The following is a 576716-nucleotide window of genomic DNA, read 5'->3' on the forward strand; positions in this document are numbered from 1 at the left end:
CTCTGGAGCGACCCCTTCAACAGCCTCTGGCACGGGCTTGCAGAGCTCTGAAACATCCAGTTCTGCTCCAGGTCACGTAACTTGAATTCTAGGAGATTGATTGTTTTTTTTTTAAATCTAAACACAAAACTGGCACTCAGTAATTTCAAATGGACAAGATATATTTATAGGGACAGCACAGGAACCTGTGCTGCCAGTGGCCGTCAAAGCTGGGTAACTGTGACAGCCTTCTCTCGTCTTAAACCACGGAAAATACTCTGTCATTGCTTTTGTCACCACGTTCCTACATGGCTGCAAAAGAGGCACAGCCACTGAGAGCCTGATTGTTTAGGGAAAAAAAAAAATCTAAGTTTATTTAGGAATTGTTTTATTTATTCAATAAAAAAAAAATCTAAAGTTCTATCTTTTTTTTTTAGAATAAAAATGATATTGATATTATTGAAGCTCACAAAGCTAGGGGAAGTATAAAGTACTTTACATTTTCAGATAAGAGTCAAAATGAACTGTATAAAGCTCTGGCCTTCCTTGCCCTTCAGCAAAAGTGTGCTTATTTAATTATATGAACAAATTATCTCTCTTTTCATAGAATCGTAGAATCATAGAAATGTTAAGGTTGGAAAGGACCTCTGAGATCATCGAGTCCAACCATTACCCTCACTGCCTGGTCCACCTCTAAACCATGTCCCCATGCACCACATCCACACGTTGTTTGAGTACTTCCAGGGACCGTGACTGCACCGCTTCCCTGGGCAGCCTGTGCCAGTGCCTGACCACTCTCTCTGTGAAGGAGTTTTTCCTAATATCCAATCTAAATCTCCCTGGCCCAACTTGAGGCCGTTTCCTCTCATCCTATCCCTTGTTACTTGGGAGAAGAGACCGACCCCCACCTCGCTACAGCCTCCTTTCAGGTAGCTGTAGAGAGCAATAAGGTCTCCCCTCAGCCTCCTCTTCTCCAGCCTAAACAACCCCAGCTCCCTCAGCCGCTCCTCATAAGACTTGTGCTCCAGACCCTTCACCAGCTTCATTGCCCTCCTCTGGCCACGCTCCAGCACCTCGATGTCCTTCTTGTAGTGAGGAGCCCAAAACTGAACACAGGATTCAAGGTGCAGCCTCACCAGTGCCGAGTACAGGGGCACTATCACCTCCCTGGTCCTGCTGGCCACACTATTCCTGATACAAGCCAGGATGCCATTGGCCCTCTTGGCCACCTGAGCACACTGCTGGCTCATGTTCAGGCGGCTGTCAACCAACACCCCCAGGTCCTTTCCCACCAGGCAGCTCTCCAGGCACTCCTCCCCCAGCCTGTAGCGTTGCATGGGGTTGGTGTGACCCAAGGGCAGGACCCGGCACTGAGCCCTGTTGACCCTCACACAGCTGGCCCCGGGCCATCGACCCAGCCTGGCCAGGTCCCTCTGCAGGGCCTCCCTGCCCTCCAGCAGATCAATACACCCAACTTGGTGTCGCCTGCAAACTGACAGGGTGCTGCACTCGATCCCCTCGTCCAGATCGTTGATAAAGATACTGAACTGGCCCCAGCGCGGAGCCCCGGCGGGCACCACTCGTCGCCACCCTTTTCCCCTACACAAGAAGCCCTCGGCGTTCCCGGCGGGTTTCCGAGGGGCGGCAGGAGCCCCCTGGGGCCGGGGCCCAGCGGAGGGGGGCCGCCGGCGGGGCAGCAGCCCCGTCCCCTCCCCGGCGCTGCCGCGGCCGGGGCTGCGCTAGGCCGCAGCGCCCAGCAGGTGGCAATGGCGGAGCGGCTGCGGGCGGCCGGCGAGGCGGGAGGGGCCCGGCCGCCCGCCCTGGGCCCCGGCGCTGCCCCTCGGGCGCCCGCCGGGCCGCTCCGGCGCGCTTCTCCCTGCGAGGGAGCAAATCGCCCCCGCTGTCGGCAAGGTCTTTTTTTAATTTTGCTTTTCAAGTCTAGGATTTGAACTTACAGGCTTGTAGCACTGACCTGTGGCGAGGGGGTTGGCGGCGAGATCCAGGACCTTAGGGTGACCTGTGAGGGTATCGAGTGCCGGGGGGTTCAGCAAAGGTGGAGATCACCGGTTTTATATGTACACACACACGTATACGCACACGCACATATAAATATACCTGTGCATATCCACATAAATAAAAATGTGGCACATTATCTGTATATATACATACACACACACGCATATATATATATAAATAAAAAACGTTGCTTCCGAACTCCGCTCACAACACGTTCTCACATATTCTCTTGTTGCATCTTCTGCCTACGTGCAAGGCCACACTGTTTCCAGGCCAGGAGTAAGTCTTTAAACAGATCAGAGGCTCTAACGTGGAATAAAATAGGCAAGGAAGAGGTTTAATTCGAAGAAGGCATTCCTGAGTCGCACCGCAAGGAAACTACTTTTAATGACAATTAAAAAGAGAACATTTCTCTGGGAGACAGCACTGAAGGTGGAGGCGTTTTCCAAGCAGAATGACTCACTGCTTTCCCTGTGCTTATAGAGGAAAATGGATGCAGTAAAACTTTCAGAAAAACAGGGAAGCGTTACAAGTTTCTAGCGGCACACTTTGCCTTTCATGAACACACCCACCAAAAAAAAAACACAAATAAACAAAACCACCCCCAAAAACAAAGCAAAAACTAACCGCCCCCCCCCCCCCCCCCCCCAAATTCTTAAGTCAATTAAAAAAGGCATGGAAGATATTTGGCCTTGTTAACAAATTAATGAAAGAAGCTTGATTGCACCAAAAAGCTGGTGACAAAACTTCTCTTTCCCTTCATATTAAAACTGAAATAACTGCACCTGGCAGAGAAGTGGCTCTTTCCTGAAAGGCCAACGCCGGTGAACTGAGATCACAACTGAGTTGCCAAAATGCTGCCACGGGCACCGTAACCACCGGTTGGTTAAAGCGGCCGCAGAGCAAATGGTGGACACGCTGAGAAGTCCGCTTACATGTGTGTAAGCACAGCGTAAGTTTGCTTACTACAGGCAAGGAATCCAGATTATCTACAATCAATATGATTTCTCTCATCTCCATGTGCTTGTATCAGTGCTTGGACTCTGTTTTAAAGGGTGCAATAAAAACCTCTTTGTAGGGCTTCGGTAAACAAATGCACAGGTTGCAAAAATGCACCACGTTGTCTCTTCGAAAGTATCATAGGTAACTGGCCTCAAACTGCACAGCAATACTTTAACATTGATCCATGTTCTGCATTTATTGCCTAGAAAAGCAGCTATTACTATTCAGAATTACTATTCTTACTATTTCAGAACCACCAGCTTATTTCAAATACGTCTATGTTACATTGAATCATAGGCTGGCAACAGCAGGGTTAAACAGTTTCAGAGCAATAACGAAAAGCTGCAGGTGGGGGACATTTACCTCTGTAAAACGTGTAAACAGCACGGGCAATACTAAAATAATATCAATTTTCCAAAGTTCTTTAAAAAAAATCAGTGACATAGAGGAAGGGTACAAGAACAAACCGCAGAAAAGAAATCGCTGCAATAGCGCCTATAAGTAAAGATTTAAATCAGTTGTGATTATTGAGAGGTAACTTGTTCATAAAATAAAAGGATCTTCAGGGAAAAATATCACATATTAAATGATCTTGAGTATAGCAGCGAAAAACACAAGAAACAAAAGAGGAATTCAAACTGGGAACCAGGCACATATTTTAGCCGTGAGGAAACAGATTCTCTGCCTCGTGATGATGTTTTTCTGACAGATGTGCTCTAACCGAACAACTCTGCATTGTAAATAGCTTTGAGAGTCGACATCTAAAATGAGGACACTGGAGATCTGTCGCTCTGGGCTCTTCTGGAAGGCATTCTGCTACGGAGAAGACTTTTTACACAAAACAGAGGTGGCAGGACATGAAAAACCTGGTGACTCAGTAATGTTAAAGCAGGAGCCCTGGCGACTCCTGCTGTGAAGCTGTCAGTGGATCCAGTAGAGAGGACAGGATAGAGGCAGAGTATTTTGCAAATTGAGTTTAAGAAAAGGGGTATCGTGGCACTTTGAAGAGTCCGTGAGTTAAAAGCAACTACTGTAAGTTTCCGAGAATGTTCCCAACCTGAAGGCACAGTTACCGAAGGACAGGTAAGGGTGACGGGAAGGTTCCTCTAATGGTGGAAACCGTAAGAGCAGCCCCTCTCTCTGACCCCACAGGGAGGACTGCTTGGAGCAGATGAAGTTGTGAGGCTGCATTTTTAATCTTTGGGATTTTAACAGAATCGATCCATACCAGTATATTTAATGGGATTTGCATGAAATTACAGAATATGCAAGAAGCTGTTGCTCTACGAGACTTCACGTCTTAGCCTAGACCATGTAGTGTCACTTCAATTGAGCGTGAGACTTCCCGGGGGAGCCCAAAGCTCTGTTTTGCTGCTTTCAATGTGCAACCAGGCCATAATCTTTATTCTAGCTGCTAGGACAATTTTGATGTTTTGGTTTTTCTTATGGGGTGAAATAATGAAAATATGAATTCATTTTAAACTTGTCAGATTCTAGATGGAGGTATTATTTTGTAACAGTAATTTTTCAATAGACACCTGAAGGTTCAGTGCTAGGTTCGTTGGCCCAAAGCTTCTTCTTGGCTTCTTCAGCCTGGATGACAAAAATGGTACCAGCACTCTGATTTCTTTTCATGCTGTTCCTGGAAATACAAGGTGTGGAGGGAAGAAATGAAGACAAATACCTTATTCAAATCAAAATTTAATCAAAATGCATCTCACATCCTCAAACACAGAGATCACAGGCTATGTTATTTATGGTTTCCTGATGCAAAGAAACCAGTCATTATCCTTTGCTAATTGGTTTAGAATAAGAGAGGTATTTCTGGATGCAGCAACTGCTAATCTTACTTCAGTGAGGAATTCTTAATTTTACCTCCTCAGAGGAGGGCTCCAAACACAGAGCTAGGCAATATGTTTTGGCCAAGGGTAGGATAATTTCTTAACAAGGCAGGTGACATTCTTTCCAATTATTATAAAAATGTAGACATGATAGTTGTGTCAGAGAAGGCCTGTTATTCACTGAAGGAGCAGAACAGCAATTCAGTTGTAGCTACGGTGCTTTTTTCTACACCTAGTAGTTAAACTGATCAGCTCTTGTATAAAAACATCACCCTTTTTATTCACTGTTTTTTGAAGTAGGATAATGCATCACTGAAGCTAGAGAGCTGGCAATGGATACGGCAGTGAAACTCAAAGTCAACAGATAGCACAAAGTCTGGATCATCAGAGGATATGTGTATCCGAGATCAACATTTACAAAGTGCTCCTGAAAAAAAAAAAACACCCAACAGATTTGCATCAGCAACACCAATTCCCATCCATTCTTCACTGCCTGACCATCTAACAAGAGGAGATCCCACACTCGATGGTATTCACCGCGTCCCTGGGCTGTTGCTCCTGGAGCCGGCCCTGTCTCGGTTTCCAGGCACGCAGGTGAGCAGCGTGGCTGCTCCAGGCGCCCTCCGTACCCAGAGGATGGAAACGCTTTGAGGGCGAGATCCACTTACAGACTCCAGAGGCTTCAAGGCTGTTCTGCTCAAGCCTCATGCCGACTCCAGAAACAGGATCGGGAAGCAGGCTGTGATACTCCTGAAACAGGAATACTACACTAGACTAAGTTGATCAGCGCTGCGGATTACCCTTCTCTCCATAACATTTATCCTCACGCTGCTCAGGTATCTCTCTGCAGCTGGCAGGGAGTCAGCGCAAGCCAGTGCTGCTTCTCCCCTCGCTCCAGCAGCCGCCCACGGAGACGCTCTCCTGGTGCCTCACCGCACCGCCCGGCCTGAATCCTTCTCAGTTTCCTACGGTGGAAGTCAGCCCTGTAAACTGATGTTCCCGGTGGCCATGGGTAGTATCAAATAATTTCTGGTGGCCCTGAGATCCTGTGCACAGACGAGCAGGACAACGAGATGGCGACCCGAGTGTGTGCAGCTTAAAACAGAAAATCATGTCCCGATCCTGATGGAAAACCAGCCTCTTCTCCCACACCACGCAGCAAAACAGCTTATGCTGAGGAACCACCCAGTCTTCCAAAACGAGGAGGGGTAACAACCAGCAGGCGATGGTTGAAAACCTGCCTGTGGGGTTTTCACCCCCCTGCACAGCAATTTGTCAGCAGGGGACAGCGGTGGGGGAGCGGGCCTGGTTCCAGCTGAGAAGTTAGCTGGGTATTACAGCACAACGCCAGGATGATGGTCTGCCTGGGAAGAATTGATGTCATGAAGAGCCCTATATAATATTTTCCTTAATGACTGCATTCAGGGCAACTTGAGCTTTCCTAAGACCAATTCCCCCCTGACTCCCTTCAATATTTAATAAAATACTGCTGTAGTTTGAGTGCCTAAAGCTGCTACTTTAAACAGAGGAGACGTCTCCATATGGGGTATGCACGTGCACCCTGAAGAACTTCCCACAGCTCTGGTCTTGGCTCTTCTGAGCGATTTGTCTTGCTGTGGTTTGCAAAGAAGGAAAAGGAAATTGTCTACTGATTTTATTATCTGTTTATTTCCTTTGGAGGAATTTGTCTATATGATCCTGCCTGATCTCCATGGGTGGGGAACAAAATATTTAAGTTAGTTAATGATCTTTTTGTCCTGAAGTGAATAGACTTTATCATCTTTCTCTCCTCATTCTTCCTTCTGGCTCCCTCAGGAAAAAGTCGTGGCTGGGAACTCAGATGAGCTCCCTGGGAAAATCTGCTCCTCTGCTCGGTGGGGCAGATAAAACTATTTCCTTGAGGAATGCACAACATAAAAGTTAATCTTACGGGATAGGAAATAGGGTCAAAGGAGTAGGTACAGATGTAGGTCCCAGCACCTCGGGTGTTATTCCCCACTTCACCAGTTTTTGTTTGCCTCATTAATTTGGGAATGAAGGAAACGTCTTCTCCTGAGCTGGCTGGGCTGGGAAGGGACTTCTGGTCCACTCCCCTGACCAGCTCCGTGCTCCCTCTGCTCCAGCTTCAGCACGGAGATACGGACGAGGGCACGCAGCACCGTACTCCAGCTTCCAGCAGAGCAGCACCAGGCCCTTGGCAGCCCTCGCTCCTTCGTCCCGGTGGCAGCCCCGGGTTAGGGTTGCATTTCTCTGCTTCAAAGCAGCAGCAGGTGGGAGGCTCAAAGCCCTCCACGATCACGGTGTATAACGAGGGCTCTCTCAGGTGAGCTGCTAATCAACAGCTGCATGAACTCGAGCGCTAAAACCGCCTCGTTTATTTGTTAGTTCACTCCTCAAGGCTACCTGTTTTTCTTCCTGTGTAATATTCCAGCACCCTCTGGGCTGAGGCTAGCTACTGCTGTTGTCCCATCAGCACATTCCTGCTTGCTGTGGAACATCAGTATGAGCTCCACGACAGATCCCTGAGGAACCCCATCAGTTACCCTGCCCTTCACACCACCTTTTACCCTACCTCCTTAGCCAGATCCTCATGCAATTTCCAATTCCCGTCTTCTCCAGCTGTTAGCTAATGTCATCACACGGAATACTGCACTGCAGCTGGATTTTGTGTGAGAAGACTCAACAACAGTGATCATCAGGGTGGTACGGCGTAATTATTCTCAGTAAACATCTCCCCTTCACGCTCACTTAGAGTTCTCCTTCAGGTTGATTTTTTTTCCCGTTTCCTTGAAAACCCGTGACTACAGTAGAGGCTCTCCTCTGTTCATGTGATACCATCCCCGGGCTGGGTACCAGAACAGCTTCTTTCCATTAGGGCTGAACAAATAACGGTTCCAGGAGAGCGATCCCTTGGTTTCTATCACTTGCGCACCCTTTTTTTCACCTCCACGTTGCTAAGTTATTTCTGTTTTTCTCAGTGTACCTCCCTCCCCACCGATGTTGAACGTTGCCATCTTTATTAGCAGCGAGCAGCCAGGTGCTGGGTGTAGTTTTGTAATCAAGTCTGGATCTCCACCACACAGTAGTTCCATGTTCATTTTTTCCTCTTTTTCCTCTTTTCCTCCCCTTTTAAGAACTTCTGCAGTCATTTTAATCTCTTTGAAAGATGGCTGGCTGATAGCATTTCTTAACTCTACCCCTTTTTAATAAGTCAAACCAAACAGCTTTTCTTCTTCAGCAGCCTTTTGTATTTCTCGTTGTTCTGCTGTTTTCTATTGTTCTTCTTGTGGTGCAGATCATCCTGCAGCTGATCTCCTCTGGCTTAGGATACAGATCTCTGGTACTTTTAGCATGGCCAAATAGCAAGATTTTGTGGTGGAGTCTAAAATATCTTAGAATCATAGAATCATGGAATGTCCTAAGTTGGAAGGGACCCACAAGGATCATTGAGTCCAACTCCTGTCCCTGCATAGGACAGCCCCAAAATTCACACCACATGTCTGAGGGTGTTGTCCAAATGCTCCTTGAATGTTGTCAGGCTTGGCGCCTGTTCCAGTGCTCCACCACCCTCGGGGTGAAGAGCCTTTTCCTAGTGTCCAACCTAAGCCTCCCCTGGCACACCGTCCTGCCGTTCCCTCTTATTCAAAACTGTGAGCTCCTCGGTGAAGTTAACCCGTTGCTAGCTAGCAACGATATGGACTATTTCATTTTTGAAATGAAGACCTTCCGTTTACAAAGGCTTAGAACTTCAGTTCAAACTGAAATCAGGACTAGATCTCTTAAGATGAGTTTTTTTCAACGACTAGCTCAGATGCGCATTGAACTTCTCAAAAAAGCCAGCTATAGCGTAGAACTACTTTGTGTTGCCTCTGTAGCTGTCATAGAATCACAGAATGCTTTGGGATGGAAGGGACCTTTAAAGGCCATCCAGTCCATCCCCCTGCAATGGGCAGGGACATCTACAACTGGATCAGGTTGCTCAGAGCCCCGTCCAGCCTGGCCTTGAAGGTTTCCAGGGATGGGGCATCTACCACCTCTCTGGGCAACCCCTTCCAGTGTTTCACCACCCTCATTGCGAAAATTTCTTTCCTTGTGTTTAGACTAAATCTACCCTCCTTTAGTTTAAAACCATTACCCCTTGTCATGCCAAAAAACCCCTTCAGCCCTCACATCCAACACTATCTGGGCTCTGTGGCTCCCTGCTCCCTCCTGCCGGCCGTGAGCGCAAGTTTTCTCCCCCTGACTGGGTGCCAGAGAGACTTGATTCTACTTACAGAACCTGCCTGGCTGTGAGAAGCTGTGTTAGTAAAGAGGTAAGAAGAAATTCTGCTGTCCACCTCTGCCCATCCTAGATCTCTTCCTAAAACCAAGAGAAAGTTGAGCTGCTGAAAACTTCATGAAAACTTGATTAACAGGGCCAATTCTTTAAAACAAATAAATAAAAATGGAATTACATGTACTGCAGAACCAACTAGACACCAAATCTTCAGAAAAGCACCACGGCAAGGAGGTGCTGGTCACTATCTAACCTGCAGATGCCCCTCACCATCAAACAGAAACAAATGGTTACTATAGCATTCAATGACCAGAAGAAACTACTTGCAGTTTATCTGTTCAGGGATCAGACTTGATCAACTATCCTGTTGACCTGGGCTGGGGTTAATTTGGTGCACTAATTCAGAAAGCACGGAGCTAGACGTCTGGGACAGCACATTCTCACCGAAGCTTGGTTTTGCCTTCACAGGTTATTTGTACCAAATGCCAGAAAGTCACACCACAGAAAAATCACTGCTCAGAGCCAGGAAAACCCCCAAAAATAGCCCTCAGGGTGGAGTATGCTGGAGAATACAACCAAAAACCCTGGCCTAAGGAGTACAAGGCTGAATCAGGGAGGGCAGAAAGGCCCCGGAGCCTGCCGCTGGGACAGCGTTCATCGTGCTGCAGACTTCAGCCACAGCAGGAAGAAACAAGCTGCTGAGCAGAGGCTGATAGCCCATTACAGAACATGGGAAACAGGACCGAAGAGATCTAAATGCTCCGTTTCTTACACCAAGCGACCTCTACGTTGTGCTACAGGAGAGAACAAGTGCACAAGATATCACCGCGTAGGCATGGGTCTCAAAGCGTGCCCTGATAAAGTGCGGTGTGTCTCCCAACACAGTCTGCTCAGGCTACCCGAAGCAGAAAAAAGGCAAGCCAAAAGATGCCTTTTTAATAATCTTTGAACATTAAGAATGCTCAAAGACTTCCCTTTGGCAGCTTACCAGCTGTACATCATTTTCTCATTCTTCCTCTCCCAAATAATCTTTTTATCCAAGAAGCAATCTTATTAATGAGTAGGAAAGGACATGCTTGTAATCTTAAAAAACCCCAAACCATACCAGCCCATCAGTCTTTAAAGCTTCCTGCAAAATGTTGTGCCTGACCATGGTATCAGCTTCCCTACTCCCGACCTACGAAGAGCTGCGATCTCAGCGTCTTGAACCCTTCTCAGCCTGGTAGGTAACGGAGTACTTCAAGCTGAAACAGGTATCGAAGAAGCCCATGGCATCGTGAACAGCTGCCAATACCTCTCTCTCCTTTCGCAATATTGGAGAATCTTCAGCATTTAGACGAGGGGTTTGGACCACAACAAATAGAAGGAAAGGTTAAGGCAAATCTTAACCTCCGTGTTAACTGGAAGTCAGAGAAACCTGTCCTGACCACAACTGGGACAAACTGTTGCCTTCAAACAGGAACACCGTAACCAAAATCCAGAGCCTCGAGTCTCATTTTGTTAAATTGCTTGGCAAGACTGAAAAAACATCACAGTAAAGGATATTGTTCATTTACGGCTCAGCCAGATCTGGAGAGCAGATAGTCCTCACTTTACTGATCCACGCCTTCCACTTCAAAAGGCTGTCCTTCATCGTACAGGCAGTAACCGGTACCCTTAAGGAAATAAATGGATTGTTGTCGGTCTGCCACCTCAGCACACTGCCGGGCAGTGAGGTGATCTCCTGGGAAGACCTTATCGCCCTCTACAACCGCCTGACAGGAGGCTGTGGCGAGGGGGGGGTCGGTCTCTTCTCCCCAGTAACAAGCAACACAAGAGGAAACAGCCTCAAGCTGCGCCAGGGGAGGTTTAGGTTGGATATTAGGAAAAACTTCTTCCCCAAAAGGGCAGTCAGGCCCTGGCCCAGGCTGCCCAGGGAAGGGGTTGAGTCCCCGTCCCTGGAGGTATTTAAAAGCCGGGCAGATGTGGTGCTCGAGGACATGGTTTAGTGGTGGCCTTGGCAGTGCTGGGTTAACGGTTGGACTCGATGATCTTAAGGGTCTTTTCCAACCTAAACAATTCTATGATTCTAATGCAGGATATCCATAAAAAAGACTAGGAATCTCATCTACAGCAGCCGATAGCCACTTTTTGATTGATACGAAACGCAGGCATCACTTGTAACGTGACAAGATGTACAATTCGCAGAAAAGACTTGGTTTCTACATAGCCAGTTACGGCCATATTTGTTGAAGTTTCCACATCTAGGTACAGTCAGGTTGTATATCCGATTCCCCACCCTGTATTTTACAACCTTACTGCTATGCAAGATGTTGCTAGAATGAGACGGGTTGAACGAGATCTTTACCCAAACTTTCAACTCTATAACCCCGCCGCACCTCTACCAGTGCTGTACAAACCACACTTTCAAAGTCCCCTTCTCAGCATACCCACAGGCAGGGATCAACGCAGTGAGAGAACAGTTATTAAAATAGCGTTTATGGGCAATAGGTTTATACGCGCTGTGAGTCGCGTACTGCTCTTGGTTCGATGTCTGAAGCCACCCGTGGTAGGAGCTATGAACTGACACCTCTGTTGGATTCGGAGCTCCAGGCTGCAGAAAGCAGTCAGGGAACGCAAACCAGAACTCCAAGCTGCACCAAAGCAATCCAGCCCTGCCACCATTCCTGACCCTCATAAAGCTGGAAGGCTCCTAAAGCCGTGCTGGAGCAAGCTTGAGAAGGAAAGCCAGCCTATAGGGGCACGTACTGGACATGGTCCACAGGGGTCAGCCAGGAGGCTACGACTGCCTGTAGCAAACGGGTCTCCCTGTAGTCAAAATAAGTGGTTTGATGGCAGGTTTCTAAAGTGAGCAATCACAGCTGAAGCTCCCCAGGCTCCTTCTGCAGCACCTTCTTTGTAACACGCCATCAGGGACCTCATGGTGGCACCCGGCCCTCTGAAGTGACACTGCCTATGACGGGAGCCCCTCCTGCTGTAGAACCGCTGCTCTCCTCCCCTCCCTTCCCAAACTGGCTTTTTTGGGAGCGTGGATTTCTCTACCAGTCTGCTTAGGCCACAGAAAGCAAAAAGGGCTGAAAGTTCAGGAAACCACAGCTCTAACTAGTACTTAGAGAAGCAAAAGCAACAATTTCTGTGCCCTACGATTGTTGTGTAGTTACCATGCATTTCCTCAGGGCTGATAAAAAATCTGCCCCCTCCTCCCTGCTTTGGACTTTTATGTGTTTCTGTAAGGCAGGGAAAGGCGAGGTTGCCATTCTCAAAGTCATCCTTGCCCTTCTGCTGCGATGCTGTGAATAGTCTGCCAAAGCAAACCAGATGCTGTTCCCCTTGGGTTTCAGCAATGCTGCCCCCCAGGGCGATGGCCTCTCCCCTTCTGAGGGGACGATGCTTCAACTCTTGCCCCAGAAGGAGGGAAGAGACCGGTTACTGCTTAACCGATAGCCACTTACTCCAGTTCCTGATGCAAGTTCTCTCGTTATCTGCCCCCACCTACTCTTGGCACACTGCTTTTGCTCTAAGGAATCGCTAAAACTGCCGCTTCAGAAAACGCGGAGGGAAAGAGCCCCTTCGGGCAGCGGGTGCAGGAGCATGGGTCTCTGCCAAGCTGGCAGCGCTGCAGTGTTCCAGACATACCTGTTCAGAGGCATCAATAATGCATGCCTACTGAAAATGGAACCTTCCCAAACACACCTCACTGGAAATCCCACTGTATTTACCGTTTCAGAGTGGCTGACACAATCAGTTTGCATATCTGTGATGTCTAAGTGTCGAACATGAAGAGAAGCCGTGGTCCCTCCAGCATTCCTGGTTAGCTTTCTTTAAAGCACTCAGGCACACATCAAAACCTCACACCTAGCATCTCCCACAAAACCTCCAACAGAAAGGCTCGAGGACATCAGGCAGCCTTCTAGGAAGCGACAGAAAAAAATACGACAGGAACGCAGATGGGAGTGTACTGCTCAAATATGAAAAGTTTAAACCAACACTCTCGTTTTGGAGCCTGAAGAACAACGTTTATGGTTGTGGTGGTGGTGTTTTGGTTGGGTGGTTTTTGTTTTGTTTGTTTGTTTGTTTATTCTTGCAGACCACTAAAACACAACACTTGGAACTTGCACTCCTTTTACGAGAGAGCCTTATGAAAGAGTTAATTTTTTTTACACTTAAATACAAGGCAGCTTTCTAATTTTATATAATCAAGGAATGGAAAACAATTTTTATTAACATGTTTTACATTTACAATCTTTTATTAGCTAATCAACATCAACATGCAAAAATAAGCGCTAAATACAAACCTCTACAATATGGTTTTGTTTAAACTACAATGGTTTAATTCTTTTGAAAAGTCGTAAGGATGTGTTCTGTAGTTGTTAAAATTGAACTATTAGTTTCAGTAATGAATACTATTTAGACCCTAAAATTATGTAATCATCCTGCAAGGCATCTTCAGAAACTTCGCCCAACACTTAAGAATACCAGCTCATTTTCATGTGAGTACATTCTCAAAGCAAGAAATAAGGCAGTAGCACTAATGATTTCATATTGAACCCTATGCACATAACTAATAACTTTAGAAGGACTTTAACACTATGGTAGACTGGAAAAAGAACATTTAAACAAGCATTGGATTTTGCCTGAAATGTTCTCAGTTCCTCTTGATACTTATGCAACCTCCTTAAAATATTTGGGTTTGGAAAAAGACTTCATGCTCCTTCAAACCAGTCCCTAGTTGATCCTCCAGAGAAGCCAGTCTTGGGTCAAAGACATCAACATCTTCCCATGGAAATAAGTTACATAATTCTTGTTCAGGATTACTTCACGAGAGGATCATAAAGAAGGCAAAGAGGAGCTTAAAGGAGAACATATTGGTAGTACTGAAATCTTTGATAACAAAAGGGTCTTGGACAATTGTGAAAAAGAGGGAAGAAAAATGGATTTAATTTCAAATCTGCTGTCACTTTCCCCCAGTGCAAGTGTCCATCTTTAAAGAAAGTTATCCTTTAGAAGACAAAAGTACTTTTGAGAAGAGTCCAATTTTTGACCTTATGTTACAAAACCTTAACAATCAAAATTTGTTTTTGTTTTTATTCAAGTACAAACTTAAGTCATAATTCCTCTCTTTTTTTTTTTTTCTTAAAGAGTGTTTATTGTTGCTCATTGATCTTTGGTCGCAAGAAACAATAATGCCACCGACAGGTCTGATCCCCAAGGTGGCAGGTTTTGCTTCTTTGCCACACATTAAGGCCCCCCCCTTTACAGGGTATGCCAATATACACTGTGTCAAAATTCCAGCGGCACTTCATCACGTGTTTTATGGACCTACATGATGTAGACTTTCTCAGCTTGTGAGAAGTTGAAGACTTCTTTGGTTCTTGGGCAAATTACTTTGTCATCTTGACGAATAGAAAGCAGAGACTGAAAAAGAGTGAAAGCAAAAGATAATAGTCACAATAGTAACTCAAAGCATTATTTAGCTGTTTAGTAAATAAACTTTTTTTAATTTTAAAAAAATGGTATTATAGCCTGAGGTCAAAATATCTTTGCCCCCAAAAGTTACTTATTCTACATTATCACTCTCGAGAGGGAAAGATGTCCAGCGCCATTTGATTTCATGTTATAAATTCATACATTCAATCAGACATTAGCTTCTTTAAAGACCAATTTAATCACATAAATATACAGTCCTTTAAGAATTACTGCAAGAAGTTACTTTTCTTCTGTTAATGTAGAAGATGCTTCTAGCTTTCTGACTGAGTTGATAAGCTCTTATTTTGATCCAGAAAGTTATTATAACCACTGCTGTTTTAGACTTCAGTAAGTCATTGATTTCAACACTTACATTGTATCCATAGACATATCCATTTGGTAACATCATAGGAGGATTATTTTCGTTCATTACATCCCCCGAAATCTTGCAGACTAGTCGGGAGTTGGCACAATGTGCCATAGGCAGAGGCTGAGCCAGCTTGTTCAGGGATTTGCTACACACAGGGCAGTCTGGGTTTTTTGAGCTCCCATCCTCTTTATAACACTGTCTGTTTAACAGAAAGTTAAGGAACGACCACCACAGAATGCAACAACAATTAATGAGGTACATTGGAAAAAAAGACAGTAAACCGTGCAAATGTAGCCTAGGCTATGGAATGTACAGGACCATTTGATTCAAGCTTAATGTGTACATATAAGAATCAAGTGCTTGCCTTGTGTCAGAGAACAAGAGTGAGCAACAAGTCTCTGGCACCCTCTACAGGTAAAGTGTCTGATGCGGAACACTTCAGCAGCACCAGTCCTTCTCTAATACACCACAGCGTGTGGCAAATTCAAGTAAATTTCAAAAGGTGCAGGATATATTTGAATATCCACATAAAAACAGACAGGGTAAATTTGTGTGTAAGTGCTTAAAAAATAATGAGTTTGACCCAGCTCACTAACTTTTGCACATATATTCACTAACTTAAGACACATGGAAAGATAGCCTAGTATGCAAACACAATGCACATTTCACCTTAAAATTTTGGTTTGGGCTTGTTGGTTTTTTTTTTGTTTTTTTGTTTTTTTGTTTTTTTTTTTGTTTGTTTGTTTGTTTTTTTTTTAAACCATAATGACATTTATTATAATCTCTCCTCAATTTAATTGAGACCAATTCATACTCTATTTAAACAACTCACGAGCAAAAATATTCAAGTGTCACGTTTCCTCTTTGAGCTCTCTGAAAAGCACCCATAGAATGAAAAAAACCAAACCCACACAATGGTTTTTTGCACTCGACAGTAGTATCTGCATTAAAGGATACGGTGTTTTTATAGCTGAAAGGCCTGCCTGGAGTGTTATAGTAAAAACAGAATTGTTTCCCAGCTGATGTAGTCTGTAGTTATCATATCTAAACTGTTGGATCAGCATTCTCCATCGAGCAGGGTCCAAGAGATCCTGTTAAAAAAACACAACTATAAGTTGTTTTCAGTCTAACTGTCCCGGGGGGAAAAGCCTGGGAGTGGTAAATTGTGCAAAACTCACTAGACTGAATCGACCACAAAATAAAAGTATACATGCTAATACATAGTATGACTGTACTTGGTTAGAAAGTACCTTTTAACACTACTTCACTAGAAATATGATTTAAATCAAGTATTACTTAAAATAGCTGGTATGACAATATTCAGTCTCCCTCCGTTATCTACCAAATGTTCTAATTAAGGTATGTAAATCCTGGTAAGGCTATTTCTTGCATTTAGTTTTCTAGAATGCTGGCCTACTTACAAAGCAACATTCATATTGTGGAATGTTTGCTCTATAGCCTCCGAATCATTAACATTGAAAAGTCAGAGGCGTTTTTTACCTCAAGTCAGGCTAATTCTGCTCATACCTCTTTGTAATACATAATGTTTACAGAATTTTGTAAAAAAGGTTTTAATTTGAAGAGCTGGCACAACCCCAGGTTAGAGAAAGCTTAGGTAAGCTATGCATTATAAGGACAAATTTCTTTACTGTATATTGTAACGTTGTGTGTTACCTAAAAAATGGGTAACGGTAGTTAAAGCAAGGATGTTTTTTTCATGGAAGCAAGAACTAAACACACAGGTCAAGGATATATTGAATCCTAAAAGTAATGCTGTGAGAGAGTCATGTAAGAAGCGAAGAGCCTTTGAAAATATACTTGTTATGTTACATATACAGGCAAAGACCTAATCCTTTCTTCTGCTAGCAGCCCTTCCTCCTTTGTATCCGTAACCTGCATTTTGGTCATGAGAAGTGACAATGTTTGTTCAGTTCATATTATCAACTGTGCATGCTACACTTTGAGGCAACTAGGAGAAACAATAATGTATATATATGTATATAATGTGTATATATATTATATATGTATATATAATGTATATATATGTATATATATAATGTATATATTGTTTAGTTTATACAACAGGCTTTTAAAGAAAATCAAAGACTTAGTGACAGACAATACACTGAGTAGCAGCATCAAATTCAAAGCATGTTATACCAAAATTACCAGGCAGTGATTTTACCATGACGTAGACACTAGTCTTTATGCTTTGCTCTGTGTCGCCTTGGCTCACTCTGCCTCTGCTCAGTTCCCTGTTCATTCAAGCAGAGACGCTGGAGAAGGACGGACTCCAGCATTACCTTTTGTTGTAGCCTGTCCCCTGGAATCCCCCCACCCCAAGAAGATCAGACTGGCCTGTGAACTTTTATCCAAAAGCACCGTTTCTGCCACCAGACTGCATGTCTGTTTGCTCTATCACCTGCCCTATTTAAGGCCAGAATGTTGCCGGAATTCCAGGATGAAGCTTTTGTTCTGACCTTAAGGCAATTCTTGGGATGAGGTAAGAGAGCCTACAACAGATCCATAATAAAGAGATAAAGCACTACTAATGATTAAGAAAAGCTTATGATTAAGGGGCTAGGTGATGGGACACAAAAGTAGCAGCTTACTAAATGTCCAGCTGGAATAATGCCAGCCACAGCTACACAAAGGATATCAAAAGAAAATAGCTTGTTTTGCCACAACATGAAATATGTTTTCTTTAAAGTCCTAAAAGGTAGGATAACAAGCTAGAGAAGGTTGTATTCATTGGTTATAGAAGATGCTTCTTCCCTTGGATTAATAAAAATCAATTGATTAGAGAGATTATGATCTGACAAACTTTCTCACAGATTTAAAAGTAGTTTTACTTAAAGCAATTTTAAGAAGCCATTTATGCATAGAACTCCTAGTCAACATGTTAATGTTATCTCCAAAAAAGCGTGCGCTCTATGATTCTCTTTATCTAGGTAATTATTAGAGGACCCAAACCATAACTTCCATAAACTAGAATGTTTTAAGTCAGATCCATAAAAAGTAGTAGGGAATTTGTTCCAATTGTATGGTTGCACATGAAACAATACCAGCTTTTCTCCTTGCTTTTCTCCTTGCTCTCCTTCATTGAAATATTCTGTCCAAACTAGCCCTTAGAACGAAATACAGGGCTTTTATTTCCTGCCTATTTCTTTCTCACTACTAGAACAATGATAAGCTCTGTCTTACACCCAGTCTTCTAACATATCTATCATTTATGCTCTTAACTCACATCAAATGTGGAATCCAAAATACCAGGATCCTTCTAGGACTCCAGGATTAGCAAAGAAATTCACATTAATTCTGTGGGTTGTTGGGTTTTTTTTGTGTTTGTTTTGTTAAACCATTGATTTCATCATCAATTGTTTAAAAAACACGCTTATACTGGCATTGCCAAATATTGGCTTGGCACTTCACAGGATTCTTGTCTTGCTTTGCCAGCTCAACTCTTGTCTACCTTCTGCCTCTAATGCCGAGTTAAAAAAAGAAAGTGAAGAGAATTAGCACATGACCACAGAACAAACTCAAAATCTGTAGAAACGGTAACTACCTATGAATTTTGCTTGATTCAAATTTAGATGTAGATATTACTGTGAACATCTACATTAATTTGTATAATCCAAATAAATGAACACTTACTTTTAAGCATCAAAAATACAGCTTTCAGATAATTCAAATCATCTTTCCTTTCTTCATCCCAACCACCAGAAGAGCAGTAACTTGAGAAGTGGAATTAAGCACTGCTGCTAGTGTATTAAGGCCACAGCCTAGTATGTTAAAACAAACCTCTCTCATTTTTTCTTTGTACTTCCCCATCTTCTGTCTCTTGCTGTATATTTGCATATCATGATTCCAGTCCCACAGATCTTTAGTGCTGGGTTTGTGGTAAGCCTAGCTCAGTGGAAATCTGTTCCTTACTATTAAGTTCCAACTGCAACAAAACAAATACTGCCTGGATTAATCTACAGACCAGGGCTGGTTATTAAAGTTAAGGACTATTATAAAGGCGGATTTTAAAAAGTAAAATTAGAACGACATTTGATCTTCAGATTACCAATACATTTTCCTGTAAAGAAAAAGAACTGCAACATGTATTTTATTATTCTGCTGTACCACTGCATTTCAAACGCAATGTTACCTTATAGGGGGAGATATGAGTGTCTGAAGGAAAGGCCAACATTCCCATCACTTGTCGAACCTCATCCAGCTGGCTTCCCTCAGCCTGACTGAAATGCTTTCTTGCGTGTCTGAAATACAGAATTTATAGCTTTATCATATAGCCTTGTTTCCAAATCAAGTAAATGTACATAATTAGGTAAGATTTCAGAGAAAAACTAGATTCTGCTCTCAATACCTCAACTCCAAAAGGTTTAAAGGGCTTGAAAAAATACATCCTGCAAATGTGAATGCAAGAATGACTTTAAGAATTAGCAATTTCACACCATAATTTCTTAGAAACTAGAACTTCTTACTGTAGCATGAAGTCTTACCTCACCTACATCTAGAATGACAGATCCATGATTATTAGAAGTGTCTCTGCTTATGCAAGCTCAATGTATCACACTTACTCCTTTGGCATATACTCGCAAGTGAGATAAATGCAGTCTGATAATCAGCTATTCCAAACCATTAAACATCAAGAGTGTTCAAATATCTACTTTGTTTATACTGACATTTGAGAGAATGTTTACTTTTGAATAAATGATTTTTTTTTTTTTTTAATAGGCTAGAAGGCAATATCACTTTCTGTGCAGACTACAAGAAATTGCAGGGTAATGTAGTAGAAAACACCTTGTTAAGAGCTAATTTTTTTGCCACAGAAATAAAAAATTTAGTAGAACTTCAGTACAATTTTTTATACTGTAACACATACTGACTATGAGGTACACACACAAAGCTGAAAACTTGGATATTTGAAAGTGATGGAATTACCAGAAACATATTTAAAGCAAAAATACAAACTTTAGTATTTTTCAGGAAATGAATACTAAGAAGCCAGAGAATTATTATCAGCTTATAAGGATATTCAACTACTGTATGAAAGCCTCCCCTATCTAGTCTTCCTCAGATCATCAATTCTCAGTTGGAACTGGACGATTAGTTCAGCATTTCTTCTAAAAGCTCCTGTTTCCAGTGGTGCACAGATGTTGCATAGTAGACTGAGTACGGAATCAGCACTATATTGAATTTCTGGAATTCCGTAAGTGTAGAAAAGTCTTCCCTATCCCGTATTTTCTCCACAGTTTGTATTATGGGGAAGATACCAAGTCATCTCTGAAGTACTCTGGTAAGTGTTTGCTCTTTTTAACTTTTAAAGAGTTTTGTTAAAGTCTATTTAAAGTTACAAGTTACTTTTAGGGATACGCAGTATTTTCCAATTGCCCATTTCATGGGTTGAATTTAACAACAACAAAAAAAATCTAGGTAAGTATTTTATTTTTTTCCCCAATTCTACGTTCCACTAACCACACTTAGGTCATCGATACCATGAGAACAGTCTCTTTAGCAGTGTTTCAGTACTCCTACTTCCTCTCCCACCCAAGCCAGGAAGCAATGGAAGTTATGTAGGACAGACTGTTTCCACCCAGCTTCCTATTTTGGGTGAGCAATTCAGGAATGTAAATATCGTTCCCCAGGTGATTACTGTTATGAGAGCAGAAGTATAAAACCCATGGCCTGAGAGAAGAGACTAGGCAGCCTGGACATACTGGAAGAAAGCTAAAATAAGTGCTAGTGCAGAGCTGCAGATGAAAGCGATTGCTATTTAAAAAAAAAGCTTAGGCAAAGGAAAAAAATTCAGACCTACCAGTTAAGCTAAATTACTGTGTGTGCATGCATGAGGGAGAAGAGGAAAAAAAATCATCTTAAAAAAAACTGATCACTGTGCACTTGTGTTCTGCGATGTTAAAACAGAAGTGGTACCTTCAGTTTTGCCCCAGCCCTGTTAGCATTGCGGTCCTACTCCCTGTCAGGCCTTGACAATTTGCTCTTACAGACAGCATTTCAGCAATACCTCCCCCTTACTTATAGGAAGGCCCTGAGGTGCAAAAGGCAAATACTGACCACACTTACTGTATATGTTCAAGAAAAGCTAGAATTAACACTTTGTTTTGTGTAAGTACGATATATAATCACTATGTGTGTGCTAGCCATTCAAAGGAGAAGTGCTCAGCAATCCAACACCTCCATTATCTGCAAAGGGCTGAACACCCTGAGGTGTGGTGGCCATTCTGGGCTCAGCCAGAAGGAATTAGGTTTTCTGAAGTGACCTTCTGTTAGTCTTCGTCTCCTGACTTTCCCTTGGCCTATGCCCCTTAAGAAAACAAGGAAGTTTTCCCACAAAGCCTGCCATGCTAATGTCTGAACTTCATCCTCTGGGTGTCAACACAGAGAAATCAAAATGAAGCAAGATACCCTTTAAAAGAGAAGCAAGTTCATTAATTCGTAGCACTCCGAAGTCTTTTTTAGATTGGGAAGCAAGGAACAGTACTATGTGAGTACTCAGGAATGCACAACATTTAAATAACACCTTATTTGCCCTCATGCCATTATTCACCCCTTCCCTTTTCATTCAGCTATTTCCATCTCTTTGTGCAAACGTTATGACCTTGGAGGTATATAGGAACCTTACAATGCTTATTTACAATGTTTTTACCGCCATTAGCACACACGAGTCAGTACAGCTAGAGCAAGGGGCTAAATTTTTTTAAAAATTATTTTTTAAAATCATGACCAGTGGACCATCACTGAAAGCACTAATGAAATTCTCATGACAGATCAAAGTAATAGGTAGAAAATTTTGGTTTTCAAATCCCAGAACAATTCTCTAAACTCTGGGGACAAAGTCCATCGTCTTTTGTTTGAAATAGCTGTTCCTCTAGCCCAAGCAGGTACAGCAGACATACTGTACTTGACAAATCCAAGAATGAAAGGATATTTATGAAGACTTGACGATTTACAGTTTATTGTCTACTAAGGGTACATTGAATTGTTAAAAGAAGTACCTAAGCTATACAGTGTGTATGTGTATATTTACATATGCCTGAGTACAAGGATGAACATATTTATCAGGAAGTAGCAATAACTGAACACAAACATAAGGTGTTACCAAGAAAGGACTTGTTCTTTCTGCTCAGTCTTTTTGACTGATGCCTGAATGCCTTTATCTCGGAGACAATTATGACTACTAGCAAAATTTATACTTAAAGTGCTCAAAAGTTTTATTGTTATTTTTAATACACCTGTTCAACCCCACCCCACAATAAAAATAAAGGAACAAACTCTGTTTATTCACCCCAGTAGGAGAGAAGTTTACTAAAGTGAATAGACTGTGGCCACTTTCTCCTAACTCTGCGCATCATCAGGTATTTTTATTTACTCCTTTTGTCCTTTATATCCTAAGAAGTAGTAGTGCACAGGGTGTTTTGTTAAGCTTTTAGCTAAGAACTCTGTGTATCTCTAGCATCCTGTAAAGGGCAAAGTAGCGGAATGCTGTCAGATTTCCCAGAATGAAATTAGTGAGAGCCCCAAAAGTGTGAAATTAGTGTCATCAGTCATTCATGGTTACTGTAATGATATGAGCTTTACAAGAAAACCTAGAGAGACCGTGGAAGTTAAAGGCTACGTTGTGATGTACTTAAGCTTAAGAGATTTACTCTTTGTATTCAAGAAATAGTTTTTGTACATTCTTGAAACTTGCACTTCCAAGATGACTCTGATAAACTACCTTAGAGGAAGGTCTGTTTGTACTCATATTCTAAAAAGCTACAGAAATTCCAACACTTATTTAATAAGATGTATATTTTTAAAGCTCACATCAATTTTAACCTAAAAGCAATATGTCACTTTAGAGGTTCTCAGCAGGCAGTAAGCAAAGCTTTCAAACTTATTTAAACACCAGCTGCGTTTCAACAAAATGTCAGTTCTCCGAGTTCCACTCATACAGGAAACTACTTGGTAAACAGCCTCTTTCTCTGCTTTCTAATGGATGCCTGACCTATTTATTGCACCACGGACACAATACTGAAAGAATCCTGCTGCAGGCACTTAACAGAAGCAAGCTAATAAAAACAGAAGTTGCAACGGTTCGCTAGAAGCAATGAGATTTATGCTACACCTTCCCAACATATATTCCCTCATTCATTACATATTTATTTTGAAGCAAAGTAGAACGAAATGGTGAAAACTAACATTTTTAAGCCACATTATTTAAGGAAAGCATTGAGATGTTGAGCTCTGAGTGTACATAATTATCAAAACTCACCCTGTTAAAAAGGAGTGAATTAAGACATAGAAGGACTTCTGTAGCTCCTTTTCATTTTACAAGAAGTTATGAAGTTACAACAGCATTGTTATGACTGGCAAGTTATAATTGCTGAGTATAAAATATATGTCAACGCTGAATTTCAATAGGTATATGGAATATACATGCTTCACCCTTAACAACATTCAATATGGATGCCTATTTGCAAAGTAGATAGGAGCTGTAAGTTTTAAACCTCAGAGGCTATGACAGTCCAAGTTATTCCACGCCAAGAGTGCTGGGTCCTCTTGAGGGTTGACAGCTTGCAAATTTTACCAGTTCTGATGTGGAAAAGGGATCAGAGGGAAACAAATGTCCAGCAACAACAATAAAATACAGAATAACCTTATCTATTTTGTCCCAGTTCTCAGCCTATCTCCTTATTTCAGCTCTATGCCTGCCCTCTGGTTTCCAAGCTACATAAGGAAGCTGCAGCTCAAAGAAAATAGTTTTTAGAGCATGGACTACTCACTGTTAAGATGCATGACTGCACATTTGGCAAAGAAGCAAACTTACCAGAGAATAAAGCTAAAGGCACAAAGGCACAGTATTTGTTGGATATAAAGAGCACCATGGGCTTCAGAAGACAGATAATGTTGTTGAGTGTCTTTCATCCTTTTCTTAAGTACCTGACAATTCCTTAGGATTTGAGAACTCTGTCAAAGGGTAAGTGCACACAGCTAAATGCTAGCATGTAGGTTTTTTTTTTTTTTTTTAAATTAACATTAAAATTTGCTGGAGTTTATCAGATCGCACATTTGCATAGACTGGGACCAAAACGATGATTTAGGTGCAAGTAGGGCAACGTAGGAACAACAGGAGTTTGCTCAAAACAAGCAACACATTTGAATGAAGTTAGAAATAACAACTGGAAATAACCCTAAAACTTAAGATGATTAACTCTGGGGGTGGGGTTAGTATCAGACTGGCCTCTCCACATACTGGTACTACCTCTTCCTTTATTCTCATTTTTAAACAACTAAGTCTTTCTCACCTATTCTATTCAAGAAAAGTTATGTGGTTTGCCCTGCAGAAGAGTTTCTACATCTAAAACTTGGGAATGCGCTAGAATACTTTCAGTCTGTGGTTATGTTATGATACTTCACACGTTTTCTATAGCTCTGTGCTCCTCTGACCAAAAAGGCGCTTTGCCACAAATACAAGCCTCCTGCTGGTTTCAATCTCTGGAGTACCCGGGATGGTTTTAAAGGCAGTAAGACTTGCAACTTCCTTAACATACAACTTGTCAGAAACGTTGAGCGGCAATGGTGTTATCACCACAACGTATCAGCAAAGCTTCAAGTCTGGCCATAGAACTTGTCATCTCTCCCCAGGTTTAAACAGTCTTACAAAACAGAACCTGCTGCGAGTTCCTCTCTCCCGTGCCCATGTGTAAGCTCCAGTAGCTCTGCCACCCGCATCATACTTTGTGGTGCTGGCAAGATCACTGCTTATCAGAATTATCAAGACGTTTTATAGTCCCAGTATCAAAATTCCACTCATTTCAGCCGAACTGGTTTCCTGTGTTATCCTGGAACATTATTTCAACACCTTAAATCAGGATCACTAACTTAAAAAGCATAAATTGCTTCATGTGCCGATATTCCAAGTATTGCCAGAAAGACTGTCCTGTGGTTGAAGTCAGGCAGTGATGAGGTCTGACTCCAGTTCTGTTACTGATTCACACCATCTTGGGCAGTGTTACTTTCTTCTCAAAGTAGCCCCCACTGAACTAGTTCAAGAGAGGTGAAAATGGATATTGAGTTGGTTCCTTCAGTTGGGGCCAGGGGAAGGGAGTGGTGGTAACATAACATAGCTCGTTATTCGGACCTACGTGACAGAGAGCTCCAAATTATCCATTCAATACAAAAGGTGAACCTGGCCTAAAGCATAGCTTGTAGAACAAAAAGTTTAATGAATATAGTAAAGTGGAAGAGAATTCAGTCAAAATTGAAATGTTAAGCTTTAGATAGGTGTTTCATTAACCTTTCAGTATTTTTTGTGATTAAAACAGTAACGAGTTCCTATGAGAAGCTAGCTGTACCTCCTGAAAATTAGTTAAGGGTAACTGTGTTCATTGCATTGTATGCCACCAGAAAATACAATTGTTTTATAGAACAGGTTAATTTTCTAAACTTTTATTTTGAAGAGCAACAAGATGCAGAGTTTCAGAGACAATATTAAGTTTTTAAAAAGGTTCATCTGCGGAATGACACCTTGCCTTTAAAAAAATTCAACCCCAGCTTAAATCCAAAGACTGACCAGAACACTAGCAAGATCCTTTACAGCAGTGGGGTTTCTGGGGGTTGCAGTAAGAGTCACATATTTCTAATGAAGCATAATACCATCTTGCTATGAAAATTGTTTGGTAAGCATCCTGATTTCATACCTCACAGCATCCAGTCTCTTGTTCTGTCGAATGAGTTCAATGAACTCCTGAATCCTTAGGCTGAACTCCAGACAGCTCTGAGATTAAAGACAAGACAGAGTCTTAGATGGTGCCAAAACTGCACTGCACAGTATGTTAAGTACTACATGTGCACAACAAAGAAGAAAGTGTTAATAACATGCAACCATGTTTGCTTGCTTTTAGGCATTCATGCAAAAAAAAAAAAAAACCAAACTTGAAATGCTGACTTTATGGACAAGGCATCAGCACAGAATTCCCTAAAAGCAAACAAAAACCTCCTCCTCTTGCCTCCTTCAAAACTTCAGGATTTAGCATGGATGAACTTTTTTCCTAATGACTGAAAGCATCATTACCTGAGATGCAAGTGAGAGTAACAGGTGGTTTCTTTGTACTTTCTTACAATTTAAAGTAGTAGATTCAACAGAAGTTTGGGGCTATGTGATAATTTAGACAAGAGAGGTCTACCCAGAAGACTGCAAGGAAGAAACAAGTCTTTGAACACTATTTTGAAAGTCCCCAGTATTAACAAAAAAGAGCACAGAGTTTAAGTTGCTGCAATCCCCTCCCTCCCTCCCTTTCTTCAAACTTCTATCCCGCTCTTCTTGTCAAACATCTAAAAGCCATGCTGGAAACAAGTCTCAAACAAGAAAACCAAATGGCATTTACCTGGTTTTGGAAAAAGGTAAAATTTGAAGCCTACTGAAGTTGACAGTGTCCCTTTAAATCAAATTCCATCACCAGTTCACAAAATCTATAAAAAAACTTCGAATACGTGGAATTAAAAAGAAAAAGATTCTCCCCCCATAAAAGAACAAGTCACTGTGCTTCTTTATAGGGACACAGTCAACTGTTTTATTACCTTAAGAAAACAATGAAAACTCAAAGTCCTTTGAATCCTGAAAAGGACTGTATTCCTTGAGTTACCCTGCTCCATTTGGCAAATGGTTGTTTTCTTCCCCCATGCTTCTAATGAATAGTTGCCTTTTGTTAATTGTCCATCAGCACAGTGATATCAAAATTCCTCAGTGACTTCAGTAGGAATTTGAGTAACTCCAAATTTGTATCAGTTAACTGCCTGGGGTGACTAATATACATTTTGCAACAACTGCTTGTTTTAAGATTTGAAATGTAAGCCATTTGAACATAACAGTGATGCATTCTGTCATATGTTAAAATATAGTTGTTTAAGGAATAGAAAAGGAATTATTTTCCAACGATGCATTTTTCTGTACTCAAGCCCATGTTTAGCAGAGAATAAAAATTTCTTCTCTATTTTATTTGAAATTTTCAAATAGGACTATTTTAAAATACCCTGTTATTCAAATCTACACAAACCCCTTATTTAGAATTTTAGCTAAGTTCATTTCTACTAAAAAAATTGATCAAGCTTTTTAATTTTTAATGATACTAAATCCTAGGGCTTAGTTTTTCATTAAAGTGTTTCAACAGCAAAAAAAAAAAACACATCCCAAAACAATCTTCAGAGTTTGTGATTTGTTTTTATGAATCTTCAAGTAAGCTGCAAGCCAAAGGCTGTATGGGTTCTGCAGACGAGTGTAACTAGAAGAAAAGAGCCCTAGAGAATCAGATGATGCATACATTTCAACTTCGTATACCTTCAAACAATTCCACAGCAGCTATTCACAAGAGTTTAGATAGCTCAAATCTGTAAAGACTATAGGACTGCGTGCTTTCCCAGGCCAATGTAACAGTTTAATTTTTAGATTAGGCTTGCATTAACGTGGTGGCTGGGATTTTAGAACATTAACATTGATGAGTAGCTAAGCAACCAGAAACAGAAGAAATGTTTATTTGTGTTTCAAAAAGAAGCATAGTGATTTCTCTTCTTCCAACTCCGATCTCTCACAGCCTTAGCTGTGAGAGAGTAGGGCTTGCAGAAAAAAAGAGTAGGGCTTGCAGAAATAGATTTTTTTGTTGTTGTTGTTTTCCAAAAAGAGGGAAGGGGAAGATTTTTCCATATTATTGTTTGTTGGAAGATTGGTGATGAAAAAGTAAGATGTTCAGATTTTATTTCTTATATTACTTAACATATTAAGATTACACAAGGGGGATTTTTTTAGCAGTATAATTATGCAATAGTGTTTACATACCAATTCTGGTTTTCCTTTAATGGTTTCCATAACAAGATCATCATTTTCTTTAGAGTAATCACTGTCCGATTTACTTTTGCGTCCCATCTTCGGTTCATTCTCATTTTGGCGCCCCTGAGTGACAGAGAACGTCACTCTTTGCTTATCATTAAGTGCACTCAAACATTGTTGGTTAAAGAAAGCGCTTAGTTTAAAAAGTAAGACACAAACATCTTTGAGGGAGGCAGGGGTTTTGGTTAATACCAGTTAAAAACAGATTTCTGCAAGCCCTATAAAAGATTACAGCATGTTTTGAAATGCAGAATTTAAGAGACAAGGAAATTTAAACCAACTGCATAGGAACAAGTATACAGCATGTTCAGGTCACGGTATTCAGTGGCTAGAAAAAGACTCGCTGTGTTTATTATTTGATTAGACTCGGCTTTTATTTTTGAAAAAAACATTTCAACAGTAGTTTCTCACAGAAACTTAGTTCTTTATTCAAGTTTTGTTTTCTTATATACAACACTTAAAAAATACTAAGACAAAAATCTGTATGAAATTTCTCTCAGTGTTAAGCCTGAGGACATAGGTTTATCAATTAATCTCACTCTTAAGATACCTTCATATATAAACTGAGTTATATTCTCAGCAGGATGCAAAGAGTTATAAATGTAAGTTCACATGCATCAAGACACTACATACTTCTGCATTTAGATGTTTGTAAATCACACTAAAACCAACTGATTATTACTATTTTATTTGAGCATAATTTGTTGAGACAACACTTGCATCCGTTAGATGACCTATCACTCAGTTTCAGGTTTGGCACTTGCGTGAGCTAGTTTAGCTCCAACTACCTATGCCTTCTTAAGAGAAGAGTTATGTACTTACTGTTCCTACTTTTATACAAGGCCTCATTCAAGACCTATAATTTAAACCCAACTGACCACATCAAATGTCCAAGTAGTTTAGAAAACATTTAGAAAACAATTTAAGCAAAACACAAACATGTTACATTTTCATACCTTCATTTTTCTGAGCCTGGATTTGTTATCATGACACCAAGCCAAGCAAGTCATTGTCTCTTGCCTTTCCAATGACTCTTCCACTTCTTTAGCAGTCAAAAACATCTCAATATTTACCAAGTCCTTCAAAAACAAAAAGGAAAGCAGGTCTTGTTAAATTGTACTGATACTTTACACAGTAATCCACTCTTCAACAGAGCTGGAATACAGAGATACAAAAGACTTTGTTCTAGAGACCTCTGGTTTTTAGGATAGTACTTTACAAAATGACATTAGAGTATATTTTAAAGACTGCATTTCCATGCACTGAGCTATTCTGATAGCGAGGTAGTGTCAGTATTTTTCTGAGTCTACTTATACAACAGAACTAGAAAAAAAGAATAATATTAAAGAATCAACCTAGGAGCCTTGCACAGAAAGTGACCAGATTCCGTGATCACCTCAGCACAGTTCACACAGGAGTACTGGGTTTCCTCAAAGCTTGGCCTACTATGTTAATTGGACCATGACAATGTCATAACACTTACTCACTTTAGCAAAAACTACCTAAGAGGAGAATGTAAATCTACTTTACCTAGCCTTCTGTAATTACTGAGTTTTAAGCAAAGTCCCTCAATGGTCTGAGGTCTCCAGTATATTTTCTCTCACTTGCTTCATGTTGTGAGCTCCAGACCTTCAATTGCTTACAATAGTTCTGTCTACAACATCCAACACTGAGGAGATAACACAAAGTTATTATACTAAAAATTAGTTAGGCAATGGGTGGGCCACAAGATTCTTCGAGTGCTTACCACAAGCAGATGTTTTTGAAGAAAAAGCAGCAATCTAGTACCCAATTTGCCCGGAGCAAACCTATAATATGCCTATGCTACTTTTTAATTAACAGCTGCCTTACACATTTATACCAATCAAGGCAAACGACTGAATACAATTTAAGATCTAGTAGGGTACCAAAGAATTTTTTTTCCATATATTTCTGCTGAAAAAAAGACTTGGGTAGATGTTCCCAAATGGTATGAACGGGATCCATTCTGAATTGGCACCAGTGGAAGTTATTTTGGAGCTGCATAAATACGTTATGCTGTGACAGTTCCTACTTTGCTGAAGAAAATACACTGTGAGAAACCATAATTCAATGGGCAAACAGAAATCCAGTACTAAAGTATTTGATTAATATGCACGCTGATTTTGAACAAGTTCATTTTTACATAGACTTCACAGAAAAATGCTGAAAATTATACAACTAAAATGCTGAATATGACAAATATTACAGTAGCTCTATTGAACAAAACCACTCAGAAATAGATGGCATTTTCAGCTGTTATAACAGCTGAATATACTTAGTCTTAGAATTTATACCTCCCTGAGACAAAGAGAAAAAATAGAAGTAGCATCAGGCATATCACATTTACATCTCGCATTTCATGAGACAATTCTTCCTTATAAATACAAGAAGTCTAATACTATTGGAAAAGGGACCAGATCACACTAGGCTTGTCAGAATGGTTATTTAAAAAAATGCAAGCAAGCCACAAGTATTTCTAAATTGCAGCACAAGTTGCAACTTTTCTCTAAAGCTTTCTCTCTAAGGGCAGTTGACATGCAACTACATTTTATAGATTGTATGACCACAGCAACAAAACCATTATACCATCAAAAGAATAAAGGGGCCTCACACAGCTCCAGTCTTATCAAAACCAGGTACGGGGACTGAGGTCAGAGCTAAAGCAGCTGCAAGTTTATAGAACAAAATTAAGATCAGACTTTCAATGACTCCTCCCATCCCCTTAAGGATAACAAAAAATAATCTTTTTTTAATGTGTTGGCAAATAGACTGAAAGAATGCCAACCTATTCCACAAAAGGTGCTTTTCTTTCTTGGAAGTTTTCCTACAAGAACAGGAGAGTAATGTCCTTGGTAGTCCGAAGTTTTTCTGATGATATGCTCAAGTGGAAAAAAGAAGTGCGTTATTCCCCTCTGCGTGATAAGGTGACCACAGAAAAACCTCTTGCCCATGTAACTCATCTGTATAAGTAATTTGACATTTAATGCAGCCATATTCATTATCTTGCTTGCATATTTTTCCACACAGCTGCTGAATGGAAAGACGATTCAATTTGAGTTAAAAATAATAACATATCCATACATCTCCTCAAGCTTATTTGAGCTATGTGTCCTTTTAATGAACAGCATTAACTTTTACACCAAATTAAACACATTTCCCTCTACATTAAAAAAGGACCGGATATGCCAGGCAGACAACAAATCACTGGTTTCATCTAATTTGCTAGCTTTTTATACTTCAAGCTTCAGCACAAACCAAATTTTTATTTTTTGAAGAAGCATAAGGGCAGCATTTGTTTTATTTCAATGAGCTGGTGAGAGAATCCCAACTACATGCACTTATCAATCAGGTGTTAGCATAGCAATGCTCAACTGTGAGCAAAAAGATTGTGGCTGCTGCCGAGGCAGACAAAACTCTTAAATAAAAAAAAGAATTCCTACATTCCTTTTGCAAATTTAAAATAAAAAGGTTCTATTTGGTACAGAAATGCTAATTAGATTTGCGGTTGCCAAAAGAAGTCAAAGCTTGGCAGCTGTCTCTATTAAATAGACAGTATGTATCCAGAAAACAGAGGAGAACATTTTTAATTAAAAGAGTTCCTTTCAGAACTAACAATCACATTTAAATTGCACCAATAAATAGGATTTTCTTCTCTGCTGACTAGATAGAAAGTTAGGGAACAATATAAAAAAAAGCATTAAGAAATCCATTTGTAGGGAAAGAAATAGCTTTTGCGTTTGATGAAAAGTAGTTAAAAGTCTTAATCATGCAGACTGATAGAAGAAAAATACTAAGATACAATTAGGCAATAAACTTTTAAAGAAAATCCACACATGTTCATGTCACCCAAGTTTTTTTTTAATCTCATCATGCCTTCCTATCTTCCTTTTTTGGTGATGCCTGCTCTTGATGCTTCTCCATGGTGTATTTCATTGGGAAACAGAAGAATGGAATATCAGAGGATTATTTGGCTTTATCAAAACCAGCACAGCTCTGCTACACAGGCCAGCACTAGAGTACTACTTGTCTGCCACATCTCGTATGGATGGGAACCCGTGAACAGCGTTAGCAGTTGTAAGTACTATCTCATGTTCCAGTCAGAAAAATCCCCATTACGACCCCAATCCTGAACAGTTTTCTGAAGGTATTCTGCAATTCAGAGTTGTGTAGGCTGTAGACCATACAGAAACATTTTCTTTTGCAGTTCCCAAAACAGCATTAAGATTTAATATGCTGTTACAAAGAGCCTCTCTTATATAATTTGTTTACATATAAAATTGAATGAATATAAATATGCAATTTTAGAGAAATATTGCCACCAGTTTTGCAGGTGGAGAAAAAGCTGAAGCAAGAAATCTGTTGCCACACACTCCCCCTCCAACTGACAGAGCATTCCGCGTCATGGCATACATTTTACGACTTGTATATAAATTAAAAAGCAATTCTAAAGTCTTTAATTACCATCTTTCGCAACACTGTAAAGTCTTCCTTCATTTCACAATTTCAGTTTTCACATTGTAAAAGTGATTGCAATACTTTACTTCCAGTGCTGCAGAAGCATAGGAGAACCCTGCACTGCACACAGATTATTTCAGTATTGTTATCAAACCACAACTCTCAGGACAGACTTTCCAGACTTTCATGGCTCATCACCATGATAATTTTGCCTAAATTACCTTGCTTTAACATGCTTACAAATGCAGAACACCTGATATCGGGTAGGAAGACTGATTAACACCAAACTTTCATTTAGGTAGGCTTCTACAATTGTACTGAAAAATAGTTTCAAATGGCTCAAGAAGAACTCCTCTGTCCATAAGCATTCCTGACAGTTATCCAAACACTGAAGAGGGGGAATGCAGTATAAGCATTCTTCTTCCTTCTAGTACAAGCAAGGAAGGACCACCTAGATTTTATCATTTCTGCTTAAAAAACTATTGGACTGAAGTGAACTGATCTTCCCTTCTATTCAACAGTCACTAACCAGCTATCAGAAGGGTAATTATTTAAGCACCGGATGAACTTTATCATAAAAGGACTATTTAATTCCATTACAACGGTTCAAACTTTAGAGAAAAACATTTATTATTAGAGAAGACTGCATGTGAGGGCTGAAGACACTTAAGTGAAATCAGAGAGACTTATTTAAACAAAGAATACATCTGTACATCACCCTGAGCTCTGCCTGATTTACATATATATAGCTTTCAAAATATCACTGCTTCTTTTTAAGCTGCAAGTGCCTCCAGGGAGGGAGGTTACCAACCCTATGATTCTGCACAGAACTCCAGTTATTAAGGTATAAAATACTATGAAGAATGAGGATTTCTTTATGATGATTATTACTTCATATATACTCCCGGCCAACATAAAAGCTATATCCCTCTATGGCATTTCCATTTTCTGGGATGGTTCTTAAGTAAGAACATCCCAAGTGCATATATGCACATCCCCTCCTTTGAACAGCTTTTGGACTCTGGTCAGTGTGAGCAGGAGTTGACAGGGGCTGAATTCTCAGGGGATCTCGCTCTTTGCCAGGTTTCTCTCCTTAGCAGTGTCCTGTTTTCAGGAGACTCCAGCACCCGCCCTTACTGGAGGGAAAGGTTGCAGCAAACACTTATAGTTATTTAGATACCAAAGAGTCAACGCTGAAAAGATCTGCTGCAGGTTTTCTCCACAGAGGGGGCAATTCAGAATAAAGCTTGTATCAGCTATAGGACAAACCTGCAGCAAGCCAGGCTCCACAAGTTCTAGAAGTCATGGAATAACTGCTTTGTAATGAAAAATAATCCCCACTTTAAACACTAGTTTCAGACATCAAAACTAAGAGAAAAATGAAAATGGGCCCAGAATTTCATGAATTCACATGGTTGTGCTACAGAAAAAGTAATTCACAAAAATAGAGTGAAGGTTGTTTGAAGAATAATACCTGTGAAATAATGAGAAGGTAGACACAAAGGTAGTAGGGTAATTTGTTTCTAACTGGATATTTCAGCTTCACATGAATTTGAAATTAAACACATCTATGCCTATTACAAAGTTGTGAACCAAGTGAGAATCTGGCAACCATGTATTGAAGTGTGGACTACCTGTAATTTAAGCCTAGAGTTTGTAACTACCAAGTTTGTAACTTCAAGGTCCTGCACAGTTAAGACAATTCAGTAGTGAATTGGAAAAAAGCAGTAGTAGTTCCACATATTTACAGAAACTAAGTAAATACAAAAAAAAGCAAAGTCTTGCTAAAAATAATGAATGCTTATCAAACTTGTTTGCCTTTCTTCTTTGGTAGGAGTTGTGCAACTACCGATAATGTGCTCAAGTATTTGCACAGGATTCTTTTATTCCTAAAGACCTCAAGCAAACTGTATGCACTTCACTACAAGCCACCCGCGTCTCAGTAGTCAAAGATATCAAAGTTCAACCACAGTAACTCCACCCAAGAGATTTGTTTTAGTCACATACTAGAAGTGACCTCTTCAAACATGGCAATTTAAGAGTTCCCCTGGGATGCCTTTAGAAAGCTCTGACTTTCTCTTTAGACATCAGCATATATGCAGAAGCTTTCATCCAACTTTTTTTTTTTTAAAAAAGTGAAACATCTTTACATTTTAACTACACCTCAAGGAAATTAAAATTTTTCACTTAAATGACAATCATTCATTAGTTTCACAGTCATAACTGAAAGACAGCAATACGTAGATCAGTATGAGAGGTAGAGTTTCTGTTTCCCAGCGGGTAAAAATTTGAACTTCACTACAAATAATTTTTAAAGAGTCAGTAATGATTTTGTCTCTTTAATATACAAGACAGTGTTTTGATTAGTTCATTCCTAAATATAAAACCCAAACTCTTCAACATACAGGTTCAGATCTAGATGTGTGGCTCTTTAAATTCACCAGGAAAACTGCTCACACATTTCAGCACCAGATACAACAAAAGAGCAACTTCACTTTTGATCTTATGTCAAAAATGGCTTAAAAAAGAACAAAAGCATCATTTCTCTAGTAACAATACAGCTTTTGCTCAAAATTTCTGTAGTGTTCACGTGAGGGTTTTAATTTATGTAACATATTGTAAGATTTGGAGCCGTCAGGTCAATAGTCATTCCTCTCTATTGGTCTCCACTCTGCACGAGTCAAAGTACTTTTCTTTTATGGCATCTGCAGCCCCAAGTCCAGAAAGCTGTCAGAAGGAATGCATTAAAAAAATCCCTCATAAGTCACATTAACATTTATGTATTAAAATAAAATCCAGCATATTTCACACATGAAATGTGAATTTTCAACAAGGCTCAAAACCAAACAGAAACAAGTACCAAAACAAGCAATACTTGATATTTTCAAATCCCCCATGAGCTAGCCTCAAAACAAGATGATTTATCCAAAAATAAAAGTTAGGCTTATGACAAGATTAAAACCAAACAAAACAAATCAACAAAATATTTGATTCAGGTGGGAAAAGGTAGCATTTTGTACAGGAGACAGCTTCCTTGGTAAAAAAACCAACCCAATAGTCATAAAATAGGCTATTTGTTGTATAAAATAGGTGATTCATAATATCATAAGATGCTGTTTATGTATTTTTTAAACAAGCAAATTGCTTATTTTTAATTCCTTACTAGCATCAATACAAAATTGAAAATAGGCCAGTATGCCTCAAGCTATCAGTGGCTTGTTGCCAAGAGTACGTACCAATGACAGTTTTAATAAGACTGGCTATCTATACATATTACATGCATAAGAGCCCTACCTTCATATTAAAAAAGGCTTTGCTGATGCACTTTAGCATTCAGTAGTATGGTAAGCATTCATTTAAGCTACTTGTATATGAAATACAATAAACACTTACTTAGACCACTCTAAACCAACAACTTAAAAAAAAGCTGTGTTAAGCGTTCGGTGAGTACTCGCATACTGAGCTACATACCCTCAACTTGCAACCTAACCTTCAATATAATTTAGGACACAGCTATAGAATGGAAATACAAATGCAATAATGAACAGTTATGAACAAAAAGGTCAAATTAGTCTTCTATATTAATGTATTAGTTTGTTAAAGTTTTCTCTGGGATGAATACACAGCAAGTCCAGGGATCATCTAGATGCCATGATTATCATTGCATAACTTGGGAAGAAGGTAGCTACAAGGTAGACAACCGGACCATCTGGGGAAAGATGTTAGCATATATCTGCAGTGGGGAAACAGTGAAAAACGCATCAGTCGGCAGGAGCAGGAGGACTAGAACACACCACAATAACACGGCCTCCTTGGAAACACGTACAGAAAGGAAAAGTGACGTGAAGCTGAAAAGTGGGACAGGGCAATAGGTTTTGATGGCAGTGACATGAAGAGAGACCTCCCCCCCTCCCCACAGTCAATTCCTCTGCCCCTATACAAGGGGAGGAGTAAAAGGCTGCTGGTTACAAGGAAGATCCTTCAGAGTGAATGCAGAGTATGTATAAACTGCATTGAGATTGAAGGGAAACACAAATTATTAAGAAAACAACGGCATAGGTGGTGACAATACAGCAACATCACAGTTACTGAAGATCAGTTAAAATAAGGCACAGAACAACATTAAGAGGCCTCCTTACTCTCTGCTCATAAAATAATGTTGTCTGAAGTTCATTAGGCTACTATTAAGTGTTATAATGCTACACCCATTAACAGGATTACAGAGAAAATAAACAGAGTAATTGACGGAATGGTCTACTCAAAAGCCAGCTGCAGAGCTAGTTGTTAGAAAAAAGCAAAGACAGCCAGCCAAACCACAGATTCATCAACAGAAGAGCCAGAAAAGTTTTTGTCTACAAAGTAAACACAGTATCCCATGGTGTACAGTCGAGCTTTCACATGAGAGCATCTTCCATGACCTCTGTAGAGGACAGACCTTTTAATTTTACCTGGTTATTTTTGAAAGACCCCAGTAACTTACATTGACTGATTATCTGTCAGAAGATTATTGTCTTTATCTAACATTAGGAGACGCTGGTACTTCTTTTGGTAGTTGGTTCTAGTGATTAAATCATATTCTAACCTTGTGTCTGATTTCAAACTTGATTTTTTCGGACTTCTGATACCATACACTGTTTCCTCTCTATGCCTTTCTGCACTAGATTATGAAGTTCCTTGGCATATGATTTTTGCTCTTGTACCTAGCAAAAAAGCACCCACCCCCTTACATTTTCCAGTTATCCCCCTCCTATTTTTCTAACAGCTTTCCTAAGGTGTGGTCACCAAAACTATACATATTCTGGGACTGACTGCTCCAGAGCCAAATAAAGAGAAATGTTTCATCTGCCTACTTTTGCTCATGCACATAAGCCACTTTGGTAGAGCCTCACAGTTGCAGCTAGCTCTTAGGTTGGTTATTAGCAAGCTGTTTTCCCAATGCATCCTCTACTCCTGCCTCAGCAATTTTTGTAGCTCAGCAAATGGCTGCACCTTATCCAGCAGTACGTTATACCATGCTAAGCGCAGTAACAAATGACTACGCTAGAGTAATGCGACAAAGCCTCTAGAGCTTAAGATGCATCATTGGGTAGGGAGAAAAAAAAAAAAAAAAACACAACGCCTCTGGTCTTAGCTCTACCTTAGCCGTTTTCTGTAGCAGCCTCTTCTAGTAGAGGAAAGACAACAAATGCTTTGCCAGTTGAGCATGAGCCCAGCAAGCTTTTGTCCAAGCAGGATCAGTCTGGATTAGCAGCTACACACATTCACAAAAACCAAAACTCCTGTCATCTAGTATAGCAATAAGAGAAAGTGTTAAATGTAAAGTAACATTTACACTTTGAAGGAATGTCTGGCAGGAAGAACGTACAATAAGAAAAACCTGAGAGGCATCATTGAAACCAAACCTCTTCTATGTCTTGGGAATCTACAAGTGGTAACACCATTCTCCCTTTAGATAAAATTTCAATTCAAGAATCTTTCTTGAATCACTAGCCTTGCAGACTAAGTATTTTGTAATAAATTAGCTCTGTTATGACACACTACAGGTAACCCATTTTGTCTAAAAGGACTGAAAAAATAGACATTCAACATCACAGCACACTTCATGTTGTTGGCTTTTGAAGTGTCAAGTGATTTGTAATGAGAAAGTTTGTTTTTCTGCATCGATCTCGACTATTTCACATTTACATAATTCTAATTCCCAAAGATGCTTGAAACAAACTGCAGATGTAAGGCTGTTCAGGAATTACAGCACTTTGAAATTCAGATGAACACACCCAGACATTCCTTATGCCAATCTAGTGGAAGTTGCCATGCCTACGCTAAGAACAGCCAAAACACATTTAAAGGAGTTTGAGTTGCTCGACTATAGCCTAGTACTTTAAGGTAACTCAAAACAGGCACAAGTTAACATCCTGGCACCTTTAAATACGTCGTACCAGTTCAGGAGCTCTTTCATACGTAGTATTCTCAAACATCTCTAGTGTGGGAACAGCAAGTCATGGGAGAGGGACACAATAAATAGCACCAGACAAAAGACACCCTTTTGCCATTCAGTCCACATTTAGAAAGTGAGCTTGTCTATGTTCTGCATGACAGCAAAGCAAAGAATACATGCAAGCATTATGCTGAATATTATTTACCTATTTAAAATTGAAGTGCTATGAATATAAACTTGTTTTGATGAATTAATTTAATACATATTTGCGTGTTTGCCTACAAGCCATTCTTGGACTACGTGTCTTAACAAGGAAGATTTCTAAGGGTACACTGGTAAGATTGTTAAGTACTTATTTAGCTTTTAACTTTAAGATCATATGGCTTCCTTCACTCAAACTTAAGTTTTTCTAAACATTTGTATGAATTTCTTACTGAAGCAATCACATATTACCGACATCCATTCTGCTCAAGTATTAAAAGTTTACTGATCCAATGCTCTTGAACTGTATTAAGTAGCTTATTTGTTATGACTATTTTAGATTTAAGTTTAGATATAAGTTGCATTCCTAGATTTTTAAGTTTCGGTCTAGGTTTAAGTTTTCACTTCTAATTCACCTGACCATGTAAGTTAAATCTGAATAGCCACTTCAGGCTTTTGGGGAGAAGACTGGCAGAACACCGCTGTATCAAAGCATGTGCTTATTTTTCCCCATGTCTGTATAGTATGAGTCTGCTATGGTGACAGTCTATTCATGAAGTGGAATGCAGGTCTATCAGTGCTAAAAAGACTCCATGGAACACAAATCAGTCTCCAGAAACACAGCAGCAGTATCTTACCTGCACAGTCCTCCAGATGTGCAGATCTGCCGGCAGCTGTGGACATTCACTGACCACAGAATGCCTTTATCCTGCACATCCCTCAGAGCAAGACCACCAGCTACACAGGCATAAGAAACTTTCAGTCCAGTGGGACAGGCAATCAGCTTCTTAAATATGAAACTTCCCTTAAAATCCAGGCAGCTATGGCTTCAATACCATCTGCTCTTCTCTGACAACAACCAGAAGGTGAGCTTCAGCAAGACCTAAACAAACCCAAGCCTATCACATTTTGATCAGAACAGTATTCTCAGAGAGCATTTTTTATTCACTTTGTGAGTTAAAACTTAATACTGTTCCTGTTTGTGATGCTCAAATGTGCAGGTCATTTTCAGCCCTCCTCCCCCCCCCCCCCCCCTTTTTTTTTTTTTTTTTTTTTGAGAGAGAGAATCATTGGTAGGAACAGTTATTCGGGGAAAGGATGACCTCAAAAATGGCAGCTTCAGTGAGATTTTGCCCTGTGACACACAAAGAAATCATTCAGCAGTATTCTACTGAGGTCTCAGCTGAAGGATCCATTTCACAGTGCTGAGGAACACTTCTATAAAGCAAGGAAAGAACCTTTAACTTTGGGGCTGAAAAAAGGAACAATGATGTAGAAGGGTATGAAGAAGAGATCAGGTACTTGGTTAAAAGCCATGCAGCTTGAAGAATTCAAGTTTCTTTTATTCCAAAGGACATCAAATAAGATTCTAGGACTCTTCATAACAAAATTAAGATGATGGAACACACATGAATTTGTTGCAGGTATCTTTCCAAATACTCAGGCTAATCCATTCAAAATGGTTTCCAAATTATTAAAACTGAAGCTGCGTTTATGTAGTAGAAAAAGGAAGAACTGGACCAAATTGGTGAAAGGGGAGAACAGAGGCTGATCAGCTTTTTCAGTGACTACTATTCCCTTCATTTATACTAACCAAAATTTGTTTTGTAAAAATATATTTACCATACCAGTTTAAAAGATAATGAAGTATTTTCAGAATGTTTGCAGTATCTGCCCTGTTTTGATATTCTCCAGGGAATAACTGTTAGCACAGATTTAGAAGTTCTGGCTTGAGAAGGAAACCATTGACAAAGCTGAAGATCTGAACTTCAAGAAAACTGTTATCTTTTTAGGACTGGTGTTAATTGGTTTAATATCGCTTGAACTGTCAAGAAGCCCTTGTAATACAGATCAATGTTTACAACAGTCATATGTGTAGACGAAACTTTTGAAATCAGTGGAATACTCAATTCTTTTTCCTCACCAATTCTAAAAGCAAAAAGCACACTGTGGTATTAATGTAAATGGCTAGTTAAGTACCTTGAAGGATGATGCACCTACTTAATTACTGATCTAAGAACATTAATTTGCAAAACTTTGATTGGCATCCATGATGCAAGGTCAAGTTAATCAGTTTTAAGCTGTTTAAAAGAGTTATTTAAACTCAAGCATTCTCTTATACCTGCAACTTTACAGTGCCACTGCCCACCCTCCCCGTGGGTGTAGGAGTTCTTCTGACCCTCAGTGGTTTACAGATTTCTAAACCATTTGCTCCCTGCCCTAACGCACAGACACCTTGTTTAAATTTATGCTAATCTTCACGGAAAAAACATTGCCACTTGTACAACTTTCATACAGTATGGGCATTAAGGCAAGGACATATTCTTTTACTAAAATAAACTAAGCAAAGACAGAAAGAAGATTTCCAGCATATGATAAGAGAGACTGTCAGCTTCAGAATCTGGGTTTGTTTTCAATCATGTAGTCAAAAATCACTACGGCGACTCCATAATTAAGCAAAGAACATAAAGACACTTTACATGTTTTTTTTTCTTCCTAGGCTATTACAAAGGGGCTAGAAAAAGCATGAAATTTAAGAAACAGCCACCCCTAAGAACAGCAAACAAAGCACTACATACCTAATTATAAAACTTATCCACAAGCAGCAACCAACTTCCTAGTGGAACACCACATTTCCAAAACTAGTTTTGCCTATCAATGAATGACAGAGAAGTGAGATAGCGTTTAATGTAGCAGAACATGGAATAGCAAAGTTTAAGTTAACAGACAACCCTGCCAGCTAGCTGAATATGTGAATCTGCAGATGAAAATACATATTTTTATATTGGTGTTGCACTCCAAGGTCATAATAGAGTCAAAATAAGATCATTATTAGTTGTAACAAGCTGATACTGATGAGCTTCATTTGTATGCAATAACAAGAACTTAATATCTAGTTTATATCTTCAACCCAAACTGTTTTTCACATCATTAGGGAGCCAGAAGACATCAAGAAAAAAGTCCACAATAGAATCCCCTCCACCCCATATTTACTTTGGCACAAACATGACATTTCTGTCCTTGACTGTCAGCTCTGATTTTAATATTACTCACATTTTGGTTTACTTTCCCAAGCAGCATTACTTTTCTTTAAAGACATATCACACACATTACATGTTTGTAGTTTATTTCTTATATTGCCATATAACATTATGCTTTATATATGCCGCATGCCAGAAGTTATTTCTAACTCGAGATAGTTCATAACTCTGATATTTAAACTCCTCTATCATTTTTCACATCCAGCATTTCTTTTCATAGCTGTTTGCTTCCTAGTTTATAAGTACAGCTTTTAAGAGCTTATCTTCCATGACAAGAATTCAAGAATATCATTCCTATGAAGGTAGTTAATTTAGAAAGCAGACTAGAATTTGTCACAGCCTGTCAATAACTATTAGAATTGGACACTATGGTGCATAGTCAACCTTTGAACAAACCGCCTGCTGTGTATTATTGGCAAACATATGAATGATTTAATGGTTTGCTTTTGGCCACTGAAACAGAATGCTTTCTAAACTGCTTCCACCCATGAAGTACCTTTGCAGCTCTGCAGGTCTCTTAGCATTCAGAAGCCATGCAAGGAACTTAAAATAAGCAGGCTGAGACATGCTCCCGAGACTGGTCTAACAGCTACTGAAAGATGCTTAAGCTGGGATCCACAAGCTACAACTGAAATGGAAAGGGCCCTTTCCTTCAGCCTTTTCAAATAGCAGCAAAGGGCACTTTTAGCCATTTGGCCTGCAATCATAGAAACAGAATCACAGAATGGTCGAGATCGGCACCTCTGGAGGTTGTGTAGTCCCCTTACTCAAAGCAGGGTCACCTACAACAGGTTACTCAGGCCCTTTCCCAGTCCAGTCTAGGTTTGAATATCTCCAAGTACAGGGGGACTCCACACCCCAGGGTGTCTGCTGGGGAGCCCAGAACTAGATAGAGCACTTCAGATGGGTCTAACCAGTGTTGAGTAAAGGGGCTGGATCACCACCCTTCCCCTGCTGGTGATGCTCATCCCAGTGCAACCCAGGGTGCTGCTGAGTCCTCTTTGCCACAAGATTGCATTGCTGGGCCATGCTGCACTTGTCCACCAGCCTCACCTCTGGCTGGTGGACTAGCCGAGCAAAAACCCCACTTTTTTTCAAGTTCCTACTTAGGGTATAGTGCCTGCCCAGTGGTAACAGTATTGTCTTGATACATTAAAAAAAAAAAAAATATAATAATCAGGTCATAGACACAACCAGGTTCACTATACAGCAAGGTGCTTCTGAAGCCTGCAGTGGTGGAGACATTTAGCAAAATTACAGTTGAGACTACAGTAAACAGAAAGATTACTTTGGACAAAAGAAAAATACCATGATATTTTGCAATCTCTACAGCAAAGTTACATTATTAAGCATTAGAGAATGTTTTGATGCTCATGTCCTTCAGCAAGAAAGGAACAAAAAGAAACAGAGAAGCTGTCTTACTAAACCAGCAAAAACACAAATTCTGTATAATGATGAAGTCTCAGTATCTTACCGTTATAAAAGCTGTTCACAATGAGTATCACCATACAGTAAGAAAGACTGAGTACAATGTTGAGAAACTGAGGGAAGCCTATCCTCATTTAGCCAAAATGTAAACTTTAATGTTGAGTAACATCCATAGTTTTAGCAAACTAGAAGAAATATGGCCTCGGTGCATTCAACATGTGCAACTAAATTCTGCGTTATTCAAGTTACTTTGATGTTATGCAAATAAAAATACTTAGGCTTGAAAGCAGAAGTTAAATAAGCTTATTGAGAACCTTTTTTTTTTTTTCTTCTTTAAAGACAGAAGCTTCTATTCAGCAAACAGAATGAAAAGCTCTAAGGCTTCACAAGTGCAACACTTCATACCACACGGTCTTGCAGTATATATCATGATGGACTTCCATGTTCATGTCTAAACCAAAGCTGAGCATTACTTAATTGGGCATAATAGAACTTGCTATGAAAGTGAAAATATTTCCATAGTGCTTTTTCAGCAGACCTAGTAGGTACAGTAACATGACGACTCAGCACGAGATGAGCTCCTGCTCAAAACAGAGAGAAACATCTACCAGAAGTGGAAAAGCTGCAATTATCCCAGAATAATTGTCTTGTTTTTTTGATTCATGTGCATGGGCTATCTTTAATGGGGCATAGCAGCCTCTTCAGTGAATTTCCTCAGGACTATTTCCTCTTAATAGTTTGTAACTCACTTCTTCCCCTCTCCCTTCCATTCAATCTCTACTTGCTGTTTCCTTTTTGGTATTTACTGAAATTACTGCTGGTTGAACAGGATCAGACTGGTAAAGCAGCCAAGGAGCAAGAGATACACGTGATGTGCTCGTTGTACAAGACAAAGAACGGGCAGAGATGCTGTAATGTGACACCAGTAACAAAAATCTCTTCCCCTCAACTAGCTCAGAGACATGTGTTCAGCTATGTCACCTAAGAAAGGCAAAGTACATAAGTCACATAATACAACTAAACTTTCAGCATCTCTAGAGCAGAAAGATTTGAACCAAGAGTTGCATACCTTCGGGAATCAGGAATACCAAAAGAACTTAAAATTCAAGAATCATTGAGCAAATGCTCAATATTTGCTCAAATAACAAATGCTACCTAAAATTAGCAAAACATAATTTCACTACATAAACAGCAAATTCTTAAAGAATCACTTTTAATGCCCTTGTGGCTGTCAGAGGACCACAGTGTGGATTCACTGCTCTACATAAAGAAGCTACAACAAGGTGCACAAACACCAAACAATTCATATGCAATTATGAGGTGGAAGCAAAACCAACTAGATAACCAGTGAAAAGGAAAGTGACAACCACAGATATAACATAACCAAAACAGCAAAAAGCTTGTATGGACCATGCAAGATATACTAGCTACTAAAAAACCCAAACTGTATCAAGATTTATTTTCCAAAGCATAAGCCAGCTTTCCTTTCGATGCATTAAATAGTAGGATGATACAATCAAACAGTTGTTCCTGCACTCAGCATATGCTATTCTGCTCAGTCTGGTCACCTACACATATCATCTAAGTGTGGCTAGACAGATGGGAAGCTCTACCAACTGCTTAATCAGCAGCCTGAAGGCCTCTAACAAGAAGTTCTGTATGACATTTGAGAATTATTCTAAGTTTTAATAGGGCAAGGTGTTTATCTAAAAGCATTTGTGATTAAAAGTTATGCCTTCGATTTTGACTTATTTAATACATTAAAATACAATTTCTGTCAAGTAAGGAGGTCAAACTCAGGCCTAAAAAGATTAACAGAGAAACATTAGTAATAAAGACACGTTAATACATAAAAATAGCTGCTACAGGGCTAAAGCAGCTTGTTCTTATTTGCCAACTTCCTCTTTACTACTGTTTCGTTATTAAATTAGCGCACATTGCTACCAACCTCAATACCACTTTGTCTTGCTAGTTTTACAGCTGTATTGTAGTAGCCACAGCGTAAAAGATGTTCCACCATCATACGATCCATACGTTTCTTCTTCCACATGTTTGCAGCAGCTGGCTGGTCACTACTATGTTCTTTCAGATGTTCAATCCTACGTTTGCAGAGTTTTGCACTTTCATCTTCAGCCTGGATTGATTCAACTGCCTAAAAAGTAAAAATTAACAGAACAGATGAGCGCTATACATTTTCAATTTACTTTTAAAGCAAAATACTGTAAGAATTGTTTGTAAGCATTCTTGACATATTACACAGTTACTCCCCACAGCGTTTCTTTCATTTAGAAAGACATCTCCTATGGCAGTGCATAAGTTTCAGCATGGCTGGTCCAGCTCTGAAATATTCTTGCATATAAGTTTTTACATAACATTTAAATATTACGAGTATATGCATTTTTCTGCTTAATGTGCAGTTAGTCCGAAAATGGCAACTTATCAACTACAGCAGCAACTGCTGTAATAGTCTGCAAAGAGCTTTGTGAAGGTTTGCAGTCATCTGGTGTGAACAGTTGAAAATCATGTATTTCCACCTCTAACCTACGCGTGGCTTCTTCCTCAAGCAGCTGTCCTACTGCATTAGTTCTACTGAGAAGTGATGCAGAGTAAACCCACATTACTTCTAATACACTGCAGCCATTTTAATCAGTCATGCAATAATGAAAATTATATAAACATTTGGGCTCTTGGCACCTTTAATTCAAGGATCTTAGAGTAGTTCTTAAAAAAAGTTATCAGCTTTGTTAAACTGGTATTACCTTACTTACCTCTGCTACTCTGGAAACATGGATCTACTGTTAGGAGCCTTACTTCGGAAAATAGATTTGTCCAGAGGAAGCAGAATGACTTTTTTTTTTAAAACATACTGGCATGCCAAGTGCAAAACACACACCCCAAACTATCTCCACAACATTTTTTTTTTTTTTTAATTAAAAAAAACCAAAACCATTCAGGTCATACTTCTTCTTCTTCAACCTTAAAGTTATATGGCCGATTAGTTATGCTGCAAATTCTACCAGGCAATTTTATGACAGACATATCGTAATTCAACGCTAGCTGACTCAGTACACAGCACGTGACAGCTGTGGGTCATGCCAGGCTACAGAACACAAGAAAGCTTGCAGTACTTTTATATGCTTGCTAAGCAAACCAGAAGATGATGGAGGCTTAGTACCTTTCCCATCTGTGATATATAACTAGTGATGTAATTTCAGGTTGGGTTGCCTTACTTGTGGTGCCTTTAAACTCGCTGGCTTGCATTTGAATAACTGCACAGCTATGGCACCAGGGAAGTCCATGCAGATTTGCCAACCAAGCACAGACCAAATAACCTGGGCGGCTTTTGGCAGCCACTTTGCACTCCATGCTGGCACGGCTGCCTTCCCAGTACTCAAGCTATTCAGGCTACAGTATCATCCTTGGATAACAGCTCCAGCTCTGGAAACACAGGTTGGTTCTAATTGCTTTTACCATGTATGCTCATTTACAGACTTCTTCTGGAAGGATCCATATTTGAAAAGCAAAGGGAAACAAATGAAAACTTGTGCAAGAAAAACCTACCAAGCATTCGCCCCAATTTAGCCTGGCTCTGATCCGGCCCTTGATACAAAATTCAAGTATCTAAAACCCTAGTCACTACACAAGATAGTCTTTTACTAAAATTCATGTAAACATCTATAGCCCAAGTTATTTTTATTACTGACATCCGAGTTACTTCTATAACTGAATTTAGCTTTATTTTGTAACGTATCGTTTGGAGATCAGTATTTTGTTTAAGTTATAAACTGAACCTTTTCCTATTCAGCAAGCAAACACTAACTCAAGCCCAAACTCACTTGTCAGATGTCTGCAGTATTATCAGATGTGAAGGCAAGTTTGAGAATCATTCTGCATACAACTAGGAGAATTCAAGGCAGCCAGCCACAAAGGTTGAGCCGCTTCTCGTATCAAAGGGCTCTCCTTATATAGTTTTGCATCTGGACTTAGACAGCTCTTGCTGGTTGTTTGATCCTTCTAGTGCATTCAGAAAGGCTACAGATCCTTTCCAAAACCCTCTAAAGCAAGTCTATCTGGACTTGCCCTGCTGGACATTAATAGAACTTGAGGGAACAAGCATATTAAACAGGATACAAAAGGGAAAACACAAAGGCCTAGGTTTCCCCAGGATCATTCTCAGAACCCAAGAAACCTGCTGTGTTGAAAAGCTCTTTTTTAAGACTTAGTAAGGTGTTAAACAAAGGAACCATCTAATTCTATTATGGCCGTCTCAGCAGTTCATCAGATCCTTGTCTAAACACAGGAGGAAACAGAGATCCCACATGGGTCCAACGGGTCTAAAGAAAACAATCATTTTGCTCGGGGCAGAGATTACAGAGAAGACAGCTGGAGTTGAGGGTTTGGAGCAGAAACAAGACCTTTGTATTTCAGAAGACTTTTACTGTTAAACAGATTTTTTTGCCTTTTGTTCTTTCTGAGCAGCTATAAGATTCCCCACAGCCTTTCAGGCAGTCAAAAAACAAATGAGCAATTACACTAAAATGGAGCCTTGCACCCAAAACATTCAGCAATGCCTTCAGACACACCCCCGCAGTCAGCAAAGATTTAACAAGTAAATAACTCCTCCACATCATTACTACACACCTACGAGCAAAATCTAACACCTCTTTCAGAAATAGCAGTAATTTCTTTCTGTAAGTAACAGAGAAGTGAAGAAAGCATATCCTTTAAGACCTCTTTAAGTCTCACAAACCAAAGATGAAAACAGCAATTAGATTTATGAAGTCTTTTGCAGATCAGCTTTTCAACACCTAGCTAACCTGTTCAAGCAGAAAACCCCAAATCAACATACATGACAGTGTTATTTTCATGTTATGAACCTCCAAGGTATTTTGACGCTTCGCTTAATACAGTCTCAAGATTTATATCTGTTGGTTATTTCATTTAAGTTTTAATGAAATGACTCTGCTACCATTTGTTTTGTCTATTTATTTTTGGAGAAGCACTGCTCGAAAGCCAGGCGACAGAGCTATTTTAATTTTTCTGCAAGATTTGTTTCAAGTAATTGCTCTGATGAGTCTCACAATGAGTAATATTCCCATCCAAAATAAGGATGGCTTATACTATGCAGTTTATGTTTTTAACTCAATCTTAGAAAGATGTGGTAAAGGCATGAAAGTTTGGCTGTATTTCATACAAGCGTTCAAGCTTAACAGCTAGAAGCAGGTTATCCTGCTAAACTTTGTTTAAAATGTTTTTAGTAATATTCCCTAGGAACCTTTCAACCTGCAAGTTTAGTGTTTATAAAAAACGTTCAAGTAACAGTCCAGGACAATTCGCACTTTCTTCTGCAAAGAACCCTCAAGACTGCATACAACTACCCCCACTGGTGTTTCAAGATTTTTCAGACTCATCTTCTACCTGCTTTCCCTCCTTGAGTCATCAATTAATGCAACCACACAAACCTTTCCACTCAACCAGTAGGAACTGATAGAAATCAATTCATTTTGCTGCTATTTCTTCTCCGTGGGTAGAGAAATTCCTTTTCAGGACTATAAATACATATTAATTTTACCTCTCAACAGAGGTTTGTTATACTTATTCATGGAACACCAAGTCATATTTCGTAAGCACAGTGAAGCAAGATAGAGTAAGTTTTGGTGTTTTGCTATGCATTTTAAGGCCTTTGTTTACAGTGCCAGTAATACCTATATCTTGAAAAGAAAATTCAAGCAATCAGCATTGCAGAAAACTACTTCTGTTAACTTTGCAAAGACAAACCAATCACAAGGTAGAACAGCACTTACCTTTCGTTTCAGAACACTGAGTTTTTCAACTACTCCATCCAGGAGACTAACAACTGAATCCACAGCAGGACAACTGCTCAGTGTCTTCTCCAGCTCTGCCACAACCATTGTCACGTGGCTAGTCTCTCGATCAATGTTTTTCTGTGCAGCTCGAAACCGTTTGTTCAGTGTTTCATATGGCACCTGAATGAGAAATATCAAGTCATTAGAATCTCTGTATTAAAAAAGTCAGGTTTTCTGGAGTTTAAAGAGACTGATGATTTTATTTCACGCAGTCAGAAGAACATCGAGGTTCTAGGACACTAGAAGTCACCAATTGAACTTGAGCTCTCATATCAAAGGCCTTATTTAAGCCCTCTCAGCAAGGAGCTAACACTTCAAAGATTATAAAAAAACCCCAGTAACAGGAAATAAAAGCTGGTACGTTCTTCTCTGATACCAGTTTCACCTATCCTGCTTGGACTGTAGCAAGCACTGATGGAAACAGTTCAGGGAGAACAGAAAGCAAAGACAAATATGTATCTAAGAAAGGAAAGCTACAGGTTAACTACAACTAAGAGATCACCCTTCAGAACACGGCTTTTTAAGTTTACATTTCTTTCCTTCAGGAGTTCATAAAAGAAGAGAAAGTTACCTTTGCAAAAAGCATGCATAATGCATATTGGCTACTGAAAAATTTATACATAGTACACCAATGGTTATTCAGGAAATCTAATAGTCTCCTACCTACTTCTGCCCATGAAGGACTACTTTTTAATATTAACTCCAACAGGACTCTAACGAATGCTAAGAGAAACTCCATGTAAGTTTTCTTTTGGTGAAAAAAGCCTATACTGTATGACTAAGTTTTTTAAATTCCTCTACAACTCCACTCCTTGGCTGAAAGACTAGCCAGTCTTGGAGGTCTCCTCTCCTACTCATCCCGTGCCTTTATGGGACAGCCGTATCAGAACTGCTGCTGATGGCCATTAAGAACACATATATGGGAGTAGTCTGCAGCCTGGTCAAATTTTGGGCTACTGAATGATCTGGGGAAAGCTTACAGGAAATGTGAACCTGCTCCCATCATGTTGCTTCCACTACAGTGACAGCATAAGCAATTTAGACGGGAAGTTCCACTACTGCACGGAAACAGGAATTTTAGAACTAAAAACATTCCAGTGTTATGCACTTAAGTCATCCATATCTTTTATCTTGAAAAAGTCCATGAGAAGTTCTTTGAGGTAGTTATGATAATCTTGATTGCTTTTCCATTAATCAAAGGCATAATTTAGCTAGCAATCAGACTACACATATTACAGGTAAAACAGGAAATGCAAATCAGTGTTCTGTTTGGTACATATCACATATATGTTTGATTACAAATCTTTCAAGTATATCACTTCTAATCAATTATACCACGATTGCCTCCATTTTCCTCCTTCTAATCATTTGCATGCAAGAAAGCATGCCCAGGGTCCACTCTCCTTTTGGGCTCTATTAAGAGAGAGATTACTACATAACCATTGCAATTCACAATTAGAGATGCACTGAGAAAGAGTTTAGGTTCAGAATAAGGAAGATGAGCCAAAGTACTTGCTTTCCAAGACTTTGTATGACCTACAGTAAGTTGTTCTTATTTGTAGTAGAAGTATAACACAAGGATACTCCTGGTAAGATATGAAAGGGCTCCTCTTCCTCTCAGAAAGACTGAAATGATCTATTTAATGCTTTTTGGCATCTCAAACTAAGACCTAAACGAATGACAGAATAAGCCTTTACCACAGGAAGTATCAAGCTAAAACAATTATTTTCCTCATATATCCTCCCCTAAAATCCCAGCACTGCCCCCCCCAACTCAAACCACATAAAACATCACAACTAATAGCTTCAACACCTACTTAATTATCTATATAACCATGTTTTATTCCATCTGTAGCTTTTCTTATTTCCCTTTTCCATTTCCACAGAAAAGATAAAAGGTTTTAAGGCCCCATAGATGGAATGAGTGTTTGGGGTGGGCATTATTTTGACATCTCATGCTCTTGAACATGGACTTGATGCCAGACAGCATTAGGACTTCTTCCTTTTTTTCACCCCCTGCATTTTTCTTACAATTAATTGAAAAATATGTTTCCTTCAGTTACTTGCATCTCCTGAATTCAATTTCTGCAAGTACTTTGCTAATCAGCTTTCCACGCCACACTGAAAAGCTACATCTATCAAGACTTTCAGAAGCTACTATTGATTTGAGGTATCTATTTGAGGACAAAAAGTGGTTTTGTTAAATTTTGAGCAGTCAGTTGAACTGGACACACAGATCTATTCAGTTTGAAAAAAATCTTAGCTTTAATCTCCCTTTTGCCTATTTTCTTATTTGTACACAAGAGCAATAACGCTTCCCGTTTCCCATGCTCTGTCTCTTTAGTGTGCAAACTTCTGGCACAGTCTGTGTTCATATGACATTTAGAACAATTGGACTTTCAATTTCAGCTGGCATCATTATATATCATTTATATTGTGTCTAGGTGCGATAGGTTTTTGAATCTTGTTTTATCTGTGGTTTTTTTTCCTCCCCCGAAAAAGATCTGAATATCCTGTGTGGAAGAAGCTAGAAGTTGAACTGTTTTACTATATACTCTGAAAGTAAATACTAATAAATATATTGCTAAACATAATTTTAGTGTACAGTAACAAGGGAAATGACTAATGGTACAATGAAGTCATTTGCACAACTGAAACTGACAGTGAATACTCTTTACCAGAGTTTTTCATAATTTGCATGGGCACTTGTTTATAGAATCATAGAATCGTTAAGGCTGGAAAAGACCCTTAAGATCATCGAGTCCAACTGTTAACCTATCACTGTCAAGTCCGCCACTAAACCATGTCTCTAAGCGCCACATCTACCTGGCTTTTAAATACCCCCAGGGATGGGGACTCAACCCCTTCCCTGGGCAGCCTGGGCCAGGGCCTGACAGCCCTTTCGGTGAAGAAGTTTTTCCTAATATCCAACCTAAACCTCCCCTGGCGCAGCTTGAGGCTGTTTCCTCTCATCCTATCACTTGTTACTAGGGAGAAGAGACCGACCCCCACCTCGCTACAACCTCCTTTCAGGTAGCTGTAGAGAGCGATAAGGGCTCCCCTCAGCCTCCTTTCTTACTATAGAGCCAGCAGTTTTTAGAGAACATTTGTAAATCGTATCCAGGTACAGCTTTTGCACTTACTTTTCAGGACTGGATTCTACAAATGCCAAAATTTAGAAATCGTAACCGCTATGCTCCTTACTGAGAAAGCATCTTATCTAGAGTCTGCATCTTGATCTGCTCGTTCTTTTGTTACTCGTACAGTTCCTATGCTCCAAAAGAGACTCCGTTTCCCAGTACTGGTTTGCTTTACCACAGAACTCTTCAAAAGTTACAGGCACTGTACCAATAAGTTTATTTTTTCTCCAATAATGAAAATAAATGGAAGGAGAACATAGCAAAACAATGCTCTGGAAAATGTAATTCTAAGAATTCTTAATTATGGTTCACTTTAATTTTTAGGTATCATAGTTATAAAACAGTGAACACCAAACTTTTTGGACCAAGAGACAGCTGCAAAATTTATATAACATTAGCTGCCACAAACCCGTTAGAGAGTTTTTACTGCCGGTACCATTCTGTGACCAAGCCTGAATTACACAGTGGTTCTTTAAGGACAAGAGTGGCCTACAGAACTCAGCCTAGGGAAGCATTACTTTAAGGAAAAAAAGGATAACCAGCTACTAAATATTGAAAAAATTTGAAATAAAGCAGGAAGAACCAACCAGAAAGTATTCTGTAAACACACAATACCAACTTGTCTTACTCATTAGAGCTTGAAAAACCACACCTCAGTTGGCTCATACCATGAGCATAGAGGAAGATACAAAGAAGAGATGTAAAATATGGGCAGCACATTTAAATCCAGTGTCACTAAATAGATTCTGCTTCTTTTGTTCATCAGCTTCCACAGCTGCAGACACATTATTCAACTTAAGCATGTACGAAGCCAGGTCAAACTTAAACCTAATGAAAAGCAATTTGACTTAAGTTAGAACAGCCTACACAAGGGGTAGAATTACAGCAACACAAGTTTTTCCAAGATCAAAATTTTGCTACTGTGATGTGAAGGAAAGTCTGCTTGGCTGGAGGCTTCTGCAAGTATAGCATCTGACTGTTTCCAGGTGCTAAGTGCTAACAGAGAGGCAGAGACAACCGAATAACCTGATCCAAGTATTTTCTTCATTTCAGGAGTTACTTCACTCTGGTTTTAGAAAGCCAGAAAACTCTGGTGTGCTGTCCCAGAACATGCTCCAACAACCTCTAGCTGTGGAGACAAGACTTAGGAGAGGATCCTTCTGGGTCTAAAAGCTCGAACTGGTGGAAGAGGAGGAGGGACTGCCATGGGAGCTATACCTTGATTGTTCAGTTGCGTGGAGGGAGTAGGAAAGAGCAGAGCTAAGAATGTCAGAGGCAGTTTTTAAGCTTACACTTAGGAATTCAGCTGTGATGTCAACTCTCTGGCCTTCAGCCCAAACACAGTCCTCTTCCAGCCCGTGAATGCGAATAAGGTACCAAGGCAAGATTGACCAGTTCTAAAATCCTGAAGCAGCTAAAACTGTTCAAATTGTGCAACTGTAGGTAATATTTCTTTTAATAAGCCACATCAAATTTAACTTGAAATACCCTTAAATATAGTGATGTTATCTACTAAATATATTTCCAACAAGATAAATTGTTCAATAAGCCATTCATTTACTAAGTGATATTATTTTCTTGATTTTTCTGAATACATATTAAAACTAGAAAAAACCAGCAAGTGTTAAATGCTTGCTTATATTGTATCCTGATGGTTAGCAAACTTTATATACTTCCCAAGTGTTTATTATCAGTCTGTAAAAAATATTTAAAGAAATATAAATAATATCAAGTTAAACCAGTAAATCCTCTACACAGCATCCCACAATGCATATCTACCTTCGCTTTTACATTCATTACTAACATTTTAATGAGAGTCTTAATTTTTTGTTTCTTCTTAAGGTTTTCTAAATATACCTACGTGCACACACTTAGTATTCCATCCATAAATCGAATACATAGAAACAGACTGCCAATAAGTACTCTTACCTCAGCCCATGCTTTTCTCTACAGGCTCAGAGAAAATTGGCTTTAAAAAACATGCCATGAGAACATACCACCTAGAGCCTTTAACAATAGAGAAAGGGAGAGTGGAACGCAAATAATTTTCCCCTTATAGAAGTATATGAATTATAGCTATCAAAGTTTAAAAAGCTCCGCTACCTCAGTGATATTTATGTTGGTGAGAGTCAGACAACCAGACTGGACTTCTTATGCTCTTTTTAGCACCTTGAATTCCACTAAGCAGCTTAATGGCATCTCGAGAATGTGGCAATGTTTCAGCCTCACGAACACTCGCAGCTTCCATAACAGACACAGTCCTTGGCTCGCTCATTAAGCACCTGGGGTTTCCAAACAAAATGAAGACATACACTGTTGAAGGGCTCTCTGCTTGGGAGAAGGTACAAGATAACAAAAGAAATACGAATTGTGGCAAGATCTTCTTTGCAGAGGTGTTACAGTCCTCCAGCCATGATGGAGGAAAAGCATTCTGAGTCACAGCTAGAAACCCAGCACTTGTTACCGTCATAGCCAACATATACATCCAATTTATTCAACTAGATTCAAACTATAAAGCCCTTGTAATTAGAATTGCTTATTAGTCAGATGAACAGCATAAGGAAGATGAAGAGAAGCATCTGCAGAATTGAGTTTGTGACCTAGCAACAAAGGACAACAGAAAGTCTCAGTTCTAAATGCCTTCTTTGTCTTTACTGGTAAGGTCTTCTCCTAAGCCTTCCTGATCATGTACGAGCAGCTGAGTCTGGGGAGAGAGGTACTATTCACACAAGAAGTCTAAAGCAAGCTGAAGATATACAAGTACATGGGACCAGAAGGGAAGGAGCTCACCGATGACACTGTAAAGCTGCTATTGTCTCTGAAACGTCATGGTGAGCAAGGCAAGTCCTCAATGACTAAAAAGGGCAAGTTTCTTGCCTCTCTTCCAAAAAGAGAACCTGGAAGACCATAGAAACTAGAGGCTTATCTGCCTCATCTCAGTTCTTGGGAAAGGGGGGGGGGGGGGCAGGGGGGAGAAGAAAAATCAGATGGAAGCCATTTCCAAACTGATAAAGTTGACTGGGAATAGCCAGCCTAGATTTGCCATAAGCAAATCAAGCTTGACAACAGTGTTCGCTTTCAGTGATGAAATGACTGCCTCTGAATGAGAGGAGTGCACTGGCAGTCTCTCATGCTAAGTTTAGCAAAGTTTTTGACATGGTCTCCCACAGTACCCTTGTAGCCAAACTGGAGAGACACGGACTGAATGGCTGGAATACAACACAGGTTAGGGACTGACTGGACAGCCAGGCTCAAAGAATAATAGTCAGTGGTTCAAAAGCTCTCTAGTGGCCAATTACAAGTACTGCTTGACTCCTGAGGAATGTTATCAGCACCGTACATGTCTTCTTCAACTATCTGCACTACAGAACAGAACACACAATCAGAAAGCTCACAGAGGACAACAAACTGGTGGAGTGCTTGATAATGCTGGGTGGTAGAGCTGCCATTCGGAAGAAATGACAAGCTGGAGAAACACACCAAAAACTCCAGGAAATGCAGTCAAGGCAAAACCCAGAGCCCTGCACTGGGCACTAAACGACGCCATCCATTAGCACAGGCTGTGGAATAACTGGCTAGGACCCCTTCAGCAGAAAAAGATGTAGAGGTTCTGGTGGACAGCAAGTTGGACACGGATCAGCAACAGACTCTTGTGGCAATAAACGTTAACCACACACCAGGCTGCATTAACAAGATTAAAGGTAGTGGGTTAAGAGGAGTGATTGTTCTTTATGCTCAGCACTCATGCAGACTCATCTGGAATACTGAGTCTGGTTTCCAGGTCACTTCCCCACCCCTGCCAAAGAACAGATGTTGACAAACTGGAAAGAGTCCAGAAAGCGACCACCGCGGTGATTAGCTGGCTGGAGGATACAAAACCTAAAGAGAGGCTGAGTGGTTTGTTTCACTTGCAGAAGGGAAGGCTACAGGGAGTTGGGAGCAGCACAATCTGATAGAAGTCTTCCACTACCTAAAGGTGAAGGTCATAGATAAGAGCTAGCCAAACTTTTTTCAGAGTTACAGAGCAAAATGAAGGAGGCAGAGTTGACAACTGGCAGCGAAGAAAATTCCAGCTAGACGTAAGGAAAAAAATATTTTAACCAGGAGAGTTGGTAAGCACTGAAACAGCAACCAAGAAAGGTGGTGGAATCTCCACCCTTGGAAACTTTCAGAACTAGGCAGGACCCCGAGCAACTCAAATTAGCTTTGAAGTTAGCCCGGATTTGAGCAGAAGCCTGAGCTGCACTGTCTGCTGAGGTCCTTTCCTACCTTAATTTTATGAATTCATCTAGAATGAGACGGGATCATTGATCCCCATTGCTAATTTAGACACCAAATTCATCGCCATATGAAGACATGAATGGCCATACCAGGTAAGACCAAAAGTCCCTCCTCTGTCACTATCATTTCTCTGACAGCATGGAGAAAGAGGATGGCACTTAGAAAAGGCAAGAACACAAAGTTATTAATCCCAAATAGTCTCTTTGGGCTTCCTGAGCCAGAGGTGGGAGTTTTATAGTAGAAACACCACAGGGTGTTTCTCATCCATGAACTCTGCTGGTTGCTGTTGACCTGTAGAATTTTAGCACTGCAACATCCTGTGGTGAGACATTTCACAGCCTTGCGCATTGTGTGAGGATACAATCCTTGGCTTTGTCTTGTCAACTGCTAGCCTAATTTGAAACCCTTCTGTTCTTGTTTTGGAAGAAAAAAGGGAACATTCACTCTCTTCTATGCCTCTCATGTCTCTTGAGATTGAAGGGGCTCTTTCTAAACCATTCTTTGAAGACAGTCTTTCCATATCTCTAATCATTCTTGCCCTTCTGCAGACATTTTCCAGTTCTACTACATCCTTTTTCAGGAATGAGGGAAGGTAGAAAATAAGAGTAACTCACGCACTTAAGAAGAAACTACGGATTTTCATTGCTACTTAATGAGGTTCTCCACCCTTCCCTTTCCCAACACTTTTGTCCTAAGTTGGTTAACATTAACCTGATCATTCCCAGAAAACATGCATAACCCCAAGATCCCACTGAGCAATGATGATCATTTCCAAGTCAGTTATTGTGTATGTAAGATTAGGATTCTTTTTCTTTCCACCTTACTTAAAAACTGTATCACACTACACTTGTCTATATTGAATTTCATCTACTATTTTAATAGCCATTCAGTCTCTCATTATTCTCCTCCAACGCTTCATACTTGGGTGGTATCTGTAATACCTCAATTATCTTAGTATCATCAAGGAAACCAGATCATCTCCGCACTCACCCTATCCTCCAGGCTGTTAAGACAGCTGAATATCAGCAGTACCAGCAGACATGCCAGCAGAGCCCTAACACTAACCTTCTTCCATTACAGAGGTTGGCTACTAAATCTTTACGTTTGTTTCCTGTCTTGCCCAGTTACCTATCCACATGAGGACTTCTGTCTTCTTTCTTTCAAGAGTTCCTGGTAAGGGATATTTCCAAAAAAACATTCAGTAATACAGATAAGCTATCAATTAAACCCACCACCACCTCTTTTTTTTTTTTTTTTTAATAAACATAGAAGTCCAGTATCTTCGCATGGCATGACTTTCCTTTTTAAAAGTCACATTAACGGATGTACATATTTGATTAGTCAGGACAGTATTTCTGCATCAATAAGCCATTGGTTGGAAGGGAAAAAAATCAATTACATGTATTAAGAATCTCACTAAAATTTTACTTAAGAAAGTAGAAGCACTGAAACAAAGTCTTCTACTTTGCCTTTCTTCCACAGCTATCCAAAAAAATGCTCAGACTACTTCAGGAAAAATGTGTTTACCAGTATTTATCAGAGAATTTCCAGAGAATTAAGGGGAGGACTGGACAGAGGAGAAAGGGATTTTCCCTAAGCCAAATAAGCTTATTTATAAGTGTTACATCCTGCATTTCTGCTCTTTTAGAGGTGTAGGATGTTAGGCCAAAGTGTAATGGCTACTGTGTGAAACTTCAAATACCAGCCTGATGCTGCCCACAAGTTTTCCTAACTGGCACACAGTAATACTGACAGATTGAATTGCACATGTTTCTTTCATAATTATAGTTCTGTGAAAAATGTAAGCCTTTATGCTACCACAAGTCTTTAGCCTTACACTAGACCTTTAGCACACCAGTTCTCAAACTGGTCACATCCTACAGCATAGGCTAGGTTCCTTCTTCACTTGTGCAGATTCAAACCTAAAGAATTCCAAATAAAAATGGAAACTGAAACCCAAACAATCTCTTTTGGACCACAACATTAATCAAAAAGAGTTTCTACCCTGCAGTGGCTGCATATAGGAAACTAGTTCAGATGTAGCAGAAAGAAATAGAAAGTAAAAACCAGTTTGTATAGCTATCATTTGGTCGTTGGAAATTATAGAGTAAGAGTGGTACTTCAAAAAAGTCATCACAATTGAAGAGAGAATTATTTGGTGGTGAATGCAAGACCATTAATCATGCCCCAGCCTCCTGTTAACAGGAATTTTCAAAGTTTGTTTTTTTTTTTTTTCTAAAAACTGATTTTCACAGAAAACAGTACAGACAACAGAAACAAACATCATCTACAGGTTTGCAATTCTGTAAAAGAACATCAGATCTCCTCTTGTATTTGGGACAAAGAAGATAATCAGATGTAACCTGACAGCAGTACCAACTCATATGCAGGTAAGTTTTAACTATATATCCTGACTTTACTGATGTCTGTGTGAATCATCCTTCTTTAATGTTACAGTCTCACAGCTGAAAGCAACTCCTTGCTACATAAAGTTTAGAATTTTTTTAACACAAATACCTACATTGTGTGTCTTTTCAAATGAACTGAATCATGGCCAGGAGGGAATTTGAAATGGAATTTTAAAAATCTTTTCAGGTATATGAAGTCAGATAACTAGTTGGAAGGGAAAAAAAAGTTTCAAGAAAAATAAAATGAGAGTCCTACCAGATTAGGCGGGGGTAACCATTACAGAACTATGCTCTCCTTTCAAGGGTCAGAAAAATTATGTGCTTCCTCTCCTCAATTGTGTTACCTTATAACACCTGAAAAGCACCAAAGATTTGTATGAATCTACAGGTCTCCAAGATAATTCAGTTGAAGACTTTCTGAGGTATAAATAAGCTTTTTCAAATGCCATATATTGTGCCCTTATATGAAATTAAGCCTAGCCACAGATAGGTAGGGAAAAGAAAGTGAGAAGTGCAGCGATGAAACTGTCTTTCAAAAAAAGAGAAGCAAAGACAACTTAGCTCTACTTTATGCAAGACGAAAGAGGAAGTATGGGAACATGGAAGAAAAATTAAGCATCTGCTAAATAGTTTTAACAAACAGTGTGAAGAAAAAAGGTAAACCCAGCAAGAAGCACCTTTGAACATTAAGCTGTTTCCTTGAGACTAAATGAGATCACCATGCTCACCTTCAACAAAACAAAGTAGAGGACATCTATTATACATGATGCCATTTGAAAAATGAGGCAGGGTGCAATAAACTATTTCAAATTTTCCCTCAAACCAATAACAATTAAGCATTTCCATACAGAATTACTGAAATTCTGTATTTTTTGTACACTTCCTCTATAACTCTTGGATCATTTCAGAACTGAGTCAGCATCATTACTTGTCACTGAACTCATCCAAAATGTAAATTATATCACCAGTTATTCACAGAATGAATTCTTCTAATGTGTAGCTCCTATCAGCCCCTTGAAATAGTAATATTTTATCCTTTTTCTAGGCAAAATCAGAAAAGGAAAAAGAAAGTTAAAAGAAAGGAGAAGTTGTAATATTTTGGGAATGAGAGGCTTAGAATAATGGCTAGAAATAGGTTTAATTAGGTACAAGCTTTAATATGAAGTCTTGAAGAGACACAGATCAAAACAGACAAAACAATTTCATAAGCCTAAATGCAGTTGCAGATCATTTGGATTTAAAAAAAATAGTTCTTTTTAAGAACAGTTTCAGTGTTTTTGAAGTGTAAAGCCTAGTAGTTTTCCTTAGTTAAAAACATGTCAGTTTTACAACTCAGGAAGACAGTACTGCATATTCTAGAGCAGCTGTGTCTAGAAAGAAAATACCATTATAATATTCAAAGCTGCTACTTCAATACAGGAGAGAATTAGCAGCAAAAATTCTTGGACTATCCATCTGCTACACACATACTTACTCAACAGAAACAACTATAATCCTGCAAAATATTATCCTTTTACACAAGCTGCTAGTAACTTATTACTGAATACATTATGAACTTTTGAACAAGGTTTCCAACAACAAAATTAAGTGCTTTACAAAGACATTTTACAGTTGTATAAAACTGTCTTGCATCCTTACATAAGCAAATTGACAGCCATTTTAGAGTCCTGTCCAGAGCCACACTAGGGACATCAGAAACCAGCCATTTTCACTATACTTGTTCATAGCTGCCATCTTGGACTCATGCCTCAAAAGTAATTTCTTCATTTTTCTCTTTTTAGCAGAAATATTTGAGTACTAACAAAAACGTAAGCATTCCTCCCTGTCTGAAGAAGCAGTTGAGTTGTTAAGCTAAGGTCACACAGCAGATTTGTGTCCTGAGCGAGTCCCTCCATTTGTTTTGATCCTTCTTTCTTCTCCAAATATTTGTTCATTTTAATCCCAGTATCACCTCTTTAAATGAAAGAGGTCATCGTTCTCCTGTGTGTTTGCACAGTCCAGACACCATGATACTAGCTGGAGCCTTTAGGCTAGAGATCCCATTTCCAATCAGATTGCTCCCAAAATAACCTATTCCAGCTGAAGTGACAGCATTTCTCCCAAGACAAATAATTAAGGATTATTGATTCAGCAGACCTATATCAAAATATATTAATGATCAAAGTTCTACTCAATGTATTATCTGTTTTACTTTAGTTCTCACTAGTTTACAACTCAAGGTAGTCCGCAGAACACTCAAAAAAGCTGAGGTGAATAAAAAGCAGGTTATAAAGCAGTTAAATTACTGGCTATCACAACAAAGATATCCTAACAAAAATTTGCTTTATTTAAATAAGCAATAATGTATTAGAAGTAATCAAGTAATGTAACGTATTTCACATTCTGGGTTAGCAAATACTTCCTATATAGTGTATCTTCAGGCTGTAAGCTATGGGAGGCCAAGTGTACAAGGAAGCAGTTTCTTCAGTTTACAAGGACTGATGGATTTTGCCAGCGTGCCCTTATAGCAAATACCCATCTGCCAAAACAGTACTTTCCTAAATCTATGGGCCCAAAAGCTGCACTATTATCCTGATTAATATAGGAACTACTGAATTGAAAGACCGTGGGAAGAGGTTTAGAGAGATAAGAAAAATTGACCCTGGGTGGTCCATAACATCCAGTAAGAGCTCCACTCCCATCACACTAAGTTGTGAAGCGTTTTGCTCTTATTACGATATTTAGTAAGTGTTTGAAGTTCATCTTTACTCCTGTTTCCCAGCTCTTGAAAATCATTCACTATGCAAAGAATCAAATATTTCACAGATTTTCTTGCTTCATGTCAACATTTAAAGACTCCAACATGTTAGCTACTATACAAACATATTATTTCTATACCAGAAAACATACACAAACCAAACTCAGAAGATCACAGGGCACTGTCCTGTGAAAACGCTACAAATCAAGTATGCTGCAACTGTGAACTGCAACATCAGATAAGTATTCACTTTGAAGATACTAACAGGAGGTCTTCTGTAAAATGTTTGAGAGTATTTTTCTCAAAGTATTTTCCTACAGGCAGAATGGAATACTGATAATCAAGCAGCATCTCTAGCTCATGGCCGCACTGTTACTTATTGCCTTTTACTGTGTTTTCTTCCTTCATTAATCACTTCAAAATGTGTTTCATAGTGAGTGGGGAGGGGCAGAAAAAAAGAGACCAATTCCCACAGGAGCCAACCGCTACTTTAGCTGCTTTCCTATGTCAAACTTGAGAAGAATCTGACACTGTGGGACTTCACAAAACACAGCGGCACGCAGAGCCCAGGGCAGAAGAACAGCAGCAGTACAAAAGATGTCACGCTTGTTTGCTGACACACACACGTGATGTGTTGAAACCGGAAGTGCATTATGCAGCAACACACAAATGCTCGGCATGGACACTCAGTCCACACTTGGTGAGTCAGAGCACCCAGTCTGAAGACGGATTTAGGGTGAGTTACGAGCATTCACACCAAGTTAGGACAGAGCTGACTGTTACTAATATCCATGTTTTGCTTACTGTGTCAACCTTCTGCTTGAGAAGCATTTCACAAATCGGGTGATGACCTACAAGTGCCATGTAGATTTTTATACTCTGATGTACTGGAAGTGCATTACATGTTACAACTTCTGTTACTTCTGTCCTTCTCAAGTTCTGCCTGAACCACTTTCACTGAACAACTTTTGCTGCTATACGTTCAAAGTTTTGAGAAAAGTACTACGTGGCTCATAATATCAAAGTACAAAGCTATGTTCAAAACCAACTCAGACTGAAGCTTATAAACAAGGGAAAAAATAAAGTAGTGCAACCAACTACACAAAAAAGGAATCTTGCACCTTTTTTGCTTCAGTGGGAACAGAAGTTGACCTGAACTGTTTGACATCTTCATTAGTGACCTACATGACGGGTCAGAGTGCACCTCCAAAGTCTGCAGATGATACAAAACCGGGACGAGTCATTAATATGCCAGATGGTTGCGTTGCCATTCATAGGGACCTCAACAGCTGGAGAAACAGGTAACCAAGAACCTCACGAATTCAGCAAAGGAAAATGCCAAGTCCTACACTTGGGAAGGAACAGCCACATGCACCAGTACATGCCGGAGAGCAACAGCTTGGAAAGCAGCTTTGCCAAATAGAACCTGGGGGTCCTGGTGGACAAGTTGCCCATGAGACAGCAACGTGCCCTTGCAGCAAAGGCGGCCAAGAGCACCTGTGCTGTGTTGGGAAAAATATTGCCAGCAGGTCAAGGAAGGTGGTCCTTCCCCTCTACTCAGCATGAGTTAGACCCATCCGAAGTGCTGCGTCCAGTTCTGGGCCTCCAGTACATGAGAAACATGGACATAGTGGAGTGAGTCGAGCAGAAGGCCACAGAGATGACTAACAGATTGGAGCATCTGACATACAAAGAGAGACTGAGAGAGAGCTGGGATTATTTAATCTTGAGAAGAAAAGGCTTGGGGAAAGTCTTGTCAGTGTGTACAAATACCTGATGGGGAATAAAGAAGAGCCAGACTACTCTCAGCAGTGCCCAGTAAAAAGACAATGAGCAATGGGCATAAATGGAAATACAAAAAATTCAACGTAAACAAAAGATTTTTTTTTTTTTTAATACCATAACAGCAGTCAAACACTGGAACAGGTTTGCCTAGAGAGGCTGGAGTCTCCATCTTGGAGACAATTAGGTCTGGACATGGCCCTGAGCAACCTGCTCTAGCTGACCCTGCTTTGAGGGGAGGCTATTGGAGCAGACTGGCTCCTGAGGCCCTTCCTAACCACAGCTATTCTGTGTTCCGTGGACTCAGGATATACGCTTCATAAAATCATGTTCTCCTCTTTAGCAATCAAGTAAACAGGGTATTTTCATGAGAAATTAATATCTTGTTAAATCTGCTGCCAGTATTTCCCCAGCCACAGCTGCCAACAAAAGAAGCCAACAGCAGCTCTGAGAAGGTGCTCAAGTATTCTGTGCTTCTACAGCTCTCCTTTTGATCAGCTATTTTTTAAAGCAGTTGCAGCCCAGCTAACCCTAAACCCTTGCCAATGAACAGCCCAGATAAGAATATTTTCACAAATGATCATCCCTGCTTTCAGGTCTTCCATCTTCCAGTTTTGGGGTCTTACTCCATATAGTTTGCTAGTTCAGTTTAATAATAATTCATCCATATCTTTGGACGTGTGAATAATCTAACTTCCTGTCATCACTTGTTTATTAGCGTTTCAGCAAAGAACTACGATAACAATGTTCACATTCATTCATTTTTAAATTGCCAGCTTTCACATTACATGCTCTCAGATGAGACTAGCATAATTTTCAATCAGTCAGCTTTTTTTTAAAAAAAAAAAAGAAAAAAAAAAAGATTCCACAGCGCTTTGGAGGAAGAAAAGCTGGCAACCTTCTTGTCCTTGAGAAGGGAGAAGAGACTGGAGTAGGGAGGAGTATTCAACTGTTATTTTGTACACTTAAATAGCTTCCCTAGATTCAGCTGAAGAAGTCTATTTACTTCCCCTATGCTGCACTGTTGAAGAATGGCTGAAGCATTTCCACTCCTGCAGCAACCACAATTCAGCTATGGAAAAGGGATTTCCCTTTGCAGTTTTAAGCACTCTTTCACATGAAAGGCACTCTGTGGAACATACTGTAAGTGTAGAGCCATTACACAACTATTATCTAGTGATGTTGGCATGAGGAAGCTAGAGGGAGGAAACAGGAAGGATATAAATACAAGTCTACAATCTTTTATATTTTACTCACATCAGGGAAAATCACCAGTGTCCAGAGCTCCAGGAGAAATATCTGAGCTACTGTGTTGGTGGACCAAATTAAAAAAATAAAAATTATACGCATTCATTTCACACACAGTTTGAATAAACTGGAAATAAAAATTCACAGAGGCTCAGTCCCACAGAAACTTTCAGGCACCTGCCTCCTATGAACAAAATCGGGTTTGATAGCAACTTACTTTGGTAGACTTTATAGCCTTAGTGTTCATTTCTCCCTGCTGCTTCTTCACCTCCACCACTAAAATGTTTTGATATATGACTCACAGTTAAGAACATTTAAGATGATACATTCAAAAGATTTGAGCAGACACTGTTCTGGCAGGTTTTTTAAACAATGAAAAATGCTATTAAAGATTACAGGAACAACCCAGAAGTTGAATGGGTGCTGGGAAGACTCAATAAACATCACCTTTGCTAGGAAATTAAGAGTTTCACTGGAAGGGTGTCTCACCCTCTTACTATTTAGCTTTCCAGCTTTACAAACAACATTCCATTCTCTTATGTATATTTGTGTTAAGATTTTTTCAGGGAAAAAGAATGCTTGTGGAAATAAAAGAATTAGTCCAAAATATTCTCTACCTTTTAAATGGCTGGCACTTTGACAATTCATCTTAAGTCATAAGCAGCAAAACAAAAACTCACTGATCCTCACTGCCAGTGATTTTTCAGGAATGTAACAAGCAAAGCTGTGATAACAACTGGAATATATCTAAAATGCAGTCTTAAAATCATCTTCTTAACTTTAAATGCCTTCACATTGTTCTGGCTGTGGAAAGTGCTAGAGCGCTCGTTACAGTTATTTTACAATTTAAGCCTGACGCTGTCAGCTTTAAAGTACTTCACGATGACAGAAAGAAGCCTTCATATGTAAAACTGGAACCAACACTTTGTCCTTCTGCTTCTTGGACCTAAGTAGAATGAAGGTAGGAGAGTGGAGAAGGAGGACATGCATAAGAAGAACATGGCTAGAAAGCCTGCAAAACAAACACTGCAAAGAGCACACAGCACTCGGTGTGTCAAAGCGCAGCATGATCTCAGCACAACAAACTTTACTTTGCATAAACATCTTCTATAGATGAAAAAAACGTTGATATACTGACATGAGACATGTTTAAAGAAGCATTTGGCGATAGAGATCCTCCTCCTAGCTCCCTTCCACAGTTACTGCTATTAATGCGGTAGCCTTACTGTATATACAGCACAAGACTTCAAACAAAGGTTTCCATTGATTCCTACGAGCATCATCCTTCCAGTTCAACAATTCCTAGAGGCGATGACCTTAAAGCTCAGCGCCGAGTCCTTCATTTGCTTTACAATACCTAGTTAAAGCCAAAGACCAGCTATGCAGTCTTGGGAAACTACCATCCTTCAGACAGACCCAGTGCCTTACCGAGCACTCCATGCTTTTACCAAACCGTGAGTATTTCGCTTATTCGTCTCTACAGGCCTCCAGTCTTTTCCAGTACGTTTGTCCCTTTTTATATTTAAAGCTCATCTCCATCTTCGGGGGACCAAGAAGCCAGGGATCCATATTCTACTACCACCTCCACTCCCTCCCCTTTCACACGTCTCCTAACAACGCCACGTAGATTCGGCTGATCCCGGGGGACGAGCATTTAAAGCGACCCCGGGGCCCCCGGAGCCACCCTTCACACGCCCCCCAGCCCTCTCCCCCCCTCACACCACCCCTACGACCACAGCTTCGCCTCGCCACAAGGACCTGGCTTCTCCTCTCCCGGCTCCTCCACCTCTCAACGACCCTTTTTTTTTTTTTTTTTTTTTTTTTGTGTGTGTGTGTGCGTGTGTGTGTGTGTGTGTGTGTGTGCCCAGCGTGGCCCGGGGGCCTCCCCCTTCACCTCAGGGCACGGAGGCGGCCGGGGAGAGCCGCATATTCCAGGCACGTCCCTCAGCGGCGGGGGAGGGGAAGGGGAGAAGCCCTACCGGCATCAGCCCAGGCGTCAAGCGGAGGAAAAAGGGGGGGCGGGCGGGCAGCCGTGCGGTGGGGGCCCCCTCCCCAGCCGCAGCCCCGGGGGCCCCAGGGGCTCCTCGGGCGGGGAGCGGGAACGAAGGGGGGCCGGGGCGCCCGGCTCGCCAAGCCCTCATCTCCCCCTCAGCGCTGCTCCGGCGGGACGCTAGCGGCTTCACCCCTCTCCTCCGTGCCGGGGGAGGAAGAGAGGAGGCTCGACACCCACCTTGAGAGTGGGATACTCCTGCACCTTCAAAGTCATTGAGAGCTGAGCAGCTGATTCCTGCACCGCCATCTTGGATTAGGAACCAACCTCCTCCCTCCTCCTCCCCCGCCCTCCCCCAGCCCGGAGCGGAGGGAGCTACCTACAGCGCGCGCGGCATGCCGGGCGACGAGGGCCGTCCTCCGCCCCATCCCTCATGGAGACGGGGCGAACCAACGCCGCCCGCCCCCCCTCGCCCCCCCCCTCCGCCGCGGCGGCGTGGTACGCTCCGCCGGACGGCGGTGGTGGCGGAAGAGCAACAGCGGGGCGAGAGGCGCCGACCAATGAAGGCCGCCCTTTCGCACGTTCCCTTCGTGAGCGTCAACACCGCCTTAGAGCTTGAGAAGCCGCGCCTGATTGGGCAGCGGGGCGGGAGTGGGCGGGGCCGCCCGGGTGCGCGGACAAATCAGGCGGAATGACGGCATCCAGATAGGCGGGATTTTTGGGGGTGATGGACATCCAGCCGCCCAGTCGCGATAGAGAGGGCTTTCACATCGTCCAATCAGAGTCTCCGCTAGAGCTCAGTAGGCGGGACCTAAAAGTAAATTTTGACGGTGACTTAAAACGGCCGTTTTAACACCCCCCGAGGTGTCCGGGAAGGGGAGGGGCGGGACGAGGGGCGGAGCCCGGAGGAGGCGGTGCGGAACGCGCTTTGATGAGCAGGGTCTCCAGCCAACGCCGTTGCGTCGCCCTGCTGACGGGCAGGGAGTTGAGCGAATGGATGACTGCGCCTGGGGTAGGGCGGGCGGGGCAGCGGCGGCGGCGGCCCGGCGTGTGGCTGTGTGTATATTGGCCGGGGAGCGGGGGGGCCGCCCCTAGTAAGTTCCGTGGGGAGGAGAGAGTGAGTGAGAGAGAGTCAGTGAGGCGGAGGCGGCGGGAAGAGGTTTAAATAGCGGAGACAGCGTGAGTCCCCTTCCCCTCAGCTCCCTCTCCCCGGCGCCGGGCCGCCCTCGCCGCCGCTCTCCCTCCGCCGGGGCAGGCGGAGGTGCCCGGCGCGGCTTCCCTCCCGCAGCCCGCCGCGGAGCTGCCTGCCCTCAGCGCTGAGCGGGGGGGCGGCCCCGAGCCGCTTCCTCGCCGCGGAGGGGAGGCCGCGGCGGGGCCCCGCTCCCGGGCGGGCCGGCCGGCGCTAAGTTTCCCCGGTGAGCCGAGGCGCGGGGCGGGAGCAGCTCCCTCAGCAGCCGGGCCGGTCTCGCCTTCCCCGCGGGGGAGGGGGGGTGGGGAGGGGGGGTTGGCTCCCGTCCGGCCCTTGAGGAGTGTGCCCGGCCGGCAAGGAGCTGCTCCCGCCGGCCCAGCGCCCTCCTCCCCCGGCCGGGCGTGCGCGGGCGGCGCAGCCCTGCAGCTCCCTCCCGGGGCGGGGGGGACATCGGCCCCCGGCGGCCGCGCTGGGGAGCGGGGCGGCGGCTGCCCCCCGCCCGGGGCCCGAAGTACCGGCGTGCGTGCAAGTTTAGAGCAGCCGTTCTCAACTTCTGGGGTTTTCATCTTCTTGTGTGTGTGTGCGTGTGTGTGTGTGGGTTGGGTTTGCGGGCTCCCGGCTGTGCCTGGAGGGAGCTGTGGGTCTCCCCGCCGGCGTAACGCTGCGCTCGGCAGGCTTGCTTGTTTTGCTGGCCTCTCTTCAAGTCCCGCAGAGTGGTCCTGGAGCTGGTGGGCCGTAAGGTGAAAAGCACTGGTTTACACGAGCAGTAGTTCCTCTGCTGAGCGTATGTGAATGTTTCCATATAAGAAAAGGGACCTGATCCTGCAGCCTGTCTCTACTTGTGTGTCTGAGGGAATAAAAACACTCTTGGAGTATTAATCCCCTGGCTATTGATACAAAAGCTACTTTCTTGATCATATGTAGAGCAGCATCTTGCGATTCAACCATAACATGTGCCCACTTTTAGTACCCTACATGGAGCTTCTCGCTGTGATTTGAGCACCTTAGCGAGCGAGAGGGAGGCACTTTGTCAGACCTCGAAGCTATTGGGTCTGCAGCATCGCAGTAAGAAAGTGGAAACATACTGATCAGGAGCTGCATGTGCAGCGATATAAACTTTCTTCTGTTGAAGTCGGTGGCAAAAGTTCTGTTTCTCGATGCAGGCTCTTGCCGTTGTCAGCAGGTGTGTTTCAGGTAGTGTGCTGTTGTGGTGTGAGGCTTTAAAGAGACCCCAAAACCTGTATCCATTAATAATCGTGGTGGTTTTTGCTGTGTTTCCTAAACTTTTCTGGTCTGCAGAAGACTGTAGAAAAATAAACACAAGTATTTCCAGGAGGGTAAAACACATTTAACTTTCATGGTTTGAAAGACCAAGTCATATTTAACAAGTATGTTTCTTAGAATATTTGGTAACATTATTTATTTCTAACGTGCCTGGGCACCGTTGCACTGAGAGCATCTTCTATCTGCCATGAAGGGCTGGTGGTAAATACAAGAAAATGTGTGAAGTCATGTAGTTGAGTGTTCAATTCTCTTCAGCTTTGGACTGCAAATTATTTACTTGTGTTTACTCTCAGCTGCCCTGGCATTCAGTCTGGTGCTGGCCATAATCAGCAAATGTATGCCTAAACATAATTTGCCAAGCCCACACCAGGTGCAAAGCCTTTGTTTAAAAAGTATATTAGTAAAAACATTTGTGTTAGTTACACCTGGGATTAACATTCATGTCTAGACACGATCTTGGGGCCGGATTCTGCAAGAGGATTTGTGTAAGAAGGATTTTGACTCCATTAAGGCTCTGTGCAGGGAATGGTTCACCTGAGCTTGTCAAGTGGAGGACTGAAAACTTAGCTCAATTGTTCTTGTATTTACAGACATGGTTATGTGGCATTGTAAATTCTTCCTGTTGTTCCTGTCTGTCTTAAATACTCTGTAAGCTAATACTTAGAAGGAAATTTGCTCTTCAGTATTCCATATCGTTGATGTTACTAAACAGCTTGATCTCGGCATACTTTACCTCCTTAGGCCTGTGATGCTTATAGGGACTGAGGAAGTGTGACTGTCCATGTAATTTACCTAGTCATAGATGTATTTGTCCAAAAAACTTATTTGCAACAGATGTTTTATATGTAATCCTTAATGTTGCCTTCTGATAATACAGTAGCTAATGTAATGTAACACAAATATCCTATGGATGCAGGTTATGTGCTCGGACTATATCTGTCTTTAAACTGGAGAATTATTGGTGAAGGTTTGTCAGACATTAGTAGCCAAAGTTAAAAGGTTTCCTTAATGGAACAGATGGCCAAGCAACCATCATGTCAGAGAAAACAGCATGTATTCCATGTATTCTTGGTTTAACACAAGAGGGAGCATGTCTAATCTTTAACCTTTAAATATTGCAACTTCAGAGAGTACGCTTTAAGTGTTGAGTGTCAACTAATTTGTGTTCTAGTCTCCCTGTGCAAATATTGATACAACCTATGCATATTTCTGGCATGTTTTCAACTTTAGGTTGCAGCTGTTGATTTATAATATAAATGTTGGTGTGATAAATGTGGAGATAAGAACTAAGCTAATGATCTTTTGAACTTGTTAAAATCTGTAGTTTCCTGCTGAATTTGACAAAATATTTATGGTTATTGTTATTCCTGGGAATGGTTATTCATATACAGAGGTTGTACTTTGTTCTTTAATATTAGGTTAATAAATGTCTTCTGCTTAACCTACCATACAGAGTTATAAAGCTGAGGCTTAATTTAATTAAATTTAGTGTAATTACCAATACAACTTTGCTTTTACAGTTCTTATAAATTCTACTGCTTTATTCTTAAATAGGAAATACAAATTTCGATCTACTAAGAAGGTTTGTGTACTGTATCTTGTTTATTTTTCCTCATCCCCTAGTGGTGTAAAAGGAAGAATAAAAATCAGCTTCCATTTTCTATTTCTTGGCATTGTCCAGTTGAATCATAATCTATTAATGTTTGTCCTCATTTAGTGTCTTATTAATGTGAATTAGCAATTAGTTAAAATTAAGCAACGCATACAGAATACTCCAGACCTTTAGGAGAACCTTACTCATTTGATGGAATCTTAAAAGTATTTCCAATAGTCTTCCGCTTTGCTCCAGATTTATGATTAGAGAAAAATATCTGTCTACCATAAAGCATTGCATGCAAATTATTTATCTTTCATAAACATAAATACTCTGTGTGTTATTTGGTGGAGCAAAGCAGAAACCTTAGTGCTCTGCTTCCACGTGCTGAAGAAAAGTGCTGTGGATTGAGATTTTACTACACTTGCTTCTTTTTCCTCTCTGTGGACATTATAACCTCTGTGCCAGGGTGGCAGAAGTGAATGTGTCACCATCATTTCTCGGTTTGGCAGATGAGACTGGCCTAAGCCAGTGATGGAAAGCCCTGTCTTGCATCAGGTGGGAGCAGAGGTTGCCCCACTGGCCAGAAGAGCTCTCTTCCCCTGAGCAGATGGGTGGTGACTGTACTGTCCATCTTATAATGGAGAAGTAGAAGCCCTTGCTATATTCTTCTGGTGAATTATGATGTTTATGAAATATTTAGGACCTTACCTTTAATCTATGTTAATTTTTTCTTCTGAACAATGGGAGAAATTTGTTGTTTTTTTTTTTTTAACACCTACTGTGCACAGCATTGTACAGAATAAGGTGTTAAGATCAAAGCAGCTTGTCTTCAAAATATGCCAGGCAGCTGTCTTTATAAGACAGAAATGCGAGATGACCTGTACCACCATCAGATACCTTGAGACAGATATTCAGTGTGATGACTTTTAGAAGATAATGAGGATGAGACAGTTCCTACTGGGGAAATTGTTGCTTTACTGAGTTATTCACAGCAACCGAGCGTTTTTAATGGATTGCTCCATTTTAATGGATGCTGCTTGATTTTATATAATACATATGCAACAGTACTGCGGAGTCAGAAGTTCACAGAGAGCAGAGACACACCTTTTGATGAGCAAGTGTTGATATACTGAGTTTTGTAAGGATCGAATGAGCTGCCTGTTGTCTTGGCTATTCCATATCAGTCAAAAGGGACAAAACTTAGGCTTTGGTTTTCTTGCCCAGCAGACTTAGGCTGTTGCACAATTTTTGTTAAGTGCATATTTTTACTTTAAAAGAAAGTAACAATGTGGCTGTATAGTTCTTGTTTGGTGTTGTAACTTTAAGTTTACAACCGAAGAGTGTTTTAGTGTATCTGGTGTATGTAAATAGGCTGGAGAAGTTGGTGTTTTTATTTCTGTAGCTGAGAGGAAATTACCAACAGTGTAAAAACCCAACAAACAAACACAAAAAAAGCCCCCACCAGCAAAACCCAGCGATTAACGACAGCAGGAGAGATTGCCCTGATATGCCACAGTTTAGAGCATCGTTGTAAAGTAGTAATTGCAGATCAAACGCTTTGTTTCCTTGTTTTAGCATGATTATAAGGACACTTTCCTTATCAGGGGAAAATGTAGATGCACTCAGCAATTGAGGTTACAAAGTTGCCGTAATGGATTAGAGTTGAGACCTCAGCAGAGGCCATTGTCTGGGCTGAATCAGCTGTGGGAGCAGGCAATTTAATATCTCCCTTACTAATCTCGTACCTTTCAGGCAATGCATGCGTGTAAAAGTTATTTAGAAATTATTCCATGTTTATGCAAACCGGTTTGCAGGTGCCAGGGTATTTATTAATTTGCTTTTATAAAAAAAAAAAAGGGGGGGGGGCAAAATTCACAGTGGAGATGCAAGTCTTGTGAAATCTCATCTGAAAAAGAAGAGTTGTATTTGCATAAGAAATGGCATGTGGGACTTACTGAACTGGTGAAGTGCACAGCCTCCTCTAACTTTCTGAATGGTCTAAATGGCTGTTTTAAAATGCCGAGGGGAGGGGCTTTACCTGGGAGCAATTTTTTAGCCATGAGCAATTTTTGGTTTTTGCTTTCTGAGTTACAGCCCCCTGAAAAATGGGGGGGCTTAGAAAGAAAGTGCTGACACAGCCTTAACTACAGAGCAGTGCCCTGCGTGCTGCTGCAATAATTGTCCAGGCGGTGCTTTCTGCTTTCCTGCCATTGTGCTTTACATTCCTTTAATTCATTCCATTTTTAACTTTCCGAAAGTTTGATGTTATTTAAAGCCCACGGTGTGCCTGCAGAAGCCAGAGGAGCAAGGCTGTCAGAGTAGCATGGACTTGTTAATCTCAGCCTGATCTTGTCAGTAACAGCAGAGCAGAGGGAGAGCAACTCCGGCTGGGGCAGCGCTCCAAAGGTTTGTCTGTTATTTTTATACCTAAATTACGCCTCGGTAGCAAACTATTCAGTCTGCGGAGGGTTGGTTGGGATCTGTGGGTTCCGTCGTGGCGGATCCGTGTGCGTTTCGCCGCGTTGTTTGGTTGCGGGAGGGGAGGTTTGCCGCTGTGTGCAGCGGGGAGAGCGAGTCTGCTGCGACCGGGGAAACGCTGAAGAAGAAGAAACCCTGTTGGTTCTCCATGCAAATGACCGCTTTGGTTGTAACAAAAGCCTTGATGTTGGGCTTGGAAAAATGATCTGACAGTGTAACAACCCCAGGCCACTTTCGCCATGTTTTTGTTTATTCATGTTTCATTCCGTTTTCCGTAGCTATCTCGCAGATGTTTCCCATTTCGCTGTTTTTTTTTTTTTTTAACACCGTTGAGCCTTTTTGGAGTTAGCAAGAAAACGTGTGAAAGAATGTTAACAAAACAGAGAGGTGTTGCAGATGTTTATACTTTAGTTCTTGCGTTGCGCCTGACGATACTGGCAGAGGGATACAGTGCATACGAAGGAACGTAAGAAGCATCTGTTTTAACTACCGAGCCTGTAATTTCGAAACGTGCCCATTGTAACTTGAATATTAACATAAACAGATGAAGTGAGCACGTTCCCGGTACAATGTGGCTCGTCGCGATCTCATTTGTTTGCTACTGCTTTTGGGAAAAAAAAAAAAGGGGGCGAGTAAGAGCAAGGGAAGGAATATCAGTGACACAACATGTATGCTCCTAGATAAACTCCTGCCATCTCGGAGTGCCTTTAAATATTTGAACAGCTTCTGTTAAGTCAAATAAAATCGGTTACCATGAGAAACAAAAAAGTCTAATAGAATAGTTGAGCACACTAATGAAAATCTGAATGTAAAATTGTTTCAGAATCATTCAAAGAATTGAATTAGACAGAAAATCTTTTTAATAACAGTCATAGTAACACGTTTAAACATTTTAGCTTCTGTGATCTTGGAAAACAACACACACAGTATAGAAATAGCAGAGGTGGATGGTATGTTATCTTACAGTGGCATGAATTAGAATGTAATCTCTACTAATGATATTAAAATCAGTCTGTTTGTAGGATTTTATGCTTGTTGAATGTATCGAGGCATACACAAATAAAATCTTAAACCTTAAAGGACAATGATTCAATGTCCGGAGCCAGTGGTTAAATCAGATGTGGTAACTATGGTGAGAGGTAAAGTTACTTAGCTTCTCACAGACCATGCATATGTGGATTTCTTTTCGTATAATGGAGATTAAGGAGAAAAGGATTAGAAAATCTAAAGAGAAATTTTGAGCAGGAGACCTGTAGCCTTGCTCTGGGAATTAACACTGAGGAGGCTTTTAGAACAGAGGCAGGGTGGAAGTAAACACTCTGTTGTAATATACACTGATGATAATTCTAGAAAGCAATCTTTCTGGTTGGGAATATCAACAGCAGCTCACGCATACAGGAATGAAATCAATCCTCTCCATATTAAAATAATCCTCCTACTCCAACGAAACAAAAACAGAACCCAGCATAGATTTTTACATTACCAAGTGACAGCAGCATAAGATCAGGTAAAGTCTGATATTCTGAATTAACTCATTTTAGGTTTTTGCAGAATTAAGCGATATTGATTTATTTGGATTGCATGGCATGCCTATTTTTAAGCATGCATATGATATGTATTTAGGATTTTTTTTTTGAACTTCAAAAATGGTGGTCATATGAAGTGGAAACTAAAATGAGAGCTTAGTATTTTAGCTGGTAAACACTGGAGGAGTTTGAACTGCAGCCAGAGAGACTGTGACCATGTTTCTGATTTTCCTTGAGTTGAGAGGGTTCAGTGTTACCCTGAGCTTTTCAGGGAAGAACTTCAGATTATGCTGATCAGCTCAGAGGGATATGGGGAGGATTGTCATGCGTGCACATAGAAGTCAGATGTTCTGAGAGCCACCAGAGATCCTAATTAGTAATTAGCTATTTGGAATGCTTAGGAAACAAAAAGAGGAGAGGTCAGGTTTAATTTCCAGTACATTCACAACTGCAGAGACATCTTGGGGATACGAGGTATGTTCAGCTTTCCAGTAATAGAGGTTAAATCATACTGGGTTTTGGCAATGTATTGGAAACATCTTTAATCAAAATATTTTGAAGTTTTGCGTTTCCCCTCCTCCCTGTCCAACATAGTTGTTGAAAAGCACTTCTCTTACGAGAAGTCCACAGGGGAACTTGTAGTTCAGCATAGTGTAGACACTCGGTGTTACAACTTTTAAGGTGTTTATGGATTTTCTAGGAAACACTTTTAGCTTTTTGTGGGTCATAATCCCACACTTGCCTTTCTCGAGTGTTCTAAGAGTGTGTTATCAGGTACCTGTTTAGGAGACTTCATTCGCTACTACGGTACAACACTGCGGGTTAAACCTGTGAATGGGATGTATGCTTTTGGACTTCAGGCAAAAGGATAAATAATAGACCCAAGAGCAATGTCATTCACATTCGTTACAAATTGTTTTCACAATAAAAATGATCAATTCAAAATTTATTGGTTTTTTATTGAAATTGTGATTTCTTGAAAAGTATAAAAACTCACTAATTGTGTTCTGCCCAAGTAGGGAGGACGAGAAAGAAAAGGAACTCCATTGCTGTTGTTAGTGGACAATATTTTGCTTTTTTTCCCCATTGTTGGAGTTGACATTTGAATGGAATTGTACGTTGTTATTGCATTAATAATAGATTATTTTAGATGAAAATTTTTATTTATATAAAAGATTGCTATTTTAGATTGAAGCAGAAAGCTTCCATAAACTAGAGCAAAATTCAGATATAGCTATTGATGCGTGACAATTCATTTCATTGTTCAATGTATTTTGAAATTGTTTTATCCTTCTTTATTAGGATGTGCTGTATTTAAGAGTGATATATCTGATATTTCAGGCACAGGACGCTGTACAACCTAATGGATAGGATAGTTGAATCGGAGCAGTGTTTTCCTTGCTTTGCTATTGGATTAGGGCAAGTCAATTCACCTTTCTGTTTCTGTTTTCCATCTATGGAAGAGGTATAATGATAATTCCCTTTTAAAGCACTTCAATATCTGCTGATGAAATTTTGAGACGAGCAATATTTTTGTCTTATAGCAGCGCATATGACCAGTAGATAGTGGATACTCACATAATATTTGCATCAAAAGTCATTAAGCACTAAAAATATTAAACCACTAGTGATGCGATAAGAAAGTGTTTCCAGAAAAAAAGGTCGGGGATAGCGCTGATGAGGTATTTCCAGACTGTTGTTGCTAATTTAGAAGTTTTGCAGGTAGTTGAGTATCAGCTGGCTGGTTAGTACCTTGTTATTGAGTGTTGACAGGTTATCGGTCTCTGTTTTAAAATCTCGAACAAAAGATGGGCCTTCATTGACTTGGTCAGCTGTTTTGTTGGGATTCAGCCAGAAGTGTAGTTTTAGAAGCGTCTTAGGATGCTGAAAAGAAAGAACTCTCCATTTCCCCAATGAGACTCTTGACATCAGTATCGGAGAACCTCTGGCCTTCTCGATTATATTTGTAGATTGCAAAACCAAGAAATGCAAGCTTGAGAATTCCAGTGCAAACAGCTATGTTTGTGCTCAATCTCAAACAGCTGAATAGTTTCACTTGTCACTGGGTCTACTGAAGTGAACAAGGATTTTCAGGATTAAAGTTTACAGTATTTATCTTGTTCTCCGTGTGTGTGGTCATGGAAATTCCCCAATGCAATGCGAAGTCTGAAGTGTTCTAAGATCTTTGAGAGATGATTCTTGCTCCATTTGCACATCGTATGAAGCTGTGTAAATTGGTTTCAGGTGCAGCATGGGGTATATGGCATAGCTCAATGCCGAAAAAGTGTGAAACAAAGTTTAGAAAGAATTAGAGTGGACGGTCAGCCTGTACAGGTTATCCATCGCAGTTTGCAAGAAGGCTTATCGTTTGTGACTTGCCAAGGACCGATTGGTTTAATCAATTGCCAGAGAGGAACAGTTAAATATGAAATTTGATGGTAAAATTTAAGAAATTATAGTTTGAAGTACAAATTGCATCTTAAATTTCCACGGTTTCCTTCATGTGTTACTCCAATGATCTACTCCTATCTTTACGTATAGCAGAGTCAGTATTTTGTTACTGAAAATGGCTATTTGCTGTTTTCTATTCATCGATATAGTTGAAACAGCCCCAAACACTTTAAAAAATATACTTTTATTTTGTTGTTCAAAGAACAAGATTTTATTCTAAAAAAACCTTTAGAACAAATTTCTCCAACAGTTTTCCATTTGACAGGAATATTTTTCTTTATCTGGAGAACAAGCCAATATGGCTTAGTTTGTAAAATTTGTTTATACAATGGTATTTTCTGTCTGCACAGTGCCTGGAATATGTCTTAGCACATAAATAATAGAATAAATAAAAGGTTTTGTACCTAAACAGCTTCTGTTTATGTTTCTCAGTAAGAAGTGTGTGTGTGGAGAAGGATTCTTTTAGCTTTGCGAAACTGAGTGCATGCTCTATCTAATAAATTAGGTCATTTGTTAGCTTGGTAAATCTTAGAGCATCAACTACGTGACAGTTTCCCTTTAGAACAGTAAAAATTAGGTGGGATTTCTGAGGAAATCATTATAACTTGTGCTATGTTGTTAATGTATTTCTCTGCCTTTCTCAGATAACTGTGCTTGGATTTTGTAGAGGGAAGTTAACCAGTGAGAATGGTGTGAACTGGTAATGCCTGTGCAAATTGGAATATCTTCCCTGCATTTTGCAAGGAAATAATGACAGTTTGAAAGCTTTTGCATGCCCTTTTTTGTAGATCCTTCATCATTGCCCTGCTTTGCTGCCTGATACACGTCCAGAAGGAGTATGGAATGACATTTTCTTGTATCTCCTCTTAAATTGTAAAATATATGTGGATGCCCTCTTCTTTTTTGGTACTTTGTTTATGCTGCACTGTGACAGGCAAGTAGAGGTAGAAGTTGATATTTAAAGAATATATTATTCTAAGTACTTTTAAGCATAGTATCTTTTTTTGAACATCCACTCTTCTTTCACCCTCCATTTCTGCAGTAAGGGAGTGATATCCGTGTCATAGTCATTCTGACTTTTTTGTGTAAGTGATGTGAATTTGATCTAATGCAGTCAGTATATCATTCCTCAGGCCCTCTGGTAGCAATAGATAGGAAAAACAAAGTCCATGATATCCTTCAATGTGAGTTGAGAGAGAAGGTGACCGGTGGAGTTCAGACTGTGAGACACAGAGAGATCTGTTACACTTAGGTTGTTGTGCACGGGTTGATGTGTTTCCCCAAATGCTGGCACAGAAATTAAGGAAAAGATCCTGTTTACTTTTAGGGTCAAAGTATCTGGGAAAGATTCTCTGGAGAAAAAATTGCTATTTCCCATTCTACTCAAAAACTGTGGGACAGGAAATTGATTTTGCAGATTTGTACCTCCTGGGAAGTCAGCTTGAAGAAAGTAAAGATTGTGGTAGAGTCGTTGCACTATGAAAGTTAAGCAGATGAAATCCTTTAATCTATTTAAGATATACTGTATTACTTTCAGCCCTACATTGTTATACTGGTGAAGATGTCAAAAACAAGGTGATGTATTCATCCCTGTAGGAACAATTCAAATTTTAACTTTTCTGGTCCTGATGTGACTAGATCAAAATAAACAGACTTGCATCCTGATTGTGTATCAAGGTTTCTGGACCTTATTGATACTTATTTTGAATAAGAGTTAATTAAATCTAGGTTGCGTTGCTTTTAACTTGAGCATCTCTGCCCTCCTAGTTAAGAGAGGACTTAACCTGTGGAAGTGCTAAAAACCTGGAGGAAAAAGATTTGCCTCCTCCTGCTGTGACTGGGGGGAAGCAGTGGAAACCTCCAGAGGACAAGAAGCTAGCCGTAGAGTGCACAAGTTGTAAGAATAGATAGTTTCAAGTTTCTAATTAGCATTGTACAGCAAAATTAGTAGATACATAGGTAAGTATGGCAGATATTTTAAGCGCTCTTTAATGCTATTTTAAGTTTAGGGTGCTTGCATTTGATTTTAAGCTATTTTGTTCTGTGTTTGACTACATCTTTATCTCTGTTCCTCATTAGTTTTTTCAGTGTTTATGGTTGGTTGATAGTGTTTTGCCTTGTAGTAGTGTGTTCTAAATGTATATATTTTTTTTTTCTGATGTAGCACCCATTGGTGATAACTTTGCCCACTAGTCACAAGTTTCCCAGAAATGCCAATAAGATTTTCTGTTCCTTTGGATGTGTTTCTAGATGGAGCAATGTCTGAATTAGGTAAGGAAAGGCACAGCAGCCTGTTCTTGAGGTGCTTCATAGATTAGCAAGCCTGAAGATGTAAGTGGGTGTTTTCTTGGGGTAGAGGTATATAGGATAAAATGCTAAACTGTCCCTTCTTCTGGCATACAGGCAGCATGTTCTAATGAAAATTATGAGTATAGTCTTGAAAGTTCCTCAGTGTGTTTGTTTGCTTCTGTCTCAGGAACCAACTTTTTGTCAGCTGTTTTCTATCCCAATGCTTTGTTTTTGTAGGCATTTTTCCATCTTCCTAATAATGATGAATTAGATAGAGTATTGTCAGCTGGAGATCCTCAGATTATATCAGTGAGGGTAGAGTCCAAAATCTTTTCTGGTGTTTTGAGAAGAGGCAATGACATATTCTGATACTTGAAAGGTAAGGTTGAAGTGTGCGGAGCACCACGCTATGTATTTCTGCTGGATGTTTTGGGAGTAGTGTGAACAGTTGAACGGGTGTCATTTTCAGGAGGCCACTTCCCTGAGTGACAGCCGTTTCCATAATATTATTTACTGTGAATTCTGGCAATGTCATAATTAGAAATTCATGTTTGAGAAGAAATTATCTGGACATGGAACAGTAACTTGTTTAATATCCAGTGTCCATTTTTAACTCTTCCTTAAAGTCAGAGTACCTCTCCTTCCTCATACATTTAATAGCTTTGTGTTATAAAAAGTGAGGGGGTTTGTGTAGAGTCTTAACTGCAATGTTCAGACTGGGCTAACTTTGTATCCTGAAAGGTGTTGTCTTAATTTCATCGTTTGGCTTTAAACTTTAATTGCTAAGACATGTTACCATTTACCGTCTTTGTTAGTGGATTCACAGGGGGCTTTTTTTAGAGGTACAAGCATTAATTTCTAAGAGTATGCCTGCTGTAGTTTCAGCATTCTTTCCTAAATTCGTAATTGGTATAAAATTGGTCTTAGTTGGCACTAATCAAGTTTATGTTCTGGAAGAAGTTATTGTGGGTATGTGTTGAAGTCCACAAAGCCAAGGTATACCTAAAGTTGCAATGAAGGCTTTTTTTGAGCCAACGGTTATTTATTGTAAGTATAGAAAGTCTTTAATGTTAGTAGGCTGTTACCCAATGCTAATTAAAAATGACAGTCACTATCGTTGCAAACAGTAACCACTGAATACAAAATAAAAACATCCAAAGCAGACTATTAACTGCAAAGTGGCTACAAATATGCAGTGCAGATATTAATTTGTCCTATCATCTTCAGAAGTTAGCCTACAGTAAGGAACCTATCTGTAAATAGCTTTCTTGCTGTTAGCATGTGCTTTAGAGCCTTGAAATGAAAGGCATGATGTAAACAATAGGTATTAAAAAGATCAGATAAATTTCATATGATTTTTTAAAGAGGTATTTGTGGAGTTCTGGCTTAGACTTGGTGCAAAGATGTTATGTATTACATCAGCTTGCGATTGCAGTAAAATTTTAATTTAGAAATAGTGTTATGTCCAGCTACTTGTCAAAATAATCCATTTCTCTTTATACTAATGGCTGCATTATTTAGTTTCACTACCATGAAAGTTTTACACAGTTTGCAGCCTGATTCAGTATTTTTTGAAATTGGTGTTCATGTTGATGTCAAGACTGACAATAAAAATAGGATAAAGCACTATATTGTAATTCAACATTCCTTTTTTGTTAGTTGTTCAACATCTGGATACATACCTCTGGATAGGATAGTTAACTCGAGATTAAATTAAAACTAAATTCAGTTTAAATTTCAAATGAAATAACATGTTGACACGTTAACTATCACTATTCTCTAACAAAGAAATTGTCTTTTATTATGTGTGTGCTGATTCTCTACAGAAGAATATAGTTCTTTCATAAAACCATTATGAGTAATGAAACTGGTATATATACAAAATGAGTAATACATGGGGGTTTAACAAGTAACTGATGTATCAAAGGAGGTGGTTTCCAGCAATATTTTCTTGTCAAATGTGGTGTATCCCGTAAGCTTTGTGGGTGCAGCTTATCAGCAGAATAAACAAACATCCTGTCCCTCTTTAGTCTTGCTACTGAAATAAATAACACTACATTCAACCAAAAATATTTTACATTGTCAAAGACAAACATGCCATGGCAATTGGCAGTTGCGTGCCCCAGAGCAGACTTTGTGATGAAGGCTTCCCTCTTCAGCACTGACTCTTGAGTAATTAGGAAGGTTATGCTAAGTAAGCATCGGGGGGAATTTCTGCTGCAGTTCTTGCGTGGGAAAAGAATTTGTCACATAGCAAAACCCGGATCCAACAAGAATCTGGAATTTGAATGGACAGGCCAAAAGCTTCCATTGTTTGAGTTTTCAGAGATCCTGATACAATCCAAAAAGGGTTTTGAGAGTTTTCTGTTTTCAGAGATGTGTGCTAAATCCTGCGTGAGATTAATCTATACAGAATATATATTTAGCCTGGTTATAGTTCATATTAAACCTAGTTATAGACCAGTTTTCTGTTCTGCTGGACACTATGTCAATCTGAAAAAAAAAATGTATCCTTGAAGAGTCTGTCAGAGTATGAATCAGGAAACAGAAGATGGATTCACACAAGGAGTGGTTAAGTAACTGTGACCACTAACAGAAAGTTCTCTGCAAGCCTGATGCGCGGTGCAGGTGAATTATAGTGACGCTTGCTTGGAAGTACAGCAAATGTGCATTGGATATGCTGAGCTGATTGGTAGTGAGAGGCTGGCTTTCACGGGCTCTGATGGACTAAATGAGAGAGTGCAGGTAAGATGATGATAGGCTGTAGTCTGAAAAATATCTACCTTTTGTCACACTCCTAAGAAAGAAGATTCAGCCTCATCGATGTCTGTGTACCCTGTAGAGGCTTAGAGAGGAATGTTTCAATGGATCTTTCCGCTCCTTCAGAGCAAAAGGTGTCCTATAGCAAGTTGTGTAGTCACCCGATGATCTATATGATCCTTCCTCTTCTCTAGGGAAAACATCTGGCATCTTTTCACCAACTGTTTTTAGTGCTAGAGCGCTAAACTTTACAGTCTTCGTCTCTCCCTTCCATGTGGTGTGTGGATGGATTGCTTGCTAAGACCTAATACCTGTTTAACAAGAGCAGAAAATTCACTGAGACTGGAAATACAGTTATGCATTCGAAGAGTAAGAGCTGGTGCAACGTGTCCTCCCCAGTGAGAAGTCTTCCCTATTCCTTGTTTGCATTACTTTTCTCTAGTTCGTGATGGTTCTTTGATACTTGGACGTCCCTTATCTGGGGAGGATACGATAGAGTTACTTAGATGACAGAGCAGGAGGGAGTGTGAAAGTGTCACCTTATTTTTGTGGCTGCTGTTTGTCAAACGAGGTATGATTCCCTTTTACTGTGCGTTTTGACTGGGGATTTCCTATTGCAAGAAGATTTGAAATAAGCTACTAATCATTTGTATTTGCTTATTTTTGCCTTCTAAACACAGGCTTATAAAGAAAGACTTCATGATATAGATTGTTTGGAGATGTATGTGTTATAAGATCAATAATGTAATAAAGCATTTTGGACACAATTGTGCTTAATATGAGATGTTATGACAGGTGTCTCACAATTTGGTGTTAAAGAAAAAAATTTGGTGTTGACCCAAATATTTTTTTTTTAATATTCTTAGTCTGGGGGGGAAGGGAGAGGAAAGGGGATAGAAAGAAGACTGAACTGACTCAACTTTGTTAACCCTATAGTATACTTCACATGTAAAAGCAGAATAACCAAAAAAGGGATGCTGTCAGTTTTTAGTTCTCCGTGTTTCAAATGTAGACCATGTTCATTGTGGGTCATTGCATCCATGTGGGCTGTGTTGAGAATTATGCTATGATATTTAAATTCTTAAGCAATGTAACTTTTTGCTTTAAGTGTTTGAGTGAACTCTGAAACAGGAGGAGGAGAAAGGGAATTTTTTCCTTCTCCCCCCCGCCCTGTTTTGGAGGATGAGGTTCATACTTGATTTTATAACATTGAAACAACCATTATATTTATTTCTAATTCCATGTGAACATAATTTAAGAAGATGGTTGATTGTGGGCATGTGCTTTAGACAGATGTACACTTCTGGGGGGAAAAAATGCTTTTTTGGTGAGGAATCGATGCTGGAGATCCTTAGATTCTTCTTTGGTCACTGAAAAAAAAATCAGATGAACTCACAGATGTTTCAAAAGTTTGTGTTAAAACAAGACTTTGATACCCGGAAAGGGCTTGGGGCTCCTGGCTGAAGTGGTTGCTGCTTTTATGAGGTATAAATCTCTGTACTTGAAGATAGCAGTAAGAAAATGTGTGATTTAAAGATGACATAGAAGTTTTTTGTTCTGGATTCAATTTGTCATAGAAAAGTATTGTCGTATCTGATGCTGATCAAGTCATAGGTTAACTTGATAGTCACATTTATATGGTGTTTCTAGCTTTATGTGTATTTTCGTATGGTTTTAATGGATTTGGATTTTGGTTGATGAACTACAAAGATGACGTAGACCTGAAAGGTAAGGCAATAACTGCCACCTCTGTCTTACGTCTTAGTCAGCTTTACAGTGCAATAGAACACTGCCAAGCAGTAAAAAACATTGTTACCATCTGTTTGGTATTAAAACATATCACCGGTACTGTAATGGCTCATTCCTCTTAAAGCTGAACATTGTTTCTTCCTTGTACTTCCATTGGAATCGGTAGGGGATAATCTCGGTGACCTAGAAACGTTGTGTTGTAAGTCATGGTATGGCTAAGCGATCACTAGGATGAAATTAAGATAATGAGCCTTAGGATTCCTTTGTATTCCTTCTCAGTTTAATTTTACTAGATTTTTTTCTTGAAACAAATAGGAATCATAGAATCATAGAATGCTTTGGGATGGAAGGGACCTTTAAAGGCCATCCAGTCCATCCCCCCTGCAATGGGCAGGGACACCTACAACTGGATCAGGTTGCTCAGGGCCCCGTCCAGCCTGGCCTTGAAGGTTTCCAGGGATGGGGCATCGACCACCTCCCTGGGCAACCCGTTCCAGAGTTTCACCACCCTCATTGTAAAACATTTCTTCCTTATATCCAGTCTGAATCTACCCTCTTTTAGTTTAAAACCATTACCCCTTGTCCTGTTGCAACAGGCCCTGCTAAAATGTCTGTCCCCATCTTTCTTATAAGACTTGTGCACTTTGCCTTCTGATGTGTTTTCTGGTATTGCCTGTTAGTGTCCAAAAATACAGGGCTGAATATTGGTGAGAAACAACTGAGGTGTTAAAGCAAGGTTTTTTTAGTAAAAGTCTGGTTGACATAAAGTCCTTTTCTCAGCTAGAACAGGCAATAATTAGACCTATTATTTAGAGACCAGATTTTCAGTTTTGATGACCTAAGGTTTGGAAAATATCTACAAAAAAAGTTTTCACTTTTGCTTTAAAGAAACTTTGTAGCTTTTTCTGTTTCTCTGTGATGGATTTCTGGAAGAATTATCTTAAAAAATAACAGCTGCTTTTGGCTTTTATTTGGGTCAGGTGTTTTTGTAATATAGCATGTTTAATATTGAGACAAAATTAAGGAAATCAATCTGTAATTGAAGAAACGCCTTTCTGTGAAGTGGCATAGACTAATAGGGCGAGTGAGAGGGACGCGTGAGCTCCAAACCAGACCTGAGTCGTGGAACTGAAGCAGGTTGGTCACTTCTGACAAACTGTTCATAGTTATTTGTTTTCCATCAACAGGAGTACTTTTGGATAAGGGAAGGTGAGCAATGAAAGTCAGAGGGTGCTTGCCAGTGTGATAGTTATATGAGAAAAAGCATCTGGCTTGTCACTTTGTTCATGATTTTATCAGTGAAAGTTACTGATAAAATCGTGACTTATTATTTCACCTGTGATCATGTTGAGGTTGGCTAAAATATCGAGACCAAAGAAACCCTTTAATCTCTCACGTTTAGCTTTTTAAAATGTTTGTTTGGCATGGGGTTGTTTTAGGATTCTTTCAAGATTTTATTTTTTGTTTCATGGTACTCCATTTTACTCTGGATTTCATTGGAAATAGCAAGATATAAAATTGTATTAAATCGTATTGAATTTTATTAAGTTTTAAATTAAATTGCATTAAATTGTCATGTAGACCTAAGTCTTGGAAAACCTGACTTGGAAGGGGGAATAAAAGGACTAGGTAGAGTATAATCTGAAGAGAAGGTTACTAAGTGTAGACATAACAGCTTTCAGGTGTGCAAGAAGTTGTTATAGAGTCATGGTGGAGAGCACAAGAAATAATGAACTTAGATCACAGCAAGAAAGTCAGGCAGGTTGAACTTTATTAAAATCAAACCAACAGATTTTTCTTGAGCATAATGATACAGAAACTCTGGGATCAGCTGCCTGGAAATCCTGCACAGTCTGTGTTATCTGAGACCTTAAGCTCCAGTTTACACAACTTCTGTCAGGAATGAGAGAAGTATAGATGATCCGGGCTTGGGAAAGGAGCGGGCCAGATGACCTTTTGAGTTCGCTCTTCCAGTTTCTTTTTCTATGAACCTAAGAATAGAATAGGACAAGCATGAAAAGTTTCACTACCTCTCACTTTTTTTTTATTGTGTTTTTTAATGAAAGGGATATAGCTTCAAGTAAACTTTTTTTTGTTTGCTTGGCATGTGTATTCTTGGGCAGTTAACTGTCAGCAATAACTAGCGTGTTTAACTACTTTGCAGAATGAAGCTGTAAGTATTATATGCTATCAGTTTGCCAAGATTCAAGTTGTCTGTTCATTTCAAAGTGTTCTTTAATACTTTCTAATGTATGCAAGGACATTAGTATGCAGCTGTTTAGGAGCGCCAGTCAATGAGTTGGTGTGATCTGTGTTTCGTTTTTCGTCGCTTTTGAAAAATCTCTCTTCAGAACGTGCCAGCTTTTCCTATTCTGCAATTTGGCTTTAAAGATATGAGACACAGCTCTGGAGCATTTTCATCCTGTGGGTTTTTTAATCTGGTGTGGCCTGCTATTTTATGAACTCTCTAAGTGCATTTGTGTAAATGCTTATTCAGCCCTCATAAGTTTATTCATGACTATATCACTAAAGCATTTGGGAGTTCATTATATTCATGCTTCCACATGAATGAAGTTGTTTTCTCTGAAAGTGGAGTTTTTAAAGAATTTTCTTCTTAATTTCCAAAGCTGTTGACCTACTGTTATGTAATTGTGCGCTTACTACTTATGCAATAAAAGCTCGGCATTTGCATAGCTTCTTGTTCAGCCGCACGCACTGATTTAGACGGCTGAATCTCCAGGAGAGGTGGGTGTGAATTCACGTGTGTGGACCAGGTTCCACTCTGTGTTTGCACCCTTTCATGGTGTGCACTTCTGGAAGTGTTTGAGAGTCCCTCTTTTTTATTGTTTTGGGTTTCTCCCCTTCCATCCCCCCAAAGATGAGAGATTAATGAGAAAATCTTAGTGTCCTCCCAGCATAGTCTTAGTCACGCATAGTAACCCAAATGAGACTCTTGAGGAGAATGACTCTACTGTTCTACCTGAAACCTGTGCCCAAAAATTTGACTATTAGATTTATCTGTTGTTCATCCGTAAGGACAATTCTGTTTACAATTTCAGAGCTGATAGATTTGGGGGGGGCGGGGATTATCTCATGGTGTGTCTGGGCAGAGAATCCAAAGTTATGCTGGAGAAACAGTAACTTTTCTTTTATTCTTCATGGCCTGAATGTTTTGTGAGATCTAATTAAGTTGGATCTTGAGAGGCCCACCTGCAGAAATAGTCAGATGAAATTGGTCAAATGAACTTTTAATTAAAGCAGGCGCCCAATAATGACTGCATTTTTTTATTTAAGGTTTTATCTACTGCAAATTTGTACTCAAAAGACCTTAATTTTCTTTTTTACAGCAGATTTGCTTCAAAAGTGTCTGGATGGAAATGCATTCACTCACTATTTAAAAAAAAAAAAAAATCAAACTTTTGATGTGGAAATACTTAAATGTTGTTTAGACTGTGCAATTTGAAATGTTCATTAATCCAAAGGTTTAATAAGACTATTTCCCTGACTGTTTTCAATGGCTGATTGGCAGCTAAATTCTAAAATTTTACCGTAGGAATGAAATTTCTTTTTGTACTCTCAAACCTGGTTCTTTTTGTCTGCCTCTTTCTCAGCGTCAAATTCTCGAAAACTTCCTTTTGGATGATTTGAAGAACTGTCTGCTTTCTATTGCCAAAATAGCCCATGGAAACATGGCAGTACTTCATGTGGTTCTGAAATCGAAAGCAAGGCTATGTGGAATGTGCTACGTTAGCATGGCAGGGACTGGGATTCGTTTGGTTGTTCCTAAATTAAAACCGATTTATGCCCAGAGAAGCTACTAAAGCTTCTAAGATCTCTTTTTCCCCCCTCTTACTTTGAAATGTCCATAGCAGAAAGCATGTTTCTAGATATCCGAACAGGTGGAACCACTTACCCAAGAAATTTTAAAGATAAAGCAGTAGGATATCTGGTGTCTTCCCCTAGAATCCTGTGGGTTTTCTTAGCAGTCGTTCAAGTTCAGAAATGGATCTGGGCTTTTTATCTTCTATTCTGTTGAGGGCTAGTGTGTCCTGTTGATCTCACTCATTATTACAGACTCTTCTCTAGATCCATCTAAGCGGTGCTGTTGCTTGAAAATTGCGTTCCCATTAAGTCCACTACACTATATTTTGCATTCCTTTCTGGCTTGTTCCAGACAATGGCTCTGTGCTGTAGTAGTAAATTTGTGATGTTCGTTAACATTAACTAGAAAACAAAATAGGTAAGTAATACACAAAGAAATGATATGTGGAAATTCTTGTGCTACTTCTGAAGTAGTTTGATCCCTAATAAATCATGCTAGGTTATAAGAATGATTTCTGAAAATCTCCCCTGTAGAAAGAATTGATATAAAATAACTTTAACCAAAATAATACGTAGGTGGTATTACTTTCTTGTTCACTTTGTCTCTTTTGTTACTTTTTATATTGCAACTGAACCTCTTTAGTATATTAAAAACAAACCAAGAATGTATATATGTAGTAACTAAATCTTAAATTATAGCTTATATTGTTTCATTCCTATTCTGGAGAAGCTGGAAAAGAGAATGTGCAGACTGTTTTGTAAATGTTCTTGCATGTTGTAATTTAAAATAATGAGTATCTCATTGTATTACTAGAATTACTCATAAATTTACATTCCTTGTTTTTCATTCTCAGTGTGTACATTGCTACAGGGAAATTGCAGAACCAAGTATGCTGAGTCTCAGAAACATTTATTAAGTTTTCCTTTCTGTGATTAAAATTTGTCTAATTCCCAAGCGCTTTAAATTCAAGTTTGAACATATATTTTAATAAATATCTTTTCATTTTTTGAGTAAATGAAGAGTACTTTAAGTAGTATACCAGAACCTTTTGTAGTTTAAGCATTTGGAGTACATAGGTATTTGACACTAAGAAGCCTTATGAATTAGTTGTTTTTAAAGAGGAGGGGAAAGGAGGAATTTTTTGCTAAGAAGGAATTTAGAGAATAAAAGTCAAGTACTCTAAAATGTCTGTCAAGCAATTTCATGCTTTTTTAGTCTTCTGGCAAATAGAATTGTAGGAGCTCTGAAGAGCGAGAATTGATCTGTCATTGGTGACTAGGAAGAGAGATGGTTTGAGTCAACTCGGCACAACTAGGAGAGAAAAGTAGAATGAACCAACTTGTGAAACTTTGCGATACGCTTGCTGCTTTCTGGAAGTACCTAAAGCATATGACAAACATTTGGATGTTTAAGTCTGTAAAAAGCTGGCTAACAAGTTGTGTGTTTCAGTATTTACAACACTTAGATTACTATTTGATTGCTCATTATTTTAATTACAGCCAGTAAAGTGACAATAAACTGCCAAAAAATTGTACAGACTTGAATACTGTTTATTGATTGCCAGACAGCAGCCTAGGAGCTGATCTGATTTACCATACCAAAGGTTGAACAAAGGGATGGAAACAGCAGACTGGAATTCTTTCCAGTATTTCAAACAAACATCTTTTGGTTGTCATATAGCTCAGTCAGGGATTTTGCTGTTAAAAAACAAGTATATGAAAAAGCTTTAATTTGATTTGAAAAGAAATTTTGCAACTTGGTCATTAATGTCACCTATAATGTTGTTGGAACAAGCAGTTTGTGACTAATGAATCCATCATAAACATATCAGCCAAGTGTTAATTTTATACCAGTGCTGCAAATAAAAAAAAAAAGGAAAAATTTTAAAAAAGGCAACTTAAAAATTGGCATTAAAATGAAAACGCATGTGGAATTAGAAATATCTCATGAATATTTTTCAAGAATTCCATGGAGAAAGTATTTCTCCATCTCAGAAGGGGGTAAGGAGGATGAAGCATATCTGCAGCTGAGGAATGATTGAAAAAGGAGGAGAGTTTTTTGGACTTTCCAATGCTTGTCAGAAATTTGGGATGATTGCTTTTGGAATTGTATCTGGTTATTAGTTTATTGGAATTTGCCCCAAGCACAAGTATTTTAATCAAAACCTGAAAAAATCACTGCATGCAAATACAAACCTCAAAAAGTCAGTAAAGAGGTTCTGGCTATGAACCTGTGGTCTATTAAAATAACATTGCTGTCAAAATAAGAACAAAGGAGTTAAAAAGAACACTGATGTTTGGACTATTGACTTTTTCAGTTACTTAACTGTTCCCATTCCCAATGAGAAGGTCACATGTTGAATGGAGACCAGGGGAGAAGAAATGTACACTGGCAGGACTAAGGAAATACTGTTCTGATGTTTCAAATGTAAAAATACAATTTGATTTTTCCTTCCTTCCTTATCCTCCACTGAAGTCCAATTCCTTTCAGCTGATAAACTTTACTAATGAAGTAAACTGTACTTAAAAGGTGGATGTTTTTTGGGTTTTCTTGTTGTTGCTTTTTTTTTAAATTAAAAAAAAACAAACAAACCCAACATTTCAGTGTTGTGTTCCACCATGCATTCCTGTGAACAGTTGCATCAGCATAGCTGGGAGTATTTATGGAGTAAAGCCCTAAGGCCTGGTCTTGTTGCCCAGAGACAATCTATATCTGTTTGTTTTGTAGTCTCAGTCCAAAGTTGTCGCTGTCCATGTGGCATAGCTACTATGGCAAATATGAAACTTTTGACTACCAGTAATATTCCCTGTGACAGAATTTTTATTCCTTCATTTTAAAAAAGGGTGCTGGGGGGCTCGGTGAATGCATAGTACGTACTAAAATAAGTTACGAAGTTTCCAAAGTAAAACCCTCAGAACTTGGTAAATGTTTAAATTCTGATGAAATAAAATGGATCTGCTGTTCACTATGATGACATCTTTTATTACTTATCTATATATTCTGTTGTCAAGAGGATTTCTACCTTATTCAGTGTGTGGGAGGTGTAATTTCTTGTTTGTGCTTGATTTCTGTGCAGCCTATTTGTGGAAGTCCCGCAGTCAGATATGTAGAAGGGTCAGTGCAAAACTATGGTAAAAGAAGTTATTGCTTATGAGCTCTTTGACCTTGTATTGCAAAAACTGGAATGTGCACAGTTTTCCAAGGAGTAGGTTCTTCTCGTGGATAGAGCTGTTCCCTGGGAATGTAGTAATGGTGAGTAGTAGAATTAAAATCAGAAAATCTGGTTCCTGGGGAAAAAGAAGAAAAATCCATCTCATTTCCTGATGCAATGCTAGAAAGATTTGTGACTCCTAGTCTTTCCTGGGAGAGTTGCCAGTTTTGGCAGTCTGTCCTTGAGCCACTGCAGTCCGATTTGCGAGGAAGCCAGCCACTCAGCTGGGTGCGATGTGTGACCTGATCCAACAGATGATTGCCTCCAAGAGGGGAAATCCCATTCCCCGTCCTGTAGCTGTATCGCTTTTCTTCCTTTGCATCAAATCTTCTGCTTGCCAGACTGCTTGACAAACTAGTTTAGCTCACTAAGTCAGCAGAAGCTAATAATCTTTTTGTGGTTATCTTAGTTTTATTTTTGTTCTTTGGGATATATTGATTTGCTGAATAGTCAAATACCAAGCTGTACAAGTGAAAAGTGGAATCTCTTGTCTGGAAAAATGGAAGGGAGAGGGATGAAGATTATCTTCTTTAGCAGCCGTGAGCTATTAGTTTGACTTATTACGTGACTGACCATACCTTTGGAATGGTACGGTGTACTTTAACACAGGTCTTGAACATTTGAATATATGAGTCATTGCTCAATATCATATCCTTTGAGAAATCAGGTCTGGGAATCTCATATTGGCTATTTGAAGTCATTTAATACCTTTGATCTTAACCTTCTTGTGCCTTAGTTTCCTGATTTTGCAGATTGGAAAGTACCCCTCTTTCACCATAGACATTTTATGAAAATAAATGAATTTATGAGTATTCAGGTATTACAGTGGAAAGTGCCAAAGAAAAGCACATTAGGAATTTCTTTCTTCAGAGCACGATTTGAATAGCGTACAATAAACAATTTCTTGCTGAAGAAGGCAGGATCTTGCTCATAATGTTTCTTCGCATTTAGAAAAATGCAGAGCATGTTGCTTTCTAATTTTAGTGTTTCCTAACTTTGCCATGCCTGGTTTTGAGCCCTTAGTCGTGTTCATTTAATCTGATTTAATTGTGTCAAGTAAGTTTTCTGTGCAATAAAACATAATTGAAAAGACAGACTAAGAACAAGCCTTAAAACCAGAATTTGGCATACATGTACTAACCATGTTATTTTTACTAGTCAATAAGTTTAACGTGCATTTTAATATAAGCTATGCAAAATACTACTGGTTCTTTGGTTGAATATTATTGATTCTTTAATCACCTTAATCACTTATCTCTTTAATACATAGGTGCTAAATATGAGAGTTTTCAAAACACTAAACAATATAAAACTAGAATTGAAATAACTAAAAAATTACACTATTATCAATGGTGAAGTGATGTCAAATGGACGTTTCATTACCAGGGAACTCTCTCTTGATTGCTTACAAAAATCGATTTAAGAAGTTGTTGAAGGATTTTGTACTTGATGTCAAAATTGTGAAACTAAGTAGGAGAGAGAGAGTAAACCCACACTCAACTTTTCTGCTTGCTCTTGTTCTTTTAGCCCCCGTCTCCTCTTCTCTCGCTGTAATTTTGGATTCTTGCGCTCTTGAACCCAGCGCTTCTGCCTTTTTTCTGTCCTGGGATTCCTTACACTGAGCAAAGCTCACGGCTGTAACAACTGCCTGGGATGAGTTCATCTCATGACCAGTCTGGTGGGCAAGCTTCATGCCTTGGATTTCCAGCAATTTGAAAGGCAGAGATATTCAGAGCTATTGCTGCTTACCAGACGTATTGCCGACTTCTGTCCGTATGTTCTCTGGACAAGAAGTTTTCAGCAAGTTACCAATCCAGCTGCTGCTTTGAAAAGTAACCCTAAACCACTATTTTTTTTTTTTTTCCCAAATTGCCTGGAGTATTTTTGATCAACTGTAAGTCTATCAATAGTTTAAAAACTGTAACTTCGTACTTAGAATTGATGAAACACATTTCCTATTGCGATCATTAAGTATAAAGAAAAATTCATTTGAGCTCTTGACTTTCTGTAGTGTGCATCTACTGTAACTGGAGACTACCAAGAGACGCAGTAATAAAGAGAGGATTGCAGCCAGAGGAGACAAATGCTGATTCTCAATGCTGATTTTTTCCAAAATCTTCTGAAGACAAATCTGTGCTTTCAGAGCCCAGATGTCTGGACACTGGGAGTATGTTTGATCATGCCGAGAGGTTAAATTTAATTTTTACTTTACTCGCTGGAGAAATTGTAATTCATGTCCGAGACTTGTACAAAGTCAGAAACTTTTTTTTTTTTTCCAGATAGCATAACAGAGAGACCGATCCAGCAATTCAGGCATAACAGATGGCAGAGTTTCAGGAATGGAATGAAAATTAAAGTGAGATTATAAGCTAGGTATAAAGCACATCAGAAGATTTGCTGAGAGAGAAAATAGCAAGAAGTGCTTCAAGGGTCACTATTGGGCACATTTAAGAGTTTGCTTTTTCAAGGTCTTTATAGTTGTGTGATGATTATTCCATAATAGTGTTCTGTGGGATGAAACTGTAGTGCTTTGTGCTCTGATCCTTGCTTTGATAACAGACAGATCGTTTCGGGAGGATGGGACACTGGTGTGGCTCCCCTGCTGAGAGAAACTAGGTTCTCTACCTTTAACTCTTCTCTAATGATACCAAGGAGTTACAATATCATACTGTAAATAGAAGTACAATAGAGAGTAATAGAGTAGAATAGTAGAGTAGAATAACAAAAAACATGTTTACGTGGGGAATACTTTGAAATAGCAGTCCTTGACTAGCAATCCCAATTATTTTCTGCACAGCTGCTCACATTCCAGAAAAAGAATGTCTTGTTTTGAATTAGCTTCATGTGCTTCAAGGGGGAGTCTTATTTATAGATCAGAGGTATTTGCATGGATCTAATCAGGAATGATATAAATTAATGTCTTATCATAAACAAGTGCAGAGACTTGTGAAGTTTCTCTAATACTCCCTTTGCCAAGTTAGACAAGTAGTTTACAGCTACTATACACGGCACAGATCGAGATTTGTGCTACTCTTTCTACAGTGTGCTGTGAACAGTTGTTTCCCATTTCTAGCAGGTGGCAACATGTATTTGTTTACTGGTTTAGTGGGATACTTTTATGAGAAATATTTCTGTAGCCTGAGAATGAGGCACTAGGAATGCTGGCTTTGCAGTAATTGTCTGTATGCCGTGAAGTAGGAAAATGAACACTGCCTCCTTACCTTTAACAGTATAATCATCTCGAATAACCTGCTTTGGAAGTTGAATGGACAAATTTGCTTATTTTTGAATATCCTGAGTGCTTTCTACAAAATGTTGAAATGATTTCGAAAGCAGATAACCAAACCTGAGGTCTCTGTCTCAGCTGGGTGCCCTTTTTCTTCTGGAACAGGCTCTTATACTTTCTCTCCCACCACTTTCAGCTTTGAATTCTTACCTGTGCCATGCCTCAGATGTAACCAGATGAGTGAAAGATACCCTATTCTAGACTTGCTTTGCCCAGAACACTTTTGGTCGGTGAGAGATGTGGGTTTTAATCCTTCAGCTAAAGTAAAGCATTTTGGGATGCTGCATATAAAATGTGGATGCTGCTAAATCTTTCTCTACTTTTTTCCTTGTGGAGCATCCGGTTTTGTAGTTGATCTCTGAGGGTGCCTACTAGCCACTCAGGCATTGAGGTACTCTAGATTTTGTTTGGATTGGTACAAGGTTATGAACCACCATAGCTAAGTGAATTTGTTGATGTTTATACGGGAGCTTTTGCCAAGAGTGAGGGAGACATCTCACAGCAGAAAGCTCAGAGTGCTTGTTTGAAAATGCCACAAGTGTGTTGATGGAGTCTGGCTTTGGGAAAACATAAGTTAATTCCTTTTTATCGAGTGAGAGGCAGTAGTTGTCATTGGGGTACGCTACAGAAGACTTCAGAGTGCAGTCTAATAGTTTCTGTTCAACGTAACAGAGAAGTTGTGGCAGGCAGGAGGAGGGACGAAATATTCAAAAGGTAAGCCAGGTAAACTTTATAGTAGCATGCTGGAGGCTATAAGAAGGGAAGGTCTGTATTTTCAGGTCAGAGAAAAACCCACACAATGAAGTAATGAAAGTGTCTGTTAGTAACAGCCTGGACTAGAATTTTATTTACATATGAATTACAAACCTTTGGATCAGCAGTATTTAGACCTAGCTTGAATATGAGCACCTGGAGAGGCCTGAATCTAAAATTGTCTCCAATGTTACAAGCCAAGGTGATAAACGTGATGTTGATGATGTCTACTGTGACCAAGAATTAATTTTGTCTTTCCTACCACACAGATACATACTAATGTTCAGCTAAAAAAAAAAAAAGAAAGAAAAAAAAAAAAAAGAAAAACCCTGCAGCCAAGGTTTATCCTCAAGAGACTGAGATATTTTGCTGTGCCACAGGTCAATAAATCAATTAATCTAAGGTCAGCCTTTCAGTTAATGCTGAACATTTCTCACAGACAGAAGCTTTGGGAAAGGATGAGGATATGGAGGCAAATTTGCAGTTCCTTCTTTTGCTTGGACATAGCAACTATCACAGACATTCCTTCTACCCAACAGCAATACTGCTTTAGATTTAGGGAGATGTTACTGTACGAGTTACTTAACAGCTGAAATCTGGAGGCATTTTTCTCAGTAACAGTACTTGAAACAGTTAACAATCTAGTTTTAGCAGGAGTTGATTGTACTTGCATGAGAAAATATTTTCTTACAGTAGATACATCTGATGTGAAAATAGACTTCTCTTGGCTAATATAGAGAACCTTGCTGAAGGAAAATGTCTTGTTAAGATATGGAAGAATTCCTGCAAATGGTTCTTGCAGATTAGAATCAGAAACCTGTGGTGTGTAAGGGACCTCTGTAGCATATCTCATCCAACCTCCCCATCAAAGTGGAGCCGTTAACAGCACGAGGTCGTGCCAGCTCTGGCTTTGCCTACCTCATTTTGGAGACCTCCAGGGTACAGCTTCTACCATCTCTCTAGGCAACCTCCTCCACTGCTGCCCAGCCTACCCCCTGGTCTGAGGCCAGTTTGAACCTCCCAAGCTGCACCTTCTCTTTTGACCCCTGTTCTTCCCTCTGCTGCTGAGAAGAGTTTGGCTCTGTGATAGTTGTTCACCGAGCTGGCTCACATTCGTCTTGCATCCAGAGCAGTAGTCCTCAGGACCTTTTCAGCAGGGCTGCAGTCTGTTCCCAGTCTGTACTGGTGTGTGCGGTCATTCTGGCCCAGGCGTGCAATTTTCTACTTCTTATGGGTACCCTTCTTTGGGCCCAGTCCTCTAGTTTATCAAGGTTCCTTTGAGTTGAAGCTCCACCGTGTGGCATAGCAATCTCCCTCTTTCCAAGCTTGATATTGTCACTGTATTTGCTGTAGATGCATTCTGTCTCTTCCTCCAATTTACTGATAAACCTATCCAACAATAACAACTCCTGGGGTTGCTTGGCTTATTACTTGCCACCAGCCAAGCCACTGATTTCATCTCTTTGGGCTTAGTAGTGCAGCCAGTTTACAACCCATGTAGCACCTTTACGCAGCTCATGCATCCTCACCTTCCAAATGAGACCGCTGTGAGATGCGGTGCTTTGTCCAAACCACCGTCTTCTGTCACAGGAGGGCATTTGGGTTGGTCAAGTGTCATTTGTCCTTGGTGAAGCCATGTTGACTATATATAAATACCTTCTCCTTAACGTGTTTTTGTGCTTCTGTGTCTTTATACTTTAATGTGAGTTGATTGTCATGTTAGTCAATGCTAAAATAATCAGTGTGTGTATGTATGATCTCTGTGATATTAAATCCCTTCCTGCACCAGTTCCCCTTCAGTACAAAGAAGCAGGTTTTTCCTTGGATTTTGTAGGGGAATTTAGAAAAATCACCTAGACTATATTCCTTCTTTGCTTTTATAATAAAGCAAAATGTTTATACAAACTAAACTGCAACTGAAATAAGCAGAATTCATACAGTAAGTCAAAATCTCATGCAGAAAGCTGCATGTTAGTATTGAGTAGCTTCAGTACTGTAGTAGTGTAGCTTGTGATGGTTTGTAGAAGTTTTGCCTGAAAATAAACCACAACAAAACAAAGAATTGACTCAAACTTTGCATTCTTAGGATTTGGAAGGAGACTTAGATGTATAAAATATGTATTACTGTGTGGGGAAACATTTTTGTAAAATGTAAAATACAGTGCTGTCTGGCTTTGTGGCCTATTGTCTTATTGCTACTAAAGCAACCTTGAAAATTAGAGGAAATCGGGAATTATATGAAAAGAGAAAGAACAGAATTTGCCTCTAGCGAAACATGTTTACAGTAACAGCTGCTCTCAGAGGAACTGCAGGATGTTAATAAAATAGTTTATTTTTATTTTTTTATCTATATAGCTGGTAAAGAATCAAATCAATTGACTTAGATATATAGGAACCTAGTGTTAATGTTCTAATAAACAGCTACATTTTCCCAGTTGAGGGTTTTTGAATAGTTTATGAATGCTTTTGAAGAGTAAAGTGTAGCAATAGCTAACAAAAGTCATCAGGATGGTATTTCCCACATAGTTATGGGGAAGAAGGTTTATATTTTTTTATGCGTCATAGGCAGGCATTTACCTTTTGGGGGCATTTGCATGTTACATCTTATTTTGGTAACCTTTTTTTCTGTCTTACAGGACGGAAGTTGAGGTGTCACTGATTCAAGGTCAATTAAAATTTACTGATTTTGATTTTTATCAAATTTTTTTTAAAAGCCTCCACTTTTTTTGCTGCATGATTTATCTATTGTGCCTATCTTGTATAAATGCCATCAGCAAAAAGCTAAGTCGCAAGCAAGGATCTAAAGGTTTTTTTTATAATTCATGTATTCAGTGCTGAAGCACTGTCTAGATACGGTTATGACTGTGCTTCAGAATCAGCACATAAAAATAAAATTAACTGAATTGAGTTAGTCTGGTTCTTTGAACTATACAAAATGCTGAAGTTTAGCTAAAAGCATATCTAGTATTAAAAAAAACCACCACCACGAACAACAAAACCCAACCAAAACAGCAAACACATGTGTGAAGACCTGGACACTGTAGTAGATGCATGGGTGTCTGTGGTTGTGTATGTCTCTTGAATTTGCAGTTCCAGCCTTTACACTACTGGTAAGTTCATAAAAGCTGTTGTATTGCATTAATCTTTGCCTGCTGTTTTAAACTCAGTTAAAGCTGCACTACTTTGTCATGACACAATCTAATATCTCTGAGAAGACAAGGTTAAAAAAGCTCGAAAGGATACAACAGCCCAGTGGCAGCTTAAGTTTTGGTTGTTTTTTTTTCAGTTTGTATCATCTGAACTTGTGTGATGATGCAGCATGATAAAATTTTGCTTCATTCTGTTTATTTGCTGTTAAGAGATGAAATTTGTGAATCCTGAGCCTTTTGTCAACTATTGAATATGGGAAAAGCCAGTGCTTGAATATACACTTTAAGTTCTTGTTCATTTTACTCAGAAAACTCTGAAGGTTTCAGACTAACATATATTAGGAGGATTTGCCCGTTCTCTTCTCTGTGACCTTTCATGCTATGTTTCCACGGTTGCATTTGTTTCCACAGTTGCATTTAAGGATGGCTTTGTTTGTCCATCACTGTGTTTGAGAGTGCTTCACCCTGTTTTCTGAGCTTCTTCTGGACAAATAGAGTTTATCTGTAGAAGATTGAGATGCATTCTTCACAAAGAATATGTAGTACTAAGTTTGTTTTTTGACTGAATTTTTCTAATGCATGTGAGATTTTTTTGGGCGAAGTCCACTCGCTTTGTCAGCGTTGAACACCTAATTTGGCAATTTTCTTTTTAAAATCTCCTGCCATGGACAGAATGTTCCAGGGGTGTGTTTATCCTATCAACTTACAAAAAAGAAACATTTCAACATCAATCTTTGTTCTTCACAGTGAAAACCGAATCTCATGCTTTCTACAAATGTTGTGTCATTACACGCTGCTATTATATGTTGCAATGATGTGTACTGACTGCTGTCTTTTAAAGCCTGTGTATTTTTAGGTATGTATACAGAAAAACAACTGAGAAGTTTTAAGTGCTGTACTTCTCGAATGCAGTGTAAAAGCATATAATGGGTTGAGGAACAAAAAGTGTGTGGATTAACAGTTATTTAACAGCTATTTAAATTAAGTTGTGATAAACTGCATATGAAATATAAATAAGAACATTCTGAAGTGGAGAAATAAGGTGTAGCTCTCATGTATCACCTCCAGAACCCTATGCTTGAAAGTAAAATAGCTTGATCCACCGTGATTTAAAATATTCGTAAAATATATAATAAAAGTAAGGTATAGAGGTATTTGTTGTGTTTTATGCTGTATTTAATGCTGTATTAGGTTTTGGTGCTGCAATAATTTCCATTTTCTCTAATAAATCCAGAATGTACATTCAGTGCTATATTGCGTATTTGTTGCTTCTGCTTATGACCCTTTTACTATCAGAGTCAATGAAATGAATCACTGGCAGAAGACACCCTAGGGACAAGTTCTCTATTAAGATGACTTAACAGGTCTTTCATGTCTCCGGGTTGTACAATAAGAACAAGTCTAAAGTCATCTTGGGTGGAATTTCTAGATGCAAAGGGTGTCTGAAATGTCTTTGGTAGTTTTTTTTCTTTTAAATTTAATGATTTAGTGTGCTATAACTATGAGAGAGAGAAAAATATTTGGAATGATTCTAATAAACACTTACGGAATTGATGCCTGTAACAGAAGTATGTGGATTAAATTAGTTTTATCTTCAAATTGGTAGGAGATTATTAGGGGCGTATATACAACTACCTGGCTCCAGAACTGAGTTTTTTTGTGCTCATGCATCAAAAATTGTGTTTGTCTGAAACGGACACTATTAATCCATTAAGGTTTTTATCAATGATACACAGCTATAATCATTTTTTTCTGGGTCTCTCCTAATTGCATGGTTCTCTAAATTTCCTGAATACATGAGTATCTCACTTTCCCAAAACAGGTGTAATGACTTAATATCTGCAGTATTTCCTCACAGGAGTAATCCATCCTTACAAAGTAATATAATTGGAGTTGATTGAACAGGTCACAGAAGTTAGATATCACTTTTAAAGGCCTTAGCTAGTTTTAGACTAGCCTTGCAATGTTTTGTTTTCTTGCAGCACACAGCAAATATAAATTATATTTGGACAAGGAGCACACAATAAATATGTGCTAGAAATGCTCGAATCAGTAACTTAGCTGAGATTTTTTTGGATGAAGAAAAACACATCTGGCCATGTAGAGATACTTTACTTTGCCAAAAAGGAAGTACTACAGGCATTTCTGGAGTGCGATGCAGTTGTGAACAATATTCAGCATTATTACACTGTAGTTTATGATGGGAAGTAATGAAGAAAATACCATTATACAGGGCTTCGCAGTTACATCTGATGCTTTCAGTTGTCTGTAGCTGAGAGGAGCGGGATGGATGGGAAGGAAGATATAACAAAAGGTAAAAATGAAATGTGGTTAACTTTTCTCTGAAAGGGAGAAAAAAAATCACTGGAAATATTACAAATACATTTCTGAGGTCTTTTCCTGGAAAAAACTGCTCTAGCAGGCACAAGTCTGACACATTTGTCAATAGAAGACAGCTGAGTTAGTATGGCTGTCAATAAAAGAGAAGACAGTATATATTTTATCTTCAAGAAGAAATACTGTCCTTTGGAACAACGGTAAGAGGATCGATATCAAACAGTAAGGGCCTTTTTTTTACTACTTTGCTCACTTTTTTTTGTACACTGAGAGAATCCATGCTGTGAGAGAGCAAAGTTCTAATCATTGCAGAAATGGCAAACTGAGATTTTAAACTGGCGGCCTCCAAGTTTTGTCATGACTTGCAGATTCAGTTTCCCTTGTTGGCAATGTGAGTATTATCAGACTAGTATTTGAACATAAATGTTTCTTTAAGGGTTTTTTAATGTATCGTATATAGGCATCTGAAGCTCGAAGATTCACCATCTTTAAAAAAATAATATGAAATCTCTCTCTAGGGATAATTATATCAGAATAAAATGTCTTTGCTGCTCTTATGTAAATGCATTTAAAGGAAAGAAGTAAAAACTTCATGTTTGACTTTGCTGTGTTCAAATGAGCATACACCAAACCTAGGAGATAGGCCCTGGTACAATGTGTATATTTTGTATTATATATTTGATGTTTTAGGCCTTTATAAAGGGATTAATTTTCATTTGTTTTAGTCTCTTTAGGGACTTTAGTGTCTGACTCAGTTAAGGGCTGGGAAAAAGGTATCATCTTCAGCTTGTTACTGTCAAACTGGAGTAAGGAGGAGAGATCAAGGTACCACAGATTAGAGGAAGACTGGCTGTCGCATTCCTCAGAGCTCTTTTTACTGGATAATGTAAAACTAGGGAGTCCTGAGGTGCCTGTACTCATGTCTTTTTTGATTTTTTTTTTCCCCCCTCTCATTTTTTTCTTCAGACTAAAAACTTTAAAACAGTTGGACAGTAATTTGACTATAAATTATTCTAAATCAGAGGCATGCAGGCAGAATCACTTGAATCTCATTCTGTTAGGTATGGTGCTCCATTTTAAGCTTGTGTAATAAATGTGAGATCACCTGAAAATCCACTATGCTGAACATACTGGAGTGGAAGTCGGCCTCATTACTGGTAGAAAAAGGAGGGGAGTTGCTCTCAGTGATGATTTTTCATAAATGAGTAAAGTTGGTTTTCCTCTGAGATTTTTCTTGGTGAGCTTTCATGTAGATTTTAGTACTGAAAATTAGAAGCAGTGCAAGTAATTTGAGGTTTGTGGTGTTTTTTTTTTTTTTTTTTCTTTTCCAAAGGTGTGGGAATACTTGATCTTTTATCAGTTACAATTTTGGATCCCAACAAAACAAGTCTTTGTCATGTCTCTGGAAAAAGCTGCAGTTTGCCCAGTGACCTGTTCACATTTGCACCTTGCGTTTATGAGGCTGCCGTTCAGCAGCATTACGGCAGGGTGTTCTTGGGGAGGCAAAGCGTTACTGGTTTCAGCGGACTGAAGATGATTGTTTCAGCACGGCCACAGGAAATTTGCTATATGCAGAGCAGCACTATGACATCCCCTTTCTTTGCCTTCCCTCTGATCTTCACCCGTGAGCTCTCAACAGAGCCTTGTCCCCATTGCCTACCAAAGCTCCGTCCTCTCAAGCCTCCACTCCGCACGGAAGGGGCTGCCATTGTGCATCTGTGGCTTCCCTGCCTATTCCTAAAGCAGCCCTGTTCCTTGACTGGCTTCCTAGGAAGTCTGTATCAAGGTGCACGTTATTTATCTAACCCCTCACTTCCTTTGAATTTGGCTTTGTTTAGTCCTGCGGCGACCTCAGCTGCCTCACTTGCTTGAACTGTGCTCTGGCAAGGCTCTAGCATAGCTGGCATCAAGCAATTCCTTAATTTTTTGGCAGCAGGTTGGCAGGAGACATCACACAGTTTTTCTAAGAAATCCTATTACTTGAGTATTGTTATTAAAGCTATTTGCTAAAAACATAGGAACATGCCTTATACTTCTATGTGTTATGGTTCTAGAAACTGGCAGATCTTACCTTTTCATGAACCTCTTGCAAGGAATGCGATGTCGGTACGTAAGGCGAGCGTATTGATGAGATGGCAGGTGCTGGGAGGAAGATCTGTCATAAATACATAGAAAAACTCTGAACAAGCCAAACCATAACCTTCTCTTTGATTAACTAGACAGATTGAGTTGCCTTTTTTCCTCTCTTCCGTTAAGAATATTTTTTGGTTTTCTGATTGTCCCAGTATATTTTCTAATGAACCTTCTTTTTCAACAGCCTTCCTGAGGCATAGGCTCTAGGTCTCTACTAGTCTGGCAATGATGATGCCACTGCTTGCAGACTTTCTTTTTTTATTTTCTACATCTAATGTTCACACCCCAGAAGATTGCGTTTTATGACCAGTAAACCTATATTAAAGGTATTTGTTGTCTTATCAGTAGTAAGTGGGTCAACACACTTAAAATGTCGTCATGCTGTCTACTTTTGTCCGTATTTCCATAGGTCTGCTCATGCTCTGTACCTAGTGTCCTGATTGTTCAAGCATCTAAGAACAATTAAGATAGCTTTCATATAATTTTAAGGGGAGAAAAAATGTACAACCTCTTTGAAGGTGTAAAAAGGTTCCCTTGGTAGATCTATGGGAACAAATAATCAGCGTGTGCTCTGAAAGAAAAAGTGCTCCATGACAACAGACTCCTGAATTTCATGGAGACATTCCCAGCGGATTAGCCTAAAGGACTTCAGTTGCATTTGTACAGCTCCAACTATAAGCTATTTGAGATATGAAGACCACATAAATGTTGTCATGTTGTCAAAAAATTAAGAATTCTGAAACTGGTCCATGCCTCTCTGGAAGACAGAGCAGATCTGAAGTAATGGTTCACTTGGGTATACAAAACACCAGAGGTTATATTATGACATAAAAGCAAATTACTTAGATTACTTCCCAGAGTTTTCATGGTGTTTGCCAAAATGACGAGGGTATGTATAGTCAGCATAATTCTAGACGTTGTCTAAGCAAGTTGTAGGTTGTATTAAGTTACGTTAGTCTGGGCTGTGCACTAGGAGTCCTGCAATTTCTCGTCAACAAGCGGTCCCTTTGCTCGCCTGTAGCAATAAATGGGCAATTGTTTCATAGCTAAAAACTTGGTTCTGTTTTGTTGGAAAGAAGACAGTGTGTCACAGAGCAGGGATTTCGAGCCATTTTGCCTTATGCTTATCTGCTAATTAGTTCTTGCAGCTCCTCCCTGGTTATCTGAGGTGCAACCTCAGAGCACTAAAACTACTCTGCTTCTGATTCTGTTAGGTATAATAAGGATTGTAATAAGACTGCTTCAGATACATTGATTGCCAAGCTTATTTTAGGTCTTAAAGCCATGAGAGATGCTTTCTTGTACATTTGTTATTATATGTTTGAGAATTAAAACAAAAAATGTTCCGTGGGGAGGAGGGGAGGCTGCTACTTTGTAGCTATAGGAAATCCTTTCTATTTTCTGATATATATACTTATGTAGAATCTATACAATGTATTTTCTTTATTGCTGTTTTTAGAACAAAGGACCTTTGTATGAACTTTGGTTTACTACTTTAGTAAAATGGTTGGAGCAGATGAATTAAATGAATGCCAACATTTTCTTACTGTAATTTTGTAACCGGTTGTTCCAAGTTATTTCAGAATTGTGAATTGTTCATTCTAATTTAACTTTCAGAGTAAGCAGCAGGTATGATAAGTTCAAATCCGATATAGAGATCCTTCTTTTAAGCAAATATTTTCGTAGGAGAAAACCCTTCTGTGCTTTATATTCCAATATTCAGTAATAACCAGTATTCAGTATCCCCTGTAATTCTTTAAATAATTTTTCCATATTTATTAGTTTCTTCCTGAAGCTTTTCTAAACCAGTTGTGTTTATCCTGATTATTTGCTCTTGCTATTTTCATTTTCTGAATGTTGAAAGTTAACTTTCGATATAAGTTTTTTTAGAAGTATCATTTTTACTGAGTCTTTTCAGGTATGTTATATTTTAAAGAAGGTTTTGAGTAGTGACTTCCAAAACCAGTAACAAGAACATCTGTAGTCTTTAAAGCTTTAAGCGGAAAGGTTTTTTAAGGGCCAGAGTTTGATGGAAAGCCAAGCATCATGCACAAACTAATACTTGATATAATACAGATGGTCTAAATTTCTCATCCTTGTAGGGTCTAGATTTCTCATCCTTGTAGTTAATCTATTGTCGTCCACTTTCAGCTGTAGAAACTTCTGTGAAATTAATCTTTAACTTCTCTATTTCATGATCCCATTTTTTAACCTTGATAATCATAAAGTAGCATTAGAGTGAGAACTGTCTAGATTAATTGCTGCACATTTCTTTTAATAACAGAGGATTTTTACAGTTACAGTTATATTTTATATGGATGCTTTATTCTTATCTTTTGTCCATTTTAAAAACTTGAAAGCAATTAATGATCTTACTGTAGGAAAGTCCTTTTCTGAAATTCATTATAAGATCGCCTTTGGTTTAAATTTCAATTTTGCAATGGAACTGGAGAACTTCCCCATTAATTCTGTGTTCGTTATTTAAGCCTCTCTATTAAGGGATGCGGTACCTCAAATGTTCACGTATTTCCGTAATAGTTGTCCAGGTGTATTTACAGGTTAATGTCTAGTTTATAACTACACTGCCTAGTACTAAAGAGACTAATAATTGTTCTTCAAATCATTTCTGGAAGCTATATTTCTATTCCTAAAAACAAACTTGGTTGAAAAATTAAGCTTTTAAGGGAATTGCTCACAGAAGGAAAACAATACTGTAAGTAGTATAAATTGAATATTGATGTGAAAAGCAGGCATATAAGTTCTTTGCTTTTGTTTTTAGATACTTTAGATTCTGTTCCATCTTTGAGTAGCAGGTATAAATCTATAAACAATAATACGTTTGACGGAAGATATGAATCAACTGGTCTAATGTCAAAATTAGAATGCCTCTGGATTTAAATAACCATAAAGTTTTTTAAAAGTGCCTATTGCATTAACCCATAGGAAATTTCTAATGAACGTATTTGAAGATTTAGACCCTTTATACACACACACGCGCGCGTGCGCGCGCACATATATACAAAAGCAAAGCTAGGTTATTTTATATTAACATGTTAACAGCTGATCAGTAATAAGTATCTTCAGCCTGCTTTTAGATCATGGCAAACATAAGGTAAGGTGAGTTAGTCGAGAATCTTATTTCCATTACTTCTCAATTTTTAATTGAATATTCCATCATTCAGGGCATACTTTGTCAGTTTAACTGCTTTTTTAAGTGATGTTTGATTGACATGATTATCCTTATTACTGCCTGGTATCATCCACAAGCAAGATGTGTGCACAAGCAGGATGTGATCTGAGCAGAGGCAGTGTGCAAAATTGGAATATTTTATAATGCAATTAAATGTTAACCTTTTTTCACTTTGTATATTACCTTTATTATATGCATCTTATCCAGTTTTATTGGCAAATATGATTTCAAAAAGTAATTTATGGTTTAAAAATTATCAATTTTGGCAGGCGGGCATAATTTTTTACAGTTAAGAGATAATTATCTCTTCCATCCTTCCATTATCTTCAGATAATAACTTCTGTTTCTGCAAAATTCAGGTACAAAGAGTATTGCTTCTAAAAATGTTACATAAAGGTAGAGAATAAGCTATATAGCGTTAATCTAAAAAGTTTTACTTCATCACAAACCCCTTTGTTTTGCACAGAGTATTTGTTACAGTTCATGGAAGTCAAGTTTGAAAGGGATTATTTTTTGAAAATACACTGCTAATAATCTAAAATGTTAAGTTTACAGCATTTTCTTCAATTTTCACATGCAACATTAAATCATTACTGCTATTGATGTTCACTTAGCTATGATAATAATATGTTGCGTATGGAAATAAATACTGCTGCAAAATGCTTTGTTTTTTTAATCACCCAGGAAGCTGAGTACCAAAGAGTTACACTTAATTTTTTTAATAAAATGCTAAAATATCAGTAGTTGCTATTTCTCTTGAGATGCTGAAAAGATGCATTTAGTTTAATATTATCTATTTAATTTTGATGGAATGACAATCAAGAAGGAAGTTCCTTTGTAATTGAGACTCCTAACAATAGTTCTTATAATTGGTTTTAGGCATGGCTTTTAGTGTATAATAGGGGTCAGATATTGATCTCAGTAAAATAAAACTTTCTATGGGAATCATTAAATCATTTATTCTGTGCTGGCATCGGTGTAAGTTATTACTTAACTTGCCATTGTTATAGCCAAAATTTCCTTTGAAATCATTTACTGCTCTATGGGATTTTTAACTGTGCTAATTAATATGATTATTGGTTACTTCCTAGTAATTAAATATCTAGGACGACTTTGGGGATCTCGTGCCTTTGTCCATTAATCTGTCATTTACAGTAATAATATCCAAGATGTCAGTATCAATTCAACCTTTATAGACTCACTATTATTAATTTATGCCATAGCCATTTCAGTCTTTAGGACATGCAGTAAAAAGTATCCTAAGTCCTGCGATCAAAAATTGCACGCTGGATCTGTAGGCACCCATTTGTTTTCAGGATTATAAGATGTTTTATTGATTCTTAATTTTCTGTTGTTTACTTCTACATTGTCAAATTTGATATTTTTAATAAGCAATAGAATATGAAGAAGTACAGTGGAACGAGTGCTTTGCTTTCGGAACAGTGGCAGATGCTTTGCTGCTTTCTGAACCCGTTGTGTTTCTGCTGTGCACTTCCCCACCTTAACACAGTGGCCCTTAAAAAAAAAAAAAAGAGCCCCTTACAAATGGCGGTCTAAGGTCAAAACTAAAAGTGAAGAAACGGGGATTTTATCCATTACCAAATCTGACCAATACAACTTCTAGAATTGCATAGATAGCTTGTGTTATAACATTAGATAACTCCTTGTACACTGATAGAAATCAAAATTAAATGTGTCAAGAAGGATTTATTTTAAAAGCACACACTTTAAAAAGTTGATTGTTGTACTTACTAATCTATTTTTTTTTCCAAACTGCCAATAAATGTAACTTTTAAATGAAGTGAAATACTTTTCCAGGCTTAGTTTGAAAGGTCTGAGGTTGCTATGTTTGCCTTATACAGAAGTCAAAGATATCCCTAATATTTAGAAGTAAAGCACTGCTCCACAATATTTCAGAGTGGTGTTTGGGTCTTTAGTTGTTGTAAAGTAAACAAATTATAAAAGTTGGTAGATTTCCAAGCTTAATATTTCCTTTTCCTTCAAGTGCATCTTCTGGCTACTATTAAATCTATTGTTGCAAAGTAATGCTTGAAAATCTCATACCCATTTAAACTTTAATTTGTTTGTATGGAAAAAAAAGTAATTGTATCTTACATTTAAAGATCTATTATCTAGGTTGATTGCTGTCTAGTTATATTTTTTTTCATGGAATGTACATCTAATGGGAAGTGAAAATTTATTTAGTTGTAACTTCTTTTTCCTTTCTAAAATATGTTAATATTTTTAGAGTTTATAATAAATACCCAGTCATATAATTGCCAAGCCATAGGCGTACTTGCAGATAGATTTCAAAGCATCAGGTGACAAACTGATGCTTCAGGGAGCAAACCTTAACTTCAAGTTGTTTGAGGAATTTCTCCCAGTGGTAACTGATGGTGAGGCGTTCTCCTCACCAGTGCAAATGAAGACCAGGGTAGAGAAGTGATTTGGGGGAATGCATTTGTGCCCAGAGGACATGGCAATGGAAAGAAAATACTGCGGATGTGGGGTAAGAGAGGGATATTTTTTTTTTTTGTGGTGCAGTTACTGCTTGCCATTTGATTTTCCTCAATTATGGGATAACTTGGATATAACTTAGGATGATCTTGGATTTAATAAATTTTACTCTTGCAGTACTGAATTTTATCTCTTGCAGGCATTTTACTTTTCCTTAGTTCATTCCAGTGCAATAACCTGTTCATGTGTAGCCCGTTCAAGTGTTACATATTTTTGAAGTCTGTGGCATGGCAATCCTTCACCTCCCTGTTGGGACAGTTCCCAAGTCAGGACGTGGGACTACGCTGATGGGAGAGTGTGACAGCGACCTTCTTCTGGGTGGCCTAGAGTTGCTCTGAGCAGCTTGGGGCAACTCGTGGTAGACTTGGTGAAGTTAGAGAATATCAGATATTCTGTTTTCTGCTGCAACGGGGAAGAGAAGAAGGGAGACCCAGTGCTGGCATGCAGGGAGGCAGGAGGAAGACAAACAGCTTTGCGATACAAATGATGAGTGAACTCCCAACAAGCTCCAGTCTGTGGTGGAGAAAGATTGACTCTGGATATCTCTTCTGCAAAGCAGAATTAGCTGCTTCTTGTCATGCTTCCCAAACCCAGAGTGTGCCCTCTGGAACAAAGAGGCCAGAGACCTTGATCTGAGAATCTTAAACTGTAAAATGTATCTGCATGGGAGGTGAAATGGATGGGGTTGAGCATTTCTGCATTTGCATACTGCCAATATTTACTGAAGGCAAGATCTGGATCTTATTAAAACAACTGGGAGTGGAGCGTTTTTTTCAACCTGGAATCTTATTAATCAGATGGAATGGAAATTCTTGCACAAATGGAGAGCAAGTTTTCTAAAATCTTTAGCCATGCATTTTCTAATTATTTTTTGCCCAATGGGCATTTTATAGCAAAATAATAGTTCAAAATTAAGGTCCTTAATTAACAAGTAAAGAACTGACCCAACGCCAGCAACAACTGAATCACTAATATTTTAGGCCATCTGTTGTAGAATTGTCAGATAATTCAGAATTTGACATTTTACTCGCTTTATGCAGATAATTTTCATCTAGATCTTGACACAGAGAAGCTAACAATCTCAATCCAGATATGCAACACTGTCAGAAAAAACAAAAGTGCATGTGGTACTTTTGGTCTATTTTAAGACTTGATTTTTTAGAGGACTGTTTTTCATTTGTTTTTTGAGCTGTAATATAATTGCAAGTATACTTGTCTGGAAGTGTTGAACTCCTGATGTTATTTATTCAAGCAAAAGACATTTGCATTTTTAAATCTAATTATGTATAGGGAGTGCTGTTCTTCAATTATATTGAAAATATTCAGGAAAAGGTTGCAGGGTCTTTATCTTTTGTGGGCGGTCTTTGAACCTCTTCTGGAAAAATAATACCAGCAATCAAAGCAAGGTTAACATTTACTGCTCCTTGATAGAAATTAGTGCCCTGGTTGCCATGTTTTTCCATATATGCAGATTTCATAACTATTAAGTTAAATACAGTTTTACCTGGTTTAAAATTCCTTTATGTACAAGAAATTAAAGCATAAAGATCATAGTGTTTATCATGAGACCGTAAGATGATGTACTCTGCATTCTTGGTTCTTTACATATGAAAATCCTATGGTCATCTTGTAGATCACTGTTTGCTTTTGGTTTAAGTCTATTTGTTTTAAGAGGGTTTTAACAAAGAGTTATTTTGTTTGCTACTGGCTTTGTTGTCTCACTCAGTGGAAAAATACTAATTGAGCAAAATACAGACAAAGTTGTGATCAGGTGAATGAAAAGTGGCAGAGGCATGTGAGCAGTTATACGGAAAATGGATTTGAAACAAGAAGCTTAACAGCATCAATGTTGAGAAACGACTTATTTTATGAAATTATTTATGAAATTATTTCATAATTGCACAGACATGCTAAAATAGTGCTCAACAATTTTGCAGACTAAATCCATTAGCAAATGGTAGAACAATATATCGTTTATTCCTTACTTTTGGGGAGGCAAAGCCGGAATTGCATGAGTTTTCAGCAGCTCAACTAAAAAGCAGAATATTTTAGTGAAAGCCTTTGAGGACTAAGCCTCTTCTGATGTTTTTGTGTTTTATTTAAAGTTCTTTTTTTGACTCAGGAGATCTCTTACAGGATTTTTTTGGCGTTGCTGCAGTTCTAACCATACTCCAGATACAGTTTAGTAAAGTTGCCACAACCTCTCTTCAGCCATGGATTCCTGTTACAACGATCTTCACGCTTGGTCTGGTGGCTGTTGACCTCTTATGTATTTGAGTTGCTCAGATTATTGTGGCCCAAATGACAGTTCATGAAAGTTGGGGTTAGGGAGCTCGGAGATCTCTGTAAAAAGGCCTGGCAGATTTTCTCCTCCCCACAGAATGGTTCAGCACTTCATGCAATGTAGAATAAATTTTCAGAGTTAGAAAGTAATTTTTTCCTTCTTCCTGTAGAGCATTACAATTAATTGCTACACAGACTGGGGAGGAGAATATCTTATTTCTTAGTAAAAGTGTAATACTAGCTTCTCCTAATGGTTTTTAGAAGGAGCATTGGGATTGTCTCCTCTGAAGTTTTTTAATTTGGTATTTAGAAAAGCCGCTTTTGGTTTTTGTCTCCTTTGTTTTCTGAAGACAGGACAATATCATCTGGCTATTTAGGTTTTAATACTAAGCTTTGAAACAGTTCCAAGTATTTTAGTGGAGATGCTAACGCTATGAAAGTGAAGGAGAAGAGGCAGTCGGTAACCAGTTCTGAATCGCTTCCATACAGGCTCCCATATTTAAAAGGAGAACCAGAGTTTCACTCAGTTCTTGCCTCTCCTTACAGAGAACTGAGCAGGTAATCCAAGCAGTCTGCTGGGTTTAGGAGCTTTGTCTTCCTAGTAATGGAGCTAAAAACCATGAAGGAGCAAGGAGGAGTAAGCAAAAGCCTGCGGAGAGTTCAGGAGTCATCTTGAGGAGCAGGTGAAGAAGTTGTAGTGAGGAGAAGAGGACAGCAAGTATCGTGAAGCTCTGAAAATAAGGAAAATGTGAAATACTAGGGTTCCCGAGCTATGAAAGCAGATTCTGAGAGCAGTTTTTTGCACAGTGATCCCTGCAGAGCGTCTGACAAACACCCTTTATGAGTAGTATATTTGGAGTTGTTGACCTGCAGAAGAGTTACTAACAACTTGGACTACTGCTAATCAAAAGTAGCCCAGTGAGTCTTTGTTGTGGTTTAACCCCAGTCAGCAACTGAGCACCATACAGCTGATCGCTCACCCTCCCCTGCCCCAGGGGGATGGGGGAGAGAATCTGGAAAAATAAAAAAAAAATGTAACACCCATGGGTTGAGATAAAGACAGCAGAGGACAGCAGAGGATGAGAAAAATAATGATGATGATGAAAGAATATACAAAGGAAGTGATGCACAATGCAATTGCTCACCACCCGCTGACCGATGCCCGCCTGTCCCTGTGCGGCAACTGCTGCCCCCCATCCAGCTCCCCCCAGTTTCTATACTGGGCATGACGCCATACGGTACGGCACAGCCCTTGGGCCAGTCTGGGCCAGCCCCCCTGGCTGTGCCCCCTCCCAGCTTCTTGTGCGCCTGGCAGAGCATGGGAAGCTGAAAAGTCCTTGATTGGTATAAACACTGCTTAGCAACAACTAAAACACCAGTGTGTTATCACATTATTCTCATCCTAAATCCAAAACACAGCACTCTACCAGCTACTAGGAAGAAAATTTATCCCAGCTGAAACCAGGACAGTCTTTCATGGAAGAAATCTGTGTTTTTCCTTCTGAATGCAATACTGCAAAACTTTTTTTTTTTTTCTTCTTCTTCTTCTCCAGATACTCTGATTCCAGCCAACTCTTTTTCATTTGACATTACTGGAGGAGCTCATAGTACACCAGAAATCAATGGGAAGTTCATCTAATTGATGTAAATTTTTGTCTAGACCTTTTTAAAAGTCACTGTTATGGCAGAATGTGCCTTGGAAGGCAGCATAGGGTAGTACTGAGGGACCTGCTGATGGGTGGCGAGTGGATGTCTCCTCTCACTCTCGGTGACAGCGTGGCATTCTCATAGGCAAGAGTTGTCATGCTTCTCCCTGACAGGAGATCAATACACTAAAATAGTTCAAGAGTTCCTTGAAGTATATTCAGGATACAGTGACAGAGTATGCCGCCACCACCACATCTCTTGTATGAGGAGTCCTGCGAGGAATAATTCTTGCTTCAGTTATAGTCATCTGCCTGATAACTGGTTAAAAAGTTTGAGGATGTGAACTAGCGGCTTGGGTGCTGGGTATAATGTGCAGTGCTGCTTCTCTTGTCTCACATCCTCGGCTCTCATTCAGAACTAGGAAACACATTTCTTGGGAAATGCAAACTACTTTGTCTAGCTTTCAGTCATTTTACATCTTTTCTAAAAGTCTCTACTTAGTTTGTGAGAGTATATTAGATTCAGGGGCTTGGCCTTATCTTCGAGATGTAAAATGTTATGAACTTGAGATAGTTTAAAACTTTTAGATAAGAACTGCCCTCTTCAGTAAGAGGATCATTCTAATTAATCAAGAAGAGCTAACCTTCAAGTTAATATAGGTTGGAAATTTTATTTCGTAGTGTAGCATAGGACTGAAATGAATTTCCATTAAAGACTATTACGGTCTTATCGCTTTCCAGACCAGCTGCCAAGTGCACTTCTTGCTTGATCTTTCTTCTGTAACAAGACACAAACCAGCATATATGTTCAAATAAGGCAACAAAAAATAGCAGGCTGCACATACAACTCTCTTCCCAGATATGAGAGAGAATAAACTATGAAAATTTATTGTTACATCAGTTATATTGCAGAAGGATACTGAGATACTGTGATGAATGCGGTTGCACTAAAACCTTTTTGGAATAAAACAAAATAGCTTGTTGCATTTGGACCGACTTACTATGCCAGCTTTTTGGTATACATCATGTAGGGATCTTGCATCCTGATGAGGATGCATGAGGAAGGTTTCTAGGATTTCTAACACCTACTTAATGATTTCAGTGCATGAAAACTTAATTGCCTGTTTGTCCTCTTTGCAAATTTCAAAATTGTTTCACAGTAAAGTAGTTTTGTATTGAAGTGCATCTCAAACCAAGCAAGCTGCTGCTCTGTGATATTTGAGAGCTCTTGAAGGTGACTTTTGAATGTAGAGATAAAGAACACGATTCCCAAATTTTTAAGGTCCTTTCTCTTGACAGAGACTACATCTCACCACTATATGTGAACAGAAGAGGGGAAAATCCAATTTAAAAGCTATACCCTCTGAAGAGCAAATTTTGCAGAACACCATCATGAAGCAGCCTGTAGTGTCTCTAGTTCTCTCTTCTACCTTCCCACTACTGAATAAAAGAAAGAGCAGATGGGCTTAAATGCTGAATATAGACAAACCATAATCAATTTGGAAAATGAGTGGTGTATGCTAGTGTTGGTTATAATATATCATATACAACTGTCAGTCACTCTCAGATGCATGAGACTATCTAATTGTACTTTTAGTTCTTTGTTTCCCCACATTTAATTGTGTTAAAGGATACTATATCCTAGCCACTAGCATTAATCTTCTACATAAGCAATTCCTGTAATTGCGATGAAGATTGCTTATAGAATTTAGCAAGGTGTAAAAATGCTCTATTACTGTGATTGAGATGGGAGAGTAGTTCGCTGGAAATTTCTTAATGAAATGTCATGTTGGGAGATGTAGATTGACACCCAAACGTGGGGAAAAGAATTACCAATTAAACAATTTCTCTAGTCGAGTATGAAAGTTGTGATTGCAGGGAGATGGTCAGTGATGCCTTCGAGGCTAGATAGCTGTTTCCAGGAGCTCAGTGGTGAGGGAGTCACAGTGGGAAATAATCTGGTAATTATACTTTTAAGTATTTTTATAGAGTTCAGTAGTATTTTCTGTTTTGCCAAGTAGGTATTCTAACAGCTTCTTTTTTATAGCTAGAATTTACAGGGCTCGCAAGCTGATTTTTGATCTGTAAAATGTAACGTTGTGTTGTGGATGTGCATCCATGGATTCCCGTCATTGGAAATGTTCAAGATCCGGTTGGATGGGGCTTTAAGCAACTTGATCTAGTGAAAGATGTCCCTGCCCATGGTGGTGCTATTGGAAGTAGATGATCTTCAAAGGTCCCTTCCAACCCAAACCAGTCCATGGTTTACAGGATTGTAGCTAAAGGTGCAAAGTTTGACAAAGGTGGCTTAAGCTAAAACATAAAGGGTAATACTTTTAAAATAAATGGAACTTGTCACTTGTTTGGTTTCTTGTCTTATCAACAGGTTTTTATTGCTTACTAAGGAGGGAAAACATTTTGGCAATATCTAGTGTTTTGGCAATATCTAGTGTTACACTTGAAAAAAATTTTTTTTTTATTCTTCATGTAGCTATACCTGCTTGTTAAAGAAATTGAGCTTTTCTGACCTCACGAATGTCTAAAAGATTTACGTACCAGATGTATAGTTCTACTGATACCAGGATTGTCGAAGAGATGTAGAAAAGCTATTGCTAAATGTTATTAATGATCGTGTATAACTTGCACAATTCAGTATCTTTTTAAAGTTCATTCCTGGGAAATGCAGAGTAAATGCATGTGATATTTACTGTTTTACTATTTTTAGGTGGTGCCAATTGTCTTCTCTCATTAAACTCGGAGAAGGCAGTGGTCCAGCATTTGGAATGCATTTAAAAAAAATACACACGTAATTTACGTATGGCTATGTACACTTTTTAAAAAATACATTTGTAATTTATGTGCTACTAAAATATGTAGTTTTACCAGGACACCTAAGTAAGCAACAGTTCACCCAGACCAGGTATCTTTTATTCTGACTGTAATGAGTTGCCATAGTCTTAAGGGTAGGAGCTATAGTAGCAAAGCGGTGTCCTTGGTATTTTCTTTTTTTCAACAACAGCATAACTGGAAACAGTCTCTGGCCATCTAATCATGCAAAGTGTCTTTTTCTTTTTTTTTTTTTTTTTTACTACTAATTGAGGAAAAATTATATATGCAGTAGTTACTTGGTTAAACAGTTAAACTTCCATTCTTTAAGTCTATAATGTGTATTCTAATTAACACAAAGTATTCCAAGATGAATTTATACTTACCTGTCTTAAAAATGCCTTACATGAAGGATGTCTGTTGTATCCAGTATAGTGCTGTAGTACTGCACATTTTGAAAATACAAGTTATTAGCTTTCTGTATGAAAAAAGTCTATGTTTTAAGGTTTGTAAACAGTATAAAAAGCCTATTGTTCTCATACTGCTGCTGGTTTGTTGCTGCCACAGGGCAGTAATATGGGCAAACTAAAAATGTGGCCAAGAACTGTATTTGCCTAATATGAATAAGGTTATTTCACTAAAATACACATTAAGTATAAAAGCAGTTTTGAAGAAATGAGGTGCAATCATAATATTTAAATATTACCCAAACAGTTTACTGTTCAAGTGTAAAGTATCCAATCCTCAAAAATGTTTTCTCAGTACTTAATGTGCTTTCTTACAGCAGCACGTGTGCACGTATACAGCAGAGTAGGCTTTTTGGTGTGGAGAAAAAAACCAACACAGGTCCCGCAGTTCTTTTTCTAAACGTAATTAGCCCTTACTAACTTTCTAACCTAAATATCTTTTGGCATGATTTCTTACCCACTTTCAGAATATAGCTTCTTTCTTTTTTCCCCACTCTCTTTTCCATGGAACAAGCATATGTTATTTTAATCAGTAGTTTTAATCTGTAAAGCACAGGATTTTGGACATCCATGGGCTACTTCTAATAGCAGGAGATCTGTGACAGAGGAACCAGTTTCACATATGGAGTCCGCCTGCAGTCCGTGTGCCTGGCATTTTGATGTGGGTTTGTGTCTTTCTTGGAGAAAAAAACTAAGGGGCAATAAATCAATAAAAGGTTAAAAGTAGTCTTTTCTCCCTGCTGGTTCGAATCCTTTCTAGCAACGGAGATTCATGAAATGCACCAGTAATTGTTTCCTTTCCTAGAGAATTCATTAACCGAGACATTAGCCTCCTTATTGTCCTGAGCGATGACTAATTCTTTGCATCCTGTTATGCTTTCTCAGGTGCATTAAAATATTAAATACATATATTAATTTTGAGTTTCTGATTCAAATAATGAAAATCTTGTGTTTTGAATTATTTTCTGGAGAGGCAGTTCAGTTTCACTGCTGTTGGCTCTCAAAATCCCTAAGATTGTTTCATTCATTTACACGGTTACTGTCTCTGGCATCCAACTCTCCAAAAGGGAGGGAGGCTTTCAGCTCTTCAGCCTGTTCAGAAAAAATTGAGTGGTGATTGATCTTCTTTCAATGTAATTTTCTTTCATTTCAGACTTCAAAAAATACAGAAGTGATTACTTTAACACTGATTTAACAACCCACTTATTTGACATTTTAAAATGACTTTCATTTGGGAGTTTTAAAGTACTTTGTAAAACAGTAGGTATCGCAGTCTCTCTGTGCACTGGGGTATGTCTGTGTGTGTTGCTTTACAGACTGAACCAGCAGAGGATGAAATGAAGAATGCGCCCACCAGGTTGTGCGTCTCAGGTCTGAGAGTAGGAGGCAAAGCCAGGAATTCAACATATGAGTCAATCCGATTCATAATCTGCGAAAGTCCACACCAGTCTCTTCTTTTTCATTTCCTTTAAATCTGTTCATGAGTAAGACTGAGGCTTGTCTTTCTGAAGAAGCTTGTGCTGAATACCTGAAATGAAGTTTTTAGAAATACTGTTTGATGAGAAGCACAGCTGTAATATTGCTCAATGAGTGAGTGTTTTCTGGCACCAAGGATATCTTTTTAATTTTACTTAAAATGTATGTGTCTTGGGTAGGTAGCCTTTAATAATTTTCTAATCATAGTTTGAGCGTCCGAATGAAGTTTTATTCGTGACCTAGAAATCTGAGTTAGCAGAGGTGTTTCCCGTCTGTCTGTGGTCATGCACATCTGCAGTAATACATTTTCAGTAGTGAGTAATTTTTGGCTTGTGGACAGATCTATAATTGAGAGAGAATGCTACTAAGAAAAAAAAGCTTTGGAAAAAACCCTTATGATAAAGACAAATATCTCTTAGAAAAGCTTACAATGACAGAATTACTGTCACAGCCTCTTCTACTGCTTTCACCGTATTCCCTGTCAAAAAGGTCATTTTATAATCTTGTGCCAGAAAAATAAGCACTTATGATTATCGAAATATTACACTATATTTGGAAGACATTTTATTTGGTACTAAAGTAATTAGACTAAAATAATAGAATAGTACAAAAAAAGTTATCCACAGTATTAAAAAATAGTGGGGAATAGGTCAAAAACTCAAGCTTTGTTTTTAATGGCATGCTAACAAGGGGCATTCTTGGCCTTACTTTGAACATTTTTATCAACAGGAAAAAAAACCTTCACTGGTAAATATAGTAAAAACTGCTGATGCGGTAGAAAAAAAAGGAGATGGAACTGCTGCAGAGCAATCAAGTTTGCTTTGATAAGATGTACTCTATCAAATTGTATTCAAATTTTAGGTCATAAATACAGAATGAGAGACTGTCGGCTGTACTCACGGGGCAGAGATCCCCATCCTAAAAAGAAGTAGCTTTGTTTGCACTGGTGATGAATAAACTGCTGAGCCAAGTGCAAAGTCTTTTCATCTTAGGTGTGGCCCCAGAATGTATCTGAGGACTGTGAAGGAGAGCGGTGGAGGTTCTTCTGCATTGGGCGTTGATGTAGCTGCTCCTGCGAGGCTTTGTCTTGTTCTAGCACTCACAGACCGGTACTTTAGTGACTTGCTGTTGAATTTAAGGATGCAAGGCTTTGACACAATCTAGGATCAGAAACATGACTTTTTAGGAGAGTATCAGGGAGCTTGGTCTCTTCTGCGAGTAGATGAAGGCACAGCTTGGTGATACCTAAGAGGTACCTGTGCAAAGAACATCAGTGTGGCAAAGCTGTAAAAAAATGTGATGACTGGAAGTTTAAGCTAAACTGACAATTAAGCAAAACCAGCCAGTAATAAAGGACACTTGTTGTTGGAAGAGTTTACCATGTACTATGGTGGAGTCTATGGCACTGGCAGTTTTTTAATTAGGATGATTTTTTAGGTGTCTCTTATGATCTGTATTGGAGAGACTGTCAGTTTGATGATTGCAGCAGTAACTTTTAGGCATAATAGTACTGACTTGTTTCAGTTTTATTTTGTCTTAAGCTGTTTTTTGTGCATGCCTCTGAGCTGTAGACCTCGCTTTCTCCATGGCTGGATCAGTCCATTTTTGTAGTATATCTCTGCATTTCCTAAGAATGTAAGGTGTGCCCATATGTCAGAAGGACCTGCAGGTCCGTCTGTCCTGTGTCCTGTCTCCAAGAGTGGCCGCTAGTGGATGCTTAAGGAAGGTATCATGTTTGTTCTGTTCTTGCTCTTCATGAAGCATCTCCCTTCACGGCAGCTGTTGGATGCTGAGCTAAATGGACATTTGGTCAGCATAACATGGTGCAGCGATTGCTGTGTATGAGAACAAAGCAAGTGTGCGCTGACATTTTTCTTGCCTTTGGCATTGACCTGGATCCATTTATGGATTTCTGACCTGGGTTTGCATCGTGGCCATTATTACAAGTGACCACTGATGGGATTTCCATAAACTTGTCTAATTCCTTTTAAGAAACACTTAAAGTTTTGGCATCCATGATACCTGTGACACCAGATTTTACAATTTAATTACATACTCCATGACAAAACTTCCTGTTGTTTATAATATGCTGGCTTACTATTTTACTGTGTGCTCCCTAGAAATTGAATTGAGGTTTTTTGCATATTTTATATGCATTTGTTGTATTCCCCACAGTCGTGTCTTCTTCAGGCTGGGGAGTACCAGTGTGTTTCTTTTTCTCCTTTTTCAGCAGGCTGTTCCATGCCTTGGACTGTACTTGCTGCCTGTCCTGGCACTTTTTCTAGTTCTCCATCTTTTTTGAGATGGGTGCATCTTAGATTTAGGTAATGCCATTATAAGTTTGGGGTTTTAGTCCTTTTCTGAATAGTATCTAACATTCTTTTTGGCGTCTAATTCAGTAATCAGTTCACTTTTGTGATGAATTTATTAATCTTGAAGCTCCCTGTACAGTTTCTCTTAGACTGTACTGACATCTAATGGTAAGGCAAAGTGGCTTAACCACGCTTAATGGCAAGATAAATTGTCTGACAGGCAAATATAATTATATATTTTCTTCTTAATTCAATATTAATTTTTGTAAGACAAGATGAAATAACTTCAATTTTTGCACAGAAAGTCTGACCTAATACTTTTCCTTCTGGCAATTAATCTCTTTTTGTTCTGCTCTTTGGGCCACACATTTTAAATGTAGTTTAAATCTTTGCAAGAGTAGTTTTGAGTACAGCGAAAGTAATGTGATAGTTTTATACTGCAGAAGTTTTTAGTATAAGTCACAGTATCTCCAGAAAAGGAGAGCAGCATGAAATAAAATGTAAGAACAAATGCTGTCCTGCAGAACTTTGGAATGGGATGTTCCAGTGCTGTTGTAGCACTCTTGCTATTGCTGCATTTTGAAGAAACGTGCCAACAAAAGTCCTTGTCCTCTCTTTCTCATCCTTCTCTTTGAGGTTCCTCTGTATTTTTAATTGGGCATTTTTCAAACCCCTAGTGGTAAGTATTGCTGAATAATACTTTTGAACTTTAGAAAGAAAAAAAAAAAATTGAGTTCAGATGTTAATCTTAGAGTTATAGTCTATGTTTAGGTGTAGTACACTGTGTAGCTTCAGCGAGATGTAAGTATCACCTAAATTCTGTTATGAACCACCATTCCTCTGATCTAAAATTTTTGTTTTTTTACAAAACCAATATTGCTGCTACTGACACTAGAAATGTTCAGCTACAAATTGTAGAGCTTTTTCAAGTAGAATGTTTCTCTGGTACATCATCAGCTTTTATTTTTCCCTTTCTCAGAGTGAGAGCCTGTCTCTTGCCATAGCCTCAGAAAGTTGACTTCTTTACTATGTAAATGCATCCTTGCTTTTATTTGAACATAAAGCTAATTTCTCTGACTTAACATTTTTAAATGTTATTTTACTTTCTGCTGTTTATCAACTTGATACTATCCTCTCTTTTGCCAAACACAAGCTATGTTGTTTTGTACTAGAGAAATATTTTGAAATTTAGATAAATTTCCATTTCTCAGTAATAGCTTTCTCGCAGTCTAAGTTGTCTCCAGCGTATGTCATAGCCTGTACTTTTCCCAAAAAAGGGGAAAACCTGAAACTTGAAACTTAATTTCTAAGGAACATCAGTAATTGTTGTAGAGTGAGTAATTCTTATTTGTGGGTTGTGCATTGAGTTGGGTTTGCAGAAAAGCTTACTGCTTCATGGTTTGGGAAGAGTCAAGTCCATAAAATGGATTTCAGAATTCCAGAGTGTATGGTTTACATTTGTACTCTGGTGCTCTGCTTTTAGCTGCACAAGCTGGGGAATGAGTTGTGGCACCGAGTATCTCAGATGCTAGGAATATCTGACATCCAGCCCTGAGGCTGGTGTGCGTTCTGTGAGTCCTTCTGGTCATTTCACTGCAGAGATATTCAAACATCAATGGGCGAGGGGAAGAGAAACAAAAAACCCTAAAACTGTGTTGTTTCTCACCTGTTCAGGTGAAGAAATTCACAGGTAAGCTATTCACATTGGTGGTCATACAGTTGCAAGAATAGTCATTGCAGAAGGCGTGCTTCTGCTGGGTGAGCGGCCCCAGTTGCCCTGAGCATACCATCCAGCTCACCAATGACTGTGACTGTTGTTTTGCCATGAAATCTTAGGTGTGGTTGATTTGGATATAAGGAAGAAATTTTTTGTGATAAGGGTGGTGAGACACTGCAACAGTCACCCAGAGAAGTTGTGGATGCTCCATCATTGGAAGTGTTCAAGGCCAGGTTGGATGGGGCTTTGAGCAACGTGATCTAGTGAAAGGTGTCCCTGCCCATCCATGGCAGGAGGGTTGGACTAGATGACCTGTTTACTATCTGAAACAAGCAGTTACTGCAAAATGTATAATTATTTAGGATAATTAAAATATTTATAACAAGAGGAACAACATTTTCATTATCTTTACTTATTGCTTCCAGGGCTCTATAGAATGGTCATTTTGAAGCTTGTGACGTGTCATGGAAAATAGAAATCTTATCAATTTGGGTGGGAAGGAAAGAAATTTAATCGACTTTAAATCATCAAAAACTGATGGCAATGGAATATTTACATTTTTTCTTAAGACAGCCTTGTTTTATACCTTCTGAAAGTCAATAGTAGAAAGAAAAAATATTTCAGTAACTCAATGTAGTTTCAGACCAAAGAGCATATATTAGAATGGTTAACTTAAATGAAGATTGAGATTCCTAAGGGTAACGTGAGACTTCATGACCTTATTCTCGATGTGTTAATGATCTATCAGTCTGCTGTGAATTTCATTACTGTTTTGGATTTCTTATGCTTCATAATCTGATTTGGGACAGCCTACAAATCATTTCATGCAATGGAAGCTGACATCGAGGCAAAGGTAGAAATCGGCCTTCTGCTGTTCCTAGCTGTATAGGTAAAAGTCTGTGCTCAGAAGAGTTCATACTCTGAAACTTTTGGCGAGTGGGCTAACTAGTCAGAGGTTACTCGTGATACACTTTGCAATTTTTCTGGTAGGCTTTCCCCACCTGTTCAAATTTAGTAGAAACATGATCCGGTCCACACAAAATTCTCCCATTAGACTGATGCAAAGGGAATGGTCCTGCCCTGCATGCTGCAACCTTTCGGGTTTGATGGGAGTTCTTCTCTAGCAATTTGGAGTTTGTCTCAACCTACAAGTATGTGTATAATTAGCCTACTGGTTTGCCTTTTAGAAATTTTCATTTCTTAGTTTGCTTCCTTTTCTCTGGAGAGAAGATCGTGGGTTTTGAATGGGCCTTGCTTCAAATCTTTCACTCACAGCTGATGTTTGTCCTTTCTTTACTCCATTACCAGTGTTATCTGCTTTGAAAACTGAAATCACGGTTAACTTATTTACTTAGCATTCCTGTTTTAGCCTGTAGGATTTGCTTACCCTCTTATAAAAATGTTGGAGTTTCCCTTTTCCTTTTATCTTCAAGTCTCAGAAAGAGTAAAGTTCTTCCTTTCTCCAGAAAGAGCTAAATGCTCCAGGTTGCAATACCCAGAGGCATATTCTCTTTAAAAATATTTTCAAACAAAGGAATCATCTGCTTAACTGAAAGAAAAACTCTTAATTCTTTTCAACACTATATTTTAATCTAAAATTTGTACTGCTCAGAAGAGTTCTGTACACTGGTGGTATCTCAGATGGCTTTGTAGCTAATACATGACATATGGTAAGCAGTATATATTCTTAAATGGCTTGGATTCTCTTTGGATTATCTTTAAATATTGAACTACAGAAATCTGCTCTTAAATACTCTTTGGTATTTTGTGTTCTGATTTTTAATTCATTAGGCAGTGTCCTTGTATTTTTAGTGAATTTCTCAAATACAATTATTCATGTTATGGTTTAGTAATTGCAGTAACTAATGCTCCCATAATTATAAGGCTTTTGTTTTCCTGGGAAATGCTTCCCATATCATCATCTTCTCTTTGTGTTAGCACATGAAGTATAATAAAACTGTATGAGGGTTAAATTTAGAACTGTGTTAACATGTTAATTTAATTTTTTTTCTCAAAAATCTTTTTTTTTTGAAACTTATGACAACTGACTATGAATAAAAGTGATTTCAAACCAATATTTTTTCTTGTAGAAAAAACTACTTGATTTATACGGTACACTTTGAAGCTGCTGTAGACAGACAGAAAACATCTGGTGACACTTTCAGTGGTAGGTCAATAGTTACAGATGGTCTGTTTTTTACAGCTGTCATCCAGCTTTGTATGTAGAATGACTACAGTGGAAAAATCTTTTGCTGAATGAATAAACAAAACAGCACAAGGCGGCCAGCAGGCATATATGTTTCTACAAGACAGGAAATTAAATAAGCTATAAAAATTTAAACCAAGACTAGTATTTAAAATGTTCATTATATTCTGGTTTCTGTTTCTTATCCTCTAGATCTTTCTATGTGACCGCTGAAGGAAGTAGATTATAAAACAGAAGTGATAAGTAAATAAATTAAAGACTAGTTTAGGACTGATCCTCTACACAAGTTTGGGGTTTGGGCTTAAGGAGAGGCAGGTGGCTATATAGCTAACTTTAAGGTTTTAAAATGCATGTTAGATTTGATGTAATGCTTGTGCAGTCTTATACCAGAGCCACATTCAATACTGAAGAATGTTGTATTTTGTAAGAATAATCAATGTTGAGAAATTAAATAGAAAACTTCTAAAATGGCAAGATTATTTTTGTTTTTTAAAGAGGAAAAACTGGGCTTCTATGTTCTTCATCAATTTTTCTTCTCCCATTCATGATGGGATGTTATATTCAGCTGGAATCAACGTTATGCAAAACAGCAGAAGAATCTGGAAGTTGAGGACAAAGAAGAAAGGTGTGGAGGGAAAGTGAAGAGGAGGAGGCTGAATAAAGTGTTAAAAGCATGATGAATATTGCACATTAACTCCTTTTTTAAATGAAAATGCACACAAAGAAAGGAACTTTGTTACAAGGCCAAATGCACTAAGCAGGGTAGTGCTGGCAAGGATACCTATTTTGATGCAAATGTGCAGTTCTTGATATTCAAAATATTTTTCTTTATCATTTCACTTGGCATGCATGAATCTTCATAACATGTTGATGAAATGTGCCTGTGTTTGGTTTTAGAAAAGTTTTGCCTCTAGAAAGAAACAAGCCGATTCCTAGGTTCAGTCACTTGTGAGGCCATTTAATGCTCTCCACTGATGTTGAAAGCTGTTGGGCAGGAATAAAAAGAAAGAGGGAACTGGATTATTTGGCTCATGTTAACGTGCACTGTGCTTGTAATACAGCGTTCCCCGAGTTCGGTTGTCAGTGTATTGAGATATTTAAAGGAGAATAAAACTGATGCTCTGATTTTTGCTTTTTAGACGATCTGTCTACTTGGTTTTACCGTGTCCACTTGCTCGTGTGCATTTTATAATTTACCTCTTCAATTAGATTCTTGTTAAGGGATTTTTCATCTCTCTCTCTCCCCATCCCCCCTTCGAGCTTCTCAGTGGTTTGGCTCAAAATGCGGACTGCTTGTTGCAATACCCTTATGCTGTCTTGCCCAGCTACACGGTATCCGAAAAGTGCTTAGTCGTATTTGCTGCCAAAGAGCTTGCCTAGTCATGCATAAACCTGCTTTAAATGCCATTGGGTTGATATAGATGTTGGTGTTCTGTATTGTCACCGTGATGCATTTCCTCGGGTCTAATGCCCCTTGAATTGTTTCTTTCAACTTCCAAGTATCAAACTCTGGTTTACTTTATCATCAAAAGCTTAAACGTTAAGAATGAAAAGAGTATTTTCTCGATGGCTGCAAGCATTAGGATGCAAAAGTGTATGTATGGCTTTACTGTTTCATTCCAGGTGCCCACATTTCTGGCATTTTATGGGAAGCATGTACCTGTGCCTGCCCAAGATCTCTCCCTTAGCCGGCTGTGTGTTCAGTGGAAGGGGGAAAAAGTATTTGAGAGTCAAAAGGCAGAAAACAGCAGCTGTCTTGGAGCATTTCTCACACTGCCTTGTTTGAGCTGTGCTGCGTGCTTGTGTCTTTACGTGTTTAGAAGACAGTTTGTTGTGAAATACCGGGTTACCTAATGTGATTTAAGAACTTTGTGTTTTTTCTTAATTGTTTAAATTACATATAGATCATCTTTCTGGAAAGAGGTGGGGGGAAAAAAAAGCCTGTATTTTAAGGTTGAAGCAGTTTCTCTTTCTGTTCACAGGTGAAATTAAGTTTCTAAAAGACAGTAAACATTTCTGACTTGTGGCTGGCTTGGGAAGACCATCACCAAGCTGTGTGGAGACGTTCTTTGAGCTTCCACTCTTATGTCTCTAATGGACAAACACAAAGTGAAGCGGCAACGTTTGGATCGCATATTTGAAGGTTAGACATTTCAATTTCTGATGTTAACTGTGTCAATTAATTTCATGGATTACTGATATTTCTGGAGACTGGAACTCTTTTCTTTTGGTCGGTCAGTGTATTTTTAATTGAGTTGCCGTTCCTGTCAGGATTATATTAACTGTGCACATATGCTGGTTTGGGGTGAAAACAGATCTAGACAAATAAAAGCAACTAGTGTGTGAACTCTGTACTATTTCACAGTTAGGTTTGCTTTCAACTTAGTATTTTACAACATCCTACTCAAATGTTGTGAAAGATTGTGGTTTTATATAAAATAACAATCACAAAAGGATAAGATGATTACGTAGTGTTCTCTAGGGTCTTTCTCTACAGGCATGCTTCGCATGGTTTGATTTAACAGCCTGTATCTGATCCTAGGAAGGAAGTAGAAAATAAAATGAAAATAAACCAAAACAAAAATCCCAGAAGACCCCCAAACTTTAATGAGTATGAATAAAAATACCCTGAATTCTAGTGAAAGGAGTGTAATCGTTTGGGTCAATCATTTTACCTTAAGTCACAAATGACAGAGTTGTATATTCTTAGTATTCTTTACTCGTTTGCTTTTAGAGTTGGTGTGAAAAGAGGTCGAGGGATAAGGTGTACTATTTTAAGAATATATATGAATGATTGGGGCTAAATGAATTTTTATATTAAAATGTTAGCTTCTCCTTAAAAGGCAAAAGCAATAGTTAATTTCTTTACTAACCCATTTTGATGCAGTGGGAGAAAGTGTACAGACTTCTGGCCACATGGTCTCTCCATCATGTCTAATGCTGAAGCAGTGAACTGCAGTTGAAACATTTGCTCCTCCACGCATTGGTCTGGGGGACTTTTTTCTAGCAGCTGTGTTGGTGTAAGCAGTCCCTGGCAGCTGATTTCTGTCCTTGTTTTTTTCCCTTGCTTTGTGCCAATATGAGTGTAACTGCATAATGAGCTAGACTGAGAAGATGACTCATACTAAAAATAAACTTTGTTGGTATATTTTCCATTTAGGTAAATTCCTCAGTCCAGGTCACTGTTCAGCTGACAAAGCAGTTGCATTGAAGGGAGCAGTAAGAAAGGATCAATGAGGGGTGCTGGTACCGTTTACCCTGACATAGCCAGAGAAAGAGATGTTTTATCGAAGCATCAAAGGGTGCAGTTCCACATTTGGTTTAGATGATTAACCTCCCTCTTAGTCTCTTCTAAAACCAGCCAAGCCCTCCCCTGATTGCCAGGTCCAAACTGTTCTCATGTCCCACCTAGACGGCTTGGCCAGGCGGTCAGTTGAATCTGCTCGCTGGAGACTAATCCCTGCTCAAAGGAATGGGGAACTGGCTGTGGAGGATGGGGAATTCGGGAAGGCTGCCCCTCTTTCCAGGCAGCTCTGCAGTCGGATCAGCTAGAAAGTACCCAGGGGTGTGCTGCTGCAGTGCATGGTCCTCTTTTCTCTGTTCCCAGCTTCAGGGGTTTAGGTCTCAGGTCCTCATCCTAGAGTCTCTGTGTGACCCCTCAATAAAAAAATGCAGAATGTTAACTTGACAGCTCAATTTTTTTATTCTCTTTTTTTTTTTTTTTTTTTTTTGGCCTGTGTTAGTGAACTGAATTGGCAAATTGTGAGGAGGATGGTGAAACCTGTCTGTTTTGATGGCAGCTGGCAGTTAGATCAGCTCAACCCACATAGTGGAATTTCAGTCTCCTTTTATTGATCGACAGGACAACTTAAGAGGAAAATAGAGTCTGTGATGATGCGGGAAGGAATGTTATCAGGGACAGAGGTGAGAGACCAGTAGCCACTGTGACTGTTTAAAATAGTGGTTTCCCCCAGGCTGCTGTTTAATCAGTGCCTTTGTCTGCCTTGTTTTTCCCAGCCCTGCACAATTCACTGCATCCTACTGGTAAAATCTGTGCGGCCATGCAGTGCAGGGAATTGATCCAGTTGAAAAATAATGTAGGAAAAAGTTTTTTTAGCCCCCTCTCCTTCCTAATCCCATTTACCATGTGCGAGACAAATAGACGTGTTAGAAAAAGAGTGGGAAGACCAGGCAGATGATCATCAAGAGGAGAGGGGATGAAACAACGGATATGGAAAAATGCTTCAAGTTTTATGGTTACAGGAGTCCAATTTGGCTCTTTAAAATGTCCGAGCTGTATTCTGCTCTTGAGTGTCTGTGTGTTCAAATGTCCAAATGTTCTTTGAGGTTTGTAAACACATCTCTGGCTGATGTTTTTAAATCACTATCCCTGCAGCTGCCTAAAGTGGGATAAAAACTAGGGGGTTGGTTTGTTTTTAAAAAGGCTTTTCCCTACATATGGTCCTGTTCAGGTTTAAAAATTAAATGTGCGGAGTTGTTCTCTGGTATATGTGCCTTCCATAACTCAACCTAAATATTTTATATTTTAGAAATATGCATAATATTTTACAAAGCTCAGGAAATTTAATGAGCTGTATAGCTATTAAAGGTGGTTTATCTTCTCTGTCAGCTTTGTGCATCAGTTTGTGTATAGCTTTCTTCTCTTAACCTTTTCCCCCAGAAGAGGATGATTGTTAAGATGCATTTTCTTTTTATGGCAAGTTCCACTTAAAAACAGGCTACAATGATTTACTAACCAGTACTAACTATATATTTTTTCATAAATTGTTTAAAATACAAACTTGTGATGGGCAGATATTAATACATTATTATATCTATAAAGAGACGCCAGTGTCATTCTGGTGGTGACATACAGCTTTTCATTACCGTTTGTATCCCTGTTTGAGGAGGGGCTGATAATGAGTTGAAATTCAGTTTCTGAAAAATGAGTGGTGTGGGCCTGATTCTCAAAACAAAATGCTCATGTTAGGAACACGTGCACAGGGCTGCACACAGCTTCTTCGGTGGAGTTAATGGATTGCCACAAACGCTCTTGTAAGTTAGGTAACTGCGTGCAAAACGTTATTTGAGTTGAACTGCTTTCCTGTGGCTTTAGGTAATTTGCACACTTGCTCATAGCAACTGATCATGCAGATTAAGCAACAAATTGAACAGGCATCGCTGGATTTACTATTACCTTGTGAGTTAATGATAGTATGGTAGCAGTACTACTAAATTTCAGTTGATACTCAATGCAGAAAAAAAACCCTGATTCTATTACCTTGGGAGCAATTAGTTCTCTTTTAATGTTGCTGAATAAGTAATTTTGTCTGAGGTACCTATGATTGCCTTCAGTGATTTCTTAAATATGAAACTGAATATTTGCTTTTAGTCCTGAAGCTGTTTGCAGTTATATTTTCTTGCACATTTCAATGGTCTGCCATGTTCATGTATCATCTCAAAAGGGTGGTGCAAAATGTGCTTTGTCATCCCAGTTTATATAGTTCTATAAAGTAGAGGTTACTTAGATGATGGAAATTGAAGACTGTCCCTTCAAAAAGCCATATATTAAATTCTGGTTTCTAACTTCTACCAGTAGCTGTGAATTATGTGTAAAGACATGATTCTAGGCACTCCGAGATGCTAATATTAAACTCACTTCACAATTTATGAAATAACATTTAGGATTCTTCCCTTGAAGATAAATAGTATCAAGGCATGTGAAAGATTAATTAGTTACTGATTATATTGTTCTTTGTCCCCCTCTCCGGTGGTGCTGGTGATTGCAAAGCATAATTATAGTAGTATACATTTGGCAGAACAGTTGGAAGTGTCACAGTGCAAAAATAAAATGTGTTCATTTTGTGGGTAATTTGAAAAATTCTAAATGTTTTTGGCATTTTGAAAAGTTGTTATCTCTAATTAAGGTATTATTGTACTTTATATTGTAACAAAACTGTAAACAATGCTGTGTATTTGCTTATATTCTAGAAATCTTTAATTAAATGTGTGTATGTTTTACTGACCGTTGCTTGGAAGTTACCTTGGGGGTGTCTGACCTCTGTTGAATTTGCTGGGAGCTAATAGATGAAGTAGGAAGGCAACAGAAGGTGGCTGCAGCGCAAAGAAAAGTCTACGTCGTCTGAATTGTCTGTGAACGGGCTTGACGAACGTAGGGAATTTTCTCTAAATACATTACATTGTATAATATATAGTCCTCAGTCAGCCACTGCTTTTGGTGGGCTTCCAAGCCTTAGGAAACTCTTTAAAAGGGAGAGCTTAGGGACATCAGTGGAACTGGGAGGAGGAGATGGGTGTCTCCTCTTACATTTCTTCTTGCTTGTTTACACAGGTATTAGGGATTAAACAACTACAGCACAATACTGGAAATGTAACTGCAAAATTGAGAGTGACTTTTCCAGTTTGATGATTGTTCGAAACTAGAAATTTCTTTCCAGAGTACCTTGTATATGATATTTATAGCAAAGACTGTAGCATATGCAAGTACAACCAGCCTGTGAAGACCCTATATGCCCCCAGACAGATGTTGCATGTTTTTCTAGTTCTGGTTTTGAGGAAGAAAAAAGCAGCTTTGCACACCCCAGGGCTTCTCAGCAATCGTTACAAATCTTTTTCCTTTTTATGCAGCGCTGGTATGTATCTTAAGGTTATTCTTTGTATACAGGTTGCCTCTTCCTTCTTAAAAATGCTCAGAAGAAAACTTGAAATGTATTTTAGCTATTTTAACAGTGCTGCTTTATTACTTAAGAAAAGAGGATGAGTTGGTCGGGATCACAAATTGGAAAAGAAAATGCATATTAATGGAATGAGTTTCTGAGATTTCAGATAAAAATCTCTCATCTTTTGCTCTTATGAAGGGCAGCCTTTCTTTGGGAAGGTCCGATTACTGGCAGATAACCAAGTGTTACGCTCTTTGAAGGACAGTAAAAGTGCACACTAAAAAAATAGTTTCTTTTCAAGGATGTGGCCTAGGCTTTCTTTCCTGATAAGAAAACATCTGTGTTTTTAAAGCTTTTTTTCTGCTTGTGGTGCTCTATAGCATGAGATTTAATAAGATGAATCTTCAGTTCATAGTTGATGTGGTATATTGATGGTTCCAGGAGGAAAGCAGAAAAAAAAAAGCAGGTATGAATTGAATTTGGTTTTCTTCTTTCCAAATTTATAAAAAAATCTGGAAATACAGAATGACTTAGTTTAAAAGACGCATTCTCTTTCCTGATTTTTTTTTTCTTGTGCGTGTAACAGAGGGTTTGGCTTCTTAACAAGTGGAAAGTACCAGATTGACAAAAAATACCAAGTGTTATTTCATGACCACTGATGGAGCCTATCTGGCTTGTGTAAACTGTGATTTGACCCATTGCAGTTGTGAAATTAGGCAGTTAAGACAAGTTTTCTGCATATTAATGAGGGAGATGGCCTACTTTGGCAGTGCTTGGGTTCTCCCTGAATTTAAAAAAGGATTTTTTCTAAAGTTGGTACGTACTGTGTAAATTGATCTGTAAATAAAAGGAAGGAGGAATAAATGTTTCTAGGCAGTGAGTACACTTAGCTCTTTCTTATGTAAGTGGGAATTGCAGATGTCAAGTTCCTTGGAAAACGAGCTATCAATTTTCATAACTGACATCCAAATGTGAAGATGTTCGTAGCTGTCTCACTTGCTGCAGATAGCGGAGAAAGAAAGGAAATAATAAAATGTGCAGACGGTTGTAAATCACATAGTACTTCATCGGGTGTTCTTTATGCATACTGGTCTTAGTAGTAGGCATGCTAAATACGCTAAGTGTTTCTTAAAAAGAGATTAATGGGCTGCCTAGTTGCTTCGTGTCTTTTTGACAGACTTTGGAAGAAGGCTTATTGAAGGATTAGGGCAGCAGAGGGAGCTAAAAGATTCCTAATATTTTATCATTTGTTGTTTCCTAAGTGAAAGTTGCTCCTTCATAAAGTACCAATTAACCTTCACAAAAATGTGATTGTCTAACCTTAAGTGCCTTTAGCAAATAAATAAGGATTTTGAACTGGAGAAAATTCCTTTTCTCCCTAGCAATCCAGTACAAATTAAATTAGGAGTCGGGTAGTAAAAGCTACCAAAATCTTTCTGCAGGAACAGCCATCAAATCTTTCAACTGTAACAAATGAAAGTGTTTAAGCAAGCAGAGTTTTCTGTGAATAACCCAAGCGGAATATTCAATGAGTAACCCAAGTTACTTTGATACAAGTGTCTTAAAATAAAAATGCAAACGTTCTTGTGTTGCATGCAAGCGTGTTTTAACAATTCAACACTATTTTTCTGTGTTTTGCCTGTGAGAACTTTGAAAATATTTTTATGAGCTTGAAATATAGAGAATTAGGTAAAATATTTAATCTGTTATATAAGAGTTGTCTTCAAAGAACAGGGAGGCTATTCTAAGGACTAAGATAAGTCAACCTTGAAATAATAAAATGAAAATGATGCTACCATGAATTGTCACATAACAAGATCATTTGCCACTTTACCACGCATTAAGGAAAGGTATCTGTGTATTTGGGGTATGTTTACGCCAATGCAAAAGCATCCTTTATCTCATTACAATTATATTTGAAATGCTTATGCACAGGCTTATGTTTGGTTTTTGTTTTTATCCTTAATATTCAGTATTTACAGTGCAAGGTATTTTTGGCTTTCTTTTGGAGTGCGGCAGTAACCTGCTTTTGTAATTCGAATCTTCATTATGTGCTACCTAAACAGCTTTTGAATTTGCATGCACTTATGCTTCTACAACGTTACAGAGGTATTACTAGTAACAATGCAAGCTGTATGAAAAGAAAATTAGCTTAAAAGCCCATTTTGCCCTAAATGATGCTGAACAGTAGCTGCTAATGAAAAGCATTATTTTAACAAGAAAACTGGGGGAAAAAAAATCCTACAGAGAGAAGAATGTCAATGAGATTTTTAAATTTTGCTGAAACATTCAGGTCTCTGATTGAAGTTAGGAATGTTTTAAAGCAAAGCTGTCGTTTTGTGGTGTCCAGCATTACATATTTTATAGTTATATTTTCATTAGTATATTGAAATAAAATACACTGCTTGTTTGTGACAGACAGCACCTACGTTCAGCTATATATCCAGAGCGCTACATCTTACTGCTGAAATAAAGTCAAAATAGTTTTGTTTAATGTGAGTGTCAAAGACAGCGTTAAATACAGTAAACAATATAGCTTGACACTGCGTTTGCAGGGTTGTAATCATTGTATTTTTAATATCATGTATATTTGAATCAGAATCCAATACTTAACCACACCTAGTTGGCTAATTCCTGAGTAATCTTCAGAGAATTCAAAAAACTTTTTGGACTAGATATTTAGCTTTTATACAGTGCAGATGAGTGCTTTAGAAGTCTAAGTACTTGGTGGTAATATATACTTATTTCTCCCTGGGGTCAGAAGAGATGCTCTGCAAGCCCCAGATTTATACATTGCTTTATACTCTGCTCTGGAAAACTGAACTGTACAAAGATTAAGTGTCTACATAAACATACTGAAAAATTTAAGTAATCATCTAATTAGAGCAGACATGTTCAGCTTTCACAGAGGCAGTTCCCATCCTTAGGGAAGTGCAGTCTGAGATGCAAAAAAGGATTTTATTTTGTTTCCTCCCTTAGTGCAGTCAGGATGGGAGTGTGACTATGCAAGTGGAAACCAGAAAATAAAAGTGGAGACAGTCTTCTAGTGCTGAAGGCGTCTGCTGTTCCGTCCTTGTTCCATGAGGTCAGTACTGAACTTGAAAGCTGCCTCTCCTTCAACAGGAGGACTTGCATGGAGGCTTTGCCAGGGGAAGAATATCTTGCAGAGATCTCTCTCCTCCTTAGGAAAGTCATGGTGTCTGATGGACAGGTCATTAGGAGCTAAGAAACCTGTGGTTTCTCTTTTAGCTCTTCTGAAGTCAGATAGGTTAGAAAACAAAAGCTGCCCTCCCACCTCTGTGCCTTTTCTTTTTCCTTGACAGAAAACAGTCAGTGGAGACTTTCAGAGTTACTGTGCTATAAATAACAGCAGGCCGTTGTAATACTCTTGGAACCCCCTTTAAAACACGAGGCTTTGCTAACTGGAAGTACCTGGCGTTTGCAGCAGGTAAAAGCGGGCCCATTGGTACCACTGTAGACCCAGAACGCCGCAGTGGTTCGTGACCCTGCTCAGATGCTTAGATGAGAAGGTTCCTTCTTCTGCCCTTTCCTGTGAGAACTAAATTTAAATTGCTTGTGACTTTGAGTAGATGTGTGTTTTTTTTTTTTAAGCCAGAAATTAGCTGTTCAAAATTACTCATGTTTCCCTTTTCCCGATGCTTATTTTTCAAAGTAGCATCCCATGCAGTGAATTTTCAGACCTCTCATTCTGCCAATTAAATGGAGACGCACCAAAAAACCCAATAAAAATTACAGGCAATGGCAGTAGGACAGCAAAAGATGAAGAGGAAAGACTCGTTATTCTTTTGATCCTACTTGTATTTTTCAGCAAGTTTTCTTATGTGCTAGATGATGACACTCAAGTACAAATAGACTATGACTCCAGTTAATAGGTAATTAAGAATAATTATAAGTGTTAATTAAATACATGATAAAAGTCTCTTTTTGTCAAGGAGCATACATTTGAAGAAATAGTTTTATTAAATGCTAATAAAACTTTTTCCCAGGGAATTTTATCACTATTTCTTGTTCCCTGCTGTTCCTTTCTTTCTTGAAGATTGCATCAGTCATACCCATGTGGTTTTTTTCTGAGTATCAAATACCACTTAGGCAGGTGTTACTTAGTTTCCACAACATCTGCCAGTCATTTTTTGTTGTCTAACCTGCAGATGGTCATGTTTGCCTGTTTGTGTAGTGCTCCACAAACTCCCATGCTTGTTCCCTGAGTGCTGCTCCACGCTTGCATGCAGGCACCATCAATTTATCAAACTCAAATAATTTAGTAACAGTTACTACTACTTGCAATAAACAAAAGCAGCTGCACTCTAGCTATCCTTATCTGCATGAATGCATAGATTGTAAAGGGCTTTTCTGACAAACACGACAAAAGTTTAGAATTTCAAACTGGAATTTAGGGCATGTAAGTCAGAAGGACTAGACGCTGATGTTTAGAAACAATATAATAATGCAGAGAATGAATTAGTTACCATAGTAACTGCTTTGTTTAATAATTTGGTGGGGCAATGAATAGAAGGAGCTCAGAAAGAAGTAGTAGGAATCCTAATTACATGTTGTGGAACGTGAGTGCCTTTGTTCATTAATATTGAAATTAATTTGATTTTATAACAGATTGAAGAATGAGTGTATAAGTTTTATTTTGAAAGGGCAATAAGGATGATTTACAGGGTTTTTTTAGTCTTTTTTTTTTCCCTGGGAAAAATATGATCACATTTTATATTTGATTATGGCAATGCAGATTATCGATTTCTTAACAATAAAACATGCTCAATATGTTGCATTGTAAGCGTGACTTCAATCTACGCGCTGTGATTTGTTGCCTGGCAGTTGTTGGCAGCCTAGCAACATGCTTCAGTCCAGATCTGCAAAAGGATATAGGCACCCAAAGTTAGGAGTTACAGGGAAGGTAGATGACTTAGTACTTGAAAGCTCGTCTAAAATCATCAGCACCTTGAAATCCCTTTGTGCTTTATGGATGAAACTGAAGTTCCCTTCATGCTTTAAGATCATCTTCTTTTTCTCTCCTCTTGGAGGCTTGAGCAGTTTCGTGTGCATTTTGTGCTTAAGACAAGGCACGATCCTTAGACAGAATTAGCTCTTTTGGAGACAGGAGCACACATCAGCCTGACCCTGATTTGCAGAAAGATGGCAAGCATGTTGGTGCTTTATTCAAGAAATTCATGTGCATTGCCTCCTGGCCCAGCATCTCTCGTACAAGGCAACAGTTGGCTGGGTCTGAGATGCCAGCGTGCTGGTGAGTCAGGACGTGTCTGGGGACGAGCTGGTATCATGGAAGGGATTACTGCTCATGTCCTACCGCAGCCTTTCACAAAGCAGGGCCTCTAATTTGAGTCTGTCTTCTCATCTGGATGCCTTTTATTTTTTTCTCCTTAATGAAACTTTCAGGAACTTAATTCTCCTTGAGACTACTGGCGGCTTTTGGTTGAAATTGGCTAGTGAGTTAAGGATTTAATTAAGGAGGGCCCAGCGGGTAGATGGACAGACACAATTACATAAGCTTGGTTTCCTTTGAAAATCTGTCTGGAAGGTGCTCAGATATTACATACAGAAACAAGAAGTGCCACCTGGTCATTCCTTGGCCAAGGAAGCACCTTCCATCACTGGACTCAAGTCATGTTCCCTCCCTAGGCTAGGGAGTCTTCAAGGTGTTTCTGCAAAGTGGCATTTAACAGTGGCTCCTCAGTAGGTAAAACTGCCTGCCCCGGAATGGAGAACCTTTGGGTTCTAGATCATCACCAATTCGAAGACGATTTGTTTTCTGAAGGGAGGGTCATCTCCCTTTCTGTGTGGTTTGCTGCTATCTGTGTTCCAAGTAATGCAAGACTGATTCATTGTGCCAGAAAGAAAAGGGAAAACTGAGCTCAGTAATGAGTGCTCTAATTCAGGAAGGGAAATTCAAGCTTCTCTTCCCTGTTTCTAGTATGTTTGTATACATGAGTTTGTGGACAGAGACTTAAAACTGTGGACTGTTTCTTTTCTCTAAGGTGAGGCCCCCACCACTGGGCTATTCTTGTCCCTGCCTCCTCCCCTCTAGTCTCGTAAGAAATTTGCCCTGATAAAGTATTTCTAAAACCAGCATATCATACCTCAGGCCCACGTTTTCTTCATTCTTCCCTTATCTCTTAGTTGTATCTTAATAAAATTAAATTGTGATGGTTTTGAAATACACTAGCTTGTTTTGAAGTTTTCTTTGGTCCTAATCCTTAGCTGGGATTCTGAAATGCTTGTTAATATAATCTTAAGGTTTACAAAATCCTTTCCTGTTTAATTTTAGAGTGTCAGTCTGTGAAACTTCCCAAAATGTCAGAAGATTAGATGAGTTTTGTCCCTTGTCCAAGATGTTGATGCATGAAAGTAAAAGGGAGTTCATTCCAGAGCTGAAAACATCCAATGAAGAATTTTTTAGTCAGTTGCTTCCTTTTATCTGTGGTAACCATAAACCAGTGGTTATTTTATAGGTTCCTTGTGATCACAGTAATCAACAAATGCATGGTTGCATCCTGGAATAGCTGGTGAAAGAAACTTTAGAGCAACTCCTTGAAGGCCTTGGTATACTAAGGTAATCACACTGGTGCATCTGGTGATAAAGAAAGAAAAGAATGTGGTCTTGCAGTTGAATGTGGTCTTTAGCTGCCTTTGTTTCTGCAATTCTGAGTCTCCTTTTCCTTGTTTATTCTGGTTCGCTTTTCTAGTGAGGAAATAAAATCATTTCTATGTCATTCCTTGTTTTCTAATGTTTCTTAAAATATTCTTTGTTTGGTGATATGCAAGTGGATTTCCACTGGAAATCAATTAGCATTAAATGTTAATTTTTTAATTTAATGTTCCACCTGATTTCATTTGCGTTGATTTTTATTGCATTAGTCCTTTATGAATGGAAGCACCTGCAAATATATTCCTAAAAGCATAGTTTTCCACATAGCTGAAAAATATTTAAATGCTTACTGAACAGTAAATCAAGGTCCTTCTAGATGAAGGTGACTTGAATCTTTTTGCAGACAGTGGTATTGAGATGATTTAGCTGGGAAGAGGTTTAGCGGCATTCTGAAACAGCCGTCTCTACAGACATTGGCTTATGTCTCCAAAAGCTAGCAAGTCTGGAGACTTGTATGTCAAATAGGGTAGATCCTTCCATCTCGCGTTCTCTCTGTGCATGAGTAGCTGGAGGAAACCCATGCTACAGGCTTCTATTTCAGTCTCTGCTTCCGAGTTCCGCACGGAAAGCGCTCCTGCCCCTAAGTTGTGGATTCCCCTTTTACAAAAGAAATCCCGATGGGGTTTCCATGTCGTTGTGCCAACGGCTTGTCGGATACAAGCTTCGGTCTTCCCCGAGTCATGAAGTGCTCCAGAAGCGTGGTTGACTCGTAACTCCTTGACATGATGGAATCATCTAATTGGAAAACCTAATTGCTAAACAAAGACTGTTGGATTGTTCCAGATAAAAGCCTTATATTGTATGCAATTTTAAAAGCTCTCTTTTAAATGATTTACAGGCAAGTTTGTCCTTTTGTGTTGTTAAAATCTGACAGAAGATTTTCAGGTAGGAAGTTGGAGTTCAAAGAAAAGAAGTACTTTCTTTAGCCTTTAGTACTTTCTCATTCTATACAAGTCACTTATGAATGCTTGACTTAACAGGAAAAGTTTGTATTCATAATTGTGATAATTGAGGCGAGTTAGCACAGACAAGAGAACACTTTTGTATTTTGGAGTACTTATTTTTAATAACTTTATACTTCCTTCAAAACTCCTTTAAAGTATATGGAAGTATACATACACAATATAGATCACTTGAAAAAATAACCAAATATTTTTGTATCCAAAATTGAGATATTTTATTTTAAAAAAAGCTTGTTTAAACATGTAGTTACGGTATTCCTGCCACCTGTCTCCTTAGTCTTGGAGTTCCTGTGACCTCTGATTTGCTTCGTTTGGTTTTATTCAGTTTTTTTGTCCCTTTGCTTGTGCAGTTTTCTGGTCTGGGTGCAGTTTGTACCTGTTCCCCTTTCTGTTTTTGCTTCATGCCTGAGTACTGCAGCGCTTGTTGTTTTATCAAAGCTGGAACTCTGGTTCCTGGAATTCAGCTCCTGTTTACAGCACTTCTGTAGGTCAGAACTGCCACGAAGCACAGGAACTAAAGGTTTCTCAGTGTTTCTTTGTAGGAGCACAGAGGTATATTTTCTGTTGAAAATTGTATTTACTTTAATTTGGTGTGATAATTGAGCTACACTTACATCCCCCGTAACAGGAGGTTGGTTTATTAGTAGCAGTTAATTTAAAAGGCTGCTGGATACATCCCCCTTCCTTCTGCGGTGTCAGTGGGCTTTTTTGTGTCTTTTTAGATGTCTTCAAATGTAGCTGAAGCATGGGACAGACCCTGACTTAGGCTGCCAGGTTTACAGATGCCACCACTTTCATTAACCTTAAATTGTCTTTTAAGTAAACACTTTATAAAATATTAGAAGCCGAGTTTTCATTTGTAGGAAGTCTATAAATTCATGTTTAGTTTAGCTGAGCTACTTTATTATATGAAAGGTTATATTGATCTAAAACAATGTAGCTTGAAAAAACTGCTAAAACTTCAGATTTTAACGAAACATATTGAAAACTGGAAACTTCTAGAGAAGTAATTCCAAGCAGACATTCCTTAACTGTGAAGGACAGAGCAGGGGGAGAGAGCAAAAGTTAAATTATAAATAAAAGCAAGTTCAAGCTAGCATTGTATCCTTGACATGAGTAGTATAATCTGTATTCTAGATTGGCAGTAGCCCTGGTTGTTTTGCCGAACCATCCAAAACCAGATGACATTATGCACATGTCAATAGGGAGAACAATGTTTTGTGTTTTCTGTTAACGACACATTTCCCTTTTTAACAATTACATTAGGTCCTTCTAGGAGCATTAAAGGATTATAGGGCAGGGCAATAAAAGCTTATTTGGTGTAAAAGTATAAGTTTGTAGAGAGAGTTAATTTCCCAAAAAAGCAATATTCGTCTGCTGATGACCATTCAAGAAACAAGAGAAATGCTGACACTGTTGTCAATATTTTGTCTTTTATGACATCTAAAACCAGGACTTTGAACCAGGTACTTTCAAGCATAGGTTTAGTGTTCAGCTGCGCCTGCTCCATCATCAGTCATGACCCGTGATGCTAATTTTGTTTTTAAATATGTTGTCCACAAATAGTAAAGTATTAACAACTTTTTTTTTTTTTTTTTTTTTTTAATATCTAGCTCAAATCAGAGACACTGATTCAATTTTATTTTACTTGCTGAAAGGGTTTTTGTTTGGTCTCTACAGAAGGTATTGGTAAGCTAGAGCTTTCTCATTCAAGGTTTATTTAAGAATCATATTGATCATATGATGTTATCAGCAAGTAGAGAATCAGCATAGCTGCTACTAAGACAAAAATATATCTAGACTTGAGGTTTCAGCAGTTAGTAAGGTTATTTTAAGATACAGTCACCATTTGAAGATCTTCCATTAATGCTTAAGATTAGCAGATCTTTTTAAATGGCAGAAAATTTGATAGACGCATTTAGCGTGTGCTGGATGGGATGTTTTCAGAACTCGGTTTCTGTGAAGCTTAGGTATAATCCCTGCTCAATTTTGGGTTTTTTTTTCAAATGACATGACAATACTTCTTCTCCAAAAGCATTTAATTGGTTGGAAATAAAGTGAAAGAAAATTAAGGACTGCATGATAAACCAGGGTGTCATTCACTGAATTCAGCACTAGTCAATTCAGAAGTGATAGTGGAAAATGCGTTTATTGGAGTTACAGAATTTTTAATAAGATACCTCTACTTACACTGTGGTATTTACAAAATACCATAAATGTTTTGTGTAGCAATTGAGCATAAGCATGGCTAGCTGCCAGCTAAATCAGGTAATTAGGAAACTGGTAATCTCCTTTCAGTTATTTTCTCTGGCCATTTTATTTTCTTCTAGTTCTCATTTTCCTATGGTTTTTAACTGTGTTTCAAAATAAGGAAAAAACATACTAACCTGATGTGTCAGGGACGCAGCAGCGTCCATGATATTTTAATTAAATCACAAATTGCTGACAGTATATTGATTATTGATCTTGTCGCTGGAGCCTGAATTGAGACTGTTGGCCTCTCTGTATTCTGGCCTCTTCAGAGTTTGCCATCAGCCAAATGAGGGAAGCAAGAATTAAAAAAGCTAGCGTGGTTGGAAGATGAGAACTCATAACAGAATTAAGTTATGCACTCAGGATTTTTTTAGGTTTGCTAATTTGGTTTGAAGATTGTCTGCTTCGAGTATCCAAACTATATGTGGCATCTTGTGAAGACCAGGGAGGCTGGTGAGGGCTGTTGTAGTTGAAAGTAGGTGCTTTTAGGGAGCAGTTCAGGACTTGCTTGGAGTTTCTGCTGTTCTCCATGGACCGTACATGGATCCAGCTGGCAAGCGGGGGTAGGGAGCAATAGCATTTCTCGTTGGGAAAGTCTTGATGAGCTATGCTTGAAAAAGTACCTGACTCAGCATTGCACTCTATGCTATTGATAGTCAGAACACCAAGTCCCTTTCTGGGAATAAGCAAGAAGATTTTGACCTACTTTCATTAAAGTGTAGCAGTTAAAATATTCTCCTCGGCCCTAGGTTAGAAAGCAGCACTCCAGCTTCCCGCAGCTGCGTCCGAAACCCCTCGCCTGTTATCTTTGCGAATCGGTTTCTGTTCTCAATGCGATCACCAGTGGGCATCAAGTGAAACTGCTGCTGCAGGTGTAGAAAGCATTGCTTCACAAATCGGGTGAGCTGTGAAACTCCTTACTGCGGGGTATCGTAGGTTACTAAAGTTTCATGAGTGTTGAAAAAGTGAGTAGGTATGTTTGTGGAGGAAAAATCCACTGGGTTTGCTGAAATACTTCTGATTCACACACCTCCTGAATTGCAAATTGAGAGGAGAGGTTCTGGAGATGAATTACTGGTCTTTTCTCATATTCTTTTTCTCACTGTTCTTTTCCTGAATCTAGCAGCAGGAAAAAAACACTATTGAGCAAGACAGACCTTTGGTCTGAACCCATCACAAGCTTTTCTTGCACCCTTGGTTGTGGAAGTCTTCTTTTTTGCTCAGCCAAACGTAGTAGAAGTTCAGAGGGTCCTTCTCCTGTTCTTTGAGGCTTCCAGCCTCACTAGCCTCATTATCAGGGTCAAAAATTAAAGTAACACTGCCCACTTGCAGCACATCGGTATGCTAACCCAGCATATCGATGTCTAGGACCTCAGGTACATGCTGCTTTGCATTTCTAATATTTTCCATTAGGCCTGTCAGTGCAATAAATAATACTGCTTTTCACGACTTCAGATATATATTTTATAGAAGAAATATAATTTTAGAGACCACTTCTAAGTTTGCTTTTTTTGGTCTAACTCAGAACTGCTGAAGCGTTTAAAGAAATAGAGGCAGGATACCTAAAAATAAAGAAAAATGTCTTCTGTATCAGCTACAGATCCACAACACCTGGATGATATATGTAACAAATCTATGATCAGATCTCTAGAAGTGTGGTATGGTATGTGATTAAAGATACAGGAGCTCAGAACAAGGCTTATCCAGCTGTACTTAGAGTCCTTGTGGAAGCAATTTCCCACTGTAGCTGTTTCCTTAGCTGTGAAATGATGATAATACTTTTACTGTCTGAGGCTTTACAGCAAGGTGAAAAGTTTATATATAGTTAAAAAAAAAAAAAAAAAACAACCAAAACCAAACCCCAACAAACTCTTATAGAGTAGTGCTACTTAGTATTTAATAATTTGTCTATCCAAATAACTGTCTCTACTAAGGAATAATTGAAACATATTTACAGAGAAAATTTGAAAGAAAATAATGGCATTATCAAGCTAAAAAGCTATAACACATAATAATTATATACTTACTTCATGATTCAGCAGTTGAGCTGTTTTTGTGCATGTAAATGATTTTTACTTAATGGATTATTGCAGCATTTCTGAGCAAGCAGCGCAGGACTCTCCGAAGGGCATACCTTGAGGACACTGCAGCAGCAATATTTTGCTGTGTCACTAGATTTTATCATGCGTAAAGGACGGATTCTTTTATACTTGGGAGTTTTCAAATGGAAACCATTGTTACATTTCTGACTGATTTCACATATGCTAGCAGTGTACAGTAATTTAAAAAGTTCTTAAAACCAAATTTGTTCTATTAGTACAGGGCTTTTGTCCTTTTATTTAAATATTGCCTCATCAAGTGTCTAACTATAACAGCAGTTATATAAACTACATGAAGAAAATGAGGAAACCCATGACTACTTCTTAGAAGAATTTTACGAGTGATATCTTTTATGTCTTTTTTTTTTTTTTGAAGCAGGAGTAATAAAAATATAAGTGGATTTTAGTTTACTGTTACAGTGCTCTATGGTTAAGTGCTATTACTAAACATAGTAAAAATACTCTCTTGATTTTATTGCTTTAGTGATACAGTTACAAGAACTACTTTACTAGGATTCTCGGAGATTTCTAACATGTTTGAGAGTTAGTACACAGAAGTACTTTCTTAGGTTCGGACTGCATCCAGTACTTCATGCAAGTGATCTTTCTGAACAGCCAGAGATATAGGTAGTAGCTAAGGGACGTATGGTTTCATTAGGATGAGATTTATCTCTGAAAAAAAAAATTTAAAATGTAATTACCAGTAAATTGCATTGAACTGAGGATCATACCCTAAAATAAGGCCTGTGATGCAAATATTAACTAACAGGCATCTACAAAAAAAGGGGGTGATGTGTCATTTCTGGAGCAGTTGATCCGTTTCAGAGATGGTCTCAATTACAACTCTGTCTGTGCCAAGCATTCGTTATATTCCTAAATGTGTAAAATCTGCATGACAGGTCTATAGGCTGCACAATACAGTATTGTGTTAACCTAGGGTTTTTTTGAAGAACATCTTTCTACTGCGCTGATAAAGTCGAGGGAAGAATGGGGAATATCCGGTAAACTTGTGGCATTTCGGATTGAGCCTTTAATGTCAGTCCAAGAAGTAATAGAGCTGCAGAGAGATGTGAAGATGCATAGAATGAAGCTGGTATAACTGTTTGCTTTGGCCTTCCCCCAAACATCTACAGGATAAAAGGAAACTTTTTGTTGAACTTGAGTCAAAGAAATCAAAACAAACATGCCTACATAAAAGAACATGATCCCTAGATAAAAGGGTAACTTTCTGGTTTATTGAAATGTAATCTCTCACGTTGTTGAAATATAATTAATACTAATACAAAATTTTGGGTTTTCACAAGATGCTGTTTAATGTCTGTATTACCAAAACTGTTATTACCATTTTCACTACGTTGATAGTGGTTGATAATACTGCTGGCCGTTTTGGTGAGGAGGCACTAGTTCAGCACCCACGGGAGTGAAAGCACCTTTTGAGTCTAGATCCACAGAAGAAGGTTTGATAAATTCTGCAGAGATTTGCTGGATGCACTTCGTGGTTTTGGTTTGAATTTAGAATGCTGTAGCTGAAGTCATCAGGGATGTAATGAGCCAAAGTTAAGCCAGCTTGCTAGTGAGCGGAGGAAGAAAGATAGTCTATAAAGCAATTAGGATTTTACTTGAGATTACATGATCTGGAAGTCTCTATCATTTCCAGTCAAATATAAAGGAATTTCTAGCTTGAGTAAGGTCCCTTGTTTAGGTGCTTTAGGTGGTAGGAAGGATCTGAGCCTAAAAAGCTTCTTTGGATCTGAAGTTTAGATGGGAGAGCAGTTATTCTTGAAAGCTACCCTGTTGGCTATGTTACTCTATCTTCGCAATAGAGGTAACTCTCTTATTCCTGCATCAGAGTCCATTAAGGAGCCCAAGCGCATCTTGGGCTCTTGACTGTGCTGTATGTTTAATATTGAGAACATTACTTTCTGGAGCTCTGAAAGCAATGCTCCTTAAAAGCAGTACATGTGTGGTTACTTTTCAAAGGGGGGCGAGGAAAAATATGTTGTGTGTTTATGCCTAAACCTAGGTTTTGCAATCATGTTGATATTAGCATCCACACTGCAAACAGTTTTTCGACATTTGGCATTACTTTAACATTAAGAGGTTGAATTGCTTTATTTTAATTGAGACTTTTCTAAGTTGTGATGGTACTGCCTATAATTATTCTGTACTTTAATTTTTATTTGGAGCTGTCTTTTGTGTGGTTGACAGTTACATGTTTCAGTTATAGTTTATATACCCTTGTTTTCCTAAACACTAAACTCTTTTTAATTCTGAAATACCTACTTTCCCCATGTAGTCAACATACAGCCATTCTTGGGTGTTCTGCCTACCCCTGTTCCCTTCAAAATAAGTCATGTATCAGATATTTTTGTTTCCCTTTAAGTCTGATATTTTGGTGGCCCTTCTTCCTCCTCCTTGTATTAGAATCCATTTGCATCATCTCAACTGATTTTACCAACAACCTGATTACTTATGCTCCTTCACACACTAAAGTAATGTTAAATTATATGTTGCATCAGTTTGCCTGACAGATAAAAGGAAGAATGTTTCTTATGTCTTGAATGAGGAAGGTAGTACAGTTAAAACATTGTGAAGGCATGCCATCTGGAAAGAGAGAGGACAGTATCTATTTTCCTTGAGAAAGTAAAAAAAAAAAAACAAAACAACCAAACCAAAAACCAAAAAACCAAACAAAACCAGTGTGCGTGCCCTATCAGAGCACAAGGTACAAAAAGAGGCATCCCAAATATGCTTCAGTTTTTCAGGTAGTGTCGTGGTTTAACCCCAGCCAGCAACTAAGCACCACGCAGCCGCTTGCTCACTCCCCCCTGGTGGGATGGGGGAGAGAATTGGAAGAGTAAAAGTGAGAAAACTCGTGGGTTGATATTAGAACAGTTTAACAATTGAAATAAAGTAAAATAGTAATAATAATAAAAAGAATATACAAAGCAAGTGATGCATGATGCAATTGCTCACCACTTGCCAACTGATGCCCAGCCCATCCCCAAGCAGCCGTTACTGGTCCCTGGCCAACTCCCCCCAGTTTCTATGCTGAGCATGACGCCATACGGTACGGCACAGCCCTTGGGCCAGTCTGGGCCAGCCCCCCTGGCTGTGCCCCCTCCCAGCTTCTTGTGCACCTGGCAGAGCACGGGAAGCTGGAAAGTCCTTGACTTAGTACAAGCCCTGCTTAGCAACAACTAAAGCATCAGTGTGTCGTCAACATTATTTTCATCCTAAATCCAAAACACAGCACTATACCTGCTGCTAGGAAGAAAATTAGCTCTATCCCAGCTGAAACCAGGACAGTATACACCCATTATTCTATACCAACTACATCACGCCCAGGTGCTACCCTTTCCAATACATTCCAATTAATCACTACCACTTTTCCTGTCTTTTGATATATACACATAGATACTATTCCTTTAGTCTACAGGCCATCCCTCTAAAATGTCCATTGAGTTCATTTAGTCCATGACTTTGGGCTCCACCTGTCATAACAGTCTGTCAGGGCAGGAGAGAGGGCGTGCAGTGTCGGATTGTTGCATGCTGAAGCCAGTTCTGGTTCCATCAGTGCTGCCCTTTGCTCAGTTTCATCAAAGTTCATTCTTCATTAATCTGGGTGATTCTTACTGTAATACCGTTGATATGGCATAGCAGTGATGACATATGGTATTATATAGTAATTAACATTACACAATTGAGTTCATTGGCTATTTTCACCCAAAATCAAATCCCCTTGAGGTACACATTGGGCTTCCTCACCCTTTCGCATTACCCATCAAGTGCACCTAGGTTCTTGAGCAAAAGCAATCCCACAGATGCCTTTGCCTTTGCCTGAGGCAGGAGTAACCCAGACTGTCTTCCCCAGCGTATTTTTTATGGGCATTACAGGGACTTTATCCTCCTCTACAGTACATAAAAGTTTTGATTGGGCAGGGCCAGCTCGATTGGCAGATCCCCTGGTGTTGACTAACCAGGTGGCCTTTGCTAAATGTGTATCTCAATGTTTAAATGTCCCCACCACCCATTGCTCTGTGTGTAGTCTTTAACAGTCCATTGTATCTTTTGATTTTCCCGGAGGCTGGTGCATGACAGGGGATGTGACACCCACTCAATGCCATGCTCTTTGGCCCAGGTGTCTATGAGGTTGTTTCGGAAATGAGTCCTGTTGTCTGACTCAGTTCTTTCTGGGGTGCCATGTCGCCACAGGACTTGTTTTTCAAGGCCCAGGATAGCGTGCCAGGCAGTGGCATGGGGCAAGGGATCTGTTTCCAGCCATCCGGTGGTTGCTTCCACCGTTGTAAGCACACGGCGATTGCCTTGGCAGGTTTGTGGGAGTGCGATATAATCAATCTGCCAGGCAATCAATCTGGATCAGGCCGTGGCAAATGGTAGGGCTGTGTTTACCCCAGGGCAGTTGGTTAACTCTATCCCAGCCAAAACAAGGACAGGTAGGTACTTCATTTATAAAACTGGCACAAAATGAAAAATATTTGTACAAAAAATTTGTGTATTTGAAGGTACATGTGGACAAACAGAAACAATTCTCTGAAGCTTCAGCCTCTATTTAGGTCCTTATCTCAGGGACCTGTCTGAGTAGATTCCAGAGTTGCATGCCTCCTGGTTGTTATTTCTTCTGTGTGTGTTATATTTTATATATTTTTTCATCTAGGTGTATCAATGAGGCAGAATGCCTGCTCTGAGTAAGCGCTTTGGATTCCATCTCCAAACTCCGCTTTAATCAATATCGTTTGCAGTGATAGAGTGCTGTGTAGAGTCTCCTTTTCTTGTCTAACCTCAGCCAGGAAATACAACAGATGGGTTTCACCGTGCTTTTTTGGCAAGGAGTAGCACAAAAATAGAAATAAACCTTATTACATATGTGCTTCTCAGCACGATGCTTGTAATGTGCAATAAATATCACTAAAAAAGTGCAAACTTATTGCCAGTTGACCATTAATCAGGGAGAAAAAAAAGTTTAATAGAATGAGCTTGAGAGCAAATGCATCTTAACCTTTACATTAAAAATGGGTAGTATGGTGGTTTTTTTCTTGTACGGAGACATGCGCTTGCATGGAGACAGTATATCTCAACGTACTGTCATGAAATGAAAGAAGATGCAGTTATGTGTTTTTCTAGAAACAGCAAATCCGCTGTTGTGTGAGAAATATAATAAATATATATAACAGAGTAAAGGAAGTAATATAATTAGAAGACAAAATTGCATATCTATAATTTTATTGTTTTCAACAAAACCTATTTCCATGAATTACCAATTAACATTTTAAATAATCTGAAGTCTGCCAATATATGTAAATCATGTAGGCCTGCTATAGATGTTCACTGTATTCAAGCAAACTTGTAACATGTTTTCTGTGCTTCAGATGATAAAACTTCTGGCAAGGCATTTGAGGTGATAAAAGTTGACAAATCTGTAGACTGCTTCCAGCTGTAATGGAGACAATACAGGTTGTCTTTGGTTGCCTACGTGGGGTGAGAGTCTTGGGTACATCGGTGTCTCTGCTGTGTATCCTGTCACGTCGGAGATGCAGAGGGGAAAGTTTCAATGATCAGCTACCCTTTAGGGTTTTTGGAGGTCATAGTTGGGGATGTGCGTTTATCCAGTACTAACAGCAAGATTTTATTTTAATAACAATTCATTCAGCCTGTTGTGCAGCTCAATTCTTAGACTAGCTTCTGTATGTTAGTAGGCTAAGTGATTTTTTTTTTTTTTTAATCCTATCAACTAAGATAAATAAAAGCTTAAAAATACCTTTCGATTTAGAGATTAATGGGCACTCAACTTCTTTGCGTGAGGCTATATTTCTGGAATCACTGTGAGATGCTGTATTCTGTAGGATGGTGCACTGTGGTTCTGTTCGGGTCTGGACAGTACATCCATTTTCCTAACAGCAATTTCTTCTTCACCTCTGGAAAGATTTCTTCAAATCTCTTCTTCAAGGAGACGCTAATCTCGGTGACACCCAGAGTATGTAATGAAATTCAAGACCTTTCATGTTTTCCTTTTATATATGGGAGTTTATATGGATTCTGGTGGTGATCCTGGTCGTTCCTTGTTCCCCAATGGCTGATACAACCTCCTCTGACCCACCGTAGACTCACCAGCCATGTCAGCTGTTCCCTAAAAAACCAAAATGGTGTCTTTGGGTAGCTGGATACCTGTTCTAGTCTGAAGGAAAGATTGACGTCAGAAGTTCATATTTCCTGTTCAATGCTTTCATTGTTTAACTGATGTCAATTATGTGTGCTTCTGCTAACATTACTGAAGAGTCAAGATTCAACCGTAGCAATTCATATAATCTAAGAGCAAATAACCTTATAGTTCTTCCTATGAGTTCTACTCAGTAGCAGATTTTACATTCATATGCAACACCTTTCATTATATAGTTTTGATACTCCTTGGTAGACTAACATAAAAAGAAATGTATCTGTTCAAAACCAGAGTAAATCAATAAAACTTCGATGTTTTCCACACATGTAGTACTTCACAGCCCTCTATAACTCTAATTTCTGGTTTTCTGGAGTGTCATAAACCTTAAAGCATTTAAGACTAAGTTGGCTTCCAGAGGACACATTTAGTTACACATCTCCCCTCGTGCTTGAGGTGCTAGGCTCCTTACATTTCTGTTTTTGCTGCAGACTTCAATGACCGGGAAATATGAGCGCCCTAAAATAGCAGTAACTAATTTAATGCAATATCTGTTTACCTCTATTTTTCTAATTCAGTAGTAGCATTTTGTGGGTTTGTGTTAGTAATAGGTAATGTGAGTCTGTTTCTTTAGCTTTAGTAAGACCAGGAAATTTTAGGTAAATGAGTATTTTTTAAAATCATTAAATTTCTTAATCTTTTCTGTTGACAGCCAGTCCCTTCAAAGACAATTGTTTTATCATGGCTAGATCACAATGAGCCATAACAAGTTGGCTTACATATTTTATTGAGACCATAGATGTTATCTTAAACACAGGCGCTGTTTTCTTATTCTATTTTTTGAGAAACAATTCTTTTTTTTGAGAGCAAAACATGGTCTAAATTCAGCGTGGGCGATGGGGGGAATGAAAAAAACCACAACATTTATTGTACAAAATATGCATTGGAATGCCCTAGGTGGTCCTGAACTCTTTAATTACTGGAGATATTAGAAGGAAGTGTTACAAATAGTTTTGTAAGGTCAGTTTTTGTAACCTTACAGGTTCTTTGCTCCTCCTCCTTACACCCTGTAGCTCTGGGCAGGAGCTCTGCTGCAGAGCTCTGCCTGCTATGGATCCTGTTGCTTGCTAATTCTGTAGATCCTCTGAAGTTGGATGTCAGTTTTGCCACTGCTTTAAGAAGCTGTCATAAATATTTTTGTCCATCTACTTTTACATTTAAAAGTATAAAGCAAGCCTAAAGAAAATTTTCTTTTATTTTTTTTCATTTTTGATTTTGTTAAGGTGTTTATCACTTACTAAAGTACCAGCTGTATGAGTGTGTGTAGATCCTTTTCATCCTGAACTAAAAGTGATTCCATGTATTGTTAATTCCCCTATTCAGCTGCACTAAACAAATTTCTAAGCAGGTATCTCCATTGTAACAATACCTAGTTAATGAATTTAAAAAATTACAAATAAGTACATTAAACAAAATCATTCATGTTACATCCTTACTGTATCTTTTTTTGTTGTTGTTTTCCCATTCTTATTGGTTGACTCTTCAAATATAGAAATTCTACTCTTCTGTATCCTTGTAAAATTCCATTTCTGTAAAATGTTGCATGCTCTAGTGAACCATTTAATATAGATCTCTCTTGCTTTTGTTTACTGATGCTGTAAATTTAAGATATTTTACTCTGGTGGCATCTACACCAATGCACACACATAGGCAACAAACGGGAGGAGCTGGAAGCCCTTGTGCAGCAGGGAAACTATGACATAGTTGCCATCATGGAAACACGGTGGGGTGACTTGCACAACTGCAGTGCTGCAACAGATGGCTATAAACTCTTCAGAAGGGACAGGCAAGGAAGGAGAGGAGGTGGGGTGGCCCTGTACGTTAGGGAGTGTTTTGACAGTTTAGAGCTTGATGATGGTGACGATAGGGTGTGTGGAAGACGCTTCCTGACACAGCTGGTGAGGGAGCCGGCTGGGGAAGGCACCTGCTGGACCTCTTGTTTGTGAACAGAGAAGGCCTGGTGGGTGATGTGATGGTGGGAGGCCATCTTGGGCACAGCGATCATGAAATGATAGAGTTTTTGATTCTTGGAGAAGTAAGGAGGGCGGTCAGCAGAACTGCTGCCTTGGACATGCGGAGGGCAGACTTTGGCCTGTTCAGGAGCCTGGTTGACAGCGTCCCTTGGGAGGCAGTCCTGAAGGGCACGGGAGTCCAGGGAGGCTGGACATCCTTCAAGAAGGAAACCTTACAGGCGCAGGAGCGGACAGTCCCCATGTGCCGAAAGATGAGCCAGTGGGGAAGAAGACCGACCTGGCTGAACAGAGAGCTTTGGTGGGAACTCAGGAAACAAAGGAGAGTTTATGACCTTTGGAAGAAGGGGCAGGCAACTCAGGAGGACTACAAGGATGTCATGAGGTCATGCAGGGAGAAAATTAGAAGGGCCAAAGGCCAACTAGAACTTAATCTGGCTACTACCATAAAAGACAATGAAAAATGTTTCTATAAATACCTTAGCAACAAAAGGAGGGCTAAGGAGAATCTGCGTCCTTTATTGGATGTGGGGGGGGAACACAGTGACAAAGGCTGAGGAAAAGGCTGAGGTACTTAATGCCTTCTTTGCCTCAGTCTTTAAGAGTCAGACCAGTTGTTCTCTGGGTACCCGGCCCTCTGAGCTGGAAGACAGGGAGCGGAATGAAGCCCCCATAATCCAAGGGGAAATGGATAGCGACCTGCTACACCACATAGACACACACAAATCTATGGGGCCAGATGGGATCCACCCAAGGGTACTGAGGGAGCTGGCGGAGGTGCTCACCAAGACCCTTTCCATCATCAATCAGCAGTCCTGGCTAACCGGGGAGGTCCCAGTTGACTGGAGGGTAGCAAATGTGACACCCAACTACAGGAAGGGTTGGAAGGAGGATTTGGGGAACTACAGGCCTGTCAGCCTGACCTTGGTGCTGGGGAAGGTTATAGAGCAGATCATCTTGAGTGCCATCATGTTGCACGTGCAGGACAACCAGGTGATCAGGCCCGGTCAGCATGGGTTTATGAAAGGCAGGTCCTGCTTGACTAACCTGATCTCCTCCTATGACAAGGTGACCTGCTTAGTGGATGAGGGAAAGGCTGTGGATGTTGTCTACTTGGACTTTAGTAAAGCCTTTGACACCGTTTCCCACAGGATTCTCCTGGAGAAACTGGCTGCTCATGGCTTGGACAGGCGTGCTCTTTGCTGGGTAAAAAAACTGGCTGGATGGCCAGGCCCAGAGTTGTGGTGAATGGAGTTAAACCTAGCTGGCAGCCGGTCACAAGTGGTGTTCCCCAGGGCTCAGTACTGGGGCCAGTTCTGTTTAATATCTTTATCAATGATCTGGATGAGGGGACCAAGTGCACCCTCAGTAAGTTTGCAGATGACACCAAGCTGGGCAGGAGTGTTGATCTGCTGGAGGGTAGGAAGACCCTACAGAGGGACCTGGGCAGGCTGGATCGATGGGCTGGGGCCAACTGTGTGAGGTTTAACAAGGCTGAGTACCGGGTCCTGTACTTGGGTCACACCAACCCCATGCAACGCTACAGGCTGGGGGAGGAGTGACTGGAGAGCTGCCTGGCGGAAAAGGACCTGGGGGTGTTGGTTGACAGCCACCTGAATGTGAGCCAGCAGTGTGCTCAGGTGGCCAGGAAGGCCAATGGCATCCTGGCTTGTATCAGGAATAGTGTGGCCAGCAGGACTACGGAAGCAATCGTCCCCCTGTACTGGGCACTGGTGAGGCCGCACCTCGAGTGCTGTGTTCAGTGTTGGGCCCCTCACTACAAGAAGGACATCAAGGTGCTGGAGCGTGGCCAGAGAAGGGCAACAAAGCTGGTGAAGGGTCTGGAGCACAAGTCTTAGGAGGAGCGGCTGAGGGAGCTGGGGTTGTTTAGCCTGGAGGAAAGGAGGCTGAGGGGAGCCCTTATCGGTCTCTACAACCACGTCTCCCCAAAAGCCCAGTGGACCTTAAGGTCAGTTTGGTCTTTTCAAATACAGTTACTTCTAAAGAACAAGTTTACCACTTTGTTGATGGGATTTCCTCTTGGGGGGTTGGGGAGTATTAGATTCAAAATATACTGTGTTCAGCAAATGGAATAACTGAACTATTTTTAAAATGAGAACTTGATTAAAAATAGTTTGAGGAAAATGAGGGGGATAACTTCTGACATTTTTTAGTGTCTCTTGATTTTGATTTATCTGGTGTTTTATCATCAAATGACATTGTCATTATAATGATATTTCCTGTCTGAAATATTATTGTGATGTGACAATTTTTTTCTTTTCTCATTGCACCCATTGCACCTTTTTAAAAAATAAAAGACTTAAGTCCAGTCTTTCTAGACACAATTCAGAAATTATTTAGGCTCAGTATCCATAATATTTCATAATTAAAATAAAAATCCATTTTTGTATATTAATGCCATCCTATAATCAGTTACCTCAATACTGCTGTGGCTTATGGACATTTGAAGTATTTATAGTAGGAAGTATGTTAGTGTTGGATTTAATAAAAGGGATAAAACCGAATTTCGTATCAAGGTACTGTGGACGTCAGCTTTGTAAGGGCTCTGTACTGTGTGGTGTTCTGCAAAGATTTTTCTGCACAAAATGCAGTAATTTCAATGAAGATTATTTTTTTATTCTCGCATCATCATCCTGCTGCTTGTCATTAATCAGTCCCTTACCTTTTTAATTTTGTGCATGTCTTATTGTTAAATCTGATTTTTTTTTTTTAATGACTCCTGCTTTCTTATTCTAACATACTTGACACTTAATATGATTAAATGGCTGTGTAGGGCATTTAGTTATGTATACCCTGTAAAGTTTGTATGTCTGGAGACCAAGTGATGCGGACCCTCTCATGGGACTAAAATCTTTGTTCTAGCTTCTTCACTGGTGTAAAACAATATTAATACTTCCTAGCGTTGCCCAGAAAATTCTGGGCGCCCCAGATATGAGATGCTACAAAATGACAAAATACTGTTGAACATATTTGTTTGCTTTCTTACTTTGGCTCCAGGTGTTCAGGTTATTGAAAGGATAGGGATGTTTGCTTAGTTCCTGAAGGGAGTTTCTAGTTCAAACAAGTTGAAACTAGTTTCTTCTTGCAAGGCTGTTGCTTTTCAACCCTTGTTAAATGTTGTCCATGCCAAGGACTGCTGCGGTGATCTTTTCTACCATGTTAACTACTCCTAATTTTTCTTTTTTTAAACTCAATAGAGTTTTTTTCTGTATTTAAATAAAAAGTAACCTTGTTCAAATAATCTAAGTGCTGTAAGCCCTATGTAAGTCTTTGGGACGCAATGGAAGCTGCTCTTCCTCATCTGTGAATTGTAGGTGCATTCAGGTGGTTGAGAAGGAAAGACATGCATCAGGAGCCGGGATTTACAGCCAGGATTAAGTTAAAACACTTCTTCTGTTTTTTGTTGTCCCAAAAGGGTGCAAACCACACATTTTAGCTGATACGTTAAAAGAAGGCGTTTAACCGTGACCACGGGGCAGTATGATAGGCCATATACACTGCATGTAAAATACACATGGATTCACCGAGGGTCACTGTAACAGTGTTACTTCACTGAAAATAACATAGTGGGTATTTTGTAAGCAGCTGATTGTAGTAACGTTGTCTTTTGGAGAAGGAATAAGGATGCACACTCTTTTTATAGCAAGTGACCCGGAACACACGTATGGTACTGCAGAGCGCTCCAGAGGACGTTTATAGCCCACTCTAGCTTCATCTGCCACCTTCTCATTAGATTAATGGTGGAAAAAGATGAATACAGCTAGCTGTTGAGCTTTATCTCCTTTTCCAAATGTAGTAAAATGCTTATTGCATAGTATGTAGAATTAGGTGATGTGGTACATCATTAAATGCTCCTACAAGCTAAAGGTAAATTCATGTAGAAGCGAACTTGGGCCTGAAGTATGGTGGTAAATTGAAATGTATTCATGCTTCAATACATTTTAGCAAAGAACTGAAATTGGATGCTTCAGAGTATTGTAGAGTTCAGTCTTCATTACAGTATCAGTTGCTGCTATTTGTAGAATTACAGAGGTCTTATATTCACAGAAAGAAGCATCAAGTACAGGCAAACACCCTGGTTTGAAGCCTTAGTATTGCCACTGCTTCTAAAAATGGTTAAGCCTGTTTATTTTTTTTTTGGCAGAACCATTTTTAGAACTTCTGAAGACTATTAAACTCTTCCAAAAAGGCACATAGGAACAGACAATCTTAAAAATAAATGTTAAGCTGTTGTTTCTGATTTACCCATCAAAACTACTCTATTCTTACTCATGTTGCAAGATGGGCTGCACGAAGAAGCCGTACTCTAGCGAGAGTGTGAGTGCAAAATGCAGTGAAGGATGTTAATTACTGCATATTTTACCTAGTTTTATGTCTTCAGTTAGTGGATTGTTTTCTGTATTTCAGACAGCTTTGAAAACAAACATATCCCTTTCATTGAAAAATAGGTTTACAATATTGCCATTCCAAATAGGCTAAATATAAAGTTCTGCCATATATAGTATTTGCTATGGGTTATGTTGTTTGCAGTGTGCTAGGTTCTGTGTTCCTGTGTTGCGAAGAGCTTATGAAGGACTGGAGGAGTAGGAGAAAAAAGTCCATTTGCTTCCATTAAAGAAGTGATAATTAATAAATATGTAAAAGCCCCAAACCTTTCCTTATGTATGCAGAGCTGCGATGAGCAGGGAGGCAAGTGAAATGAGGTGTGTTGACCTCCTCGTGAGCAAATAGTGAAGCTCAGGAGCATTTTCAATTGAGATGTTAACGCTTAAGATCATGCAGGTTTTTTAATCAACTGGTAGTTTCTTTCCAAGTCAAAACAATAGCTGAAACCAAAACAATGTCAGCTCTGCAGTTAGTTTATTATGGGATTATGATAGATCTGAAATGTTATCTTAAGACTATTATTAACTGTTAATTGACATTTAATTCTACTTAGTTTTAATATAAACACTTTTCTGTTAAGAGTTTGCTTTGCAGAACAAAGGGAGAAGCATATTTGTATACATACATGCAGAGAGGCAGTTTTAGTGATGTCTGATCTAATACTACATCAAGGGGAAACAGCTGTGATTTAATGAGCACAAAGCTAACTGAAGTTCATGACTAGGACTGCGTTATTGATGTTCTTGGAAGGGTTTAAGAAAAATCTTCTTGCCCTGCATGTGACTTCAGAATTTAACCGCTGAAGTAGGTTGTGCCAGGAAAGAGGGTTGCGTCTGCAAAACTTCAGAGCTGGGTCTTTGAGTTCTGTGTAATTGCGTAATTAAAATACAACATTTCATTGAACACGCCTCAGCAGAGGTCCTAAAGCTACCTGACATCTCTCTGCAGAAATCCCACCCTTTTGGCGGGGAGGCCGTATGCGCGCTGGCCTGCTCAAGCCGAGGATCTTCCCCTCGGGAGAGGCGGTGGGTTCATCGCGCCGTGACTGCCCGCAGATCTGTGGCTCTGGGGTCCAACACCTCCCGGGTGGTCTTGAACTGCTTTAACAATACTGTGTGATTTAACGATAATGTTTGATCGTTCCAGGGATAGGGAGACAGGTACAGGCAAAGACTCTGGTTTGATGCCTTGGTATTGGCAGTACTTCTAAAAATGGTTAAACCTACTTAAGTTTTTTTTTGCTTTGGCAGAACCAATTTTTTTAGAGGTTCTGAAGACTCCGGCGTGCCGAAGGCAGCTGTGCAGTGCGCGGGGCGGCCTCTTGCACCTCCCCAGAGGAGTCTTCACTCTTCATTTCTAAACTACCACCATGTTTCAAAATCCAGACATTATCTCTTGTTCCAAGAAAAAAAAAAAAAAAGGCAAGCTTCAGCTCAGCCCTCAGCACTTAAGTGTTGTGTATTTTATGGAATACTGAGGAGCTTATTATGAATTAATACAAGACTCATAAAAATTAGTACTTACTGCTATCAAGAATTATAGGCTTCTACCTTATGAGCTACCAGAAGTGAAGAATCAAGCTCAGGTTTGGTTTTTGGCTGCCTCTTGAAGGTCGGTGAGACCTTGGTGTTGGAGTAAAGCACCCACAAAGCGTGGGGGTGTGTGTGACTCCAACCACAGAGGCCGATTCCTCAGTACGCACCCAGTGTTCTTAAAGACCTTGAGCCAGAACATGTTACTCACGACCATCTGTTGAATAATGATGTTTGCGGAGGCCAGACATGGTCCTTGTGTAAGCAACCGTAGGCACAATTTCATTCTGTATGTCTTAACTCTTAGTGTAAAGAAGATCTGGAAAGCAGCAGAGTGGTTGCAGCTGGAAAACTGAGCTAAAGAAGAATTATTTCTTCCTGCATAAATTCACTGCCAGGTGGTGTTCAAAATAAAATAATATTTTTCTAAAAGGTGTGGTATGCAAGAGAGGTTACCAGTGGAGTATTGAGCCTGACTTGCTTAATGTGGATCACCTGGCATCAGTAGAAGGGCTGTGCTAATGACAAAATTGGAAGGCATCCTAAATATAGAAGAGAATCAGGATATTGTACAGAAATAACTGAGATGACATTGAAAACTGGGCTAATAGAAGTGGAATCAAATTCAAAATGCAAAATCGAAGGTCATATCTTCTAAGTGAGTAATAGCAGAGTTTTGTAAAATAGAAACTTGCAATAAGATCCTCATTATAGATAAATAGTACTTGGATGATCATGGGATGTGCTTTAGCGGTCCCTGTGATATGCATAAAAACAAGCAAACAGAATTTTCTGCTCTATCAGTGTGAGTTCATCATTTCTGAACAGTTTAACGAGTGAGGTGAAGAGACTATCATGTAAGAGGGAGACGTGAGGAGCGTAGAGTATTCATCCTGAGAGAGACAGTATGGAGCAAAAGTGAAAGAACTGAAAGCCAATGGCTACGGAAGAAAAAATGCGGAATGAATTGAGGCTGAATGCTGGAAGAGGATTCCTGATGGGCAGAGCACCCAAATCCCGCCGCAGCTCTCCAAGGAGAGGGACAGCAAAAATTGCGGGGGTATCCTCAATAGGAAGTTCAAGTTCACGAGAGGAATTATTTTACATAGCTCCTATAACATCTTAGACCTGTGCTTCTAAGAAATGTGTTGCACCAGTAGCACTCTTAATGCTTCATTCAAACCATGTTCTTTATGTGAGAAAAGTGTGGATGTTCACAACTATCACATATTTGAGACAACCTGCTCTTGGAGTAAACTCCTGTTCTGATAAATGTTGTGATACAAGTACATTGATACTTAGGCCAAATGTGTAATGTTAAGAAAAGAATATATTTAACTAACGTGTTAAATATGTCATCACAATAGAATGTACAAATATCCTTCAAAAGGAGCTCAAAAGCTCCAGAACAAAACTCCAGGAGGAAACTTTAAGAGGAAGTAGATGGGCTACAGATACTCATTTCTAGATGGTTATCATGTTAGTTGCTGATCTGAGAAAGCCGATAAATTCTTGAAAGACTATTTTAGATTTTAGTACCGTATCAACTGTTTTCTTAAATTCCTTATGGTCTCCAAATTACACCCATGAAACATCAGCTATGTTTACCAAAATATTTTCAAATTTAGATGAGGGTTGCAACACAGGGAGATAGTTCAAAGAAGGAAGCGTGTATCTGGTGTTGACAGTTTTGCAAAATGATGTGAATGTGCATGTACAATATTCAGAATTTTCACTGTAAGTAAAAAAAAAAAAAAGAAAGATCTTTACTCTTCCAAAAAAAACACACCCCAAACTCCAACCCTATCATTATAACAGATTTTGACTTTAAAAATAGCATTTGTTCTTGTGCTTTAAATCAGAAAGTATTGAAGCTTTTCATTGTAGCAATATATTCTCTCACCATTGAAAACCAGCGTGGAAAAAGACAGCTGTAATGGGTTCCCACGTTTTTTTTAAGTGTCTGTGCAGAACCTAGATCTCTGGGAATCTGGGCTTTTTAAGCCCTATAAGAGTGCAAACAATAATAAGAAATGCTTAAATAAAATAAAAAACAAAACAAAACAAACAAACAAACAAAAAACCCAAAAAACTGAGTTTGTTGTTGTATAATGTTCACTGCATAGTGAATGCTGTAAATGTGACATTTTAATAAGTGAGTAAAAGAAATGTTCAGATTACTGAGCGTATAGAGATTGCCTAGCCCCTGCCCCAAACCTGCCCATGGTGCTGCCCTCTGGTATAACCTCCCTTCCCTTGCCCAACAGGCGCTGGTATGTAAATGGCCGAATGTAAAGCCACGCAGGTAGGACCAGAGGCTCTGAAGAGTCATGGGAGTTAAAACAGTGTCCTTAAAGCAGTGCTTCTGTTAAAGATCTGCAGTGTTATCCCGTGTCGAAGATGAATATCTGGATAATTGGATGTATGAGCAAGAGAAATGCAGCTATCTGTTTGAGAGGCAGCACTTCACAGCATGCCAGAGATTTAGGAGAGTCGTTGGTTCTTCAGAGAAACTGTGGTCCTACTGAGACCTCTGGCAAAGCGTCCTTTTTGAACACTGGTGGAAGGTGGTTGCCTTGTAGGAACGGTCAAATTTTAATTTGCTTTTCATTTAAGATATTCAACAATTCTGCTTGTTCCAAGAAAAGAATGAGGTGACTTGGTCTTGAAGTACTTCATTAAATGATTATTGAACTGGATCAGACCGTAAGCACCATCTGGCCCAATGTCCTGTACCCAACAGCAGCCAAGACCAGGCCAACTATGTATGGTATTTCTAATACTTCCAGCCTTCAGGTATTTTCAGAGCATGGACTTCTGAACCTGATGCAGCCTCTGTGTTGCACTCAGTGGCATAGATAGATAGATAGATAGATAGATGTGTGTGTGTGTGTATATATATATATTCATTTTTTTTTTACCCTAGGAGCGCAGCTGGTGCTCCTTTTGACTCCTGTGAACTTAGGTCTCTGCATTCTTGTCTGGAAAGGAGGAAGGTTTATTAGAAGAAGATGTACCAGGATCAAGTGATTGGTACCATACACATAAAATGCAGGAGTGGGCATTTTTAACCACGGGAATGGCTATTTAGGATAGAAATGTTGTCATTCTGGGCGATAAGGTAAAGACATCCTGGTATATTTGATTATAATGCTTAACATTATGCATGCAGATACATTTTAGAATAGACTAAGTAGGTATACATATATGCATGTATGCAGTCTTAATATCAGGGATAAATTTGCGTAATTATAGCTCATAATTTGTCTGCGTTGCAGCTATTTTTGAAAGTTAAATAATTGCTGATAGGAGGGAGTGGTAATTTATGGCAAGAGAAAACGCTCTCGCCTCAGCTTATCTTGAGGGTGGTGGGTGTAATTCTGAAGCTGGTCCTCTTTGCTGCTTCTCTAAAATATGCATTGCTGCTATCTGTAGTCACGTTTTGGTGACTGAAAAGATTCATAGCAGTGTGGGTATTTTCTTAGTAAGTGAAATTATCACCGTGCAGAAAATCTGTAAAATTTTGAAATAAATGGTGGTTTATAAGTGGGAATATTTAGGTTTTTTTTCCAAATAAAGATATTTCATTCTGAAAGAAAATGACATTTTATAACAGATTTCCAGTTGCTAATAATATGCCAGAGAATAGATTTTTTTTTTTTTTTTTTTAAACTGATCTAGGTTGCCATAGTTAGGGAAGACAGCAGCTTATCTAAGTAGTAAGCCATTTTTAAGGTACCATGTCTGTTTATTAACTTAACGATGTTTTATAAATGATTAGATTGAAATGTGGATATAGCCTTTGGGAAGATGAATGTCATGAGAAAGAGCTGATAGAATTATAACTTCAAATATGTTCCTGTTTACATGTTTAATATATTATTAAATGTCATTTGTTTAAAAAAGGAATTCAATTCATAATGGATCTAGTATAAACAAATACTGTTTTTATATTACTTAGGCTCTATTTGATTTTTGTTTTATGACAGCATTTCAGAATTAAGATTCCATTATTTATTAGCTAGAAAGAAGGACGGAAAAGACCTCGTATGGTGTGTTTAGCTAGGATATTCATGGAAGTTTGAGAAAGTGGCTAAACGTTATGGATGTAAAATACTCACTGACTCACTGAAGCATTGCAAGTATGAGAGTACGCTTCCAGGAAGCGCTGGGTGTTTTACTATACACGAAGTATTTGGAAAACCTGACAAGGCTTCAATAATGTGAAGACTGCCTGAGAGCACCACGTACCTGGCATTACAGAGGATTAAAACTAATTTTAGGACAGCCTTCTAATGCTGTTGATATGGCATAGTTAGCCTGCAGAGCTGGAGTACTAAGGAGTTTCAGGAACTAGTTATTGTAAGCTTCAATCAGTATTTTAAATACTTTGTTTAGGACATGTTTCAAAGCTGTATAGCAATAACCTAACCAGGATAATGGAGACTGAGGAGGTGCCTAAGTGCGTTCTTCCCTGAAGTAAAGCCTTTGCCGTAAGAGATGCTCCGTCTTCCTCCCTGGGGAAGGAGTGACTTCTCCGATACCTTTACATGGGGTTGGAAGAACTCTTCTTGATGCATTTCTCAGTAGTGGCAAATATTCATCCAGGAAAAAACTACATGATAGCTTCAGACCTTCAAGTCCAATGGGATTCACTGTATTCCAAAGTTCAAGCAAATACTTGAAGTTACTCAGCAGGCACAAAGTTTTGATAAACAATGTCCATCTATCAGGTAAGACGCTTGCCTTCATGTATTTAAGTAAAATTTTCATCATCCTAATTCTACTAGAAATCTTTGTGTACTCCAATAATGACAACTGCTGAAGTCTGACTAGTTAAGGAATTAATTTGATATAAATATTCCCCTATGTAGGTAATCTGGTTTTATTACTTTTAACACCAAAATCAGCAACATATTTGAAGGAATAAATTACAAAGCAAGGAGAAGTCTAGAAAGTAATTATTATGGATATGGTAGTGAATTCTCTAACCACCACTTCAATGACTTTTTTTTTTTTGTTACTTCCAGTTATGCTTTATAAAACATGTTTATAGACTATGTCAGCAACGTTCTTCCTCAGTTGCTGTTGCAAAGACTATTTTTGCAGTTTATCACAAAATGCCAGATTTGCTCAGCATGTAATTTAATCTTATGCTTGGAAGCATCCACATTACTTGGTTATCGTGAAATTATTCTTTAATAAAAATGTATGCTTTGTGATCTATATTTTATTAATTTGGTGAGTCAGTTTATCGATTGTTGCAGATGCCATGAATGTATAATTTGTCACAGTTATTGGTTGCCTGTCAGCAGTTTGTAGCACCACGGAGTTCTTGGCTCTTGGGGCACCTTAGAAATAAGTCTTTCTTGATCTGCAAAAGAAAACCTTTCTCCTGTGAATTATCATCAAGACTTGGGTTGATATCAGGTTTACCACTTCACGGCATGTATTATCCTGTATTAGCCAAACGTTATGAACAAATGAATAACGTGGCCTGTTCAGGCAAGAGTTTTCAGCAAATACAATTTAGTGATTTTTAAATGCTGGGAAGGAGGTCAGGAAGAGCACAGCATTAGAAATGGGAGGCGCAGATTTTCTCACTATTTTAGTTCACTCTAAACTTAGGAATTATTAGCGTCACTAGACTGGAAAAACAAAAGAAAATTCTGAGCTTTTTTTATCCTCTCTTCTGCAGTTGATAGTTTTCTGCTGTAATATACAGCAGTCAGGAGTTCTGTTGGTTGAAAAGTTTATTTTTATGAACAAATGTTAATGAATTTCAATTAAAAAAAAAAGACTATGCCTTCAATATTTTATTTTTTCCTTAGTAAAACAGATATATATGTAGGTATTTCCAAAATTGTTGGACTTTGAAAGTTTACTTTGCTAATAATTTCCCAGTAGTGATACAGCATAAAGCTTTGCCTGCTGAAGCTGTGTGGTTGCAACATCTGCTGGTTTCGTTTCGCTGTTTCTGAAGCCCGTTCCAGTCGTGCCCCGAGTTTGTGTATCGTGTTATTAAAAAACAGTGGCTGAAGGGACACCATTTGGAGCCTCAGATTTTAGCTGGAGTAGGTTGTAGGGTTTTTCATCCCTTCATCTTTCTGGATTCTCTAAAATACTACTCTCTGGTGCTTAGTAGCCATCGGGGTTGATGTATGGAGGGGCATCCCTTCGCACTTAGCGGAATGAGTTCCCTGGGGGGGTCCTGAAGTTGTTGGTCTGTGTGATGTACGTTGGGTAAAAAAGTCGGGGGGGGGAGGGGGCAAGGAAGGAAAAAGGGACAAGAAAAAAAGGGGAAGGGGAAAAAAGAAAAAAGAGAGGGATAAAAGGAAAAAAAGAAAGAAAAAGGGATGGGGAAAAAAAGAAAAAGGGGGGGAAAGGGTAAAAAAAAAGAGGAAAAAACGGGAAAAGAGAAAAAAGAAGGGGGAGAGGGCTGGGGCGCGGGGGCCTGGCCCCCTCGCCGGCTGCCCAGCACCTTCCCCACCTCCGCGGCGCCGCTCCGCGCCGCTCCCCGCCCCCGCCGGCCGCGTAATGAGCTGCGCTGGGGTTGGCTGAGGGCCGGCGGCGGGCGGCCGCCATTGGCTGCGGGCGGCGGGCTCTCCGCCCCGATTGGTCGCGCCCGCCTGCCCCGTATTTTCAGCAGCAGCAGCAGCAGCAGCGGCAGCCGCAGCAGCGTCTTGCGGGGGGAGCCGGCGGCGGGGATGCAAGGTGGGTGGATGGGGTCCCTGCCCGGCCCCCCTCGCCCTCCCGAGGCCGGTCCCTCGTTATTAATTATTATTTGTAGGACACCCCCCCCACCCCCCCCCCGGCGGCGCGTTGGGCGGGGTGCTGCGCTCCGGGGCTGCGCCAGCGCGCAGCGGGGCGGGGGGGCCGGGGCCGCCGCAGCCGGGGTGTGTGGGGGGGAAGCGCCAGCGCACCCCTCCGTTCCTGCCCCGGGGGAGGGCGGGGGGTCTATTTTTGGGGGGAAGGGGTCCTTTGTGCGTGTCCCTGCGGCGGGGGGGGGCACAAAGGCCGTTGTTCACAAGTTTGCCCAGCCAGCGGGACGGGCTGGAAACGCGAGATGCCACCGGCACGGCGCAAGTCAATGGTTTTATTTAAAATTACCGTAGTTCTCAGCGCTGCTGCGGGTGCCGCTGGCAGCACCCGGGGCGGGCTGCGGGTGCTGTGCAGCCTTCGGGCCCCTCCGCGGGTGCTGCGCGGGTTTGGGTGGCCGTGGGCTAACGCGAACCCCCCGAGCGCGGAGTTTGCGCTGCGGGCGTCTCTCGTTTTGAAATTGAGGTTTGCGTCTGTTGAATGGCAGAAAGTTAAATCGGAATCGGCTCGGGCTGTCAGCAGGTCCCCGCTGAAAATCCTGGATCCTTCCCATAAGTTATTTCTGTGGGTTTGCTAAATATTAAATCACTGTTTCCCCTTCACTCTGAGATTACAGCTAATTGGAAATGGATGTGATTATGTGTTGTTATCTGAACATACTTTGTTTGGTTTAAATTTAAAATAACAAATATGAAGTTAAATACCTTCCATTTTTATTTTGTCTTGTAAATCTGTTATATGGCTCTGGGACAAATTTGGCTCTATATTATTTTGTAGCATGTCTAATATCGCTTTTTCACGAGGCGTTTTACAGTCAACTGTATTTATTACATTTCTTCCGTATGTTTCATCTCATATTAAAACTGCATCCACCTTTTTAAGTTCTGAGTTTCCTAGTGGTTTTCATGGCAAAAGTTATTTCTGATGGAGATAAGGTTTAAGACGGAAAAGTCGTCTGACAGATTTTGCAACTTTTCTCCGTGGCATTTTCTCTGAGTAACGTTGCAGTTACGATCGGGTTGCGTGCTTTCTGTGCCATCTAGTAGTTAGCTAGAAATTTAAATATGCTGTGTAGCATCCCCAGCTGGAGGCAGTACTTGAAATTGTAGTATATTTGCATGATGATTTCTGTGATATAAGTGAACAGTGGAAATTTCAGATACAAATACCTGATTTGAGCAGGTTAAAAATCAGTGTCTGAATGTTTCTTTCGAATAAAATTGCCGGTGAACCTTTAAGGTGCCCTATGTAGAAATTTGGGTTAAAATCAGTGGTGCCATCAGCGAAGTCAGTGTGATCTACCCCTGAGTTTGCCTGCGATGCTGTTAACCCCTTGTTGTGCGTTGTAGAGGCAGAAGGATGCTCGTGGGTCCAGGTCTATTGCTAGGCCTAAAAACTTCATTTTTTGTTGCTAGCCTGAAGCTGTAGGAAGCAGTAAAGGTTTTTCCAGGGAGCGACGGAAGAATTTCAGTCTGGCCCTGCCGGGCAGGAGCAGCCCCTGCGCTGCTGGGGCCTGGGAAACGGCCGGAGGAGCTGCGCTGCCATGGGTTCACAGGTCCTTGCTTCTCACCCGTGCACCCATGGGTGCCCAGGCAGCCTGACTGCCGAGAGGGACCATGCCAGCATGATCCTTTTTTGTAAAAAAAGAACGATGAGTGGAAACGGCACCTGTTGCACCACCGGTGATGTATCAGCTCCTAGAAAAAACCTGCCTACCTGCAGTTTTATGATTATCTTCCCAAATCACGTAGATTGTCTAAAATGATAGATACATAGGGAGTTTAAATTGAACTTAATGGTGTATTATGTCCAAATGATTGTGAATGCTTGAGTACATGAGCAATGTAGATAGCTACGTATGAAGTATTTTTTATTATGACATAAATACTGTTTATTTATAAAGGTGATACGTACTTTTAAAATGAAGCTAGCTACAGTTCAGTAACTACTGTTTAAAAGTAGTAATATCCATGCATACGTTTTATTGTCTTTTGATTTTGTTGCATGATGGCATGCATAATTTTCATATTGTATATAAACTTTTCCAGAGCATCCTGAGAAAACAGACAAAATAATGTCTATGTCTAGTTGATACCTACTGAGACTTCGCTAGTGTAAATAGCAAATTCTGATTTTTAATAGTGTGTAAACAAACTGCAGCCAGGCTGGCAGGCATTGCCTGCCTGTGGTGGTAAGAGAAATAGGAAAGATGACGTGAGTACTGCAGAATTGGATTACCCCTCCACGCCTCCTGCTTGTTTCCTCACCCAGACAGGTGAGAGAGCGCAGATGAAGTCTTTGCTCTCCCTTTCACACAGCACCCGATCGCTTCTCTGGTACCAACGTACAGATCCAGTGGCCCCACAGAGCTGAAGAAAACCTTGTTGTTTCTTACTCTTCCACTTAAATTAGTAAACGTTAATAAGCATAGACCCTTACCTAAAGAAGATGCATGTTATTAAATATTTTGCAAATATAAATAGATAATAAACTCTTGAGAAATATTTTCTAAATAACCAAACATAGAAAAAATCAGGCTAGAAAAAGTAAAACTCAGTTGGTTTTTTTGTGGGTTTGTTTGTTTGTTTGTTTTTCCTAATTATATGAGTTGGATAACAGCTTAGACTCCAGTATAGGCAAGAAGATTCATATGGATACAATGAATCTGTTAAACTTAGGTTACTGAAGGATCAACATCAGTAAATGCATAAATCCATAAATTTATTAAAAAACAGTCTCTGAATTACCTATCTTTTACCTACCTATGTGTCTGAAAAGGATGAAAGTTTTAGCAGGTATCGTTTAGTTGTTTTGTTGCTGGTTTTGGGGTTTTTTTCTTTATCGTGACCTTGTTGGATAGAGAGAGAATATTTCCTTAGTAAAGTGTGGGGGATTACTGACTCTTTAAGGTGGTAGTTTCTGTCTAATAGCGATGTGACTTATTGTAGCACTTTTCCCTAATAGCAGCAATGTTTATTTCAAAAGTATTTTTTTCATGTTTAAACACATGCAGTGTTAGATTGGAAAACTTCTCATGACAATTGCGTGGCATGTTTGTTTTTAAACGGTTATGTTCAATGATGGCAGAAAAATTAATTTGTGGTTTTTAAAGATCTGTGATTTTTCTATCTGTTATTTAATAGAGCTGTAATGTTATCACTGAGCGCTGCCAGTTCAGTATAAAGTGCAATGTGTAACATTTTCTGGTGGTAGAGTTGCTCTAAGTGGAGAAATAATTTAAGCGGTACAAGGATTTTTATAGCCCTCTTGTCACAATTAACTGTGTTTATGAAATATGAATTTACACAACATCTGCCTTTCGGGGCCGGCGTTCCCGTCGGAGCCCGCTCGCTTCGCAGACCTGCAGCGTTGTGTCTGAAGCATCATGGCAGGGCAGGACGGACTGGAGCCTGCACGGTGGATGGGCAACCAGGGCAGCGAAATGATTTACTTGATATATATTAGTGGGAAACTTGTGCAGGAAATGCAGATGTTTTTAAGTATAAAACCTTTTTTCGGTTTCATTTTAGGAGGATTACTTGCTTAGGCGCAGCAAGGTCCCTGACCCGTAACTGGCTCATCCCGTTCTCGCTCCCTGCGGTCTCTCCTCATCCCCCTAATTCCTGAGCTAGTGCGTAGGCAAAAAGGGTGGCACGTGTGGCACGCTGGTGGGGTGGGATTGGGGGTCTGGCACACACGATTACAGTTTATTTTGGAGAGAACAGCACTTTATTTCCTGAAGATCGGGACTCGCAATGAGATGGGTGAGTCCAGCTGGACCTTGCGAGATGTGGGGTTCATCATCAAAGTGATGGCTTGCCTGCTCGAGACCCTCCTCCTCTGCATGCCTGTTAGTGATCACCCCCTTAACAGAGGGTAGGGCTTCAGGCAGAAGGGAAGAGCTGGCATTTTATATGGTTACACCTACCAAATTTGTCTCGTCGTGGACCACTGTGTCTTTTACTGGTTTATTTTCTTCTAGCACTTGGTGTTCTGCCTCTTGCCCCTCCTGGTAAAGCTCAAGAGATGATCATTAACGTCTAACTGGTAAAATTTTTGTAAGCATCACAGCAGAGGCGAGTTTACAGTAGGACAAAGTAGCTTGAGAGATATCGATGCTCCTCCTTGGTAAGGGATGGCTTGGGAGGAAAGATCAGGAGGTGCTTTAGGAGAGATGCAGTTTCCCATCATGGGCCAACGTGGGGCACGAGTAGCTTTTCACACCAGTGAAAAATGGGCACGATGGTGAAAGACTGAAAAACCTTACAAATAATTCTGTACCTCTCCTCCCACTTTTCATACATCACCTATCTTGCCTAGTAAACATTTCAGATCTGGCCCCGTCCCTCAGGGCAGAAACTGTGTAATGTGTAAGGTCTCAACCTAGCTGGCATGTGGGAATATGCACTGTTCAGTGCATGGAAATTGTTCTGAAACATCCATAGTAAGTGCTGTTGGCGCAAAATCCTGCAGATTTTGAGGCACAATATTAAGAAATGACCGCCCAAACTAGAGGTTGTACAATTTGGAAAGCCTGGTGTGACAATTCGGTTGGGCTGTGGAATCGAGCTAAATGTTCACTGCTATTTTTGCCATCGTTATTCATGGCAAAATAATTGAGGCTGTTCATAAAGCAAGATGTATTGTCGTGAACAATAGCAGCAGACTGTGCCGTGTGTTACCTTTACGTCCAAATTTTAGAAGATGAAGTGAAAATGATACCAAGTGTTATATCTTGGTGAAACCATCTAGCAAAACCTTCTCTTTCTTGTACAGATATTTAGTCCGGCCTTCTGCTGCTGCCTCCTGAGGCTTCGCTGCTAATTGTTCTCTTACTGATATTTGCAAATTGTTATGATTGCTAGGTCAGAGTGAAGAATTATGTGCAACAGGTAGTTGTTATAGTGGAGATCAATCATGTTATTTTAGAGCTAGTTTAATTTGGTGAAGGAAAGAGTCCAAACTAGTTAATTATCTCTTCTTTGGGTTATCCTTCTATAAAATGGGAAAAATCATCATCATAAAAGGAGCTTTAGGACTTTTTAAATATTTCTGAAGCACTTGGGAATCATAGTTAAAAAAATAATTGCCTAGTAAATTGTCTACTTAATAAAATGTAAAAAATAAAAGATCTAGAGTGTATTAGGCTTCATAATCATTTAAATAGATGCATGTAGTTTATTTACCTACTCAGCGAGAGCTAACAACTATTGAAAGCAAATAGTTCTTTAGGAGAACTATATTTGCAAAATGAAATTATTTAAATCAAGGTTTCCAGTTCACTAGTTTAAATTACTTTTATGATTTAGGCTTTGATTTAAATCCTACTTTGTACTGTTAATGTTGAAAATTTATCATCAACACTGAAGCTGTGAACACAAAAGACGTTCTTGGCAAGACTTGCAGAATGTAATGTCAGTATATTTCTCTGGAATACTAAAAATTTAGAAAACAAAGCCTTCCTCTCAGCACTTACGATGTTTGATATCTGGGGGGAAAAAATACCAAAACAAGCTGCAAGTGATTGTACCTTAGTCAGCGGACTAATGGGTGGCCCTTCCAGTGGCCCTAGTACAGGAATGAGAGCGCTGGGTAGGGCTACTGCCAGCACATGGCTTTGTGGTCATCGGTCTTTTTAGAACTGGAGGAATATTTATAAAGATTTTCTTGAATAAATAACATCAATCTCTTCATCAAATGTAAAAGGACTGATAATGTTTGCCGTTGCTTTTGTTGATTAGGAGTAATAGCAAGAAAAACTTGTTCTGCACTACCAGCAGAAATACTGCGGAGTCGGAAGGACTTCCTACAGCTTTTTATTCGTTTATTGTTCTGCCTGGCAATTAGATAAACAAAACCTCTTTAGATTGTCTTTACACTTGACAGATTGGCATTTGTTTTTCTCTCTGTTTAAATAAAAAAAACCCAAAAGAACAACAAGATTTTCTTCAGTCAGGAAGGAAGTTTAGACCAAAGTTTCCAGAATTTGAGACTCTTATTCTTGGGTTACCGCAGCTGGGAATATGAAGGGGAAGCTGTGTGCCTCAGATGAAAATTGCGTGTAGCCTTGCAAGCTGTGCAAGGCTGCAAATCCTCAAACCAGCTCTGCTTCCCGGCAGTTTTGCACGGATCCCAATGCAGCAGCGGCGCCGCGTGGTCCCAGGGTGCGGGAGCCGTAGGAGATGCTCAGGCAGACGCGTTGTGGACATGGTGTACTTACTCTTCTGCTTGATCTCCTTGGGATGGTGATGGAGGATGACTTTCCTCTGGCTCTTTTGGACTGCTCACTGTTTTCATGGGACCCATATACGCTCAAAGACTTCCCAAAATTAAATGCCTGTGAAATTCGGAGCAGAGCGGTGGCTCTGGGCAGTGATTTACTGGCCCTTTGCTTGCCTTCAGGAAAGGTTGCAAAGAGGGATCTGATTTGCACCCCTTAAGAAATGGCGATTTCAGCTTTAAATAACGATGCTTTAAATTGTGATTTGCATTTGTATCTTTAAGGAACAAATACCAGATTGCATACGTAGGTGCTATACCTAGTTACATAAAAATTAAAAACCCGCCATTAAATTACTCAGTTTACAAAAAAAAGAGAAAAATAGTCGAGTAGGCTACCACTGTTTGAGGTATGGATACCTAAGCTAGAGTTTTAAACTTCTTAGTATTTTGAAATACTGTAATGTTTCTGAACTGTTGAATTGCTGTTTCAATGGTCCATATTTCAGTTGTAGTTTTGTAGCTTCGTCTTTTCATTCTTACTCAGAATATCTTTAAATAGAATAACTTTTGACTTGTTACTGTGATATATCGGTACCGCACTTTGAAAACCAAGATCAATAATCATATTTCCTATCCTCTCTCTCTCTCAAAAAAAAAAAAAAAAAATCCATTATTTGCTGAATTGTTAAAAAATGTTGTTTGGCTCATTTTGTGTGTACCCACTTCAGTGACCAGAATGTCAGTGGAGGCTTTGTTTAAATGTTTTTTCTTTTTTTTTTTTCCCCCCACTCCCACCCACACATACACCTGTTCATCTAAGTCTTTTGGACCAGACATTGGTTTATTTGGTTGGGCTTTATGGCTTTTTTTTCCCCTCTTCATTCAGTTAACTGCTTGTTGTCAGCAGTTCTGGCACATCCCCTCGGTTTCTGTAGGCTGCCCATGGAAAAAAGGCTTGTTTCCAATGGCAAAGAGTTAATCTGGCTCGGAGTTGGATTAACTGTTGCGGTAGCTCACGATAAACATCTGTTGTAATACTCCCAGATGAGAACATTGCTTTCAAAAGTATTTACTGCACATTTTGAACCCGTGCACTTACGGTTTTATTTTTTTTCCCTCCCAATTACTAAATTCTTTTGAAAGGACATAAATCCAAAGAGTCTATCTCAGAGACTGTGTTTATTTTATGATACAGCGAAGGAAATGTGATTATTGAGTTATTGTTCATGTGCTAAAGCCCTTGAATATTTCTGTCTGGAGCGCAGAAGCGTGCGCGTTCCTTAATAAAAACCAACGGCGGGAGCCGGCTCCTGGGAGCGCTGCCATGTGTGTCAGTGCTCCGCGTGGAGTCCTTTGGATGCCGCTCCTCTGGGTATTTTCTTCCTGCTCTGAATTTGGCAAGATACAACTGGTGGGGAGGGGTGGAGTTTTACTTGGACTTGGAACCCAAGGGTGGGTGTACGGCTGGACAGGTTTGGGCAATGGGATGTGGATTTTGCCATTGAGGAAACCTTCTTCTATTTCCTTGGAATCTCTTTTTTAACCTTTCTTTTTAATGTTTTTAAACCTTTTTTCTTTTTAAAAAAAAGTTTTTAAATTCTAGGTTTAGTGGATCAAATAGTGACAATTTCCCCTACCGCTGGCCTTTGAAGTTAGGTCTTCCAGCAGCCAGTTCTTGCTGTAGCTGAGGATCGGGAGCAAGCAAGTAAAGCGAGCTTTGGTAGGTTTTCCCAAAACATCAACAGCCTTCCTCCCCACCCTGCCCAAACCACAAAACCTACCCGTGCTCACTGTCTCGGGGAAAATAACATTGGGAAACAGAGTGGAATATCTTAAATGGTGGATGTTTCCCGAGAAATAGATTTTCTTTTTTATGCTAATGCTCTTAATGAAATCATGTTCAAAGCATTTTCACCTGTATTTCTTAGCAGGTGAAAAATATTTTGGCTAAATTTCCTACACTTAATGTTTCCTACCACTATCAAGGAAAATACCCGGGTACTTTACATGTGTGCCGATCGTCACCAGAATTACCTTTCTTTGCATAGTAGTCTAACCAATGTAGATGGTGAAGTGGGGGACTACCGCACAACAAAGCTACTTGTAGTAAAATGCAAGAGTCTGTAATTTTACTTCTTGCTGATTTTTCTTAGGTCTGGTGGAAACACTTGTTTTAGCAGTAAATCTGTAAGAACAGCCGTACTGATTCAAATCGAGCGTGTCTAATTCAATATCCTGTCTCTGACGGTGATCAGCAGCAGCAAGTATCTAGGGAAGAGCACAAAAACAGTGATAAAATCTAAGGTGAGATCTCTTAGTTTGCCAGTTTTATGGTGGTACCAGGATTTTCAGAATCTGCTTCCTAATCATAATGCTGAAATGACAGATGTGCAGTACTTACAGCCTCGGCTTTCTCTTAAAGACCATGATAGCGATAGGAGGACAAAAGAGGAAAAAACCCTGAAAAGTAATGGATAGTACATAAAATAGAGAGAAATAACGGGATAGACTGGGAAAAAGAAGAAAAGGGGCTATAAGTAGTGCATAGTATAAAGAAATGGCAGAAAAAGCTTGGCTTGTTACCCAAGAGGCGAGGGCCTCCTGCACCGGAGCTCGCTGAGCTCCTGCTCTGATGGGTTTTCACCTGCGTCCCGTCATTTGGGTGCGGGGAAGAGCAGGGCATAACCAGGACATGGAGAGGTGGTTGGCCTGAGCCTGGTTCAAGGCAAGAAAGATGGTAGAGGGCAGAAAAACGAAGTGCGAGAGAAGAAACAGATGGGAAAGGGCAATGGGAGTGATGGGAGCGTCAAAGAAACCTGGAGAAGCTCTGGATTATTCTCGGTCTGTAAACATCTGTCCGTTCAAATTAATGAATAAGAAGTATTGTATGTGTAGGGAATATCTTCGGCAGGTTTGCTCTGAATCCCTTGTAGCATTGCCGTACTTTTGGCAGGCTTCAAGACACCCGGGTTTTATTTTTAGTGCTAGCCTGGTTTCTGTTTTATGGCAAACCTGTTCCAGCTTGCTGCAGTCATTACTATTAAGGCCATCTAAATAGCAACTCGAAAATACTTAAAGCAATGTAAATAGTAATAATGGCAGGGGGTTGGAACTAAATGATCTTCAAGGTCCCTTCCGACCTAAACCATTCTACGATTCTGTGATATTGTCTGTGTGTGGATTAAAAGGTACTCCTAGGATGGACTTGTTCTTGGGCCAGGTTTTTTAATGCTAGAGAGCAAAAGCATGACGAGCCTTACATTACTGGCATACAGGTGGAACGGTACTGTACTTCAAACAACAGACATGAAGGCGTCGTGATTAGGATGTTGTCGCTTTAGCGTTCACTTCTTAAAAGTAGATTTTTAGGGAGCTTTTACAAAGGTGTATGGAAAACTGTTATTGACTGTCTAAAGTGAATTCAAGAAGAATACCGATGAGGAGGTGTTACAGCAGAAGAGGAGGTGTCACAGCGATCTGCTCACCAATATAAGTCATATTGCAAGCTAGTACCAAACTTGATGAATTTGGGTTTTATTGTATGTATCAGGATGAAGAGAAGATGATGCATTTGAGTACAAAAGGGCAAAAACCATCTTGAATTTAAACACAGTGTACATAATCCTATAAGCCAAGGGGATTTGGTCCAGCCAGAGAAAAATGGGTGCTTTATGGTGACCTTATAGAAAGGATAGCTTCATCTGTAGGTGAAGATCAGGCAAAGGAAATGTTTCAGCTTGTAGACAAGGTAGGTACAAGATCAAAAAAATACAGACTGGTCATTAACAAATTCATATTTTGATATATATGTATATAAAGAAACATACTATAAATTAACAGTACTGACAGTATTGTGTATGTATAATATTAGAACAAAGTTTCATGTAATTAAAGGAAAAAAATTCAGAAACAGCCTCACAGTACAGGAACGGGAGGGACTGAGAAACACCGTGCCTTTCAGGATTGAGCTTTATTTACCTTTATAAGCGGATTATAGGAAATTGATGCTTTCTCAGTTCCCCAGAAGGCTTTTCCCAGCCCAGCATTCTCAAATCGAGGGAGCCTGGTGCTGGTTTTCTCAAATCTGTGCTGCAGAAGGTGCTTTGATTTGCACCCAGTCGTTACTGTGGCAGCTGGGGACAGGAGGAGCGCAGGAGAGAATTGGGCTCGCTCCTTCTGCCGGAGGAGTTTGCCTTTGCCCCTGGTTGTCTGTGCTCCTGCAGAACCTGGGCCTCCCTGCGCTTCTTATTAGTAAATAAAATGAAATGCAACTTCCACAGTTTCTGCTCTCAGTAGGAAAATAGGAGCTCTAAGGAGTTGCATGTAAAATAAATTTTTTTCAAAAGATAATATTCTGGTATATACTTGTTACTATGTAGCTTTTTATTAACAGGTTTGTAAAGCTAACATCAACATTTTGCTTTGTTCCCCTCTATTGCAACAATGTTTCTTTTGTTTTTTTAAAGATACCATACAACCCCTTTAGAATAAACAAACACTCTCCAGCTTCTGTCTGGATGCATTTTTAAACCACACAGAGGAGTTTTTTATGGATGGTTTTGAATTTTCTCTCCCAATACATGATTCCACATTTGCCTAGCAGCTTTCCAAAGTCCTCTCTAAACATCCCAATGATTTCATTAGCATGGACGGATAATGTATGTGCTGTGTCTCTGTTATATATCTAACATAAAAGAGAATTTACCCTTGAATTTCAACCTTCAGTTAAAGAATTTTACTTGCCCTATGTCCTTACAGATTCACTTGACTTTCAAAAGAAGATTCCTCAGAATCAAAGAGGAATCTGATGGCACATTTGCACATCGGTTTACAGTAACTTTTTACACTCGGACTTTATTAGCTTCTATAAATTTGTTGTGGTTTCTTTGGTAAGCAGAAATAGTCCTACACTTCTGTTTCTTAAACGTCTCTCATACTTGCGCTGAGCTGTTAATGGGTCTGTTAGTATTGTTAAAGTATTAACAGAAGAATAATAATTGCTGTGTTGCAATTGTATCGAGTCTAAAAAAGCATTCTCATAGAATATTAATGAGAGCCTTTTTAGATGTATGAATTATTGTTCTTAGGACAGAAAATTAAACTACAACAAAAAAAAAAAAAAGGGCCAATCTAGAGGATCATAATAATAAAAATCAATAAGCCTTCAGTTTGGTCTTTAACTCCATTGCTCCTCCTCTCCTGACCCCGTTTATGCTTCATGTAGGTACCAGCAATCGGCCCCGCTCGCATCTGCTCCGGTACCTGGGCACGACGGGGGGCTGGGAGCCGGCGGGCCGTTTTAACAGTGACTTGTCTTTTTCTGTTTATCTCAGCCTTAAATTACTTTAACCTTATTTAGTCTTCAAAACTGTGACTATAGAGCTAATATTTTATGCATCCTTGAGAGGAACTGGAAGAGCTTTTCATTGCTATGCAAAATGCAGCTGGGGTATGGCGCAGAATTAACAGCACGGAGCTATGCTGTTGAAAATGTGGGCAATAGTTTATTTTCATTTCTGTCATTAAATATCTTATTACCATCCATTTGTTTTTTCTTTCCTCTCTCCTGCAGTGCAAGAAAGGGGTGATTACTAGAAGGTAGGAATTGTACAACTGCTGGAAACTACCTTAAATCAGTGACCTTCAGTTGACCTCTGCAACCGCTGGTGTGAGCCATGGTATTTTTTGTAGAGCTAGTTAGTACCTCTGCGATCCTCTTTCTTTCATCAAATCTTATTCAACTTTTATACTGAGTTGCTGACTTGCAAGCAAAATCCAAATATAGGAATAATTAAAAAAAAAAAAATCTCTTGTAAATATAAAGACGGTGCATCCGTGCATAGTAAAACTACAGAAGTGTTTCCTGGGACTTGCTTGAGCATTAAAGCTTTGCAGTTTATGTAGCGTAATATAATTTTCCTAATGTTTTTGGTAGCAGTTATTTCTAAATAGGCAAATGAGCTGCCGTTGCAATACTTGGCTTTTTGCGGACCCGCTGATCTGAATGAGAAATACAGAGGAAACTTTAGGTTCGTCATTTGTTTTGCGAGATTTCGAAGGGGCTTCAATTTATATTCTAAAATATGTAATTTCTTTTCCAGTCTCGTGTACCAGCTCCTTGTCATCCTTTATTCTCCCCCGTCTGACATCAGTTTCTCTCTTGTCCATTTAAAACTGAAACTTGAAAAACTGCAGTTTTATACTTTATATTATTCTTCTACCCCGGAGCTGTTTTTAGTGTCTTTATTGCAAGTAGACAGATGGTGATATTTGGTTTCCTGTCAGTTTTAATGAATATAGATAGGAGTGATAAGAACATTTGCTTCGTTTAGCAAACTTCCTTTTCTGGCTTTTAATTAATGAAGTGCTCGCTGGTGTGCCGCTGCTTTTGTATGTAGTACAGTTAAATCTTATATACGATTCAACTTGTAGTGCCGGGAAATGAAAAAGAGGATGAAAATAACTTCCTCTCTCAATATCCTTTAAAGTTTACTTACACAGACTTTGAATACTGCAGACATCGGAAATGTAACGTGCTATACGAGCCACCATAGCAGCATCCTTTGTTTCTTTGTATTTAGGGAATATTTTCTTTTTAAAAACAGAAACGAAAGGGAATGGCCTGCATTTGGTGTTGCAGTTAACCTTGGGCGAGGTTCAGCTCAGCTTCGCTGCAATTTGCTTCTCGTGCAACTTCTTAAGTAGAATAAGGTCTACAGCAAAACTTTGATAAAATAGAAAACAGCTTTTCAAGCTTTTATTTCTGCATTTTGTCTTCCTTTGGAGAGAACTGGAACATTAATCCTAATATTGATTTTCTTCTCAAATAGTTTGATATAGATTTGAATAGTTTGAATATAGTTTGATATAGATTTGAATAGTTTGAATAGATTTCTTTGTTAGCTTAACGCAGACATTATTTTAGATTCTTGTAAACTCGTTTAGAGTCCATTGTTCTCAAGATATTTCTCCTTTTAACCCTACCTTGTTTTTCCTTTCTTTTTGTATATATTGTGATCCTAATGCAGGTTCAGTGTCTGGTAGCCTAAGTTGTTTAAGTAATTTCTGCCTTGCTATAGCAGTTTGAATTCTTTAATGGTAAAAGTAACCACGTCTGTGCGTATAAAAATATTTCAGTGGGTAAAGCCTGAATACGGCCTCTGGATATAAAATCTCTGCTTTAGCTTTGTAGCTCGAATAGGTTAAGATCTCACTAGATGGAGATGAATGACTTGGTGTGAAGGACGAGAGGGTGATCATGGGGAAGATTATTTTCTTAACCATCTGACTATGGCTAACTCTGAAGAAACTGATTTTAAACTTTGTTGTATCTTAGTATCCCTATTTCCTGAGTTAAAAAAATGGACTTTGTTCTTCTTTTCAGACTTTTGTTTTGTTGTAACCTTATAAGGATAGGATTTGGTTCCCTGATGGCAAATCTGTGCAGGAAAAAAAGTTGGTTTATTTTAGAAAGCTGTTTTAAAATACTCCAACGGCCCTGTCAGGAGGCAGAAATAGTACTTATTTTATGTTATTTCTCGTGTCTTTCTGAAAATGTCAGTAAATGCAAACCCCATTCCTGCTGAAAACTAACTTGGTGAAAGATACCTCTAATTTAAATGAGTTAAGAACAAACGGAAAATGTTTTCACTGATCCATTGGTTGGTGAAGGCGCATAATCAGGTGCTCGTGCTATTACAGGAATGATATTACCTCTGCAAACAAACAGCAACTGAGGCTTTGAATGTGTCCTTCCTTCCCGAAGGTCACAAGTAAGAAAACAAAATGACAAAAGGATGCCCCAAGAACGGCTTATGTTTAAATAAATCTTCGCTTTCTGTGTTTGCCTTCAGTGTCGGTAGGTTAACGGTGCTCATTCTGGTGTTGGTTTTCGCAAGGGTGACGAGGAAAGACTTTTGCTAGCCATTTTAGAGAGAAACCAGGGTCTCTGTTGGCAGCTCTAGCATGGTGCCGTCTGCTTGCGTACCTGGAAAATGGCTCACGGGCTGCAGGAATCAAACCTGTGTTTCAGGTCCCAGGCGTGTTCATGAACCATATTTTTATTATGAGGGTCCTTTCTTCTTAACCAGAAGCGAACCTTGTTCTAGACAACAGTGCAGAATGCTGGGGTCGGTTTTGATCTATGTTATTGTCCTTGCAAAAATCAATGTAAACAAAAAGTGCATGCCGGTGCCTCAGAACTTGCAGACAAGAACATTTTAACATTGTCAGTTACAATATTAAGGTCGTGTTTTTCTTTCTTTCCGGTTCCTTGTCATCCTTCAGGAAACAGAACCGTGCGTCTTCCCTCTTATAATGAAAGAATGTTTTCTGACGCATCTAAACTGGTACGCACCGCTGTAGTTGACATACATATTTGCGAATTTTATATGAAAGCCATGCTTGAATTAATGTGAAAAATAAACAGATCCGATTCAGACTGAATAAAGCCTTTTCCCTCTGGAAAGAGACTATCTTTGTGGGGTTTCTTTTTCTTTAGCATTTGCTTCTTATTCTCCAAATAATTGTAGTTGCATGTTTCTCCTTTTTCAATATTTGCCAAGCTCTCTAGCAATTCTTACTCTCGTATCTCCTTCAATCATGAGCCAGAAGGAAAAAGAAAGTCATCTCTGGAAAAGAAAACCCACAGGGCTCCATTCCCTTCCCATGCCCCATCATTTTCTCTCCACATTTTGAAGATGTGAAGCAATTTAGATCAGCGCTCTCCGTCGTTCCTGTTTCCTAACCTGATTCCTCTTCTTGCAGAGAGAAACCAAAGGAAGATACAGAAGAGAAGTTGAAGAAGAAAGGAAAGAAAGAGGAAAAAATAGTGGAGGAAATCAGAACAGAGTTGGCTTTTCTAAGAGGAGTTATCCAGGAGGCAAAACGTGCAGCTTCCCTCCTCTTTTTTTTTTTTTTTTTTTCCTGTTTTTAGCCCATCCCAGATACTGCTATAAGAGGGTCAGACAAAAGGGCATAATTAATAACAATGTCACCATTGCTGTGGGTATGGGAGAGCATAGTAAGAAAGGTGGATTCAAGGAAATGTTGGCAGTCTCTCAGCGGGAAGCTCCCAGCTGAGCCCCAGGTTGCTGTGCCCAGATATCTTCTGTCCCAGGACCTTGGGCCGTGCCAGCCAGGTGGGAGCTGGATTAAAGTGGGAGTAGAGCAGATGGTGAAGTGCAGCAGCACATCTAGACTTACCCGATTTAGCAGGGGACAGTACGTATTTGTGGGAGCAGCTGGGGAAAGGATGGATCAGCTCTTTGAACAGGATTGTGGGGAAACAACCAGTAGAGTACCGTGACCAGGGACGTTAGAAAATGGGACACAATTTTTTTATGTCAAAGATTCTGAGTTTATTAGTAAGGAGTATTTCTTCTGGCCCATATGCGCCTCCAGTTTTTATTATCCTGCAGTTCTTTGTCTCCTCTTGTTAGTGATCACGTAGCATCAAGGAGGCTTGCATGGGATACGGTGCACATGTTACAAGGACAGCAATCCATGCATTTCTGCTGAGAGATTAACTCAATTCTAGCATCTGAAGATAAGGAGAAGGAGATAACACATGCAGCTAGTTAAAGTTTGAGTATGCTGCTGCCGAGGAACTTTTTTATTAATAGGTAGATCTATGACAAGAAAAAAATGTGAGCTATAAACCATATAGTGGCATTGCTGTAATAGAAGATGGAATGACACGCTACCTGCATTCTTCAAATCAGCTTTCTGCGGAGTGTACATTTCATTTGCTTTTACTCTGCTTTTCCTGATGGAGCAAGGTTACTGTGAAACAGCCATTCTGCATCGTGATCAGGGCTAGTGCCATGTTTTCGGATGCTCCTGAAGTCCCATCGGTCCTTTCCGAGTCCTGGCGCTCTGTCTTTTCTTGAGCAGGTGGAGCCCGTTGGATTAATATTCCCAACAGCCTCTGTGCTTGGATTATATACCCCCCACATCACCTGCCTGTGTTGCCACCAGTGCCTTTTTGGTTTTTTTCAGCTGGAGGACATACTGCAAGAAAAGCTTTTATCTTGTTGAAAAGGAAACGCCTGAACAGGAGCTTTTGCATCCCTATGACACGTTCAACTCGGCCACCTTGGAAATTCGGTCGGTGGGAGCGGCGTGTCCTGGTTACTGCGGCAGAGGCTCATAAAGATTTACTTAATCCAGCTGGGACCCTTCAGGGCCGGCAGTTCGAAGACCACCGAACTGCATCCCTTGCTGGAGACGGGTTGTTTGTGGGTGTGGACGTTGCGCTTGTGGAGGAAAGGCAGTGTATGGGATGGCCGTTCCCTGATGGGGAGCGGGAGTGCGACACCTCGGGAAGATGATGTTATTTTGTTTGCCTCCAGGAAAACAGTAAATTAATGCTTTTAGGTCTGTAAATCTGCTCGTGGGTACTAACGTATTGCAAAGTAGCTGGCTACGTATGTCTCTTGCTTTAAGTTGTTGAATGTAGAGGATCAGGTAGAAGAGGGGTTGGGTTTTTTGTTAGATCAAGTCTATTTTTCAGATTCTAGGACTTATTAGTAAACTTCATCCTGCCATTTCTCCATATGGGTCTAATTTTATGGTATTGAACCTTTCTCCTTTTCATGGAAAATAAAAAGGCAATTCTCTCTGTGGCTTTACCCGTGTTATGGTGTATTTTGATTAAATAACCTGAGATCATTAGTCACATGATTTGAGATATTTTGGAGTTATTGTTAAAAAAGGACAATTTTCCGAAGCATTTTGAAGGAAAAAATTAATTTCTCTGAAAGCAGTAGCTCAGTCATCAGCAAGTCTGTTCTGAGAACGAGAGTGTGCGTGCCCACACGGGGCACACTGGATTGTCTGATAGGCATCAGTAACTGGCGTTCTCCTTCACAGAAGATCTTCTTGCTTGCTACTGAAGACCTTTATAATCCATTCTTTCAAAAACAACATTCTGAAAAAGTGCTTTAGTTATTATCAAAGACAACTTTGGAACATGTTAATTTTTCTAAATTATGGTATCAGTACAAAGGAGATAAATTGGAGTTGAAGGGTGCTTTGCAGTTTCTCTCTGGTTTATTATACAAAACATTTGTGCATCTGTATTTTTTTTTCCATATGTTGAAAGTGCCATATGGAGAGGTCACTCTGTATTTCAACTTGCAGATGAAGTAAGCTAGTAGTAGGAAACCACTCTAAAGCAAATGGTTTTTCAGGAAAAAAAACAAAACAAAACAAAAAACCAAAAACCAACCCAGAAGTGCACGTGTCACTTGGTGGACATTTTTGCTGTTGACTAATAATAATGATTTGTGGTATTATAACAGAGAGACATTGGTGTGGGATTTTTTGTTAAGGGAAAAAAGATTATGTACTTAGGAATAATGCTATCTATAAAAGCCAAAAAGCTTGAAGGTGAATACAGCAAGCAGGCAAATGGTACTATGTATCCTTACTAGGTAGAAAATGGAGGTGAGCAACTGTAATTACATCTTTTACATGCAATGGGGAAAAATTCTTGAATTGTGCCTGAGTCACCAAAAACCAGTTAAATGCAGGGGCTTAAAGAGAGAGATGATGAAAAGAACAGGGGAAAAAATAGCTAGGTAGTGATATTTGGCAAAGGCATGATGGGGAACATGGTTTTCATCATTGGGAAAACATATAGTAGATGACTTAAAGGTCATAAGAAAGAATTATGTTCCTCATCAGTTTTTTAATTTGTGAAATAGAAGTAGCACAACTTATACCTAGCCAAAAAGACTCAGGAAGAGTGGGAGACAAGTTGCTGATGATGCTCTGCTGTGAAGCAGCAGCCCGATGGCATTATCTGCTGAGACAAATAACTGGAGACCGCTGAAGTCTCAGGGGAGGATGGAGAACGAAGTGATAGTTCTGCTGTGATCTTACTGAGTGCACATTCTGTACCTCCGCAAAATTTAAAATTAGTTTTGTCTTGGAGAAACACAGAGTTTGAGCTGTCAGCATAAGGATGATGGAGTTTGCTCAGATCAAGGAACAGGATGGGCAGAGGAAAAAGCAGGACATCAACATCTGAACCTCGGTGGATGTTGGAGGAGGAGGAGGAGAGCGACTCGTTTCTGGGAAGGGAGGGATGTCAGAAATAAAATACAAATAGGAAGGGATAGCTGTGAGAAGGTCAAGGCTTACAACACCAGAAGTGGTTAATACTGGGAAAGGACAGGAGTTTGAGGAGGGTGAAACTGTTAAAGATGCTTTGGATGAAGCAGAGTTTAGGACTGACCACCCTTTCTCAAGAAAAGGTGGTGGAAACTGGAATATAGGGCTGGAAATCAAAGTCGTTCTTCCTTAAAAAGGATTTCTTCTTTATGTTTTTAGACCTCTAATGGGTACTTGCTTTGAGAATGATTGTGGTTATTTTCTTTTTCTTTTTTCCCCTTCATTCAGGCCAAAAATAGAACTTTATGTAACAATAAAAGAGATGAAGTTTATTCCTTAAAGGAGATGTTTAAGGCTAACACATCAGGACAGTGTTTTGGTTTTGTTTCTGTTCCATTCCTCCAACCAAGAAAAGTCACATGAAATTTATCATTAAATCAGAGGGAGGAAAAGGTTTTCTCAGCAGAATGTGGTGTCAGTACTTTGACTTAGAAAGGAATTGTGCGATTCTGCGCTGTATTTTTTCCTCTTGCAATCCACTCGTCACAATATGTTGTTCCCATTATGAGCCCATGCTTCTGGAAATCGTGTCACTTTTTTTTTTTTTTTTAATTTTATCACAGGATTTTCAAATTGAGTGTATCTGCTCCCTATAATTTCAAAGCAGAGAAAGAGACTTCCTAGGGCATGTTCTAGCCTTTCTATTTTGGTAACAAAGATCTGCGACTTGGTGGTAGAAGACAAATGATTCATTTTGTCAGGAAAATGCCACTTTTCTAAGTGGTTGTCAGGGCACATCTAGAGCAAATACATAAAGATTAAAAGCAATCGTCTTATGTAAACGTTCAGCGGAGTACGGGAAGCAGATACTGAATCAACAGTCAAGAAACTTCGGATGGGTTGCAATAAATATCTTGCCATATATATTTGCAAAGTGGTGTGGGCTTGTAAATTGTGGGGCTGGTTGCCAGGAAATATCTGAACGTCGTTGTTTTATATGGGAATTTGCATACCAATAAACAAAATTTTGCCTGGGTTTCCATGGCTTAAGGAAGCATTGTGTAACTGCAATGTAATTTTTTTCGAGCAAACAAGGTTGCACTGAGAGGCAATATTAGTTAAAGCTCCGAGCGATTCAGGGAGTTGTGGAAATGCCTTGGAAAGTCGCTGCAGTTTATCAGCAATATATTTTGGTGAATAAAGTACGGGGGTTGCTTTGTAATTTCCTTATGAGTCAGGAAAACCCCTGCAAGAAGCAGGGGAATAGCAACTGTATTTTAAATCTTACCCATTGTTCCCTTTTAATTTGGCTCTGTGCCTTTCTAATTAAAAATTGGTTTTATATAAATTTATATTATATAAATATACTTTTATATATATGTAAATTAGGTTAAGATAACAAATGCTGTTGGAATGGTACATTCTTCATGCCAAGATGTGTTGTTCACTGATAAGCTGTAGACAAATAATTTTTCAGAGATCTATTAGAAATATTTTCATAAGCCTTTTCCCCTCAGTTTTGGTGCTTTTCCAGAATGAAGTCATTGCTTCTTTTATTCATAATTTAGCGTGATTATCTGTCATTGTCACAAAAGGGTTCTGACAGAAGGTTGTCCTAATATGAAAGGCTTTTTAGCTGGCGGTGGTAGGAGTCTCCTGTTGCTGGTCCATCAGACTGCAGGGAGGGAACTGAGGCACCGAATTCCCACCCGCTCGCGGTGGAAACAGTCTGACGGGAGCCTTTGAACCGGGGTCATCCAGCACTTTCTTGGATGTTGATCCACTCTTTGGAAATTACTGTTTATATCTGGAAACTGCAGTTGACTTCCTTCCCATCCAGCCCAGTGCTGACCCTTCGCATTCATCCAGCAGCTTTAGCATTGCTGGTCCCCCAATCTCTTAGAACACACGAATTTTGATTTTCGTTTTAACTCTTTGTAGACCACGTAAGAGAAAAGGAAGACTCATACAGGCTCTCCACGGTACAATGCTGCCTTGTTTAACACCAGAAATACACAGCTCAAGACAAGTGCCATTAAGTCAATACACGTTTTCTTTGGTTAACTTTGTCACAGCACTGTTTTTTTTTTGGGGGGGGGGAGGATGTCAAGCTGTATAGAGGAATCCAGCATTTTTTGCCCAGCTCCTCATTTCATTTATTAGGTCTTTTTGCAAATCTGTTTTTGTCTTGATCCAACTAGATCACTTCATGGTCTATCAGCAATTTGGCACCTTCTTCCTCCTGTCTATCCCCAGCACTTCCCAAGTGCCTCAAGGAAGTTTCATCCCCCGCCCCTTGATAAACCTACTGTGCTAACGAGCCACTAATCCACGGTGATTTATTTAAGCATTGTAAATGGTGTCCCATCTCTTGATTGTTCTGATCACTAGCTGTTAATAAACCTTGCTCACAACTTGGATTTGGTCTTCTAGTAATTTATTTTGCAGCATCTTTCTGTCACTGGTGGTACTGTATCTTCATGGCATTACCTGGACTTTTTGACCAGTAGATATGTTTCCCAAATCATCAGAAATTAGTAGCGTACAAATTGCATTTTGGAGCCCTGTTTTGAGGAGGTTGGGTTGGACTGGGTGATCTCCTTTGCTCCTTTCCAACCGAAGTTGTTATAAGATTTTATGCAAAGGTTTTATCTTAATCTTTTGTTGGCCGTTTCTTCTTTCCAGGGTATTGCTGTTCCCGTGGTTGTTACTGGCGGTGTGGGGATCCAAAGCCATTCCTGGGTATTCAGCGTTGAGCGTTAGTTTAGTAGACCACCATTTATTTATTAATCACTATTAATATTTACTTTGCCCTGTTACCAACACAACCAGAGGTCTTATCTTGTTCATTTGTTGTTGACTGTAGTGAAAACTTAGGTTCACCACTAAGGTTCCTCTGCCCAGGCTCCATATATCTGATCCTGTATTTCCTTAGCTGCGTGCCCTCGTTGTACGAGATCCTCACGATATCTACTACAGAGGCTGAAGTTAGCTTCTCGGTGGATTACAGGTCTCCTCCTTGTCAGGTTTTGCTTCCCCTCTCTCAAGCATCCTGCCTCTTCCCTTCCACAGCTCTCGCAGTTGGACTTGGTATTTTTCACGTGTTGCAGCAATCCAGCCAGTTTGATTTCTTTGATCTGGCTGCAGCATTTTTCCAGAGAGATGGAATTTGAAATTTAAATTTACGCTTCTTTAGAGTTTGTCTTGTTAAATGCGTTTTTAGTCGGGTAAATCACTTTTCCGCTGAAAGCTGTAATGTGGGCAATCTGCGAGTCATATCTGACGGCAGGCAGGTTTTTGCAAGGGTGATGATGAACTCTACACAGAAAGGTGAAAAACGTGTCTTTTAATAAGGGTGGAGGTCCGTGGAATGATTGGAAACCACTATGTCGTCTACCCAGTATGTGAATGGGGATGGAGGAAAGAGTGGCTAGTGAGGGTTTGTTAGAAATTGAACTGGTTTGTTCCGCGGTTTTGCTGGCAGCAGATGTACCCCATCACCTGTACAACAGTCGGTGGCCAGATGATTTGTCTCTCAGGTGGGGGAATGGGCAGGGTCTCTTGGCACATCAAGGGCACGTGGGACAGACGGCAGGGGGGAAGGTAATGCCTCCTTCCCTTAATGTTCTAAGTCTATTTTACTATTTAAAAAAATAATAAAAGTTGACTTTGGCATCTGTTAGAATTTAGAAAGTGATAAAATGCAAATGAAGCGGCAGTTGCTGACAATTTAAGGTTGCTGTGTATGTCCCTTTTAGTCATACGTGTAGTGAACCAGAGAGTCACGTTTATTTTTATACACATTTATTCCTAAAAATCTCCTTTCTTTTAATTTCTGAGACATTCTGTATGTCTTGTGCAGTGGGTTAGTCTCTAGAGGACATATCGTTTGAGTGACTTTACTTGATAGCAGATGTAAATTCAGAGCAGTAGTGCCTACCAAGGGTAGGAAGAAAGCTGTGTTTTAGTAGTTACCTTATTTTTGTGGATGCCTGTTTGCAGGGAGGTAGAGAAATCCATATCTGTATTTGTCCTTTTCATGAAGGAAACTGAAAATCTTTTTATGGTAAATTTTAAAAGGAAGATATGTAAAAAAAAAAATTAATCCAAGAAATTACAGATCCTTTTACTTTTGTTGGGTGTTGTAAGCTTGACCTAGTTTTGATTATCTTTGCGGCTTGAAGTAGAAAAAAAAAGAAAAAGAGAAGAAAAAACCTCATATTAAGAATTTCATTCTGGAGACATTCCAGCAGCGGCTACTATTTCGCATACATATTTAATATTCTTAATTCACATTGAGGGCAAAAAGAGCATTGTTATAACATTACATATGACTTAGATTAAATATGCTGTTTAAATTGAGCACTCTAAAGGACATGAAAGTGTTTAAGAGTTTATTTTTATTCTCAGTTGTTACTAAAGCTAGTTAAGGGTGTTGAAGAACGTCTCATTTGCAACTGTTTTTCTTCCTATTGCCAAATATTGTCATTCCCCCTTCTCCTCCCCTTGCCTCCAGGTTTTTAAAGGAACCAAAATTAACATGCCTGTCCTTATTAATTATTTTTTCTATTTACACAGTGTGATATAATGACAAAACGAGTTTCCTAATGTACTGATATCTTTATGTCGCTGCAGCTCTGTGAATATTATTGTGCCTTTCCTCCACCAAGTCCAAACCCATTTCTTTTTAATTAGCGAGGTGGGATCTGGGAAATAAAAGGTATCTGTTTAAAGATGAGGAGTCTTCCTCCTATTTGAAATGACTGGTTTGGCCGCAGGAGCGTGAATGGTGCATCAGGGGAGTCACTGTTTCAGGTAGCTGTTCTTCAAATGACGTTATAGCTGCAACTCAGACACCTGGTTTCAGTGGTGCCTAGTTTAGCTCTCAGGTTTAGCTTCAAAAGGCTTTGAGTAATTTTTTTTCTGCGGCGTAAATTACTTTCTGCTGATTACAACTTATTTTTGCCTCTACTGCTAGTTTGCTTGCCGCATGTTAAAAAAACAACGGTGCGGGTTGAAACTGTAGAAATAAAATTAACAGCAGTCTACACAGATTTGTAGTATATAAATTATCAAACTGCAGGGTCTTTTTATGGGATTATTGTTAATGACGATAATAGTGTTAATTTAACAATCTAGGTTTCACTATGACATTTGACTTGATACCATGCAACACTTTAATTAGAAAACTGGAATGATACAAAATGAACACTGTAAAGATTAAGTGGATTAAAAATGGGCAGTTTGTACCAGAGTCCTATAGAGAATCATTTTTTGTCTTAATCCTTGTTGACATTTTTATCCATGATATGGACAGAAACTGTAAAGACATCATTGATGATGTTTGTAGTTGAGACAAAGATGGAAATTACTGAAGAGAAGTCATAGGCACAGACGGCTCTGGATCACCTGGTTTAATGGGTTTAATTTAATATACGATTTAATACATTGAAAGATGAAGTCTGATGCACAGAAGCAAAAGCTACGTGTCATGCTTACGATGGTGGGTTATCTTGATAAGCAGTGACTCCGAATTAGGATGGGTTGGCAGATGAGCGTGAGCTTCTGGAGCTTTCTTTGCAGAGCTATGGCCAAAATGAGGTATCGCTTCTGTTCCAGGCACAGGGAATTGCTTCTCCAGTGGGACTGAGCGGGGCTGAGGCAGCTGGGTCCTTCCATCAGATGGGAAAAGTTTTGGAGAAGGCGCACAAGAATGATTTAAAGGCCTGGGAAACATCATCTGAGACAGAAGAGAGATACTTTGATACTCCAAGAGAAAAAAATAGAAGTCCAAGATATCATAAGTTAGACAAATTCAAGCTAGATGTAAGGTGGTGATTTTTAACCCCAAGCTGAAACCCCCAGTTTATCAGTGCTGAGGGGTGCGCAGAGGATTACTAACAGAGCTGAGAGAGCAGTGGGATGAGTGGGCAAGGGTTTGGGGATGGAGCCAGATGTTTCTGAGCAGCAGAAAGCAAAGGTCCCCTCATCTGCAGCTCCCTGGACAGGAGCTCTCAGTGACAGGAGCATCGTCCGGTGGGTTCTGCGTGGAAAGGAGTGGAAATGCTTTAATGTGAAGTGTGTGCTGTAAAATGGAAACAGAAAAGATGAGGGAGGGTGAGCTGTGTGGTGGCAAGTGGGAGAGGAGGGCTGCGCGGAGATTTTCTGCCGTTTCCTCACTTTTTTTGAAGGAGAACGCTTGATGCCTTAAGAAGAAAGAAGCAAGCAAAAACCAACAAAAAGCACGTACATTTTAAATAGCGACACTTCCTAGATGTGGAGAAAAAAGCCACTGAGTTTCAGAAAATAGCAAGAAAAACGATGAGCGGCCAAACAGTACGTGTTGTGTTTCTGGTGCCTGCTGTACCTAACTTTGGGAAGCTTTGTGACCATTCCCTGAAAATCTTTAATCTTCAGAAATCATAGGCAGTTTGGCTGTTCTTACCCTGAATTGCAACAGCTGAACACAGCCTACTGTGCCAGTGCTGGGACCGCTTAATTATGGAAAGCAACTGAATTCAGCTGCCCAGGGGTCAGGGAGAGGAAAGCTTCATTACGGCGTCTTCAAATTTGCAGAGAGTTAAGAAAACACGATGGGAACTGATGAGCCGCATTCCCACAGCCGGTCCCTCCCCTGGGGTCCGCAGCAGCATGGGTGGTTTGGCATGCGAGTGAAATTATTATTTTTATTATTACTTTAAAGCTGATATTAAATCAGAGATTGTACAGGGGCTTCTGCCAACCAAAACAAAAACATTTACAATTTAAGTGGGGCCCTTCAGGGGTGCGTCAGAAATGAAAGTTTCCAAAATTATTCAAGTATACATGAAACAGCTGGAACTGCTTTGGGTTATGTTCCTGGTGTTTTGAGGTAATGCTATAAAAATCAAATATGTTTATTAGTTTCTTAAGCTTTCTGCAAGAATTTCACTAGGACTATTTAATAAGCAGTTTGCATTCAGAGATCTATCCTTTTGTAAATAATATCGCAGCTTTAATGTCTGTGTGACGTGTATCGCTGTAAACAAGTCTGAAAATAGCGATGGAATCTTCTACTGAAAATTAAAACCCAATTAATTTCAATTGGAAGGAAACAAGCACTTCAGAGAGCTGTATTTTGAGAATGAAGCGTTTATTATTGTTTAAAAGCTTGGGGATATCCTGCTTAAAGGAAGCTGGAGTTCGCTGGCGCTCACCCGCTTTCCGTTCCCGCCCTTGCGCCGGGGAGTTTGGTCTTGGGTTTGGTGCCGTCTTATTCCCATTCTGTATCTAAGGGATTTTTGCAAAGCAGGAGGAGTCCTCAGCATTTGTGATGATTAAATGCGATAGTGATACAGAAAATGGCGTGAGCATCGCAGGTAGGTGTAACCTTTGGGTAAGTTCAGATCATTTTCAGGGAAGAAATAGGCTGGTTTGCATTAGACCTCGCTTCAGACGGCTCTCTATCTAATTAGGAGAAAAAACCAACAAAGCAGATACATCAGAAAATCAGCGTAAGGATTTTTAGGGGAAGCGCCATAAAGTTTGCAGTTAACATTTTAGAAGGATGATCGATAGCCGGCATTCATCACAAGTCTTTACGGCACAGGCAAAGATTGTTTTTCACTTTGTGGAAGCAAATGCCATCCACCCGTTCCCTGAAAGCACCTTTTGTAGGTACATTTTAAATAATGGGCAAGCAAGAAACGCATTTTTTTTTCTTTTTATGGATTTCCTAAAATACCTCTCCTGAGCTATTTCTTGTTGTCTTGAGGGAGGAGGCAGTAAAGGCGTTGCCATGGCGATGCGATTTCGGTTCCATCACCAGTCAATACAGCAGCGCTATGCTATAGGCCTGGCCCATCTGTTCCCCTCGGTGGAGACCCCATTCAGCTGGAGGTTTCTTTTGTGTTTGCAAAGTGGGGTAATAAGTGACCTTTTCTTATAGGTGGAATCGCTACGTGGGTGGAAAATAACTTCTTTCAGCTGTGGATGCTTTCTTTACAATGAGGGCGGAAAATAGGGTTTTTTTAAAAATTCAAAATAAAATTATGAAAAGCTTTACAGATATAATATTTTTTTCAGGAATAATCGGCAAGTCCCGTTCAGAATTGCAAAGTGCCCATTGAGCCCAGTTCTTGAATGAGCAAATATCTTTTGTATCATAGCACTGGTTTCACTGTCTTACTTTTAACTAGAGCTGTCTTAAAGAATGTCAAGTCATGAGATTTTTTTTAGTTGCCAGTGGTACTTGTAACTGAAAACCGAAAAAAAATGGGAATAAGGCTTTTCCCACCAATTAAAAACCGAACAGTAGCACCATTCATCGCTAACCCAAAAACCTTTTGCTGTTCCCTGAGGCTTTAGCTTGAGAAGGTGAGAAGCACCCGGAGGCATGCCCGGGGCTGCCGGAGAGCTCGGCCCTCCCCGGCTGGAAGGAAAACCAGTCACCGTTTGCCGGGATGTTGTAACCCTGACCCTGGGTACATCCCAGTTATTGCCTTTTGGGGAAAGACTTGTTTTTCTCTGTGCTAAAACGTCCTGTGCTCCTTGCCTAATTTCCCAGAAAGGGAATCAATGCACAGGTTTTTTTTTTTTTTTTCCCCCTGTATTTGATACCATCATATGGTAAATGTTACATTCTTTGTTTTCCTACTTTGAAAAAAAAGTACTTTATTTTCTTAAACTCAGAGTAGCAAGAGTGTGCACGGTAGTGGCGCCGTGGCAGACACCGTGCAGAACAAGCCAAACAACTGGCCAACTTTTGATTAAAAAAAAAAAAAAAATCTGAATTCAGGCAGACCTTAAAAACCTTAAATGTAAAATACAGAAAAGTACATTTTTTAAAAGCATTCACCTTGATGCAGGTGAAGGAAAAAATTGGATTTCCCTGGCACTTCCCCATCTTTTACATCTCTTTGCCTATTTGCTTTTTGGCTGAAGAGGAGATCGAACATGAGTTTTCTGGATCTTGTTGGGTTGCAGCACGGAGGAGGGCGAGCAAGCAAGCCCCATCTTCTGTAGGTTTGAGTTTGGACCACGGTGGTAGCGCTTCAGTGGAGGATGAACTGGTTGCTTTTATCAGCATGATCTCTAGAGTTCACATGGGCTGTCATTGAATTTGGTCTTTCATCTGGGTGCGGATGCCTTTCGGGTCAGTGAGGATGGACACGGGTGTACCACTGTATTAGTATTGACCCACGCAGGATTGGGGGCCTGGCTGTGAGGGTCTTGGTAATGAGCTACGCGTGGATTGAGATTGAAAAGGAATGGCTGTTATTTGTTACGAAGTGTTAATCAGGAATCATAAGCACTATCTCCGTTTTTTAATTTTCTGATTTATAATAATAGAATCCGCATAAATGGAGCGTTATTGTATAGCAGCATTACTCATCTAATTGAGCCTCCTGCTCATAAAAGGTAATTAAATACAGACTGTGGTAACTGTAATTAATGAATAAGGGCGGAACGTGAACTGCAGTGGATCCATAACCAGTTGTGTGTGTTGTTTCACAGGTCAGCTGTTAATACAGACACTGATGTAGATGTAGAGCTGCCAAGGAGATGCCAGCTGCTTCTCACTGTTGTATTGCATGTCCAGTCTAGGTGGAGAGGTGTTTCGACTCTGTCTTTACGTGATAGTTTTAACACAAAGCAGATGTGCTCGGTAACTTTGATTTTACCTATCTGGGCTTTAAATCTTCAGGGAATAGAGAATCATGGAGGCACAATGTGACTTAGTTCCTTTGGAGATTTTTTTTTTTTTAAATGTAGTTGACTGTTGCATTACAAAAACCTTAACTTTCCTGCAAAGTAAAAATGAAGGTCGCACTAAGCCATTTCATGCTTTTTTGTTAATTCATTTGGAAGTTAATAAAAAAACCTGATGCTTTAGTTGGATGTGTAGTACCCTGTGTTAGTACCTCCTTGGTTTTGGCCCAGGTGAAGCAAGACTTGGGTAGTGAGGTTTGGAGTTGACTCATCTCTCACTTTAATATTTGGTAATTTCTTTTGTTTAAAAGCTATGATGTTGTCTGCCCAAATCTGAGTTGTTTAAAAGTCTTCCAACAAAATGGTTAAGTAATGACTGTGTTAATATTCACATCAAGGAACCGTATTTCATATTTGATATTTTTTATATTCGAAAAACGCACCAGGGTGGCCAAACGCATCCCCTTACGTTAAGAGAGATGCGGTGTTTGGTTTGTGTTCCCGGAGTGCTCTGAGCTGTACCGTGGCAGGACCGTCACTTTGTGTCACTGGTGTAGGATCTCTCCATTGAAGTTGAGTTAATATTACAGTTTCTGAGGCGATAGTTGACCGTTCTGTCACTGAACAGAATAGATTTTAAAAAAACTGTCCCAGCTCTGAGTGGATGGTGGTAACTTCCAGTGATGTCTGTTGGTCTTAGACCTAACTTCCACTCAGCAGCTGAATATGTGCTAATAACTTATATATTCAAAAGATATGAATGTTTTCTGTAGCATCATCAGACCTGGTTATACAGCATTTTTTTTTTCTTTTTAAAATATGCTACAGTAAAAATTCCCAATTATTATAAAGAAATTTTGAACAGTCAAGAGGCATTTTTCTTCTTTTTCTTCTCCCAGTTCTTTTCTATTAAATGAAGTTCTGGTTCTATTTAGATATCTTCGGAATTGATACTTTTTAGTTTCTCTGTGCTTGTATCCAGGGACCACCCAGAAGAAAACTGTAACGCGTGGTACAGTAGTGTTTGGGTTTTTTGATAGCTTACTAGGAAAAGATTTTCTGTTTGTTCTCTTACGACTTCAGAGTTACAGTTGGACTCTCCATGGGCATTGGGAACCAGCAGCAGCTAAATGCTAATCAAAAATACTTGCTGCAGGCATTTGGTTGGTTTTTTTTTTGTTTTTATGCCATTAATTCCTTGTAGTTGCAAGGAAAATGAGGCAATGTATAGAGCAGAGGAATTTTCAGGAGGAAAGCCAGCTGTGGAGTTAAACTGCAAAGCTTTAGCCTGTACAGCACACAGTGATACTGTTAACTGGACTCGTAATAGAAGGTACTGCAATTGTGTTAATAAAAACACAGCAACCACACAAGAAAATACTACATTTTTTAAGACAAGCTCTTAGGCATATGCTTCAGTATGATTAAATGTGGACTGAAATTGCTTTGCTGAATAAGGGCGAACTGTAGAAATGAGCTATTTGAACATCCTTGGGAGTGTATTTTCCACCATCCCACGTCATAGGTGTGCAGTTGTTATCTGCTCCAGGTGTTTCTTCTATTCTTGAAATTTCTGTTTGCATGTTGTTATTTCCAAGAGTGAAAGGTTTTTGGCAATGTTATTTAATAGTTGAGCAGATAACCATTTATTATTGAGATGTACTTAGAAAAACATTTATTTCCTAGTTTTGCATATTGCTCCAAAAGAATGGGCTTCTGTGCGGGCACAGGGAGCGTCTCTGAGATAACCGGAGATGTTGGCGTTCAGTGAGCGCCGCGTGGCGCGAGCTGCCGGCTTCGGCACCCCGGCCGGACGCGCCGTGCCCGCCGCGGAGGCAGGGGTGTGCGAGGGGAGCGCTGCCGGGTGCCTGGGTGCCCGTCCCCTCCTCGGGGACCTGAGCACCAGGCGGGGTGGAAAGCACTGCCACCACGGCGGTGGTGTTTAGACCACCTTGAGTTTGCAAACATTTTTGACTGGTTGCCACTGTTTGATTTAATACTATTAATTTCCAGATTGTTTCTTTTTAAGAAATGATAATTCGGTCAAAACATAAAAATGTTTTTTCTTCTTATGCCTGTGAATTCCTAACCGTCTCCGACTGCTGCTCAAGAGCTGTTTGCCAATGGCTCCTTTGTTTTCTTCATAGAAAAATTTGTAGATATTAAAATCGCTTCAGCAAAAATCAGTTCCAATTAGTCTCTGCTTTGTTACCCGTTAGCAGTTTTGGGGGAGAGGTTCAGCAAGAGAAACCAGAGTTTTTTAGCTTCACCACTGGATACTGGTAAAGACATCGTTGATGGACTCATCAAGAGGATAGACTTGAAGAAACAAATAAGACTTTTCATTGACCTGACTTCTGTCCAGGCAATCTCACATAGCTGTTTACTCAAGGAAAGAAATCATCCAGCCTGGCTTTGTATGGAGAAAGCACATGGAAGATACATTAAATCATTTTTCTACTAAGTTCATGATGTCCTATTTCAGCTCAGATGAACTCACTCAGCGGTCTGTCGAGAGCAAGACAGTGGAGATCACAAAACTATTTCTAGATGATAGTACAAGTTTGATTCAATTTGAAAATAAGGGTGTTGAATGGCATTACTACAGCACTTACAGAGTTTATAAAAAATGAATTGTAGATCAGATGGGGGATTATATTTGGAAATGTGCACTTATGCCTTGTGTGCTGTGGCAGGAAATACTTCATGAATGCAAGGATTTCAAATTAAATGGCTGGTAATAGAAATGTGATTCTATCGTGCCAATTCCTGCCATTGAATTCAAAGTGAGAGACTTCCAAATACCTTTCCATTCTACTTGCTATTAAGTAAAAGTAGTCTTTGTTAAGCAAATAGACAAGAGACTCTTAAATACTTCGTTAAAACTCTTAAATAATCCCCTAAGACATTGCAAATACTTTCTCAACCATACTCCTTTGCATATTACAGATGGGTTTTTTTTACAGTTTGTTATTTTAGAATTTTACAAATGTCAGGGCTATGTATACAAATCGCTAGATTTCCTAGAATTTACTTAAAATGTGTTTTAACAAGGTTTTGGATTTTGTATGCTTCTCTCCAGTACTGGAAAATCAAATTTTTTTACTTGCAACTTGGAGTTTTCTGCCAGCCGTTCCACCTGAAAACCTGAAGCTGTGCAACTGTAAGCTACAGGGTAATGGTAACATCTGGCTGGTGGGGACCTCACCTCTGATGGTGAAGCAAGCCCAGATGCAGCTGAAGTTTGCCGGAGACACTTGCAAAAAAGCTCTTGCAGAAAGTTTGAATGCAAAGCCAAGTTTCATTGAGCTGGAGATCTCCACAGCACAAGAAAATACTGTGCCAGGTAACTGGTGCTGGCAGTAGTGTAGGAGAGTTACAGTGGGTATCTCTGCATGGTATTTATTATGTATATTTTGCATTACCGAGCTGGTTTTAAATAAAAGAGCTTAAATGCGGCAGCACCTTCAGTCTGAACGAGCTGCTGCTGCGTTAACCCAGCTTCTTGGGTGGCTTCTGCAGTTACTGCTGCCCTCCCTGGCGACGCTGTCACACGTGCCCAGGCTAATCCAAGTATGCCTCCACGTACGTGAAGGAAGGATGTTATTCTTGATTTATGAATACCAGTGTCCTGTCAACATGAGCACGTCAGTTGTCCATGCAAAATGAGCACCATGGGCAAAAGAAAAAGATATTGAGCTTATATACATATATATCTATTTTATAGATACATACACACACACAAAAAAAAAAATATATGAAAATATGTCTATAATCATTTATATATATAATATAGCCATTTTAATATAGGAAGCAAGAAATTATTCTGCCCCAGAGCATGAATTATTACAAGTAAAATAGTCCTCTGCAACTGAATTACTGCTTTGATTGTTGCTTGATGTGGAAGATAAACTTTATTAATCAATTTTTCAATTAAGTTACTTGTAACTTACGATGAAGTTGTGTGATAATCAGGTTTTAAAAGTGGGAATTTCAGTTACCTGAGTTTGAAGTATTTTAAAGAGGTTTTTTTCTTATAGTTAAAAGTGCTCTTGTTCCCAGGCATCTAATTTAAAGGAATGGTCATGCAATTAGTCATCTAATTTAAAGGAATAACAGCTTAGATAATAAGAAAAATCTGCTTTTCTTATTGCAAAGTTTATAGTTTAATATTGGCAAGTTTTCCCAACTTCATTGTTTTTTCTGCTGAAATATTAGACCTGAGTGGGCAGTCAATAGCAGAAGAATATCTGAGCAGCCCCGAGGGGCCAAGTAGAGCAGTTCCAGATGCTGAAAAAACTTTTTGATATTCTTGTATTTTGTAAGGGACCAGTTGCAGTACTATAATTCTTTCATATATTTTAGGAAAACTTGTTTTAAATCTAACATTTGCACATGTGGAATCTCTTCTTCTGTATCTTGAATAAAGGTGGGCTAGGGGATGATGTTCTTTGCTTGAAAAAAAAAAAATCTGTTTCATGTTTAAGACTTTTTTGAATCTTCAGAATTTCACGTACGCTATCTTGTTATTTCTGAAATTACTCTGTATCAAATTTAATTCCTGACCAGATTCTTCATACCTGTACCTACTGCTTCCCTTTTAAATCCATGGAGAGTAATCTCTTTTACATATACCACCCTCTTCAGTTACCGCTGCCCCTGCAAGCAGAATTAAGATGCCTCAGAAGGATGCAGAAAGAATGAAGAAAAGCAGATTTTCCACAGCTCTCCTCGCACCTCTTTCTGCCACGAGACCGGTGTGCTCCTTCCAAGGTTCCCCAGCTGAGTTATGCTGGGCAAAGCTATTTCTTCTGGGATTCTCCTTTCTTGTGGGATGCTGGCATCTTTTTTTCACCGGTTGTCTCTGACGAGTACTTGGACATTTCTGTTTTCCCATAAGTGCTTGCCAGTTCCACGTGTTATAGCTAATTTAGGTGTTATCCTATATTATATGTTATTATAGGTAACTCCTCAAGAGCTTGGGTCAACACCTTATTGTTTTCCTTTGCTGGCCAGGAGCAAATCTCTGAAGTTGCTTATCTTTATTTTTTTATTAAAAAATATTTGTTTTTTTAATATTTATTAAATTGGTCTTACAATATGCAAACTACAAGTTAAATTTTAACTCGAGATGATTACACATTTCTCAGCACTTGGAGGGTGCATACTCGGGTGCAAGGTAGAGAATGACAGTGGTTGAAGTTATTGCACGTCTCACACCAGAAACACGCAACCAGGCAGGACCAAGGAATAAACAGTTGTGCCAACAGAATGAATGATGTATTTGTCAGCTGGTGTGGGGTAAATAATTGTTGTTCTGTTTTCCAGCGTGTGTGGGTTTACGGCATCGGCAGCGTTTGGTGGTTATCGGCTGTTCTCAGTGCAGAGGGGGAATATGGGTATAACCCATGCAGTTGTGCTACGGGAAGCAAGGGAACATGCAAGGGCCGGTCCGATGCTCTGCGTTCAGCTGAACTGCAGGTTGCCGTAGATGTCTCTGGTTATGGGTGCCGTCCCTGTGTAAGGGACTGTAGGTCATATACACCTGCTTATGTTGTTTCGTGGTTAAGCCATTACCTTGACTGGCTCGCTTGGTCCCTCACAGAGGTGGAAATTAGGAAAAAGCATTTTATATACCTGTAATTAACATTTTTGACACCTATAACCTCCAAAATCTGTTTAATCAGGATTTCGCCTGGTTTATTAGCTGCTTCTGGCTTTTTTGTGTCCGTAAACATTTAGGTTCCCAGCTCTGGTGTGTGAGCTGGAGCCTCTCTGATTAACCATCCTGGATGCTAACTTTGGGGGTTTAATTATCTTCCTAAAAATCAGCACGCTGTTACCTTTTTAGAAACACATGCTCAGTTCTTACGCAAATGTTGTTCTTAAAATCTATTTTTATAAACATCATTTTTTTGGGGCCAAGAGGTTTCTGATAGCTATATATAGCTCCATGTGATTTCCTGGGGGACCAGCAGCAGTAAATCAAGCTCCGTCAGTCAGGTACACATCCCTCCTGCAGCTCGCAATTCTCATGAGAAAGTTGAAAGAATCATAAATTAAATTACACTTAATTGGTAATGAATTTAAATTCATTCAGTTTATTTCAATTTCTTCTGCTGCTTGGAAAGTAATTTTAAGTAAAGGATGTAAGGTGCTTGCAGAGATCATGATGTCTCAGAAAACACTAAAATAGGGATGTTGAATGATGCATTTAACCGATGATTGAAAAATTTGGTGGAATTTTGTGGAATGGGTGAAAGTACTTACACTTTCTCTGTCCGTGACTTACAAAGCCAGCGTAGACTGAAAGGTTGGTTTTGCATCTCTGTGTTTCACGCACATCAGTCAGCAGATTGTAATTACTCCTAGTATGTACTTGTGGCTTAATATCTATTTATTTCTTTTGGAGATGTATTGCTTCTGCTCAAGGAACCTGGGGCAAAAAATAGTCATTTGTCTTTCTTGGTCGCTAAACTTTTTTGTTAGGCATCTATGCTAAGGCATTGCTTTTCTCCAGTTAAAGAGTGAATGTTATTTGTCAGCTGAGATGTAATGGGATTTTGCAGAAGGAGATAGCCATAATATATATGTATACCGCTCAGGAAACTTATATGTGCATTTGCAAATTCTGGCTGTGTAAGAACAACCTAGGGCTGAATCTTACCAGCATAAAAATCTCATATCTGCAGAAGTTTTCTTTCCCGCCTGTACAGTTGAGGAGAAGCTTCAGAAGTGAAAGACTCCACATACAAATCTGAGAAATGGGTTGGGTATTTTGCACACCACACATATGTCTTGTATGTTAATCCTCCCCAGTGTCCATGACTGCTTTTTACGGATCTGTGCAAGTTGTGTGCCCTTCCAAAATAAGCAAAACTTTCTGAAAGTGAAACTTTTTGAAAGTGTGAAGTTTCAGCCGGACGTCAAGCGCTGCATTGAAGATGTTCTGGTAGATTTGGAGAGCTGATCTTGTAATGGTCCCGACTGTAGACCATGAAAGATATTTGAGGTAGATCCATAAGCTTTTACAAAGACGGGAAGCTGACAGAGCACTTGTAACTCACACGTTGCAGTCGTTGGAAATAATACTTGCTTGGTTTTATGCTACTCTTTCTTCTAGGGTTTTAATTTTTAAATTCCATCTTTGTTTATATTTTCTATTATGGAAAAGTCACTGTTTTATACAGTGAAAGTTAAAAGTCTTGAAGCTTTGAATTGTGGGTTATCAAATATTTTTTTAAAACCAAGCAAAACACAAACCAAACCCCAGCCCCTCTTCCCAATCAGCTGTGCTCTCTATTAACTTCTTTAGGCTCCACCAAAACGTAACAGGGAAATCAATAGTTGCTGTTTAATAACGTGTTGGTAATAATACAGTTGCTGGACTGTGAAGGCTAATATCAACGTTTTTTTCCTGGCTGGAATTGTATTGCTTATGTGCCACAGGTAAATATTGAGCAAGTTGTCTGTCAAGATCTATGGTTTATTTTATGGATGGGTTTCATGGCCAGAATCAAAGGGAAAGCTTTGGATAAAGGGTGAGGTGGCAAATTCAGAGATGTGCAATGAGTTCATCAACTCCTGCGTCATGTTATTTTATCAAACAATTAAAAAATGCTGTTACAAAACATTCACATACTTTAAAAAAATGTTCCCAGTTGCCCTGCAGCTGAATAAATAGTGTAAAGCTCATGCAGCTACTGAATCAAGTTACTTTAGGCTTTTTTAAATATAGTTGGAGACTTTGTGTAGTTCAGCATCAGTGCTTGTGAAGTGAGTGGTGATGGATGGGGTTTTATGTGCTTTCGGAGCAAGGTTTGGAAGAGCGTTTTGAGTTTCTGTGATTTTATTCCTGAAATTTTTGATAGAAAAAGCTTCTTTGCATCTTGGTGCTGTGCCAGCAGCCTGTGCAGGCGGTGAGCAGCTTACCTGGGGAGGGGTGATTCGGGAGCCCCTTTGGCTGTGCCTCGTGTCTGCGGTCGGCTGGCAGCACGATGAGACATCAGCCTCGTCACCATCCCTGCTGAAAGGTGGTTTCAATGCTATAAAATCAGATTCTTTTTTGCGTTCTTGTTCTGAGTTGAAGTCTCTAAACTATAGCTTGGATTTCCCCTTGCAAGACCGTTTTTCCAAACGTGCCATTTCAGAAAAGACCCTCAGGCTCACGAGCATCGCGTGCACCCTGAGAACTTGTCCAGCCATTTCTGGTAGCTGGGTAATGTGACTGCAGTTGCACTGGTCTTAGAGCTACGGCTTTGCTGTTGCAATGAAAACCAGTAATAAATAATAGACTTTGGCTCTGTAAGCACCAGCCAGGCAAGAGATGCTGTCTTGGCTTCATGACTTGATCTTTTTTGGTACCTTTCTGCATATAAAAGTGACATATTTGATTTTTTTTTTTTTGGATGATACATAAATTTCCAACGTGTTTTAACTTCTTGTTATGCATCAAATGTATTACTGCATACATCAAAAACCTTTTACTGAGCAAGCACTGAAGCTAACGCTGATGAAGATGCTTTCCCCAGAGAAGTAACTTCCAAATAAATCAATAGTCAGTCCGTGCCGATGCTGCTGAACTGTTTTGGGGGCTTTTTGGGAAGGGAGGGAGTCAGTGGAGTATTCAGGAGTGGGGAAAGGAACATTTTCTGAGGAAAATTTCCAAATTACATTCTAAAGGAGAGTAAATTTTTGCACAGATGTTAACATTGGCTTCAGGTGATTCCTGGGGCTATACTTTCACGTTGTATAAAGAACAAACTTGGCTAGTGCAGTAAAACAGTATATTTATTAAATGCAAAAACTGAATGTCAGTGCTAAATTAAGGTTGAGAAATGAAACAGATAAAAACTTCTGGCATCTAATGCTACATTAACTAAAACATTAGCATGACTAGTTAGTGTTTATTTAGAAGTAAATACAGTGTGTTAAAATTTAGTGAACACAAAAAATGCTGCTAAAAATATTGCTGAAAATACTGCATATATGAAATGAGATGGAGTTAATCTTGGTCTAAGAGTCCATTGCCAGGTAGGGTTTGCATTTCATATATTGCTTTTTGGAAGCATGGAATTAATAAACTTTTAAAATATTTTTCCAGTTTATCCTGTTTCTTCTGTAAAGGTTATTCAGAGTGTACAAATGCACATTGGATGTAATTACAAGAAAATCAGTAATTACTGTTATTATTGTTTTTGTTGTTGTTGTTATGCATCAGAGCCCATCAGGAAGCTTCTCTTAAGTGCTTGTGATTAGGAATTTTTCATTTCCTTTGCTGTTGCAAAGTTTCCCTGGGTTTATTTCCAACTTTCAGCACCTCTTTCCTAAATGCATTTTAATCTTTAGCACTGTCTGCATTAGAAAAAAAGGGAAATGAAAGTTTTCAAAAAAAGAAAAGCTTTAAGAAGCGTGAAACATAAACAGTATAACTTAACCGAGGAAGGACCTGGCAAAGGCTTCCCTGTCTGCTTATGTTGCAGGTGGCTGTATGTTCAAAGCACTCTGAAATACCATGCAGAAGCTGTTTTGAACTTTAAGTGTCATCAGGCAAATTGTCTAAAGATATCAGCAATCGTCCTTTTTTTAGCAAGTTCTGTGAAACAAACCAAATGCAATGTTGGTTTTTTTTTTTTTTTTTAGTTGAACCACTTTAGTTCTGTAAGCAGTTTCAATTGCAACGCTGCATTTTATCTGGGGTGAGTGAAAATAACTTTAAAAAGTGGTTGGACTGATTTTACTCAAATCTTCCACAGTGTTTGCTTCAAATGAAGCTGTCTGTCCTCAGAGCTCACACGGCTGTGTGCCCGGGGGATGCACAGCCGGAGGGCTTGGATGGATGGTGGTGGTGGGAGCTCCAGCTCGCGCTGCCGCGGTCCTGAGAGCATCTTCTGGAGTAGGAGCACAGGGCAATATATTAAGAGTACGCACCTCTTCTGCTCCCAGCAGGGTGAAGGGCAGTGAAAACAAACGAATATTACATAGAATCATAGAATCATCAAGGTTGGAAAAGACCCTTAAGATCATCGAGTCCAACCGTTAACCCAACACTGCCAAGTCCACCACTAAACCGTGTCCTCGGGCACCACATCTATCCGTTCTTTAAATACCTCCAGGGATGGGGACTCAACCACTTCCCTGGGCAGCCTGTGCCAGTGCCTGACTGCCCTTTTGGTGAAGAAGGTTTTCCTAATATCCAACCTAAACTTCCCCTGGCGCAGCTTGAGGCCGTTTCCTCTCATCCTATCACTTGTTACTAGGGAGAAGAGACCGACCCCCACCTCGCTACAGCCTCCTTTCAGGTAGTTGTAGAGAGCAATAAGGTCTCCCCTCAGCCTCCTTTTCTCCAGGCTAAACAACCCCAGCTCCCTCAGCCGCTCCTCATAAGACTTGTGCTTCAGACCCTTCACCAGCTTCGTTGCCCTTCTCTGGCCACGCTCCAGCACCTCGATGTCCTTCTTGTAGTGAGGGACCCAACACTGAACACAGCACTTGAGGTGCGGCCTCAGCAGTGCCCAGTACAGGGGCACCATCACCTCCCTGGTCCTGCTGGCCACACTATTCTTGATACAGGCCAGGATGCCATAAACATAAAACATCTGTTTCCAAAAGGCCAATTTGCAAATACTGAAAGAAGTAGATTTCGTCAGAGACGTTGCAAAGTTGTATCTAGTTAAAAGCAATGGGGACTTTAATGACTTGTTGCGGTGGGGCTGCACACCGGTCAGCCTGCCCCAAGCCAGGTCCCAGGCAGCAGTTGTCCAAGATGCTGTATCGTAGGTGAGGATATAATTTTTGTCAAAAATACTTCCTCTTGCAGTTCAAAATCTGGTATTTTCCTTAAGCTGATGAACCCATTTCTGCTTCCAAATTATACAAGGAGCAGAGGCTGATGGCAAAACTCGGCTCCCTTCCACTGCAACTCCCAGTAATGCAATTGGGGTGCAATATGTGCCCCTCTCCAGAAGGATGCTGTCTGCAGGCGCTGAGACTGGGATGCGAAAGATGAATTATTAAAAGGAAGTTGGGAACAGCGCAATGAGCTCTGCAGTCTACAGGAGCGCAGCAGTCCCTTCCTTACCTTTATCATGGAGCTATTTCTCTAAAATGCGTTATTATTTATTTGCAGCTACGTGAGGCATTGAGCAGGGTTGTGTAGCAAATGAAAGCAAAAGCTTGTCTGCGAAAGGTACACGGCTTAGAGCAGCGTGTTACTGTCATTACCTGTACTGTCAGGTGTCTGCAGTTACAGTTGTCATGTAAGTGGGTTTAAAAAAACCCATGCTGCTGTCTTTGGGCTCTGGCTGTCACTTGTAGCTGAGGGTTTGGCAAATTATGATTTTTTTCTTTGCTTAAAAAGTTACTTCATAGAATCATAGAATGGTTTGGGACGGAAAGGACCTTTAAAGGCCATCCAGTCCATCCCCCCTGCAATGGGCAGGGACATCTACAACCGGATCAGGTTGCTCAGGGCCCCGTCCAGCCTGGCCTTGAAGGTTTCCAGGGATGGGGCATCTCCCACCTCTCTGGGCAACCCGTTCCAGTGTTTCACTACCCTCAGCGCGACAAATTTCTTCCTTATATCCAGTCTGAATCTCCCCTCTTTTAGTTTAAAACCATTCCCCCTTGTCCTATCGCTACAGGCCCTGCTAAAAAGTCTGTCTCCATCTTTCTTATAAGCCCCCTTTAAGTACTGAAAGGCCGCAATAAGGTCTCCCCAGAGCCTTCTCTTCTCCAGGCTGAGAAGAAACAGGTTCAGCCTGAAACAATATATTTGAAACAATATAATCGGAAATGAGGAGTGGATTTATCAGAGGAGTTGTGGCCCCTGAGGCTTTGCCCCCTCTCTGTCCCCGCTGCCCTGGCTCCGTGCAGGGTACATGGCAGGCTGTGGTGCTGCAGCTGCAGCCAGCTGTGCTCTGCAGCTCCACGCACAAAATGTTTGCCCCGATTGTTTTTGCTGATGTTATTGCCTATTCAAACAAGGCAGAGCTTTGGCCTCACAAAACCTCCTGTGTCACGAATGACTTTTTGTCTATGAATGTTAAAATTTTCCGAGCAGAAAGAGTTGTTCTTTTTTTTTTCTTTTTTTTTTTTTTTTTTTTTCCTGAAGTGTTCACACTGGAGGAATTATAATATCCTTGAACATCACTGACATACATACATCATGGGGCTGACTGCCAGTGAAAGGGGCTGGCAGATAGGGAAGGCAGATTCAAGAGCAGTCTCTGAACTGTTGCACGTCATGGCCACGTTTGCAGTAGAAGTGATGGGTTCAAGGGGCATTGCTGGGCACCCCTGTGTCTTTGGACCCCCCATATGGGCTGTAGATAAGATGTTTTGATGACTAGCTCATGTGAATTGTCAATAGGGTAAAAATCAAAGGTGGTGATCTGGAATGACAGTAGAAATGAGAATTTTGCATGTGCCAGGTGTAACTGTGTGGCTGGAGCTTTTGCAAAGATGTCAGCCTGGGGCTTACAACAAAATAACAAGATAAAAATAATTATTTGAATTTTATTTTTCATTTTTGTTATTGTGCGGTGTTACACATGTATGTCTTCCTTACTCTCCCCCATGTCAGGCTGAGATTTCTGCAAGTACTTTTAAATTTTCTTTATTTCCAATCTTAAAAACCAAACAAAAGTGCGTCACTTTAAAGTTGCCCTGCGCGGCAGTTAGATATAATTCATTGTCTTTTGTAAGCTTCGGTCAGATCCTGCTGCTCGTAGGAGGAGTAGTAGAGTTTCACAAGTATGTTGCATCCCTTTCATCGATTGCTTCATGGCCTGATGCGCGCCGTCTGGCGTGATCCAGGTAGCAGGGAACTGTCGTGATGCCAACAGGTGCTTTGCCGCTGTCGCCTTACGTCATCCGAAAATCTTATCAGGTGATGGTGTCACAAACATCGTCTGACATGGGAGTGATGGCATAAGGAATATGTTATGTATCACTTTTGCAGTTATGAAATTATGGATAAATTTTATTATGGGATTGAAATACAGTATTAATCACATTCCACTATTGGTACGGGGTTTAGCAGTCAAATTTCTTACTCGATTAATAAACAAGGCTGTGGCTTGAATGTTTTTCAGTTGTCTACCCTTGTTTTTAGCACATTGGTATGTATCTGACAAAAAAAAAGGCACTCCAGTGGTATTGGTATCGCATTGTCTTGCATTGCCTTTATTAAAACCTTCTTTGTCCTATTGTTGCTAAGTGATCTATCCATCTTAATATTTTCCCGATGTCTAAGCTACTGTCTGTTAATGGCATCCTAATGCATTCTGAATTGACATATTTCATATCATTTAAACTCTGCTTACCTATTTATCATGCAGAGGTCATAACTTAGTAAGTGAAAGTCACTGGAAGGATTTTTCTTTGCTATTTCTCTAATTTTCCATTGCCACGCTATAAGGAAATTACAGCTCTTCCACTCACTTATTGTACAGTTGTGATAAAGGCTCTTCCTCACCTCGACATCCGATATACAGAGGAGCTTTGTACGTTTGAGTTCCTTCTCTTCTATCTGTGTCAGCCTGACGCAATATTAAAAACTGGAAACGGGGATGTTTTGTACAGCCGGTCCTGGACCTGCGAGGAACAAAGATGGCCTGGCTGGCGTGGCATCCATCCTCGCACAGTGAGACTATCAAGTCGGTGCTCGCTGGGGCTGGGATTACGTGTCACTCAATCTTGTCAAAAATTCTATGAATATTCAATGAGGATTTTAATGTATTGTCATCAAGGAAGCAATTTCTATGTAGTCATATTAAGCATGTTGTCATCTCTGCCGTTTAAATACATTGTTTTGCCCATGAAGTGACCTCAGGCAATTTTAAAATGGTCTCGTTTTTTTTCCATTTGCCTTATACCAAATAAATTAGTTTTACCTAATAGGAATGAACCTAATATGGATCTAACACATTTGTATAGGGAGAAGCACATTCTAATAAATAATCAGGGTATTATTCTACATATACCAGGATTTATCTTTTCCGCTTACGCTTACAGAAAAGGTATGAGATATGGTCAGGTAGGCTGCAGTCAAGTTGTTCTCTAACCGAGGTTTCATAATGAGTTCAATTTTCAAAGGGGAGCCTGTTAATTTAGCTCCATGCTTCCACTGCTGATGACGTTTAAATCACTGTATGCTTCATCGTTGTATGTTTAGGTGTCGTTTAAGTTTCATTGCCCAGGCGAGCTTCTCATTTGCATAGATAGTGTACGAGTATATTTTGTTGTATACAGATTATTGTGGGAAAACCAGTTGGGTGCTAATAAAGTATAGATTTTGAAGTTTATTTTGCTGTGGACTTTCCAAATTACAGAACTTTCAAAAGTGCATATCTCTGTACATAGATGAGAATGTGAACGTTGTTTTTTTGGGAGAAAACTGGTGTCTATAATGCTGGGATGATTTTTTCAGTATGTCCTGAATTATGTATTTTTCTTCTGAAACCAGAACAAACTATTGGAGGATATACAGAACGTGGCATTTAAAACTGAAATGTGAACAGCAGGGCCTTGTTAGTCACGCCAGCGGTTGTACTGGGAACAACAGGTATATTGTTGGATGGACTGGAACGGTGGGACGCCCGATGCGCAGGGAAATCAAGGGAGAAAACATTAGGATATGAAAATACTTTGTTAAAATGCTGTTCATTAGAAAACCTGAAAATCCTGAAAAGTACAGAAAAGTATATTTTGCTTTAAAATGATTTGAGAAGCAGACTACTTATTAACTCAATTAAACAGCGTTTCGGGCTGGGAAGGGAACGGTATATTCACAGCTCTAAAGCGTACCTCTGGGCCAACGCTTTAAAAATGAGCTGGAAAATTTCGGTACCTTTTATATTTGTGTGAGAAGATGAAAGTATCTGATTTTTCAGAGGATGGATTATCATCACTTCCAGGCCCGAGCAGTAGTCGCTTTTGAAAAATACAGTCATTGTTTCTAGGGATACCAAGCGGTTTTCTTAAAAGTGATTGCATTCCTGCACCGAACGTCCCGATACAGGAGGAGAAGTCTTTGCCAGTTTTGCAAGGTGACATTCACAGCCTTCAGCTTTGCAGCTAGACTTGAGAAAACTTTCCTTGCTACCTTCCCAGGATTGTTTCCTCTCTCCTAGAAAAGTTATCAAAGTAACTTAGTGATAAGAACCTTCCAGAAGTTTATTTTACTTCAGTTACTTCATGCATTAGTTATGCGTGTGACTAGTAATGCTCTTTGGTCATATCCTTTGCACATGGATAAATATACTGAATATAGGGATAAAACTGAGCTGTGTTTGTGGATGAATGCATCTGTGTACTTTTAAAGACAGGCTGCGAGGTATGTTTTATTCAAAGACACAAAGATGTCCATTTGTAAATAAACAGACAATCCTGGTTGGAAAAGCATACTTTTTGTTTAATAAAACCAGGAATGACTGATTTAAATAATCATTAATAATCCATCATTTTATTTCTCGTTCATATTGGGACTAGACGGTAGGAGTAGAAATAATGTAAAACCTCATGTGCTTTGATAAGAGTCTGTCCCTGGTATCACTGGTAATTTCTATAAATTCTCTAAATCTTCAGAAGCAGTGCCCACTCTGAGGTGTGAGGTGTTAGACGTGGTGAGGCTGGTCAGGTAAGGTAGGGCTGTCCTTATCTGAAGAGTCAATAGGTGATGAGTCCTTCAAGACCGCCAAGTAGTGCAGCTCTACGAACATTCAAGAAGATGAGTATCTTTTGTGGGTTAAGCCAACTCCAGATGAGGGTTAGTTGAGTTATATCTGGGATGAGAGAATTTTAGAGCTTGTTTGCACTAAAAACTGGCATCTGTGCTGCAGCTGTGCCTGGAGGGTGGGAAGGGTCAAGAGCCAGGGCAAGAAGGGAGCGATGCCCACCTACGGGGTATAGCCAACCTCGACCTGTGTATTAGTCTGACTCTACGGACGCCTACCTTTCTCCTGCAGTCCAGACGTTAGAGACATAGAGAGAAAGGGTTGGACTTTTGTAAGTGGAAAATACAGTTTCACTGGGTGTATTGGCCGTGCTAGTTTTCATAAATAAGCAAAGGGCTGGATTTTCTAAACACAGCACGTGCATATTTGATCATCTTCATAAGAACAGCTTTGTGCACGTGTTGGAGTCATGCGCAGGGTCCTGGACTGTGGCAGTTGCAGTGATTTTCCATCGTTTTGGTGAGTTTTCTCCAGTGAGCTCTTTTGCAATTGGAAGTGGATTAAAGAAAAAAGGAGAAAAACTGTTCAGACTGATCATTGCCAAACAAAAAGGCAAGGACATCAAGCGTCCCCAATTCCTGATATAGGATATTTACGGTATAAGGCAATATGAGTTTTCCTTAAGCTTCATGTTTTCAACCAATTTTTTTTTATGTTTCAAAAGCCCCATGGTAAAGTCAAAGCAGACTAGCACAGAATTAACAAATATGACTCTAGTACGCCTGCAGGGCTTTGGATATACATATAAAGTAGTAATCCTGTCTGAAGTGATTTCTTCTGAGTTGCTTAGAAAGTCTTTTGACGACTTTGTGTGTTTAAAAGCATTTATTGTTGCGGTCAGAAGAAACGATCTTTTTCTCATGATTTCCACGGAGAAAAGACTGTGGTTTTCTGCTGTTTCTAACGTCTTGCAAAGTCCACAAGCAATTAGTACTGAAGCCCAGGAGAAAGAGTTGTGCTTCATGGCTTTGCTTTGTTTCCCCTGAAACGTGTGTTAGATTTCAGTACTGCAAAAATTAATTTTGTATTGTTTTGCATTCTAAGCAAGCTCAGTCGTATTGTTTGAAGCTGGTTGTATTGCACAGTTGCACTCGGGTTTTAAATGAGTGCATAAATATTTGCAGGGAAAAAGAAAAAAACCTTTTCTTGTAGAAATGACTTGTCACTAATTAATATAGAATCTATATGCATTACTCTTAATTTAAGCCTGTAGCTAATTGCTGTCTCACTGACTTCTCAAAGACAGACATCTGTAACACCATCAGCTGAAACTCTAGAGAGGTATTTTAGGGATGTGCATAAATAAAAGTATTGAATAATCAGCAAGCAGTGCATATATAGTATTTTATTCTAAAAGTATGAAAAGTACTGTGAACTTTTTTTTACCGCATGAGAAACTGAGGAACAGAGGACAGACATGAAATAGCTTAATGAAGACTGGAATTTAACTCTTACTTCTGCTATATATTTTTCACATTGGCGTTGGTCATCCTTTCCTCGCTCACCTCCCTCTCCCTGTGCAGAATTGCTGGGGGTCCGGTGGGGAGCACAGAGCCTCTGCTACCCTGTGACTCTAAAGGAAACATCGAAACAAACCCATACCTTTAGTTTTTTTTCTAAATACTCATTATTTAATTTACAGCTAGTGTTGTGAACACCTTTAGCTGCACGGTAAGGTGCTATGAGAACGCTCGTCTGGATGGAGCCGATTTCGTTCCTTAACAACAGGCAGCAGAAAGAGGCGAATTCTGCTGTTGTGCTGCCGCATCCGTGCTCTGTTATCTCGCTGAACAACCCAATTTTGACTGTTATTCAATATACTCCTCTGGAACATTGTTCTGTTTGTAACGTTCTTGCGTGACCTAAAATGAATAATGTGGGAGCTGTCAAAGTGTAAAATTAGGCACGTTGTAAAAAAACCTGCAGAAGAAAGATTTATTAAGGTCAGGTAATATTTTCCTCTGTACTAGCTTTTAAAAAATAAAATTCAAAGGATTTTTGTCTCTTTACAAATCACACTAAGCCAACAATAGTACACAATTCTGATTTCTTTACATTTACATCCCCTGTTATTGTTTAGCTGCCATATAGATAGATATATGGTACCTTATATGGTCTGCCTGTACTTTGAGATTTGAGTTGTGCAGCCATCTAATAGTGTAATTGGAAATAGTGAATGTTTGTTTTCTCTTCCCAAAACATCTCATTACTATTCTTTATACTTTGTTTGGCAACTTCCTCATCTTAAACTGCTCTGTCGGAGGATGCGAGAGATGTTCCCATACCCCTGAGAAAGGCATCGACTCATATGATCTGAATACAAAAGTAGAAGCTTCATCTTTTTGCAGTATTTGAACATTAAAATGTAATGACTGGCAGCGCCCTGTCAAAGCAAAGTACTGAGTAACTCAGCTCCTTGGCTCCGGGAAGGATCAGACACTAGGGGAGGAATTTCTGAGCAGAGCAAGCCTGTAGTGATTTATTCCACAGGCCCCAAATTTTAAGGAGAACTAACTTTGGAATAATATTGAACTTTGATATCATAAAACTTTTACTAGCTGGGTTAAGATCCTATTTTAAAATGGATTTTAAACTCTGGCTTTGGTTTTCTTCATATTTTTTTTCTTTATGCTTAGTATAAAAAGGAGAAAATTTGAGCATAACTGGAAGATTCTCCCTATGCCTCTCATTCACAAGAATACCAGAATTTTCAACCCATACCAGGCTTCTTTGTAGTCAAATTTATATGTGCTTTTGCCAATTGAAAAATGAAATCGCAAGACTTAAAAAGTAAAAATCCCCTACTTACTAGCTATGCATGTGCTTAACTTTGAAGAGCCAAAAAGTTATCAGCATGGCAATTAATTTATTTCTTCCTTTACGCCAGAGTGAATAGTATTTCAAGAATGTATACATTTCCACTGTACATCTTCACCTACTTAAGCCTGTGCCATAAGCTCCGGCTGGCAGGAGGGTCGGACACACTTGACCTCTGCTCAGCAGGGCTGCAGGTCGCTCCATTAATGTGCTCATCGGGTACTTCTGGTTTGCAAGCCCAAAGCTGATGTGCTGTCTCTGTTCACATATCCATCTCTGAGTGTGGAACATTGTGTTAAATTATAGCTTTAAAATGATTAAGTTGTTCAGCAAATTTCTTTCAATGCTGGTATAAGTCGCTTTAGGAGCTGGGGGCATCTAGAGGTTTTTCAGAGGGGTAACTTTGGTGTTACTATAGGCGGTGGATGGACTAAGGATGTCTTTAGATCCCATCCAGTCCCAGTTTTTGATTCTACGGTAGGATATGATTCCCTCTAGGGGAGTAATAAAAATGCACTGGAAAGACCCTTTTCCTTAATAGAATTTGATTTATTAAATAAGCGCCTGTATCAATTTGAGTCTATATATAGATAATTATTTTCATACAGACTTACTATGATTTCTAAGGTGTAAGAAAACCCTTCCACTTCTCATTTTTCATTATACCATCGAGAAACAAAGGAATTGGAACTCTGAAAACTCTTCATACTGATAATAAGATTTTTCTGTTGCTTGAATGTGTAAGTGCCAAAATAGGTTTTTATGCTCACGTATGGAGGGGGGGAAATGACCTGAAGAGCTAGGATAAACTTATTACGTAAAAGACACAACTAGACATCTATCTATAAATGCAAAGACAATATATGGATAAAAGTTCATGAGGTATACACTGATAAATGGTTGGGGGTTTTTTTTACAGTTATTTTTATCTTTGTTTTTTATTAGTATTGTAATTACAGGAGGTGTAGAATACATTGCCTGCCGTTGCAGAGCCAGCAGATGGAGCAAAAGAGCACGATAGATAGATGGATAGATAGATGGATAAAAAGACACTGAATGCACTTATTCTGAGCTGGAGGAGGGGAAGCGTCTTCAACCTTTTTCTGCTCAATATTTGAGCAGTGCCATGGTTTCCCATCTGTCTAATCCTGCTCCCATTCCTGCCTGTAGGGGCGTGCATGACTTGCTCGAACTTGCCACGTAATGACCATTTCACCCCCAAAGGACCCAGGTTGACTTCACTTTTTCATGGAGGTTGACTTAACTTTTTGCTAGTCTACTTCTGTATGGAAAAGTGGCCATGGGAAAGGACTAATTCAGTTTTCTCTTCCAGAAAGTTTGGCTTTCAGATAATTTGGAGTACAAATCTTGTCCTGCGAGTGTCTCAGTTGATGAATTCAGCACAGTATCTTTATTTTTTTGTCTTTTTTTTGTTACACTGCAAGAAGACTTGCAACAGTGAGGCCACTGTGAGCTTCTAAATTGAGCTCCAGATCCTTCCTGCTCGTCCATACTCTAGGATAACCATTGCACCCCCTGCGTGTGGCATCTTGGTAAAGCTGCTTTGGGGTTTGGGAAGGCTGCGGAGGGGGAGCGCTTTCCCACCCCCAGCCACTTGTAGCTGCACACTCTGCAAATGGATTTCATCGTTACATCTGTTGACTATGAAAATATTACATTGCAGAGGAGTTTTGATGTGCCCCCAGTTGGATGTCCCACCAACTGCAGTTTAAAATTGGGTTGTTGAGTTGGCTATGCTGGAGTAAGATAAGGATAGCTGGGTGCTGCTAAGGATTAGCAACAAAAAGAAGACTTTTTTTAGTAGGAACAATGAATTTTTGTTCTAAGGAGAAGGTTAAATTGTAAATCTGTTCTATTAGGTCAATGGTAACTGGTTAGGGTTTTTTGACAGCTTTTCGGCCACTCATTGTGTAAAGACAAGACTATTTAGCTGAAATATTGATACCATTTTCAGTGGAATAAAATGTTTTGGTCAGAAAAAAATTCTGCATATGGGAATGGAAGCTATCTGTCTTTGTACATAAGAATAAAGAATGGGAGGCTTGTTGGGATTTCTTTGTATAATTTGAGCCTTTTGTTCAAATTTATTTTAATAGACTATGTACTTAAACTGCTTCAGAGACAATGTCACTGGGTGGTATTTTATTTCTACTAACCTGGGCGCAGTTCTGTGTGGATACACGTATGTATCTACGTATGTATAATTTGCTGAAGGCAGGTGGATGAACACAGATATGCAGAGGACTTTCCATCGATAAACCATGACAAACACTGTACCTCCTTCTGTGGCTGTGAATTTAGTTCTTATTCTCTTGTTAAGCAACAAAGAAATAAATTACTGAAACAACTGTTGAAATGAGAGTGCTTCCGTTTAGTCACAGTATTAACATATTTATTTTGTGATGCTGATCAGTTATATATATACAACCTTACCAAAAGTTTCACAGTCTTGATGAGCTAGTATGAGACCTCTTACCCCAAACCAACCTAAATATCCCAGAGGACTGTTCGTGTTGTGACGGGTACTTTATAGGACCAACAGCAAATTCTAGCAGGTTGAGTTAGAATTTAGTAAAGATCCTCTGGAGACTGGGAAACTTGTCAAAGTCTTGCTTTTCAGGCTTTCTCCCCTACATTCTCCATTTCTGCTAATTTAGCTTTGCATTTTTTTGGCTTTTTTACATGAAACGCTCCCCCTCGTTCTGTACGCCATTTGATACCTAGGCAGCAGTCTCCCTCCCTGCCTAAAAAAAGAAAATAGTTACTCAGGTTACACGTGGGTGTTGTGGAAAATATTTTTTGCTGTCCTAGCGAAGTGCAGTGGCAGTCCCCTACAAAAGCAGGTGTGCTACGGCAGCGCAAAATGCTGCTGTGTAAGGAGATACGTCCCACCTTCAAGTTAATCTTCTTTGTTCCTCGTTAGCGAGATGGCCGTTCCCTTGTAATTTATAACAGCAATCACATACCCTTGACTTACCTGGGGGTCTCCTATAATGCTTTAATTTCTTCTGGCCTTTCTGATATCACTATATAATATTTGCATGGAATTTAGTAGTACATCGGGAGCCATGTAGGTAACTATAACCACCTGCTATTGCAGGTAAAGGAGACCAATTTAGTTGCTTTCTCAGTGAGACAGAAGCAGTGTTGGGAATAGAAGCCAGTGCTTTAAATGCTCCATTTTGTGTCATCTTTGCCAGTAGACCTTGTATTGGTATCAGCAATGAAACTGTTGTGAAGAAATGACAGCTGAAGAACGTGTTAACTTCTGACTGTGTCAAACTGAGTTAAAAATGTAATGAAGCATCCTCTGCTACGTTTCCTCTTTTGGAAAATACTTGGGCAGAAGACCGAAGGTGGTTGATGGAGTTATGGGCCCCTCATAGCGGTGGAGGGAGGGTTACCGCCCTGCCAGACTGCGGTCGAGCGTGGCAGGAGATGGATGCCCTCTCGATGTCCGTGCAGGCATGGCTGCGGATCTGTGGTGTCTTGTTGCTGGTCCTGAGGACAATAAAAAAAAAGTGAGAGGTTTTCAGCTCAGAAACTTTAAAAGAGCAACTCGGTGATGTCAGCTGGGCCAAGGGGTTGGAGCACTTGGATTTGGAGGTGTGGAATATCTGGAGGTCAAAGTTATAAATGCTACTCGTTATCTTATGTCCTCAACCAAAGTGGAGACATTCTGGCCTGGCAGAGATGAAAAGCAACGTCTAGAAGGGTATTGGGAATGAGCAGCCTCCAAGGAATGTAAAAACAGATTGAGCAGGGAAATCAAGAGCAAGAAAAGAAAAAGTGGCATCTTAGAGGTATAGTGATCAAGAGAGAGTAAGCAAAAGTCAAGTCACCTTAATCTTGCAAAAGAAAATTTAAATGATAGCTAGAGGTTAATAAAAGAAAATCACAAAAATAGAAGTGGGACTGCCATAATTGTGGATGAAGCTGAGATTAAATGCAACTGGTTATCCCCAAATTACCTCTTTTCTTTCCAAAAGTAATCGGTATAACGGTGGAGAAAATGGCTAATGGCAACGAGGATAGAGAAAAAACAATTACTAATTGGAAAATATTTTGTATACAACCAAAATATTAAGAGAAGTAAGCTTATTAAAAGGGCTGCCAGCCTGTTAGTCGCACCGCAGCTACATCCTTTGGAAAGTGTTTTGAGGAAATAAATGGTTCCTGATCTAGTAGATAGAAATGGCATAAAGCATAGTCTGAGTTTACTAAAAATAAGTAACTGACACTTCTCTGGGCTTCACTGAAGTGCTTAATAAGCATCACTTCAGGAAATTGTTAGTGAAACAGGAGACGATGAGAATTACTTAAAGAATGGAGAGTGTGCTCTTTACTTGATGTGAAGAAAAGTAAGGCAGAAGGAGGATTGTTAGTGATGTGTGAATCAGTCTTGGTGTGTGTTTTATTTAATATTTTCATTAGTGACCTTGCAGGAAGATTGGTCAAATGAAGTATGCTAAGAATGTGAAGTAGGACAGAATTACCAATGTATAGTAAATGATCAGAATGTCTGGGAGGAAGATGATGAGCATGGGTAAAATACAAATGTTATCAAATTTCATACCATGAACTGCAAGGATATGCACTAAGAGACTGCTAATATATATATATATATTTAATGATGAGCTTCCCAGTTCATGTTATTCCATTATTTGAAATGACAAAGGAAGAGAAAATAGGGGTTGTGGTAGGTGACTGCAGGTTAACTGCAAGCCCCTAATGAAATATAGCCAGGAGAGAGGTCAAGTATGATGCACTGTATAAGAAACTGCCACTAAAGAGAGGGAAATGGTAGTGTCATTGAATCGGGCTTTTGTCTTATCTCAGACCCTGTGTGTTACTCTCGTCATCACATTCACAAATGAAGAATTCAAACCGGGACAGGGCAGGGAAGATCTGTTAAATGATGGAGGAAACCATGGAGATGAGTGTCCTGAGAAGGTCGGAGAGAGTGACTGGCAGTAGAGCAAAATGTGGGCTGAGAGCACGTCTATGTTTGCTGTCTGCAAGAATATCAGAAAATTAAAGAATTAGGGAGAGCGAGGAGTTACTTCAGCTGAATGCCAACATTAGCACAAGAAATAAATTGATGTAGACTGACAATTACTACTTTTAGGCTTGATGCTGGGAGGCTTCTGACCGTGAGTGATCAATCTGACAGACACAGTGGGTCTGGACACCGAGCTGGCTTTAAAGTGGAGTGTGATCTGTTTTCTAAAAGTGCTTATATGAACTACGTGGGAATAGTAGTCAAAACTAGAGCCAGTGACCCAAAAGGTCCCTTTCAGGCTTAGGTGCCTCTATTCCCAATAGTATCTGAATTACATTATAACTTAGACTGAGTTAATATAAACCTTTATGCATTTATTTATCCCATTTCTGGAATTTGCTGAACTGACTGGAACAAACGGAGAATAAAAACCAAACAACATTTCGGAGTTCAGCCGCCCATTACTAACTCTAAGTATGGTAATGTGACATTATAAGGTAGTCATACATTTTGCAAAGGAATTGTGCTTTCATGCTTCTTTGAGCAAAGTTTCAGGTTGTCTTTGCCTTTAGGACATGGGATTTTTTTTCTTTTTTTTTTTTTTTGTAAGCCCTAAACAAAATGGTAGAAGGCACCGCTCTGTATTAGGATATGTCTGTGCAGCTGTGCAAAAAGAGATAATGGCATATTCAGCTTTTGGCTAAGATTCAGTACTTTCCATTTGTCATCAGAGGTTGAAGCAGTAATGCAAAGTGATACTGGAAAAGTATTATTCTGCTACAGTGACAGCACTATTAAAATCAATAGAAGAGGGGGTTTTTATAATCCCTATTACAGTAAAAGAATTAACATGCCCGTTAGTTGTACGAAAGCGGGAAATTATCTGGTTTTGCGCTTGTTTGCGGTGTGTTTGGTTTCAGAAGGCTTTGCCTTTCTTTTAAGGAACAATATATCCTGCCTAGGGCTCTGAGGTCTTAAAAACATCAATACTAAGTTAAAAATCCATCCGCTTTTTGGGAAGGATGGATGTTAATGATATTGTGAATTCGTTAAACATACTGGTTATAAAGATCACATTGACCACTGTGCTGTACGATATATGTAGTCATGGGTGACCCTGAAGTTAAAACCCATGGCGCTGTATAGCTGTGAGCAGAAGGGTTGCTAGCTAGAGCTCTTACAGGGTTGCTACCGAACTCTTCACCAGTTGTAGGGTATCCCAGTGTGGGTTTGGTTTGGTTTTTTTTTTTTAACAAGCTCTATTTTTCACAGCTTTATTATTGAAAGGTGGCAACTGGTTTCAAGCTGAAAATCTGATTTTTAACAATGTTTTTTTCTCCCTATTCCTAAAAGACCCCCCTTTTTTTAGCTCTTACCTGAGCTAGATGTACATTTTATTTTTATTGGCCTATAATCTATTTTACCTACTGTGAACCTATTTGTGGAAATAAATTAGAGTTATTTCATATTATAGCTTAGTTTATCAAAGAAAGTAGTTTATTTAAACCAGACTTAGTAAAATCAGTGTTAGATACCTAATTATTTTCAAAGGCTGGGTTTAATTAGCTTTCTTGAGATTACAGAGGAAATCTGTGGCATAAAAGAGAATTGCCAACTTATCTTTTCCACAAGGTTATAAAAATATTTTGTTACAGTTCTTCAAACACAAGTCGGTATTGAACTAAGACAATACTACATTTATTACCAAAGTAATTCAGGCTGTTGAACTGTGGTTTCCAAAGGTGAAAGGCTGATACATTAACCCACTGATCTGCAAGGTACGACAGTTTGTGAAAAATGTTATATATCATTCTCCTCCAAACAGTGTGGCAGAGAGTATGATAAAATGGAGTGGAAACAAATGCTAATGTTTGCTGAGCTTTTTTAGCAGAAAGTATATTTTTTTATGTCAGGAGGCGCACAAAGAAGCAGTTGTGTTTTTCTGGTGGTCGTGTGAGATTTTCTGAAGAAATCCTGGAGGTCTAAACTATCAGTTATCCGAACCTGTCTTAGTCTGGCTTTTATTTCAGAAAAATTTGTCGGTTTAAAGCAACAGACGTCTGAAGAATGGTTCATTGATCGCAAAGTTTTTCAATGGCCATTCTGTTTGCCTTCCAGCATTTCCCCAAACCCATTTATTTAATTTTTGAAATAAACGCTCTCTATAAAATGCACTTTCTCTTCCGAGGGTGTGGTGCCTTCGTGCCCTGGCACTGAAAGCTGCTCTGTATCACTGACTCTTCGTGTTGGATGTACTTGTCTGCAGGATGCCGGCATTATTTTCACTGGCCTCACCTGTATTTTGACTATCCTTTTATCTCCCATCCAATACCTCAGGCCAAATGCATCCATCCTTCAATTAGTTCTTATGGGAGATGGCTATAACATCAGAGCTTATCCTATATAAACTTCTGAAACCGTGTGCAATCCTCTGTTCATATGTAAATATTGTAAGTAACTTCAGAGAGATGGTTAATCGTTCATCAAAGTCTATTTTTTCATGATTTCTCGTTTCATATTATTTTCCTTATTTTTTCTGTGATGCTTTCCTGTTTATTAGATTTAGATGATAACTCTGCTGGCGATGGATATAGGAGATATTTAGCAAGTCATTATGTAAGGTGCGTTGCCGTTTAAAAGTCGCATCTGGGATAACCCTGGGAAAATGAGGGAAGTGAGTAGAAAAGTAGTTCTGGTGGAGAGAGAGCTGTCCTCTTTTTTCAGATCTTGTAACGGTTGTAAAACTGGTGGCACGAGATCGATACTGAGCTATTGCTCTTCCTATCTCTGACCAGGTGTGTTCCTCCATTAATACCTGATGACCACTGCTCTTTTGAGAGCTGCTGGACCTCTTGGTGGACAAACTCAAGATTCCTGTGAAATCAGAGTCTTTTATGTATTGCATAGTCTCTTCTCTGCTTGTATCTTCACAGACATGTTTTGAAACTAGCTCACAACTTAGCGTTGTTAATGACCACATTTCATTAGTAAAATAAGATACCTTTTTTCCTGGAACAATGCTGCTAAATGTATAAATGAATTTGCTGAATGGAGATACTAAAATTTGGCATCTCTGATTTATGAGGGAAAGGAAGTGATATGTGTATCTCTTCCAGCTCTGAAACGGAGGAGCTAACAGCACAGGAAGATCTCTGTTTACATTGATACTCACAAAAGCATCTTCTAGGTTATAATATTTCATAATTGCGCCAGGGAAGATTTAGATTGGATATTAGGAAAAATTTCTTCCCCAAAAGGGCTGTCAGGCACTGGCACAGGCTGCCCAGGGGAGTGGTTGAGTCCCCATCCCTGGAGGTATTTAAAAGATGTGTCGATGTGGTGCTTAGGGACATGGTTTAGCGGTGGACTTGGCAGTGCCGGGTTAACAGCTGGGCTTGATGATCTTAAAGGTCTTTTCCAACCTAAACGATTCTATGATTCTGTAATATATAAAAAAGAGGTGATGCTTGCTTTGTTCTTTGAGGGATGTGCTTATCATGAAAGATGTGACTTGTTTTGGGATGGCACTTTTACAAACTTACTGTTCTATCACTCACATTTCTGTTATCTCAAAAGAGAAGGCAATTTAGATCTCAATCTTTGTTCAATTCTTTACTTAGACAATACCCAGAAAGGCAAGTTTGTGCAGGAGAAGAACATTTTCCTTGCTTTGACTCTTCCTCTAACATCATCTCAAGGCCACAGACAGGATTCCTAGAGTTGATAGAAATGAGATATTCGCCTCTTTTCCCAATTCTTTTCATTCTGCCCTTCTCTATCCCATCTCAGTGCCCTCTCACAAGAAGAAACTAAATAATTTTTTAGTTTCAGAAATGGGCAAGAAGTCCTTTTGAAGGATGTTACATCCTTTATTGGCTGCCCAGGGAAAATAACAGTTGGTACCTAGTTTCTTCAAGATAAACTCAAGATCAGGTGGTATTTTAAGACCTGAGTTTTTATGAAGCCCGGGACTTGGAGGTAATTCTTGATTTTCCGAATGCCTGCTTCCACATAGCTGTCTCCTCCGCCTCTAGGGAACAGTTTGCAGCTCCTGAAGGACAATTCCGCTAAGTGCAGGTATCTGATATTTATCTGTCAACAACACAGTACCAGATAGAGTTGGGAGCCCGGATCATGAGAGATCCTGCAGTGGTTGGAAAAAAAAGAATCCAAATTTTGTTGGTGTAAGTGCTTATTTACTGAGGGATGGAAGGTTTTGAGCTGGTTAGTTATTAGCATCACTAAAAGCATTGATGCAAAGTCTTGGAAAGGACTGTATTTAAAATGTAACTGCTTCATGGGTGCCCATTTAGAATAGAACAGAATAGAATTTATAATTAAATAATTGAATAATTAAACAGGGTATGCAAATGAAAAATTTAGGAGTGATAAAAAGCTCCGATTTCATGGTATGAGGAGGACTGACAATGCGAGTCACAAATAAATATATTTTTTCCTTACTTGCAGAAAATTTGCTTTTCAAACATCAGGTGCTTGGACAACTTCCAGAGTCAGGATGGGGACTAGATTGACCAATTTTCAGCTGATATATCTTCTGATTCCATTTTTACTGAGTCTTCAAAATTTTAATGATTTGCTATCTGCAGGCTTCAGAGTATTTCTCAGGGATTGGAATATTGCCTAACTTCTGCCGCGTCTGAAAAAATTATTCTTAAAGACTTTCAATTTAAAAAACGATAATTCATCTGAATATGAGCGGGGAAAGTAGACCATAGCATATTGCAGGCAACGCGAGCTGGTAGCTGTCCTGCTGAGGGATCGATCCCTTTAGCCAAGAAGAAGCAATAGGAAATCTCTCCTTAAGGGTTCAACGTAAGTGGTGGAGATAATGATTTAAGAAATTGGAGACTGGGGCGTTTGATTTGGTACACCTAAATGTATCACCCATATGGATGTGATTAATCCAGTCATTTTAATGATGCAATTTATAAGTATTTGCGTGTCTGAGGATGCATAAATCTCTAGGTTAGAGATTTACAGGTAAGATGGGAATGAGTTGGTATTTCTAAGGCAAGAGATTTTTTTTTTTCCAGGCAACATTATTAAAATTAGCTAATTTGCCCAGACCGAGGAAGCCCAACATTTGGGTGTACGTTTTTTTTTTCTTGGTGGTATGACTAGCAGATGATAACTGTGCTGGGTTACACAGGTAATGCTGCCCCGTGTCTCTGCTACTTCATATGAAGTTGTCCTTCCTTCCTCTTTTGTAATTGGCAGTCATTTTTGCCTTTGGGGAGGGGAGAGGGGAGAGGGAGAAGACTGAAAGTAGAAGTGGCTGAGTTTGACTTAAAGAAAAGTCAGCCTTTTTTTTTTTTTGATAGTATAATTTTCTAATAAAAATAGAAAAAATGTAAAAATTTTTTTTTCCTATACAGACTTTACTTAAAACCAAATGTTAGTGTTTTTTCCTAGTTAAATAACTAAATACGCTGTAGATGACATTTTCACTGCTTCAATTACTTTTAGAAATTTTGTATTTGTTAGACATTTAAATAATGTTATCTTGGTATGTTAAATAATGATTTTGACTTTAGATGGCTATGTAGAGAAATACGTAGTTATAAGCCTTCTCCCAACTTTAATATAAGTGGTTTAAAACTATTATCCCTAAAAAAAAAATCTTATCTTTGAAGGGTTAGTGTATTTCCTAAATTTAAGAATGTAGCTACTTATTTATCTTGATTTTATAGTTAAATGTAATAGGAAATTGCAGTTTTAAAACATAACTGTCATGAAAATACTGAACACTGATAAATGAGTACCTCATTTCCACTTACCAAGGCTAAAGAACAATATACAGCAAATACTTGTATGGTGAACATGAATATATCGCCATCTCGGTGTTAGAAATTCTCACGCTGATGTCGGTGTACAGCTGAAAATCTCATAAATCCATTAGGTTTATGATATGTAGTACTGTTTTATCTGCCCGGTTTGATAAGGAGAACCCTTAGGGACGTAATTGGTGCTACGCCCATATGCGTTTCGGTGGTGTCTGTTGTTCTGGTTCAGTCGTGCTGATTTATATCCTCCCGATCTATTTCCAAGGCCAAATTTTAGGAGGGGTTTTTGTACAAGAGGTAATCGAGTCCATTGGGAGTATTTAGGTGCAGTATAAATACCGAAATGATGAAGTCTGCAGAGTTTTGTGGTCTGAAGATTTGTGCAGTCAGCTAAATGAAATGCCTGGTAATCAGATGTGCGAGGCTCAGGATCCGTACCGGGTATTTACCCGCTGAGGTCAGACCCTGGCAAAACCAGGGTCCAAAATCATGTGGGAGTTACCTGGCCACCTATAGGTGCCTGCAACATACATATCCAATACAGCCGCCCCCAACGCCCGTCTGGTCCGTGCAAGTGGCACCATGGCCACTGCTTATCTCATTCGATCTGGAAGTCTCTGATCAAACAAATTGCTCCCCCAGAACACCCATTTCTCTCCGCACGGCGAGCCCATCAACCCAAAGGCTTACAATCACAGCAGCCAGGGCTGACAGTTACACCCGGTGCCCATACAACAGGTACCTACACTGAATAGCCATACGTGTGTGTATAAAGAAAAAGAACATTTATGTGCATACAGAGAAATCCATTTATTTTACTGTTCTAATACTTTATTGAATTTAAATTAAAACAGATCTTTTACAATTTGAACTTTTAACGGACTAGTTATTGTCATTCTGCTGTAATTGCTCTTTCATGTCATTTGAATAACAATCGGAAAGGGGAAAACAAAATTTATGTGCAATTAAACAGCTGCAGCTGCACCAAACACAAGTGTGTGAAAGTTTCCAAATAGGAACTTTAATTTGGCAGGGATTTTGGCAAAATAATTGTCCTTTTAGTGCAGCTCAACATCTGTGTGTAGTTTAAAAGTTTTGTTACCTCTTAGATAATTAGCTGCCTAGCTTTCATTGTGTTTTAATGTGGTAAAAGACCCCAGAATAAAATATTCCAGCTTTAAAAATAGCAAACTGTGTTGTACTCTTGTTAAATTTATGTGCATTTCCACAGTTAGCCATCACTAATGGTATGAAAATATCTAAGCTGTGTTCCTTATAAAAGAGTGTTTCAAGTAGTAGTATTTCCCCCCCCAGAAAATACTTGGAAGCAAAGCAATATACACACATCCTTCCCACACTTGGTTAGAAAAAAACGTGTTATTATTTGAATTGTCATTGAATCCCAGTGTAATGTGCAAGCGTACAGTTTTACTTGGAAAGAACGCCGTGTGATTCTCCAGGGGTGGACACATTTTGCTTCAAGAGCCCAAGCTGCAGTGATTGTGGGGTGTGTGGCTTTGTGAGTCCCAGGTGTCCAACAGCCCCTCTTAAAAGCATTGATTTCTAAACTATGAACTTTGACTTTTAATCTGCCATTTTTATAGAGACTCTTTACAAGTCCCAGTAAATACATGGCTGAGCAGAGCTGTTGTTTCATCAAATCCTTCCATACTAGAAGCAGGGGGGCAATTTAATGAATCTAATGGGAGACCAGCATAAACCAGATGAAATAAATGAGTTACACAGCAAGCGGTGAACATCTAGACCTTGCTGTCTTGGGAAATCATGGAGGTAGATTATATCTGCCAGATAGACTGAAAAACGGACAGAACAAACTCTTGGACATCCCATCCATGGGCACTAAGAGTGGTAGGTGGGGACGTATCCTCTGATAACCCCAAACGCAGCAGCTATGGATGGTGGAAGGTCAGGGCAGTGGACTGCAGCAAGCTGTATTTTGAGCATGCAGCTAATTTCCAGTACCCCTGGTAATCTAGTCCTTCCTGTACTTTAACAAATGAATGTATTTCAGTTTTGTGTATATGCAAGTTTTAAAACATCTGATACCACTGATGTGACCTTTCGAATATGTAGGATATATATAACCTGAGATGCCAATCCTGGAGTTCTCCACTTAACCTTAATCAAAACATCTCAATACTTCAGTCTCTAAACCATTTTCTTTTAAACATCTTTGACGTTAATAGCTCTCTCTAAGAACACCTGTGACATTAACACTGGGGTTTTAGGCTTTTTACATCCAGCATTAATCCTTCTCGGAGGTGGACAACCTTTCTCTGACGTCCTTTTGGCTCTGTGGGTGCAGGGTGAGGAGGCAAAGCCCTACGTGAAGGACGGGGCTCAGGTCTGGAGGTAAAAATGAACAAAAACCTCTGTCAGGGTTCAAAATCATCTTTAAACCATGCTTACATCTAACTGTTGTGAAGTGTAAAATCTCTTTGAATACTTTGTAAATCAAATAAGCAACTATGCAATCTACACAGACATCTCTAGACAGACCTTCTCCCTTCTCTTTGGATATTTACTGTGGTCTAGCCAGAAAATGTTGGAAGAGAATTGTCTTCATCTGTTTTTATAGTCATATTACTGCCAGGTGAAGAGATTGTTGTCTTGTGCTGTGGTTATTTTCCTGGTTTAAGCCCAAGAGTAGAAAATTATTAAAGTCGGCCTTTCAGGCTATATGATTTTTATCTGCGTACAGTCCTGCTCCAGAAAATTGTTTTAAGCTCAATTAATTTCACCATTATTTAACCTCTTGCTCACATGTGTGATAATGAAAAGAAAAAAAAATGCAGACTCTAGTGTGAGGCTTGTAAGAGGTGAATAATTCAACTTTTAAAAATCGGTTGTAACTTGATTTCTTGGCCTCATATGTGCTCCATCTGTGCAATTAAAGCACCTCCCAGTCTGTCCTCCCGATTCCCAGATAACATTTAAACTCTTTATTTCTGGCCTAACTAGACATATTTCCAGAACTAATCACTTCTTACTAGCCCAAGATAATTTCTCCTTACTGAAATAGTACACTTGCTTAAAAAGTGCTCTGCTTGGAGAATCTGGGTGACTTTTTGGGTTGTATGAAGTTAATTGGTGCTGCGTTTTCTCCTCGTACTTTTGAAGTATCGTTGGGGTAACGGGAGAGCTCAGCTTTCTCCCCCTTCTTTTACCTCAAAGAGTAGAGTGTAAATTGTGACTGAAGATCTGTGGTGAGGCTTGAGGTAGAGGAAGATGCATCTTGGTGGTGACATGGAGCTCTGGACTATTCTGGCACGATTTGGGCAAGTAAAAGTGAAATCTGATGGGTATTGGTAAACCCTCAGCCATCAGGTCTTGCTTTGGAGGTCCCTGAGCACCAAGTTAGGGCACATTTGGGAAAGTATTACGATATGGATACTCTGATCTTCATGCTTTTCTGAGGTATTCATGTTTGGCCATGGCCAAAGGCAGTGTGCTGAGCTGTCTGAGTCTGTGGTCTGGCCTAGGACAATAATTCTTGTGGTTTTAATCAGAGCAGGTATCAGACAGTTGTAGGAAAGGAGGGTTCCCAGGATCCAAGGAAGAAAAGCGACAAAGTATTCAAAAGCAGGTCAGGAAGCACAACTGGAAAATATTTTGAAGTAGACGGTTATGCTGTGGGGTTTTTAACAAATAATTTATTTTCCCCTTAGATGCTTTCATAGCTTTAATTTCTGTACTTAATTGCTTGATACTTAATGAGCTTAACTTGAATATATTTAGTTAGAAATATTTTGCTACACTTTCTGTTTAGACCTACAGAACCGCAGTTTCTCAAAATTATGTAGTAAGCTCATTTTCAGCATATTTTATTACTCCTCAAAAGGTTGAAATGTACAATTATATATGCATGTGACAGTCATTTCATGACTCCGTCACACAAAGAAGATAGTTTTATGATAGATTTATTGTGTGGTTTGAGTCATTTTGGACAAGAGACTCATAGATTTTTATTTGATGTATTTTTAATTTAAAAAATGTCTTGGATTAAATAGGAGAAGTTATTATATATTAATACATTTTTAAAGTATTACACTGCTCTTAAATCATACTCTTTCTCACACACATATTATATAGACTTTGTAATATCAAAAATGAAAAACAGCTTATAGGCTTGAGGAGTAAAGATTGCCAGCATTTATCTGGATGTGACAGAGAGAAAAATTAATTGAAGGCAATGAAAAAGTGACAGTATATGGTAATATTTTTATCATACCCAAAGTCAGTAGATTTTCTTCATTTGGAGCTGGAAGTATAATGTATTCTGGTTTTCTCTTCAGCTATACGAAAGACTGATTTACTTAGGCCTTCCTAATGCTGCTCTTCAGAGGCATTATCGTGTCCCATCAGCTGAAGTGGGCTTTCATAAATTACAAAAGGCGAAACAGGAGGCTTAGGCTTCTAACTAACACGCAGCTCCACTTTTCATTCTTGTTATGCCGCTAAGCAGGCAGTAGCCCTGGCATGCTTTGAGTCTGATTGTCGTGGAGTTTGTGCATAGAAGACGTTTCCTAAATCTTTAATGTGCATCTTTATATGCTGCCATCCTTTTTTATTTACTTTGGTCAGGCTGCAGATAAATTTGTGTTTAATAAAATAGAGGCCATTTTTTCCCTCCTATTTTTCTTTTTCGTTGTTGTAAATTATATTTTAGCAACTTAATTTTGCACTTTTTCCCCTCTCCAAATGTGCACAAGTCTAGAAGGCTAACTGAGGGAGACCCGTAGCGTGCAGTGCTTTCGGTTTACCAAGTTGGAAGGAGGAGGCTGAATTTCTGGCATGGTTTTCAGCAATGCAGTCGTGTTTCTGATGTGTGCTTGTACCAAGATCACTTGGAAGCCAACTCAACTGGCTTCTTGTGCCAATGCTCTTCCAAATCCTCCGCTTCTCAAGCTGGTATTAGGAACAGCAGTGCCATAACCAGCACCGTTTTCTCCCTTGAGCCCTATTTGTCCTTTGCAGTGAAATGCCTTGGAGAGGTCCAAGTCATCTCCATTGGGACCCAGCATCTTTGGGGCTCTGGGCCCTGCATATGACTGAGCTCAAAGGAATTGCTGTGTTTTGTAAGAGGGCTACCTGGTACTGACTGCCCACCCAGAAAAAAGTTAACTAAAATTATCTGAACCAGAAGAACTTTTAAAATTTCTCGTTGCTACCTTTTTCTCTTGGCCTGGTATGGTTGACGATGGAATTGCCTCTGTTGATTATTGTGTGAGTGGTGCCAGAGGTGATTAAAGGATTAAGGACAAGAAATGCAGAAGAAATGTTATTGCTGCTTGTTTTTACAAAAGTACTTTTTATTTTTAGATGAGTAGGGAAAGGCATGAAGAAAAACATAAAAAATAGTCTCATGGTTGGTTTCCAAAAACACAAGTCAAGTGTTTTGGTCCTTGGTTTTTGCACGTGTCCCCAGGGTCTGGGGTGGGGAAGGAGGGGGAATTTTGTGCACAAGTGAGTGGGATGCCTAGATACGTCAGTGTATAAATACTAATTTGAGGGGTCAAATCCCGAACTGTGCTGGTGTAGGAGGCTGACTGGCTTTATATTATTGGTTTGGCCAGGGATGGATTTGTTGACGTCAGCCAAGTCACTTCAACTGGCTGTGCCTTTTTTTCCCTTTGTCTTATCTGCTTCATCTCTATCGAGAGACATTTGCTCATTCTGAGTTCACGCCATGGGGCTATGATTTCATCTGGCACGTTTAGATGTTACTAGAATAGGGATAATAATAGGTTGTTTGGAAAATTTTTAAGATACCCGATTTCTCAGCTGGTTGATTTTCCAGCAATAAATGCAGGTTTCCAAGTTAATTTTGGCTTCCATTGCAGTGTAAGAGCCTTCCACTCTATGCTGAAGCTTAATTTCTCTTAAATATAGAATTTGTACATATATATGCCATCCAAAAACCTGCATGTGCACATTTTTATTGGATGAGCTTTGGCTCAAAAATGGAATCACACCAGCATTGTGTGCATGTGAGATGTAATCTATTTATGAAACTAAAAAGTTATGCATCTCCTTTGCAGCCTACTCACCTTTACTGTGTCTGCAACTGCAAAGTTTGTAGTTTACAAGTACTATTTTCTTTATTAGTAAGGTAGTGGTTGAGTCTTGCAGGCATTCACTGCAAGAAATTCTTGAAGCCGTTGAGTTTTACCATTGCTAAATATAGTGCTCGCTCTTTTTAGTGCTGTTCAAAATATTTAACAAAAAAGAAAGTTGGTTTTGGTGGTGTTTTGTGTTTTACATTCTCAGTGAAAAGCAAATAAGTTTTAGTTTTACCTTAATACTGGCTTGAAAGCAGAACTCAGTAATGTGACTTCTAAAATATATTTCATTATTTTACATACAAAATTTCTCCTAATTCTTTAAAGACAATATTGTCAGAGAGCAAAACTTGATTTATGGTTGTACAGTTGTAAATCTTGAAACTGTTGATGTAAAAACATCATGTAAAACTGAAGTAAAACTAGTATAAAAACATGTAAAAATGATATAAAACTAGTTTGGGATTAACCACCTACTAATATTATATCATTCTAAACATAACCAACCCCAGACCAACACTAGGACTCAAAAATAATGGTAAGAATTAAATGTGTTGGCAAATACAGTGAATGTATTTGTGCACACTTGTAGCAGTTTCAACATACAGATTTGCCCTTTTTAATATTAAATAAATGAAATAGAATAGCATATGCTTTTAAGGGAAGTTGTTCTTACCAGGAAAACTAAAATAAAAGAGGAGAACTGTGGAATAGCAGCAATAGTTTATTTTTTACTGTCATTTTCACTATAATCAAATAAGCTATGAGTGCCAGGACATTTATCTCGTTTGTCAGGGTGTCCAAGTTGTTCCTCATCACCCACCTCGGATAAGCCAGCCTCTCCTCTGCATTATGTTAACTACTCAGTTGGTCAGAAGAAAACCTTCTTGTTACAGAGAGATGGTAAAGAGATAGTGGGAATTAAATAAGTAAAACAAAACTCTGTGAAAACTTGTTATTTATAAGTACATATTGGGGTTTGTTCCAGAGGTCACCTGGTTGCTTGCAGTTGCTGACTCAATAAAAAAATAAAGTGGATTTTGTTTATTCCACTTTACTTGCATCAGATGGTACCTAAAGTGCAAATCTTCAATCTGTTTTCTTTTGCTTTTTGCAAAAGAAAGAAGGACAGTTCCAGCTGCTCTGTTATTATTTAAAAAAAAAAAAATTAAAAAAGGATGTCTAGAAAAGCAGCCCCTGCTCCCTCCCCAAACCTGCTTGTGTTACAGTGCAAAAGTGTCGTAACTCTGTGTCAAAGGGCCGATGAAGCACCTGAAGAAATACGCTTTCATATAAATGACCAGTTGAAAATATTGTCGTCTTGCCGAGTTTTTATTCTAAAGGTTGTATTCAGAGCCAAGCTGCGACTGCTGGCAGCGCAGAACCCAGGCACCGAGGTCAAGAGAAACGGCTTCTGGAGGGAGGCTGGTGTTTCCACCAGTGCTGGGGACCCACCGTGCTCTTTGCAGAGAGCACCCAGCATAGGTTTATAAAGGTGATGGTCTGAGTATTTTCCAGGTCACTCTTCATTATGGTGTCTCAGCCTTAAGCAGAGTCATCTTTCATTTACAGCGGATCAGAAGCCATTCTTGTGGCTGTTCTTACAATCACAGAACGGTTTGGGTTGGAATGAACCTTCAAAGATCATCGAGTCCAACCCCCTGCCATGGGCAGGGACATCTCTCACTAGATCAGGTTGCTCAAAGCCCCATCCAGCCTGGCCTTGAACACTCGTTCAATGGTAATTAAAGCCAAGAGATGCCTTGAACACCTTTTCCCCCTAAATTTTTAGTGCAGCGTTCCCACTGCAGCAGAACATTTGTTTCCCTTCCCTTCCCTTCCTCTTTCTTCCCTCCACATCCAAAGGTCAGTGTTTCTGGGTTTTGTGGTTTTGGTAATTTTTTTTTGTTATATTTGGATATAGGGGTTACAGCATTCTTCATTTCATCAGTACCAAAGTCTGGATGGAAGAGTTTTGTGCACTCTAGCGGTCAACCCCAAACTCCAGATCCATTTTAACATTTTGATGGCCTAAGTATTTGGTTCTTATTTCTCATCAAAGCTAACTCGGCTGAGGTCTAGCTGATCAGTTTGGGAGGAGGGTTAGGGCAGCCCATCTGGGGAGCGCTCGTTCAGATGCCGCCGTGGTTGGGGAGCGCAGTGCGGGCAGCCAGGCGATGCATGGCACATTCTGCTTTTCCTACGTTGCTCTTGCAGATACAAGGAAAGAAAATTCATGACAAAACCACTTTGCACCTTTAGAACTTTTACATCTGGCAGGGAAACCATTGATTATCTTTTTATTATTGGATTTAGTTTCTTGTCACATAAAGATACTTCCTCTCAAAATAGTCAAATGTTTGGAATATGTACAAACTTCAGTGATTGTATTTTATTTTGTATATAACGCACAAAATCTCAGTTTTTTATAATTTAATCAAACCTATATTCAGTGTTTATTTTCTAATTTCTCCTTAGTATTTTAAAATACTTAAGTTATTCACATTCTTTTGATGCTATTTCTCCCATTTGTTTCTAATTCTTTAAAAATTTTTTGACCCTCACTCATCTTTTTTATTTAATAGACTAAATTTCCTCTCTGGTGCTGTCAGTGCTACTTTTCTTTAGATACTTTTTATTATCATTTCTTGAAATTTTGTATTGATGGACCATGTAGGCCATTAGAAGAAATAAAAACTTAAATAGTAGGAGTAGCATTGAAGACGTAATTAGGTGAAACAGAGACATTTGGTACCTTTGGGTAGGATGTGTAATGAGGAATTCTCTCTAATTCTTATTTCTAAGAAAAAATACTTAGTTCTGTGTATTTTGGTCAATAAGTAACCCTGCCCTGCTTCCAGCTGAACCCTACCATTTGCACGTTACTCGGTGTTACTCAGTCTGTTACCATGTTTGGATGTTGCAGGTGGAAATAATACTCTAGCATCTTGTGTGCCTCTTGTGTTCCCCAGTGTGGGAAAAGCTGACATCCTGGCCAGAAGAGGTTCAGGGTTTGAATGTTTTAGATATGTATTTAAATATTTCATTGTATTGTTTGACAGATTAATTGCGTTTTTATTTTCCACCTACATTTTGTATTGCATCAGCACAAGCAGTGCTGCACCAAAGCCGTGCATCTCCAGAAGCTAGCAAGAAATGTGCTGAAAGATCTGTTGAGTTATATTTTTCCAAATGACGCAGTACTAATACCCAGTAAGATTCCAGAAGGGAGAAATGTAGTATTTGTTTTGCAGACACTATTTTCTTCCTTTTGTGTGCGCTGTCAGTGGAGCTTCTTGATTTTCCCTTGGTTAAGTTAGGAAAGGAAACAAAGATTGAAGTGGCGATTACTCAGGCACGTTGCCTCTTGCAAATGTCTTTAGTAAATAATTTAGGAAAAGAATTACTTCGCTGCATTTGCTAGAGGACGACTTAGTAAGATTGACTGTATTTTAATCATCACATTTGTGCTTTCAGTTATTAGAAATATTTTGTTACACGGCTATAACGGCTAGCAATTAAAATGTAATGCTTCTGTCTCATACAAGAATGATAAACACCTATTTAACATCCTTGAGACGGCCTACCTGCATCCATTGAATTTGTGTTTTGGTACCCAATCACTGAGGGGTTTTTTGATGTGTCACACACACAAATATATGCATATATATATTTTTGTACCCTCTTTCATTTCATCTGCTGTATGGAGTTAGATACTGGATGTGGCCTGTAGGGTCTCATCTAGTCCAATATTTCACTTTCAGTAGGAGAAGCTGCTTACCCCCACGAGAATTTGAGAGGTACCATTTGGCCATTATTGTTCTATGTTTATTTAATATCTGAAGCATGAGGAGCACTTGTTATTTTGCTTTATACTTAAATTACAAAGCTTTTAGGCATCCTCTCCTTTCCCCCTTGCCTTCCACAGCATTCAACACAACGGTTTTTGGTCTGGTTTTTGGGAGTGCTATATTCTGTGACTGTATAAAAACAATAAGTCTCTGTATAAATTATTGTTACATGCCTGGTTATACCTTCTAAATAGATCACTCCCTCTTCAAATCCCTTTTAAGCTCCAAACATGCCAGTTATTCAGCAGAGAGCAAATATTTACTTCCTGGAGAATTTTTAAATCAAATGACACAACTGTATTGCCCGTCCCTTTCGTTTGAACATGAAATGGCCACTCACAGCAAGAAAACTCCTTGTTGAAACCCAGACAGAAAATTCAAGTAACTCTGATGACCCAAAGGTATATTGTTTTCATACCAGCCTGTGCTGACGTGAAATCTGTTAATCTTCTTTGCAACCTTTGGTGTCACAATATTTGTGCTGTTAAAGTGAAGGCAGAAATGACGAAAATCCTGTTGTCAAGTACATACTGTAAAAACGAGAATGGAAATGTATGTTATTATTTTCCAGGAGGTGAATAAACTTCAGTTACATGGGCTTAAATATGGTTGTACAAACCCCAAATGTAGCAGGTCTTGAGGACCTTCAGCTTCTCCTTGCCTGTCTGGGACATGTTGGTGCAAGAGGTGCTCAGGGTACAATGCATGCGGGCTTGCCTCACCCTGTGGTTTCTAAGGGGAAGCATACAAATATCCTTTTGTAAACTGGTTCTTCTCAGCTGGGTCGATGGAGACGTCCCGCTGGTCCGGGTGGTGCCCTGCATGACCCTGCATCAGTCTTGGAACTAAGCGGTGGGATGAGATGCACCAGTAATGGGTTTAGGGTCATGAAACCCCATTAGCCATGCAGTTTTGCGTGCAAGACGTCTAGGGAACATTTTTGTATGCTGAAAGCCTTTTCTGCTCCCTTTTCTCGAGAGCAATGTTATGAAGTTAAGGCTACATTTAAAAAGCAGGAGGTGGGAGGACAGAAAAGTTTGACGTTGAGTTCTCTGGATGATGTTCAGTTTGAAATGTAGAAGCAGTGGTTTGCAACAGATCGGTGTAAGCAATTCCCAGTGATATCTGCAGCTGCCAAAGGACAGAGGAGAAAAGAGTTAGCAGAAGGACATGGTCCTGAGCTGTGGAACTTGCTTCTTTTCTGCTCAAAGTCCAGATTTTGTTATCCTTAGGATACGCTTCAAAGCTTGAAGAGTGTTTGTGTGTGAGGACTGTGGTGTTTTCTTCATTATTATGTTGAGGATAGAGAAATCTGTGTGGGTTTTTCAGAGTTACTGTGAAGTCTATGATTGCAACTCATGAATTTGTTATATAAATGAACACTTTTTTTTAAAAAAAAATTGTGATCAAATTGCAGAATAAGTAGAAAGCATAAATCTGTGTGTGTTTTAAGAAACTGTTGGGAGACTTTTCAGATTTGTCTTTCAGTTTGGTTCTACAGGAGACTGATTCCAATGAAGCCAACTCGGTAACATCATCAGGATTCAACAGATCTCTTGCGTTGGAAGTAGGATGTAGAAATGTTACCTTCTGCAGGCTGAGAGAGCTGGGGTTGTTCAGCCTGGAGAAGAGCAGGCTCTGGGAAGACCTTATAGTGGCCTTTCAGTACTTAAAGGGGGCTTATAAGAAGGATGGGGACAGACTTTTTAGCAGGGCCTGTAGCAATAGGACAAGGGGTAATGGTTTTAAACTAAAAGAGCGTAGATATAGACTAGATACAAGGAAGAAATTTTTTATGATGAGGGCGGTGAAACACTGGAAGGGGTTGCCCAGAGAGGTGGTAGATGCCCCATCCCTGGAAACCTTCAAGGCCAGGCTGGACGGGGCTCTGAGCAACCTGATCCAGTTGTAGATGTCCCTGCTCATTGCAGGGAGGTTGGACCAGATGACCTTTAAAGGTCCCTTCCACCCCAAACCATTCTGTGATTCTGTGATTCTATGATGTTTTTTTCATCTCATACCATCTCACAGAGATGTCAAAATTTGCAATTAGGTCATTTTAACCATTGACGTTAAGAGGAGCAAATCATTAGTATTTCAACGCGGGAAAAACCAAGGAGGAGTTTGAGGGTAAGGGCAGACCTGCCGAGGCTACCCAGGGGAGCACGGCCGAGATCACCGACCTCTTTTGCAAAGCAGCTAGTAACACCCTGCCCAACGCTGCGCTAAAAGGCAAGCGGGGGAGTCCTCCTTCAGATGTTTTCCTGTGAAGAGAAATCTGAATAAATCAACGTTATTACAAGTTGCAGGTGTAGTAATGTCAGGTACAAAACCACCTTGGCATAGTGCCCTACTACATTTCCCTGCTCAATTCAGTGATTTATGTCAGAAGTCGTACCTCTTTTGGGCTGCACTCCTGTGATTTGGTCCACGTGCTTTGAGATGATGAACATCAAAATCACTTACGTGAAATGTACTTTTAAAAAATTACCTGAAATTAGTGATTAGGTATGAAAAGGCTATCAGTTTTATGAGTGTCATTAGTCTAATAATATTTTTATGCATTATTTATGCACAAATATTTGATAATCTGACCACATTTTTCATCTCTAGGGCAGTTTGTTTGCCATTAAATAAAAAAAAAGTGAAAAAATATTTGATTTTTATTTAACCCAAGCAAACTCCTTACTAAAAAATCAGTTTGTCATCAGTTATACTTGACGGAGTTTTAAATTATGTTTCTTTCATAGAAACATTTAGCAGACTGAATTATATTTAAATCACAAGGTTTGTACTTAGAATATCCAGAAATTAAGTTATTATTTATTAAAAAAGCCCACTGCATTCTCTTTTCAGTAGTGATGAATGCAAGAAAGAAAAGGTTGTTTCCATCATCAAATTTTCAAGTACAGTTACTTAGCTGTGCTTGTACAATTACTACTAAAATGTCATCTATATAAATGGACCTATAATCGCATTTAGAAAAACGTACCAAAGGATGATATTTCTGTGGCTGCCAGAAGAGAAGACTCTAGGAAATATCGCTTAATCTGGGTGGTTGTTTTTTTTAATTGCCCGAATTGCATTTTTGCACCCAAGAATATAAAAATGGATATTTTTTTCTGAATAGTCACCTCATTTCTTGTATTGTTTAGCACGAATAAGAATGTAAGAGGAGGCCTAGGCAACAGTTAAATTAAATTTTAGAAGCCACACTCTTCTTAAGAGCCGTAATTTTGCTCCCAGTAGGCTTTTAAATGCTACTCACATGCTGCCATCCAAGTCCCATTATAGATGTCAATGCTTCCTAAGTTAGGCTTTGTTTAAAAAGAAAAAAAACTTCTTTTTGAACGAAGCGTGGAAGCAAATCATTAGATTAAATTGTTCAGGAAACGAAATGGGTGAATTGGATCTGTGGAGTCATTACACAGCCTCCAGTTAACTTGGAAATCCAAGGGCATGGTATGGGTGGAAGGAGGGAGGGGCTACAAAGGAGGAATTTGGAAATACTGTCCTGGCACGCATGAGTGGTATTAGGAAAATCAAAGTTCAAGTTGAGACTTGAATGTCAAGGGCAAGAAAAAGTTTCTACGCTGTATTGGTAGGATGAGGATTGGGAACGTGTTGCTGGGGACATGAAGCAGGAGGTGGTGACTGGGAGCAGTCAGCATGAATTTAGCATGGATAAATCCTGCCTGTCCAAGCAGATTCACATTGGTGAAAATGTGGCTGGATTTGAGGATGAGGGGAGAGCAGTGGACATCATTTCCCTCGGTTTTAACAAGGTTGTGGGCACTCCCTCCCACAGTGTTATTCAAGTTGGGAGGTTGTGGTGGGATGATTGTGGTCTGGTGGGCAAGCAGAGGGGTAAAATTCTGGTTGGATGCTGGAGCTCAGAGGTCGTGTTAAGTGGGGGTCTACTCTACCTGGAGGTGGCAGCAAGTGGAGGATTGCAGGGCTCTGTCATGTTAGAAGATCCTGCTCTTTTAACAGTAATAGATGAAGGCACCCAGTGATACCAGAGTTGAGCTGCAGCTTTTGACTCTAACCAGTATCTTCAGATTTCAAAACCTCTACGTATTCCTGAGTCTTACTCGTTTAGTTCTGCAATAGGTCTTCACTGAGAAGAGGTGAGCATCGACTCTGCTAAAGGAGAGTCAGAAGTGTAGGACAAAGCCAATGAAGATTTTGTTCCCCCAGTAAACTTACTAACACCCCTTTCTTGGAAGCTCTTTCAACATTTAGGGAATTTGCTAGCTAATGTTAACCAATCATCGGTTAAAGTATCACATACGAGCAAGGTATCAGGTTCTGCTTAGCCCTTGTGAAAAGACGGGACCAGTGCACGCAGCTTCGCTAGCCTCACCTGCTCATGGGCAGAGGGGAGATCCTGGTGGCAGGTTGGTTGGAGGAGCAACAAGCTCTGGAGCTCAGAGGACTTCCCTGGAAAGGATTAGTCCATCGCAAAAACCATCCCCTCCTGCTTTCTGAGGCTTGTATACACTGCCCTGTCAGCACAGATGCCAACGTCTCGTCCCACAAGTACCTGTTTATAGCTGGTGTTTGGTTTTCCTATCATCTTGCCTATAGCTGACTTGTAACAGAGAGAGAGTTTAGCCGAGAGACTGTGCGTGGTGAAGTTTGTTCTTATTATCTGTATTTGTCTAAAAATCAGAATGAGTTACAGAGGTAGTTGATTTTAAGGCAGGCAATATCCAAGACAGTGTACAGTACTGATTTAAACATTTATTTTATGATGGCATATGTTATTCCTTCAGCTGTAGCAAGCATGTTAATAAAATATGGATTTATTTTACTGAAAATCTTCCGAATTTTTAATACATCTGTGAGCTGCAGTTTATTTTGGCGCACTGAACTGTACTGTCCTCTACAGTTATTAAATGTTTAATTGAATCTCTCTAGTCTTTCAGTTTAACCACCTGAAAACTACTGTATGAATAACAGCAATCTTTGTTTCATGCTCAGAATTATTTTAGCGCTCTGGGAAGCAGAAATTAGCTTGCGTTAATTGTTATTTTGTGTAGTAAATAGTTACAAATTTAACTTGAAACTTCAGTCTTAGCATGTTGGGGTCTTGTATACTTGAATGGCAAACTTTGATTGATTTCAATAACATCAAGGCTTGGTCCATAAAGAAAAAAAAAATACTTCTTAGTTTTCCCAATAAATTGGAAAACAGAAGAATGCTGTTTTCAACCTAAATTGATTGTGGAAACTGCAGACCAATACATAGTTCACACTTACTTCATGTGCCGTAATTATTGCAGAAGTGATTAGTGTATGTTGTGCTTCTCAGGTCCCAGAAAAATGAATTTTTTTTTTTTTTCTCCAAGAAGTGTTTTATGCAATTAATGGTGGCACCGTGGGGGAGCGATGGGGAGTCAACTTTGTGGCAGACTTTGGCTTAAGCAGGATTCAGAGGCTCTGTGTGTGTGTGGACCTGAGCGATGGGGTGTCCGCAGCATCGCCTGCAGTGCGTGTTAAGTTAAACACGCGCACGTTTTTGCTGGATAAAGCCAAAGTTAAGGCTGAGAAGAGCGTACAGGCAGATGGAGGCACTGATGTGTATTATTCATGAAGATGGTTGTGATTGGAGTACAGTTACACAGATTGCTGAAAGCAAGGAGCTGAGATAGCCATCTCATAGGCAAGCAGTATTGTCTTACACCCGCTGTGTTTACTTCTTCTATACAACATAGGTATACCTATCATTAAAAAAAAAAATGTATAAACCAGACTGGGGTTGATAGTCTTTTCTTATTCTAACAACAGTAGCTTTTTTGGTGGTGGAAATGTTTCATTAACTGATGAATGTAACTTTTATTCATCTTAATTTCTCCTTTCCATAATCCACGTCTCCATGTCACTGTTCTGGTGATCTTTCAAGGGTTTGCCCGACAGAATTCTATCATCATTTTTACAGTTTAGCTTCCTAATTGGCTTTTTGTGTTAGAATGATAGTAAGTTTTTTTTTCCTAATCTGGACCTGCCAGGATTTTCTACCTTACAAAGGACCACTCGTCTCTCCTCAACTCTACTCTTCATGTAATAGTAAAATGTTCAGCACTAGTAGAAGACACCAAAAAGTGTGTTAAAATACGCACGTGATTCTCTGTGAGCTGCTCTAGGTGTTATTTCCAAAACACAGTAGTTTTAGTAAAAGAAATGTAATTTTACCAGCCTGCAAATTTGTGTTATATTTCATTGCTAGCAGTAGGAACTCCAGTTAATTGAACACTGGGAGACCTATCAGTTCTTGAGACAGCGCGGCAGCGGAGAGTGCAAACTGCAGGTTAGATAGTCGGCTTCCTACAGATCGTTTTAAGATATTTGTAGGGGAACATGATAAGCTTTACATGCCTGCTTTGAAACTACAGCGATGACGTATTGCTGACGCAACTACGATCTGTACCGCAGATGAATGTATATCTGTCCTTGGTCTTAGACGTACCGAGAGTGACTCTTCAGCTGTAGTGGGATGTCTAAATATTTCATGAATTTGCTCTCACAGCAAACACGAGTGTTTAATAAGCGAATACTATACATATTTTAAAGATGAGGAACCTGGATACATACAATGGAAGTGGTTTAGGATGATGGGAGGCTAGTGACAGAATCAGGAACTGATTGTGCTTCTCCCCAGTCTTGGCTGGTGCCTTAATCCTTCTGATTTCTCCCAGTTATGAGACGCCTGAGTTCCCTTACAAAAGCACTTGCCAGCAGGATTCCTCTAGGCTTCATCTTGCGCAACTTTTTTGCAAACCGAATGGAAAAGACTATGCTGTGTCATCAATTAAGATGTCAGCAGCTTAAATACCAAAAATTGATGGGCAACATCCAGTTCTACTTGTTAGACACAAGAATAGTCTTGCAGTGTGTGATAGAGAAGGTGCTTAAAGAAGCCGAGCTAAACCCCAGCAAGGTGGCAGTGGCATTGGTACTTGAGAAGTACACGTTGCCATCTAGTCATCTCTTACTGAAAACACTTCTGCCAGCAACACACCCTACGTAGCATGATGAAGGTGCTACAGAAGCATCAGCTCATAGCAGACCAGGCTTTGAGCACGTCTGACCTGGCACAGCGATGTGTTTGTTCATTGCTAGTCTCCAAACATCCCTGTCTCAGTGCGCCTGGGTAGACAAGTGTACAAACCTCAAAGCCTTTGAGTTATTTAATGACAGTAAAACCAACTTGTTATTAATTTAGTACTAGAAGTCCTTGAGTTCAGTGTTTGACATGCTGTGGGGGGCTTCCCACTGAAGTCCGGTTGAAATCTATCTGCTCTGTCCGTAGTGCTCTCAGTGGGATCACCGTGAGCTCTCTCCTGGAATTTAGCTGTTTTATGATAAGATATCCCTCTTCATCGCAACTTCTCGGTAGTAATTGCTTCCTGTTAATGGACGTCACGAGCAGGGAGAGATTTCTGTCCCGATAACGCTCAGTGAAAGACAGATCTTCTGTTCATTCCTGCAGAGAGCAGAGCAATAACCAGCAACGAGTCATCTTTAAGTTTTTGGAGCTGTAACTCCCCAGAGTGTAGGATCAGGGGGGAATTTCCAGGTTACCTTGAACCTCTTTGGGTCACATATAACCTTGATACAGTTCAGCTCCAAATTTTTTATTAGACTGATGTTTATCTTTCAGAAAGGCATTTGAAGTATTTCAGGAGATGAAGACACCACCATAACCCTTGATAGTATAGTCAATAACATCCACTTGAAAAAAAAAAAAAAAGCTAGAAAACACAGATTTTGAATGAGCTTCTAAGCTGCTCTTTCTTATTATGTCTTCCTCTAAGATTAGGCAGTCCTTTAGTGTCTGGTATTTCTCCCCACAAAGGTACTTACACAGCGTAATCGTGTTATCTCTCAATTTTTTATTGGCAATCTGAATACATTGTGTTCTTCAAGGCATTTTTCTCCAGCGCTGACTTTTTCTTTCTGCACCCTTTCGAACGTACAAAACGTGGATGCCAGAGCTGGCAGTGATAGTTAACTACTTATCATCTCAGTAATCCTACCCGCAATGGCAAAAATTTCATCCATATTTGAATTTAACTATTTCTTCAAGGAAAATGGTGGCTCCTCTTGTCGAGGTGTGGTTCTTGGAGCTCACGCAGTCACGCATCCCTTTTACGACTCTAGTTCCCTACTCTGTCAGTGTGACACCAGGCTTTTCTAATGGCAAAGCTTTCCATCTTGGTTTTATTAAAGCACGATTTGTTTCCCTGATCTTCGTTCATCCATGATCCAAAATGACTGCGTGATTGCGCTGTTGCTGTTATTTTTTACAGACAGTTATTGTTTTTCTGATGTTCACAGTTGTTTTGGCAAGGATTTTCTATCTATGTCCACATCATTGGTGAAGATGATGACAGATAGCCATTAGAAACATCTCTGCTGAGAGAGTTTTTCATTGACAAATGTGTCCGAAGCTAATTCATAATCCTTTTAATAAGTGTTTGTTTTTATCAGTACTGTGTAGCGCTAACTTCTTTAACCAGAATGTCAGTAGTGCTAACCCAGACACCCTGCAAAACTGTAATTTATTGCATCTTCATGGTTGCCTTAGATGAATCTGTTAGATGTTTATGAATCCTGGTGATGAATGTAGTTAAGAATCAAGATGATTATTTTCTAGTGAAAATAATTTGCTATTTGGTAGAAATAATCAATAATGTGTAAGTCCACAGTGTCTGGATTTCAGCAGTCGTTCATTCTTGTTCTACTGCATTCTTGTTGGCCAGATCAAGAAGTTTAGAAGTAAATTTTCATACCAGATCTGCCCAATGGTCCATGAATTTCTACAATTGTACTTTACTAATGAATTGAGACCATAATCTAGTACTAGGAAAGAGATATAAAAAAAGAATTTAATAAATACCCATAACGTAGCCTTCCAGTAGAGAAAATGGACTTGGAATCTCTTTATTAGTATTTGGCTCACTCCTTCAAATATGAATGTGCCTGCACAACTGCACAAAATTAGAATTATTTTTTCTAATGCATCTGTGTGGGTGTTCTTGGTTTCTGTAGAGACGAGATATTACATTCCCCGCTGTAACTCTATGTGTCGTAAGTGGAATATGTAGTACAACTTGTTTGGGTCAGAATGAAGTAAAATTATACTGTGATATTCTTACATTTTTGGTCATCTGAGCGGCTCAAAATTCTATTTTGCAATTATCTTGATTATTTAAATTCTTTGAATGTCCTTGTGAGAGTGATATGCCATTCTTTCCGGCTAAAATTATTTAGCTGTTTCTTTCCTTAATGTTTCCCCCTTAATGTAGGGGAAAAATCAATATAAAAGATAATATTTTAGCATTAGTTGATCCTAGGGTCTTATTTGATTCCAGCATAGCAGGCTAAGTAGCAAATGCTCTTAGCAATTGTTTCTGTTAGTGGAATTTTGAAAGCACTAAGAGAAATCTTGATCCATGGAGACAGTACAATAATTCACATTGACATATTTTCCCCATTTGCCACAGGGCAAGTGGAACTATTAATGCTCCTGTACAAAACCTTTTTCTCCTCTTCTCTTTTTTAAAGAGCAGAGCGGAAACAGTGGTGATTGTAACAGTGGATTATGTGCAAAAATTTAGGCTACCCTGCAGCCATCACAGGGAATAAGATTCAGAGGGTTTACTCTCAATGTATCTTTGCTTTTTTTTTAAATAGGCCCTTCTGTGCAATGAGTGTGTGTATGTATCTACGTTCTAGGTTTTGTGTGGATTTTGGGAGGTTTGATGGTTGTTTTAAGCAAGAAAGCATCTCTGGGGTCAGGGAGCAGGTAGCAGTGATGGTAAAATAAGCTGTTTGAATACTGCATGTACACATGAACTGAGTCTAACAAAAAAATCTCCTCTGACTCCGTTCTGTGCCCCACAACGTACAGTCAGCGCCCAACGGAGACAGCCATTCCCATCGTGCATAGACAAGGAATATTTGTTATCCATTGTAGTATTTTGCCTGCAGCTTTGAGAGACCCAATTTTATCTTTCCTTAAGCAGTAGAAATGATGTCAGCATCAGCGTGGCACTTTTTTCTTTGGATGTTTAAAGGACTGAGAAATCGAACCGTTCATTGATAAATAAAGATTTATGTAAAATATGTATAAATTTAAGCAATTTCACCCACTTAGTCCGGTAAAACTGCCTTTGAAATGAGATTTAAACATGAGTTCTTAAAAAGTTGGTTGGTTAGCTGATCAGGAAATAATAGACAGTTGCCTGGTAATAATGCTAGAAACAATAATTACACTGTGAGGAGTAGTAATGATAGATGACCAAATATATATCTTCTCAATGTGCATCATGTTAGCCGTATGTTGAAAAAAACTGCGTGTGCTCTTAGATTAAAAATTAACTAGAATAAATTTTCAGATGAAGTAGCAAACAATTTTTTTGGTGTCCTTTCCATCTCTCTTCTTTGCCCCCCCACCCCCCCGCCTTTTTTTTTCTTTTAAGAGAGCCAAGAGACCAGGCTTAGGTCACAAATGAGATGAGTTTGATGACCTCAGCCTACGGCCTCGCAGACATCTGTCTACATCTCAAAACATCCATAGATTTTAGCAGAATTGGAAATCGCTTGTCAGGAAAGATCCAGGAATAGCCTGAGAACACTTAACTCTGGTTGTGATGGTAAAACCTCAAGAAACAAAAAAAATCATCCCTTCCTTCTCAGTACTTGGTATTTAGTAGGAGTTACAGTTGTGGGGCTTAAAAGGAAAAACATTCAAAATACTCTTATTGAACCAAGGTAGGGTGGTTTTTTATTCTCCTCAGACTATTTATTATCTACATGAATTATTGTTCGTTCCTCTCTTGTGATGGTTCTTTCTGATGTGGGTTTCTCTGTAATGGTAATCACGTAGGTGCGGCCTCTGGGAAAGACACAAACTTTAACCTTTCTGGGTCAGGGGTCTCAGAAGCCACTTTAGTTAGAGATCAGCACAGTACAACGCTACACGAAGTATTCTCATTTGTTTCCAGGTCTTTCAGGAAAAGCTAATTAATTATTTATACATTATCTATATACATTTACTTATTATTATAGCTCAGCTGTCTTTAGCCTCTGCTAGTTAATTTAAAGTACATTTTTCCTAAGGTAACTTAATCATCTGTGATATAACTTGCACTGTTCATAAGGCGTATCGAATCGTTTTAATTGAGAACCCAGTTTGTTTGCATGGTAGTATTTCCCTGTTTGTGTATGTCTGCTGAACTTTACTCTTCCCGTAGTGATGTACAAGCCTGTGCTGTGATCAGCCTTTCAGATATGTAAAGTAATACAAATTAATAAAAGATGATTCTAATATCAATGACTCTTTTGCTGGTCATAGGAATAAACAGGACCCAAATAAAACATGAGAATTTGAAGCAGGGAAAAAAATAGTTTTTGTATACGCTAAGACGTTCCCTAGGATTATGCGATAAAAATGAAAACTTTAAAATTACTGATTGCGTCAGCGTTGCAGATATTTAATTGTTTATTGTGTTGCTTGTGACCCGGTGGTTCAAATGGCACATCAGTGTAGTGAAAAATAATAGTTCCTTACACAAAAGCAGTATTAGATACCCCGCTTCATAAAAACGACAGCATATGTTAAGAGACTGAATAATTGTCTTGGCAAAATAAATGAATAAAAAACCTGTAAAGAGTGAGATAAGCAACGTGGTGCATTAACTGAAGCTGGTTTCAGAAGCCGACATAATGTTCCAAATGCTGTTCTAGGAAATTTACCTTTTAAAACGATCATAGAAAGTTCTTTATTTTAATGCCCTTTGTTTATAGCTCACGATGAACTCTTCGTGGGCTTTCCACAACGTCATCGTGAATCACAAATGCCGCAGATGTATCAGCCCGGCCGCCTTGCCAGTGCCCGCCCGGCACAGCCGTAACTATCTTCACCGTTGCACCGGCGGCTCTGCTGTCGGGAGTCATGGTCGTCGTGAGATGACGGAGTTCCCAAAAGACCCTTGTAGGGCCACGGCTGTGCTGTGCTGTGATACAAATTGAACAAAACATCTGTCAGATGGCGTTTGCCTGTGTAGGGGAGCTGAACCATTCCAAAGACAACAGTTTAGCAAAGGTTTTCATGAGGTGTGTATCTCCGCAGCATTTTCTTCCTGTAACATGGTAAGGCCTTGGGAAAGTTTATCCAATAATCTTGAAATAATACCATCCTATCGTAATGCGCAGTGCTGCCTTAGTCTGTCAGTCAGGGTATTTGGCAATAAATACAAGCTCAAATAGCAGTAAATCTGTTGATACTGATTATCACCTATTTGAACCGACTTTTCTTCTGTAGTGAAATTGTATGGTACAGGAATATAAGCAGTACGATCAGGCAGTCTTTTTGCTAGGATAGCAGTCTGCTTCTCTCTTTACATTTTACAGCAATACACAGGGAGCTTTTTCAATATGTTTCAATATTTTTTTTCATATCACTGGGTAAGTTGGCACGTGAACTGATGTCCTTTAGGATTTGAACAGTATCTTACAAGTCTTGCATAGGGATAAGGACTTCTTGCAGTTTACTTTTCAGCTATTGAGTGTTAAATCTTGAGAATGGGAAGTAAAAAAGTTGCACAAGAGTCTTTATTTTTGTTTAGTAAAAGAAAAAAAGGTGTACCTCCCAATAACTGCCTATAAAATGTTCGTTAGAAAAAAATATAGTTATTAGGAGGAGTATAAAAATATTACTATGTTGCTAGATATATGGAGGCAGACAAGACATGAAACGTGTTGCTGCGGCCAGTGGGGTATGTGTTGTACTCATGAAACCTTGCCAGGTTTTGGGGTTTTTTTTACTGCTCTAAAATCATTGACCATTCCCCGTTACGGATTGCCTAGCCTGGATATTGTTCCATATGTTGTAACTATGGAATTGATTTTCACTGCCCATCTCTTTGCTACTGTTTTTCTCCACTCTAATTTTCCTGTTTTCTTAGAGTACAAAGGGCTGTTTGTTGAGATTATTATTTTTACATAGTTAATAGGATGTTTTTCTTATTTTATTTACAAATTTCTGGATATACTTCTTTTAAAATGAAATTAAAACGAGTTAAAAAATCCAGTTAGAGCTTACACGTTTTATTATAGTCCATTAAATTCTTTAATAGCTATCTGCAGGCAGATTTTATTACATTCAAACAAATGTGTTCGGGTTTTTTGATGTGCCAATGTTTTTTGTCGTTCGTTATAGCTGCTGCGCAAAGCGCGAGTTACGGAAGGTATCGGAAGCGGTGAAGCGATGGGTACAGATGCTGGCTGGTGTTATGGCGCAGCATTACCAGATTTTAATTGTACGTGGATGGGGTCAGTCAGTGAAAGGCAAGGCGCTGCCAGGGGGACGATGTGTGTCTCAGCAGCTGGTGTGATGATTCACTAGAGGTCACTTTTTGCTCACTGATGAACCATTCTCTTATCGTAGCGCGAGGCGATAGCGGAGTGCTGGTGGTGCAGTATTTCACGCCGGTACAAAGCAGTGTTCGATTTGGAAGAGGATGAAATTCAAGACTGATAACTCATAATCATCCCAAGTAAATTTGACAAAGCGAGAGAGTTTGGGTCACTGTCACAGATGTATGTAACCCCAGCGCGTGGCTGTGCTCAAGCTCCTTGACAGCAAATGGACGCTTTCACATAACAAACGTCGTTTTTCTTTTTGCATCCTTTAGTATCCTTGCTAGTTTTTCAGACTGGTAAGCCTCTTGGTTAGTTTGAGAGGAAAGTCTCTAGATAAATGCTTAGTGAGGTGTTACTTTGATTTCATACCCTTTTTTATCATTCCTGAGGGGGTCCTCAGTTTTGTGGTGTGTGTTTCAAACAAGGAAGTATGATGTTCTCTATGCCACCTAGCGAATGAATGATGTTCATAAGCGTGAATATAATTGTTTGGGAGCTTTAAAATTATCTCTCATCCTACTATAGCTTTTTTTCCTGGGTACTTGTTGCGCAACTTTGACAAAAGTAAGATGCCAAGTGTGTTATAAGGGAACTAAAAAGGAGGTAGAGGATAACAGAGTGCAAATTACATAGCAGCACAGAGACCCCTAACTTACTGCCAGTCCGAATCGGTGTGAACGTACAGCATCTCCGAGAGGTGCCCCTGCTGCTGCTCCAGCATGGTGCCAGGCCCAAAATAATTAATCCCACTTCTGAGCAGATAATCACTTCACATGTGGAGTAATAGTAGCAAATCTGAATTGCTTATGGCTTCAGAGCTAGAGCAGGGATCAAGCCTCCAGCCTGAGCATCTTTCTCCTTTCTTCGGGAAGCGGGGTAGGCAGTGAATCCGTGCAGGCGAATGTACCTCTTGCGCATGACTTCTGAATTTGATTTTCTGCATCCGGGGAGTTTCTCAGCAGGCTGTCCTGAGGCTGAAGACATCCCCACAATAGCAAGTTCACTCAGGACATCCACTGGTTCTGCTTAGGCCACCGGATGGTTAATTATTCTCTGTATTACCTGTGAAATTACTACCACCAGACAGGTTATTGAACCTGTTACAAAGTTGCAGGTTTTTGATCCCTTCCGTGGGCTTTAATATGTATGTCTCTTTCTTTGCATACAGAATGCAGCATCACAAAGAGTATCTATTTTTCATTATAATTTTGGAGAGACAGTCACATGTCATAACTGTTCTGTATGGGTCTGAGCCTACTGCCCTTAAGCATCTAAAAAATAATACTCTGCTTCATGACCAGGCCCAGACTGATTTAGAGCTTGAGAAGTAAATTACTACTCAATAGTAACTTGCTGCAATCCAGTTCTATAAAAGTAAATGCAGAATGTTGTTATGCTGGTTCATTATGATGAAAGTATATTGCATTATAATTTTTAATGGAGTTTTTAGTGTAATATATTCCAAACGCCTTCTTTAACACCTTCGGAGACAGCTGGATCAGTGGTCTCGCTCGCCAATTCAGGGGCTGTCCACTGCCCACATAATTTTGTTAGTAGCTAAGGTTAAATTTTTCAGGACTTCATTAGTAGTATCAGCATAGCATCTCTGCGACGTACACGGTTTGAGTGAGCTCCAAGATTTCAGACAGGTGAGAAGGAGAAAACCTTCCCCTGGGTTACTAACCCACTTTTTGTTCTTTCATGTTAATTGGCTGTTCGTTCCTGGGAACACAGATTGCGCTGCTTCTCCTTTACCTCATCCAATGTCAAATCCCCAAAGAAGCCCTGCCAGCGCAGAAGGGAGCGAGCCATATGGGGCAGGTTGCAGTTGTTCCTTCAGGTCTGGATTTATTCCACTGTGAACAGATGGACAATGGCTGCCATCCACTAATGGTTCTCGATAGGTTTCTTCTGCTGTTCATCTCTAGCTTCTTTTTCTCTTTAGCCAGAACACAGACCTTCCTGGAAATGGTCTGTTAACTCGTCCTGGCTAGGTGGAAGATGATAGCTCTCATTTCACGATAACCAGAAAATGCAGAGGATTTAATTCCACCCTGGTTCTTGTGTTTTTAGCACTTGTATGAAGAGGGTGAGATCAAGAAGAAAATCCCTTAGTCACTTAATACAGATAACATCAGAGGAGAGAGGTTTTTTGTGTTCACTGGTTTGAAGGGAATTTATTCTTCCATTCACTCAGCACACTGCAAGCTTTTTCACTTTTGTACGGCTGTTATTTCCAGCATAGAGCTAGCATAGCCATTCCATCCTGAGAAAGGAGCAATGCGCATTTGGCATTTCAAAAATGACTTTGAATGTTTGACACAGCTGAACTTCATGTTCATTAAGTGGAACTTTAATCTACGACTTTGATCCTTCAGCAAACCTCCTTTCTAACAGTAGATGAAGGTCCTCTATTTTATTTCATGCTTGTGATGACCACCATTTCTTAAAGATAAAGTGCTTCCCTTTTCTCAATTATTCTTTTTTCCATTTTCCCCTCAGAACCTGCTGAAAATGCTTCTCCAAAATGGCCTTTCTCTTTCACATCAACCAGAAAGCATTCGCTTCCTACAGCGGGAAGTTTCACACAGAGGAAGTTATACATAAAAAAAAAAAAAAAAAGATGCTCTAATTAAAATATGCAATTGCAAAATGAAAGTAGACTGATCTCTCTGTGTGTGTTTTATAAACAAATGCTTTTCAGGATCTGAGCGAAAGAATTAAGGAAAGATTTAAATCCAAATGAAGACTTCTGTCCAGTTTTTAAATAAATGGTGTCAACTTATTTTGATTACACAAATTAAAGATCCGTTTTTAGGATGAAGTTTAAATGTTGGGCCTGCTTTATCCAACCATTTTCTTCTGACATAAATCCCTTTTAGGATCTCCTGATAGCATCTGCAAGATTTACTGTTCGCAAAAGTTAAGATATTCCCTTGAAATATAATCTTACATTTTGATTAAAAATTGCACAAAGCTTTTAAAAAGATGGCTTTAAAAACTGCTACAGTGAATGACGCGTGTTCGATAATGAAGCAAAAACATGCATGAAAGAGCCAGCACGCACAGCTATGACAAACTAAGGAAAATCTTTAGTACACAATCTCAGTATCTAGGTGTAGGAATATTGTCAAAGCTCATTATTCACTTTAGAGAGCATTCAGCGAGTGTCTTGGCTCATTGCTGAGACGATACAACAGTAAAACTTCCTCTTTCAGTATCTTCAAAGTCACATCTGCTAAAGATATCGTACCCTAATGTATCTAATTTGTGAAAGCCCAAGGTCATGCCCTTATGATTAGACATTCTGAGGGGAATAAAACTTGTACTTAAATTATACATATGGCTGTTAACAGATACATTTAGAACAATGTATTTACTCTTCAGCACATGTGCTCCTCCAGCTGACTCTTAAGAAGCCAAGAAACAGTTTGGGGGCTTTGAAAAATGTCATAATTCTTAGTGCAAAACACAGAAGACACTCAGCTGCGTAACGTTACTGTTCAAAAAAAAAAGAAAATAGTCGCGGTGACAGCAGCGCCAAGATGTGATAAGAGGATGGGGATTGTTAGGTTTCTGTGGAAGATTTAATGATACTGTAGCTGTACAAGTCATAGTCTAAAAGATGTGAAGATGACTGAATGTTTGGTGACCCGGAGGCGAGCTGGAGAACATGGGAAGTAAAATGGATAGGGGTGGTGGAAGGCTTGACTGGAGTCAGCTGGTCTGCTCCTGGATTTTCTCACGTCCAGTCTAAAACTAGGCCAGCGAAAGCCGTCTAGGGGAGGAGGACTCAGCTCTGGGTGAAAGCGAGGTTGATTTTCTGAAACAGAAACAGCATTGCACTGTGTTCCGAAGGAAAACTTCACTCGCTCTTGGGTTATTTCATTTTCTTTTCCATCCTGAGCGTCTTCATAGTTTATTCTCTAGAGCAGGTGCCTTGTGGCAGCTGTCAAAGAGCAGGGTGGAGAGACCTTTCGCCGGGGGAGACGGGGTCAGATAACCTCTCTCCTTCAGCAGGTGCAAATCAGCTTTCCGCTATTGAAAGGAACACAGTTGGTCCGGTTACAATCAGCTGAGGATCCAGCCCTTGATGTTTTCCCAGAAAACATGAATTTGCGGTGTGTGCGCCGGGAGGGAAATAAGCCCGGTATTACCTACGGTACGCGTATTTGTTAAGTCTGCGTACAATCGGAAAGGAAAAAGAGCAAGCATATGAATCCCTTCATGAAGTAGCGTAGAGAATACCAAACTGCAGTATTAATAACCTCCTGTTATTGAATACTCCATCTGTTCATCATGCCAGCTTATCCTCACTTAGAGCACTCCCCTTGTCATAATATTTTGTACCACACTCCCCTCCCTCCTCGAAGCAGCAGTTCCAGTTCAGAACTAAACATTTGCCCAGTCATGTAACCCCACCGAGGAAATGGTCTCATTGCCTGTATCTGTTTATGTTTCCCTATAAAAAAATGTAACGGAACTCTAATTTAATTTCTGAATTTTCATTTTTCGCTATTATTTTTTCCCAGAGATGCTTCCATATCCATACTGGTATTCACAGATACTGCACTTGCGGTTTAAGCATGTTCTACCCCTAATGCTTGTTCCTGCTGATACTTTGCCACATGGCAACTTAAGTAGTAAAAAAAAAAAGAAAAAAATTTATTATTTTCTTCTTACAGCTTTGATAGGTATATATTTTTATATTTGCTAACATCTATAAATGGCAATAAAGTGGTTAACCACTTTAAAGTGATTAAAACCAAATTTGTTTATTTATACAAACTCCACATGAGGCGCTTGGCTAGATGCTGCCCTAGCGATGCACAGCGAGAATCTAAAGAAACTATGTTGTTTGAGGGATGTCTGAGACGTCTATGCTGAGCCACAAAAGGCTTTCCCATGAATACAGGAGGAAAATGAACAAAGTCAGAGGCTGCATAAACTCCTCCTGGGAGATACCTCCCAATGCTGCCGGTTAACCATGTGAAACGGACACTACCTGGAGAATGACCGGGAAAATCAAGTTATTAGGGAGCTAGAGCCAAGTTGCTAAAGGCTGCCTGTAAGCTAAAATCCTTTACTTGCGCCCTGAATGGATTCATGAAATCCACACAACTTGGAGGCCGAACCCACCCTTTATAACCTTTGGGTTCCAATAGTCCCCTCTCAAAAAAACCCCAAACAAACCAACCAAAAAAAACTCAGGAAAATCTACAGCCTGTGCATATAGAAGCACAGAAGAGACAATCTGCTCGTAGTGCATCACTTATCGAAGTGAATCACTAATGTTTGCTGCCAAAGAGTCCCTGAAACTCTTTGTAGTAGCTGCCTCTAATACACCTATCATCATGAGTACTCTAAGTATTGCAGGCCAATGCTGTGGAATCCAAAAAAGCTGTAAAATCTTCATGCCTACCCCCTCGCTAGTTGTTAAAAATCGCCCCCGGTTCAGCGGTGCAGTCAGCAGAACGAACTCTCCGATCGTCCCGCAAAACGATAAAAAACACGCGAGAGGAGGTGCGGAGACTTGGCGCTGGGAGTCTCCAAGGGCCAAGTCTCACCCAGGGCACCCCAAACTCCTCAGGGGCGGCCGCCCGCCTGCCCTCGCCTCGAAGTCGGCCAGAGCTTTGCCGTTTTCCTCAGCCTGAGGAGCATCAGGCCCCGACCTAGAGCTGGGCTCAGAAAAGACCCCCGATATCTTATTCATCACTTGTCGTGCCCCCCACCGGGCGTTATCTGAGGGGAGGCCGGGCCCCCTGGCACCCCTGAGGTGCTGCTGTGGCGGCGCGGGCTTTGGGGCCGTTCGCGGCGTAACCGCTGAGAGAAACCGAGCGTTTTATTACTGGAAAAAGCAAAATATGGGGTTTTCGCTCGCCGGGCTTGTCTGAGGGGAGGGGACGGGAGGGGCGAACCGCCCTGTCTGCTCCCCGCCGCGGCCGAGGAGGACGGGCACGGCTGTGCGAGAGGCGTAAAAGTTTCTCAGACGGCTGGAAGCGGAGCTGCCGGGGCCGAGGAGAGGAGCAACCCGGGGGAGAGGCGGCGGCGCGGCGCGGGGCCATGGCGGCGCCGCTGGGCCTCCGCCGCCCTCGCCCCCTCCCTCCCGCGGGCGGGGCGGGGCGGGGCGGGGCCGCCGTCAGCTGACCCAGGCGGCCGCGGGGGCGCCGCGCCGACTTTGGTTTTCGTCCGCCGCTTGGGCGGCGAGGGGAATGGCGGGCTGCCGGCGCGGGGCACGGCGCCGGGAAAGCGGGGCCGCCGGGCGCTTGGGCGCTGGCGATAGCGCCTCTTTTTGACCCAAACCTCAGTCCCGGTTCCACTTTGCACAAAAGCAAAATTTCTATTTATTTCCCTCGTCAGTGAAAGCAGGCGTCGTCCCCCCGAGGGGGTGAGAGGGGAGCGGCCAGTTTTGGGGTGCGTTGTGACCCGGCCCCAGCGGCCTTTCCTGGGGACGGGCCCCGCGCCGAGGCGCCGTGCCGTTATTTCTTTACGTCCCCACGCAGGGTGGCACGAGTCGCTTAAATACGGTGTAAACTGCGATGAATTCGGCGCTGCCGGCCGGTGTCGTTAGGGCAGAATTGGCCCTTGTTGGGGTGCGCGGGCCTTTCCGAGGGAGCGGGTCTGGGCAGCCGGCGTCAGCTGTGGTGGTGGTGGCACAGCGGCGCGCCAACGAGAAATAAGGCAGCCCGTTATTAATAAAGCGGTGCTTTAGTGTTTGGGGGGCGAGGGCGAGGACAGGCCACCGATCGCCCAGCACTTGGGAGTCCATTAGAACGTGTGGGGAAGTCCCAGATGGGAAAGAATACCAGGATTTGGCCAATTTGCTGCTTTTTCTCTACACCCGGCCCCGTTGGCGGCAGTGCCGACACCGGCCCTGGTGGGACCTGGGCTCTGGGCCTGGCGCGGGGGCTCTGAGGGGACCAGCGGTGCCGGAGACACTAAACCTCACTAGGAACAACATTAAGAGTGTTCTGGGGTTTGTTTGTTTTTTTATTTATCCCTGTTAATTTATAAGTTGGAAAGCCTTAGCCGAATCACAAAAAATAACGAACACTATGAGCGCTGGTATTTCGGGATGCCGGGGAGGGTGTTGACCGCAGCCAGCGTTAACTTTGGTGAAGTTTAAACAAAAGTGGCTAAATCGTGTCCTACAAGCGGTTCCAGGGGTCGGTGCACACTTGTCGCCCCGCAAACCCACCGCCGGCGGACGCCGCGTTGAGGCCCTAAACCCTCTCGCGCCCGCCCTGCTCGCTTTCTGTCTGCGGTGCGTACCTAGAACCAGGAGATCGAGCCGGGGCGCGGAAGCCCCGCCCGAGGCGGCGGCGGCAGCGGCCGCTCCCGCAAGGGCGGGCGGCGCGCGTGCGCGCGGCGGGGGCGCGCGGGCGGGCGGGCGGGCATGCGCGCGGGGGCGCGCGGAGGCGCCTCACTTCAGGGGCGCCCAGGGAGTAGCCGCCATATGCCGCGGCGGCTCCGATGTTTATCGCCAGCCTCGCCGTCGCGGAGCGGCGGTGCCCCCCCGGCCTCCTCCCCGCGGCGAGCCCGGACGTAGCGTTTCAATGGGAAGTTCTCACTTACTAAACAAGGGCTTGCCTCTAGGTAACGATCTCGCCTCGCGTCGCGTCGCGCCGGCCTGGTCGCGGCGGTGGGGACCGGCGGGGGGGGGGGGGGGGGGGGGGGGGGGGGGTGTTACGATCGGTCCCCGCCGCCGCCGCCACCGGGCTTTGTGTGCCCGTCACCGCCGCTCCCGGCCCCTCCGCTCACCGCCCCCGCCCCCGGCGGGGAGCGGGGCTCCCCTGACGGCCGCATCGCCAGCGCAACTTTGCCGGTAGCTGCTGGCGGTAGCTGGGATATTTGAATAATAATAATAAAAAAAATATAAATCGAAATAAAAATGAAAGGCGGGGAGGCGGGTGAGGCGCAGTCGGGGGACTGGAAGTCGGCTGCGGGTGTAATTCATCCTTAAATAAGAAAGTCAAAGGGCGCTAAAACTGCATCCAGAATGTTAATTTTGGGGTGGTTTTTCTCCCCCCGCCTCCCCGGTCCCGTTCGCTCGTGGGTTGAGCGGTGCCCTGGCTTGTAACTGCGGGGAAATGCTGGTAAAGTGCCATGGAGGAAAAAAGCTGTGCTAATATTTCAATAAACAGGAAGTTTAAAAGCGGCATTTTATTGCTGTAAAAAGTGCTTAAGGCCTGGCTGTTGAAATGATTTTGCTAAATCTGCGGACGGGTTATGTATCTGAGAGGTAAGGCTCTTCTCCCTAAATTTGAATTTCTCTTTTTCTTTCTTCTTTCCTCTTCCTTTTTTTTTTTTTAAAAAAAAAAACCAAACACGTACTAGCAAATGCATTTATGGATTGCTGCTGGTTTTTAAGGTAACATGAATAATATGCATGGAGTGATGTTACAGATATGCCTCCAGAATTGCTTGGCATAAATTATCATGTTAATCTGAAGGTGATTTTTTTTTTTTTCCCTCCCTTCCCCCAGACATAAGGAGACAGAATGTCGATTCTGTTTATAAACATTATTATTTTGTAAGCAAATGATACCAAAAGAAGGCTACAAAGCAGAGAATAAGCCTGTTTACTGTGTAGATGTGAGTCAGTCTGCTATGCTGCTTTGTTTTCTTCTAAAAAAATTAAAATCAAAAGTCAGGATTTCACTCATAGCGCCGACCTGGACAGAATAATTGTAGAAAACACCGTTATCAGTGGTGGTTTTCAAAATTTCACCTGTTGTAACTTGAATTAAACAATTTAACGTTGCCTTATATTTTAATAACTGTTGTCCTTATCAGGAAGAATGTTTGCTTTTAGGCCATGATGGAGCAGCTAAAGATAATCATCCCTTTAGCCTCATTGAAAATAATGAGGCCTGATAAACTGAAGAGAATGTGTACTTTCTTCCCACTGAATTAAAATTAACTATAATATTTGTGATGTACATACGTGTTTCAAGTGCATCACCCTGATTCTTTCTCCTGGGTCTTAGAAGATGTAAATATTCTTATTTAGCATTTGAGCCCCTTGGCAAGTAGCCTGATGCCCTTATTAAAATAATTTAAATCTCATTATTGTATCCCACTAGGAAGGGAATAAAAAATATACTAAGAAAAATAAAATTTATATTTAAATAATTTCGGCTGTAGATTGAAATCCCATTGAGCAACACTTTAAAAATCTATATCCTTCATAAATAAGAAAGGTTAAAAAGCTCACTCTAAAGTAGACTGTGCTAGTAGAAAGATAATTGTCCAGTGCATCTCTTTGTTCTGTGTTCTTATCTGTTTTACCTATTTTTAGCTGTCATTGCTGAAGCAGGCATGTAAAATTAGCAGCCCAAACTGCTAACTTTAGTATATTTTATAACGTTGCTCTTTATTGACCCCCAAAGGCAGCAAGATTTCAATATTGAAATTCCTTAATGTTTGACAAATGATATCCTCTTTGGTTTATTATCAGGTCAACCATCCCCAGAGTAAGCCAGTGACAAAATATTTTGTCCACTTGCAATTCACTAGTGTATTTCAAAGCGAAACGAAACAAACAACCGCCTGCCCCCAGCCTGCCACAGTTTTCCAATCTGAACAAGAAATAGGTGTTTATGGGGTGGCTGCAATTCATAAACAGATAAGAGAAGAAGAGAGAGTTTAACAATGACAAAACCGAGGGAACAGTTTATGTAAAATAACACTTGGGACGTGAATGGAGTTTCTCTGTGTTTGTTTAATGGCATCGAGGGCATAAATTGGTGCAGAGCCAGTGGTGTGTTCTCTGTCCTTCTGTAAACACCCACACCCCCCGAATAATGTAGATCCAGTATTTCCCTGTCAAGGGATGTGTTATTTCATTACTGAATTAGTAAATAAAATAGTAATAATCCCGAGAACTGCTGTAGTCATGCTCAGTTGAAGAGTTTAGTCAATGAAACTACTATTTTGAAATGAAACTACTACAGTCACCTTTGTGAATTTTTCAGTTCAGTGTTGTCAGTGTAGTTAAGGAGTAGCTGGAGCATGCAGCTTTTGAGCACACGGTATACTACATGTAAAAAGCTCATCATCGTAAATATTGTATACGCTATGATACTTTATCATAATGTGGAGTTCCTGATAGTGTGACAAAACAAATTACAAGTGCCCTTACGCTTGTCAGTTTGGTTAGCTCTTGACTTGTCCTTCTGTATCATAAAGATAAATAGTGTCTGCCCTTTGTTAAAAATGCCCATGCTTCAGTTTACTAATCTCTCTGTTTCTAAGAGTTACTGTTTTATTTACAATGTAAACAGAGCGGTTGCAGTACTTAGCCAAAAGTGTGATCCGGGAGATGAGGATCGGGCTGGCTACTGTGAAGCGTTATCATACAGATACAGTAGCACGCTTGCCAACATTTTGAAAGGTAAAGTCAATCCCTCCTTATCAAATAAGAACTTCTGCTGCAGATCGGTGACTAGGCTGAGTAGTCCCTTTTGGGGAGAAAACTGACGTTATCCTAAAGTACGTGTTCACATTGATACCATAAGTTCGGGGGGGGGGGGGGGGGAAAAGCTTATTTTACAAGTAAATCGTTCGAACAGCGATAGATGTTCGGAAGGGCACAGATTTAAATGTCTTTGAAGTAAAGACGCTGAGAAGCAACGTGATCTTTGATATGCTTATGTGAAATATAACACTTAATCAAAACCAGGCAAATATTTTGGACTCCAATTGCTTGTTGCCACTTTGTCTTTCCTTACCTACCATGCATTTGCAATAACTATGTCTCGTGAAACTTATCTGGAAAGGTTTGGCTACTTGTGTGTTAGAGACCTGCCTTTAAGAGTAATATTTAGGTTTTCACCTCCCAGGCCGGCTGGGAACATTGATGAGGTGATACTCTCCAGCATGTGTCAAGCTTTCAAATACCATAGCAGTTGGCAGTATAGCAACATAGCAGCCTCATCTGAGGCTCCCTAACCTTCTGGCCCCATAATTATTTATTTAGTGAGAGAGTAGAGATGGAGTTACACTTTTAATACGTGTCCTAAAATTTAAGGTGAGGATAAAAGTTGTAGTACATAGCCCTTTAGCCTTAGTCCCTCTGCCGCACGTGCTTTCTCACTCCCAAGACAGCGTAGCAACGGATTTACAGTTTGGGAAGACAGAAGTTCCCAGCTGTATTTTTGGGTCTGTTTCTCTCTTACTGCCTTGAGAGCAAAGATGATGATTCATTTGGAATCTATGTATTGATCAGGAAAAGATAGCAAACATTCATTACGGAGAAATCTAAAATTAACATTTCCTGCTGAAAAATAACCCTTTGCTCCCTCACCAGGATTCCTCTGGGAAGACTGGGGAAGTGCAGCAGCACTTCCAGCTGTGGTGGGCGTTTTAGGATCTCTGAGCTGTGTTTCCGATAGGATCTTTTCCAAGGCATGGTAATCCTCAGCCCATCTCCCCAGATGATTAACCTGCTCGAAAGTGTTTTGGGAATCTGGCAGCATCAAAGCATTGGCTGGCTGAAACTGATGTATGATTTTATGCGTCAGTATTGCGGGGAGGGGGAAGCGGAGTAAGCTTCTCACACTGTTTATGCTGTGAAAAAGGGTGCTGTGAGTCCTTGGATTAGACTGTTTTAGGTGCTTGTGGGTCCCTACCCTTTGATGTTCAGCTTTGGTTTGATGGTTGATCTGAGTAAAAACTTCAAATCGTTTTTGAACCTGACCAGAGACCTATCCAGTTCCTCGAGGAATATGAGACAGTCCCTGGGCTCGTCTGATTTGCACCGGCTCGTCTAATTTGTGCCGCCTTGTAGCTGCTATCTGCGGCCACGTCGGGGACGGGGAGTATTTGGAGTGCAGCGTGCCTCAGCCACACCCGCGGGCTCTGCCGGCCGCCAGCACCAGAGCCCAGGTGGGAGCTGGCAGCGCTGCTCGCTGAGCTGGCAGAGGGACGGCTACCCGAACCCAGGCTTTACCCATATGGGTGCTGCAACAGGCAGCGTCTTCAAAAAGAAAAGAAAAAACCCGTAAGGAAATAATAATTTAAAAAAAAAAAAGCTCACAAGGTAAAATTAGATTCCAGATAAAAAGAAATTGCTCAAAAGAAACCTCTCCTGAAAAATATCTGTATATTAGATGAATACGTTAATTAATTTTTGATGTGCAAAACATAACATGTTTATGTTTGCTATAGCAGAGCAAGAATTTAATTTTTGAGGAAGATGATTATAAATTAACTTGTCTCTTCTACGAAATATTTTTGTCATTTCATATCAAACATATCGTGTTTCCTGTATTATTAGTCCATTTACTAATTATCCAGTTTGTGTCTAATCAACATAATTGAAAATTGACATTGATTTTTTTTCTTTGAACTAAGCATTGCTAATGCTGTAGCATGTTTCATGTTGATATTTATTTTCAACGACCGTTGCTCATCTGCGCATTTTCATCTTTTATTATACCTGCCTTTTTCAAGGGGCTTTTGGAGGAACTTCCTTGCAGTGTACCTGCCAGAAGGGATTCTCTACAGAAGGCAGAAAAAGCCGGCCTCGGGGCTGGGGACAATTGGTCAGAGTAATTGTAGAGTTGAGGGGGTTTTTAATAGAAGGCTTTTTACTTCTGTTACCTCTGAAGGCTTTGTAGCTTCAGTATTAAAACACGAGGTAATGTGGTTATATAATTTTGTGTTACGTCAGGTATTTTAAGGCATATTTTAATAGTTCTATTTACAGGTCAGTGGATGTCCCTTATCCGTGCCCAAATCCCTTTCAGCGAGTTGTGTCACCACCGGCAAAGTTACATAAGTCTGCAGTGAAAGTTGTTCACGCTTTCTGACTCTGCATGTATGCCAGGACTCGCCACATTACCCCTCCTCTCCTTGTAGTCTTTTTAGGGGAGCTCTGATGCCAACTCACAAAAAAAGGAAGGAAGCAGAGAAACATTTCTTGCTTGACTTGAGTCACAATTCCAAATTCCTGTATGCAGTCCAAATTTCTTATTGTTGGATGTACACTAGCGGTCTTCCTGAACAGCCCCAATATTTTTTGATAGATTCCATCTTGTGCTGTGGTACGTGGACACGCCCTGTGATAAGAACGGTGAGAGATACGCTGGAAGCTTTGCAATTAATTCTCACGCTACCATGCGGGACATGACAAGAGCGTAACTGTTTTGCTGCCTTTTAAAGCAAGCGTGGCTTTTGCCACCTTCTGTGCTCGGTTGACACGTGACCTTGAAGTGAGAAATGTCTGTAGTTGGGAAACCACGCTGGGCAGCCCAGCATTATGCACGTTTACCTAAATGTGTCTATTCTGGTGCAAAAGGGATGTAGGCCCGTGTCCACGTTGGGCAGTCAGAGCAGAGTCTAAATACAGGTAGTGGTTTGGGAAAGCTGACTTCTAGGGGCAGCAAAAGAGAGTGCTCCTGCTTTCTCTTTTGCTGATGTTGGAGCCTTGGAAATCCAGGCTGACTGCTGTTGCTGCTGCCCTGTTGGGGATTGTTCCCCTCTCCCGCCCTCCAAACATTATGAATAGGAATTAGCCCATGGCTGCCTTCTGATGACAGCAGGAATGACAAATCCGGCTCTCCAAGGCTCTTCCTGCTGCCTTCCCATCAAACTGTATTCCTTTCCTATGGCCAGGGCATGCACCGTGTGCCATGAAGCCGTGTACCTGGCCAAGCAGAGGAACGACCAGTGTGCTGTCCTGCATCATGCTCGGCCAGTGCACCGGCGAGTCAGAACTCAGAAGAAAGCCAGGAGAGAAGCAGCACTGCAGGGTATTTTCATCACCTTCTACTACGCATACATTTTTTCACTCTGCAGAATGTCATCGTAGCCCCTGGGTGAGTCAGAAGCTGGGAGAATGAGCCAGAAAGGAGCTATACTAAGATGTGTGCTCTCCAGTCAGACTGGGCTGATCCGCAGGAGGATTTGCAGGAAGGGAGTGCTGCCCCAGGCAGCTGTTAGTCATACCTACAGTCAGCGAGAGGTGCTGCTAGGGGCTGACAGAGAGCGATGTCTGTGCCATTGGTGCAGATCCCAGTATCTTTAATTTAGAATTCCGGAATTTCTGTTGGCTTCTGTGGGATTTTTACCTGAATATGGATTTTTCAGAAATAGCGCTCTATTTTAAGTTGAACTGTCCAAAATTACCTTTGCTTCTTGCATATTTGCAGCATGGCACTCTCAATCCCATAAAGAAAATGTATGGCTTAGCAGAAACAGTGGTGTGGAGCACTTCATCAAAATTCCCAGATGAGTCAAATTTCATTAGGTGGTTGCAGCCAGTTTGTCTCTTGCTGAGTATGGAGCTTTAGCCTTTGCAGAGTCATGCAGGACAAAAGTGTTCAGCAGAGATAACCACAAGCCAGTCTCCAAACTCTTAAACTGATATTTAAATATTTTTTTCTCTTTAATGTGTCGTACCAGATATGTTAAACTGTTTATTTTCAACCAGATAATGAGCGTTTTCACATTTGTGGTCTACCAACCATCCTAATGCGTGTCTAGTGCTTCACCGAATAGTATTAATGTGTATCACAACCTTTCTCATGTTGTTGATTTTCCCGTTCATGTAATCAGCATTACTGAGAAGTGATCTTCAGTAATTCAGCGTTGTACGCGTATGTTCCCATGCTGACTGGAACTGGCTAGCTAAGTCTTTCTCTATCTTACTATACCATTTCTTGGCTAAGGAAGGTCATTAAGATACTGACCAAAGGCACTGCGGCATTTTAGGTTTTATTTTGCGTCCTCACCAAATTCTCTCCTGCGTGCTAAAAGTCTACCTCTGCTGGTTGTGCTCCTTTCCTAGACTGCCTGGTGCCGGAGTTACTGTCTTTCATTTCGGCTACCAGCTTTTGGTGTGGGAAGTCTGGTTCATTTTGGTTTGTGCGTTAGCTTTCAGGATCCTTCAAGATGAAAAAATGCAATATCAATTTTCAGTACCTCTGTAAACCAGTTACTTGCACCTAGAGGACATATTACCTTCACCCTCAATCAAGATTTGTAGTTAATACTGCAGTCACTTCATTCCTTGGTTCTGTCAAATTTTCGTTGCTTTTTCAGCTCCTGCAAGCCTGTCAAAGCCTATTTGAATTGCATTGAATTTGCAGATAGTTCTTAATGTGGAACCTTTTCTTGTTATCCTGACACTAAAGCAGCTTCCTACCTCTGCTCTGGCTGGGGCTCGTGGTCAGCAGTTTAGCCACCAAAGCACTACTCCTTTGGGGACTTTGAACTCAGCACAACCAGAGAGCAGATTTTTATTTTTTACTTTTCCAAGCAAAAGCAACATCTAAGAAAATAACCTTTTATCTGTGTAGAGCTGGATGTATTTTAGCCACGCCAGTCTAGATAAAAAGAATGTCTTGTGTTTTTTTTTAAAAGCTTGTGGGAGGAGGCTCACAATAGAGGCTCCATTGTACTGTTAGTACTGAGCGTACAGGAAATCACAAATTAGCTATGACGAGAGTATTGAAGGGGAGTTTTAAGTTTACTTAATTCCCATAGTATTGTATGGTTTTGAAAGGGTTTCACAATACATTGCCTTTTGGGTTTGGTTGTGTATGTTGTTTGTATTTGGCAGTCCTCTGTTCAAGTCTTTCTCTTACCATGTCTTTGTTCAAAAGGTTTCATGTTTTGAATCCTTGAATCCAGATGACTTTCCTTCTTACTGTAAATACAGAGGCGTACAAATACACTTGGTATTTATCTCATGACCACCCTGCAGCCATCTAAAATTTAAATCTGGCATTATGTATGCAGCAGTGAGAACTATCTCCTTAGAGCAAGCAATAAAAAAAGGATTTTAAGTAGGAATTTGGAGAACAGTAAGCTGCAGGCACAACTTTTTCTTTCCTAGCGGATTTTCATCCTGCAGGATGTTGAGTTATTCCACTTCCAGTTGATATGGAGGGGAATTGGAGTGGGCTTACAAATCCACGGGATCCTGGCTGCATCCTACATACTAAGCCCAAGTTATTACAGGATAACCCTTTTGCTAAAATTTTGTCCAAAGATTGGTTTGGCTCAGTACCTGCAGTTGAGGAGCAAGTTTGGGCACTCAGTTGAAAGAACTAGGTTTATGAAGACTCCAAAATCATGAATCTTATTTTCTTAGTCCTGTGAATAAAGAAAGTACAAAACAGTATATTGCATTGAGTTTGTAATTTAGAACCTGAAGTACTGTGAATATTACAATTTTGCATTTGTTTCCATAACTTTGCTAGCATCTTCTTGTTTTTAAGCCTGTTAAATTTTGTTAGTGATTTTTATAAGCTTTGTGGCTTTGTTTTAAAAAAAATACATTAAAAAATCTGTTAACAAATACATAAAGTATTTTTTTATACCCACAAAGAGTCAAAGAAAAAAAAAACAACACCAAGAAACTGGAAAGAAAGTTTGGGTTTTTTTGGTTGTCCTGGGTATACTATCTTAAAGAAATTATGAATTTTTCAAAGTGTGGTTTACACAATTCTAGCAGCTATTGAAATACCCTAAAGATTTATTGGCAGGAGGGGATTTTTTTTTATGCAGGAAAAAAAGCATCTCGAGAATCATCTCATTCTCTCTCAGATTTTCAAAGAGAATTAGTAAAAATTAGGTTTCATTTTAGAAGACTAATTCCAAAAAGAACATTGAACAGTTATTATTTTGATAAATAGTAAATAACCTCGTCTGTTATATCTAAGATTTCTTTGATCACAAAAGTGCATAGTGAAAGAAGCAGTCCATGAATAAGCCATATGATACCTGGGAAACTGCTAACATTTAATTAAGTACTATTTTAAATCAGGTTAGTTAAGCTAGTGCAAGCCTGTTTGAACCCTTGTTTAAGTGTAAACTAGGCTTATTTCACATTTGCATTAAGATATTTAGGAATCAGCAAAACCAAAATGCGGTACTTTGCAACGACTGTATATTGGGTATTTGTCTTCTGGTTTACAAGCATCTTTGAGCGTAAATACAACTTCTTTGTGTGGGATTCGTACCTCTCTGTAAAAGGAACTTCACCGAAGCACATGTGTTCGGCATTTAATGTCCTACATGAGAAGTAAATCACCTTGAAGTCCTTCTCTTTTTTTCTTTGGTTATACAAGAAGTTTCACATTACTTAAAATCTTAATTGAGTACTGACACAAGGTGAAGTGCAGGGTTGCTGACTTTCAGGGCAAATTTGGTCTAATTATTGACAGGAGAATGGGAAGAGCGGGGAGCAGAGACAGCAGTGCTAGCACAGGTGCTAAGCGGTCGTGGAATGGCCCAGATGGTCTTGGTGGTCTTCCCACATTTGCGAGTAGCCTGAGGAGCGGCCTGGGATAATTCACTTCACTTCTCTGTGCCCAGTCCCACCACGCATTCAGCGCAGGTAGGGATGGCGAAGTTGCCTGGGAAAGCTCTCTGGGATCTCTTGGGAATGGCACCAGATCACAGTAGGATTCTGCTGTTAATGGTGCTTTGGGTAGGTGCTTGGTAGGTCTTGTTTGTGTCTTGTTTTATCCCAGGGAAATGGTTTGGGAGGCAGCGTGCTTTCAGTTGTGAACTGAGCTGAGGTAAATGCACTTACTAAAAAGACAACCTGCGGCTTGACTGAACGCGGCGCCGTACAAAACATTCTGCTGTGATTGAAGGGCTTATTTTTTTTCAGATTGAAAATGTGCTTTCCACCATTAAAGCTCTTCCTCTTTAAACAGCAAAAAAACCCTCCTCTATATTTGAATCGGGAAGTTGTATTTTACCAATGAGCTTGACAGGACATGCACGCAAACAAACCAGCAAAATACTGGTAAGCGGTGAGGCTGCAGCTCCGTGTGCTGTGCACTGAAACGTGGGGATGTTATGCTAGCACTGAGTACTCCTGCTCCCGCTGAGATACGAAGGCTTGGAGCAGAGACATGATTGCAAGCTATTTTTACTTAACAGTTGAACTTTGGAAGAGAAGAAGTAAGGGATAATTTCTTTCAGTTTGAGTTTGCACATTGTACAACTATTAAAAACTTCAAGACGACTGTTAAGTAAAGACAGCTACTTGAAGTGCCAGATGGAAAAGAGCAAGAAAAATGCCTTCTGTTTAAAACAGAAAGGGAATTATTGCTTGTTTTGTTCTGGGGTCTTCTCCAGGCCACACAGTTGCTGCGCCTGGCTCTCTTCAGCGTTGCCGTTTCCGTCATGGGGCCCATTCACATATTAGATGCGTAGCGAGATGCATTTCTCTTGTTAATTGTATGACAGAATGCAGGCTTCAGACGACATCTCTGTCATGTGGTACCACGTCTGTATCACAGCATCGGGCTGCGTTGCTGAAATCGGGACGGCACTTTTTTTTAGTTCCTACTGGCATTGTCTGGTAAGTGCTCTTAGGGACATTGCGAACATTTCTGCTATTCTAGAAATGTGCTAGTTTTCTCAAAAGCTGTCGTGGTTTGTGGAATATGATACTGGCTGTTTGGTTTGGACGCGAAACCCCTTGATTCATTCTTTTGCAGAGTAGTCGATCATCTTATTATGCCCATTTTATATGGATTTAGTTCAAGGCCTATGTTAGTTTATACATAACTTGGAAGAATTGGAAAATGTGAAAAATGTGGAGTATTCTTCTGTTGGCTAAAATTTTAAAAGGGCGTTTTTTCCTGCCGGCATCTGGAAGTCAGCCAGGTGAAAGTTAACATTCCCACAATACCTTTTCTGTGGGATAATGGGCAAGTTCAGGGCAGCATTCTTTCTTTCATTTATATAAACAGACTGTGCTGGCCAAGGCTATGGGAGAAGTGTTGCTGAACATGAAATTGTTGCTGTTTGCCCTTGCAGTTGTTGCTCTGTTGACAATGATTTATTTTTTTTTTTTATTTCATTATTGTTCTCCTGTTTATATTTAAGTAACATGGAGTCTTCTGCTCTGTTACCATTTGGGATCTTGCCCAAGGCAGCGCTGTATGAAAAATTGATGTGCTCTACGAATGATTTCATACACAGTAGTGAAACGCTGTAGCTAGTACAAAACTAACTTTCAGAAGCTTTCAAAAAGTAGAAAGGTGTTTGTACAACGGTAGAGTCTCTTTGACAATAGATGAAAAGAGGTGAAGGTCTGAGAAGCTGAACTGACCTTTTATCTTACTCTGCTTTGCTGCCCCTGGTCCTTCCAAAACATAGCAGGAATAAATTGTCAGGGAAGCGTGGAGCCGGGTGCGCAGGTACTGTCCGCTCTATGGCTGGCTGACAGCTTTCAGTTGCCGCTGCTGTTTTGAGTAGGGGTAATTTTTATAATATTAAAGATTGACAGGAATTTATTAAAATACATTCTTCCCTGTCAGAATTCATATCTTTGTATTTTCAGAGCTGCTGAACAGTTTACGTACTGCAAAGGTTGTTGCGAAGTGCATAACTTTGCATATAGAGTTTTATTAATTAGGAATATTCAGTGTGTCTTAAGCGTATCTGTAGATTTTTTTTTTCTCTTTTTTTGAGGATCCCAAACAGGAATTTAGTGTGTACTGCCTCAGAGTAATCGTTTACACACGAAGAACTCTGCAGAAATTGTGGCCTCTCCGCACAGACGAATTATCATTTTTCAGCCTCTACAAAAACTATAGTAGTGCTGTGTCAGTTAGCTGCGGCCAACCTTAGGGAAAGGTTGGGGCAAGGTAGTCAAAAACACAGAGAGTTTCAGAGATGCTAAATGTTTAACCTGCAGTTTTCATGGGCTGTGATATAAGCACTGTTCTTATTAAAAAATCATCTTAGTGACTTAACAGTTTTTCACCTTAGGTCTTTTCTACCAGAATTTTTTTTTTTTTTTTTTTGCCTTTAAATGGCAAAGTTTTTCCTAGAAAATGCATGGGTTTTATTATTGATGCTTAAGAGGGCAGCAAGCAACTGTCACATCTAAAAATTCAATTCTCATGCTATCTGGATAGGCTGGGACGTGGCCATATAATTATTCCCTTTCATCCGCTGATGTTACGGTGGTCCCGACACAGACTGAAGTTGGTAAATGAACGTAAAAATCATTTTATGTAAGCTTTGCTTTTTTTCTGTGCAGTGTAGGCCCCTTGTCACGTCATCTGTATGTTCACATAAATATGAAGTCAGTAGGATAGGTACAAGCACTTGCAATTTTTTGTTCTTTATTCATGCAAAATGCAGCAAAACAGTAGAATTCAAATGCACTAAAATGCATTAATGGTGAGATTTCCAGTTTCCAGTTTTGTGACCATAATTTTTCATCCGTTTTCAGCCTCTAATGCTTTCTAATATGTTTTCAGTAACTAAATAGGAAGAAAAGCACTGTTGTTTACTTGATAAAATAAAGACATACTAAGAAACAGAAATTTATTGTCCTGTCTTCAGTTTGTATTCATTTAGAACACAGGTTTTATGGACCTTTTAGTTGGAGGTTATTTATTTCTCTAAGTTTAAAAGAACAAATACTTGAACTGCTGGCTTTATTGCATGTAAACATCAGTATCTTGGAACTGGCTATATTTAGATCTGTCACATTCTTTTCTATTCAGTATTTCTAAGCTTCCTTGCTTAAAATAAGCCTGTTTTTTCCGCATACAGATACATATACGTGTGGACCATATATATGCCGTGATTTTATGTACGAACTTACTTTTTTGCTGTAGTACAGAAAGTGGTAGCCTCTTTTTATCAAGTGTGAAGTTGAAATTGCTCATACAAATACAAAATTTTAATTACATCAGATATGTACGCGCACATCGTTGCGTGAGCTGCTTGTGCGCGGATACCTATCTGCTCTGTTCCTAATGCGCTCGATTTTGCAACTAACACTTAAATAGCGGGCTGCTTTACTCTGCGAGCAGCTCTCCTGATTGCAGAACGCCGGTACAACTCAGTGTGAATAAGAACAAAGCAAGACCTTCTTAGATAAAGACAAAAAATAAAATCCTAATGAAAGATGTGCGCTGAATAGTAACTTGCGCTTTCATGTCTACCAACTGTGAAACCTCCGTAAGAATTGCTGCTATTGTACGAGTGTTCCCTCCTTCTTAATAGAGGTGTTCTGTATCCTGTTTTTCTTGTTGACTAGGGAATGACAGCTTTTAGAAGTATTGTAATGATGAAGTGCCATTAGCTGTATACCATTCACGTCTTAAATTGCATCCTTTGTTGTGTTCTTTGCTATTCTTGTAAAATAGTTGGGTATGGTCAGGATCTTGATTTCCAGCACTTCTCCTTTCTTTTTATTTTCTTGTTTTGTAGGTTATTCTTTTTTTTTTTTTTTTGTTGAATTGTATGTATTTCTGTGATCAGTTGGCATGGAAACATGGCTGCTTTATAGGCCAGTTGCTTTTAGCATTAATTTGCAGGTACTTGTTTTTGAATGTGAAAATGGAAACCATTTATGTTCTTCATCATTCCCCATCATTAATACTTGCATGCTTTCCGATGCAATGTAAATTGTCTTTCCTTCTGTCTTAGAGGGGAAAATGTACTCTTTTTTTTTAAAGAGAAAAAAAAAATACTCTGCTGCATCAGGTATACTGTATTAAGAAGACATACTTTGTATAAAAACTATTTTTATACATATAACGCAACAGAATTGGTGAAACAAAACCTAACATCAAATCTTCGTTTAAGCCCAGAAAGCGTGTAACACTTTTCAATAACGCAAAGTCACACCACTTAATTTCTTTTTTTATTAACCTATTTATTGATGTTACCCTTCCTTTTTTATTTCAAGAGAGACCTGTTTTCTTGTAGGGGTTTGCTGAATTTCACTTGAAAAAGGTTAGAGGTTTGCTTTGATCGGCACTGATGAAAGTGGGGGAATACATTCGTTGATATTTTGTGACTTTAGTGGAGTTTGCAGCTTCCGAAATACCTCAATACTGCCAAAAGTGAACTTGTAGACTTTTTTTATGATTATTGCAGCAGTATTCATGGTGACATGATGGAATGCTGCAGCGACTGCTGCTTGGAGAAGAACAAGTAGCACTATCACACGTCTTCATCGTGAAGAATAGTTATACTATTAGTGTTTGTTCACGTTTATAGAAATTTGAAACTGTACCTAAATACATACTCTTTTAAGTATAGATAACTAAATATCTAATTTAAGACCTGGCATAAGCAGGTGCCGACTGTCTGCTTTCAGTGTAGTTGCTTTCAAGTTCTTTAGGATGAGATTTAATCTCATTCTGATTTCTAATAGCTACCGACTGTTGTCTGAAGAGCTTTATACAGATTGGATATGCAAAATAAAAATAAGATTTGAATTAATTTACTTTGGCTTATACTTCTCCATCCCGTTCCAGACTTCAAACACTTTGTTTCACTAACCATTTCATAGGGAGCATGCAAAACAAACAAATTCAATTGATACTGCTCATAACTCCGTTTTATGTATTTAATAAACGATCGGTTCATCTGGCCTATTGGGTGTATTGCTGCACTGCTTTTTCTTCATTCCCTAAGTTAAAGTACATGCAGTTCAATTTAAAACCCATAAGTCTATGCAGGGTTTGACAAATTTCAGTAAAAGAACTACAGACTTGCAGATTAGGAATACATTGTTCATGCCCCTAGTCCTATTTTATGAATTTCATGGTATTCCTTAGCAACCATATGGCTCATTCCCTCTGGACAGTTTAAAAAAATAATCAGAAAACAAAACAAACAAAACCCTATAGGTGTAAACCCCACATTTTCACATTTAATATTTTCTTTAAATAACTTCAGTGGAAAAAGAAATAGATTGCTTCATACCAAACCCCTCTGCCGAAACTGTTCGGAGTTTTCTTGTAGTTACTTGCAAGTGGTTTTCTCGGAGGTTAAGAAGGAGAGTTTAGAACAGAAGATGAGGGCTTTTTGTCTTGCTTTCAGCAGTTTACAGATCAGATTTTTACTAACCATGATGCAGCTGTGAAAAGAAGTTAGGCCGTGCCGCTTCCTGTGTGACAATATCTTATCATATGCACAGAATAAAGCCATTTCTCCCCTCTCCCCCCCCCCCCCCCCCCCGCCTTTCCCTCCATTCTCTCATAAACAAACGGGTCTGTGAACAGAGAAGAGTGAAAAATAAATGGGTGCCACCCTTTTATCATCTCCGTGTACTTGTCAGAGTAACTGGAGACAAGATGCACTTCTGTGGCTGTTGTAAACTACCTTTTTTTTTTTCCTCCCCATCCTTACCTGAAGCGCCTAATGGCAGTCCTGGTCCAGGACGGGCAGCAGTGAGAACCACGTCAGGGGGAAAAAAAGACCCACTATAATTGACTTAATCCCCATACTGAATTGTAACTTGTCTGGCTTAGATCCATCTCTTCTTTCATACTCTCTCTTTTCAGTAATCAGCATAGCCTCTTTTTGCATATTTTCTTTAATCAGACTGTTGTCCGTGGTTGGTGTCCTGCAGCTCTTAAAACTCGTTAGTTCTGACCAGCAGTAAATGTAAGTTCACACAGCACTTGCCAGTTGCATTGTATTGTTTCGTGATAAGGTGGACCCCAACATTCAGGACACAGCGAGTAAGTTAAGTATACTTGCTGTTGCATGATCCCTGTTCTCCTACGTTGTTGGAAGAGAGCGTCTTTCTCGAATTCATTTATCCACAGGTTGGATACAGAACTCCACAGGTTGGATATAGAACTCGTTGAAATCAAAGGCTTCCCTTCTGTTGGGAAGCTCTCCCATATTCTGCTGTGGGTGCTTTCCAGACCTCCCAGAAAATTAAGCTGGTAATCGTGTTGTCCTTGAAATATTTTTTACATAAAAGTTTAATTATCTTTATATGAAATAGTTAACGTGCTTTAAGGAATATATAGTCCTGCTTAAGTTGAGTAGTTTATCTAAGTGTCCTGGAAAGTACCTATACAACAAGTATGAAAAGAAAGGTATCAAAAAATAGACAGTGTCAAAGTGTCTCTCGAAGAAGTTTATATCCTTAAAGGAAAAAAATGACTAAAACTTTTATTAGTTGTGCAGTTTTCAGTAACTCAGTTTTGCAAGTCTTTTGGATGCTGTCAGATTGTGGTAGGCGTTGTATGAGGTTAGAAAACAACACAGTTAGTTGTCTGCAAGGTAATACTGCAATAAAAAAATGTCTTAATGATACTTAGTTAAGTTGATATGTTGCAACTTGCTGCAAGGTAATTTTATAGTCACTAGCATTCAAAACTTGGAAAGCAGATTTCTGATGAAAATATTGGTGGGAAGCCTGGCTGCTACTAGTATTCTTAACTTTGAGTGGCAGCTCAGAAAAGCCTCCAAGGGTCATGTTTCACCATGTATTGTGGTGGTATAAACTTATAAGAAATAATCCTAGTTAATTATTTTTCCAAAAATATGAGAACACACAGGTGGAGTTGCCTCTTAAAGCATTTAGCTCATTGACCAGCACCAGCTTATTCACCATTTGTATGTACCTTATTTTATCTGGTTTACAGTGCAGACCTAATAAATGACCCTCATTTGGGCCACTCGTGGATGTAGAATTTTCACTAGAGAGAGTTATTTTCCAGATTTCATCTGCTATTCTCAGCACTCGTTTCTTCTCTTCCTTTCGTAAACTGGGATGACATTCCTGACACAGGAGGGGCAGAAAGAATTAAAAGACTGATCTGAAGAAAATATTGTAAGAGGTACAAGTTCCTCTGAAATAACAGTTGTGCTGTCAAAGTACCTAGTGAGCAAAAAGAGTGGTAGTAACCGAAGTTAGAGAGCAGAAGTAATAACTTCTGTTTTTTTACTTTTGCAGTGATACACCTGCATTAATTTGGTTTGCTTTACATCCAGAAAACAGGGAAAATAATGTGTTATGAAGAGCTGTTGCTCTGTTGTTTCTCGATCTCGAGAGCAAGGATTTAGCTTCATGTTCTCCCATGACATTCTGGAAAACAGTCATAATACTCTCTTGGTTTCTGGGAGTTATCCGATAGCTGTTGTCTTGCACTGGGCAAGCACTAAGCTGTCATTCCCTCCCATTTTTTTCAGAAATTACAGCCAGCAGGAAGCAGTTAGACTTGCTTTCCAGTATCTTTTTCTACGCTGTGTCCATTTTCTGAACAACAGAATGAGTTTCAAGATACACTTTGAGTTTACTTGCGTGAAGTTGGCGATCCTTTGATTATCTTTGGATGATAAAATTCCAAGTCATTTGAGTGTTTCCTGTGACTGCCTGCTTTTAGAAATATAATGCTTCTGCTTGCCTTTCAGCACGCTGCTGTTTATCCTGCTACTGACATCCCTCCTGTTTCTGGTTTCAGAATATTTAGAAAAAACAGAGAGTAAGGTTTCTTATTTTGGAAATTCTTTATTGCATCTAATGCATCGCTCTCGTTTCCATTCGAATTGCTTCTCAGTCTGTTGTCAATCTGTATTTTGTTTTGAAAGGAAGTTGCTGGGGTCCGTTTTTTTGTAACTGTCCATTTTTTGCAAACTGTAACGCTGCAGAAGTCTGAGGCTGTCACTGCGAGAGGGGGAGATGACATTTGTGTGACGCACATATGTGCCGTGGGCAGATTTTGTAAATGTCTCTGCCTGCAGATTGGGCGACACAGGAGCTGTAACAAGTTTATTTTTTTAAGATAAAGCATACATGGAAAAGGCTAGAATAAAACTACAAACTGACATCTTAACTTCCTTTCCTGAGAAATGTATTAGTGAATTCATTTTCCAAAATACGGTGCTCGATCAAGCCGAGAATACACAGTTGGAGAGAGAACGTGTTAAGAAATCCTGCCTGTGTGAAGAATGAAGGGTAGCCCTTTGCCTTAAGATTTTGTAACTCTTAATAATGGAGTCAATAATTCCTTTTATAATACTTTCTTGCAACTGATGTTTTTAGCACCGATAAATGTTTTACACAATTTACAGAGATAGAACATGATTTGGGCCCTGAAAAATTTATAATTTGAAGCTTTATCTACAGACAAAGCATTTTTATGCATGTGAATAGACCCTTTTCAAGTTGAAAATGGTTAAACTACAGAGACTAAAAGAAACATTATAAAGCCTAGTGAAAAAATGCAAATATGGGTCATTTTTAAACACTTCTGACTTTTCACCAGTTCAGTGGAAACAACTTAAAGCGTTCAAAACCCTTCTCTAAACCCCTTTAGTATGTGGCATGTGTGGGAAGAAATATTTTGCTTCTCTCATCAAGTCATGGGAATAACTCTCGATTTTAACTGTGTTTTTCAGTACAGCTTTAACTGTGATACTGGGACCAGAGCCTTTGTAACTGAAACTCAGAACTCGACTTGAAGAAAAGCTCAGTAGAACAGCTCTCTTACATCATACGCTTTTATTATATTATGATTAAATGTAACATGATAATATAAACCCAGCTTTTGACTTAAACTGCCTGTTTTATTTGGCACTTTGACTGTTGTTACTGGCCCAGTCTCCGTGAGCTTGTCATTTTTATACATCCTGTTTGCTTACCTTCAAAATGAACATCTTTTCAGAAAAATCCTATTTATTCAAGCTTGGTTTGGCCACAGAAGACCCTGGATGGGAAGCACAGGACTTTGATGTCAATATGCTCCAGACTTTCTCATTTTTACAACAAAACTGTTCTCTAGTTTGTAATCATCATCAGCCATTTTCTTAATATTGATAGAGAACAGCAGAGGTCAGTGGCTGTGGGAGGAACTGGAAAGGGAGAGAGAAAAAAGAGCTTTAAGGAGGCCGTTGCACTGGTTCAGTGTTTGAGTTGCGTTGGTTTTCAGAAGGACATAATGGGATGTAACTCAAGAGGGAGTTTATTACCCTTGCTCACCAGAAACCTTAATACTGTGCTCAATTGTCCCTTTTTAATTATGCTGGTCTTAAAAGTCTGGGCTATATATATATTTATTTGTTTTCTAAAAAGTGTTTTAGCTGTATATCTTAGAGGAAGTTTCTAGCTCTCCTCCCTTATTCCCATACCTAAACAAGAGAGTCATAGTGGTTTTTTTTTCCACTATAAGGATTGCTGACACGTATAGCACCGTGATGTTCGGCTGAGAGGATGGTGAATCACGTGCCATGCTTTCCCAAAACAAAATAAAAAAAGTTAAGAAGTTACAAAGAAAATGGAGAGGTCAGTGTTCAATATGTAAAATACTTCCGTACTGTTATTTTTAGTGTCATTCGAGTGTGTTCTGCTGACCTCAAAAAAATGAAACCTTGTGAAACTAATTTGATTATCCAAGGCTCCACACTTGCTTATCTTCAGACTTTTTGATAAGAAAAATAAGGAGTGCCCCAGGTAATAGTTTAACGTTCTTGGTCAAAGTACAGGTGTGCTGTTAGAGAAATTGCTTTCAGTGTTTGGGATCAGAATAAAGGAAGCCTTTGATGTTGGCTCCGCTTGGGTTATTGGGTTTCTTTCTCTGAGACAGCATCCTGTGCCACATCTAAAATATGACAAAAGTAGCACAGAGAGTAGCCATTAGGACAGGCTACATTCAGAAATTATATTCTGCAATAAATCCTAGGCACAGTCTTTAAAACATAATGTGAAATTACTACTCCGAAAGCGGTTGTATTGACAATGCTAAAAAATGGTATTTTTTCCCAAAGCATAGTTACAGCTCAGGCAGTGGTTTAAAACAAACCAAAAGAAACCCCAAACCTGCTGGAATAAAATAACTTGCTGTAGGAGAAACATTTTTGGAGGAGAGAAAAAAATTACTGTTTTCTTCTTTTTTCCTTCATAATTCAAATACATAATATTTTACAGGCAAATTAAGAGTCATTCCTTGAGTGTGTTACATTTTACATTAACATTATGTGGCTGCTCAGCTTTTATCAAAATCACAGCCGAGATGCCAGTTCTGATAACAGGATTTAAAAAAGAAAAAGCAATGTTTGCATGCTTCTTTATATTGAATACACGGGTAAAAGAGCGAGGATAAGGGCCACTGATGCATTTCACTTCAGATGGCAGCTCAGCCCTGTTTCGCCAACCCGTTCTACACTTGTGTTCTGTATCCTAAGTATTTGTCCTCAAAATTTCCAGGACTGCTTCTTCCGTGGAAAGTGTTTTAGCGAGTCTTGGCATGATCTATATTGTTACTGGAATGGCTCGGGGAGTTAATCATTCTGCTCCTATTGCTATTGTTGAAGCAGATTGTTTTTCCAGTTCCTGTCAGTAGGAGTTTTCTGGCCTTTTTTTTAAAGTCACACCTACCAACCTATAAAGTTTATGGGCTGAAATATAGCTCAGTTGTGTTTTAAAGTAGAATTTGGGTGTGTGTTAAGGTGGGTTCCACCCCAGTTGCCATTACCAGCCTGCTCCACGGTCGCCGTCCTGGGAGAAGACGACAGTGGACATATACCCTGATATATACACTCAGCTTATGGTGCGTTGTGGGAACATCTGCGATGCAGGCTTGATTCATGCATTCAGTTCTGTATTTCAGAGACACTGCCCCATCAGTAACTGGGAAATCCATGTCCATAGTTAGTTGTGGGCAAACATCACTGCTGGCGTGTCATAATTCTCGAGTTCTTTGATTCTTAATTTGTAGGTACTGTCCTGAGCTTCATTGCAGTCATTCCTGTTAGTTATCAAGTAGTTTGTGGCTTTTGCCACAGCGTGCGTGGGCAGGGGCTTTTCACAGTCACCATAAAACTTGTGGGATAACTAACAAAAGTTGGCAGCCTTAGCCAGAATTTCTCTGAAGCGGGGATTAATGGGAGTGTACTCAGCTAGGGCAGCTCCACGTACGCTGATTTATTCCCCCCCCCCCCCCCCCCAGCTGTTCCCTTCCTTTACTTAATAAAGCTAAAAATACTTGAAACAGAGCAAAGTATTTACTGTGGACAGGCATATCCAGGGAAAGCTCAGTCCTTTAAAATGTTTTGCCTTTGTCTGGGGGGTTGCTTTCATGTGTGTTACTTGAAAACAGCGCTTCTGCGATGTTGGGTTTTGTGTATGTTTTATTGCTGATACTTAGGCTTTCTCGATTTAGTACTTGATATAGTTGTCATGAATACTGTCATTAGGTTTGCTTTTTAAACCGTGATAGACAATTAAAACATTTTACAGTAATGCATTGTGCTATTACTGCTTGTTCATTTGACATTAAATAGGTGTGATTCATAGTATTTTCAGTCTTATTTTGAAAAGTATTAGTTAAGATTAAGCATAATGTTATAGCATGCTCTGTATGTGTAATTTGAGTAATTTTTTGACAAATGTGAAATACTTACAGTTTTCATGTGGATGTTTGAAGTACATGTGTAGTAACAGAAAACGTTGCCAGATGATTTTGTTTCCCCTTAACAGAACTTTATTTCTGATCATAGGCTTTCAAGATGTGCCTTGTGGGACCTTTGTTTTTTGTACCCTGACAGGCATTTAGGATTTTGTGTGCATACTGACAGATGTTAGACAAATAACAGCAGAATTACTAGATGTTTAAAAAAGACTGCTTAGGGATCGCTATTTAAAAACACAACAGAAACCCATTCCCTCACAGTTACCAAACTAATACCTGAGAATGGCAAGTTTACTTGCTACGTGAATACGGAGAAGTAATGCAGAATCGTGACTCTCGGGTTCTGGTAATGGCAGGGAAATGTGGGATTTTCTAAATAGAAGTCATTGGCTCGTTTTGTTTCGATTGTACCAAAAGGGAAGATCAAGTTAGTTGCCTCAAAATACTCTGTGTTGAGGCCTTTGTGTTGTATGCTGTAGCAATTGCTTGGATGCCCACACTCATTTCTCACAGGTGGTAAAATATGTGATGCGTAAGCCTAAGTACCATGGAAGTCTATGGACCAGGGTGGTAATTACATACCAGTGGTGTTGGTTATGTTTTGTGTAAGGGAATGAGCCGTGAATGTCCTGGAGAGCGGCTGGGTGTATTTCAATCTTGGCAATTAGAAGAGGATATAAGTGGGTGGGACTGCTCTGCACATCATTGGGTCAACACAGCGCCGGAAACCACTTTTATTTTTCTTGGTCTCTTGCAAATTAAAAAGAAAAGAAGGAAGATGTCTTGTTTTTACTGAGTTTGGGTAAATAAAAAGCATAGAGTACAATAACATCCATCAGCTATGCTCTTCCAGTAAAGTTTCAGTATGCTTAGCATTAACCTCTGAGCTCTGTAGACTTCAATAGAGACTGCACATGTGCTTTAAGTGAAGCTTATGCTTAGTTTTCTCTTGCATGTGTATCATCAAGTCCAGGTCTTATTCCTTGGAAAATCAATTTGGGATTGTTCCTATTAATTTCACTAAGACTTGCAGCCGGTTCCTAAAATCTTAGGAAGCATAGTTAGAAACATTAAATGAGAAAAGAAAGAACAAAATTAAATTTAATCTGCTAAGTAATTCAGGCTTTGGAGGGTGGCTGTCACCTTTTTGTACATACCCCTTGTTGGTGTTCTTTATTATATTCTCCCCTCTGCCTCCCCCAGTCCCACATCCCAAATCATGGGGAATTGCATCCTGTTCATACTGGAGGTGGTGACAAAAGGTGTTGGCTCTGATTCTGGTGGAATCAGGGGATTTTTATGTTGCATATTCAGCATCTAAATATGCTGGATATCAAAATAGTGAAGGCTGGTAAGTGCTCTTTTTTTTCTTGCATCCGTTTTACTCATCCGTGTACCTGCATTGTAGTTTAAAGTTTATTTCTACTTGACTGCTTTTAGAGTTTTGCTCTGCCTTGAATTTAAATGCCACTTGAGGTCATGGTGCACAAAACAATGAGACTACCAAAACAAAGTCCAAAATTTAAAAATGCATGATGTGTCAGGAACCTTAAAATATGTTTTTGAAGTATGGCATTTCTAGGAATTTTAATAGTGCATATTGGCAAATCTAATTCATAACAGCTTCTGTGTTCATGTTATGAGTGGGATATTTTTTGTTTGTTTTGACAACTCGTTCTTTACTTGAATGAATATTAGCGTTTATTTTTAAAAAAACACGTACATTTTTTTGAGGGCTTACGGTAAATAAGTGACAGCTCTGACCAAATTTACAGCCTAGGTAAGAATATAAAATGAAGGTAAATGCCACAGGGGATTAGTCTCATGTTACATGTGCAAGATTGTAAATTAGCTGAATGTCCAACCTGTTATTTTCGGGTCTTGTTTTCGTAAATATTGATTAGATTTTTCAGTAGTTCGCATTTTGTTGAAAACTTAAATCACTTTGATGTTTTACAGTGCATAAAGGAAGTTTTGTAGGACAAATTCTTTTAAAAGGACATTGTCAAGGGAGTTTTCCTACTTATTTAATCTTTGCACTTGTAAGAATCCCCAGAAACGTGAAAATGAAAACTCTCCTTTGCCAGGCTGCTCTCCTCCATTTCATGTGCATATCGGTTTGTCATTATAGGGTTACTGATAAGTGTTGTGCTTTTTGGCATTGATGTATTTTTCAGAAAAAAGAATTGAAGCATTTGTTTTGAAAAAAGAAAAACACATTTAAAGAATTACATGGACTTTGCAAACAGATTTAAGAAAATGAAAGGTAGGTCAAATTTTGGGCCTACAAACCTGACAATGTCCTTTACTTACAACATGTATGCCTTACTCGAGATATTCCTGATCCTAATGATGTTCTATTAATCGGTGGCAGAAAAATGTGAAAATGACATTGTTAATCATCATTAATCTTAATAGTTTACCTTGTTCATTTTGGTATGTTTTCTAATGTCAGCAAATGGTGACAGCCTACTTAGAGATCTCTATTGTAATGTGATTGCTTCAGTTACTGTCAGTTCATAACATAAAAGGTTGTTTATGAAAGGTTTAAAATAAATTAGAACAGCCTAGGGTATGTCAGGGAGAGCTTTCGTATCTTCCAACTGTGAGTAAGTCAAATAGTGTTGGCTTCAACTCTCCCCCTCGGAGCGTGGCACACAACAGTGCACCTTTGTTTCAGGAGTGACAGGAGGTGCAGGTAGGAGGAAACTAGCCCGCTTAGGTACCTTGGTTTTTTTCTTTCAAGTTTAACAAAATACATCTCGTGCTAAGGTTGATCTGATAATTTGTAAGTCCCCATGCTGCCAGAGTATGGAGGTAATAATTCACGAGCCGTCCTCTCCCGTTCTGGTTACGAAGCTGGGTGATAAGTTCATTAATCCTCTGGTTTGTGAGAGAGCCGCAATCACTTGAAATGCTCGTGCATGGGGCTGGCCTCCTGTCGGGTTCTGCAGCTGAAAGCTGCTTTTTATATTTCCAAGATTTTTTCTATAAAAGCTGGACTAGAATAAGGTTTTGAGACTTTTTATCTAAGAGCAGCTAGTCCAAATCACAGGGAAAAGCACTCTTCTGTTAGCTGACTGGCAAATAGCTGCTACGTACGGACAGCTGCTGGCTGGCTGTGTGTGCACATTATACCTGGTAGTATTTTAGAAAAATTCCAGCAGTCACTGGCACAGTAGCAGTTACTGGGGCAAGAGCTTCGCCACCAGATTGTTTCCATATTTGGGGGGGGAAAACCCTAAACTAATAGCTGGATTAGACCTGTCATGGGAAACATGGGAAACTTTTTTTTTTTCCCCCCCCTTAAATACATTTAGATAACCTTAAGGGCCTGACTTACACCCAACAAAACCAGCATGTTCAGAGTTAAGGCTTCTCACTCCATCTCCGGTACTCGCTGGAGCGCTTGGCTCTCCAGCGCGGGTGGTATTGGAGATCAGACGCTCTCCTCAGATCCCTGCTCACCTAGGCAAAACGTTTGCCGCATGAGTGGTGCCGACTGTTCCAGGTACGTCTGTTTACAATGCACCTGCTGTCCTGCGCAAGGTGCGGTGTGCGTCTTAACAGTCCGCTGGTTTCCCTGGTATGTTAATGGCTGGTGGCAGCACAGCAGGTGTGGTGGAAAGCCAGGAGCCAAAGGGGGAAGGGTACAGATGCAGTGAGAAGCTTTAACTTTGAGTTGCCTGGCTTCTGTGAGCACAAGTCAGACCCTTAATGTTGTTTTAATGTATTGTTTGTGTTTAATTTTTAGTAAAAATTTGAACGCCATCCAGGCTACAGAGGTTGCAGTGGATAAGAAGTTTAAAAGCTTTGGTTCAAGATTACAGGAGGCTGCAAGAAAAATTAAAGACATGGAAATGAGGATGGAATGACAGGCTGCTATTTTGCCTCAGAATACTGAAGATTGTAAAGCATTGAGAAATCGAATTCATGACCCTGGAAATCAAGCTCAGATTAAGAAATGTCAGGTTGGTAGGGGTTCCTGAAAGTCTCGAGTTAGGATAAACTGAGATTGTTTTCCCATAACAAAGGTTCTAGGATGTGGGGGTGGATGGTATAATTTTTGTTATCTGTGTTATGTGAAATGCTATACCATATACTTAAATAAGCCAGCTAAGTGAAATTATTTTTTTTAAATTAGTTTCACATTTGTGGTGTCGAATGTCACTTTTGACCGGTTTACAGTTATTTCTCTCTGGCACCGAGTTGCATGGTTTACTGTTAATGCAGCCATGGAAAATACTGCTCTTAAATACACATTGCTTTATCCTGCCACTCCAAGGGTCTGCTGCAAAGCCAAACACATGGTGCGGTGTGACATTTCTAGATAAGAAACAGGCAGAATGTATCTAAATGGTGGAAGAAGTAGTTTTTTGTTCAAAGGGTTCTGATTCATAGTGAAACTGTGTCTTTCCAAATGTAAACTTTAAATAGTGACTGCCACTGTGGTTAAGTTACTGTAAGTTTACTTAAGCATTGAGTTATTGTCTGCGATTCAGTGATACGGTATTTGGGCAGAAAGATTGGGCAACAGGAAGTCTATGCTGAAGTTCAGAAAAGATTTTGGCAAGCAAAGGTTTGTAGGGTTTTCACAGTCAAGGTCACTGTATGTATTTGAGTTCTGGGGACTCTTAACAAAGCCTGAGATTCTCTCGGGGAGGTTTTACCATTCTGGTTGTTTCTCCGACTTTCGTTTCTATGCTATGGAGCTCGTTCTGGCACGCCACTTAGTTAGACACAAGTAACTTGGTTGAAATCGATAGATACACTGGCATGAGGGGAAAACCAGACCACACCTTTATATATTTTAGAGAAATCATTTTTTTAAAGGGTTGTGTTTTGTGATACTGTATTTCATGATTTTCTGAGGTAGCTCTAGTCAGAAAAATGATTCTTAAAAGTGACAGTTTTTAATCTCATCTTCTGTTATCCGTTTGGACGGTATGTGCTCTTCTGTTGACAGATGTGCTTTAGTTGTAGCTCTAAGGGAATCATCTGTGCCACATTTCTCCTCATTCATCTTCAACAACTTTAGTATCAAAGTTCTGCTCTCTTTTTTTAAATTTATTTTAGCTAGGATTCAAACTTGTCATTGAAATCCTGGCTTTGCTGGACTGACAATTAAGGCAATGACCATAACATTCCAGTTGTAAAATGAGCCGTTTTTATATCCAATATGAATAGGACTTGCAATGTCATTTTTACATTTGTTTCAAAACATAATTGCATTTTATTAATGCTATTACATATACTATTTTGAAAGAAACATGAACAAGTCTATAACATGCTTTATTTTAGGGTGCTTCTAAGTAAATGTAATGTGGGGATTTATAATTAAGTTCCAGTTAAAGGATAGTAATTATTGTCTGGATAACTATGTAGCATTTACATTGTAGTGTTTGTATGCTGTACCGCATTATTAGTGTGTGGTTTATTTACTAAAAATGACTGTACGAAGGTTATGTGGCTGTTTCTGGTTCTAACAGGTAACAGTAGTAAGTTGGCAAGATGCACAATTTTTAAAAACGATATTAAAAAGGCTTCCATTTAATTTTGGTGGCTGGATATTAAACACTAGTTTACTGAAAGAATCTGTGCATTATTTTGAAGCATGTCTATTGCAGCAGAGATTAGGAATTGATGGATTTACAACAGAGAATAGTCTTAATGGGTGTTGTACTTTGCTGGTGAATGCTTTTCGCATCTGAATTCCTGTCTGCTACGGTGACAGCACCGCTGTTACAGTCCATTGGCATCAGCAGTTGTTGGGAGATGCTGGGACTGGAACAGTAAAGAACCAAATCTACTTTAGTGACCAAGTGCAGAAGGATTGGTGAGGATCTGTTGTCCTCCTGCCTTGAGTCCGAAAGATCCTTTTGCTGTTTGCTGCTGAATAAGTAATTTAAAGTGTTGTGCAGTTACAGTTAAATTGCAGCCAGCTGCAATTTCTAGAAGTTTTGCAGGTAGGGTGCTAGCTGAAACTGTGTGCATATAGGAAAAGTTCCAGTGATCCTTGTTCAGTCGTCTTCAAGTATAAAACCTGTTTGAACAGGTGAAGAACTGAAATGCCGGATTGTAGGGGGGCTGGTCTGTCATCCTGACCTGGTCAGGGGTGGCCATGAAATTTCCAGGTGCAGGCTGGACAGCGGAGGCTACGAGGGTCACAGTCTCCTTAGCTGTACTCCGTCAGCCCCAGACCTGAGCTTGGTCCCAGGCAGGAAGCAATACGCTGCTTCTGTTGACTTGTGAAAACCTCTTTTCCCAGCAGCTGTTTTTCTTCACCAGGTATCTTGTACAGCTGGGATTCTACTAATTTTCCATCCATTTAAAATGCAGATGACAGTCTTTCAGGGCTTGCTTTTGACGCAGGCTGGGCCGTAATCCCATACAAGGGATTTCTTGTAGAAGATAGCTGGGGAACCTCAGTCTTTTGCATTAATGTTGGACTAACTTGTATTATCAAGTAATAAGCAATGTTTTTAAATTCACACTGCAATAGAAATACGTTGAAATTTGCATACAAAAAATAGCTAGCCTGCTTCACTTTACAGTGTTTAAAACTAGTTATTTTAAAAGAGGAAAAAAATTATGTACTTTATTCTTGGTTTTGCTTTTCCTTATCTCTTCAGGAAGTCCCTTTTTTCCCCACCCGCGCTTAACTACTTTTGTGTAAATGTAATGGTTTAATATTATTCCCTTGAGTACTTTTGTATATTTATAGCATCTACACTGTTAAGAAGGTGCTCTCTAAATATCTTGTTATAAGGATTACTTTTCATTTTAAGACTCCATAAGGAGGATATAAATTAAGTCTGCACTTTCAACTGATTTTCCTTCCCCCAGATATTTAAAATGTATTTCTATGTCACTTTACGATGTTCCAAGTGTGATGTTGATTTAGGGCGGGACATTTTGTTTGTATTTTGTAACCAGTTTCAATGGTGGATGAGGTATGATGTGTGTGTTTGACTAAGCTGTACAGAATTGTTTTGTAAAACTTTTAAGTCTAAGCAGACCTACATAGACCAGCAATTAGCCCGTACACTTGGACGTTGGATCTTCAGTAAATTCAGAATTTTGCTGTCATAGGCTCTTTTCACTTAAATTTTAGTCTCAGCAGATCATCATCATATATGTGAATTGAATACTCAAATCCTCACTGAGTTGCTTATGATATTCCGTAAGCTATGCTCTTACAAGCCTGGACAAGATATTTCTCACTCTGTGTAGAGCTCACAAAGGTGTGGAATCCAATCAAAACATAAACCATGGATAAGATTGCACAAATATTTCTTAATAGTGCAGTAAGGATGTCCCTTTAAAAAACAAATATTCTATTCCCTTAGTGGTTTTATCCATCTTCCATTGTTCAGCCTCCTGACCCTCCATGGCATTTTTTTCTTAGGTCTGCTGTGTTTGGTTGATTGCTGACTGTAAACTTGTTTCTGTTTTACTACCTTCAGTCCTTGAAATCTTTTTTCTGCCATCAGAATAAACAGACTAGCTATAACCTATTTTTTTTATTACATTCCCATGGCTTGAATAATAAGTCTTCTCTGTTTCTTCATAGGCATTCGACCTCCGATCATGAATGGGCCCATGCACCCGCGCCCCTTGGTAGCGTTGCTGGATGGCAGGGATTGTACAGTAGAAATGCCTATTCTGAAGGATGTAGCCACAGTGGCGTTTTGTGATGCTCAGTCTACACAAGAAATTCACGAAAAGGTAATATTTAGAGGTATAATTAAAGTGTTCTAGAAAACGCAAATATTTTCATGATTATGAACAGATAGTGTTGTGTTAGCTATGACAATGTGTTTAGCTATTGCATTTTAGTTGATGATTGATTACCTTAGTGAGTTGCTAGTCGTTTCCAATAACTGATGAAACGTGATAATGAAACAAAGATGAAAATATCTGTGTTGAAATATGCTTTTGTGCAGTGTATCTTTGGCTGGATGTTGTCCATATGCTTACCTACTGAATTAGATTCATGGAGAGAGTTGCCTGTGGGAAAATTATATTATTACATGATATTTTGAAGTGCTTCTTGGAAACACTGTTGCTCAGCCTTCAGCTGGAAAGCCAGATCTCAGTATTGGATTGGCCATGTGAGGAACTTTCAAACTTCTCTGTTTAGCCAAGGAATTGTGCAAATCGGGTTTGGAGGCCTTGTGCACTGAAAATTTACGCTGCAGAAGAGTTTCAAAACGAATGCTAACCCAAAATTTATTTAGAAAATGAATTTTAAAAAGTACTCTAACTGTATGTTATTCCAGAAGTTCATACCCTTCCTGGAAGTTTGGGAGCTGTAAAACAACTAGTGGTTCTTAATGTTGTCAAAGGTTCTCTCATTTTCTTAGAGGGATACCCATTTTTTGTGATGATAGCCAAGGGAGCCAGCACGCCCATATACCTACATTTTCTCTTCAGAGACTTCTTTCAGTGTGAAGGCCTCATGTCTACCCCAAATCCTCGCATCTCCCTAGACAGCAATAGAATGTTTTCACATCCGTATTTCTGTGGAGGTAGAACTAATTTTGGTGAAATTGTTGGCTAGCAGAGTAAGCCTCAAATGCCAAATATTCCTTCACCTAATAAAGGATTAAAACAGGCCTTACAGCTTCTATGGAAGTGAAAAATGTAATAAATATGACAGCAGAGGAGGGCAATCAGGGGTCCCTTCCAAGGGACTTTATTTTCTTTTTCTCCAGCAAAGATCCATGACAGACAAGTACAGATCCAGGTATTAACTTAAAGGCTTGTTAGGCAAGTGTCTGTATCTGCTTTTGTGCCTCTGGTACGGTATACTGCTGAGTGTGATTCAGGTGGTAAGGAGTCGTCAGCGGAACCGAATTGCACCAGTATTCTTGTTTCTCCGCAGATACCTTGTTAGACTTGTCCTACACTAATTATGGCAGCCCTTGGGTTTGTGACAGGTTTTCAGAAGCCTTTCAGTATTTTGAATTCATAGCTGGTTTAATTGTTTATTTACTTTTCATGTTCTTGTAATATATAGCATTGTTAAACATTTTAAAGTCTCTGTATATGATGAAAGATATAATCTTTTCTTTGATGACTTTCTTACAAAGCCAGCTACTTGAAAATAATATGAATACTAACTTCCCTTCTGTTATCAGGTGAATAAATCTCATTTTCTGTAGTCCATTTCATGTCAGCATCTTCCTGTTGAGAACCCATCAACCAACTCTTCGGCTTGTTATTTCTTAAGAAAAATATTTTTATTCTGCAAAAAAAGCATTTTATTGGTAAAACTTTCAAAATTTGTAGTTGTTTTTTTTCTCTTTTTTTTCCTTCTCTTTTTTTAAAAAATAGAGAAGATTAAAAAGTTGCATGCTGTATCAGCACAGCAGACTAGAACTACCGATTCTCATGGTTCAGGCAAACACAAGAGATGCCTCCCCTCTCCTGAAGCCCTCTGTGTGGTTCCTTGGTGGATATCTCTGCAGAATTTCAGATTTCCTGTCTTACCCCTCTGCCCTCCTCCCCACACAGGAATAAGCTGTTGTCAGAACAACGGTCAAGAATGAAGAATGATATTTAAGGTTGTTTTCTGCTGCATCAATACTGGCTTAGCGTCACTAGCTTGTTTTGTTCAGCTGCGTTTTAGATACAACAAAATTCTAATGTGAATAGGAAAATGGAAAAAAATAAAATGTTCCTACTAGGAAATAATCTGCATTCGAAACACCCTTTCTTTCAGTTCATTAGTTGTTTCTCAACGGGATAGTCAAAACTATTCTTTTTAGATTATTCTTGAATTATAAACTAGATTCAGAGTTGGCAATATTATAGTTCTGACCTCATGCCTTTTTAACTTGAACTTGTATTTTGTTGTGACATTCAGGTTGGAAACAGTAAGGTTTTGGTGAAACCTAACGCAAATTTCGACCTTCTCTTTGACATCTGTTGAAAAAGACCAGTGTTTTTGCTGTGCATCCAGCTAAGGCTACTCAATATTGTGACGGTGTATGAGAACCTAAAAGTAACTAACTAGAGAACAAATGCAAAGTGAAAACTTCTCCATCTTCATTGGTAATTGGAGATGCACAGAAATGGATAGTGTTGGTTTTGTTGTTTTTTTTTTTTTTTTTTTAAAAACGCAAAACAAAAACTATAAATTGTAAGGGTCAAAGACAGTAATAATCTAAGTATGGTATTTTATTTTATTCATTTAGAGAAATATTCAACGCAAGCTTTTTCCTCTCAATTCCTCTTATCTTTTATATATAGGTAATTTAAATGTGATACAATGCTTTATTTATGTCTACATCTTTTTAATCATGTTTAAAAGTAGTTTTAATCTTACTGTTTTCCTATCTCATACTGTTGTCAGAAGTTTAATATGTGAAATAGCTGGTTTCCATTTACAAGGACTAAATAACACATGGAGAATAAGTAATATAAATGCTGTTTCACTTTTTTAGTTGATAATAGCAGTCTTCAGGTGAGCACTATAATATTGACAGGTGCACCACCTGGATAGTCCTCTGCTTTGCTTACTGAAGTCAACATCATTTACTTCTGATGCGTAGAGAACTGGGGAATTCTGTGTGACATGAATGCCTTGCCTTAGAAACACACGATATCTTCTGTTATCAGCAGGGTGTAGTAAACGAACTTTTCAGATCTTGAGACCGTAAGCCAGTGTGTGTATCTCAAATTGTAGCTTTGGAAAAGCTACAATAACTGAAGCTTGATGAGTAACGCAGGTCATCTATTGTCGATCTTCACAAGAGTGTTTGTATTTAGTCGATATGCTAAAGCTTTCATCCTTTGCTTTTTATTATACCAAAATAATTTATTCTCAGTGAGCTCAGTAAGATATCTGGAAAATGTATTTTCACTAGCAACCAGTATATTACTGTAATACAAATTTTCACTAGCAAAAGGGTAATGTAATTCTAAAATATTTGGGTTTGCAAAGTACCACTGTTCTGCTAGGTAATAAATTCCTGCAACAAAAATCACAAACTTTAATTCATTATCATATTGTTGTATTACTGTAACATAGACTAAGAGATCAGTTTTACGAAGTGTTGAGCACTGTTCACTTCCATGTGAAAAGTATTCACTTTTTACTTCCACTGTCCATCTGCAGTGAAAAATGGGTATTTTCCGCACACCTCTAGAGTTATAGTACAGAAATATCTCTATTTTAGTACGGCTTGTATAATACCTTTTGGGAATGGTGCTTTACTAAATATAAAATTGTTTTCAGGAAAAGTTTTAAAATTAGAATTTGCATATTTAAAGCAGTATCTAAAATGTTCATGTATTTATGAACGCACATTCCTGGCCATACTAAATGATGTTTTCCTGATACTTAAAATGCAGATTTTGATAATGGATGTTAATTTGCAAAAGGCTGTTCCCCATTGTGAAAGAAGAGATGACTGAAAATCAGGAAAATGTTTAGTGTTGAGAAGAGCTTGCTGAAAGCAGAAGGTGAAATTTAGTTTTTCTTTCATATATTTCCTGCCTTTAGGAAGAGATAGTGAATCGAACAGGGTAGCAGATACAGAGATGTTTAGATAGCCTGAAGTGGCAGGAGGCAGGCCAAAGACTGGGAAATTTAGGATGGGGTTTGAAAGAGGTGATTGACAATGTCTGATACACATAGATGGGTGGCTGTAGATGAGCGTAATGAAACGCCAAAGACACGAACTGAGAATCAGTTGATGAGAAGAGTGAAAGACTGCGAAGGGATGGCTAGGAAAGGAAGCGCGGGTATAAATTCAGCTTGCGCAGTTGTGGAGCCTTGGTCACAGGGGTGTGAGGAGTTAGCGTTAGGAGAGTAAATGTTTTGGAATCCAGAGAAGGGATTTCTGCTGGTCATGAGAAGGTTTCAGGGACAGGATGGTGGTTTAAAATACTGTTTTATGATGGCTAGACAACAAAGGAAATAGAGTGGAAAAGGGGAATTTGTAGTAGCTTGTGAGGCAGATACCAGCAAAGCACAACCTAGATGTTTTTTCATAGAGAAGCAAGGAGGCTGAGAGATTTTAATACATAGAGAAAGGAGGAGAAGAAATGAGGATTTGAATGCCATTTGTATACAGGGTCAAAAGCAGGTCTTAGCAAATACTATTATACCTTACTATGTATGCTAATTAAAGAAAGTTTTCTCCAAGTTGGGTAAGGCCCGAGTTGCAGTTCTGTAGCGATTTCCTTATGCCAAAGAGTTCATTTGTTATTCTCTTTTTATGGCTGAGGAAATTAAAGTATGGAAAATAAGTAACTTGTTTAAGGTCACAAGTAAGTAATAACTTGTATTAGAACCCTGCTTCATCTCAGGTGAAAGCGTTGATTCCCTGTGCCGCTGCTGGAAGGCAAGTTGGATGGCGAAGATAGGTTTCCTTCCTTTTGAAAATCAGGCTGCCAGCGCTTAAGTGAATGCTGACATTTACTGAGAGTGACCCAAAGTTTTGAAATAACTTTGTAGTTAGAGGATGCTTATTACACTTCTTCAGAAATTACTCGTGTGTAAGGTTTTGCTGATTTCCCACCACCCTTCGCCCCAGGAAGAGTGGTTTATTTTCAAGTCAGTCTGAAAGGCTACAATATATATGTTTATGCTTTGACTCCTAAGTTCTGTTTTACTGTAGATGTTGCATATAGCTGTGTGAAGTTGAGCATTACATTTGTCAAACTATATCATGGGATAACTGGGAACTGGGTTCACTGCGTCCTATCAGGAAATTTATGTCATTTAGGGTAAAAATTATATTAAGATTTTGGTGGTTAAATTTCTTTCTTAATAGAATTGCATTACTGTCAATAAAAGTTCCTCGCTATGTTTAAACTGTTTTTTATATTACAATTAGTCGTGTGTAAATCAGTCTTCTCAGCAGCCATCTCAGACTGCTTCCCAACGTACATGATATTTTGGTTTGTTCTGCCAAAAATAATGGTGCTCATCCAAAAAAACTGTTTAAAAATAATTAGCTTGCTTCCATCCTCATTCCAGGTCAACTTGCTTTTTTCCCTGTCTCGTGCTCTGTTGTCTCTCCCCCTCTTTTTCCCCCAATCCTTCTTTCTTTCAGTGCCATTCATGGTTTACTGCTTTCCCTGGCTCCTTGGCAGCCTACCCAGCACTTCTGATTTCTGCAATATTGCTCCTTCTTTCTACTTCTGTACTTTTTGAAGGCATCAGACTCAAGCACACCCTTGGGGTCTTTCTGTTGCCTGAGATTTTTGGAGTTCAGAGTCTTGACTCTTTGGGCTTCCTGACTTCTCCTGTATATTCTGTAACATGGAGCACGCCGTGTAAAGGGCCAAACATAAACGTAATATGCAAGATCTGGTAATAGAGATCTCCACCAAGCAGAGAGAAAATAAAGTGATCCTTGCAAACCCAAATGAAAAAGACAGAAAGCACAGCTGATTGGGAATGGTCTTTAAAGCAAAACATATAGGCTGGAAAGAAGTCAGGAGTTTGTTTGAAGCTGTGTACGTTTTCTCATTCTCTTTTTCTGTAATTATGTGGTTTTCTACATCTTGTCTCAAATCAGCTAGAAGAAAAAAAACGGGTGTGTTTTTGACTGGATTTACTGCTTCATGCAGATACCCGGTTCACCAGCACATCAAAGAGAGTAGGATGGTCTGGAAGTGGGAAAATAAGTCTGTCTGGTAAACCTATGCTGCAGCCTTGCAAGTGATTTAGTTAAGTTAGTATGTATCGGATCCCTTGACTCCTGTTACAAAAGCACAAAATAAAATCATCTTCACAGAGATACTACATTTCCATATTTTTAGTTTAAGTTAAAAAAATTTAAAAGCTGAACTTCCTGTTCAGCAGTGTAGGACTCGATATTTTTCAATCACACTTTTACGTAGGAATTAAATGTAGAAACATTTCCAGTCATTACAGTTTTAACTAAGACTGTTTCAAAGAAGAGCTGAAGAGCTTTCATAATGCAACAAATGTTTTGCAACTGATAGAAACAAATCAAGAATGGTGCTGTTGTTCAGTTGAGTCTTTGATTTGTTCCTGTTATATCAATGGTTAAAAAAGATAATTTTTCCAGCTTCAGATTCTTCTTTGTTTAGCAGTAAAGCTACAATCTTGCATTCGTACCATCAGTGCTGTTTATATTCATGATGCAGTTGCAGCATTTTAGTTTTCCATCAAAATTAAATTCCCACAGAATATAGATTGAAAGGAATCTGCTTTGCTCTAAACAGTAATGTGTACTTGGGAATAAGTTGTCGCCTCGGAGCTGATCCAAAACCCCGTAAATTTACTGAAACCGTTTGAATGAACCTTGGATCAGATTCCTTATGAAAGACTGACAAAATTAACGAAAGGAAACCCTAAAAACTTTTGTTACACCTCATTATACAACAAAGTAGTTAACATACAGCTATCACAGTAAGGATGTATACAAAATCGATGTTTGTATACAATGAGCCTTCTGCCAACATCTGTCAGATTTGCCAGTGGCAATATTTACAGGTCAAGCGCAGCGTTAACAGCAAGGGTCAGGCTGCCAGTGTCTCCTGAACTAATAATACCCTTTAAAAAGCAGAGTGGAAGCGCTGCTGTGCCCAGGAAGCAGCATATATCAATCTTACAGACAGAGTCGAGTCGAGTCTAATATGGTTGGTTATCAGCTCGCTTTTTCTTTCATTTCACAGGAACAGGTTTTACTAAGGATCGTTGGGGCTTGAAAATCGCTAGTGATTATTAACAGGTTTTTTGAGACAGAGTTGTGTGGGTTGATGCGTTGCCGTCAGTGGTTTTCATGACATAACGATCCTTTGGTATAGATGTTCAATCCATCGTAGCGTCTGATAGACTTGAACTGAAATGGGACGCAGTTCAGCCTTTTATTAATAGAACATACAAGTTAACACACAGAACTCCTGCTAAAGATTCTTTCATTGAAGCCTTTCATTTAGTAAAAGTGTTTTCAGAGTCTTTATTCTCAAATTGGCTTCTGCCATTAAACTGTCAGTAAATCCTGGCTTTGAAAGACTGGCTTCGATATAGTTTTTAAAAGGAAGTTTGCTATAGGTTATGCAGGTTATTTATATAGTTGTGTGTGTATTTGTATGTATATGTTTTTCAATGGTATATTTAAAAAAGACTAGAAATACACTATCCTATGTGTCATGTACGTGTATATATCTGTAGTTTATACAGTGTGTGGATATACAGGTTTTTAGAGAGTTTTCAGGAGCCTGCAACTAAGATTCGTTTATGTTTGTATAAAATATTTTTACTTATTTTGTATTTATGTACAGTATAAACTTAAATATTAATATTTAGGGTCTACACTAGACAGTATCCTGGCTGAATAAAGTGCCTATCATGAAATGGATAGGTTACTGACAGTGCCATGGATCACAGGAACCTAACATCGAGCTGATAGTCTCGTAAAGAGAAACAGGAACTTGTAAAAAGCAGCACAAACTAGCAGAGTTTTGGAGACCTACTAAATACCATTTGAGCACCCTGGCTTTTCTTTTTAGTTTTAATGGCATTAGTTTCGCACGGACCCTTTGTAAAGTTGTAGTGAGGCTCTGAGAGCGGCTACAAGTCCGCTGTAGCCTTCCACTCTGTGGCAGACTATTGATTACAAATTTGACGTGCAGCTCCTCTTTGCAAGTCAAATAATGCAAAGCCTACTCAGTTTAGGTAAAGTACAGTTTTCCCACCCAAATGTGCAAAATATCTCAAGTCTGTTGGTGACACTGGGACATATTTTTTGGAGATGACACATTGAACTCCAAGGCCAAGAAATGCAATACCCTGTAGTTTCTAGAACCAGATGAAATGTAGCACTTTCTAGCGATGATTTTCTAGAAGTCTTTTTTAAAAATTATGGTATATTTTCATATTCAGTATGTAATTTATAAATATGTTCTGTCTCTGCATTGAAGTAGCTTGGCATTTTACATACCGTGTTATGTTTCTATACTCTAGATTTGATCCACGAGCCTCTGAGATCAGTCTCTCATAGTAAAATCGAGTAGTGTATCTTTGGATGACCAAAGAAGAGGAGGCCTCGCTGTTCTATTCTTAGCATGTTACAATATGTTTACACTTTTTTGTAAAAATAAACAAGATGCTAAGAGTTCTTCCCCGAACAATATGAGGCATGTGTGTCTCATTGGTGACTATGCGATGTTTGGCATGATGGCTAAAATAGCCTGCTGCTGAAATAAGGTGAAAAAATAGATAGGAAGATGTTTAAAAAACGTTTCAATTTTCAGTATTCAGTACTCCAGATTGGTTAAATTCTTTGAAATAGAAATGTCTCCTGCTAGAGTGTCATCTGTTCTCAAAGAGCCTTGGAGACCTTGCATGTTGTGAAAGCAGAGTAGTCATTGTGAGGCTGAAGAACAGCAGAAAGACCTGTCCGAGCGGTTGTGATTGGAAAGGATGTCAGCTCATTGAAGAGGGTGTGAAAAAGGCTTTCAACAAGCAGTGTGCTGTAGCTTCACCTGGAAGCAAGTCCGAAGGCATAGAAATTATGCAGATGGGCCACATAATCATTTGGTAACAGAAGCAGCCAACTCATGTCCTGTGTTTCAACTTTTATCTCGGATCCTTTCGTCCCAAAAAGCACAACTGTAGTCTGATGAAAGCAGGAACGGCTGTTGAAGGTACGCAGCTAACCCTGCGTGTTCTGTATCAAACGTTGCCTTTCCTCATGAGAGACCATGAAAGAGTATTGTCTGGCTGCCACATGCTTGGGCTGATCTGAAATGTCTGGCTTGCTTGTTAAATATGTTCTCTCACTCAAATTGACACGAGTTGATATCTTTGTGATAAAATTGTGCTAGAATTTGGTCAATGTTGTATCAATCAAGTTCATTACGGAAAATGATGAAAAAACGACATATACTCCCTGTTTCTCTCATGCATCCGCCACTGGGTGTGCTTCTGTAAGTGATCAGTAAATTACTCCTGTGCACAGTTCTTTTTTCTAAAGATTGTCTCACTTTCCAGAACTGTTCACATTTATGCTGGATTTCAGTTTCATGTGTTATATTCAGATTTAGTTCAAGTTTTGATTTTACTCATTGACGAGCTTGTCAGACTTCCTTGTGTGCATTTAGTATATGTAATGACTGAAATATAATTTATACAAATAATTCCAAAATATAGAAACTTTCACTATTGATTTTTTTGAATCTGTAAGTGGCATTATTAACATTCATCAATGCCGAATGTTTCTAACTTCAGATTTTCTGCTGCTATTTTCTCCCTTTTTGGCATACTTCAATCACATGGCCAGTTGCGAAAAGCAGTAACATAATTTAATTATCAAATTAATGTGAAATAGTACACAGTTGCAGAATATTACATTTTTGGCAATGGATTGTCTTGCTAACTGGTCCATAATCCTAGGAGAGGCTCAAGCACTAAAAAGAAATTCTAAAAGATTTGTCATTTGCATCTGTTTGTTCTATATCCCATATGATGGGTAAATAACTGCCTGTGGAAAGGGCTAGTGTCAGCATTAAGCCATAGCTGAGAAATATTTTTCCTTTTATTGAACACATTCCCAAGCTTCCCAATACTTTTCCATCTCCTCCTAGTGCCAAGCCATAATCTAGACGGGCCCAAAAATGTAGTGTAATGGGTCCAGACCAGTGCTCTTAGAGTCCAAATTACAGTCTTGACTGCTGAGTTAATAAAATATGCATGATTATGAAGTGAAAAGCTGCTTCCCAAATGAAACGCTGTGATTTTAAAACACAAATGTCTGAGCCACTTCAGCTGTCTTTTAGCCCGTATTTAATGAGTCCTTAAAGTAGTAGCAGCTCTCTGTCTGCACACACAAAACCACACGCACCGTTGGCTTTTTCCAGTCTAGGAGAGGGGGGTCTGGCTGTGACATGAGCCTCAGGTGGGCCCTCGTAAGCTCTAAGCTGCTTCAAGTTTTGCTCTTCTGACAACTACACAGAGGGTGTTTTCTCCTGCATCACAGCCATCTAGAGCAACCTTGGAGGGGCAGGAGGAAATGATGTGATAAAACACAGAATGGAGGACATGGCTATTTGGAGAGAACCAGGATATCGTAAAGAACTTGAGGACCTTGAGGCCTGAAGTAACAAGTGCTGTGACACAGAGAAAGAAGTCCTACTATAAACTTGAGCGTGACAGAAGCACATGCTTCGGGGAGATTATTTACACGTTCGTCAAAGGATCAGCTGGCAGTGTGACAATGGCCATGCAGAAGCGTCACACGTCGTGTGAGACTTCATTAGGAGAGATTTCCAGCACGCATATTGCTGCTGAAAGTTGGCATAACACAGTGGGGACGGAGACCTCCAGTAGCACACGGGGTACAGTTGTGATCGCCCACAGAAGAGTTGAGCTTGGGCTTCTTTAAGCGCAGTAAACTGTTAGACTTGATCAAGGGGGTAGAAAGGCGTCATCCTAGATGAGACGAGAAGGACTAGGCTTGTGAAGTCTAGCCAAACAAATGGTGAGCGGGGATATGATCGTTGCCTATAAATACATTTGGATTGTAAACACCAAGAAGAGAAGGCATGGTTTAAGCAAATGGCCAACACTGGCGCCAGAACAAATGGATACAAGCTGGGCTGTGGATAAATTGAGGCTGGAAATTAGAAGAAATTTCCATATCATTGGAGCTGTGAGATTTTGGAACAGTTTTCTTTTAGGAATTAATGAGACAAAAAACCCCTAAGGGCATTTTAGGTGGGCGGTCAGGTTATAAGAAGGACTCTCTCTTGTGTAGACTGCCTCAGGCATGGGCTTTGACTTGGTCCGTACCAGCTGTAATGTCGCTGTAGAAGCAAAACCAACAAACTGTTTTGGCTTTTTTAACCCTACGTAACAGCTCAAGGAAACACGTCCTGATGAGCGCAGTCTTTCTGATTGGTGACTGCTAGATGTAATCTCCAAAGGACTTGTTTGTACCATTAAAATCAAGGAGTTTTGTGTGTGTATAATCGTTTATAAGATCAGAGCCTACAGCTGTTCTTTGAATTATGTTGTAGTTGCATTCTTTAAGGATGTGTAATTTCTAACTTTTTTTGCAGTTCTTACTCTTACAAGTAAATCCAAATTCTGCTCAAAGGATCCTGGTCTTTATCTGACTTAGAACTGGGATTACCAATCCAGAAACACCTGTTGAAATAGCGTAAATCAGTTTGTGAAGTATTCAGTAAGAAGCAGTTTTCTTTCATTTTTATGGAGTTTGTTTTTATTTTCTTTGAAAATTGTTATTATTGCATTTTAATTTTAAAAATTACTGCTGCAGATCTTGGGTTCCAACAGTTGTAATCCTCTGTGTGCAAGACTGTGTTTTGCTGCAATAGTTTTTTTTAAACAATTTATGTTGATTGTTGTTACTGATCTTGCAGTACCCTAGAAAATGCTCATACAAGCAGAAATAACTCTGATGACAGAATCTGTACATGTACCAGACCCAAAAGTCTATTGAGTAAGAAATTTAGAGCCTCTGCAGAACTTTATTTGATGTGCGTCACAGGAACCTCTTGAAGTCATTAGAGCGAGCTTAGATGTTGAAATGATTTGTGCATGTTTTGTATCTCGTAGAACGATTAGGATGTTAGGTAGTGCACTGAAGGTGGAAACACGGAGAAGTGTTTTGAAGAAGTGAAATCATCCGATTTGCATATAAAGAGGAAAATATTTTCTGTTTTCTGAACAATAAACTTGTATCAGCTGTGTGGGGTGCAATGTCACTGCTCGATGGGTAGCAGAACTCAGAACTGCTGGGCATGGTGTGCTAGGCTCTCTTCCCCTGCTCCACACCCTTTCCTCTTAACCTTTCTTGAGTAGGTTGGACACACTTTAACGTAATTTGAAAGATATTCAGACCTTGCCAATCCCGTCAACTTATTTTCACTTTTTTGGCTCTTGCTCTCACAAGTTTGTTTTTTTTTTTCTTTTGCAACATTTCTTGCCTTGGTACAATTTCTTAGAGCTGCTGTTTTTTCTGGATAATGTCTAGTTTGGCATCTCGGTTGTACCAATTTCTTTACCATCCAGTTTTCCATCAGTGAGAGCTTAGACAGTTGCAGTATCAATAAACTAAGGGACAAACACTTTGTTCTTCTGTATGAATTGACAGATTTCAGTCTCTGTTGTCTAAGGGTTTTGTAATGATTACTGAATGTTTTCTATTCAGGTATCAAGTGGTTTAATAGTGCAGTGAATGCCTGTACCACTGTGTGTATGGTGAAGAGATACTGCTCTGTGACTCTATTCAGAACTGAATGTCAGCTGCCTAAGCATAAAAACACTTACTGTTTAAAGTGAGTGCTTGCTCCCATGTTGTGTTTCGTCTGCATGTGCAGATGCCGTCCAGCGATGCATGTACTTAGGGTCCGGTATTGCAGAGCATCTCCTGTGAAATGAGAAGAGTTTTCCCTCTTAATAAGAACACAAATACAGGTCACTTAGTTCTTGTAAAGCTAATCTCATCACGCTAGAATGGATACATCAGATGAAAAAGACTAAGAAGAGGCTGGAAGACATTTGGAGAAATAACCTTTAAAACAAAACACCTGAATTTAATGTTTTTACAGTCTTTTTATACCTGAAAATATGTATAAGTGATAAAGCTGAGATCCTATGAAAGAAAACAAATATAAGTATTCTTTCTTCCATTTTATTTATAGGTACTAAATGAAGCAGTGGGTGCACTGATGTATCACACTATCACTTTAACACGAGAAGACCTGGAGAAATTTAAAGCACTTCGAATAATTGTCCGAATTGGCAGTGGTTTTGATAATATTGACATCAAATCTGCTGGAGATTTAGGTATGACTATTAAAGACATTATTTTACATCTTATACTTGCCTTCAGAAATCTGATAGCGTCTAAGTCGTCGTATTAATGGTTTCTGCATAATTTATACTAACATGCTATGTAAGCTGTATAATTTTCTCATCAAAGTGTTTAAAAATCATTATGGAGATACTAGCATTAGTTAATTAAGTGATAATATTAACAGCTTTGTGACAGGATGACAATCTGCCTGTTCAATATAAACCCAAGAACTGAGGCCATAATTTTTCATCTCTCTCTTTTTTACCCCAATTGTATATTTTAACTACTACTGCTGTAATCCAATCACAAAATATAATTCCATCAGCATGGCATACTACTTCTGTTTGAATAAAAAATGGGACCATTATCAACTGTCTGAGACTTATTTATGATGCATGAGACTTAACACTAAACCGCTCCATAAAACAGAAGTATCGATTTTATAGGAGAATCAGTTGTTGCTGCTTCAGAATAAATTCAGATGCTGGAACTATGAAGAGATGGCCCTTAATGTTTCCCTGCAAAAAGCAACAGTCTGATTTGTACTCTTCTTACTTTAGGATAAACCGTCTCTTACCTATAATCTACAGGTCAAGCTACCACTCGGAATAAATGTCTACATTTTCTTCATTTCTTTTCTAAGGTTGAGGTGACCAAGTATGTTTCCCATTATGCTCTGGGAAGGTCTTGGAAACATTTATTTCAATCTGACAGTGCTTAGTCCTAGTAATAACCCCACTGACGTAGTGAGGAGCTGTAATATGGTCTGTTTATCAGTAAATGATAGTAAAACAATCACCTGTTTCTAATGGTGGTGTAGTTTGCACCGCAGGCAGAGGCTAGCAACTTCTCTGCGAGGTCCTATAAAGAACAGATCAGGTCTGAAAGCATGCAAGGCTGTGTTCCTGTATATTGTAACTGCTGCCACAGTTAAGTGCATGCGTTGTGAGCCCCAGAAAACACGTATATATGTAGAGATTGACCTGGGGTAAAATCCTAGATCAAAACCCAAAACCTGCTTACAGATCAAAGGCCCCGACGAGTCAGGAGTCTGATTTGTGCAGAGAATCCCTGATAAGAAGAAAATCTTTGCAGGTTTGTTGGCTCTTTCTGCAAGTCTCCATGCTGGATTGTAACCTAGGCTTATAATTTAAATGCATCCACATAATTCTTCAAGCCGGAGTACAGCAGATTTGGGAAATTCTCATTCGTATGAAATGCTAAATGGCCACGTTCCTAATCATTCAATTCCTATGTTGTGATTAGACTGAGTTGTACAGTTAGGATCCATCCTGTTTGTGCATTCCAGTATTTACGAAATACAATTGTCCACTCTGTCAAAAGCCAATAAATGCTGGAAGGCTTACTGTGTAAAATCTGTGATTTTAATAGTTAGGGTGAAATGGTTGGAATTGAGTACTAACTCACCACTACTGGGACAAATCACTTCCCATTTTTTGAACTTGTACAAATAATACGCATCTCAAGGAAGTAATATGAGAGTTAATTGCTCTTTGTAAAAAGCTTTGATACACTCTTGAAATGTAGTGTAGAGTTAGATCATAAATTCTGACATATTCCTGAACTTTTTGAGTTATTTTTCATCGAGCTGGCTCGTGGCGTTGTTACCAGCTTTTTCTATTATGTATTATTTTCATGTTAGCACTTTTGCTCTTCTTAAAATGCATGAAAACATACGTTTCTTTGATAAAATCTTTAAGATCTGGTGTACTTTTTCTCCAGTTTATTAATTGTTGACTAGAAAATATGTACGAGTTGTGAGTGTAGCTGGATGCAAGTGAAGTGGGAGCCGAGGTGGTGCCCGTTGGCTCCTATTGAACCTATGCACGAGGGCACTGAAAGCAGTGGGACAAGAGGAAAGGGAAGGGAGCGTAGAAGCGATGGATATGAGATGAGAGAGTGCTGTCTTTTCCTAGGTGAAATGTCTCTTTTTTTCATATCCTTGCCTCTCTCTTGCTGCCTTTTGTGGTTCACCATGTCTCTGCCTTTCAGAAATTAGCTGGTTTTAAAGTTGGGGGAAAATAGGGAAAAAGAAATGCCTACAGTTTAGGAGAGAAATTATCTGACTCTTCTCCCCCAAATTTCCTAAGGAAACCTATTAGGGAGGAGGGTATAAGGTGAGTTCAGTTCCTTATTTCTCTTCCCAAATACATAATATAACTCTTTAAGCTCCTTCTAAAGCATTATTTTCTTGATGCCAGCTATCAGGAGACATGCTTATTAAACTCGTTTTGCCATCTAAACCTGCATTTTTGCTCCATGAGAAGGACTTTTTGTATAAACAAATGCAGCTGTTTAATACGATGCTCTTAAAGGGATGTTATTTTTCAGTCTTGTGCTTTTCCCCCCACTCGTGCTTTTTTTTCCATTTTTATAAAATGGTGAGTTTCATCCTACCATTGATGTTAGCAGGGTGCCAACATTAATATTCCAGCAAATGAGGCTGTTTTATCTTTCTGTAAGTCTAAGAGCAGTAACTCAGCAGACACTGTATCTCCACAACAGAGAAGAGAAACAGTTCTGCAGGTTCCTTGTATTGGTTTTTACTGATCTAAGGAAAGCTGTAAAAAAGTGCTGGGCAGCAGAATGGAGGCATTTGTAAAACATAGATAAATGTGATGTGAGCTTATTATTTGTCAGATTATTGTTATTAGTATTATGGAAGAGAATGTTTTTTCTTCCTTGCTTCATAAGATATACTGGTGTTAGCTGAGGACTCATTGAATATTTATTTATGTAAAAACCCAAACAACTAGACAGTAAAAACAATATTAGGGTGGTTTTTAGTATACAAAACACTTTTCTTCTCCCGTGAAATTATACTGTATACTGTTTGTGATCTCAGTCAGCAGAACTGAGACACAAACATTTGTGGGAGCTGACAATTAGAGAGAGAACATGTAGTAAATAGAAAGAATGAAGAGAGACCAGTCAAAAAGGACGCATACTTTTTCAAGTAAACATTTTGCTTAACTGCTATATATTGAGTACTGAAGGTAAAAAGCAGAATGGGATCCATGCAATTACAATCACTTGTTGCCTGATCTGTGTTTTGAAGTAAAAAAGGAATATTGTGAGTCTTGAATCAGTTCACCTTCCACAATTGTCTCTGGAAATCTGTAGTGGTCTTTTAGCTGCTTGATGTTATGCCCTTTTCAACTAGTAACTTTTCAGCTATGAGGAACATGGACTTAAATTTGCATTATCTTTACATGCCATGCAGAAGCAGATTTCGTATTTCCCTGTTGACAATTAGCTGGGTTCTCTCTTTAATTTGAGGGACCAGGAAGGGACTTGGATTCTGTTTGTCATACTTCTACAAACCCGTGTGCAACATGAAATACATTGTCCCTCCCTGTGTCATGATTACCCATACATGAATTGGAAATACGAATAGTCGTTCTGTGAGGGCTTTATAAGAGTTGCTGTCGTTACAAATTATTTTATCTTTTTTACAACTTGTATAGATAGCTTTTGGGAGGGAATCTGCTCAGTGGTGGAAAGCTAACTCATGCGATTAAATCTAAACAATGATCGTTAACCGCACTGTTGAGAGCAAGGCAGATTTCTCTTTGCTATTCAAAACACCTAGCTCAGCCTCCACGTAAAGCGCTTACCAAGACTTGTATTCTATGCTGACACCTTCAGTATTTTCCTTTTGTGGTTTCCGTCGTCCATTTACTGTTTGCCTCAGTATGCAAACACAATAAATAGTAATAAAAAAAATCAGAAAAAATATGTTTGCACATACTTATCAACTATTATGTCAAGTATTCTGTCTGCCATTACAGTCAGAAACAGTATTTGTGCAAAACAGGTGTTGAAATATCTGTAAATTTAAACATCATGCTCCTGAATTGTTGTTAAATGGGAAAAAGTAAGAAACGTTTGGCAACTGGTATCTTTTCCCCCCATTCTTTGCAGGGATCGCAGTGTGTAATGTGCCAGCTGCCTCAGTAGAAGAAACAGCAGATTCTACCATGTGCCACATTCTGAACCTGTACAGGCGAACCACCTGGCTGCACCAGGCTTTGCGAGAAGGCACGAGAGTACAAAGCGTCGAACAGATTCGGGAAGTGGCTTCTGGAGCTGCCAGGATCAGAGGGGAGACCTTGGGCATTATTGGATTAGGTATGTTGCCTTGAGAGCTGGCTTAATATTCCTCGCTCTCTGTTGCTTTAAAAAAATTATGAAGATGTGAGCTATAAAAATGGAACACTTGATTCACTCCTTTCCGTGTCAAGCATTCAATATAATACCACTTTATTCCTGGTGTGTATATGTCTCAGATGTTTTCCCCTTCGACATTACTTTTTCCCTCAGAAAACTTATTTTGTGGCTGCTATTCCCTCAATTCTTTCAGTTTCTGTACATCTTTTCTGTTGCCGTATTGCCTGGTGTCAGGCACGCTGGTTGTAAGAGCAGGAAACACCATCACTTCCCTTTTCCAGGACAAAAATCCTGCTCCTTCAACCCGGTGTCACATGTATACATTGCATTTCTCATCCGTTGTCATATCTGGTTCTGTTTGTGCTTTTTTCCTGTTACTGTTTTTAACATATTTGAAAAGTCTTTGCTGCAGTAACAGCCTGCAGAGCAGTTATTTCGTGCATTTGGTTGAGCTGCATCTGAAATTGTATTTCAGCTCAAATGAGAGGAAAAATATATGCAAGAAAGTTTGAAATGTTTCCAGACCTAATAAAATCACCTACTTACCTCTCTGAATGGCCCTAAATGTGTTTCAGCATCTAACAGATGGACAGGCTTGCTTGAGATGAATTAATTACTGTCTGTTACGGAAGTAGAGAAGAAAAACAAGCACGCCAGTTTCTATATAAAAATTATTCAGTCATGTGCTTGTCTTATCAAAGGTCTGATAGATTGTGGATGTAATTGTTGTGATATTCATCCACAGGAATTAATAATATGATTTTGACAACAAGGCATCATACTTAAATGACTGTTCCGGTTACACATTGCTGTCAAATAACTAAAGCCACGAGCTCCTACTTTTGGAAGCTGAATATAGCCTGGTGTTACACAGTATTTATTTAAATGAGCATGCAACACACCAGAAACATCTTCACAGTCAAAGAATTGCCTTTAAAATACGACTTTCAAGAAGTTAGTCAAGAAGTTGCTTTCTAAAACCTGTACCCACGTAATTATGCACCTCATTTAAACACACAATGATTGTTGCACTCACAGTCACAGCATCTGTACATGAATAATAGACAATCACCTGCACTGTTTTAAAAATGGAAATGCGTACCTAGTTTTTGAAACTTAAGCCTTGACTCACGTGCTACGTGCATATTTGCCGGAGATACTCGTCCTCTTGCCATTGCATTTTTTGTATTGCACAAATTCCAGACTGAGATTAGGAAAAAATGTCATTCATTATTGACTTCCTTAAGTGAATTCTGTGTGTGGTGTTTTTCCTGTGAATGACTGAAAAGTATGGAGAAATAAATGGATAATCAGATTCCTAATATGAGTGTAAAGCTAAGTAAAACACTAGTTTGTTTTTAGTTCTAAAAAACAGGCCTTTTGTGTGCCTGAGATATTAAAAGTCCAGTAAAATTTGATTTTAAAGGTGCACATCTGTTACAGTTATTAACCAGTCATTTTCTCTAGCCTTTTAGTGTTCCTGTTTCTTTTCCTACAATATAATATTCACAATTTCAAGAAAAATTAAGTTTTAAAGTCAGTTTTGAAATTTTCCACTGTTTCTTTTTGTGCATGTATGTGAATAGGCACAACATTTTGATTCTGACCTGTTCTAACAAACTCCTATGTAGCTATGTATTAATGAAGAATAAAAATGTAGTCTTAGAAGATAGGGAAATCGGGCCATACTGGACTTTATATTTGAGACTTCAGGCACTTAGGCTGTGATATATGCTGTTTTCTATTACAGATCACTGCAAGAGGCTACCTATCTCTAGTTTCAGACTGAAATGTGTATTTACAACCACCTTCAAAAGACTGTTGCCTCTACCAGTGGCCTCTTCCCACGTCTGTAGTTTTGCCTTGATTTATTGTTTTATTATTTAGACATGTCAGTGTCAGAAGTGACGAACCACTAAGAGGCTATGAAGTGAATGTATTGCACACAAACCAAACAATTCTCATCATGTGTTACTAAGTCCTTCTTTTCTCTAGTTTTGTGTAGTATTACTGTTCCTGTCCTTTCTCGTTAATGTGCCTCTAAGATTGTCGCATATCTCAACCACAGCTATGTTTCTCTATTCTTGTCTTAAACTTGTGGTCTCTTCAGCAGCGGGTTGCTTCAATTTATCACTTTGCTGCTGCAACAGCGAACTCCAGACCTTCTTCACATCTGTTCCTGGGCTTTTCTCTTGTTTTGCCAAAGAGAAACACCCTAGCTCTTGCCTATCTCTGTGCTAGGGAATGACTATGTCACTTCCTTATCCACTGGTCTAGCCAAGTTTCGTGACTCACTTGCCTTTTCCTTTCCATCACCCACTTTCTTTTCTTTGCCTCCTCTCATGCATATTCCTGCTTTGACACTTGGTCTGTCCCACTTAATCCTATTGTTCCGTGCTCCTCCTTTAAAGTTAACCCAATCTCTCATCCTCTGCTTGTATTGAGCTTGAAGATAAGCAGCGACTCAACAGCATAATGCCTCCTTCATGTGCTTGTTGGATACCATCCGTCATTGTTTTGTTGTTTTGTTAGCCCGAGCTCCTTAGGGCAGAGCCTGTGTTTCTTTCTGTCTTTATGAAGTGTGTGATTCTTTGAGCCTTACATAAATAATAATATCACATCATTAAACAGCTGTCTTTGTTGCTTTTAATCTTTATTACTATCCAGTGTCCTATATTTCAAGTGATGCATCACAAGCTTGGATAGTAAGCCCGGCATTTAAAAATAAAAAAAGCTACCTTTTCACCTTATATCTAGACATTTCATTTTTTTTTTTAAAAAGGAGAATATTTATGAGCAGCAGCATGTAAGTACTTGGATGAATAGGTAGCTGGACCTGGTTCTGCTGTAATGATAATTTTACAGCAGTGAAGGCAGTGAAGTCACACTCCCTTCCTCTTCCTTCCCAGTTACAAATGCTGATGACTAATAGCTAATGCATTTCCTCACTCAAGAGAGGTGAAATTCCTCCAGATAAATTCATCTCCGCATCATAATGAAAGTCATCACTCACTTTGTCTTTCCTCACTTGCTATATTCTTTCAGCAGTCCCATGGTCCTGACTAGATGTTGGCCAGAGTACTGATCTGCACTATCAGACAATATTAAGGCTTAAGAGTTGGGGTGGTATTACCGTGCCATAAATGATGTACCCTTCGCAGTCCTGCTAGCTCTCTTAATGTGCTCAGCAGGAAATGTAACAGAATGGCACTCTCCACATCTCGGAGTTCTCCAAGAGGGAGGAAAAATTACCCAGATTCTCCACTAGTGTTGCATAGACAGGAAAGATCTGCTAAGTGAAAGCACTTTTTCTTTCCACGGAAGTCTGCAGGCAGGTCATCGACATTTCCACGGTATCAAGGGCATTTTATAAAACTTGGTAATACCAGCATAGGATGCTGATTCTCTGCCCAGGGGCTGGGCAGGGGTCACTGATAACTGCAGCTACTATCCTGTCACACTCAAATCAGGTCACTGGCAAGGTCAAGGTCAGAGACACCTACAAACTGGGAGACTTGGGGGGAGTAGGTGGGTCAGAGTGTAACGGAAGACCCAGGCATTTTTGATGAGTCTCTCCATCCTTCTGGTGTCACTGAAATGAGGCATGGACTTTGCTAGAGCTTTATATAAATCTCTAGTTTCTAAAACAGGCTTTTGTTGCTTTCTGCTTTTTTTTGCAATTGTATGCAACATGCATTTTCTGCATTCTTCCCACAAGAAGTTCCTTTGATATTTTGCACTTTAGAATTTGCCTTCCCTGGAAGCAACCATGAATATTCATAGCAATCGTATAGGCTTTTAATATAGAGTTGTCCCGAAGGTGGGATGCTTTGTGTGCTGCTCTGTTCTTGATATGCTGAGGTAGGTTTTGAGCCACCCCTCATACCCAGGAGAGTCTTCTATAATAGCAGTTTTTCAGGAAAGGAAAAAACCGTCATAGGTTTGTGGTTGTACTATATTGTCGGACTGTAGTTTGAAAAGAATTGGCAAATTACGTGTCTGCCTTTGTATTTGTCTGATGACTGAGACTAAATACAAATTGTCAATTGCAGAAGAGTTATCCCATAAAATAATTGTAATGGGACAATTCTGGCTAGAAGTACACGCATGTAATTCCCAAGTGTTTCAGAAGGAAACTTTGCACACATTGAAGAAGGCTTTGGTTTATTAGCCTGGTTGCAATGAATAGAAAGCGTAGCTTTAACTGGAGAGTCTGTTGTAAGAGATTTCACTGTTGTGAATCCCCTCAGGTATTAGTGTTGTAAAGAGTGTAAAAAAGAACAGATGACAGAATGTTGCATGTGAAAATGAATGGAGCTGGAGTAAAAGCGATATGCTTCGTTTAAAAAAAAAAAAAAAAAAGTTGTTTACAGTTGTGTGACTGGTTCCTTGAGCTGTGAACATGCCAAAATTTGAAAATAATACAGCATTTGTGCTGCAAATTGTCTAATTCAAGTTTATAAAAAACAGCTTGGAAAGCAAACAAATTACATGTATGCAAGTATTGAAAGAAAATATTTTGAGGAGTATTTTAACTTGGTGTCCCCAAAGAAAAGCAGACAGCCCCCATCAGATTGACATACTGTTTAATATTCCAGGCACATCTGTCACTAAGCGCTGCAGAATTGCTGTGTTCAGGTTAAATGATCAACAAAAAACCTTTCTTTCTGCGGCTTCTTAAGTTTATTCAAAGAGAAACTGAAAAGCAGAGGGAAATCCCTTCAAGCACAATTGGAAAGAGATGGGATTTCCCTGTGTTAATTTGATGCTTTTTTTGAACAAGCTCAGATGTTACAAAAGAAAACCTGTTGACTTTTTTTTTAAAAATGAGACATGATTATTATGGTGTGTCTAGTGATGCTTTTGAAATGTCTTTATCTAACATGTGTAATACTCTAACGTGAATATCTAGGGTGTAGTCTTCTAACCTGAAAAATGTGTTAGTTCTCGTTCTTCAAAATACCCTTACTCACTAGATGTTCTCACTCACTTTTTTTCTCTGTGTTTTACTGGTAGTGTGTCAAAGGGAAACGCAGGCCTCCTGGTATGTGTGGCATGGAGTCATGCCCAAACAGCGATATCGGGCACAACTCTGAAATATGACAGTAAGGGAAGTGGAACAGTAAAAAGCTAAGGTCAATGTGAATACCAAATGGTAGCACACTCTTCTTAACTACGTGCAATAAGATAGACTGTATTTTTTCATCATTTATGTAGATGGATACAAAATTCTTTAAAGCCTTAGATGACAGGATTCTTGTTGGTACTTTAATGCTGAAAGGATGTTACTCAAAATGAAAGAAAACACTAGTTCAGAAAGGAGATTCCGTGCATTGAGAATGGTTGAGCTTCAGATTAAACAAATTATCTTTTATTGCATCCATTTTTAAGGATTAATTTTATAGCTTTTTATTAAAGCCAGCTGGTCCGACATGGGTAAGAATAAGTCCTTGGCAGGATGTGTTCACAAGCGGTAGTGTTTTACCATAAACGGGCCCAGCAGGCAAGCCCTTGTATTACACAGATTATTGCAGATTATGTGACATCTTCTGGCATTTCAGATCTACAGTTGCAAAAGGTGCAAGCCTCCTGCTTTGTTTTGAGTAAGGCAATGTGAAACAGCCCCGATGTAACATTTCTGATCTTAGCAATGATTTCAAGTGGGATGGGAGCCGCCTCTTTTTTATCCTCTTCCAGTCGCTGTACAAAACAGTATGGTTTGGTACAAGCATTTGCAATAGAAAGGAGGAGGCTGCCTTACACTAGCTGCTTCACATCTGTTCTCATTGCATGTTTGTCTTGTTCTAGGGCGTGTTGGGCAAGCAGTAGCACTACGTGCCAAAGCCTTTGGCTTCAGTGTGATTTTCTATGACCCATACCTCTCAGATGGCATGGAGCGTGCTCTGGGACTGCAGCGGGTGAGCACTTTGCAGGACCTGCTGTTCCACAGTGACTGTGTTACCCTGCACTGCAACTTGAATGAACACAATCATCATCTTATTAATGACTTCACCATAAAGCAGGTAATAATCTCTGTGGGTGCCCTCCACACCGGTGCTGGTGGCTGACACTGTGTAGCGTTTGTTTATGTAAACAGGCAGATTCTCATTTGAAAGAAATTTTTCCCTTTTGCTGCTTCGAGATCAAGCAGGTTTATAACTGATTAGGAAATAGCTGGTGGCTTATGTATTGTTGCTTTTATTGTCTTTTTTGCTCAGTAACATTGCATTTGTGGAAATAATTTGCTCTTCTTAACGTTGCTCAGATTTAATAAAGTTGCGTTTATGTAAAAGCATTTTTTCTATGTCTTCTAGTAGCTACTTCCTTCACCTGTGTAATTTCAGGTAGCAATTCTGCCTTTCACCCTTGTTCCTCAGTTTGAGTTCTTTAGATGCAATTTAAGGATTATGACTAAATGGCTCCCCCCTGTGCTCAGTCCTGATGCTTGCAGAGCGCTTCATGGATGGATCGCATTTACAGCATTGCATTATTTGGAAAAACAATGTTTCTTGGAATTAGTACTAACCTCTCCCTAAAGTTTTAGGTAATATTAAAATAATTTCAAAATCTAGGTGTAATAACTGCTCCATTATTGACTAATCTGATAGTAAGCTTTTTCATTAAATGTCTAGCTTCTGACTCCAACCTCAGTGCAGGTAACAGAAAGAAATACAATGTTGAGATGTGAGAATGTAGATAGCGTACAGGAAAGATAAGATGTAATAGTTGATTTTGCTGTTCTTTATATATGTAGTGTTTGTATGTGTTGGTAACAATGCCAGTAGCACTCTTTTGCAGTAAAATCATTGCTTGGCTTCTGAGAAATAGTTTGCACCTACTACTCTGGAACTTTAGGAGAACTGAAGTAATTACTGAACATGTTCCACAGTCAAGTAGGATTATGGCAGAAAATCGACAATATAACACACTTCTTGATTTGACAGTTTAGGGATTTTGCAGATCCATCCCAACACAAAATCAGGGTTTGGGATTTAAAACTCTAAAAAATTAAGGAAAAAAACCAGAGCTCTGTCACCCTGCCCTGAACGTTCTCTTCTGTTGTGTGCTCAGGTACATTTAATGGTTATTACATGTTTAGATATCTCTACAAGCAGACATTAGACCCAAACAGAATCACATGGAATTCAGTGGGACTGTCTGGAGGTGGTCACTCATTATACAGTGGATCTATGAAACTTTGGCCACAGTGTGTCACAGGAAGATTTTAAGTGGAGGTGGATAAATGCAATGAGCTTTGGAGAGGGCTTAGTGCATTAATCAGAGAAACAAGCAAAACAAAACAGGTTAAAACTGAGTGATACCATCTGAGATGAAATGCGTATAATAAAGCCTGTACTGGAAAGGATGTCATAAGCATTTATCTTGCTATTTCTTATCCTTCGTGATTAAAGCAAGGATTAAAATGTTAAAAGATAGTTCTGCCTTTGGATAAAAGTTTGGATGAAGCAGTCTGTATTGTAACAGCTGATGTGAAAATCATAAAACTGTAGCACCCCTGACTGCTTAGGTTGCATAGAGCAGATCTTCTGAATATGTATCAAAAAGAGCAGAATAGTTTTTTTGGGCTGACAGATGTTAAGAGTTGGCCTAAAATTTTGAGAGAGCTTTGCATGCCACTTTTGTCCAATACTGCATGCTCACGTGACAACCAGTTTTTAAACAAAGTACAGAGAAGTATGGTGCATCTCATTTCACTAAAGTCTCACCCTGAGTTTTTATTTAGAATCTGAAATTACATAATCTTAAAATGTCTTTGAAAATTTGGTGTCAGTCTTCTCTCTCAGCAGCTTTTCCCTTTAATTAGTCAGCATTCTGCCTGGCCATCGTGCTTGGCCTTGTAGACCCAGTGTAGCTCAGAGAAGTGTTTCAAGCTTGTGTTTATTGAACCCATGGTAATCAAGTGCTCTTAAGAGAAGCTGCGGTCATCTTTAGTTTTACAGATTTGAGAAAAAGATGCTGCAATTTAAACGCAGTACATTTTTAAAGCAGCTATGCATGTTGAGTGGAGGTGAATTTAACAGCTGCCAGCAGTTCTGGCTGTGAAGCTGTTTCAAGCTTCCACCCATTGTTAAGGGTCATCTCCAGCTGCATCATCCACCCTTATAGTTTATCATGAGTCCCATAATTCATTCCCAATAGAATGCATTTATGCAGCCATGTTCTGTGTGATTTGGACTTGTCTTAGTACTAGCTTTAGAGTTTTGTAAATAGTCCTGAAATGAAAGCTCAAGCAAGGTTATTAAGATTGGACAGAAAATTTTAGCAGGGTTCACTTTGGTTAAAATTTTCAGGTCCTTCTAAAGACATATAAATACGGTAAGCCATACTTAAAACTCAAATTATCTATTTGCAAGAGCACAGAAGTAGGAAGGGTGTATGAGCTCCCACGAGCCTATATGGCATGTCTGCGCAGCAGGTCTGGTTGTCACTTGGGTGGGCCCTCCTGTGCTACTTTTGGTCTGGTTCTCACAGCTGACTTAAGTAGCAGAGATGCAGTGATGGTTCCCATCAGGAACGTCTTGTTGTCACTAGACCAACTTAAAATCATGCCGCCATTTCTTCAGTGTTCTAATTCCCAAGTTAATTACGTAAAACTGAAAGAAGTATCCCTTAGGTCTGCTCCTGTAAGTGGACTTTGGTTTTACTATACAGACCAATAGATGGTTCTCCTGTAAGCCCAAAAGTCTGCAAATAGAGGCAGGGCCATACTAAACCTAGTGAGCTGGCCAGTAAAATATGGTGGTTTTTTTTCTTATAACCTTACTGCGAGCATATGCATGTTAATTGTTTAATATTTCCTATGATCTCATGTAAAAAAAATTCTCATAGCTGACTTTCATCCAAACGTCCTTGTTGTTCATGAATTTGGCATTTCTAATCAGTCTTTCTGAGTAAGGATCCATTTACATAAGCTTTAGTTTGATGTGTAGGTTTCAAGTAGTTGACTCGGTGTCAAAATGTTGGGGTTTTCTTGTTCTTCTGGTGAGAGATGGAGTCAGTACAAAATGAGATTTTTATCATTCATCTTCACCATGATTCCTGCTCTTCATATGCTTAGCTTCATGCACAGAAATGCTTCTGAGATCAGAAGCTGTGGTTGAGACATCTGGTAAAAGATGAAGTATTAGGGTGGCTGGAAGCAGGATATAGTAATTTATTTTTTTTCTGTACCATCTCTCTTATTTAACCCGCCACTTTGTTTTCAAGTTGTGGATATACTATGGTGTAAATTCTTGTAGTTCTCCCCACACAGTGTCATCTACAATGCTAATCTGCACAATGCACAGCACAGCTTCTCTCCTGGGCACACAGCGTTCTCAACCAAATTCATTTTCATGCCTTTTAATTGAATAATGTAAGAATTCTTTAGACCTTTATTTGAAAAGTCTCACAGGGAGGAGGAAGCTGAAGTAACAAAAATAAATAAAACATAGATCTACTGTGTTTTGGCAACTAAAGGGAAAAGTGTTTGAAAATCCAAAAGCATTGATTTTTCTGAAAAATTCATGCAGGCTTTTGTTTGTGTGAAAGTTGAAAACCACAAAATATGAATTTGTTTAAGAATGTGCTGTAGTTTCTGTCTCATGCGATTTCACAGTGAAAGAAAAAGGCATAAAATGATCTGTCACTTTCATATGCACAGTTGTATCTTTTGATCATGTTACTGCACAATATCTGAAACAACGCTTCTATTAAAAGACACTACTTACAAGAAACAAAAGGTTATTAAGTGCTGTGAAATAGCATTTTATGTTAGAAGCATCACATTTTGTGGTACTTTCCAATGGAAAGGGAAGACAACTGTTACAGGTTAAATCAGCTGAATAGCCTTTGTTGTAATGGATGCTTCTTTTGAGTAAAAAATAATGCCACAACGATTTTATTTCATTTATTTTTATTTCATCATTCTTGTTTTTAACTTTCCCTAGATGAGACAAGGGGCTTTCCTGGTCAACACAGCTCGAGGTGGGTTAGTAGACGAAAAAGCACTTGCACAGGCCCTGAAGGAAGGAAGGATACGAGGGGCAGCCTTAGATGTACATGAGTCAGAACCATTCAGGTGCTTTTCCTTTTCTTTTCTTTTTATTTTGTTCACTTTCTTATTTTTAAGTCTTAGTGCATGATACAATCAACAGCAACAAGTAAATTGAGTTTTCCCTTCATTTGGTAGCTAAATACTCCTTAGTAAAGCAACATGAATCTGTGCAGCACTGGACTAATGCTAATGTAGATGGAGCTTGTGTATGTGGTCAGAAGTGAAAAAAGTGACATCCAAGATTTAATTCCTTAAAAAAAAAAAGTCCAATGGGTTTGTTTCGTAGAAGTAGCAGGGACTTGGGTTCAAATCCTGGGCATGGCTTTGTGTCATGGCTTTGAGGGGAGTGCTCCTTTATCATTGATGTGACTCTGGAGGCAACTAATGTTGATGTCTGAACAGACTCTTTCAGAAGGCAAAGAGTTGAGATCTGGTGTGAGAAATAACTACTTTATGACACCTTTCTGGAGGAGAAGACATACTTTTGTCCAGATTGCCTCTGCAGGAAAACCGTAAATGTAACAGGTTGCAAAAAAAGTTAAGATAAGGAAGGTGGTCAGAGTGCAGGTTTTGTTTTGTTTTACCCTTTACCAGGGGAGTAGTAACTCTGCTGTCATTAGCAGAGCTGGTAGCACAAGCCTTAGTTTTTGAACGACACTGAGAAGTCCAGCATTTTAGGCAGAAATGTAGCATTCCCCAAAGTGGCATTGCTATTATGATATCAGCACTCCTAATCAGAAACAAGCCTATTTGATATGTCCTTGAGTCTTGAGCCTGACTTCTGAGTTAGAGTTATGAGAATAGACTGCTCTAGCTTAGTGCTTGTATGTGACAAGCCTTTTTCAGTTGTTCAGTCTGGGCAGGGAGAAATGTTAATTTTAACTGGAACAATGCACATAAGTTTTTGAAGAGGAACAGATTCAGGACTTGAGGGCAGGTTGTAAAGTCTGGAGAGAGGACAGTCTCCTCTCTCATATCAGCTTGCGGGGGGAATGGAAGCTTTAAAGAAATAGAATAGTATCCTTTTAGGTAGGATTTTTATATCTACGGAGACACAATGCCACGTCACAAATATTTAATTTTATTTATGCATACCCTGCATTCATTTACTTCTAAATGTAGTCATTACAATGCAGTAGTGCTGTGCAAAGCCAGAGTCTAACGGCTCAAGGGACTTTCAGCTACATACATTCTTCCCAATTCAGATCTCAGATCTGCACAAGCAGACCTTTGCACCTATAGGAAGCCCCATTTACTGCATGGAGATGCCATCTGCAGAGATTCAGTTGCAGGATTACAGCCACAATTTCCTTTGGCTTCAGTGCTGCATGTCTATCTGATCGCAGCATGCAACTCTTCATTCAAGAGTTTTGCCAGATATTCTGATGTTTATTGAACTACAGATGAAATCTATCATTTTATGAATTATGACCAACTCTGAAAGCACGCTTTTGTCTTAAAATATTTGTTCTCCTGTTGTTACAGTTGACTGTAATATTATTAAAACTGGAAATAAATAGGAGGAGCAAGTTTCCATTATTTTCTGTTTCTTTACTCTGTATCTGTGATAGCACTTTTACACAGATTCATTGCTTTCCCTGAAAAATCAATCTGTAAAGTAAATTTCCTTCTTTCTGTGGAGTTTCTATAAAGGAACAGGAAAGAAAAAATAGTTTAAAAAACAGGAAAAAACCCATTGAATTATAAAAAAAAAAAAAAGTTGAGGCTGCTTTTGAACACACTTCTTATTTGGAAATAATTGTAAGATTTTTTTTTTTTTTAAGTGACTTACTGTCACATTGACAGTGACTCTTGAGAGAACAGAGCTTCGTTGGCTCATGCAGTAAAACTGTGATGAAACGGACAAATGGAATGACATGCTGACTTGATTTGGGTCTTGCTTTATGCATTTCTGCACCAGAACTGCAGTGGCAGTGGCTGTAGTTAGCAATAAGTGCATTGGACAGAAGCTAATGTTGCTACTATACTTAGGTTCTACCCTTTGTGTCTATGAGAGGTGATTGTTGCTTATTTATACCAGGAATAGTGTATTAAATTAACTGACAGAACTAAAAACAAACCCAACAAGGAATAGAAATGCAATTCTTTTCTGTTGTAAAAATTAATCTGTGTATGTACAAATCCATCTGGATCTCCCCTCCCCCTCCCCCCCCCCCCCCCCCAATATTTTTTGTCGTTTGATCTTGTTTTAAATCTTCATTTAGCTTTAGTCAGGGCCCCTTGAAGGATGCACCAAACCTGATCTGTACCCCACATGCAGCCTGGTATAGTGAACAAGCCTCAATTGAGATGCGGGAGGAAGCAGCACGAGAGATCCGAAGGGCAATCACAGGTACTAACTCACCTTATTAGCTCCTTCACTGCGTATTTCTTTTTAACAACCTTTTTCATTCTTCAACCTTGAAAGATGCTGAAAAGAACCAGCCTTAGGTTTTATTTACCACTTCTAATATTTGGAACATAGAAACTAGCAAATACCCACTAAGTCTGTTCTCAGAACTGGAACAGATCATTTTGGAGGTTTATTTCAATTACAAGGAGAAGGCAGGCACTGCAAAATAAGTACTTTTTCCATATAACAGAAATGTACCTATATGTGAAAAATCCAGGGTTTTTTTTGTTGTTGCTTGTAAATATTACCCATTTGATGGATTTGACTGCAAGTCATCCAGATATTGCTGGTGTCTTTCATAGGTTTTCCTAGATGCCCACTTATACTTGTCATGAGCAGTTCTCTTTCCTTTGTTCTTCTCTTTTTGGCTCCTTTGTATTTTCCAGAGTTCATCCAAATTTGTCTTGGAGGACAGTCTGGAGTTTCAGTGTCTTTCAGGCTGTAATGTTCAGAGATAAAGCATCTAGAGCTTCACGCTGTTCCTAGTAATGCTCAAACCTCAACAGCTCATTCTCTACGACAAAACAAAGTTTTTGGTATTTTGTTGGGAGGGTACTCTACTCCAGATGTTCCTCTCTTTAAAGCATTGCTAAAGAAGTCTGGCATTTTAAAGGGCAAAGTCTGTGTTACATAACTACCGTGTAATTGTAAACTGTTCACATAAGAGAAAACAGTTATGTCTTGAACATGCACTGCTAATAAATAAAATGAGAAGAGTGAGCCATTTGGCATTGGTTTGAATCCCTTGTAGCCTAAAATAAAAGGAAGGATTTTCATACTGGAAAATGATTCATTAAGCACTAATGTTCTCTCTTTAGTAGGACTTTGCTGTTTCCCCCTTGGCAATATAGACTGAATGCTCTGCAGACATGAAGGGCCATCTGTGTCACCTTGAGAGTAGCTCAGTGCCAACACATTGCTCTGCTATACAAAAAGCACTAGCAGTAGCCTTCCCTGTATCTTGTGCCTAAAGAGTCTGGGCAATTTCGTTTCATTTATAGCCTGTGCAGAAAGAAGATTCTCCTCTGGATGGTGATTAAAGGCACCTCTTAAACTCCTGATCTGAATTGCCCTTTACAGGACTATTTCTCTCTGTTTTAGAGGTAACCTAAAGAGTCCGACCATCCCTTTGCTGGATTTGGCCCTTGTGCTTATACTCCAGAAGAACTCTACTAGTACATTCATTAAGTCATTGTGTAACTATTGCCTGCTCCCAAATAGCTCTGGGAGAGATTATACAAACCAGCATACGATACCTACTTGGGGGCTGATCGATGTGCAAATAAGCATTAATAGGCTTAGATCTGAAAACGGAGTAAGAGTCAGCTATAACGGAGCTAGTTTTATGTTAAGTATTGTGCAATAGCCCAAACATATGTGCCTGGGACAACAGACCTATATTTTCTGAAAGTGTATGATTGTGCTATCAGCGGTCTAAATCATTGATTTGTATTGAAGCTGTCAGCACTTCAGTGTTTGCACATGGTTTGTAGTAAGATCAAACTGAGGCCAACATTAGGGAGGTGAGAATGACATTGAATTGCAGAGAAACAAATGTAGGAAAGGTAGAGGAAGTGTGGGATAAAGCTGGATATGTGAAAGCTGTAGGGGAACACAGAGGAGAGAGGGTGTAGAAAGAGAAACTAATTGGAAAAAGGTGTGCAGTGAAGGAATGCAGGCTATGACTACCATCTGACGATAAAGATGTTAAGTGGTTCTGCTGTTCCCAAAAAGTCAATGACTTTCTGATGTATAAAATAAAAACGATAAGCGGAGATAAAATATCTTTAAACGTATTTTTGAACATCAAAACATTCAAAGTATTAAATAAGGAGGACCACTGAAAACAGTAATGGAAGAAATGGGAAGGCGAGCATAGCAATTGAAAAGATCATTCTGAAATAAGTTTAAAATAAATACATACTGTTTTGTAAGGGGAGACTAGTAGAACATGCCTGCAGAAGTTAGCGAAGTGAAGAATGAGAGGGGCAAGGAGGAAGACATGATTGCACTTTAAGAATACTTGAGAAGGATAAACATCAGAAGAAGAAAGATACTCTTTAAATTTATGGACAGTTTTGGCAGAAGTTTAGATAGATGTATATTTCAGCTAAATTTAGATGATTTCTAATCAGGAGAATGTTAGGAATTCACCCATAATGGGGTGTGTACCTCATCTTGTCTGATATTGAACTAAGAAGCCCTTTTGGCTTGTGCATAGGAGACGTGGGAAGTTTTAGTGACATAAGTACAAGTCATGGAGTAACAAATATTTGATAGCATCCACTAAACAAAAAGCAATTCTGTGAAAAGACTTTTTTACAGCCCCATTGCGGCCAGGCTGATGGATAGAAAGAGCAGGCAAAGAGTAGTGAAGTCCTTAATCAAATTTCCAGTAGGAAGCTGCAGACAGAAAGCCTGAATTCTTTAATGATGGAGCATGGTCAGTTTTTGAAAGCGTTTCTGGAGTACTGTTGCCAACAGTGGCAGAGGTAGACTCAAACTCAGCTCTTTCTACTCCTGTGTGTGCAAATGCACAGTAAGATTAAACTTTAGAAAGGATACTTTAAAACAGGTGTCAGAAAAAACACACGCTCAAATTGATCTCCCATTGAAACAGGTGGAAATATTCCTGTTGCCATGAAGAAAATGTGTATTGTATCTGCTCATGTCATTTTTTGCAGGGCTGGAGCTAGTTCTGCAGAAGACAGTCAGAGGCTTGTCCCATATGTGCTGAATCAAGTTGCCAGATTTTCCAGTATCTGTGTCTAAAAACTTCAGTTATACTTCAGAGGTTAAGCAAAAGTTATGAAGAAATGAAAAAGGGAGTTTTCTGGTGTATTTTCATTTTTTGTAGGAATGAGAGAGATGGCTGAGGATTAACACATTATAGTAAATAAATGTGAGGAGCAATTGAGATAAAGGGGAAGATCAGGAGGACAGGAAAAAAGTGTCAGTCATATTCAGGTTTATGGCAAAATTCCGTTCAGAATCCTACATTCTTCAATAAGCGTTTATATCGCTGTTAGGTGTGGAGGGAAAAGGAGGAAAGTGAAGTAACAGAGAGCAGGAGGCTACATCACTGAATTTGAGTGGTGGCCATGCTCTATATTCAAGTTTTAGCTTCTTGGAAAGCATGAATCTTGTTGATTATGGTTTTATTGAGACCCTGTATCCAAAAGGCAAAGAGAGACCAAGAAATAAAAATTATGCAGAGCATTTTAACCATTATTAACTAAGTCCCAGACGAAAGGGGAACAGTGAGGATGAAAAATAACCTCTTAGTGTGATTTTATGTATTGTTTTAAATATGCAAATATTTGTAACTATTTTTAACATAGATACATTAAGAGCATAAGGCATACAATCTTTATGGGGTTTTATTTCCTCTCCCTCGCTTCATCCTAGGTCGTATTCCAGACAGTCTGAAAAACTGTGTTAACAAAGATCATTTGACTGCAGCTACACATTGGGCCAGCATGGATCCCGGAGTTGTTCATCCAGAGCTTAACGGTGCTGCATACAGGTAAGCGTGCTGCAGGTGTAACAGAAATACCTCCTTAATTCAGAGGTAGGTATTCAAGAATAAATAAAAGACCTTCTTATTAATAAATGAAGTGTTGTTGGATTAGGCCCCAGCTATATTGTTTTCATAACTGTTGCATTCAGGAGAATAATCTTGTTTTGCTAGTTGAAGTCAGTCATGCAGTGCGTAAGTATGTTTCCTTTCCTTACCTTTTTTGTGTGGTTAGTAATATCTGAACAATACACAGTTTTTTGTATATTCAAGTAAAACAATTCTGGTCATCTCCTGTGAGTGCAGTGGAAGTTTATGTTCCTTTTGCTGAAGGTAATGATACAGCGGTAGGTTACAGAAATACTTTCAATAATAAACTATTGTTACGTGGTTTTGTGGCCTCCAGACATACAAGAGAACAAATAACTCAGTAGTGAATACAGTGGAATAGCCTGCTGTGATTATGAAAATATGTTTAAGATAATGTTTTCTACATTACGCATTTAATTTTTAACCAAAAGCATTTGAGGGACTTAATCTATGTATTGTGAATCAACTGTGAAATCGGCTCTTAATAATTAATAGAAAGAGGCAATTTTTTTACGTCTAATATGTATGTTCCTTAGTAACTTTGCTTGAGAGTCTTCCTCTGTCCCTTTGTCCCTTTGTCCCTAGCAGCTGTTCTAGCAGCAGATTTTTCCTAGTAGCCAGCTTCACACAATTTTTATTTATGAAAAACGTCTGCAGTTTTTTATCTTCCAGTATGGTATTTACTCGTAAGTAGGATGAAAGTGGCTGAGAAAGCTACAGACATCTGCTGCCCTCAATGCCTTGAGGGAAGGGACAGTGGAGTACTTGCATTATTTTTTTGTACCTCTTTGTCCTGATCTTTCTGCTGTCCTTCTTCATGCATCTTTGTCCTGCTGTAGGAGGGCTACCCCATACTTTTAATAGATACAGGATTTTTTTTTTTTGTACTACCCCATATGAGAACCCAGCTGTGCAATGCTGAGAAGTGAAGCAAAGCTCTCATGTCCCAATGACTTCTAACAGTCTCATCAGAAAGTGGTGGAGAGATGACAGGGGGGAGCATCACCACCCTCTGCTGTAATCTCCTTATCAGTTGCTGTACGTGCACCAAAGGAGAATAACTTTGATTCGATCTACGTGCATATATCTCGCATCACGTCAAGATGTTTATTTTTTTTTTAAAGTACCTGTAGCCCTAAACATCTGAAGAAGGGGGTTTTTATCTGCTTAAATGAGAAGTTCAAGCACATGTGTTCTCTTCCACACAGCGTGTAGTTTCATTGACTTCCGTTTGGAATACTCGGGGTAGAGCTGAATGCAACTGAGGCTTAAAGGCAGGTGTTGCTGAACAGGGGGTAATGACTCCAACCCTGTCATGGCAGTTGGGAACAGGGTTGCACGCCCAAATAAAATGCAGTTGTTTGTTCTCATTTTGGGGGTCACAAGTCCAGCAGAAGCAGGCTTCACAGCTAGAAATGGATTTTAACTTCTGGGAGTTAATGATTTACAAGGTAAAGACCATATGTATTTAATTTAAGCAGGATAAGCATGGAGCTGAATGCCTTTTTTTAGACATCGTTTCAGTCAGATTTTTCAATAAAGAAAATTCTTCATAAATGAATTTTGACTTGACAATTATTTTCAAATGCAAAATAAAACTAATTTTGGGAATTTTGAGGAAGAAGTCATATGACAAATATTAAAAGCTTCTTTTTGGAGGGGTGATAAAATAGCGTTTGAGTGTGGGTGAAGGCAGTTATTATTTTGTGCGGTATAAAATATGCGGAACTTGAAGCTCAGTCTCTATGGAGAATTTGGGTTCAGTAGCAGTGTTGGTGGTGCTTAATTCCTGCCTGGATTAAGTACAGAATTTGAATTGATTGTTCAAAACAAATTTTTCTGTCTTCTCTTTGCAATCCAAGATTATGTTCAACTAGCTGAGTTCTGGAGTCTTTCACAGGCAGTGTGATGTTTCAGATGTGCTAATAACTGTATCATAGTCATGTAATTGCATTAGAAGATAAAACCTGGGATAATAATTTATATGTTAAAAAATGCAAATAGCTCTTTCGGTGAACTAAAACGAACGAGCCTATTTTATTCTGGAGATACCATTTACTTGTATTTTGATGTAGGACAACTCTTAAATTATCAGATATTATCGCAAGCAAAGAACATTGAGCATTCATCAGCAGAATATAATCTAGATCTTCTGAATATCATATTCTGTGGAAAACAAAACCATTTACTATGTGAAATGCAAGATGCCTTATCAACACAAAAGGTCAAGCAAATGGGACCTCTCCTATGAGTAAAGATTAAAGATTCCTGAAAAGGAACTATTTGTAATAGTCTTGGTGAAGCAGCATAATGTACCCTGCTTTTGTGTTATTACTGTGTATTTGTTACTGAGCTGCCTGTTAAATACCCCCCTGCCATTTCCTCCGTCACAGAGCGTGCAGGTTGTAGGCAAAGTGAAATCCGACAGCCAGTAACCACCGATTGTGCAATTTATAGACACGTTGACATATCTTTCTGCCTTCTAACAGGTAGAAGATGAGAATATCCAGGTACTGAAGAGGTACTTGGATGAGAATAGTTCAATGTTGGTAATTCAGGAGTTATTTCATGTGGAGGTATTTCACTGGTGATTTTCAGATTCTGTAATGTAAGATAAAAGCATGCACTTAAATTTTTAAGCTCTTTTGGGACAGACTCAGTTTCTTGAACAGAGCTTAACATAGTGAGTTCAAGGTGCTTCTGTGGTTCAAAAAATACAGGAGATTAACATAGAAATTAAAGTTCCCTTTCAGTTGTAATAAAGAGGGCTACTGTATTTTTCTTCATAAATTGAGACTGGGGGGGGGAAGGGGAAGGAAGAGGATGAAGTAGCAATGGAGGTGTAACTGATCTCTTGCTTCTGCTGCTACAAAAATTAAATTCAGTGGACGTTTTACCTGGAAAACGTTTCAGCTTGCTGCGAGAGGAGGAAGATCGGGAGCAACTTTATGAAGTGCTGGAGGGAATGTATTTGCTGGTTAAGAATAGAAAAGCAATAGATAGCAACATAAGGGAAGGTTATGTGGGATAAAAACGTCCATGTGTAGAGGCTGTTGAGTTTCTACGTTCTCCTTTCAGAGATATGATTTGAACAACACTGATGATTGGCAAAATAGGGTTAGGAGTTGTCAAGCAAAATACAGTTTCTGTAGAGAGGTTTGTTATCTGTATTTTGGGTACTGCCACTGTGTAGCTTTAGGACAAGAAAACCAGTTGTAGGGCTTTTGGATGTTACTAAAGGTCTGTAGGAAGCCTGTGTCTGAGGAGAGGTGCTTGCAGGGAGAATCCCAATTATTGTAACTTGATATCCAAGGGGAATATTTTTATATGCAGAAAGAATCTTTGGAGTCAAAAGAGAATTACAGATGTGTAGTTTGAACTGCTTAATGTGCTCATACGGTAACTGTTAATGCTCCTGATCCAGCACTGTCCATTTCCATGAGGGGAGGCTCTGACTTCTCTTCCTGAGGGAAACGCAGTTGCAGAATTTGCTCTCTCCTTGATTTCTCCCAGCTCTGGTGTGTTGGTGCTTAGGGAGTATGTTGTTAGAAAGTAGAGACTCTGTGTTGGAAACGGTTGCTGTGTTGGGCTTTTAAATGGAAGTTTCTGTCATGTCATGTTGTGTTTTTTGCAAAGCACCTAGAGTAGCAGAGAAGCTGTTTCGAAATTAGATTTGAATAAGTAAAACCATACCCAGTCTGACAGTTTTCATAGGAATTGAAGCAGATTTGATTAATAAGATTCAAATTGAGGTACTGAAACAAGCAACTAATTCCATTAGCAACTGCAAATTAATTCTAAGGAACCTCTCTGGAGAAGGAATTAGCATAAGAAACCCTGTAAATATGTGTACAATTGGGAACAAAGTTCTGGCCTACAGGTGGTGGGATCTTTCACATACTGGTTATCCCTCCCAGATGACAGTCAGCGGTACGATTTGTAGGGATCTTTCCATGATGACCAGGCCAGTGTATGGTATCTTCATCGTCCCTGTGCCATGTCGGATAGCCATGCTGAGCCCCTCCGGCACACTGTTTGCAAAAAGCAGTTCCCATGATGTTTCTGTGATGGAAGAAAAATAAGAAGAAAGAAATGTGCTTTCATCCAGCTTTATTCTTCCTCTGAGTTTTGCATAAGTTCTGCCCTAATTTTCGATCAGTTTGAGGGAACTTAGGCTGAGCAGCACAAAACATGCATTACTTTAGAAAAGATGCTACTGAAACGGGGTGAAATGCCCTGATGCATTCAGCGTTGAACTCTGATGAGAAGAAAATCAACAGCAGAATAATGTGATATTTGAAAAAAGCTTGACTAGACTACAAGTGCCTTTTCTGCCACTTAGTTCTAAGTAAATACTAGGGTAGCAAATGCCACAGTGAGTAAGTGGTAGGTTTGTGTGTTTAGGCTTTTAAATGGATAATGTGCTCACTAGGATGCTTGGGTGAGCAGAATATAGCAGGAGAAAACAAGGGATGAGTGTGCAGCTTTATGATGGGGAGGGGAGGCAAAGGGCCAGTGTTAAGTGGCAAGCATGAGATAACTTGCAAATGGGTATTGAGGTATTTGGCTAAAAAGAAAACATAGTTTTGTTAAAAGTGTTCATGTGGAGTTTTGTTTATATACAGCACTGTGAAATACCAGTGTTCATCAATGACATCTAAACTTTGGGATTGAAACAGTAGATTTGCAAGATACTTTTTTAGCCTGATGATATCAGAGCCATCATAAAATCAAGCTGAATCAGAGGGTGATTTTTTTGTTGAATTTGTAAAATATTTAGGCCTTGGTGTTCTTCCAGATAGGGTAAGAAATCTTTAAAACCATCCATAGCTTTTGTGTTTGCATCTCTCTTTCTTGCAGTCTGCCTAAAGCACTTGTCCTCTGTATAACTAGTACTGGTTCTCTTTCAGACAAATACAGCGGCAAGTTTGATGCTGAAAAAGTTACTTGGGTTTCATAGGCTTGAATTTGTCATCTTAAGAGTGTGGGGGTATGATTGCTCTTTTGGGGAGCTATCAGAAAGCTACAACTACGAGATTAGTTTAAAGAAATATTTTTTCAAACCGCAACAACGAAATTTCAAAATGTCTACATGAGAACGAAGGAGGAAAAAAATCCCCGAAGGTCAGCTTGAGGAAGAGTCATAGAGAACAGATAGGCAGTGCATGGACCTAGCCTGAGTTACCTCTTGTTGAGGCATACTTTGAGAGGAGCAGTACTTCCAGGTTGTTTCCTTTGCTGTGCTGTCATCATGCTATTAAATCTGAAATCTGAAGAAACAATCTAGCAAACCTTTATTTTTCGTTTGGGTAAAATACAGCATCTTTTGCTTTGTTTAGCAGCATCTGCATATGGTGTCTCATCTAGAGCTTAACCAACTGTCTCTCACTGGTCTGAAAACAAAAGAAGAATCTCTATAGCTGTGGAAGGACGCAAGGTGGGCTTTCTGGTCATCATCCCTTGGTTTTAATGTATGTTCTCATTTTCTTCTCTCAGCAGGTATCCCCCAGGCGTTGTAAGTGTGGCTTCAACTGGCATACCTACAGCAGTAGAAGGAATAGTCCCCAACCCTATGTCTTTATCACATGGCCTCCCTGCTGTAGCCCACCCGCCCCATGCTCCTTCCCCCGGCCAAACTGTCAAACCAGAAGCTGATAGAGACCACCCAAGCGACCAATTGTAGCCTACGAAAACAGCATTCCCAACATCGGAGATTTCAACTTCAGCGTGTGGAAAACAAACAAACAAAACAAAACAAAACCCTGGATTTTGATTAAAGGCAAAACCATGAACTTACAGGAGGAGACGATTATTATTTTAGAAACTGGTCCAATATACAGTATAAAAGGAAAAGGTGGGAGACAAAAAGAAGATTTGGAAACATTTTTTCCTCCGTATAAATTGTAGTTTGTCCCTGTCCAGTGGACTGATTCACTGTTTCTGTGTCTTATGGGTTCTTTGTTAAGCAAGAGAAGTTAGTAGTTAATTATATCATGAATGTACTTGTCTGTGTACAGTTTTTAGAACATTAAAAAAGGGTTTGTTTGCTTAGCTGTCAACAAGGAAAAACATAAGGGAGGCATTCAACAAACCAATTTTGAGATTAAAAATCCTTTCTTTTATATTTTAAAACATGCCCAAAAATGAGGCAGTTGGCAAACTTCTCAGGACAATGAATTTTTCCCATTTTTCTTTCTACGCCACACAGTGCATTGTTTTTTCTACCTGCTTGTCTTATTTTTTAGAATAATTTAGTAAACAAAAGAAAAACAGTTTCTCCTAATTTTGGCATGAATTCCCTTATTTCAAAATGAAGACAACCTTGCAAAGAGATTTTGAGGAAAAAAAAAAAGGTTTTGTATAAACGAGCATTGTGCTTTTTGTCACCAGTTAAAGTATATATTATTGGTGGTATGCGAAAAAGGCACTAGACTACTGAAAAGTAGCAGCATTTCATTGCCTACATTGATTCCTTCCTGGTAATGTGGTAGGCTAGCAATATTTTTGGTTAAAATCATGTTTGTGACTGTAACCATTTGTATGAATTATTTTAAAGAAATAAAAATCCCAGACAAATATCATATGTGTAAAAATTTTTATTTCTAGTAACTGTTTATTCAACTTTTATTAGGTTTCTTAGCTGTAATTTTTAAACAGATGCTGTCAAGTATTTCATTTCTAGCTTTACTTTGCTCTCTGTTGTTTGTAATACTGTCTTGGAAGCCTGAAAAATAAAAAAAAATAATTCTTTCCATACCATTTTTCCCTTTACATTTCGTAAATGTTGATCTTTTTTCCTGTGTTTCTAATGGAGTTTGAAATTAAGATGGATTTTGATTTGTACACCGGCATCATCAGCTACAATATGGTAACAGCATTTATGCCACCACTGTGGGCAGAGCAGAGGAGGTACAACAGCAACACAACGATAATAATAATAATAATAATAAACGTCTTTTGCCGAAGTCCAACATGAGAAGTGTCCATTGTTTTATTTGCTTTTGTGACGATGGAAGCGTGCAGCAGGCTGTAATTGTGTTTGCTATATTGAAGGAGTTTGTTTCTTTGAGCACGGGCAGAAGTGTTTGCAATGTTTTGGCCTTTCCCGTGCTCCTGGGTAAGATGTCCCTCATCCCTACGCAGTTTAAAAAAGCAAGATGAAAGTTTAGCTGCTGCAAGAAGGAAATCCAGGATGGGCGAAAGTGAACCTGGACGTAAACCTCCCCGGTGGTCTCTTGTCTATTTGTTCACTATTAATCCGAACTAGTAACCGTGCACTTAGGGTTAGTGAGCTGTTTGTATGGGATGCGTGAAAAGTTCCTCTCCCCCGTTCCCGCAAGTCTACAGAGCGGCCTCCGCTTCTCTTAGGAAAATGTTCGGAGGCTGCAAATCAAGAAAGGCTGAAACTTGCGGGTCTGTACCCTAGGAGCACTTCATACAGTGACGTTTTGTCTCCATGGAAGAGTGGAAGGTTTTTGCCTTGAACATTTAGAGCCCAAAATGTCATCCATTACAATTTATCTGATGGTAAAACCATTCCTATCCCCTCCATGAAATGAAACAGAAAACAGCCCTAAAGCTGCAAGTTATCCCAGCAAAGACACTTCTAACAGCTTCGTGGCCAAAAACTTGCAAAAAAGCCCAGTGCAGTCTCCTGCAGTTGAAGTAGGATTTCATATTTCATTGATAATTCGTGTTTTAAGATGCTGCTTTGTCAGGCTGAAGATGCTTCTTTAACATATGTAAACCAAACACTTAACATCTGGCTGCAGAGAATCGCTGACAGTCTCATTTGCAACGAAATTTCCCGAGGAAAACCAAGAGGGCTTTTTTTTTTCCCCCTTGCATCACTTTGGATGTGGCTGATGTAAGTAAGCTTTGTTTCTAGTGAATCAATCCATTGAGGAACTGGACGTGAAGGCACCGGTATTTATTGCATGCACCTCTCGGGCTCGGTTCTGAAGCTTGCTGTCCTTCATATTTTTGAGCCGTCATCCATGCAAACTTTTTCAGGATTTGAGCCTGAAATAACTGCACTGACGGGTGCGATAGGGCATTGCCACTGTGGTGGTAACATGTTCAGTGTTTTTATGGCAGTGCTTGAAAGCTGTGGGTCTGGCTGCTGGAGGGCGATCCGGTTTCCCGCTTCTGTTGGAGCAGAAAGGAAAAGCCACCCTGGCAATGACAAGACCGATGGGTGCTGACTTCTGGGTTATGGGCTGAAAAGTTGAATTAAAAAATTTAAAACAAAAAAAAAAAAAAAGGCTTGGAGTAAATGAGTAATTGGGAAAGTGTACCGTCATAAACAAAGGCTGTTATGCCAGACTAACCTTGTATCTTTTATGACTGCTTTTGCTGGGTAGTGGAAATGCGATTAGATTCCCTCCGGCTGGTAAAGGATGTGCTAAATAAAGTTTAGACGGAAGAAGATGCGGTTAGCGGGAAAATATAAAGTGGGGAAGGCGATGGCAGCAGAGGGCCACAGGTGACCTGAGGCAGTGTTGAAAGGTGAAAGGGGAGGTAATCGAAGTGCCTGCCTCAAACAGTCAGAGGGTTTTTTTGGTGGTGGTATTTGAATTAAGGATCTTGGCCAAGAAAGAGGCCAACCATACTGAAACCACTGCTGGCTCAAAGCTTGCAGGCATCACCAGCACGCAGGAGGCTCTGGAGCCTGCGCGAGAATTGGACGGTATCAAAGAACGGGCTGCTAGAAGCAGAAAGAGACCAGTTGTGCAAATGCAAAGTCAGGGAGTTGCAAGTCGAAACAAAAACCTGTCAGAAAAAAGGAGCCAAAAGTGATTGCCCATGGTAGGACCGATTGATTGCCGTGATGGGGCAGCCGTGGAAAAAAACCTATGATGGCAGATGCATCTGGCACAGTATTTTTGGTAGGGATGAGAATGGATCGGAGATGCTACGGGGCACCTGGAGCGTTTGATGTGTAGTTTTTGGTCATGCGTTTTTGAAAGGGTGAGCTCGAGCTGAAGTCCTAGCAAAGACCGGCTCTCAAAACGACTGAAGGTGTGGAGGAGATTAGAGTAACTTGGCTTTTTCAGCTTAAAGGGAAGGCTGAGTTGGGGAAATGACTATAAATAGTAAATGCTGAGGAGGAAGGAGGAATGCTAAAGAAAGGCTGGTATATGAAGAGACAAGCATAACTGGGGGTTGGGAAAAGATCTCTGTCAGCAGGGAGGTCCTGGGACAGGTTTCCAGTTGAGGTGACTGGGAGTCAGTCCTGAAGTCCTTGCAGCTTGGCTTGGTTTTTTTGTCTTGTTTTTGTGTTTGGGGTTTTGTTGTTGTTGTTTGTTTTTATATAACTTTGTTTTTACAATCCAAAATGTGAGAACAGTGTTTAAAGGTCATACAAGGTTGCTACGAAACCAACAACTAGAGGCCTGTTCCATTCAGGGTAAAACACTTCAGCTTCCTTTATAACAAGCCTCAAGGCTTTTTCCTATAGTATGTTTTTTTCGAGAAAATGCCCTGTTATTTGCTTGTCTGGCCTTCCACCTCAAATGATTAAGGCTGCCTTTCCAAATGACTGTGACTGCTGTAGTCTGGCTGTTACCAGCTTACTCCCTGCCTCCGACCGAAGGGGTTTCTTCTCCTCCTGTTGAATCTCAGTGGATGCTTCAATAATGTCGGTTGTTCTGCTTGAAGGAGAAGGCAGCACTGCCAGTATTTCCTTTATTCAGTTTACTCCAACCTTTCTACCTTTTGTAAATTGAAAAATAAAAAAAAAAGGAAAAAAAAAAAAGGAAAAAAAGGAAAAAAGAAAAAAAAAGCAGCCATCTGTTTTAAGGGTAGAGAGTAATATTAGGTCATTTTGTCTGACCACTTAGTAAAGCCGTTAAATGTAATATGCTTCTTCATGAAACCTGATACCGTGTTTTGACTTAAGTAAATCTTTCAGAAAGATTTCTAGTCTTTGTATTAAAATGTCAAGTGATGGGGTTTTTGCTATTTCCTTTGATAGTTTGTTTAAATAGGGGATAACCGTCACTGTAATTTTAAAACTGCTTTATTTAATTTGGCTTTCTCTGTCTCTGAATTCCAGTTATTGTTTCATGTTGAACATGAGGTCATGTAGGCTGACTTGAATGTAGTGAGCGTGTCACATTTTAGCCAATTTGCCTTTGTACTGAGGTCAGTGACACATCTTCCAGGAAGACCAAATGGTGTTATTCATCTGTTTTCCAGTTTCTTTCATTATTCTGCACATCCTTTCCTTTGTGGCTCTGTATTTTTGTCCTTTCGAATGACATAGTGCAATATGGTTATCTTCTGCAGATGCAAGTATGGGATTTCTGATCTCTGATTTTCAGCTATTTTCTTCTTGCCTCCGTTGACTTTCCAATTTCCTTGGTAAACTCTTTTCCTGCAAAGTCACAAGTGCTTGAAGAACTTGATTAATCCTCATCTTGGTCTTCAAATTGCATGTGCCTAGGTAGAGCTGAGCACCTCATTAGTAGCGTAAGCTCCACGTTGAGTAGATGCTCAACCCAGTGCTCCCACTGTCGTAGTCCGAGCGCTCGCTTTCATCCCACCATCTGCCCCCCTTGTGTCTCCGCCTCTTGCAGAATGTACCTTATCTGGGTCTCGTGCCTCGTATCGGGCTGTTTGTCCCTCAACATCTGCCTCCTGTCCTTCTGCCTTGTTTCCTTCCAGCGTTCGGGGGACCTAGAACATTACTTTTAGAATTCTTCCCTTCTTTAGAAGAAGTGTCCTTTGGTCCGTTCTACTTTTCATCTGTGAATTCCAGCTCAACACAGACCAGTTGTTTTTCAGCTCTCCTTGGCTGACCTCCATGCACTCTACCTCACTAAACCCATATCCAATATTCTATTTTTTATGTCCCCTTTTGGGCTTGGGAGCACCCAGTTGGTCTTTTTTTTATGCAGTTCCTCATCTGGAGTTTTCTTCCTGCATTTTCTGTACTACAGAAACAATTACGGCTCTTCGAATCTAGTCTCAGCATTTCTTTGCCTTTACATTTCTGCTCAGAGTCATAACAGAGTGTTTTCTTGAAGGAGCATTGTTTGGGGTTTTTTTGGGGGGGGGGTTGTGACACTGTGCCAAGGCCACCATACTAAAGTATGTCCTTGGGATGATTAGAGGCATTTGAGACATTTCCAAGATGATGTAGATCACTCTCTGAGCATGCCAATCCGTTGAAGACATTTGTTACTTGCACAGTCTTCAGCTACACATCTATCTCCCTTCTTTCATGTGCTGCCTAAAAAGGATAAGCCGTCGCCAGTTGGAAGCATTGCCGATCTGCTCAAGAAATAAAGGGAGTTTAAAAAAAAAAAATTAAATACTTGAATATATTTTGAGATGCAAAGATTGAAAGTAATAAAAGGAGCAAAATTATTAGCTTAAATTGCCACAAGAGCCTTTTTACATATCAGATTTGATACTAGAGGTAGACAATTATGTGCCAGTGTGACAGTGCTATTCCTTCGTCTGCGCTGTGGAAGCAGAGTCCTTGTATAGTTTGGGAAAAGCTTATGGAGCTGGTCCTCCCTGGATGAACCCTAGGAGTTAGGGCAGCACATCAACATTTAAAAATAAATCCCTCGAAGAGCAAACAGCTCAGACTTGTGTTTCCAAACCCTTCCAGCCATTTTCGAAGCGTCCCACCCGATGCAGTGGATTGCATTCTCAAGCCAGTTGCCTCCAACACAGCTGTCGGCTTCAGCGCGTATTCCCCTTCCCGGGAACCCAGCGAGCAGTGGTAGGTGCTCTTCAGCACACCTAAAAGCATCAGAGTAAATCCCATTTCAATCTCCGTTGCTGTTTACTAGGATTTCAGTTAAGCCCTCATGTAAGGTTAAGTCCGTGCTGTATTTTACTGTTCTTAAACCACAACAGAAAAAGAATCTGCTTTTGGTGTTTTCCAGTAACGTATTTGCTGTTATCAGCACCAGTAGTTTTCAGATTAAAATGGAGTCAGGGGACTTCCAGCTGCTTCTTGCTATGGGTTTTTGGTCATTTTGCTGTTTGCTTGCCCATGTTTTTTAAAGGCCTAGTGTATGTGAGATGTATTTATCATGTTATGAAGTTATGATGATAGATTTTTTTTCTCTCTTAAGTTATAGCCATTTGTAATTAGCTCCAAGGCCATCACTTTCCATTCCAAGCATGAAGCGGAAAGCCCATCCTTTGAAACAGATTGCTGGAACTGGAGGTTTTCAAGAATTCATGCTCTGAACAGCTGTCTTTTTTTTTTCTTTTTTCTTTTCCTCCTGCAGACCAGCCATTTTAAGCACAGGATACAGCCCTCGTCATGCAAGAAGCACAGGTAAGAGAGGAAAAATCTCCACTGTGACTCAAAGCTCATTTTTAGAGGTTTTCAACCTCTGTAAATTCAAAGGCTAAAGGCACGGTTTTGCAGCGTGTAACTAGTAGCTGAGATCTGATCCCATTTACGGAAAAATAAAAGTCTTAAGTCTGGTGAAAGAGCAATATTAAATTGTGACCCCTTGGATTGTGGCACACGTCCCACTTGGATTTTCACATGCATCCCAGAGCAAGATGTGTCATTCCAGTGACTGTCTTTCCCAGTGACACAGGGTCTGGGACTGGACCTCACCACTTGGAGAGCTCTCTTCATGTGTTATGTCCAACGTTGCTGGAAGCAGGGTAAGGTTTCTGATGTTGCTGCGATCCCCAAAGCATTTTAGTTTTCGTCTGCAATTAATTGCCAGTGGAGCTGACTCCCAGTAGTTCGTGATGTATTTGTGAAAGACAGCGGTGAGTTCAGATCTAAGCAGACACCACAGGTTTTCCTTTGAAAAGGCTGTTGACTAGCCATGAGATGCTGGCTGCTCTTAAATCCAGATTCGTCTGTCTGGGCTCTCTCTTCTGCTTCTCTTCGGTGACCTAAGTGAAAGCTTAAGAGGAATAGCTCCTCGTGTAGGTAGTCTTTCCAATTAAGTGCCTGAGGTTGCAGTAGAATAAACCAGGGACAGTCTCTACAGATCCTAGAGTGTCTGGTGTAAACTTCTCATGGCAATCAATCTAATTTTCTAGTTTCAAAGTGGCCTCATTACTTAGGAAATGCACACTGCAGAAATGAAATGCCATCCAGAAGATGTACCTCTGTGCACTGCTTCTTATCCCCGCTCTCTCCAGATGCCTACAGCCCACTGAAAATCCATCCCCAGAAGACAGAGAAGGATGAAACTTCTCCAACCTGTGGTGCTGTTTTTGAAAAACTACTTTGATAATCCACATCTGATAATTCACCCCCAATATCTATTATTGTGAGGTTTAAAACTCCAAATGTTGGAAACATTCTTAAACAGATGCTTAGGCTCAGCTGCATCAGCCTCTGAAATCCCTTTGGGGAGGTAGATTCTTGGGTAGAAAGGGCAATGTTTTGTTGTTTGTGATGTGTTAATTTTTTTTAATTCTTTTTTAATACGTTCATTCCAGGGGTCTGGACTTTCAGAAAAGCAGTGTCTGCTCGGCCCGGGGAGGGAAGGTTTGCCTGCTGCAGCCTTTGGCTGGTTGAACACGTCAGGGGACAGAACTTGCGGTCTGACCCTCGCGGTAAGTTAAATATCTGAAAATGTAATAGAAGAATACAATGTAATAACGTGCTTTCCCGTCTGACAAGCCTGAGCTTGTGGAGGTGCCGAGCGGCAGCTGCTGCGGTACCAACCCAAACCCTTGGCTTCAGTGAGACAGATGATCTAAGCTTGTTTCATGCCAACCGCTGCATTTTACAATAGGAACGAAGTCAGATGCTGAACTGTTGTTTTCTCAAATTCCCTTCTCAGAAATCCCTTGCTGCTCGCTGTTCCAAGCCAGGGCCGTAGCCCGGCTCTGGAGCCCCCGGGCTGTGATACATGAGCTTTTCTCCTGATTTCTCTGCTAAATTTAAGAACTAGAGGTGATCTGGTTCGTGATTGCTATATATGCTGTATTTTTTTAATTGCTACTATCTCCCTCTGCTATTTCCCTCCAAGATCTGGGAGCTGAGGGACCCTTCGGGTGGCCAAGGCACAGAAAGACTGGCCATCTCTCCGCGGTGGCCACTAGGTGGCAAAGCAGCCACTGTGCACCGAAACCGCAGGGAGAAGCCCCGTTAAACAGCGTGCTCCGCCTGCCCTCCGGCTGTTTTGAGCCTCCTCTATAAATATTATTTTTTTATAAGCTATTATGGCATATTTAGATAAAGTACATGGAGAATCTTCAGTTTAAACCTCTGTAAATGCTCCTATTCTTAATTACGTATCGGTTGGTCAGGGTTTAAGCCTGCCCAGAGCATTTCAGCAGCAGAATTTGCTGTCACATCACGGAGTTTGAAGAGGATAACATATTAAACAGCCTGGGGAGACTGTTAATGAAGCTGTGTCAGTCCTGGCTCACCTGTGAATCACAGCTCAGGTGTCGTTTCCCTTCTTAAATTGCAGACAGCTCAAAGACCTGGGACCTGTTCAGGACAGAGGCTCTGCAAATGCTTCCTTGTATTTATAAACATGTAAATGAATATTTGAAGATAGTCCCCGCTCCAAATATTTTACAGGCACAAATACGAAGGCTCGTTAAAATACAGAGGGGAAACATGGACACCCTAGGCTTTTTCTAAAGCCTGGGCATAAATTACGCTGTTTGTTATCCCGACTCTATGAGATTTTGTCCTCTGTGGAACACGTCCTTGTGTTTTTGCCTACTGGAGATGTCTCAAGTTACAGATTTCCATCGTGGTCTGTTTTTTTGTTTTCTCAATAGCTTCCAGGGGCCCTCGCAGGGAAGTTTACGGTTCCCTCTCTCTGGTGACAGCAGCGCTCTTGGCTGGCTCCTTTCAGACAACTTTCACACATCCAAGCCTGTCCTGCCCTCGTTGTCCTGTTCCCTTCCCATACTGCTTGCAGCTGTGCATGCGACTGCTCTGCTGATCCCACCTTTTTTGGGTAGTGGTACCTCTTCTTCACAGATGCTGGGACGTGAAACTCATCCGCTGCACACCTAGGTCCTGCGACGGCCTTCAGTGGCACGTTCATTCCCTCTCCCCTGGCAAAGGTTTTGCCTGGAAGAGCAGAGAACTTGTTTTGCCCCAAAAACGATGGTCTGAAATATCATATTTTGGAATGTGGTGGGAATGTCCTGGTCTGGAACGATGAGAAACGTGGGCAGAATTAGATTTCCTCTGCTTCTCCCTGTCTTTGGCAGACGGGACATTAAAGTCTACGTGTTAATATTAGGCACAATAACAATGGCAATAGGTCGGGTCTAAGCAGAAACAGTGGATGCAGAGCAGATTTTTGGCCAGTTGTTTATTAATGGAGCATTCATCTTCTGCATGGAAGGCTATATATAATGCTATGGAAAATACAGCACGATGCTTGTCACTTAAGCATCACAATATTCATGTGGCCACACAGAGGTTTCACAAAATGTCAGAAGTCTGGATTTTGCTGACTTTTGAGTACTTGCCTTCAGAATCTTAGTGCTGATATTCTAATGTTTGTATTAGTTTCATTTGTGTAATTTCATTTTTAGTTCTTGGGGCTTCGAGCAGTTCTGGTGATTTTAATGGTGTGATGGATCTGGTGAAGGTGAGTCTCCCATTGCTGCTGTCTGGAGGCAGGAGACTTCATTGTAGGTGGGAGGATAGCCGGAGGTCTGAAAAGTGCTGCTGGGCCCTACCCTGCTTTCTGAACGAAAAGCACAGGGTGCTCAGAGCTCAGTTTAGGCCGCCCACCGCGGTCCCTTGGATGCCTGCTCAGGTCAGGCCCCGTGGGTCCTGTTCCCATGTGCTGTAGCAGAGAGCTGCAGTCGCAATGCCCGGGTCAGGCACTTTCCATAGATGATCTGAGGATGACTCACTGCATGATAAGAAAAAACAAATATCCCCAGGTCATTCTTGTGACATGACAGTTTTCAGCCGTACAAGCTGACTTTCTGGGATGTCCTTCAATTTGCAATAATTTCCTATGAGGCAAAAGCAAAAAAAAATAACCTGCCAATGGAGTAACAACATATTTTCCAAGAACGTTAAATATATAAAAATGGTGCTGGAATTGCAACAGATTGACTACATGTATTTGTCTTCGATAGACATGAGAAACATGAACAGCCATGTAATGTAACCTGGTGGTCCCAGTTTACAGCAAGGGTAACGCATTTGTTATTTATAAAGGGTTAATCAATGATTAACAGACATTACAATTAATGGTTAATTGATTGTTGTGGACTTAGTTCACACATGGCTTGCAGCTATCTGTAACATTGCATTCATGCTGTAATGTATTTATAGCAGTTATTAATCACGCACTAGTGTTTTTTAAATGTTCTCATTTTATTAGGTGTAACCAAATTTTCAATAGCACATCAGTAACTTGAGTTCTGCCTTCACATTAGCAAAAGGGAAAATATAAGAAACCGGTTAACTTGGCCTTGCTTTCTTTAACGTGAGGAAACCATCAGCTGCATAAATTGGAGGCACTATCACATTATGAAAGCAATTTTAAGTAAAACATGCCATTTATGGAGGAAGCACACTTAAAGATTTTTGTAATTACAAATATTTGTACTGTTAAGCGAATTGCATTAAAGTATTTGTTGTTGTTGCTTTATTTCCCTGGAGGACTCTTCTGTAGTGGGAGCTTTGTTATGCTGATAAATGTGCCTGAAAGCTTTATAAAGTACTGATGCATTGTAATGATAAATAGATCTGGTTAAGTAGTAAAGATCAAACACACAATTAAACGGACTGTAATATACATCTTGCTGAGCAAGGGAAAGCTATAGTGGAATCAGTAAAGATGAATACAAATGGTTTTATTGAACTAAGCAAAAAATACTTTCTTATGCCTACAAAATGAGGAAATCTGGCCTGATACTTGCATGAACAGAGTTATAAAGTGCTTAATCAGAAATAAAATATCTTTAAGATGTTCAGCATTTATAATCAACAGACAAGGCTTTCTCCGACCGCTCAGAGTAATAGAGATGTGCAACAAAGCAGAGGTTAAGCGAAGCGGCGCGGCGTGGGATTGCTGGGAGAGGAGCCTGGGCACAGCAGGCAGGGCTCGCAGGTCTGACGCAGAAGTAAAATTAACAAAAACATGTTGCACTTGACAAAAAGATTAGAATTGAATATTGGCAACACCTGCTTCCATTGTCCAAAATGTCCTTTCCTAGAACCTTTCCCAGCAGGGAGGCCGGTTCACACTTGGCGAGGCCGCAGAGGTTTCACACTTCTTATTGTCATTTGCTCTTCCAAATACCAGGAGGAAATGTGATTCAGAAGGAGCATGCTGGAAGAGGGAAGCATGGCTCTGCATTACTTGAGAGTCACAAAAATAAACCTTTAACATAAAGGCACTGAGGGGAACTTTCATTCAAAAGGCAGAGCAGTCCCCCTGCAACCTGCTTGCAGATTATCCTTGTCCATTCCAACGCTGAATTACTCTGAAGGGTGTTTTAAGTGAATTTCCTTTGCAGGGGTACCCATAGCCAAGTCACTGCAATAGGAATTTCAGAGCTCGTTGTACAGATGCAATGGTGAAATAACTCCTAGAGGAGTTAGAATTAGGCAGGCTATAACAGCCAGAAGAAATACTAATTCTCCTGGATCGACTTTATGTGAGCTCCTACCCTACGCGGTGCTTTGCCCACCTGGAATAGCATAAGCCATTTGGATTCCTTTGCAGTGCCTGGGTATTAGCAAAACTCAGGCGAGAGACCAAATCCTGCTTCCCTGATGCCAACAGCCAAAACTCTTAAGCCTTGTGCACACTGGCCGATTATCATGTAAAATCCCCAAGATGCTCACCAAGTTCTGCTATACCACCAGCAACCGCCTCATAGGCAAAAAGCATCCGCTCGTGACCTGGACTGCTGCAGACGTATTTCCCAAGGATGTACAGCATGATATGTTCCAGCCAGCAAACTCTTTATTTCTAATTAACCATGTGCTGCTAACTACTAAAAGCTTTGCACGGCCTCCAGGAAGTCGGGCTTATTTAATGAGAAGCAGGGGAGTAGTAAATGCTTCCAGCTTCTGGAGTTTAAGAGAAAAAGGAGTGGATGGGAAGGTGGTGTGCCCCCATGCATCTGGCTTCTCATAACTTGAGCTACAGGTGTTGCTCGACGCCAAGTGCCATATAGGAGTTCCCAGGAATATACAGGGTAATAGAGCTGGTTTCTTTGTAAGAAAACTTATTTCTGCCCCAAGAGCTGCGTGTCACTCTGCAAAGACATTTAGATGTCTAATGGCCACTTAGGCATCTAAATACCTTTATAGATCTGGTCTTCGGTCCTAATTGTGTTGCTGCAGCCTGCAATGCCGCTGGTTTTGCACGGCAGGCACCAGATCGGAATTGACTGTGTAGAGAAGAGCAGCCCGGCAGCCACTGGGTTTGATTTAATTGGGCTGAGCTGGTTTATGATCCCTCGATATAGGTATTTTTTTCCTCGTTGAAAAACAATGCGTCTGCCAAGGCCGGAACGAAAGCGGGAGCTGTCTGGAGGTGAAATTGCAGACTGACGGGGACAACCCTGCTCGATGAGAAGTAGACTCCAAAGGGTTTTGTGATGTCTGTCGGTTTATGCCATCTCTTCGTCACAGAGTTTTTAGTCCAAAGATTATTTTGGATGCTTGCCTATTCCCAGAAGCTCCGCGTGCTCGGAACAATTTCAGCTCTGCATTAAGACAATAATTATAATCAAATCTCATGCTCCGCTGCCTCGGTCAGTCACCTCCATGGAGCAGATGGGAAGGGGGCTCGAGTCAGCAAGGGTTTTCCCTCCCAGGGTACAACTGGCCTGATGTCTTCAGAAAGGGCTTTTTTGTTTTTCCCTTTGGCTCCCCTCTACTTCTCTCATGGTGTCAGGGACAGGCTGCAGCTGGAAAATCATGGACAGGGTTTGAAGTGCGGGAAAGGAGAAAGTTATTTTGTCTGCTGCCTGTCTGCTGCTCTTTGTTCGCACATCCCGGCTGCAGAGAAAGCCAGGCTGGGAGCAGGCAGGCAAAGAAAACTGTTCTTTTGGTAGTCCCTCCTGCATCTGCTCACCTTCAGTGTCAGGTCTGAGACCTGCCTCTGAGCTCAGCCTGCTTGGTTAGTCCAAGTCCTACATTCCCAGAAAGCTTAGGTCAGTTGTTAGAATAGCCGTTGACCCACAAATAGGCGTTGTGCTATCCCGCCGTGGCAGAGGTGGCCGTGAGCACGCGTGGAAGTCGCTGCTGGTGCTGACAGTGCCGTGCTGACCTGATTAATTACCTCGTTCAGCATAAACACGGGGGCAGACGCAGGTCGTGAGCTCACGGCTTTGGAAGGCTGTCCCTCAACGCAGCTGCCCCTCCAGCTTCCTCTGCAAGTCGGGACTAAGGCGAGATGTGATTAAATCTCTTTTGTTGGATGGTCCCTCTCTGCTTTGTCACCTCAATCAAAAAAGCAGGAGGGTGTCTGCTCAGCTCTGGTGCCATTTTGACCCCCAAATGATGTGTTAGGTCTCCGGAAAAGTACAAATTGAGGAAAGAGATGTCTTTGGGAAAATTTTCCCGGAATGGGGACAAAGCTGCTGAATTGACTGGGTGCCTGTTTTAAAACACCCTGCATGTTGGGTGGCTTTCATTAACAGCCCAGCCCGTGCTGTGTCACTGGTGCGTACTGGTCGCTGAAATGCTTGAGATGGAAGAGCACCTCGCAATCCCCCTGTGCGTTTGGTTTCCACTCAGCACTCCTAAACAGGGCAGGGGCGAGGAGCCACTGGTTGCCAGTGCTGGTCAGAGCCAGACAGGATAACTCAGCTCACGCGCCTGGAGCCGGCGGTGTGAGATTGCCAGGTGCTCACGGGGAAGTCGAGCCACAGCCTTAGGACTCGTGTGTTCCCTTCACTCACCCTCTTGATGAAAAACCCCAGGGAATTGATGTTTTCTTTTATTTTCGGCAATGGCTGATGATATCTCCTTGGTAGCATGGCTCTTCTATATTGTTTTTTTTTTTTCATTTTGGCTTATTAGAACAGAAAATGACATGTAAATGTTATGTGGAATAGCTGTTGAATGTTTGAATTTTTACTGCGCTCTCATGCTGCATCTTTAGTTGTCACCCCCCCACACACTCTTCTTTCTTATATGCCAACGAGGCTGATTGTGGCTTGCAGAGGTTGTTACTGCATCCCATTGTACCTTGTGACTGCTATTTATGAGACGTTTGTTCTCTCAAAGGTGATTGCAATGATTCTTGTTAAAGTGAAAAAAACAAGCTCTGTGAAGACTCTTTTCCCAGATTTGGGATCTTCACCAAATTTATGATGGTGTTTTAGATCTGGATCCTTGCCTTATTCACATGGCTGGCTGATTCACCAAAGCACCTCTGGGGAGTATTTAAGAAACGCTCTGTGTTGACAGGAAAGGGGCAGGCAGCACCCACACGACTGCAGAGGACCATATTTATCCAGTGACTCAAAAGCCCTGACTTGGCAAAGTCTTTGCAGACTTTGCAAGACCTTCAGTGGGGAGCTTCCCTTGTACAAACCCAGAGAATCTCCTGCCCACCACAATGCCCAGCCACCAAGGTGATCTCCTCACCCCCGGCTGTTTTCCCATCACCCAGGTTGCACCCTGCAATCCCATAGAGGCGACCGGTGAGCTGTGCCTCAGGGGTGGACCTGATGCAAACACCTCCAGGAGCTGTTTACATAGAGGTCTATAAATTATAGTGGTGTTAGCTCTCTTGGCTTCATCGGCCAGGAAAAGCTTGTGGGATCTCGTGGTTGTTCCAGCAAGGAGGAGAAAATGATGACACCGAGGAGGAATGCGGCTCTCAGCCAAGGCGGCGGGCACGCTCCCTCGCTGCTCTGCTCTGGCACGTGATCCCCGCACGCATTCGCACCGGGCTGCCAGCCTCCTTCTCCTCTCCCAAATTCTCCCATCATCTCTGTCCTCCTCCTCCTTTTCCGCAGACCCCCAGGCTCCCCCACACGTGTGCTCCCCATCTGTGCTGCAGCGGGGATGCGAGGCGAGGGCTGCTGCTGGTTTAGCTCTTGGCTTCATGGAGGTGATCAGCTATTTCTTGCTCTTTTCTTAAATGGCGTGCGGCAGGCTCACATCCACGCTCACAGAAGCAGCTGTCTTGATGAATATTTGCCCAAATCATTATGCTATCTAGCAGTTAGCCTGCAAAAAGACCCAGCGCCATTTGTATGGTAATGGAAGGCTTTCTCAGAAATGTTTTGGAAGCAATCAGCTAAACTAATAGGATTTTATGTAAACCAATCTCTTTCTTTAGATCAGGGTGGTTTTTTTTTTTTTTCTGGAGAGGAGGGTAAGGGCTTTTTAATAAATGCAAATTGATATTCCAATGAAAATGGAAATGAGAGAAAAAGTTCATCGCTGGGGTAAAATGCTGTGACTTTGCTCTAGCAGCAGCTTTGTGTGTGATTCTCTGCACATCCCCCAACAGCCACACCGAATTGCTGAGGTGCTGAGGCATGGCGCAAGGAGGAGAAAAGCTTTCTTCCACTTTTAGGCTATCATGAGACATAGACTGGGTTGGACTTTTCATCACTCTGTCAAAGCTGCACTGTTGGAGGTTTCTCCAGTCCTGGACCTCTGCAGAGGGTCATGGCAAGCGGTCACAGAGAGGAGGCTGTGGACAAGCGGGCTCTGTCTGTTGTTATTGCTCATTTCTGCTGTGAATCAGCAGCTCTGGTACTCTGTAACTTGAGCTTTTTGTACCTTTCCAGCAGGATTTGAGAAAAGTAAAGGATGAGAAGCACTCAGAAATCTGATTTATGTCATGTGCTCAAAGCTCTGATTTTAAGATGAGTGCTTTGCACTGGGAAATTGCTTACTGCATTCACCTACTACTGAGGGCTTTTGCTGCAAACCCCAAATGCTTTCCCACTTGGGACACAGCCACGTAACTTTCTTGGCCCTGCTCCCGCTTGCCTTGCTGTAAAAGGGCCTGAGACGTGACAGCAGATCGTCTGTGTGGAGCGTGGGCTGGCTGAGATCGCTGCAGTCAATCATCTAGCTGTTTTCTTGTTTATATGAAAAAAAAAATGAATTAAACTCTGACCAGTCTGTAGACACAGTGGTACTGCTGGAAGTGCTGTTCGAGGAGACTCAGGCCAGCGAGGGTCAGGAATCCAGGACGGTTTCAGGTGAGAAAGTCTCACCCTGTGAGGCTGAACTTGAATTTGGAGCAGCAGGGTTTCAGGCTTGTCCATCCTCTGCAGCAAAGGACAGCAAATGTACATGGCAGAGGTGTGATGAGTTCCCAAGGCCTTGGAGAGCACCCTCCAGCAGCACGTGGGCAACACGGACATGCCGAGCATTAGCCTGGTGGGGTCATACGCTCACGAGCCCTGTCGCAGGATGCTGTTTGAACTTGTTAACAGTGTAAAAGTGTCAAACGAAAAAGTATGAAGGAAGTGGTGTAGTGAATACCTGTTTTCCTCATTTACTGTTAGGTGATACCAGCAATGTTTGCAAAACGCAATGGGGAAAGGTAAATACGCCAAGATGGCATGCAGCCCTTGGAAAGTCCCAAACATCTTGGATGGGAGGTGGAGAAAACAAGTGGTTTTCTACCATGCTGGGACTGATCTTGTGGTATGCTGTGACTCTGGGTGCAGCAGCGGCCACAGAAACGGGAGGCAATCTGGTGTCAGGAGGGACGTGTTTTGATGGGGCAGTGGTGGTTGAGGAAAGCAAGTAGCGGTCAGTATCTTATCACACCAACACTGATCTAAATCTACCACCCTGGCCTGCCAGCATCTCTAATCAAGTGCGTGTCCTGCTGTCCTACTTGTCAGCCGCACTGTGGGTCGCTAAGGAATTGCTCCCCGCAGAAGTGTCTGGAAGCCAGTACCCGAGGTCAGCTCGAGGTGTGCTCATAAACCACCTGGAGAGTAAAGACGGGCGTTTGTCCACAGTGCGCTAGCTCTGATGGCAAAGCTGGTTTGAGAAATACTTTCCTCCCTCCAGCCACTTTTTCCTGACCCTTCGTTCGTGCCAAGACAGCTGTTGGTGGTGCTGTCCTGTAACCAGATGGCTGAAAAGATTTGGGGTAAAAATTCTTAAAAGAAATAACTTGGGGGTTTATTTTTAGCGTGTATCACTTCAGCGTCAAAGGCTGGTCCAGAATTCCTCCACAGTAATTCCTGCTTTGAGATGGATTGGCTCAGTGACCTCAGTGTGACAGGAAGACCTTGCTCAAGTTTTGGTCATGTACAAGACGACAAGGTCTAATCAGTGTCCTGTGATGTGAAAACAAAGATCTGACCTACAGATATGCCTGGTGAGTTATTATTAGGCTTGCCTGAAAACATCCAAGTTTTAATCCAACAATAGAATCTGACTTTACAACTAGAAGAGTCAAATCTGAGATATTAAATATGCATTTATTCAAATATGTTTTCATATTTGAAACCACGTGAAACAGTATAAGCAACATCAGAAGAAAGAATATGTGTATTTCCAGTGTGTTCTCACTAACTGAAGACAGTCCCAAAGGAGCAAGAGAAGAGCATGGTGCTTTAGTATTCCACAGTCCTGGTTAGACGCTTCCCAGATATAATACAGCATTTCCAGACATTGCAGATAACACCAACTAGATTATTAAACTGACTATTTAAACTGTTACATGGTTTAAGTGCTTTGTGAATTTTTCTGGGCTACATTAAGTTTATATGAGTAAAAAGTCATTCTTGAATTACAAAATCAAGTAGCTTTTGGTCGCTTGACATCTCAGTCCACTCCTGGAGATACATTCACTGGGGCCTTGGAAAGTTTGTTTAAACAATTTGGTCTCTGGCAGCTATAATTTTTTGACTTTTGATTTATAGCATTTATTGAATGCCATAATCTCAGCATTCAATAAAAATACTACTGACGTTTCAAACTGCATCGGATTTTCTGTCTTCTAAGAGAGAAAGTAAAATAAACAGAGTATATCCAGAAACTAATCCTGATACTGACAGGGGACATTAAAAACAATTTTAAAACCAATATTAGAAGTGTTCAATTGAAAATTTCTTTCATGGAAAATGCAGTTTCTACAAAAAATCATATTCCAGCTTTGATTGGTAAAATTGAAACAAAATCTTTCACTGTGGTTTGGATCTACCAGAATAAAAAAATAAATCTCTTTTAAAAAATGAATCCAAACTTTTTCAGGGGTGGCTGCCTCCAGTTTAAGCTTTTGTGCTTCAGTTGGCTCCTGTTGGCTGTGGATCAATGCCACTTATAAATGGGGTATGCCAACAATGCGTGGACAGTCCTGGAAACTCTCCTTCCCACTGCTTTTTCCTTACATCTCTAATGTACTGCTCTCAGGAGCTCTCTGCTAGCTGTGTGAATGGCAGACGTGGGGAAGGAATTTTCTATTAATCAGCCAGTCGCTGATAGAAACACTTGAGCAGTTAGTGTTCGTGCTTTTCATCATGGCAGGAATTTTGGAGGAAAAGAGGCAATCCTAAGTCTTCCCACTGGAAGGGAGAAGCAAGGAAGAGGTGATGTTCTCCAAGTACAACAAAATGCTTACGTACTAGTAAGATTTTGTATTTCATAGCAATTTTTCAAACCTGAACCCAGGTATGGTTGTGCTGAATACCACCAATGATGGGAATGTGTGCACCTCTGTGTTGCTCAGAACATCTGTCTTTGAACTTTTGAGATCTTTTCCCTACTTGATTCGACATTCATTTGTGTCCCTGTGAATTGTCAGGGTGTTGAATTGTCCTTCTTAGTTTGACGACTTCCCTGGATGAAAGATGTCTCTCCTGGTGCATGATGGTTATAGGACTCCCAGGATATCCTGAAGTTATTCCTCCAGCTGGGAGGAATCTGTCAATGCTGCATAGTCCACACAACTGGAGATGTGAAGCACCCCTTCTTTGCTTCTCCCTTCCAATGGGAAGACTTCTCTTCCTTGCTTTCTTCATGCAATATTGAAGCAATTTAATACATGAAAACAATATTCCAAAGGTTGCAATTGTAATATCTTTGAATCCACTTACCTCCTGCCTAACTTTCTTCTCCCTTTATGATCACTGGACATGAAAGCGTGTCATGTCAGAGCACTTCGTCCCGTTCTTAGTGGGTACCTGAGAGTGTCCTGTTTGGCCAGACACCTACACTGCAGATGTTGATGTCCAGTGAGATGAAGACACTCTATTCCATGGCTGTCTTTTTACCTCAGCTATAGCTAGTCACAAGAGGGTTGAACAGGTCTTTTAAATTATCCACCCCGAAATTACTCAGTAAAGTTACAAATTTCATAACACTTTCTTGCCTTTTTTTCTTGTAAAACAATTATTATCGTCTCTTAATTAAGTTGTCACAGACTCCAAGATGTGTTGATAACAGTTTTTCAGATTGTCATTCATGCTCTAATCATGTATCAATGACTTTCTCAGCTGTCTGGACTAAAGAGTTTGCCTGTTTAAAATATTTTGGAATCCATTCACTCTGGCCTTTCTCTAGATTTTTCATGGCATTGAAAAGCACAGTTGGACACTTCTCCTCCTCAGTGGAGTCCTCAATTTTGTTTCCATCTGGAATCACACACCAGTACTTGTGGGGCAGTTAACTTGGCTGAAGAACGGATTATGGAATTGATCCTCTGAACCTGGTGAAAATCTACTTAAGAGGTAAGTTCCAGTTGATCACAGTTTCAAAATCTCTCTCATTTTGGGTTGCTTTTTTTGCAGGAACACCAAATTTTATTTAGTTTCCACTGAAGTAATGCATAATATTTATTATGCATAGAGGACTTATTCTACCAGTCTCCAAGTGCATCTCAAGCAGGTAAATGTGATTAATTTGATATAACAGTAGACAGTAATTTGACACTGATGCTGGAAACCAAATGGTGAACTACATTGGTGATCTGCTGTATGGGTGGTTGTGATTACCAGTAATATATCAAATTGCAGCAAACTCAGTCTGCAAGATTTTCCACAAATGTCCTGCAGAGTCCTGCGTTTTTTGCAGGATTGACCAACTGGCTGGGAAGAAAAGATATGTGAATCCAGGCTGGTTGGGAAGATTTGGGCTGGATACCCCTAAACACGTCCTTTTTTCCATCGTGTCTGCCACCAGGCTGGATCTGCTCAGAGCTTTGTTTTCTGCCCTGGAGATCAGAGGCACAGCCCGGAGCAGGGTCCTGCTGGCGGTTCACTGAGCAGCACCAGCCTGAACCCACCCTTGGCTCCTCTGCTGGGGCAGAAAGAGCAGCAGGATAGGAGACAACTCTTCCACTTTCTGTCCTCTAAGCCACTGCATCAGAAATATTAATGAAGGTGGTAGAGCCTTGGCACTCTGGGACTGGCTCATCTACCTATGGCCTAAGGCCAGCCTTGACTGATCAGTTGGGTTTGTACAGGGTTGTATAATGCCATGTTTCACATTAGGTAAGTATTAAGCACTGGTACACGTGTTGCATTCCCATTAGTGCCTTATTCTTAACCTGTATTTTCACTGTCTTTTGTTTTACTGGTCTTGATAGTGATGTTTACAGGTGTTGGGATCTGGGGTATTTTAGTGCCTCTAACAGAAGTAAGTCTAGTATGCAGATGGCTGATAAAATAAGCTGCCTTTAAGTGCGAAAAACTGTGATGTCTGTCTAATCTCAAGTGCTTTTATGACCATTAACACCAGAGGCCGTATCTAATTGCTATTTTAAGTACAGGTCGGAACTGGTACACAGGAGCTGTAGACAGCAGGGACAGAAACTTGCGTCCAGACTGTCTCTTTGTGTTGCCCAAGTGCACTCCTACTTATGGGATAAGTCAGGAGCAAGGGCCTGACTTAAGTCGGCTGCTATATATCCCATGGTATCATGTCAACAAAACAGCCGTGGCTCCTTCCTAAAGGCTTCGACAGAGTGAGCAGAGAAGATGTGGGATATCTCTGCAACGGAGGCACAAGTGTCTGAGGGCTGCTGGTGATAGAGGGGCACTGAGGACACTGTGCTTCATGTAGCCTGTTTGTGGTCTTAGATGCAGCTAGATTGTAGAAGTGGAGCCAAGGTGGCTGGACCATAAAATAACTGCTCATGCTACAGCACCTTTGTGAGTCAGGGAATTGCTGCTTCCAGAATGAGTATAAATGAGTTTCTGCAGGGTCATCTAGAGATGTGAATTCTGTTTTGTCAAGTCATCAGTATCACCAGAACCCCAAGAGTGTTTGACCTCATTCAATGCACATAACACTTTAGACAATGATCTATATTAAGCCCCAAGAGATGGTGTAAGAGTGTTATATTGGCAGGTGTGTTGCCGCAATCTATTAGGGCTAGGTTGTACTTGCAAGGCTTTATAGAAAATGTGTCTGCTGTGTTTTTTTGGCCTTTATTGCATTCACCCACCCCATCAGTTATTTTCCTGAAGAAGAAACTTGCATGAGTCGCCTGATGACCATTTTAGAAAGATTCAGCTGTGGGGCTGATATTCCAGTTTGCGGAGCAGGGCCGGTACTGCAGGGATATATAATTTTAGAGTGGTGCCAGTATTTCATACAGCTGCAGCCCTCTCTGCTGGCTGGGATTTATAGGAGTAATGAAATGCTCTAGCATTTCCATGGACTTCCAGGCTGAATCAGAAATGCTAAACACTAAAATCTGCCCTTCGTGCTATTGACATCTACAGTGCAAGTTCCCAACCAACTAAACTCCAAACCTAAATTTCAAAGTGGTTAGTGAAATTAAACAGGCGTTGAGGAGCTGAGAGAATTGGGAATGGGAGGTAGAAGTTGTGTGGGGTTTTGTAAATTGTCCGCGGTGGTCCCTTGTGCATGGGATGGCCCCTTCTGCACTGCCGAGCTGCGCTGTGTCCGGCGAGAGCAGCTCCAGCTGGGCAGCAGGTGCGCAGCAGCAGTGACCTGGTTTGGGAGCGACCTCCGCTAACCTCCCCGGCATGCCAAGATAAAGATTGGCCATATGTTCCAACGCACGCTTTCGTGCCGAAAGGTCATCTTCCAAGTGGTCTTAGAGAGAAGCTGCACTCCTGTGGAAAAAACATCTTAAGATATCCCAGGAAAAGAGAAAACCAGTGCTCAAACTCTTTTCTGCATGGCTAGATAATGTAAACCAAAGGTGTTTAAACATCAGGAGTAATTCAATGCTGCTTGATTCCTAGCTGTGTCATTAAAAAGCATTTGGACGTAAAGGGAGGAAAATGAAACATACGGGTGAAGGTCCCAGTACTGCTGAATAAACCAGGAGACAAGATGTCCTGTGCTCCCACAGCCCTGCCCAAAGTACCATTGCAGGGTTTCAGGGCACCGAGATGCGAGTCCTGAGAGGCTGTTAAAAAGTCCTGGCTGCTGTGGTAGAAGTGGGAAGGTCAGTCTGGACCCCATGGTGATGGTTTGTGGATCCATTTTTGGCAATCAGTTTTGTCTCTTCGGAGCCCTTTTCAAGTTGGATAGCATTAGGACTTAGACTCCTAAAGCCCTGGTAGAGAAAGATTCTTAATATCTTTTTCCTATTTAATCATCCCACTTTGATTTTTGGTAATGTTGGTGAAAGTTGAATGCCTTACCAGAAGTTAACTGCCTAAATACCCTGCAGATTGAGATCCAAGTCATATCTAAAAAGGAAAGCCTTCCTACCTGACTTATATGCCTTTGGAAGTGTTAGCTATCATCTGTGCAATAAAATATCCTTTATATTACATATATAGGCCCTCGAAAATTGCACATGGGAAAGGACGTCCCAATTTCTGCATAGCTGAGAGAGACACCAGGTGATATCTAATTGCAGCTAGAAATAAAAGCCACATGACTACAAAGGCAGCTAAACACTCTTTTCTGTTCACTCTTTGGAAGCCGGACCATCTTTTCAGTGCTGCCGTTCATTCTTGCTTATCACATTTCCATCAATAAACCTTCCAGTCAAGTCCTTATCTGCAGCTTATAAAGCACTGTTCTCTACCTCACCTTTCCTGCGTGAGAAATCTGCAAGCGTGAGTGCCCCAAAGCAGTCTGAAAAGAGTTTATAGGCTTCCTGAATATTCATGTGGTTACTTACACAACCTTAAACAATTTTATTGTTGTATCTGTGCTTTTTGGGCTTGCGGAGCGGGGGCTGTGGACACACAGCATTTGCTGTGCTCACATCAGCCCTTGGCGGAGAGCTCGTTGTAGTCCTTTCCCTGTGGGAACATCAGCAGTGCCTGCCCCAGCTCCAGGGGTACGGGGATCTGAAGCTGTGGCTGAGCTGTTGGCATCGGTGTGTGCATGCTTCTTCCCTACCCAGTCTGGTGGAAAATGGCTCTGACGACTCATTTCTCACATGGTCATTTTTATTTAGCAGTCCCAGTCATCCTGAAAGAGAAAACTGCCTACAAGCCTCTGGAGTTGCAGAAATCTCCCCCTTCCTCCCTCTGTCCCGGTGGAGGGAGGATGTGTGTCTGGTGGGAAATAGGAGCAGGCAGCTGTGTTGCCTGCTGTGCCTTGGTGACCCTCTTTTCTGCTGGAGTTGCAGTGCCAGAGGGGAGCCAGGGGTCTGCTGCAGAGTAATGAAGAGCACTCTTGGCCGATGGATCAGCCAGCAGGCTTGTAGCAAAAAAAGGGAGAGTTTGGCAAAAGGCATTTCTGAGAAGTGTGTTTCTCTGTCGGTGGAACAACTGAGCATGTTATTCTAGTGGTATAAATTAAAACTGCACGTTCTGGCTTTAGCTTGTACCGAAGCCAGGCAGAGCGTGGGGAGCGAGCTTTGAGTTAAGCACTTGATCAGTCACATTGTAAAACCTCAAAACTAAGCCGGAAGGCGACCTCGGTTCAAGCTCCAGAATTGGAAGCAGGAGCACACATCATCTGTTGGCCCATCTTTGCTGGACCCAAGGTTTCATTCATGTGCTCTGGACACGACAGCCCCTCCACCAACAGATAATTCAAGCTTGTTTTCCCCAAAGTGCAGTGCTGGATGTGTTGAACTGAGATAACGGCCAGCAGTGGGAAGCACATGGGCCCTGACATGCTGAGTGTGCTTTTTAAATTTTAGGATTGTGTCCCTCTTGGCCCCTGGCCCTATACTTTGAGGTGCAATAGAGACCTGGAGTCATACTTTCTGAAAGTCCATGTAAATCTGTAGCTTTCACATCTGCAGACTCATCTGTAGCCTCAAGTACTTGATATGAAAGTGTCTGCAAATGCATCTGAACACCTCCAGGCAAGGTAAAATGACCCTCATTTCACTCTTGTATAAAGCTGTATTATGCTCTCAGCTTAAATGCTTCCTGCAGATCTGGCCACACTCTCTCAAGAGCACCAAGTAGAATTGGAAAAGGTCCAAGAATTAGTAATGGCTATGGAAGAATCAGGGCCTTCGGAAGAGGTCCTCTCCAGGGTTAGGGTTTGCTCTGCTGAGTGTGATGATCTTGACTCATTGCTATTTTGCACAAAGCAAGAACTAGTAGCAACAAAACAGTCTGACTGAAGTAGTTGTTACCCAGAATATAACGGAGGTCACTGACCTTCTTGACACAAGCTGTTGCAAAAGCAAAGGTGGATTCAGAAATGGCTTTGATAAATTGTGAAGAGGTCAATACATGGTGGCAACTGAAAAAAAACAGGGGTCCAGATGCAACCTCCTGCTCGAGCTGTTGCTAAACTCCCGGTTTGCCAGAAGCTTGGGGGTTTGGCCAAGAGTTATGTCCTCTCCTTCCCCATGCAAGTCACAAGACACTGGGCTCTGGATGGACCTTTGCTCTGACTAATGTTCAGGCTCTAACACTTGGAGTTTACCTGGCAGCAAGCCCCAATGACGTAAGTTAAAATGCAAGTGCCAGCACTTGTCAGGGATGTGACATTTGCTTGGATTGTCTTGGTTAGTGTAGTTTTTCTTCTGTATATTGGGTTATACACCCTAGTATTGTTCCTGCAGTAAAACAGTCACACCCTGCTAGCATTTTTGTGGCCTACAGATCTTCTGTTTCCTTGATTCTTGCTCATATATGGTCATGAGACTGAGCAGCGACAGCTGGGGTTTGAAAAAGCAAGTAGTGATTTTCTGTTTGCGCAGGAGGGTAACTTCAGCGAGGTTTCAATTTCAGAAAGTGCTGACCTTCGAAGCCTTTTTAAGATTAGGTCAGGCTGGACAGCTCAGAACGAAAGGGGCCAAAATCACCAATCACTTGAAAAATGCTCTAAAGCCACCAGAAATAAGTCAACCCTCACATAAAAGCTGCAGATAATTATTACCTGCATAATAATGTGATTTGCAAGTTTGTTTTGATCATTCTGCAAATGAAAGTTAAGCCCTCGCTTACGGTGTGATAGATTTGATGTCATTTATCCTGTGTAACAAAACCGGTTCATTAAAGTTTCTTGGTATTTGGCAATCAGCAAAGGCCTGATTTTGCCTCTGTGATGAAACAACTCAAGGCATAAATACGGTGTTTCTCAGTGTGTGTAATAATGCTGGTGCATAGTTCATGTTTTTAAGTGTTCTTCTAATTGGAGAGAAGTAAAATAAGAAAACTTACCATAAATTTACACCTTTGTCATTGAAGATGGATTAAGTGGAGGTTTGGTTCCTCTGTGACTACTGAGATAGCATTTTCAGCTGTAGCTGCCTGGGTTGGGCACCCAGACCACACATGTTGTGCGGAGAGGTGGAAGGTGCGGTGTGTGTCGGGGGCTCCGGGACATCACCCCCTCCATTCGCAACCTTCCCGCTTGCTGGCGATGCTGCCAGCCACTGCCGTACTCTGCTGGCAGTGCTGGGCCCTGGTCAACCACGTCTCTCCTGGGCTCCTTTGTACCTTCGTGCCCACCTCTGTGGGACAGAGCCTGACCTAGGGGTGCGATGGCCTGCAGACCACGTCCCAGCAAGCACCCACCAAATCTCTAAAGCAAGATCTGCTCTGGACATGAACCAGAACTAGAGAGCTCAGTTTTCCTGGGGACAGGGAGCAGGAGGGAAGGATTTGCAAGCAAAACTGCCCATTGCCTGTGTAGCAGACCCTGTTGAGCAAGTGTGCCTGATCTTGGGGCAGACACAGCTTTCCCATCCACCCCAGTATTTCTACATTGCCCACACCAGAGCTGCAAGGACAAGGTCAGCAGACAAGCTTCTTTCCTGCTGCCAAACTGCAACAATTTAGAGCAGCATACATCATCTGTGATCAGAAAGTACTCCTAGGTATCATCTATTGCCACTCAGTAACCAGCTAGCTTGGTGTCCTCAGGGTTTCTTCTTGCTGGTCACTGTGGTACCCACAGGTCTGGAGAAGGTCAGAAGGAACCTCTGGCAAACACATAGATGCAATGCTTTGCTCCTGGGCTGTGGTTTCTCACTGCTTGTGCCCTGTCCTGCAGGGCTGTGAATGCTTCCCGGAGGTATTTACATCAGTGAGCACGGCACGCCCAAATTAGACGCCTAAGATCAGAGCTTGATTTCCCTGTGGAGAGTGGGAAGGACTTGCAGGGCCTTCAAGGTACTTGGCATGTGTGTCCTCTGTTGCAAGGGAGATTTTCCTTTCCTGTACATCCATATGATGTCTAGCAGAGTAGCACCCCAGCCTCCCGAAGTGCTGTGATACACGCCTGGATGCTCACTCGCAGCCAAAAGGCCAGGTTAGGTGGGAGCGCTGGCACCACCTCCCAAGGGAGATGCAGGTGCTGTAACAGTACTCCCTGTACATATTGAAAAATACCATTTCCAGCCGCGAGCTTGCGCGGCTCCAGTCGGCTGCAATCCTGACAGCATTTGCAACACTCGGGTCGATTCACTAGTGCTGTTTGTTTGAACGAGGAACTCTTTTGTTGCTCTATCAAAGTCTCGCTGACATAGCCTGCAGCTATGAATAAATGTTGTGTGGCTGCAAGCTGGAGCATTGAAGAGACAGGAAGCGTGTTCAATATTGATAAAGAGCAGAACGGGGGCTTGTTTAAATTGTGCACAGACAACTTTTCCATAATTAAGGGAGCAACAGACGCGATCCCTTGCCTACAAATGAAATGACTAACAAAAGCAGGAGACGCATATGACACGTAGCCTGATACATGCCTGTGAGCGGAAGTGATGGTGAAAGGCGCCTGAGATGATTCCCAAGGACGGGCTGTACGTGCCCGTCATTCCTTTGTTGCCAGCCGGCAGCGCAGGTGTATGGAAATCTTATGCTATGTTCTCGGCTACTAAACAGCGTGAGCCTTGAGCCCTAGCTGGAAGTGGAGCCCCCTCGTATGAGGCCCTGTACCCTTTCTAGTGCTCTTGTTCGTGCTGGAATGATTCAGCCTGCAAATGGAGCAGGTGGAGTAGGGGATCAAATCAACCTATATGAGCAGTCCCTATTCACAGGGGCTAAAGTATGTATGTGATTGCTTCCTTCCTGTCTGCAGCTTTATCCTATGGTTGTTCTTGGGAATGTGTGCCTGTGAAGGGTCTGGTGCTGTGCCTTAATACTTAATAAAATGAAGACTTCTTCTGGGCAGCAAAAAATGGGCTTGGGGCAACTGCTGGGAGAGGTAGCTTGGATGCTGCTGGAGTTGAGTGTGGGATTTACTTCCAATACTTATGAGTGCCTGAAGCATGTAGGTTACAACTGCAGCATTAGAGATGTGTCCACCTGCTAATCATCCTCTTCCAGATGCCACTTGCTCTGTATTCCCTTCTTTCTAAGTTTTGAATGCCTTTCCCCAAGCAGAAACTTTAAAAAGTAGTTCCAGACCCCTCTAACTGCACCAGGCCATTTTAAGTCACGATCCATGGTCCAGGCCATACTGATGCATACTTGTCTCATCCTGGAGTCCCCATAAAGTCATGGGTGTTTTGCTTCAATGTTTTTCTGGTCATTGAGGGTTCAAGCATGCTGATCTGCTCCCAGGACGAGGGCCAGCATGGGCAGCCTGCTATCTGCACAGATCTCATCGAGCACTGTTTAAAATGGGCACAGGCATCCAGGTCTGTGCCAATGCTGTAATTTAGCAGATGGCATATTTAAATGCTTGCAAGTGGGATCAATCCTTTTGTAATCATTTATGTTTAATTATTGTTTCGAACTAGCTCTCTTGTGTTTTATTGCTAGGAAGTTTCTAAAGAACATTTTTTAAGCTTGAACTGAAAAGCCTAATATCACCCAGCAAGGAAGAACTTATAACACTTCAGTTAGGAGACTTCTCCCATGCTTGGAGCTCTTGGGCAGGTCAAGGGTTGAAATCACTGAATTATTTTGGTTGGAAGACATCTGGTCTGACTTCTGCTTACAGCTGAGCCATCCTCAAAGTAGGTTGAGGTTGCTCAAGCCTGGCCCAGTCAAATTTTGATTATTTCCAAAGAAGAAGATTTCACAGCCCTAGTTACAGTACCTGCCGGTCCCCACACTGTACTGCTGTATAGGGTTATCCCATCCCAGATGCAGGACTTAGTATTTGCTGTGTTGAACTCCACAAGGTTCCCATCAGCCTGTCTCTCCAGCCTGTCCAGGTTCTTCTAAATGGAGCCCCGTCCTCAAACATGACAACCACTTAATCCAGTGTGGTGGTGTTGCAGACTTGGTGAGAGTGTGCAGAGAGCTGGCCAAGCAGGGATGATGGTAGGATGGAGCATGTTGCTATGTAATGTAATGGGTCTGGCTTAAAAAACACATAGGGGAGTAAAGATTTGGGTCTTCCAGCCCGCTTCCCTGAAAGAAAAGGGGTCAAGGAGCTGGTGAGCTTTGCTGTGGCGAGAGGCTCAGGGTGGCACGTCTCTCTGGATATTAAGACTTGCATTGCCTTTCTGTTGTCCTGGAAGAAGAGTGCTCACCAGGGTCGCTGTTCAAAGACCCCTGCTATTGTATGTGGCCAAAAGGAAACACCACGGACTCACAGAGCTTTTTGGCACCCCCCCTTTTTCCTAATAAAGATTTAATTTCTCATTAAGTAATTAGCATTTAATTGTTATTGCTCAGTATAATTACCTTTTCTGAACTCTCTATTTACCCGGGCTATGGAGAGAACAAACATTAAAGACCCAGCTGATTTCAGCTGCCTGATATAAGCCATTCCCTTTCATTTTATAGGATAATTCAGGTTGGAAGAGGCCTCAGGAGGTCTCTAGTCCAACCTGCTGCTCAAAACAGGGTCAGCCATGAGATCAGACTGGATTATTGTATGTGCTATGTTGAAGAACATGTTTTTATCACAAGCGTTTTATTTGCTCACTGTGCAAGCATGTCCAGAGTGTTTGCATGCCTCGCCCCCCTCATGCCCACACTATACAGGGATGCAAAGATGGAGCAGGCTCTTGCTCTCACTGTAACATCCCCACGGGTTGTGCAATGTGGCATTTTGTTTATGAATGGCTTTGGATATCAATGTGTTCAGTTGCAACATGCATTACCGTATCAGCCTCCATCTATTGAGAAATGAAAAATTATGGATGCCAACCCCTCCTTCACTATTCAAAGCATGAAGGAAGATGATGCTGGTAATTGGGTGTTTGCTGTCTAAAGGAGGAAGTTTGTAATCCATTGCTATCGCTGACATGATGCCTCTGTAAACCCCCAAGCCACGATTTATCTCAGCCATTTAATATCTGTGTGGAGGGACAGAATGGCATATTCAGGATGAGCCATTATGATCTGTCTGTTTGTGAATACAGAGCGTTTTATAATCTTCTGTGGATGCTTTTTACTTTGAATGAAGGAAATTAATGGCTAAATTCTGTAGAGAAATAATGCCTGATGTGAAGCACCGTTTGAAGGACAGTGCTACATGAAAGCTGAAATTGTCTTTCTCTTTCAGCATGATATCTGTTTTCTTTTAATCACAGGAATGAAGGCCTAGAATTTCAGCCTTAACTGTTAATTTCCTGTCTATTGTCTATTCAAACAAGATCCTGCTGTATCTCTTATAATAAATACATTTAGAGATGGGGCTGAAACCTGGGCCTGCCCTCTACCCTCTGCAAGGGCAGTAAATTCCTGCAATTTGGGCCACCCTTTCCATGCAATGCCAGGGCTAAAGCAGCCTGCTGAGTTCTGAGACAACGGGGGCTGAAGCGCTGAGGACAGGGTAATAGAGAATAAAAATGTCCGATAGAGCCACACGGAAATTCAGGTGTGAGAAAGATGCCCAAACGCATTGAGCAGCTGGGCCAGGGGAGAGGACACGACCGAGCGGCAGCTTGTGGCCGTGCCAGCGAACGCAGGGGCAGTGCAGATCCCCGGGCACAATCGCTGCAATAAGCATTTTGGCGCAGCTCCCACACAAGCTGCGTTTGAGAAGGAATTGCCTGAGATGACTGTTTGAAAAAGGGTATTTATAGTAGCCAGAGGGTGCCCTGGGCTAGCCCAGCACTCTGCCCTTGTCCCACATGAACGGCAGTGGTTAATGGTAGAGAAGGACAGAAATATTTAGGGCAAATTGTTAAAAATTAAAAAAAAAAAGTAAGGGTGATACTTATCTTTTATTTCTCATCAGAAGTTTTGCTGCCTTGTGGTTAGTAGGTACTTTAGAAAACTTTATCTTAAAAAAGTTCTGGTTTTGGTCTGACACACCTACATTTACTGTTATCAGTCACAGGGAGCTACTGAGGAGGGTAATATTTTTTTAAGATAAGCTAAATAAATGTACAAAGCTTGATGTGTTTTTTTTTTTTCCCTTTTATTTTTTTTAAGCTTACAATTCTGGAAAAAAGAACAGTGATCTTATAGGAATCCAAAACTGTGATGCTGAAGCTCTTGAATTATTCATATGATCTTATTCAATGCACTGTGATTATTTCTGATGCTTCAAACTCCTGGATAGCTTTTGATGCCTGTATTATTTCTATGTAAATTCCAGCCATTAGTTGGTTTTATCAATAAGGTTCAGATTGAATCATGCCTCCCCTGCAAATTAATGCAGGCTTGACAAATGGAAGAGAAGATTTAAACTATCAAACCGCAGACTGTTAGACGTGGGTTTAGAACAAAAACATATATATGTTATTTCAGGCTTTAGAAGGTGGTATCTGAAAATATTAGCATGTATAGGGACATTTAGCAGATTGGTACACACGGAAGAGTGAGCTGAACTGCAGGCTTGAAAGGCTTTTAAGATGTGTAGATAGACTCCTAGTTCTGCCACTTCACTGTTTCCAGGCTGGAGACCAGAAAATGTTAGGCTGGCTATTGACTTATTGTCACTATATCTAATTAAACCACAGAAATTGTTTTCAAACAATGTTAAAGATCAGATTTAAACTCATAAAAGCAGGAAAATCAGGATAGGGTTGAAATTGTCTCTCTAATTCACGCCGGCATGCCTTTGGGCTGTCTTTTGCAGAAATGGCATGTGTCATTGATTAGAGCCTACCCAGCACAGAGGCCCACTGGGAACGGCGTGGCACTCTGAACGCTCAATTTTCATGCCCTTCTACATGAGACTCTGCCTTTAATATCATTTTAGTTCATTATTGTAGTGTTAATTTATTTCAGATAACTATTTTTTTTTTAATTACCCTTTCTTTTCTCCTCAAAGGAGGGGAAAAGATACGATCAGCTTTAACGGATGAAGAGTTTTCTGAGCAGAGCGCAGTCAATGCAGTGACCGATTCAAGCCTGCAGGCACACAAAGTTGTACCTGCAAATCTGGTCAATCAATTTGTTCCCCTAAAGCAGTGACGAAACTGGTTTAATTACTAATGAAAACTTACATCTGGTCTGGCCCAGTAAACTGTGGGAGACACTGTTACGGAAAGCAAAGGAAACCTAATTTCCCCTGGTATTGACCACTGCAATGTGTTAAAAGTAAGTAGTAGAAAATATTAAACAAAAGCTGGAGCAGCAGAGGCCAGTACGGACTGCCAGGAAGAGCAGTTTTGACCTCTTGTGAAAATAGAGGACAGCAGCAAGATCCAGACATGAATCTGATCTCCTCTAAAGTAGAGGAGATGTTTGGATCCATCTTCACTGCAGAGACAGGTTACACCTACCAGGTGGCAGAACCAGAGGCATCCGTAAGCATGTTCTCCCCCTAAAACATATCATCCTCCTTCTCCCTTATCTTCGCTCCATCTATGTGTCTTTTAGTCAGATATCTAAATCTCCTCATTAATTTTTCAACACACTCCTTCCCCAGCTGGAACGAGAGCTGCTGTGGGGAGCGAGCGGTAACGAGAAGAACGAGTTTCTGTGGAGCCGTGATCCCTCAGCGCTGCCAGGGCTGCGCGCTGATCCTGCAGGCTGGGTGGAATGTCAATACTGTAAATAGGTGGTTATACCACAGGTTCTCTGCAACATTTGCCTACAAGACCTAATCCCCCTGCATTACACAGGATTGTGCTGTTGACAAGCACAGTAAGACAAGGGGGTGGGATAGGGAAAGTTGCTTCCAAAGTTGTTTCTGCTTACACTGTTTTTCAGGGATTTAACAGAGTCCCCAGGCAAATACTCCACCATTTGTGGAAGATGGGGCTTGAGCTATCTCAGGTTAATTTAGGATTTATACCCAGGTCTCACCTGAGTAATTTATCCAGAGATGACTACGTAAAGGGAGTCACCATCTCCCCTGGCTGGACTTTGTTCAAGAGAAGACCATTTGGTGTGTGGGACAGAGTTGGTGGATTCAGTGGTATACATTGCTGGGGAAGAGGAAGAGAGGTTTAACCTCCTTCTTCCCTTGATAGTCTCCCGTGGTCAGTGCAGGCAGCTCTCCCTGGAAGGCCTCAGGTTTGTTGTCTTCTTAACATCTGCTGTTTCTTAACATCCCCTTCCTGGGAAACATACACAGGCGCACCGATGCTGCTGGACCACACAGCAGACAGGGGCTAGAGATGCAAAATATCAGCTTACATTCGCCCGCTGTGGACTGCCTGGACTCGTCTCACCCCATGCACTTTTTTTTCTGCTTGCTGCTGCTTGGAAACGGACTCCTGCATTTCTTTGGTCCAGTGGGGAAAATTCTTGGCTGCAAAGCTGAGTCTCGCAATCTGGTCCTCAGGCCAGCAATCCCTGGCCAGCTTCCAGGCACAGGATCTTTCAGACGTGGGGATTTTCCATTGAGGGTATTCTGCTGCCTCTTCAAATGTTGAGAGAGATGCATTTCGAGAGTGGCTTTTGCTGGTAATCACCCTGAAAGGAGAGAAAAAAAAGCACGTGCTTTCCTACAGAGGCTGCTCCCTAGCCCTGCAGAAGGCTGGGGACTGAGATCAGCCCCTGGACTCCTGCCCAAAAATAACTGGCCATCGGTGTGCCTACGGTGTTTTGGGGCTCGTCTGTCCAGCCAAAAGGGCAGCTGTCGCCTGTATTTCCACAGGCCAGAGAGTAAAATGTCTAACTGCACAAAAAAGCCAAAGAGAGATTTTCTCTTAATGTGTTTTTAGGCATATTGAAGAGAAAGGCTGTTCGGTTCTTCCCGGCTTGATTATTTTTATTATTTTACAGGCATCTGAAACACCCCTATCCCTATTTTCTCCTCTTTCTCAAGTGTCATAAATCTTGTGTTACGAGGGGAAGGCCCGAAACAGGCATCAATCATCTACTGTGGTGACGAGGGCAACCAAAGAAACACCTCTAAGTGTATGTAGTGCGTTGTTGGACTATGCTGTATGCTGCAGTCAGCTCTGCTGGCAGACATCGTCTCCGTGGCCATCAGCTGCCACACACCATGCTCAGTCCTTGACAGCCACCAAAAGGCATGTCCCTTCCCCACCAGCCAAAAAGGGGTCTTGGTTGTCTCTCGGCAGCATCAGGAGGAAAGGCAACTACATGGAAGTGAACAGGGTCAATCCCACAGGAGGAGCGGGATATGTAGAATAGCCAGAGGGTTGTTATGCCTCTGGACCTTGTCTTTCTAGGAATGAAACCTCAACGAGGAGCTGTTTAGCTGCCAGGCAGGTTGCAGGTCCCACTCCCTTGTGAAGATGATGAACCTCTATTGCTTTCCATCCATGGAGAAGTGAAGTGGCAGGAGGTCCAGGAAGGCAAGGCTGGTATGGAGTAAGTAGCGCAGAAGAAGGGGTTGGTGTCAGTGCTGATTTCTATAATGAGAGGTCTTGCTAGGTTATTTTAAGCACTGGGGGATTCTGTTCCAAAACCACAGTTGTTCAAATATCTGCTTCTGGGTAGTGGATAAATGCTTGCGAGTCAAAGGCTTATTTGGACTGATTGCCATGTTTTCTGAAGTTATTCCATTTGGGGTTAAATGGGCCATCAGGGGAAGCTGTGTCTTTAAGCAAGCGCTTAAAATCTCATGTGCCTACTTGTGAATGGCACCTCAGGAAAGATCCAGGTGAGCTCCCTTTTTGTGCTGGAGCACAGAGAAGTGCTTTATTCTGTAAATGAGTCTTAAGAAGTTCAAGGTTAAAAACTTATGCTTTGCCCACAGAAGAAATTGAAAGCTGTTGATGCAAACAGATACCGAGAGTGTGTTGAAATACGGTGCCGCTGCTCAAGGAGAGGCGTCATGCTTTCTGTATTGGCTGCACTATCGAGATTATTACTTTGATTTTTGAGGGTAATCAGAAGAACAGAACTTTATGATTGAGAGAGTATGGCTCACTGAATTGAGGATCAGAAAATTTCTCCCTGCTTTGGGTGGAAACAATCTCTCAGGCTCTCCGAAGCCATGGGTTGCTTTGACACTACATGAACACATGCTGGTAGATCCCCATTTCTTTTAAAGCTTCCCCTCCTAACTACTGTTTCTTCCTACTTGGCAGCTGAAGTGCTACATTTTGTTCCTCTGTATATTCAACTTTACTATCATTAAGTGATGGGGGATTGTTATACTTACTGGATGATTTATAATTCTTTTTTTTTTTAAATTGCCTCAGGACTTCTGTATCAGAAGGGGAAGGTAGGAGAGAGCATGATAAAAGCCATGGGTTTCAAGAAGATAGATGTCAGTAAAGTGAAATTTGGTAAATCAGATCTCCCAAGAGGTAAGGCTAAGGGAAGATAACATAAAGTTGTCAGTTCATCAGAGTAAGCTAAGGGCACAATTCAGACTGTCCAAATGCAAGAATAGGAAATTCAGTAGGTGCCAAGCTAGGTAGATGAAGGGTTTTTCTGTAACTTTAACACCAGGTAGAAACACACAGAAAAAAAAGAAGACGTCATATTTCTAAGCATAAATCTGAAAGAACAGCACAAGCATTCAGGGATAAAACCAGAAAGGCCGAGGCACAAAATGAGACCTCAAAGATAACCAGAAATAATTCTGTAAGAACCATTAATAGAATGAGGAAGATCAAAGGGGGGATTGGTCTGATACTCAATGGAGAATGAAAGCTGTCTGCAGACAATTACCATAAGCTTCAAGAATACTAGAGAAGAAAAAAAAATATTTTTTTCCCAGAGTAGCTTGGGAATTATAGTCCAGTCAGATTAACAACAGTTCTAGAGGAAAAAAAATCAACCATAACAAATCGTGTGTAACATTTACAAAAATAATTGGAAGATGAATAGCTGTCAACATAGGTTCGTCAAAAATAGGTTCTGCTAAACCATTTTAATTTCCTTTACTGCAAAACAAACCCTTGTGGATTGGATTAGGAATAAAGGCCACATAGCTTGATTTAAAAAAATTTAAAGTTTGCTTGGTAACTTTGCAGCAGGCATAAAGCTGAGGAGGACTGCAAGCATTTTGGAGGAAGGGGTTACATTTGTGTGATCAATTAAAGAAATGTCTGAAAAAACAGGGTTAAATTCAGCAGGGGACCAGTGCAAAGTACTCTTAGTGAGAAACACTTTGCTAAGCAAATAGGCTGGGAAACACCTAGCTAGAAAGCAGTTCTCCAGAAAAGTATCTTTCGTTATAACAGATCAAAAATTAACTAAAAGTAGGCAATGGCATGCTGTTGTGAGAAAGACAAATAACCCACTATCGGGTTCAGACATTAGTGGACTCTGCTCTGCTCAGCGTGGGAATACTATGGCCAGTTTTGATCAATGAATTTTTAAGAGAGTTGTGGATAGACAGGACAGAGTTCAATGTCCTCTTCTGATAAAGGTTGTGGGGTTTCCCTTTTTTTTTTTTTTTTTTTTCCCCCTCCCTCTGATCCATGAGTAAAAATTGAAAGACCTGGGATTATGTAGCAGAAAAAAAATGCTGAAGTGAGGCCTGATGGCAGCCTTCAGGTACATAAAAGGCCATTTCAAAAAGGAGGAGGTTTTCTGTGTTTGTGATGGTTAGGAGAAACAGTAATGTGCTTAAATTAATGTAAAGGAAATTTAAACTGAGCATTAGGAAAACCTCTTGAAGGGCAAGGGCATTAAAGCACTGGAATAGGTTGCTTGGAGAGCTTGTGAAGTTCCCATGATTGTGGGGTCTTTAGGAACAGATTGGACAAACATCTGTCAGGAATGACGTACGCCGATACCGCCTTCAAGTAAAGGCATTTTTGATTCCTTCCAGGGCTATTGTTTGATGACTCTGTGCAAATCTAGAGATGTAAGTGACTTACTGGGAGAAATTCTTGTGGCCGTGCCGTTATCTCCTTCCTGAGAGGGTACTGCTTTGCATAATTCAGTTCGTTTATTGCTGTTCACTTATGCGTAATTAAATACCTGAGGTGAGCAGGGGAAGGGCAGTTGTCAGACCCCGTTATGGGAGGACTTGGCTCCAAGTGATCAAAGAAGCCATCATTTGGATAGTATACATTCTGTTAAGGCAACATGATGCTGTTAGTCACTCTAACTCTCTTACTTGCTATTCCCTTCTCTAAACATGTTGTCTTTATCTGAGAGAGCCTGGGGAGCTGTAAATCTCTGAAGAAATTCTCCATATGCTGGTGATTTTCAGGGAACTCTGCCATACATAATTTCTGATAGGAATGTTTGAATAGAGAATTAATTTACTTTGGGTACTTGATTCTTCTGTCTTGCAATAAGAAGAGTATTGGCATCAGGCTGAAAGTTGAGCAAGGCGCTAGTTTCCTTTTTCTTTCTCTCTGATCTTCACATTCACAATAGGACCATTGGAGTCAGAAAGCAATGCAGATGGGATGTGCAGCGATCACAAAAAATCAGTGTTGTGTAGCTGAAGTAATCTCTTTATTCCAGGAGCTTCTGATGAGTAATGAGACCATGTTTCATATAACTCCTGTTAACATGGCAACATATGAGCATGCATCCGTCTACAAGCAGAGAGGTTTTAATAACACATAAGTAAATTACCTCACGCATTTCTCCCTGTGAAACACCAGACTTCTCTTAGGAGAGATAAAAGGATCAGGCAAGAGCCCTGTGAATTGCTGAAAAGTGACATAAAGAGAGGAGAGGGATGAATTAATCAAAATCATGACACTTGAAAAGATTTAGATTCATGGATTTTCAATCCAAAACATGTCACCAAATTATAAAAGATCACAGCCCTGGCCATTGACCCTCACTCAGTGAATCCTTTCTTCATAACTTCTGTTTGATTTCTGACCAATATCTGTCTTCACTAGGGCGCTGGAGGAGGCAGAGTTTACCACCACTGGGAAACTTGTTCCAGCTGTTTGAAGACATGTGTGTATAATGATAATAATTATTTTGATTTGCCTTGTCTTCAGTTTCTGAGCAGTGAATCTTGCTATGTTGCAGTGAAAATCTCCGGTTTTAGTCCTTTAGGTGTTTAGAGATTGTACCTCTGCTGAAGCAATGTAGGGTACTATAGCAAATTACAGGCCAAATTCTGTGCGCTTTCTTTTGGGAAAAGGCTTAAAGGAAGACAATGAGGCATCATCTGAGAATACAGTTTGACAAGTGGTGGCCTTGCATGATGCAACAGTCTGTTTACAGGCACAGGTCATTCCTGCATGGCAGTGTTTTGTTGGTGTAGGAATTTGATGCAGGAATTGGGAAGCTCTCCAGATAGTAGGTTTGTACCATGTTCTGGTCCTCCAAGGAGTGAAAACTCCAACGTTTGTAAGTGTTTTAACATTCCTATTCTGATTTATCTTTAATAAATCTTTTTTTTTTCTCTTTTTCTTTTTCTTTTTCTTTTTCTTTTTCTTTTTCTTTTTCTTTTTCTTTTTCTTTTTCTTTTTCTTTTTCTTTTTCTTTTTCTTTTTTCTTCTTCTTCTTTTTTGTTTTCTTCTTCTTCTTCTTCTTCTTCTTCTTCTTCTTCTTCTTCTTCTTCTTCTTCTTCTTCTTCTTCTTCTTTCTTTTTTAGTTTTTAAAGCAAATGGCTACAAAAGTGCTCAGTTAAATTCTATATTCACCTTTTCCTTAGGATTTGGGATAGTGCAGAAGTAAATATTTTCTGGGCTTCTCTTAGGAGCTCCACAGTCTCTTAAGTAGGAATATAGCGTCATGTCTCAGTCTGTCAGACTTGATTTAGCTTCGAACGCTCAGGTCAGGAGCTGAAATACAATCACATGTAGCTGAACCATAGGTATTAGCCATATTTGAAGTTTAAACACATGAAGCAAAGGTTATTCAAAGTCGGGGGATGTCAGTTTTTGCCATAATTTGGCAAGTAATGGGGCCAACTATATTCAGCAAGTATTACGGCACCTTTAAAGACAAACCAGCCCATGGATTGCTTTCAAAGGCAGTATAGATTTTGTAAGCAGTACAGTAAAATACATCAGAGTGGCCTCTTAGCTATGTTAGAAAATATTTAGATAAAATTTTAAAGGAGCTGCCGTATTTGGCTATTCATTAAATGTATAAATCCATGTGATCTGTCTTCGCCCATCTGGAGACTGCAATGTTAATGAGTTAACTGCCTGAACATAGTCTCTATAGAGTCACTCAGATAATTTGAAGCAGTGTCATTTCAAACGAAGGATAAATACAGCTTTGTATAAAATGAATTCTTGTTCCAGCAATAATTGCTTGTGCACTACATAAGATGGTCTTGAATCACCCCATCAGGCTTATTCCCAGAGCAGTAAGTGATATGGGTTTCCATAAAGGGGCAGTGCATCTACTAGTAGATTCACTAATTTTGTGGGGGTGTTGGCACATGGAATCAATTTACTTTAGCAGTCAGAGACTCTTTTTATGGCCGAGAAAGCAGTTAGTGGAAAAAGAAAATGTACACAATTTATATTGCATTTCCATGTTTAGGGTACCAGCAAAGCACATTTCCTAACACAGGTAAGGTAATCTGTGGTTATTTTTATATTGTTGTTAATGATAACACTTCACAAGAAATAATTTCTTCCTGTTGAAATGAACTGTTTATTACTGTGGCACCTATTCTTCATGCTCATAACAGGCCTGTTTTTCTAAGTCTCAAGGTTCAAATATGCAAGTCCAGATTCACCAAGGATGAACCTGACCAAAAATAAACATCTACACTCCTGATGCTGTGTGTCTTCACCTCATTGTCAAAGGGGAATAAGAAGTACTTTAGGGCATGAGATACCCGATCTGTTTGTGGATGAGCAAGGAAAATATGAATATTTAACATTGTAAATAATGTATTAAGAAATTAATAATTTCCTAATAATAATATTGAGAAAGTCTATGAATTAAGAAAGAAAATCTAACTGATTGGTCATCAGTTGGCACTTAAATCTGGTCAGGTGAATTGGGTTACCCCAGTTAATGCATAAAGAAGAAGAACTGTGCTTCAAAATTCTTGGATGGAGGAATCCTATGTAAAGGGAGTTTTGATACAGTGGGATCTGGCAGGTCAGACGAAGGTAGATTCTTTCCACAACAGAGGGAAAAACTGAAAGGTCTTCCTTGGTGGAAGATATCTCTATTTAGAATAAAGATAAAAGTCAACTATATTCTAGGGATAAGATCTGGCATTGAAACATCCAAGGTAAGATGAGATACAGTGCCAATTTCCAGTCTAATCAGTGTTGTTTCAGCTAGGTGAACCTTTGTTCTGATATAATCCTGGGCAGTTGGGGAGCAAGATTTCTCCTTTATATTGCTTCTTCATCCCTTTTAATTGTCATTAATTACAAAAATTAAGAAGGAAATCTCTTGCCTACAAGAATTAGGGCTAGAAGAATGTGTTCTTCAAGGTAAACGTCTTGAAATATCATGCAAAGTCAATGAAGACAAAATTCAGATGGTGACTAATGCTCTTCTAGGTTGGAGTCTCTCCAGAAGTCTTGAAATCAAAGCTCGTTGCCAGTCAGTGCGTGTTACGGCAAAATGCAACTAGTAAGTGAACAAGACAACCAATGCATTTAATGTGACAGCACCACTTGGGACATTTACATCTATCTTAAGAGAGTTCAGTCAAGACTGGATCAAGCTTTTAAATCACAGGCAAACCTGCAAAACATTTCCATAACCTGCCAGAATAACCCTTTTGTCTCCAGCTAAAAAATGCCCTTTATTGAGCCTAAAGTGAATTAAGCAAAACCACTCTCCGTCAAAAGTAACCATGACACAAATGGTTTTATCTGCATGTAACCAAGGCAAGAAAACATTAACCAGCTGGTCCCCATTCAGAGGCATCTGTAACCATCTGGAGGGAGCCCCAGACTGCAGTGCAGCGGCTCAGTGTGGGACCAAGCATGACTCAGTTTGCGCCTGCCAGAATCAACACTCAGTGACTGGAACATGTTCAGAACCTCCTTTTAACAATTCTCCAAATGGTCTTTACCAGGCATTAATGCAGCCTTATTTGCACGAGCCAAATAGGATTTGTATGGTTCTGGCTGGCAAAGGCTGGCGTTGGGTGGTCCTGCAATGCTGGTGGTCTTGGCACATGGATTTCAGTTCTGGGAAGAAGTGATCTTGAGATCCGTCTGCATGATGGTTGTTCTTGCTGAGGTTGGGTGATTACTGATGCTGTGGGGTCAGAAATGAGAGAATTGCCTATTTGTGTTTGCACTTTCCCACTTCCATGCTTGGCAGCTTCATATTCTCATGGTTGGTGTTTCAGGTTAGGTCTGTGGTTAACTACAAGTGGCTTCTATTATCTCTGTCTTCATGAGGGTGACGAAGGCACTTTGCTTTGGCTTTAGTATTTGGTAAAAGTTTTCTTGTTTCTTTTTGGATATGGAGTTTGTTCATCAAATTAGTTAAAATGCAAATCAGACATTAGCAGATATGTTGAAGTTCACCCAAACACACGTCAAACACTTCAGCTCAAGTAGTGTACAAGATCTGCCTACTGTCTGATATGAGCACATGAAGCCTTAGAGATGCTGTGCTAACCCTCAAGCACTTAAAGGGCTTTCAAATGCATCTTCCCATTTATCCTGTTGGCTTTGTACCTGTAATTAAACTGTGGATAGAAAACACGTGATGAAAGGTGCAACTTAGTTATTAACCTACAGTTAATTTTTGTGTTACAATGCTTTTTGGTATCTCCAAAAAGGAGCTTTCAAATGTCTCTCTAAAATGTTGGCATGGAGAATTGCAAAAAGAATAGTGGTGCCTTGGCCTTATCTGTTACATCGAGCAAAACGAATTAGGGTAAATCAGACCTGCAGAAACGTAGTCCAGATGATTAAACCTTTACTCATTTTACTGACCAGTTGCTCATACGAGAAATCAATCCCTCTGAATCCGGTGGGACTGCTTGTAAGAGTAACCAGTTATCAATATGTCTGAGAGGTTGTCTTAACTAACCTGACTTTGAAAGTTTCTGCTTTCCTTGGAAATACAGACCTTTATGTATGTTGCAGTCATTTTTCTCAGTGAATTAAGTATCTCTGTGTATCTTCTGCTAACTCCCTTATTTAAGTGAAGAGAGTTGAAAAGATATATTATATACTAAATAGTCGTATAGGATGCTAGAATATGATTTTATTCAAGAACGAACCCCTGTGCTCAGGTCACTTTACTCAAAAGGAGCTGAATGAACCGTAAATTGTTGGATTTCAATCATTAAATATCCTGCTTACCTCCTTCCACATTCAATTATTCAAGACTTCTGTGCAAAGGACTGCATAAAAGATAGCTACATGAATGTTCTTTTCATTGTGCCACAGACTTTACACAGGAAAAAGATTGCCCCTAAACTATTTGTTCCCTTTTGGATTTTCAGTCATCAACTCAAACTTTCTCTGGTTTTGCATGAGTTTGAAATAATATGGTACAATTTATCTGTTGTTTACAAGGGCTTTTGTAAACCAAATCACTGGACCTCTTAAAAAAATTACAAAAAGCTTGCTGCAACCTGTAATCATAGAAGAATTTGTATTATAACAGAGTAGGATTAATAATGCATGTAATTATAATATACAATTTTCTTTAGGCTTTTCTAATTATAAAAAAATTACAGATAACATCAACAGTGTGATTCTGAAACGCCTCTCATTTATTATGTAGCTCTCTTAATCAATGCTCTGCCACTGGAAATCAAGTCAGAATGTTATTATGGTCTCTCCTTCTGGATTTAATTACAGCAGTAACTCATGGCTCAAAGTCTGAGCAAACACACCATGCAGTTTATAGCTTTGAAGAACAGCTATTAATCCTGCCGTCTACCTCCCAGTGCAAGCCAATGAAAGCATTTTAAAAATCTTTATGCCTGAAGACAAACACACGCTTCCAAAGGTAGGGGTGCAGGGAGCCCCGCCGCTGTGTCTATTCTGCATACGCGCAGTAGAGCATCTGCTCCTGGGAGATGATCTCAAGGTGTACAAATCTCTGAACTGTTTGCCACCCAGACTGAGATATTATCTTGCACCCTTAACATTTGTGAGAATGATTTCAAGATGTCAGCTCCTGTCCGTTGGTAGCCTGGAGTCAGGATAGGGCTTTTGCCATAAAACTAGGCTTGCTGAAGATGTGCATCTGTGCCTCTCATATTATTTTGGAATCAGTTTCCATCATGAATCTCTAACCTGACAATTAGCTGCAAATGGGAATAATGCACTCTTCCAAGAACTTGAATTAGTATCAGGAACTGCTTTTAGCTTTGGCAGCAGTCAGGGAGGATGTCTCTCCCTCCAAAGCAGAAACATGCTCAGCCACATGCTAGCAAGGGGGAGGACAGAGCTGCCAGAGAGGTCTAGGGAAAGGTGAGGTGGAGCAAGCAGAAGAGTGAACATGAACATAAATGCATGTTTTTTGAAGTTAACTCTTTTTAAGAAAATCTTGTCATCCAAAGGAGGGACAGTTAAAATACCCTAGACTAATATCTAACAGTGCCTATGTCTTTCACAAAAGAATCTAAACCATGATTGAAGAAGATTCACTTGTCCTCTCAAGCCACCATCTTGAGCACCAGCTTTCTATATGTTCAATATTTTGAGAAAGAGTAAATTGAAACATAACCAGCCTGGTTATTTTATTGTGTGGTTTATTTGAACTTGCCAGGGTTGCAAGGGCCCCAAAGTCATCTGCTTACTTTACTGGCCAGCTGGATGGACAAACAGCCGTTTGATATGTGTCATTTGGGAAGCTGTGGGAAGGAACCAAGGAGACATTTGCACTTGACTGATGTAGCTTACGTCCATGCTGCATTGTGCTCTGCAAGGTTACCAGAACTGGTCAGAAATGTTTTTTTTTTTTACCTAAGTGTTATTTCATCAGGACCTGCCAGTTGTTTGAAGTGGAATGTACTGGCAGGAAAGGCTAAGCTTCAAGAGATTGGTCTGTTTGAAAGACAGTGACATTTCAAAATGGATATTCTGAAATTGCCACATGCCTTCTGGAAACAAAAAGAAATAAAAGATTAGTATCTCACTGAAACTTCTCAAAAGCCTAGACATGAAGTACTGTGACTGGCCAGTGTGAGTTTTGTGTGTTTTTGGTTTGCTAGCCCTTTCCATATTGCAACATTTTGGCCTTTGTGGAACAAGTTGGTTTGGCTTTGTTGTTTTGGTTTTTTTTTTTTAATTTCTGAGAGTTGTCTGAGACTGCAGTTTTTTCCCAACCCTGGTTTCCAGCTTATGTTCCAGCAGAACCTGGGATCCGTCTCACCCCAGTAAGCAAGATGGGGAGGGGGGCGAAGGCACAGCAGGACTTGGTACAAGATGTCTTGTGTCAAACAGGAGAGGATAAGAGTAGAAAAAGCACTTGGGTTGGAGCTCAGGCTAAGTCTGCAGTAAAAACATCTCTTTACTCTCATCTCGTCTAACATTAGCCTTCCAAAAGCAAGATCTCTTGTCAAGCATCTAAAAAGGTGGTGCAAGCTTCCACTGCGCTGCCCAGGGGGAGCTGACTGCCCACTTATAGCAGTGGGCCCTGCGCTGCCCTTTTTAAGATATTTGTCTCTTTTGGCTACAGGAGGGGCTCTAGGAAGACTAAATATCAAGGATGTTTAAATGTCATGAAATGAGGTGGTATGAGCACCTTTGTGCTCTTCCCACTTGGCAGTCTATTAATCTAAGGGAAAAGCCTGAGAAAATAAGGCTAATTAATCCCAACTACTGTGGACAGTGTAATTTAAATTTTTTCTAAGATTGACATTGCTTAGGCTGAAACCTGCCTCAACCCCCCCCCCAGCTCCCAGGCCCAAACACAAGATTATTCCGTGTTTTATACAACAGAATATACAGCCGACTGTATTGTCTAAATTTGTTTTCAAACTCATCGCAGGAAATAAGCCTTACAGGAAAGAGAGGAAATCAATAACTGCCATGTTCCCAGAAAAAGCTGTGGGAAGAGCCTCCTGTATTACGGATTGAATTCACTCTGCTGTCTGGCACTGGGGATATGGGAAAAAAATGCAACCTCCCCTTTCAGCGTTCAGATCTACTGCTGCAGGGAGCTGTGTCCTTGATGGCAACGAGCTGTGGTGTCAGCTCGGAGCAGAAGAAACTGGGCTGGAGAAGGAGAGGGCTTCTGGCTGCAATAGTGTGACACTGACACATGAGGTTTTAATTTCAAGGGAGGAAATGGAGCAAAAAGGATTGCAAAATCGGGTTCCATAATGGTCTGTGATTCTGCTTGCTGTGTTTGGTATCATATTTGTGGTCTCGGAGGAAATGTCAGCTGGTCCTCCTTGGGGTTAGAAGCAAGATGGGGAGGTGGGTGGAGTGCAGCGTTAAAGTGAGAACAGGGAAAAGTGGGGATCCTTGATGTATCAGCAGGGACATGAAAAGCCCTTTCCTCTCATCCTGATTGAGAAGAAACACTAAAACATTTCTTCACACTTTTTTTATTGGCTTTTTTTTTTTTTTTTTTAAGGCTGTTCTGTGTTTGTCTGTGAATACTGAAAACTTTTTGACATTTGTTTTGCAATATGCACATGAAGACTTACACATGCCCCAGGTTGCACGTCTCCAGGTTCCTAGCAGACCTCAGCCTTGAGTCACTTTGCTCCAGAGTATCCCAAAACCGCCTGATGAGATGGCTCACAGGCTGTGGGAGGTAGTTTGCTCTGGGAACTGAGAGGAGAGCAATCCGTACAGCATCCTTAGAGCAAAGCAACACAAAGAGAAACGATTGTGGAGAGTAATTACTCTCTCCTAATCCTCCAGGCTCGCCTTGCCACAAGACTGTGCTGTGAGATCTGTATGAATCTGGAGGTTTCTGTAATTCCCTTTGCCATTCTCTGATGTGGAGGAGAAGGTTGTTTTTGTACAAAGGCAATCACTTACCCTTTATTTACTGTGAAGGATGAGGATGGGGGACTCAGACTCCCAAAGCTTTTCACAGTTGGTTTTGTTGTCTAATTATTCTGTGGAAGAGCTTTTCCCGGCAGCGCGGGGCTGCATCCTCTGCAGCAGAGCCTGGGGGACTCCTGCCCTTGCAGAAGGTCTCTCTAGGAGTGTTTCGCGGTGAGATAATACCACAGCCCACATGCCTTTTTCACTTTGTTTGTTTATTTATTTTTAATGGCATCACATGAATAAAGAAACGTGCCTTCCATATTGTCTTTTGAAGGCAGATAATTGTGTTACTGTTGCGTTCACTATCGGCTTGTCATGCCCAAATGAATTTACATATATCCGTCTTTTCCTTCAAAAAGCAGTCCTGCTGAGTTTTCCCAGTTGTTCAGTCAGTCACAACATGCTGTTGTAAAGCAAGTGCTGCTTTATGTTGTCTAAATAGATGTGGCTCTTCTCTTGTTCCTGCTGTCAGTCTTATTGTTAAATTGCTTTGAATTTGCAGTGAATCGAAATTCTCTGTTCCAAGGAGAAAGAAGTTATTACTTGTAAATAGGATTATTGGGTAGCAGCACTTTTCACTCTAGAGTTAATGAGTTATGATCAGAACATATCCTTTCATTAGTTCAAAATAGTCGCATCATTATTCTGACATTGTGATTTTTTTCTTTTTTTTTGAAGTTTAAAAAGCTCTCCACTTAAAACAACAGAAACACACATGGCTTCACAGGTATGCTGGTTTTGGCTGGGGTAGAGTTAATTTTCTTCACAGTAGCTAGTATGGGGCTATGTTTTGGATTTGTGCTGGAAACAGTGTTGATAACACAGGGATGTTTTCGTTCCCGCTGAGCAGTGCTCACACAGAGTCAAGGCCTTTTCTTCTCACCCCACCCCACCAGCGAGGAGGCTGGGGGTGCACAAGAAGCTGGGAGGGGACACGGCTGGGACAGCTGAGCCCAGCTGACCAAAGGGCTATTCCGTACCATACGATATCATGCTCAGCATAGAAAGCTGGGGGAAGAAGGAAAGGGGGGACATTGAGAGTGATGGCGTTTGTCTTCCCAAGTCAACGTTACATGTGATGGAGCCCTGCTTTCCTGGAGATGGCTGAACACCTGCCTGCCCATGGGAAGGAGTGAAGGAATTCCTTGTTTTGCTTGTGTGCGTGGCTTTTGCTTTACCTGTTAAACTGTCTTTATTTCAACCCATGAGTTTTCTCACTTTTACTCTTCCGATTCTCCCCCCCATCCCACCGTGGGGAGTGAGCAAGTGGCTGTGTCGTGCTTAATTGCTGGCTGGGGTTAAACCACGACAACAGGCTACATTAAAGTTATGGATGGCTAAACGTGAGCCTGTGTCACCACTCAAGCTGAGAAAGAGTCCCACTGTAATGGCTTGCACCAAGGTAAAAAATACACCATAAGATCAATTATCATGCAGGATGTCTGAGACTGAGCTTCACAAGAGACTTCCACTTGGAGTTGACACTGAGCGGGCAATCAGTGAGGTAAACTACATTTCCACCTGTTTGTCTCCATCTCCCTGGAATGAAAACCCTCTCCTTCAGAAACCTTTGTGGCACCATTCAAAGTTTTCTACTGGATGAGGAGGTTGTGGAGGTACCATGGCATATAGAAATGGTGCTGGAGAATGTTGTGTGCTACAACTCTTCTTTCCCCCACCTGCTTTTGCATTGCAGGGTTCCAGCGGGGTGGTTTCTGTGACGGAGCAGAGGGACAGGCACCACATTTCATTAACTGCATTTAATCGATGGTGAGATTAAGGTAGGCATCGGGCTCGTGTGGGTCAGGAAGAGAAGCTTATAAAGGTAGCATTGGAAGTCAGAATGTTGAGAAAAACTCTTCCAGTAAATTGGAAGGTAGATTTTAAAGTGGTGAGCTTCAAAGGCTAGAAACGATTCTTTGATCTTCCAAAGCCTGTAAATGAGGGCAGTGTCTGCAGGACACAACACATGTCCAAACAATAGCAAGAAATCTAAATGGAGTTTTGAAGCAGCAAAACCCTTAAAAAGAAAGGAAAAGGGACATAATTCAGACAGTCAGCCCAAACAACAGCATGGTTGACTCAGATGTTTTTAGTAGACATTGTACAATATCTTATTAGCTCAAAAATAAACTATTTGAATTGCCAGCTGAATTCCTGAAAAATGAGGGAGGTGATGCTTTTTTTTTAAAAAAAAAAAAAGAGAGATGGACCTGGAATAAGAAAGATTTTAGTCTGTGCAAGTTTCTGAAAAGATCACAGCCTCAAAACAGAGGAACATTTTTAGGTGGGAGGAAGTAATGAAAAACATTCTGAAATGCTTTTGTTGTGGTTTTCTGACCTTTTACCAGGCGCTCCAGGCCTGCATGAAATGTCGAGCTATGGGGTGGATTTGTTTGCTCTTGGGTAAAGCATACTCAGAGAACACCTTTATGATCACAGCTGTGGGCACACAACACTTGCAGTCCTTAGGTGGTCCCTACCATGGCCAGCCAACCTTGGGAAGGTTCTTCAGGCTAACACTTGACTTGATGTATAAATCTGGGCTCAGCTCTGCAGTGATGCTTAGCTCCCTGGTTCCCAATAGAATAGAGTTAAAACCTTAAATACCTCACTAGTTTTGCACCTGAATTACTGAGAATGCTGGAAGGGGAGTATGAATGAGCAGTATATTCATATTCTTTCCAGAGATGTTTTTGGCACATCAAAACCGAATTCCTGAATTCATTTGTGTGTTTGCTTATCTTAGAGTGTAGTACATGACTGGAGGATATATCCTAGTCTGTGTGCCTTTCCTTCCTAATGTCTTACCATCAGGTACAGCATTAGTTACCTATGTTTTCTATTTCTCAATATATCTGGAGTTTTGGTTTTTAATTATTCATTGAGACAAAGACTTATTTTTTACCAGAGTTTCTGAATGTGCTCTTAAAGATCTCGGAGCCAACCTGTGACAGCCAGAGTTAAAACAGGACTGGACAACGGCGTCTGTGGTGTCAAGGCAGTCAGTCATGTAAAGAAATGAGGTAAGATTCAGTGCTTGCTTCTAATGTGCCGTCTCAGGGTATCCTGTTGGAATTTCGTGAGCCAATTGCTTGTTATAAATGGGTTGTGACAAGCAATTACACACTGCTCCACACATCTTAAGAAAGGAAGAACAGAATAATTGAAAATAGGGCTGGGAGAGCTCTCGGGAGGTCACCTCCTCACCTAGGTGGGATCGGCTTCACACTAACTACTCCTGGCATATGTTTGCCTCACATGTTTTCAAAAACCTCCAGTGACAGAGGTCCCGCAGCCTCCCTAGGAAATGCTTTCAGGGCTTATCACTGCTTAATGTTAGAAACTTCTTTCCTACTGCCTTGCCCATGTTCCCCTCGAGGCCAGCGTGACACCGTTGCTTCTTTCCAGGCTCCCAGGGAGCACAGGGGAGTTACAGTTCTACAGTTACAAGTCCATCTGTTTGGAGACTGCTATCATGATTCCTCTTCGTTTTCTCCTTTCTAGACTAAACAAATCCCATCCTTTTAATCTTTCCTCATAGTTTATGGGGTTTAAACCTTCCCTCATTTTTGTTGTTTTCCTCTGGACTCAGACTAATTGATTTGTGTCCTTCCTGAAAACATTGGCCCAAACCTATGCGTCAGTGGCTGCATTTTCTCATCCTGATATTTGTTTTTCAAGGGGTGTGTTGCTCATTGCAGCAAGGATTTGCAGGAGCCTTTGTTAAAACGGTCTTTGGTAAATGCTCAGTCTTGAATCTGATCTGGTGTTTGGATAGGCAGTACAGACTAAAGGAGCTTCAACATCTTTGCTGAACTCTGGTACCCTAAGGAGTGCTAAATTTTAAATGGAAAGAGGAGGTGAAAGGAAGATGGTAAAAATACATAGTGACACCATTCTCAAAGATGTCTAATTCTTAGAAATGCCTTTTACTGACCTATGTTGATCTCCAACTCTCTATGCCAGCTGAAATTTCTCAAGCAGTGCATCTACAGAAATGACTTCATAGTATGAGCCTCTGAGCACGAGAGCGGGTCAGGAGAGCCAGCTATGATGAAAACTGCAGCTAAATAGCCCTACAAAATTTGTGATGTATGTATTATGGGGGTTGGTCAAGAGGATTCTCCCCTCCTGGAAGAAATACTGATATTTTTTGCTTGTATTACACTACTTTAATCCTGAAACCTCCATTGATGGTGGCAAAACACCCACTAAGGGTCACAGCCAGGGTGTTTTACAGTAGGCTTCTAACCCGGTTGAGTAGGGTTAGGATGGAGAAGGGCAGCTGAAGGACTAGGTGACTTTTCCAGTTACGTAGCTCTCAAAAAAGCCTCCAGAGCCCTTGGGGTTAGGCAGCCCAAACATCACGGTCTGAGTGAAGTTTTTTTGGGAGAAAATGCCAGCAGATGATGGTTTGATTTGGTAGGAACTTGGCCCTTTATTAATTTGAGAGGAAAAAAAAAGGGTTGTTGTTGGCTATCCTCTCAACTGGTAATGTTAACTGGGAGATAGGAATCCCTTCAAAAAAAAGAAATTATAATTGCATGAATATAATTTTTTAGGTTCCCAGAACTTTTGGGAACTGAGCTGGTACTGCAGCTTGTGCTGGGTATCTGGAAAATAAAATTAAACGAAACAGTCTTGCTTTGAGTATGTGAGGTTAAACTTGTTGCTGCCTCTCTCAGTTTGGGATTTCTGCATCCAACAGATTGCACACTCCTTTAAGTAAGTGGAGTTTCAGTGTTTTCTGTCATATAGTGTAATACCACATAAAGCAAGAGAAAGAAAAGGAAGTTGGCTAATGCTGGAATTGTTCTGGTGTTTTCTCATAGAACAGAATGGTAAATTGTTTTCTTTGCCTTTCTGGAAAATATCTGACCTTGATACTTCATATTCAATTTATGTAAACAATTACAAAAGCATCTGAGCCAAATAGAAAAGGCTATTTCTTGAAAACCTGCAGGGAACGCACATGGGAATTTCCCACATGCTGTGGCAATCTTAAAAATACCTCCTTGTAACCCCACAATATTAATGATTAACTCCGGAACTGTGATTTTTTCCAGACTTCCAGTGAACTCAGTGACTTGTGTGTTCAGCTGCATGTATCAGGGAGAGGTAATAAAAAAAAGTCATTTATCACTTTCAGTAACTTGCATTTAACAAACAATCTGCCACATTTTCCCCTTGAAATTCAGGTATTTCTGCAGATTGCATGGCTGATAAATATCGCAGTACGGGAAATGTTGTTTTGTGGCTAAGCTTTGTGCTGAGATGCTCTTGCAAGAGCGAGCTGGAACCAGTTTTGTTCTTCACAAATTACTCAAAGACAGAGCTGCTTTGCTTGGGACACTCACCCACACAGTGCAGCACGAACCTTCAGAGATGGGCTGAACATCGTTGATATCTTGTTTATATACATCTGAAATTCAGTAATGGTGTTAGCTTTATGAATTGTTTCCATTACTTTTGCTGAAGAGAGAAGTAGCAGAGTGCCCCTCAAGGTGGTTTCCCAGAGCAAGTAGGGCTTCTTGTGCAAGGAGATTCACATCACACAAAGTCTGTTCAGCTCGTGGCATGGTGGGCAGCACCACTGACAACAGTTTGCAAGTGCAAGCTGTTGCATGAAGCTTTTGAAAGATGCTGAGTGCCAAACCCTCACTTATCTACACCAACAGCCCTGTCTCATAGCAGTTAGGAATATTCAGCCTCTTGGATCACTTTTCATTATCTTTACTCGTCCTGTTTAATGTAGCAGTGTGGTCTATCAACCATCCCACTGCACTGCTTGTGGTGGTGATAATATTTTTATCATTAAAATTTCTAGAGCGCAGCTTTTTAATTAATTCAGCTTGGGAGACTGGAGCATGGCTGCCATGGGTGCCAAGTCAGTATTCATCTTTACTGGGCCAGAATAAAACTGTTCCGGAGCACTTTGGGAACCAGCACACCTCCATTTCGGGGTGTTTTTATTATCAATATATATACTTCATTCAGTCATATGTATATAATTTAATCTCTCATTACTTATCTATCTATCTATCTATCTACCTACCTACCTACCTACCTATTTCTCTACTTATTTATTTATTTATATAGTGGTTCCTCTGGATGCTTCTTGGGTCAATATAAGTCTTTTTTGACTAGCAGGGCAGTCAGCATCCTAATGACACAATGACACACAGTTCACAAACAGACCATCAGAGCTTTGCTGCAGCAGATGCTGGTACACGTACACGTGAAAGACAGGGATGAAGAAGAGGTGAATTTCTTTCCTGTAGTTATCTTCTTTTGGGCTAGCACAGAAATGAAACAGCAGGCACAGCCTTTCTAGACCTTCAGTGGGTGAAATGGTTTGTGTTTGCGGGGAAATAGTTAGTAGAGTGTCTCTCTAACAGGTAGGGTGGTGGGTTTGCATGCGCAGACTGGGTGTCCAGCAAGCTGCACTGAAAGCTGTGTTTGACAGTATCAAAGTGATTAAAATAACTTAATCTGATGAAGTATTGCTAAGAAATTATTCCAGTCATGAATCTTGCATTATCTAATGACCATTCTTTAAACTTCAGCTCCTATGAGCAGCTCATTTAATGAAAACACCATTTTCTAAAAATCAGGTTGGCTTCTGCTCCTTCCAGTCATGAGAAGTGACCTGGAAATCAGACCTGAGTACACCTGAAAGATTCAAAACTCAGAAAGTCATGTGGGAAGAATAAACACCAAATCTTTAAAACCAGGATGTTTCAAAAATTCCTTCACAATACCTTTTAAACAAAGGGTGGGGACTTTTTATCTTTTGTAATATTTAAAAAACCTACATTAATATGAATTTGCAGTAGTTGTTTAAAGGAAGAATATGTATAGATGGGTAACTGGCAGGCAATGAGATCTCAGCAGAGAAGATGCCAGTCCTTTCAAACTTTACTGTTCTTGGGCCCATAATATTGTGGGCATAATTCACTGCTCAGCATCTGTGTGCATGCATACAGCTTTAGATATATATATATATATGTGTATTAGGTTTCCCTTCTTCTATGTCTAATATACAGAGGATGTGGCTTTGTTTCAGCCCTGCTTTGACATTTACCTTTCCGTCTGGCTGTAGGGGCTCACATATTCAGCTTGAGATGTCCTGGGTTCGGTTGTTGTTCTCAAGATAGATGTTGGTTATCATTTCTCTGGGGTTTGGTTTAGAGTTCAGCCCGTGCGAGGGCACATGTGGTCGGGACATCTTGCCTCTGCAGGCAGGAAGCAGATAACCAGCTGGTCAGGCCGCCACATCGCTCTCTATCATCTGCTTGATTAATGCAGGATAAGGGTCTGCCACAGCTTTTACCTTCAGATCTTGGCTCTTCAGTTGACTCATGCTTTCATCCTCGGAGAGCTTAATTTTCCTCCCAGATATGATTTATTTCACTTTTTTTTTTTCCTTAAAAAAAAAAAAAACAACCCACAACAAAACCCAAACAAGCTTAGAAGTATCCAATTACTGGCACCAAACTCATGAACTTTTGCCCCATTCAGTGTTTTCCATTTCCCATTACGTTCAGTTTGACTGGAGCCACATGCTGTCCCCATTCCTAAGCCGGCCATTTCCTGCTGGAAAAGGCACGGAGAGACTCTGCATTGACCGGGAGAGGAATAATACCTGCGGTTCTCTCTGTAACCTCTACGAATATTATACTACTGTATATGTTATTAACATTTGTAAAAGCCCTGAATTTTGAAAAGTAAGACTTGGAAAAAACTTGTTTACATATGGCACTCACTGTACTATGGAACTATGGCTTATTATTATGCTATTATAAGAGCTTCATCTTACTGTCAGCTGATATGATAAAACCATATCATACGAAGCTTGGAGTTCAGCAGCGGGCTTTTGTTCTGTACCCTGCTACAGATCGATCTCCATATGTTTTATTTCAGTTGGGATAATTGCAGATATAAATTTAAGTGTCTGCCCTCTTTTAAAGCTGTTGACTCCTTGTTTCCTCCAACATTTTCATTGCAGTTAAGCACTGTAGAAAATATTTCTTTGACTCATTTAGGAATTTTTATGTTATAAGTGCATTGACCTATAGAGAAGCCTCTAGGAAAAACTAAACACCCGATTTTACCCTATTTTTCCCAAGTTGTTCTTTATGTTACACACCTCTGTTCTGTCACCTTTTACTTGCTTCCCTCTAAATTGAAGGCTATTATACTGTCTTAAATCTCTCTGCCTATGGGAGTCTTTTTAGGCTGCTGAACATTGTAATTAACCACTTTGGACTTTCCAGGTTTTACTGCATGTGCACTCTACTAAAATTCAAGCCCAGGTATGGCAAACAGAGTTCCAGATGAAAGCGTACTGTTAACTAACATAATGGCGTTATTCATCCAACAATGCTCCTTTTTAATGGCTTTTCTTTTTACTGTTGCTGTGCAGCAGTCAGGCACACCTTTTGCCTATGCATTTTGGCAAGCAACGGGCATTAACTTTGAAGCTCAAGGCACTTGAGCTTTTAAGGTTGAGTGTCCACATTTTATGAAAACCATTCCAGTTACCTGATTGTAAGTCTCGTAAGGACTGAGGAACCCCCAAATCACCTTTTAAATTCACGAGCTATGCCTGTTATTCCTGGGAGGAACTCTTGGCTAATGCGACTGAGATAGCCTTGGTCCTCCTCCTGGTGGCAGTGGGTGCAGGTGAACCCAGCTTCATCCTGTGCCACCGACCTGAAGATGAGTTCTGCACAGTGCTGAGGAGATCCCAAGCTACAGAGCAACCAGTCTGATAGAAAGATGGGTCCTACCTTCCTGCACTCCAGAGCTGTGCTTTTTTTGGGGATGGGGCAGGCTGCTGAGGGTGCGCTGCCCACTCGGAGAGGGAGATGGTGCCTGGAGGAGATGTTCTGCTACCACCACTAAACTGAGTTTTGTTGACACAGCAAGAAACCATGAACTGACACTGGCTGTGTCACAGCACAGCAAAAACATTCTGTATTACAAAGAGACTGTAACAGAATTAGGCAAAGGTGTTGCAAGCTGTGATAAAGTACACATTAAATACACAATACTCTGGGAAGGAATCTAGCAGATCTTGCTGAAGGACTCCTGAAATGATCCACCCACCTTATGGTTGTGATAAAGACATGCAGATAAGGCACTGGTATGTCCTACCAAGTGGATAAAATATGGATTTGAAGAAAGAGTGGTATTGTGCCTGTACAGGAAGAACAGGCTTGCTAGGACTTATTAAAGTGCTGTGTGTTTGCCTCTTTGTGGTTTGGTCATGACCATGAATGAGATAGCTCGACTGAGGGGAGCCACAGAGATTTCAATTCTGACAATGTTAACTAAGGAGAAAACCTGAAATGATGCTGATATTAGTCATATAGAAATCTCTGATGACGCACAGTAGCTATGTATGAAATTACAAGGGATATGGAGTAATTGGCATGAATATGAGCAAATGATCATCTAAGATGGAGAAACTACCAGATGTAAAGCCAAAACGTTGATGATGAATGCACAGCCAGCTCTATGCTTGTATTAAAGTTCTCATCTGTCCATTTGTATGGTGAAAGACGTCTTTTCCCTTGAACGAGCCTGGAGGGGCCATGCAATGTCTGAAAGTTCATGATCCATAGCTATCAGAAGAGGCTCTGACTCTTAAATAAGCCAGCTGGTGATCAGATGGTGTGACTTGCTATTTATTTTGCAAATCATACCTGCGGACATGTTTCCTTAGCAAAGCCAGTGATTGTGACAAATGTGTATAACAAGTGCAGTCTTCTATTGATTCTCACATTCTATTTTCTGCTTTTGGTGGAAACAGATGGAATTCAATTTTCTCACAATTACTATTAGCCAAGAATAACATCACTTAAATCAGTGCGGGGGAGGTGGAAAGTTGCAACTACAAAAACACACAGCCTGAAAAGCTGGATATTGAAATGTAACTTGCAAATAGCCATAACTGATGTGTTATCCAGACCCCAATTCAGATATACACTTAAGCATTTTCTGGACTCAAAGCGTTATGTCCTACTGACATTATACATGTGGCCTTCTGAAAAAAGGGTGATCCAGACTGTTCTTGTAGGTTAGTCTCATGGCATGACTGATGCTTAAAGTATAAAGTCTCAGCACATTTTCCACTAAAAATAAACCCAGGGTAAGGCCGGATGTAGCTAATGCTAATGTAAGAATATGCAATCGTACAAAATCATTTCTTACCTTGCAAAACATTAAACGAAATTCTTAAGAAATTAAAATATTAGTCTGTAATTAGAAAAGAAGTCAATCATTAGGCACACAATAAATCACTTCCAAATATTCAGGCTGTTTTAGGTCAAAATGCTGAGAATTTAGAGGGGGTGCATTGCATAACTAATGTGTGAGTACAAGAAATCCTACACTCTGCGAATGCTAAGGGTAAATCGAGTGCTTAAAGTTAAGAAATACCATAATCAAAGATTTTTTTTGAAATCCCAGCTTTACACAGATTCTTTTGCATCATGCTGAACACTCAGATGATGTGATCACAATTATTTTAGTCCCATTATTAAGGATGGCATCTGGCTTTGTTTAGTAACTAATATGGGATTATTAGTTTCATCCTCGGCTTCCTTCTGTCCTTTTCATTGTTACAGTATCTTAACAATTCCCCCAAACTACTACATTTTTGTTCACAATGGCCTTGTAAAGAGGCATTATTAGATCTATCGTACAGATACTGAATGGAGTTAGACACTTCTGTGTCTAAAAGGCACCAGGATAAGATGATTAAGATATTCTGTTTCAGAGCCTTTAGTATTTTATAGTGCTTTATGTGTTCATAGCAAAGATAGATAGAAATCATACAGCTGGTGTCTATAGTGAGGCATCTGAAAAAACAGGATGACCTGCCAGTGGTCATCCATGAAAGACTTGCCCTGTAATACATGTGAAACCTATGGCTTAATGCCTAATAAACCCTCTTTTTTTTTTTTTGAGGGCAGCTTGCAATATCTGGCAGAAGCTTGAGGAACTCCAGTTCTGCGCCTGCACACTGGGACAGGAGTTACACTTCCACACTTTTTCAGAAGTTGCACTTTTAAAGCTTAACGAATTGACTGAAACTGTGTAAGATGAAGTGGTTATTTTGGCCAAGTTTGGGCAAATATTCATGACAGCAGCAAAATGCCTCTCCTATCCCTGAAATGATGCTCCTGTCATATTTCAAGCCCCAGAAGCATTGGGGCGAGCTGGAATATTTCATTTTGCCTTTTCACATGGCCAAAGCAATATTTTTCCTTAAGAAACAGCAGAGCAGCTTTTGATGAAAGCTTTTCCCCAGAGGTGTCAAGGCAAAAAAATAAAAAACCAAAACACCTACCAAAATTGTTTTAAAGTGAATCCACATATTTGTGAATTTTTACGTGCTAATCAGACTGCCTCTGTCCGAGCAGTCTCGCTCACAGCCTGAATGCGAAATAATTAAAAAATGGAAATCTATATTCCTTTGCGCAGCATTTATCATTTCTAAAGGCACTCAGACGGTAGGAGTGATTCCTCTTTCAAACTGGGCAAGGAAAGCATGAATGAGGTGGCTGCTCAAAACCTACAGCTACCTCCGGAGCGGATGATTCGTGGCGCGGGAAGGCTGGGAAGCGCCGGGTGTGGGAAGGCAGGGTGGAATGACAGACCCCGGGTGCCCGTCCATGCTGAGCGAGGGTTGCATTTGGCTGGGGAGACAAAGCGCTTGCTCATGGCCAAGTTTGTCGCATTGCGCGAAAGGATGAGTCAGGCTCTTCATGCCTGATCCACCACTGCCAGTTCATCCAGTACAGAAGCGGCTGCATCCCTGGCTCCCAGCTGGCACAGACTGATTTTCCATCCCTTTGCACAGTCGTTTGTACCAGAGCGAGGTGGCTGCATTGGCCAAGGGGTGCTGGGGCCACCAAAGTTTGTCTCTGTGGATGTGGGGGTGACACTTCAGAAACCTTCCTGCACCCTCCTTGCCCCCATGGTTCCTGCAATGACACATTTTCCCTCTTGCAGCGACAGAGCCGTGTGTTGAAAGGCTGTAGTTTAAGATGAGATTACATCTTTGCTTTCCCCACTGTTTTCTGTCATTTGAATGTTTCTCAAGAAATTACTTTGCGGGCTTAAATTTCTCACATTAAAACCCGACCATGTATCAGCATCTGATACATACTTAAATAACTTTCCAGTGCCCTTGTTTAATTCACAGTGCTGAATATTCACTCAAGTCAAATTATGAAGCATATTGGCGTCAGGATATTTCCATAGCTCCCTTTTTTTTTTTTTTTTTTCACTTGTAGCTTCCAATTCTAACATCCTTGTTAGAAGAAGCAAGTAAGGACAAAATAGTTTGAGCAGTTCTTACTGGGAAGGTATTTCTAAGCAAGGAGGTAACAGGCTTAGGATCTAAGTACACAAGACATGCAAAAACTGAGATGTTAAAATAATCGCAAACCTTACAAATGAGACAGAAGCATAACTCTTTTACTGCTCTTGGCACTGGTTAAATCTACAGAGGAAATTGAAGATTTTTATGATTCTATTAAAATTACTGTTCAACGCATTCGAAGGGATGATAGCGAAACATAAAGGGCAGTTTCTCATATGTTAATGTTAACCTGACAATATCATTTATATTGAAATTTGACTTGACTTTCAAGCACCATTTGAAAGGTTATTGCATGTGAAACTGAATTAAGCAATACAGCTGAAGTTTGCCCTTTAACAATGTAAAATAAGAACTGTATTTTTCTTTCTGTAAGTCCCCATTCAAAAAAGAAAAATATAAAAAAATGCCCTACGATTATGCCTCACCCTACCTCCCACCACCAAAATCCCTGGTTTGTTAGGGGGGAGGAAAAACAAAAGCAGGTGAAAAAGGCATACCCTGAGGGCAGGGCTCTGATGCCAGAACTGGCTTATGCCAGAGCGCACATTAATGAGGCTGTTTCACCTTTACACTAGAGTGCCTGAAATTAGATACTCCTCCACTCTCTAGTTTCTAAGTCTTGTATTTCCATCCCTGTCTTTATTAATTTTGGGCTGATGAAATCCTTTCCCATGCTGTCCCAACCTTTACCTCTTAGACTGCTCTAGTTATTTGAAGCACAATACTTTGTTTAGCTAAACTAGCCTGCTACGTACATATGAGCTGGATCAAATAACCCTGCTTCAGTCACCTCTTTAACTTTTCCAGGAATTATATTAAAAACTAACGTCCATCTCCCCCAAGGGTTTGTAGTGCAGAGTCTCAGTAAGCCTACGTAGTTTTGGTAAATAGCTTGGAAATTTTAGAATTCACATGAAAACAACCTTAACTGAGTGGGACCCCAGGAAAAAAAAAATAAATCCCTGTCGTCCTCATCCTGAGATGACCCCGGCAAATGCAACTTTTTAATGAGGCAAACTAGTTCAACAGAAACCATCAGGCTTTTCTGAGAATCTCTCCATTGCGCTCCTGCCAACTCTACCACTTTGGGCATTAATCTACCAGATTTCCAGGCAGCCGGAAAGTGCAGACAAATGGTCACTGTGCACACAGCGAGGAGTCAGCCCGCGCCTCTGCACAACAGCCGGGCACGCCAGCGACTTGAGACCTGTGAATATTGGCACGTTCATGCCTGCTGTCATTAACAGGGGAGGCAGGAACGTGTCAAGCAAACAGAATCTCTGACTCCGGCAGAGAAGACGGTGCCTTCGACGCAATGCAAAGATGGGATGGAGACAAATATAGGGATTTACGGTCACTACAACCAGCCTGTTTAATGGAACAGGGAGGAGCTGTCAGGAGTTGGCTTTATGAAGAATGATTTTTATTGAACTGGGAATGGATTTTCCTAGTGGAGGTGTTCAGCACAAGTGGAGGGAAGATTTGGAAAGAGGAAAGACTTTCCCTGAGGTTTATTTTTGTTGCTTTGCCTATGGCAGTATTTTTCAAAGTATGGGTTGTGTTTTGGGGAGAAAAAGAGCGGCAGGGAAGGCAGCTTGGGGAAAGGTTGTAAGAATTAGGTAAAATCTTCTTTTCCTCCTAAATGTGCCCCCCATAATTGAAATATTTGGATTTGCTATTGGGAGATACATTTGTATTTTTTAAAAGAAGGTGTAGATGGATCAAATGTATTAAACTGTCTACTTAACTTCCTAGCTCGAATAACCATGTTTCCATTGTGTATTTTTATAAGTGCAAAAGTGTATAAATTCATCCATCTCTAGTCATCTAATTTTTTTCACGGTGAACAGTCCTGTCTCCACTCCCACCAAAGTCATGCTTCCTGCGATTTCAAAAGTAAACAAGTTCAGAGGACATGAATGGCAGCAAACAATGTAAACAGGAATTCTCATGCTAATTGTACCCGTGCTCTGCTATACTTAGAAGTGGAAGTCAAGTCAGTGTTTGGTGAAGCAAATCTCCTGCAACCAAGAAGGAAGCAGAAAAATAATCGGCATACGGGTCGGTCGGTCTGCAGAGGAAATCCGAGGTGCAGTTTCACAATACATAGAGTCCACAACAATATCGGTTCAAAAGTTCCCCTTCTGCCTGACCTTGGCCTTTTGGGAAGGGTTGGGAAGAGGAAAGGGTGTTTTAAAACCAGATAGTCCAGTAAACTGATTTGTAGTTTGGCCTTACGAAAACGTGTACTCATTCAATTGGGGAAGTGATACAGAGAGCAACCAAGTCTGGGCACAGAAAGATCTCCATGATTGAGCCATGTGGGCAGAGTTTGCTGCCAGAGCCAGAGGGGTGTGGAAGTACACACCAAGAGTAAAACGGCGAGATAGCTATTAGCATGTTCTTTGATTTCAGATATCATATTTAGTGAGAGTTGGTAGAGTCAGAATTCCTGGACAGCCTCATTTCTGGTGGGATGGACTAATTTCCTCATAATGAAATAGCTCTGGTGTCATCTCTGGTTGCTTCTTTCCAAGTGATGTCACTGTGCAAGAACCGTCTACCAAGCTTAAGTGTTGCATGAGTTGGGACTCGTGAATAGACACAAGGATTTGCATGTTAGGAGAGGGTGGCAGCAATAGCCATGTAGTTCAAGTTTTACTTATTATGGTTAATATCAAATTGCATTTTGCTGTGCAGATTTTTATTGTCCTTGGTTGTGTGTTATTACTTGGGGTTTTTTGTTAGACTTAATGAATAAAGCCCAGTGTTGACAGCCACCCTCAGCAACATCTACAGACGCTTCTTTGCAGGTAAGAATAATAACATTCAGCAACACTGACATCTTGTGGTTGATGAGAAATGGCTCAGACATGCCAGATTAGCCGCAAAAGTATCCTCTTCATCAATTGCATATTCAGCATCTCCTAAAATATGGTGATGTTTAAAGGGATGAGTACCAGAAGTCCGGAAACCGAGAGGTTAAACGGCAGAAAAATGCATAAAGGTGCTGGTTTATTAGTTGACTGAGCTGTGTGTGTGGATAATCCGGCTGCATGCTAATCCTTTTGGCTAATCTTCTCTGTGTGAATGATTCCCTCCAGAGGACAGGGATAGAGTCTGGGATGTTTGACATGACAAACAGAAGCTGTCGCTCCTTGCAGATAATCTTCTTTGTGTTTTCCTCCTCCATTAGGAAGCTGGGAGAGAAAATACCTCTGGAAAAGGCCCCAGGAGGAATCTTTCTTATTACTTATTGTTGCTACCAGAAATAAGATCAGCAAAGCCAGACTGTGAGTCTCTGCTTCTCAGCCAGTGGAGATTTTTGGAAAAAGGTGTGGTAGGGAAGACTGTATGGAAAGATTTGTAGAACCAAATCCTGGTTGGCTGGAAAGCTGCAAACTCTTCTGCATGCTTAGGCCACTGAGGCTTAAATATACCCTGTATAAAATGGCCTTACCCTTGAAGTATGGGTAGGATGAGAAAATCTAATTTGGAGTCCTATAGATGGTGGAGGGGTCAGATTTCTTTTTTGGTCGAAAGATAGATGTTTGTGACTCTGCAACATGTGATGGTCAGCCTTGGACTTTTCAGTTGCTAGCAGCTTCTTGGATTGCTTCCTTGTTTGCATATGTTTTTGTTGCTAATGAACATCTGTATCCACTTTATCATCTGAACCCAGTGACGAAATGATTACTGAACATGAAATTAATGTTATGCAATGGTCTTTTGCAAGTATCTGGAGTACTTTCACGCTTCCTTGAGGATGCAAGGTCTGGGATTGCAAGGAGCAATGACTGTATGCTGTGCTTACAGCCTGTGCTCCTTGAAATCAAAGCAGTTGTCTGATTAGGGACCCATGTGGCGTAAAATCCTTTATGAAACCTGGGGGAAGAACTGTAAAAGGCCACACCTAGCTGGTGGCTGGGATTAAACCGATTAGAAAAATCTTAAAAGCCCAAGACAGACTGAAGCTGGTTCAGGCTTGGGGGTCCTATTTGCTAATTGTCTTGGGAGGTGGGAAATATCCTTTTCCTAGTCCTGGAATGAATTTTTTTTTTTTTTTTTCCCTTGCTCTTGCTTAGAACTGCTTTGAGTAACTTCACCTAGTGAGACTGTGAAAACAAACAACAGAAGTGAATGATTCTGTGATTTGTAGTGTGCTTGGCACCTTTTAATTCAGTGCGTTAAGTCACCTTAAACCACTGACATACACAAATGCTGTAGTTTAGTATGCTATGTAAAAATTCCAATTTCAAATGGTTGATACCATGTTTTGGGGAATAATACCCTTTTATCTGCTCTGTTGACTTCACTTAATAATACAAAAGATTATTCTTAGTTGGTAGGAGTAATCTGGAGAGAAATCTATTATTCAATATAATTTAAAAGTGGGTATTGTGGAGCTTGCAAGAACCATTCATTCATACTGATGTTTTTCTCTAAAACATACCTTGTACTGTCTAACTATATTAAAATCTGTCACACTGAATCACAGATGTTTGTTTCAAAGCATAAAAAGTGCTCAATTCAGCAGAAACTTGCAGCAATATGCTGAGTTAGCACCTTTCAAAATGCCAGCCAACTGGGTGTGAATTTTGTTTATTTAGTCTCTGAAATGTATTATACTGACTTCAAGAAGAGTAAAGATCTCTAATCTGTACCCCTCATTTCTTGAGCATAATTTTCATATACAATTTTCAATATATCTTCTTTTTCATCAGTCACTGACAAAAATGAAAGGTATGCCACTGTGTAGCACTTGGTGTTATGTAAAGCAACATCTTTATTTCCTATTTTACATTTAGAAATATCTTTTTGTTTTCTAAACCAATAGAGGCATTGCTGTTTTAACAGCCCACACCATAAGTTGCGCCTATACAATTCATATGTCTTTTTGTGAGCTCAAATAGGGAACAGCACAGGCAAATGATTTTAAGCTTATGACTGCAACTTTGACATGAGCATTTGAAAAAAGGGCATTGAACAGTAAATTATAAGTGAATGGAGGGAGCGCTTTGGTCCCTTCATAATTCACTTGCAATGAATTTGAATGGATGCATTGTTTCCAGAACTGTAAGCATGGGAAAACTGGGATTGATGTGGAAAATTGTAATACGCCCTAATTTGATCTTAAACAGTTACACTGTACTCAGTTGAAGCTTGGTGAAACAGCTGAAGGTACAGACATGACACTTTTGGTAAGCTGTAGGCATTTGTAATGTAAACTATTCTTCTTCTCATCATCAGGGAAGGTGAAGCAGAGAGATCCCTGAGGTTTTCAGAGATATTCAGCCGTCAGCTCAACTATGTGTTGGTCAACAAGTCAACAACATTTTTGCATTGCCCAACAGCCCTAAATCATTCACCCCTTGTTGAAGCACCATTGGTGACAGGAATGGATTTCTGCTAGCTTTGATGCCTGCCCCTATATTCAGCCTACAACTATTTTTTCCCTCTCACACTATATTTTTTTATAACGTATGGTCTTTCATCTGTAATGCTAGAAAGCCAGATGTCCATGACTCTTTTGGTCAATACAATCAGTTATGCTGCCAATCATAAGCCCTTTAAACACTGCTACAGAAAATTACAGAGAGTTTGTTTTCATATCCCTAGTCTAAACCTATTTACCAGACTCGTAATGATGCTGTAAACCAATATCTGCACATTGCCTAGTCATACATAAACTGCTGTCTTTTAGTTGTTAAGTAATGGACAAGAAATGAAGCAGCTGTTGAAACATTGCACTGGGTTTTTCTCTCTCAAGCTGAGTGACAGAATTTGCCAGGTCATTTAATCAATTTCATACTGATTTAACTAGATAAAATCAATCATCTTAGCTCATAGATTTGGTAGCTGGAAAGATTGTGTTGTCTACATTGTAATGCTACACTTTATCATTCTTGAATTAAAAAGAAAAAGATCCTTTCCAGTGTCTACAACGTAGTAACCCAAAACCTGATAAACTGTTGCATGTGAGACCACTAAAACTGTAATTCTGAAATGACCAATTTGTAAACTAAGAGATTTTGTGGAATAATTAATGAAAATATGGATCTGAATGGTCAGTTGTCCTCAAAAGTGGGTTAAGATGATCTAATAGATAGCTTGATAAATAGGGGAAAAAAACCATACAATGTTTAGAGCTGTTAATTTTTTGTGTCTGTTTTTTAATAAACCATCCACTTTCTATATTTCGCAGGCAACCTATGTGTTGAGAAATCAAAAAATAAGGAAATTTCATTCTCTATATACAATGTAAGCCAAAACCAATATAGATTATATTTACAATGAGATATAAAAGCATTTGTAATGTTTTGAAGGAAAGTTGCAAACTTAAACTTTGATTTGCACAGCAGATCGTAAAGGTGTGAGGAGGAAGAGCCAATAATCAGTCTTATTAATGTGACTTCTATAAAAGCCAACCTCTGCAGGCCTTCATTAAGCAGGGCTTCCTTTTGGATAAGGGGAATTTTGCCCAATTTGAAACTTAGAGCATGGCTGTCCATAACGAGCATGTGCCTTCACGGAAGGTAAAGACATGAGGGTCAGGCCCTACTGACCAAAAGGGGTCAAGACATCGGGAAGGTATGTATTTGTCTAACATTTAAACATGAGAGTGCAGTCAGGTAACTGGCCTCCTTGCATGTGGATAGCAAAAGTCATGTTCGGATGCTTCAGCTCCCTTTACAGTGGGAATTTGTGGGTATTTGGGTACCCCAGGGTGGCTTCAGCAACAACTAACAAGGTAAGTCAAGAACAAACACTGAGAGAGAGGTCACACCCGCCTCCCCAGGTGCCATGCTTCAGGCTGCAGGGAGAGGCCTTCATCCTTCCTCCAGGACCCGAAGATAGGCACGCTGCCCAAGAATTTTGGATATATTTCAGTTCTTTCAGGGTTGACACCTACCCTGTGTGTATGCTTTTTACAAGATGGCTGTCTCAAGAACAGCCTTGGTACTTCTGAAGATAAATTTGCATCCAATGATAAGAGCAGAAGACAACTTTAAAATGTGTTCATTCAGAAGCTGAAATTTATTTTTTCTAATATTATGAAATAGCTTGAGGTCAGAAGACACTTGCCTGGAAAGTGAGACACCCAAGTTCAATTCCTTCTCCATTCTCTGGGGTTCAAAGACCTACCTCTTCCCTCCTCTGCGAGCAACTAACTGAGAGGTTCTTGGCTGATTTGAGAGGTGGGATCTTCACACCTCCTCCTTTTCACTTTTCGTCTTTCTTTGACTGTCCTGCTGAAGTTGTGCCATTATGAAGAAATTTAGTAACTAGAGGAAGACTTAGAAGATCTATGGCTTTTTATTGCACTGATCAGGGCTTACACCTGAGAGAGGTTTCGTTTGCTGTGCTCTATAACCTTCCTTCTGGAAATTATCAGTTGTCCCATAATGAGTGTCTGGTTTTCAAGAGCAATTTATAATTTTTGTCAGAAGAAGGAGGTCTGCAGGAGAAACCCACAGAATAACAGTTTTGCCAGTCGTGCTTTTCCCCCATATTGTACAGCTTATTATGGAAAGATCCATATGAGTGACCACATGTGACTATGCTGATGAATTTTTTTCTGCTAGTGTTTTCTAGTTTCTTTGATTTTTTTCTAATACAACTAGAATTTACTTAAGATTCTGAACACTAGAATATTAAAATAATTTCACAAACTAGTGAAATATGCTCAAGACTTGTGATTTGAGTGCAATCTTATGGCATCAATGAAACGGGAGGTTTCAGGGAGCAGATGGGCATGAGTTGCCAAGTCACATATCAGGGCTTGGTGTGCTTTTCCTACTTAATTTTATACTTATCCTCAATGTGGACTTCATAAAGTCTCTATTGCCTCCTGCATGCTTCATAAAGTCCACATCAGGGCCACAATCCAGAACAACGCCACACTTTATAAAGTGTAAATTGGCTATGCAAACTTTATTAAGTATACGAAGCTGCTATTAATGTCTAATCACTCCCCAACAGATCCACCAGACTGCTATTCAAAGGCATTGCTTTTCATCATATCCAGCAGCTTAAAATACTTTTTACTTTCCGATTCCAGCATTTTAATGTTTCATGAGCCAAATAAAACTAGGAAAATGTCAATGAGGTGAGAATACCTCTGTTATTTGACTCCCTTGATGCAAATATTCAAACATTTGGCTTGATTTACCTCAAACTGTGCAGAGTAGTCCCATTGTGGCGATGGGACTATGCCTATGTAGAATGTGAGCTTAATAGATTTCGATGAGTTGAACTAGGAGCTGGAAATTTTTCAAAACAGGCAGTTCTGTATGGAGGATGATAATGCCTGTTTAAAGATTAACCTCTGGCACTAGATTCACAAAAGAACATAAACCACATTAAAGCTTCTACTCTCAGCACCTTGAAGACCCATTTTGTTGTTGATTGATACTTTCGTAACACCTATCTTTCGTACAGAAAATTTCACAGACTTCCAGACATTTGTTTGTAGCTATGTACAGAAGAATCGCCTTAGTCTAGAAAGAGAGCCATGCAGTGAAAAGAGCTTAACTTACTTAAATGTGGGCTTCTTCCATCTCAGACAAGTCCTCTAACCCATCTGGCTATGGAGTAAAAGTGAGAAATGCCACAATTCCTCCAGGCTAATTTTGTGCTAAGCCCGGCATGGCAGCTACATCTGGAGAGTACAACCACATGTGGCCCTGAAGCCAAGTTAAGGGATTGGCTTCTTTGCAGATCTTACGGTTGCAAGCTCTATGCTGAGTTGCTTGGTATTTTTCAGACTTAAAAAAATCTAGGTGTGTTCAGTAACAAACATTTAGACAAATTTTTAAGTCCTAGGAAGAACTGTGAGTGTTACAAATCTCGGCATAGATCCATTTGAGGCTCCGCACAGTCTGCTAATGTCATTCCGTGATATATTTTTGTCTGAAACGTTATTATTTGTAAGACTGGATGGTATATGGTGGCATTTTATGGTGGGTGGCATAGCAAATTTTCATTTTTTGAGTATCTATCTGTCAACTCTCCTTAATTTTGTGTTTCCATCCTGCAGGACCATTTTATCTGCTATGGCTGTCTGGAGATGTTCCTTTCAAGTTGGCAGAGATGATCTGCATCTAAAGCCATTGCTTGCTACCTGCTGCTTTTCCCTTCTTCTTCCCTCTGTCTTACTGTTGAGGACTTGGTGTATTCTTAGGATTTTATCTATGGGTATGGTAGCCACATATATACAGCATCATTCTTGGTGTACGACTATGGTAGCTGTACTCAGTTCTGAGCTACTGATTAAAAATATCTTTAAAGGACAGGAAAACCTACAGGGAAAACATCGGAAGATTTTGAGAACATCATCTTACATGTGAAGTAGGATCTGGAGTTTTGTGGCATTTTGAGATCCCCAGTACGAGAAAGGCATGGACATACCAGAGAGAGTGGGGAGTCCCCAGGATGGTCAAGGGGCTGGAGAACATGAAGTATGAGCAGAAACAGAGAAGGCAAAGGGAGTTCTTACTGCTGTGTCCAGCAACCTAAGCAAGAGTACAGAAAGGACAAGCCAAGACTCTTCTTGGAGTCCTGTAGCAATGGACACAAGTTGAAACAGAAGAAATTCTGATTAGATAAAAGGAGAAAGGTTTTCACCATGAGGTTGATCACTCAGGAGCATGGACGTAGAGAGGTTTTGGAAACTCCATCTCTGGAGATAGTAAAACTCAACAAGTCCCTGTGTAGGCTGATCTAGCTGGACCTGCTCTGAACTGTTTTTTGGGTGAGATGATGTCCAGGGTGCCTGCCAACCCATATAGTTTTCTGTGATTGTATAAGAAAAAAAATCTTTATTAATTCAGTATTTACCAAGTAGAGGGTTGCTGAGTGCTATATAAATACATAGAAAAGTGTTTTCTAGACTGAAGAGTTTATGCTCCAAACAAAGGAAAGCCTTGTATGTGTGTGTAGGGACTGGAGGTGCACTGAGGTGAAGTGATTTGCTGAGGTCCTACGGAAATGCAGTGATGGAATAAGAAAAAGAATTATCTCAGTCTCATTCTTTCCACTGTCTCGGCTCAAACCATGGTATACGCAGAAAGCACTGTTAGGTTACACAAGATGGAAGGATTGCAAAAATAGGATTAATGTTTTGGTTTTTTCACTTACAAAAGGTATTTCTGTCTATGACATTTTGCAGCAGTTAAGGAAAAAGTCCCACTCGCAGCAGCGTAATATCCAGATAGACACCGTATCACTGTTACACGAGCCTTTTCTGCTGAAGATGCAAAAATATTCTTTCTATTTCTGTAATTTCCTCTGATTACTCCAGACCTGTTCCAGGCAATGGGCTCCCAGTCAGTTCTCTGTGAAATCCCTAAATGGGTATATTTAGGCAGTTCCAGCGTTACAGGATGTGAGAATGTTTGTTTGCAAAAGTTATATGAACAAAGTAACTCTATCTGTATTCTTTCTCAATGGGCTACAAGTTAAAATATAGTGTGAATATTGAATAACTAATTTCCAAGGAGATTCACAGTGGCTTGCAAAAGAAGACAAATAAAAAATGACCCCTTTACATATATGATGCATTCTGATCCCTCCTCCCCCTTAATAATTAGAAACATGGTTTCACTGATACACTTCACAAAACCATTCTGGGGATTCATGAATTTAAAAAAAAAAAAAAAACAAACTAGATGTGAATAATTCATACTTAAATTGCTCTGGGCCAAGATATTGCTTCAGTATTTCCAAGTATGCAGGTTTTATTATTCTCTTAAAGTATGAATAAAAACAAGGTTGTTTTATCACACTTGGACTAATCAATGATATGCTCGAAGCACAGTTGGCAGTAAATGATCCGTTTTAGTTTAAAACATTTTTTAAATCGATGTGTATCGTAAGGCAGTCATAAAAATCTTCAAATTAAAGGTTTTTGAGCCATAAAAACAAGTAATATATTTCAGGGTTTTTTAAGGCAGTAATGTTTCCAAGTAAATAGGAGATGGGCCAAGCAGTTCCCTCTGAATAACCATTCATCAGGTTTTCACACACTATTAAGGTAACCTTCATGAAATATTTCTACATTACACTTCATGATGTAATTTGAATGCATTAGAATTAATTTGCCAATAAACTGCAGGGAAAATATGGAATATGCTACCCCCAAAAGCTTATGAACTCTCTCTGTTTAGCTTGGGTCACATTCACGAGGTTTTCCAACGTAAAGTTTGCAGGCAAAAATGACTCTTGTGACTACAATGTTTTATTCAGGAGCGAGCTCTTTGCCCAGGGAGGGAAAGCGATGCCGTCTGTGGGTCTGCACACTGGGTTCACAGCTTTTGGTTTGCTCAATGAATGCAATACACTGGGAAACACTGTGAGTCAGTGCTGACTTTGTAGGGTACAGACAACTTCTTAAAAACAGCCCTTTACCCACCCCAGGCAAGCTCCTCCATGGCTCTCTTGGCCAACCAGCTTTCGACAAAGTGTGTTGTGGTGTCAACCCACCACTGAGTCCTCTTCCCTGTCTAAAGCATGGCTTACTTGGAGAAGATCCAGAGCTGGCCCTTGGCTGTATGGATGAGTTTTAGGCAATGTGAGCTCACCCAATGACATTAGAGGGACTGCAGGTGTGAAATAAGATGTGCAGGGCAGTGTCCTTTAGGACAGGGATTTTTGCCTTGTCCAGTTTTTTATACAAATGCTTAAGGTTGTTTCTAATCTCTGCCACCCACCCTTGATGCTGAGGATCTAACGCGACAGCCAGGGAATCACCCAGGAACACAGAGGTGGGAGGTTACAAAGTTTTCTCATTCTTTACTTCCAACTCTCATTCACATTGCTGGCAGCTTCGCCGTCTGCATTTCTAAAGAACCCCCCACTGTAGGTTTTAGTTCAAAGGCAATAGATGTTCCATATGTGTTCACGTCAGACATGCCGTATTGAGGTTTGGAGAAAATCCACTGAAGGCGAGACTATGCTTCCAGTGTTTCTGCTCATTGGCTTTGGTTATAGTCAACGAGAGCAAATGGAAATACTGACAACAGGATGTATTTTGTAGTGGAAAACCTGGCATGTGATATCTCATAATCTTCATAATTATTATTTCCTTTTTAAAACTTATGTAAAATATGAGAGCTAAGTACACCAAGAGCTGCGTTCTTCTAATCCTCAGCATTTTATGCAAACTAACTGGCAAAAAACCCAGCTCAGCAAGAAATCTTTCTCAGAACTGGATGTGTCCAAATATCAGCAGACAAAATCCTGTTTTGTAGGATTTCCATACATTAGTGGAAAAGAAAACACAGAGACCCTCAGAACCAGGACTATTCTCACAAGATTTCTGATATATTTACAGACCCAAGAGGTCTGCATCACCAGAATGAAGCTGGAAGCGTCTCTTTCTTCCTACGGTACTTTTCCTACAGCACAACCAATTTCTGTAGCATTGAGGTCTTGCAGTCAAACTGTCACAATCTCCCATTTGTAAATGGAGACAGTGAAGACATGGCAAAGCTTTTTGGCAGCTGGTTGCCTATCTGTGTTTGAGATCCACCTCTGATATCCTCAAAGCCTAGATCTAGTCAGGGCCAAAGTGTTCTGGGGTGAGCTCACCAAACCAGAGCAAGCTGACCTGTCTCACAGCTCTCTGACGGTCCTATAATTTCCCAGCTTCCCTGGAAATCTGGGTTATACTGTTTGCCCAAGGTCCCACGGGAGCTGGTGGTAGCATAGACAGCTGAAACTTAAAGGAAATTAGTTTATGCTACCTCAGGCAGAACAAAGGTCTGGAAGTTGAGAACAGCTAAAATTTGAGCGATGAGGTGAGAGATACTAGCAGTTACCCGGTCTACTGTTTTCTAAGATAGATTTGTGTGCACTGTTTGTCATTTCACCAATAGGTTTAAGAAGCTGGAGGGCCAAATTTTACTATGTTTGTACAGTTTTTTCCTCCCGCTGAAGGCAAAAAAAAGAAGAGAAGGTAGGACATGTTGCATGCAACATTTGGAGGTGTTGTAATGGGCCACAGAGCGAGGATCCCAGCTTTTAGTCAGGCCAATGGGAAATGTCAAGGAAGCAGCTGGTATGAGTGTGTCTCCCGGCCAGTCTCACCTTGGTTTCTCTTCAGGTTTCTTCTCCTGTCACCTAGCAGAGCACTTTCTGATTTCTCCTCATCTAGAGGATGCTGTGTGGTGTGAGAAGATCTGGTTTATTTTGGATGATAATATGTTTAAAAATAAATAAGGCTGTGTGATCAGAGTAGAGAGCTGATTCTCTTATCCGTTCTTTTGTTCCTCTGGCAGAAAAATCTTGGCACTATCTTGAAGGAACACATTATGTTTCCAGTGAAAGGAAATAATTCCAGTCATTCTCAAGTAATCCTTCTATCCACTACTGCATTAATACTACAGGTCCTTAAAAAGAGACCTGTCTAACTTTTTTTTTGGCTAAAATGTGGTCATTGAATAAAGAGGCAGGAAAGTAGATATTTTTTTTTTTTTTAGATTTCAGAAGAAGCTATCTCCTCACACTCACTGCCAGAAGTCCTAAGAAAAATTTCAAATTAATAAATAACATTATTCTTATTGAAAATTTTGCAGAAATATTTGGCAGTAAAGAAAGACCAGTTGTAGATTCTTTACAGTAAAAAGTTTAAAATGGAAAGTCTGACACATTCTTAAGCTATAATAACACAAATGGGATCACTATAATTTTCAGTTCTGATTATAGGTTATAAAATCACTGCCAAATACCCATATATTCACGAGCTTGCAGAAAACAATCTGCAAAATGAAATATGGAGAACGGCTGAAGGAAAGTACAGGCAGCTGCAAATGTAGGAGATAGATATAATAATAAAGCCAAACCTAAAATCAAGATACTGTTGATAACTAGTCAGAGAAATTTCACTCATACCCTATCAAATTGAATTTAATCACCGACAATTTCCGTTATCTGAGAATACAGTGATTTATTTGCAGACATTCTAAGACAAAAAGCTTTTCTAAGATGGGATTAATTTTGAGAACATACATCAAGTACTAAACAGGAAAGAAATTACAGGGGTTTTATATCCAAACTAAATAATATAAACCATGGAAATTCAGACTCAAGGTTACATCAAGGAGAAGGAACCAAGGTCTAAAAATTGTATGTGGAAATATTAATTAGTTTTGGTCACATGGAAATGAATAATTTTCTCATTGGAAAAAAAGTATTTTGTTGACAATGCGGTTCAGAATACTAGGATTAAACACATACAGATAAAGGGAAACTAAGGAGAGCTGGGTTAGCATGAATGTACTACAACTGCTAGAGATAATATAAACATATCTATAGCTTCATCTTGAAGTAGATGACTGTGAGACTGCAAGATGGATGAACAAATGGACCTTTTCCCACTAGAGTTCATGTTCCTTTGTAATCACGTGTAGTTGGAGTTTGCAAGAGGTTTGTTGAGACAAAAAAATAAAAACATGGACCTATTAAAAGATGGAGACTTGACCTCTTTGTGGGCAGAAACAACACAGTAAACTGCTAACACAAATTTCTGGTATTACTAATAAATTGAGACAAATAACCTCCTGAATGTAATAAGACACATAACAAAATGTAAGAAGAGGAAATTTTTCCAGTATGAATTAACAGAACTTAAGAGTTTGAAGTGCAGTAAGTATATTATTTTGAGCAAAACTCTCTCTGGGTTGCAACTGTCCATGCCATGGTCTTGGCTGCTTGAGTTTCCTCAAGACTGACGTATTTGCATTTCTTATTTTTCTTCTGTCAGTCTGTAATTTCATTTCAGTTTGTATTGGCTTAGCAATGAGCATCCTTAAAAAGTGATAGCTGCAGAAATGTGGGCAGAGAAATGTGACTCAATCTTTAGAACATTGTGACTTCTCTGCTTAAGAAACTAAGCAGTTCAGGAACTAAGAGCTAAGGAACTATGCAGCTGAACCATTGCCTATGCATCGGTGGGCTTCCTAATTAGAGTAATCAATAGAAAATACAGACTTGAAAATGGTATGAGGACCATATGAGGTATGGTCAGCCATTTCTCCCTTTGTGACAGCTGTGTTGAGGTTTGTAGAACTGAATTGAAATTATTAAGGTCTCTGTGGGGTAATTATCCATGTGTAGGTCCTGTACAATGTCTGTTTTTCACTGATATGAATTCCCCTTCCTGAACCTTCCCCCATCCTAAAAGCCCATTTCCAAAATTTCCATTTCTCCTTCCTGCATGACTGACTGTGACTGCTTATGGCTTGTGAACGTTCTTTGTAGAAGCACTATATACTGAAATTCAAAATATGTGTTTTAATAACTGTAATTATTACAGAGCTGTAAGCCTTGGCAGGGCTCTTCAGCTGAAAGTTTTAGAAGTTTCCAAACAGTCAAGCTAACCTCAAAATGTTGTGTCTGATGGGTAAATGTAATCTCACCATTTTACAGGGTAAAATAGAAGTACCAAGAAAAGAAACCTCATGATTCTGAATTTGGGCACTTGAAAGGTTATATTGGCATCTAATGAGGTGTGTTTTCTTTTTTTTTTTGGAAGCAGAATCAGGGTTGTGGCTCCAGCACACTTCATTAAAAAGGTCTTCAGATTTTCATTGGAAGGTGAGGATGCCCGCCAGCTACTAACATAAAAGCAGCTTATTTATTTTACTAAATGTGGACGTTGCTGTTTAATATCAGATCTTCAAATAGTCTTGAAGGGAATTGCCCAAGGTCATGCAATGCCTTTGGGAAAAACCTCAAGCCTTTTGACTCACTTCTTCACTCTGTAATGCAATGAGCTAAGCAAATCGCTTCTGTTTGGGGGCCAGAAGGTCATGCATAGAGAAATTTCCTCCTGAACAAAGCCACCAAAAAATGAAGTGCTCGCAGAAACCTGGAGACTGGCCTTTTTGGTTTTTACTGATGGGCTTTGAGGCTGCAAGCTTCTTCATAGAAATGACGCAATTCCAGAAACACCTCAGCGTTGGGTTGGCATAGTTTGTTTAGTGACTCACTTTTTCAATGCATATGAAAATGCTGTTAGCTAAGGAGAAGCTCAGACCTCTTCATCTTCTTTTTAAAATAGTAGTTTGGGGGAACCCTCTATTATAACTTTTTATCATCTTGCTCATTTTTCAGAAAGAGGAATTTGAGATTTAAGTACTAGTTCTGATTCCTTGATCAGTCTGAAACGCAAGCTACCCTTCCCTCTCTCTACTATGCTGTGTAACCTATGGAATAGGCTTCTTTTTTCTTGAATGTAGCTGTAAAACATGTCCTTTCTAGACCTCTTCTAGTGATTGCTACATACACGGGGTCTCTCCTCTTTTTGTGGGTGGTAGAGAAGGGAAAGGAAGACTTCAAAGTGAAGAACAGGGGATTTTGTGATCTCTCTGGTGCAGGCAATGCTCCAGACCCAGATGCAATGCAGAAAGGGATGGCTGGAAGAGGGTGGAGATGGCTCTTCAGCTGAGCTGCTGTTGTGGCGTGCTGTGGGGTTGTTTAGTAACTAGTTGGCAGATCTGGACTTGAAGGTGATGTTAAAGTCAGTCCTAAACACCAAGGGGAGCTTATCCTCCTTGCATTTATGATTTCATTAGGTTGTAATTAGCTGGACAAGGACAGTGTTTTCTGTGGAACAGAAAGAAAGAAGCTTCTGGTTATTAGATTTGGGGCATTAAAGCAGAGTGCTTGCATACCAGTTACAAAACTTTATCTTTTGGCATGAAAAGAAAAATCTGCTGCTCTCAGGCACCCACAAGCTCTGTGGTGTGGCAGCTGGGCATCACATACCTCGCTCTGACAGCAAAAATAGTAGTGGGAGGCAGAAAATGCCAACCTTTAGATCTGGGCAAGGAGTGAGCAGCCAGTGCTAACCCCACCTGGAGGGAGCGGTGTGAAAAGGTTTTAGGCAAAGCTCCCCAAATGCCAGATCTCTGTGATTAATCTGTCACATATTGTCTCTACTGGAGACCCAGAGGTAAGTGAAAGACAGTGATGAATACTCATGTTGTTATCTGATTTTTAAATTATTATGGGCGTTTTAAAAAAATGTTGTAATTATCATTAGTTTCTACGCATTCTAGAAGGATTCAGTCCAGGAACATAAGATTATGACCCCCAAAAGCTGTGCATAGTGGAGGGTTGCACTTGGCATGGCTCGGTTTTGTTTGGACACTGAATGCAGGAGGGGAGACCTGGGGGTGATCACAAGCGTTACTTGATAGAAATATTAACAGATTAAAAAAAGGGGGGGGGGAGAATTATGAATAAAAAGATAAAAAAGAGTGAGAAGAGAATTCTTTCATCTTGGAAAAGGAGGAGGGAGGTGGTTCAGGGTGGAGTTTCTGAGACAGGCGAGGCAGGCTCAGCTTACCAAGTTAGTTTTGGAGGATGATCCTGAACAGTAACACTCAGGAAGTGAACTTTTGCTGAATTTTGCTCTCAGCTTGCACAGCTGGGTGCCGGGGGAAATCCTAAATGACAGTTAGGGGAGGAGACTGGTTTCTGTGTTCTCTATGGGACTTGTTTCCAACTTTATCGTCATGTATTTCACTGTTGCTTCACTGGGATGAAACTTATTAATCTTTAAGCTGTGTGATGATAAGAATCGTTAGAAATGAATCTCAGAAGCACAAGGCACATTTTTTTTTTCCTTATAGGAGTAATGAATGCAAGTAAAATGATTTCTAAGAATGAAGCCTTCAGGAGCTTCTTCCCTTGCTGACATCTAGGCAATCTCCTACCAAACTGCAAGGATCTGTTTGGGGCTGATTTCAGGTACCACAACGTGATGGTGTGCCTTTCTAAGTATATAAGTACACGAGAATGTAGTTTCCTGCGGTGGGTGATACCCAGTAAGTCTTTGGCAAAGTGTACGTGGTGGAGAAAGATCCCCCAAAACTGAGTAACTTCAAATCATCATAGTGTGTACCGGCAGAGTCCTACACTATTGGCAGCAGTTGCTGCTGCCGTTTTTCTTTCTTTACCCACCAAATTCTTGCTAAAATAAAACTTGTATTAAACTAACCTGAGCTCTCTGGACTCAAGTTGCTCTCCAAAGTCGTTACGAGCGTTGCCCAGCTCAGTTCACTGTATGACATAGCCTTTATTTAGCTCCTGCCAAAATTAACTCTGTTTAATTTTCTGTAAATCACAGTACTACATCTGAGTTTTTTGGGACTCTATTTCTTTACACTTCTTCCAAAGTCTAGGTCTGCACTGTGGTTCTCTACCAAGGAAAAGGAGACAGATGTTAGATGAAAGGTACTCTAGAGAAAAAAAACATTGTAAGGACGATGGATATCAAAAGATGAGAGAGCATTTCTGAGAGCAATTGGGCAACTGAACTCAAGGATGATACAATCTTAAAAAAATGTACCTTCTGTTTTCAGTTATAAAGAAACAAAACTGGTAACCTTATTTTGAACTTTTTTTGTTTTTATACTTAGAGGTGCCATATTTAGGGGAGGAAGAGAGAAGTGATTTTATGTAGCCTCCAGCAAGATGCCATGTTTTTCATACAATATTTTCCTGTTCATTCTTCTTTACATAGTTTTTTTTTTATATTTTAATTTTTGGGTTGCTCATACAAATGATTTGAAAGGAAATATTCTCCAACAAATCTCAGCTGTACCTCTAGTTCCTAGCATTTTAAAAAGAAAGGTCCACTGTCTTGTATATTTACATAAAGCCTGAATGCCAGGTTTGGAAGATGTAATAAAAATATGGTTTTCTGGGATTTGTTCTTAGGGAAAGAGAATTCCCCATGACCAAAAATACCTCAGTAATAAGCATTTGCTCTATGCTGGCACCACTGTGACCTTAAATTATGAGCTTGCCCCCATTTGTAGCCAGTTTCCCCTCTTTAAATGTACAGTTAAGTCATTTGTAAATATCATAACTAAATCTGGAAGTGTAATTTAGTGACTCTATTTGAGGATTAAGAAGAAGAATAACATTACTTAGAACCATATGTAATCTCTTCTGCTTTGTTCAATTTATTTTATGCTATGCATGCCTTATTTTACAGTCATTCTTCACTCCAGCTCACTTGATATATTTGCAACACTATTGATAATACCATCAGAAAAATAGCTAAATATGTTCATTTCTTTGTGAAACAAAATGTATATACTGTGAAGTGCATTGACATAACATTAGTGGCATGGGATCATTGTCCCTAGGAAGGAAAAAGGTTGCTAGATCATACTGTTTGTTTTCCAACTAGAGAAGATTTAAAACTGTAGAAGGAAGGTATTAGGTTTTACACTTGATCGTACTAGCTGGCTTTATTAAACACTTGGAGCAACTCTCTACTTTCCTTTACCAAGAATGCCAAAGAATCGAAACTCTCAATACAGTCTACATCATGATCTTTATTTCATTAAGGTGTTAGCCATGTATTTTTTTCAGTGGGACTGCTCCCCACGTGCTGTGAGTATCTGATGTCTGATTATTGTGCCAGAGTGACAAATGCTGATTAATTTGTATATCTTATTATTCACTACATACCTCACAAGCTTTATTCTTCCTGGGCCCACCTGATCGTCCCGTATGGTAGTTGAATTCACACCTTCTTATTTCCTCCAGCCAGTATGGATGGTGAAATAATTTTAAAGTCCTGAGCAGCTGCTTTTGAAGTTATTCTGACTGCTTTTCAAATCAAATAGTCTTAATTTGTAACCTTTTTATTCTTTTTCATGAAAGCCTATCCATTGCCATACGAACATATTGTACTGTCAATGAACATAATTCTTTGTCATATACTTGGAAGCACCATGGGGCAGATCCTCGCCTGGTGTAAATACTCATAATTCTGTTGATTTTGTAGCACCATTTGAGCTTTGAGTGAAATTTTGCAGAGGACACCTTCACCCTTTGCTCAGTGTAGAGTCGAGGCAGGCACACAAGAGGAAGTGCCTGAAAGATTACTATGAACTGGGCAGAGCAAGGACATCTCCTAAAATAGCGATGTCCCATGTCATCGACAGCTAGCTTTGGAAAATCTGAGAGTTAGGTAAAAGGAAGACTTTGGAAACCAGGCTCTGGAGTTCAGCAGAGCTGACACAAAGCCGTTCCCAGCATTCCTTACCTCCCAAACTGCTCCTTTAATAGTCTAATCCAACGCCCAGAAACAAATAGCCACACACAAATAAATCCTTTGGCACAGCAGGGGCTAAGGAACAGAAATAGCTGTGTCTCAGTTACAAGAAGGATAGATCCTCAGCCAGCAGTGGCCCCCAACCCAGAAGGCAAATTAAACGCAGAGAGACAAAAATGAAAAAGAGAGAACAATGTTTCATTTGGGAAAAAAAAAGATCGGCCATCAAATAACAGCTGTAAGAAAAATGACTGGGAAACATACACATACACACACACACACATGCATGCACACACATATTGATACACGGGACCAGTCTCAGTAGAACGTGAAATATGTATAAAAAAATAATTTCTTAGAAAGTTTCAGCCCAATATAAGGTCCAGTTATCAGGTGGCCATGTCCCACAGCAATGTCAAACAGACATCCATTATGATCTAAAATCCTTGATTTTCCTTATTATTTCTTGCATTTCTCTCCTTGATGTCTTCACCTACCTTACATTAAAACCAACAGGAAGACTCATACTTCTTTTGGTAAGAGGTGAATCCAGATTTCATGTTTTCAAGTTGTCATGAAACATAACCGTTTCCTTGTAGTCCAGTCCAAGACTTTTAAGAACCTTTATTATTATTGACAAGGGAAGAAATACGATATAGAAAAAGGAAATGTTCTTGAATCAAGAGAACTGTAATCAGGATTGCTATAGCCTTGCTGTATTTGCAAAGCAATTTGATAGACACTGGTCATTGTGCAGTTAGTGTAAAAATTGTACAAGTAATTTTACACTCTTACAACATGTGGAAAATTGTGCTGGTAGAACTGGAATCATAGAATCGTAGACTTGTTTAGGTTGGAAAAGACTTTTAAGATCATTAAGTCCAACCCTTAACCTAGCACTGACAAGTCCACCATTAAACCATGTCCTCGAGCACCATGTCTACCCTTCTTTTAAATACCTCCAGGAATGGGGACTCAACCGCTTCCCTGGGCAGCCTGTGCCAGTGCTTGACAACTCCTTCGGTGAAGAAATTTTTCCTAATAACCAATCTAAACTTCCCCTGGCGCAGCTTGAGGCCGTTTCCTCTTGTCCTATCGCTTGTTACTTGGCAGAAGAGACCGACCCCCACCTCGCTACAGCCTCCTTTCATGCAGTTGTAGAGAGCAATAAGGTCTCCCCTCAGCCTCCTCTTCTCCAGGGTAAACAACCCCAGCTCCCTCAGCCGCTCCTCATAAGACTTGTGCTCCAGACCCTTCACCAGCTTCATTGCCCTTCTCTGGCCACGCTCCAGCACCTCGATGTCCTTCTTGGGGCCCAAAAATGAACACAGTATTCAAGGTGAGGCCTCAGCAGTGCCCAGTACAGGGGCACTATTACCTCCCTGATCCTGCTGGCCATGCTATTTCTGATAGAAGCCAGGATGCTATTGGCCTTCTTGGCCACCTGGGCACACTGCTGGCTCATGTTCAGCTGGCTGTTGACCAACACCCCCAGGTCCTTTTCCATCCACTCTTCCCTAAGCCTGTAGCGTTGCATGGGGTTGTTGTGACCCAAGTGCAGCACTCAGCCTTGCTGAACCTCACACAGCTGGCCTCGGCCCACAGATCCAGCCTGTCCAGATCCCTCTGCAGAGCCTTCCTACCCTCCAGCATATCAACACTCCCACCCAACTTGACGTCACCTGCAAACTTACTGAGGGTGCACTCGGTCCCCTCATCCAGATCATTGACAAAGATATTAAACAGAACTGGCCCCAGTACTGAGCCCTGGGGAACATCACTTGTGGCCACCAACTGGATTTAACTCCATTCACCACAACTCTTTGGGCCCAGTCATCCAGCCATTTTTTTACCCAGCGAAGAGTACACCCGTCCCAGCCATGAGCAGCCAGTCTCTCCAGGAGAATCCTGCGGTAAACAGTGTCAAAGGCTTTACTAAAGTCCGGGTAGACAACATCCACAGCCTTTCCCTCATCCACTTCCAAGCGGGTCACCTTGTCACAGAAGGAGATCAGGTTAGTCAAGCAGGACCTGCCTTTCATAAACCCATGCTGACTGGGCCTGATTCCCTGGTTGTCCTGTACGTGCCACATGATGGCACTCAGGATGATCTGCTCCATAAGCTTCCCCAGCACCGAGGTCAGGCTGACGGACCTGTAGTTCCCTGCATTCTTCTTCCAACCCTTCCTGTAGTTGGGTGTCACATTTGCTAACCTCCAGTCAAGTGGGACCTCCCTGGTTAGCCAGGCCTGCTGATAAATAAAGTGAGACTACTATCGAATTAAATATCAGGGTGAATTATCTGGTGTTCAATAGTAAAATTAGTTTTAATTAAATTTAATTTTGACAATAGAAATTAATCGTTTCACTGGCCACAGGACTGAAGAGTACATTATAAGGACATCTAATCAACAGCCATTCTAATACCAGAATTGGCATACGGGAAGCATTTGTCGACATGTAATTAGGACGCAATCCAACCCTCATTGAAATAAACTTTCCATTGATTTTAATAAGAAATACATTAAACTCTGGACACCACAGTTCACAGTAATGTGGTATCTCTGCTTTTAGAATTTGGCACCAGATTGAATTCTGTAATTTAACTTACAAGTTTGCTACAGGGAGTGACCTTACCCATATTATTTGGTATGACAGCTACAAAACAGCTGCTGTCAGCTTCGAAGAATGGTAGTTTTATAAGCTGGGAAAACAGTTTGTCATGGTAGATTGTTATATTGAAGTAGATACAAGTTCAGGAAACATGGCAAAAAGATAATTGCTCAGTAAAAATAGCACCGAAATTCTTTGGTTTCCTACCTGTGCAAAAAAGCAGCAGTTTCAATGACTAAATAGATACTCAGAGGAAACTATTCAAAGCTGCTCATATAACATAAAAACTCAAAGCCTCTGAAGTTTTTTATATTCATCATTCTCACGGTAATTAATGGCTTAGTAATCAATAGATAAATCAATTATTTGAATCGGTGGGAAGGGAGAGATCTCTTTTATAATCTTAATTTAGTTCAAGTTTAAAAAATGGCTTATTTTCAGTAAATGTACCCAGTGTGCAATCCACATCTCTGTGAATATAAAAATTGTATTTGGGAATACTTTGCAGTTCTTCTGTAGGATTGGCCATTCTTTCAAGATCAGTGTTTAAGCCAGTGCTTGTCATAATTTGATGCATGGAAATAGGTATCTGCGTAAAAAATGGCTTCATTTTTTTCTAGGCCACCTACAACTACATGCTTCAGAAAGTCAAGGCATTTTCACTGCACTTAAACATCTGCTCTGTGACTGACAGTAGCTGCTTACATAATTTTATTAATGCTGTTTAATAATGATATTTTGGCACATGTCCTCTCAACCTATTAAAATGGGAATTGCTGGAGACAGCAGCCACACAGGCTGATCAACAGGAAAGATTTGCCATACAGATGTCTACAGCTGAGTCAGTTGTAATGGCTTTTTTATAGCCAGTGGGGAGAAATGGACACTTTTAGGCTGTGATTCATCTCGCCCTACAGTAGACATCTAAAATAAGGCAGATGAACTCAGTCTTAAAAGTGCATAGTGACATAAAAGAAACTGAAGGTGACTGGCTTTGATATGGGCATTCATACTGTAGATATATACAGTTAAGTGAGATGAATCTTGCCCTGCTGGAGGGATTTTGACCTGGCAGCACTTAGCATCTCCCTCTGATGCCAAGCAACCAACAGTATTACATAAAATATTGTGTCTAATATTTTTCATACAGGGAGAAAATTTTAATTTATTTCCTGGCTTCATGACCTGCCGTAGGTTTGAGTCATCAATAAAATCTCCCCTACTGTGAAATGATGCATTTTTGAGGTCATAAGAAAAAGTGTATTATTAATTCATAATTTGTAAAAAATATCCCTGTAAATAAGAATAACACTAGCGATTGCTGCTGTCTCTTTAAATGACTTATTTACCAAAACCCCAAATCATTTAAACCATTAGCCTTTCCCAGAGACTGAGTAATGCATGTAGAATTATCAGTTTAGTCTTCTCTGCATGTGCTGAATGGTGACTAATATGATCTTAATCTACAGTCATGGTACAGAAAAAAATTGTATGCACTGAAGTCCATGCTGCTGCCCTAGGGTACTAACAGAGTCTGAAGAAGTTAGTGTAGAGCTGGCTTGGGTGTTTCTGTACCATCCTTTAGCTACTTCTGCAACAAAATGTAGAGGTGCTCTAGGGAGAATAGGGCACTTGGGTGTAGCTAAATGGAAAAGGTGTCTCAAATTTATACTTTTCATGGAGTGGCAAGGAATGTTGAGTGATGGTATTTGCAAACTGACATATTGCATCTTGAGAAAAAAACACAAGGTAAATATCCTTGAGCCATTTAAAAATTGATTGGAAGAAAAACCTTCTTGCTAAGGACAATCAGGTCTTGTCTAGCCTCTTGCAAAACTCCAGAGTGAGTAGATTTGTGATTACTGGGGACAGCCAGCAAGAATTATGCAAAAGTTCTGTCTTTAAGTGAAGAATAGATCAGAGGTCCTTTCCAACCTTAATGATTCTATGATTCTATCATAGATGATCACATTCAAGCATACTGGGCTGAAGTGTCTCCTATTCATATTAGTGTCAGGCTGCTTATAGCACGTCTTGAAAATAACCATACTGTGCTTATGAAGAGTCAAACTTCATATAGCTACTGGTGGATTGGCCTGTGCCTAATTGTCTAAGCTCTATGAATAAATTACCATCTGTGCTCAGCCTGGCTTCTTCAAGAGCACTGTGAAGTTAAAACCATATGTAGTTCTCAGATTTATAGGTGGAAGATGAATTTGAGCTTGAGAATGGGCTATGGCCACATTTGGCTGTCATTGTCACTTCAAATGTGCCCCACAATGTGGGTGATGCCCTAAGACTCACAAGGATTTTCCAGGACTTGCCTTGCTGCTCTAGGATTTGGGCTTTCCCTCTAGGCGTTGCACTGCCATCTGATGAGCAGGTGTCCTGCACATGAGAAATGGCAGAAGCTAAATGAGCTTTGCAAGGGTTAATGGTATTTTTAATAGACCTGCCTCCTGTCTGGATGCCTGAGAAGAAAAATCTACAGGAATTCAAGAATTAATTACCTCTCATGCTGAGAAGCAGTGAAATTGATAGGGTGATCCCAGAGAAGGGAGTAGAAAGATCTAATTAATAGATTGTAAAGCTAAAAAAGACTACTGTGACCATCTGATCCCATGTAACAGAGGTCATAGGTCTTCCCTGAATTAATTTTCACTTGAACTTGAGCATTTCTTTTTAAAAGCCATCCAGTGTTGATTTATAAGTTGATAGTGATGGAAAATCTTGCAGGCATCTTTAAGCTGTGCCAGTGATTAATCATCTTCACTGCTGAAAAAAACCCAACAACTCCATAGCTTTATTTTTGGTCTGAATTTGTCTGATTTCAACTTCTGTGAATCTCAACTGTGAGTTGTTACAGAACATATTGAGCCAATTTCCATTCTTTTGCTCCTCTTCCAGCAAAAGATATGGTTCTGTTTTACTTCGTTCTACATTATTTTAAGGTCATCAAGGGAGAGAAAGTGAGAGAGAGAAAAAAGGAAAGAAAGAAAGAAACTAATGGTCAGTGGCAGTATGAGACTTGGGATTTCTTGCTCTGACACACCCCGCTTCAGCAAGCTGACAGAAATATTTCAGAGCCACATTTCGGACAGGTGTTAAGTACTTCACAATGCAGTAGGCATGCAGGGAGCATTTAAAAGCACCTCTGCACCCAGCTCCTTGTGTTTCTCGTGGATCTAGGCACTTCTGAAGACCCAATAACAATGTTTTGGTACTGAGCAGTTCTTCCCCCCTGCAACCTTTAATCTCTCTGCCTTAGTTTCCCAAGGAAAATCTATGTAGAAATGGAGAAGAATGCTGTAAGATTAAACATTACAAGACTGGGAGGTGTCCATGTGCAGGAGGAAAGGGGACCGTGAGTATGTAAGATAGATGTGAGTGTTGGTTGGTAACTGTGCAAAGGAAGGATCACTTCCATATCATACTTCTGGCTGGGAATCTTTGAAATCCACAGCTTTTTCTGAGCTGTTGCAATCCTCTGCTCAACCACCCATTTCCCTTCTGACTACCCCAAGGAAAGAACATAACCACTGCCTGCCGATCCACACCGTGGATTTTGGGACCTGCTCCATGCCCCTCTGAAGTCAGCAGAAAGGCACTTCTGGATGGCAGCAGGCCCTGGGCGGCCCTTTCCCCTGTCACGTTCCCCAATGTACTCCCACTTAGGTATGCTTCTTGCAGCTAATCACTGGGGCAGTCTACATTTCTTGGCTGGCTGGCAAGTGTTTGAATTCCAATTCTCACTCTTGGGATCTGCGACCATAATTTTCTTAGGGTAGCAATGCCAAATCTAAAGACAGCATAACTGATGTGATTATTTTTTGGGTGGACTCAATGAAGTGAGCTCTGGTGTGACCAGATTGTTCCAGTAAGGTTTGCTAATTTTGTCTCTCTTTCTCTTGCCCTCTTTTTCCCTCTTTCTCTTTTCCCGTCTTTTTTCCCTCTCTTTCATTCTTTTGGGAAGACTAATCTTGCTCTTGGATTTGACGAATTCATTTGTTCTTTAATGAAGCTCCAGTTTGTCTAGTGAGAAACAAGGGCTGTAATATTTAATGGAGATTTTGTGATTTTAAGAATTACTTTTTTGAATAACCTGACACAATATTTTCCTATTTAAATAGCAGAACTGAATCTGAAATGAAGAAGCGCATATGACAACTAGATGCTAAAAGCTCTCAGAAAGGAAGAAGTTTGATAGGAAAGACAGAAATTATTTAGAACAAGAAGACATTAGTATGGACCTGGTAAAGATCCAGCATGAATGAAGATTAGCAATTAAGATAATTTCTTGTGTTTTCCTCTTCAATTTTCACTCTGAAGGAAATGCTGCTTTTATAGCTTTTAGCTCAGCTGTTTCATTTATCTGCGTTGTGCTGCAGTGATAAAAATAAGGAAAAGGATGTTTCAGATTTTTTTTTTTTGCCAACTCTTTTTGTTGTCAACTGCCTTTGATTATGAAGTGGAATGAATTATTGATTTTTGACTGCTCAGGATTATCAAAAAGAGTGAATTTGTGCTGTTTCTTGCCATATATTTTAAACATAAATAAGTTTTAGGGTTATTTTATGGAGAAAATTTGTGGGCCCAACTGCCAGTTCCTGTGCACTCAAAAGCATCGGAAATCCTGCCCACTCTTCTTAGTCCCTCTTAATTACTCAGGAGAAGGTCCTGTTTTTCTTTAATGAGAGCATTGCCTGGGAATCAGCTTCAGGATGAAGGTCTGTCTTTTTATTCAGCTCTTGGATGGAGTCCAGTTGACTAATATTGCAAGATAGTATTAATACTTTGTTGTCAGAACTTGTCAATCTAGAGAAAGCAAGACTGACTCATTGGAAAAAATCCCCATGAGAAAGAGACTTTCACAACTGCCTATCTGAATGCACGGAAAGATAGATGCTACACTTCAGACTTTCCCTCCAGAGAGAGACTGTTCTTCAGGAAAAGTCAAAACAGACCCATGCTCGAAGTAGGCTCAACAGATTTTACAAGATATGACATAAACAACAAAGAATTTCTAGCAGTGGCTCTCTGCAGACAGATTTATGGAAGATTGAGGGCTTGAGGATTAAACTCTGTTGGCTGGGGTGAGACAACCTGATCATTCTGTCCAGCTGGAAAAGAGACTAGTAACAAGGTCCATCTCAAGAAAATTAATCTATTTAAATGGTGCAATGCTGTCTTCAGCTGGCAGTGCCAGGGTGACGCTGAACATAAACACTCACGGGCTGTGGCTTGCACTGATATCCTTAATAGAACCACAAAAGGCATGAGGAAAATAGTACCAGGTGTTAAATTCATCTCCTCAGAAAATGAAGAAAGTGAACAAAAAGTAAACTGAAGGGATGACTTTGTGTAGCAGGGAGCTATGCAACTATAGGCCATCAGCAAGATTCATCCAATATGCACAATGCTACATTTAACCCAATTAAATATTTTTGATATGAAAGTACACTGGGAGAAATATACCTCAGAAATTTTCACTGCTAAAATTGAGTTTTATATTCCATACACTCTTGGTTTTTATTTTGCATTTTCACTGAAAGTCACGCAGCCAAAGAGATCTCTGCTGGCATCTAGAAGTTTTGTGTGGAGAAGCATGGAGCTGGAAGGACAGGATGGGAAAAATGTGAGTAAAAATAAATGGGGAAAAATTCAGTATAATGGCATTTTAAAAAGATGCAGATGAATCTTAACTTCAGATGACATACTTTTTTTTTTTTATTTAAATAAAACCACCCTGAAAAACATGAAGATAATTATTTGTACAATTTTTTTTAGGTGTCACCTGACAGAATGGCTAAAGTATAATTAATTTATGGATGCAGAACCAGAAGATGCTAAAGAGAAACACATTTTCTTAAAAGTAATGCTGAAGGTCATGTCTTGAATATATTTGTGGATCTGTTTCTTTCTAGCACAACTATGGGCAGAACTGACCCAGGTCAATACTAGGATGTTGATATTGAAAAGTTTTGTCTACTTTTTGCTTTTGTGAGTAGTTCTGATGGCTTCTGTGTGGCTGTGTCCACAGTGGTGGAGGGCAGTAAATCTGCTGTTTTGCTCCAAACTGTACAGTTCTCTAAATACATATGAAAGTTGCAAATATCCACCAAACAGTAGCTCTGTGTATAGATCCTGTACATTGTTCTCCCTGATGTTCCCCAGTAGGAACTATTTCTCTAAGGATCATCCCTGGAGGCTGCTCAAGAGTAGTACCATCATGGTGATGCAATCTGGACACATACTCTTTTCTCTGGCTTATTTCCATGGTGGCAGTAGTAAAGGTAATGTGCATGGTCCTACCTACCCTGCCTCAGTCTGTCCCTCTCTCTCCCAGGGGACAGTCTGGCCCAGGGTGTGTTTCCATTTGGCCAGCTGCCTTTACCCCATAGGAGATGAAGAATTGCAGATTGATGGAAGGGCTGAACTCTTTTTGGATAAGATTATACGCTTTTACAGTGATGAGGGCTGCTATTGTTTTGGGGGGCTTAGGTACCTCTAAGTACCACCATTCCTCTAAGGCACCACCATACCTCTAAGGTATGGAAGGTGACTGCTGCAGGGGGTTGGGGGAGAGCTTAAACCCCATTTTTTTCATTCAGTGCTGCTGGGATTGGACTGTCCTAATGATGTGCAAAAGGGAGAAGTCCCTATGTCAACTTTCTGTATAGCAACAGGGAAATGCAATGTGCAGGATTTTCTCCATATGCTTATCTGAGGGGAATGATGTGGAATAACTGTAATGAGTAATTTCTCTTTTGAAAATGATTTACAGACCTTAATTAAAATCTTTTGCTGTTACCTTTTGCACTTCACCAATAAACCCCAAAGTGCCTGATGAAAAAACATTGGTAGTATTATCTCGATTTTATAATGTAGATATCAATGTCTGGGTGTCATATGGGCTAGAGTCTCTAATTTCTTTAGCTGGAGTAGAGGACTGTATTGCTTCAGAGAACTGAGTCCAGTGTTATTTAATCAAGGCCAAAGGCAAGTCACAAGCTGTTTTAGGTTTATAATAAAAATTTCCTGGTTTTCAACCCTTTTCTCATTCCACTCAACCATACTGGCTCTCTGAAGTGCTAGTGGTGCGGAAGGAAGAAGATGCTTTATGATCCTTGATGACTATAATGTAGCAAATAAAGCTCTAGGGTGCTTTCAAACTCACAGTGATTTTGTGGGGTGGAAAATTAATCATGCTGCAGCTACTGGAGAATATATTTTTTTTTTTACATTAGCTGCTTGGGTCTTTTTCCAAACCAGAAGATGATAAAGCACTTCCCACTACTGGATGAAGACAAAAGAGAGTGTCATCAACACAAGCAGTAAAATAAGCTGAATAAGCTTGTTTGGACTCCTGGTTACTAATCTAATTCTTTTACAATCATTTTTGGCTCTAGAAATAAGAACTATTTGCAAAATAAACAGATTTTTTTTTTAAATGCCCGAGTCAGATTGTTGCAAATGTTGGATCTCAAATCCTTGATCTAGTCTTTCAAACTTCACTGCCAATCTTTCCTTACTACAAAATATTGGTACATTTTGTATAAATGTATAGACAGTTAAACTTTTGGAAAGTGCTTAGAAATTTTTCTCTGCAGTTAATATGTATCAGTAGATGCAGCTAAAATAAAACACAGACAGTGGTTTGAGGTTTCTTGAGACTCCTGATATTCCTACCGAAAAAAATCTTAGTCAGCTTTGTTTTTTCCACTGCTTTCTCACAGACCAATTTTGTCTTCCTACACCAGAGATCTTTCCAGAGACCTCTTTCATACTGGAAATATTGAGGGGGGAGGTACCTTAAGGGTCCCAGATTCACTACATGTAGGGTAATTCACAAATGCTCCAGGTTCATACAGGGTTTATTTTCCAGCTGAAAGCTTGCCCTTATCTGAATGAGGCCATCTGGGGTTTCCGGCATGGTTATGGTTTCCTTTTAGGCCTGTAACATTCCCCTTCTCATAGGCTGCAGCAGCCCACGAGCACTGGGATTTCATATGCTTTGAGCAAGGTCAAGCTTAGCCTTTTCCACCTTGGTGTCATTACATCACTGCAGGAGGGATAAAAAAATGGAAATCATGTAGTTGTCACAGCAAAGCAGCTCTCCGGTTTTGCAGTGCTGCCACCCTTTCATCATATTGCACCTCTGCCACCTTCTTGAAACCTGTAAGTCAAAACCTAGGTTAAAACCTAATACTGAACTTGGAAGGGGGGATAATTTTCTTTGACTAGCACCTGCCTTCAACTTAACCGAGTGCTTTTTCTTAAGAAAAAATGGAGCCCTGTTGCAAAACAATTGCTATTTACCTGTTTGAATTTCAGCAATGGAAGCATCTTTCTACCCTAATTAAAATGCTAGGATCAGGAGTCTAGAGTAACTAATGCTTTTCTCTTTTAATTGCAGTCTGTTGGTCTCAAGAAGGTGCTGCACATCATCATCTCTCTCCACTCCCTGGCACCAGACCACTTCCACTGCAGGCTCCTATTAAGGGGGAAAACTGGAAGTTCAACAAGAACAACTTAGAGGGAAATGAATGATCATGAAATGAAAGAAGTAGTGAAAAAAACACACTCAGACAAGCCTGTGGGTCATTATTAGGTTTTTCAACTCTTCTTGTGCAAAGCTGCAGCATTTTCTAGAGTGTGCTGAGGAGCTGCATGCAGGAGAAAGGTCAGGAATAATTGTGAGGGTTGGCACCCACAGAGTTACAAAGGTTCCCATGAAATATTTTGTCTTACAGCCAGCTGTGTCCTGACATAAACTGGGCACAATGCTTGTTAGCCCACTGTTCTACCACAAATTTAATTTGGAGACTCATGAAACAACTCAGCAAGATGAGAAAACCAAATCATTAAAAAAATATTTTTTTATGATAAATGTATATTTTTGTAACCTATGGAAGCAGAACAAGAACTCAGGATGCATTTTATTATGGACTTCGTGAAAATTAGTAAAAGCAGTTCAAACTGCCTACAATGTTACAGTGGTCTCTGAATTGCTACTACAGGGCTTATTTTCACTATATATCAGGTCCTTTATGCTTCTCAGAAGTGCAAATGGTCTTTGGAGTTGAATAAAGAGCCTGTAGCTCATTGTCATAGCTGAATTTTTGCCTAATGAGCAAGCACACTCTAAATGCAGACCCTTATCCATGGACTTATGGCTGCCGTTGTTTATTCCCTTTTATTAAGTAAATATAACTGAGTCAAATGAAAGACTCTGCCTCAGTGCCTGCTTATTTGGGCATCCCTTCATTGTGGTACCTGACCCACTAAATATTCAAAACTAGAGCAGTAATACTCTCACTCAGCCCTTCATCTACTCGAGCAGATTTGTTGCTGCTTGAGTTCTTGTTGGGGTAAGTTCCCAGCTGTGCACGGTCCCTGAACAGTTCCCAGTCCTCCCTAGGAAGTCATGTCCCCGTTCACTGGTGTTTCCATAGAAGAGTAGATGTCCTTGGACAGCCGTTAGTGAGGAGGAAAGGAACTGCTAATTAGAGTGAAACCCAGGGAGGACTTTGAGTGTCAAGACAATATTCAGTCTATTCAGTCCAGTGCAGGGAGCAAGTGCAGAGGATGAAAGACTCATGTGGCTCCTGTGGTGACTTCTGTTGCTGTCTCAACTGTTTAAAAAAAACGCCCAGCAGACAGGTTTCGGGGATAGAGCTGTGACAGGAAAGCTTATGAAGAAGTAAAAAATCTTTCCTCACTAAGCATGGGCCAGTATCTGGCCTTGTGCAATATTTAATCCCATTTCCGATGCAAATCAGTGGTTTTTATGCTGTCATTAAATGAACTTCCAGAAGCACAAGGAGCACAGAAGGCCTGAAGAGACACTTAACAACCTGAGGATGGATGCCTAAATATTCAGCAATGCTGTGGAAAATATTTGTTTTGCTTGAAGTGTACCTCATCAGCATCACCCTGATCTCTATAGTCAACAGTTTTAGCTGTTTTCCCTCCAGGTATATACTGAAAAATATAGACAATGATATTGTGATGTGAGGCAGAGAGAAACTCAAGCAGCAGTGTGTACCGCTGTCCTTCTGGTCCCATCCCTGTGGTAGGTGTCTGTCTTTCCTCTGCTCTCTACAGATGTTGAATACAGCTGGAGATAGGATTGTGGTTGAATGGAGTTTGCCACTAAGGGCTCTGGAGAACTGAAAGGAAAGATCGGAGACATTGCAGGACATCTTTTTTAATTTCTGCTGTCTCCTGGCGGTGAAGTAAAGCACAATGCCAGTAAATAACAAGATTCTGCAATAATTTGTCCTTCAGTGACACAGAACTTTTCCTTCAACGTTGCTCAATATGCCATTTTCTTTCTCATGCTCTTGTTGTGATACTATATTGAATTTCTGTTTCCTCCCCACTTCCAATTAATGCAAGATGAGCCTTTTTTCAAAGGCCCTGTGGGAGTTAGGCACCCATTTCTCAGCAATTTTCCATCTGAGCTGGCACCAAATTTACTTAGACAATTCTTGAAGTCTCATCCGTAGAGTTTGATAGTTAACTAAAGAGTCCTCATTGGAAACTATGATTATTACAAAAGTTACCGGCAATAAACATTACTTTGTTATGCCTGTGACGTGTATGCAGTTGATTCATAACAATAATGACACTTTTCACCTAGGTAGCACTTTTCATCTGCACTGAAGGATCAGAGTCAATATTTCCATTTTGCTGGTGTTTGATATAAATCTCTGCATTTGTCATTGACAAATGAAAGTGCTTCAGAAATGTTTTCCCCATCATTTGTCTCTTGGAAAATAAACCAAACAAGGAAAGTTCATGTTGTATCACAAAGAGTAGGAAAAAACCCGAGTTTGTTGGCTCGGGGAACTTAGCAATGGCAGATATGATGAAATAGCTGGGGGACATACTGGGCCCCACACTAAGTGTAATGGAAGGCATGCCGTCAGCGCGTGGACCAAAATGCCCTTTGTAGGTCCTGAGGCACCATACACAGGCCTTAATAGCATCGCCTGCCCCTTGTCTTTTCAATGCTATGGTACGTAGATAATAGGGTTTTGCGTGTGCTCTCTCCATGTATTCACTCGAAATCAGCATGTAACAGTGAATCATTGTGACATGATGTTCCTTTTTCAAGCACAGTGAGAAAGATATTTTCCAGATAGAGTTCAGTCTGTTTTCTTTTATGTGTGATGGGAACCACACTTGGTATTTACAGACTTTTAACACTTCCTTGCAACCACAACTCTTCAGGCTTTTATTACATGTGAATCAAACGTGTCTGACAAACTCCTTTGTCAGCAAGAAAGCAGGTAAAAGGAGGAGTAAGTGCAGGAGCAGCTCTCCGGGTAAAGATGGTGTGAAGTACTTCCTATGCCACCTATCGTGAGTTTTCTTCCCTTTGCACAGCAAAAATATAGTAATAGAAAGTTCACAAGTAGGATTTTTTTTGGGTTACTCTGTAAGTAAAATTTAACATAACATCCTAAAAGCCCTTTTTTTTCAGGCATCAAATAATCAGTTCCTAAAGGCAACACATCATTTAATCTGTTTGTTAATGTGTTTAATGCTATTAGAACTGGCTGTGCTGGGAGGTGTACAGATGCACAGTCCAAAGAGACCTAACACAAAAGCCTGGGAGGGAGGCAGAGTAATATGTTTCATCATTAGGAACTGTATAGAAAAAAAGGTTACCAACTCTTGTCTTTATCTCAAAAATCCTTCCCAACATTTCTGGCAGATTGGGTCTGCTTCCCCTTCTGTCCCTGGCTTTTAATTTAAAAAAGAAAAAGTGACGTCACAGCAGTAAAAGCTACAAGAAAACCACAAAGTAAAGTAAAAAATATACATAATTAAAAACATACCAGTGAATGGCTGTTCTGTGGTTTCTGTAATGTGGACCCCATAGGAGAATGCAGTGTGTGGGACTCTGGATGTAGCTATAACTCTGGAACTCTTTTTCCTAACTCCAGTGATGTGTCCTTAGGGCAAAAGAGATTCTTCCCAAGGATGGTTTAAAAATATTAAATGGAGTTTTTCCATGAGATGATCTACAAAAAATACCCTTCAATAAAATGAGCAAAGAGCTCATGACGGGATGCTCTTACTGAAAAAAAGCCCCCAGCAACAACAACAAAAACTGGCTGTGGAGGCAGCAATGAATTGAAGCTCTTCAACAGCCTAGAAAAATAAAGTCATTCAAAGACTAATGGGTCATATGAACCTTAGCTGCTTGCCATGAACTTGTGTTACATGGCTGAGATTTTAAAAGACTACTGCTGTTGTTGCACTGATTCTATGGTTTTAGATCTCCACTCTTCCAGCTGTGCTCTGCAGAAATTAGATTTGTGTCTGATCCATCCATTGCAATTGTCACACTTATTTCAAGTAAGAACAGTTGTAAATTTTACAGTTTTTCCTCATTTTTAGTCACAGTTTTATCAAGTCTATTGAAGTTTTCTTTGCTGAAAATTTTACTTAACTGGAAATTTCTAAAGTGGCAGTAAATACAGCAAGAACTTCTACACTGTATCTTAGTTTATTTGTCCTGGGAATAATTTAAAATGTACGAGCTTAGAGTTGTGTTTGGACACCACAGCTGAGGTTCAGAGGGGTGCAGAGGGTGGTCGGAGGAGTGTGTAGGTGGACTGGATAGTGTTGGAGGACAGGGTTGAGTGGAGGGGGTGACACCTGGTATAACTGTGCTCACACAGGGCACTGTGGGACACTGGTGCAGCTGTACCGTTGTCCTTGTAGGCAGCCTGGATTAAAGCTGGGCTCCCTGATCTTCCCAGTGGCATTCCTGCAAAGGCAAGCAGGAGCTGTGGATGTAAACCCACCAAGGACAGAGCAGGTAAGAGTGGGATCATCTTAAAATACCAAGTACCTGAATTTAATTTCCTGGGTGCACTAGATGGGCTCTTTCACAGTAGGCTCTGAGGACACTTTAGCAATATATAAGCATGCATAAAAATGTATGAATGTACATGTAAATACGTAAATAATACAGCTGTTGGAGGAAGTTGGCCTTGATCCTCACTTTGAGCCTTACAGCTAAAAGGACAGGTGTAGCCAAACATCTTTATCTGCTTCAAAATAAATTGGGAAGGAAACAACCCAGTGAGTTTATCAGCCTTCTCTGATTTTGGTAATTTTCTTTTGAGATACTATGATAACCGACCCACGTTTGGAAGATTGGAAGGGCAAAGGAATATTTCCCCTTTTATAACTGATGGTGAAAAATAGTTCACTTTGAATGAAAGTTTTACTGTGAGGGAGAATCCTTGTGGGGGGAGTTTACTGTGTGAGATGAGTTGTCAGGCTGCTGCAGCTTGTTCTGGCAATGAGTCGAGTCAATGCGGCAGGAGCAGCAAATGGTCATTTCTGTGGTGTCTTTCTGGGGGGCCATCTTGTGGTTAATGCTCTCCTGACATTGTTTTACCCTATTTGATGACACTAGTCCTTGAAAGAATCCAAAGAACTTATTTAAAAATAAATATAATTTAGCTTAAATGGAAAGTCAAAATATCTAATATCCTCTTTTATTTCTCTTAATCTGCCTGGGCACCAAAAAGCAGAAAAATCCAGTTTCTGGCCATATATTACATATCTAGATTTCTGATTTTAGTGGTGCCTATGACAGGGAAAGGAGTTCAGCTGGCTCCATGAAGTCTATTAGAGGTATTGTTGTGCAGATATATTTTACCTGGAAAGCACATTAATACATGGGTGGAGATAGCTAGAACTTTTGGAATAAAATATGCAAACAACTGAGTTTTATTCTGAACTCACTCTTCTTTTGCACATTGGAATATTTTTATTTTGCTTCTGTTTTTTCTTGTAAAGTGATTCCTTGGGATTTTTTTTTTGCTTTTTTTGTTTGTATTTTTCTCCTTTTCACTCACGACTCATTGTTCTGAAATTAAGATTTGCATATCTACTTTCTGAATATAATCTGTCTTTTATAAGACTGATCTAAAAGACCCCTTTTATTAGCACATTTCTTAATTTTTCTAGTGTATACTCAAAACCTCTGCATGAAATGCAAGCTGCCTTTGCATTCCTTTGCCTCTGTCACTTAAGCACTGGCTTCATGCATATTGGGTGAAAGCTTTGTTTGTGGTTGCTTAGATATATATCACTCTGTTTCTGTTTGTCTTGGTTAGGTTTACATCTTCTGGTATCCTTTTCTGCTCATCTGAAAGAGATCTTTCCAGTTCAAAACAAGCACTGTTGTGCAATTTGTCAAGAGTAGATTTGTGGTAGTTTGGAGGGGATGGGGAATGGTTTCACAACATTGATTAGAAACAAATACACACAACTTTTACCTTTCTGACCCCTTTGCTCACCCGCTTCATGTTTCCTTTATTGGAAAAGTTAACCTCATTAGAAAAAATAGCACAATATCTTTTAAAATAAACCAAATGTTTCCAGGCCTGTTTGTTTTTTTGGGAGATGGGTGTTTCACGCAGAGTTACAGAATTGAAATGTCTTGTAGGATGTCTGATGCTTTGGGAAGAAAGAGTTGAGAAGAAAATGTGTATCTGCTTTGCATAGCAGACTGTTCACACAATGTTGTATTTATAGATAGAGAAGCAAAGAAAACTTCACCAACAAATCATCTGAATCTTGGTTATGGATTTACAGTAACCTCCAAGCCAGTGAATGATTCTGGCTTCCTGCAATGACATTGAACTCTGTCAGTTCACTCCATCCTGCAACAAATTTTATGAGCTCAGGAAGTCATCAGTGGTACTTCTCAAGCTTTTTATCATTAAGTACATGTTTTCTAGATGGATGCAAGAGTGGGGAGTGTTTTGCAGGCTTGAACTCTGACATTTTCCTCGACTTGTGCAATCTTTTGCTCAATATTTGATAATCCACAGTTTTTATCAGCTGTCAGTTACAAGAACTTGCTGTGGGAGTTTCACAAATAAACCATGGTTCAGTGGTAACTGGGAGACGTGAAAACTATGTACAGTCTTTGAGTGCTCATTCCTTTAAATTTTCTGAAGACTTAGACTGGTAGACTTTTGAGAGAGAAAGCTACAAGCGATATAATCAAACATTTTGTGACAGTGGGTTTCTGAAACAGCTGTATATCTGGATAAACTGTTTGATAAGTTACCAGGGACAGTTTCTGGGTGGTGTTTGTGCTCTCTACACATCGTTCTAAGTGCTGTTCAAACTGCCCTTGACTTCCAGCCAACAGATGGGAAAGTCATTAGCCACCAGATTTGAACAACAGTTGCTTTCTGTGTTTACAAAGTCCTGTACATGAGCTGTATGTTGACAAGTTATAAACTGAATGGGAAATGTCTGATGCCTTCTCAATGCAACTTGTGTAAAACATCACAGTAATTAGCACAGGGTTAATTTAGCGTACTGCAGGTCTCTTGTCCAGCATGGGGCTGAGGGCTGTAGCAGCTAGCTGAAAGGGGGACAATTACATGGTGAGAGAACAGGAGCCATCTGGAACAACAGCAGAAGTCCAGTTTGTAACTGGGACACAAAGCAAACCCTCATAAAGCATGAGCATTTCCTGTGCTGTCACCAAAGTCAACAGTCTTAGTAGGTGTAAGAACTAGTCTTTAATTTATGCATCTGTAGCACATAATCTGTGCTCTGCTCAGTCTTGGCAGAGTTGCTGGGATAATAATTTCTCAAAAATTAAGCTCTTGTGGACAATCTCTAGAAAGTATTCTGCACAACTGGTATGTTATTGACACCAAGCTTGCCATTACCCTCTTTTTTTCCTATTGCCTAGATTCCTCAACAAATAAACACATGATCAAATTAATCCTAGCTTTCAGGCATTTATATTAGGGATGGAATTGGCTCATTATATTTAATTTATGGGTAAAGAATCTCCATTAGTTTGTAATGCTTCCCTGTGCTGTAATAATGCACTGTACTTTCTGAACTATTGTCCAGAAGCAGAAGCTGGTTAATGCAGAACCAATATTTTGTCAAGGTACCTGGAGGGCTGACTTTGTAGAAGTAAATCAGTTCAGATAAGAATTACTTCATCAGTGGCCATTGGAGGTATATACATTGAATTACTTTTGTATTGAAAAAAATTCCATGAGAGAGGAGAATTCTCAAAGATTTAAATAGGTCAGCTAACAATAATTTTCAATGTGACTCAAACATCTCTTTGTTCCTCTATAATTCACTTCGTAATACCCACAGATGTGACTGTCTCAGTCCTTTCCCTTGCAAGGATCTGCAGATCAGGTAATTATTTGCAAAATACCTAGCAGAATGGTTAGCTGAGAGAGGTAGAGTTTGGAAACTCAAGTTGTAGAGACCTTATGAAGGGGCATTTCAAAACTTAAGAGGTCGTATATGGTGTAACCTGGATTTGAATCAGTACCAAATAAAAGAAGTAGCATTTCAGCCTGCTCAGTAAAGTGACTACACAAAGTACAAGGCAGAAAACAGCCTGGAATTTCTCAGTTGTTTCAGAAAATTTCTGCAGATGTTTCTGTAACTTCCTAGCAAAATGTACTACGAATGCATAGCTGTAAACATGGATTTACCTTCTTTAAATCAACTAGAAAAGACCGTTCTTCTGCTTGTCGTGGGTGTTACATATTTATTAAAGGGAAAGTTAGTCACAGAAAAAGCTTCTTCATTTTCCCCTGATATGTTAATAATTTTTTAGGAGCAGGACTCTGAAACATCCTGGGAAATGCCACTGAGCTTTACATTCTTTCCGAGTACCTACGACATCAAAAGAAGTTGGTGGGCATGATAGTGAAACAAAAAAAAAACAGCAAGAGCTATAGTATTACAAAAGCAGAGATGTGTGTGTAAAACTATTTTCCATTTATTAAAAAACATAGATTCTAAATGCGATTGTCAGAAAGTTTGATCCTGATACTTCACTGCTGAGGTCAATGAATATTTTTCTACTTGACAGATGATGAAGTCCTTGGTTAGAAATAATCTGTCTTTGCTCTCTCTCCATAAATATACATACACACATACTCATACGTGTGTCTACCTACGCATGCAAAAGGGATTAAGAACACAGATATTTAGTCATTGCCCTGGCCTCTTGGTGAGATGGGGAAATTTTTGAACACTTTCTATTTTTCAAAGGAGAAGCACAAGTCCAATGATGCACACCTCATTCTCCATTCAATCATGAGCCATCATTTACGTCTGTGAAAAGTGAGGGCAAAATGCTACCAGAATGAGTAAAGAAATTTCTAATTTCTTCACATAAGCGTGACATTATAAAGCATAAGGAAGTAAAAAAGCAGGTCCTCCGTTTTGGCAGGATCAGGTCTCTAAATGGTGTTCCCTCTTGTGCCAAGTTTTTCTTGCCATATTTCTCAGGTAATTAAGCTTGTTTACAGGAAGCCTTGTTCCTTTTCCTGCCTGTCCCCTTTTTATAGCGATTTTGCCCTGAAATCCCATGGCGAATAGAGGTAGATATCAGGACTGCTATCTCTATCTTGCAAAGCAGAAAACTGAGTCAAAGATACAGATAGTTGATATCAGTGTGAGTTGAATTTAAAGTTTCTGGTTTCATGCTAGTGACAATCCTTTAACACAGATTGAAGGACTATTTTTCTAACTGGTGGCTAGTGGTCTAAGGGCTTCGCATTTGTATCTTCAGCACCTATTCTTTAATGTATCCTGTGACCACAGGCTGACACATCACATCCAATTCTGTGAGAACGAACAGTTGGAGGACTGACTAAGGTAAAATTTTTAAATCAAAAGTGTTTATTTATTTAATGAAAGAGTGTAACATGGGAATATTTCCAAACTAAACCTCTCACTTCATGAGTATTTCTATCCCAACCTTTGGAGTTAGCATTAATTTTCTTATACAGTTTAAACAAACATGCCTTAAAATTATAAGAAGTTTCTGATTCGGAGCTATTATTAACTAGGCATAATATAACAACACTTTTTTTTTTAAGTTACTAACTTTCGAAAAATGCTGATCATATTTCCTTCTTCATGCATTTCACCCTAAACTTCCTGGTTCAGACAGAAGACCCATCTGCTGATCCTTGTGTTGTTACATGAAGGAATTAGGCCATTTTCTCTAGGTATAAAAAATATAGGAAATTACCCAGATCTTAGTCCCATATAGTGCTGAATGTTCCAGCCATTATCCAGCAAAGCACTTAAGCACATACTTAACTTTTAGCACCTCAGGAGTCTCATTCATATCAATGGGTTTACTCAAGAATTTTGGGGCTTTAGGGCCAGAATTCTCAGCATCCTGCTGAAGGAGGAGATTAGGATGTAAGGAACTAAGGGCAGACTAATGAGCAAAGACCTGCTCATCTCCTGATCTTTGAGATATTCTAACATTGTATAAGGAAGAGAGTGAGAGCCAAGGAGTATAAGCCTAAATAATTTGCTTCTTTTGATTAGGGGTTGTGCAAGGGCTAACGAGGATTATTACTGCTCCTAGGAGACACTGCTACACATAAAAACGGCAACAAAGAGAAGCCTGTATTTGGATGGCATTGACTTGGAAATACAAAAGGAAAAACTGCAGCTCCACGGAGCAGGGTGGGGTAAAGAATTGAAAAGAATAAAAAAAGTCAACTTTGCTTGACGTGAAATTCAACCATATTTTCCCCAGGAAAAATGAAATGTAATACTGGTAATTTATACAGACAGTTGAACAAATTGAAACCATATACAGAGAATTAAGTTATGTTTTTATGGAAAGAACAGAACATGTTTAACAAGCACTACCTAGAGCCAGCAGTCTTTCACTATATAACTTGCAGGGTGTTTTAATTATGCTGAGGTCAGAATGTCTCTTTCCAGCTTTAATCAGCTAATTCAAGATTTTATTTAGTCTGAAAAAATCAAATAAGTTTTTTTGTTCTTAGATATTTTTTTTTATATTCCAAATATGAATTAGAAATAAAACACAATATATCCCTAGATTTTTAAGATGCCAGGTTACATTTATGAAAATATCCTTGAGTACAGTAAAAGAAAAAAGATCCTTACTCCTTACTTTGGTAAAATGCGTGCTTGAATTTTAGTGTTTTGCAAATTCCTTATTCTTAACCACTGTATTTAAGCCTAATTTTATGTTATATGCTAGCTTGGTTTGTATTACAAAGAGATGGTTAAAAAAGAAGGGAGCAATCTCTTAAAACCATGTGTGGCCAGAGTGGGATCTTCGTTGTAGTAACTGAGCTATATTCTGTCGGTTGTTAATGGATATTTTTATTGCCTGTTTTCAAATATTGGCTCACTGATAGCAAGAATGAATGAATTAGCTGTAGATGAATTCTATGGTTTTTTCCATGCTGTTTCTGCAAGGAAGTGACATGTCGCTATACTTGTGCCTGTTTCCTTATAAGGAAAATGAGTAAAGAATGAAAACTGAATGGATCCTTTGTTTATATGGCAAATGTAATGTGAATTCATAATGGTAAATACATTTTAGCTGAAGCAGGCACTGGATAAAATGCAGAAGCAGGCTTTGACACTGGGACTGAAACTGGAACCTGACAATGTTCCCTTCCTGTGCTGGTCCTGAACACCAGGATGAAGAATCACTTTTATTTTTTGCTTTTGCTGTTCTAATGCATCTTGATTTTTTTGTTTATTCTTGTACAATAGAGCATTTTCAACCAGAGGAATGAAGAATGGCACTGATTCATAACTGCCTTGTGCTGAAGAAGCCCTCCAGAGAAGTTGGAGGATGTGGTTTGAAATGTCCTCAGACAGAGGAGAGAATTTGAGCCTGTCTCTTCCACATGCTAGAGACTAATCAGATTTGTACTGGGGGGTTACAGTGAGGTGGAGGGAGGAATAATGGTGGGGTAGTTTGCTCCTGTTGGACATAAAAAGAAAAGAATAATTCTGCTCGTCTTTTTGAAAGAGCGGTGGTAGATACCTATGTTCAGGAAATGACCTCTAACTCTTTTTTTCTGTACTTTTCTGCAGGTTTAAAAAAGAGGTAAGATTTAGGACATGTTCTTAGGTATTCCTTTTTGCTCAGTTCTAGATGGTTCTCTCCCCAGAGACTTCACTGTTTTGAATCTCATTTTGAGATGTCTAATACTTCCCTGGCATCACTTTGAGAGTCTGGTCACCTAATACAGGGTTGTGAATGTGGCTTGGCCAAAAAAATTAGATTTATGATGCTTCATTATTGCAGCTCATAAATCATTTTGTGGTTCTAGCTCAAATAGACTAATTTTTTCCTTTATACCTGGTGATTCTCTGAGCTAGATGTTATTTAAGAGAAGCAGCATGGGCAGGATACCCCCTAAGAAATAGATTCAATCAAAGTAGCATTTGAGAGGAATGAAGATGTCCAAGAGTATTTTATATCTTGTAATTAAGATATGAGTTTGCTCAGATTAGTCTCAAGGTATCCAGAAGGACGGCATATCTTCCAGCTGCTTTCTGCAGATCTGAATCTTCATCAAATGTTTGAGCCTTTGTGCTGAAGACCCTACATTTTTTGTCACCCACTTTCTCTGCTTAGGTATGGATAGAGTATAGCAATCACTGAATGTTCAGAATAACAATAGCTGAAGTATACCTATAACTCTATTCCCCCTTTACAAAAATAATGATCTTGCTGTAACTCAAGAGAGACCGGCCTTATAGAAGCCACATAGCTATCTTTATGTGTGTGTATACATCCCCAAACTATTCATAATCATTTCCATTCCTTGATTGGATGGCAGCCATTTGGTTAGTCATCAAGTGCAGGGACATCATGTAGCTTGTGAAAGCTGTATTTGAGACAGCAAAACTGCCAAAAACATCCAAGTACATAACTTGACTATCCAATTATATTAACAAATTATGATGGCTAGAGCTTGAGATGGTGGAAAATGAAATGTAGACCCAATTTTCTACTAGTAATACGTTCTAAAATGACACTCCACTACTTCATGTTAGCTTTTCCCCTCCCTGTCCTTTTTTTCTCCCTCTTACTTCTCCAGAAGCCTTATCAGTCTCAGCTTTTGTGCCATTGAATGGCTGTACTGTTGAGCCTCATCTCCATGGATAAAAATCTCTACAACCACAGAGGGAATTTCTTTTAATTTCTCCTCTGTCTGAAGCAATTTTTGTCTGCGGGTTTATTCCCCACCTTTGGAACATGTTCCGTCACACTTGAAATAAATAAAGCCTGGTTCAACATTATCTGCAAATCCTGCCTTGGCAAAAAAAACCCAGCATGCAGCAAAAATAACAAACTGTTCATCCTACTAGCAAGAAAATGGCAATATTGCCAGCTTTTATTATGATACTGTGACTAGTATGATTCTCATTGTCCATGCTCCTGAAAGGAAGGAGATTAGATAAACTTTTGTTAAAAGAGATTTATTTATAGTCTTCCTGTTTGCACAAAAAGTTTGAAAATTTGACCTCAATATGCCCTAAAGGCTTTAACCCAGGAAATGAAATGTCCTCATGTATATATTTTTAGATTTCACGGTTTTAAGCTTCACTGTAGGACTTTTGGGGTTTTACTCACAGTGTTTGAGTGGTTGAGGTTAGTAGCACTACAATGACTAATAAAATCATGGGGTTTTATAATCAGGAAAATATAAGATTACATTCAAACTACAAGTCTGAGTGCAGAGGATAGAGAACAGATGTATTTCACATACTGTTTTTTCCTTCTCACAAACCGTATCTTAAAATACTTCACAGAATTAAAAACACAGAAGAAAGTCTCACCCCGACTCTATTTAACTGGTAGCCTGGGGAAATAGAAATTAAGAAGACGAGAGATGTGATTTCATCTAAGGTTAGAAATGTGATCAGGGATCAATGAGACATAAAGAGAATATGGATGCAATAAAGTTATATGAAGTAACATCTAAGAAGATACTCACATTCACAGTGCCTAGACTCTATAAACAGAGAAAGACCACAGAGCAGAGGTCAGAGAAGGTGACAACTACATCTGTGAGGAAGGCTGTAAGCAATCAAGGCAGCTGGCTTAAAAAAATGGAAAATAAAAAAATGTGATTGGCAATTTTTACTAGATCATGGGATGCCTGCTTGTGACTGGGGGTGATGTGTTCAGACAGTGTTGCTTGTTAGGTAAGCTGAGTTTAATAACCATTTTGCTCTTGTGAATGAATACATGAATTGAAATTGCTACACCATGGAGATCCTGTTACCATTAACAGATGTGCAGTACCAACAGCAGATTTATATTCTGTAGGACATGTCTGTCTTGAAGTTGACATGTTATACACCCTCTTTACCTCAAGCGAGATGTAAGAGGCAGAAATCACAAGCGCCAGTCTTCCTGAAGCAGGGGGAGATGGTGTCCTTGCCTGCAGGAGCTGTGCACTGGTGGAGGAGCTGTGTCCCCAGGTAAAAGAACCATGAGAGGAGGTCAGCAGACTGTACCGCATCAGAAATTACAAGAAAGGGATTAATCAGATCTTCTGCAGAGACAATAGCCTGAACTGCCAGGTACACCGAAGGAGAGACAGGTAGAATCTGTGTTTGTCAGGACTGGAATCAGAGACTCCATGATGGCTGATGACTTCTGGTATCAGGAGGATAACTTATGCCCCACTTGAAGATCTGCAACTACCGAATATGTTCAGTGCCCTGGCTTCAGGTGAGGGAGCTCGCTCCAACAAAGCAACCAAATCTGATGAGCATGAGTCATGCAGGAGCACCAGGATGAAGCAGCAAGTGATAGCAGTCAACAACTCCCCACTTTAGGGGATGGAGGCCCCATCTGATGACCAAACCTGCTCCCTAGGGAGGTTTGCTGGTAGTTGGGAGTTCAGATCTGGGACATTGTAGAGAGGCTGCCTAGGCAGCCTAGGCCCTTGGATTATTATCTCCTGCTGATCTTCCACATGGCCACCAATGATACTCCTAGGGGAGATTCTGACTGTTTCAAGTGCGACTGCTTGACTAATAATCCGGAAAAGCAGATTTGCAGAAAGGGACCTCAGTAAGAGCTGCAGTAGGAAGACCATTGCCAGCAGGTTTAGAAAGGTGATCCCTCCTGTGTACTCAACACTGGTGAGACACATCTGGAGTCCAGAGTACAGTACTGTGCTCCCCAGTAAAGAGGGACATGGACATACTGGAGCAAGTCCAGCAAAGGTGAACAAAAATTATTAGGGACTGGAGCATCAGATGCTTAAGGAGAGGCTGAGTGAGCTGGTTTTGTTCATCCTGGAGAGGAGAAGGGTCACTGGGGGATCTTATCAAAATGTATAAATACCCGATGGGATGATGTAAAGAAGGTGGAGCCAGACTCTTTTCAGTGCTGCACAGTGAAAGGAAAAGAGGAAATGGGCACAAATGGAAATACAGGAAATCTTGTTTAAATGGAAGAATTTTTTTTTTTAACTGTAAGAGTGGTTGAACACTGGAAAAGGTTGCGTGGAGTGGTTGTGGAGTCTCCATCTTAGAGAAATTCAAGACCAAACTGGACATGGCCCTAAGCAATATGCTTTAGCTGATCCTGCTCTGAGCAGGGGGGTTGGACTAGATGATCTCCAAAGGTGTCTTCCCACCTCAGCTATTCTGTGAGTCCCAGACCTTGAAAATGACATTGATGATGGCAGCCAAAGATTTGTTCCTTTCTTAGTGTTCAAGGCAGGAAAATTTAGCATAGTTTATAGTCAGCTAATGCAATTTCTTCAGGACCTACATGTACAAAGAAGAGTTTTCTGGGGCAGATTCTTCGTGTTTTTAATTGGAGAAGGTGATAAAACACTTCCTCAATACATCACCTGGCCATTGTGCTGAAAGAAACTGATGGGAAAATTGGATATTAACGGATGGGAAAGGGAGGGAAAAAAGGCTTCTGAGCCTCATGGGGTGGTGTAGAGTAAGGATTCTGCTTTGTTTTTAATGTTTTCTCTAAATCAGAATTCAGGCCAGATGTGTGCAATGTGGACAGCAGCATAGCTTCAGAATGATCCATGTTACTGTGTCAGTAGTGCAGAGAGGCCCTGGCTACCACTGCAAAGTATCTGCTTTCTTCCAGTACTGTGAAATCTGCAGGATTTCAAGGAAGTCTTGAAAAACCTCCGTTTAGTTGTGATATTTTTCCAACACAACCATTTTAACAGGACAAACTGATTAGAGGAATATTTAATAATCCTGATTTCCAGTACAATGGTACTAGCTATTTCCTACCACAAGTCTATTTTTATTTTGTACACAATAGGCTACAGTTTGGCTGAAAATATTTTGTAACAGCATTTCTCTTGGATGAGCTAATGTGTATGAACAACAGAGTGGCTTTATGAAGCAAACATATTTTATCAATTTTGAACGGTGTGCTGGTTTTGGCTGGGATAGGGTTAATTTTCTTCACAGTAGCTACCATGGGGCTATGTTTTGGATTTGTGCTGGAAACAGTGTTGATAACACAGGGATGTTTTTGTGACTGCTGAGCAGTGCTCACACAGAGTCAAGGCCTTTTCTGCTCCTCATCCCACCCCAGGAGGCTGGGGGTGCACAAGAAGCTGGGAGGGGACACGGCTGGGACAGCTGAGCCCAACTGCCCAAAGGGCTGTTCCGTACCATATGGCGTCATGCTCAGCTTAGAAAGCTGGGGGAAGAAGAAGGAAGAGAGGGACATTCAGAGTGATGATGTTTGTCTTCCTAAGTAACCATTATGCGTGATGGAGCCCTGCTTTCCTGGAGATGGCTGAACACCTGCCTGCCGATGGGAAGGAGTGAATGAATTCCTTGTTTTGCTTTGCTTGCATGCATAGCTTTCGCTTTACTTATTAAACTGTCTTTATCTCAACCCACGAGTTTTCTCACTTTTATCCTTCTGATTCTCTCCCCCCATCCCAGCAGGGGGGACTGAGCAAGTGGCTGTGTGGTGCTTACTTGCCGGCTGGGGTTACACCATGATAAATGGACAATATTGTCCCATTCCTTTGCTGAGTATTGTCTCATGAAATCTGAAATGCTGTTGCCTATTGATAGATAGACTGATATTGATAGATAGACTGATAGATGCCATAAGAAAGAATCTGTGGATGGATAAGTCATATGGACACGGCAGCTATAGGGAAAAAATTGTGAAGTTCTTAGCAGTCTATTTTATTCAGTTAATGAGGTCGAGCTGAGAAAAAAAATGCTCCAATTGAGTAGTCTCATACTGTATATAAAGCATGTTTCAAAATACTGATACTAGAAACAGACCTATATTTGATGAACTCCAGATGATTCCACTGATGTTAATACAGAGAAAAAACCTCAGCATCTTCCCTCCTCCATCCCTTTCCCCTGCCAGAGGTAATCCAGAGATTCTTGCACTGTTAAAGTCATTATGACATATTTTGGAACTAGCAATAATGAAAATGATTCATCTCATCTTTCCTATGATGTTTAAAAATGTATTTTGCAGTAGCTCTAAGTACAAGGCAGCTAGAATATTTTCAGCAATTTATATAAATAAATATTGTAGGAAAAATCTTTGAAGTGGGAGATCATGAGTGAACACATCTGCTTAACAGACTGAAAGCACAAGGGTTTGAGACCTTTCCCTTCTGTTCTACCAAACAAAATTAAAAAGAAAGATGTGCTTTGTTTTAATGTTTTACTCATAAACTTTTTCCATTGTTTTGTATTTTAACACTCACATAGCAAAAAGAGTGTGTAGATAAACAAATGTCTCATTTCTTTTAGTAGCAGCGTTATCTGGTTCTTATTTATTGACATAGCATAAATGTCATCTTTGATAGTAAGACTGCCATTTACTTTTGACTAAGTAAAGCCTTTAGGAGATAATGTTAAAGAAAAGATCTTTGGTTCTTTAATTTCAGTCATGAGAAAAATTTTTGTAGGTACTACAGTTTAAACAGTTCAATATAATATCCAAGAATCTGACCTTGCTTTACAAAGAGTCGTCTCTTGATCAAAAGGCTGGAGCATATGAATTAAGAAGTCTTTTCCATCTTGAAATACTAGGATTCTGTGATTCATTCTATTCATAGCACAGCCTGAAACCTTTTTCCATTATTATCCAGTCAGTAATGCTGTAAAAAACATCCGTAAGCCTAATGATCTTGTTCAAATATTTTTTGAGTGGAGGAAAGGATTAAATAGACAAAATCAAAGAAAACTCAGACCTCAGTAAAGGTTTTCCCTGTAGGGGAAATGAAAGAACTATTTTATAATAACTTTTCCTCCTTTTCCATAAAAATGTGTCTTTTCTTTGGACAACATATAAATGCTAGATTGTTATAAGGTCTTATATGTTACTGCCTGCTAAGGAGCCTATGACTAATGTTACTCACAGGAAGATGTCTCTTCCAAACTGGTAATGACCATGACCAAAGCTAGATGCTTCTGTGTAGAGAAGTGGGTGAACTTCCTTTATCTCCTGAATATTGCATCAAATACGGAACTGTACAAGAGTGCTGTGGTACCTTAGCTTTAGGGAGTGCCACCTAAAGAAATGAAAAGCCTAATACATGCCAGATTAGTAAGAGCCAGCTTTACCAACAGACAAATTTTTAAAATATTTAACAACTGTTTACTATAAAAAATAAAACAGAGTTAAAAATGAAACTGCAAACAGATTTTAAGTAATCTTAACCCACTCATGATAACGGTATGACTTAGATATGCCAGCATCTCAGCTGGTTTGTGAAATTGGCTGCCTTTTGCAATTGATGTTACATTTGATGTGTGTTGAGACTGCTGGTGCTACATTTTCCTTACCAGAATCACTGATGGTAACAGCTCTGGGCACTTCAGAGGTCCAAAATGGAGTGATTGCAAAATGGAACAATTCAAGTGATTGCTCTTTTTTCAATTCTTGTGCTTGGGTGTTGGACATCATGTAACATTACATGTCCTTGCCTTTTCCTCCTCTTCCTCAAGTCTTTCACAGGAAATATTTCTATTATATATCCTGATTAAATTATATATTTATCTTTAAGTTGCCTTGGTTGAGATTACAGCCTCTTTAAAACACAGTGGTATAACATTACAAAATATATATAATGAGAAATATGAAAGGTACACATTTTTAAAGATTTGTAATATGCATTTTGGACTATATATGTTTAAATAAAATTGACCTAAGTATGAAGTTGCCAAGACTACATAAGGTATCCCTTTCTGAGATTGTATTAGATTTAAGGAACACTGTCACACTGTTAAATTCCTATTATCTTCTAATACCCATCTAAACTCGTAGGCTCTTACCAAACATATTAATAAGAGGTTTTTCTGGCATTAAATATTAAGCGTTAATACCATATATGTATAAAGAAAAATGTCATTTTCATACATTTCTTAACAGTGCTGTACATCCTTTGCCTTTATGTTTCCTCCCAGTGCACTATTATATGGGCCCTCAAGAAGGTCTCTGTATTTCCTACTTTTATAGCTTCACATTTCAGATGATAAAAAATTGTAGCCAAGATAATTCTGGCAAGAACTTTTTCTTATGCCCACTAATACTACTATTCTATAAAAAGAGAGGTCAGGCTTAAATAATACAAGATGTTGCCTCTTTGGCATATAAAAAGATGAAAAAGATATGTATTTTTATTTTGGCTGGGAAGATGAGAAAAGGGAAAGACTGTGACATAGTGTGTTTTGTAGCCCTGTCACAAATACTATGCACGATTACATACAAATTTTAGTAATGGCTACAATTAATATTGAGGTGTTTGGAAATCTTTTAGTTATTGCTTCTACTTTTTGAGTGGTTAAATATAAAACAGAACAAGAATGAGACTAACAGCTACACCAGATTTCTGATTATTATTATTACTATCCTCTGTATAATCTTTAACTCAGCTTCAGCCTCCTTGATCTGTGGCAGCCAAAACTGGAGACAGTGAAGTATTATTCTATTTCCTTAAGACCAGGGTACAGAGGAATAAACTACTACTGATATATCCATGAAGAAGAATGTTGTGTGAAACATTTATCATGTATGTAACTTTGATGCAGAAATTGGTGTGATTTAGTCTGCTCCTACTAGGCATAATACTTGTTTCCTCTACAGTTGTCTCAGCTGTTCCTGAATTTTTGCAGTCTCCAATTTTCTTCTATTTTGAGTCTGAAATGACAGTGTAATACCCTGAAGAAGAGGTAGTGGTAAATTGGAAACAACTTATTAAATTGTTTTGGAAATACAGAAATGTAATTCAGAAAGTTCTAAGTCTAAGAAAGGTACATTCTCCTCACTTTATTTAAAAGAGCTATGGTTAAGAAACTTGCACTGAGTATGTCAAGCACTTGTCCAATTTGCTGCTCCACTAAACATTTATTTACGTAATGTGGAAGAGCTGCAGTCAGGGGAAATAAGAATCCCACTTTACAGTAACCATAGTCCTGGTGGTAGAATGTCCACTTCAAATAGCTCCTGATTCAAGTCCCTAACTGAAATCAGGTAAGCTTTGATTGGATGTACCACGGGTGAAATGAGTCATTTGACAACTCTCCTGCCTATTATGAATTTCATTCTGGACCCCAGAAATGGCTTCTGATAAAAAGTTAATTAATTAAACTTATACATTACCAACAAAGTTTCATTTTCAACAAATAGACACTTTATAGTAAAGAAACCCAAAATAATGACAAAAGTATTCCTGATGAACTGTCTGGATTGAATGGAGATGTGAAAGGGAATGGTAAGCATTCAGAGGATCAGACAAGTTGTTTACCTCTTCAACAGTGACAGAGAATCACAGAATCATAGAATCATGGAATGGTTTGGGTTGGAAGTGACCTTCAAAGATCATCTAGTCCACCCCCTCTGCCTTGGGCAGGGATATATTTCACTAGATCAGGCTGCTCAGAGCCCCATCCAGTCTGACTCTGAACATTTCCAGTGATGGAGTATCCACAACATCCACCTGTTCCAGTGTCCCACCACCCTCATTGTAAAAAAACTCTTCTTTATATCCAATGTAAATCTACCATCTTTCAGTTTAAACCATTGCCCCTTGTCCTGTCACTAGAGGCTCTGGTAAAAAGCTTTTCTCCTTTCTTATAAAAGCCCCTTAATGTATAGATAGGCTGGAATAAGGTCTTCATGGACTCTTCTGTTCTCCAGACTAAACAACCTCAGGTCTCTCAGCTTCTCTTCATAGCAGAGGTGTTCCAGCACTCTGACCATTTTTGTGGCCCTCCTCTAACAGATCCATGTCTTGTACTGGGGACCCCACAACTGCAGGCAGTACTCCCACTGGGGTCTCACAAGAGCAGAGTAGAAGGGGAGAATAACCTCCCTCCTGTGACCTGCTGGCAATACTTCTTTTTATGCAGCCCAGACTATGAAAAGCTTTGATGTAGAAGGTTATGGTAAACTAGGATTTTATAAGATTTCAGTGCTTCCACTTAAAATAGGAACAGGAAAAACAAATCTCTAGGAGCAATATATTATGAGAACCAGAAAAATATTCAAGACCCTGTGCAAAAGTGGTCCTGATAGCATTTGTTGTAGCTTGCAGTTGAGTTGATATGTTAGATGCAATTAATCTCTAGCTACCTACATATGTCAGACATATTTTTAGTTTTACAAGGATTTAAGTATGTTCATGTTATTAGCTAGCAAACAGTAAATGAAGCACTGTGACAGTGCTCAATCTAGCAAAAGCATCAGCCAACAGGAAAATGTAGTAAACAGAAATAAATGAGCACTGGAAACAAAGCTAAGAGGTATGGAAATTCTCAGATCACGGGGAATGATGAAGTTCTAGATAAAATCCTACTTCTACAAGCATGAAAGCAATGGGGAAGAAGGACTGGTGTCTGTACAAAGACAATGAGGGATAAAGACAGGAAAATGAAGGAAAATATGAAAAGGATAAGTCATTATCTGGAAAAATACCTAAAATGCTGGGAAAGATCTTTAAATAGGACTTTAATTTCAGGCATCTATACCTATAGATGCGTCTATATCTATATACATCTATACTGCGGTTAAAGGGATTCACCAAAGCTGCTCTCAAGTCTAGGCTCCATGTCTGAATCAGTGAATTTTCAAATGTAACCCCCAGTGTGGATGCAGCACAGGGGAGCCTGTAGGCCCAGTCATCTAATACCGGTGGTATGGTATCAGGTAATCAGTATCTCTGCAAGGAATGCTCCCAAGTGGCGGTAACATCCCTCATCTGTATTGGAAGTGGATCTAAGATCGTACCATTTTAAAAACATGCACCTAATGAGAGCATAGAGGAACGCTGGCTTCACACCCACAACCAAGAAGCTAAAAAAGGATTTCTCATCACTGAGAAATCCAATATCCACACATAACTTTGAAAATATTAAAAATACTTAACTAGGGATAGGATTGTACACAAGGGATGTCATTCCAGACTACATGACATTAAATATAAGCCCCAGTAAAAGGGTCAAGACAATAAATTAATACAAAATAAGTATTAATACCAACATAATTACATGGATAATAAATCCAAAATACAAGGGTTCAGTCCCTGAGAATCAAGAAGAGAAATAGGTGACTTGAAATACAGGCATATTTGTTACGGTGCACATTATGGGGAAAACAGCGTGCAGAAAGGCAGAAAGAAAAATGACCTATCTTTAGGCAATAAAGCACAATGTGTGGGAAAGCGAATCACTTTATCCTCTAAAGTCATGCTATCTTAAGAAGGAAAAAATAAGTAACAATCACCAAGGCTGTAAAGATTTCTAGTAAAGGGAAGGATAACTTCAGCATAACTTTAGAAGACTAAGAGGCGCTGAGGATGAAGTTTTCCAGAAGAATGCCAATGATTCTGTTTCTATGTTTGCAACTATGCTGTTAGACCAATGACTAAATTCAATTGCCACTGGTTTATGGAGCCAGGTGTAATTTAATGCCAAGAACACCAGTAAACAGCAACATTAGACTGCAGAAGTGAGGCCAAGTGTTGTTCATCTACAATAAACTCATTCAGGAGCCAGTGGACAAATACAGAATCTTGGTAAGATGCCCATGAACCAACAGACAAGGAAACCAAGGAAATGGTACACCTAGAGGCAAGATGAAGCTAGAAATAGTTCCTCGCATAGTCTGTAAAACTACAAGAACACAGAATGTCTTTAATGTTGTTGCAGCTAATAAAGGTGGATGTAGCTGCCTACAAAAAAAGCATCTTTTCAACCCTTGACATTTTCAGCGCAGCCGTCTAGAACTGGTGAGAAATCCTTCAAGCAACTTGTCAAGCGCTCAAAACCCAGATATTTTAAAGAAAAAATAAATCATTATCGTGACCACAACCCTAAAATGTTACTATCCTGCACAGTGAGTAGAGCGAAAGTGTAATTTTCATCAGCAAATTAGGAAAAATACTCATCTAAAACTGGCAAGCCAAAGCTGTGGCTAATAGATAACTAGTATGCTCAGAAAATGCATCTGGAATAACTGTATAATTTGAGTTAGAGTCTTATCTCAGAGTCATTAGAAAATGACTATAAAAAAACCACTGCCAATTGTACCCAAATGGTTACAATACATGCTTTTGAAACTTCTGTGCTGTGAGGTTAGAATAAAAGTTACTCAAAAGAGCCACTTACGGTGGAAATACAGTGTAGGGCAAAATTGCCAGGACATGGAGAGTGCAGTGGAACAGGAGATAATGTTATCAATACTCTGTAATGTCTCTGCAAGACTGAAAACCACAGCAGAATAGTGGCAGCCAGCCAGAGGGCCTCAGAAAAGGACCAGGAGGAGTCTTGGATATCACTTGGCTTTGTGCAGGAGAAATATAAAGGTAATATATATTAAGAACTACTAGGATACCACCAAACACTTTGAAGACATAAATAACTGTGTGACTCCCACTAATAACAGCACAGACACAAAACCCTTTGAAGACTATCAGGTTGGGAGGACTGTGATGGTTAAGTATGTGCAGTGTCAATATGGTTCACATCATCTACATTCCAGTAACCTGTAGTCCCAACAACTTATCAAACACTTGGAAAAAAGACACAGAAAAAGCGGTATTTAAAAGGCAATAAAAGAAACTGTAAGGAGCCTGAATATACATCACAATGTCTTAGTCTGCAGGAGGCAGCTGAAAGTCAATCTTTATGTGACTGGATTAATAGCTAAAGTTGTAACCCTGTTGTAAATAAAGCATTTATTTAGGTTTTCAGTCATTAGTCTTTATGTGATATTCATCAGCCTGTGGTCCATCAATGAGGTTGGATTTCTTTTTTCATTTCCCTTTGCAGAAATATCTATCATTATTCCAAGAAGATGAACAGCTGATGGGGGGAGGGAGGTTTGTTTGTTTTTTTGTTTTTTGTGAGCCATATTTTCAGAGACTTGAGAAATTTTCCAGAACCTGCTCCAGGCTATTCTATTGATATTTCCAATTCCTCAGAGGTTGCAAGAAGGGATTAACTGTTGGACGATATTCACATGAGAGGCCATGAACACTAGAAGTTGAAGGCTTTGCAGCATAATAATCTGTGGAAATGTCATCTGAAAAGCTGAGATAATGTCTGAAATTTGCCAGTGGGCAAGAATACTGTATCTGGGGATGTAAAAAAGATAGGCTTGAGCTTGATTATAAGAATTCAAGAAAGATGGAATTGAATCTGAATAGAGAGACTTGTGGCTCTTTGGATTATGTCTCACAGGAGATAAGCACTTGCTGACCTTCAGTCCCTCAGTGCTCTTCTGCCCAGACTTTTAGTGCACTTGAATGTTTGTTTCTTGACCTTGAGCCAAGGTCAAAGCAAAGAGGTTTAGAAATACTGGAATTGGATCTGTTGTTATGATGATCTTTTAATGAATAATTTTTTGGCGAGGTTACAGTAAATCTGGATGCTATTCATGAACTGTTAGTATTGCAAGGTACAGAGGAAAAATCACTGATTCTGTGAGAAGAGCAAATGGTGATGTGCTGTCAAGGGTTCTTATCTGCAGGACAAATATTTTGATGAGCTGCACAGTCAGATATCTAGCAAGTCAAGAGCTGCAGAAGGCTATTAAGGAAAACATTATGTTGAATTTCTGTTCCATGTAGTCCATTATAGATAACTGTGGTCAGAAGACAATTCACACATGTAATATATTAGCTATGCTTTCTTTGGTTTTGGGCACTGAGTCCCTAGAAGCATATCAGTGTACTCTGTGTCCAGTCAAACTAAGGCCAAACAGCTATGTCAGTAATTAGAAGTAGTGTGGCATCAGGGTGCACCTAACCATGCAGTCTTGCCAATCTAATAGCTTGCTTGAGCAAATATATCTAAAATGGGATGTAGTACACCAACCGAGGCATTTTTAGAGTGGTGAGGCATAGGTTAAATAATATTTTATGTCTCTCTATGTGTTCTAACATGATGTTTACTATTATTTTACAATTGTATGTTACTGACTCCAGTATGATTTGTAGTCTGCAATAACTGCTAAGCTTTATTTCTGAAGAGCTGCTACCTAACCAGTTCTTCTTGCTCTTATATTTGCACAGATGACTTTTTTTTTCTTTTTTTTGCTAAATGGAGTACTTTGCTCATACCCTTATTACTTTTTGCAAGCAGAAATTTCCTCTATTGCCAGTGCCGAAGTTTCTCTCTTCCAGCTCTGTCTAAGTATTAAGACAATTTTTTCCCCATCTGAACAACAGTATCTTGAGGAGTGTTGGGCACTCAGTCACTCTTATATGGTAATGTGCAGAATAATATACCTTGCAGCTCAAGATATTCAGAGGTTTTGGATCCTTTTTCTTTTGATATGAATTTAAGCAGGCTGTACTATTTTTCTCCCTTGTGTGTTGATGTTTCTGACAAAGAATTTGAAGCAGAATGAGACCTGGAATGTTTCCATTATTTTTGCTATGTTAAAGATGCATTCAGTTATGCACCAGATGATTCATGAAGTTTCTAGCAGTGGGAGTTACTTACCCTGCCCACCCTCTTTAGGGGAACAGATAAGTATCTGTTCTGGGAGAATACAGGGTGTCCAAAAGTTAGAATATTTTGGATTAATTACCATATACTCCAGAGAGTTTTGTGTTTCTAGGAAAATCTTCCTTCCATTACCTCTGAGCAGTTTTGATCTGCTGGCAGTTGCAGGAAGATCCTCCTCTTCCCCTTAGTCTTCAAGGCTAGAGTCTCTGAGTTTCCTGCATCTCTCCCTACCTTCATTCTTAGATATTCTCCAGGCTCAGGGTAGTCATTTGTCTTCAGGGAAGTAGAAATCCGCTTATCCTTCTTGGGATCCCTTTCTGATCCAGTGTATATAGGCAGGCTAAGACAAACAGGTAGTCTCCCTTCCTGCTCAGCCACATCCTCTTTAATACTGTGTACAATATACCGTACACACAGCAAACTATGGCCAAAGAAACCAATCAATCAGCAGCATTTCTCTCTTTATCAGAGGCTGATGAAGTACAAGGTAGCAAGGAGGTAGATACTCTATCTGATCTATCTGATTCTGGATAAAGTACATCTCAAAGCAATACTCTACCCTCCAGAGGCTTGCCATCTTTAGTCTATGTTTTGTATGTTGTCAGGGCTGCCTGACAGGCAAGAGGAATCACAAAATGTTTAGGTCTTCAGTGGCACCACACTACAGACATAAGGCAGGTGCAGAGATGTCTCAGCTCTCTCAAATTTCAAGCACTTCAGCACAAGCCTGGCAGCTAGAATTCTATTAAAAACCAGAGATGTCTAGGGAATGTCACTGCTCCTAAGGGAAAAAAAAAAAAGATTTGAACAAAAAAACAAGCTATGAGGTGCCCCCATCGACCTTGTGTATATTCTGTTATAGCTTGAAAAAGGTACATGAGTCAGACCACCTATCTTACAGTGATGGGATTTGCAAGTTTCTTAAACTAAATTATTCCATTTACTAGGTTCTACCTTCCAGTTGTGACTTGGCCAGCTAGCACAGCTATGAAAGTACTAAATTGCATGCACAAAAGCTGCTAAGTGTTTCAATTAATTTTCTGACACTTGAACAAACTCCAAATTTTTATACTGTTGTGTTGCCAGGATCTCAGTGATATTCTTATAGCCTATGCAGAAGGGGAAAATCCATTGTCATTTCTTTTTTTTCTCTAGAAGCATTTAAGAGTTAATTACCTATGCACAAACTTTGTATTGAGGTGAGTGAAGTGTGACTGCAGCTCTTCTCCTGGGGAATGAGTTAAGACTTTCAAATTATGTTGTCATTCAAACAAATTTCCTCCAAATATAAGTAAAAACCTTAATATTTTAAAATTATATGTCTAATACTGAGTATATAAATCAAAGTTTTCTGATGTATTTGATGTTGCTTGTAACACAAAAATTTAACATTAATATCATCCCTCACAGTAATATATATGGGTTGTGTATTGGGCACAGTCATTGAAGATGTGAAGTATTTTGAGAATTTATGTACTTTTTATGTCGGCTTTCTCAATGATCTTTGTTCTTCAGGGCTCATACAGGGCACTGTAAAATGTTTTAGAATGACGTACATTACAGAGAAACACCGTCATAAAAAATGTGTAGGTTTATGCCTGAAGGCTTTAGCAAAAGCTGTGGGGAAAATGTATTTTCAGGTCACTGGATGCAGTCAATGGCACTGAGTCTCATTTCAAGTGACTGAGATATTACTTATAAAACCTGGAGCAGAAGCTATTAATCTGTTCAATGTAAACAAGTTCATTAATGGACTACACCAATTTTTGAGCACACAGAGAACAGTAGGCTTTATTTGGAGAGATTTGTGCACCTAATGATACTTTTGGTGCTCAGCTCAAAGTTTTGGCTCGTAGTCTTGTGTTTAGAACTTACATTTTTAACTCTGGTTAGGAAAAAGAACAAGCAGTGTTTTCAAGGGCAAAGAAAAGTTTATATTCAGGTGCCTTCCAACACTTAAAGCCGCCTTCTTGCTAACAGCATTTTGCTTTTTCCATTCTTCTGTTACATTATTTTTTTTTTTTTAAATTGATCTACCCTGATCAACCAAGACCCTGAGGACACCAGTAGGTGTTAATGGCCCTGAGCAGCCTCATGTGGGACCCCCACCCATGCCCCATGCATGGGCCCAGGACCCCATTTCAGCTCGACCCAGGGCCATCAGTCCCTGACGCAGCGATGCTGTAGGATGCTGGTTCCAAGCTCTGCCAAAGTTCTGCCCTCACTACCCTGGGTGCTGCTGAGCTGGGCTGAACCTGTGGGCTGATGTCCCAGCCTGGCCTCAGCCTGTCCCTCTACCCAGGCAGATACCCTGTGCACTGGCCTTGGGGATGCCCCCAGCTGCCTCCCAGCCTGTCCTAGTCCCTGGCAGTGCGATGAGCCCTGCCCTGTGGGCCCCCATGGGGACCCTCCACTGCTCTCAGTGCTCAGCCTGAGGGAGCTGCTGGCCCCGCTGCACCCTGGCATTCATTATTTCATAACTAAAATCTGAGGCGGAGATGTTAATTTTAGCTGTAGACCAAACAAATATTCACCCATCCATTACACAGTTATATGCTGCTATGAATCTTAATGTCTGTCTCTGTAAAGGAAGGCTTTTGTAAGCTGCATGTTTTAAGATATAAACTATGGAGTACATTGATAAGAAAAATGTAGCTTTGAAATTGCTTAGCAGTTGGAAAGTAATACTTGAGTAAATAAGTGCTTTACTGATCTGACATTCAAATTATTTCTATGAGACATTAGCCTGACCATTTTCTAAGAGATTTTGAAAGTAACTCTTATTGTGTATTTGCTATTCAAACAACAACAAAAAAAATCTCTGTTTTGGCTTGGTGAAAAGTTTCCAGTTTATAAAACCTTTCTGAATATTTACACACATTTCATTTAGTCATCCGGAGTCATCATTTTTACAGGTAAGATACAGAAAAGTGAATTTTTATTAAACTTATAAAAATCTATTACTGCTTTCAGAAACCATTTGTGGGACAGTCCTGCATTATTGTCACTGTTTGGAGTGTTGTTACTGTTTAGAGAAAACAGCAGAGCATTCTATTTACACTTGCTTGCAAGCCTGGAACTAAATGAAGCCCTGCCTTTTCAAGACCCATTGAAAGGGTGCTGAGCACTCTGCAATTAATAGCCCTGGCAGACTGAATCTTCCAGGGAAGCCAAACATAAGAAGAGGGAATTTCCATTTCCATCCTTCAGAACCTGTCTGTATTTGGATTTATTTCTAGATACCTTCGGAAAGCAGGAATACATAGGATGCTATGTTTTTAGGGGAGGAATATTTAACAGGTAAACAAATAGCTTTGGTTTTATGTCCATTCACAGCATCACTATTTTTAGCATTAAGGACTGGTACTAATCCTTTCATTGTTCATCCTGAAGCTATTTTTTGATTCTAAGTCCACCCTGTCCAGAGGGGATCCTTGAAGAGTGTGGATCCTGGCATTCAGCATGTATCTGTATAGCCCTGTAGACTTTCACTGGTAGGGTTCAGTACTGGGATGACCAAGGCCATCCTTACAACCCTCCCTGAAGCCACACTGCCAAGGCTTTTATTGCAGGCAATGTAATAAATCCCAGAAAGTATTGTCAGCTGTTAGAGGATTATAGTTATCTTTTGGGAATTCTGCAAAGTTTGAGATAGTGTCAAAGTATTTTTCAACTTATGGAATAGTCTTTCTCATCTGTGGATCTCAGTGTGCCTCAAAGACATTAACTGAAGACAGATATATATCTGAAATAAGCCTAAATGCATTTAAAATTAACACAATTAAATTTTGGCTAGACTTAGTCTTGTTATAGAATGATAGCGTTTGTTTCACAGAATATATTTTTCATGAAGCATATTGACCAGTGTTGATAATATTTTCCTTCTTTCTGGAAGTAGTCTAATACCCTTCATGCTAGTTATTTCTCCTTATATACAGAACTACCTTCTAGGAAATGAACTCTGATGTGGGAAAGCACAGGCTCCAAAAAGGTCATTGAATATGCTCAATTGAAACTGAGCAAGTCATATTTGACAAACATCCAACATGATCTTTGATCTGGAAAGATTTTCTTAAGAAGGAAGAAATTACATTTGATGAGACCATTAAAGGAACACTATGTCTCATTTTGGTATTGATAGCATACAAAGACCTTTTATAGGTGTTAAAATCTTGGAGAATATTAGAAGAGCTACAACTACAGCTTAATGTCTGCCATGCAGCTTGAACTCTTCAGTTTATTGCACGATTACTGCTTGAAAATGTTACTTGAATTTAGTCTTTAAGTACCTGCAGAAGCATATGTGATACCAGAGTATATATATGTACATATATATTTCATCTAAAGGAGGACTACATAACAATATCCAATAGATGGTAGCCAAGGTCAGGGAAGTTCAAATTTAGGGTGGAAGATATTGTTTTCAGGTAAGCATGAAACACATGCAGGCATCACCATGCAGAAAGTCAGAGCCCTGTGCGTGCAAGTGACAGGACTAGATGAGCACGACAGTTTCCTGGTAGAGCGGAATAGTTTGCACTGGACTTCATGCCATAATAAAATGGCTCATTTAAAGCTAGCATTTAGATATACTGCAGGGAAGACATATAACACAATCACATTTTAAAAATAATTAGGGTGGAATTACTTTCACAGAACTTCGGAACTCAACAGTTAGATGTTTAAGTTTCAGCTAGTTACCTTAAGCTCCTTTTGTAGGCAATAGGGAGCAACACAACTGGACTGTAAGAGAGAGTTGCTTTTATATGGCCAACTTAGAATAAAATGAAACAACTTCTACTTCTCTAAAAAATCAGAGTGGAAGGTGTGCTTTTGGTGACCAGCTAGGAGTTATGATATAAAATGATTACATTAGGATATATGACTAGATTTCTGACTCTTTTGCTTTTTATATGCTTTCAAAAATTAGTTCTTATCATTATCTTATTAAAATAGTTTATACATACCAAGAACCGACGTGAAATTTTACTCATAACAATCTTAAACTGCCTTTTTTCTTAGTTCATCAGGTTCTGGTGTTTGGGGTTTGTTTGTGTTTATTTGCTTATTTCTATGTAAAAATTAAAAGTCCATACTACACATAAAATTTTGCAAATGGTTTCTCTTACTGTAGTACCAAATGTCATCACCCATGTCTTACACTTCAGTAATTGGCTGGATACTTGACAAAAAGATAAAACATATCTACTAATATTTATAAAATATACTTTATAAATTAGATAGAATCTATGGGGAATATTAGACACTTATTCATGTTTTTGGAGCAGGCTTGAGAAGATACATATTTGGCAAGCTTCAGAGTAATTTGAGAAGAGGAAATCATATAATGTTATCTTGTTCCTTCCCTTTTCTAATTTTATACAATCCAGGAGATGAGGCTCTTTTTACCAAGTGAAACCACCATTACTTGAAATTTAGTTAGTGTTTTGTTTTAAAAGAAACTTGTAGCCTTGTAGGATGGATTTTTATATAATTTTTTTCCATTTCATGCTGCAAATATTTGTGTGTGATCTTCTAAACCGAGCATAGCTTTAATTTATACAGTCTTTTTGGAAAGCAGAATACAGAAAAGCAGAATTTGTTTACATCAAATAAAACACATTCATGTAAGACTAGAAAATCAGACATTGCACAGCAGGTTTTCATGAGTAACCTAGTTCTAAAATATCTCAATCAGAAATTGCCTTTGGATATGTGGATATTTCTCTGGCATTATACAGTCATGGAAAAAATACTTTACTGGTGTTGGGAGCAGACCACAGTTAGAGTTAGACTCTTCTGTCCTACACTTCTCTTTCCTCCTTGCTCCAGGTATGTACAACAGAAAAAATGGTTAATGCTTGATACAATAAATTTGCACGACACATTAAATTTAAATGACACATTAAAATAATTCTCTAACTACTAGATAGAGAACGATACTTCTCTTAGTCCCAGTGAATCTTGCATTGTTTGATTGAGTATCTTTCAACAAGAAAGATGGAGAATACTAAACTACCCAGGAGTTTGTGATTATGGTCCGCATTTAGGATATGGGAGTTATGGTTTTGCTTTTCCTCAGGCTTGCAGGGGCATGTGAACTTGTGGCCCCAGCGCCATCCCTAATCAATTATTGTAACGTTTTATCACAATTACATATTTATAGGATTTACATGATATTGCAGTTTTTAATATTTTTAATCATTGTCAATGTTGTCTTACTGCTGCTAGTCCACAACCAGACATGAACACTGCATTTCCGTATAAGAAGTTATATACATACATACACATATATATGTATATGAATATGTGTATATGTGTGGAGTTACACAATACGAGCATCATAATAGATTTCACATTATTTTCTATATAATTGTGTTTATAACTTTGTGTTTACTCACCATTTTTTGAACAACAGCTAAGTATTAAACAAGAATTTTTCTATTCTGATTACTATAACACAAGGATCTTCTTCCTGGAATAAAAAATAGCTTAGTCATGGGAAAGGTATATGAAAACCCAAAAGATTTATTTCACTTGGTGTCAGTTTGACTATATCAGCAGTTAATTTTCTCTGAAAGAAACTTACACTTTCTATATTCTATGTCCCTTTTAAGTCTCTCACATTACCTTTAGCTTTGATTAACCCAAATTGTTATATCCCATGTGTGCTTTTTGCCTCCCTGTCGCTCATTCCTTTTCCCTAAAGACAGATAATTAACATAAAGTTAATTCTAATACAGACTGAAAACATTAACAGTATTATTGGGCTTTTGCATTAAAAAGAAAAAGCTTTAAAATAATTTTTTAACACAGAGAACAATACAATAATGGATTCCAATATGCATCATTTGCCTGTTCAACATACTTCCAAGACATTACTTGTAAAAATGTCTTCATTGTTGTAACGTGAAACAGTAATTTTCTATGTTGATAAACAGTTAAAAGTCAGTGCACACTAATAAATCCATGGATAAAATTATATAAAGAAGGTCCTTTTGTTTGTGCATATCCTTTATGTCTAGGAACACTGGGAAGTCTGAAAGGACCATAAATCTTTATTCAAGTCTTTCTTGCTTTTCCCTTTTTTTCCTCAAAAATCTTATATTGAAATGCTCATCTGTGTTCACTTCTCCTAATGAATCCTTTAAGATTGTAAACTTTTCCTAAAGGTCCAATACCTTTCTGTCTACCCCATAAATTACAACTCCCTTTTAATGAGTTAGTATTATAATGAAGACTCACTGGCAATGCAGTGTATTTTAATAGACAAATTACTCTAAATTAAGCTCTAACCATCTGTTCCATTCTCATTTATGACTCTAAAAAGAACATATTTTAAAATTATATCATTTAAAAATAATGTAAATGATTGAAGTCTGCAGTAAGGCTTCTGCATATTTGTTCATTCAATGTAGCATACTTATGGTAATAGTGATGTTTCTTCCTTGCTCCAGGCATGTATGAAGGAGAAAGTGGTTAAAGGTTGATACAATAAATTTGCAGTTATTATGACGCATTAAGTATGTCAAAAAAGATATTTTACTCCTAGAGAGTTACACTGAATGTAAATCTCTGTTTTGGAGCATCCTGATGGGATACCTGGAGGCAAAGCTTTAGCTAATTCTACTACTTGTAGGGGGTTAAGGATATCGGAGACATTAAATGCTGACAACTGTAGTTCTAATATGCTGGGGAAATGGAGCTATTCCATATCACTTTCTGTATTTGTTAACAGTTATGCCACCACCAGGGATCTCACTAGGATTTATAGAGAAAGAACATGCTGATAGCTATTTAGATGGAAAACAGTAATTTTTTTTTTTTCTCCTGCAGACTCATTCAGTAGTAAATTGTGCTACAGATTGATAGAGCAGCAAGGAAGAGAATAGAAAAGACATGGTATTCTTAAAGGATGCAACTGAAAGTCCAAGTAAATCTCTTTTCCTCCCATTGCCTCTCTGCTCCATCTGTGTCCTCTCTGTTTTAAAAATATTGCATTAAATACTTATATTGATCTCATAAGAGAGATAACCTTGTTACTGCTGATTTTGACTTCAAAATAATCATCAGCAGTGTAAGAATATTTATCTCTGACTTCATGTGACTGTTGCATTTGATTGGGAGGCCACTTGTGGAAGTGGCTGAGACAAGTATTACTTACTACGCAGAGACACCGCTTCTCCTGCAAGATTGAGCAAGGTTCTGATCTTACTGAAACCTAAAACAAGATCAGCTGAAACTAATAACTGAATTTGCCCTGCAGTTTGTCACCATATTTAGCTAAAATATGGCATCAGTCTCACCAGTTTGCAGTTTAAAAGGTAGCAATTTCACCTGGGCTAAATAATCAGGCTGCCTCTAGAGTCAGTGAAGAGTGGGACATGGTTGTTTCTTCTGTGTGTTTTGAAAGAGGATGAATTTCCTTTTGGAAGTGTCACTGTCTATGGAGACAGCCTGTTTGACTGAGGCAGGCCAGATGCTACGCTGTTAAGACAGCTAAAGTTAGACAAGAAGAACGCCAAAGTTAGCATTTACTCATAGCACTCCATTTAACATCTCCTTTTCAATCATTTATAGAATGACATCAATGATTATAAAGGGAACATCTGCTGATGGTTTTAGGAGGTATTAAGTTTGGAATGACTAATTTAGTCATATAATTAACAGAAGTATGGTTTATTTGGCAGAATAGGAAAAACACACTATAGAGATACTGATGATAATTGTGAAGGCCAGTAATAGAAATCAAAATGTATCACTTTAGTACATTACATGTCTGAGTCTGTCATTCCAAAGTAAGTGCCTCTTAAAACCAGATGCTCCCTCTGCAATATTTGATGTGTGTTTATAATGGATGGACAAAGGAGATATTACATCTTTTGTTACCACTAAGCACCAAGGTCAAATTTGGCAAGTAAGCAATGGTTTCAGAGTTTTAATTCTATACAAAATAATTCTGTTTAATTTCTGCAGAAATGTGCCTGCCTTTGGGGGATTTTCTAGAAGGTAGCATTTTAAAATTGGCCATCTCTTTTCATTTGTCAGCAGATATAAATTTAAAGTATGTTTTATTTTTAATCTTGTAAATATTAGGAACATAATTCAGATCTCTGGTCTGGCTGAGGGTGTACTGGAAGGATAATAATAGGATATATGGGGGTAGTTTTCATACTGTAGCATAATGAAACTTTAACAAATATGTTCCTTCTCTAGCATATTAATCACTGGAATTACGAGACATATTAATACAGGACAAAAAGTGATTTTACTCTATCTAAATAAAACTTACTGACCTTTCATTATTTAAAGTATTAAAAATTTGTGTTTCCAGAGTCTTGAGAATTTATTATTTTCCAGTTACTCATTTATTACTTAATATATGATTTCATTCCATTCAAATTTACAAACTAACCTTGTAACACTGAGCACTTTCCAGTATACAGTTGAGAGCTGTGATTAACGCTGTTTATCTGTGGTTCATTCTTTTCCATTTTCCACCCCCGTGTTTGTAGTATTTTGTTTTGCCAGGCTTTTAAAATTTATTTTATTTCATGTGTTTTAATTAGGAAAAAGTGCTAAGGAATGAATCTTGCATTTGGGAAAAGAAAGGCGGAAACCTTCCCTCCCCTTACTTTTCAGAACTTCCCTATAGATTTTTTTTGCCAGTTATTTTCGCTTTGCAAATCAACTTTTTGTTCAGTGTCACAGAACTCCCACTTTTGGCGAATTTCTGACTGTCTGGTACTGTTCCACTCATCCCAGGAGGAATGGATTCCTAAGCAAAGCAAAGGTGAGGAGTTGAAAGTTCATGATAAATGAACGTTCTTATATTATTCCATAATTTATACTGTGAATATTACTGCTATCTAGATGGAATCTTTCGGTATACACGTGTACATATTAAAAAGAATTACATGGCGGATTTTTTCCTCTGTGGGAGCTGAACTTCTGCTCGGACAGTTCTCTATCATACAGGCTTTCCTGGTGAAAAGGAGACTGATCAGAAAAGCGCATTACAAAGGGAGAAAAAGGAAATCGGACACTTTCACAATCACTGACAAGTTATTTTCTTTTCTAGAATTCAGTTCACTAGCAATGGTTTAACTATATAATGTGTATTTTTTCTTTAGTGAAAGTTTTTTACCAGAAGAGAAACAAAGTCTAATTTTCTTCCTGTCTAAATTTTCCATTTGTATTTAGGAGGTGATAAGTTTGGGGCCACAGCGGCTGTTACTGTTCCTTTCTGTGCCCTTTGAGAGTTCAAACTATGAAATGAAGCCAAAGCTGCAGCTGCAGCAGCAAACATGCACTTTTTTAATGAGAAACATCTTGCTGTTTTCCCCTTCCCCACAGTAAAATTTTGCATAAGATGAAAAATAAGATGTCATGTTACAATTAGGCCACAATCTATTAACATTTAATTTTGTAGTGATAAAATTAAATACAGGTATAACAGTTGTTTTCATAGATTTTGTTTTTTGCACATATTATCATAAGTACCATTGTACGTAGTACTATGCATTCAGAAGGAAAAATATCTTTTTCTGTCTTTTCTGTAAGTTAAGTTCTTATTCTTCAGTTTTATATGAATATTTTCAATTGATAGCAATTTTATACACAAGCATTGTCCTGATATAAAATTTTGGTACTATTTCATGTAATACTTTTATATAAACAAAGCTTAGATTCAGTGTGCTGTCATGTCAGCTTCATGTACTTCTTCAGTTTTATTAATTCTAACATTCATTTGTTGAAGGGGTAATGATTTATTGTGTGTGGAAATTCCACAATACCCTATTTTGCTTTGACAGCTGTATTTATTCCAGTGAGTTAATTAATGGGAATCCCAGTTGTTAAGATGATTTTCTGATGTGTCGACAAAACCCAAAGAAACAGCTGACAACTACACACTGGTTTCAGAAAGAAAATATGGTTCCTTTCTTTTTTCCCCCCCTGCTCTTCAGGTATAGAATACAAGGATTGTCCATTAGAAAGAAGAATAAATGCAGGCAAATCTTTCAGTTTCACTTTAAAATCCATTTTTGTAATAGTTTCTTTTTAAGATTTGTCTATAATATTGCTAAATGAAAAAAACAAAAAACCCACAAGCAATAGTTTAAGCTAAAATAATTCTCTTATTTTCTTAGCTGAGTTACTTCCCACAGTGAATTAAGCGATGAGATTAAAGTGATTAATTTTCTTTCGTAGTCTCCTTTATACAGCAATCTATGGTCTGAGTTGTAGGAATCTTTAATCTAACAGTTAAAGGCATAACAAAATGTAACAATGGCTAAAAGCAGAAGTCAGAAACATTTAAACTGGAAATTAAATGTAACTTTTAAAAACAGGATGAATTTGACATTATTTTTGAGCATCTCACTACATTGAGGGCAATTAATAATTGACATTCCTTCTCATGGAAAGTGACAAATTCATCATCATTTGAAATCCTGAAGTCAAAATTAGATGCCTTTGAAAAAAAATGTTCTGCAGCCCAGTCAAAAATTAAGACTGATAATGTTAATTTATGGTAAAAAGAAAAAATAATAATTTCCCAATATGAAATAGCAGGAAATTCTTTGGTCCATGTTATTTAGAAGTCAGATAATAAGATTTTAGTGGAGTCTTCTGGTCTTAACAGTCTGTGGATCTACAAAAAGCTGTTCAAATAATACATGATATAAGTACAAGCAGGAGATAGAACATTTTGAAATGAAGGATGACATTAGGCAGGCAGTCTGGTTTAGCAATTAGTGCATAGATTCACTAGTCAGAAATTCTACATTCTATTCCCATATCTGACATTGATTAGCAAGTCACATTAGGACTTATTATCAAAAGTCAGATATGCAGCTGATCATCTAATTAAGATCATCATGCTATTAGCATAACTGCATTTGCAAATCATGCATGCAGAGCTTTAGCCTTTGTTTAACCTTGATCTGTGATATGAAAGCAATCTGTGTTACAGACTGATAGAACCCTCTTATTCCATGATTTGAGCAGCTCACAGTTTTTAATGTATTTATCCTCATCAGATTCTGTCAAACTGGGTATCATTATTTATTCCTATTTTAAGAAAGTGGAACTGCAGCACAGAAATATAAGGTTCTGATTTCCAAAGATACTTAGGCATTTAAAGATGCAGGTAACCAATTAATGACATTTTCATAAGTCCCAAGAGGATCACATCCTTAAGTCCTATATGCATTTTAATGATATTTTAAGTGCCTAAATCACTTTAGACTTTGGTTCTGCATCTTGTGAGGGTCTATGAAGTCTAAGTCTAATTGGAAACTCTGTCCATATTAGCAAGTAGCAGAGACCAATAATAATAAATTAATAAAATTAATAAAACGAAACATTCTGTACTAAGGATCTGGCATTTGTGCATTTCAGGGGGCTTTAATACTGGGCAAGTTCTAGACATGCTGTGGACTGAATGCTTGTCAAAGCTCACCTTGTACTCACTTTCATTCCAAAATCCAGTTTGTATGGGGCTCCAAGACCAGTCCATAATATGAATAAAAGCATGGTAAATGCAAATGATCAGGAAATTTTCTTAAAAAGATCACACCTGAGCTAAAAAGTTGATGTGGACTTACTCTGTGAATCTTAGAACCAAAGAAATAAGTGTATAAGTAATTGGATTCTCCTCTGCAAAGGCTGAGAATATTGATGTCCTTGCTTGAAAAGTTAGTATCAGTAAACAGATTTAGTCAGCTGGAAAGTATGGTAAGATTGTTTTGTAGTAGCTCACTGAAAAGCTGGATAGAAACAGTTAAAACTAACTTGAGAAGGGATGTCCTTGATTTATGGGAGGTTAGCCAACTTAACAAAACAAAATACTTAGCACCTGTCCAACTTTGGAAATATTGCTGTATTCTGGGATTATTTTAGTAAATATTCCGAATCTCTCTTGGCCAACTTTATGAGGGAAAGCAATAATTTTCCATCTACTGCATTGCTCTCACTTTTTCATGAATTTTCCATATGATGAGAAAATGAAAGAAATGTCTAATTTCAGTGTTACTAAGTATATGAGTAAAATGGAAAACATTTATGAAATTAAATACACTTCCATGCAATAAGGTGAAAGAGAGATTAAAATTTCAAAGAACAAATACGATTGAGAGTTTCAGCTGGGTAAATATTTCAAAGATCTCCTGGAATTACTAAATCCACTAACTGCTGTGTCATTCTTTTGAATGAATTAATTTTGTCACTCTTACATTTTCCAGAGAAATATCATGGGCAGATGAGAGGTGCTCTGTGAACTGATATTTCTAACCTAAATATTTTAATTTCTCCAAAATATGAAATGAACTTTCATCACTGTACATGTGAAAAAAATCCCAAGCAAAACAGTCCACGTGACAACTGCAGATGTACAAGATTTTCTAAGCTATCTAGACTTCCTCCCTTTTTTTTTGTGCTTTGGTAATGCTGACATACTTAAATAATAAATACACATGAGCATTACTCAAGAGAGGTCAGCAAAAGAATGCTGGAAAAAAAAGAAGGTTCATTGTTACCCTAATAGCCTTTTCATGCCCTGAACGATTACATCAGAATTAAAAATACAGGATATAAACAACAGATATTGAAAACACCCAAATGAATTGAACAGGGTCAGAGGTTAGTAATGCTACATGAAAAATCTATATGGATTTTAGACAAAAAAATTACTTCTTTGTATCTGGATTTTATTTATTTATTTATTTATTTATTTATTTATTTATTAGGACCCTGGCTATGAGATAACTATAGTAAGGTTTTAGTAGTTTCTTGCCATGTTCCTGAGTGAAAAGATGTCTTAATCCACATCCTTTCCCTATCCTTGTCTCTGACTGGAAACTTAAATCCTGAATGGCTTGTACCAAATACTGTGATGACTCAAGAGAGTCGTCTTTCACTCTAGAAAATTAAGGTACTTCTAGAGATTTTCCAGATGTTACTGCCAAAAGGATTTTTGATATCCTAATACGTCCCTTCAGAGTCTGCTAGTCTGATGGATACATTGAAACAGGCGGGCTTATAAAAGTATGTTACTGTTCTTTTCTCTCGGTACTGTATATGCAGAACACCTCAGCTGTCCTTTTAGTATAAGTACTACCATGCTTATAACGTATTTCCGTTTACATTATTAGTATAGCTTGGCAGGAAATTTACAAGGCCCAAACTTAATATATCACATTACTCTGTCTAAGAAAATATTTTTAACTAAAATATATATAGTTTTCCTCTATAATTGGTGAGAATACTCACACTTTACTTTTGTTGGTTTTACAACATTTCCTGGAAATTATTCTCGTGGTGCCTCTTCCCCTCCAGTTTTAAATTTGTGAAGGTTTCCAGACTCGGGAAATAGAAGGCTGTTTATCAACAGCAAGGCTTCCTAGACTACTTATCTATATACCTGTTATCTTGGATGCAATTTAAAATTTTAAAATTTAAAAGAGCACATATAATTTTTCTGTTCTTCTACCACAGATTTCTGTTCTAGTTTCTCTAGAGAAACGCTGTCTCCCTTTCCTGAACACTGTACACAGGTGGGTATAAAATGTGGGACATTTTCCATAATGTTCTCCAGTCTGATATCTGAAACCTCTGTCTTGGATTTCCCGTAAGAAATGGGAAGACTGGGAAGACAGATCTTACAAACATCTACTTATGGGGATATTTTTACTTTTTAATAAATAGTCTTTATCTTTTCAGAAATGTATGGAGCTTATGAATGGCTGTTATAATGCAAAAGTTGGAGTTGGAAATCTGTTGGAAAGACTCCTGACAAAGCACATGGCTTGCTTGTTGCAAAGGAGCAGATCTACAGCCAAACCTCAGAGGTCAAGGAGAGGATACATTCCTAGAGACCCAGAGGGAGACTGTGTGAAGGTTGCTGCAACCCAGGAAGGCAGTGGAAATTGTTGGACTCCAGAGCATCTGGAAGGAGAGGCTCATTCTGAAAGGTAACAGAACACAGGGGGAAGATTTGTTTTCAAAACTTTTATTTATCTGCATCATCCAGAAGATCTGCATTTGCTCTGTTTTAAGGGGTTGTCTGTGCTCTAAGAAAACACAGAGATTAGCATTACTTTAGTGTTTTGGGGTATGCTCATTCTACAGATATGTTTGGTTAGTACTACCTCAAGGCTCAGACCTCCTCAGAGTCACATCAAAATCTCATAAAGGCGAATGTTTATATATAAGCTTTCTGAGATGGAGGGCCTCTCTTCCCTATTTGGAAATGACTACAGAAATATTAGTAAATTATCCCTGGTGTAATTTGTTTGGCCAGTCCTGCTGGTAGAAGGAGACAAATAGCTACTATAATGGACTAGAAACCATGGAAAAATAAGCTTGCTGTTTAAACTCTTGAAGTTGATCTAATTAGTGATGACAACTAGTCTCTGTTTAGTACAACAGATTTAAGAGCATACTCTAATACTGTTTTCTGTTTCCCTCAATTTTTGCCTGGTTTTCTATCTCTGGATGCTAAAATCCAACATTTCAGTTTTCCAAGAAAGCACCTGTCATATAATACACACTGCAAACAAAGTATATTTTCTATTCTGTTCAAGACATCATTTATGTGTAAAATCTGTGGTTCAACATTATAAATTCATAGACATGTGGGCCCTCATACAGTGAGACAAGTTCTCTGCTGTCCTATATCCTCAAGCAATCCTACTGCAATCCAGGAAAATAAATGCATAAGCTATAAGACCAAACTATAAACAAAAGACATTGATCCCTTTGTAAACGGACCATAAAGCTTTATGCATTTTTAACCCTCTTGCCTTTCTATTTTGGGATAACTGACAGTGTTACTGAGCATGACCTGCAATCTAGATGCCACATGCTTTCTAGAAGCATTGTAACTTATGTCCTACTTGCATGGTCTCTATTGAGAAAAGCTGCGCCATACTTTGCTTTGTTAATATCTGTTATATTACACCAGCTAGCTGAGATGCCAATGGATTGGTGTAAGAGAGTAATGGTTGGCAGTAAGTATAATTCTGATTTTCTGATTTGCCATATTTGATGGGACTTTGTTGAGGTGTCTGACAAAGAAAGTGTGTAAATAATTTGATACTGTGAAATTATGGGATTCCTGTGATAACGGCTTGGGATTTGTGATATAACATGTCCAGACTTACCTTCAAAAATTACTATGCAGTTTACAGTCAATTTTACAAACTTTTGTTTTCAGAAATATGTTACTTTATTTTATTATGGTGGGAAAAAGGTGGGTCAGGCACTACTGTCAACATTGTAAGCATCTGTAAATGTAGCTTCTCATGCTAAGAATCAGAAAAGATCTACTTACCTGCAAATGCAAGGACATGACTGTGTTTATATCAGTTTTTATAACACAGGGATAATTAATAAAGGAAAAATATTGATATTGTTGCTGGGGATGATCCAAAGTTTGGCACATTGATGCTTCTGAGAATTCTTTCACTGTCAGCATCACAGTATATCTGACTATTTTACTCACAAGTAGTAAGCTGCTTACACAATCTAATTTGCCAAAAGTTACTTAGCTGAGAGAAGTGTCAAAATCACTACTAAGATAAAGACATCTGCTTCTGCATTAGAACAGCAGGGAAAGCAAATGCTGATGTAGTTTTCAAAATGAAAAGTAGGAGATGCAACAGAAAAGAAATAAACAGAGTATTGGTAACTGTCAAAGGCTTGTTAAAAAGAGAAGGCCCAGAGAAAGACTTCAGGACTTCCAGACAAGACGGAGTATCCACACTTGAAAAAAAGGTAAAAGCCTTTTTCTTTATATCATACTACAATGTGCTATAAACATATAGCACTTGATGAAACTGTGTACCCTGGGAAAATCTGATGACAATACTAACTCAGCAGAGTGGCCAACAAGACAAACAATGAATCTGCTCTCCAGGCAGACCTTCATAATCTTGAGGAGGCAGCCAACATCAAAAACTTTAACAAGGAGTCCATAGTTCTGCCCCTGGGGCAAAATAACCTCACACATGAACTCAGGATGGGAACTGACTGGCTGAATAGCAGCAACACGGAAAAGAACCTGGGGATTACTGTGGATGCCAAGCTGAATGAAGGCAAGCAGTGTGCTCTCATAGTGAATAAAGCAAAATGCATACCGGGCTACATCAGGAGTTGCAAGGACAACTTTCTGAGGGAAGCTGTTACGCCCTGTACTCACCATTGGTGAGGCCACACTGAATATTGTACTCAGTTCTGAGATTCCCAAATCAAGAGGGATGTTGAGAGACTGGAGAGGGTCCAATGGAGGGCTATTAAGACAAGCTAGACTAAAGTATATGACATGAAGAGAGGCTGAGGGATCTGAGCTTGTTTAGTCTAGTGAAGAGAAGGTCAAGGGCAATCTAATAGCAGCCTGCAATCACTTGAAGCATGCTTCTTGTCAAAGACAGCAAAGCCAAAACTCTGCTTGGTAATGGCAGATGATGTAGTAAGGGACAACAGCCACAGATTGCACCTTGGGAGGGTCAACTGGAGGAGGAAAAACTTTTCCACAAGGAGTGTGGTGTGGCACTGGAATTGGTTACCCATGGAGGTGGTAACCATCTCCAACCCTGGTGCTTTTCATGACTCAACCAGACAAAGGCAGAGCTGGCCTGACCTAGTTAGGTGGCAGCCCTGCTTTGAATAAGAGGTTGGACAAGAGACCTCCAAAGGTCCCTCCCAACTGGTGTTTCTATGATTCTATAAAATGAATTGATTAAATATTGCTCACAAAGCATTTAGGAATAAATGTTTGTGCTTACCACATAGTTTTACTGAGTTAAAATTATCACTAAAGAATATGATTTTACATTCTATATACATCCAAGATTAGTGTTTAGTTTCCCTTGCTTTTTTTTGAGCATTTCATTACAGAATATTGGGGCCGTTATTTAGATGAGTAAATCAATGCTTTTGAATTTCTGATTTTGACTGTTTTGGCTTTTTCTATTATAGAGATTCTAGAGACTGTTAGAAATGTGTCATATTATAATGATCGTATAGGGCTATTACTGTTCATATAGCAAACTAAATGTGGGGACTGAGAAAGAGAAGAATGTTAATGACCACTGAAGTTTTTCCCAATTCTGTGCTCATTTACCCATAGTTTTAAGGGTATCTGTAATACTTTAATACAATTTTTTTTTCTTCTAATAATTCATTTTATTTATAATTATAAAATGTTGTTCAAACAACTGTTAGAACAGTTTCTCAGAACCCATAACTGATAATGTATTCAGTAAACTGCATTGTAACTTAGAAGAACAGGTTAGGACAAGAAATGAAAAATAATATCTTTTCTTAATTGAATCTGCAAACAGAATTCAGGGTCGTTAATTAAAATGTGGTCTGGGCAATGGCTTTTCTATTGACAAAAGAAATTACAATATGAGCTTTACATCTTTTAAAAGAATAGGTCAGATTCTGATTATGGTCATGTTGGCTTAATCATAGAGTGTTTCTATTGATGCTAATTCATATTTATACCAATGTTTCAGAATTAAAAATCCATTCAAGCATTTCGAGCAATACAGTGCCTCCTAGCATGATACTTGACATTGATTTAGTTTCAGAAGTAAAAGAAGTAAATGAGCAGTACAGCTTCTGAAATATAATTTGATATCAATTTATCCTTAATTTGTAGTTAATGCAGAATATAATGGAGAAAACTTAAATTTGTCATCTCTTTGTTGCGTTCACTTTTTCACTGTAATAATAGATAAATAAAATTCACACTCAGGCACTTATGATTATTAATAATGCAGGGATATGAAACAGCAGTAACAATTACAAGAAATTATATAACCCATTGTTTAAACAGAAGCTTTCTTCAATTTCAAAACAGCAAACTCTTTTTTTTAATAATTCCACTTTCTGCTATACTGGCAAAAATACTGATTTAGAAAAAAATTGTTCTTTCATTTTGCATTCCCCTGAGTTTTGCTGAGAACCAAAGGGCAAATAGAACATTTTATTTCATTCATTATTTTTGGAGAAAGGCAAGTGTGTTGGGTTTGCATGGCAAGGTTTTGGTAGTGGGGCGGCTACAGGGGTGGCTTCTGTGAGAAGCTGCTAGAAGCTTCCCCTGTGTCCAATAAAGCCAACGCCAGCCAGCTCCAAGACGGACCTGCTGCTGGCCAAGGCTGAGCCTATCAGCAATGGTGGTAGTGCCTCTGGGATAACATATTTAAGAAGGGGTGGGAAGAAATAAAACTGTGCAATTTCAGCCAGAGAAAGGAGTGAGAACATGTGAGAAGAACAACTCTGCAGATACTAAGGTCAGTGAAGAAGGACAGCAAGGAGGTGCTTGAGGAGCAGAGATTCCCCTGCAGTCTGTGATGAAGACCATGGTGAGGCAGGCTGTCCCCCTGCAGCCCATGGAGGTCCACGGTGGAGCAGATATCCACCTGCAGCCCTGGGAGGACCTCACACCAGGGCAGGTGGATGCCTGAAGGAGACTGTGACCCCGTGGCAAGCCCATGCTGGAGCAGGCCCCTGGCAGGATCTGTAGACCCATGGGGAGAGGAGCCCAGGCTGGAGCAGGTTTGCTGGCAGGGCTTGTGACCCCGTAGGGGACCCACACTGGAGCAGTCTGTTCCTGGAGGACTGCACCCCGTGGAACGGACCCACACTGGCGCAGTTCGTGGAGAACTGCAGCCCATGGGAAGGACTCGTGATGGAGAAGTTCATGGAGGACTGTCTCCCATGGGAGGGATCCCACGCTGGAGCTGGGGAAGAGTGTGAGGAGTCCTCCCTCTGAGGAGGAAGGAGTGGCAGACACAATGTGTGATGTACTGACCACAACAACCATTCCCTGTCCCCCTGCGCCGCTGAGTGGGAGGAGGTAGAGAAAATTGGGAGTGAAGTTAAGCCCAGGAAGAAGGGAGGGGTGGAGGGAAGGTGTTTTAATATTTGGTTTTATTTCTCATTACCCTACTCTGATTTGATTGGCAATAAATTAAACTAATTTCCCCAAGTGGAGTCTGTTTTGCCCATGACGGTAATTGGTGAATGATCTCTCCTTGTCCTTCTCTTGACCCATGAGCTTTTTGTTATATTTTCTCTCCCCTGGCCAGCTGAGGAGGGGAGTGATAGAGCTGCTTTGGTGGGCACCTGGCATCCAGCCAGGGTCAACCCACCACAGCAAGTTTTTTGTTGTAGACAAGAGATACTGACCTATGGTCAGAAACAATAACGTCTTATATATAACAGTCTTGTTTCTTCTGCTCTGTACTACTTTTAAGACCTTTTGTCCTCTTGGGTATGTATGTTACGAAAGCTACTTTTTTTTCAGCTGCCAGAGTTGGTAATTCTGTTGAAAGTTTCTTTCTGCGCATTGGGTCATATTTATAGCCAAGTTATAAAACAATTATATCTATGTGCAGCACAATGTGATAACCTCCCAAATCCAAATGTCTTAAATGAGGATGGCTGACTATTTGATTCCTTCAGCATAATGATAGGAACATTGTTAATTAAGAATATCCATTTGATAGGTGTTGACTTCACAACATTTATAAAATGCTGTAAAAAAAAGCCTTGTAACATTACTTATTGTGAGGAGGGTCACAAAACACGTGAAGTTTCCCATAATAAACTCTGTGGGCATGCATTTAGTTCTGAATGTGATCTGAATTCTCTCAGTGCCAGGAGGCACACAAGGCGCGAACATCGTTTTTCCACTTCCACTGGTCCGCGGCTGCGTGCTCTGGAGTCAAGGGCCACAGCACAGTCTTCCGTCGGTTTCCCCCTCAGGACACGGCCAATCCAGCTCCATCTCCTCCTCCTCACTTCGTTACTGATTTTCTCCATCCCCGCCATTTCTGATGCTCGTCGTTTCTGCAACTTTTTATTTTTTTTTTTTCCGGGCGCAGGTAGTTGGCCTCCTGCCCAGCCCCCATGACTTGGAGGGCCAGTGGTTTTCCTGTCAGGGTGGCCTTCCCTTAGGCTGCGTTGGTTCGCGGCACCTTCTTCAATTTTATCCGGTGCACCCTCCAGAGAGGGATCCCCTATCCACCACCCAGGGGACGCGCCTTCTAGCCGATGCATTTAGTTCTCTACAGTATTATTTGTGTTACATCCAGAGATCCTCCACAAGCACATGAACACCTCTGGGGAAGCTGCTGTCATTGATCAATGTGCAGAGATAGCTGCATGGAGCTTTTCTCAGAACTCAAAAGCAACATAACTGTGTTTGCATGACCCTATTTCTGAATGAATAGCTCCAATCTCTCAGTCAATTAATTAGCTCCATGTTCACCATGTTCATGTAACTTTAGTATCTCTAGTTCAGAGAGAGATTAGTTGGTGCTAACTCAGGGAGTTCTGCACTGAATTCCATTGCATGGCATGGACATGTATTCATGTCATCCATAGAAATCAGCCCTACATCCTCCTCCTTTACAAACCTTAATTTTGCAATTACATTCCCAGTATTACTTATGGAAGAGAAATCCCAGATGTGGAGAGAGCCTATGAGATTATTAGACAGGTGAAACTTTTTTGCTGTTCCCTAAAGAACTGGTATAAGATCAGAAACAAATTTTCTTCATAATATGACAAGATGATAGGATAGTTCAGTTTATAAGGGACCTCAGGAGGTCTCTAATCCAATCTCGTACTCAAAGCAGGGTCAGCTTTGAGATCAGATCAGGTTGCTCAGGGCTTTATGCAGTCTCATCTTAAATCTCCAATGAATGAGACTGTGCTGCATCTTTGGGTCAACGGCTCCACCGCTTGACTGTTATAATGGTGAAAATGTTCTTTCTTATATCCAGTTTGAACCTCTCTTGCTTCAATTTATGCCCATTGTCGCTCATCATCCCAACATTCAGCAGTGTGAAGAGTCTAGCTCCATCTTCTTGATGACCTCCTTATAGGCACTGGAAGGCTGCTATCAGGTTCCCTTGAAAGCCTTCCCTTCTCCAGGCTGAACAAAACTGGGTGGCTATCCGCTGAACTGACTGAAGTTTATCAACTTCTTTCTTGTATGGAGGTTAAGGGGGGGCAAAATACTGGATACAACATTCTAAATGAGGTCTAACGAATGCTGAATGCAATACTGCAAGTGCCTGAGGTCTTTACTGTATCTAAGATCGTCTTAGAATGACATAACCTTTTTTTTATCAGCTGTTATTAAATTGGAAATTCCTAGCTTTTCTTAGTGTGATTAGATCATATTTATAACCAAGTTATGGAATGATGATAGAATTATATATGTGAACAGGAAAATGGTACTGATTTTCCTGTATAATTTCCATGGGGAAAGGTAAAACGTTTATCTTGTCCACTCTGCCAGTGGACCACAACTCCCCATTCCAATGTTACCCTTAAGGCTGCAGTGGCTCCTCACCAGTACTGGGGTGGGAAGAAGATACCGTGCTATGGTGACAGATAATGGATCTTTTACTGAATTAGAGCTATGAGCAGACTGTGATATATGGATGACTTCCCAGAAAAGATCAATTCATTTTTTACAGTACCTCATTATTCACATGAATTAAAGATGTAACTCTAATAACTACACAGCTATCATTTGATATATTTAAGACCTTTGAAAAAAATACAACAGAAATCAATGAAACTGACTGTGAAGCAAGAAATAATATAACCAAAGAGTGGCCTTGATAGTGACTACTTTAGAAATATAATTTTTGTCTTCTACAGTGTTGCCAGAGAGATAAAGGACTGACATTTCTACAAGGCAAAGAAAGCATCAAATTGGTCTTAGAAAGCTAACACTTTGAAAAGTAGCCTTTGTAGTGCTCTGAGTAGAATGTGTTTAAATGTTTAAAGTGTTTAAATCTTTCTCCAGTGGAAATTCAATGACAAACAAGAAGTACAAATATTAATGGTACAGGTTCATTCTACTCTACAAAGGAAGTGAAAGTTGTAATAGGAAGATTGGATTTCTTGGAAGACGCAATCCATATTTTCCACAAAATAAGAAATAATTTTTATTCTTTTAATTATCCTGCTGTAGTTTTGTCCCCCATTTTCCTTAGCCAGTTTTCAGTTCTCCTTAAACCTTTGTAAGACAGCTATCTTAAATATTCTCTACAATGTAATAGAAAACTTTTGAATTTATTAACAAGTGAGGGTTAGAAATAAGGACAAGTCCATTAGCAACAAAAGGACGTGAGAAGAATAAAGTCCAACAAAAAAACCCCAATCTCTTCACATTGGAAACAGTGGAACAAAAACCTAAAACTGATATGTTAAACAAGTACAGTGAACTTGAAAACTACCATATTGGCATGACCACAGGGATTTCTACACAGGCTGTATACTCAATCCTACTGAAGAATAATCGAGTGAAGTAATATGGTAATTAAAACACTTTTTTTTACATTGTGTGTGAGCACAATACCACAAAAATATCCTGTCTTGTACTGTAATGAAGCTGTAGTACAATACACACTGGATTCTCTTCAGAGCAATTTTTGTTTCAGTTAGAGGTTTTCCTGCAAATATCTGAAGTAAATTTAAAAGCAGGGATTCCCTCAAGTGTCCAACTCGGGTCTGCAAGATTTACTTTCAGCATCTTCTAAATATTCAGCTTGTTTCAGAGTTCTGCTAAGTCGTGCATGCTATACAGTCCAGTGAGCTAATACTGCTGGTGCAGGCACCCTACAGATGAGCACGGTGCTCTGAACGCTGACCCTCATCCCACAGCTCAGAATATCAGACTGATGAACAGGTCAAAGAAACTAGGTTTTTTTCTCAGCTCTGTGGAGTTTTAGTGGACAGAAAGACAGCATGAATTCCTGTTCTGACATCCTATTGCAAGACCCTTTGGAAACAAAAAGAGGCAGCGGCAGTAACAGCTGGCTGTTGCAGGTATGCAGCGGTCTGAACGACTAAAGTCAAGGATAAAGGAGCTGCCTGAATGCATAGGCCTTGTGAGTCTGCTTCAGACCCATCATAAGCATCAGCCATAGCACGGGAAGGAGGCCCCTGATTTGTGATTTAGCTGCTGAGTTGGCGGAGAGGATTTAAATGATTTGTTGTCAGTTGAGTTCATTGTTGCCGAGATAACTCTTCCTTACTTGTAAAGGAGATTACAAGATTTCACGGTTTCTGCTACAGATGAATTGGATAGATAACCTTGATGGTTAGGTCATCAGGATGTTCCAACTGCTGAGCACTTGTGAGAGCCAAGAACGACCAGCTGTGTATATTATGCCTGAAGGTCTGTGGCGAAACAGGAGAAAATGGCTTTGACCTTACTAATAGTAGTTGATTTCTGAAGGATTCTTATACAGTGAAAGACAGCTTCTGTGTTAATATGAGCAATGACAGATTAGGAAACCAAAAGTGCTGGTGAAGGTGGCTATCCAGAAAAGTCAAACACCCTGGGTACTAGAGACCTCAGCAAACTGGAATAGCCAAAGAACTCCCAGGCAATGGATGCATTAACAGATACAAGTCCTAGTCTCACTAACCTATGTGTAATCTATGGTTACACTGCCACTTTCATGTAAATTGAACCACTGACATGGGTGCTCCCATCCTCTTCTGTTTTGGGAGTTGCTTGTTCTGGTGTGTTTCTTATGTCAAACAGTGAGTCAAATGAAGGAACTAATTTGACTGAAAGCTAACTTAGAAAGATTTGCTATTAACCAGGACAGTTCTTCGCTTTGTCTCACTGTGTAGCCACCTTTTACTGGTGTAAAGGAGATGAAAATAAGAAGCTGGGATACGAAAAAGGGTGGGATTCTAGGATCTTCTTGCAAATTCTGTTGGAAAATAAGAAAGATGGTATGGTTACTGTTGTTGCACAGTTTGGGTGAACCTAAACTGTGGGCAGGGGAAGAAGCACAAAGAGAAGCATAGTCTCGGGTCACTATCATAGGGGACCTTGATTTGGTTACATAGTGCTGGCCTACATATTAGGTTTTTCAGTACTAGAAGTGACTTAAATACAGATTACAGAAGAATGCAGATGATAGAAGAGCTGATCACTGTCGCTGTGGTCAATAAAACTGGGATTTTTCCTTTTCCTTATCTTGGCTTGAATTCTCAGTGAGCCCTGAATTAAAAAAAAAAGCCAACAACAAATTATCCTTCCCACTGCCTGCCAATCCCAAGCCCAACACCTTTACAAAGGGAATTTCTAAATACAGAGTGAATTTGAAATTTCCTTCTAGCAGGTTGAACCTTGATTATAGTCAGCAGTGAGAACATCTAATGAAGTCCACTTGGCTTCGGATTCAGCAAAAGACAAAGATGCCTGAATCAGTTACTTATGTGTAGATGCTTACATGAGAGCTAGGTGTCTGGTCAAAGCAGAGCTTACCAATATAGTTACTGGAGACCAGAGAGCTACTTGTCAGTTATTCATTTGGTCAAATATAGGTATGGATTAAAGGGTGAGCTGAACAGTGCTCTAGATTCTATCGACTATAATGACTAGACCTGCATTATATATAGTGGCAGTTTACATACCTAGTTCATATGTATACACTCATTTTAGGTACCTTAATCTGCAAACTAAATGTTTATCCCAAAAGATAAACAGAGATTAAAGCTATCTTCACTACTGTTGTCCCATCCAATATTAGGAATGCTTTATTCTCCTATGTAAATGCTTTATTTTATAAAAGCTTCCAAACCAACACCACAATTTCTCCATGATAAAATATCCTGCTGCTTGCCACTCTGGTACTGAGATTTTACAACTTAGAGCTCAGAGGGTTTTGACTGAATGTAAACCTTTTGGCATTGCTGAGTGTCCATAATCATATGTGTATCCATGGTAACCACAGGAGAGAAAGTATGGGTGTCTAATCCTTCTTAAGTAATACAATGTTGTGTTTTTCTTGGTAGACAAAGAGATGCTAGCTAGTCATAAGCATATTAAACAGCCTGTGAATATCAAAGTAACACATATACTCCTTACCAGCAAAACAGAAATTGTTTTAGTAAAATTTTAATGTGTGTTAGTAGTTCAGGAACATAGATACAAAATTTCTGGAGATCAATCATTTTAGTTAACTCTCCTTTCTCTTAATTGTACAGTTTAATAGGAAAGTCATAACTAATCATGCCAATCTTTTTGCTTACCAGAGAAAGGGCTAAATTCTTCTCTGACTAATCATAATGGAATTTACACCCGTTTAATGTGCTATATTCCTGTGTGATAGCCTAAACATGTTCATATAACCATTTCCATATGTGTAAATGATTCAAGAATCAACATGATATTGACTGTACTGCTATATTTTTAAGTAGGGCTTTTTTCCTTGTTTTCTTGTTTTATTATTTTCTGTTAGCAAAAATACAGCATATTTTAGACACATTTATGACTGTTATTTAAAAACTAAAAATATCTGGACACCATTTTTGTTTTATACTTTCTAACTTTCATCCTGTGAATCTTGATAAAGCCTGCAGGAACTGTAAGACTGTTGTCTTATTGACACAAAACAGCAGAAGTTGCACACTTCTGCAAGTAAAATTGCAGAAAATACAAGGCACACTTTGGCACCGATACTTAAGTAAAAAAAGCTTTGTATGTCAACTCCGTCAAGCGTTAGGGGTCTATAGAGCTACGCATATGCATAAAAAATAGGTGTACCTGAAGAGCCACTAACTTGAAAAAGAAAAGCTATTTTGCTGTAAAAGAGAAAGAAAAAAGTCCAATTTTATATACAGGTAAAATGGTTTCTAACTGGAAATTTTTTTTTTTTCCACTTTTCCATGAGTTTTCAACTGCTTTCTAATGGGACATACAAACTGAAGAAGGAATGCAAGCATAGGTTCTGATCCCACAGCAATTTTTTTCTCCAACTGCTGGGCCACAGAAATTTGGCATCTGTGACTTCCCAGCCATGAAAGTAACCCATTGAGTGGAAATCTGGGTTTTTTAGTTTTGTTTTTTTTTTTTTTTTCCTTCCCATCTATGAGATACTAAATTTGGTGTTTTGATGTCCTTCACAATGTCAGAGACTGATTATGCTTAGCACAGTTTCTATTTAAGGAAATAAGACTGGGAGTCCTTAAGTTAGCATTTTCTGACAACATTACTAGGTATGTTTTTCTCTGTATTCCCTCGTCTTCAGCCATGGGGTTGGGGGGGGCAGAAAGAGGAGAGAAGATAATTAAATAAAATTTCCAGTCTCTGTATTTTTGCCAACAATTTAATTATGAACCCAACAAAGATAAGAATGATGTTGTAGGTCCTGAAGATTTTAATCCTTCCTGAGAAATCTGTCACGGTAGAGCCCTTGTTGTATACAGGGAAAGGTCCAGTGCAGGAATCATAAGGAAGAAAACCTCCATTCTGGACCAGGATCAGAGAACTAGAATAAGGACTATAATCCAGTTTCCCTGTAAATACCTGCAGCCTTTGAGGAAAGAATCCCTCTTCATTTTTCAAACTAAAATGCTTCAGTGTCTCTCATTCCCACACTGGTAAGGCAGGAAAGTAAAAGATGTAGACTCAGTTGTATTCCATTAACTGCACAGCTGATGTTGAAGAGTATGATAACCTCAAGAAATTGGAGTAACAGAGCTCTAGAAGAAGGATAAACTGATTACACAGAATTGTAGAACTGGAAAGCCTCTTAGGTACTCAGTACAAAGCATCACGCACTCCTATTCCAAGGGAGAATCAACTATAACTTTTGTGATTTTTGATATTTGTTTGTCTACTCTGTACTTAGAAACCTCAAATGACTTCCCAAGTTAATGACTTCCAATGATTCAGTTCCTTTTATAATTTAGTAAGTTTTTCTTATAATAGCCCTGCCAAGTTATGCAGCCTGCATGTATTGTCCTGTTCTTGGATACATTCATAGCATGTAGTCATGGAACCAGAATGATCTAGTCTGGTGATGTGCCTTTTGGCAGTAATTTTTCTTCGAAAGGAAAAGGCTAGTCTGATATATTAAATAATTCTGTGCTGGATCCAGAGCTAATTGCTTTATTCTCAATTTAAGGGTTGTCCTGGAAGTGTCACAGTATGTTTCAATACACGAAGTTAGATGATTCAGTAACTGTGATGATAAACAACAAAACCTACTGAAGTTTAAAGCTACCTAGTAATAAATAAGTAAGCCTTAAGGAATTTTAACAGTGTTCTGAGCAATATACTTTAAAACTTGTAGGATCTTTGTATAGTTCTTCTAGAGGGCTGCATGGGCTGGACAGATCACCCACTTCTGATGTAAGTAGACTCAAATCTCTAAGGAACCTGTGGATCTGGAATTCTGTGCATAGGAGGGAGTGAGCTGGATGTAATTCAAATATCATCCTTCAAGAAACACTCAAAGAACTGTTATAAAAGTATCCATGAAGTCTCTTTGCTCTTTTTCTTAGTGGAATCTGGCTCCTGGAATGGAAATAAATTATGGAAAGCATTTCATTAATATAGGATGGAGGAAGGGGCCTTGGCAATAAAGGGCATGTCCATGTCTAGATGACTTAACCTGTTACAGAATTCCCACAATCTATCCAGATATACAGGAATTGTGGTTATGGGTGCTGAATCTATCTCTCTATGTTGAAACTTGCAATAGATTCCATTTTGCCAGGAGGATAATCAATGGAAATTCCATTCAGACATCCCAGTTTATTCATCTCTTGGCTTTTCTTGTTGATTTACCATGGGGTGTGGGGCAGAAGGGAAGGATAAGTTTCCAGTGCCACAAAGCTCAGACTGGTTGTTTGGTAACCCCCTCCTGGTGGACAATAGCATGTCACTTAAGCTATATACCTTTGATGGCCTGGGAGTTTCATCTGAAAAATAACTGGGGTATTTTTCCATATGCTGTACCATCATATTAGAGATCTGTGGAAGCACTTAAGTGACATTCCTCACAATTTTGAAAAAAGACTCTATGAAAGACTTTCTTCATGGTTCACTGTAAACTTTTGAACTTAACTTCCTTTGCTGATCAGCCACAGTAACATTTGTTAACCTTATAGGCATGGCACAAAGCCCTTGTTTTCCCTTATTTGAAAGGTGGTGGGGAAAATAATTTAGAATAAATATGAAATACTACTTCTTAACTGGGTCACTGTATTATGCATAATTTTTCATAGACAATTTAGATAATTTTAATGATGTAAATGTATGTACTGTGCTACAGAGGATGTATGATTTAACTGTAATAATCAGATTTTTATTTGGGGTATATACTCTGAAGACAGCTAAGAAAACTGTTACAGCTTCCCAAAACCACTCTTTCCAAAGAAACCACAATGTTACACAGCCCTTTCATCATCCAGCGTACGGTACTGTAGAACACAAAAATATACACTGTACTACTTTAAATTAATTCATATTTGCAGGAGACACAGTCTGTGTGAGTATGTGCAATTATGAAATGTAACTTTTTTTTCCTCTTGACTTTTTTAGCTGCCTCACCCCTTTTATTTGAACACATACATATGGTGTGTGAGAGTGAGCAAGCTCTCTGTAAATGTTTGGAAGGAGCATCTGTCAGACAATAAAACTTACAAGAAAACATGCTTCTCATTTAAAGTGTATTCACTAGAACTATTTCAGTGTTGGAATCAGTTCATTTGTATAGCTTGGAGGCATTAATAAGAGCAGAGAACTGTAAAGGCACCAGAAAACTCAAACTGTTACTAAGAATCCAAGGTATTTTTTTAAAGAATTTCGTCTATTCGGCATCACAGTCTTCTGATAGGAACCTGAACCAGTTGACAGACAAGAAACTTCTGATAGTCCATCCAAAAAGACTGCAAACAAGAAGACTGCATGCTTTTTGCAAACCTGGAACGTCTAAAGATTACAATAATTGTTGGACCAAAGGGACCCTCTTCAGGCATAAATAGCAAGACTCCTACTGTCTTCTCTTGCAGACCAACTCAGCTGCCAGCAAAAGCAGGTGCTCTCCCCCTACCAGTGCTCCAGAGGAAATATTTAGTGAGTATCCACAGCTCTTTTTACAAATTAATATATTATTAGTGTTTTAGTTATATTTGTATAGTTTTCTCAAAGGACAAAAGCATTTAAAAATAAGTTTTTAAGGCTGTTATTTTAAACAATTGCTGGAGTTCAACAGTCTGATGCAATTACCATATTAATTTAAAAACAAAATTTGCACAACCTATGACAGCAACTTTTTAAAAATATTGCTTTTTAGCAACTGTGTAGCTTAAACAATCTGAAGCAATTACAATGTATTTTTTAATGCACAAGTTATGACAGCAAAGTAATTTATATAAATATGAAATGTATTTGACTTTAAATGTTATGCCATAAAAAAGCCTTTGTAGAACACAAATTTAAAATAAATCATTTCTTTTGGCAAAGTAACCTGCAATTTAATCTTTAGAAGAATAAATATACCACTAATGTTTTCCACAGAAACAGTTGCTACTCTAATTAATTCAAGATGTGACTCTAATAAGATTTCAAAAGAAAATCAGAAACAGATTTTTCTCAGGGGTAGTACTATGGACAAGGTTAAGATATTTTTCTTTTCATTAGAAACACTTGTCCCAGGTGGAGTTACAGATTTGTAGTATATAGCATGGAAATATCAAATCTGAAGCATTATAATAATGTTTTTAGAAGCAGAACAATTTTTAGTGTTTCGGATATATGCTTTCTTTTTGATTATAACTTATGGTACGTTACATTTTATTAGGTAACCGTTATTCAATTTTGAGTTTAGAGTGACTAATATGGCTAACATATTTTTCTTCTTTTTGTGTGGAAGGGAATGGAAAACCTGATGTTTGTCTACTGCTCCTGTAAAGTTATCTGGACATTGCTTGTAACAATACTAGGTTATGCCAGCAGCTTGCCTGTGGGCGATGATTCTATTTGCACAGCAGAGGAACTTGCTAAGTACAGCATAGTCTTCACAGGGAAATGGAGTCAGACTGCTTTCCCTAAGCAGTACCCACTTTACAGGCCCCCAGCACAGTGGTCATCAATGCTAGGTAAGTGGAGTATGTACAGTTTTAAGAATAGATAAATCTCTTCACCGCTGTGATCTTTTTTGTTCTTAATAGTTAATTTTAAGATAACCAATTAAAAAAGGAAAAAAATAGCGAAAGTTATTAAGAATGAAATGCAGAAACTGAAGTATCCACAATGCTTTCAAAAATCTACAACTGTTTTCAATTGGCTGCAGCTGAAATAAACAGTGACAAGCCAAATGTTTTAGTGTTCACTCAGTTTTATACACAATTTTTTAAACCTCAGAAATAAAACAGAGAAATTGAAGAAATAGGGGCAATCTAAACCAGACTTTTATGTCATGCCATGTATTCACTTAAATAGGTGTTACTCATAGTTCTGACTACAGCATGTGGAAAAAAAATGAATATGCCAGCAATGGTGTACGTGATTTTGCTGAAAAGGGTGAAGCATGGGTATTAATGAAAGAAATAGAAGAAGCTGGAGAGAAAATTCAAAGTGTACATGGAATCTTCTCTGCTCCTGCCATTTCCAGTGGTACAGGACAAACTTCCACTGAATTAGAAGTGCATTCAAGACATCCCTTAGTAAGTAAATGTACATATTAATTTTAAAAGTTTATTTTATGTCACTAGCACACAAAATTAAATATTTGAGTTCTCACTTGTTAGAACAACATAATGCAAAGAGTTAATAAAAAGCATGTCACATTGCAGGGAGCAGTGTACAGATTCTATAAAGTACAAGAGCATAATGACATTTCTTTCAAAAATTTTAAGTTAAAATTACTATGAGCAGGACTGGAGCATTTCAAAATAAATGATGCAGTCCTGATGGATCATTTTGTTTTATTAGGTTTCATTTGTTGTACGAATTGTTCCAAGCCCCGACTGGTTTGTAGGTATTGACAGCCTAAATCTCTGTGAAGGAGACCACTGGATGGAAGAAGTGTCAGTAGATCTGTTTCCATACGATGCTGGAACTGATAGTGGTTTCACATTTTCCTCCCCAAACTTTGCCACTATCCCACAGGACACAGTTACAGAGGTAGGTGTATATACATAGTTTAGCACTTCATACCTATATGTTTTGAGGCCTCCCTTTAAAAGATAACTATCCTATGACTACGATAGACTCTTGTGAAACTGATTACAGTGTTTGAGACGACTGCTGATTCGCTCTATATATGGATTTATTACACAGCCAATAACCCTACTGCTTCTGTTTATTTTCTGTTTCTTTCAAATTTATTAGGTAAATGAAGACGGTTCATGAAAATTTGGCTCTACATTTAAAGTATTTTCTGTAAAAGCTGACTATTTTTAGATTATTTTTAACAATTCTTACACCAGGAAAATAAAAACATTCAAAAAAGTCATAGCATTACTAAGTCTGTATCTAAACAGGCAAATTCTTAGTAGTGAATACTGATGTGGGGAGGAGTTTTCAGTTAAAAGCATTGCTGAAACCTGAAACCGTTACATCTGAGAGAAAGGAGCTAAGGGAAAGCAGAGGAGAATTTCTCCATCGCAACTGCGGTGACCCCACTTTCAATCTCTTTTTGCTTGCTCAATACTCTATATGCCTCATACTTTGCTTTTGGCATTTAAGGGTGCTGGGGAACAGAGCATTTTGATTGAAATGTTTTGAATACTATAAGCATTCAGTCAGTCCTTTCTTTAAGGTCAGTTTTTCTAGAGCCAAATGCTGTGCTAATGAGTAATGAGAAAAGGAACAGAGAAGCTGGAAAACAATACATTTGGCCTCCTATAGCCATATGACAGCTGCTATAGCATGCCTAATATTATTCTTTAATACTCTCATATTCTCCCTTGTAGTAACATCCACTTCTTCCCATCAAACCATTCCATACATTACTCTGTTTTCAGTACTTCCCACCGCGGTCCTCTGTCCAAAGGTTGGCACAATTCATTGTGCCCAGTCTGAAAGCATTACGCATAAAAATTCTGGGATTGCCACCAGCAGTTATGTGAACCGAGGTTCATAGAAACTGATTATATGCATTTTACTTGCCAAAAAGTATTAGCATGATGTGTAAACATGATTTTACAGTTATCTTCTTACTAATATGATGTAGTTTCTTTAAGGTTCCCCTTTTTATTTCACAGATCACTTGTTCCTCCCCAAGTCACCCAGCAAACTCATTTTATTATCCCAGACTCAAAATTTTGCCACCTATTGCTCAAGTAACAATGGTGAAATTAAAGAAAAACCAGCTGGGTCTTCCTGCACCTTATCTTGATCTTGCAGCAAAAAGCAATGAAGTAATAGACTCTGTTTCAGGTAAGTGATAAGTACTTTGATATGCTCAATTATGTTATTTCCATTCATTCACAAAATATGTGGAAATCTGGCAGGTGATGTGGGTGAAATAGGTGATTAGGCAGACTATTCTCCTATCTGCATAGGAATAGTTTCCAGAATCACACATGGGAAATAAAACAAGCCAGTTGACATAAAAGAGAATCCCTGAAAGAATAAGGAAGGGATTTCATATTTGAGCTATGGTTCAAAGGTTTGGGTTATATCCACAGTGAGGGTTACTCAAGCCTTAGGATCAGCATAGATCAGTGAATTTTATGAGAAACAAACATTTGACCAGAATCAGAGTTCCCAAATTTTTTGCAACTTTGAAGCAAATAACTCATCCTTAAGTTTTCACATGGCAATGGAGCAAAAGAACTATTATTGCTGTCTCTTTCTGGGTCAGAAGGCTTGATAGTTATGTGCAACAAGAACTGATATACTTCAATTGATTTGGACATATTTGTGACAGAAACATACATCCTGACAGCAAAAATAATGTTTTCTCTCATTTTTCTTTTCTTAAAAATATTAGCTAATAACATTGTTTAGGTAGGAAGACATACAAACTACTGACTCAAGTCAGTCTTAATTTTCAAATCTCCAAATTAACAAATACTATATTTGCTCTAAGGGGAAGATAGCAGTCGGACAGCATCCACCGAGATCTTCTTTTTATACTTTTCTATTAGATTTTCACAGAGTGTAAGAGGAAGAGTTAAGAATAAGAAGACTGACAGCCTAAACATTACTTTAGAGACAACAATAGGCTAAATCCCCAATGTATTCCTAGAATAGCTGCCATGTTCCAAGAAGAGCTTCTCCGGAATAAGTCTGAAGATTGTATGCCTCTAGCTCTGTGCTGAGGTCACCTCACAATCACTAAACTAAAGCTCATTCCCTGTGCAGCTAATAATGCATGATTTATACTTTAATAAATTCATTTCTCTATCAATTTATTGTATTTTAATGTATTTCTATTAGTAAACAAGACATATGCAAAGTGAGTGCTACATATCTCATTTTCAGTCATATGCCTTTCCCACAACATTTGAAAGGAAGATTTGGCCCTCTTTAGGATATAAATTTAAAACAATGCATTTAAAGTATGGTATTTAAAAAATAATTTTTCATCATATATCCCCACTGTATTGTATATTAACCAGTGAATCTGTCTGTTCAAAACATATTCCAGAATCAAAAGGACAGATTTCATTACCAAACTGTGTCCCTCATTCCCACTAGAAACATGGGAATGAGTGATCACAACAGAAGTGGTGAGTTCCACTGTAATACCAGAAGTTTATACCAGAGGTCACATATGTAGTACAGCATTTATAGCTGGTTTTGTGCACGCCTATTTTACCCACAAATACTGTAAGACACAGTTTTGATGAAATTTCCTGTGACAAACAATATTTTTATTTAACCTGCTAAGGAATAATCACCTGTATTTTTATGAGAGCTTTTCAATGGAAGTATGAATTATGAAAAGTACTTTAATGTTTCTAACTTCTTTTCTTGCAGTAAATTAAAACTGTATTGAAAACCCTTTTAGTATTAAAAAGCTTCCAGTGACGGAATATCTTTATTGGCAAAGGGAACTGTAGTGTGCATACCAAACAATAACAAGATGATTTAATGATTAAAAAAATGGGCTTTTTCTTTATTTCTAAAGCAAATTGGAACAAAAGTTAAATGGAATTCTATATGAACAACTATAGGAACAATATCCATAGAAATATGTGTACCTAAATAAACCAGAGAGAAGCTTTAATCCTGGTGTTTTCAGTAAGCTATTCAAAGGCAAATGAGTTATAAAATTGACAGTAAATGCTTTTTAATGCAATCTTTTGAATGCAATTATTTTAGCATAGTTTTCTTTGATAGGAATTCTATATTTTCAATTCAATAAATAATACGTTGCGCTACTGATATAGTACCTCAGGCAGTCTCTAGGCTGCAATAATAATAATAATAATAATAATAGTAACAGCAACAACAGTGTTGATGAGCTTAGGAGCTGAAAACAGATGTTTTTATTTATGAGACAACATATGGATTTTATCAATATCACTTGTATTTTTGTATAAGAAAGGACGCTATTTGATTATCATTCCTTAATGCTTTGCTGACTACATATTTGCCTTAAGGACAAATTTATGTAAAGTTACCTTTATTTTTTTTGGTGTATATTGCAGAAACACCACTGGACTGTGAGGTTTCACAATGGTCTTCTTGGGGTCTCTGTAGAGGTCTTTGCAGAAAAACAGGGACCAAGATCAGAACTCGTTTTGTACTTCTTCAGCCTGCCAATAATGGAATGCCTTGTCCAAATCTGGATGAAGAAACAGGATGTGAACCAGAGAATTGTGTCTGAAATAAAGAAAAGATAATAATTTAGATAATTTAAACGTAGGATAAGTTTAACTAAATCTAAACTACTTGTCAGTCAATGTTCCTTATAATTCAGGTATGCTGCACTATTTTGCTGAAAAGGTATATTAGACTGGTTTTGAAAGTTGTTGTTTAATATCAAGATTTTGGGGGGTTAAATTCCTAAGGTTTAGCATCACAACAGTACTTGATCATTCACAGACCAAAAAAACCCCAAATATATCCTTGCTATAAATATACTGTAAGTTCTTGGAGTACCCTCTAGTGGCAGAAAAGAAGATATTTGGAAATATTATACTTCTCGCATGTAAAAATCTTTCAGTCACAAACTCTAAACTAATACCATTCTTAAATACTGTAATTTGTTGATCTACAGCTATTTATACCTAGAAATTAATTTTTTCTCTAAATTATGTTTTTATAATTTATTGGCATTTTTGTTGTCTTTCTAAACATGTTTAACATGCATTTCTTCAGAAACTACTTACGTAAATCAGAGTGGCCAGATGTTTGCAGTGTTGCAGTGTGGTTAAGACAATAATATAACTGAGTAAACTTGTCTTGAGACTTATGAATACATGAAAATGTCTTTCTTTTTCTTTTTTTCTCAAAAGTGAGAAGAATATCTGTCATAAGGACACTCGGCCAACAAAATTACTAGAAAAATTCATAAGTGTGGATACTGGTAGAAAACCTCTGAACTTAATTAAAAATGTTAGATGAGATTTAAAAAACTGACAGATTGCTGGTGTGTGTCCCTCATTAGACAACTATCTCAAAGTTAACACTGTTGACCATAACGTAAATTATGTCATTGTCTTTATAGTTGCAGTAAATGCATCCATGTTTCTCTAAATGTGTTCGCTGCTATTTGTGTCATCGTAATCTTTTTACAGAGAAAACTTAGGAGTGTTTTAATATTATCTAAAATTGAGGTATACATAGATATAACAAAACACAATATGTCAGAAACTGTTCCTGACTGTGAATTTTAATGCTCAAATAACTGTTATACAATGAATGTAACACATGGCTTATTAAGGACTTGTGGCTGTCAACTACGAAAAGGATTTTGGAATAACGCTGTTCAACAGACTGTGTTTACAGTCAGCCCACAAAACTTTTACAACACACTGAAATTTTACAAATGTACAGCACAGATATTGACCAGGAGACACTGATTTGAGTAGGTTCTTCTTGCAATATGCCAAATATCAGAAAACTTATTAAGTACTTAAAGGAGCACACTGTATTCTCTGTAGGGTTGAAACATTTAAAATGTTCTCTGTATTTTTTTTCCAGGAGATAAATCTTGCAAAGACCCGAATAAACTTGAAACTTTGTCAGGCTAGACTAAGTTGGTCTTACAAATGCTGATAAATGCACAGTTGTTAGAGCTAAGTATAGGAATTTCTACATCTTGCATTCTTCAGATTCCCACTGTTGCTTATTTTTCAAAAGTGTTTCACTTACTCTTTTTATTATACCTCTTTTTTTCAAGTTCCCCTGTTTCCATTCTATAATGGAAATAGTGTTATTACACTCATTTTCATATTTTGTGTTTAGTTAATTTCTTCACCTTTTAATTTTTTTCTTTCTTCTTTTTGTATTAATTTTTATCCATTCTATGTTTTCTTTTCTGTTCTTATTTACTATATAGTTACACAGTTATCACCATCTGAGAAAACCAAACATATATTGAAGTATATATTTAAATATTCTCTGAGGACAGGAACTCATTTCAAATTGATTGATCAAATGGTGAAAGACTAAACTCAATAAAGGTCTTGGGCAGAAATCAGATGCAAGTCAAAATTATGACTTAGGGAAAACAAACCCACAAACCACAAGGTATCCTTGGAGGAACCTTCCTGGAAATTCTCTAAACACTAGAGTTTTTCTTCTTCGCATGTAGAGAACAACTAAAGGGCTAGGTTGAGTAAAAGAGTATCTGTATCTGTAATTGTATACATGACCCGAATCTAGAATTTCAGTCCTACAAGATATGATTTGATAGTGGAGCAGACCCAGTGTTTACTCCTGAAGCCAAAAGTCTCCCAAAGTACGCTGAAGGAGAAGGGATGAGAGGGGGAGGTGGAGTAGAAAGGGAAGTGAATGTGTAAAAGGCCAACACGTTTCAGGAAACTCCAGTTATTGATTAATAATTTTTCTATTTTAGAGTGTTTACAAACATGAATATTCACATATGCGGGTTCCTTCAAGCAGAAGTTTCCTATCCATTCAGTTACCTGGATATGGGTTTTTTTGTAAGCAGTGACTTCAGGAGACCTTAGTAAATATGGCATCCTTTAAGGATGCCCTTGTGCCAGTATAACGTTTGGCCGCAAATAGAGTTCCAGGTATTCACTTCGCAAACACCAGCGATAGAGACATTTCTTGGCAAGACTGTAGATACAGTGAGTTCTAGTGAAGCACATTCTAATGATGGAGCGCATTTCTCATAACATATCTTTATTAAACTGATTAGTGAGGTATGTGATCCCTGTGTAGATATGGCTAGGCCTTTGTAGCTTTTACTTTCAGCACAGTCTTGGATTTGTCTTAAAAATTTTGGGACAGGGAAGAAACAGAGAGATGCTCTTCCTTCCTTTTCCCTTACATCTAGTGTTACAGATGACTGGTAGCCAAGATGCTGTGGTCCTAAATACATGAGATTTAGGGAAGGAAATAGGTAAATTAATTTCTGGGTTAAACTAATCTCAGAAAACACTTTGGGAGGAAACTTGAAATGGATTTGTAAAGAAAATTTTTTTAGCAAGAATGTTTTATAGGAAGGATCAGCTTTGATGCCTTGGCAGATATTCTTGCAGAATGGAAGACACGGTTAAAGGTAAGTATAGCAACAAAAAAAGTCACCATAAACTTGAACTATGGTCCTACAAAACCCACAAACACCAAATTCAATTCCTGTGTTGGAATAAGGTACCTCATTACTGAGAAAAACTTATCCAGCTTATTCCATCCTTAAGGAATTTAAGGACAGTTAGTTAGCTGCGAACACATGAAAGCTCTTCCTGTTATCCCCTAGTAGGTAGAATAGCCACAGCCAGCTGAAGCTGTGTATATATTTATGCTTTTCTATGGGCTGTGGCTTCTCTGCAGACATCCAACAGAGCACCTTGGTGGTTAGTGACGAGGAAGAAACAGGGTATTTCATAGATAAGTCAGGATACAGGAAGGACTGATGTGATCTATGAACTGAACTGAAAAGCTCTCCCTGGTACCATAGCATAAATGTTGGTTGTGTGAGCCTTAGGTGGACTAAAGGAAAGGGGAGACATTTCGTTCTACCAAATACTCCAAAAAGACTGGGATGTGCCCAGGATGTGCCCAGGATGTATCCATGAAGTAAACTCACTAACTGCAGTTTGACACCCTGTTCCATTTTGCTAAGTAAAAATGCCTTCCCACAACGGAGGAGAAGGTGCCTCAGAGGCCAACTCTATACTATGTAAGTGTACTGTGTAAGTGGGCCAACTCTAACTGACCAAATCTTGTCCACCGAGCCTGCTATGAAATGTTGTAGGCAACCGTCGAAATGGCACAGGGTCTGCTGTTAAAGATCATTTTGGGGAGGGATAGTCTTGGATTGACTGAAAAATAGCTCTAATATCCTAGCCACACTGCCTAAGCATGGTCATGGAAACTAATGTGTGCCTAACTTCTAGAATCGGAGGGGAAGTATATGCCAGGCTTTCTGAGCACTGAATGAGCACTGTCCCCATCAGGACATAACTAGAACGTGAGCAAAAGATCTGAGAGTACTTGATGGTATTGCAGGCAAAAAAGTCCATTTCATGATTTTCCCCCAGTCCCAGGTAATTGAATTACATTGGGAATATCTGATCTGTTATGAAGGATCCAACATAATAAAGTAACTCAGACTATTCCATTACAATATTTAACATGCTCAGAAAATAAATCTAACACTTGATATAGCAATTCTGAAGTACAGCAGAATCTTATTTAATGGGATGTAGTATGCAGAAGTTGTGTCCATGGTAATTTACAGGTACTGTGAATGCCTGAGACAAAAAAGCTCTCAACATGCTGCATGACAACCTGATCACCTGGAAGCTGACTTGTTTTTGTTTGTTTGAAGTCCAGCAGCCCTACTATGTTAGCATTTGCTAGCCAAAAGTACAGAATTAATGTGCCTGTCCCAACTGGTCTAGGCAGAGTGAAGGATAAAGTGGCATCCACTTGTTCATCTTGTGTTCTACCATTGGAACACAGAATTTTGGAAACCTCAAGTAGTCAATGAAAAGCTAAAAGGATGGTTGCTTAAGTAGCTCACAATCTGCAGAGAAACTTGTATTTCTTGCAGGTATAGTATGGCATGAGAATTTATGCAAGTGCATGTCAATCAAGATCTCCCTGTGGTGGAGGGGTAAGAGTCCAATTATACGATGGCATTCTGTATAATCTAAAATTATTTCTGATGGATAAATGCTAAAGTAGTAACAGACTCCTGGTATCACCCTTGAGACTCCTAAGGATTCAATGGCCATGAGATGCAATTTGTATCCCTCTACCCTTAACCATATGGAATCAAAGACAAAGAAATAATGTTTAAGGACTCTTTGTCAGTATAGGGATGTTGTATTTTGCTGGAGGTGAACTAATACTTGTGCTAGAACTTCTGTGAAGATACTTCATGCTGTGCAATGGACTGAACTTAGGATGGTTGTGAACCTGTGTCAGTATTAGACAAAGACCTTTTTTACTGAGACAACTTTATAGACAGCAGGAAGAGTGAAGGGCAATAAACCAGCGCGTGTGAAATAATCCGGTAAGAGTCACCATCCTGAAATTTTAGGTATTTAGGTTACAGATCTTGAGGATGAGTTGCTGTCCATCCTCTTCCTTGATACAAGGAAAATACATGTGCTTGTGTTATGACAGAGCCAATTCTAGGGCTGCCAGCACTAGCAGAATGCACCTCCTGCTAAAGCAGATTCTCAGAAGCGCTGCTCAGAAATGGATAGGAAGAATAACATGGTTTTATTTACTAATAAATAGGTGTCACCAAAGAACAGTAAATGCAAATGGGACATTCTATGAGGAAACTGAAAGAAGAATTCAGAGGAGGTATTGAACAAGAAGGGAAAAGGGCTAGTCATGATCCTTTGGTGTGTGCATAGTGTTGAGGATGCAGTATTTGAGTATTTGACAGCTATATAAAAGCAAAACATAAAATAAAATCCAACTACCACCTTTTCAAGCAAAATAAATGCTGGTAAATTCCAGCAAGGAGACGGTGGTTTCCCTGTCTATGGCACTGTGTACCACTTATATTGCATGTGTGTGTAGCTTATATCCCATACCCTGAAGTCAAGATGACAGAACTCTGAAGTGAGCTAAGAGGTTCATCAAAGACACATTCAAGGACATCACTGAACAATTTCATCTGCAAATGCCAGGTGCTGCTGAGGAACAGGGCAGGGCTGGAGAGAGTCAGAGTCTTACAACAGGAGTGTAGCGAGTTTCTGAAGGGGAAAATGAGCTCAAAGGTGGTTCCTCCCTACTGGAAATGATCCCATAGGTAGGTCCTCCCTGCTGGAAAATGACCACATATCCTCTCACATTGAGGCCAACCTTTCAGACACAGTTTATAGGACAAGGAACACCTGGGTGGTAACTGAGTTCATCATCAGGCATATAGATTGTTTGGTCTATATCAGTAAAAAGGGCAATAATAAAACCCTCTATCATTATTTAATTTACACTATAACTTTCTTTAGAGAATTTATTAGGCAGTATCTAAGAGAAAGACATTCTTATGTAAAAAATCCTATTCAGAAAGTGTTAATTTTATATTTTTCCCGCTGTATCATATTCATTAGTGTTTCAGAGTCTTATTGTTCAAGTTCTTTAGACTTCTTCATATTTCTTTCAGCCCTTTTACATAGTCCCTATGTGTTTTGTAGAAATGGATACATATGTCCAATGATTTGGGTTGGAAATTTCTTAATAAAAGAGGAGTGAAGCTCTGGAATAATCACCTAGAATAAATGTGAAATGTAAGTTAACAAGGTCATTTAAGTTGAAAATTGAGCAGTTTATGGAAAGAGACAGCCAATGTTGTTACTTATAGTAATCTAGGGAACTGATCTCAAGTGCTCGAGAGGTCCTTTCCAGTTTCATGCTCTTCTATGTGTATAAAATAAAATTTTAATCTAGATGCTGGGAAAGAAGAAAGGTTTTACAAGTTATCTTTTCATGTTATCTTATTCTTCAGAACATACTGTAGTTATTTATAAATGTGTAACCACCAGCTGCCTTTTCTCACAGTTTTTTTCCTCCCTCAAAAATACACTGATAAGCAGCAAACAAGGAACGACCACAGGACTACATACATTTGTAAATAGTTATCGTCAAAAGCAGTACAACTGGGATACATAAAACCATGAAAAGCCAACTAATAGGATTTCTTATGAACTTTTGGATTTCTTTTTCACTTGCTTTGTATTTTCACAGTGGAGAAAGAGAAGAGAAATGCATAATCGAAGACATTCCCAGTGACACATTGGTAATTGGTAGGTACCTGTCAATGCTATACGATGATCTAACCTATGCAATAATAAAGATAGCTTGCAATCTAACAGAAAAATCTGTGATTGATAAATATGGTACAACCACAGTGATAAGAAAGAGGACACACTGAAAATAATTCCCTGCAGCAGGGGCCAGTCATAATGTCCTCACACATTGTGTGTATCCATCACACAAAGAAATGCAGGTTTCCAGAGTGCTTAACTGACTAGACAAAGAAAAAAAACCTGTTTTCTAAGTCTGCTGCAGTGGAATTGCTGCTTCCATGTGCGCTTCTATGCATTCTGACTGATTTACTCATTCCAACCAGAATTTCTGTAACATGGTTTTCCCCATATGAATGGGAGAGTTACTTTTTTGGTTAACACTGGTCTGGAAAGAAGCAATTCAATATGTACTAAAGTTCCATTTCACCTGGGATATCACAAGCACATTAAGCTCGTCTACAAGACTGTAAATGTAAGAGTGAAAAGGGATAGTGAAAAATAATATATAATCATCTTTTTTATAAATAATGTGATAAATATGAAAGACAATCCTAAAAATTTATTTTGAATACAGCACACTTATGCTTTTGGAGGTCTCAGCATGCCTTCTGTATGCTAATCTTGCCAGAGCATTAGGAGTAATCAGAAAGTATTACTTGTTAATCAACGCTTTTTGTAGTATTCTAGAACATTTTCTAGTGTAGTAAAAATTTATTGCATTTCACACTGTTACAAAGTGCCCCCAAGCAATTTTAATCATAAGCACATGAAATACATATATTGCTTTATTGTTAATCATTTATCTTTATATTTTTGCTGAAAGGGCAATAAAGATGTTTAATATTAAGCTATGTTTTATTTAAAAGATTTTTTTCTATGTTTTTGTTCAGGGAATTACAAAGTACAACGCTGGGATATACATAAACAAGAATTTCTTGAATCTGCTCCTGGTTTGGGAATGTTTGTGACTGTCACAACTCCTTCTGCTGAGGTAAATATGCTTTATGAATGTTTCTGTAGAATTTATGAGTTGACTTTTGGCACTGACAGGCAGCACTATCTAAAAATGATAGGGGTTTTTTGGGAAAAAGTGAATCTACAGTCTACCAGTTAGTTCAGTATTTTGATGCTGAAAGGTGTAAGCACCTTCTGATTTCTACCAAAGTAAAATAGAAATGACAATGTTTGATAATGATGTGTGCAGACAATTTTTGCGTTACTACTGGATTTGGGAAACTGTGTCATTAAGAACAGTAAGTGACAACTGAGAAAACAGGTTAAATTTAAAACAAAAAAAGAAAATTCACTAATGAAGTAAAATGGTACAGAATGTACCTGAGCAGCAGAAAGGAAGGCTGATGATAAACTAAACTGCAAAATTAAAGATTAGCATGAGGCTGCATATAGCCATGATGCATAACAACTGCTTGTGTTGCCATGAGGTCCTGAGCTTTTTTCAGCAATGGACAATTTCTTTCTATGCCTCGACAAGGTCTTAGCTTTCAAACTTCAAATGCTTTAGAGAGCATTTGCTTTTGTACATTGCAGAAATATATAACATTTCAATGATGTTCACTGTGAGCTAAAATTGTTTATTTTTCTCTAAATCTATTCTGAAATTCAGATAAATTTAATGATTTAATGAAATTTAATGATGTAATTTATGTGCTCTCGCAGCCCAGAAGGCCAACCGTATCCTGGGCTGCATCAAAAGCAGCGTGGCCAGCAGGGCGAGGGAGGGGATTCTGCCTCTCTACTCTGCCCTGGTGAGACCCCCCTGGAGCCCTGCCTCCAGCTCTGGGGTCCTCAGCACAGGAAGGACATGGAGCTGTTGGAGCGGGGACAGAGGAAGGACACAAAAATGATCAGAGGGGTGGAGCACCTCTGCTGTGAGGAAAGGCTGAGAGAGCTGGGGGTGTTCAGCTTGGAGAAGAGAAGGCTGCGGGGTGACCTTATTGCAGCTTTTCATTACTTAAAGGGGGCTTATAAAAAAGATGGGGACAGACTTTTTAGCAGGGCCAATAGCAATAGGACAAGGAGTAATGGTTTTAAACTAAAAGAGGTAGATTCAGACTAGATATAAGGAAGAAATTTTACACGGTGAGGGTGGTGAAACACTGGAACGGGTTGCCCAGAGAGGTGGTAGATGCCCCATCCTTGGAAACCTTCAAGGCCAGGCTGGATGGGGCTCTGAGCAACCTGATCTGGTTGTAGATGTCCCGGCCCATTGCAGGGGGGATGGACTGGATGGCCTTTAAATATCCCTTCCATCCCAAAGCATTCCATGATTCTATGATTCTATGATGTCAGGAGGTTAATTGATTACTTTTTACATCCAACTGACAGTACTGATTTTTATTATTTTATTGATATTTATAATGTACATACCCAACATATAATATCTAAATTACAGGTACTATTGTCAAAACTGTATGGGCCACAAGGAACATTTTCTTTTACATCCTATCTGTCTGGGGAGCACGTTATCTGCTTACAGTCTAACTCCACAAGATTTGTGGCTTTTGCAGGAAGTAAACTGGTAGGTGTATTTCTTAAATATTCTTTGTTGTAATAGTATCAATTGTTTACAAACTTCAGAGATTACAAGCTAGATTAGAAGTTGGTCTAACTTCTAGCAGATAATTCAACATTTCTTAGTGATTAAAGAAGACAAACCTAGAATTATGAAGATCAAGAGATAAAAAGACTCTGTTGTGATATTTAAGAAGTCAAGATTAAAGAGGCAAGACTAATAACTATAGAGTGATTTAATGTTTGTACAGTGCTTTGAATGTGAAAGATTCTGATCAATAAGAACTATTTGGTTCAAAAAGATACATATGTAAGATTGACTAAGACAAACACTTGTCATAAAGATATTCCATGTCTTCACAAACTTAGACTGAATTCCTAAAGAAAATGTATCATTTTAATTTTTGAAAGATATTAAAATTACAAATATATTAGCATACTTGATATTGTCTAGAACCAACAAAGTTGGTCTTAATGCAGATTTTGAAAAAAAAGAAGCCAGCAGAGGTGATATCATGGCTCTAATCTATTTCAGCAAACATTTTCATAAACACTGTCTTGAAAATTTTATCTACATGCCTCTTCTCAAAAAATAGTTGAACAGGTGAGAATTACTCTCTGGAGGTGTTTTGTTTTTTTTTTCCAGTTTTTTTCCAGTTAAGTTAGATAACCAGCTAGATATAAACATCTCGTAAACATATTAAGTGAGGCAGGCAAAATTTCATCCTAGATGTATGCTTTGGGAACGTGTAGATGACACAGAACCGAGAAGAATTAACAGGACTGAAGTGGGACTATTACACTGGAATAAATAGGTGTTCTTATGGACTGATTTATGGAAATGAGTGGAAACTTAATCATACACATTGCAAAAGCACTGAGGTTCTAATAATAAAAAAATCTGTGAGCTCATCAACTAGACAGGGTAAGGGGGATAAAGCATTGGTTGGTCATAGTTAACTACACACCATTAATGTGATTCTGAGGATACACCAGGAGAATTTTCTCTGGTATAGATGGAGCTGTATTAATATAATTTTACATGATGCATGCACCATGTACAGTTCCGGCCAACGTATTTAAAAGAAGTGAACAGGTGCAGGGAAGGAGAACATTAATAGCACAAATATTAAATAGGGTGGTTTGTTTAGCTTAAGAACATAGAAGTAAAAAAGGAAAATATTGCTCTTTATACTTATATCTGCAAGAATAAAGATCACAAAAGGAAAAACATTCTTTAGCTAAGTTAAATCTTTAAGTGGTCTTCTGTAAGAACCAGGTGCAGTGGTGGTAATCTGAACTGCTTCAGACCAAAGTTAAATAAATTTATATACAAAGGTTTCCTTAAGGTTGTGAGATAGATTTCCAGATATACAGTTAGCTAACTTTAAGAGAGCTGAAAGAAGATGTGCTCTTTATTTGTGGTTGATGTCCGAGTAGACCAAACTTCTATCGTGGTAATACCAAGCTCCAGGATTTCTGCAGATTGTTTGGCTAAAACTTTTTATTTTCTCTTAGGTACAAATTGCTTTCTAGGAGAACTTCTATTAGTTTTAGTAAAATTTTTCATTCATGCCAAGATGAGTTGCATGATATTGCAAGCTCCATTCTTCTCTTTTCTTTCTATGGTACCTATTCCTTGGTAGGTTTGGGGCATTTTTGCTATAGATTGTACAATAGCTTATAGGATATCAGGAGGTATTTCATGCTGGAATAAACCGTGTGTGGAGAAAGAAAAAAGATACCTTATGGATGGTTCTGCTTTAATACCTATGAATAATGACTCAGCTGGTCTCCTTCCAGTCTTACATTCCTAACTGTTAGTGGAGGAAATCTAGAAGTGCATCAGCTTCCTCAGGTACTACTGAAGAATATAATTTCTGCAACATCAGGATGCAATGTGAAATACAATGAGCAGTCCCAATGGTGCTTATTTTTTAACTAGCTTGGGCAAAGAACAGAAAACTTTTTCATGGTGGTTGAATCAATACTTAGCATAAAATAATGCCCTAACAATAGTGAAGATTTTAAATTCATATAATTAATTTAAAATAAAATTAAGAAACACTTTAAATATCCCACCTGATTCTAATTTTGGGAAGGATTTCTATAAGCAATTAAAACAACTTTTGTGTAATGAGCTTAAAGGGAAATTATCCGTTGTTTCTGTTTTTCTAAGGAATTTTGAAAACACAGAAGACACAGTAATGAGAATACTTTTTCTGTTTGCAGCGTATCCATTTGGACATTAGAGTTGGAGAACATTTTTTGGATGAGTCTGTTGTTCAAGCCAAAGACAAAGTGAATGAAGTTAACTTTAGACTAGAACATCTAATTGAGCAAATTCATCACATATCCAAAGAACAAAACTATGAAAGAGTATGTATGTTCACTAATGGAAATGTTAAAAATATTGTACATAGGCTTATAGATTTACAAAGTATTATGACGTTTATTATTTAATTGCAGTTTAATTTTTAACTAACTCATAAAAATCTATTGGTATTTAACCAAAATAGCCTATGTTACCTTGCAAAATATTTTTAAGCTGTAACATAAAAACTAATTAATCAATCACTGTGAACTCATGCTTATAGCAACAGGTGTTATTTTAAAGCAGGAATTTCCAAATATAGTTTTCTTGGTTAGTCAGTAACAGCAGCTGAGCAGGTGGCAGGTACCGTTGCTGGTGATGTTGCCAGCTGTTGTTTCCGTGGTGGTCTGTGCGCATAAACTTTATTGGAGTGGGTAAGGAAATGACTGAGTGTATATTTATATACCTCCATGCAGTTAGAAATAAAGCCCTCCTTGAAACAAGTGTACACCTGTTATCTTCCTTTTTCTATACATATGCAGGCAGTCAGGCTGTGTTTGAAATATATCAACTAGTTATCTAAAAAAAATTTGGCTGCAAAAAGGTTCTTGACTGCAATATGGAAGTGACTGTAAACCTAAAAAGGATTAAGCCTGTACTAATGGAACATATTTAGCACAATATATCTTTTGTGAACAAGGGAAAGCTCTGTTTGCCTTTCTGCTTCAGGATACAGTGCGTCTGCCTCTTGGTTTTGATTTGTAAAAATATCCACTTTATGGATAAGAACAAACTTTCATTTTTATCAACCCAGACAGCAGCATGAAACATACAGATGCCAAAAGGTAATAATTATGCTTTTCCTTTTTTCTTCAGGAGCGTGAAGAAAAATTTCGGAAGACAAGTGAAGAAACCAACAGTAATATTTTGTGGTGGGCTATTGTACAAACACTAATCCTCATCTCCATTGGAATCTGGCAAATCAAATCTCTCAGAGATTTCTTTATATCTAAGAAGCTTGTTTAAGTCTTACAATGTAAATGCACAGATTCGGAAACTGCACACCATATAACACCTAATATCCAAAGAAACCCTGTATCTATTAGAAAATTGGTTGTATGTAACTCTCAAGCTTCTCTCATCTTCTACTCAGGTTCTTACTCTGGTTTCTCCATCTTTTATCCATTTCTTTTCCTCTGCAGATGTAATGCTAAATCTAGAAGAAGGGCTCAATGACTAAGGCAACACTTAAGTTCAACTCAGGATTGTTACATGTAAAATAAAAATCTAAAAAAGGTTTCCCAGTTTTTCAAAGTTTTCTACTGTCGTGGTTTAACCCTGGCCAGCAACTAAGCACCACACAGCTTCTCAGTCACTCCCCTCCCACCCCCGATGGGATGGGGGAGAGAATCAGAAGGGTAAAAGTGAGAAAACTCATGGGTTGAGATTAGAACAGTTTAATAATTTAATAACAATAATAATAAATTGTAAGGAAAAGAGGAAAAAACAACAGTGAGAAAAATAAATCCCAAGGAAGACAAGTGATGCAAATGAAAACAATTGCTCACCATCAACCAACCAATGCCCAGCAGCCCCCCTGCCAACATCCCCTCTAGTTTTATTGCTCAGCATGACATCACGCGGTATAGAATATCCCTTTGGTCAGTCAGGGTCAGTTGTCCCAGCTACGTCCTCTCCCAACCTTTTGTGCACTTCTAGCTTAGTCACTGGCAGGGCAGTGTGAGGAGCGGAACAGGCCTTGACACTGTGTCAGCACTGCTCAGCAGGAGCTACAACATCCCTGTGTTATCAACACTATTGGCTGCACAAATCCAAAACATAGCCCCATACAAGATACTATGAAGAAATTTAACTATATCCCAGGCAAAAACCAGTACATCTACTTGCTTAGTAAATTATTCCGTACTAGCATGGGCAGTTCAGCATTTCAGACTGACCAGGATTCAGACAGTAAGCAGAGAAACAACCATATCCCCTGTGGTGCTTAATTTGGTGAAAGTGTCTTGAACTCAACCTATATATGTGTAACACCTAGCTTTTGCTCAAATAGTTTTCTTTTAAAATATTCAAAGTTTTAAGTGACAGTGGAGCCCACCTTTGATATTATGATAAGTGTTTGCAACAATTACCATGGAAGAGAGAGGCCTAGACAAACAATTTGGAATTGTACTTACTTTTTGCTCCCAGATAAGCCCTAAACATTAGGCTATAGAGTTGAGATCAGACCTTGCCCACAGTTGTTTATGTAAATTGTTCTTTATAAAATATGCCAAAGTAAATCAAATTACAGGTTTCTTGGTAAACACTGAATTTGTGCCTATATATTTTATTTTAAGTTATTCCTACACTAAATTCTTCAGTCTGTTTCTGTGTTGGAGAATTATTTTTATTTTAATTATTCAGTAACTGTAACATGACTGTCTAAGGAACTTACCAGTTTTTGACTTAATCATGCTTTTCCATTTCACTTATTGCAGCTTGGTTGAATATATCTTTATGCTTTAATTTAGCTAGTTTATATACAACTAGCAGAGTAGCTACAGTATCATGCAATTACTAGTCAAAAGCTGTGGTTAAAAATTCAGATAATTAGCTTGACAAAGCAGCAGTAGTGTAAGAAGGACTTGGAGGTGGTTATAACATAGCCCATCTCAGCACTTGGTTAACATGTAAAAACATGAAAAAGTTTCTAGAGAGCCCTGTCATAGCAGAATATTGTGATTTGTCTTTCCAGACCCGACTAGTCTAAAGGGTGGTTGAAATATCTGTAGACCAATTATTGTTTTAAAGGCACTGCTTGCTTTCTTTTTTCTATCTTCTCACCTTTTGTTTTCATTAGCAAGGAAAAGACATTGCCCTTTAAGTTCATTTACGCTTACAGTATGGGAATGAAAATACAGCTGTGAGTATGTGAGCATCCATAAAGTTGATAGAAAGTAGAGACAAAAAGCAATGTTGTATGGAACAAATCAATTAAAATAAAATCTCATAAAGCTACTCACTGAGGTGTGTCCTATATTTAAAAATTCTGAGACTTTAGAGTTGTCACTTGAAATGCCCAGTAAATAAGTGTTATTAAATTCACTTTTATAGAGCACTGACAACATGTCTTGTAATAACATCTTTGGTGGTGGGAAAGAAGGAAAGATGTATGGTATATGAAGTCCAAGAAGAAAGTTTAATAAAGGGTTTCTACAAGGTTGTGGTTCAGACATTAGCTGATATTTAGTGTAAGGCTCCTAACTGCATCCCAATGACAAACTTAACTCATCTCACTTGCAACACATTTAAGCTTTTAAACCAAAAGAACAGGCACCGTGTCAGAATTTTTAAAGGAGCTGATTATGTTCCTCTGCATTAATTAGGTCTATACTCAAACCAGCACTGAGACTTGGAGCCTTGACTATAGCTTGAGAGCGCTTCATTCTTTATCTATAATAATAATAATAATTAAATATCTTTGCTTTGATGAAATGTTTTCTGTCTCCTTCAAGATTTTTAATTAACTCTATAAAGCAGAATCTGAATCATAGGTCTTCTGGGAAGCACTTTGGGGGCAATGGTCTTTATGAAGTTGAAAGCCAGAGGTTCCTCCGATGCAGTCAGTGCCTCTGTCATACTCAGAGCTACAGCCTGCACTGCAAGTAGGTCTGTAAGAGAATTTTCCCCTAAAATTTTCATCAAGGGAAATTAGCAAGCCCTGGGTTTTTTTCAATGTAAAAAATGAAAATCAAAACCCCCTGCGTTACACTTTTTTCCCCACCAAAAGAAGCAACAACAAACCTGTGACAGTAAATTAATAACTTTCCCTGATTCCTGCATTTAAACGAGTGAAAAGCCACTGCCATTTTCCACACACCTACTGTCCTGGTGGCAGCCCCTGCTGCACGGCCGCCTCTGTGAGGAGGACATGGCTCGCGGCGAAGCGCCTACCTGGAGCCCTGGAGGCTAGCCCAGTCCAGTTGCCCAGATGTGGGGAAGGGAGGGGGAAATCTCTCAGAGCAGATCCCCTGTGTGGGGACCCTCTCCAGTTTGGTAGTGAGAGGCCAGAAAAAAACCTTTTTTTGGGGTGTGAGCGTCAAACTCTGCTGCCCTCAGGCCCCGCTGGGTAGGGGTGGGGCGCTGCCACCCCTCGCCTCAGGGCCCCACGCCACCTCAGACCGGAGGAACATGGCGGAGGGAGGCCTGTAGGCCTCACCCCGGGGCCGGCAAGGAGGGTCAGCATCTGCCTCAGCTGCCTGCTCCTGCACCTCTGTCCCATGGCCGCCCCGGTCTTTTGCAATGTCTGTTTCTGTGAGCCCCGCAAGCCCACCCCGCGGTTCAGCCTCACGAGCTGTGGCCATGTTATCTGTGAGATCTGTCTCCAGAAAGGTAATGGCTGCTGCAGGCACGGGCGGCTCGGCCCTCTGCATCAGCGGGTCAGGCAGTGCCAGTGTGCACATATTTACCTTAACTGTTAGCATTTCTGACTCACTGTGGAAAAAAAGAAACGCTTGAACATTTCTTGTCAATCGAATGTTATTGATAAACCTTTTCAATTCTTGGTATTGATTTTCTTTAAATAGTAAAAACCACCTGTGTCTCCAGATAGATCTAGCTGGAGCAATGTGGCTTTGAGAGCAAGCCTTAGCTGCAGAAAACTGGAGGCTTTAATAAAACCTGAGTCTGGATGCTTATGATCCATGATTGCATTGTAGAAAAAATAAGATGGCATTCTGTTCTGTCCAAGTTTGGAAAGGACATGCTTTTTCATTAGTGAAAGAGCAATTTGCAAAACATAGGATCTGTTTAGGGCAGATTTTGCTAATAATCTTAAGACATTTTAAATCTCAGTATTGTCACTGAAACACTAGAAAATTTTCAGCAGCATTAGGATGATTGGAGGTGATGTTTTGAAGCTCTTGTGTGTTGTATACAATTCCTGAGTCATATTCTGGGACTCCTGTGAGGTGCTTAGATGAAGATCTGTGGAAAAGATAGTGGAATAAGGAAGTTGCTTTTCAAAAGAAAAAAATAGCAGACAAATATCAATGTTTTTGCCTTTGAGGTCATGCTAAATGACCTGGTTTTTGTAAGGGCACACAGAATAAATGATCAATCTGTACTTCAGAACGAAAAAATTTTGACTAAAAGTTTTCACAGCGTTGCTGTCGAGGAGAGAGGATCATAAAATGCAGCCTCTAAATATAACTTGCAGACTCCTAGAACCTGAACAACAGCTTTCCTTTCTGCTGTTAATATTGTTTGACAGAAAAAACCCTGAGATATTATATATTTTTTTTCTGTGATTTCAATAATAATGATAATATCAAGTTTAAAATGTATGTACACTTTAAAGATGTTTATAAACATTGATCCTTAGAACCCTTAGAAAGGAAGCAGCTAGTAAAATTATCAACTGTGAATATTGTAGTCATATGAATTTACTATACATATTTGCTAATATGTTTGCAAATAATCAATGAGACATTTTAAAAAATGATAGAGTTTTAAAAAGTGATGTGATTAATTTTTCACTGGAAAAATTCACAAGGTAAAATTATTAATTCTTTGAAGTTAAGTTTTCATATATTTTATAAAGAGAGCCAGACTGGGCCCCAATCTAAAAAGTCATATATCTAGTTGACTCTAACTCATTAGTGCACTTAAGCATACATATAATTAAACCAGGCAAGTAATCCTATTTAAATCAAAGGAACTAAAAGTCACCTGCATTCAGTGACACTAATGATATTCATAAAATCATTTACATGAATGCTTATTTGCAGGAGTAAGACCTGATGACATTCACAGACATTTTCCCTGTGCAACTGTGTGTAATGGTTTTAGAATCAAATTCTTTATTCATGTTTATTTGCATTTCTTGTATAACCTTCAGATTCCTTCCACAAGCTCCAAACAAAGGTTTAGGCATTAAATTCTGTTAAAAATGTATTCAAAATCTGTTGAGTTTGATGTATATTTTAAATGTGTCTTTACCTTACAGGCAAAAAAGATGAATGTTTGATCTGTAGAACTCCTTGTCATACATTATTGCTTTCAAAACAGGTAAATGAAGCTTTAGCATTGTTGTATTACATTAATCTGTAGTTTGCTTAACAGCTAAATTATTTGCATTACAAAATATTTCCCTTTTGTTTGCCAACTGTGACATGAATATTTACTGAGGTTAGTAGGCTTAGATACTTATGCATTATACAACTTTTAGTTTTATGGATTTCTTCAAATAAAAGCCTACAGAAACTCTTTAGGTTTTCAGATTCTGCTGGACTGTAAATCACTCCAGCCTTTTCAAGAAACGTGACTGGCTACTGTGTAACATCAGTGACTACTTTCAAAATTGGAAGAACGTTTATTGACTTTGGTATTTGTACATCAGAGAAAGTGGACTGTAATGAATTATTTCATGTAGTGGACTGAATCGAAAATCTGCATGGTAGCGCATCGATATTTTCAAGTGCATTAGGTTTATTTCCCTGTATTCTCTTAAGCTTAACTATTTTCCTCATGGCCATGTGATTAAGAGAGGATCTGAAATATTGTTGGGAATTGTTGTTATTCACTAGAGAATGAATAGCTTTTAATTCTCTTTCTTGAGAAATCATTAGAAAGATTTAATTTTCCCATTTCTCCCAGGAACCATCTTCTCCTTAGCTGATTTCATAAATGGGTTGTGAAAACATTTATATTTTCCTAGACTGATGCCTACCTAAGAGACAAGCCTGCCTTACAATGGTAGAAGAAAAATAGTAAGAACATTCAATACAGCTAACACATAAAGTCCTACAAGGCTATAAGGCAATCATGGATATAAAATAGAGGACAATTGGGGACTAAGCAATTAACGGTGACCTTGAAGGAGGGCATGATTTCTCTAGATACATTTAAAACTGAGCTGATGTTTATCTAAATACAGAAATCTCTACCTCTACATACTGTATATAAAACTGTTACACTTATTTCATATTTGTAAACACAGACTCTTGCAGAACTGAAACAGGGTGAAGACAATGCTACAAAAAATAAAAAATTACAGCAAAACAACAGAATGCAAACATAATACAAAGGAACAATGCACACAGTAATCAAATTAAAAAAAAAAAAAAAAAAGCCCCTCATAAAACTTCTAAAGGAGGTATTTTAATAAGCTTCCCATATCAGCCTAACCTGGCTGCAAGTTTTGTTATTAATTCCAGTCACAGAATAATTTAGGTTGTCGGGGACCTCTGAAGGTCATCTTGTCCAACACCTTGCTCAAAACAAAGCTAATTTTGAAGTTAGATCAGTCTTAAATTGCAGCATTTCAACAGAACTTGATAATTTGCTTCAAAAATACTGAAAGAATTTAAAAACACAATGATTGGGATACTAACAAAAATATTAGATGTTTCATTAGAACCTGCCACTGCTCTGGAGGACTGGAAGGAAGCAAATTACCATATTCTTTAAAAAAAGACATTAATGATGATTGCTTAGCCTTGATTAAGAACAGATAAAATGATTGGAATGATAATTAAAGATGCATATAAAAAAGTCATGGCTCTATAATTCAGGAGCCTGAGGAGAAATATACCTGGTAACCTTTATGAGCTTGAAGCTATGGAAGAATTCCCAATGAGTAGGAGGTCCTATAAATGTGTTAAAACACCTCATCAAATTGTATATTGGGGCAATCAACATCTACACATTAACTATTCTAATCTTTACAGTAAGGCATGCTTGTCACCTTTATATCTTCCTTCTATGTCTCACGATCCCCACTTGCTTTTTCCCAGAGGATGGTTAAGTGTTATGATAAATCAGAATCTCGCTGTTCATTATTTCAGAATATCATGTTAACATCTGCTACTCCTCCATGCAACAGATAAAACGTAAACAGTGTTCTACAAACCTTTATTTTAAAAAGTTTTTAAATCAGCAACGAAGCTGGTCGGTTTTTATTTTTCTCAGATCTGATAGGTTCTTAAACCAAGGTCATTGTTTTGTTAGGACCCTAAATAGTTTTCTAGAGCTTGCTTCCTATGAATACATTTTAAAGATGCCAAATATATTTTTATGAATACATTGATATTTCTAGATGAAATTTTATTGTCTTGTTTGTGTTTACTTAAATACCATAGATAGGTCACACTGTGCTGTCTATCTGGTTTTCTCCTTCTCAGTCTCCAGTTCACCCTGGGGAAATTTTTGAATGCTTTGGCTAATGTCAACCAAATTCAAAAGAGCAGAGGAAGTTTCAAATGCAATTAATTTCCTCCTGTGAGTTCTATAAAAATTAGTAGCTGGGGAAAGCAAGGAAAAGCAGTTTAGTTCCCCTGGTGAGAGAAGTGCAAGTACAGCTCGTCAATAACCGAAAATGCAGTTGGTAGCCACATGCTCAGTTCTACAGTAACCAAAAAGTGCATGTCATCTTTGCTTTTATGGGTTGCTATACAGGACATCGAAGTAGCTGATGTCAGAATATGGGGAACAAAAGATACAAATCTGTTGCAAACCCATGTTATTAATTCAGCTCCTCATGTAATTATTTTTCATACATATGAGACTGAATTCACTCTTATTATTAAATATGTATCATAGAAGCACACATTGAGAATAAGTTTGGCAAACCCAGCTCTTATTTAGTCTTGGATATTTGACTTTATACTAGCGTTATATTGTTTTTGGAGTATGTAAAAATATTGTCTCTCTATATGTTTGTGCATTTCCAAACGGTGCAAAGATTAATTCTTTTTTATTCCAATGCAATATTATTAATTTAAGTGATAACACTTTTCTATTGTCTTAGTAGCCTAGAAAACTGTTGCTTCATTCACAGGTGTCTTACTTCTTATTTCTTTCAGTAATTCACCTTTCTTTTTCAATTTTTTAAACTTTTTGAGATTCTTTAGTACTTCTGGGATTAATTTACATTTTGCCTGCAACAGTTTCAGTTCTTTTCAACTGGATTTTGAAAGGTGGTTCCTTACCTGAAGGATGTCTTTTTTCTGGGACAATCTTCTTTTATTATCTAAATATGTTGGGATTGTTTTTGCTTTTCTATTGAACTTTTTGTTAGTCATAAACCTATCTTCTATTATACAATCACGATATATGAAAGGGAACCTTCCAGTTTACAGTTTATAGGTAGATTTTTTTTTTTTTAATCTAGATTCCTCATTTTTAAAAGCTGCTTACAGTTACAGTAGAAGATGATTGAAATGTGATCACTGTTAGTTCTTATTAATGTAACTATTTTAACAGTATTATAACTAGTGTAACTATTTTGGGGTTGTATTTTGGTTGTTTTTCTTATGAATAAATTAGGAATACATGTATTCTGGATCAAAGTAACACTTAGCTAAGTTATCTACATTGCTCTGTAGATTTGGATAGATGTCCAAGTGCCACTATCATTCTGAAATTCACTTTATATTTTGTAGCATTTCTTTCTCACTATAAATAATAAATATGTTCCTGAATTGCAATGATAGCTTAGGTACAGAGCACTTACTCAGCATTTTCTAAAAACACAGATGGCCGTTTGTGAAGCCACATCACGATCTCTGATTAAAAGTCTCAGTCATAAAATACTTGAAAAATTCAACTATGATTTTAGGGCTTTTTTCTTATGCTAGGATAGCATTCTGCTGCCCAACAGGCAGGAGAGATAAAGGGATCCCAGTCAGCATTGGAACCATTCCGAAAAAGGACTTTGAAACAAAACTGATTATAAAATGCATCCATGTGGCTGGGGATGGTGGGAACCAAAAAGCCCAGAAGGGGACTGCCAGAAACCTGGCTTTTGGTCTGAAGGCAATGCCTCTTCCAGGGGAGCACAACATCTTCCTTGAATGTCCTCTGGAAATTGTTATTGTCTTAGTTACAATAAGTATATATATGTGTAATATATTTAAACATAAGCACAAAGCCTTCCAGATGATTAATAAGGATTAATTAAAACTAGGCTTGTTTTCAGTTTCTGTATCATCCTACTCTTTATCTGTCCATTTTTTATTTATATACATCAATCAATTTAAGGAACAAAATGCTTTATTTAATATAGCTTGCAAATAAAAGTGCTAACATTGGTATACTTTCTTTTCCTGATAGACAAATCCTGATATTCAATCACTGTTCATGGGAATAGACACGTTATGCAAGAAATATTCAGAAGAAATAACACAGGTGAATCTGCCTTATAACTTTTTAACTCTATAAAATAATCAGCAACTTCTACAGATTTTTATATAAATGGGAAAAATATATAAGTGAATGCTTGAAAATGACTGTATGACTGTTACCATCTTTACTTCCTTAATTCCAGTTTCAAAATTTTTAACAAAGCATAAATTATTCATCACAGTCACTGCTTATGTTTTCAAACTCTGTCTGAGGACCACTAGTCTGGTTATTTTAATGATGTAAAATCACTTTCAATGCCATGCAATGAAAAATTAGATATGCCAGAACCTTAAACATGCCCAGATAGTGTGCCCTAATTATAGCAATAAAAAGTTACACAGTGAAAACCTGAGCTGGCTAAAACCCTGAGCTGAATGTGCTCTCTCTCTCTTTTTTTTTTTTTTTTTTTTTTTAAATCAAAGTGATTTAACCCAAAACAGGTCTGCTTCTTTCAGACAGATGTAATAAAAGATTTCAAGGTAAATTTTCTCCCTGCCTTCTGTAAACTGCAGGCAGGATGCCTTCGTTCAGCCTTAGCTTTCAGTCCACGACTTCAGTAGCTGTCCGGGCCAAAAGAATACATAAAACTTCCATTGCCTCCTCATTTTCTGCATGTCTTCAGCTTGGCTTTGGGACTTGTCCTTGTCCTTGTCTATCCTACTGAGCATTTCAGTGGCAGTTTCAACCACTCTAGATTGAACTGTGGTAGTACATCCATCCTGAACACATCTGCAACCTTCATTGTGTGTTCTCATCTCCCTTGGGCTGGTACTTGTTTGGTCTTGCGGTGAGCTTGCTGATCCAGCAGAAAAGTAACCCAGAGAAGATCACCTGCTTTCTTTAATGGTGATTATGGATTCACATTTGCTCTACTCTATGTTTCACGAACTTCTCCAAAGCTGAGCGTGGTCCCTTTCTTCAGCACTCTGCCTCCTAAGATACATAGGTGACACAAGGTAAACAAGAAGCCTTCATCTGTCCTTCATACACACTTTTTAACAGCATGTACGATGATCAGCAGTTATTCTGTAAACTGAACAAATCCATACAGCTATACCACCAATCACACATGAATACAAACTTCTGTAATGCATCAAAGAAAGGAAAAAACGGACACAATCTCAAAAGACTAAGGTGGGTTTTCTGTAGCCTGAGATGACCTGTGGGAAACATATTGAAGTGTAATTAAGGCATTAAGGTATGTTCAGAACTTCTGCCAGCATCAAAAGACATAAGAGCAGCTTTTGCTCTGTTAGGGCAATGGTTTATCTTATTTAATATCCTGTCACAACAGCGGGTGCTTAGGAAAGCATATGAGAGCAAGGCTGCTATGTAGTGGTATGTCTTCAGAACAGCCTCCCACCGTTCAACAGCTTGTGGCACAGGGATTTCTCAAAGTGGGCTTGGTGGCTTTGCATTCACAAGCTTTTGGTATTTTTCCCCATGTAATTGTCAGGTTGTTTTCTGCATATTTAGCACCTATCACATACTATGGAAAGGAGGTCTACAGGTTATACACTGTGTGATGATGATTTCCTTTTTCAGGTTTTCACCTGCTACCTGCTGGTTTCATTTGATACGCTTGAATCCCATTCTAGAGGAAAAAGTAACCATTCCCACGCACTCCATCTGTGCTAATCATTAGTTTTAGACTGCTAAGAATCCCTTCTTCAACTGCCTTTTTTTCAGCCCTGAAGACTCATACTCTATGTGGTCATTGTTTTACCAAAACCCTTACATACCTCTGACTAATCTGAACTATTTCCAGACCTACTATATAATTTCTGAGATGTTAAGCAGACTCAGGATATAGTAACATACATTTTTTGAAGCGAAATAATGATGTTCCCTATTCTATTCCTTCTCTAGCCACTTCTAAGACCTGATTTGCTTTTTTGACTGGTACTGAGCACTGAATTGACATTTTCACAGATTTCTCCTTTATAGACCCAAGACCTCATTTCTGAGTGGTGGGAGGCAGCTCAGAGCCATTACTTTCTGAGTGGCTGTTTCTTGCATCAGTTCTTCTGTAGACACTTCTGATCCTTTGAATGAGTATCCAATGGGAACCTCCCAGGCTCTTCTACAGTGAATAAAAAGTAACCATTTCAATTAGATACTCTGCTATGGATTTACCTTCTCTGAGTGTTTCTTCTTGGTTGTCTCTATCCCTACACATTTTCTGGCAGTTTTCTTAACATGTGAGAAGAAAGATTTATTAGTAAGTTATTGCCCACTGTAATTTGTTCCTCAAGCTCTTGTCTTGCCTACCTTGTGTGTTTTTACTTTTAACCTGTCATGGTTTATGATCCTCATTTGGACACAAGAAGTGCTTACACACCACCAGACAGTGTGTCTAACAATTATTTTTTAATTAACAGGATATTTTTACGAGGCAAGTTATAATTGCCAGTAAGACACATTACTTTTTATGTTGCCATTAATTTTATGTGTTTGCTTAGCACTCATGAATAAGAAACACTGCAGCTAAACTGGCTTTCCAATGTCTTTACCTTGTTATTGAACATAATGTTAAAATATAAATTCAGTGAAATAAATCTACCAACTCTAGGGTAGGTCATACTAGATTGCATAAAGTTTATAAGACTTTCTCTAGCACTGATAGTAATTTGGAATGTTTTGTTAGAGAGGATTTGAAGAATAAATGTTAAATACTTGTTAAAATATAGAAAAATTTGAATACTGTGAAGTAGTTCTCCATCACTTTTTTGCTGAGGTTGCATAAATGTAATTAAGTGAAGCTTGATATAACTGTATTTATTTTTAGATTTCAGAATTTCAAGAAAAACATCGTAAACATTTATTAGCATACCACAGACAAAAGGTAACTGTAATTGTGATTTTCTTATTTTTTTTGCTTATGTTTGCCTTGTTACTTTGGTTTATTTTTAGAAAAAATATTCACCTTTTATTGGAGTACTTAGAATAATTTATCAGTATTGCCTCATTTCTGTCATAAATACCAGTTTTTAATTGTTTAAAATCTGTAAGGACGTTATTAATTATGGTTACTATTATTTAATAAAATAGATTTTGAGGGGTGACTGAGATTAAATGGAAAGTCAAAGGACAGGGAGAGAAGAAACCAATTCACTGAATGGAGGAGAAAGTGGAAGAGGTGGGGAGAGATTGGTACTTCAATAATAAGCCTGGAGGAAAAGAAGACTAAGGCTGACAAACTAAATGAGAAGCTTGAGCAATAGAGAACAAGACTAAGGGCTAGTACCCTGAGTTAGGGATGGCTCAATGGGAAGAGGAATAGAATTAATGATTCTGTGGAGAACAGGTACCAAATTTGTGACAATGCCTCGTCCTCTGTAGGCTGGAAAGAAAATTTCTTTTTCATTTCTCAGCTGTTTCTAAATATTTGATAAAATATTTGACCATTTCATTCAGTTCTAAGGACATGTCCAGGTATATTACTTAAAGCTATGTGGCAATACTGCTGAATCAACCCATGTATGCCCTATGTATGAAATGATAGAGGCAAACTTATATAGCTGGCCAGTTGGCCATTTCATGCGGGAGGAGAGCATCTGGTATGGTTCTCATGGATAGAACAGCTTGGAAACTTAAGCTCTTTGTAGCCCTTTCTCCCCTGTTTTCCATGACTGCATTTTGGGATCAGTCCTAGTGTACTGTGGAGTGGGTAGTTCTTTCAAGGTCCTGTCCTGCTTTCAAAGCCAGGAGGCCATGGAGGAATCCTGATTTTATCCCCCCTTCTAATCTATTGTACTGACTCCACATGGTAAAACTGAAACCTGTAGGCAAAGTAAAATAAAGCTCTTAATAGAATTTTGCATAAATAGAAATGTTATCTCCAAAGAATCTGTGTAGAGTTTTGATACTTTTTGATGGTAAGTTTCTAAGTTATTTACGGTTGAGATATTCATTTAACAGAGGTTGTGAAATACTCAAGGATGCTGCTTGACCTAAGGAAGGTGTTTAGGTGACAGTATAGAAACAGCTGGAGGTGTAGTTTGTTGCTATTTCAATGGCACAATGTTTTGGATGGTTTTGTTCTTGTTTTGTCCATTCTATGTATTTGTTAGTATTTTAAAACTGCTTGCATTGGATCAGGGTCAGAAGAGGCTGGTTGTCTTAAATACCCTATGTGCAGCTGTGGCTAGCACTGGTGAGGCTGTTTTGGTGGAGAAATGGTTTGACAGTGAGGCCGAGGTGAGCAAGGAGAAGAGTTTCCCTGTGCAATGATATACCTGTCTCCTTCCCGTGAGTTTCAGTTAGCAATGCTCCCTCTTTCAGGGCTCCTGGGTGGGAGTCTGAAGGAGCTGGGGAAGGCTAAATCACAGCTGGCAGAGACACACAGGTTGAGAGAGTGGAAATAGATGCTCACACTCAGGGTTATAATCTTCATCTGAGTCTTCCTGCCACTGGCATTGAGATGAAGGTGAGTGGGAAAAGGACAGAGCAAGAATGATTTACAGTATAAACAGTTTGGCAAATGGCAATGACCCACAGGGTGGTGAGGAAGCACAAATCTACCCTTTGACACAAGTGCTTCTTTCTGCCACTCTCCACTCTGCAGGTCTTGGCCTTTGGGAAAGGCAGAGTACTGCATAAGGAAATTCACAACTGGGTTCTCATGCTTGGCTATCTTATTTGTGGTCCCTTTCCTCATTTCTAGTATGTCATCCTTGTCACCATCAACCAACAGCTCTCATGACCTTGATAAAAGCTTCTTGGTTGCTGTTTCTGTGAGTTGTACAGATACTGGGGAGCGGATGATGGTGTGTGGTGTGGGCACTTGACGTCCATGTTCCTGGCAAATCTAGACCCTGTGTTGTGTTAGGACCCAAAGATATTAAAACCCAAATAGTTATTCACCTTCTTTAAGATATTTTGGCCTTAAAATGATCCAGTCCTACAGAGCGACAGGGTAAAGTACATTGTTCCTGACATCTGTACTGGTCACTTTCTTAATCGAACCTAGCTCTCATTAGGAAAAAGAAAAAAGAAGAATAAAATCAGATCTTACGTAAATTAGGTTTTGTCTTTAAATTTCACAGTTTCACATCTGCAAAAAGAGCATAATATCTCCCACAAACAATATGATTTTGTAAAGGTATATCAGGTAACGTTATTAAAGAATTCAAATAATATTGTGAGAAGAAGCATGAAAAGTTAACAGGAAAATTCATAATGTGTCTTCAAATCAAAATATGAATAGTGTGAAGTAATGAAGGAGTAAGGACATACAAAGGAAATTAAGGATAAAATATAGATGCAGTATTGAGGCTATTGAGTAAATTTTTACATCCTTCATAAAATATAATGTATGATCATGTAATGAAAGACTGTAAAACATACACATACTAGGGAGCTGACCTAATGTTCTTGACCTTAATGTTCTTCAATTTTGCGAGCTCATAACATTCTTTAATGGAGATATTTTTGTTGTGTCTATAACATAATAGGAAATACTCTTCACATAAGCTTATTACAAATAGATACTGCAAAGAACTGAATAAATTTTGAATCTGAAATGAGAAATATAGGAACACGGTATTTGGTATTTTGTACAGTTGTTGGTATCTTTTCCAGATAATCCCATATTAAATCACAGAATGGCTGGGTTTGGAATGGACCTCTGGAGATCATCTAGTCTAACCCCCAAGTTATGCAACATAACTTTTATATCAGATATGGAAAAGAGGAAGAAAAATAAAAGCAAACTATTTTTAAGCACTTTTCTTAGTATTCTTTTATCCAATATTACCAACACACTTAACAAAACTTATTCAAACTAGGTCTGTAACTGCCAAAAAGAAGCATATCTTTTTCAGACTGACTGTTTAATGGATCCATGTAACAGCTATAGTCTTGCCCCAATAAATCTGGAATAGCAATGATATCTAAGATTAAAACCCATAGAAAACAACCTTTCAACACTTTAGAATACTAGCTGTATGAAAATGAAGTTGTATATCACACAAATAGATTTTGTTTAAACCTATGATTATCTCGCAGACGGTAAAGTTGGAAGAATCTCTCAAGAAAGTAACACAACAAATGCATCAGATACAATGGTAAGAGGTTTAAAGCAGCAAAAGTAAATGAGAAAGTCTTATAATCAGACAACATTAAGTTTAATTGATAAAACAATAAAAAAGTCATGCTTTATTTGCCTTTCTCATATATTGTGTTGTATAAATAGAAGAAGCATATTTTTACAGAAAGAAATGAACAGTGATTTCTGTCATCAGGTTCATTTTCTTCACATTAATCAAGCCTGTCAGGAAGGAGTCCTTTTATTTTTAAAGTCAAGCCAGTAATTACTGTAAAAATGAACTTTTAACAATCTCTATCATATAGATATTAAGTTTTAAAATTTTTATTTGCATTTACATTAACATGTTTGTGGTTTTTCCAGTGGGCTTTCCAGCATCAGCCTGGAAAGTAGTATGATATCTTTCTTAGTATATATCCCATTTGCAAAATTACCAGAGTTTTGTAACATGATACTCATCTTCTCTGCTTCTAGTAAAAATCAACTTCCTGACTCATCTTAAATTAGTCTTTTTTCACAAATGTGTCAAAGACATAGCCAAGAAATAGTTCATCGCTATCCCCCTGCTGATTGACTGATAAACCTTAATCTTTTAATCTTATTTATTTCCAACTTAAGGCCAAAGCTCTTTTTGATACCTAAGTGGCCTCTGTGCTATTATTTTTCATTTAATTAAATTTTATTTCAATTATTTGTTTAAAAATATCATATTTTTTAAATCATTATGTAGTTCTCCTCAATATTGATGTAACTTTCTATATCTTCAGAACTTTCCGTCTTCAGATTTCACAAACTGCGGGCTATCCCTGAGTTATCAGGGAGTATAGTAAACAGGATCAGTTGCAAGACTAAACAGAAGGGGACATAACTAATAACATTTCTACACTCTCTTCACCATTTTTTGTTGTTGTTTCCCTTTTAATATTAATTATAGAATACTTACCTGAATTAATTGCTCTTATCTCTGCTTATCTTAAAGTCCCCATGGTCTATACAGCACTCTAATGTTTAAATTGAATTAATGCAGAAAAAATGTACTATCTTACTACAGTTTAAAAAAATCTTACTAGCACATAAAACAAAACAAAAAAGATATCAGATACTGTGATCCACCTATGGTGAAATTATTACATTTTCCATATAACATTTGTTTCTGTGTCGTATTTTATCATTCCCATTTTCTAAGATTTCAAAAACTACTGGGGAAAAAAACCTAACAGGCTTGGTCTGCTTTTCCCTTTTAGTGAATATGGGTATTAAGAGTATTTAGTGTATAGTTACAAGGTATTTCTTCGTATAGATCCATCTTCTTGAGAGAAGCACTTCATGAATGCCACTTTATGAATACCAGTGATCAAGGATGCTGAAATCTCCTTAATAAGCCAGTTCATGAAGCTGGCAATTTAATTGCAAAATTTTGTTGATCTTTATTCCTTTTCTGTGTTTTTTCAGTATAGACTTTCTTTTGACTCTGACATGCACATAATACTGTATTATGCTCTCTTATGCTGCTTGGTGCAATATAACTGAAAGAAAAACAGTATAAAGGAAACTATGTATGTGGTGGATTATCATAGTTTATATATTTTTATCCACTGCCTCCTTTTTCTTGGCTGCATGTCAAATAAATAGCATCTTGGTTATACCAAATGCAGAGTTCTTACTGACTTTCAGATTTTTCAGAGTTCTACCAAGAGACCATGACCTAGGGCTTCTTGCATGCCCAGCAGACATATTCCTCCTATTTATGGCTATTGGCAAAGGTATCAGTTTTACGTAGCTGTTGGTGAATAGCATAAATATGCCAACATCTCTTTTGATAACTGGATTTTTTAAAGTTTGGGAAATGTATACATTGAAATGAAGATTTTTGGCTCCCATAAAGTACTTTCCCATAATGTTATCCTAAATTGATATTGTTGGGCATGTCATGACTGATACAGACGTTATGATATAGAGAAGTTAATAGCTTATCAAATAGATTGTTATTTAGTTTCATGGCAAATAGTGTCATGCTGAAAACAGCTATTGATGGATAAAATGCTTTGATTTTATGCTTTATTGACCAGCTAGACAAATTAACTAACCAAACCAGCTTTCAATTCATATTTGTTGTTTCTTCTGTTTCCCCTTTAGTATGAAACCTTCTGAACAAACTACACAATTACCATTTTCCAGTACAAGTAGAAATCCACTTTCCAGTAAGAAGTGTTGGTTTAATATACTAACTGTGGAATACATATCACTGCATATATCTATGTTCTAATAATAAATTTATTAATGACTTTAGTTCCTTCAAGAAAACAGAATGGTTACTCTGCATGTTCTCTTCATCCTGGTCATCTTTCCACTTCTGAAATGTAGGTACAAATCTGCTAATTTTCAATTAAAATCTTAAGAGTGACAACATACTGATATTTTATACACAAAGCCATTTTTTGTAGTGAATTTAAAATAAATATATTTTCTGATTTTGTGTTTTGTTTCTGCAAACTGTGTAAGTATGAAAGAACTGGGCAGGGTCTTATCTATCCAAGTGTACATAATAACTACTTGTATAGCTTGCCTTTGTACTCACTGGAAAAAACTCTTAAGCATGATGCACCTTATTCTAAAGACTTTCTGGACAGATAGATTGATTAATTAGTGAGAAGCTCTTCCCATTGACTGTAGGGAAAAGCTAAATGACTCGTACAGACACCTATACGTACACTGTAGTTGTCTAAAGTTGTTGTTGTCTAAAGCTCATTATATTTTAAATAAATCAAACATACAGCTTGCTCAAGCTAAAAGTTTTCTATACCTGTGACTTTGACTTTATTTTTTATAAAAAATAAAATTTCAGAATGCCCTTGTTGTGGAGACAAGTGACAAATATATAAAGATGCATATTTATTCTGACTTAAATCCAAGAATAACAATGCTAATCATAAAATAACTTTCTCTGTAAATGTCTAAACCAAAGCTCACAATCAATTAATAGATTTTTTCTTACAGCTAGTGTTTTTTGGAACAAGTCTTAAATACTAATATGTGTTATGCATTATGTATTATGCTTTTCCATTATTAATCAAATTTAACATGAGAATATAATGTAATTTTAGTCATTATAATGAATGTGTTATTTTTGTTACAATGTCATACTTATTTTGACCTTTGTTGTAAGAATGGAGTCAATGGAAATTGGTCCTGTACCTTCGCCAATGAGGAAAGTAAGTGGTTTTTTTTGTACATATGTGTGTATATATACATGTATATATAAGCTTTTGATTTCTCCTACTCTGTTAATACTGCAAAAAATAGGATCCTTCCCCCCCCACCCCCAAACAATTCTTACGTACATGCTGATTTCAGATATGCTTGATGCTTAGTAGAAGTCAGATGCTCGCCAAAAAGAAAGCAAAAGGAAATAAATCGCAACATTGATTTCTGGAATTATATTCTGCACATGCCATATACAAGCTTTTAAACTTCTGATGCTAAATTAAATGGCAAATTCTTGAAATCTCAGTATATTTATATTATAAAAACATTGTAACTGTTTCCAAAATAAATGTCGCTAATGCATGAAACTGAGAGTTGCAGTTATATTTAAGTTCTAATATATTAAGGAATGGAAATATATGTAAGATATCCACTTTCACCAGACCTCATGTAGATTTCTGCAGTGCAGATCTATGCTAGCATTTCAGGGTTTCCTTTATAACCTATGGATTAGTTATATCCATAGATTGACCTATATCCATAGGTATAGCCTATGGATTAGTATGTGTGATTCATCTCATTCTAAAGGACGCTTATTGGTCTCATTCCTGTTTCTATTCCTTGACAATAAAGGGAATTTTGGGGGATCAGGTTGGATGTAAATGCTGTCATTGCAGATGTCTGAAGTTACAAGAGGTAAATCAGTTGGCACTCTTAACATCACATCACACTGATTTTGAAAGCATTCCTGAAATTTCATTTATGATGGATAAAAGCTTTGTTTTTTTAAGCCAGAAATCAAGCCAGTTATTATCTTTCACCTTTCATAAACAATTTTGTTTGCTGCTTGACCAGGTGATCTTGCTTTTGTCTGTGCTCAGGGGCACCAATGTGTGTATAGTATGCATATATATATTAACATGTGAAAACATGTTAAGAAAAATCTAGGTGTAGAAGTCAATGGTCTGAAAGCAGTGTTAGAACCTGATATTTGAGCAGGGAACTGCAAGCTTTGAATGATGTCTCTAAGATGAGAATGAAGGCAGGAGGTTTTCACTGTATTAGTATTCTGATTAGGAGAGGTAACATCCAGGAACAGATGCTAGCTTAAGAATGGAATCTCAGCGCAGAAAATGATTTAAGTTTCTGATATTTTTCTTATCTGAATGTGACAGAGAGGACTTCTTGCAATAAAACTAAAATGCATGTACTTCCCACCTCTCCCCTCCCCCCCAGATCTCTAAAAATTAGTGACTTCTGAGGTTTTGCATTTTAGTGCTATGAACAAAACTGGCAGTGGAGAGCGCCAGAAATCTGCAGGCTTTATAGACCTCAAAAATGTAACACTGTTGCTTAAAATACCTTAATAATTAACATACTTATTACACTGTAATTAATACCATGCCATTTGTTTAGCCCGAGACACCGACCGGTCCAACAAGATTATCATTAATAACTCCACCACAAGATGGACGTATGGGTGAGTAAAAATAAAGTTTATAACTGGATAACATTTGTATTACATTAAGAGGATTAATGAATTAAAATCCGTACATTAGCAATTTACTAAGCAAACTTGAATTGTGTTGAGGTATAAGGAACTTATCATGTAGACATCAATCCAGCAGATGGGAAATGGTTAAAAATGAAGAATGAAATAAGTCTTCCTTACTGAAGGAGGTCACTCACCTACTCTGTTTTGTGAATAATTACTTGTAACCAAAATTATTTTTGCTGAGCAATCACAGTCAACAGTTGCAAAGAAAATACCGTAATGCTGTGTATGGTTAAACAGAACAGGCATACTTGCAATATATGTTGTTGACCCCTATTAACCATCATAATTATATTTGTTTATGGTTACCAGAGATTAACATTGTCCATAATGTCATGTTAAATCACATGAGGAAAAGGCAGGGAAACTAAATGGAAGATACAAAAGTATTTCATAACAATAGAGAGGTAATTAAGTTGAGATCAAGAATTTCTTCAGAAAGGTGATTTTTTTTCACCGTATCACTGTAATAAAGTATCAGACATTTTGCCTGCCTGTACTTCCTTTCATTCCTGGGCTGTTGCAGAGCTTGGGTAACACTCTGCTGTAAATAAGATGTGAATGACAGCCTACTGAAATTAGTGCAATCTCCTTAAGTATTGTTTATTTGTGAGCAGTTTCCCAGAATTCCTAATGCTCTGCAGGTCTACCATTCATAGAATCATAGAATGGTTTGGGTTGGAAGGGACCTTAAAGATCATCTGATTCCAACCCCCTGCCTTGGGCAGAGACTCCTAGACCAGGTTGCTCAAAGCCCCATCCAGCCTGGCCTTGAACACTGCCAGGGAGGGGGCATCCACAGCTTCTCTGGGCAACCTGTTCCAGTGCCTCACCACCCTCACAGTAAAGAACTTCTTCCTTATATCTAATCTAAATCTGCCTTCTTTCAGTTTAAAGCCATTACCCCTTGTCCTATCACTACATGCCCTTGTAAAAAGTCCCTCTCCAGCTTTCTTGTAGGCCCCCTTCAGGTACTGGAAGGCTGCTATGAGGTCTCCCCGAAGCCTTCTCTTCTCCAGGCTGAACAACCCCAACTCTCTCATGTGTCTCTTCCTGTGTCCCTCCCATTCTTGGTTTTACATTCAGCATGTTTCGGTAACAGTCCATGCTCAGGCAGTTTTTCGGCTGCCTTCAGCCATCTCCAGCCACATAAGGAGCTTTTAGCACTCTTGTGTTTTTGGTGGAAATATCTGAAACAAAGACAAGTGCAATGGCAATGCAGTTGTAATGAAGGAGCAAAAATTGCTTTTTCTATGTTATGTCTGATTTATACGTTCAGATCCTTCTTAAATGCATGCTTCCCTATAAATTTATGGGTAACAAGATAGCGAGAGTTGAGGTTAACTGTTTTTTTATTGTGTCTAAATATAAATAGACATTTAATTAGATAGTAAAATTATATGTGGAACACTTATGTGTTCAGCACATTTCAGAATCAACCCGTAAAGTTTTGCAGTGTACAAAGCTGAATGAATCAAAGCGTACTTGCAAAAGTAAGGGCAAGTAGAAACAATGATTTAACGGTGCACCAAAGAAAGTTTCCTTCTCAGAGATGGACAGGGGAAAAAAGAATAGCTGAAGAACTGGAGCACCTCAGCAGAGCTATGTTGATAGTCTAATAACAGTCTAATAAATTAAAGAAGGTGAAAGAAACCAACTTATGTGTTTATCTTGAACAAGATTTGCAGGAATGGTGCAATAATGTGTTTTTGTGATGGCTAAGCTCTATGTAGGATTAATCTAGTGAGACTAAAAACAATTTTTCACCTTTAACTTCTGTTGGAGTATTGCTGAGGACTGTTGATAGCTTTCACTTTTGCTGGATCTTCCAGCAAGAGGTACTGGAAGACAACTCACACCTCAGCAAATGTCTTGTCTGTGCTAAACTGTAAAAACACATTATTAATTTTTAGGGCTATTTTAATCCTTTCTCAAGTGACATGGTGACTTTATTTTGTCAGCCAGTTCCTTTTCATTGCCTATTGTAATTGTGCACCATTTCTAATTCTTGAATAAACCTATCATGAATTTGTTGCAAATAGTGCAATTAAAGTACTAATCTTTGTTTCCAAAGTTATCTATTAAGTAAAATGGGTAATTCATATTGGTCCTGTTTTCAAAAATTTGATTCTTACAGGTAGTGTATTCTACAGAAGTTCTCAGTCATCTGGAATAATGTCAAGTCAAAATAGTAGAGCAGGATCTACAAGGTAATTAAATACCATTTCAAGATGTTACTGTCTCCTATGAGAGACTGAAATTTCTCTTATCTGGTCTGTATTAATCTGTATGTTTAAAGGTTATATTCTCTATCTGAAGAAATGTTATTGTGCAGGCTAGCTATCACCTATATGAATGTTTGTTATTTTTGGAAGCTTTTATTTTGAAATCACTTTCTTCAAAAATAGGCAGAGATAATCTGAGTTCCTGTAACGGTGGACATCCACAGTCATGGTACTTTTATACAAAGGGTAGTAATTTTATAGTAAGAAAGTGCAACAACGTGTCTGCTTTATAATTCTTCTAAAAATTAGAGATGACAACACAATATCTACACAAGAGCTATTCTTTGAATAACCTGAACATCTTCATCCAGCGTGTAGCAGGTGTTTCGGGTTTTTCATCTAAACATTGAAAATGTCTCAAACTGTGAGAATTATTAACATCAATAAAAAACTTAAAATGGTTCCAGAAAAGGTAAACTCTTGTTCTCTATAACCATTAAGCCAAATATATCTTCGTAGCACAAATTTAAAACATATATAACAAAATATTTCTTTTTTTCCATCTCTGATTCTCATATTATCTGGTTTTTTTTGCTTTTTAAAATATGTAAAAATCCTAAAGAAGTAAAAACATGATAAGGAATATGTAGAACACAATAATTTATAGCATTTTCTATTAAAATATTAACAGTGTGAATTTAAGCGGTTTTGAAATCTCTTGTTCTATGAAAGCAGTCTCAAATCATAGCCATGAATTAATTTCATTAACAGATCCACACCAATAGGACTACCACATAGTGGATGTTCACTTACATCATCATCTGGATCACAGAGTAGTAGAAGGGGGTCATGGGCTACTTCTGATTTCAGAACCCCTCAGTTGTATCCATTTACATCACCTTCCCCACAGTCATCTGTCACAAGACATCCAATCACCATCTCTGGACTTCTACAAAGACAACATTTAGGCAAGTATATTTTATAAAATAACAACATTTAACACTTCCTGAAGAATTTTAAGCATAACATATGCTTATTATGTGTTTACTGGAGAACAGTAAATAAGAAATAAATTAAGCAACACAAAAGTGATGTTTCAAAATTGGAAGTAGGCTATCAGCAAAATATGAAAAATGTTGATGTTTATGATCAGTATTTTGCCTTAGCCTTCTGTGCAATAGAATATCTACTGTGAAAATGTGTTCTTGTTTCACCCCAGAATAATATTTTCTCAGACATTTAAATCAAATAATTTCCATAATAGTTTTCTAGAAAAATACCAGTTCTAAATAACGCAAAGCATATAATAATTGTGCAAAAAATCTCAAGTAAGGAGTAGTGAAAAGAAAAACATGAGTGGAGGAAGTGCAGTGAACTCAGTGGGAATCATAGCAAGACTGAGATAGTCAACAGGAGTCCTTTAATAAAGCAGAATAGTTGAGTTAACACATGGGAAAGAAGGAAAAAAAATGTCTATAATGAAAAGAACGAATGGGAGACAGTTCCTGTATGCCTGAATGGCGTATTGTAGAAAGTGGGTGACGGATGACAGCTCTCTATGTCCAGCAGAGAAAAAAGGAGCATAAAAGGAAGCTGCAGTATTCTGAGAGTAAGGAGTGAAGTATTAGTCACCTGGTTATTAGGAACTAGGGAATATTAATGGAAATGAACAAATGAGTGAACTCATTCTCAAAATGAACAGATGATGAGACAGAGAAGAGGAAGGAAGATTTGTTAAGGAATAGAAAAAAAGGTGAGGATATTAAAAGGGTTGGGAGAAGAAAAGGAGCCTAAAACAGTGCATGGGACAGAACAAAGGCTATAGAGGAAGCAGATTAAAGATTTTATGAAGAATGGAGATAAGAATGCAGAATATTAGTGTAAAAGAGGAAGCAGGATGGACCAAAGGAAAAAGATGAGAGGACAGTAAAGGTCGTTTTTCCTGCAAAGCAAGAGAAGTAGAAAAGAGACGCTCTGGATAGTTGCAACAAACAGACCAAACAAAAAAGAAATAAAAGAATAAAGAAATGATGGAAGGAAATTAAAGAAGACAAATGCATTTTCTAGTCTTTTATTTTTATGTTCTATAAATATTTATTTCATTGTACTTCTCTGTCACTTGCCCTGTATATTCACAATTTGGGAGGAAAGGCTTAGATGATAATTATGATCATTTGTTGCTGGTCATTTTTCCCATATTCTGTATGATATCAACTTTATTTCTTTTATTATTACCTATTATCCCATCACAGACTTCAGTAGTAATCTTCCCAATCCCATGATTTTTTCAGTCCTAGTACTGTTCTCTCATTTGCCAAATTTTCTGTCTCTACTTCACGTTTCTTGCAGATCTAGCTGTCAAGACACACACATAAATGTCCGTAAGTGACAGTAAAAAGGGAGATAGTCCAGGGTATTATTTGTTGAGTGCAGCATAAAACTAGCAAAAGTAGCTGCATACAGACTAGCCTAAGAGGGCTGTAGGTAAGAATTACAGTGGAGCAGATTAATTCATAGAATCATAGAATCATAGAACAGCCCAGGTTGGAAGGGACCTTGAAAGATCATCTGGTCCAACATTTTTTGGGAAAGGGAGCCTAGATGAGATTATCTAGCACCCTGATCAACCACATCTTGGAAACCTAATTCTCGTATTGCAAAGTTTACATCACAAGTGAAATCTTTGCTATTTACATTAAAAGGATAATTCAGCTATAAAGCATTTTTCAGTGCATATGAATAAATGTGACCTTTCTATTGCAAGAGTAACACATCCCAAGCGGTTTTGAGTTCATGAAACCAAAATAAAGATATTTTAAGAAATGCACTCGTACTCAAGTTATGAATGCTTATAGCTTGTAGAAGCTTACCTCATAATTGTTTTTCTTCTGGAATTTCTGGACAGAGATACAGCATGTGAAATAATGCATGAACCTGATAGAATCTGTAAGTAAAGTAGTAGAAATCAAAGTTAAAAAAAAGCAGTTATATTGCACTTAAGTATTAGTCATCTTTGAGCTACATGTTTGCAAGTTAATTGCAGTTCATATGCAGAACAATGCTTTGGACATTCACTTGTGTAGCTGAAATTGGAATATGGCAAAACTACTTTTACAGAAAGGGAAACCTAATTCTTTTATATAAATACAAAGTATGGGGTTTATTTTTAATTTTTTACATTTTTCACTTTCTCTCTTCCTTGAATAATTTCCCAAAATAATTTACATGCATAAAGTTTTCCATTAGCCTTACTAATTTTTTTTTTTTCCATTTGTACTTGTATTCTTATTCTAGGATCGACAAATTTTGGAGGACATTCAACAGAAAGATAAGCAAACATCTGTGAATTGTTTTGGTCAATAAACATCTGGATAAGCCCTACACAGTCTTTGGATATCAAAATATTTCTAATTTCTATAAAACACCAAATTGGCATAAAACAGCTAACTATTCAGCATGAATAATGTATTTAAAACATAACTGATCTTGCTGACTAACATCTACAGTAGTTTTAAACAGGAGTACAAAATCCTCTTGCTGTTTTTAGAAATTTTGGCTTAAAATATATTGTCTAGATAAACAGCTTGTATTAATTAAGTGTTAAGACAAAATGTGATTGTATATTAAATGAGCATTTCTTGCTGTGAATGCATGGAGCTGCAGCAGAACTCTATTTTTAAATGGTTGCACCTGTACAGTATTAGAGATGAGACCCAGTCCTAAAAAAAAAAAAATAATTTATGGATTTTTGATCCCCGAACTCCAAATTTTGGTTCTTACTCAACAGATGATTTTTTGTTTGCACTGTTGAAAGGGGTAAGGTTTGAGGGATATTGCATCCTAGGAGGCTCTGCCAAGTTTATAATACAGTATCTATTCCACACTCCACACTTTTATTTAGGTAGCAATGATTTCTTCCCAAAATGGAATGAAATAAGGGAACTGGGACGAAGAGACAAAACACAGTGGAGACTACCTTTACTCTCACACAGTAATAGCAACTGGAGACTCTGAATGGAGGGTGCTAGAATGCAACATTTTTCTTTCAAGAATAACTCTTATGTTGAAATTCCCACTATTACTATGTATGTCTGGCAAAATTTTGGTATGACTGAGTCATCAAATACGCACCTTCTTTGTTTTGTTTTGGCCCTAACTTTACCTGAACTATTTCAAAAATAATAAAACTAAAAGCTGTTGTTTTGAGATAAAGTCCTCTGAATGCATAATAAATTTCTTTTGGTTTGATATGCTTTGCTTGACCGAAAAGAAAGGTTAGAACAGAAAGGAGAGTATAAAGGAGTTCTTCTTGTGATGCTGCGACAAAGTGGTAATTCATCCAGAAAACAGAAGAGTGAATGATTGTTCTTAGTATCTTTGAATTTGATTTCACCATTCTTATCTCCCTAGCTAGCTACTCTGATGAGTTTTAACTGGCAAGTGTGCCCCTTGAATGAGGGTAAAATAGGTGGAGAAACACCTGTTTTGTGAACATCTCTGGAGCAGGGGCTTCCATAACAAATTTTAAGCTTCACATTTCCCGCATTTCAGTGTAAAACTGCTTTCATTTTTTTACCATCCGTCTTCACCGAATTTTTCTTGCTTTCGTGAGGAATTAACGTCCTTTAACCCTTAAGAAATTTGCAGTTCGCTAACGATACACCAGAGGGTGCTAACTTACCTCTAAACAAATTTACTTAGTCGTAGCACTCGGGTAAGTGGAGTAAAATCTGTATTGTTCTGGGCTTTTCATTTTGTAATTTATATAGAAAAGCTACAGATAATAAAAAGAAGGGCAACAAAGTGATGTAGAGTCTGAAGATAAACCATCAGAAAAGCGCATGAACAACAGATGTGAGGAACTGAATGAACTAAACTGGAAGTTAAAAACAGTAGTTCAGATACAGTAGCCCACAAATACATGAAAGGTAAAAATGGAAGCAGGGACTAGTCATGCTGGTGGGATAAACAGCAGCGGTCTGAAGGAAGAAATTATTTAGGCTTGATATTGGGAAATTTTCTTAACAGAGTACCTTGCCAATGCCCTAGTCTGTCAGGACTGGGTCAGTGCACCATCACAGTGGGTATTCAAGACTTAAGATGTCGGTGATAAAGCTGTGGTGTATAGCTTTGAGGAACACAGAGACTGAACTGGCCTCAAGTTCTTTTCAGTGTTTCTGTCTGCAGCTTTCTGGCTTTAAGTCATAAAAGGGCACTAATTTATCTTTTGTACTTTTCTGGGAGAGAACACAGTATATATTTCACTACAAGGGTGTTTTATGCACATAGGAACAATAGCATAAGATTTTATTACAAGTCAGAATCATGCTATTCATGCAATGGGGTCACCACTAATGCTGAAGGTATCCTCTTGTTTGCATTATAGTTGCCAACTTCAGCTTCATTTCACAGTCATCACTTATCTTTTCACAAGGTGACGCTTATACCATATAAGGTAGCATCATGTCTATTTATTGCTTTGTAATACAAAGGAAGTCTGTTGCAGACAAATGCTTAGTCTGTTAGACATAATACCTGATACTTGCCAAGTAGCATTTTCTACAATTGTGCCAATTAAAATGAGAAATTGCTACCACTTAGTTTTGAACTCTCATGTTCTGGCAGTCTTTATGGCATTCTTTCCTAAGAATGCCATAACTCATCAAGATGCAGCACTATTGGGTTATCTATGACAGTCCTGTTTTTTCCTCTAGAATTTAACCTGCTTGTGACCTGAGGAAATGCAATTTGATAATTCTCTCCTTCTGTGGTCTCTGTGTCAAAAGCAACAACATACTTCAGTCTGTAGATCAGCTTTGTGTGCCTCTGGAGCACGTGCTGTTTCTGATGGTCAGACATGTGCGGATGTGCCAGGCTCTTCCTACAAATCTCTTCTGTGCAGACAGAAACATCCATGTGGACAGGACACTGCTCGTGTCCATGCTGTGAGCTTTTGGGATTCTTTTATGTTGCACCTTTAGGATTGCTAGGTATCCCATCAGCTCCAGCAAGCTTTAGCACTATGCAGTCATAAATCATCTGTACCACTGGAACCCCTGACTGCTACAACACTTTGCAGGGAAAACTGCCTGATTTGCACCAATATGCACCAGTGCCCTTCATAACAATCTTGCTGAATGTCTTCATGGAGAAGGTTAGTGATGCCCTGCCCCAAGGACCCTTTGGCTGGTGTGCCCCATGAGCTCTGGTCAGCTTTTCCCTCGATTATATCTAAAGCCCTGGTACTTTGTCCTTTGGAAAGATAATAAACATTTGTCCTGGACTCATGAGAGTACAGTAATACCAGGGACTATGGTGCCAGCTCTCTGGAGGGGATAAGGAAAGAACTTTCTTGGGACAAAGTGATATTTGTGTGGTGATGAGGTGGGGAAGGACATGACTGTGTGTGCCAAAGGCTTTTCAGTGTGAGGAGTCAGTGAACAAGCTGTGTTATCAAGTTACTCACAATTTACCATCAGCAAAAGAGGAAAACAACTCTTTCTATTCAGCAAATGAAGAGAGTTGCTTTCCTTTTCTGCACAGGACATGGGAAAGGTCCCTCACAGCCCTGCCCATGGCAAACAGCAGTCCCCTGACCTTGCTGCTGTAGAGGTATTCAGAAGCCACCAAAGCTTGAAAAGAGGCTGTTCTACATCCTGGTCCACCTTGCAATACTCTGAAACCAGGCACTTACCCCAGCTGCGCTGCCAAGGCCCACATGCAAAAAAACCTCTGCAGAAGATCAACAACACTGAGAGAATCCACTTTAATTCTGACGCTCTAGAGAATCACCCCACGCAGGCGGTATTTTGTCCTAACCAAGACAGAGCCTCTCAAAAAAAGTCATACACCACATTTCCTATCAGGGCAGCCTCCATAACAAGATAAAGGGCTGTCTTATCCCTATGGTAAGGCATCTGGAGGAAACAACACAAAAGAGAAGAGGAAATCAGTCCCACTAGACATTCCTAAAGGCTTTTTCTGGCCCCTGCCTTAACCAAGCACACATTTTAGCCATGTTTGACATCCTTGCCCAGCTCAGTGTTGAGCCAAACAGAAGCTGACTTTGGAGATGGTCTAAGTACATCTGTGTCTTTATGCATTTGGCTGTGCAGAATATGGTGAAAAAACATTTCAGCCGTCTCCACATCCTCTGAACTCAACTGATTTGAAAGAGGCAGGACAGAGCTCGAGAGTCACAGTGGGTGATGACAGGCAAGGCTTCGTGCGATGGGAGTAAGGAAAAGATGGGCCGTTTGGGATTACCCAGTCCAGTCTCAACTATGTTTTTGACCTATATTTGCAAACAAGACCCAGCCTGGGAGGGGGACATCTTGCTGCGGGTTAGCCATTATACTAGCAGTTGCCTGTAACATGGGAGCATTATCAATTGGGGACGGTGCAGGGGAGGGGCAGGAAAGCGTAGCTGAGAGATGAAGTGATAAAGGGAGGAAAAATGAAAGCAGCCAGGAGCATCAAGGAATGTTTTCAACATAAACAACCTCATTCCAGGCTTGCTCAGCTTGCACACCTTGTGTGTACTCAGATGTTCATGCATGTTCTCCTTTCTGCTGTTGCCCGTAGAACATTAGCGGTGGATTGATCCTGGAAGGCGTTTAAAGCAAGGAGAAGCTGCAGAATACCTGAAGGGGAGCTGGTTGAATGCCCCTGGTCAAGACTTCTGCTGTTTTGTGCTTTGATAGAATTCTTCTTGGAATAGATATGCAGACCTGGATTGCCTTATTTATCTCTTTCATTGTAAGCTCTGAAATGGGCATCTCCAGGTTTCTATGTACTTATTTCCCCTTCTATTACAATATCTCTGCAGTTCCTAGTAATGGCTAGTGGGTCTTTTACAAATTATGGAGCTTTTCTAACTAAAGAATAAATATATAAAGGGATAAGAAGCAAAGTCAATAACCTTCATAACGTAGAGGACTTGCATTTTTTCATAAGCATGGTGCAGTCACTGTTACTTCTGACAGTATTTCACAGCTTGCCAACAGAGTCTATAGAGTGCGTGGGTAAAAGCAACACAGCCTAGTAATGTTACAGCACCACACATTAAATCTTTGCAGAAACATAAAAAGAGAGCTCTAGTTTGTGTGTGTGAAATTACCAAGTTTGCAGATTATTAGCGTGAATGTAAAAAGCTTCTAGCACAGCATACGGTAAATACATTAGTGCTGTATTCCAGAAAGCATCATTTTCCCAAGCTATAGGTCTTACTGACATATGTGGTGGAAAGGCTAGTTCTGCCAGTTGTCTGCTTCCTTCATATCCTCCGATTTTGGTGCAAGCTTAAAGCAATATGCTTAATAGCCTTAGTCTAGTATTTTGAAAAATTGCAATACTATCTATGTGTGTGGAAAGTCACATATCAATGACATTTGGTTGGCACAGTGGGTTTTGAGAAAAATGGCAAAGGAAACAGTTGGCACTGAGTTTTGAGAAAAAAATGTATCAGAAAGTGTGAGTCTGTATGCAGTAAACTCGCATTTTATTTGCTCATATATCATTTTGTCAGGGTTTTCAATAGTTCTTGTGGAAAATGTGTGGATGAAATATAAAGCAGCTTTTACATATAGTAAGGATTTTTCCTTTAACTTAACTGGTGTTCTCACAACCTATGCCATATACAATATGCTGGGTAGTACAACACTGTCCTCCTAAAAGAATTACATGAGCCCCAAAAGTAATTTCTTTGTTAAAGAGCCCATCCATTCGCATTTTGCAGGATATGTATGCGGCAGGGGTGGGTGTGCGTATGTGTAGGCTGAACGACTGGTACCCTGCCCTGGATGCACGTGGACATGGTGGATCTGTATCTTCTCTTGCTCATGTAAATATTGATGCTGTGGTTGGAGATTTAGAGGAAAGCTGCTGCATATTTCCAGTTTGACTCCAATTGGAAACTAGCAAGCCACACCCCAGCCACAGTCCCTCTCCTTCACACCATAAATCACAGCCAGCTAATAATAATAAAGCTAAGGCGTCAGACTGCTGAAGCCTTTTCGCACACCGGACGAGACAGCAGCCTTTTGGGGTTCAGGAATAAGGAGTTCAGAGTCTCACCGGTGGGCTGAAATTGGCAGCTTTCGGCAATCTTTGTAGGAACGTGTGGACGGGGCAGACAGTCGTCTCTGTGCTGGCGTATGGAAACCTCTTTGGAGTCCTTGCATGCTGGTGCCCCTGCGCTTCTCCTCCCGTAACACTCAGAGTGACTTTCCTACGGCCTATGATTAATTGTTGTAACACTTCAGCAGTGAAACCTGTTCCACGCATCCTGGCTCTGTAACTCAGACCAAGGGGCGACTTCGTAAGTATTTTTCATATGTGCAAACATTTTAATGCATCGCAACTCGAGCCCTCTTTCTTTGGGGCAATCTTTGTTTCAAGCTACTCTTCCCTTACAACTCTTACCTTGGTTGTTGATGATGGAGCTACAAATATTACCACTAAAGATACAAGTTATAAAATAAATGTCACAAATATACGTACGCTGTGTATAAAGTACATGCACATTGAAAGCCTTCCCGTTGTTTGCAATGGTTAATTCATACACTGTTCCTTGAAAATCAGTTGAGAAAGATATAAATCAGCAACTCAGCTCCCTGCAATATGCTGTTGAGGTAATTGCAAATTTTCTACATTGATTGCTAATATGGTGACAGAGTGTTTGAGGGGACAAAAAAAGGGTTGGAGAGAAGGGAACAGCTCTTGTAAGGCTCAGCTGTGCCTGTCAGAACTGTTAAAAGAGTAATAGTTTTTGTTAGGCAATAAACTGGAATCCCTGCCGTGCTTCATTTAGTTTCCAAAATTCATAAATGCAGCCTGTTTCCAAAAAATTAATTAGCTCGTGAATAAAAAAAAAAAGCAAAGAAGTTTATGCAGAGTGTTTTAGAGCTTTCTTGTGATGTGCTAATTGATGTTTTATTTTACCTGAATTATCATTCAACAGTATCGAACTATTTGAATACACTATGTATGTCATATTACTGCATAGATCATGTTTAATGAGATACTGCTCTACTAGCTATATATTTTCCCCAACTTTACGTGGTGTTTAATCCGCATTCTTCATATCCCAAAACAGTGAAAATTGTGACTATTCAGGGAATACAACCTCTTACATTTTCCTTTTAAGCAATAATAAGCAGACCCTGAAAGAGTATATTAACACAGCACAGCTAAAGCCAAGTCAGTGGGCGCAGGCCAGATTTTGCTATCGAAGAGCCCAGCACCCAGCAGAGACTGTCAGCAAACAGCTCGTGAGCCAGTGGTCTCCCGCTCATGCCCTGAAAATACAACCGAGCGGGGCAGAAGTGATACATGAACCCAACCATCTGAGCAAAAGGGAATTTTATTCTTTGTGAAGCTTTTTGGGCAGAGGTGCCTGGAACATAACTATTTGATGCCAACAATTACTTTTAAAATAGAGCAACAAGTCTCCTTTATATTGAAGGGATAGAAACAATTTCTATGAAAGTCAAGCAGGAGTGAAACACCGCCAGCCACGCTCGCAGTTCCTACCCACATCCCGGGTTTTGGTGGTTTAAAAAGAGATATGTGTTTAAAAAGAGATATGTGTTTTGCCATAATTTCATATGGCATGTGTTTTACATAATTTCGTAAATAACCAAGCTTGTGGCAATCACACTGTTATGACTGGGAAAGTAACAAATAGACACGTTTGCTTGACAATTAGTAGGGGTTATGTTTGAATTCTTTTCTGTAAGCCTGATATTATTGTTTTGGCAATACCAAATTTATCTTTAAAGTCTGATTATTTAGCCTAAAAATAATATAAAAAAAAGAACAGAAAAATGCAACTCACCTTAACTTTGCAATTTATTTAGAAACGTCAGACAAAAAGTTATACTAAATGGCAGTAGCTACGTATATCCTTTCTTGGGGTCCCAGCTATGCCTCGTTATGCTGTTCTGTCATAAATATTTATGTGACATATAACTCTGATATTTTTAACAGAGTTCTCAGTGATTTTCCAGTAAACATTACGTGCAAACTGGGAGGGGAGAGACAGCACTTATTAGTTCACCACTGAGGCAAAGCCACCAGCTGGATGCAATAGTGTTCAGGCATCAGACAAGCCCCATGGGCTGGTGACAGTAAAAATCCACGCCTGTGAGGCTCAGTCATATCAGACACGCAAGAATCCACTCCAGCATCAAGGTTGCTTTGCCGTGAGGAGCCTGGGATGTCTAATTAGCTGTGAACTCTGTCTGAACTTTTCCTTGAGCTTAGTGCTGCGTTGTGTAGCCTTCCTAGTGTCTAATAAGGGTGAAATCGCACTGCAGCACTAATCTAATTCAGGTAAAAACAAACAAAGCGTGAGATAGCCATCTGCTGGAGGCCAGCCTTTTATTAGTTCCTGTACTCAAAGAGGGGCTTGTTCATTTAACCCAAAATAGCCCTTTTTGTCTAGCACTTAGCTTAAAAACAAGCAGCAAATCATTTGCTGTATTGATCTGCAAAACAGCCTGGGGAAGTTAGGGGTGCAGGCCCCATGCCTGGAGCTAGCACTGGTCTTGAGGTGGTTCTCAGCAGCGGAACTGGTTTCCAGTGAAGAGAAGTGAGTTTTCCAAGATAGGTGGTTTTTTAAAAATTCATGTTCATTGAAAAATATGTGGGCTTTTCCTATTTTTCCCACTTGTCAGCCAAGAAAGGAAGATCATAAACACAAAATATTTTAGCTGAAATAGTATATTCTTACTCAGAGGACAGTAAAACGGGTATCCTGGCTGCCTCCTCTCCCATCTTTTTCTTCCTGGGAGAGCAAGTGGAGCTAAGAAAGCCGGGACGTCACATAGCAAAGCTTGGCCAAAGAGCTGCTCACCCAACCTGCCTCACCTAAGCAGGATCAGTGTACGAGCAGCTACTTGCCCGGTTTCCAGGGTGCTGAGGTGGCATCTTTTCATTCGGTAGCACTGGATTTTCCTTCCAAGGATGTCCATATAACATAAATAGGGAAATGAATTCAACCATTTGATTTCAGAAGCAAAGAAAAACTTTCTCTTGTTGCTTTACATCCATGCAAACATGGTGGGATCAAATTAAAGCAACATACATGAAAAAAGAAAATTTTCTTATTAACATAAAAGCTTTTCTGGGCTAATTTTCATATCTAATTAGATGTTAAACTTCTCCAATCCATGGGCCTGTTTCTATGCAGTACAAAGTGAGATCTTAGGATCTGAAGTGGAATAACCAAGGAATTCATCTCATTTTCATTGCTGTTAATTTAATCCCGTGAAATTTCCAACACTCAGTACAGCAGAACAGAACTAGTGTGAAACCTGCTGAAACCTCCCCAAACCCCTTTACAAAACACAAAACATGAATCTGCAGCCTGGTGCAAATCTGAATACAGCTTGCAAACCCTGCAATAAATGGGAACAGCATTTCCTTGTGGCCGTGGCAGAGATAACAGGGCCGAGTTGATGTAAAAGCAAAAGGCACTCTAAATAATGAACTGCTGAGTAAGACTGAAGTCCAGATTACAGTACGTACCTTATGGCTATCAGCAAGCAATACAGTGAATGGAAATGGTCTCTGAAAAATGCATTCAATCAGGGAAATTGCCCCACCTGTAGCTCATTAACAGGATTAAGTCCTGATACAAAGTGACAGTCCGTATTATTTGTTTAGGCAAAAAGCTCACTCTCTTTGTAGTTTTTGGCATATCCAGCTGGCTTTAACAATATGGATCTGAGACAGCTAGTGTAGCTTTAATGTTAAATTAGCCAGGGTTAAAAGCTTGCCAAGGCCAGGCAGAAACAAAGTGCTCTTTTTTGCAAAGCTGGCACGTGGGGCCAGTTTCATTTCAGTAGCACCCATGTGGTAGGTACTCCATTTCCCGCATCCACGGCAGCATTGTTCCAGGTATTGGATGTCATTTTGTCACCAGAGCTGCACGCTGTTGCAGTGCGAGGGAGATCGTGCTCTACGGGGCCGAGCAAACCGTGTAAACACCCCAGCGCTTGTTGGGAAAAAGTCCTCTGCGCTTGCTGGCGCTTGGAGCGGCTGAGCCTAAGGGGAAAACCCAAAGATCAGCCCTTTGTTTAGAGGAGGCTCACGCTGCAGAAATCTGAGGTCTGTTCTGAAGTCTAAACAAGAGATAAAGGCTCAAGACCTCAGCTGGTAAAAATTAGTGCCGCTACTGTGAACTTCTGGAGCTGCTGCAGTTTAGTTTATTGTAAGACAGCTGGAGCGTGGTCTGCAGCATGTAACTGATTCATTGCTGCCGCGCTCCAGCTCCACACGGAGGAGCCGGCGCTGGAGAGGAGGCTCATGCTCCAGTGCTTGCTAAATATGGCTGTTGGTCTGGATTTAGCTTCAGAAAATAAATATCAGAGGCTATTATAACAGTTGTTAAATTGCTATTTTAAAATCAAGCGGATCGTAGTTTATCTCCCTTTTTTTATTTGGAGGCTAAGGTCTGTATTTATGGATGTTAGACAGCAGAGGTAGTGTTAATGTATTTAGGAGAATTATTTGTGTATTCCTGTACAACAGCATAGCATCCACAGTGCAGGAATGTGTGTGTTATTAGTAATCGGTACTTTCCTTTCTAAATGCAGCCACTGCATGATGTTCCCTCGCCCCTGCTGCTGCCACCCCACTACCATGCTGCTCAAGACCAGCACAAACCTCTTCTTGCACTGAGAAAATAATATGGAACCAAAACATTAAAAAAATACATTTCTCATTCTCCATAATTATTTGCTATGCATCTTTTTCAGAGCTTAATCTAATGCCTAGGCCCGGTGGGTTAGGAAGAAATTTTCTTTGGAGGTTACCCTAAATCTGCTCATTTGCACCTTTTTTTCCACAGCAGCTGGTGTAAGAGCCATGAGTCGGAGCCGGACGAGACACAGCGGCTGCCCTGCTTCTCTCCAGGAGTGCTGCAGTGCTTATGCCTTTGGGGTCATCCAGCCCAGTGATACTTAAGGTAATCTGGGTTTGAGAACAGTGATTTATCGTGTTTAAGAGAAATCAACATTAAACCCTATAACATTCTGCAACGTCAGAACACGATATACTAATATCTTAAATAAAATGTGAAGTAAACATGGTAATTTAAAATCTATAAACCACTGTTAACTTTGGCATTAAGGGGCAGAAAATGCTGGAGAAATTCGCTCAAGTCACAGCTTAGTGAAATCTTAATGATTAAGAATCAGGCACACAAGATAAAAGGAGCAGTGTTGAAAAAAGAGAAGACTGATATATTCTAAGAGTTTGATCAAAAAGCAGAATATAGTACTTGCCAGAGCGGAGGCTGAGATAGATATGTGAATCAAGTTGTACCAAATCTTTACAAAAACCAGACTTGTTTATACCTATTGTTCTAGCATTGAAAGTAAAGGGGCAATATAGCTATATAAGGCACCAGAATCTGTCATCACTTATAGCCAGAACAAGGCCATGGATAATGGACTATAATGCAATCTAAGTAGCACTGCCATGAAACCAGAGTAATTTCATTTAGATCAGAGGATTCGGTTTGTGTGGTATAGACTTATGAATATAATAATTCTTAGTCATGACAGATTAGCCTGCCAATGTACTACAGCAGTCTGGGCTTTTACAGAAATGCCGTCCTCAGTTACACGTTTTGTTTCAGTGATATGTATTAGATTTGTGATATATATGAGCCACTAAAGACCAAACTGAAATCCCTAAATCCAGTATAGTCTCAGAGATCATAACATAAGCTGCCCAGAACAACAAAAAAAAATTATACCATTAGCCCCGAGGATATAGGTGATCATCAGTTGTTTTTTTGAACAAGTAAGAAATAAAGTCATGAAAGGCTCAAGGAACTGGGAAGAATTATCCCTATTGCAGGAGAATGTCTATAGTCAGCCAATGAAACTAACACCTTTCTTGTAGTAAACTATGGTTAAAAGTGCTGGAGAGTAGTGATTCCACACACATTTATTCTTATGCATGGAAAGCAAATAGGAAACCAGGAAAATTTCCCTCTCCATCCACTAGAAATGTCCTATTCCAGATCCTACAGGTGTTGAAAAGCTTAGTTTCTCTTCCTTTGCTTTGATTATCTCTATTTTGTGTTAGCACTTGTTAAACAACATGTAGACATTGTCTGTCCATCTCCTTTTGTGGGTGCACAGTCTCATACCATCGTAAATGAAATAAATAATCCCTCTTTCTAGGCTTAAATATTCCAGCAGGAAGGATGGCTGTTGCCAACCAAGGAAGATAATGCTCTCTGTTCCTCACAAGCTCACATCATTCCTATCTGAAAACCTTCCCTTTTGCCTTGCATGTTCTTCAAGAAGTTTTGAAGCATTTTAAACTACCGTAGACTGCAGGACAAATGTGCTTTAAGGCACCTCCACAATCCTGGTGTTGACCAGAGCAGGCATCTTGGTGGATCGTGCTTTGGCTTCCTTTCAATCCATGTGCCAGGGTCCCACAGGCTAGAAAATGAGGGCAAACTGGAGGAGGGTGGAATAAGGAGGAGGGGAGTGGAGATTTATACCTACAGTACTCCCTATATGGGAGCTAAGACGTAACTAGAGCTCATACTCAGAGCCCAAGAGTTGCTCCAAGTTCCTGCAGTTCACACTCAACCCTGGTCACTCCATTCTTAATATGTAGACAGAGACATCATGAAATGTAAGCTGACATTCCTCAGCAGTGTCTGTCTTTGGAGTGTCAAATCAATTAATGGTTTTAAGTTTTGCACTGAAATATAAGGAAGCCACTAATACCCATATTCAGGTTTTATCATTGCAATTGTCCAAAGGTTTTATAACTGTGGAAAATATATGGAAAAAAAAAAATCTTGAGGGACCTAGGGCTTGCATAGAAAAGAAGCCAGTTGGATTTATTTAGCTACTGCCTGTTGGATCATTGAATAGAAACTTGATAGTAGCACAGGAGCATAGTAACATCTTTTTAACTTGTTTTTATTCCACATATTTTAACTCCACAGAGATTCAGGATACAGTCACTGTGACCCACAAGTGTAGTTCGTTCTCAGCTTGTAACACATATGTGAAAAAAAGTATTATTTGTCTGCTTAGCCAAGGTTCACTTGCATCTATGGCATATGGAGCTGAACTTTTCCTGTTTTCTTTTCTGGCCAAAAAATCATTGGGTCAAACTTATATCTGGTGTAACAGTGTTGATTTCAGTTACTTCAGCAATGAATAAGACCCATAGCTTATTTTTAGGTCAAATAATGATACCAGTAAAACAATACTGTTGACTGTAAGTTTGGCTCACATTAATAGATTAAATGTGGGTAGATGCAAACAGATGGCATTGGTTGCTTTGTCACTTCCTGGCAGAGCTGGCCTCATTAAAACAGCAATTTTGCTGAAGCTTTTGTGCCTGTGATTAAAGTTGCCAAAACTTTTAAATAGGCAGAGTTTCAAAGTGATAGTTGGGATGGTTTCCAAATGTATCTGGCATAGTACAGCACTCCACATTAGACTTGTAAAGCTGCATGTTTTTGAGAATAAAGGAGATCTTTCATTTACCCAATAGGCACTTTTATCATTTCATATGTCATCTGTTGTATTTGTAAGAATGTTTGTTTCCTTCCAAAGAAAACAGTTGGTGGGATGTAAGGCAGAATTATTTAGTAAACTGTATGCTATATGGCTGAAGTATCACTGATGCTTCTCTGAGCTTTGTCAGAAACAGAACAGGGTAGAAACGTTCTCACAAATGAAAATTCGCAAATGAATGTGGGAGAGAGGGAGAGATGAATATTTGGAAGACAGAGTGCAAATTTTGCTGCTGCACGGTAATGCAGAGTGATGACAATTACCAGCTTTTATTCAAACTGTAATTTGGTTTTTTTGCAGTGAGAGGTGGTGCTGCTGGTGGGAAGAGCAACACTGTTCTCAGGTTGAATTCATGGGTATTTGCAAAAACATTAGTATTTATTGCCCAAAGGAAGGGTGGCTTTCAGTGCCGCACTGGCACTCCTGCAAGATGCCTTAACCACAGAGCTCCAGAGCAACCATGAGCAAATCATTTAACCTGTTCTTTTCACTGTCAAGGTGGTTTTACTTTTTCATGGGGGAGGCAGAGTTATTTTGGAGCTGGAGGATATAAAATTGTCTGAAGATTAATTGCTGCAGGATGCTAAGAAAATAAAACTACCTGCTAGTGGCTGTAAAATGGGTAGATATAAGGGTAAAGGAGAATAAAAGTAGTCTGACGTTTGTGAGTTTAGGCTGAAGCTGGAAGATGTTATAATAGCAGAAAATACTTTGTTTACATGTAATTTTGAGCAAGTTAAAAATGGAGGGGTTGCTTTTTGCCGGTAATTAGCAGGTTAATACTTGGATCTGATGGCGGAAGGTACTGAATGAAAACTCGGATGAATCTGTTGAGTGGAAAACTTATGTGACATTTGGAGGAATGAACCCAATCTTTTATAGGTCTCAAATATATAACAAACATTTTAATTCCCTAGGTTCCAAGAATATTACAAACAGGCCACAAAGAAAACCCTGAAGTTTGATATACAGTATCTGGCTTTAGGAAGGAGATTATGCTTGCACATGTGCTGGGTCTGTCGTAGCTAATGACATATGAGAAACACAGTTTTAATGGGTTCACAGATTATTTATTACGGGAGCAGAATATCATAAATTTGATAACCAGATCCTACTAATTTGCCAAAATATGCAAGAAACACATTGATGTCGTTGTGTTTGTACTGTATTCGCTTGTGGGGAATAGTTTAATTTATATTTATGGGAAATTTCCATTCAAAGGCAAATCATGCAACAGTATATGCTTCTGTGCATATATGTACAGGATCTTACACAGACATGCAAAATTCTGCTACAAAATACTGCTATCTCCAGGGGAAAAAAGGGCTATTTTACAATTACACATTACAAAATCCTTACAACCTGGCAAATCTCTAAAAGAAGAGTTTTGAACACGGCTGTGTTTCTGCAAATTTATAGGAAAATATTGCCCCAGTAATAAAAGTAGAAACTAACAAAACATCTAATGAAAATCTGTTCCACTGATTTATTAACACTGGACCTGGAGACGTGAAGATCAGTCTGTCAGATGTAATTCTGTCCCATCATACTGTTTCACTGATCTTCTAAGCAAGAAGGTGAGAGCAGCTCAGCATGAGGGAGTTTCTAAGTACTCTGTGAAACTTTCCTATCTTTTAAAATAAAATCAGAGGCTGATTCTAATGATAATATGAAAGGGGCCAGTAGTGTCAGTGAAAGGTAGTTTGTTACGGAGATGATACGTTGTCCCAGCACTGTGTTTTTATAACAAATATGAAATCACTCATGAATGGCAAAACCATCTCCAGTTTTAAACTGAAAGCAAGAATCCTATTCAAATTAGTGTAATGGACTGTCAGTAACAGATAGTCTCATGAGATTATTATTTTAGCTCTTTTCAGGAGGATCTGGCAGGAGAAAGGGATGGAGGAAGAAACTCAACCAAGCTGTGCAAAACCTCTTATTTTCATGCAGTGAGCGATTCTTACATCCGATTCCTTCCTGCTTTTGCAACAGAAGTTGCAAATGATTTGATTTGGACACACAGTTTAAGGAATGACTATAGTGTCTTCAGGAAAAACCTCATGCTTTCCTCAGGAGGGATATTATTTTCTCTCACTCCCTCAAAGCAACTTAACTGGCTTACTGGATGTGTGTTGCAGAAAATGATGTCATGCGGGGCGTTTTCCCCAAGAGAGAAGCACATTTTAATGTGACAATATATAATCTCTCCTGTTACTCATGAATTCCCAGGTCTTTTTCCATGACTGATTTTCATGAGTAGCCATGATGGCTTCCCATTTCCATCACATGAGGAATTTGCAGTATTTTCTCTCTGATGAGAAAAAGGTGGGAACTCAACCAGATTTAGATAGTTCAGTGATCTCAGGTGTAGGTGTAATCAGCTGGGTCTTGGGCTTACATTTTAAAGCTGTTTGGCAGCTGATGCTGTCATGGTGTCCAGCAGCCAGCTAAATGCCCATGGCAAGAATTATGCTGATGTGTTGTCACCAGTGCAGGCTGCTTGCAGATTTCAAGAAGGAGATGGAAGTGTTCATTTTGTTCATCAAAAGCCAAAAGCTTCTCTAGCAGAGGTCACAGAATCATAGAATCATAGAATCATAGAATCGTCAAGGTTTGAAAAGACCCTTAAGATCATCGAGTCCAACCGTTAAACTAACACTGCCAGGTCCATCTATACCATGTCCTTGAGCACTGTATCTATCCGTTCTTTAAATACCTCCAGGGATGGAGACTCCACCACTTCCCTGGGCAGCCCGTTCCAATGCTTGACCACCCTTTTGGTGAAGAAGTTTTTCCTAATATCCAACCTAAACCTGCCCTGGCACAGCTTGAGGCCATTTCCTCTCGTCCTATCACTCGTTACTAGGGAGAAGAGACTGACCCCCACCTCGCTACAACCTCCTTTCAGGTAGTTGTAGAGAGTGATAAGGTCTCCCCTCAGCCTCCTCTTCTCCAGGCTAAACAATCCCAGCTCCCTCAGCCGCTCCTCGTAAGACTTGTGCTCCAGACCCTTCACCAGCTTCGGTGCCCTTCTCTGGCCACGCTCCAGCACCTCCATGTCCTTCTTGTAGTGAGGGGCCCAACACTGAACACAGTACTCGAGGTGTGGCCTCACCAGTGCCGAGTACAGGGGCACTATCACCTCATAGAATGGTTTGGGTTGGAAGGGACCTTAAAGATCATCTGATTCCAACCCCCCTTCCATGGGCAGAGACATGTTTCACTAGACCAGGTTGCTCAAAGCCCCATCCAGCCTGGCCTTGAACACTTCCAGGGAGGGGGCATCCACAGCTTCTCTGGGCAACCTGTTCCAGTGCCTCACCACCCTCACAGTAAAGAACTTCTTCCTTATATCTAATCTAAATCTGCCTTCTTTCAGTTTAAAGCCATTACCCCTTGTCCTATCACTACATGCCCTTGTAAAAAGTCCCTCTCCAGCTTTCTTGTAGGCCCCTTTCAGGTACTGGAAGGCTGCTATGAGGTCTCCCGAAGCCTTCTCTTCTCCAGGCTGAACAACTCCAACTCTCTCAGCCTGTTCTTGTAGGAGAGGTGCTCCAGCCCTCTGATCATCTTCATGGCCTTCCTCTGGACTTGCTCCAACAGGTCCATGTCCTTCTTATGTTGGGGACCCCAGAGCTGGATGCTGTGCTCCAGGTTGGCTGGTCACGAGAGCAGAGTAGAGGGCGAGGATCACCTCCCTCAACGTGCTGGTCACGCTTCTTGTGACGCAGCCCAGGATACAGTTGACTTTCTGGGCTGCAAGCGCACATTGCCAGGTCATGTTGAGCTTCTCAGCAACTAACACCCCCAAGTCCTTCTCCTCAGGGCTGCTCTTAATGCATTCTCTGCCCAGCCTGTATTTGTGTTTGGGATCGCCCCGACCCATGTGCAGGACCTCGCACTTGATCTTGTTGAACTTCATGAGGTTCACATGGGCCCACCTCTCAAGCCTGTCAGGGTCCCTCTGGATGGCATCCCTTCGCTCCAGCATGTCCACCGCACCACAAAGCTTCGTGTCATTAGGAAAGTTGCTGAGGGTGAGGTAGATACAGCTCTGAATGATGTGACTCCAACTAAGTGGCACCACATGGGACTGTGCATAGCCCTGATCTTGGATCCCAGGCTTGGTCTTACATTGAGAAGGTGACAGGTCACAGGGTGCAGATGACCCGTTCATCTTTTCATTGAATTGTCTTGAAAGTTATGCACTGGATAAAAGCCACAAAGAACTGTCTGAAGGGTCATAAGAGGTCATAGAAGAGATATGATTCCCTTACTATTTGGCTCAAAAAATATGAAAGTACTAGCAATTAGGGAATTGACCTCTCATATCTGAGGGTTGCAAGGAAAGAAGCGCCAGGAACATGGTAGCATTTCTCAAAGGTCACTGGAAACAGTAAGTCCTGTCACAAAATTTGAAGACCTGAAGGACTTCTTTGAATATTAAGGCTGAAATCCTGAGCCTGAAACTGCTAGCAGAGTAGTTGGCTACCCTCCATGTACTTAAGTGTATGCACAAAGATACAAATATATATTTTCAGATTTCTGAATGCCAGTTTATGTCACGGGTCTTGAACAAATGTTAAGCCTATTCCATGTGAAAATATGAATTGGGAGTTAGGAGAAAGAAGGATTTAGTTCTGCAAATAGCTACAAATAACTACAAATAAAAAATAGACCAGAAAGGAGACAAAGAGAAGCTGAAAGACCATTTCCAGTACTCCTTCAAGCCTCTGAAGGCCCCTCAGTTTGGGAACCCTATGCTTCTTTTGGTCTTTGACAGCAAATGTTCCTTGATCTTTGTGGTGTTTTGTTAAGCTGCTATTTTAGACGTATAGTATTCCAGGAAAAAGAATGGTCCAATAACCAGACTTTCTTACATCCTCTTTCCTAGAAAATATGATGGTTCATTTGACACATGGTTGTGGTTACAAGCAGCCATTATACACTGGTTTTATTGACTGCATTTTGAAACGATTGACTGAGTTCAGAGTAAGACCCTGTGTTGTTCTTCCTTACAAACAGAGAAATTATAAGTCTGTGCAAGTAAATTCAATATTTAAACTCTTTCCTGTCTGATTTTGTCCCTCAAAAGCCATATGTTAGCTTTTGCTTAATAGGAGGTTATATTGGTTTATCTCAGTAACAGTCTGCTTGAAATACAGCGTGGGGGCAGAAGGGACAGCTGCCCATCAGCAGCATTTCAGAGCTGTTGAAAGACAGTCACATAAGGGATGGGTTGTGTGTCCACCTTCTTTTGACCAGGCATAACCATGGCTTGCCAAACAAACACAAAGCATTGTAGTCTGCCCAAAATAAAAACATTTGCTAATGGGGAAATAGAGCCCTTGGTGGAAAAATGAGACTCAGAAACAGCAGTCAACTGTATAAAAGCTTTAATCCATCATTCTTCTGGTGTGACAGGGTGCCAGGTCAAAGAGACAGGTGGGATATTTGTTGTTTGGAAATGCCATCCCCCCAGTGACTTGCTGTTCTCTGCTAAACAAGAAACAACCTCACTCCACTCAAAATAAACCCCCTGTTTTGTAATCATATCAGTCAGAGACCTGCAGATTGGTTTTTTGACACTACTCTGCCTTTGAAGAAAAGTGGACATTAAACAAAATCCTGATCTTGGAGGGGTATAGTGGTGCAATTTCTCCTCTCCCCAGCTAAAAAAGATGTGAGAGTTGAGCAATGACCAACGTAAGGAAGTTACAGCTGGTCTAAATTAGCTTCCATAACCAGTATAGTAAGTGCCAGATACACTGGTCTAGCCCAGCTGCTTTGCACTGCTGTTCCAGTGATCCTAAACCTTGTATTTTTAAGCTAGTGTAGGTGCTTTGCGTCAGCGTAGCATTATAAAGCCACTAGTGTACACCAATGAATAGGAAATCCACCTCCTGAGCACCTAGACACTTACTTTATTCAGAGAAATCCCTGCCTCGAGCAGTATTCCTCTTTATGAGGATTCCTTTCTAGGTGGATTGACTTTTGTAGGAAGTGAAAAATTTTTTCCAGGTTCACTTCCATTTATTTCTACATAGGGGAGAGGGCATCCAAAGCAACTTTGCAATAATGTGCATATTAAGTCCTTGTTCATACAAAGGTCCTTATATGTGCTGGGGGAAGTCTAAAGAGCTAAAAATGGATGTAATCCCTCTCTAAATTGCCAGAACACTGCAAAGGGCCTCAGTGTAAATAAAAATCAGGGGATAGCTGGCAAAGTTGTATTTCAAGATGTTCCGTCCCAGAAGAAGCCCTTGCTCTGCTGAAAGCACCAGAAGAGGGGAGCTTGGCAGGAAATCAAGAGGGCAAAGGAGGGAGAAGAAAAGAAACATTTTGTAGATCAATATCCCTGTCAAAGGCAAATATTTTCTCCTATTTTGTCTGGCACAGACAGTTTTGGAGGGGATATTTTTAGAATATGTTACATGAATTTTTGATTACCTTAAGAGATTTATTTTCTGCCAAAACAAAGGCATCATATTTCTCTAACCAGAATGTGGCACTTATTGTGAAGAGGGCCAAATCTTGCACATAATCATTGAGGTCATATGTAAATAAAAGACACCATACTTTGTGTAAATTCCCATTTTAGTTATTCTTACAACATTTCTCGTTTATAATATTATAACTATTTTATGAAAGTCTCTCTGGGACTAGTCCATTAAACCATAACCAGCCTATTTTCCTTCAGCTCCTGCTGCGGTACTGCCTTCAAGGAATATTTTGAGAATTAAAAATTTTTAAAAAAAAATAATTAAATGTTTTTTAGCAGTTTCATTTGAACCTATTCTTTAAATGCAGTAATATCAGTAATATCTTGTTCATCTGCCACTGTCACGGTCTGTTGCAGCAGTGATGATGTCTGCGGGGTTAGAGATGCAGGAGGAGGTCCCTGTGCTGGTTCTTTTCATCCTTCAAGTGACCAAACGCTACCGTGTGCTGCAAAAAAGGGAGTGCCAGAGCCCTGCTATTCCCTCCAGATAGCCAGTGCTTTTCTATATTCACTGTTTTATCACTCCCCATTCCCTCTCATTCCTCTCGTCTTCCCTGCCCCAGCCTTCATCAAATTTCCTTTTTTGTCTTTTCTCTGGAAAAAACATTTGTCTGGCATGTTGAAAGACTCGTAGGAAGTGTATTGTCTCAGGTATTTGTGCATGAAGAGGCCAAGGCAGAGGCTGCTGCATTATAACAGTATTTCTTGTATGTAAGTATTATAAGAATGATATACTGTAATTATGGTATGGCATGTAACACTTACTAACAGTATATTCTGATTTCACTGCTAGGCTAAAAGGCATTAATATTAGGTCTGTCACTAACGACATTCAGATTACTGTCCCTGCTAACTCCTTTCTGCAATCATACGTTACAAAGCTTCCTACTGTTTTTCTGAGCCATCTTGTTATGGCCACTTATTGACATCAAGCAAAAGAAAGTACTTCACTATGGAAATTAAAACCAGCTTTTTTTGTGTAATTTCAAGCAAATGATTGCCTGTTTTAAAGCTGTACCCAAAATATATCCCCTTTTTTTTCTGTGGAATAATAGGGCTAGAGGAGAGTGGTAGGAAGATTTTGCATACTTGGTCTTGTAGTCTGGATTTGCTCTCTTTTCCTTCCTTTCTGCACAAAATCTTGTAAATATCTATTAGCTACCTGCCATCTCTGCTTTGTCTTTTAGATGCTATTTCCACAATCCTCACTTCAGAAATATCTCCCCACCCGAACCCCTCCGCTGCCTTGGCTCTTGCCAAATTGCAGACCCTCATTTAAGCCACACTCTTTCCCCAGAGCTGGACCTGGTCCTTTGTCCCTATCTGAATGACAGGGCTCAGCAAATTATTTTTCACATCAGCCTGCTCAGGCTGCCAGGTCTTCCAGTCATCACTGGCCTCTTATTTCAACAGAACTGACAATAAAGAAGTTCTGGCTATTCCACTGTAACTGATAAAAATCTTTATTTCATGGGTAACAGTAAGAAAACTGCCAGGTAAAGTCAAACACTTCCAGGAGAGTGAAAAGAAACCTTGTCTGAATGACTTGAATGAGAGATCCACTTTCTTCATGAGACAGATAAAACATACTGCACCAGTGCCATCTGGAAGATGCTCAAAAGCACCTGCCCTGGTGCAAGGCCATCCGCTGCCTTCCTCCCTTGCTCCCATCCCCCTTCTGGGCACACTCACACACACAGCGGTCATGGAGCATGGCAGAAGTTGTTTTATATAGGTAATTGCTTCTGTTGTGCTCTGTGAGCACTTTGTGGCTTGTTTTCCTGACATGATCTGAAGGCAAAGACGACTGACCCCTCTTCTTGGAATACGCCCTCTGTCCCTTATCATAGAAGAGAAGAGAAGAGAAGAGAAGAGAAGAGAAGAGAAGAGAAGAGAAGAGAAGAGAAGAGAAGAGAAGAGAAGAGAAGAGAAGAGAAGAGAAGAGAAGAGAAGAGAAGAGAATATTTCAGCTGGAAGGGACCCACAACAATCATCTAGCCCAACTGCCTGACCACTTCAGGGCTGACCAAAAGTTAAAGCATGTTATTAAGGGCATTGTCCAAATGCCTCTTAAACACTGACAGGCATAGGGCATACAGTCATTTTCTGAGATGCACCCTCTTTCTGTTTTCCTTGCTTTTCATCCATAGAAAGCATGGCAAAGAATTTAGGGCATCTGAGAATATCCTTACCTTCCCCTAAGTGCAGCCATTCTGCTCAAGGGACAAGGAATTGAAGGACAAAGGTTTTCCTTGTGTGCAGCAGCAGACAGCCATGTCCTACCAATGTGAGATTACAGACCCTTTCCACAATGGTAATAAATCCTTAAAGTCAACTGGATGAAGAGAGATCCTGAACATGATAGTAGCACACGGTGCTAGCAGAGAGGCCTGAGAGCCTTGTGACACACAGAGCATGTCCAGTGTGTTTCCAGTCACCAGATCCCCTATTTATGTCATTTACTTACTTTGTAAATGCTAATGACGAAGAGGGACCCTCTCACTGTGTGAGGTTCCCTTTCACTACCTCCCTACATTTGCATGCAGACACATACAGACTTCAGCTTGTAATAGATACCAAATTGTCTAAATGAATCTTCACTACAAAGCCACTCTCTTCTGTTTCTCAAGCATCCCTTTCCTTTACTGTCCGCCATCAGAACTGCTCTTTGACCAAAAGGAAAGAAATAAACAGCAATTTTACAGAATTCAGACACAAGCACTGGCGTTGTAACAGAATGTTATTTACTAACCCAAGCAGGGCAAACTGTTTATGTTTGAGCCAGTGGTTCAGTCTTTCAGGGGAGTTTATTACAGAATAACATCCTCAATGCAGAATTTTTAGGCTTCCTGTAGAAAGGCTTTCACTCTCATTGTGCTATTTTGAAGACTAATTTCTACGGAATATTTTCTTTTTTTAGCCCTACTCAGTTCTAAAAGGCTTTGTCATAAACATTAGGACTCCTAAGCAACTCCAAGACTGCTGCTGATCCTCTTTGAGGATGTATCAATGTGAGCCTCTGAAGATGCAGCTTGTCACTGCTCTACCTCAAAGAAGACTGGAGGATCATAATTTGGATTCGTCTGTGGCTGCTCCTGGGGTGTTTCTGAGCACCTACACATAGCTGTTGTTTTCTGTAGGCCTGCACAATGTTACCACCCAAGAAAGATAGCTCTAAACATTAGACAGGTACTTCAAGAAAGAAGACTATCTTTTTCTGTTACCTTACTGTGATGTCTCAGTGCTGTTTCTTCCTTAAACAGGATGGCTCAAGAGGCCTGTTGAAAGATACAATTTTCTTTTCCAAGCCCAGCTAAAGTCCAGTCCAGCCTGACAATAAATGCAAATGGTATTTGGGCTGGTGGCCCATTCAAAATGAGATGATTAACCTCCATTCTGTCCTCAGTTACCAGGTGTTCACATTACATAGTTGTACTGCCGTGGTCTCAGCAGAGTTATTAAAAACAGACAATCCCCTGTTTCCTTCGCAATGATCTACAGGTCAATGCAGTGGCATGAGATCGGAGGGATATGGGGACTAATGAAGTTTTCCATCCAGTTGATTAGTCTCCTTTACATCTCCAGCTGCTGTATACAGAGGTGGATTCCTTGGCTTCAAACTAACTAAGGTTTTGGCTGAGCAACTTCCAGTTTTCAGAATTACAAGGCACTCCAATATTCCTCTGGAGTATCAAACTCACACGAGCTGAAATAATTAAGCCTCCACATTTTACCAGCCCTTCCTGAGGAGCACTGGGAGGAAGAGAATCACAGGAAGGTACTAACTCCTCTGTTGCCTTCACAGGATCTGCGTCCATCTCCATTTTCCATTGTCCATGATGACTTCTCCAGCCTCATACAGCTGGCACAGGCATTTTCAATAACTGGCTAATAACTGAACGAATTCCCTGAATTTTCTTCCTTGTGGAAGTTTTTATTCTAGGGTTAGATCCATTCTCCTAGTTATGCCTAATCAAGTTTCAGGTGAGCTCTAAAAGGTCTCTTTTACTGGGCATTGCAGGCCCCATACTCTGTGTAGTAATCTCTTTAGGTGCTTTGGATTTTGGGGTGGTTGAATGGGTGTATATATATTTTGTTTTTCACTTTGGCACATAAAATGGCACCTGAACTCCAAAGATTTCTTCTTTTGATAAATTAATCCTTTACTCAGGAAAGAGTCTCTCTTTTTCTAAGGATGAAGAGGCTATTTGTCCCAGTCACAATATTATATTATTTCTGTTTTGGAACAGTTTTCTGCTTTAGAATTAGTGTGTCTGACATGTGTGCTATTTGCAATTCATTTATTATCCTATGAAAGCTATTCCTCCAGTTTATTATTATTGTTTCCCTCCCAGTTGCTCACAGACACCCCTTTGCAGAGTGCATGTAATAGGTTTTGGCAAAACTTTGACTTTTTTTCAGGAGTTCATTCTGTTATTTAGCTTTTTCAAAGACACTCCAATATTCTACTGCCATTTCAGCTGTATGAGGTGATGTTGATTAGCAGTGATAGGTGTAACGTTCATGCTAGTCAATTATTCAGCTCTTCCATTTCAGCTTATTTGGTGAGTGACATGACCTTTCCTTCTAGTTACCTTGCAAAAGGTCTGTTGTTCTCAAAACTCCTTTCTTTGGGGAGGAAAATAGAATATTCTTTCTCATGAGCTCTTCAGCAGATGCCATTTCATGGAAGTTCTCATTTAAGACAGGAAAAGTGTCTTTGTCACATCTTATTTTTGTGGTGTTACATCCATGTTTAGGTACTGATGTTGTTCTTGAGATGTTAAGGAGCTCATGCTTTCTGCTTACATAAAACCAACATGGGATCTCTGAGGTGGGTCCAGTGTGATGACTTGCTGGTATCTGCGTGTCTACATGCATTGTGCACAGTTATAGCTCTTTCAGGAGCATGAACTGTGATAAAACTTCCTCATGAAGCAGAAGTTCAAGAATCCATTTACAAAGAAACTTTTGAAAAGACTTAGAAAAATCACCTTTCAAATATTTAGTATTTCCCAAAAATCTGGGTGATTTTTTTTAATGGAATAGTTTATTTATTAAAAAATGCAATCTAGTTGGCCCACTATAATTTAGATATTTCAGCTAAATTCACCAAAGAATTGCAATCAGTTGATATTTGGGGAACCATTTTCAACATGCAAGCATTCTGACAGAGCAATTCCTTTAATCCCAAAGGTGAAGCCTACATTTGCTCAGGTGAATCTAAACCTAAAACTGCCAATTGTTCCCCTCTGACAGTCTAGGAAACTTTAGCAAATAGCTCAGATGTAGATATTCACAGTGTAAATGTCTGTGGTTACAGGGAATAAGTCCCAGCTGAGCCAGCCAATGGGAAAATAGGGCCCTTTTGTTCAAGAGGCTTTAACAGCACATAACAAGATCCCAGGAGCTTACATGTTTTGTTGAAAAAAGTCACAGGATGAGACAGATTGGGACAGACGAGGTTAAAAAAGTTATTCAAGGTCATTTAGCGGCTTAATGGCAGGTCCAAAAGCAGAGCAAGGTCAGTGCCTTAGTCTCCAAACCAAATCTCTTCCCCTAATTATTTTTGAAGTTTCTTGGCATTGGGCAGGATTGAGAGAGGGGAAAGGCAGCCCACATTGTGAAGGACCGAACACAGAGGAGACAGGATGCAGCGTCAAAGAGGTGAATGACTTCATGGTGATCTTTTGGCCCATTATTAGTTTCTCTTCGTGGGCATTTTGAAAGGAATAACTTCTTAAAAGGGACTTGAATGAGGCAGAGATGTAAACAGAGACACTGGCAGGATGCTTTAGATGCAGAAGCAACAGAGAAGAGAGACACGAGAAGGTAAAGGGAGCAGGAAACTGGACCATGAAAAAAGGAGTGGAAGGAGAAGATGGTGGTAAATTTGGAAGGGAATGGTACCAGCTGGAGTGGCCAAATAATACATATAATAAAGACAGGGAGAAAAAACAAAAAAAGCGATTGTGTTGCTTCTGTGTTAACAATAGTTAAGATCCTGAAGATTAGAGAAAACTACAACTCTAATTGGTCCTTTGGATGGTCCTCCAAAGGTACAACCCCTGCAATTCCTGCAGATTCAGAACTGACCTTGCCACCTATGCAAGGACATGAAGCCAATACTGTTCTTTGAAAACCCTTCAGCTTCAGATTGGCTAGTATCCCTGTATGGTCTAACTATGTCAGGCCTTCCTAAATGTTTAGATTGAGTACTTCATGTATTTTACGCATAATGCAGCATTGTAAGAATATTTTCTGCAGGATGGTTGGAAAAAATGCACCTGCAAAGGAGGGTTCTGCACATTCCTGCTGTGAGGAACACTGTCGAGGAAGGAGAGTACAGAGTGGGAGCCCATGACGTGATTTTGAAACTGCAGTGTAGGAATCCAAAATAATCTCCAGCAGAATTTGCTGTAGAATTCTGGATCTACACTCAGAAGCCACAATTACATACAAAATGATTAATTCCTCCTCCCACTCCATGAGGCTGGCACTAGGCCTTGTTGTGTGATTTCCGAGCACCTTCACATCCAGCAACACAGGACTGGCCCAAGTTTAGCACTAGTGATGTTCTCTATAGAGAAGCAAGCAACTACAATATGAGCTCAGAAGAAAATCTGGTTAAAAATATATTCAGAGGTGTTAAACAGGAAGAGAAAGAAAAGCCCTTTACTTTAATGAAACGTTCTTTTCAAATTATTTCATAGGCGTCAAAATATTTTTCTAACCTCTTCCTGGCTGCACTTTAGCAGTGGAAACCTATTTCTCTGTGCCTGGCATTCTCTTTTGTTGGTTGTACTCACAATTACAAGGAGAAAAATGTGTCTTCATATGTATTCCCCAAGAATACGTACTATCTGCCTGCATGTAAATACTGATCCAGTTTTAAACAGAATAGAATATAGTATTTCAGTTGGAAGGAACCTACAATGATCATCTAGTCCAGCTGCCTGACCAATTCAGGGCTGACCAAAAGTTAAAGCATGTTGTTAAGGGTATTGTCGAAATGCCCCTTAAACACTGACAGGCTTGGGGCATTGACCACCTCTCTAGGAAGCCTGTTCCAGTGTTTGACCATCCTCTCTGTAAAGAAATGCTTCCTAATGTCCAGTCTAAACCTCCTCTGGTGCAGCTTTGAACCATTCCCATGTGTCCTGTCACTGGATCCCAGGGAGAAGAGAGCAGCACCCCCCTCTTCACATCCCTTCCTCAGGAAGCTGTCAAGAGCAATGAGGTTGCCCCTCAGCCTTCTTTTCTCCAAACTAGACAAGCCCAAAGTCCTCAGCCAGTACTTATAGGACATTCCTTCCAGCTCTTTCACCAGCTTTGTTGCCCTCCTCTGGACGCATTTGAGTACTTGAACATCCTTCTTAAATGGTGGGGCCCAGAACTGCACACAGTACTCAAGGTGAGGTTGCACGAATGCTGAATACAGCGGGATAATCACCTCTTCTGATCAGCTGGTAAGAATAAAGAGATCATTTCCTTACCTGCAAGGAGACACAGCCTGTCCTTTCTGCTCTAGGCTTGGTTACATAAGTGAGCAGAAGGGAAGAGGACCAGGTCTAAGAGTACAGGGCAGCCCCTGAGCAGCCTGTCTCCCCTTCCCCTTGAGCTTTGCCCTTGTTCTGCAGAGCAATAGCTATGACTGGGCCTCCATCCCTGTTCAAGGTATGAGGTGGCCGGAAATTCTGGAGGAGCACGTTAAAGTCCTCAAAATCTATGCAGGCAAAATTTCTGGGTGGAAAAGCAGAAGTGTTTGGGAAATACAGATGCTTGGTGGCCCTGTGGCTTCTTGCAACACAGGGAATCATTCCTCACTAGTGTACAAACCAACATTTGTTTAACAGCTTCTGTCCATGATGTCATTTCTGAGCCTAGCATCCAAAACAGGTTAGCTCTTGTACACACACATTAGGGTGCTCAGTTGTTGTCCCTGAGGAGGTACAACTTGAACAGGAAAGAGAGGGGAGCAGGACTCAGATTAAAAATAGTTAGACAGTAGCAAGTGAAAAAACTCTGCAAGAACATGGTATTAACAGTAGGGGATTGGCTGCCTGTGAGAACCATGCTGGCTGAGGGTGCTCCCAGTGCTGGTACCTTGCTTGGATTTCAGTTTTCATTCTACTTTACTCTGCGTGAGCTGAAAGGGTAGATGAGAAGGGAGAAAGCAGTGCAGACTGAAATCATGGCTAAGGGATGAACAACTCCAAATTTTGAATCAACTCTGAGCCATGAGTGCTGTCTTAATCCAAGGTTTTTTGAGAAAATCAAAGGAGGTGTTGGGAGATACTGTTGGAAAAGATTTCAAAGAAGTGTTTTATCCTACAGTCCATTCCTCCAAGGCAGGATCAGTTATTCTCATGGACACTTAGATCATTCCTGCCTCAGCTGTTTATGAGACCCTCCAGTGGTGGAGGGTTCACAGATTCTTGGACAAGATTCTCTAGCACAAAATTAATCGCATCAGAAGAAAGTCTGCCCTGATAGCCAGCCTGAAGTTCTCTTAGTGCTTTTGAAAGCAATTACTCCTTGTCCTATCATCAGTCGACATGAAGAACTGCTTGTCCTTTTCTCCGCTGCGGCTACTTTGTAAGTCTGCATTGCTTCATTTCAGTCTTCTTGTGTGAAGATTAAACAAACCCTATTCCTGCACTCTTTCCTTAGCAGTCTTGTTTTCTACAGCTCTGACTGTGCTTTTTGTTCTTCTCTGGACACCCACAACTGCTGCAGTTAGTAAAGTTGTTTTAGGGAAGAGGAGAAAGCAGATGATATCTTGATACACACCTAGGACCATAATGGATTAAATATTAAGAAAAGAAAGTATACTAAAGAAGTCAATACCAAAAAACCCTTCCTGTCCACCTCTTCTCCTGCCCAGACACACTGTGTACATCCATGCAGCTCAGTTGATCCTTCTCCTTTTACTCCAGCAGCTGTGAGGTTTGTCAGCACTTTTGTGGCAATTACTTTAATTCCCTGAAATCAAAGCACCTGCCAGAAAAGTGGCTTGTTTTACAAAATCAAGGCCTATTGAAACATTTTAAGGAAAACAGTTGTTTTATTCTGTGAAGATACAGATCTTCTCTTGAGTCAAGAAGAGAAGATAAAGGGAGAAAGTTTGACATTTGACTTCAGTCTGGAATGCAGGTAAAAGCTTGAAATATAAACTCCAAGATGAACAGATTTGATTAAGATATCATTTTAAACTACTGTCCTTCTTTTCCTTATTTATTTGTAACTGTGAAAGAAAGACAAATAGCCTTATCTTTTCCATTGGACAAAAAAAAAATGCAAGCTCACAGCTTTTGCTGAGAAATTCTGAGTGACTTTGATGGCTACCATGAAAGTGTGTTTGTCCTTTTGATCTTTTGTTGACTAACTGCAGGTTTGGGGATGTTACAATACATGTTTACATAATGTAGGCTAGCTGCAAAGCCTCACCTCGGGTGAAAAGACACAGCTGGTTTTAAAAGCAAGCTAGGTCAGGATAAAAAGAAAAAGAAGTTACACAGCAAGTTATGAAGTTTCAAAGGTAACGCATGGGTTATATGGCCAGCATACAAAAAACCAAAAAGACTGTACACCATCAGAAAAGAGTGCAAATAGGCTAGGATTTGATGTGATCTCTTGTAGTTTGAAGCCAACTGAGTGTTCAGTATAGACCCAAAAAGCATTCCCTTTGAGGGTTATTTGTTAAAGAGAAAAGCTAATTCAAATATCATCACCTAAGTCCTAGGCTAATCTTTGTCTTCAGGAAAATCTGCTTTTACAATTCCTTTCTCATTGTACTGTCCTAGATCCAGCCTGCTCCCACCAGCTATATTTTCTAATGCTGATGCTGGGACTGAAACTATTAGTGCCCTGGGAAGTAACCAGCTTATCACCAGTATCTGTCACCTGGATGCATGCAATTAAAGGGTCCAGCCACCAAAGGGTCCAGTGCCATCACTGTGTTCAGCTATGAACAACGCAGTAACATGGATGGTGGACTAGATTCACAGAAAAGTCGTGTGGCATTATAGCAGATGATCATTAGGTGCTTTTGCTGCTTCAGGGAGGTCAGGCTCCTGGTCTAACTGATGCACGTGAACCTGTAGGCACCTGAGAGCTGGATTCACGGGAGCCAGAAATATAATCAAAGTAAAACCTCTAACAGAAGAAAGTGGTAAGGACAGGGACAGACCCTAAGCCTTGCTCACAATAGTCCCTGTAACTGTCCCTCTGTAAAGGGACAAAACTCTTAATTGAGCATCTACAAGGTGGTTTCTACAATAGCAAGCGACTTGGCAGAAAAGGATTGGATGGGTATCTCCAAGGGGTTGCTGCTGAGGTCCTTACATCCACACATGATGTAGTTCAGGGGTTTATTTCCATTTATATGTAGTCTGGTCTTCTGTACAGAAAGGGCCCACCAGGGATGTGGATTGAAGCAATGTCCAGAGGATGCAGTCTGGGACCCTCATGTCCCTGTAGGAGAACATCTGGGGTGTGCTACAGCAGAGGTTTTTGGTTTGTCTCCCACAAAAGGAACCTCGTGCGCTGAGACTGCTCCGTAAACTGAGTAAACTCTGTGAAATCTGCGATAAAGGGAGTGATGGGGCATTGCTTCAGATCTGCACTGCTCCAAACCAAAATACTAATGAAACATAGCCAAAGTTTACAGAAAGAGAAAGGGACCAGTCCACTTCTCTTTAAAGCACAGACTGTCCCTTGAAACCACAGTGGTGAGGGCTCTTGCCGAGGACCATGAGTTCAGGTTGCCCTCCTGCCTGAGGTGAACCATCTTGATATCACACCGCTTGAGAGTAAATGCCGTTGTCTTCATGCTTTGGTCCATGGCTGGAAGCCGTGGCAGTCAGTTCAAGCCATTATACTTCATATCAATGATAATGCATTGTTGTTACTTCTTGGACAGCCAGTGCCAGGGAAGAGCACTTAATGGGCCTCTGGGTCCGCTTGATGGCTTTCAATTAACCACACCCTTTTGAAGATGCAACCTTTTCCATTGACTCCAGAAGGTCTTTGGATTTGGGCCTGACTTGCTGAAATAACCAAGAGAAAATACTCTGATTTTTGCAGTGTTGATTTTAAACCACAACTGTTGATTATATAGAAGTTTATCATAATTGGTAAAGTTTTGTTTTTCAGTGTCTTTGTGCTATATTGTGTATTTTGTGGATCTAAACTGTCTGTTGGTCTATTAATAAAAAAAAAATAAATTTTACTGTGTTCTTTGGAGGAAAAGTGAGATTTAAGAGACACTATATAATTTGTCCATGATTCATCCTGAAAACTTGTTATGCAAGTGGTGACAAACTATGCTGGTAAACAGAGAGAGACAAGGAACAATTTTCCAGTTGTGAAGAAGGTTATTTTCAAATTTACTATATGAAGATGAATGCAGCGCTCTTAGCTCGATGGAGATGGCTCCCCTCCAGCTGAAACATTCATTAAACTCCATATAGACACTGCCTTGTTTGTTTTTTGGGAAAACCATCTAGGAGCTCATCAGAATGGGAACTGCATAGGTCATTCTAAAATTTCAGCTTGATCTGTGAGCTAATACAGGTTACCCCTTTTCAGGATGCTCTGCCTAAATTCAAGTATTTAATTTCTTTTGTTCAGCCTCCAAGGAAGTAACCTGATAGCAAAAGCTCCCTACAAAGTTTGTTGTAGAAGTTCCTGCAATTCAGCTTTGGAGGCAGGTGTTGTAGAGAAACGTGCCATTAGTGGGGATGTGCACACAGTTCTGTATTTCTAACATTCCCAAGACAGCAAAGGGCATATACGGAGGGGATGGGGGGACAGGTGAGAGGGTGGAACCTGTAAAGACTTTTTAATGAGCACTGGTTTTTGTTTCCCTGGTGGGTTGAGTTTAGAATCATAGAATCATAGAATCATTAAGGTTGGAAAAGACCTTTAAGATCATCGAGTCCAACCGTTAAACTAACACTGCCAAGTCCACCACTAAACCATGTCCTCAAGCACCACGTCTACCCTTCTTTTAAATACCTCTAGGGATGGAGACTCCACCACTTCCCTGGGCAGTCTGTTCCGATGCCTGATTACCCTTTTGGTGAAGAAATTTTTCCTAATATCCAACCTAAACTTCCCCTGGCGCAGCTTGAGGCCATTTCCTCTCATCCTATCGCTTGTTACTAGGGAGAAGAGACCGACCCCCACCTCACCACAACCCACTTTCAGGTAGTTGTAGTGAGCAATAAGGTCTCCCCTCAGCCTCCTCTTCTCCAGGCTAAACAATCCCAGCTCCCTCAGCTGCTCCTCATCAGACTTGTGCTCCAGACCCTTCACCAACTTCACTGCCCTTCTTTGGACACGCTCCAGCACCTCCATGTCCTTCTTGTAGTGAGGGGCCCAACACTGAACACAGTATTCGAGGTGCGGCCTCACCAGTGCCGAGTACAGGGGTACTATCACCTGTTGCTCAGACGATTTTTTGGCAAGATATTTATTGTCTTGTTGAGTAAACACTTGGAGGAGTAGTTAAATCAATGGGAATACATTTGAAATCATTGTGAGAGATCTCAGCAGTCCCAGCAGACACGCTGAAGAGCAACCACAAAATGAACACTCAGCAAAAACCCTGAGAAGTGTTTAGTTAAGCTAATTACATGATACAGATATCTTACAATTGAAGAATGAGCAGCAATGGCCAGAAATCGTTAAACACTGAGGGAACAGGCAAAAGAGCTTTGTTAAATACAGAAAATTCCTTAACTTTACCAGAATTTGTTTAATATAAACTCCTCAACAGAGTCGTAACTGTCTGTAAGACAATTCAGAGTGCCTTGGCTCTGCTTCCCCGTTGCTACGGCTGGCTGAAAGTGGAAAATACACCTTACTGTGAGCAAGGATTTCTCTGAATAAACACATTTGTGTGAATTCGCTCCAATCTATAACTAGCTTTCACGGTGAAAATACAATTTCTTTTCATGAAACGAAGTCTTGTTGCCTCAGGGATAAAGACAGTTTTCAGATTACATTTCATGATTCAGCCTGCAGTAGGCTGGGTTTGACCGTGAGGACTCTCGTGGGGACCATTTTTGTCTCCGTAGCCTGTGGGCTCTCTCCTCTGGGCAGCAGCTATTTATTCAGCTTCCAAAACAGGTAAGGAAGGAAGAGAGGGAACCGGTGTCCCTGAGCTGAAAATGCCCAACTGATGGATTATGAACAGGGGAACTAATTTCTGCCTACTGCTCTTGCTGGATTTCCAGCTGGCTGCCTTGCCCGAAATGTAACACAGTCTTAGCAATTGCAAAAAATGCATCAGAAAACACCATTTAAATTAGGCTCAGTTATGGCTTTGAAAATAAAACATATCTTGCACTAATTCAGCTGCAGTCTCCTGTTCCCTCGCAAAGCGCAGAGTATGCAAGGGCTCTGATACCAGTTTTCCTTATAGTAGATTTACCTCAAAACACTCCCGCTGATACCAGTAGATTTACTGTGATGAGCATCTGTGTTAATGGCCTGAACCAAAGCTTGTTCGAATCAATGTGGAAATTCTCCTGACTTCAGTGAGCTCTGGTGTAAGGCCTAAGAGAGACATCACGGGAGTTCCTGAGCCTTCTAGGTGTTATTTACAGTGGTCTGCTGCTAGGGGAGCACTAAATCACGGAGTTATTTGTCTGCTGGGGAATTTAAATGGCAATCTGCTATGCTGCTGCCGCAGCTACAATACCTTTTCTGTTGCAATGATTCATGACAGGTCAAGGGAGCATATGTAATGGAAATATGCTTTATTGTATTCTATCACTTGTCAAGTCTTATAAACACAACATTTTTATTTTGCAGTATTCTCACTTTATTTTGACTGATGCCTACATGCAGAACTGGTGAGAGTGTATCTTTATATACAAAAATATCACTAGATGCCTTCCTCATCTTAAAATTGAGTATATTTTTCATTTAAAGGCTGATCCTGCTTACCTCTCTCAGCCACGGTAGTTCTGGGAATTTTGCTCGAGTTAAGTAATGCAGCACAAGCCTTTTCCAGGTCCCAGTGTCCAGACTGCTATGGAACGGGAAGGGGGCAATCAGCCTTGCGAAAAGGTTTGTGTGACTACAAAAAGGGCCAGGTTTAGGCTCCAAGAGCAGAAATCTTCCATCCATGGGACGTTTCCACACCACTCCTGCGCTGCTGCCGCTCCTTGAGCCTTTTTCAGAACACTCCAGTGTTTTCCAAAGCATTTTTCACTCCCGAGTCCTAGGACATTGTTTCCTGAACCTGTGCTTGCAGTTACATTTCCACGTGGAGAAAGTAACCGCAAGCCGCTCTTCAGGCAGGTTTTGCTCAGTCCTTTTGTTAGCCGCCTAATCCAGACAGGGAGCGTGTTGCAGTACTGTGTCCTGGACTGAAAGCTGGTGTGAAGAACATCATTGTCCGGGAATCCGGTGGGGAAAGGGAGCGAGGCAATGCATCTTGTCTGCCAGAGACAGGCTAGCAGTTAGGATCTCTGCGTGCTCTGCAGGACACTGCTGTGAACATCACCAGCTTCACATTTTTCTCAGTAAGTAGCAACCTAGTGCAAACTGCACTGCAGTATTGTGATTTAAAGGAGTCCCAGAGTGATGCACAGCCCTGCAAATGTATTGGAAAGACATTTGTTCAGCCCAGGGAGTGGGAGCAGTGGCCATATACCTGTCGCTTGTATTTCAACCTGAGTTTATCTGTGTCTTTGAGTGCATCTTCAGAGATGGGGCCAGAGCAGCCCAGCCAACTGCTGTCTTGCTCCTGAATGACTGTAGTGCTGTGGCATGTAGTGCCAGACCTAGTGAGCCATGGGTTGAGTTTTATCTGACTCTGTCCTCATCAACAGACACAAGGGCTTCCAGGATTCAGTAAAGGTCTGTGATTTTCATGGCTGTCCCTGCTGAGATTCCCATATGGCAACACAAGCTATAGCACGGTTTATGTGTTACCAGCTACAAATTGTGCTGTACCTTGGAGTCTGACTCAAGCACAAAGTACCCCATGATGATAACTGTCATCAGATACATTCAGCACAGACTCTGGGTTCAACCTAATATAAGACCTTGATCTGGAGTCACCCCACCAAGCCAGAACCCTTTAGGAACTCAAGCAACTGGACAAAAAAAATCAGCCATTTTCTTAAAAAAAGGAAAAAGAAGCTTATTGTCAAACTCCAGGCCATGTGTAAAAGTTCAGACATAATTTCTTTCCTTGCTGGTTTGCTTTCACCTGATTCACATCATCTACTCTTCCCTAGCTTTATGAAAAACATGTGTCAGAAATATCTAAAGTGGAAAAAAAAAAAAAAGCCAGACTCAATCCCTTGTTAGCAGCCGTGTGGCTGTCAAACTCAGCCGGAGGATTGTCAGCTCCCTCTCGTGGGTAGAGGAGCACTAAACGGTACAGGCTGGTGTTTCCGAGGCAGCTGCGTGTCCCATGTCGGACCTGATTTATTATGCAATGGTTCATCTTTGTGCACAATGCGTCCACAAAGCATGAGAAGATATATGTGAGCATACACGTCTGTGCTGGCTTGCACATATGTGTGCACAAATATATCCATCATGGGCAAAGCAAGCAAAGCTCAGCCCTCAGCTTGTTTGCAGAAAATCTGGTTTTGGACAGATCATCTGTTTTAGTTTGCTTGCTTTTAAAATTCGTCTCAAGGACAGACAGTGGAGTAGCAGTGCGCTGACTGCTGCAGCCTTCATGGGTGCTGCCATGGGTGCTGCAGTGAGACTTTGCCCCAGCCCTTGGGGTCCCCTTACCCAGGCTGTGGGTAAGACCCAGCACCAGAGCAGGAGCACGTGAGGATGCTCAGCCGGCAGTGTCACCCAGACAGCTCTGACAGTGGCATCCAATGCCCCTCAGCAAAGGGTCTGCTCAGCATTGAGCATCAACCGGGGTGGCAGCAATGGTGAGGTGCCTGCTCGCACTCAGCCACACCTCTTAGCAATCAAGTGGGAGCACTGTCTGGTATTACTGTGGCTTCCAAATGTACTGTAGGTTTACCAAGAAGGTTCAGTTTGGTGTCCTGTGGCTCAGAAATACCTGTGCATGCCCTTTGGCTCACCTAAAGCTGGATGAAGCTTTGTGGACGCAGCTCATTTCTTCAGTGTGCAAATGGAGATCACTCACAGAAGATATTCCTGGGACACTCGCCCTTCTCCCGGTGGTGTTATATCCAAGCTCTTTTGACACTAATGATTATGCTTGGAAGTGATGTTTTATCTCTGAGGATTCATAAAGTGCTGCTAAAAGGATGGTGGTCAAGAGCTTGTCTGGTTTTGGGCCTTCTGGTGGTGGTTGTAGGTCAAGCTGTGGTTTACAAAGCCCCAGCTGATCCTCCAAATTAGCTGACTATATGAGATAAACTTTGTGCTTTATTTGGAGCTAATAAAGCATACAAAAATCTACATCACAATATACAAAATATTTTTCCAGGATGATTTTTCCGCAGAAACAGTTGATTTTATCACCTCTTAGGTGATCTTAATTGGGAATATCTGTCAATGTCCACAATTCCCACAGCTTCACAGAACCTAAGAGCACTTTTCTTGTTGGGAAGTGTAGAGCTAAGCAGTGAGTTCAGAGATGAGGCGGATGGAAGAATGCCTTAGATTCCCTATTGCCACAGATTAGAGAAAATTAAAGTTATTACAGCTTAGAATCATTGAATCATAGACTCCAAAAAGTTCTAACTCCTGAAATATTGATAGTCCTAAAATAGAGATTTGTAGAGTGGACTTTTATGATAGGTGCTCTGATTTTATTTCCTTCTCAAATAAGGTGGTCAATTTGGGGGTAAGATCTAACAAGGTGCAGAGACCCTCTTAAGAAAATGCTCTTAACTGCTGACAACATGAGGGGAAATTAGGAGACACAGCAGCGTGCCTGAGGTGCAAAAGATTTTCCAGGAGAAGGTCCAGGTAAAGAAGAGGGAAAAAATCTCTTGGGAATCACTGTCAAATATAATGGGATTTCAGGGTCCATAGCCTTTCACCATTATAATGTGGATTTATGCCCAAACCCTGTGCTTGTATATGGTGCCAGGTCTTAAGCTAGGTAAGGAACGTGGTGCAAATGCTAATGACATATTTCTACTGAAGCAAAACTTAGACATACTCTTTCCCTGACAGGTGATCAAAACATCTCAGCAACTATCAAACTCCGTTTCCTACTGTCAGAAGTAATGGCGTTATCTAGACTGGGAGCTATTAACACTATGTTATTGCACTGCCATTCACAGAGCCCAAGGGAGGATGTTTTTTTTTCTTAAATTGCAATCCGTCAGGCGTGAATGAAGATCTTTATCGGCTGAAAGATAACAGCTGATGTCTTCCCTCCTGCTTTCAGACAGGGAAAGTAATATCCTACATAATGGAACAAGGGAGCCGTAGTAGCTCCAGCAAGAATGAAGAGAGAAGGGAGTAGATTGTGTTTCAGGTGTAAGTGTTGAGCTATTATGTTTCATGGAGTAATGATGTCCTACCCTGTAAAACAGAGTAGAAAGAGGCTTTTTATTCTGCCCTCGGGGGCACGGCAGGCCTGTAATCGCATTCCCATTGTGCGGGGGGACCAGGGGATGCAGAAGCCACAATCTGTTTTCCTACTTCAACTTATCTACCAGAAGGGGAAAAGTTAACACTCTGATAGTCAAGACAAGCCTTTTTGAATGTGGTATTTGTTTTGGCTGGTAGAAGTAGCCCCAGTTAACTAAAATGCCAGAGTTATTAAAGAGCCACAGGAATGGGGTGGGCAGGGCATGTCTTATTTCAGTCAAGGCTGGTCTTTGAATAACCAGCTCCTGTAGTGGTTATGGAGTGGTCTTTAGTAATTTGTGTTTCTGGAGTGGGTGAAAATCATACTTTTAAGTTTCCGGGGATTCGCTGGAAAAGCTGCCATCAGTGGTACTGGTACCATTTGGCTCCCCATATCCCCAGCCCGGGAGACAGTCCTACTGCCCTGCTGCTGAATTTATCCTTGTCTTAGCAGTCATGGGGAAGCTGAAGCAACTGTAAATTTGGACCATGAGAAGTCAACACCAAGGGCCCTGCTTTGATCATGGCTCAGACGGATGCACATGGGGTGGCTTTGGACTAGCTCAGGTGTCCCAGCAGTGTCACCACAGCAGGCTGGAGGTCTGAGGGAGCTCGCAGTCTTGCTACTCTGCTTCCTAAATCAGTTTTGGTGTCTTTCCTGAGCTGTGTGCTGCTATCGCTACATGGCTAAAGAAGACAAGTCAGCAACAATACAGTGGACACAGACAACTAGTGTCAGAAAAGTCTCACATGGTTCACACTGGTGAAAGGGAGAAGTGTGAATAACCTGGGTTATCAGAAAAGACTGTAGTATTTTGATGACATTTTTGTGCCCTTCCGCTCCAAATCTTGCTAGATGCCCAAAATATAATGAACATTGCTGCTGAAGCACCACTTGCATGTTCACACTCGAAGATCAAGTTGAATCTGTGCAGCTACTACAAGATTTTCTTAGATATTTCTTCCTCTACTTGAGATATTTCTTTCTCTACTTGTGCTATCATTAGGGAATTCTTCCACTGAATAGATATCAAAGAGAAGGTTGTGGTTTTTCTCACAAAGGAAGTGATATAATAATGAGAATTTGTTCTGCTCTTCCCCATAATACGATGAAAGGCTGAAGTCAGGTTAGTGCATTACTTCAAAATAGAAAGCTTTCTTTTTGCTCTCTGAAACACTTTACAATTACCTTTTGCTGTAATTTACCTGCAAAATTACCTTTACCTGTAATTTGAGACCCTTGTTCACCCACCTACTCACTTACTAAAATGAGGCACAGTTAAATACCTTTCTGAATGGGAACACAAAAATGTGTTTCTCTAAAAGTGAGAGAGTGAACAAGTCCAAGGTCATCACACAGGGGTGGGAACAGCCGTATCCTGCTTTGCAGGCTTTGGCCTTTCATCCATCTTTAACAAAGACCTCAGAAAAACTGCTTTGAATACTAAATATGACCTTAAGTAGACATGAGAGAAATGTGCAAGCAGAGCGATTTCCTTCAAGAAGATGTGGAAAACTCTGTTGCATTCTCTATGCAAGTTTCTGTTGGTGCTACTCCAGGGGGTCCTTTTCCGTCAGAGTATTTTAAGATTATCCAGCGAAAATGGGTTGCATCCAGGACGGTCTCTGCAAGACAGATGATCTCAGACTATCACCTGGTGGTGCCTTAAGCCTGTTTGCATGTAAATAAATGAGAAAAGACTGCAACGTTGATGACAGAGGGTGCCATGTGGTTCAGTTGTCTCTATTTTTCTTGCCTGCTGTATTGCTCTCACATGCACTATAGTCTAAATGGAGTGTAAAAAAAAATCTATTTACATTTAAAAATCCATCACCTTGACACTTTGGCAGATGGTTTTGGAGGCCACCTTTTATACTGTGCTTCTTAAAACCTGTCAGATACAGCTTCTTGTATTTCAACCCTTCCTACCCCCCTTTTCATCCCCTATTCACTATCATTAATATTGTAGCTAAATTGCCAGACATATAAATGCTATTTTCCATTAAGGTTGCCATGTTACCAAATAAGTGCAAGTTTGAAGGAGGAACATGAATTTAATTCCTGAATACCAGTGAGACAGATGTTTCTGTTACTAGGAATTAACACTCGGGGCTTCCTTTCTCTTACTCAAAACAAATAGCGGTGTTGCTAGCGCTCTTCTGTAATTAGTATCTGCTTGCTCTGTACATTCTTTGTGCTAAAAGTTTTACACATTAGGGATCATGTCATTTTTCTGTTTTGGAGTGTTGTTTAATAGAGCAAAAAAGCTTGCTTGCCAATAACTCCTTGTAATTTCTTAAATAAATAAATTAAATATTTCTTAAGTAAATTCTGTGCTCTTCAAACAGAGGCAAAAAATCTTCTGAATCCAAAACGTTAGATGATCTAAACTCTATGTAGCTGGAGGATTCTACAGAGCTATTCATCCGGTAGATGTAGGCATCTGCTCCAGGGCAACTGAATCACTTGCCGTGCTCCTCCGACTGTGCCGATGGCACCTCTGCCTGGCCTGTAAAGGAAGCCTGAGCTCTTGATTCACACATAGATGCCTATGTTACACACCTCAATTAGTTGTCTTAACCCACGAGCTGAATCCCCCCTTGGTGGAATTATGTGGCTACTTCAGTGAAAGGGACTTCTGCAGAGCAGTAGGGTGCTGAGAAAACCACATAGGACAAGTGGAGGTGGCAAGGGATGTCCTGGAGACCTGTGTCCGTCTGGGGTGGCAGCTGGAGACCAGCTGGGCATTGCAAGACCATCTCGAGTGACGTAAATGCCAATGTTTTGGCAGTGGAATGGAGTGCCAGGTGTCTACTGTCAGTGGGAAAAATTACCCTCTGGAGATGCCTGTCTCCGGTGTGTATGGGTAGAGTCTAGATGGCCAGCTTAGATTAGACTTCCAGCTTTTAGCTGGTGAAATGAATCTCACTTTATGAAAAACTGGAGTGCTAATGGCTCAAATGTGTAATTTATATTTGCCTTGTAGAGCCACTTAGCAGCCCAGCCAAGATAGCTCCATTCTACTGGGGCCTCCACAAATAAAAAATGAGTGTTTACTTTATCTAAACAAAAGCTCTAATACATTTTTATATGCATATGCACACTCAAGAGAAATGAGGAGCCAATGTAGTCTTCATCCTAGAGATTCAGAACTGAAACAGGGACGAGTGAAGTGACTTGCCTAGAGTGACATAGAAAAGTTTAGACAGGAGAAAGAACTTCACCTGGCTTTCCTGTCCTTGGTTCCACGTCTTAATCACAAAAATGTTTTTTCTGTTCGTAAAATAACAGCATTCTTAAAGCAAAATCTGTGTGTACATCTTGTCTGAGTAAATGCCTGTTCTCTACAAACCATATTCAGCTACCCATGTTAGGCTTCTAAAAATAGACGGGTAATAAGAGAGCCTTTTCCTTTAATGGCCTTATATGTAACATGGAAAAAGAAAAATTGTGCATAAGATAGATACATGTTTTTTGAGCCTTGATTTCAATTCAATGGTTTAGATTTAATGAAGAAGAGTCTGATCGCAGATATATGTGCAGTGCCATGACAATCCGTGGTAGACAGAAGTAAGCAGTAACTAACCTCAAAGAACATGCCCTGAAAATCTTTTGTGATGAAAGCAAGTACATTGCTTTATTCCGGCAGGATGCTGTGCACAGAGCAACCCCAGCTTTTTGAACAATATGTACAATGGTCACCTTGAAAAAGTGTTGGATTAATATCTGTTTATTGCAGCAGATCATCAGGCCCTGTTCCTTGAGGTGCTTATGAATTTTGTGGTGTTTTTCATTTGAATTAGTTTTAATTTCTTGTGATGTTCTGAGACATCACAATACCCATCACCTTAATCCTACAGGGTCTTCTCTGCTAGAGCCTGAGTAAGAAAGTTAAAGGCTTGTGAGGTAATGCAACTTTCTATTAAAGGGCACAGACTTCCCATGATACTTAAATGGATTTTTTAGTACTTCACCCACAAAGTGGTATATGGGTAACGTACACATATGTTGGGAAGACATCTGTGATAATGGAAACTACCTGGCTAAGACTGGAATTTTTTTCCAAGTCTGGAATTGACTGTAACAGACCCTAATGTTTTGTGAACTTTGGTGTGGAACCTGAGGTTCACAAAAGTCAATGGCAGAAGACCATTGGCTTTGGTCAGGCTGGTTTTTTGCTCCAGGACTCTCAAGGGAATAATTTCCCTGGTACTATTTACGGTTCTGTCAGTGATGTGGTATCTGTGCTGTATGTGTGTGTGTGGGCAGTCCAAAGCTACCCCGTCCTTTCTTAGTGCCAAAATGCATTGCAAACACATGCTTGTTGAGTTGTTTTTTATCATCTCTTTGTCCCTCTTCCCTTGATTGCTTTCCAGCTTTCTCCCTTCTGCTGATATAATTTTAAAAATTGCAGAGAATTGCCTCATTTCTCCAAAAAGACAAGCATGGTGAGGAAGCTTTGCTTTAAGAAGATATAATGTTCTCTAGTGCAAAAGACCCTAATGTGCCCTATTTTTAAAATACTGGCACAGACTGCTAAAGGGATCTTTCAATATATCCTGGCATGCAGTGGATGCTTAACACTCATTTCCTCTCATGAATCTAAGTATCAAACCCAGACGATGAAAGTTTAATCCTTTGGCACAGGTACCGCACATTGCATCTTTCAACACAATGGAGCCCATTTTCTACGGAGAAGAGGCAGTGGAAAATGCCTTACACAGGACTTCAGCACAGGTTCTTGAGTGGAAAACAGGAGAGGTTAGAAAAGGTGCAATTTCTGAAAATTAAGTTCCATCTCCAAGACACACATCTAGCAGGCCAAGGCATTGCTTAGCAAAAGAAGCAGAGTGCCTTGAAGCCATCTGCACAATTTCTTAAAACTTCACTTCCCTGATGGATAACAGATGGAGGAGGAAATTTATAAGTAAAAGATTAGAGCAACTCTGCTTATAAACAGGAGTACTAATCACTCTGCCTTTGCCCTGGAGACCAGATTTAATCTCAGGGTTTAACTTAATGCAACTGTCTTGTTTCTGCTGCCAACTGAGAATGTTCAAATACTCCCATGATAAGAGATACTTTGGGATGATACAAAGCTAAATGTTGCTTGGCAATTGATGATCCCGCATTTAATCAATGATTACACTCAACATAAGATGGTGAAATAATGGACTGGGTAATTTGTGCATTCAACATTTGTCATCTCCCAGTGTTTAAATCTATCTGCTCAATAGTTCTCCACTGCATTTGTGTTATGTCAATAGTACCTGCACTTTGTTCCCTCACTTGATGGTTTTATTGAGCACCCTCTGAAACACTGAAATGAAAAGTGAGACTTCTGAACATGTTGGGAATAAGGCATGGGGCAGTGGATTTGTTGAAGGAGAGGTCTTCAGTATCTTCTCACCCTTTGGAAGAAATCTCCATGTGCTGTGTAGGGGGTAGTGTGTGGAAACCAGGGGTCTGTGATCTCATGAGATGTCTCTGACAGTAGCCTTTGCTGAGAGCTGTGGTGGAACAACAGCACCTCGTGTCCCAGCACACAGCAGCGTGTATAAGACTCAGCTAAGTTTTGCATCCTACTTACCTATATTTCCAGTCCTCTCAGCATAAACTATTAGGCATTGGATTTTCCACTCTGTGTTTTCTATTTCTATATCCCAGTTTTTGTGCTGTGTTCTTGAGTGTTGAGTAAAAGAACAGAGGCAGTGCAACTAGATCAATGATGAGAATTGATTTTTCAATTTGCTGCTTGAAGTGGAAATTAAAAAGGAAAATTGCCCAAGTATGACCTGAAATGAAAACGTATTAATATTCTCATGGAAAAGAAACCAACTACTGTGCCTGCTGTACCCCTGTTAAAACAAAGTACCTCCAGGCTAAACAGAAGGATTCTGTTCAGAATGGAAATTTTGTTTTGCTCCTTGTTTCTGGTAGCTTTTTAGATGTTAGGTAGTTACATACCTAAACTCAACTTCACAGCACAACAAAAATTGAAATAGTCCCTCTTGAAAAAAACATAGTTGTGATATTTTCTCCTGGACTCTCTCTTGTCATGTGTTGGAGAGCTGACCTGAGTTTGCTCCTTTATTGCAAGAGAGGGTTTATGGCAAAAATACAGAGAGAGGTGTCTACCCTTTGAAAGATGCTGAAGTCTTGCCCTTCTTTTAATATTTTTCGAAAGTTCATTTAGATGACTCCCTGCTCAGCTTGTCAGCTCCTGTGAACTAATTTTCCTTTCTGTGATATGGGAAATCCTAGACACCGAGGCATAGGGTGCCTAAAAATTAGAAGCTGCAACACAGGTTGGCAACATCTGAGTCTGTTGATAAGCCCTGATTAATCAAATGCTTGTTAAAAACAACTTATCTAAACTTTGGGGGGTTTTGTGGTGAATAAGCATGGGGTTCACCTTTGCTGATTAGGAGAATAAATAGACCTGAGGACTTTTTATTACAGATAGCTGGGGCAATTGGAGAAACACATGTTCAAGAAACCTGAACGCTTCTTTGCTCCCTAGGAATAGTATCCCTGCTCAACTGATCAAAATAAAAAGAATTTGTGCGATATCTGGTCATTCTGTGTATGAATAATAACTTACTCCTTTTTTGCATTTTTTGTTTGGTTTATTGGAGAAACAAGGGCTTAGGGATCATCCAGGACTGTGTGAGAATGTGGCCACTTAAGTATTTTCAAGCTCATTTTACTGGAACCAAAAGGAATGGAAACAAAATTCTCTGTGTCATGAAAATAGGTGCCCCAGTACAAGATGTGACAGAGGGACAGGCTGCAATGTGAGCATGCCCTTTTTCATTTTAGACAGGAATGTCTACACATTATGGGAAAAAACTCACCAAGAAGTGTCAGCAAGACCCTGCATCTTATTTGACTCTTGAAAATCCAACTCCAGGACACAAACTCACAGGAAAGCAGATACCAGTAGTTGTGCTCCCCATGGAATAAGTTACTTAATAAGATTTGGAACAAATTAATATTTGGGGTCTCTTTCCTGAAGATTGGCAACACTTGACTGATGGACAATGGTTCATTGGTTATGCTATCCACTGGTGCTGACAAACCTTTAAGCTTTTATCTGTTTGCTTGTTTGCTTGCTTTTTAAAGGACAGTTTCAGAATAGACTGGGATGTCTCTGAAAGTAAAAGGCAAGAGAAAACAGATTAAATCTCCATGTTACAAAGCCACAGTACAATCTAGGTTGGAGGTCTGCACGGATTAAAGGAGACGTGTTTCCCCTTGTAAGCAGGAAGCTAATGAGCACACCATTGAGACCTTTCTCACTGGAAAAATGATACCATTTTATTAAGCTAATTTCTTAATAGTAAGTGCATAACTCACTGCTAAGGATCTCAAACATGTCTTTATCAGGTAGGTTTTCACATCCAGTGAAGGGAACCTTTGAAGTTTCTCTTTTTTGGAAGAATGGAAACATGTATAAATACCTGACTAAACTATTTTCTTTCTACGCTTGAAAAAAAAAAAGGAAAAAAATCCCAGCAAAACCCAAGTATGTCTTTGATAATCATGTTTGTACAGAGTCTGAACACTAGTAGTTTTGTAAGAGAGATTTTCTTTTTCTGGACTTCTTCTGGCTTGCACATTTTCTCCTTTTATGAAGTGTGTTTCTTTTAGACATCCTGGCCTCATAAAAATGGCTTATTTAGAACAGACCTGGCCATCTGGGGCTGCTTTGCTATAGGCTAAGCTTAACTTATTAAGTATTGTCGTCCAAAGACAAACAAAGGGGCTACTAATGCGTTTTTGGCCTATTCTGTGTATTTCCTATTCTGTGACCAATTAAAAAAAAAAAAAAAAAAAAGGAAGGGAATAAAAATGGAATGAGTTGTCTGGAATTTGCCTGCTTTAGGATGAGCTAAATTGAGTCTGTGGAGGTGTTCAGCTTCGTTTGCCTGCTGAGGGGGAATAGGAAAAGGGGGAGGAAGCATATTTTCAAGTGTCTGCTGATAACTCTCCCAAAAATGTCTTGCCTGTGAGTACAGAAAGGGTGAGTTACCACATCTTCTGTGGCATGTTTGACTTAACAAATACTTCCCAGGATCTGGAGCAGTAATGACTGTTTAAAAGACAGCGTTGAAGCTGGGACGTCAGTTGTCTTCTCAGCAACAAAACAAATTCCCTCTAGTGCTGTAACATTTGGACGGCATGGAAAAGAGATTGCTACTGGAGCTTAAACAGCACTCAATCCCCTTGTCCAGATCATTGATAAAGATATTAAACAGAACTGGCCCCAGTACTGAGCCCTGGGGAACACCACTTGTGACCGGCCACCAACTGGATTTAACTCCATTCACCACAGATCGTTGAGCCCAGCCATCCAGCCAGTTTTTTACCCAGCAAAGAGCACGCCTGTCCAAGCCATGAGCAGCCAGTCTCTCCAGGAGAATCCTGTGGTAAACAGTATCAAAGGCTTTACTAAAGTCCAGGTAGACAACATCCACAGCCTTTCCCTCATCCACTATGCAGGTCACCTTGTCATAGGAGGAGATCAGGTTAGCAAGCAGGACCTGCCTTTCATAAACCCATGCTGACTGGGCCTGATCACCTGGTAGTACATTTGCTAACTTCCAGTCAACTGGGACCTCCCTGGTTAGCCTGGACTGCTGATAAATGATGGAAAGGGTCTTGGTGAGCACCTCCACCAGCTCCCTCAGTACCCTTGGGTGGATCCCATCCAGCCCCATAGACGTGTGTGTCTATGTGGTGTAGCAGGTCGCTAACCAATTTGCCTTGGATTATGGGGGCTTCATTCTGCTCCCTGTCCCTGTCTTCCAGCTCAGGGGGCTGGGTGCCCAGAGAACAGCTGGTCATACTCTTAAAGACTGAGGAAAAGAAGGCATTAAGTACCTCAACCTTTTCCTCATCCTTTGTTACTATGTTTCTCCCTGCATCCAATAAAGGATGGAGATCCTCCTTAGCCCTGCTTTTGTTGCTAATGTATTTATAGAAAGTTTTTTTTTTGTTTTATGTCTCACTGCACACACTGAGCAGTAAACTGCTTATTGCAAGAGTTTTTTGCTCCCCTGAAACAGCCAGAAGTTGCTTAGATTGGACCAGGGAGTTTTTAGAGCTTTTTTTGATATTTTTACTAAGAAAACCGCCCAAGTATATCTTGTTCAGAATACCGCCCAATTTGTTCATATCTTTACTTTATAATGGACTTTTGGCCTTTGAGGTGCTAAAATCAATTATGATTCACACTAGTGACATGGGGCACATTGCAGAAGTGTAAAACTGTATATATTTATAAGGCTGTCTGCCTTCAGGCACTGTGTATACACTCAGGTGTCAGAATCCAGTTTGGATCTGGTCTGAGAGATATTTTTCCTTGAATCTTATCGGGATCGATCTCAGACATATAATTCCTTCATTTCTACTGGGACCTCCGTGGTTCTTGCTGCTCTCCCACATTCCCTGGGAGCATTTTCCAGCTGTTCAGAAACAAGGTACCACTTCCTGCTAAACTTACCTTGGTAAAAAATACCTTTTGAGAAAAATGAATTGCTTAGCCCTGATGAACCCCCCTGCTCTGAACCTTTATTGCCTTTAGGAAGTGGCAGGATTCTGGAAGGAAAGTATCTGCTGTTGGTGTGTGGTTGCAGCTTAACGTGTTATGCCTGAAATAAAATACCGAGGGAAGATTTCTTTCCACTGTCTCATTGTGGAGGAAGAATTTTTGAAAGAGCTAAAGACAATACTGAGATTAGGTTGCTGTTGTTTCAGCTCAGTGGCAGACGTTGAAGGTTTGGCTGAAAGCCCATCGACAGGACCAGATGTTTTAGTCTTGCACTTCCTTTGCAATGGGAAATAATGAAAACTGAGCCTTGTAAATGAAACGGGACTTTGCTGATTTAATTCGTTTGTCGTGTCATTGTGATTCATATAATCGGAAAATCTGTCTGCCAGGGGTTCAGACCAGCAAAACAGGAGGGAAAGGAGCTGCTAATGGGGTTTCACAGGTGCCCTCCCATCTCGTTTTCACTTCTCAGATGTCATCTTTAGTAGCTTCCACCCTGAGAAACCTATGGGAATCTATCAATTTTCCAAAGGCAGGTGCTTTCTGGGAATTCATTTGCCATGATGTGTGGGATACAGCCCTTTTCCTTTTATAAACCAGTCTATAAGAGCTCATGGAGGACTGGAATTCAAAGCACAATGCTCAGAGAAGATGATGGCCTTCCCAGAGCTCTGCCCTGGGTGTGGTGTTGAGCATCTCTGTGCTACCTGGGTAGCTTGGGTCATGCTTTACACATTTTAGCTCTGATTTTTCCCACCTTACTTACCAGAGCATCCTCTGTGCACAGTGCAGAGAGAGATGCCTCCAGGTGTGATTCAGACGTTTTGGTGGGGAAATCCTCTTTAGGAAGTGTCCACCTCTGTGTTGGCTATGTAAGGAGTGTGGGCAGCTCTGAGCATCTCCATGAAGTGGGATGAACTCAGGGCCAACTGTTCTGAACAAAATATGAGCACTCTTTTTTTCCCCTGCTCTTCCCTGCACTTGAATATAAACAGCTTGCTGCCACTTGCAGACTGTGCTCTAGCACACTGGATATTTTCATAAAGTCATGTCAGGTATGAGATACCATGTGCACTAGGTTTAACCATCTTTCTTTTCAAATACAGCCAAACAAAAAAGGTACCAAAGGTGGTTGAAAACAGAGTTGGTATTGCAAAAATCCTTGCATTTTCCCTCAGAGCAGTATTTGTAATTTGTCATGACTTATTGAGCTTTGTTGAAATTAAAGCTAGAAGGAGCCATCATGACCACCTGGTTCGAAATCTCTGCACTCAGTTTTGTCCAGAGGCTTCTGCACTGGAACATTTCCCTGCCGGGAGCATCAGCAATGCTGCTTCCAGACTCGCAGTCCCACCAGCCTGAGGCTGCCTGTGATCACCAGTGCTGACGCTCTCCACAAACCCAGAAATTCTGCACAAAACCCTTGTACCTCCTGGAGCAGCAACAGCAAAAGTAACAGAGTTGTGGCCATTGTGAATAACTGAAAGGTAACATAAAAAAAATATTGTATTAAAGTGTTATATGTAGCAGCAGTCAAGGAAATTTCCTTCAAAAAAAATCCAACATTGGAAACAAGATGAAATATATATATTGTTTTCCTACTGAGAAAGACCAGTTATAATTTTTTTTGCTTTGGTTATTTTAATGACCCGTATGCAGTTTTACATCTACTTCACTGTGTGTTAAAACAGAGTTTTAAATACAACATATTGCTTAGAAAGCCAGACTTTTACAGATTGTACTATCGTAACAATAAAAATTGCAGCACTTCACTCCTATTAAACATAGTTGGAAACATGTATCTACTTAATGGAGTCAAATAATATCCTAAAAATATGCCTCAGAATATCCAAAATGCTAAAATCTTGAAATAGAGGCAATAAAACGTAACAGATTTGAAAGAGGGAAAACACTGTAAATGAAAACCAGAGAAGAAAACCAGTCTACAATAACAGTATATGACCATCCACAAAGCCAAGCTCTGGCAAATGTTAACCAGTTCAATATAACAGGCTGCCACTTGTGATCCTAAGCTTGGTAGCTTAGATGAGTTATTGGAAGGTATGCTCTGATTAGGGCCTGTTTTATGGTAGATACGAAGAATGGGATTTTTAGCAGTCCTTTAGCTCTCTTCCCGTAAACCTTCAGCTGGCTTCAGGAGCTGCAGAGTTCAATGGAAACTGAGGCTTTTGAAAATCCCACCCAAAATGTTTCGTGTCTACACGTATTTGGTCACAAATGGTATTTTGAAGGAGAGGATGCTGAAAACAAGCATGGTCACTGAGGCTTTGGAGTTCCCCTATTCTGCATATAGCAGGGGGGCAGGTTCACATTAAATACACCAAATAGTCCTCAGGGTAAAAGGAAGATGGGATGCAAATTCTTCCATTAACTGTGTTTACAGAATTGTGGAGATGTGTGTGATGATTATATTCCTCTTTACATTTGTTTGCTTTCCTAAACACTTACACCTGTCCAGAATATGCTTGTGAGACATCCTGAGCCTCTGTGGAGTCCCATTAGGTCCAATGAGAAATAACGTGGTTGAAGGGGGTTTTTCTCCTTGGTGTCAACACAAGGGCCCTTAGACGGAAGCAATTTGCTCGTGTAAAGGTTATCATGTTGTATCCTGCACTGTAGGCACTATCATAATAAAAATTAATTAATAATAAATAGCAGCATAGAGTTTGGTAATCAACATTCCCAATTTCCCAGGGCATTTTGGGAAAGGAGGGTAGAGAGCATAGATTGATCAGCCTTGCAGTTACATATTTTAAGGCAAGAAGGAGCCATATTTGTTTCTCCTCTGCACTTTGTCATGACAGAGCCATCATATTTCACTGAGTAACTTCTACATGCAGCCAAGTGCCTTGTTTGCATGAAGCTGACAGCATCTGGGGGATGCTTCAGGAGATGGGAACCCACCATTTCCTTTGGCAATTTGTTTCCTCAGACTCACCCACTCTGTTAGATAACTGTGCCGTATTTCTTGTTGGGAAGTCTTTGCCTTTAATTTTCAGTCTTTCTGTGCTATGTTAAAAAGCCTTTTGATATTTGATATGTACTGTCTTTAAAGAAAAAGTGTAGTCTTTTTGACACTGAAATCATATCCCCCCTTGATCTTTTTGAGGACTTCAGAAGAGTGAGTGCCTGACATTTCTCTGTAAGGCACATTTTCTCAGCTCTCCACCCATCAAGAACTGTGTGTACCTCTATGCTCTGAATTTTTATGAATGTGGTATTGAAAACATGTGCCCAAGATTTGGTATTACACTTCGTACAATGATGTGTTTCTGTACACACAGACCTGTACATGCATATGTACAAAAATAGCAAGCTAAGTCACGATATGTGTTAAGCACATAAAGAGGAAAGGAACATCTTTGTACCTATAACAGATTGCATGTTAACTCTCTAGCCTTAGAAGACATTTTTTTCTTCCATCTAAATCTAGTAGAGCTGGATAAAAAGACATCAGGCACTGTTCATTGTTACAGAAATTAAAAAAATGAAGTTTGTCACATTCTTTTCCCCCAACAGTTTAGGTACTTTTATGACTTGCATCTTTCCACTCTTCTTCTCCCCAAGCAATTCACTTAAATGATGTTTTGGCAGCTTGCGGTATAATCAAATGTTTTATTCGAATGTCTGACAAACAGTTGGGAGAAAACGCACCGTTGTTAAATATTTTATATGCTAATGTTTTCCTGAAGAGCTGGGCACCTGCCTGCTGGAGTCCTCTGTGATTCCCAGGAGATGTCCACAAAAACAGGAGTTAGATTGCTGATTAAGCAACATTTAAATAACAGAAATAAAATCCTCACATTTTCTCATTGCATTTCAAAGAAATAAAGAAGGCCATAAAACTGTCCTCATCACAGTAAGCTAACCCCATGTGTGGGAACATCATTATTGAAAATTGCAAAGCCGTTTACATCCTGGCTGGCAAAGAGAATGCTGCATTTTTCTTCTTAATGTAATCTAAAACATTCCAAAACACAGACAAATATAATGGAAACACTGACAAGCCTTTACTCACAGTGTCACTGAGGCATCATCGATGATTTAACTGCAACTACAAGTGATTACATACGCCGCTTCTAATAATTTCTCATGGCGTGGTATCTCTATAATATCGCACCTAGGGACATATCGGCATGTGTAAAATCTTATCCCTACTAAGTGCATGTCAAGATGAAAGTGATTTCTTCTATACACCACTATAAGAGACATGGTTCTTCTTGGCAAACAGAGGAGCAGCAAGATTGAGTGAGGGGTGTGACTTTACCTCCATTAAAAGCTTTAATTAGAGAGATCCCGGAATACTGTGTCTGTTTGTAACATCCACATTTTAGTAAAGATATTATGAGATGGGAGAGAGGTCAGGGAAAAAAAAAAGATTTTATTGCAGCAAAACTTTTTCACAGCCAAGGAAAATAATTCGTAATGAGGGATTTATGAAGCCAGTTCTTAGGTTATCAGAAGAAGATTGAAAATAAAGGTCAAGAGATGAATTAATTTCAGTCTGTACATTCTTTCACACAGAGAAAAGTACTGAGACCAACGGCCCCTCCACTCTTATGGACACAGGAATGGCCAAGTTGAAGCCAAACATATTTTTATGGAAGAACAATTAAACTTTGGGAAAATTTCCCATGAGAAGCGGAATTCTCCACCTCCTGCCATTCTTAGGAATTGTCTTATGCTTGTGCCTGCTGGAAGATCTACACTGAGCAAACACAAATCACTGGACTCACTTGTGGGACAAGAGAACAGGCGTCCGTGTCACATGGACACACTGATACAACCAATGTTCTGCTCTCAAAACCCGCAAATGAAAAGTGAACAGAAAGCTTACTGCCTCTGCGGAGATGCAACAGTTTCAAGTCATGATGGAGACTCCAATGTGATGGCCAAATCAAACTTAGGTTTATGTTCATGCTCTTTTGGGGGGAACTGCAGATGTCTCTCAACCATTGCAAAGGAATCTAATGTTTTAATATGGCCACTAAACAAATCTCAAGAGAATTTTTCTGAAGCACAAGACTTAAACAAGCACCCCAGTCCTTCATGCATTTACAGATTAACTTCAACAATAGGGCAAAGGCTGCTACCTTTTATTTGTCAGCTCTTTACTGCACAAGAGCAATCCCCGCACCAAGGAATATATCTTAGTTCGCAACATAAGGACTTCTGCAGTGGCTGAGGCAATGGAAGAGAGAAATCCACAATGACCTGTTTATTCAGTAGAAGAACAGTAATTTCTTTCTGTCAGCAACAGAAACAGAAAATCTTTGTAAGTATACACGTATACAAGGCAACTGCTTCCAACCAAGCAGCTTGAGTGCCAATATTTAGAGATGGGACACAGCACTGCCTTTTATAAGTCTGTTAAAACACCAATGCAGCTCCTAAATAAGGCTGTTATTTTGGCTGTGAGATCTAACCAGAAAAATTGGCTGGGCAATGAATGGGATACTCATCTGATTTCTACATAGGAATAGGGAGAAACGATAGCTCAGAAGGAAAATACCCATGGAGGTGTCTGCACTTTGCCAGTGCCTATTCTAATTAAATATTCATAGCACTTTGAAAAGTGTTGAACCAGTGTCATACAAGCAGTTTTCCATGTGTCGGCCTGGGACATTTCTAGACTTCATAACTCCAAACAAGCGAAGAATGCTGAAAATTGGATCCTTATGCATTTTCCCCTCTGCTGGAAAAAAAATAAAAAAAAACTGAAGCAGACTTTTAAATGACAAATGAGGTCTTGTCAAGGGGACTGTAATATCTCTTTTTCCATCTTCCAGTCTGTGATCAAGGAAGCTTCCTGGCTTTGGAGTAATGTATGGCTTGGAGCACAGGCACACCAGCAAGAGACTGCAACATGCAGCTGCTAAATAGGATTTTCAAGTTAAACAGACAAGACAAGCTGGTAGGAGGGGAGTGCTACCTCTGTGTTTTACATTTGGGAACTGAGGCAAAGAGAATGGTTTGTCCCAGGTGATAGAAAAAGGCTGTGACCAATCTGGGGTGCAAATACAAATGAGAGCCAGGTGCCTGCAGTGTTGGCCAGATGGACTTGTAGCCTTGGCTCTCTGCAGGCTCCCTCTTCAGCTTGAACGTGTTATCCAGGTTTGTTGTGCAGTGCAGAGTGTGAGGGAGATGTCTCCAGAGGGTGAGTCATTCCTCTCTTGTCTCTCATCCCACCCCACCACTGGAGATGGGCAGTTCATCCAGTACTTCATGTGCAAGTGATGAAGACAAACCCCACCCAGCACCTTCTCTTGGGGTTACATTTAGCACTCACTGGTTCCCAAATGACTGGGAGAGGAGGCAGGAGAAGGCTTACATGGATCCAGAACTAGAACTGACTGTGCCTTGTGCAGCTGTGCTGGTATGACACCGAGAAATGGTTGGGACAAGCTGTGCTATCACTGTTGAGAGATGTCCTGGAGCAGTGCTAGCTTGGAGGTGTTGCCCTAGACACAGCCTGCATTTGCTCTGACATGGTGCAGAGGAGGGAAAACAGCTAGTTAAATTGGACTAAACCCTCAGACATCCTTAAAAGTCCTGTCATTGTAATTTGAAATACTTATGTGGAATTAGGACCTATGTTTTTGATCTTTGGAATCAAATGTTGTGCACAGCAGTTTTATTCATGCACATCTATTCTGAAGTTGAGGTGAACAGTTGCACAAATATATTCTTATTACACATCTGATATGCACTGCAGCCCACAGCAAAAAATATGCTGTTTCAGAGACCACTTTTTGAAAACGTGGGCACGTGTATATAACTTGGCTGAAAGATCACTAAGGTGTTGATACAATAGCCACTATAAATATTTGAAAGGTGTCAACATCAAGGTCTAGATTTTACCCACAGATGCCAGCACAACGTTTCCATTGATTAGCTGTTCTGTAATATAAGCCTGGGTATGGAAAAAGTATGTTAAAAAGAGTCTTATACAGATCATGCCAGGATTTCACTTCCCCTGCTTTGTTGTATCAGTCTGAGCTGACTAAACCCACTGGAAGTTTGCAGATGTTTTTATTACAAGCTAAAATCAGGAGCTTATTGTAAAAAATAAAAAAAATGTAAAAATTTCTGGACTGTCTGAGGCTCAGAACAGGATCATTATTTGGGTCCATCATTTCCTGGATAATATTCTCTTTTGATTAACAGGTCAGCAAGCAGCTTTAACTACCATAACACTCATTCAGGGTGTTAATATTCCTTATATGTGGACACGGAACGGGAGATTATTCTCTGCCTAGTGAGCTACTTGCATTGCGTAGGTGTGCTCAAACCTCTTCTCTTAAGAACACTTACGAATTTCAAATCTTTGTTATTATTCATGCACTTCGGCTTGGTTTGGTGCTGTACATCTCTGTAACACCCGTACGTACAAAAAGTCACCTGTCACATTTATGGCAGAGGTGGGAGCACAGATCAGATCTTCTGAGCCTGCAGTCTTATGTTCCAACTCAATAAAGCAGTTAACACATGCTACCTCATTTTATGATGGAAAAGGGTCCTGTTAGTCCCATTAACTTTGTGAAGCTAATTCTGTGTTTGAAGCTAGCCATGTGCCATATCTAATGCCATATCTAATGGAAATAGGTCTTCAACTGCGTTGTTAATTAGTTTCAGCCCGTGATGCTCACACAAATCCTCATCATTAATAAAAAACATTTTCCATTGAAAATGCTTTCCACATGAGCATAATTATTGCTCCTTTTATTATAAAAGAATTGGTCAGAGAAATTTTGAAGGAACAAAATTAGGTTGAAATAGATGCCAGAATCGGTACATTTCACAAAGGATGGTCAATTACTTACCTATCAGAAGAAAATCATTAAAATGTTACAAAGGAATTAAAACTTTTCATTTGGACATTTAGAAATGGAGCTCACTATCCTTTTATTTTGAAACATATTTATATTTTGAATTTTTGTATTTTGCATGCTAGTAGTCTTTAAAAATTGTAATTAAATGATGTTTTTTAGAAAATGAAATACTTCTAGTGAACTAAAAAGATCATATTTGAGATAATTTGTCCTTCATGTAGAATCTTGAAATATTTGGGGGTTTGCTCTGATTTGGGCAGAAGCATGTCTGGAATTTCCAAGCTCCTTCACGAAGTGGAAGTCTGGAGCTTCCGTTTTCATGCAGCTTTATTACAAAATTACTTAGTAAAGCCCAGAGAGAGGAACCAATGCATTTTTCAGTTCAGTTTCCATTTGAATTGAGCCATGACTGAAGCTGTTCCAGGTCAAATTGAACAAAACTTCAGAATAATGGTTTTGGTTCAAGGGGAAAAAAAAAAGAAAAAAAAAAAAGAAAGAAAAGAATTAGAGATTCAAACCAGTTTTTTGTTTAAGTCCCCTCCCTAAGAAAACCACAAAAACCTTACTAATAATTTTAGTGCTATCAGCCAACAGTGATCTCCATCTAGTGTTATGAAACTGTAGGTTAGGCTGAACTAAGCCCATCCAGCCTGTTTAATCTATTCAGCACTGAAATTATGTCCTTAAAATGAAAATATTAAAGAACAGGTTGCTTTGGGCTGTTTTTTTGTTTCTTTGTTTTTTTTTATCTTACAGCAGCTAATACACCCACAGATTGTACCCAACAGAAACAGCGTCCAGACCTTACATTCACAGGAAATATTCCATAAAAGTGTTTAATTAGGTTACAAATAATCCAAGGGTTGTTAATGTTTACCCTGTAGATGACGGGTTTCCTTTGTTTGCAAGACCTTGATGTGAAAATCATTTTGACCCCATTGAGAATAATGGTAGTGATATTTTATTAAAGGTGTTGGCACAGGGACAGAATACAGGTGCGCTTTTATTGAGCCATGTCCTGCCGGTGAGTGGTGGAGTGACATGGAGTGAGTGACTGGGTCTGACTTGTCCTGGAGAGCTTCAAGCTCTGCGCGAAGGGACGAGGAACCCATGGGCAGCAGCAGGCAGTTGCAAAATGAGAGCTGCAGAGCTGCAGACAGCAAACCTGCTCAGATCACAGTAGCAGGCTTTAATTTAACAGGCTCTTTTGAGGAATGTTATTTGTCTGTTAGCACGGAAACCCTCAGCTGGCCTCCAGGTGACACCACGTTGTAGTACACCAGAAAAAAACCCAGGTAGGTCCCCAGTGGTCTCTTTATTTTCAGATGCAGGAGACAAACTGGTTTTGGCATTTTTATGTGTGCTGTGTGTTCTTGCAGGTTGTTTTATTACCCTTGGAAGTTCCTCACCTTTCCATAAAAAGCAGAGCTCCCTGGGCTTTGTGCACATGTTGCAGGAGAGTGAGAACATCACCATCAGGTACTTCTGCAGCCTCTGTGTCCAGCAAGGGTTTCCTCCCAAAACTGCAAGCTCTCACACCAGTGGGGACCGAGGTTCTGGTCCCACCATACCACCATGCCCTGGGGGACTGTCCTACCCACACGTCTTGGCTGCCACACTCCTGGGACTGTTTATTCAGTGGGACCTAAGGTAATGTTATAGGTGCTGCGGATTCTGTAGGTAGTCTGAGATGTGTGAAGAGGTGGTATTATGTTCTGTGTTCATACTTAGTCCAAAATAAGTAGAAGACCTTTCCTAATCGTTAGAGCAATGAGAATAGCCTTCTAGTTAGAGTAAAATAGATAAAAGGCCAAAACAGTCTGGAAATGAGCTGCAAGCGATAGTGGAGGACACTATGCGTGGCTTGGGCCTGCGTCAGGAGATGGGTGGACAAATTCCCTTGCACTTTTGTGCAAGATGAGGATAGCCAGGTGGATGTCTCTGTTATGGCTGGATGTAAGGGCAGAAATCTCTGATGGGTGGTGTCCGGGTAGTAATGCTGAGATGATGCCACATCTAACCATGGCTGAGTGCAAACCCAAGTGTGGACCTAGCATTTGCATTTTTTTTTCAAGCAGGTGAATGCAGTAATTCCGTATTTCTTTCTAGATCTTCAAGCTTCCTTTCTAAATCTCTGCATACTACAGTAGGTACCTGAAAATGATGCCACTCACCACAGAATACAGCTATCATTCACTCTGCCTGAATCTGTCCAGAGCTCAGCCGTTAGGCAACCCAGATCTTAGAAACAGAAACACTTTCAGAGAGGAATATTAGCCTCTTTCCAAGATTAAATCTGTACTTAAAATGCTGTTTCAGATGGTATTTTGTTCTGGGGTTAAATTCCACAATTAAAGGTTGTGTATTCTCTTAATAAGCATAAAGACTGGGCAAACTTGTTCCAAGGAGTGATAAATCCTGGCAATAAATACTGTTCCTGGGGAGAAACCGAGAGCTTGCTGTACTCCAAAGGAGTAGAAATAGCAAGGACACTGGAAAATGTAGTAGGAGAAAATACTTATGCTGCCTTGGGGGAGAGGGGAAGGTGGCCTCTTAAATCCCTTCCTACTCTTTATGTCTGTGACTCATCCAGTCCTGCCTGTAATGGGCTGTTGCATCGCCGCATTGTTAGTTTAACTTCTTTGTATCCTGAACAGCCAGTGGGTTGGTAAAAGAAGCTCTTTGTGCCTTTGGTGGGAGAGAATGGCACAAGGGTTGTTCTTGGAAGAGGCCCAGGGAAAGTGTGGGGTGAGGAGGGAGAAGGGACTGAAAAAAAAATCCCCAGAAAAGGGAAAAAAAAGAAATAAGGTGTCTGTTTCACAAACCCTGACCTTCAGCAGAACTGCCATTTCCTGAGCCTGCACAAAATGTACCGACTGTTGGCATTCTCAGGCCCGGCAAAGAGGGATGGAGCCAGACACTGACACTGCCGTAGAGCCGGCTTCCCTGGGTCCCAGGGAGAAGCTGATGGGCAGCCAGGTCAATGACTACCTGGTCCTGTCTTTCTTTACCATGAAAAGCAGTGCAAGCTGAGTAGCAACGCTTGGCTTGGCTTGAAGTGGAAGGAGGAGCCACGTGCAATAACCATTGCCTTTCACACGGGAATCTGAAAAGGCAGCATTTCCAGCAGCCGTGTTGTCTTTGAAACACGTAAACAGGATAGCGTGTTGCTAAATAAAACTTACTCTACCTAATTACTGTATCTCCTGGTGAGGTGAGCACTTGGAGAGCTGTTTGGACCTTCCTTCTCTGGTAAGCTTTTTGTTCTCTGGTGCTTCATGGGTAAATGTGCTGCTGAGAGAAGGAAACAGGTCAGATTGCTTGGAATATAGAGAAGACCTGGGGTTATTCCAAGAGGAACAGCCAAGGCAGATGGGGACCATCTTTCTGGTAACAGAGTCCAAGTGGGGAATAGTCAGGGAGAAGCCTTATCAGTTCAGAATAATTTTATTCTCTCTGCTTCAGGGAACAATGCATTTATTTGGGTCAGCGATGATGCTGCTAACACTGGGAAGGAAAGGTGGGAGGGAATGGCTACCTGCCATGTTCCAACAGCCTTTCTTCAGTGCCAACAATGGACAATAGTGGATTTTTATCACCAACAGTTTTCCTGGAAAACTTCAAGGGACGTGTTTCATATTAGATAGAAATGAGTCTTGAAATCTTATAGAAGTTGAAAGCTTCATGGCTGAGAGCGAACTGAGGTTATAATTACGGAACAAACATCACCCCCAGAAAGACAATGGAGCCGGCAGCCGTTGCATCTTAAGGGCAGCTAGGTCTTTCCTCTGGCAGACATTGGGCACAATAATGTGCTAGAACAAGAAACTGAGTGGAATATCATCAGAAAGATCTCTTCCTTCTTCCTCTGACTGTTTCACATAAATGCGTTGCTTTTCTACAGAAAAATAGGACAGTGTTTTGAGGGAGGGACGAAGGCCTCATCTTTCCTAGTGGCTGGAGGTACTGGATAGTAAAGTCTCTCCAGAACATGAGGTGTCTGTATTCCAGCTCCATCTCTGACTCAGAAAAAAACAAATTCCTGATTACTTGCAAGACAAAGCAAATAGAGAATAGTTCAGATGTCTTCCAGTTTTTCTTCTAGTGTGACTCCTACATTTTTCCATGGCTCAAAATAATGGTGAACATCTGCTTGGCTAAGACATCTGGGACACTGCAGGAGGGAAACATCTTGAGAGGTGTCATAATCTACATCAATCATGTATGTAGTGTTGCTATGTTGTACTTTTGTAGTTCATGCCAAACTTCTCACCAAAACCCTCCAGAAATTGAATGGTTACACCCAAAAGGTGGGAACCTTTCCCAGCTTCTGGGTCTTAGGCTGCACTTACCACATCCTCACTATGCATTAGAAAGAGACATGGGTGCACACGTGTCTGACTGTCTGCCCTGGTTTCCAGATGAGGGTCATATGGATAACTAGGCAACTCAGAACGGCAAAATGCTGTGGAGCTCACCCTTCCTACAGCTGAGACACAGCCAAAGTCAGCACAGACAGAGACTAGTAAATCACCATTGGCACAGATATACTAATTGTTATGAGCACCAAAAAATGAATATTTCTGTAAATGACAGATGGGAATTTGCCTGGTCCCTATTCCTCTCCTCAAATAAGAGATAGTTCTCTCCTCAGATAAAGCCTTAATAAGCTGTTTCTTGAGGGGAAAGACTCTGTATGTTGTCATGGTTTAACCGCAGTCGGCAACTAAGCACCACACAGCCACTCCCTCCCCAGGTGGGCTGGGGGAGAGAATCAGAAAAGAAAAAGTAAAACCCATAGGTTGAGATAAAGACAGTTTAATAGCACAGCAGAGGAAGAGAAAAGAATAATAATAATTAATAATAATAATAATAATAATAATAATAATAATGATAAAAGAATATACAAGTGATGCACAATGCAATTGCTCACCGCCCACTGACCGATGCCCAGCCTGTCCCCGAGCAGCAATCGCTGCTCCTCAGCCAACTCCCCCCAGTTTCTATACTGAGCATGACGCCATACGGTATGCAATAGCCCTTTGGCCAGTCTGGGCCAGCCCCCCTGGCTGTGCCCCCTCCCAGCTTCTTGTGCGCCTGGCAGAGCATGGGGAGCTGAAAAGTCCTGGACTGGTACAAACACTGCTTAGCAACAACTAACACATCAGTGTGTTATCAACATTATACTCTTGCTAAATCCAAACCACAGCACTATACCAGCTGCCAGGAAGAAAATTAACTCTATCCGAGCCAAAACCAGGACAACGTATGGATCTTTTGCCTTGTGATTCCAGGACATCTAGACAAAGAAAGCTTGATGAGAGCCAAACTTATTTTGCTGTTTGTTTTCCAAGCATGTTGAATTGTTAGTACTGTGTTAGCAGTGTGTTGGGTCAGTCAGTCAGTTTTGTTGTCTTGGCTTTAGTTTGTCTGAACAGATCCACAGCTAATAAGTCATGCCTCCAGTGAATGGTTTGGCCAAAATGGGTTGTCAAATGTTGTCAACCCAAAGTGGGCTGACATATGTCTGGGAGAATGACTAAGGAGAGTGGACAGTAACCTACAGATCAGGGCACTCAGATGGGATGAGGAAGATCTGGGGTCCAGACCTTACTTTCTTCTTGGCCATATAACTCTTGCCTGACAAACTTTATTGCAGCACAGGTTCAGTAGGACAGATAAAGCATGACCTCTTTTTCCCTATCAGCCAGACTGTTCTGTACCTTGACAGCTCCTGCCAAGAGGAAGATGTTGATTGGAGTTAAGAAATTTGGTGAGAAAACTAAATTTCATAAAATAAAGCACACGCACTGCCATGGGCTGGATACTGAGTTTTTTCTTAGAGATGTTCTGTTTAGTGCTTACCTGGAGTTGTGCACGTGGCTTTAACCCCTAAGTCAGCAGAGAACACACAGACCCTCAACACGTAGGGAAAGGTAGGAGTTCAAACACGTGTGTGTATTTAATATTTCCCATTAGCTCTGGGCAGTTCCTTGATCTGCATGTTGGTCTTCTGGGGTCCTAACTCCAAAGGGACCAATGATTTCACTCTGAATTGATCTGTGATGCCCCACTGTTCATTAATAGGGTTTCCATTATGCAAGTTTGAGTCTCAGCACCCCTTTAGTCTGCCTGAGCTGTGCAAGGTCATGTCACTATGCCTGGTCTCCTCAGGTACTCATGCAGATGATCTGAGCTGTGCTTCTGTCACTGTGGTGTGTGCTACCTTTGCCCAAGCATTGCATTTTAGCTGATATTTATGGGAGCTAAGCCAGACTGAAAATATACAGCTCAGTATCCCAGTTTAGGTCCCCCAACACTCCTGTGCCATTGCACACTAAGGAGAACCAGCGCCATGCCAGGCTGCAGCGGAGACTGGCCATAGCAGATCAGTCCTCAGGCCTGACTGCAGTTTCAGGCTGCTCCCACCAGTGAGCCCTGCTGGCTCAACAGCCAAATCATAAATCACATTTTGGTGCGGCTTTCATCTCCAAAACACATCATAAACATTAATCTTAACATCCCTGTTAAGTACCAGTAGGTTCAATGGTCAAAATTTAATAACTTACAGACATTCTATTATCCAAGACACCAGTTTCCCGCTGTGCAGAGCTGAAAATAACCCGGCACGTAGATGATGATATTTATTGCATCAGTATTACCTTATGAAGCAGATCCTGATGAATGTGTTGGGACATGCATCAGTTTGGTGGCAGCATTCAGAATTCTGTCCCATGTCCAGAGTGTTAAAACCAGGTGCTCAAGTATGTGAAAGGTGAACTGGTAAGAAAAGAATAATAAAAAGAGACATTTTTTAAAACTATAGAGGTAGACTAGATTTTGCTCTTGATTTACGTAGCAAAAATCCATTGATTTCATGCAGTGTTACATGTAGAAATGCTGTTGTGTGTGACTAAAGGAAAGCAATAACACCAGAAGTCAGTCTGGGTAAGTGTAGCTGAATGCCAGTGTTCAGGCTGGTCCTCCTGTGAGGCTGAAGTCTGACCTAAGGCAAACCAGGTCATTGTGCATCATCATGTGCAGCAACGTTCTTTAGTGAGGGAGAGACCAGACACTTCTCTGAGGTTAAAACAGATTTTGATGCAACATGTAGAAACCCATCCTGAACAGAAGTCCGCAAAAAAGGGGTTTGCAATTGCTGGATTGCAAAATGTTAGGCAGCTGGATTTCGCTCACATCGGGCTAGCTAGCTGCTTTGAAAACCACTGCTTCTTTGATTGCCATCCTAGCAATACTGTTGGACCTCTGCTGTACAACGAGCTCGAGGTCAGTAAAACATTTTTCAGTTGTGGTGGAAGCATTTAAGTTGGAAATTGTTAAATCAGGGGCACAATTCCACGGGTAGAAATTGAACTCTATGTGTGACATTTCTCTTCTTATTACACTTTAAAGTATTAAATCGTGCAGGTTTTTACTTCCATTAAAAACAAGTTGCCAGATTTAGCATTTTGTTACTTTGAAGTCCTTCTTTTATTCTCCCCCAAAGGGCTTTAACTTTCAGACATGGTTATCCTTAAAAATATATTTTAAATGTTGGTTTTGAAACCTTACAAAGGATATGGCATTGGAGAAATTCAGGATGGAATGACTTTCTCAAGGGCAACAGTCAAGGAACAGCAAAATATCTCAATTTTTCTTCCACCCCCACATTTCCCTTCAGTTTCCAGTATACTTAATTGGCTCTCAGCTCTTTCTACCTTCTGTACAGAGTTTAATGCTGAACTTTTAGGTAAGCTTTTCTTAGGATTAGTTTCTACTGAAACTGGTTCCAGAGGATTTGCCTGTTCCCAGCAGCAATCTGAGTTAGCAACACCTGTGGCTGCTCCTTTGCAAACATAACCATAATTAATACGTTAGAGCAATGTTCCTAAAATATTGAAAAGCAAGCCAAACTCTTATGGATCAAAGTGTCATTTGTAATGGTAAGAGCAGTGAAGTCTCACTGTGAGACCACAGAAATGTGAAAGACACTTTGCTACACCTGGGTGCTCATCGATAGCTGTAGGGAGAGGGACAGGCTATGGAGCAAGTCTCCTCAGAGCAGCCAGCTGATTTGGTTTTGTATTTTTACTTCAGATGGAGAGCTGCAACATTCCCCACTGTGGGAAATGCTCAAGGGGAGAAACAAAGAGTACCCAAGGGGATGTTTACAGACCTTCCACCTACTTGGTCAACCACAGGAGAGGCCACAGATGTGGCTCTTACTGCACTGACCCTGGAGTCCATGTGAAAAGCATCTGTCATTGCAAGGACATCCACACAGCAGTCTGCTATCTCTAATGATACTCTCCTTCTGCCCCCAACCATACAGTGCCTTCAAATCTTATTCCAGCTCCCTCTTTCTACATGTTAAGAGGACACAACACACCAGGGCTGATCATCACCTTGCTTGTGTTACCTTCCATCATCAACAAAGAGAACAATCCATTACTCTGATTCTCTCATAGGTTATCTTGGCTTAGCCCCAACCTTCTTGCTTCTGCTGAAAGTGTGAATACGACTGTCGTGGAAATGGCCAACTAAAAAGCAACTGGAATATATGTGTTTGTGAGCCAAGGCAGGTCCTTCTACACAGCCTGGAAAGTCTCAAGCACCATCGATGACATGACCATAAAGCCAGTGAGACGAGACAGGAACTGCCATGCACCTCTGGAGTGTTTCAAAGTGATCAGCTCCAAGCAGAGCCCTCCCTTGCAGAGACCTCGCTGCCTGTGCCCATTGGAAGATGACCTGGTAGGAAACTTAACTGGAAAATTCTTACTGCCATTTTTCTTTCCATTTCCTTTTTCCCAAAAGCATTTAAGTCTTCAGGGGAAGCAGGAAACTTTCCTTAGAATGATCTACTCAGTGACAGCTAAACCCCTCTGTCTCTTTGCAGTTACCACTGTCATTTTTTATGCAGTATTTATGAAAAAATAATACAAATGGTTTCCGATTACACCAATACAGGAGAAGAAACATTTATACATTGATGTGATTTCTTCTTCTTTTAAGATGAAATAAGGTTCTAGAGGTATATAATTTTAAATTATTTTAAACTCCCCCAGGTAACATTTAGAGGGGAATAACTTTGCCTGTTGCAAGTTCTCAGTCATGAGATGTCTTCACAGACTTACAGTGTATTAAAATATTTTTGTTCTTTCAAAAATAAAATTTTCTGTTAGCTGAAACTAACCCCCAATTCAGAGAGAACAATCTCTGCTGCTCAGACTTGCCATATCAAATTTCTCTTGCAAACTCAAAAGTTACATGTAATCTCCTTCTATATTCAATTTTCCTTTCTCTTGTTATCCTCCTCAGTAAAACTCTAACAGATAAGCCTTTCAGTCTTCACATTCTTTGACATGCACAAGGTGGCACATGTAGAACTATCCCTTTTGTCTAGGCAGTCCTTCAAAGTCTGGACTGCTCTGTGACATCATGTGAAGTTTAAGTCAAAAGTAAATATGCCAGTAAGTATGCCTCACCTGATGGGCTAATGACTTTTGGGGGTGGAATGGTCTTATGGTGTTTCCTCTTGCTTGACTTCTTGTTCTGAGATGTTACAGATCCCAGGGGCCCCACCTGAATATGAGGCTTTGAGTTGTGCAAACTCACCATGATACTAAATATGGCAAGAAGTGCTAAAGGAAGAGTCAGCTTAAAACTGTGCAGAAGTAATTTAGCAAAGGAGGTTAACATTATTCAGATTGTGCTTTGTGCAAAGGCCCTTTATGGCCTTCATAGGCATGATGTCATTATTACCAATATTTTTCTCTTACTTGGGTATCTCCAATGCATCTCTTCTGTATTATATTTTTTATATGTGCAGGAAGAGGAGAGGTTTGCTGAGCTGCCAGTTTGCTCACATCTTTGTCTACTCTGCTGACAAACATCCTGATGTGTCCTTGGTCTTTTTGAATTGATCCACCACAATTGTGTAATGCTTGGAATGAGATTTTCATGCTTCATGGTTTGAGCTACTGAGCGATGTAGAAAATGAGGAGAGTAAGAGAACTGAATAACATGGGGTATACAAGAGTCCGAACAAGAGGCAGAAGGTGGAATGCAGGTGTTTGAGAGGTGGCAGTGCAAACAGAGAGTCTGAGGAAAAGTACAAAATGACAGAGTTTTGCACTTGGAAGAGAAGCTAAAGAAACCATATGGGAAGCAGTAAGGGGAGGAAGGGTCCGGAGTCAGGGGAAGGTTAGATGTGGATGGAGATGTGCCTGAAGATTTGGGAAAAGTAGTCCTCTATGAGTACCAGAAGCAGACAGAACCTTGGGAAAGCCGTAGGCTGTTGCACCAAACCAAAGGAGAAAGCCTCTTGTTATGTACTAGGCACAATTCATACTCATTAAGGGACAATGTGGTGCCATCCCATCATGGTAGAACTGCAGGAGATGTGCTGCTGCTACTCTGAGGATGTCTCCTGCATGTCTCTGAGGGCCGGTATGGTGAGCAAAGTGGTCCCACTGCCACCAACCTGCTGATTCACAAGAAAACAGGGTTATAGTTCTGCTTTTCCCAGGTCTATTTTGGGTGCCTTGCCTTGCAAGGGGACAGAGAAGGGGTTTGTTCTGGAAGAATAATAGCATCTTGGTAGTCTTCCTTTCTGTCCATGATTCAGTCAATAACTACGCTTACTTAAATGTCTTGGTATGTAGATGGAGCAGGTTTTTTTTCTGAAAACCACTCGCTGAACTGTGTATGCTGGATGCTAAGAACAAAAAATTAGTATTAGTATTAGTGCTAGTATTCTGCACTGCCCCACAAAAAATGTAAGAATGCCCTTTAAGAAAGAACTGGAGCAAGAGCACATATGACCAATTTTCTTCAACAAAACTGTCCTTTGCATGCTACCAAACGTAGTAAGGGGATCTTCCAAAAAAAGTCAAATGAGTCTCCCTGACAAGAAAAGTAAATGCAATTACTGTTATGAAGAATTGCATCTGGATCCAGATGGAATTGTTTAGAGAAATGACAGTGAGTCAGTCTCAAGGAAACCAGTTTGAGTGAGGTTAGGGTTTTGTAGAGTGACACATTGGTCCTTATCTTTCAGGATATTATCATCAGTCAAGGAAATTACATGCTCTTTTATATTCTTCATATAAAGACTCTGAGGTTATGATTGTGTTGGTTGGATGATTATCTAAGAAACAGTCAAGATTCCTTTTCCTCTCTAAGACTCAATCAGTACAGAAATACTCCTGGCAATTTTATAAGATGGTTGTGAAAAAATAAATAATAAAAAAGTTGGTCCTGACATAATTTAATTGTGTCCATTCTAGACAGAGTCTCAGCATGCTTTAATATACTCTCAGAATAGCTGACTTACAATAGAACCGCTCATCCCAAGCTTTTGACCACGTAACTCTCCCACTGGCTGGAAGCATGAAAATGTCAGTGCCGTTATTTTCCATTGCTGTGTCTTCAGCTGCCGTTATCCACCATCCAGGGTGATGTTTTCATCTGCTGACAACAGTTGCCATCAGGTAGCATGAACTGGCTAACAATGAGTTCCAAAACCTCCTGGTTCACTATCACCATCTCAGAGAGCATGAGGAAATGCTTCTGATAAATAACCATCCTAAAATACCTTGTAGATAAACACCTTATGGCACCTTGACACAAGACAGTTGATAAATGACTGAGTGAAAAGACAGTGGGTACATTCAGATGATGTTTCCATTTTTTAACATGGTACTTTTGCACTTTTTCAGAAGAGAAACCAGGGACTTCCTAACCTTACAAATGAAAAATACAGATACAGCAAAGTGGTGGATTTAACCTGCGAGTAAGTATGTGTTAATTTCAATTCCTGAGAGTGTGCCGCATTAAATTGTTCTTGACAGAATTTAATAGGAATTTTGGACATTGTACATTAATAAATAAGTACTACCTTTGTTATTTTAACTGCAGTGGTTTTCCTTAGTTGAGAAAGCCTGGCTCTCTCACTTGATTTATATGATGCTATGTTAAAAAAAGGTAGTAATGATACGTGTGTTATTCATGTGCTTGGAAGTCTCAAAGAATTTTAAATATATCTTGACACGTGTGCTCATAAATTGTGTCTAAGGTAGACATTTTGGCAAACTGGATATGGAATTAATGTTCTTGAGACTTCCAAACACCATTGATCAAAAATACTTTCAAAATTCTCCAGAACTCCAAACTGATTTCTTTTGAACCTGCCTGTGTGGTCAGTACACCATCTATCAAATTGTCTTCAGCTTAGAGACGTAGTTCATGGGCCCAGGCTGTGTTTCAGTGCAAATTCTTCCCATCGCGAAGGCTTGATTTCATCAGTTTGAGACAGAGCAGTTGAGCATGAGCCTCTAATGAAGCAATATAAAGAGTGAAACATGAGTAAGCACAGAGCTCAGCATTCCAAATGTGCATGTGTTTATGAGTTTCTTAGTGATGATCTTTTTATACTCAATCTAATGTGTGAAATGCAAAGGCTTTTGAAAACAACATGTTTACTTTAAGCAGTGAGCCACATGGTTTCTGTGGGGTGGATTTGGAAGGATGGTCTTGAGAAGATTTGGAGAGGCAGAATCAAACACAGCAGTGGGCTGAGAGCAGGATTCTGGTTTTACTTCCCTATCTGTATATGGGCTTAACTCCTCCAGATCTTTTTCTACAGATCTCCTATAACTGTTAATATTACAGATGGTTTCAGGCATGAAGAGTAATTTTTCCTTACTGTCTCTACCGTGCTGACAGCTGTTGTAGCCTTCAGGTAAGAGTGTAATCCCAATAACGTTGCTGCATTCTGATCTATACAACTAGCCCAGGTGGGGGCCATGAAGCTTATTTTCCTTAGGAAAAGCAGATGGCAACCTAATATTTCTTTGGCAGAAAGCATTATTCTGGATGCAGCAGTAACAAAACTGGAGTCAGTTCCCTTGCTTGCCATTCCAAGTCCTTTCCAGGCCAGTCCCCCTCCCAAAATGTGTCCTTGATGTCTCTCCAGGTGTGCTGCAAGGGCTTCCTTACCTACTGCCTTTTTGATGCTTTCTGCAGCTGCGTAGTTCCAGATCTTGGAGACCAAAGTGCTACTGATCCTGGCTGCTCACCTCCATACCACAGCATGTTTCCTCTGTAATTTAGAGAAGATAGAGATTTAATTATTTATAACAGGGTTTACTTCTTTTTTTTCCCTACAAGGTCATTCTAGCTCCCACTGATCTGACCAAATCTCATTCAAATGTTCTTCTTGCCTGATTACCTTTTCAGCATGTGGAAAGGGTCTTTCTGTTTATCTCTGATGGGTCTCCACTGTTCCTGCAAAATCTGCTCTGTTTGGTTCCTGGAGGTAATTTCTTTCTAGTACAACTGTTTCAGTCTTTGAGATGATACTCCTTGGTTTTTGTGGCAGAAACCCGAAATAGTTCTGTGACACCTTTTTGGGTGATCCTGCAGCATTCAGAGCCATCTTCCAAACTTTATTCAGCCTGTTCTTCCTCATAGCTCTTCCCACACCAAGCAAAATACCTCTTCTAAAAGTTCCCTGTTTGAATAGGCAGGAAACCTTTTATAAACTGAAAATATCTTCTTCAGCAGAAATTAGCATTTTTTCAGCATTGCCCTATAGAAGGCTTGTATAAGATCCACACTTCTGTGTTTCTTTTCAGGAACCACATCTGAGAATTTATGAAGGACCAGAGTTTATGCAGCACTGTGGAAAGTGCCATGATATATTTTACTCTCTTTTTGGAGTGTTTTTCTATTCAAAGGAATGGAATATACAGTTCCCAGTCTTTCTTGGGAGGTTTGATGCACGTAACCAGATGAACTGCTATTGAACCTTACTACTACACGATCAGATTGCTGGTGCAGAGGTGAGTGTGAGATTTCTAGATTCACAGAATCTAATAAACAGGACAAAACACTTTGAATTCAAAGTTTAAAAGGCTCAGGGGGGCATCTCCAGTATTAGCGTACCTGCGTTTCTGAATTTCTTTCGGGGAGCACACATGCTAGTGCTTACAGTGCGAAGACAGTGTTAATATATGAACAGAAAGGACTGGGAGTAGAATTTGATTTACTGCAGGGAAGTAAATTTCCCAAGGAGAACTTGTTACTTTACCTGGCAGTGCCAAAGTCTGTATCACATTTTCTCCATGACTTGTATGTAAATTCAAAAGTCCATGTAAGCCAAAAACTCCACAGAAAGCTGTGTGTCGAAAAATGTTTGTAGAGCGGATTCTTCCAGAGAGCCTCCGTTTTCTTTCTGTAAGAGGAGTTTTCTCCCTCCCACTGGGTTTCATAGCACATATCCTTTTAAACTAACTCATGTTTCTCTGCATTCACTTTCCTATTGACTTGCTTTGCCATCAAGAGAGCAGTAGTGAAAATAGCAAGTTCTGCTCAAAGATTTTAAAATGCTCCGTGGTATTATCTGGGTTTAAAAAAATATTCTGACAATG

The 576716-nt window shown here is 39.7% G+C and overlaps 5 protein-coding genes and 1 long non-coding RNA gene across 21 annotated transcripts; 5 read left to right on the forward strand and 1 right to left on the reverse strand.

Moving 5' to 3' along the window:
* Positions 1-14233: 14233 nt before the first annotated feature.
* MAEA (macrophage erythroblast attacher, E3 ubiquitin ligase) lies at positions 14234-66842 on the reverse strand. 7 transcript variants are annotated; one of them, XM_082316069.1, is made up of 10 exons: positions 66757-66842; positions 48725-48907; positions 44869-45072; positions 28796-28918; positions 27789-27902; positions 25657-25733; positions 19104-19212; positions 15908-16041; positions 14954-15149; positions 14234-14529 (listed from the first exon to the last, which is right to left on the reverse strand). In XM_082316069.1, the coding sequence occupies exons 1-10, from the start codon at positions 66799-66801 to the stop codon at positions 14434-14436; spliced, it is 1281 nt and encodes a 426-aa protein (XP_082172195.1). In that variant the 5' UTR covers positions 66802-66842; the 3' UTR covers positions 14234-14433. The 7 variants fall into 7 exon arrangements, with proteins under 7 accessions (XP_082172195.1, XP_082172194.1, XP_082172200.1 ...); XM_082316068.1 differs by lacking the exon at positions 66757-66842 and adding an exon at positions 66614-66715; XM_082316074.1 differs by lacking the exon at positions 66757-66842 and adding an exon at positions 66142-66158.
* On the forward strand, positions 55971-64360 carry LOC309592564. The gene is made up of 4 exons (XR_014228635.1): positions 55971-56300; positions 57289-57381; positions 58464-58598; positions 58920-64360. It is a non-coding gene; the product is annotated as an uncharacterized lncRNA (long non-coding RNA).
* Positions 66843-67476: 634 nt separating the features above from the next.
* CTBP1 (C-terminal binding protein 1) lies at positions 67477-320635 on the forward strand. 10 transcript variants are annotated; one of them, XM_082315834.1, is made up of 10 exons: positions 67477-67552; positions 125011-125171; positions 280184-280338; positions 293269-293413; positions 297369-297575; positions 303423-303637; positions 307565-307695; positions 309903-310024; positions 313493-313610; positions 319188-320635. In XM_082315834.1, the coding sequence occupies exons 2-10, from the start codon at positions 125114-125116 to the stop codon at positions 319372-319374; spliced, it is 1338 nt and encodes a 445-aa protein (XP_082171960.1). In that variant the 5' UTR covers positions 67477-67552; positions 125011-125113; the 3' UTR covers positions 319375-320635. The 10 variants fall into 10 exon arrangements, with proteins under 10 accessions (XP_082171960.1, XP_082171956.1, XP_082171959.1 ...); XM_082315830.1 differs by having other exon boundaries at positions 309897-310024; positions 319188-320634; XM_082315833.1 differs by having other exon boundaries at positions 309897-310024; positions 319191-320634.
* Positions 320636-463735: 143100 nt separating this feature from the next.
* Positions 463736-470748, forward strand: SPON2 (spondin 2; the record flags this gene model as incomplete). The annotated part of the gene is made up of 6 exons (XM_082316171.1): positions 463736-463903; positions 464703-464928; positions 465272-465495; positions 465764-465955; positions 467038-467212; positions 469435-470748. The coding sequence occupies 6 exons, from the start codon at positions 463736-463738 to the stop codon at positions 469611-469613; spliced, it is 1164 nt and encodes a 387-aa protein (XP_082172297.1). The 3' UTR covers positions 469614-470748.
* A 5312-nt stretch (positions 470749-476060) lies between these two features.
* On the forward strand, positions 476061-482065 carry LOC309592341 (transmembrane emp24 domain-containing protein 11-like; the record flags this gene model as incomplete). The annotated part of the gene is made up of 5 exons (XM_082315602.1): positions 476061-476190; positions 477084-477184; positions 478607-478732; positions 480958-481104; positions 481916-482065. The coding sequence occupies 5 exons, from the start codon at positions 476061-476063 to the stop codon at positions 482063-482065; spliced, it is 654 nt and encodes a 217-aa protein (XP_082171728.1).
* Positions 482066-485319: 3254 nt separating this feature from the next.
* Positions 485320-507589, forward strand: RNF212 (ring finger protein 212; the record flags this gene model as incomplete). The annotated part of the gene is made up of 12 exons (XM_082316034.1): positions 485320-485431; positions 487047-487108; positions 491153-491227; positions 494013-494069; positions 497234-497292; positions 499410-499474; positions 499564-499633; positions 500440-500485; positions 501894-501961; positions 504174-504242; positions 505029-505225; positions 507552-507589. 12 exons carry the CDS (start codon positions 485320-485322, stop codon positions 507587-507589), a joined length of 918 nt encoding a protein of 305 aa, XP_082172160.1.
* Between the last annotated feature and the right edge of the window lie 69127 nt (positions 507590-576716).

The sequence above is a fragment of the Platalea leucorodia genome (assembly GCF_965183815.1).
Source record: "Platalea leucorodia genome assembly, chromosome: 6".
Taxonomy (NCBI): domain Eukaryota; kingdom Metazoa; phylum Chordata; class Aves; order Pelecaniformes; family Threskiornithidae; genus Platalea; species Platalea leucorodia.

Excerpts from the sequence above, each read along its gene's own strand:
- MAEA (XM_082316068.1), bottom strand. The coding sequence starts at position 66,682 with ATGGCGGTGCAGGAATCAGCTGCTCAGCTCTCAATGACTTTGAAGGTG. Across the intron at positions 45,073-48,724 it reads TCAGTGTTCTGAAACGAAAG|GCAGTTGAATCAATCCAGGC; the intron begins GTAAGTGCTGTT and ends TTTACTTTTTAG. Across the intron at positions 15,150-15,907 it reads CTTTCAGCTATAAAAACACC|ACAGTGTTATAAAGAGGATG; the intron begins GTATCCTTTAAT and ends TCTGTTAAACAG.
- CTBP1 (XM_082315830.1), top strand. The coding sequence starts at position 125,114 with ATGTCTCTAATGGACAAACACAAAGTGAAGCGGCAACGTTTGGATCGC. Across the intron at positions 125,172-280,183 it reads TTTGGATCGCATATTTGAAG|GCATTCGACCTCCGATCATG; the intron begins GTTAGACATTTC and ends GTTTCTTCATAG. Across the intron at positions 307,696-309,896 it reads CATGAGTCAGAACCATTCAG|CTTTAGTCAGGGCCCCTTGA; the intron begins GTGCTTTTCCTT and ends ATCTTCATTTAG.